This window comes from Cervus canadensis, chromosome 15 (assembly GCF_019320065.1).
Source record: "Cervus canadensis isolate Bull #8, Minnesota chromosome 15, ASM1932006v1, whole genome shotgun sequence".
Classification (NCBI taxonomy): domain Eukaryota; kingdom Metazoa; phylum Chordata; class Mammalia; order Artiodactyla; family Cervidae; genus Cervus; species Cervus canadensis.
Window position 1 is genome coordinate 52,033,069 of NC_057400.1, and position 484,453 is coordinate 52,517,521.

Here is a 484,453-nt window from a genome sequence, read left to right on the forward strand (position 1 = left end):
TGGGATTCTCCAGGCAGGACACTGGAGTGGGTTGCCATTTCCTTCTCCAATGCATGAAAGTGAAAAGTGTAAGTGAAGTTGCTCAGCCGTGTCTGACTCTTAGCGACCCCATGGACTGCAGCCTACCAGGCCTCTCTGTCCATGGGATTTTCCAGGCAAGAGTACTGGAGTGGGGTGCCATTGCCTTCTCTGACTTTCTCTACTTATCTCATAGTCTTATGTTCATACTGCTTCCTCTAAGAAATTTTTACCAAAATGGTAACAACAACCAGGTTAACAGGTATCTGAAAGAATTCTTAGAGGCACCACTTTTGGAAAATATGTTTACGTGCTGCTTCTACCTGAACCCTCAACTACCTACACCTGTAAAGGTGGTCAGTGTTTTCCGTCAAGCCAAACCTGTGGGACTAATGAAACTGAGGGCAGTCATCAATTTGATCCCTTAAACTATAATTTTTGCTTAATCAGCAGTATCAGTAACTTCACAGATCAAACTTGCCTTAACTGTCCCTGCATACTGCACGCCCTTCGTCAGGCAGCTTAGACAATCATATGACTCCTTTAGCTGCCCTCTAGAGGCAGTATCGCTGATGGATGGGTCACTATAGTAATGGTTTCAAAAGTTGTTTTTCAGGAACATGGAGCTAGTCTTGCCCAGTTCAGATCAGTTGAGACCACCAACCATTCAGCTGGGCCTGCTAGAGTGCTGGATGGAGAACCTCTTGACATCAGAAGGCCAAACACTCCACCCTCAGATGATACCACCCTGCCATTTTCTTCCCCTTTTTCTTCTCCAATCACCTTTCCCCAGGCCTCAGGTCACCCAACTTCTTTGTCCCATAAATATCCCAAGCTCTTACCCTTAGGGAAGGTGAATTTAAGATTTGGTCTCCCTTCTCCTCTCTTGGCTGCCTCATGACTAATAAACCTTTCCCCTGCAAATCTTGGCATCTCAGAGTGTGGCGTGCTGCACACTGGGCAAATGAATGTAGTTTAGTAACACTAATACACCCTAAAAAGACATTCATCTCATTCTTTACACATGTATTTTTATACAACCCAAGATCGGACCATATGGAGAATAGAATTGTTATTCTAGACCAATAACTGCTGTAAATATTAATGTATATACACACACATATATATAAAATCTTAAAATTGTATAATATATAAAATATATATTTTAAATTAAACTACATACCCAAGGAAAAGTAATTTTGTTGGCATCTAAGACATAACAAACCACTGGGATTAGATATATGGAGAAGGAGCAGTGACAAGAAGGGACGGTAGTGATTTTCACGGTAGACAGCCTTTGTAGCTCTGAGGGATTAAATCGAAATTAAAAATTCTCTAGTCTTATATCCACTATTTGGGAACTGCAAAGGTTGGAGCAATCAACTGTGACGCTAAGACAGTTAAAGAGAAGGGCAGTTGGAGTTGTGGGAGCCTTTATATACACTGCTGCCCAGGCCGAGAATGCCAGTAGATAAAGCTTCAAGTTGAGGCTCCAATTCTCTTCTCTTGGGACGGGAGTCGTTGCACTATTATTTAGGGCCACATTCTATAGTGATCACCATGTGTACTTACGTACCACTGTTTGGCAATGGTCTGCTCTGAAAATTTTGGGGGTCTCATTTTGCTCCTCTGTTATAAAATATGGGCTTGTTTTTTGGAGCGTTTCTGGAACATGCTCTAAGCAAGACACTGTGGTGCCTGGAAGCGGATGTCGATCCTGTGCTAGAGCTTTTTGGCGGAGGACAGGAAACCTGAGGAAGCAGGAAAGTGGCATTTGTTTCCAAAGGGCTTGTGACCGGGCGCTCCACACCACGAGAGGGTCGTAGCTGCCCGGCCTCCACGCGAAAGCCTGCCCACCTGCTCGGGCCCCGCCCCGCGGCGCGGGGGGCGGGACTTTGACTCGGGGGCGGTCCGCACGCGATCCCCGCCTCTCTCTCCGCCTCCTTCCCCTCCCCGGGCCCCGCCCAGCGGGCTCCGGCAAGGGGGGCGGTGGCCGCGGCGGTGACAGCCGCTCCCCGCCCCCGAGGCCGCCACGTCCCTCACGTACCACCCGGCCGAACGGCGGAGCGGCGACCTGGCGCCCGGGGCTCCGGCTGCTCCGGCGCGGCTCGGCATGAGGCTAGCGCGGCTGCTTCGCGGAGCCACCTCGGCCGGCCCGGGCCCCGGGCTGCGCGCCGCCGGCCCTAGCGTCAGCCGCAGCCTCACCTCGGACTCGGGCTCCGGCCCGGCGCCCGAACGCGGCGTTCCCGGCCAAGTGGACTTCTACGCGCGCTTCTCGCCATCCCCGCTCTCCATGAAGCAGTTCCTGGACTTCGGTGAGTGGGGCCCGGGCTTCGGGCCTTCCTATGTAACCCTAGCCTGGAGCTGCGGCCGCTAACCCGGCCCGGGCCCGGCCCGCGCGGGTGCCCTCCCGTCTCCGGCGCGCCCCCTTCCTCAACGTCTCTCCCCCGGCGCTTCGGACGCCACCTCGGTCCCTCGCGGACGGATCCCTCTGCTCGGGTGCAGGCGTCCGCGCCCCCGAGAGATAACTGGGAGAGTGTGCCTTTTTCCCGTGTATTGTTGAAAAACAAGCCTGGGGCCCGAGCCGCTTTTCAGCGCACGTGTGCACCTCCGCGCTCGCAGCCAGGCCCTTTCGGAAGAGCCCAGCCCGAGTGAGAGGCGAGTGTGCTGACACCTCCGGGAGTCGCGTTCAGATTCTGCAGAGTGCTGATAAATGCTCAGTTTTGCATATGATGATTACATAAAAGTGGCGTGCTGATAGGGGAAGCAGGTTCTGACTGGCCCGGTGTTTCATAGAATGTTTTCCTTGCCACTGGCTTAAGCGTTTCCACCAACCGTACAGTTCATTCCGTCAACAACAGTCCTCAGCACGTGTAAAGTGCATGAGTACAGTATGCTGTGGGGTTTGTTTACCAAAGTGATTCTCCACTTTCCTCTTTCTCGGATGAGTGCTTCCTGGTTTTCTCTAGAAAAGATGCAGAGGAATTGCGAAGTCAGGCATTTGACTTATAGCGGGGCGCTAAGGTGAAATGGGAAAACTAATCAAGTCAAAATTTCGAAGAGACAAGAGTTATCTTCTGCATTGTGAGTGTGGTTTGGTCACCAACGGATCACGAGTGGCTTGAAAGATAGCAGCGTAGTTAGCCACTTAATCTTAAACTTGTGGTTTACAGTGCCGATTTTGTTTGGCTCAAAGCTCTTGGTTTTTGTTTTTACCTTAAAATGACTAGTGTTATTAAGAGGGTGAATTTGACCTCTTTCCCAAGTATGCCATTAAACTTCCACAAGAAAATGTTTTTTTTTAATACGATTATTCCTATTGACAATCTAGTTTTTGCTATGGTTGTCTCTTGCTAAAAGAGCAAATCAGTGAGTTTAAAATTCATCACTGAAGTAACATGACTTTTTAGTTTACCTTTAAGTGGAACTGCTTGCCAAACGCGATTCTACAGCTGTTCTGCTTAGCATCTTGAGTAGGAATGGAGGAAGGAGCAGATTGCTTTCCAGGAATCAGACAATTGAATAGAACCTACGGGGAAGAAGCTTGAAGATGATCACAGAGCAGGCATTGGCAGCTTTTGCTTTCTGTTGCCGGAAAGACTCCTCTTCATTTACTGTTTGCTTATGGCAATTAGTATAGTGGTTCTACCTGGACTCAATGAATCTTCTCATGAACATGTCAAAATTTCCACTGTTTCTTAGGTTTTTCTCATAAACCTAGAGTTAGGAAACAAGTTTTTAAAATGATAGCAGCAACAAGTTATAGAGGATAGGCTTTTTACAGGTCCTACGTTAATCAAACTGTGCCTTGCTCAGACTTGCCTAGGTTGTCTTAGTTCTAAGATGGGAGTTGTGAATAACGGAGACAGAAAAATAACCTCACTGATGCTCTACAGTGTGGATGGAAGGTGGTTCAGGATGTCGCACAGCCCTAGAGACTGGACTGTCTTGTCCCATGCTCCTCTTGCCTTGTCATTATGGTGATGATATCACTTGCCAAATAACTCTGTCTGCATTTCTCTGCCTTATGACTTCCACTTACTGCTGTTCACACTGTATTTGGTTTCAGGATCTGTGAATGCTTGTGAAAAGACCTCATTTATGTTTCTGCGGCAAGAGCTGCCTGTGAGATTGGCAAATATAATGAAAGAAATAAGTCTTCTTCCAGATAATCTTCTCAGGACACCATCAGTTCAGTTGGTACAGAGCTGGTAAGATTCACTGTTCTTGTGTTTGCAGTTTAAGTGGAGTTGTAGACTTTACCCAAAGTTACAGCAAATACTTCTTTACTCTTCAATGGTGTCTCAAGGTAGTAGCAGCATTCCTCCTCCTCTGTTTGGGTGTGTCTGGCCTGGTCACCTGAATCCTGGACTGTACTACTTTTTGGTTTTAAAAAAACGATCAGAAATGCACAGAAATACAGACACTATATTTGAGATTTGTGTTATTAAATCTCCAAGGATGTTATTTCATAATGTAATAAAAATATCTACCATAAGTTGATAGCTAGAGATTTATATACTTTACCTTTAATCACTTCAATAACCCTGCCCAGTAGGCATTCATTTTACAGATGAAGAAATGGAGGTACCTACAGATTAAGTCCTTTGCCTAAGGCAAAAACATTCATAGTAGAGCTGGGATTCAAACTTAGATTTGCTTGTTTCTACTGCTGTATGCTGAAGTCAGATTAATAAAATGTCTTAAAGGGTGTAAGTATTTTTTATAAACTGAATTTATCTTATTGAAGTATATCTTAATAAATCACAAAAGTTAGAATATTTATTCTACCATTTAAAGACAATTAGAAGTTACTAGAATTGTGTAGAAACTATGATCTCCCTTCTAAAAAATGACAGTAGAGTTATTAAGGGTGTGCATCCATATGTGGCCACCTGTATACAGCCTTTCTTGTTAATGTTATTAAAAGTGTTACTCTGTTAATCACTATACATTTCAAACAAAAGAGTTTGCCAGAGTTCAGTCTTCAATGGAAAAATTTAGTTGCAAGGCATTTCCCAATTATGATTTATGGAGATCCTAGCTTTCCTGTTGTAAGCATTATAATTATGGGAGAAGCTGATATAATGTCAACTTTTTAAAATAAGTGAAAGAAATATGACTGCTCCATAATTGATAATCAGAGACTCTCCACTCCAAAAATGGAATAGTTAGAAATGTGATTTAAGTAAGAGACATTTGTTTAGGAACTCTGATGCAAGGAGGACAGATAATTTTCTATGGTGGTTTATTCCTTCTTTTTTAAAAAAAATCATTAAAAGTAGACTATGTTACATTTTTAAAATATCTGTGCCTAACACATTGTAGATGTTGACAATTTAATGTCAAAAACTCTGCCTCTGTTCACTGGTGCTGAATTGAATCTTGAAGCCAGAGTTTCAGGTGAAGTAGAAAATAATAGCTTTATTGCTTTGCCAGGCAAAGGAGGATACAGCAGGATCTTGCCATGAAAAACTGTGTGTCCCAAGCCGGGGATGTTTGGTGAGGAGTTTTATAGCAGTGGTTCAAGCGAGAGGTTGCTGATAATGATCAGGGTACATGCAGGGCCTACAGGCCTTTAATCTGGCCTCAGGTGGTCTCCTGATATGCTTCTTGAGATTATCAAACCTTCTCTGGAATGAAAAATGCTAATATCTTTCTTTTGTTTGGGCGTTTTAGTGCTATCAAAGAATTCAAAGATGTGTATCTCTTGAGGTGAAACCGGACCGACTCCCAAGTCTGCACTATTGTTTCTTGGCTGCTTCTCCCTTGTCTCTGCATCCTTTCTCTTCCCTGATGAGCACCTGTTTGAACCTGCCCTTTGGACCTTAAGGAAGATCATAGAGACTGGAGTCTGTTGCCTACAAATATGAAATGGGAGCCAGGGAAAGGCTTCTGTGCCCAGGAGCCCCAAAGGGTCCTGCTTGGTTTCAGTATCTTCTGAATAAAAGCATAATTGTTCTTGCCAGTGAAGAGTAAGGGTTAAGTCACAAGAGTAGACTCAGAATCACTAGACTTTGGAATGCCTTGGCATGCAGTAGGGCATATTGTTTGTCAGAAACAACTTTCCAAACCAACATGGAGATTTGCAGATTTTTAAAACACTTTCATTGCCCCTGGACACCTACTACAATATGGCAGCTGAAGGTCCAGCCAAAGCAGACCTTACACTAGAGGTCATTGACTGATAGGTGTTTTGGCTCTGGCCCTTCGCTGCCATTGTGCTCTGCAGCAAGACCTTCAGAGAGTCATTTGACTTTCCTCATTTTGCTCCTTTCCCGGGTCATTTGCTCCACTGTATTTTTAGGTAAATTAAAAATGTGCATTTTCATGACTTTTGTGTTTTTGTTCAGTTGTTTAGAAGAACCATGTGTTAGATTGTAGACTTTCAATAAGCATTTGCCAACTGGATGTAACATCTACAATTATGGTTTTAAAACAAAGACGTTTAAGTTAGATTCTTAGACCAAGGTAAGCTGGCCTCCACATTTTACTGAGACTAAGGCAAGTTAAGTCATTTGCCCAAGATCACATAATTGTTGGTGACAGACTCAGTTCCCATGACCATCAGTATATTTATACTGTAATGTACAGTGGTAATTTTAAGAAACTTAAAAACTACTTAGAGAACTGAAAAAAGAAATAGGAGATTCTTAAGTCAAATTTAACCTAAGCTTTTAGGAGAAAATGTACCTTCTAATTACTGTCAGGCACTTTGCTTGAATGTGAATGGGTATACAAATCTCACTTCAATCATAATTTGCTAAAAATTAACAGTAAAGAAATGTTTAAAATGCCACTTGATCATTTTCATAATATCGGACTTTCAAAATATAAAAGAACAACCTTACAAGGGGTTGATTTACATTTTAGGTATATCCAGAGTCTTCAAGAGCTTCTTGAGTTTAAGGACAAAAGTGCTGAAGATGCTAAAACTATTTATGAGTAAGTACAGTTGTTTTGCCTTATTTGGACATCACATAAAACATCATCATATACTCTTTGAACATCATATAAAAATGTAAATGTATTGCTATTGGATCATTTTAGGGAAATTGATTAACTTTTGGCTTTTTGCTACTTTAGAACATATGATGGTATATGTGTCTGTCGCAGTTCATACAGGCCAGCCAGGTAACATAAATTCAGAAATTGGACTGGGCATAAGAAAAGCTTCATGTTTCTCTTCACTCGAGTGTAAAGAAAGATGCAGTTCAAATGTGGTGATCAGGGGAAATCTTGATGTGGTCTCAGGGCCACTTGGATGGTAGGAGACTGGTGAAGACTTGGAGACGAGTGCGTGCTTCTGAAGGACAGCCTCAGCTCTACTGACCATTGCCGAGCAAAAACACTGCCCAGATCACGTGATGTGTGTGTGTGTCTTGCGGGGGGTGGGTATAAGAAAAGCTGCAAATCTAGTTATTTTTGTTTTTTTAAGTTAGATTTCCTAATTTTGAAAGATTGGAAACTAAACTTTCAACAAACACTGAAGGCCTGCAGGACAAAAACTTGTCTCTAGTTTATGACCTGTGGTCTGCAAGACAATGTAAGTAATGTGACCTATTCATAATCAACATACCAGGACTAATAAGCCCCATAGTCCCCTAAGGCAAGTTACCTGCTTATTCCAGTGAATGTTGCTCAGAACTTAAAGACTGTCTCTGTTGTTGTCCTCCAAGTCCATTACACATTTTTTTTTACTGTCTTTAAAGGTGATAGCAACATTTCACTTTTTAAACATGATTTTGGTCTGAAAATAACACCAAGAATTTGTGTAGGTATGCAGCAAAATTTACACAGATGATGTCATTTACTCTTTAAAATGACTCTACTGAAATAATGCTATCTGTACAAAAAGAGATACTATCTGTGCACAAAAAGTCTTAAAATAGCATTAGGCTCACATGGACAGCAAATGGATTTAGACCCATCCAGTCTTACTTAAAGGTAAATGTTATGCTGAAAAACCTTGTGAAAATAGTCATTCAGAGCTGAATTTTAAAAAAATAATGTGGGCAGCCAGGTGGAATAATGTTATTTTGGTTTTGACAAAAGAGAGAGATGTGAAATAAATGATTAAGAAGTGACTAGAAATGATGAATTGTTTTTGAGAAGTTTTGTTTGTATTTTGGATTAACAGTTTGGTTTTGAAACTAATTACAAACTAGGAATTCCAAAAATATTTTGAGCAATGAGACCATCATTGGAATAGGTTAATAGTAGTCAAGATGATGACTTCGAAGATTTTGAATGAGGAAGCAGTCATTTGGAAGTATGAGTTCTGATGGATATATTATTAGGTGGATTTTGTTACTTCACAACTAAGACTTGTTTCCTCTTTCATTTAGTTCTTTAAATTAGCCATGCAGTTCAGTTCACTTCAGTCGCTGGGCTGTGTCCAACTCTTTGTGACCCCATGGACTGCAGCACACCAGGCTTCCCTGTCCATCACCAACTCCCAGAGCTTGCTCAAACTCATGACCATTGAGTCAGTGATGCCATCCAACCATCTTATCCTCTGTCGTCCCCTTGTCCTGCTGCCTTCAATCTTTACCAGCATCAGGGTCTTTTCCAGTGAGTTATTTCTTTGCATCAGGTGGCCAAAGTATTGGAGCTTCAGCTTTAGCATCAGTCCTTCCAAAGAATAGTCGGGACTGATTTCCTTTAGGATTGACTGGTTGGAACTCCTTGCAGTCCAAAGGACTCTCAAGAGTCTTCTCCAACACGACAGTTCAAAAGCATCAATTCTTCAGCACTCAGCCTTCTTTATGGTCCAGCTCTCACATCCATACATGACTACTGGAAAAACCATAGTTTTGGCTAGACGGACGTCTGTTGGCAAAGCCATGCAGTAGTGTCTTCAAGCATCAGTGTCTTCAAATAACAGAAATAGAAATGCTGGATGATTTGAAGATTTTTCTTTGAACACACAGTCACTTTTTCTTCTCCCATTTTTTTTAAACTCATAGAATGAATGGAATTAGAATCCCTTTCTACTTTTCTAAGTGGCCCTTTCTCTTTTTAACCTGGGGAATGGTTCCAAAACAGACAGCCTTTATTGGCTCATTCATTGTCATTCCTTACAGAGCACGTGTTCCCTGGAAGCAAGTGCTCTGTCCTCTCTTACGCTGACTGTGCCTGGATCCCATCCTCTTAGCAGGTGTTGAAATAATCTTAGTTGATGATGGTTAAAGAAAACCCTTCACATTTGGTAGGATTGTGTTTTGCGGCAGCCTTACTTTTAGGAGTTCCAAGAAAATAATTACATTTCACAAGTTTTATTTATTTTGGAGTTTCTTAACATCTCCATAGAGATGGTATGTTTTATGACCTGAAATTTACTTAAATAAGTGTAAGAAAACATGCCTTGATGCTGCTTTTACTGAATTAGGCATTTCTTGTCTAGTATAATTGGCTAAATTTAGATTTTAGTATCACATTCACTTGCCAAAATATTTGGCTGTTTTGACAGACAGGTTTGTTTAGCTTTACAGACACTGTGATACGGATCAGGAACCGACACAATGACGTGATACCCACAATGGCTGAAGGTGTGGTTGAATACAAGGAGAGCTTCGGGGTGGATCCTGTCACCAGCCAGAATGTTCAGTATTTTTTGGATCGTTTCTACATGAGTCGAATTTCAATTAGAATGTTACTTAATCAGCACTGTAAGTGTCTGGAAGTCAAGAGAAGAAGCTAAATAATCTGTGTTGATATATTTTACATTTATTTAGAAAACTTCCTTTTAGGGAGAACATTTACTTTTACTTTTTTTTTTTATTAAGGAAAGCAAATAGACTACCATTGAAAGGTTTTTAAATTTATGTTTAACGTTATGTGAAATGTTTATGTTTTAAGGAAAATACTTGTTCTACTGTTTGGTACCAATTAGAGAAACAGTATTCAACTCCAGACAGCGACATTATGTATTTTAGCTTATTTTATTTGTTTTTTAATTTTTTATAGCTTTATTATTTGGTGGAAAAGGCAAAGGAAGCCTATCTCATCGCAAACACGTTGGAAGTATAAATCCAAACTGCAATGTGGTTGAAGTTATTAAAGGTAAATACATTTCTCCTTTCAGAAAGAATGCCAAAATCAAAATTGTTGAGTGTTTTTTCTTGCTATTAAAACAGTTATTTGAATCATGAGATAAAATGATATAACCCATGCATGGGTTTAAAAATGACTTTATAATGCTAATTGTGCACTGTGTATAGGATGAATGTTTTGTTGATACCATGCTTTATTAGGCAAAAGATGGTGATATTATGAGGGTATCTATTTGACTTCAAAATATTTCCTTATTCCCTCCTAATTCCCTATATTGAAGCCATAATTCATAATAGTTTGGCTTGTATCTTGCCACAGCTTTTTCTGTTTGTACCATGTATGCTTGTGCACACACATAATTGTTGGTCTTACATTGCTGTTTTTGGAACATAAGATACTTTGTGTATGTTTTTCTGTAAATTTACAAACATTGTGCCATGTGTAGTACATGTGGATATACACCAGGTTTTTGAATGACTGTTAGGGATGTATCAGAATGTATTAATCCATACTCCTATTGATGCATATTTCTGTTGTTTCTATCACCAACAGTATTGCAGTAGACATCCTTATATATGTGCTGACTTTTGCTAGTATTTTAGAAGGCAGGATTTCTAGAATTAAAAATATTTAAAATGCATTTAAAATTTTTTAACTCCAAAAATGTATCAAACAATGAATGAGAGTGAGTATTCCCTAAACCCTTACCAACTCTAAATTTTTGTTATGTGTATTGTAAATATTTTCTTCAATCTGCTGGTTTTCTTTTTACTTTGTTATGGTGTCTTTTCCCATACAGATATTTGAAAATTTTTTTGTAATCATATCTGTCACTTTTTGCTTTATATGGCCTTAGGTTTTGTCATGTCATATTTTAAAAAGACCTTCCCCAAACTAAGATTATTAAAGTATTTTTTTTTTCTGTAGAAAGCTTTAAAATTTCATTTGTCTATATATTATTGCCATCTTCATGAAGCAGAAGTAAATTTATTTAATGACTTTTTTGTTTTGATTCGCACTAGATGGCTATGAAAATGCTAGGCGTCTGTGTGATTTGTATTATATTAACTCTCCCGAACTAGAACTTGAAGAACTAAATGGTAAGCCTGATGCCTTTTCCTTAATGATTAGTGTTATGATTACCTGAGAAGGAATGATAAGAAGTTAGATTTGTTTTAATATAAAACAACTTCTTCATTGGATATGAAAGCTGAGGGAGAGAAATCATGTTAAAAATATATGTATTTATGTGTTTGTATGTATATATGTATATTTTTTAATTTAGTTGGATTTTTTTCTGAAAGACATTTTGCCTTTTTCTTTCCCATTTTCATTATTTTAATTGATAATATTGATTCTTTGCTTATTTTTTATTTCCTGGTTAGTCACAGAAAAAAGTGATCCTTCTCTGGTGGCTCAGACGGTAAAGAATCTGCCTGCAATGCAGGAGACCCGGGTTTGATCCCTGGGTCAGGAAGACCCCTTGGAGAAGGGAATGGCTACCCACTCCAGTAGTCTTGCCTGGAGAATTCCATGGACAGAGGAGCCTGAGCCTGGTGGGCTACAGTCCATGGGGTCGCAAAGAGTCAGACACGACTGAGCGACTAATGCTTTCAAGAAAATTACATCTGACTTTTATATGTACTTCACTAATGTAAGGTTTACCCTTTAAGATTTCTACTTCCTGAGTTGTAAACCAACTTTTTATTGTCAAGGAAGTAAAAAGACTGGAGATGTAAAAGAAGAAAGAAAGATGTCCATCTGTTTGAGACTCTGATTATCTCTGATGGTCTTCTTTTGGACACAAAAGGTTTAGATGCCTTAGAAGGAGACTGATGAGTTGTCTCTGTTTTCCCTGGAGGTAGGGTAGTTTGATAGAGGGAGACAGTACCTCAGTTAAAATGACCCTGTAAGAAGAATAAAATTAAATAGGCTTCTGCTGAGTTGTATTCTGGACCTTAGAGTGGGAAGGCAGTGGAAGAAGTTGCCCCCTTGAAAATAGAGTTGCCTGGTTTTTCTAAAGCCATAATAGTACTTTGAGTGAATAAGAACCTCAAGGCACAAGTGATAGTTTGGGAACCTGAACTGCTGTGGGCAGTTTCCAGATGTACTATCTGTGTTTCTGAGAGCCAATTTATTCATTGGAGAGTCCAGCTTATTGGCTGAATGAGAATTCTGAGGTATGGCGACTCTTATGCCTTCACTGAAAGTTCTGGTTTGCTTATTATCTGTTGTCTCCCCCCAACTGGGCTCCTGTTAAACATGTTTGAATGTAGAATTAGTGGCCCTTGATAAGTCAATGCTAACTCAAAAGTTTTTATTTGAATCTATATGCACAGAAATGCCCAAAATAAAACAAAACATCCCACCTGGGTGAAACAATTAAAAAATGGCTTTTTAAAGAAAGAATGTATTTATGTGAGTTGGACCATGGAATTTAAAGACTTTAACACTTCTTTTTGGAAGGAAAAAATTCTGACCGTAAGACTGAGTGTCTTAAACAGACTCAACCATCATAAACAAGAATGGGAAGATGGGTTGGTAGATGGTTATGCAGGCTTGCAAGAGTGACTGCAGGACTCATGTTGTCACAGGCAGGTATAAATTGTGTGAGCCTGGCATTCAGACACAGATACAGTAAAGTAAAGGGGGTAGCCCTTCTCCCCCCAGTAGTACTGTCCTCCATAGTAAATGTTTTCTTTTCAGCACTACACAATATATTCTTTAAAATGCTTTAAGCACATCTCTCTGTACTTTCATATTTTTCTCTTCTGCTCTGTAGCAAAATCACCAGGACAGCCAATACAAGTGGTTTATGTACCATCCCATCTCTATCACATGGTGTTTGAACTTTTCAAGGTTTGTAACATAGTATTACATCACCTTTATCAGTCCTTTCCTAAGGTTAGGAATCTGCTTTGAAAGTTTAAATAGTCTACCAGGTTTTCCTCAGTTTCATTAAAAGATGCCATTGGTGTTCAGCGTCATGGCACATCAAGGGAGATAAGCTGTTGATCAACACTGATGCCCTCAGTGTAGTGGTAAGCTCAGGCCTGGGACTCAGAAAGACCTGGATTTGAATTCCAGTTCAGCCACCTAAAATGTGTGTGACCTTGTGGAAGTCCCTCAACCCCAAGCCTCAGTTTCCTCCTCTGTCAAGCGAGGATAATACTATTATCCAGGTTGTTAGGAAGATTGAGAATAACGTCCTAAATATCTTATACAATGGCAGCACATTATGGGTGTTTGATACAATTTTATTTGTATTTTTACAAAGCAAAATGTTTAGAATGATTCTCCACCCCTAAAGGACCACAGTCCTACTATCATATGCATTGTTGTATGCATTTTTTTGGAGAAAGTCACTTACATTGACTTATGTGACTTCTGCTGTTATATTTGCTCTTTATGACAAATTTTGAAAACTAAATACAATTGTGCTAATAATGTTGAGAGTACATTTTTTCTCATCAGCATAACAAAGACAGTTGCTGGTAGACAGGAAAGTGGGTGATGAGGAGTATGGGTCCATGTGGCTGAAAATATTACCCCACATCAAGCCTGTAGTCTCTCAGTGTGATTACCATGTCTTCAGCCAGGAGCAGGTGGAAGAGAGAAGAGGTGGCTTTCAGCCTGATCATGAAAAAAGAAAAATACACTGAAACATAGAAAAACTGGCTGACTGTCTTAGAATAGCAAAGATTGAAAAATGTTCTTGGTTCTAGACAGCAAGAATGTATCTAATATCTTACAAAAACCTTTCTACCAAAGTGGTTAAATGAATAAACGGTTTGCACTGAAAGGATTAAAAGTAATTTTTTCCTTGAAATTTCAGTCACCTAAAGATTTTGTTCCCTATGATGCTTAGTAAAAGAAATATTACCATATTATGTAATAGATTTTATATTATGTCGGTAATAATGGCTTCCATCTGCAACCTGATCTTAAATGGCCTTCGGTAGAGAGGACAGAATCTCTTCCTCGGGGGACTCTGTCCTATTGGTGTTCCAGGGCTACACACTCCACGTGCAGTCCAGTCTTTTGCCTTTTAAACTGTATCTAAGCTTAGCAGTTCCTGCTTCAATGCTACATGTCATGTGATTGCTTAGTGCTTATGCTCTGTTGACGTTGTGTACCCTGTATCCTTTAGGAATTGGTCAAAACTGTCTTACTGTGTAAATAAATATTCTAGTTTCCAATTAGTAGTAAATTAGATTCATTTCTACATCATAGTAAGACCTGCTATTAGTACTAAATGAAAAAATTGCTTTTTCTTAAAGCAATTTATGACAATTAAAATGGTTCTTTAAAATAGAGATGAGACTGTTTTCAAAAATAAGGTTTGCCCATTATCTACCAAATTATAAAAATATTTGGGTAGAATTTTCTGCTTTCATATGAAGCTAGCTAAAAATGTTGAGGTTCTGATTTTAGAAAATATGCAGAATTTAGTTGGGATTTTTACCTACCAAGTCCTCTAAAACTGACTTATTTTTTAGAAGTAGTTCTTTAAATTTAGTTATGAATTATGACTCTTAGGCATGTTTTCATTAAATTCTTTAAAAATACAAGGAGTGCATATTTACTTGAAAATTGTACTTAGTTTCTCTCTTTCTTTAAAGTTGTATTTTTAACGTAACCCTTATGTATTTCAGAATGCAATGAGAGCAACGATGGAGCATCATGCTGACAAAGGTGTTTATCCGCCTATTCAGGTCCACGTCACACTGGGTAAAGAGGATTTGACTGTGAAGGTAAGTGCTGTTTTTTTTTAATTTTTAAAAATTAATGTACAGACATGTACATGTTTTCCAGAAGACGTAATTTATTTCCAGAAGAAGAAATCCTGTTCCTAATAGATAATAAGCACATCGTTTCATTTATTTGGCAGGTTATGAAATTTCCCTTTGAGTCTGTTTCTGTTCTGACACTTCATCCAGGTGATTCAGGTTAAAGTAAACCCTGGAGATAGACAGTTTTGCATATTGATGTCTGTCCAGTTTGATATCTACTTTGATAAGTGAAATCTAAAATATTTGGGTATTTATAGTATTATGTAGATAGTACATAATTTCTCCTTTTTAAACAATGCTTTTAAATCTGCTTTTAAGTGTTTCATTTGATTTTCCTAACAGCTCTTCAGTAAGGGGCAAAGGTAATTTTATTCTCAATTTTACAGAAACTAGACACAGTGATTAGCTCATTATTAGATCGTGAATAAATGACACAGGACAGGATGTCAGTCCTGTGACCCCTGATAAGTTTCTGAGTCTTGTCCAACTCTTTGTGATGTCATGGACTCCTGCGTGCCAGGCACCTTTGTCCTCCATTATCTCCCTGAGTTTGCTCAAATTCATGTTCATTGACCCTAGTCCCAGGCCTTTTCTACTACATTTTTCTTAGATAGCTCAGTTTCTTAGAGTATGATGATGTTTCTCTTTTATAAATAATCATTTTAAATTTTGTGTTGAATTAATAAATGCAGAGAGATGAAAATGAAATATGTCAGTTCCTTGCCACTTGTAGGTCACCACTCAGAGACAGTCTTTTTGTTATTTCTCTTAGTATTGCTGTAGTTGAAAGACATTTTCTAATATTGCTGTTTATGAAATTAAAATTTTTTAAACAGCAAATATTGGCTTTTGGTTATGGTAGCTGAGGAGTTAGCTCTCTTAGAGCATCTCCCCTCTCAGTTACCTAGCCTCAGTTGCCATTTTCCCAGTATTTAAGTTCATACATGGAATTCCAGACTAGAAATAATCATCTTTCAGGGATTTTGAAGATATCTAGTGTTCTTTTTTTTTAAAATACACAATTCGGTGGGTTTTGGTGTGTTCACAAAGTTGTGTAACCATACCACTGTTTAATTTCAGAACATTTTCCTCACTCCCAAGAAAAAACCAGGGCTCATTAACAGTCACTTCTCATTTCTCCCTCTCCCCACCCTTTGGCAACCACTAATCCATTTCTGTGTACGGACTTCCCTGTTTTGGACACTTCATAAAAATTCAGTCATACAATATGTAGTCTTTTGTGACTGACTTCTTTCACTCAATATAATGTTATAGCATGTATTCATTCATTTTTTTGTTATTAGAAATAATGCTGCCATTTGTGTACAAGTGAACATTGGTTTTCGGGTCTCTTATGTAGATACCTAAAAGCTGAATTGTTTATAGGTAACTCTGTTTAACTTCTGAGGAATACCAAACTCATTTTAAAAGTGACTGTACCAATTTACATTTCCATCAGTAATGAATGAAGGTAGCAATTTTTCCACATCCTTACCAACATTTGTTATTGTCAGTCTTTTTGATTGTAGCCATCCTATTAGATTATAGCCATTCTGATTCTAATATCTCATGGTATTTTTTTTTAAAGAAGTGTCAATTAAGATCCTTTGCTCAGTTTTTAAGTAGGTTGCCTTTTTATTGTTGAATTGTAAGAGTTTTCTCTATTTGTTTATCTTCTATTGTTGATACTAGTCCCTGATGAGATATATGATTTGCCAGTGTTCTCCCATTCCGTGGCTTACCTTTTCACTTTCTTGAGTGTTCTTTGAAACACAAAGGTTTTAATCTTGAAGAATTTTAATTATTCTGTTTTTTTCGTTTATTGCTTGTGCTTTTAGTGTCACATGTAGGAGGCCATTGCCTAATTCAAAAGTCACAATAATATATGCCTTTCCTTGTTTCTAAGAGTTTTAAAGTTTTAGTTCTTACATTTAGGTCTTTGATCCATTTTGAGTTAATTTTGTAAATGATTTGAAGTAAAGACTCCAGTTTCATTCTTTTGCCTGTAGATAATCTGGTTGTCCCAGTACCATTTGTAAAAAGACTACTTTTTCTTATTCGAATTTTCTTGTCATCATTGTCAAAATTCAATTGCTTATAAATATATAGGTTTATTTCTTGATTTTCAATTCTATCCCGTTGGTCTGCATATCTCTCCTTAGGAACATTTTGATTATTATTTCTTGGTTGTAAATTTTGAAGTTGGCAAATGTGATTCCTCAAACTTTGTTGTTCTCTTTCAACGTTTTTTGACTATTGTGGGTTCCACGCATTTTCATAAGAATTTTAGTATCAGTGTTTTAGATTTTGCAAAAAAACGTTAGCTTGAGTTTTTATGGGAATCAAGTTCAATGTTTAAATAAAGTAAGTCTTCCAGTTTGTGAACAACAGGATGTCTTTCCACTTATTTAAATCTCTTTTTTTCAACAATGTTTTCTGATTTTCAGTGCACAAGTCTTATACTTTATCTATTAAGTTTATTCTCAGATATTTCATTATTTTGGGGGCTTTTTAAGTGGAATTGTTTTCTTAATTTTTGGATTATATATTGCCAGTATATAGGCATATAATTGATTTTTGTGTATTGATCTTGTATCTTGCAACCTTGCCAAAGTCATTCATAAGTTCTTATAATATTTTTTGTGAATGCCTTAGGATTTTCTCTACATAAGACCATGTCATCTGCAAATGGAGATAATTTTACTTCTTCCTTTCCAATCTGATCTTTTTTTTCCTTGCCTAATTGGTGTGGCTAGAACCTCCAGTGTGATGCTGAATAGAACTGGTATCCCTTTCTTTTGCTGATCTTAGGAGAACTTTTAGTCTTTTTTTTTTTCTTCCATGTTTATTTTTGTTGTTCAGTCACTAAATCATGTCCAACTCTTTTATTTAATGAGCTATTTTTTTATTATGCCATTAAGAACAAACATTTATTTACTTATTCAACTGAATGCATTAAGTATTTGATCTGGACTTAATAACGCTCTCAACTACTTATTTATTTCCTGGCTTTTGGCACATTTTAGACACCACCCTTATAGCAGAAAATGAAGAATAACTAAAGAACCTCTTGATAAAAGTGAAAGAGGAGAGTGAAAAAGTTGGCTTAAAACTCAACGTTCAGAAAACCAGGATCATGGGCATCTGGTCCCATCACTTCAAGGCAAATAGATGGGGAAACAATGGAAACAGTGAGAGACTATTTTTTTTGGCTCCAAAATCACTGCAGATGGTGACTGCAACCATGAAATTAAGACACTTGCTCCTTGAAAGAAAAGCTATGACTAACCTAGACAGCATATTGAAAAGCAGAGACATTACTTTGCCACAAAGGTCCATCTAGTCAAAGCTATGGTTTTTCCAGTAGTCATGTATGGATGTGAGAGTTGGACCATAAAGAAAGCTGAGCACTGAATAATTGATGCTTTTGAACGGTTGGAGAAGACTCTTGAGAGTCCCTTGGACAGGAAGGAGATCCAACCAGTCCATCCTAAAGGAAATTAGTCCTGAATATTCATTGGAAGGACTGATGCTGAAGCTGAAGCTCCAACACTTTGGCCACCTGATGCAAAGAACTGACTCATTGGAAAAGACCCTGATGCTAGAAAAGATTGAAGGCGGGAGGAGAGGAGAATGACAGAGGATGAGATGGTTGGATGGCATCACCGACTCAATGGACATGAGTTTGAGTAAACTCCGGGAGTTGGTGATGGATGGGAAAGCTTGGTGTGCTGCAGTCCATGGGGTCACAAAGACGCGGACACAACTGAACGACTGAACTGAACTGATGCATACAACTAGGGCTTCCCAGGTGGTGCTAGTACAAAGAACTTGCCTGCCAGTGCAGGAGACTAAGAGACTCCCATTTGATCCCTGGGTAGGGAGGATCCCTTGGAGGAGGAAATGGCAACCTGCTCCAGTATTCTTGCCTGGAAAATTCCATGGACAGAGGAGCCTGGATGGCTACAGTCCATGAGGTCGCCAAGAGTTGGACACAACTGAACGGCTAAACACATAGCACACATATACAAGTTACGTTTTCTTCTTTAAAAGTGAAAGCTTTCAGTCTTTCATCATTAAGTGTGATATCAGCTGTGGGTTTTTCATCAGGTTGAGAAAGCTTACTTTCATTCCTAGTTTGTTAAGTATATATCATGACACTGGCTTCCCTGACTCAGTGGTGAAGAATCTGCCTGCCAATGCAGGAGACGTGAGTTTGATCCATGGGCTAGGAAGATCTCCTGGATAAGGAAATGGCAACCCACTCCAGTATTCTCACTGGGAAATACCATGGACAGAGGAACCTGGTGGGCTACCATCCATGGGGTCACAAAAGAGTCAGGCAGGACTTAGTGACTAAACAACAACTACAGCAGTATCATGAGAGGATGTTGGATTTTATCAGATGCCTTCTCTGGGTAGATTGAGATGATTATGTGGTGTTTGTTCTGAAGTCTACCAGTTGGTGTATTAGAATGATTGATTTTTATGTGTTGAACCAACCATGCCTTTTGGGGCTAGGCCTCACTTTTTACATTTTTTTGAGGATTTTTGCACTGATATTCATAAGGGATATTTATCAGTATGTAGTTTCTTGTGATATCTTTGCCTGCTTTTGATAACAGGTAAAACTGGCCTTCTTGAATAAGTTGAGAAGTGCTCCCTCCTTGTCTGTATTTTAGAAGGTTTTGAAGGATTTGTATTGATTCTTTAAATGTTTGGTAGAATCCACCAGTGAAGCCATTTGGGCCTTTTCTTTTCTTTGTGAGAAGAGTTTTGATTATCAATTCAGTCTCTTCATTAGATATACATCTATTCAGCTATTCTGTTTCTTTCTGAGTTACTTTCTGTAGTTTGTCTAAGAATTTGTCCATTTCACCTGGGTTTTCTTATTTATTGGTATATAGTTGTTGATGGTTTTCCATCATAATCCCTTTTATTTTCTGTAATTTTGGTAGTTGTTGTTGTTCAGTCACCAAGTCATGTTCAACTCTTCATTTCCCCATGGACTGCAGCACACCAGGCTTCCCTGTCCCTCATCGTCTCCTGGAGTATGCCCAAGTTCATGCCCACTGAGTCAGTGATGCCATCCAACCATTTCATCCTCTGTTACCCTCTTCTCCTCCTGCCTTCAATCTTTTCCAGCATCAGGATCTTTTCCGAGTCAGCTGTTCACATCAGGTGGCCAAAGAATTGGAGCTTCAGCTTCAGCATCAGCCCTTCCAATGAATATTCAGAGTTGATTTCTTTTAAGATTGACTGGTTTGATCTCCATGCTTTCCAAGGGACTCTCAAGAGTCTTCTCCAGCACCACAATTCAAAAGCATCAATTAATCAGCACTTTACCTTCTTTATTTTCCAGCTCTCACATCCATACCTGACTGCTGGAAAGAACATAGCCTTGACTCTACGGACCTTTGTCAGCAAAGAGATATCTTTGCTTTTTAACACACTGTCTAGGTTTCTCATAGCTTTCCTGTTTGGAAGGAATCATCTTCTAATTTCATGGCTACAGTCACCATCCACAGTGAATTTAGAGCCCAAGAAAGAGGAAATCAGTCTCTGCTTCCACCTTTTCCCCTTCTATTTGCCATGAAGTGATGGGACCAGATGCCATGATCTTCAGTTCAGTTCAGTCGCTCAGTCGTGTCTGACTCTTTGTGACCCCACAGACTGCAGCACGTGATGCCTCTCTGTCCATCACCAACTCCTGGAGTTTACTCAAACTCATGCCCATTGAGTCGGTGATGCTACCTACCCAACCATCTCATCCTCTGTTGTCCCCTTCTTCTCCCACCTTCAATCTTTCCCAGCATCAGGATCTTTTCAAATGAGTCAGCTCTTCTCATCAGGTGACCAAAGTATTGGAGTTTCAGCTTCAACATCAGTCCTTCCAGTGAATATTCAGGACTGATTTCCTTTAGGGTGGACTGGTTGGATCTCCTTGCAGTCCAAGGGACTCTCAAGAGTCTTCTCCAACACCAAAGTCACATGCATGGGATCTTTTGAGGGAGGCCATGATCTTAGATTTTTTTTAGTATTGAGTTTTAAGCTGGATTTTTCACTCTCCTCCTTCACCCTCATCTAGAGACTCTTTAGTTCCTCTTCGCTTTCTGCCATTAAGTGGTATCATCTGCATATCTGAGGTTGTTGATATTTCTCTTGGCAATCTTGATTCCAGCTTGTAACTCATCCAGCCCAGCATTTCACATAATATGCTCTGTGTATAAGTTAAGCAAACAGGGTGACAAGACCTTTGTGATACTCCTTTCTCAATCCTGAATCAGTCAGTTGTCCCATGTCTGGTTCTAACTTAGACTTCTTGACCTGTATACAGGTTTCTCAAGAGACAGGTAAAGTGGTCTGGTATTCTCATCTCTTTAAAAGTTTTCCACAGTTCGTTATGATCCACACAGTCAAAGGCTTTAGCACAGTCGATGAAACATAGGCAGATGTTTTTCTGGAATTCCCTTGCTTGTTCTATAATCCAGTGAATGTTTGATCTCTGGTTCCTCTGCCTTTTCTAAACCCAGCTTGAACATCTGGAAGTGCTCGTTTCATGTAACGCCGCAGCCTAGCTTGGTGGATTTTGAGCATAATGGTACTAGCAGGGGGGGCTTCTTTGGTGGCTCAGATGGTAAAGAATCTGCCTGCAATGCAGGAGACCCAGGTTTGCTCCCTAGGTCAGGAAGATCCCCTGGAGAAGGGCATGGCAACCCACTCCAGTATTCTTGCCTGGAGAATTCCATGGACAGAGGAACCTGGTGGACCTATAGTCCATGAGGTCACACAGATTCATATACACACATACACACCCTTACTTTTGATTAGCTGAACTAAAATTTTGTCAATTTTGTTAATGTTTTCAAAAAGCCCCCTTTGGTTTCATTGAATTTTTCTCTGTTGTTTTTCTCTTCTTAATATCATTAATTTTACCTTTATTATTTTTTTGCCTGCTTTGTAGTTTGTTCTTTTTTAGTATCTTAAGTTGGAAATTTAAGTTGATGATTTGAGTCATTTTACAGCTATAAATTCCCTTTAGCACTGTGTTTTCTCTATCCCATAAATTTTTTATGTTGTGCTTTTGTTTTTATTCATCTCAAAGTATTTTATGATTTCCTTGTGATTTCTTCTTGATGAACTCATTGATTGTTTAGGAGTGTGTGTTTAATTTCCACATGATGTGCCAGTGCTCCACATTTTGTTTTGTTATTGATTTCCAGTTTCATTTCATTGTGCAGAAATATAGTTTGTATGAATTCAGTCCTTTTACATTTATTAAGACTTATTTTGTGACTTAACATATGGTTTATCCTGGAGAATGTTCCATGTGTACTTGAGAAAAATGTGTATTTTGTTTTTGTTGGATGGAGTGTTCTGTACATAGCTATTAGGCCTAGTTTGTTTACTGTTATTCAGATCTTCTGTTTCCTTGTTTATCTTCTATTTGGCACACCCATAATTTAAAGTGGGGTATTGACATTTCCAACTATTAGTGTTGAATTGTCTACTTCTCCCTGTAATTCTGTCAATTTTTGCTTTGCATATTTTGGAGCTCAGTTGTTAAGTGTATGCATGTTTATAATTTTATGTTTTCTTGATGTATTGATCTCTTATCCTTGTAAAATGTCTTTCCTTATTTTTATCAACAATTTTTCTCTTCAGGTATCTTCTGTCTGATAACCATCTCAACTCTCATTTGATTTCTGGTTTCATGGTGTCTATTTTTCCATATTTTTCCTTTGAACCTTTTTTGTGTCATTGAATCTAAAGTGTGTCTCTTATAAACATCATATGGTTTCATCACCTTTTAATCCATCTTGCCAGTGTCCTCCTTTTAAATGTTCAAGTAACATACATTTAACATAATTATTAATCTAGAATTTACATTTTGCCATTTTGTCCTTTTTTGTTGATATATCTCATGTCTTTTTTGGTCCTTTATTTCACCATTACTGCTACTCTTTTTGGTTAGAATAATATTTCCTAGTATATCATTTTAATTTCCTCTTGGTTTTTAATTATATTTGAGTTATTTTCTTAGTAGTTGTCCTGAGATTATAATTAACATGTTAATTTATAAGTTTAGTTCAGATTATATACTAACTTAATTTCAATAGTATACACAAACTTTGATCCTAGATAGGTCTGTTTCCTCACCCTCCCCATCATTGGGTTGTTATCGTCATATAACATATGTCATTATACATTGTATGCTCATCTTCACAGGTTTATAATTATTGCCCTATAGAATTTACCTTTTAATTAATACTGGAGAAAAAAGTTAAGAACAAAAAAATACACTTAAACTATTCTTTATATTTATCTATGTGGTTACCTTTCCTGGTGCTCTTTATTTATTCATGTGGATTGATTTACTGTGTAGTATTCTTTCATTTTAGGCTGAAGGACTCCCTTTAGCATTTCTTGATGGGAGAGTTCTACCAGTGATGAACTTCAGTTTTTGCTTATCTGAGAATGTCTCAATTTATCCTTCATTTTTGAAGGATAATTTTACTGGCTATGGAATTTTTGTTTGATAGGCTTTAGCTTTCTATATTCATTTCTTTGAATATGTTAATCCTTCTACTCCACCATCTTGAAGGAGGCATCACTACGAACAAAGTTAGTGGAGGTGATGGAATTCCAGCTGAGCTATTTCAAATCCTGAAAGGTGGTGCTGTTAAAGTGCCGCACTCAATATGCCAGCAAATTTGGGAAACTCAGCAGTGGCCACAGGACTGGAAAAGGTCCGTTTTCATTCCAATCCCAAAGAAAGGCAATGCCAAAGAATGCTCAAACTACCGCACAATTGCACTCATCTCACACGCTAGTAAAGTAATGCTCAAAATCACTGCAGACAGTGAGTGCAGCCATGAAATTAAAAGACACTTGCTCCTTGGAAGAAGGACTATGACAAATCTAAACCGCATATTAAAAAGCAGAGACATCACTTGGCCAACAAAGTTCTATATAGTCAAAGCTATGGTTTTTTGAGTAGTCATTACGGATGTGAGAGTTAGATCATAAAGAAGGCTGAGTGCTGAAGGATTGATGCTTTTGAATTGTGGTGCCAGAGAGTCCCTTGAAAAGTAGGGAGATCAAACCAGTTAATCCTAAAGAAAATCAACCCTGAATATTCACTGGAAGGACTGATGCTGAATCTGAAGCTCCCATACTTTGGCCACCTGATGCAGAGAAATGACTCATTGTAAAAGACCCTCATGCTGGGAAAGATTGAGGACAGGAGGAGAAGGGGGCAACAGAGGATGAGATGATTGGATGATATCACTGACTCAATGGACATGAGTTTGAGCAAATTCTGGGAGATGGTGGAGGACAAGGAAGCCTCACATGCTGCAGTCCATAGGGTCACAAAGAGTTGGACGTGACTTAGTGACTGACAACAGCAACAGTGTTAATCCTGCTGCCTTTTAGTCTTCCTGGTTTCTGTCAGAAACCAGCTGTTACTCTTATTTGGATCTTTTGTATGTGAGAGTCACTTTTCTTGTGCTTTTAAGATTCTTTCTTCTTGGCTTTTGACAGTTTGATTGTAATCTGTCCAGGTGTTGATCTGTCTCATTGAGTTTGTTATACTTGGAGTTTGAAGAGCTTCATCTTTTTCATCAGAATTAGGAAGTTTCACTTATCATTTCTTCAAATATTATTTTTGTTCTTTTCTCTTTTTGCTCCTGGAATTCTCAATATGTGCATGTCTGTACATTTGATGGAGTCCCACAGGTCTTTTATACTTTGTTCATTTTCTTTCTTTTTTTTCTTTGTTTTTCAGACTGGATTTCACTTGAGCTGTTTCACTATTTATGAGTCTACCTTCCATGTGTTTAAATCTGCTGTTGAGCCCTCCTAGTGATTTTTTTTCAGTTGTTATAATGGCATTTCTCAACTCCAGAATTTCTATTACATTCTCTCATATAATTTCTATATTTTTATGCTATTATTTATTTGGTGAAGCATCATCCTCATAATTCTTTAATTTAATTTCTTTTAAATCTGTGAACATATTTAAAATAGCTGATTCAAAGTTTTTGTTTAGAAAATTTGAGTTTCCTCAAGTTTAGTCTCTATTGATTCCTTTTTCATCGCTGTGATATGTATATAATTTTTGTTGAAAACAGACATTTAAGAGAATATTATGTAACAAGTCTAAAAATCACTTGCTTCCCTGCTCCCTAAAGTTGATTGTTGTTTGTTTCAGTTCAGTTAGTTTAGTCGCTCAGTTGTGTCCGACTCTTTGTGACCCGAAGGACTGCAGCACACCAGGCCTCCCTGTCCATCACCAACTCCTGGAGTTTACTCAAACTCATGCCCATTGAGTCGGTGATGCCATCCAACCATCTCATCCTCTGTCGTCCCCTTCTCCTGCCTTCAATTTTTCCCAGCATCAAGGTCTTTTCAAGTGAGTCAGCTCTTTGCAGCAGGTGGCCAAAGTATTGGAGTTTCAGCTTCAGCATCCGTCCTTCCAATCAATATTCGGGACAAATCTCCTTTAGGATGGACTGGTTGGATCTCCTTGCAGTCCAAGGGACACTCAAGAGTGTCGGAGAAGCCAACACCACAGTTCACAAGCATCAATTCTTCAGCGCTCAGCTTGCTTCATAGTCCAACTCTCACATCCATACGTGACTACTGGAAAAACCATAGCTTTGACTAGAAGGACCTTTGTTGGCGAAATAATGTCTCTGCTTTTTAATATACTGTCTAGGTTGGTTATAACTTTTCTTCCAAGGAGCAAGTGTCTTTTAATTTCATGGCTGCAATCACCATCTGCAGTGATTTTGGAGGCCAGAAAAATAAAGTCAGCCACTGTTTCCACTGTTTCCCCATCTATTTGCCATGAAGTGATGGGGCCAGATGCCAGGATCTTAGTTTTCTTAATGTTTAGTTTTAAGCCAGCTTTTTCACTCCTTTCATGTTCATCAAGAGGTTCTTTAGTTCTTCTTCGCTTTCTGTCTTAAATGTGGTGTCATCTGCAATATCTGAGGTTATTGATATTTCTTCCTGCAATCTTGATTCCAGCTTGTACTTCATCCAGCCCAGCGTTTCTCATGATGTACTCTGCATATGAGTTAAATAAACAGGGTGACAATATACAGCCTTGACATACTCCTTTCCCTGTTTGGAACCAGTCTGTTGTTCCATGTCCAGTTCTAACTGTTGCTTCGTGACCTGCATACAGATTTCTCAAGAGGCAGGTCAGGTGGTCTGGTATTCCCATCTCTTTAAGAATTTTCCATAGTTTGTTGTGATCCACACAGTCAAAGGCTTTGGCATAGTCAATAAAGCAAATGTCGACGTTTTTCTGGAACTCTCTTGCTTTTTCGATGATCCAGCGGGTGTTGGGAATTTGATCTCTGGTTCCTCTGCCTTTTCTAAATCCAGCTTGAACATCTGGAAGTTCACAGTTCATGTACTGTTGAGGCCTGGCTTGGAGAATTTTAAGCATTACTTTACTAGGGTGTGAGATGAGTGCAATTGTGCGATAGTTTGAGCATTCTTTGACATTGCCTTTCTTTGGGATTGGAGTGAAAACCGACCTTTTCCAGTCCTGTGGCCACTGCTGAGTTCTCCAAATTTTCTGGCATATTGAGTACGCACTTTCACAGCATCATCTTTTAGGATTTGAAATAGCCCAACTAGAATTCCATCACCTCCACTAGCTTTGTTTGTAGTGATGCTTCTGAAGGCCCACTTGACTTCACATTCCAGGATGTCTGGCTCTAGGTTGGTGATCACACCATCGTGATTATCTGGGTCGTGAAGATCTTTTTGTATAGTTCTTCTGTGTATTCTTGCCACCTCTTCTTAATATCTTCTGCTTCTGTTAGGTCCATACCATTTCTGTCCTTTATTGTGCCCATCTTTGCATGAAAAGTTCCCTTGGTATCTCTAATTATCTTGAAGAGATCTCTAGTCTTTCCCATTCTGTTGTTTTCCTCTATTTCTTTGCACTGATAGCTGAGGAAGGCTTTCTTATCTCTCCTTGCTATTCTTTGGAACTCTTGCATTCAAATGGGAATATCTTTCCTTTTCTCCTTTCACTTCCTTTGCCTTTCACTTCTCTTCTTTTCTCAGCTATTTATAAGACCTCCTCAGACAACCAATTTGCCTTTTTGCATTGCTTTTCCTTGGGGATGGTCTTGATCCCTGCCTCCTGTACAATGTCTCCAACCTCTGTTCATAGTTCTTCAGGCACTCTATCAGATCTAATCCCTTGAATCTATTTGTCACTTCCACTGTATAATCATAAGGGATTTGATTTAGGTCATACCTCAATGGTCTAGTGGTTTTCCCCACTTTCTTCAATTTAAGTCTGAATGTGGCAATAAGGAATTCATGATCTGAGCCACAGTCAGCTCCCGGTCTTGTTTTTGCTGACTCTATAGAACTTCTCCATCTTTGGCTGCAAAGAATATAATCAATATGATTTTGGTATTGACCATCTGGTGATGTCCATGTGTAGAGTCTTCTCTTGTGTTGTTGGAAGAGGGTGTTTGCTATGACCAGTGTGTTCTCTTGGCAAAACTCTATTAGCCTTTGCCCTGCTTCATTCTGTACTGCAAGGCCAAATTTGCCTGTTACTCCAGGTATTTCTTGACTTCCTACCCTTACATTCCAGTCCCCTATAATGAAAAGAACATCTTTTTTTGGGTGTTAGTTCTAGAAAGTCTTGTAGGTCTTTACAGAACCATTCAGCTTCTTCAGCATTACTGGTTGGGGCATAGACTTGGATTACTGTGATATTGAATGGTTTGCCTTGGAAACGAACAGAAATCATTCTGTCGTTTTTGAGATTGCATCCAATTACTACATTTAGGACTCTCTTGTTGACTATGATGGCTACTCCATTTCTTCTAAGGGTTTCTTGCCCACAGTAGTAGATATAATGGTCATCTGAGTTAAATTCACCCATTCCAGTCCATTTTAGTTTGCTGATTCCTGAAATGTTAATGTTCACTGTTGCCATCGCCTGTTTGACCACTTCCAATTTGCCTTGATTCATGGACCTAACATTCCAGGTTCCTATGCATTATTGCTTTTTACAGCATCGGACTTTACTTCCATCACCAGTCACATCCACATCTTTGGCTCCATCTCTTTATTTTTTCTAGAGTTATTTTTCCACTGATCTCCAGTAGCATATTGGATACCGACCGATCTGGGGAGTTTATCTTTCAGTGTTCTATCTTTTTGCCTTTCCATACTGTTCATGGGGTTCTCAAGGCAAGAATACTGAAGTGGTTTGCCATTCCCTTCTCCAGTCGACCATGTTTTGTCAGAACTCTCCACCATGACCTGTCCGTCTTGGGTGGCTCTACAAGGCATGACTCATTTCATTGAGTTAGACAAGGCTCTGGTTCTTGTGATCAGCTTGGTTAGTTTCCTGTGATTGTGGTTTTCAGTCTGTCTGCCCTCTGATGGAGAAGGGTAAGAGGTTTATGGAAGCTTCCTGATGGGAGAGACTGACTGAGGGGGAGATTGGGTCTTGTTCTGATGTGTAGGGCCATGTTCAGTAAATCTTTAATCCAATTTTCTATTGATGGGTGGGGCTGTGTTCCCTCCCTGTTATTTACCTGGGCCAAACTATGGTGAAGGTAGTGAAGACAGACCTCCTTTAAAAGGTCCCATGCATGCACTGCTACACTCAGTGCCCCCAGCCCTGCATCAGGCCACTGCTGACGCACGCCTCTGCCAGAGACTTCTGGACACTTAACTAGCAAATCTGGGTCAGTCTCTTGTGGAGTGGGATCACTGCTCCTTTCTTCTGGGTCCTAGTATGCACAAAGTTCTGTTTATGTCTGCCCAGAGTTTGTTTCCCAGTCCTGTGTAAGTTCTGGCAGCTCTGTGGTGGGGTTAATGGCAACCTCCTCCAAGAGGGCTTATGCTGTACCGAAGTCTGCTGCACCCAGAGCCCCTGCCCCTGCGGTAGTCCACTGCTGACCCGTACCCCCACAGGAGCCACTCAGACACAGTTCTGTCTCAGTCTCTGTGGGGTCTCTGGGTCCTGGTGCACGCAAGGTTTGTTTGAGCCCTCTGAGCGTTTCTGGTGGGTATGGAGTTTGATTCTAGATGCAATTTCGCCCCTCCTACCGTCTTGCTGGAGTTTCTCCTTTGTTCTCGGACACTGTTTGTTTAGTGACTTTTTGAAACTAATTCTGTGAAGTCTATATTCTTTCTTGTGTGTGCTTTCTGCTTAGTGGTCAACTAATGATGGAACTGAAGTTTCCTTAAATGCCTTCTCCCAGTCTTTGTCAAGGGATTCTGTGTGCACTTTGGGACACACCTTCAATGTTGAATCAGGCTGTTAAAAGCTCTTGACCTAACCTTTACATTCCGCTTGTACAGAGCTTCAAGGTCAGGTGGAGGTGAATGCTTAGGACTCTTCAGGTCCTTACTGAACATAACCCTGAGCATGAGCATGACCTTCTAGATCCCCAGGATATCCTTGAGTTTTTCTAAGCACCTATGGACATCTCATTCCTTAGCTTTTCCTACTAAGTTTTTTGGGTAGCTGAAGGAAATGGCAAACCGCTCCAGTACTCTTGCCTGGAAAATTCCATGGATGGATAAGCCTGGTAGGCTCTGTTGTAAAATTTCATAATGATGTGACGTGAAGTGGCCTTTTTGTACTCATTGAGCTGGGCCTTTTAGAATTTCCACTGTTTCCTTGGTACTTTCTTCTTTTCTGCTTATCTTTCTGATAGTTATAGCTTCGAAAACTCTGGGCTTCATGAAATGGCCCTCTAATTTATTCTTATCTTTTCTTCTTGTCTTTTATATCTTTAACTTTTCATTCTACTCAGATTTCTTGACTTTGAATTCCCAACTCTTATTGAATTTTTATTTCTATTATCATAAATTTCCCAGGAACTATTATTTTTATTATTTTTTCATAGCATTCTGTCCTGGTTTCCTCTTTTATCACTCTGAGGATAGTAATATTAGTTGCTTTTTAAAAAATTAATATGCCTCAGCTCTCTGTACTGTTTCCTCTGAACTTTTTTCTATTTATCCCTCTTGGCTATTCATATAAAAGGATGAATCACAAGAAAAAAAAAAAAGAAAAAAAGGATGAATCACAAATAAACATATGGCAATATCACCTGTTAGCTAAAAAACTAATATGAATATGTCACTTTTTTCCAGTCCAGATGTTAATATGTGTCTTTTGGTTAGTTACATGTCAGCTACTTGCTCATTCAGGTTTATTTGATTCAAAATAAGCCGCCTGTCTTCTGCTTTGGGCCGACATCTGTGCTACAGCAGGGTCTTTCTCATACCTTTTCCTGCTCCTGTTTTATGTGCTTGAGCATGCTGGTCTGCAGCTGCATTCCTTTACTTGTGGTCATCCATCACTGCATGGATCAGTATTCACTGAGCTCTTAGGCACTCAGAGACTTGTTCTGTGCTGGTTGACAGGCTTTGCTAAGGGAGTCTGCCTGTTTGGTGTAAAGAAATGTTCATGATAACCCAGCAGTTACACTCCTAGATATATACCCACAAAGCTTGAAAACAGGTATTTAAGCAATGAGTGTTCATAGTAACATTAGTCACAACAGCCAAGAGCTAAAAACAACCCAGATGTTCATCAGCTGAATAATAAATCAACAAAAATGTGGTATATAGTGGAATATTATTTGCCCATAAAAAGAGTGAGGTATTGCTGCATGCTACAACATGATTGCTACAACATTAAAAATATGTCAAGTAAAAAAAAACTAAACACAAAAGGCCACACATTATATATGATTTCATTTAAATGAAATGTCCAGAACAGACAAATATATTAAGGACAAGAAATACATTAGTGGTTACTTAGGAGTGTAATCAATTAGGAGTCCAGGGTTTCTTTTTGAGGTAATGAAAATATTCTGAAATTGACTGGGGAAATGGTTGCACGTACCTATGAATGTAGGCATACCTTGCCTTGTTTTACTTAATTGCACTTTGCAGATACTGCATTTTTTTACAAATGGAAGTTTTGTGGCAATCCTGCATTGACCAAGTCTGTCAGCATCATTTTAACCAACAGCATTTGCTCACTTCATTTCTCTGTGTCACATTTCAGCGATTCTTGTAATATTTCAAACTTTCTCATTATCATGTTTGTTATAGTGATCAATGATCTTTGATATTATTCTAATTGGTTGTTTTTTATTTTTAAATTAATGGATATGTACATTTTTTAGACCTAATGCTTTTGCACACTTTATAGACTACAGTATAAATGTAAACATAACTTTTATAGGCACTGGGAAACCAAAAAATTCAAGTGAATCGGTTTATTGCAATATTTGCTTTTTTGTGGTGTCTGGAACTTAAACTTGCAATATCTCAGAGGTATGCCTGTTTGTTAAAAAGCCACAGAGTTGTACACTTTTTTGAAAATTTCATTGTTTATTTTTTTATATTTATTTTTGTTTATTTGGCTGTGCTGGGTCTTAATTGCAGCACATGGCATGCAAACTGTAGCTGCGGCATGTGGGATCTAGTTCCCTGGCCAGGGATTGAACCCAGGCCCCCTGCATTGGGAGTATAGAGTCTTAGCCACTGGCCCACCAGGGAAGCCCCTGAATCGTACACTTTAAATGGGTGGATAGTATAGTATGTGAATTATATTTTCATCAAGCTGTTTTAAAAAAGCAAAACTCATAAGGGTCTTGAACAGACTGTTCCAGAAGTGTTTGTAAAAGGTCTTAGCTGTATTAGGCTCTACCTCTTCAAATCCAGGTCACATGACTGCATCTACCCTTGTTAGCTCTTTACATAGAGCTTTGAACCCCATCCCTTACTCTAGACTTTCAGGATCAAGACCTGGATTTTTTTCCCCCATTCTTTTCGCTGTTCAAATTATTGACATTTCTAACTTATTATCCCTCTGCTAAGTTAGAATTATTTTTTTCTAACTTTCAAGTCTAACTGCTCTTTCAGATTTGGTGTTTGGTCCAATTGCAATAAGTGACATAAGTATTATAGCCACATATCTGATAAATTAAAACTTACACATCTTGATTCATTCACTGTTGGCAATTTTTTTTAATATACCTGACCTTGAAAACACTGTTGTATAAGAAACTTCGGGAGCTATGGGTGAGTTCAAGGTTAGTAAATTTCCTGCCTTCAGAACTGTCATCAAGTTAGTAATGGTTCGTTTCCTTGGACCTGAAAATCCACATATGTTAGCCAGGGAGCCTAGCGTTATGAGAACCAGGACCCTGGGGATGGCAGGTCTCAGTTGCGTGACATTGAGAAGTGGTGGTTTCATGCACCGAGGAGAAAACTTTATAAGTAATTGGCAAACTTCTCTTCCTCCGCCTTCCTGTTGACATGACTCCACACCACCCTCCACTTTCACATTCTCTTTCCTTTCCCTTGACATAGTCTTGTGTTTCTATGATTCTCAAATTTTTCTTCAAATAGTCTTCAAAGATTTTTTAATTTCCTCATCTCTTTCACAATATATTTGTCATCAGAGTGCCGTTCTTGAAGATACACAGACCAAATGTCTGTCTCTTCATTATTCCCTCCTTCCCTTTCCCCTAAAGAACTCAGGTTCTCTGGTATAATATCTGTTAACAAGTTTCGTGGAAACACTTTTTACCACTTTAAAACTGGCCCCAGCTTTGGTTGCAATGTATTATTACATTTTTGGCTACAGAGCAAAAGCAGTTACCTTTATCAGTTTTTAACTATGCTCCTATGGCTTAGATGACCCCTTTACCTCTAATGAGATGGCACTTTTCAAAGGCACCTCTGGCCTTTCTGTTCCACTCTGCTTTTATCCTACTGTCCCATGGCTAGAAATCACTTCTTGTGTCATCTCTGCTGGATTGCTGTACTATTTCTGGCCAGAAGGTTAAGGAAAATCACAAAATATTTGTTGAACTGTACCTTCTTATCTTAGTATCTATTCTAATTTGTTTTTAACTTACTTAATATTTGTAGAACCACGCTTCTGATTCTTGTTACCAGTAAATATGTAGCAGAGCATTAAATTGAAGGATGAATAATTAACAAATTAAAATTCCCAGAGCCCTTTATTCATCTTACTAAAATAAATTTCTTCACAGGGCTTCAAATTCATAGCCAAGAACAATTTCAAGCATAATGCTACATACAAGTTCCTAATAATGTTCTTGTATATTTTTATACTGCAATTATCTAATTATAGACATATCAGAGGCAAGTCTTCAAATGGCATTTCAAAGCAGATTTTTATTTTAAAAATATCTGTGAATTTCTACTGTGAGAGTAATATATGTGTGTGTGTATACATACACACACACACACACACACAGTTTTTTGACTCAGCTGACACGAGTTTGAGCAAGCTCCGGGAGTTGGTGATGGACAGGGAAGCCTGGTGTGCTGCAGTCAATGGGGTCGCAAAGAGTTGGACATGACTGAGTGAGTCACTGAGCTGAACTGAAAGTATTTTGAGACTATAAAAACTAAAAAAAAAAAAAACAACCAAAACTCAACTATATGTTATTGAGCAACTAACACTATAAGCCATTCAAATGGACTTTTTATTACATATAATTCAGTATGGTTTTTATTTATATAGCAATACGTTAAAAGCAGGTTTGTTTGAATATCACAACCATGTTAATATTATAGATAGTAGAATCAATTTAGATTTTGTGACAAGAGAAAATAGCTATAGTAGATTAAAAGACAAAGCTATACAATGTGTTGTTGCTGTTCGATTGCAAAGTTGTGTCCAACACTTGTTGATCCCATGGACTGCAGCACTCCAGGCTCCTCTATCCTCCACTGTCTCCTGGAGTTTGCTCAAGTTCATGTCCATTGAGTTGGTGATGCCAATCCAACTATCTCATCGTCTGCTGCCCCCTTCTCCTGCCCTCAGTCTTTCCGAGCACGCGTATCTTTTTCTGAGTTGACTCTTCGCCTCAGGTGGCCAAAGTATTGGAGCTTTAGCATCAGTCCTTCCAATGAATATTCAGGGCTGATTTCCTTTAGGGGTTATTGGCTCGATCGATTGGCTTGATCTTGCAGTCCAAGAGACTCTCAAGACAAGCTAGGAAAATATGTTCCATGTTAATTGAACATAATTGACATAATGAAGACAATCTGTAAATAAATTACCAAATTCAGTATAGCGTATGATTTGAGTTGGAAAAGGACATAAGAACAACACAAAAAACTGTGTCCTTTATAACTCACCAGAAAGTTGTCTGGGAGACTATGCTGTGAAATTGATGAGACTCTTAAAACACAATGAAATGGTTCTATTTTTTCCTCCCTGAAAATGAAAATTATACTTTTTTACAATAATAGAAGTAATTGTGGGAAAAAATTAAGAAACTAAAGCCCCCAAAGAAGAAAATCACTTATAATTCCATTGAAATAAAATTGTATTTATTCATAGACTTCTGTAATTTTTATGGAATTAGAATGTTATAAATGCTTCTCCATCTTTTTGCTACTTAACAATATTTTATGAACATCCCATGCCAATACATGTAGTTCTACGTAATATTTAATGGCAAGATAGTATTCTATTTTAGAATGTATATTAGTTTACTTAAATAGCCCCCTGTTTAGGTGATAATCCAGTTTTAGCTGTTCTACACAGTGCTGTGATGGATATTCTCATACATACTTTGCATGCTTTTCTCATAATTTTCTTAAGATAAACATTGTTGGGTCAAAGGGTACATGCGTGTTTAATAGGGTTGCCAAACTGCCTGTCAGAGAGGAATTACAAATTTGTTGTTATCCAAGATAAGCTAAACCCGTTCCCTATTGTGTCCTGCATCTTTAGTGTGACTGCAGTAATTACACAAAACCACAGCATTGAAAGCAGGCTTCCCAGGTGTCTCAGTGGTAGAGCATGTGACCCATCTCTTTTGGGAGATGCAGGTTCAATCCCTGGGCTGGGAAGATCCCCTAGAGAAGGAAGTGGCAACCCACTCCAATATTCTTACCTAGAGAAGCCCATGGACAGGGGAGCCTGGCAAGCTACAGTCTATGGGGTTGCAAAAGAGCCAAACATGATTTAGCCACTAAACAACAGCATTGAAAATTTATATCACAGTGGAGTTCTTTATATCTTAAAATTCTGTGTATCACAGGGATTAAGTCCAGCAGTGGGGGAAATGTTTATGTTTGTAACTTGGATCGCCTGGTGTTCATTTTGAAAAGCAGGGCTCGTCAGCCACAGTTAAATGGTGACACCGCATGCATGGATGTTTTGCTGTTTCTTGGACTTGGTCACAGGGCATAATCCTTTCTCTTCCTAGATGAGTGACCGAGGAGGTGGTGTTCCTCTGAGGAAGATTGACCGACTCTTTAACTACATGTACTCCACTGCGCCCCGGCCTCGCATGGAGACGTCCCGAGCAGTGCCCCTGGTGTGTGACCACAAAGTCGTGAAGTGGGTTTTTGTGACTTGGTAAAATAGAGGTTACCACATAAATCAGTAAGCCATTGTGTGGGGTTCACAAACAGGATGAAGGGAAGCTATTAGAGAAAAACAGCAACAACACTTTCCCCTAAATTTATAGCTTTTGAAATGCTTTTTTTAAAATGATAAGGGTTTTAGAGTTCTTATTGCCAAGCTTGATAGTGGTGGGTCAGTAGTGTCCATGTGGTAAACCACATTTTGATATACTGTTACTAATGTGAAGTCTAAATTACCAGCTTTACTAGTATTTTGTCAACACTGATTCAATCTTTAGTATTTTTTTTTCCCCTCAAGTACTTGTAATTAGAAAGACTACATATTTGAGGCCCAGAAGTAATACTAGAGTTCTAATCAGTTTAATCGCCTGTGGCTCAAATAACAATTGTGTTGATGGCTTTAAAAAAAAAAAATCAGTCACCTCTTTTCAGATTAGTAAGATTCGCTTTTGAATGGACTCAGTCCTGGTCCTCCAACCCTCAGAAAAGTGCTTTGCCAAATCTCTCACCCAAAACTCTTGTTGTTCCAGGCTTTGAAGGTTCTCTGGCATATACACTGGAATTATTTTGTAATATGATGAAAAAAACAGTCTAAGATGGGTTTATTTTAGACTCTTTCCTAGGAAGTCACTGAAAGGACTTCATTCAAACTGCACGGCACATTCTAGTTAAACAGCACAGATGTCTTACCAAACCTTTTAAATGATTGCTCTAGCTGAGATATGGGTAGGCATCCATGTGCCCAAGGACAGAGAAGGTGAAATAAACATGAGTGTCTTCTTAGATTCTGGTTTTACTCTAAGAAGTGGAGAAAAGGGATATGCTCCTTTTGTAGTAAACAGATTTTGTAGAGTTTTTGTGGAGAGCAGCAGAGCGTCCTCGTCCAGACTCTAAACTTAAAACTGCTCCGTCCTCAGCCCCACCACATCCTAGCCGTTCAGCCGTGGGAATATCATTGACCCTTCAGTACCACAGTTTCCCCAGCCTTAAAGGTTGAATTATTGTGAAGATGAAGTTAATATATGTAAGCACATTATTTAACAGTACCTGGTGCATAGTAGATGCTGTGTAAGTGTTGTTGTTTAGGATGCAAGATTTATATGAATTTCTAAGAAAAACAGGAGGATTGACATGACACAGGCTGCCCACACACCTCTGCAGCCTTCCCGAGAGTAAGCCTGTTGTTGAGCTTTTACAGAGCCTCCTTCCTGCTCTCATGACCCCTTTGTAAGTGGACCAGTAAGCAAGCACTGGGGCAGCCATCAGGTCACACTGATTACTGAGAGCTGTCTTCACGTGGGTGCCTTCAGGTGCGCATCTGCGTGGACAGAGTGTCTTCATGCCGTAAGCCCATTCAAAAAGGACTATCCACATTTCCCTCTTCCTCGTCAGTTATCCAGTTTTGTTCTTTCCAAGTCTCTGACCAGCCAGCCCATTTGCCGCTGCCCGTGGTCCATGTAGGTGTTCCACTCCGAGTTCCACCCACTGGTAGGATCTGCTTTCAGTCCTGTCTTTCGGGCCTGGCCCTGAGAGGTTGCAGTGACAGGGCAGTCCGCTTTTGGCTGGTGTGGGACGCTGTGCAGACCCAGCAGTGGGCCAAGCCCACAGTGTTAGTTAGCGTTAGTTAGACAAAACTTAGTTTCTTCCAACTACTTACAGGGAAGCCTGAGGGGTCCGCAGGTGTGTGGTTGAGGGAGAGGCAGTGATGAAGTAGATCAGGTACTGCGGGATCCTGAGCCACCTGCTCATGCAGAAATGGAACCAGCTAATGTATCAGTCAGAGTCTCACTTGGAAAGAGATAGTTCAAATTATGATAATTCATGGAAGGCTTATCTATAAAGAGACTAATTACAGAAAGAGGGATGGGATAGTACAGGAATCCAGGCTAGCAGCAGCAGAGCTGTCGCCACCTGACTGAGGGAGAAGTCAGCAGAACCCAGAAGGGAGTGTTAGAGAGCAGCTGCTTACTCCCCAGGGCCTAGCCCGCCCAGGAGAAGGGGGTGATGACCCTGAATGGCTCCCTGCGAACCCCTGCTGGGTTCCCCATTGGCTAGACACAGAAGCGGAGGGCACAGAAACCCACCCACATCAATTCAGGTCAGCCTCCCAGGACAAGGGGAAATGTGGAGAATGGCTAGTTTATTTGGAGGGGCAAACAGAAACTCTGGTTTAAGAAGTCAAGTAAAAAATGGTGGAGGTAGATAAGGCCAGAGCCTGGATTTGTTTGGTGCTATTGCACCAATTCTGGAATCACATACACTCTTCACTAAACTATTATATGAAATGTCATTAAACACCTGAGTTGGTGATAAAGAAACCTTTTTTTTTTTTAACACTTATCCAAATGTTCTGCTTCATATTAAAGAATTGATAGGATTTATCCGGGTAAAAGCCATTCCAGATACTGGGAACAGAATGAGCAAAGACACAGCTGTGAAAAATAACATGATGTGCTTGAGGAACTTAGGAGCAGGAGGTTTACTTCAGCTGGACTGGAAAGTGGGAGGCACAGACCTGATCTTGTTAAATCTCGAAAGCTCTCTTTTAGAAGCTTGGATTTTTATCTCAAGGCAGTGGGTTGGAGATGGTGAGGGTCAGTGGGTGTTGGGGTGCTTTGAAGATTTTTAAGTGGGGGAGATGACCTGTCAGTGAGTATTAAGAGAGTAGACCTATTAGGGATCTCTCCAGGTTCAGAACTCAGGCTGGAATTCATAGTATGAAGTCATGAGATGTATCTGTTAGGTTGCCACCAGGTATTCTTCTACTCTTGCTCCTGAAAGAGAGAACATGTTTTAAATTATATCGCTGAAAGCACTATAGGGATACTCTGGAGCAGGCCAGTAAAGAAGAGAGAAGCATCCTTTTTCTAGACCCCCACAAGTTGTTCTACAGGAAAAAGAGGAATTTCAAATGACCAGAGGGAAGCCATCTAATACAGTGCTCAACTAGGCTGCAGCTTGATCACTTTTACTACTTGACTATTAACAGATCTTTTAGATGCAGGCTCTTAATAGCCCTGGGATACTCCAGTAGCATTTATTTTAACTAGAAAAGTATTTCAGTGTGTGGCTCTCTGAATAAAATTTCATTTTTCTCAAACAGGCTGGTTTTGGTTATGGATTGCCCATATCACGCCTTTATGCGCAGTATTTCCAAGGAGACCTAAAGCTCTATTCCCTAGAGGGCTATGGGACAGATGCAGTCATTTACATTAAGGTAAAGACCATAGTCTTCTGGACTTAATGGCACTTCTGGACTTTTTGATTGTAAGATACCAGTATTTAACTGTAATGAGACTTTCTTCTACCTCATGCTATTAAAATGCAAACATATGTGTTTTGTTTCTTTTTTTTTAACAAGGCTCTCATCTGTTTTGACAAATGATCTCTTTGTGGGAAAGAAATACTCTTACCCATAGTGATCAGTACCGTGATTGTTAGTAGAAGAAAAATTGGGTTAAAGTGGGCAGTCAAAAGTTATGTTAAAATTAAACTTGTAATTTAAGATGCTTAAATGGACATTGATTGACCAGTCTTTGATATACTTGCTAAGGCCTTTCATTTGCATATGGGTCTTCAGATTGAAGTTTTAATTGTCTTTCTTACAGAAGCTATACCTACAATACATTGTTTTGCTTTCTTTAATCAAAGAAACAGCCAAGTGCATAATCATTAACTGATTTTTATGCAGTTCCTTACAGTTGTCTTCTCTTTTTTTGAGAGCAGTTTTTATAGAACTTCCCTTCATGAGTCTTTATGAAACGTCATCTCAGTTTTCAGAGAACCTTCCCCCCACGCCACCCCTGCATTTTTGTGTGCTTGGTTAAAAGCAGTACTTCGATTAAGTAACAGTGACAGATTTAAGTATAGTAACAAATTTAGGAACAATTGCAGGTGATCCTTGGTAGGCATACAGCTCACCTGTGGAAGCAGACTCACCTGGGATGTGTTTATCTGACACATCAGCAAATATTACAGGGACAGAAAGCCCTCAGCCCCACCAGTGTGCTGGATTAGCTCAGCAGCGGACTGGTGGTAGGTACCTCCATTTTTAGTGACTCTAGTTAACTCTTATTCTGGCCACTAGATGGCACCTATTTGATAGGAAATGCTGAAGACTTTACATTAGAAAAAGTAAATTTGTCTGAAAATAAGTTCTTTGAAGATAATAGTTTTCTTTCTTAACCATCTCATTTGTGAGGAACTTAAAAATATTGCCTTCATGTTGCCCTTTTTATCATCAAATATAATGTTTTTGTTTGTTTTTGTTATAGATCAAGGAGTTGTGGCAGTTCTGGCATAAAAAAATAAAAGTATAGGTGAAAGATTTTTAGCTCCATTTTGGAAAAAAATAGAATACAGGAGGTCTTACAGAATAATTAAAACTAAGGTCCTTCCTTACCATTATTGGAATGAAACTTCTAGTTTAATATTTTCTACATCTTAGGGAATACTTTTTGCTTAAAGTTAAAATCTTAACAACTTATCCTAATTTGAAGATAATGAGGAACGTAGTTTATCTCAGTGATACACAGGAACCTGAAATAGAACAGTGACTTAATGGCAATAATGTTGGAAATATGAAAATACAGTCTGCCCTCTTTATCCCCAAGTTCTGTATAGATCCAAGCATGAATCAAAAATATTTGAAGAAAAAAATACCAGAACATTGCAAAAAGCAAAACTTGATTTTCTTGCACATCAGCAACTATTTACATAATATTTATTGTATATGTATAGCATTTACATTGTGTTAGCTACTCTAGTTAATCTTGAGATGATTTAAAGGGTCCAGGAGGATGTGTGTAGATGATATGCAGATACTGCAACAATTTTTATATAAGGGACTTGAGCATCGGCAGCTTTTGGTATCCATGTAGGGTGGGGAGTGATACTGAGGGTCAGCTATGCATGATGTGGAAATCACATATGCTCTAACTAAAATTGGTGACTTTAATGGTAGGAAAAGACACAGGCTCAAACCCAGATTTCATTAAATGCTTTTACATTACATATATTAAGGTACCTATGTGAATTTTTATGCTTTTATACTTAACTGACTTTTTCAACTTCTGTTGATCAAATTTTATAAGAATGTCTGTCACACTTGTGTAAAACTCCAAACCAGCAACTTTTAGGCTGGTGAGAGAATTACTGCATGCAATAAACTCAACATGCACACTCAGCAGTTGCCATAAGCTTTTAGTAAGTAGCACGTTTCAAATGTGTGCTCTGTTTTAAACTGTATGTAGATGGTTTTATGATTGATAAAATACAAATCCAATATAGAGTATGGTTTAATTTGTAGTAAAATTTTTGCCATTGTAGATTTTTCTCAAATAATGGATTCCCCAAAAAGTGCCTGACTTAGCTCCTGCTTTTCCTCTCAGGCTCTGTCAACAGAATCAATAGAAAGACTCCCGGTGTATAACAAAGCTGCCTGGAAGCATTACAACACCAACCACGAGGCTGACGACTGGTGTGTCCCCAGCCGAGAACCAAAAGACATGACGACATTCCGCAGTGCCTAGACACACTTGGGACCCCTGAAAAATCCGGATGTGGCTTTTTATTAAATTTGGAAGGGGTGGTATCAGAACCACGTTATACCAAATACTTCGTGCGTCGTGTTCACAGTTAACTATTTGGATAGGTAGAATAGGTGGAAGATTAATTTCATTTACACTTGTTGAATCTCGTAAAGGACGAAGTTGTACCTATTTTACACCTATATTTTCACAGTTAATTGAACATATTTTTAAGCAACAGTAGTTTTGGTCAACTCTCTCTTTACAGTAGACTTCAGAAGCATGAAAATGCATTTCTACAGGAAGCTGTGTGGTTGTTTTTTAAAAAATACTTTTATGTCTACTAGAAGCAGTTCCTTAATATGGAGTAGCCGGTTAGCCATTTTTCTGTTTTAGAGGAGTTCTGCCAGATTTTATTTAGTAACGACAGATGCAATTAGAATGATCCTCAGACTATGATTAAGGCAACAAACAGGCACCCTGTAAGTGTAGAACCAGCCACCTTTCAGCATCTACATGCATTGTCTTCACTCTGAAGTTAATTCATCATTTTTTAATTTTATTGCAAAGGATTGTAATGACTAGTTTCCTATGGAGTTAAGCCAAGATCATGGGCAGTCTACTTTGAATGTACTTACGATTAATGCAGTGGAAAATTTTTGTACTAAAAATGACCGGCTGCTAAAATTCTAAATTGAATTTAAGAAATTGAGGGCAGAACATTGAGTCCTAGAAACTATACTAATGATTGTTGAGATTACCTAGGGGAGCTTTTGAGAAGGTTTTTCTGGGTCCTACTCTAGACATACAGAATCAGACTCTGTAGCCATAGCCCAGAAATCTCAATTTTTAAAACACTTCCTAGATGAGTCTGATGCCTTGCCTAGTTAGAAAATCACACTTTTAAAGTGAGTAATGATGATACCACATTTGCTAAAGCAATAGATCTTTAGGTTTTGGTTTTCTTCTATGGAAAGGTCAGACTTCTGGACTCTAAGAGACACAAAATGTTGCAATTAGAAGCATAATTAGAAGCAGGAGACAGGTTGACAACAGGAGAAGAGTCACGGAACCAAAGGATTAAAACCATAAATGCATAAGTATTGACGAAAAACTTGTTATAAAACTTATCTATCTATACTTTATCAGGATATCTATATTCATCAGGAAAGAAGGCACCTTGGGCTTATCAAAAAAATCATTTGCATTCATATGGTAATTTGTAGTATACAAATTTTTGGTATATCTGGTATATAATGATAACTCTGTCGGGCTTAAGAAATACCAAACAGGTGGTATCATCTTCGTTTTGAGACTCAGAGTATGGCCCAGAGCTGCCCTGATGGAGTCAGGTATCAAGCAATATCTGCCAATCACCGTCAGCTACCTAGCCTAGGAGACCAGGATGCTGCCAGACTTAAGTTGTTAGTCTTCCTTCATCTTTCAAGGTGACAGGGAAATACATTGAGAATAAATTTTAAAGTAAGATTTTAAATGTTAAAAGAACAGCTACAATACTTAAATGGGGAAATTTTTCTGGAAAATGCAAGTTGAAACACCTCATTCTCAAAAGGATTATGTAAGCTTAACAATTCTACACAAATTTGTAAATGGGAAGGGATGTTAAAGGGCTGTTAGCCCGGGATCCTCAGGTAAGAGAGGAGGATCTTGAGGTTCCAGGTGTGTGGGGTTTGTCCAGGGCTGGTAAGCTAATGTGACCGAACATTGGGAAAAGATCTTTGACCTATTACTCCTTAATTATGCATTTTATGAGAAACAATAGGATATGCCAGTGGATGATTTGTGTTAGTTCAATGTGTTACAATTTTTTAGCTTAAAATTACACTTTTCTTGTAGTGATGAAATATTTTAAAATCCTCTGAATCAAAGCTTCCCTTTCTTTCCTAAATGAAATATTTGTACAACTGACATAAACTTGATATTTTTATGAAACAACCCTCCCCCCAACACACACAAAGTGAAAATTTCTCTCTTTAAGAGGTAAGAAGTGGTGTTTTCAAAGGAGAAGTGAAATCTTTTCCTTTTTAGCTTCTTTTTAAGGTATAATGATTTTTTACTTTGTTACTGTGGTTAAGGGACAGAAAATCACATACAAAAGTATTTGGGGAGGGGGATGCTTTCTCCTAGTTGGTTTTAAATTACTGTGCTACCTGAGAAGTTTTTTAGAGTCTTACACTCTGTTTCCCACCAGCATTTATTATGATGCTATGTAGATTTTAAAAATATACTGAAGGGTAAGAAGTGATACTAAATGATTTTTTGTAACCTGGGCATTTAATGAGTGTGCCAACATTTTTTAGAAAGAATCACAAAAAAATATCCTGCCCTATAATTAAAATATCAGCTGGCTTTAGATGTCTTCATACTTATTAGTAATCACTTTCTTGCACTGTGAAGTTTTTACATGAAGATGTTGAAGTGGCAGTCTACCCTATTATTTTTTATAAAATGATTTGTGTATGGCAATAAATTGAAAACATGGATCAACTCTTAACCTGAAAATAAAGTGACCCAATTTAGGTTTTTAAAAATATACTTGTTTTAAAAATAAAGGTCTCTTTCATCATCAAGAGTCAGCATTTTGTAAATATACAAGAAGTCGCAGGTAGCTGGCTCATACTGCCCCTCACTACACTTGGTAGAGGGAGTGTTTTGAACTGAGATTTCCAATGTGTGTATTCTGATGGCAAGAGCAAGTGGTAGAGTTCGTATGGATTGAGTTATGCTAGATTTCCATTATCCACACATCTACAGATGACTAACTTACTACGTAAACAAACATTTTCCACCATGTGATTTTTTAAGAGGTTATATGAGTGTACACTTTTAATAGCTTTTCACAGCATAAGTGTGTAGGAAAAGGCTTAATTTAACCAGCATTGCCCTCTGTACCAGCTGTAAGTCCGAATTAAACTCCTTTAATCCAAGATAGGTCCCTGTCCCATTCCTGATTGATGGGATATGACCATCAATCGTCCCTTCATTGTTGAAACCAACAAGTTCCATAATAGGACTGTGTAAGTAAAGACCAGGGGAAAGACTTACTAGTGTTATGGGCCCTTTGTGGCCTTGTGAGCAGCCAGTCAGAGAGGAAGCCAAAAAACAAGTCAAACAACTTCAACCTGTACCTTCAACTTCTGTGCCATAACTGTGAAGTTTTAACAGATGAGCAATGAGAGTTGTGTTATGCTGGTTTGCCAACAGCTTTTCTTGAAGAAACTTTTTTTCAGCATACTGTATATGATTCATTTCTGGCCCCCCAAATGACTTTTCTTATAGTTAAACCCAGTGCACTTGAAAAAATGTGGTGTGAAGGACTTTATATATATCGAAAAAGAATACACCACTGGTTTGCTTGGTCCTGGCATTCTTACACTCCTGCACCTTTTGTTCTACTGCACATGTGGAGAGAATTAGGCATATCGTACCACACGCTCTGCACATTCCTTCAGCAGTCATTAACCATAGGCTTCTAACGTAAGAGACAAGAATGCCAGTTTTTGAAAATTGTATAACATGAGATTTAGTCTGTATTCATATATGCATGTGCTTATCAAATAGTAAACAATATATTATCATCATTATTATTACTATTAACACTTTTCCTCACTGGTGCCAATATCATAATTAGTCCAACTATATTATGTTCAGAATGGAGGTTCCATTTTCGTGGAGTTTGGAATGTGTGTCTTAAGTCCCTTCATCCTGGGGCAAGATTGCCAGTTTTTGCTGCAAAACTTGTCTTTTCTTGTCTTGGAAAAGCTGTTATTTATACTGAGGAATAGTGGCAGCTATCTTTTACTTTGTTAGGAGATTTTTAAGCAAAACTATACAATGTTCATCCCACTAAGGTCAACCAGAGAGCTTCCATTTGAATGTTGCATTCACTCAGTTATTTTCTGCAAGTGGATGAGTCAAGACAAATCAAGACAATGTGCTACAGTTGTCACATAGAATATTGTCAGTGCTTCAAAACTATAAAATTCCCATACCACAAAAAATTTCAGGCCAATATCACTGATGAACATAGACACAAAAGTAAAATACTAGCCAATAAAGCCAACAATGTATTAAAAGGGTCATACACCGTGATCAAGTGGGCTTTATCCCAAGTGTGCAAGAATTTTTCAATACCCGCAAATGAATCAGTATGATACACCACATCAACAAACTGGAAGAACTAAAATCATATGGTCGTCTCAGTAGATGCAGGAAAATTTCCCCCAATTCAACACCCATCTATGGTAAAAGTCCAGAACATGGACATTGAGGGAGCATACCTCAACATGATAAAGAACATACACGAAAAACCCATGGCTAACATCATTCTCAGTGAGTGGTGCAAAGCTAAAAGCATATCCTCTGAGATCAGGAACAAGACAAGAAGGTCCGCTGTTGCCATTTTTATTCAACCTAGTTTTGGAAGTCCTAGCCACAGCAATCAGGAAAAGAAAGAAAGAGACTCCAAAGTGGAAAAGAAGTAAAACTGTCAATTTTCATAGATGACATGATGGTATACATAGAAAATTCTAAAGATGCTACCAGGAAACTATTAGAGCTCATCAATGAATCTGTTTGATAAAGCCAACCCTCTCTAGCTGTGGAGTGGCAAATTAAATTCTGGAGAAAAAGTTCCCTTTCATCTCAAAAGGGACCCTCAGTGACCAACAAAATAACCAGTAGGAACAATTATTAGTTTGGTGATAGTTCATTTTCTGTGGTGCACAGTTGACCTTGATTATTGTTACTGGGTCCCAATATGTCTTCACAAGGACTTAGTTAGCCAATGGGAAGGTAGAGCTAAGTCCTTGTAAGCAATGCCCGTCAAACTTTAATGGACACGTGAATCACCTGGAAATCTTGGGAAAACAGATTCTCATTCATTAGCTCTGCAATGAAGTCTGAGATTCTACATTTCTAACGAGCTTCTAGGTAATACTGATGCTGCTGATCCGCAGACCACACTTTTAATAGCAACAATTTTAAAGCCTGTGGGATAAACTGCTCAGCATCCAAAAGGACCAACTGGAGAGGTTAAACTGGTTGAAGTATGAGTAGGGAGTCAGATATAGCTAGTAATTTGATTCTTAGAGTGTTAAGAAGGACTAGGAGTGATCTATTCCTGATATCTGGAGTACTTAGTGGGGTATACCCATGAACTTGAAGTCCTATTTCTATTTGTTAACTTATTTTTGGTGAAATCTCAGTTTTAAGGATCTTACCCAGTGGAACATGTAAGTAATGAAAGTCCCAGTTAATGCAAGGAAGTGAGTCTCGTGTGTAATGTTTATCTTCATATCCGTTTCATAGGAGAGTCATGGACCCTATAAGAGATAACAGGAAATAATAGCAACTCCACTAGCATCCCATTGTCTTCTGGTGGTGGTAAGCATGGACCCAATCCTTAAAGCTGTGGCACTTTTCAGCAATGATGGGGCAAAGAGAACTTGGGATGGCCCCTTAAGCAAGGTCCAAGTGATAGTTTCTCTGGTGAACCTAGATGGTGGTTCAGTCTCCAGGATGTGTGTCCTGGAATAACACATCAAGGTCAGCTAATAATACCTCATATCTGTGACTGGAGCACTTCATTAGTGTTTTGCAATAATGCAGCAGATGATTGCAATGAGTTAGCATAGTCAAATACATGACTATCCTGTAAGTCGTTAACTGCTAAGGGTATGGTAAAGGAGATTTTGTTTATAATTTGGTTAGAAAACTGATGCTCTTGTCACTGTTAATGGGAAAAGATATTAAAATCAGTATCTGGAAAATTCATACTGAGATTTTGGTTGTGATGTGTTAAATTTGTAGATCAATATGGGGAAAATTTCCATCTTAACAACATTGATACTGTCAGTCTATGAACATAATACATCTCAATTTATTTAGATTGATTTTGGTTCCTTTCAGTGTTTTGTAGTTTTCAGCATACAGATTCTAACATATTTCATTAGAATTAAACATTTAATTTTTGGAACTATATCCTTTAAAAATATTTTTCTTTCCAGTTGTTCCCTGCTCATACATTTCACCCTTCAAATCTCAAGTATATCCCCTCAAAACAAATCATGCCTTCTGGGGTTTTACTGAGGACTAGACATAGCAGAATAAGATAGTTCCATCTGTGTTAACTTGGTCCTTGATGTGGTTCATAATTGAGTAAACAGCAGCATGTCCAATCTACTGTTGGGCTGCCATGAAGTTGCCCATGCCTTTCTTTCTAGCCCTCTCCTCCTTGACTACCAGTTGTTTACTTCACTTGGGAGGGATCAACAGTATCATTTTGCTGTCTCACCCCAGGGCTGTTTGAATTTTCTTGTCTTGTACCACAAGTTGGTATGATCAGACTACTTTTCTAGTTCTGCTTTAACTGAGAATGGAGGTTTATATTGATTATGTCTTTATCCAAGCATCATCTGGGGCACTCATCTCTGATACCCTCTGCCACTCATCTCCAAAATGACAGACAGGAGATGACATTATTAAGCAAGTATAAGAGGTTCAAGATTTCAGCCCAAAGCCTGTGAGCCAGATTATACTCTGTGTGAGCATAAAATTCTATATTTTTATAGATATAAAGCCACTTAGGGGAGGGAGCATCAAGATGGTGCAGTGGGAGGACCTATAGCTCACCTACCCCCCTAAACACATCAAAAATATAGCTCCATGTAGAACAATTCTCTCATAAAACCAGTTGAAAGCTGGCAAAAGACCACTTACACAACCAAAGCTGAAAAAAGATTTTCGTGTAACTGGATAGGACCAAAAAAATAAAAGGCATCAGGTTGGGATCCGCACCCCTGGAAGGGATCTGTGAGCAGGGAAGGTCCACATGGGCAGGCTCTCGCCCTGGGGAGTCCCCTTGCCTGCTGCGAGGTCTGTGGGTCAAAGAAACTGGAGTGGCCCAGACTCTGCTTGCAAGGCGTGTGTACATGTTGCCTTGCCAGCAATCACAGTGGAGAGAGACCAGCGCTGACAGCTGCCACCTCACCACCCTTCTCAGTCCCAGAGGTGTGTGGAGCAGGGCCGCTAGAATGGAGAGCAGGTAGACGTTAAGTCTTCAGCAGAGAGGCCCTGGGATAGGACTCTGTCTAAGTGTGGAGACAGCCTGCAGGGCCTGGGGTGTGGTTCAGGCTGAACCTCAGGGCCCCGTGTCAGCGCATGCACAGTGGGGACAGTCCAGCATTGGAACCCACTGTCAGGGCACGTGGTGGGGGGTTTTGTCAGCCCACACATAGGGCAGTGCCATGCATATCTCTGGGCAGACAGTCCCTGGAGAGGAATACATATGGCTTGTTTCACACTATGAGTGGGAGCTCTCCAGTGCCACCCAGCCCACACTGTAACTTGAAGCCAGATCTGGGGAGGTCAGGTCTTGGGAGAGGCCTGTGTGCAGGCAGCTTAAGTCCCAAGTGGTAGCACAATCACCTCCATTCCCAGCCACAGCAGCCAGGCCTTAGCACCAGCCCACTCCACACTATAGCTGACAGGCTTTCAGCTTTTCTCTGTTGAGTGTCATGTTGGCTATGTGTCTGAGGCCATATGACACCAAAGGCAACCATCAACGAAAAGACAACCTATATAATGGGAGAGAATACTTGCAAATGATGCAACCAACAAGTGGTTAATATCCAAACAGCTCAAATGATTCAATATCAAAAAACCCAATGTATTCATAAAATGAGCAGAAGACCCAAACAGACATTTCTCCAAAGAAGACATACAGATACCCAACAGGCACATGAAAAGACACTTGACATCACTAATTATTAGAGAAATGGAAGTCGAAACCACAATGATGCATCACATAACACTGACCTGAATGGCTATCAAAAAATCTACAAATAATTAGATGCCAGAGAGGGTATGAGGAAAAGGAACCCTTGTACATTGTTGGTTGGAATGTAAATCGGTGCAGCCATTGTGGAAAACAGCATGGAGATTCCTTAAAAAACTAAAAATAGAGCTACCATATTATCTAGCTATCCCAATCCCAGGCATATATCCAGAGAAAACTCTAATTCTCTAATTTGAAAAGATACATTCACCCCAATGTTCATAGCAGCACTATTTACAATATCCAAGATATGAAAAAAACACAAGTACCCATCAACAGATGAGTGGTTTAAGATGTGGTATACATGCAATGGAATATTACTCAGCCATAAGAAAGAATGAAGTAATGCTATTTGCTGCAACATGAATGGACCTAGAGATTATCATACTAAGGGAAGAAAGTCAGAGAAAAATAAACAACACATGTGGAATCTAAAAAATAATACCTTTTAATATTTAAAATTAATTTATTTTAATTAGAGGCTAATTACTTTACAATATTGTGGTGATTTTTGCCATACATCAACCTGAATCTGATAAATCTATATATAAAACCCAAACAAACTAGAAACTAAACTTAGGATTACTGAAGGGCAAAGGGAAGTATGGATAAATTGTGAGTATGAGATTAACAGATATGATCTACTACACATAAAATAGATAAGCAACAAGGATTTACCCTGTATAGCACAGGGAACTCTATTCAATATCTTGTAATAACCTATAATGGAAAATAATCTGAAAATATATATAACAAATTACTTTGCTGTGTGCCTAATACTAATCTAATATTTTAATCAGCTACATTCCCATTAAAAATAGATAAAAACATTTAATTTTGTGGATAACTTCATGGGTGGCATCTCTGGTGCCCCCTCTAAGATAGGTCAATGGTTAAGCATACTTCCTGTGAAATGCCGGGAAGAAGAACACAGGCCAATTTAACAAGTGATGGAGTATATACTCCAAATAATATTGACTGTAGTATAATGACCTCCCCCCCTCAAGGAAATGGTGTTGTTATGAAACCAAGCTTTTGCCTGGTCTTCTGATAAAAGGTGCTGAGATCTCCTCTCTCTTAGGCTTAAATTCTCAGTCAGTATCCATGACATCTACACAGCAAGGAGGATGTAGTAAGTCATACAGTCATACCATCTCTTGAATGGCCTTCTATAGTTTACTAAATCTCCATATTATGGGTCGTGCTTCCTCAAGTCTACTTTGCTGCTAGAAGACAGACAGTAACCTGTGTGTTAGCGATTAGAAAGCCTGCACTAAGAAATGTGAAGAAACAAGCTCTCCGCGATGTCCCATATGCCGCTGTGAATCATGGCAAGTCTGTCTGCCCTTCAGAGGGCATCGTGGTTGCAAGGATCATGTTTGTGAAATGGCATTGGTGTTCATGTGGCAGGAAAATCAAGTTTCTAGATTTTAGTGCTCACAGGTGGCAGAACATGGTGGCGATTTTTTCCTCTTTCCTTTTGTCGTTGTCCTTTTTACATTCTTTTCCTGAGGTGAAATTCATATAACCTAAAACTAACCATTTTAAAGTAATTCAGTGGCATCCAAACACTGTACAAACACCACTTCTCTCTAGTTCCAAAACATTTTCATCACCCTAAAGGAAGCCCTGCGCTATTAAGCAGTGGTGGTTTCTTTCTCATGTCAGTTTTGTAGTAAGATTTGCGATATTTTTCCTGGGAGCTTATCCTAGAATCATTTTCTGCAGTGGTAAATTACATAAAGTTTGAAAATATACAAGGGTAAATCCTATAGAACAGTTTGTGTCTAGATTTGTTTGTGGATATTTTATCCCCAAGAGGAATGTTTTAAACCAGCCAAAGACTAACACCGATATGCTTACATTTTGGGTCCATTTTAAATTCAAAATCTAACATAGTAAGTGCATTTTAAAAATTTTTTTGTGTTTGGAAATACAATCAAACAATTGTGAAAATGTAATTGGGTAAGTTATGTGTATAGTTCTTTCTCAAATCCCTGCTGTTCATACTTTTCTCCAAGATGTAGTTTGACCCAGTCAAGAATGATGGCTTCGACATGCCCCTGGTTATCTTGGCATTCCTGGGTTTGCCTCAAACAAACATAAGATGCAGTGTTAGCCTGAGGCAAGCCAACTCTCATTGCGTTGGCAGTGTCATCACTGAGGCTATAGTCTGCCCACGGCGCCAGGCTCTATGTTCATTCTGACTACTGGAATGAAGTGCTCTTCCCCAGCAGCATGTGACGGTGAACCTAGGAGTACGGCACTTGGAGTGAGGTTGGCCACACTCCAAGTAGAAGCTGACCCCACGTCTAGCCACAGCAGGGCCAGCGCTAAATGAGCAGGTTAGGCAGCAGTCAACTCTAAGGACCTTGCAGGTAGCAGGTGAAGGATGGGGAGCAGAAAGAAGGGGATCTCCCAGAAAGAGAATAAGAATTGACAACTGACATTTGGAATCTGCAACTTTCAGTTCAGGACAGGATGGTGTACCATTTCCAGTGTATACATCCTCTCCAGTATGTTTCTTGGGCAATTATCTAGAAAAAAATACTTTTGAAGAGGAGCTATGTTCAGTAGTAGACCATAGTTGTCCAAGTCCTATGAGATGGTATGTAGTTTTCATAGTGTAAAGCAAAAATCTCAGTAATTATCTAAGGTTTACTTATCGTAGCCTAGCTAATACTTGACTCACTTGAGGGTAAGATACCTAAGGCAAAAATGTCAATTCAAAAATTCCATAATACTTAATTGCATGTTTATGAGTCACTGTATTTTTAGTCTGTCCATGTGAAACCAAATCCATATGTTTATCAAAGGCTGTTTTACCACCTCCAAACTTGTTTTTTAATTTATTTTGAATTTGTTTTTTTGCTTGTTCCATTTCCTTCTGTTTGATTAAAGTCATTAGTATTCTTTTGTATTATATAATTCATCTGTGTGTGAGGCACCTAGACCTTTTGAGAAAAAATAAGAAGCTATTTGAATATGAAAGTGAAAGTGTTAATTGCTCGGTGGTGTTGGACTCTTTGTGACCCCATGGGTTGTAGCTTGCCAGGCTCCTCTGTCCATGGAATCCTCCAAGCAAGAATACTAGAGTGGGTTACCATTTCCTTCTCCAGGAGATCTTCCGGATCCAGGGATCAAACCTGTGTCTCCCACACATGTAGGCAGATTTTTCAGTCTGAGCCACCAGGGAAACCAGGTGAATATGATTTGCTCTTTAATGAACATGTATTTTTTGAGTGTCTGCTATAGAGCAGGCTTAATGAAAGGCACTAGGCCTAAAAAGACAACAAGAAAAGCACCCTCCTCAGATGGCTTTCCTAGGTCATGGAATTAAATTTCTCTTTCCCAGTATCATTGAATAGCCACTCAGTTGATTGGGTTCTTTTTTTATTAGAACATTTGGAGGCTCATGGATATTGGATATCCAATGGATAATTGGATATTTTCATAAACCACATTAAAATGTATACTTTTAAATTTCTATAATGAAAAAAGAATGTAAGTCCCAAATCATGGATTATTGTGAGTTATTATAAAAGCTGAAAATATTCTTGCCTCAGACCTATGTTTCATCAAGTTAATAATGGGTGCCTTTGAAAGCACCCTAAATGCATTTTTAATTTCCAATCAGCAGATAGCAGCAGTTGAATTCAAAACAAAGTTACAATAGTGTTCTGTTTAATACTATGATAAGTACACTCAAAATTTTTAGAAAATGATTCTTAAGTGAAAACAACACCTTCAAACTGAAGCTTCTATTTGTCTCAGAAGGGGGAAGATTGCAATTCTTTAATCAAGTATCTTTAATTAAACAAAGTAAAAGACTGATTTTACCACTCGTCAATAACTCAAACAACTGACCTTTTCCCTATTAAGTATCATATTAAATAATCCAAGATTTTCTTTTCAATAAAGGAAATAAAATTTACATTTTTCTCTGATTAACTTTTACCAGGAGCATTGTCATGAAGTTAATTTGATTTACTGCAATTTATAGTGTTACTGCTGCCAGCATTACACTAGCCAATGCACCCAATAAATCAAGACCACACAGAAGAAATACTCCCAAACAATTCAGAGATGTAAAAAAGGAAACATTCTTGAATACTGGGTTTATAAAATGAATACATGCATTTTCTTAAATGCTCATCATCATTGGAAGGCATGTTTATCCTGCTATTTGTATTTGTGTATGAGACCAATACAACTGTAAAAATACAAACACGTAGCTAGAGTATTGGGGCTGCCCTGGTGGCTCAGTGGTAAAGAATCCACCTACCGACACAGCAGACATGAGTTTGATCTCTGGGCCCGGAAAGTCCCCTGGAGAAGGAAATGGCAACCCACTTTAGTATTCTTGCCTGCAAAGCCCCATGGACAGAGGATCCTGGTGGGGGCTACAGTCCAAGGGTTTGAAAAGAGTCGGACATGACTTAGTGACTAAACAACAACAATCTGGAGCATTATTTCAATAGCAGAAGATGCTTCTATTTTCTAGAATCCATGTATGAAAGGACCTTGGAGTTTGAGTTGCATAAAAATTGAATCATTTACTTTCAATAATCTGAAAAGAGAACCAACAAAATCAGAAATTTGGGATGAAAGAAAGAAAAACCAATAAACAAGGCCCTCAATGTTGCACTTAGCAATGGTTTAGATTCATGATTAACAACTCCATAATAGTTAAATCCTAAGTAGAAGATACTTCACACTCTGCAAATGTCTCAAATTACTAGTAAAATCTGCATATTACATGTGACTCTCTTGTTTAATGTTTTCCTCTTTCCTTTAAAAACAGCAGAGAAAAACCACAAAATATCAAAACTCAACCAGCATGAATTAATCTACATGATTCTTTAAACATGAAATTTGTAATCTGAAAGCCAAAAAAAAAGAATCTCCAGGCCCAGATTGTTCCACAGGAAAATTCTATCAAATGTTTAAAGAGATTAATGTATGTTTTACATAAACAAATTAATGTTTTATATACTCTTCCAGAAAATAGAAGGAAAGGGGGCACTTTCCAAATCATTTTATAAAGCCAGTATTACTCTGATACCAAAACCAGACAAAAACAGTACAAAAAGCAATCTACACCAGTTTCTCTCAAGAACTTAGATGCGGAACTTCCTTGGTGGTCCAGTGGTTGAAAGTCCAGCTGCCAATACAGGGGACACAGGTTCCACTGGTCCAGGAAGATCTTGTATGCCACAGGCAGGGCAACCAAGCCCATGTGCCACAAATACTGAAGCCCAAGCACCCCAGAGCCTGTGCTTAACAATAAAAGAAGGCACCGTAATGAGAAGCCTGTGTTCTGCAAGTAGAGTGTAGCCCCTGCTTGCCACAGCTGGAAGAAGGCCATGTGCAGCAATGAAGGAACAAAAAAGAAGCTAGATGCAAAATCCTCAATAAAATATTAGCAAAGCAAATACAACAATTTGTAAAAAAAAAAAAAATTCATATACCATTACCAAGTGGGATTTATTCCACACAGGCAAGCATAGTTCAACATTAAAAAAACAAAAATCAACATAATCCACCATATAAACAGGCTAAAGAAGAAAAATCAATGATAGGAAAAGCATTTGACTAAATCCAACCTCATTCCAAATAGTCAGGGGTCCATACCTTGGGAGTTAGTAGTGCTGACCCCACTCTCAGGCAACTTTTCCTGTTCTTGATATACTCCCTATTGGGCTGCATCCCAAAGGCCTGCAAGCCTTGCAGTTGCCCAGCCTCAAGACCAAAGAAAGTGCCCAGAGATGGCAACTGAGCCATCAATGGTTTATTGGATAGGGGATCTTCCACCCACCTCTGAAGCAAAAGGTCCTGGGGCAACATCCCACGTTAGACGGCAGACGGGACATGGTGTCTTCACTAGTGGGTGTAGGGGGTAAGGAAGCTATCATTTACAGGCAGAATTGAGGTCAGGTTGGCTCATCAGTTACCAGGGAAATCACCATCTAGGGCATGTCCCTAAAATCTCCTCAGATTAACAACCCTCACAACCATCCCGAGGGCAGATGTATCCCTTTAATAAACTAGCAGGTGGAGTCATTCTAGAATAATCAGTAGGTGGCAGGATGGGAGGGGAAATCATGATCACCAGGCGCTGGTCAAGCAGGGGATGTACAGAGAGCAAGAGAATAGCCATTCTGAGTGGCCCGACGGTACACTACGTAAGAAAAATGTATTTCATATCCATTGACTCAGATTTCAAAAGAAATACATGAATGGAAATGGTATAAATCAAACAGATTTATCATAATTTTCCAAGTCACGTGTTAGAAATGTGATTCTTTTCACCTAGAGAAAATAGTACTTTCTCTAAATAAAGTAGTTACAAAGTTCATAATTACCCTTATGGTATACACTTACTGGACTAAGCTAATAAACTCTGTAACATTTCTGTTCCCAAGATCCACCATTGTACATTAACATTTGAATGAACACATTCGTTATATAGGCAGGATAGCAATTTCCAGATCTAGTGCTAATGTACTTCCTGGCTAAAGCTGAAACTCTTAAGAACAATTAACTAATTCATGAGTTAATATTGTTTAGACATCAGTCTTTAGAACTAAATGGGATAATGTATGTAAAATGCTTAGCACATTTCCTGCCATAGAGTCAGTACTCAATAAATGATAGCCACTAATATCAGTATTATCAAGTAATGATACCATGAAGTTTTGTACATTGAATATTGCCACTTATAAAAAAAAATTTTTTAATGTAAAGCATTTTCAAGCTATGGATACATTTCTCAAATCCATGGTTTTATATGATGGAAACATTTGCTTGCTTTCAAAAAGCCCCATCACTACTCTATCAATCCAAAGTCAATTAAAATAGTTACTAAGAGTTTTTCCCTGTAGTAGACTTCAGTCATCTACATGTTATATATGCATGTCACTAAAAACAAATGCTACCATCCAGCATTCTACTTAAAGATGTGTCAGTTGGGTACTGGGGGAAGCTGACACCAAAACAGAGTTAGGAGGGCAAAAGGCTGATTGAGGGGTAGCCAGGACAAAATTTAGAGATGAACTGGGGAGGGAGTGCCTCAGACTATGACAGCAGGACAGTCTTGGCTAACATAATGAGGAGCTCAAGAGCAAAGCTTGCCCATGAGGATCCCCACTTAGGGCAGAAATGGCCAGTATCTTCACCATGCCAAGCCATAGACCGAGGTCTACCCTGGATGAGTGGCCTTGGTTTGAAGGCTGAAGCAGAGTCTGAGGCACCAACAGATGGAGCTTGTTGGCTAGTTGCACTTTCTACAGCTGATGAGAGATTCTTACATAATGAGGTATGGGGAAGTCATCCTGAGTTACACATTAACTTGAATTTTATGCTAATATATTCTGTTTGCAGCCTATCAAACATACATTGTACATCTGCTTTAATTATTAAAGAAAAAGGTGACTGACTGGAAGAGAAGAATGTCCATGTTGAAGACAAAGATTAAATGCCTCCTTTCCTGGGATGCCCACGCTGGTTTTCCTTCAGTGATAAAACTCCCTTTCCAGGTGTCAAGGCCTTACTGACTTGCTGTGCTGATTGGTTTTTGTTTTTTGTTTTCTTAACATTTAAGAAACGTACCACTGGCTCCTTTGATGTTCTTTGTTCTGACAAGATATACAACTGTACTGAAAAACATGTTTCTCCAGAGTAGTTCTTCAGAGTTATCTAAGAGGCTGTCTCCTGGGCTATATCCTCAGTGTGGTTCAAATAAAACTCTTTATTTCTGTTATAGATTGCTTGTTGATTATTTCTGTTGATCCAGCTAAATGGTAAGTTTTTTCTGGAGGGAGACCTGAGCAGAACATTCCCATAACATCCTTAGGAGACATGCTGGAGAAGACATGTAGAAGTAAAACTCCTATTTGACCTTTTTTTTTTGGCTGTGCCAGGTCCCAGCTGCCAAATGCAGGATATTTAGCTGTGGCATGTGGAATCTAGCTCCCTGATCAGTTATCAAACCCGGGTTCCCTGCATTGGGAGCAGAGTCCTAGCCACTGGACCACCAAGGAAATCCCAACTTGGTTTGTTTTTTTTTTTTTTTTGCTGTCAAATGCCTTCCTTACTTAATTGATCTCCCTAGAGAAAGGTAGTTTTTTAATCATGCTTCTGTGGAACACCTGTCAGACAGAATTATGTAATAATCGCCTGTTTCTAATTTGGAAATAATTAGGAAAAAAATCATAAAAATAAAGCTAATTGATAGAATTTTCTCAATATTGTTTTCTTCTAATGACATATCTGTTCACAAGAATTAGTACACAACAGTGACAGGAATAGCTGTTTACACTTTTTCTTGAACAGAATAAAATCACATCCACAAAACTATTTACTTAAAGTACTCATTTTCTGTTAGAAAAAATCCTGCTAATTTGTTTGTTGGAATTAGATCCAATATTCATGTTTTTCTGAAAAATGTTTAATTCTGAGAACAGAAGCACAATTTGCATTGTTTAGCTACTAGAACAAAATTTAGAACTCCTCTGTTGCTATTAAAAGTAAATAATAGAACTTCCCCAAAGATAATCTGAAAAAATCATCTTTAAGATAATTATATAAAGACTTTTTAAAATAAAAAATCCATCATGCAAAAGAATAAGCTCAGTTATCAATCAGTTATATAACATTGACTATACAATGAAAGTAAACTACAATGCAAAGGAGTAGGGCCCATGGTTCTTTGTGGTTAAACATCATTCTTAAATTAACAAGTACATCTCTTAAGTCTTATTTTGCTGTATGAGAATTCATCCATTTATTCAATAAAAATTTATGAAATGCCTACAATGTAAGGACATTGTAAGTAGACAAATATGAACAGGAACTTTACAAAAGAAAAACGCAGGTAGCCAAATCACATATGAAAAAGTGATCAATCTCTTTAGTAAATAAAATAGAAATTAAGACCCCATTTGAAATACTGCTAATATGTGGCTCAGATGGTAAAGAATCTGCCTGGAATGCAGGAGACCCTGATTCGATCCCTCAGTCAAGAAGATCCCCTGGAGAAGGAAATGGCAACCCACTCCAGTATTCTTTCCTGGAGAATTCCATGGACAGAGGAGCCTGGCGGGCTACAGTTCATAGGGTTGCACAGAGTCCGGCACTACTGAGCGACTGACATTACTACTAGATTAAACACCTGTCAAAGCCAGGGATGAGAATGTGGAAAAACATGAACTTTCAGTGTATATTATGATGTACAGTACATATAAATTTATGTCACTTTTTAAACTAATTTGGCAATTTCTTATAAATCTGCTTAGGTTCTAAAAGTTCACTCCTATGTATACATCCTAGAGAAATTTGCACATATTTTGGAATGTTCATAGCAGTGCCTTCTGTAGCAGCAGAAACAATTGGAAATATCCCCCAAATCCAATGACAGGAAATAAATTTTGATAGTCTATTTATTCAATGAAGTAATACACAGCAGTGAAAATTAGTGAACTACAGCTACCCACAAGGATGAGCCTTAGAAACATAATTTTGAGTGAAAAGCAATTCCCAGGAGACTCATACTGTATGAGACCACCACTCAAAAACAAACAAGACAAAATGTGTTGCTGAGGCATGTGTAAAACTATATGTTTTCAAAAGTGAGAGGAAGTTAAATGCAAAACTCAGGCATATGGTTACATGGACAGGATAGCAAGGGAGGAGAATGTGGGTTAATGTCAAATTTGAAGATTTTGTGCTGGATACCAAATTCATAGAGAGACATAATATCATGCCACATAATTTACATATGTTACATATATGTTCTTTAATAACGTACAAATATTTTAAAATTAGTTGGATACTTAAAAATATTTCTTTATCAAAGTATAGTTGATTTACAATGCTGTTTTCATTTCAGGTGTACGGTAAAGGAATCAGTTATACATATACATATAAAAATTTGGAAAAAATTTAAAGCAATGAAATAATGCTACCTCTTGGATAGCCTATTTCTATATCTAAATTGGTTTATAGCAGAACTGACAGTAAAACCCAGATTCATCTCCGAGGCTAGTGATCTTGAAAAGCCCACTTTAAAATAAACAGACTAGAGCAGAATAGTTACACTACATGTTCTCACTGAAGTGCTCTTTTTTAAATTTATTAAAATGATGATTTGTTATTATAGAAAGTCAAATATTTAAGAATATTAAATGAGAATAAATTCTTCTGTGCACTTCTCAAATCCCACAATTCCATTCCCCAGATATGATTACTGTTAATACACTAATATACATTATTCCTGATGTTTTCTATGCATATATGAACATATGTGTATTTATATATATATACACCAAACACATATTCTTTTAAAAATAAAAACACAAAACCTGTCTGCCTATAAATACTCTTCAATAACTTATTCTTTTATTTGACAATGACATTTTTCATGTCATGATTTTACCCATAAATCACCCTGAATATTTTTAGGGGTCTTATGGTTTTCCATTGTATTGGATATGTTGGTTGAATTTAAACACTGACTTGATGACAGGTATTTAAGTTATTGCCTATTAGACAGGGCACTAAATGAGACTTTTCTATGTCAGTTTCAGCTGAGGCTTTCAAGCCTGCAAATAAAACAGAAGGTGCCAACTACCCCTACAATATGAAGTGATCTCCTAGAACTCTTAGGTGGGACTTGCAGAAGAGTTCTCTATAAACTGGTTGGGGACCTGAAGTCATCATCCATCTTAAGATATAAAATTACTGAAGTTTATATGATTGAAAAATAAAAGATAAAACCTTAGAAGGAGATGACATTTTGAAAAACACTAAAGACAAAGCAAGGAGTCATTTTACTTTACTGAAGAGAAGATGGCCAAAAGGTACAAACTTCCAGCTATAAAATAAATAAGACATGAGGGTGCAATGCACAGCATGGTGACTCTAGTTAATACTGGACTGCATATGTGAAAACTGTTAAGAGATAGCTCTTAACAGAATAGCTCTTAAAAAGAAAAAATGATGGCCAAGGAGACACTGGTCTAATGTTTGGACAATGATGGTAACAAGCTATACAAAATGTTAAAACACTCCATTCCTATTTTGTTTCACTTTCACAATCATTATCAGACTGAAGAGAGGAGAAGTAAAACAGGTTCAAGAGAACTGAAGCCAAAGATGAGCAGAGTTAAAAAAGTATATGCACCAGGAATCTCTAAAATAAATTATCTCCAAACCTGGAAAAATTACGTTTGATGCAGAATTATGAGTTCTCAAATTACAAGCTCAGTTATGTGGATGTCTTAGATTGGGTTTCCTGGAAACAGAATGAAATGGAGAACTGAGCTAGAAATTTTACTGGGGAGAGTTCTTAGGAGATAAACCTGGAAGGAAGTGAGGGAGGCAGGAATGGGCAGAGCAGGAAACTTTCCTGCAAAGTGGTTGCATTCAGCTGACTGATTCTCAGACAGTCCTGAGAATTCTAGAATTGGGATGGCTCTTCAGAGTTGTCTCAGACTGAGGTGAGATGGTGGGGCCATTTTATTCTTGCATCAGTTAGTACTGGACAGAGGTCACTTCCTGGAGTGGGGGCTTAGGTGTTGAAGATGGTATTCCCAGCAGCTGGAGATTTGATGAACTGAGACTAGGAAGGGAATCTGGGTGAAGTAACACAGTATCTACTTGTACTCACCAATTTCTGTTTTAAGCCTCTATTTTAGCATGACTTTCAACTTCTGTGCTATGCTCAGGCTCAAGGGAAATCATTCTGCCATGTCCCAAGTTGCACTGGAAAAAGCAGGGCTTTGTGAGGCTATCTTTGGTTGCCTGAATACATCATTTAGATACTTCTACCCATTCTGCTCCTTCTGGGTAGGAGAAAACCCTCACATCTGGCATCTTTCTCATGGGTGCCCATGTTTTCTTCTGGTCTTGGATTTCCAAACACACAGAGGGTTTCTCCTTTTTCTTTCTCTAATCTGAACAAATTTATGTAGCTCAACAGACCACAGGTAGATATGAAGAGAAGCAGGGGGTGTGACAGCAAGAAAAGCAGACTCTGACTACAGATAACACAACTTTCCCCATCTAATGTTTATGACCTGAGTTCCCTCTGGGCCAAGGGTTTTTTTTTTTAACATCTAAAAGCACAAGCTTCAGAGATTTAAAAAGCTTTTCTTTGCTTTTCTGCTGTAACAACCTCTCCTGGAGGCAATGAATGCATTGACTAAATGAATAAAGTCAAAAAGTAAAAGAAATTCAGGAAAGAAAATCTTTGGTAACATCTCAGAATATTATCCTACCACAATTACATCCAAGGATCCTATCAGGACCTGTGGATGAGATCAATGAAACCTTGTAATAGTCTTTGATGGTTCAGGGAGAAAGAAAAAATGACCCAATGATCAAAGTCAGAGAAGAGTCTCCCTTAAAGTAGGAAGAAAGAGGATGCTGCAAACCATAGACTGATATTAATGTCCACATAGAGAAAATGCCAGACAAAGCTCATCTTGGTTTTTTTTTTGATTCTTTGTTTTGGTCCAGCAAAGGCCTTGAAATAAGGTATCTGGACTCCAGCAAATAATTGACTTGTCTCCTGAGATATCACTGTGAATAAGATGCATAAATGGGGACCAGAAAACAAAGGGACTGACAAATTTAAATACAATGAACAACTATCCCCAGTGAACATAGGAACACGGCCAAAGTCAAGTAGTCAAGATACAGATGGTTAAGGCAACTATGACACACGCAGAAAGTTGGACAGAACAGAGGACATGATGCTTGAGGAAGTGGAACCCCAGGAAGCCAGGTCATCTGGAAATGAGAAGTGTAGCATCTGCCACGTGGAGGCTAATTGAGACTCTAGGCAAGAATACTGGAGTGGGTTGCTGTACCCTCCTCCAGGGGACCTTCCTGACACAGGGGTCAAAACTGTGTTTCTTACCTCTCTTGCATTGACAGGTGGGTTCTTTATCACTAGCGCTACCTGGGAAGCCCCAAAAGAAAAACAATCAGGGCAAATTTCTGATAGATAGAGCTCTTCTTAAAAGCAAGCAAACAACAACAAAAGAAACCTAGGAGGTTGTGAGGTAATATGTTTACCAGCAGCGTGGTGTCATGGAGATTCATTCATTCTACTAACAGTATCGATTGCCTGCACTCCCCTTGGAAGAAATGGATAGGATCTGATGACTTCTAAGTGCCCCCTCAGCTGTGAGCAGCTCTGAGTCAACTCTCAGAAAATGTGAATGCTAAACCAAAACCATCTGGATTTTCACTCTTTTACAAAGATGTTTTACATCATTTACAGAAAAACTAGTGATTCAGAAAGAGTTTCATAAAAGCCTGTGGATACACTCAGAGTTGATTTTATGGCTCATGACTGGCAATATTAATGGAAGCACTAATAAAAGTTATGATATGCAGTCATAAAACACCTAAGCATGAATTCATAACTCATGTTCCAACAGGGTAAGGCAGGTCATTTTTCCTTTATGATTTAATGCCAAGTAGATTTTAAACTTAGCTTTCCACAGGAGACCCATAAACCTCAGTGTAGGTTAAGATCGAAGTCCAACTATGCTATTTCAAAGATAAAATAGTAATGAACATATGGTTATGAGAAAAATCTGACATTCTAAACTTACAAAGTGGAAACGGTTTAGTCACCACACTTGGTAGCATAAGTGTGCGGCAGGTTGCTCATTGGGTTCTCCTAACTTGAGTTTGATAAGTTGACTTTCTTTCCTTCAACTCTACCAAGAGTCTAGACCAAAATTTGATGAGGAATTAAAACTTATACTAGCTTTGGTTACAGCTGTTAAATTTGAAGCTCAACTCCTTACACCTTTCAGGAGCTACCGATACCAGGAGCTGTTTCACTCAGGAGCTACTCCTCTGACACCTGTTGGGGAGGCCAATCCTAAGATCCTGGATCTTACGAATGAGGGTCTCTGCCAGAGGTTGACTCTGGCTAGCCAGAGTTCCCTTCCACCTTGTGACTGTTAAATTTGTATGCCAACCTGACTGGGCTAAGAGATGCCCAGATCGCTGGTGAAACACTATTTCTAGGTCTGTGAGCATCTTCAGAAGAGATTAGCATTTAAATTGGGAGACTAAGTGAAAACGACCACCCTAACTAGTGCAGGTGGGCACCATCTGATCAGTTAGGAATGGAGTAGATCAAAGAGGCAGAGGAAGGGCAAATTAGCTCACCCTGAGCTGAGACCCATCTTCTCCTGCCCATGGACTTCAGTGCTTCTGGTTTTCAGGCTATTGGACTCAGATTGGGATTTACATTATTACCCCAATCCTCAGATCTTTGGACTCAGAGTTAATTATAACACTAGTTTTCCTGGTTTGTAGATGATAGATCATGGGACTTCTCGGCCTCCATAACACATGAGCCAGTTCCTATATAAATCACCTTTTATGTCTCTATGTATATTACTGTTTCTGTTTATCTGGAGAATCCTAATACATACCAGAACAGTGACTCCCCCCATCTGACCAAACAGGTCCAGAATCCTTTTCCAGGCATTATTAAGGATGCTAAGAGGAGGGTTGGGCTTCCCTGGTGGCTCAGTGGTAAAGAATCCACTTGCCAATGTAGGAGAAGGGAGCTCAGTCCCTGGCTGGGGAAAGTCCCCTGGAGAAGGAAATGGTAACCCACTCCAGTACTCTTACCTGGGAAATGCTATGGACAGAGGAGGCTGGTGGGTTACAGTCCATGGGGTCACAATAGAGTCAGACATGACTTAGTGACTAAACAACAACAACAAAGAGGAGGAGTAGAGGAAGCTTATGTCCTGAGATCATACAAGCACTCATGTCAGTTTGAGTCTGGAGATGCTGGCAACCCATCTGTGTCACAAGGAAAGAACCTCCTTGGTAGTAAAGCAGGGCAGAGGAATCAAGAACTGAGAAATGGAAAGAGACAGGAATGAGAAGATTCTCTGAGTCTCTGACTCCAGCTATGACTGAGTCCATCTGAGCCACTGGACTTTTCAGATTCATTAAATAATGAATCTTGACCTATTTAAAACAGCTTGAATTCAATTCTGTCACTTTGCCACTTAAAGGGCCCAATTAGCCATAGCAGAGTTACTTTTATGTTACTGGCTTATCCCTAGTACAATTTCTGGTAATTATCTTCAAAGAGATAGTAACTTTGAGTAAGAAGAGATCTTTTCATTGACAACTTAGAGAGAACTGAAGACGTAGTCACTCATTTCATTTACCTATTTTAGAAGGGAGACCCATTGAGACACACTAGTTTAAAAAGGATTAATGGTGAGCACCAAAGCTATTCTGAGATTTGTGCTTCTCTTTCAAATTAAAATGAATTGATCATTGTAGCATATTTTCCAAAAATGGCCGCACCAATATATTGGTCCCATCTCACATGTTCTTTGTGAGATGTTGCTGACACCTCTCCCCACAAGAGAGGGCATGTAGGTACTCTCCTTTGAGTCTAGACAGGTCAGTGGGGAATGATGAAGGTGGTGATATGTGGCTTCTGAAGCTGATGCAGCTTTAGGGACTTCTTTCATGGTCTGGTGGTTAAGATTCCACATTTCCATGCAGGGAGGCTGGGGTTCGATCCCTGGTCAGGGAACTAGATCTCTCATGCTGCAACTGAAGATCCTGCATGCTGCAAGTAAGATCCCACACACAGCAAGAAAGATCCTGCATGCCACAACTAAGACCCAGTGCAGCCACATTTAAAAAAAAAAAAAAATACAGCTTCTGCCTGGCCCTCTTAGGACACTTGCCTTGGAACCCAGCTTCTATGCTGTGTGGGAAGTCAAACCAGATGGGGAGGCTCAAGAAAAGAGGACTGGAAGGTCCCAGCTGAAAGCCAGCATCAACTTCCAGATGCATGAATGAGCAAGCTTTTATATGGCTCCACTCCCAAGGCCTGGACTCTTCCAGCTGAAGTCCCAGACATAGTCACCATACTTCCCACTGTGCCCTGTTTGAATTCATGATCAACCCCCAACACCCCCAAACTACAAGAGATAATAATAGGTTATTATTTAAGCCACTACATTTTGGAGCAATTTTTAAACTAATAATAGATAACTAATATGGTCTTCTTGGTTGAGATGCTATTCTGCTGAAAGAGAAAACATAGAAGTACCTAAGCATGGAAGTTAAAAATCTATTTTCTCAGAAAACGAAAATGAAATGGAGCAGGACCCTGTGGTATCTGCCCCTCCCCACCCCCCAAAATCCTCTGCCCGCCTTAGTCTATGGAAAAAACTTAGCCAAAGAATTGGTCAGACCACCAATGACCAACTTCAAGATGACTGTCAGATTTGACTGCTGATTCTGCAGGTAGCCCCACTCTGCCTATAAAAGTTCTAAAACCTCTTGCCCACTGATTGTCAGGAGGGGAGTCAGCCTCTGGACAGGCACCCTAGGCAACCCTACTCCTTACCCCTACCCCCACTGGATGCTGGCATCCAAAATAAACCAAACTTTCCTTTCTATCAACCTGGCCTCTGTAATGGTTTTTGAACAGCAAGCAGCTGGACCTTGCTTTCGGTAACAAAAGTAGGGGAAGAATTATTTGGGAAGTTGAACCAGACATTGCCAGGTAGAACAGAAAACATGGAATCTCCAAGTGATTGTTCAACCTTTGAATGCTCTTCCACCCAGAAAAATGGTGAAAACAAACGCATTAGTATTCAATTGCACCTACCGATCTGGAGCTCAGCTTGGGAAGTTGAATCAATTTTGGCTGACACTAAAGCACAGATGACGCAATGTGCTCCTCAACCCACTTCATTCTACTTCTGGGCACATAGCCAACCCTTATTTCCCAACCTCCCCTGCATTTGGGTGGAGGTAACTCAGTGATTAATTGCTCACCCCTGTGGCTAAAATTCAAGTAAGGCCTGGGGTCAACTGCTCTCCCCCCACAGCTAATCAACCAGCCATCTTGGGGATTTACCTTTCCCATAAATCCTTTTTCTCTATCTTTGTGCTTTTATTTGGATTCCTGACAGATTTAATCGATCTCCATGCTTACCCTGCAGGCAGAATGCTGTTTTTGAAATGTTCATCTAGTCATCCCATGCTTCTGTTTGTAACTTACTCCAACCAGCTTCATCTCCTGCTAGTCCCTGCTTTAGCTCCCTGTGCCTGGAATGCATTCCTTTCACATTTTTTCCACAGGATTGGGTCTGGCTCATTTCCAGGGCTCTGCCTAACTATCCCTTTATTCAGTAAGCCTGGCTTGAGTCGCTAGTCTAGCCTACTCTGGTTGCCTCTGCTATGTGCTCTCACAGCGTTCTTTATTTTAGAGGAGCACTTAATCACATCTTATTTAAATTCCTTAATTGTTTGTTTCCCTTTTCTGGATTACAAGTGCAATAAGGGCTCAAGGGTATTGCATTCCCAGGGCCTAAAACAATGTATGGCATGTAGTAGGAGACATACACATAAATGTCCTATAAAGTGAAAGTTAAGTCACTCAGTCATGTCCAAGTCTTTGCAACCCCATGGACTGTAGCCTACCAGGCTCCTCCAGCCAGGGGACTTTCCAGGCAAGAATACTGGAGTTGGTTGCCATTTCCTTCTCCATATATATATATATATCATATATATGTGCTTAAATGACATGAATAAATCAGCAACAACAACAAAAAAACAAGACAAAGAACAAATACAAAACCCGCAAAGATCTTCCTCCCGACAAGCTGTAGTAATTGACGTCAACTAGTTAGCAAGGCTGAAGCAGGTAAAAATTTTTCCTAAAATCTCTCAAATCTCAGTCATGTACTGAATTTGCTCCAACATTTTTTTTCTTTCCCTGGCTTGGGAGAAGCAAAAGAATTATTTCAGTTAAGAAACTAAGTTGTTTTCTTTTTTTTAATTCTGAATTTGATTAATTGCTCAGGTTCTCTGAAATGGAAACACTTAAGTTTTTCAATAGCCAGATATGTGTAAATTCCAGTTTGGTTTTTATTTGGAAGTAGACTGATGACTGGGGCTTCCCTGGTGACTCAGATAGTAAAGAATCTGCCTCCAATGCAAGAGACCTGGTTCAATTCCTGGGTCAGGAAAATCCCCTGGGGAAGGGAATGGCTACCCGCACCAGTATTCTTACCTGGAAAATTCCATGGACAGAGGAAGCTGATGGGCTACAGTCCATATGGTAGCAAAGAATCGGACACGACTGAGCGACTAACACTTTCACTTTCAGACTGATAACTGGTTATAATGGCAGTGATGAATGAAATAAATTTGTATACCTAAAATTTCTACTGGCACATGATTGCCAGTGTTCAAGGGGCATGCCTACTTTGAAGAAGAGGAAAGTTGTGAAAGAATGTTTAGAAATCCACAAGACATTAATTTCCATTATTTTAAAGATCCAGTTTTAAAATTGAAGTGTCACTCTGATTTTTGAGGTCATTAATTTATCAATATTTACAAAATTAAAAAAAAAAACTAGAAAGGAAGAGATCATGAAAGTGCCTTAGGAAAGGTGCAGTAAAATACGAGTGTCCAATTATTTTCTTTTGCAGCTCTGAATATTCTTTAGTTTATGAAAGATTTACAAGATCAGCTTCCATAAAAAGCAAAAGGAATTTCCACAAACCCATTCCTACAAAGTTCTAGAGGAGGAAGAGGGAAAGAAAGAGGAGAGAATCTTGAAAGCTTCATAATGCTGTAGGAATCAAATCCCAGGCCTGGCCACGTGATTAGGCGAATCCTTTCAGGTGCAGAGGATTAACTGACACATTCGACTGAGAAGCTTGTCTGAAGACAGTATCTACACCTGCACCCAGGGCAGCCTGCTGGAATACCTGTGAAGTGTCACCAGCTCTCTTCTTCTTGGCCCTTTTTTCTCTCTGTTCTTACAGATTTAATTCAATATTCAGATATTTTCTGCAATACAGGTCTCATAAAGCATTACGTTCTTTAGGGAAATATTGGATTGAAACATAAATCTGTTGTGTCAAAATAATAGCAGAAAACAACAGTGCCCAATATAATGAATGATAAGCACACCTCTGTTTAATTTGCATTTCTCTAACTTTGGATCTTTTCATATACTTGCTAGCTGTTTAGGCTTCCTGATCTATTTATATGTTTCTATTGGACTGTCTTGTGTTTTTCTTGCTGATTTTATAGAATTCTTTGAACAATCCAGTTATGCCCTGTCCAATAAGGTAGACACGAGCCATGTGTGACTAAATTAAAATTAATTAAAATTTTAAACTGAGTTCTCAGTTATACTAGCCCCATTTTGAGTGTTCAGTAGCTCGAGGTGGGTGGTGGCTACCATATCAGAGAGTACAGATACAGAATATTTTCGTCATCACAGAAAGTTCTATTTGACAGCACTGTTAAATATTAATCCCCAAGTCTATTCTGAACATAGTATATACGTTCTTCCAAATGCTCATCAGGTGTGAATCTTATCTATTGTGTCCTTCACTGAATTGAACTTCTTAATATTCATGTAGTCATGTCTATTATGACTTAACCTTGTACATGTAGTTCTTTTATCCATTTGAAAGTCATCTTTATATGTGAGAAACAAAGTTTCAACTTTATTTTTCTCTGTCCAATGGACCAAATAGCATCTTTTAAATAATCCATCTCTTTCAGACTGACTTGTGGAGTTACCTCTATCAAATAAGTTCCCACATATACCTGGGTCTATTTTGAGTATTCTGTACATTCTGTTCCATTCCAAATCCTCTCATCCGTATCCATTCCTTGGTCAATTTGTCTGACTTGTGCCAGAAGTACACTGATGATTTGTTTGGTTGTTTGTTTATCACTAGAAGAGTAAGTCCTCCTTAATACAGACTCTCCTAATGATGTATTCAATATCCATTCTCCCTTTCTTTTTTATAAATAGGATTCCAAGTTTGTTTGGGATAGCAATATTCCCAGCAAAAATTATTTGTTTTCTCAGTCTCTCTTGCAGCAAGGATTAGCCATGTGGTATAGTTATGGATAATAAGATGGAGGCAAAATTCCCTAAGGAATTTTACTTTTCCAAGTTAAAAAAACTACTATTTAAAAGAGAAAACCATTAATCTCTTTCCCCCTTTTTCTTGTCTAGAATGTAGATATGAGGCCTGGAGGTACAATACTCTGAGGTGATAAGGGTAGGGAGAAATGTCCACACATTACGAACAGCAGGTCAGGAAAATTTAGAGTGACTTATATTAATAGCATTAATTAATAATTAGTTAATTAGTCATTAATTAATAATTAATTAATTAGTCATTAATAGCATTGTTTAGTTTCAGTATCAACCCTTGCCTGCCTCTGGACTCGATGCATGAGTCGAATCTTCCTCTGTGTAAGCCCCTTTAGAAGGGTGTTCTGATATTTGTAAATATATTCATGAATCTATTTCTTACTGTATCTATTTTTACTGATGGTATTCATTTCTCCTTCTTTTCCAAATTTCACTTAGACTTTTATGTTTTCACATAAACATTAGAATACATTTTTCAAGTTACTTAAAAACTTCCCTTGGATTTTGATTGGAATTGCATTAAACTTATAGATTAATAGAGGGAGAAGTGGAACATTTACAACATTAAGTCATACCAACCACAAAAATGGTGTTGCTCTCCATTTATTTAAGTCTTCTTTCATAAAAAACTTATAACGAGTTTCCCCAGTAAAACTCCTGTGCATTCTTTGCTGGGTTAGCAATTGTGATGAATTTCTAGAACACCTGCTTATTTGAGTGTTGTCAATTTGAAGATGTATTTTGTTTGGTTTTGCTCTATATTTGAATATCTTCGCAATCTGGATTCATTTTCTTGGGCTCCAAGATCACTGCAGATGGTGACTGCAGCCATGTAATTAAAAGACGTTTGCTCCTTGGAAGAAAAGCTATGACCAACCTAGACAGCATATTAAAAAACAGAGACATTACTTTGCCAACAAAGGTCTGTCTAGTCAAAGCTATGGTTTTTCCAGTAGTCATGTATGGATGTGAGAGTTGGACTATTAAGAAAGTTGAGCACCAAAGAATTGATGCCTTTGAACTGTGGTGTTGGAGAAGACTCTTGAGAGTCTCTTGGACTGCAAGGAGATCCAACCAGTCCATCCTAAAGGAAATCAGTCCTGACTATTCTTTGGAAGGACTGATGCTGAAGCTGAAACTCCAATACTTTGGCCACCTGACATGAAGAACTGACTCATTTGAAAAGACCCTGATGCTGGGAAAGATTGAAGGCAGGAGGAGAAGGGGAAGAAACAAGATAAGATGGTTGGATGGCATCACCGACTCAATGGACATGAGTCTGAGCAAGCTCTGGGAGTTGGTGATGGACAGGGAAGCCTGGTGTGCTGCAGTCCATGAGGTCACAAAGAATAGCACATGACTGAGCAACTGAACTGAACAACCAAAGCTGAAAATGTTCCCATCCACCTTGTCCCCTTATTGGTGCATAAAAATTTGCTATATCAGACCATAGATTGTTTATCACTCAAAGAAATATAGTATATATTTTAATTCAATATTTTCTATTTGTTGCTTTCTTTCCCTTTGGTTTCTTTAGTCCATTCCCTTGAAACTTTCATTTGATCAAAATAAAAGTAAAAACGGACTGCTGTTTGGAAATACTCATTAACTTTCCAAATTATTACATGCATTACTTATTCTAACAATTTATAACATGAAGGACATATCTACATTTTTTGCAGATAGAACCAATCTATTTTCTTGTTTTGCTTGTAGTTTTGTTAATGAAAAACATTTCAAAATAACGATAATATAAAAAACTTCCATAAGCCAGCTTCCTCCATGAACATTGACATTTTATAATTGCTTTAATTAAATTTCTTTTCCTTTTGATAATAAAGCTTATTACTTAATTTATTTTCTTTAACAAAAAAATCATTATCACAAAGTTAAAGTTCCCCATTTTTCCCTTATCATGCCCATTTCTCACCTTTCTCTAAGAAAATAACTCTTGAATTGGAGCATAGCCAGGCCACATTTTGTCTGCTTCTGTTACATGCAACTGGATTCACAAGGAATATAAAGCATTGTTTTATAGATTTAAAACTTTTACCTGTATGACATTCATGGTACATAGTCTAATTTTCATCCAGTGTTGTTTTTTAGTTCTTGCTGTGTTCATACATGTAGATTTAATCCATTTATTTTAACCTCTGGATACTGTGTCAGTTTATAAATCCTTTTGTTGAGAGACATTTGGGTTGCCTCCATTAATTCATTATTACAATCAATGCTGCAATGAACTTTATTTTAGTATATGTGCTGCCGAAGTGAGCACTGCAATGAACTTTAAACATATTTTCTTGTTCATGTTCAGGTGCAAAGAATTCCTTAACCACATCTGTTTCCTCAATAAAGGCAATCTGTTCTTTAAAAGAAAAAAAAAAGATAAGTTACTTCATTCTTTTCAAAAAGTAAATATAATTGATAAAATCTTCAACAATATCTTTCCCTCTCTCTGTGTAAAATAACTGCTGTGTGTTAGCATGTTATAATGAAAAGATGGTCATTGTTATTACATTCCATGAAAAAGCTCTTATCAGAATGTCAACTTTCTTTATTCTATTGGAAATAATAGTAATAAAAGAAATTTACCCTAGCCCCAACGAAAGCACAACCTATCATTTTTATATATACTTCCTCTGGCAAATATAGAGTCAGATAACTGTTTCATCAGGAATATTGAAATTCTTTATATACGCTTGCCGCTGCTGCTGTTTAGTCGCTTCAGTTGAGTCCGACTCTGTGACTCTGTGGACAGTAACCCGCCAGGCTCCTCTGTCCACAGAATTATCCAGGCAAGAATACTGGAGTGGGTTGCCATGCCCTTCTCCAGGGGCTCTTTCCAACCCAGGGATAGAACCTGGGTCTCCTGCATCACAGGCAGATTCTTTACCACTGAGCCACCAGGGAAGCCCTTATATGTGCTTAGGTGTACAATATTACTGCATTGTTCAATATATAAACCTATTATGTATCTGAGTATTTCTATTATACCCATTTCTATAGCAACAGGATAGATTTACAAACTGTACATATACTTCATAGTAATGTTAAGTTGTACAAAAATTATTACATTTCTAATCATCTACAGAAGCTGTACTATAATATCTCCCCAACCATATATTTTTTTAATTTTTAAAAAATGCAGCTTCTATCATTTCCTCCTAGTCAATTGTTAAATTCTAGAAATTTTTACAAGTCAGTTATTACCTACTGAGTGGCATGAAATTAGCCATGGTGGGAGGATTTCTCCCACTGAGATCAGCAAACGCTACCAATCAGGCTGTCTTCCCCCTAGAGAGGTATTTATCAGCACAACACTGATTACATGCAATAAACATTTGGAAGATGTAGCACTCTACACAGCACCAAATAAGATGAAAATGAAGTTAAATATTTTTAATTGTTTACTGAGCTCTTAATATGCGTCTATGTCTCTTTTAGGTACTAAATAATGTGCTACTAGAAGAAGACAGATTGGTACCTATGCTAAAAGATAGAAGAGCTTAGACAATGTCCAGAAGACCATGTAGGGAAAGCGTTTGTCACACCAGTGGTTAGTGTGACCATCTGTCTCTATCAGACTCTTATTTATCTTTAAGTACCTAGATTTTGCACAATACATGGCAGAATGGATGTTTATTGGCTATATGATTGACTAGCTGTGTTTAATCATGCAATAATAAAGTAAAATGTATAATTGGTTATATATCACATCAAAAAGTGATTTTTTAAAGGATTCATCTGACTGGTTGATTGAATCAGGCTACTGTGGATAAACTAGGCCAAAATACTCATTATTATCTTTTCTTTTTCTCTAAGCATGTACCTTTAATAATGAAGCAAATAATACCTAATTTTAAAATACTAAATAAAGTAGTATAATCACACAATGAGTATTGCTTCAACTGGATTATTATAATTTATTGTGGGGTTTGCCATGGATAGATAGATAATGTGAACAATTGATAAATTAAAACACAACAGGAAAGAACACTTCTTATATATGTCTATTGGAGAGTGATTCTCATTGTACAAATACAGCTTAAACTGCATGACAACTTAATTCCCACATACAGTATGTTTTTGTTTTTTGGCACTGTTACTACTGTGAGGACACTGGAAATCAAAAGAAAGGGAAGTCGTGCTCTGTGTTGGAATATCTCTATCACTCTTTGAAAATAATAATCCACTTTCCCCCTTTAATTTGACAGCTTTATAGGTGCACAGAGTCACGTGTTTGGAACAATTTGGATGATTCCCAAGAAAAAGACAGTAGTGGATGTGGGAATCTTTAGGTAAACACATCCCAGATAAAAATCTAGTCAACTTGGAGCAGCTGCTTCAGGCAGTATTTAGACCAGAGAGCTGAATTGTGATGGCCTGTCTGTGATTTTTACCAACTATAGTATGATATATTTACTGTGCTTCTCACATTTCAATGCCTAAGAATCCCCTGAAGACCTCATTAAAACGCTGATGCCTAGGTCCCACCCCAGAGGGTCTGCTTCCTTAAGTCTGAGGCCCAAGAATCTGCATTTCTAACATGGTCCCAGGTAATACTGATGCTGCCAGTCTCAGATCTGACTTGGAGAAGCACAGTTAGAGGCCAATAAAACATAATATTCCCATAATCTATGGAATAGAGGAGTGATTTCTGTGCTCTAGGTTGCCATCTAGCAGGACTATCAAGGAGTGAGGACATTGTGATGCTGTGAGAAAGTTCCACTTATTGTGGAGTCTGGTAACCATCCTGGGCAACCAGGGGAAATAGAGAAAACTGGGAGTGCAGGTGAGGGGAGGGGTTCCACGGGTTTGAGAGATGCCAGCACTGTTTAGCTGTTTAATAGATTAACAGGAGTGATTGGTGACTAAAGGGTATCAATGCACCCATCTCAGTAAAATTGCTTTCTCTTGTATTGCCTGTCTCTGAAAGCAGTTGTGACCTTCTTAATCATGGCTCTTTCAAGTAGGCCAATGTATCCCTTGAAATCTTACTTACACTGTTCATTTGTCACTGCCTCAGGGACACTCCTGACTCTGGCTCCAAACCGATGCCCCTGCTTGATGTGGTTGGCCCTGGTGGGAACAGATACTTAGCTTCAGACCCAGGGACACCTTGGCCCTTTTTCCTGATGTCTGCCCAGCCTGCCTTTGCCCAGACACCCTCTCCAGTTGCCTTTTTTTTTTCTTTTTTTTTCAGTTGCTCTTTTTTTCATACCTTGCAATTGTGGGGTCTCTGCCCTGCTTCCCTAAACCCTTCCAAGCCAGGGTTTCAGCCTCACACTCACCCACATGGAATGGGAGATAGAACAGGAATGACTAGACTTTGCTTTCAAGGGCTCTAGAAAACAGTGATGTTAATAGACTTGATAATGGCATATACGTGCTTGCATGCTCAGTTGCTTCAGTCGTATCCGACTCTTTGCGACCCTATGGACTATAGCCCACCAAGCTCCTCTGTCCATGGAATTCTCCAGGTAAGAACACTGGAGTGGGTTGCCATGTCCTTCTCCAAGGGATCTTCCCAACTCAGGGATCGAATCCAGGTCTCCTGTGTCTTCTGTATTGCAGGCAGTTTCTTTGAAGAAAGACAAAAATGCGATTCAAACTGACCTCGGGGAAACAGTTGCAGAGATGATGACTGTGTCCTACAAGATGAGCAGCGACGAGGGCAGGAACGGAAACTGACGTGTCATCAGGAACGTTGCACCATTTTGATCAGCAGCTATGACTGGGCCTATGGCTTTCAGTTTGATGCAGCTGCGCTACTGCAGGTTCAACCCTCTTCCAATAGACCTCCAGGTGGTAGTGTGCTGGGGTCAGTCAACTGTTACATTTCCAAGGATTCTTCAGTTTGGTTGTTCAACACAGCCACTGTTCAAACTTTAATTATATACAATCTTATATAAATTATATAAAATTCTTATATTATATACAAGTTATACTACATTGTAATATATTAGATACAAATATCTAATACATATCTGCAGCTAAATGAATTATATTAAAAACAAAGGTAATAAAGTCAGTCCCTTCCTAATTACCTTACCACATTTTATCATCACTCTTGAAGTTATTAAGTACCTGCATGGAGAAAATACCATAGTATAGTGTGTGCTGCACATCTCTGCCCAGTACCACATGTAGTGACATCACATTGGCAACTTGAAATTGGCCATGGTTGGAGTATCTACACCATGGAAATCAGGAAATTCTATGAATCAGGATTTGACTTTTTTTTTTTTTGATTGTCTAGACTTATGAACATGTCAGAGAAAATGATAATAAAGCAGATTAAACTAAAAGTGCATCCTGTCTATATCCATTACAATGTGAATGGCACAAAAAAATTAAGAAAATATTCTTCCTATTATTTGATTCTGCAAAGAAGTCAATCACATCACTGGTAAACGAGTGAAGTTCCAAAGCATGTTTCCATTATCTGTCTTTTGTCTTACTCATTGTGCTCTGCTGTGTTTAGTCGCTCAGTCATGTCCGACTCTTCGCAACCGCATGAACTGTAGCCCACCAGGCTCCTCTGTCTAATGGGATTCTCTAGACAAGAATATTGGAGTGGGTTGCCATGCCTTGCTCCAGGGGATCTTCCTAAGCCAGGGATCAAACCCAGATCTCCTGCATTGCAGGAGGATTCTTTACCATCTGAGACACCAAGGAAGCCCTTCTTACTCATTAAAGTGAAAGAAAACATCAACTAACATTCATGGTAGAACTATTCTCAGAGTGATCGTATTAAACATTTGCCAACACACCCCCATTAGTAGGCCACAACTCACTCTAAAAGTTCAGTGTTAATCAACCAGTGCCACCTTCTATGGAAGGTGGGAGCTTTTGTTCGTTGTAGAAAATCTTAAAAACGTATAGATAAGCAGCAGATACGCATTGAATGTGTACCCAGGTCAGGCGCTGGGCCAGGGGTTGAGGCTATAAGGATGAACGTGAGACACAGTTCTACCCACATGGAGTTTCCAGTTTATCATGGGAGCTCTTTTAAAAGCTTACTAGTATGCATTCGTTTCCTCCAGAAACTTCTCCTAGGAAGAACAAAAGGCATATTACTGAGATATTAAGAAGTACTTGTAGAGTGATATTTGTGTTTTATTATTTTTCTTTTTTGTTTATTTTTCTTTTTAGTGGGGTTATTGTGTTTTTCATTGCAACAAATTGGGAACAAACCAAATAATTAACCATTGAAGACTGATGAAATAAACTATGATAATTTGTACAATGGCTTTATATGAAATCATTACAATTGAGATTTTAAAAGAATACTTAATGACAGTGGGACGGTGCTCTCCAAGTGCTATTTTCCACACACATCTGTAAAAGATTATGAAACAGTATTCACTTATAACTCTATTCAATATGTATTATATCTGTATATATACATATATATATATCTCAGCATTATTTCTGGGTGGGGAAATTATACAGTTTCTGTAAGTCAGAATAAAATAAATGACATGAATGTGCTTATAATATGCCACAAAGTATCACAGTTTTATAGATTTTGATAAATTCTTTGTTTTATTATTAACATGAATCTTTTTTTTCTTTAAGAGCAAAGTACAATGAACTAAAACAACACCCATGTCATATAGAATTATTCCTCTAAGAGAAAGCCACTTACTATGGTTCTGAGAAAGAAGAATGGACTACATACCATTAATACTTATTTTATTCATGCTTTTGCTTGGTTTTATATTCATAGAAATAAATGTGATAACTTGCTAGTTACACATATGATGCTAGTTATACTTACTTAAATGGTTTGTAACTGTAATAGTGTTTTGCTATTTAAGTCATGGGGAAGAAGCTATCTATATTGAGGTTATAAACCAAGAATTCTCCTGTTATAGAAGTAGCAATTTAAAATAAAATTTTTTTCTTCTGTGGCAACACAAATGACACAAGCCTGACTGGTTGCCAACCAACGAAATTGTCTTTACCAAGGTCGGTTAACATCTAGTTGCAGCCTGTAGAGCAAACATCCAATGAGACCATAATTTCCGACAAGGTGAGAGTAAGATGAGAGGTTTAAATAATTATTAAAGCAACATTTAGAAAACATTAATACCTAAACTTCCCTCTCTAGCTCAGCAGCCAGAGTTGGCCACTTGAGTTCAAAATCAAATCGTGAAGGGTGTATACAGTTTATTTAGTTGGAGGAAATAATAATCACAGAGCTGAATCACAAGGTGCATGACTAACAGATAATTACTGTTTTGTTGTTCTAGGAAGTAGAGAAAAAAAAAAGTGGCACATCTGGGAAGTAATAAAGATATGACCTTGAAGATTTCTTTGGGTCTCTTATGCTTTGTTTTATTGCCAAAAAGTGAAGCGACCATCAGCTCAGAGTGTTGGAATTTTCCTAATTGCCTTAGCAGCAGCTGGCTTGCAGTGATTACTGATGCTTTGGAGACGACCAAATGTTGAGATTTCAGTCAGGCTTGCCATGATTCATCTTTGGAAAGGAAATTCAATAGGACTTTGACAGTCCAGAAAGCAGAAGTGGGGAAAACTCTTCCTGGAACTTTCCTCAAATTCTCCAGAGTCAGTTCTTTTGAACAGGTTCCTGATTTCTGACTAGAAGCGAGATGCTTTACCAGAAGTTTATCATTTAGACTTTCTGCTGCATAGGCCTTGGCAGTGGTCAAAGCATGGTCTTACTGGATAACACAATGCATTGGGAAACATGATGCCTATGGTCAGTTCCCAGTTTCATGATGGGTTAACTGTGCTGTTATTGGTTGCCTTTAATATTTTATTAAAAATCTCTATAGGATTCATTAAACCTTACTTACTGAGGGCTTACAAGCCCAATACCAGGAGCTGTATTAGTATCTGTTGGTCTGTAGATTTTAGCATATGTACTAAGTGAAGAGCACTACAGAATATAGAATTACTTTATGAATTAGCTTATATTTATCAAGAATACTTTATTAGATGTTATTCACGGATGTCCCTGGTGGTCCAATGGTTAAGAATCTGCCTGCCAATGCAGGAAACACAGGTGCAATCCCTAGTCCGGGGAGATTCCACATGCCACAGGGCAACTAAGTCCATTCACCACAACTACTAAACCCACGCCCTAGAGTCTGTGCTCCACGGTAAGAGAATCCGCCACAATAAGAAGCCCATACAACAAAGAGTAGCCCCTGCTCGCTGCAACTAGAGAAAGCCTGAGTGCAGCAAGACCAAGCACAGCCAAAAATAAATAAATAAATAAAATTTAAAAAGATTTTATTCACAGGAAACTAAAGTAAAGGCAAAAATGTATATAATAACATTTTCTACTTTGTGGATTTGCTGCTTTGATGCCTGAGGCCTTGCTGACCCTGGAAGGATTGCTCCTCCCAGGGTTAGCTAACTCCTAGAGATAGCAAATAATTCACCTTTCATATGTAAACCATCCAATCCAGCCTGGACCCCAGCCTTCATTGGGCTCATAATTCCAGGCCACTAGTTCCCTGCCCTAGTCACTCCAGGACCTGGTACCTGACAGCAGGGTACAGCCCCTATGCCCCAGCGCCTGACACTGACTGTGCCAGGAGACTGGTGACTATACCTAGTGCACTAACTACAGAGAATACTCACAGCGCTAACACTGACTGTGCCAGGAGACTGGTGACTACACCTACTGCACTAACTACAGAGAATACTCACAGTGCTAACACTGACTGTGCCAGGAGACTGGTGACTACACCTACTGCACTAACTACAGAGAATACTCACAGTGCTAACACTGACTGTGCCAGGAGACTGGTGACTACACCTACTGCACTAACTACAGAGAATACTCACAGTGCTAACACTGACTGTGCCAGGAGACTGGTAACTATGCCTACTGCACTAACTACGGAGAATACTCACAGTGCTAACACTGACTGTGCCAGGAGACTGGTAACTATACCTACTGCACTAACTACGCCAGGAAGACTACAGTCCTAACACTAACTGTGCTAGGAGACTGGTAACTATACCTACTGCACTAACTACGCCGAGAATAGTACAGTGCTAACACTAACTGTGCTAGGAGACTGGTAACTATACCTACTGCACTAACTACGGAGAATACTCACAGTGCTAACACTGACTGTGCCAGGAGACTGGTAACTATACCTACTGCACTAACTATGCCGAGAATACTCACAGTGCTAACACTGACTGTGCTAAGAGACTGGTAACTATTCCTACTGCACTAACTACACCGAGAATACTCACAGTGCTAACACTGACTGTGCCAGGAGACTGGTGACTATTCCTACTGCACTAACTACACAGAGAATACTCACAGTGCTAACACTGACTGTGCTAGAAGACTGGTAACTATACCTACTGCACTAACTACAGAGAATACTCACAGTGCTAACACTAACTGTGCTACGAGACTGGTAACTATGCCTACTGCACTAACTACGCCGAGAATACTCACAGTGCTAACACTGACTGTGCTAGGAGACTGGTAACTATGCCTACTGCACTAACTAAGCCGAGAATACTACAGTGCTAACACTAACTGTACTATCTGTGCTAGCAAACTGTTAGCCGTACCAACTCTGCTAACTATATCAATGATGCTCTCTATACAAATACTAGCAACACTAATAAAAAAATAATAAGATAAAATGAGAAAAAGAAGGGGGAAAATGGGAAAAAACAAAAAATGAGGAGGAGAAACTAAAACTGAAAGAGTTCTAAAAGAAAACTGAAGCTGGCAGGCTGGCTTGGAAAATTTGCCTCAGGTCAGATTTTGATTCCTGGCTTATAAGCTGAAAACCAAATTCAACAGAGAGGTGTTTGAACCCAAGAAAAGAGCCTCTTGGCAATTAAATACACAAGAGAATAGTGGACCAACTCAAGCAGGAGTTGATTAATTTGTAAAGCAGAGAAGGAGCCTCTCTCCTAGACATCCCGGTGCTGGTCACCCTCTCTCCCATGCCAGTGTCCTTGGGAAGCTGAATAAGGTTCTGGGAGGCTGTGCGTGGGCTTGGACTCACCATTGGCAGGTGGAGGGGTTTCTAGGAGCGCGCCTGGGCTTGGCTTCCCTGTGCCTGGTCTTCAACTGACATCAGCTCTTCAGAGGCTAGAATCCCCTTTTACACAGGCCTCTGTGTTCCCCTACACTGAGCACTCAGATACTGTCCCCAACTTCCATCATGACTCTGCATTTCCTAAGCTCCCACGTGCTGAATGCCCGCACCCCGCCATACCGCCCCTGCCCACAACTCGGTCCTTCTTTGACAGAAGACCACATGGCAGCCACAATCAAATCACCTTCGCTGGCCCAAGACCCATCCTGTGCTCACGTTTACTGCAAACTCCCACGTTTTTCAATCCCCTTGTCCTCTCGCACAGCCAGTGTCTCTAATCTTGGCATTCTGAGTTCTAGAAATTTCTATCAAATTAGACTCTTGGCATCCAAAAACTTACTCTGGTTATGAGTTCACCAGTCCTCCCAATGCACTTTTCTCTCTAAATAGGAAATGCTTGGCTGCGTTTCCTAAAGGCTTTGTAATGTGTGGTTCTCAGGTGATGCCAACCCATGAAGGCATACTCTCATGAAAACCGCTCTTTGTAATTTATAAGTGATGGCAACAATGACGCATGGTAGTGACTCTATAAGAATTATCAGTTTTTTAAAAAATATTTTATGATGTGACTATTTTTAAACTGAATTTGTTACAATATCACTTCTGTTGTATGTTTTGGTTTTTTGGCCCTGAGTCATGTGGGGTCTTAGCTCCCCAACCAGGAGATCAAACCTTCAACCCCTGCACTGGAAAATGAAGTCTTAACCACTGAACCACCAGGGTAGTCCCAAGAATTATCAGTTTTTAAACTTTATCTTTGGGAAATCATTCTTTGGACTTAAGTGTTGAAAAGCAGCGTTCAGTCTGTCACAAGGTCAGGTTGGACCTTATGCCTTTCAAGTATGTGTTTTCAACCACAGGCTTGTTTTATAATTTTACTAGTTGGGTTTTGTAAGTAGTGGATCACAGTACAAAACTGAAAATTGTTTTTACAACAAATATGATAAATGTAAGATATTTGTATTTTTATGAATAACTCTCCAGATTTGCTAGAATGGTGTGTGGTCACATGGGTGGAGCCAGTTTGAGACACTTTTCATGAACAGATTGCCATGTAAATCAATATGTAAGAATATGTTTTAAGGGATTATCAAGTCCTCTCTGTGGTAGAGACCCCGGTGCTCACCGAGGATTCTACTAGTGGTCCTGTTATTTCTCAGTTGCTTCCTGTGTAGCAGCGTCATTGACCAGGACTGGCCAGCACACAGTAGGTCAAATGACTCGTGTGTCTCCTTCGTACTGAACGTAGAAGAGGGTGTGAGTCTTCACGGGTTCTTCCTCTCGCCTACTGACCATCACAGCCTCGTGCTGTGATGACAGACCTAAGGGTGAAGGTTGGAGCAGCCTGAATCTCTGAGTCACTGCATGGCAATCTATGGTCTTGAGGAGTTACCCTGTTCCTCCATGAAATTTGTGTAAATGATAAACACACCTTTGTTGTGTGAAACCTCTGAGATCTGGGGGCTGTTTTACTATAGTAGAACTTGTCTAGTTGGCGAATATATTCTAGAAGAGTGTTCTGAAAGATCTTTGATGATGACTCCAGTAAGAAATGTATTACACGTTGTGAGCCAACACACTCAGACACGTACACACACACATTTCTGAAAAAAAAAAATTGGGAAACAATTGTTATCATTAATATGCATGATTTCTTGTTATGCTATCCTATTCTACTCCAAAATGCTGGTTTTAACTTCCTAAATTTATATGACAACTGCCAATAGGGTATGACCTGAGTCTGAAAAATGCTGCTGTAGATCATAATTTGTGTATGATTTATTTGCTAATTCTAAATCTCTCATGCATATTTATGAAAGCAAGCTTTTTAGCTCTTCCTCTGGCAACTTTTAATTTTCTCTCCCAGAATGGATGGAAGTGTTTTTATGTAATACATATCACATCCCACATAATTTCTGGAAGTTAATGTTTTATTGTTGAATCTCCTAATTTACATCATGTATTTTTAAACTTACTTATAAAATGTTGTCATAGGGAATAACAATGTTAACGTGATTATTATTCACTTATTTTCTTTTTTTAAAAATGAATGTCTATAAATAACTATCTCTTGCATTAGAATCAGGATATCACAAAAACCTCACTAGCTGAACATATTTTAGTGTTAATACTGGTGCAAAAAATGAAATAGAGACCAAATATTTTTAAATAGCACTATATATATTTTATGTACTGTATACTCATATCAAAACTTGCTATTTCTATTAAGAAGCTGATAAGTTACTCTCTAATTTCATAAATTAGACTACAACTGTGAAAATATGGACAACTATTTTGTATCTGTGCTGCTATATAAGATGCTTAAAGTTTATACAGAAAGGTGCAAAATTACAGAGATGAAGTAATGACAACTCATGAACATTTCACCTGAATTTCCACTGGCCTTTTTCTTCAGCCAGAATCATTTTGATATCCTCTGAATATGCTTTTAGAAATGAATGTGGTATCTATTTCTTCAGTAAATACACATACACACATTTTAGGTATATGTGTGTATATACAGTTATACAAGTGTATATAAAGATATATACACATATATACACACGTGTATTAGTCTACGTATGTATATATATTTCTGTGTGCACTTAAACACACATGCACACTTAATGTCTTTTGGTTTATTTTCAGACTGTTAATGAGAAATGAAATTTTGATGATTTCCATTTATTTTTGCTTTAAGTCTAAACTGGTTTAAAAAGGCCTTTGCAACATGTAATAAATTTCTTTTAAAAATCATAAATATATGACATCATAAAGCGTTCTATAGAGAAGATCATATGGAGTTAGAGAAGGTAGAAATCCATGCCAACATGGGAGAAAAGAGAAAGAACATGGGTTTTCCAGGCTTTTCTGCCTTTAAGGAAGGGCCCTCTGGCTCTGTGTTGCCAACTTAGAGGCGAGGAACTCCAGGCTGCTCCCACGGGAAGGGAGAAATGTAGCCAGAAGGGATGGATCAGTTCTTGGGAATCAAATCAAACCAGCACATCAGTTTTGGGGGGTCGGGTGGGCCCTGGTGAGCTATTCCTTGGGTAGGAGAACAAAGTGACAGCCTCTCGGAACACCTTTCTACTTGGTGATGAGATGCTGTCTCTGGGGGTGACCGGGGGAAGGGGGCATGTCACCTTTGGGTTGCAGGTTAAAGCCCCTCCTGGACTGCTTGGCTGCCACACCTGTAGCTGACTGTAGCGCTTTCTGTGTGAAGGGCTTCTGCCTCCTTTGGGTCTCAAGTTACAGGGAGACGAGCTAGCTTTTCCCCCTTCAGTGGGAAGGGCTCCATACAAATGGGGGTTCCGGTGAAGTGGCTGCCCACCTCTCCAAACCTGACCCCTCACCCTCACACACCTCTTCCAGAAGAGGGGCCATTTCCCCAACTCATCAACTGCAGAAGCTGTTTTCCTCCAATCGTGTATGGAAAGCTCTCGAAATGCTCACCTTCTCTCCCCTCCAAGAGATTAAGCAGCCCCAGAGCAGCATTGGAAAGGAACATCCCTGTGCTAAGAACTAAGCTACTCTTTCCTAGATGTGTCTCCATCCTGCCTTCCTTCTTTTTCCTTTGTGTAACTATGGGAGGAGCCCCAGAAAAATGGGGTTGGAGAAAGGCTAGGCACACGGAGAGTGATGGGGGCATCTCCCAGAGTTTATCATAACTCAGAGCAGCAGCTGATGAAAAGGCAGCCAGGCCACTGAGATCTTATGCCTATTACACTGGCGAGCCAGACAAGCTACAACGCTGACCATGGTGGTAAGATTTCTTGCATTCATGCTTTTGGACTCTCTCCTACCCATCTGGTAACTAGGGGACCTTTCCATTAGCGCCACCTTCATTTACATCCCTGGAAAAGCTTCCTAAAAGTCAACACATCTTTCCCCAAAGGATTTACAGCATCTAGGCTTAAAGGGACTCAGAGCTCACCTCTGTCATAAACCTGGCTCCTCCTTCTACATAACGGGTCCTCCCTTGAGATCGTGAATAAAACGTCCTTGGAGTCCCCAGGCCTGACTTATTTAAATGTATTCTCTTAAGAGAATGCATAGTGCTTCTATGGAATTCATAGCTCTTCTATGAAAGAAATGGAGGGGTTGGCATGATATCACCTACCTGAAGGACAGAAATGAAGAGCTCGGAGTCACAAACAGGACAGAGGTGTGGGTGGGAGCACTGTATTTGGGGCACAGAATAGAAAAGTTTGCCTCCATAGGAATGAGAAGAATCACTGACACTGAGCGAAGCTTCAGATCTAGACGTGGGCATGGCTGGTGTGGGGGGAGGGTCACTGCTACGCTCCTGGAGCGGGCGGAGGAGGTGGGGGAGGGGGCCGGGCGCTAGTCCTTGCCAACGATGCTCTTCAGGCTTCTCTGCATGGCCTCGTCCAGCTCTTCCTCCAGCTCCTCCTTCTTGGGCATGGCCAGCTTGGACTGGTGATCCCGCACCACCTGATCAATGTAGGGGGCACTCTGTGTGCCGTATAGCATCAGCGCCCACTCCTTCGGCACCCCCTTCTGGGGCGCGCTCCCCACAAAGCCCAGCTCCAGGGTCCAGGTGCCCTGGGCGTCCTCCCCCCAAGTGTGGGTGGTCATGAAAGGCCACTTGTCAAAGCCTGCCTTGGCGTCATAGTCTCGGGTGCGGTGGCTCAGCAGGATGGACTTGGTGCCCATGGGGGACGTCATGTTGATGTCCAGGTCTCCTCTCCTGGTCACGTTGACCGTGATGACCGCTTGGAGGTGCTCCAGGTAAGGGACAAAGTTTTCCTTCCCCTCACATGCATCGGTCGTGAATGTCAGCACCAGCTTGCCAGTGGTTGGAATTTTCCTGAGGGCATAGTAGCGAGCAGACACAGTGAGGGGTGGGGACACTATCCCAGGGTTTTTTTGTTTTTTGTTTTTAATTTTTGGCTGCATCCAGGGGCATGTGGGACCTTAGTTCCCCCACCAAGGATAGAACTCATGCCCCCTACATTGGAAGTCAGAGTCTTGATCACAAGACTGCTGGGGGATTCCTATCCCAGGGGTTTTGAAGGCCACTCTGGGGAGTGGGGAGAGCATGGACTCTGGGGTTTATTATTATACCAGCTATGTGACCCTGAGCAAGTCACCTGCAGTCTCTGATCTGTTTGGACGGGGGATGCAGCCAATACAGTTGACCCCCTTCCCACTTCTCTTAGGTCTCTGCTGGGTTCTCTTGCACCTGAGGCCCCTGTGGACCCTGATGGCAGAATGTCAGGAATTTGATCCAGAAGGAAAAACCCTAACCAGTGATTGACAGGAGGAGGTGAGTCAATACAGCCTGCGTTCCTCACTGCTGGTGGGGACAACTCAGTGCCCTTGGTGGGGTTGAGCCTAGTTGCCCAGGGCAGCGAGGTGCCAGTCAGCGCATACTCTGTGTCTTCTCTATTGGGTTGCTCTCTCTCCCTGTCTACATTGCCTCCTCCTCACCTGTGTCTCCTGAGATAATCTTTCAGGAAAAAAAACTGTCAGCACCCAAGTCCCACTAGGGCAACTGAGAGTGGGACGGGAGCTCAGATGTCTTTCTTTTACAGCACTCAGTACTTTGATAAAGAGAAATTATTGCTGAAATGATTGTTATGACTATTGTAACAATATGACTGCAGCTCAGAAGTGACTGGTCATGGCCACACCTGACCGGTATGAGGTTGAGCACACTATCCCCTCTCTACTGAGCTTCCGCTATTCAGGTCAAGTGTTAACGTTGATTTCCAAATTCACTTAAAATTCAGAGCTTGCCACAGCCTCAGGGGCTTCCCTGGTGGTTCAGATGATAAAGAATCTGCCTGCAATGCGGGAGACCTGTGTTCGATCCCTGGGTGGGGAAGACCCTTTGGAGCAGAGAATGGCAACCCACTCCAGTAGTCTTGCCTGGAGAATCCCCATGGACAGAGGAACCTGGCGGGCTACAGTCCATGGGGTTGCAAAGAGTCCGACACGACTGAGCAACTAACACTTTGCTCAAGGAGCTGAGTGGGCAGGGGAGGGTGGGGGCTGAGCCGGACAGGGTGCTCTGGGAAACACTGGAGGTGGGGTGGGCCAGGCTGCCTCTGCTCACTGACTTGGATGGTCCAGCGCAGATGCCTCACAGCCAGTTCTATTCTTACCTTTTATTTTAGTCAAGCACCCTTCACGGACTCTCCTGATAAAGTCTCTTCAGAGAATTGCTTTTCGAGCTGCCTGCTTCTCTGGGAAGATGAGCACTGAGGAGACTCATAAACCTGACAGTCACCACTCAGCGGCTCCCAGCCCGTTTCTGTGCAGACCGGCATAGACTTGGCTGCTGCCAGGGGGCCATGGAGCCCTGCAGCCTGCCCTTGAGAAGCTGGATTCCTGGAAGTGAGGGCTGCTTCTGCCAGAGGCCAAGCCGGCCTGGGCGCTGCCCTTGGAGCCTCCCTGCCTAGCCTCTGAGTTCTTCCAGCATGGCATCTGCCCCAGACCTCGCTCATCAGCACCTGAGATCAAGTTCAGGTGGGCGGTGGGCAAGGGGGCAGAGGGAACCCAGGAGACCAGAGCCCTTCCAACAAGGCCTGACCTCCCCCACCCCAAATTTCCCTGACTGGTCTGACCACCCTATCACCTGTCGCCACTGTTTAGATGCCTTCCTTGTGCCCAGGTGAAACTGGCTGAATAGTCATTCATTCATTCATTCCACAAATATTGATTCCATGGCTGCTAAGCTCTAGCCCCGAGGACACACCAGCAGATGGGACAGGCTAGGTTCCTGTCCTCGGGGAGCCCAGCTGAGTTAGTTCTGAAAGTGCTCTCGAGGGAGGGGCTATATACGTATAGTTATGACTGCCTCGGGGCTTCCCTGCTGGCTCAGATGGTAAAGAACCTGCCTGCAATGCAGGAAACATGGGTTTGATCCCTTGGTGAAGGGAATGGCAACCCACTCTAGTGTTCTTGCCTGGAGAATTCCATGGGCAGAGGAGCCTGGCAGGCTACAGTCCATGGGATCTCAAAGAGTCAGACTCGACTGAGTGACTAACACTTTCACTTTTCATGACTGACTTGCCTTGTCGTACGGCAGAAACCTACATGATGTTGTACAGGATATATTCTCCAATTAAATAAATTTTTAAAAAAAGAGTTCTCATCTTTCCTTTCATTAAAATAATGCTTCTGAGACCACCCACAAAATTTAGTCTTCTGGATCTTATCCAAAATCTCATAAATCAGAACCTTTGAGGAGTGGGGCCTTGAGAACACAAACTGACACATTTCTATATACTTTCTTTTTCTATTATTTGGTCACACTGTGTGGCTTGTGGGATCTCAGTTCCCCAGCCAGGGATCAAAACTGGGTTCCCTGCAGTGGAAGCACCAAGTTCTAACCACTGGATCACCAGAGAAATCCCTTTTTTTTTTTCTCAAGAAATGCCTACATATTTTAAAGTTTAACATTGCTGTCATAGTATACGTGTACATGTGTATTGTTCTGAGAATAAAACTGTTGCAACAGAAGATCATTTGGGAAATGTAAATTCTTGATGAATTTGTATAAAACCCTGTAAGAAACATATAAGCCAAAACATCTATATATATAGTGAAATGAATTTAACCTAATCAACTGAAACATAATAAAAGACTTTTCCAGATTAAAAAAAAATAATGCTGCTAACACTGGGTAAGCTCCCAGCTGGTTGTGAGCTACTGCGATGGTCATGTTTCAGGGCCTCAGATTCATTAACTAACATGAGGGCATCAGACGACCTATTTCCAGTGTTGCCTTTGGCTCCAAATTCCAGCAAGTATCTGGATTAGCACAGAGTGCTCAGTGCACTTGGAACTGGGAGGGAAATGGTCATTCATCCCAGCATATGTTCTCCATCTCCCTCCCCACTCCCTCCACAAGCACAGAGCATGAGGATCAACAGAAACCCAGTCTTCCTGTCCAGGGCCATTGCAGAGAACAAGGTCTGATGTCAACACAAACCATGACTAAGCAGAGTCCCAGTGCTCCTTCTCCTCAATACTGCAGTTGTACCACCTTTCTGCTAATTGGGAACGTAAGCCAAGATGCAGCTAACTACATCCTGCCCTTGTCACACTGCCCATGGCCCCCACCTGCTGTGGCCCCGAACCTGCAAAGGCACAGCTGTAGGGCTTCCCCTAGCAAAGATCCTCTTTGTAAATCTCTCCCTCTTATCAATAAGGGATGGAAGTTCCAGGCCCCAGGGCTCTGGATACTGGATACTCTGCAACTGCCTAATGCTACAGCTCTGCCTGGAAGCTGGTTATCCCCGAATCAAATCCAGTGCATCTCAGGAGGACACAGAGAGGGTATCTGATACGGTTGCCAGTGCAGTGGCGGCATCTCCAGGGTATTTTCCACGACTAGCGGCAGAGCTTACTGCCCCCACTTACTCTGGGTCCTGCATGGAGCCGCCCACACACTGGAACCTCTCAGGCACCGTCTTCGAGTCTTTGGCCATCTTCACAATGGCACGTGCATCTAGGACCCTGTAGCCAAAGAGGTAATCAAACTCCAGGCCAAACCAGTCCTCCGCCACTGATGGACCTTGTCGTGAAGCTGGTTCTGTTTGGGGGTGAGCACAGTCAGATGCTGCATGTCTCTCCAGGTCAGACCCAGGCTGTGGACCAGAGGCAGGGCATTTGCGGACAAGGGCATGGGACAGGGGTGAAGGGAAGGAAAAAGAGCCACAATGACTAAGATAGCATGTAGACCTCCAGTAAGATTTTGGAACACCTATGAACCCCCGAGTCAAGGGAGGATTATCCATGCATTATTTGTAATATAGGTATAGCTGTACATCAGTTAAAAGTCTTGCCTTTCTTACTTAAATATATTTCAAATGCAAAAACTGACACACACACTGGGATGGCTAAAATGAAAAAGGCTGACAATACCAAATGTTGGCAAAGATGAGGGACAAGTGAGTACTTTGCAGATGGGAGTATAAATTACCACAAACACTTTGGAAAACAGTTTGACTCTTCTAATGTAGCCCAAGTGCTTAAGCTGTAGCCCAGAAGTTCCATTTCTAGGCGTGTAGTGAACAAAAATGTGTGTATATATTCACCAGACATACATGTACTGGAATGTCCATAAGCCCAAACTATGAAGCCCCCAAATGCCCATCCTCAGTAAAGTGAATAAGCCAAATGAGATGTATTTATTGGACGTGGAACACTGCACTGCAGTGAGAATGAAATATAGCTACTCAGAATAACTGGGATGAAGAGAATGCTGACCCAAAGAAGTCAGACACAGAGGGGAACAAACTGATTCCAGTCACTTAAAGTGGAAACACAGGCACAGCCACTGCGTGCTGTCGGAAGCCAGGCTGCTGGTGGGTCTGGGGCAGGCGGTGCTGGAGGGACACGGAGGCTGCCGGGCGCGCGCCGAGCTCTGTTTCCGGGTCTGAGTGTTGGCCGCGTGGAACCTGAACTATGAATAAATAAGTGAATAGCAAACTTGGCTAGCGACTTCTTTTATGGGCATTTAAGCCTTGCTTATTTATAAATTATAGGTGAGATTATTATCAGAAGGAAGTACAAAACGAAGAAAAGTTCAGAGACTATGAAAGAAAGGTATCTATGGGAATATTTATCATCTTCCCTGCATTATTCTCTGATGAAAATCTTGAGTCTCATAATATATAACTGATATACAAGGAATAGCAATATGCAACAGATTAGTAGAGCCCTAGACAAGCTGAGCTATGAAAATGACCATCTCCACAGCACAAAGGAGGAAATGCCTTAGTAAATCAAGGTATTGGTCAACACATGTACCTCTGAACAGAGACTTGATAAATAGGGACTTAATCAAGAAAGACTTACATATCTTACATAAACAGAAAGCTGAGAGTAAGCAATCCAGGGTTGATGCAGGCCCTCAAATACTCCAGCTCCTTCTATTTTTCTCTTCTATCATCCTTAGCTTTTGACTTTTATCCTGTGGTCACAAGATAGCTACTCCCCTTTCAGGCTCATATCTAAATTCCTGGAAGGAAAAAAGGCAAAGAATAAAAGGTACTTCCAGCTGAATCTGACCATTTTTACAAGGTTGAGACTTTCCTGCAAACCCTACCCAGTAAGTGTCTTCTTATAACTCTTTGAATAAACCATGTCACCTGACCACAGGATCCTGAAAATAAAAATTTTTTAAATGTGTGTATTTACTTCCTCCACTGCAAAGTGAGCTTTTGTTAGCAAGGAAGAATGAAAGATGGAAACTAGTAGTCAAAATCTCAGTGTTTGCCAAGGTTAATAAAAATTTAGTGAATGGACCTCCAAGTAGGTTCAGACAATGACAATAGTGTATCTATCTACTTTTTTCCTCAAACAATACAAATAGCAGAAGAAAAAAGTGAATTTATACTCAAATCACATCTTTAGCACAACTAGAAGACAGAGAATGTACTAATTCAAAATAACTGTGGATAAAAAGAGAAAGATAAAAACCCAGAGCACAATTTCTCACCCTCCCACCACAACCTTGCCCTGTCCTGAGGCTCTCGAGCAAGTGAAAGCACAACCAGAAATGCAGGGAAGCAACAGAGAGGCAGCAGTGGGAACCCTAAACTGGATTTTAATCTACAACCAGAAACACCACGTCTACCCTCAGTCTGAACATACTAAAAAAGTGTCCAGGCACAAGCATGGACTTCAGGGAAGGAACTTTTGAAGTATAAGTGATTTCAAGGGACAAGTGGGAATTAAAGGGGCAATTATTGAAACTCAAAGCTATGGAGAAGGAAAAAAGTATTTTAAAAAGAAGGGTAAAAAATACCCTTTGGCAATTGGGTGGGGAGAGGAAAAGAAGAAAGGGGGGGGGGAAGAGAAAAGAGAAACTTTAGGTTCCTGCAAGAGAAAAGAGAAACATAAGAGGACTCAGAGCCCTCCTTACCCCATGAAAACACTCCCTAAACCTAACAAAATATCTTGACTTTTTCTATACTAACATGAGATGATGCCATTAAGCCAAGAATCTTGAAAACGCGCCAATACCATAGAAATGAACACATGGAAAGTGAAACCCACATACTGCAAAAACAAGGAAATGGAATTTCATGCATATCAAACTGAAGAAAATTGTCCTCTGATAAAACAACCCATGATTACAAAGAAAGCTGTAAGGAAAGAAAATATAAAGAAACTGTAAGCTCACACATCAAGCAGAATTAAATATTCTCATATAAGTATTTGAAGATATGAACAACTATCTTAAATCACAAATATTCAGTTGCCAAGTTGTGTCTGACTCTTTAGGACCTCATGGACTGCAGCACACCAGGCCTCCCTGTCCACCACCAACTCCCGGAGTTTACTCAAACTCATGTCCATTGAGTCAGTGATGTCATCCAATCATCGCATCCTCTGTTGTCCCCTTCTCCTCCCACTTTCAATATTTCCCAGCATTAGGGCCTTTTCAAATGAATCAGTTCTTTGCATCCGGTGGCCAAAGGATTGGAGTTTCAGCTTCAGCATCAGTCCTACCAGTGAATATTCAGGACTGATTTCCTTTAGGATTGACTGGTTGAATCACCTTGCTGTCCAAGGGACTCTCAGGACTCTTCTCCAATACCACAGTTCAAAGGCATCAATTCTTCTGTGCTCAGCTTTCTTTATAGTCCAACTCTCACATCCATACATGACTACTGGAAGAACCATAGCTTTGACTAGACGACCTTTGTTGGCAAAGTAATGTCTCTGTTTTTTAATATGCTGTCTAGATTGGTCGTAACTTTTCTTCCAAGGAACAAGCATTTTTTTTTTTTTTTTTTTATGTCTGGAATACTTTATTTTTTTTTATTTTTTATTTTTTTTTATTAGTTGGAGGCTAATTACTTCACAACATTTCAGTGGGTTTTGTCATACATTGATATGAATCAGCCATAGATCTACACTTATTCCCCATCCCGATCCCCCCTCCCACCTCCCTCTCCACCTGATTCCTCTGGGTCTTCCCAGTGTACCAGGCCCGAGCACTTGTCTCATGCATCCCACCTGGGCTGGTGATCTGTTTCACCATAGATAGTATACATGCTGTTCTTTTGAAACATCCCACCCTCACCTTCTCCCACAGAGTTCAAAAGTCTGTTCTGTATTTCTGTGTCTCTTTTTCTGTTTTGCATATAGGGTTATCGTTACCATCTTTCTAAATTCCATATATATGTGTTAGTATGCTGTAATGTTCTTTATCTTTCTGGCTTACTTCACTCTGTATAATGGGCTCCAGTTTCATCCATCTCATTAGGACTGGTTCAAATGAATTCTTTTTGACAGCTGAGTAATATTCCATGGTGTATATGTACCACAGCTTCCTTATCCATTCATCTGCTGATGGGCATCTAGGTTGCTTCCATGTCCTGGCTATTATAAACAGTGCTGCGATGAACATTGGGGTGCACGTGTCTCTTTCAGATCTGGTTTCCTCAGTGTGTATGCCCAGAAGTGGTATTGCTGGGTCATATGGCAGCTCTATTTCCAGTTTTTTAAGGAATCTCCACACTGTTTTCCATAGTGGCTGTACTAGTTTGCATTCCCACCAACAGTGTAAGAGGGTTCCCTTTTCTCCACACCCTCTCAAGCATTTTTAATTTCATGGCTGCAGTCACTATCTGCACTGATTTTGAAGCCCTCCAAAATAAAGCCTGTCACTGTTTCCACTGTTTCCCCATCTATTTGCCATGAAGTGATGGGATCGGATGCCATGATCTTAGTTTTCTGAATGTTGAGTTTTAAGCCAACTTTTTCACTCTCCTCTTTCACTTTCATTAAGAGGCTCTTTAGTTCTTCTTCACTTTCTGCCATAAGGGTGGTGTCATCTACATATCTGAGGTTATTGATATTTCTCCTGGAAATCTTGATTCCAGCTTGTGCTTCATCCAGTCCAGCATTTCTCATGATGTACTCTGCATATAAGTTAAATAAGCAGGGTGACAATATACAACCTTGACATACTCCTTTTCTGATTTGGAAACAGTCTGTTGTTCCATGTCCATTTCTAACTATCGCTTCTTACCTGCATCCTCTGTTGCTCTCTTACAAAAACTAAATTTAATAAGCTAAATTTCTGTATGTAAATATTGATGCTAAACAACATTTTTTTCATTCAACTGAAACCACAAGTCTATTAGATTTTCTTAAATGTTTTAAACATATTTTTTAAAAAGAGAGAAAGAAACAATATTACAGTGATTGCAACACTGATCAGTATACTTTTTAAAAAAGTGCATATGGAAAAAACCACTACAATATTGTAAAGTAATTAGCCTCCAGCTAATAAAAATAAATGGAAAAAACAAAAACAAAAAAACCCCACACAACAAACAAAAAATAAATAAATAAAATAAAATAAAAATGAAAAAAAAAGTGCATATGCAGTATATTTAGATTTTTAAGTTGTCTTTATTTCTGTTTTTATATTTTTCAGATTTACTTCTCTAAGGTTATGGCAGGGATTGATAGCCCTTCATTCAGGGCTTGAAGTGTATGTGCCAAGGTGACTTACCTGAGTCCATCGTCCAGTCGGATACTCTTTGTGTAGCTGAACTTTATTCTTTGCCTTAGGAGTACAAATTGCTGAAATGATTGGCTTTGATCTATCTTATATGTTTTGAATTTTTTTGTGTGACCTAATCTTTCCTTCCAAACATACTTTTCTACCTGTTTTGGGTATCATTTTTTAAAAATATAGCTTTATATTGTCTTCTTTCCAATTGTTGTTTTAAGTATCTTTTTAAAAGAATCATACAATGTAGAAGTCTATTTTGCAACAATCTGAGTCATCCTAATCTTTGTCAATTAAATCTAAAACTTTTTGACAAATTTGTTTTCTTCTTCACTAATCATTTTAATATTGAAGATTTTTTCCAACTTTAGATAGCAATATATAAATAATTTTAAATTATAAATATTTGATATTTGATCACTGACTTTAATAGATAGTAGATAGATAACTGCAATTATTGTTTCTGCTCTTTAGGAATTTTCAAATGAAAATAGCCAAAAAAGATTGGCATACACTCCTAAGACAAGACCTTTTGAGGTTTTTCAAACTCAATATTTTTAGACCTCAGAAGTGAAGTCGCTCAATCGTGTCCGACTCTTTGCGACCCCATGGACTGTAGCCTACCAGGCTCCTCAGTTCATGGGAATTTCCAAGCAAGAGTACTGGAGTGGGTTGCCATTTCCTTCTCCAGGAGATCTTCCCAACCCAGGGATTGAACCCAGGTCTCCCGCATTGTAGGCAGACGCTTTACCATCTGAGTCACCAGGGAAGTCTAAACCTCAGAGGATAATAATATTTCCTCCATCTGTTCTAGGGGGTCATTATAAATATTTATAACTTAAATTAGTGGCTGTAAAAAGGTTTTTTTAGACTAGGGCCCACATTATTATATTTGATATAAAAGCTATCCTAGATATAGTGCATACTGATGATGTAATCAGACCAGTAAATCTGGACATAAATGAATAGCAAGGGGTAATTACATCTCTTGATGTCTGTGTGTCTATGATAAAAACAATAGCAGAAGAGAAAGGGAAGAATCAATGTTTCTGTCTTAGAAGAAAATTCTGAGAGCCGGAGTGGGCAAACTTTTTCTTTAAAAGACCAGAAAAGAAGTGTTTTAGGCTTTAAAAAAGAAAGAGAAAGAAAAGGAAAATTCCACTGTCATCCTCAGGAGATCCCCATAAAGTTAAAAGGAAAGTGAGGACAAATAACACAGTTATTTGTAAAAAGTTAAATATATTTAAGAGGTGGAGATAAATGTAAACTTGAAGAAAGATGGATTCTCAAGAGTTTTTATTCCTTGAATGAACAAATTAATTGGACAGAGTAGCAGAAAGTTAGGAGCATTTTTTTTTCTTTTACTATTTCTGTGGAAAACCTTGGGACTAAGATAAGTACAATGAATTGGTTGAGGTTGGAGTATTGATAAAGAGAGCTTACCTGATTCTGAAAGAGATGGAAATTATTCCGTAGAGAGGAAGACAAATGTGGATCTTTTCTAAAACTATTGATTTTACATTATTTATCTCTGAATCAGCTGAGACTTTCATTTCAGACATCCCCCTGCCTTTTCAAGATGTTTCAAGTTTAAAACTAGCACCGTTACATCAGAACAAAACCTCTTGCTAAGTTACCTTATGTGTTCAAGTTGTATCCTTAATCATAAATCACCAAATAACTCCTCTAGATGACATACCTTCTTTCCTCCACTCCTTACAAGCTAAATTTGTTTTTGGTTTAAATGTTTGTTCTCTTCATAAATATAAATTTCAAGTATACTTCTATAATGCCACAACTATTAAGGCTTTGCAGTTTTAGATCATAACCCAGAAGGCTGCTTAAATCTCCCGATATTTTGCTTTTGTTTCCAAGTAATAAATGGTTTTCATTTTTGGAGACCATATAGCATTTATATTTCCTCAGGAAGGAAGAAAAAATTCAGAGATTTTATTAGTTGGGGTGCCTATATGATATGCTTCTATCTTTCTATGCATTCTTCCTTTGTTTGCTGAAACCCATGACTCAGTGGTAAAGAATCCAGTGAAAGAGATACAGGGGACATGGATTCTATCTCTGGGTCAGGAAGATCCCCTGGAGAAGGAAATGGCAACCCACTCCAGTGGTTTTCCTGGGAAAGCCTACGGACAGAGGAGCCTGGTGGGCTACAGTCCATGGGGTAGCAAAAGAGTCAGACATAACTTATCAACTAAACAACAACAGTTCTGTCTTTACATTTCAATTGCTTGACAGGGTTTTGAATTCTATGGAAAAACTATCTTTTTAGAATTTGAAGAGAAGTCTCAGGGTAACAGCTGTGCAAAATATCCAGAGCAAATGGGTCTGTAATGGAACAGAAGAACAGAGGGCTCTAGGAACAATGCTGCCATGGGGAAAATCATCTGAAGAGTCTGAACATTTGGAAAAACTGTTGCTTATGCATTTCATAGCTCTGTTAAAACACCTGGGGAAAAAACTAAGGTACCCCCAAAATTAATTTTCAAGAGGCAATTATTTCAGAGAAAACAAAAAGTTATATAAGATAGATAACAATGTCACAGTGAAGTACTTGGCTTAGCAATGCATAGTCAAAACAGGGTAAATATTGATTTTGAATTTAACCCCAAATTATATAACTGAGGAGAATGAATTTTTTTTAAGTAGGGACTCAGTTACCATAAGTCTAAAGATCCTGCCTTTAGGCAACAAATCATAATGATTCACTGTAACTATGGCAGTTAGATAATTTATCAATAGAGATGCTTTTGAGAGTGAAGAAAGCCATTGGAATAATTATGCCAGGACAACAGATGTAAACTGTAATCTGTGAGGAAACTGGGGATGTGGTCACCCTTATGGGCATATTATTTTAGATGTAGAGGTAAATGCCAGATGAGACAGCTAATCAAGTTAAAAGTGTCTGTCTCTAGGGGGTAGATTGGTGGTGAGGAGGGAATAGGATAGGAGATTGCTCACTTTTATTACGTTTTTAGTATTATTTAAAACAACGACTATGCCTAATATTGACAAATTTAAATATTAAATTTTAGAGCAGATTAGTCTTGCTCTAAACGATAGGAATTAAAATGTATTTTTATATGAGTTAATATGTTCCTTACTGTCAGCAAGAGGCCATATCCAAGTTCTCCTGTAATACTTATTACCTATACTATTTATTTAATAGTATAGCTTCCCCCACCCACCACTACCCAAGAAAGACATGATTGGATAGTAGATAATAGATTCTACTTGTCTCTAAAATAAGGCCTCAGGCACAGAATAGGTGTTTAGTAAATACTTGTTAGTGAATAAAAGCAAGATTCTGTAATATTTTGAAAGGCAGAAGAACCTTCTAGAAACTAGTTTCCTTAGATGATATTTCCAAGCACAGGTGTATTGACTAATGGGTGTAATTCCAGGCTTATCCTGAGTGTCTGGGATTCATCAGAAGGCAACCTGGAGGAGGGAGACCTTTTAATAAAACAGCTCTATAGCACAGAATATAAAAATTTGACACTCTCACAGAGATCCCCTTAAGACAATAGTATCTAAAATGTTAGTTAACAATAGTATTATTAATTAATAATAATTAACAAATAATTAAACTTTCAGAAATCATAGGCTGTATTGTGTGCCTTTATGGATGAAAGGTTTTTTGGTTTGCTTGTTTTTTACTGAAGAATTGATGCCTGTTAGTTTGTAACTTGCCAAAATTTTCATACTCCAAGAGTCTTTTCTTTCTTGTCATTTATTTTTATTTATTTATTTATTTTTTTCTGGTTTCATTCACCAAGATGAAATCTTGGAGAAAGCGGGGACTAAAAGCATTTTCAAAACCTAATGTATGATATTTACCAGGAGGGCTTGGATCAGTGACGACCACTAGAGGGTGAACAGCCGAGTGTTTGCAGTAAAAATATAACAAACTGGTTGTGAAACTGCAGCTCATTGTTTCTCAACATATGAAATTATTATGGAAAAACTGGGGAGAGGAAAAAATGGGGCAGGAGGCAAAAAGAAACAACAAAGAGGGCAGTAACACAGATACGTGTATTGGAAGCCAAATCTAATCTGATCTTAATTTTTAATTTTTTTAAATTAATTTTTATTGAAGTATAGTTTCTTTACTGTTAGTTTCTAATGTACAGCAAAGTGAATCAGCTATACGCATACATATATCCCCTTTTTTTGGCATTTCCTTCCCATTTAGTTTACCACAGAGCAATGGGTAGAGTTCCCTGAGTTATATAGTAGGTTCTCATTATTTATTTTACACATAGTATCAATAGTGTATATATGTCAATCCCAATCTCTCAATTTGTCCCATTCAGCCCCCAATCTTCTTAATTTTTTAAAAGCAAAATTCTCTGCCAGACAGAAAAGTTACCAAAAAACACTCTCTTTAATCTGAAAACAGTTTTTCCCCCTTGGTGCTTAAGGAAGCATTTACATCAGGTCCATTCTTCCTGGTGGAGTCTTCCTTGATGCCTCATGTCTACCCCAACTTACAAAACTCTGGCCAGGTGCCTCTCACATAGCGCCCTCAGCCACAGTCTTTATCACTCGTATGTAATTGTCTGTTTACTTGTCAGCATCTTTCGTTAAGTTGCAGGCTCTGAGAAAAGGACCGTTGTATTTTGCTCATCATTGAATGCCCTAGGCAGTGCTTGGCACATGCTGGATGCTCAATCAATATTTGCTGAATAAATTTAATTATGCTATTCTTTTTTACTTTATATCTGCAGGAGCCACTGTCTGTGGAAACAACGTGGACTCGCTGAAGTCTTGACTCAGACAATAAATCTGTGAATTTGGCAACAGTCAAAGCTCTCCAGCCAGAGTGAACAAGACAGTCGGTATTATGACAGCCTGCAGGCATTTTTCCTGGCTTAGGAAAGCTTAAGGTAGGTCTCAGGAGCAACTGCGGAGGGCTCAGAGCCACTTAGCCAAAGAAAAAACCTTGGATTAACCTCAGGCGTTGACATTTCTCTTCCTTCAGTGACTGTTAGCTCACTGCCTAAACCATGAGCAACTCAGAGAAATATAAATTACGGCAAGAAACTGCACTAGATTTTTCTCCTGGCAACAGACTTAGTGAGTCTTATTTCTGAGCTTGTATATGGTCCCTGGATATTGTGGGCTCTGTTGTTCCAGACTGTGATAACCATGAGCGTTTTTCCATCTCTTTGGTAAGAGTTCTATGGCAGTTATTTGAATTAGCTACCATACTTAATTTATTGAGGGAGGAGGTGGGGACCACAGGGAAAGGAGTAAAAACAAGGCAAAGTGATTCTCTGAACCAGGAACAATAGCCTTGAGTGTTATGTAACACGCCCCATTCCAGTGAAAATGATACTTCAGCAGCTGTACACCAGCAGGCATTTATTTACATTAGAGGTTTCACTTTATTAGTTTTGATTTTGTGTTGTTGTAGTGGGAATAGAATTGTACCAAGCTATGGAGGTTGCTTTTCCTGATTCCCTTCGTGGGACTTGGCACACATTTAGGGGGTAGCCTAACCATGGGATGGAGTCTGAATCAGCATTTACTAATACTAGGCCTTCCTCTCAGCTTCTGGCATTCATTCAACAAAGGTTGAGCACTTGTGATGGGGCCAGGCATTCTTCTAAGTATCGGGAAAGTAACAGGAAGTAAAAGAGATTGTATTTTAGTTGAGAAAAAGACAGTGAACGTTAACTAAGGAAATTACATAAACTATTTGAAGGTGGTGAGTGGTAGGAAAGAAAATTATCAAGGTAATGGGTGTGGATGTAAGATGGCAGGATGTGGAGTCACAGTTTTAAATGGGGGAGTCAATGTTGGCGTTATTGAAAGATGGCTCTGAGGAAAGTCTTGAAGGTGGTGAAAGAGTGAATTCCCAAGGCATCTGAATGAAGAAACTCCAGTCACATGGAGGCTCTGAGGTGGGCACATGGCTGACATATTTGGGTAACAGCAAGGCCACTGTGGTCCACATGGAGAGAGTGAGGGGGAAAGAAAAAGGAGATGAGATGGAGAATAATGGGACTGAGATGATCCAGAAGCACTGGGAGCCACTGTCAGAACTTTTCCTGTGGGAGGAATGGGGCCCTCCCTGGAGACAAGGAGCAGAGGAATGACTTATTTTTGTTTGAAAGTCTGGCTGCTATGGTGAGAACATGCTCTTGGGACTATCACAGAGAAGACCAGCAGGTGATCCAAACCCATTCTCCTTCTGCCACAGTATAGACTTGTCACTGGATGCAGCTGGTCCCTTGCCCAGGGACCAGATTTGTTACCCCTCTTAACTTGCAGTATATGCCTAGGAGACAGCAGGGCAGCCTGAGGACAGAATGGCTGGCTGGCAAGCACTGCTTTCAACACTTGGACCCAGCACTTGACTGTCACAGAAGAAAGAAAGAAACTTGTTCTTTAAGCCAGCAGTCCCCAACATTTCTGGCACCAGGGACGAGGGCTTGGGGGATAGTTTTGGGATGATTCAAGCACATTATATTTTGTGTATTGCTATTGTTATTACTACAACTCCACCTCAGATCATCAGACATCAGATTCCAGAGGTTGGGGACCTCTGCTTTAAGCCACTGAGTTTGGTGGGGTGGGGGTGGAATATATTTGTTATGGCAAACTAGCTTATTCTAAGACAAAGTGTTAGTTGCTCTGTCGTGTCTGACTCTTTGTGACCCTATGAACTATAACCCCCAGGCTCCTCTGTCCGTGGAAGTCTCCAGGCAAGAATACTGGAGTGGGTTGTCATTCCATTCTCCAGGAGATCTTTGCAACCCCGGGATCAAACCCAGGTCTCCTGCATTGCAGGCAGATTCTTTACTGTCTGAGCCACTAGGGAAGCCCCAGCTAAGACAAAGGTTAAGGATAAAAAACAGGAAGATCTATTAGGCAGCTACCACACTAGTCCAGCTAAGAGACTGTGGTGGCCTGGAACACTGTGGTAGGAGTGAAGGTAACACAAAGTGAAATCCTATTTTTGAAGGCAGAGCCCAGAGAATTTTATGTCAGCTTGGCTGTGCGGTATAAGAGAAAAGGGGGAAGCAAGTCTAACTTCATGGATTTGAGGCTGATTCACTGTAAGGTTCGAAGACAGCTGCTGCTGCTGCTAAGTCGCTGCAGTCGTGTCCGACTCTGTGTGACCCCAAAAAGACGGCAGCCCACCAGGCTCCCCCATCCCTGGGATTCTCCAGGCAAGAACACTGGAGAAGACAGCAGATGGAATCAATTTTAAGGGATAAATTGGAGTGGAGTTACACATGTGTAAATCTGAGATGTTTATCGGCCTCTCAGTGAAGATGTTGAATAGAAATGTGGATATAACAGTTTGAGGCTCCAGGAAGATGTCTGGCCAGGGATATTATTATTATTTTTTTTTTTGGCCAGGGATATTAATTTGGAATCATCAGTGTAGAGATTGTACTTAAATCATGGAATTGGATGAGATCAGTGTGGGTGAGTATAACTGCAGAGGAGGTCAAAGGACTGAGCCCTGCAGTACTTGATCTGTAAGGTGAAGCTTAAGAGGTGGGAAAATGGGAAGAAACCAGCAAATGTGACTGAGTAGAAGCAACCGGGGAGAAGGAACGAGATGGAGAGTACGGTGTGCTGGAAATACTGACCTACCACATGTGGAAGTGCAGAGCTCCATGCTAAAGATCCGGGCCCAGAAAATGGATCCTTGCCTCTCAGGAGCAGGAGAAAGACCAGTTAACCAGTGAGATTATTATGAGAGCAACTCTGGGAGGCCCATCAGAGGGCAGGAAAGTGCTCACAGGGCATAGAGTACGCTGCAGGCAGCCGTGGTAGGTTGGGAAACATTTGGATTCTATTCCTTGAAATGGAGGAGGGAGATAAAAATATTTTTTTGAGCAACAATGATAAGCAATTAATCCTATGTTTTAAGAGAGAACTGATGGCAGGGAGAAGAGTGTATTCTGGGGAGAAGATGAAAATTTTGTAGGTATTTCTGAGACCAGTAAGCTAGGCTGCAGATGAACCCATCACTTCAAGTGGCCTTGGGATTGACACCCCAGTGATAGTAATCAAGCTGGAATTAAGGGGTTCACTGTGAATGCCACCTTCCCATTCAGACCTAGTCCTTCACCTGTGCCCTTGATCTCAGCAAGTGGTATCATTATGTACTCGCTGGCTCATGCCAGATCCTGGTAGTTATTTTTAATACCTCCCGCTCCCTCACCCCAGGTCCAATCACTCACCAATTGCTGAAGATTTTGGCTTCCTAAATATCTCTCAGATTCATCTACTCTCCTCCACTGACGGCCACCTCTTCTTTTACCTGAAATGCTCCAAAAGCCTCCTCTTCAAAACGGTCCTGAGGGTTTCCTCTGTTCGCAGAGCCCATTAGAGGCAGAGGGGGGCTCTGAAAACTGGAAACCTTTTCACATCACTTCCCTGTGTCCCCCCTCCTGGGTTAAAATCCTGAGGCTTGACCTTCAGAACTCTATGTGGTCTAATTTTGGCCAGCTGTGCCCAAAGAAACATTCGCTAAGTGATGAATGCACAATGCCTCGCAGTCAATAAGTTACTTAAATATTCTGTCTCAATTGCCTCGTCTGTAAAATGAGAACAATAATATTTCCCTTACTGCAAAGATGCTAATTTAAACAATAAGATACCACATGAATCACACGTAAGCATTTAGCATTGCAGGATACCTTTGATTATAAATGAGCCAAACCAGCACTTAGTACAGAACCTGATGTGACACCCAACACATATTTGTTTGATAAGTCAGCGCTGTAGGGTTGTAATTATCTTGGGTCATTTTTATTTCTATACAAGTACCTATAAAGCTCCACACCCTTCATTTGATGCTGAAGAGACAGCTGTATGTGGTTACTTGCAGCGTCTTACCATTGCTCAGAAAATCTTCGTTGTCTCCAGTGACTATGAAATCAAGTTCAAATTCCTACCCTAGGTATTCACATTTCCAGTATGTAAATCTATGCTCCTGAGAAATTTGTCTCACACAAGAAAGTATTGGTTTTTTATACTATTTCTAGAGTTATTAAGTGCTACGTGCTGAAATGTAACTATGGAAGCCTTGTGTGATGTAGAATACCCAAATGCTGTTGCATTTAAAGAAGGGTCCAAATGGGCCAAAATATCTTTCAAAAGGGATTTTGTTCTTTACACAAGCCTCTCAAAAGGTGTTGACAGGAATCCTTACTTTGGAAACACATCCCATCACCTATGGCAGCCACATAGGCACACTGCTCAGATCTCCCTTTAACAGAGAGGGCTTCCCTGGTGGCTCAGACGGTAAACAGTCTGCCTGCAGTGCGGGAGACCCGGGTTCAATCTCTGGGTTGGGAAGATCCCCTGGAGAAGGAAATGGCAACCCACTCCAGTACTCTTGCCTGGAAAATTCCATGGACTGAGGAGACTGGTAGGCTATAGCCCATGGGGTCACAAAGAATCGGACATGACTGAGCAACTTCACTTTCACTTTTCCCTTTAACAGAACCTATGTCAGGGAGCAGAGTTGACCTACAGCCTTCAGCTGAAATGGCTTTGGAGTCTACACAGCTCTCGCTGAGGCCACACAGACAATGAATGACCAGGTCAGTGCCCTGAGGGCGAAGACTCTTCCTCCCAATCTTTCCTTTCTCAGGTGTCAGACCCGCATCACCATCATGGTCTGAAGACTCTCTGCCTCTTCTGCTCTCTCCTCCTTTGTCCTTCACAGGCACTTCCCCCAACAAATCTTTGACATATCTAATCCCATCTTAGCATCTGCCTCCTAGAGAACCCAACCTAACACAGGTGGTACCAAGAGTGGTTCAAGAAACAATCTGTAAGATCAGAGGCAGGAATCCAGCCAAGATCATGAACAGCTCTGTCAACCACCACCCAGTGGGTGTGGAAGAGTGAGCTGGAGGATAGGGTGATAATTATAGATGCTTTTGCAACATCATCAGTCTGGGATTTCTGAACCAACTTTGGGTAAGGGGATTCATCTCATCTCTGCAGGGTGATCACAGCAGAGAACTGTGAGGCCGGGAGACAGGGGAAGGCAGGGGATCTAGCTAACTGTTCTTTATCTCTGCTTAGCTCTTTTTACCCTCAACTATAGGAAATGAGTTCTCCAGTCTCCAGAGTCAAAACTGTTCTTGATCCACAGTACTAGTTTAAGAAAAATAGGGACTTACTGGGTGGTCTAGTGGCTAAGACTCCACGCTTCCAGTGCAGGGGACCTGAGTTTAATCTCCAGTCAGGGGACTAGATCTCACATGCCACAGCTAAAGATTCCACATGCCTTAATTAAGACCTAGCACAGCCAAAATAAATAAAAGTTTTTTAAAAAGAAAAGTATTCTCTGAACTACCTTTAGGTAAGTATCCTTCATTATCCCAAAGCAATATTCTCAGAGTAGTAAGACTGAAAGAGACACCTGCCCTTGCCACCCCACCACCCCCCACCAAGTAGTCAAGAATTTAGCATTCTGATTTTGTTTTTTGGACAGGCATTATTAGGATCCTGGAATAATGTAATTATTAGGATCCTGTTTCATCAAGGAACAAAACAAAAAATGCAAAGATAGGAAACAAAAGAAGAACAACTCTATCCCACTGTGGAGGAAGGGGACAGAGAGGAGGACAGAGGTGCTACCTGTTGTGTGTTGAGGGCCATTATTTGTCAGGCTCTGCCTTATATTCATTTAAATGCACAGAACAACCCACCATGGGGCTTAGGGGCTCCATGGGCTCCCGCTTCATAGTTGGGGGAAATGAAATGCTGGCAGATTTTGTAAGTTACCTGTGTTGGACAGTCTCTATAGTATCTCTCCTCCCCCCACCCCCCTGCCTCTGTGATCCTGCTTCTGGTGTTCAAGCTTTTGTGTAACAGGATCTAGGATTTTCTTGAGTGTGGACAGGATCTAGGATTTTCTTCTAACCAACAGAATATGGCAGAAGTGATGGATGCTGCTCCTGCTACTATGTGATGTTATGTGGGACTTCATTTTGTAGTTGTCCTGTTCAAGAGACTCTCTTTGCTGGCTCAAGGAGTAAGCAGCCATATTGGGAATTTGTTAATTAATAAATAACTAATATATTACCCATCACAAATAGGTTTTTAGCATGTTCTAATTTTCATTTTTTAGTGATATAAAATTCAATATAATAGCCTAAACTGTTGATAAAAGGCATTATTATAGAATATCACTGGGACTTTCCTGGTGGTCCAGTGGCTAAGACTCCATGGGGCTCCCCAGTGCAGGGGGCCAGGGGTTGATCCCTGGTCAGGTAACTAGATCCCACATGACACAACTAAAGATTCCACATGCCCTAGGGAAGATGGAAGATCCTGTGTGCTACAACTAAGACCCGGTGAGCCAAAAAAATGAAAAGAATATCATTGACTGTGGTCCATTTTGACTTGGCTGCTCTAATTATCTGCTTGAGAGGTTATTATCGAGGAAAGCATGTGATGATCATAATATGCTTTAATATGATCACATAGGATGATGGACATATAAGGATTTAATACATTACTGATCTATTTCTTCCAATTTACACATTCCAACTATGTATAACATTTGCATTTCTATATAAAGAGTAGATTTAATTTTATTATTTTCTTTTATTTTTTTTATTTTTATTTTTTTCTTGTTTTCTTTCTTTTTTTTTTTTTATTAGTTGGAGGCTAATTACTTCACAACATTTCAGTGGGTTTTGTCATACATTGATATGAATCAGCCATAGATTTACACGTATTCCCCATCCCGATCCCCCCTCCACCTCCCTCTCCACCCGATTCCTCTGGGTCTTCCCAGTGCACCAGGCCCGAGCACTTGTCTCATGCATCCCACCTGGGCTGGTGATCTGTTTCACCATAGATAGTATACATGCTGTTCTTTTGATTATTTTCTTTTATTTTTTTGTATTCTTAAAATTCTTCCAGTCAGTATCTTTCATAAGGAGTCCTATGGAGTTTCTCAATATCTACAAGATGATATATTCATGCCATTTAAATATCCTTGTATGTATGAAACTTTTCTAGAGTATTGCATACCTTCAGATATAAATAATATATAAAGGAGAGAAAAAAAGCAGTGACATTTGTAGCAATCAATAAAAAATTCATGTTATATAATATAGCCTAATTTATTCCAATATCTCTACCCCAGTTAGCATTTTTCTGAGTTTCTCTACTAAAAGTACTTATTTAGAATTAAATATGTAGGAATAAATTTACCTAAAGAGAAAAAAGAACTGTACACAGAAAATTATAAGACACTAATGAAAGAACTCAAAGATGACATAAACAGAGAGATGTTCCATGTTCCTGGGTAGGAAGAATCAATATTGTAAAAATGACTATGCTACCAAATGCAATCTACAAATTCAATGCAATCTCTATCAAATTACCAATGACATTTTTCACAGAACTAGAACAAAAAATTTCACAATTCATATGGAAACACAAAAGACCCTGAATAGCCAAAGCAGTCTTAAGAAAGAAGAATGGAGCTGAAGAAGTCAACCTTCCTGACTTCAGGTTATACTACAGAGCTACAGTCATCAAGACAGTATGGTACTGGCACAAAAACAGAAACATAGACCAATGGAACAAGATAGAAAACCCAGAAATAAACCCATGCAACTATGGGCACCTTATGTTTGACAAAGGAGGCAAGAATATACAATGGGGCAAAGACAATCTCTTTAACAAGTGGTGCTGGGAAAACTGCACAGCTACATGTAAAAGAATGAAATTAGAATACTTCCTAACACCATACACAAAGAGAAACTCAAAATAGATTAAAGACCTAAATGTAAGACGAGAAACTATAAAACTCTTAGAGGAAAACATAGGCAGAACATTCGATGACACAAATCAAAGCAAGATCCTCTATGACCCACCTCCTAGGGTAATGGAAATAAAAACAAAAGTAAACAAGTGGGACCTGATTAAACTTAAAAGCTCTTGCACAGCAAAGGAAACTATAAGCAAAGTGAAAAGACAACCCTCAGAATGAGAGAAAATAATAGAAAATGAAACAACTGACAAAGGATTAAATTTCAAAGTATACAAGCAGCTCATACAACTCAATACCAGAAAAACAAAGTACCCAATCAAAAAGTGGGAAAAAGACCTAAACAGACATTTCTCCAAAGAAGACACACATATGGCTAACAAACACATGGAAAGATGCTCATCATCGCTCATTATTAGAGAAATGCAAATCAAAACTACAATGAGTTATCACCTCACACTGGTCAGAATGGCCACCATCAAAAAGTCTACAAACAATAAATGCTGGAGACTGTGTGGAGGAAAGAGAATGCCCTTGCACTGTTGGTGGGAATGTAAATTGATACAGCCACTATGGAAGATGGTATGGAGATTCCTTTAAAAACTAGGGATAAAACCACCATGCTGTTGCTGCTAAGTCACTTCAGTCATGTCCGACTCTGTGCGACCCCATAGATAGCAGCTCACCAGGTTGCCCCGTCCCTGGGATTCTCCAGGCAAGAACACTGGAGTGGGTTGCCATTTCCTTCTCCAATGCATGAAAATGAAAAGTAAAAGTGAAGTCGCTCAGTCGTGTCCAACTCCTAGCGACCCCATGGACTGCAGCCTACCAGGCTCTTCCACCCATGGGATTTTCCAGGCAAGAGTACAAAACCACCAATCAACCCCACTCCTAGGCATATACCCTGAGGAAACCAGGATTGAAAAAGACACATGTATGCCATTGTTCATTGCAGCACTATTTATAATAGCTAGAACTTGGAAGTAACCTAGATGCCCATCAACAGATGAATGGATAAAGAAGTTGTGGTACATATGCACAATGAAATATTACTCAGCCATAAAAAGGAACACCTTTGAGTCAGTTTTAATGAAGTGAATGAACCTAGAACATATTATACAGAGTGAAGTAAGTCAGAAAGAGAGAGATAAATATTGTATTCTAATACATATATACAGAATCTAGAAAAATGGTATGGAAGAATTTACTTACTGGGCAGCAGTGTAGAAAGAGACATAGAGAATAGACTTGTCGACATGGGCAGAAGGGAGGAGAGGGTGAGATGTATGGAAAGAGTAACATGGAAACTTACATTACCATATGTAAAATAGGCAATGGGAATTTGCTGTTTGTCTCAGAAAACTCAAACAGGGGCTCTGTATCAACGTAGAGGGGTGGGATGGGGAGGGAGATGGGAGGGAGGTTCAGAAGGGAGGGGATATATGTATACCTATGGCTGATTCCTGTTGAGGTTTGATAGAAAACAACAAAATTCTGTAAAGCAATTATCCTTCAATAAAAAAATAAAGTAAAAAAGCACTTATTTATTAAATAAGTAATAATAGTCTATGTAAATTTGATAAACTTGTTACAGAATATGTTTAAGAGCATATTTCCCAATTTATCATGACAATGATATTACCCTGAATAGAGAGGCTTCCTTGTGTTAAATGTTACTCACTCCTGCCTTAAGGAAATCTAGTTCTCTTGCTTGCCAACTCCAGCTGGGAAAACCTACTGGGCTAAAAAGCATTAAAGTGACAAATAATTCTGTGGCCAGTTCCCCAGACCTGTGATTGGCCCTATCTGTACAGTCCCAGAAGGACACAACAGGATTAAATATTGCATTTGGTTTAAAATTTGCCGGGAAACTATCCAGGTAGAGTCCTGCCCTTACTTTCTCTTGCACATATCCAGCTTTAATGAGCCTCTGACATTTCCAGAAGCATATTTCCTCTGTAGATTTTGATTATAATGAGTATAGCGCTCACCATATTAATCATGGTGGATGGATTGAGCAGCTGTCTTCCCTATCTTTAGAATACGCTGAGCACTGATGTTCTAGATTCTAAACTCAACTCCAAATGTCCCCACTAATACAATCTTCTGAGATGGTTAGAGATGTTAATTAACCCCAACAACTAAATTAGGTTCTCTCCAAGATTGGAGATCCACTTAAAAATAATTAGTGTGACCTTAATCTTCCGACAAATATGTGTAATCCTCATCTTGAGACCACATGAAGGAAGAAATCTTTCCATTTCCAAAGTACTGGGTCCACTCAGCAGGAGTCAAACTACCTGCTTTCATTTATATTACATTACCACAGTTATTATTTTAGCAAAAACTGCTTGGTGGGATCTCACCATGTGCTCCTTGATAAAGAGAAGAATTTAAAATACTGTCCAAAAGGGACTTATCATGGTAGCTCTTGGAGCACCTCATTGGAAAGCTGGAAACCCTATAAAATGATCAGAAACGGGGCTGCAGGTCCGTCCCTGCGGAGCCGCTGGTCCGGCGGGCGGGGATGTGACCGCAGTCCCCCCCAAAAAAAAAAAAAGATCAGAAACTCAGCATTTGTTTATTTTGCAAGCACAATCCAGGGATGAGATGAATGACCTTATCTTTGCCTCAAAAGACTTACAGTTCAGTTCAGTCGCTCAGTCATGTCCGACTCTTTGTGACCCCATTGACCGCAGCACGCCAGGCTTCCCTGTCCATCACCAACTCCTAAAGCCTGCTCAAACCCATGTCCATCAAGTCAGTGATGCCATCCAACCTCTGTCGTCCCCTTCTCCTTCTGCCTTTGATCCTTCCCAGCATCAGGGTCTTTTCCAATGAGTCAGTTCTTCACACCAGGTGGCCAAAGTATTGGAGTTTCAGCTTCAGCATCAGTCGTTCCAATGAATATTCCTTTTCTCTCCCCAAGAGTCTCCCTTATCTGATACAAAAAAGTATAACAGGTTCAGGCTAGTTTGCTAGTGTGACTCACTTCACCAAGGTGTGATCAGTACTGGGTCAGCTTATTATTAAAAAAAGCATCTTCATCAGCAAGGCCTGCACTTGCAGCCACACTACAACAGAGCCTCCTTCACCCCAGGAAGAGAGCCCACCTAGATCTATGATCTCTCACTCCTTAACTCCATTCTCCTGGCATTCTGGTTTTTATATTCTTTTGAGTCTAATGGATCAAACTTGACTGTGCCTAAGTCACGTGGAGGGCTTGTTAAAATGCAGATTACTGGGCTCCACCCCAGAATTTGGATTCACTGGGGTGGAATGGGCCTGAGAATTTGCATCTGTAACTATTTCCTAGACGGTGCTGATGCTGCTGGCCCAGGGATCACACTTCGAGAACCACTCATAGTGATAGGCGATAGTGCTCAACCCTAGTTACAAATTAGAACCATCTCTGGACATATTAAACAAATGCACATGACTAGGCTCCTCCCACAACTGAGTAAATCAGAATCTCACTGTGGTGTGTCCAGGGTGCTAGTTTTTTTAGAAGCTCCCAGGTGATGCCAATGCGGGGGCCACAGGAGAAACACTGCAAAAAAGAGGAGCCAATAAATAGATAAAAGTTGAAGTGAGATTTGACTCAAAACGCCTCTAGAGATTTTGTCTTTTCTCTTTATGTGAGAAACATATTTTAATATTTTAGAACTGTTTAAAATATTTAAAAAGCCATTACACATCAGTATATGTCTCCGGTTCTCAGAATTTGTTGGTATTAAATACTAAAGAATTATAGTATGTAGTCATAATAACATAAGCCTTTCCTTTCTGTTTGCTGCAATGGGCAGGCATATATTCAATTAAGCATTATTATGGCAAGATAAATGTTCCATTTTCTATGAGAGAATTAAAACTAACAGGATATGAGCACAGCAAGAACTTAATAAATGGCAAGGAAAACTTACTCATCATGAAGAGAGTAATTATCAGGAGACTCCACTGAGTAACACTAGAACTTCTCAGTGAATCTGAGCTAGAAATAAATCTGGGCTTGGAAACACATCCCTCAGTTCTTGGATATCGTCAACTGAATCTTTCACGTTTTTTCCTGAGACACTTGACTTTGCATACATACCTTGCCCGAATTGTTTCTACATTCTGATTGTAAGAGTTAGAAGCAGTACATTGGATTTCATTCCACGAGGCCACTAAGATGCCATTTGAAGGATTCAGGTCACTGTGGCCTGTTTCCAGGCAGGTTCATTCTGTTCTGACTTGTTTTCCTCATGCCCAGCACAACACTTGGCATATAATAAGTGCTCCACAATTACTGATCTAATTTAATCGGATATTGCTACCTGATTTCAGAGGAAATAAACCTGCCTTTATATTTCCCTTTCGAATTGTTGTTTGTAGCAAAGTAATAGATGTACATAATTAAAAAGTCATGGCTCATAACAACAACAACAAAAAATCTCCTGTTCTATCCCCTTACCCCTGCCCCCAAATTCTGCTCTACAGACACAGGCATTTTCTGGTTGGCCAGCTATTTCTTCTGATATTTCTATCCAAATTTGTGTGTCAAAGTCCCCACAAAAAAAAGTCTTGAGGGGAAACTTTATTTTGATTTAAAAAAAGGAAAAAAGCTGAGTTCAATAGAAACTTGACAGGCAGGTGGCAACTACCTAAATGAGTTCAGTGCAGTGAGTTCCCCAAGGGTTTGAGTCCTTGGGGTGTGAAGGGTCAGTTGCAGAGGAGTTAGTCATGGGTGGCTGGGGTGGGAGTTAGCAGGTGGCATCTGGGCAGGGCTGGGTGGAGACTTGTAAATCCAAACACATTCAAGGTAATTGGTTTGGTACCTGAGGTGAGGCTAGCAGTTGAAACAGTGTATAACCTATCTTTCCAGATTTGCTGTTCAAGGAACTCTTGATGATACTGATACTGAAAGTTCAAAGGATGCCATGCTGCAGGCTGATTCAAATTTAGAGATGAGCCAAAACATAGCAGACGCTTGTTTCTTATTTTAAGTTCTACAACAAGAAGGTAAGCGCTGTGTTTTTCTTGATAATTTTTTTTTACATAGAAATGAAACACTTTAACTCTCGATGTATCTAATGTTTCACATCATAATATACTAAATAAACACTACCTTTACTATTATTTCATTTCCCCACACATTTATAACTGATAGTGAGAAAGTTTAAACGTTCTGACAAAAATTTTAAAGGTCATGGAACAGTCATATTGTGAATATTAACGTATAGGTAGTGAAGATGGCTTTGCAGTTTCAGTTTTCACATCCATTTTTAGGGTCTCACCCTCCTGCTCAAGGCTAGGACACCAGTAAATGAAACCGAGAAAGATCTGTTTCTTCTCTTTTCCCTATACCTGCCTGCCCTCTGCTGGAGGTGCCAAAGATTAATGAACTTCTCCAAAGACTGTCAAGCTATGCCTAGATGGTTAGCAACCTTTTTTTCTGCCCAGTCCTACTCTTCACTGTCACCCTTGAAAAATGGAAAGTGTTTCCCATCAGAAGCAAGAATATTCTAATTCTTGGTTGGATTAGTGGTTTTATCTGCTGCTGCTAAGTTGCTTCAGTTGTGTCCGACTCTGCGACCCCATAGACGGCAGCCTACCAGGCTCCTCCGTCAATGGGATTTTCCAGGCAAGAGTACTGGAGTGGGGTGCCATTGCCTTCTCTAGTGGTTTTATCTACTGGTGGGGAAAGACTCTGACGCCAGTAAACAATCACCAATTACATAACTGAATTCTCTTAATTCTGTGCTCAGAGTGTAGCCTTCCCATGCAAGTCTGTTGTTGGAAGCAATGCCAGAAGTTATTCAGTCCAAGGTTGGCTGATGCCAGCATCAACTAACGTTTTTACTTTTACGGTGTAACTAAGACATTGTGTTGTATTATGTTGTAAATGTGAGCTCAGACACCATCATCATTAAGCAGAGATTGGATTTTTGACTTAGGGCAAATTTCACATGACATTTTTTTCTCCTTGTTCTATTTCTGCAATTATCTTTACTGCCCGGATAATTACTCTCAGAAATGTTTAGTGTTAATAGTTACTTAAAGACATCTCTAGTGACTGATATAAATAGCTATACAGCCTTTCAATTTCTTTCCAGAATGTCCAGATCTGCTTCCAGACTATATAAGTTCCAAGATATTGTATTAATCTCCTCTTTCACCCCCAATCCTGCACAGTTTACATTCCCACACGCAGCAATATTGATGTCCTACCCAGTGATTTAGCACAGGCTAAATCCACGAGAAATCCTGAATAAATTTTTTTGTTAAATGTATGAATAAAATGATATTCCTTTTCTTTAGTGAAGGAACCAAGGTTAGTATCACACAGTAATGAGAACAGAAACTGAAGTATGGGCAAATTGTGTATCTATAAACTTACTGCTGCTGCTGCTGCTAAGTCGCTTCAGTCATGTCCGACTCTATGCTATCCCATAGATGGCAGCCCACCAGGCTCCCCCGTCCCTGGGATTCTCCAGGCAAGAACACTGGAGTGGGTTGCCATTGCCTTCTCCAATGCATGAAAGTGAAAGTGAAGTTGCTTAGTCGTGTCTGACTCTTAGCAACCCCACTGACTGCAGCCTACCAGGCTCCTCTGTCCATGGGATTCTTCAGGCAAGAACACTGGAGTGGGTTGCCATTTCCTTCTCCACTATAAACTTACAGAAGACTATTAAAAACACTCATCAAAAGAGGAGCAAGTTAAGGAGATTTAGGAATATGAACTTTAAAAAATTTTTGTGTCTGCTTGTCTCACATTTTTGCTGTTTTCAAAAGATGTGTTTATGTAAAATATAGTCATGTTAAGACAATAAAGGGAATAGGCTTAAAAGATAAAGTTAGAAATTGTTGTCTTAAAGCTCTGAGATTCTTTTTTGTTAATTAATTTATTTATGTCTTTTATTTTTGGCTGTGCTGGGTCTTTGCTGCTTTGCCTGGGCTTTCTCCAGTTGCAGGGAGTGGGCTGTACTCTTGGGTGTGGTGCCCAGGCTCTTCATTGCGGGGGCTTCTCTAGACTTCAGTAGTTGCGGCACACGGTCTTGGTGGCTGCAACTCACGGGCTCTAGAGCGTGGCTCAGTAGTTGTGGCTCACGGGCTTAGATGCCCTGAGGCCTGTGGAATCCTCCTGGACCAGGGATTGAAACTGTGTCCCCTGCATTGGCAGGTAGCTTCTTATCCACTGCGCCATGAGGGAAGTCCAGCTCTGAGATTCTGAGTTATCTTTCTTGTTAGAACTCTTGGATAGTGGATGGTCATTTATTTTCAGATTCTTCTGCAATAACTTCTAACAAATATGAAAAAAGAACAAGGTAGTAAGTGTCTTTATTTCTAATCTGTCAGTAGTTTGCAAGTAAATTAACAAGCAATGTGACTTTCTACTACACAGGGGATTTTTTTTTTGGCAAGAATTCTGCAGACATCTCTGACCATAAGGAGAGTTATTATTTCCATTTTATATTTAGAGAAATAAAGACAAATGAAGAAATTGGAAAGTGAAAAATGAAAGTGAAGCCGCTCAGTTGTGCCCGACTCTTTGCAACCCCGTGGACTGTAGCCTACCAGGCTTCATGGGATTTTCCAGGCAAGAGTACTGGAGTGGGTTGCCATTTCCTTCTCCAGGGGATCTTCCCGACCCAGGGATCGAACCCAGGTCTCCTGCATTGCAGGCAGACACTTTAACCTCTGAGCCACCAGGAAAGAAATGGAAAGAAATGCTTAATTTTATAGTAGGTCTGGGAACAGAACACTGGGGCCATTGATTTTATTTAATTAGAGTAGAGAACTTTTGGGCTTATATACTCCCTTAAATAGTTTTGAAAAACAATGTGCCTTCTCAAACATTTTATGTTAACATCTGAAAGTTTTCCTCATAAATTAATATAGTAGCAAAGGCTGTAGTCCTATTATAATACTTATGCTTTTAACAAAAACCTATTTATTGCTCCACTCTGTTGGAAAGAGGGAAATTTCCTTGCTACCGTTCTTGGTTTTTTTTTTTTTTTTTTGACTAATCTAGTAACTAAATTGACCTAAGACAGATTAACAGGAGAAAAAAAAAACAAAACAAACAGATTTCACTCATACAAATGGAATCTTATATAAACAGGACCTAAAAAGTAACCAAAGCAGGCAGCTTTGCTACTTTTTAGGCAAAGAAACAGCAAATTTGTAAGGAATGGACAGAACAAAAGAATTTAGGCTTGGATTCTTAATCAGTGAAGAATCTAAACAGTTTGGGTTTGGGGTAATAAATTAGCAAAAAAGCAGCAAGGTTTGTTTGTACAGGCTTCTCAGCTCTGAATTCCCTATCTCTAGCCATGAGGCTGTGTCTCTACCTCCAGAGGCAGGGAGGGCACATGTCACAAGAGAGATTTATTTCCTGCTTCCAGGGAGACAGAGAGAAGGAGGGTCAGAGTGTTCCTGCACCAACTGTTTCTCAAACAACATAATTCAAAAATAATCAATGTGCCACCATGGCGTATTTTGGGATGACCTGCCCTGAGACTCAACAATTCTTTTTAATGTAGACAGTATAATCTGAATACCAAAGCAATTTTATATGCACTGTCACTACTTTTAAAACCAATTGAACATGCCATTTATGACAACATGGATGGACCTGGAGGGCGTTATGCTAAGTGATAAAAGTCAGAGAAGAGGACAAATACTGTAAAATCTCACTTTTATGTGAAATCTCAAAAAACCCGAACTCATACACACAGAGAACAGACTGGTGGTTGCCAGAGGTGGGGAGCCAGGGTAAGACAAAATGGATGAGGTTGATCACAAGGTATAAATTTCCAGTTATGAAATAAGTCATGAGAATATAATGTACAGTATGGTGACTCTATTTAATAATACTGTGCTGCATATTTGGAAGTTGCCAAAAGAGTAGATCTTAAAAGTTCTGAACAAAAGAAAAAATTTCTAACTATGTATGAGGATGTTAGCTAGATTTGTTGTGGTGATCAGTTCACATCATATGCAAATATCAAGTCATTATGTTGTATACTTGAACCTAATATGTTATATGTCAATTATATCTCAATAAAAATATGAAGTCTCATTTTCAACATTAGAAAAATTTACATTTCCTGTCCCCCCTTGAACTTGTATGTCTACTTTACCCACTGAATTTTATTGATATTTTAAAATTTAAAAAGTGAATCATTTTATCATACTTGCCTGCAACAAAAATTATACACATGCTGAAATTTAAAATATTTGCTTCCTGAAATGGTAAAGCCAAGTGTTAACTCTTTCTTCTGGATTAAATTATCATCACCATTATTAGTAAGCAATTAAATATAATGACATAAATGCATTATTAAAATTGATACTGGTTATCATAATAAGTAAAATGTTACTGGAACTATATCTCTTAATGAGATGGATGGAGCCTTTTTCCTTTTAAATTTGTCCATATATTAATAGATATGTATCACTTATTGCTAAAATATGAGAAGATTCTATGGAAATTGACAGCAAAAACAAATGATTGGCTATTTTTACATGTAGAATTTATGAAAATCATATTAATGACTGTTTACAGTAGAATCCACGAATATTCTTGTTAAGCTGATATCTAATGAATACATCATAGGGTAGAATAAACTGGTAGAAAGTGGCTGAGCAAGAAGAACAACCAGGAAATGCATCCAACTAAGAATGAATATATAGTGTCAGATTATGTTTATGCAGTAGCTTATCACAAATTTTCTCTTATGAGTCTGGATGACTGTACAAGAAAATATAAAACACTAACTCACTTCTGATACGTGTTCTAGAGACTTGAAAATGTAATACTGGTCAGCAGATAATCATGGAATGTTTATCTCTTCTTTCTTGAAATCACGCAGCTGGGACACTAACCAGTGCTTTGACCAAGGCAGTGTCCCTGTAGGCACTCACAGACTGAAATCTGGCCCCCTGGCAGGACTCCAGATGGGTGAGAGGTCTGCCTTATTTTAGGAAGTAGGATAGAGGTGACTGGGAGTGACAAGCTTGGAAAGACTAGGCACAATGCCTTGATCAAGCATAAGTGCTCAGGCAGATCAGATTTAAGCAGAAGTAATACAGACTTTGAGCGGCTGGAAATCACTCCCCTTAAAACTGTCTAACATACTCTATTCTTGCAATTCCTGCACAAGCTCTAGTTTGAAGACCACAGTAGAGACCCCTGAAATCCACAGTGTGTTTTAAGTTTAAACTTTTTAGAAAGCCGAGAGACACAAAGTCTGGCTAGGAAGCTCACCAAGCTGCACTGTGAGAGACCTTCACATAACCTTGAGTCATTGTATGACAATGGCCTTCCTCAGGGAACTGTGATCTTTCTGACTAAATACTGAACTAGGATGGTAGGACTTGGGGCAAATAAAGTCTGATGGATGACTATCTAGTGCTTTTAATACCTTTCTGTCTTTGGGTGATTGTTTATTTCCATAAGAAAAAACAAAACAAAACAAACTTGTTACATGTGAACTGGCTGCTCAAGTAGTATAATAAAAACCATAATGTAATGGATAAGTTCAGACAAGGTCATAATCATGTTAAATATACATTTATTTTAAGATCTCTTGAAGGGCTGGAGTTTAAGTGTTAAATGAGCTTTCTTTTAGTGATCTAGAAATAAAACTATGATGCTATTTTTCTATTATTAAATAAATGTGCATATTACAATCTAGAGTATCATAGTTGTGATTAATAATAGGTCATTAGAGAATATTTCATTACATTATAATGATTTTTAGCCTCTATTTTAAAATTGGCATAATTTATAAGGCATTTATAAAATTTTTTGAAAAAATTCAATCTGGTAGCAAAGGAACAAAATGGACAATCTGCCCCTGAGATTTAGGAAATGAAGACAGATGGATGTGTAGATGGTACACTCATTAATAAGAAGGTGGAATTATGTTGGAAACAAGACTTTGGGGAGTTCTCAATATGGTGGCATAGAAAGACCCTGAGGTCACCTCCTCTCATGGGCACACCAGAATTACAAATATTAACAGAAAAACTCCTGATTAAGAAGACTGGAACCTACCAGAAAAGATCTTCTACAACTAAAGGTGTAAAGAAAGAACCACAATGAGATGGGTAGGTGGGAGAGAGTTGTGGCATAGTTGACTCATAGCTCCAGGTGGACCACCCATAATTACAAACACAGAGAATAATTATAATTGCAGAGGTTCTTCCCAAAGAGTTAGGGTCTGAGTCCCACTTTGCCCCCCACCCCCGCCCCCCCAGCAGAGCTTGCTTTTGGGAAACCCAGAGGCTATGGGAAATAGAGACTCCATTCTTCAAAGACAAAGATAAACTTTAACATGTTCTGGGTCCCAGGAGGAGAAACAGTAATTTGAAAGGAGCCTGGGTCAGACCTACTTGTTGATCTTGAAGAGTCTCCTAGAGAGGCAGCAAGCAATGAGAACTCACCTTAGATACACAGACACTGGTGGCAGCCGTTTCTGGGAGCTGTTCTACCACACAGACACTGGGGCAGGCAGCCATCACTTTGGAGCCCTCCCTCTAGCTTACTAGCCTCACTGCTCACCAACCTGGGGACAGCAGCGTTGAGAGACGCCTCAGGCCAAGCAACTAGACGAGGAGACAGCCCCCTCTACCAACAGACAGGCTGAGCCCACAGCCGCACCTGGACATGGCCCTGCCCACCAGAGGGCACAGACGCAGCCCCACACACCAGCAGGCAGGCACTAAACCCAGGACCCCCAGAACCCTGCAGCCAGAGATCCTGGGAACCAGTTCCTCCCTCCAGCTGGCAGATGTCAGCCCCCATGTTCCCTGGGTCCTGGCCCTGCCCACCAGCAAGCCTGCTCGAAACCAGCCTTGACTACCAGCAGTCAGAACCCCCAGCCCCGGGACACCCACAGCCCCACAGCCTGCCAGAAGTCCAGCACCAGCTCTGGGTCTGGCTGGGCCCTGGCCCCACCTACCAGCAGGCCAACACCAGCCTTGAGACACTCTGGGCCCTTTTAGATAGCTGCCTTGGGATATGGCCCCATCCACCAGTAGACCAATGCAAGCTTTGGGGCGCCCCAGACCCTGCAGGCAGCTATGTTAGGAACCAGCCTGTCACCAGCTGTGGGGCCACTGGGCCTTGCAGCCAGACCCCAGGACCCAGCTGTGCCTGCCAGCGGGCCAGCACTGCCCCAAGTCTATAAAATATGAAAAACTATGTAATACATCTGAAACTAATATAATATTGTAAATACTGTTCATCAACTATGCCTCAATAAAAATGTTTTAAAAAAAGAAACAAGGCTTTGTTTTTTTTTTTTAAATGTTTACTTTGCCCATATATTCACCTTCATTTCCCTCAGTTTATACCATTTCCATACACCTGGCTCAAATACACACTTATTACTAAAATAGCTGATTAGGTTGGTCAAAGTTGATTCAATAAACATTTTTTTTTCCTATTTTCTAGAATTAATACAAAGTTGACCACTTAACAATGCAGTGGTTGGGACACTCATGCCCGCACAATCAAAATCTAGAAACAGGGACTTCCCTGGTGGTCCAGTGGGTTAGATTCCTGGTCAGGGAATTAAGATTCCACATGCTGTGTGACAAGGCCAAGAATATGTTTATATACAATATTAAGGTCATCTTTTTTAATGTACAGTTTTTAGTGTTCAGTTCATACAACATAAAGTTGTATGACTACTATCATATTCAAGATATAGAATAGGATTATTACCTCAAACACTTCTTTTGTAGTCAAGGAATCCCCAGTTATACTCAGCTCTTAGCAATCTTAGATCTGTTTTCTGTCTTTCTAGTTTAACCTTTTCCAGAATGTCCAATAAATGGAATCATAGCATAGAATGAAGCTCACACATTCCCATCCCCCCGGCCTGGAACCAATCTGGATAATTTCATGAGCAAGAAATAAACTGCTATTGTGATTCAGCTATTATACAGTCTGAGGCCAATATGTCACAGCAAATAGTCAACCCTAACTAATACACTCTCCTTTCTGCCCCTTGTTATATCACCTTGTCAACATGCTATGATTACAAGTTTGTCAGTTGTCTGTAGGTCACTCATAAGAAACATTGTTCCAGGTTCTTGCCATTCATGTGCAGGTGAAGTTGAGAAGCCAAAAAGTAGATGGGATTTCAAAAAAATTCTTAAGTGTTGTAAAGATTTATCTTATGTGCTGACTTCAAATTATTACTAATTTGCTTGTAGTGCTGTGCTGGGAAGTTTTCTGGGGTAGTGTCCAGGCTAATAAGAAAGAACACTGTGATTAATTATCAGTAGCTGTTATGAGCAAATGAGGTAAGAGTGGTGGCACGGGTTCAGAAAATTTTGTCATCCCTGGGGTTAAGCCAATGCCTTGGATGCATTCAGAAGGCCTTTTCTAGCAGCAGGTCCCAGACTTGTAAGTCTCAAGTAAGGGGAACTTATCATGAACTCAACATCTTTGCCATGGCCCGTGTGTATATGAATTTGTGTGATTTATTGGCAGCTGTAACATGCGAACTTATAAAGAAAATTTAGACTTTCCTCTGCCTAGATTCTGCTTGCTTAGGTCAGAAGTCAGGTATTTTCAGGACTCGAAAGTTCTAAAAACACTGTTGAAGGCACAAGCACTGTTACCACCTGAACAGTGGCTAAGCAAATGATTTTATCCTCTAGGACTGTGCCCTAGTATCTTTAAATCTATGACCAACTGACTCCCTGTTTGGTTTACAGACCAACCTGGCAAATATAAGGAAATAAAGAATAGGAAACATTCCATTTATATAGATTAGCCATGGGTGGTTAAGGGCTTCCCAGGTGGCGGTAGTGGTAAAGAACCTGCCTGCCAATACTGGAGACATAACAGACACAGGTTTGATCCCTGGGTCGGGAAGATCCCTTGGAGGAGGGCATGGCAACCCACTCCAGTACTCTTGCCTGGAGAATCCCATGGACAGAGAAGCCTGGTGGGCTATAGTCCATGGGGTCGCAGAGAGCTGGACACAACTGAAGTGATTTAGCACATGGGTGGTTAAAAAGCAGACAGACCCCTTATTTTTACTGTAGGACTTAAAGAGTTTACTTATAGTGGCTCTCAAGTGCTTGGATTTCTTAAGTTACTTGTTCTTAGTTACTATTTTCTAGAGGACAAAATTATGAAATTCAGATATACATACCTGAGTGCAACTAATACTGTACCCAAACAAAAGCTCAGGTTGATCTCTTTAACAAACACATTAAAGATTCTCCTATTTTCACAGGACATGAGAAAGAGTGAAATCTTTCCATGAAAATGAAGATTGCTGAGTATAGTCAAGGAATTCAAGTCATTTCTCATCACGAGAAAAGACTCAGACACATCTAAATTGAAGGATGTTATGCAAAATAACTGGCTTAGAGTCTTTAAAGTAGCCAATGCCATGAAAGAATTAAAAAAAAAATCACTGCTGAGGGGGTTGTTTTAGATCAAAAGAAATTAAAGATGCATAACAACTAAATGCAATTTGTGACCCTTATTTGAATCTTGTAAAAAACAGAGACAAACAAGCAAAAGACAAAAATGATTTTTTGGTCTACTGGGGAAATTTGAATATAAACTTTATATTGGATAATAGGATGTAACAATGTTACATTTCTCAAATGTGGTATTGTAGAAGGTAGAAGAATGTCATTGCTCTGAGATGATCCTTGTGATAGTATTTAAGACCATGATGTTAAAGTATCTGCCACTTACTCTCAAATGGTTGAAAATATGCGTGCATATTATACAAAGAGAGAGGAAACAAATGGGGCAACAGTTGGTAAATCCAGGTGAAGAATATACAGGCATTTATATTCTTGTCTCCCAACTTTTCTGTAGGTTTGAACATTTTCAAATGAGAAAGCTGAGGAAAATAAATAAATCAAGGAAAAATAAGGTAATTTGTTTTGCTTTTATTTCATCAAATTCAATGTTTAAAATAGGGATGGCAATTGTTATTTTTAAATGTCTGAAATTTTAAAAATAAGCATAAAATTTGGGAAGTGGGGGGAATTACCCTATTATTTCTAACTCATGTACTATACTTTCCCTTTCCAATCTGTTCCTCTGTGCATAAATAAATAACATCACATTGTAATAATTTTCATCATTTTCCACTTAACATTACAATTTCAGCATTTCCTATAACATTACTACTAAAGCGCTTACCATGACTACTTTTAATTTGAGGGAATTCTTTTGAGGGAATAGGTATTTTCTTTAATAGTTCCACAATTAAGACTTCTAATAAACAGTGCTTCAGTGGGCATCTTTGTACATATTTTTTTCTACATTGTGGATTCTAATTTTGATAATAAATTTCCACAGGTGAAATTCCTGGATCAAATGACCATTTACAGAAGACTAGAAACACTTTGCTGTTATTCTTTTAAACTGCTAGTGAGATAGTGGGAGCTTGATAAAAGTGACTCATTTCAAACAGTTACATTTCTTTGAGCCTGAGTATTTTTAGATTACTAACCCTCTTTCCTTGCCCCCCTCCCACAACTAATTGAGGGAGCTTGAGTTTCTCTTTCCCACTATCTCCTCCTTTAGATGTGCTGTTTCAACCTAAGATCCTGGGCACCAAGAGGTCAGTGAGAGTGGTGGGGTGTCTTTAAGCTTTTCAATATTTTACCAGCCTAACAAAAATCATACATAAACTCACAATGAGGCTCAAGTGAGTGAGCTTAGAAGCGCAGTCTCGGGACTTCCCTGGCGGTCCAGTGGTTAAGACATTGTGCACTCAAAGCAGGGGGCCTGGGCTCGATCTCTGTTTGAGGACGTAAGACCCCACATGCCGCACAGCATGGCCTAAAAAAAAGAAGTGTAACATCTGGCCGCAGTCAATCCTGGTGATGACTACAACCCAGCTAACAGTTCACTGGCCATCTGAGGCCCTGAACCAGAGCTCAACTGACCTGCTGTCACGTTCCTCACAGATTATGCGAGATAATAAATGTTTTTTGTTTTAGCTGTTGAGTTTTAGAGTAATTTGTTATGCTGCAATAGATAGCTAATACACACTTTGGAAATGGGATACGGCCTTAACAGAAACATAAAATGTGGACAAAAAGATGTGAACAAGTACTTCAAGAAAGAAGATGTCTAAGTGATCAATGAGCAGATGAAAAGAAGCTTATCCTTAGTTGTCAGGACATATCATACTAAAACCATTATTAAATAACTTTACACACATACCAGAAAGGCTAAAATGAGATTGATAATCTAAGTGTTGGTGAGGATATGGGGTAATGGGGACTATCATGCATCACTGGCAGGAGTGTGAAATGGTGCAGTCACTTTGTAAAATTAAAAAAAGTTCATATAAACCTACCCCTATTAACCCAGAAAGTACACTCTTGGGTTTAGAGCAAGAGAAATGATTGAATACATTTTTTTTAAAAGTACATAAATATCCTTAGCAGCTTCATTTACTACAGACCTAAACTGCAAATAACCCAAATATTTATCAGTAGGAGAATATATAACAAATTGTGATATATCCAGCAAATGAAATATTACCCAGCAATAAAATAGGTGAAATATATATATATATGTATGTATATATATCAATTTGGATGAATCTCAAAAGCATCATTTCAAGCAAAAGTAGTATACACAATATGATTCCATTTATTTAATATTCAAAAGCAGGTAAAACAAGTCTACAGTGATAAAAATGAGAATAGTCATTACCTCAGGATTGGTAAGTTGTATTGACTGGAAGACAGGAGGGAATTCTCTGGGGTGATAGAAATATTCCACATTTTGATATGGATGGTCACACAAAGCTAAACACATGTATCTTAGCCCATCTGGGGCTAACAAGGCACCAGAGACTGGGTAGCTTATATTGGGTTGGCCAAAAGCTTCGTTCGTGTTTTTGGTCCACTGCTACAGACAACCCAAATGAATGTTTTGGCCAACCCAATTATTAATGGGAATTTATTTCTCACAGTTCTGGAGGCTGGATGTCTGCGATCAGAGTAAAACAGGGCAAGTACCCTCTTCTGGATTACAGACTCCTTGGTGCATCCTCACAAGGAAGAAGGTGGCCAGGGAACTGTTCCGGATCTCTTGTGTGTGTGTGTGAGCTCAGTTGCTCAGTGGGGCCCAGCTCTTTGTGACTCCATGGACTGTAGCTCACCAGGCTACCCTGTCCATGGAATTTCCCAGGCAAGAATCCTGGGTTGCCATTTCTTCCACCAGGGGATCTTTTTGACCCAGGGATTGAACCCATGTTTCTTGTGTCTCCCGCACTGGCAGGCAGATTCTGGGACCTCTTTTATAAATTAAATATCTGCCTTCATGACCTAAGCACTTCCCAAAGGCTCCACCTTCTAGTACAATCACCTTGGGAATTATTTTAACATATGTGTTCTGGGGGGTGGGGGGAGATATATTCAGACCATAGCAGTACATAAAAAAATTCATAAAATTATACTCTTATGATTTGTTAATTTTACTACCTAAATGTAAATTACAGTTCAATTATATATTGTTAAAAAAAAAAGCCTAAGTCCTTTCTATGGCCTATAAAGTTCCAGGGATGGTGTCTTTGTCTCCCTGTTTGAGTTTATCCCTTGATACCCTTATTCACTCCCCAAACCCACTGGCTTTCTTCTTGTTCCTCTAACACATCAAGTACATTGCCACCTCTGGGCCTTTGCATCAACTCTTCTATCTATAATCTCTGTCCTCAAATAACCTCTCAATTATCATCCTTCACTTTGTTCAGGTCTCTGATTGTCATAGTCACATTTCTTTGGAAAACAGAGTTGCAGGCAAGGACTGTTAGTGCTTTATTTGGGAGATACAATCCAACATAGCTGGTCACTCCATGTATTAGTTTCCTAGAGCTGCTGTAACAAAGTACCACAAACTGGACCCTGTAAAACAGAAGAAATAGATTGTTTCACAGTTCTGAAGGCTAGTCATCCAAAATCAAGGACGTTGGCAGGGACACCAGCTATCTGAAACCTGTAAGGGAGATCCTTTCTTGCCTCTTCTAGTTTCAGGTGTTGGCTGGCAATCCTCGATGTTCTTGTCTTATAGATGCATTGTTCCAATTTCTGATTTCACCAGCACATGACCATATTCTGTGCATCTCTGTCTTTTCTTCTTCTTACAAAGACATCAGTTGCATTGGAATGGGATCCACCCTAATAACCTCAGCTTGACTTGACTACATCTTCAAAGACCCTATTTCCAAATAAGGTCACATTCATGGGAGACTTCCACATATCTTTTTGGAGAACATGATCCAGTCCATAGCACCCCGTAAGTGGGCTTGATCACACAGATTGACTCTAGATTGGCTGTATGGCAAAACCGTGCAGCCAAACAATCCATCAGAGGGAGCAAGGGAGAGGGCTTATCTGCCTGGTATCCTCCAGTTTCCTGTCTGCCACTGGTCAAAGTTCATTCAGGGGAACTAAAGGCTCTGCGTTTTCTGGATGGCATCATTTGGCCCCAGATGCTCAAGATGGCAGATGCTCAAGAAACAAGGCCCTGCAGTTTGGCTTTTCAGCTGAGTTTGGGGAGAGTAGCCAGATGTTCTAGGCCTGTGGCTGGGAAACCATGGGCTGTGGGGAACCATGGGTCCTGTCACCTGCTGTGGCAGCTGAGGAGAAGCAACTGGCTGAGGATGAGACAGGTGGTGGGTAGATGGGTCCCAGGCTCTGCTCAAATGTTACCTGGTCAGGGAGTTCTTCTCTCCAGGAGAGTCCCATCTCCATCTCAGTATTCCTTTATTTTACTTAATTATTCTTCATAGCATTTCTTTCCACTGGTCAGACGATATATTTATGTGCTTATTTGCTTCACTCTCATGTTACCCATTGTAATTGCGCTCAGCAAACAAATGTCCTGCTCTCCACTCTTCCCCCATGGCCTAGCACAGTTCTTGGCACATGGCAGGGACTCCACATATATTGACTGAATTGAATGACTAGGTGAATTGATGGGTGTAAAAAATGAAAAAGCCTCCATGTATCTCTCCAGTCTGTTGCAGGGTTACGGAGTGGGTGGGCAGGGGGGGCGATCTTGGCATAGACAGGCCCATTGTGAGCAGGTCAGGGCCTAGGTTCATCTGAAGGGAAGGCTCCATTTCCGGTGTTTAAATGGTGCAGCTCCTGGTGGAGGTGAGGAACTGTGGGAACAAGGGCAGGGAGGCCTCTGGGTCATCAGGCAGGAAGGCAGACAGAGCTGAAACCTCCCTGGTGTGAATGTGGAGAGGGGACGGTGTGTGGTGCCCCTGCCCTGCAGGTCATGGTGGGTAAAGAACCATGTCTTCACTTCTTGACCTCTTTCTCAACCTTCTGAGTTATTTTCTGTTTCTGGAAGTGACTGATACTTTTAATCCAGAAATGCTGGTAAAAATCTTCTTTACTTGTATAGCACTACCAATTTTTGGCGTGAATATTGGTGCCACCTAAGCAGAAGAGCTCTACTCATCATCAGGCTATTGCCCAGTTAAGATGTGACGTGTACTGCTTTTAATGATAATGACAATTCTCTGTTTTATTTCTGTCAAGTTCCATGTGCTCTTGGTTTAATGTAACCAATAAGATTTTTAGTCACAGTCTCTCTTTCCTGTTCTTATTTTCTCTGTGGAATCTATTATATAAGTAATCTGGTTTTGAAATCTGAAGGAGCCCATACTGGATTACAGATGAAGAAGAAATTACAACAAAATAGGTGACTGTAATTCATTCAAAATCATTTTTAATGGTAATTTTCTCTATTAATATGATAATGCATATAACAACACAGGTAGAAATATTCCAAGCTGAACAATGTACCACACTCCTCTCACACAATATCAGAGAGCAATAGCAGCTCATTAATTCACCAAAATAGTTACATCCACTAGAAAATAGGCCTAAGATGAATGCAGTGATATGGTGACATTTTCCTCACCCCAAATTATTTATCCAAGTTCCTTAGCGTTACTTCACCACTCACCTTCAGGAAGTGGCATACAGAACACTTTCACATATAAAGGGGCTTTCCATTGGCACACGTGGAATGTTGCACAGGTTGTAAGGTTAGTCCTTATACCTAGTTTGGATCTGAGTGATGTGCGTAACAGTGATTTTTGCTGGTCTTGGTTCCAGAGGAAAAGTCTATTCTGGAAAGGTGGCCAGTTGGAGCATTCACGGTTTTTCACAGCTCTCTCCCACTAGGCAGGAAGTTCTTCTGTTGAATGAAATAACACAACAATGCCAGTCTTCTACATAGAAGTAAGTATGTTTCTCTAGTAGACAATTTTACTTCTGGAGCAAAAGATTTTTCTTCTTTTAGGACTTGCTTCCATAACTAAGTCACAAATTTTAACTGAATAATTTTGGAGACAGATGGTTCTTTTTAACTGTGCCTCTTGACTGTATACTTTATCTTTCTATGAAGTGTGCGTCATGTTAGACGCTTAGTCGTGTCCGACTCTTTGCAACCCCGTGGACTGCAGCCTGTCAGGCTCCTCAGTTCATGGAATTTTCCAGGCTAGAATACTGGAGTGAGTAGCCATTCCCTTCTCCAGGGGGTCTTCCCAACCCAGGGATCAAACCTAGGTTTCCTGCATTACAGGTAGATTTTTTTTTTTTTTTTTACCATCTGAGCAATCAGGGAAGCCTGAAAAGCAGGTCCACTTGTAGCAGAAGTGGGGTTCAAACCCACAAGTATATAAATCCATTGGATCTTAAGGCCACTGCCTTAACCACTCTGCCTGGTACCTGCATCCTTCTGTGAAACAAGGGCCTAGAACCACATATAGACTCTTTACAGGGAGTGTAACCACTGCCAACTTAAACTTTTACATTGATCCTTTATGAATCTGGAAATTGAAGGCAGATAATCCCAAGCTTATTTTTTCTTGATTTCATAATATTTTAAAGTTTGCTTTAATTCCAGTGCCCCCCAAATTCACACAAAGAAATGTAGTAGTACATAGTTTAGTAATGTAAATATTTGGGTCATTTGTGATTTTGCCTTATGGATACCATTTTTTAAAAATAATATTTGTTACTGTAAAAATTTTAGTCACTTTCCTATCCCCACTTATTGCTGTCTTGAGACTTTAATCCAAATATGCTCCCCAGCAAATTCACAAATCTTCAAAGTTTTAAATCAAAACCACAAAGTTCTTTATTATAACCCACAAATTGGGGCTTTCCTGATCAGATATTTTAAGTTACACATTTCTTCTTTAGAAAACTCGGGGGACCAGTGAGCCATACTTCCCTAATGAGTGTGGTATTCCTTACAGCTCCCACATGGACAGCCTTGCCTGGAAAAGGCAATTTGTCTTGGTTGAATAGGCATTAATGTTAGAGGTATGAAAAAAGGAAGTTGACTTGATTCAGTTTTCACTGGCCTATCCAGATGCTAAATTCAAATTTCATCTGAGGCACCAAAATATAATAGATATGAAATTCCAAAGTAAGGTACCAAGATACAGAATTTCAATCAAATAACAAAGACCAGATTCATGAGACTAAACACCTCACCCAAAGGAGTAAATGAAAGTGTCTAGAAGTGGAAACAGAGGGAGGATTCCAGGAGGAGTATTTTCTTGATGAGAGCTGTGCTGTGATTCCCATCAAAGGATCAAGGGTAGGGAAGGAAGGGCTTCAATAGGCCACCCATGAACAGTTCCCTACAGCTGGGGGGCAGTGGGGGTAGGGACAGGGGACTGATGTCTGACTTGACTCTAGCCCTGGAAATCTTAAAGATCAGGAGAGAGGGACTGGTGAGCATCTTTGGCAATGGTGAAGAGTGCTGTCATTAGGATTGGTCTGCATTCAATTTATTGGAGCAAAGTGGGCATGAGTGTTTCTATTGACCAGCTGTGGGCCACACAAGAGAGAACCATCCTATAGCCACTTTAAGTCCTGCTCAGAGGACACCTGGGATGTGAGTGGAGGATAAACTGGGACTCCTAGAGAGAAAGGGAGTTTGGAGGGCTCTCAGGAGAGCCAGGTCTGAATGGGGAGTTAGGTCTGTCACCAAATGAGTGACACCTGCTCACGTTGAAAGAGCCAGCAAGGAGGCTGCCCAAGAATACATGAAAGCATCTGAAAGACACCTTTGTCAGTCCCAGAAAATGTGATGACATCTTACAACTATCCCAGCCAAGTAACTGTTCCTTTCTTCTCCTCCCCTCCTTACTCCTCTGTTCCTAGAAGAGTAAAAGCCAGCAGGTATTAAGTAGGAGCAGAGATGAGCAAGGAAAGAAGAAGCTGACCACATCCTCCTTCCTGAAGGCTGGACACCTGCTTGTGACCAGCTCTAGATGGTGGAGGAGGATAGAATTCTTATCTTTGAATAAAGATTGAGTGATAGTTGCCCAGTCATGCCTGACTCTTTGCAACCCCATGGACTGTAGCCTGCCAAGTTAGTAATACATTGATTTGGATATTCTAATAGAAAGACTAACGCTTTATATTACCCGTAAGGGAGAGAAAAAATTATATCCAGTGATAAGGATAGAATTACCCTCATTGAGCAAGTTTAAACGGACAGTGTTCCATGTCCGGTTCTAACTGTTGCTTCTTGACCTGCATACAGATTTCTCAGGAGGCAGGTAAGGTGATCTGGTATTTCCATCTCTTTAAGAATTTTCCACAGTTTGTTGTGATCCACAAAATCAAAGGTTTTGGCGTAGTTAATAAAGCAGAAGTAGATGTTTTTCTGCAACTCTTGCTTTTTTATGGTCCAGTGGATGTTGGCAATTTCATCTCTGGTTCCTCTGCCTTTTCTAAATCCAGCTGAACAACTGGAAGTTCTTGGTTCAGGTACTGTAGAAGTCTCGCTTGGAGAATTTTAAAGACTACTTTGCTAGCATGTGAGATGAGTGCAATTGTGTGATAGGTTGAACATTCTTTGGCATTGCCTTTCTTTGGGATTGGAATGAAAACTGACCTTTTCAAGTCCTGTGGCCACTGCTAAGTTTTCCAAATTTGCTGACATATTGAGTGCAGCACTTTCACAGCATCATCTTCTAGAATTTGAAATAGCTCAACTGGAATTCCATCACCTCCACTAGCTTTGTTCATAGTGATGCTTCCTAAGGCCTACTTGACTTCACATTCCAGGATGTCTAGGTGAGTGCTCTAGGTGAGTGATCACACCATTGTGATTATCTGGGTCGTTAAGATCTTTTTTGCATAGTTCTTCTGTGTATTCTTGCCACCTCTTCTTAATATCTTCTGCTTCTGTTAGGTCCATGCCATTTCTGTCCTTTATTGAGCCCATCTTTGCATGAAATGTTCCCTTGGTATCTCTAATTTTCTTGAAGAGATCTCTAGTCTTTCCCATTCTATTATTTTCTCTATTTGTTTGCATTGATCGCTGGGGAAGGCTTTCTTATCTCTCCTTGCTATTCTTTGGAACTCTGCATTCAAATGGGTATATTTTTCCTTTTCTCCTTTGTTTTACACTTCTTTTCATAGCTATTTGTAAGGCCTCCTCAGAGAGCAATGTTGCTTTTTGCATTTCTTTTTTTGGGGGATGGTCTTGCTCCTTGTCTCCTATACAATGTCATGAACCTCCGTCCATAGTTCATCAGGCACTCTGTCTATCAGATCTAGTCCCTTAAATCTATTTCTCACTTCCACTGTATAATCATAAGGGATTTGATTTAGGTCATATCTAAATGGTCTAGTGGTTTTCCCCACTTTCTTCAATTTAAGTCTGTATTTGGCAATAAGGAGTTCATGATCTGAGCCACAGTCAGCCCCTGGTCTTGTTTTTGCTGTCTGTATAGAGCTTCTCCATCTTTGGCTGCAAAGAATATAATCAATCTGATTTCAGTGTTGGCCATCTGGTGATGTCCTATGGTTATCTGGGTCATTAAGATCTTTTCAGTATAGTACTTCTTGCCACCTCTTCTTAATTCCTTCTGCTTCTGTTCGGTCCATACCATTTCTGTCATTTATTGTGCCCATCTTTCCATGAAATGTTCCCTTGGTATCTCTGATTTTCTTGAAGAGAAATTTGGTTCCAAATTCAGAAAGGAGTACATCAAGGCTGTATATTGTCACCCTGCTTATTTAACTTATATGCAGAGTACATCATGAGAAATGCTGGGCTGGATGAAGCACAAGCTGGAATCAAGATTGCCAGGAGAAATATCAATAACCTCAGATATGCAGATGACACCATCCTTATGGCAGAAAGTGAAGAAGAACTAAAGAGCCTCTTGATGAAAGTGAAAGAGGAGAGTGAAAAAATTGGCTTAAAGCTCAACATTCAAAAACTAAGATCATGGCATTTATCCCATCACTTCATGGCAAATAGATGGGGAAAGAATGGAAACAGTGAGATACTTTATTTTTCTGGGCTCCAAAATCACTGCAGATGGTGATTGCAGCCATGAAATTAAAAGATGCTTGTTCCTTTGAAGAAAAGCTATGACAAACCTAGATAGCATATTAAAAAGCAGAGGCATTACTTTACCAACAAAGGTCCACCTAGTTAAAGCTATGGTTTTTCCAGTAGTCATGTATGGATGTGAGAGTTGAACAATAAAGGAAGCTGAGTGCCAAAGAATTGATGTTTTTGAACTGTGGTATTGGAAAGACTCTGCAAGGAGATCCAACAGTCCATCCTAAAGGAGATCAGTCCTGGTGTTCATTGCAAGGACTGATGCTGAAGCTGAAACTCCAATACTTTGGCCATTTGATGTGAAGAGCTGACTCATTTGAAAAGACCCTGATGCTGGGAAAGATTGAGGGCAGGAGGAGAAGGGGACGACAGAGGTTGAGATGGTTGGATAACATCACCAACTCAATGGACATGAGTTTGAGTAAACTCCAGGAGTTGGTGATGGACAGGGAAGCCTGATGTGCTGCAGTCCATGGGGTCACAGAGTTGGACATGACTGAGTGACTAAACTGAAATGAACTGAACTGAAATGGACAGTGAGAAAACATTAAAGCTGCTATTATAACTTCATCTGGAACATACAGTTTCTTCCATGAATAGGTTATTTTATCAGCAGGAGTGATGGTTAGATGTTTTTTTAATAACCCACCTTCCATGAGATATCTAAAACATGGTGAATCAGATTCTCCCCTTACATGGATACGAGTGAATGCTCTATCTTCAATAGAATTCCCAGAATGGAAAATGGAAAAATGAAAATTTCCAAGGCCCTAGCCCACGTCTGCTTCCCTGGTGGCTCAGATGATAAAGAATCTGCTCGCAACGCAGGAGACCCGGGTCGAACCCTGGATCAGGAAGATCACCTGGAGAAGGGAATGGAGGCCCACTCCAGTATTCTTGCCTGGAGAATTCCACGGATAGAGGAACCTGTCAGGTTACAGTCCATGGGGTCAGAAAAAGTTGGACACCACTGAGCGACTAACACTTTCACTTTCTTTTTTCAATCACTACACTGTTGATCTATTAATACACATTGCAATAACTACACAGAGGTATGTACCTATAGCTGTCCTATGGAAATGGTAGAGCTAGGCTTAGGCTGAATGCAGAAAAGATTGTGAGTTTAAGTTTAAAGAAGTCCTTGGAAAGCTTCGCTGTTTCTCTGGGAGGCACATTCATCCCTTGTACTCTACACAGTCATCACTTGCAATTTACCAAGGTCAAGGCCCTTTAGTATAAGTGATCTCAATTGATTGTCACCAAGTCCCTGTAAAATGCAGAAGGCAGATTCTATTTATCTTCACTGTACAGAGAATAATAACAATAATAATAGCTAAGAGTTATTGAGTGCATACCACATGGTTAGCACTTATGTTAAATGTTTTACAAGCAACATATTCAAGTATAATACCATTAATTTCTCCACTTTACAGGTGATGAAACAGGGTCTTAGGTGAAGCAATTCATTTTAAGTGTTTACTTAGTAGAAGATGAAGCTGGAATTTGAACTCAGTTGTCGGTCCTCAAATTCCTAACTTTGAGCCTCTGCTCAGATGAACAAAATGGAACTCGAACATTAAGTAACCCATTCAATGTTCTATAACCAGTAACAGTTAGCATTAACACACCTGGGTCTTGCCATTTCTCATGTTCATTTCATTAGAGATCATTGGCGATATTTAGCTCTCTAATAGAAGGCTAAGCTACAGGAAGGAGATTAAGCAGATTTTTGCCAATCAAAATAATAGGGTTCAAAAGAAAGTGTTACTAAGGGAGGAAATTTTAAAAGTTTTCATCAAAAAAACCCCCCAAAACTATAGCTGTATGTGGTGATATATGTTAACTAGACATTGTGGTGATTATTTGCAATGAATACAGATATCAAATCATTATGTTGTATACTTGAAACTAATATAATATGTCAATTATATCTCAGTTTTTAAGAAAGTTTAGTTACATCCATATGTTGGAATATATCATAGCCAGTAAAAATTTTTAATGAAAATTTCATTTAAACACACAAAGCATTTTTTGATTCCAAGTAGAAGTAGCCTATAAAGTAATAATGCTTTCAAATCTGAATAATGCTTTCAAGTATGAATACATATATTGATACACATGTATGGGCTTCCTAAGTGGCAGTAATAGTAAAGAACCCACCTGCTAACGCAGGAGACATAAGAGACACTGGTTCAATTCCTGGGTGGGAAAGATACCCTGGAGAAGGAAATGGCAACCGACTCCACTATTCTTGTCTGGAGAATCCCATGGACAGAGGAGACTGGCAGGATGCAGCCCATAGCGTCACACAAAGTTGGACACAACTGAAGAGACTTATCATGTAGGTATAGACATATATACATACTTTTTTTCATATATACATGCTTGAATGTAAGCAGCAAGTTATATGCATGTGTTTATGGGTGTATGTGTGATTGTATCTTTCAAAAATAGAAAATATAGAATGCAATGTGCTAAAATATTAGCAGTGTTAGCTCTAGATGGTGGACTTCTCAGTAATATTTACTTTTTATCTACACTTTTATTTATTTCCTGCCTAAAGAGCATTACATGTTCTTTTTTCCTTTCTCCTACTAGACAGGTTTATTATTTTTAAAATTATTATAAAAAACAGTTTATAACCCTTTTACTCTTATCCCCTGAGCAGTCACTTTTGACATGTCTTCTACCCTTATGCTATAGACAAAACCAGTTACACCATTGCCCAGTGCCATGGCTGTGGAATCAGACAGACCCAAATCCGATTCAAGGCCTCCTGCTCCAGTAGCTGGAGTCTCACCAGCAAGGTATGAGCCCCTCAAGGCTCAGTGTCCCAGGGAGTATATTGCAGTGGCTGGAACCTATGTCCAGGGATGGATAGGGACACGTGCCTGTTCTGGGAAGTCAGTGATTCTTGGTGCGCCTTTGAAAGGATATTCTTTGAATGATTGTTTAATTTCTATTTAGAGTAAAGGCAGGGTCCCCGCAGGGCAAAACAAAGGCCTTGCAGTTCATCAGACCACAATCCTTAACAAGCATAATAGGGGCCTTGGGCTTTCCCTCCCACTCCAAGTGGCTCATCAACATCTTCTTTCCAAGCCAGTCAACACTCTCCCTGGAAGTACTGATAAACAATTTTCTCCAGTTCATTGCATTTTCAAAGATGTTTGTCTCTCCTTGTGGAGTAACCCTGACATCTGTCCTTCTGACTGCTTCATAGAATGTTTCGAAGATTAAATGAGGTAACACATGTAGAGAACTCTGCACAGCACCTGATACTCAGCGGATGTTCAATAAATGATGACTATTATTAGTATCACAGCTAAAAATTATAGCAACTCCAAGCCTCCAGTAATGACAGGTCATGCGCAGTCCTTTTTGCCTCTAGCTCCTTACCTTTAAATATTCTCTGAGTAAAGGCATTTTGAGAAAGCATTTGGTGACCTTGGAATGTTCTCAAGAGCTCTCTGATGCCTTTATAAGTAAGTCTTAATAAATATAGGAGACTCATCTCCTTCTTCATATCTCTGTTATGAAAAAAAGCAACAATAAAAATACCTTTGGCATAGTATAACATTGTATAGTATAACATTTTAAATGTTATTTACCTTAAACCCAGTAGAAATCAACAGGATGGAGGTTACCTGGGGGACAAGCACTGAACCAGGCAATGTTGCTGAGGGCGCAGAGTTAGGTCTGAAATCAGATCCTGGCAAGGGAGCAGAGGGGAAATGGAGATTCTTTGGAGGAGTTTTATTGGGATAAAATGCACCTGCTTTTATTAGGATGCCAGAATGCACCTGCTGTTTCATTCTCTCCAGTCTCCTTGAACATCCTTTGAGCAGGGGAGTGAGAGGAGTGTAGGAGAGAAAAAAAATAACACAGTGAGGTTAGCAACGCCCTGTCTCCTTCCTCATTGTCTGTTTCCAAATGCACACCATCAGTATCAAAACACTGCTTGGTAGTAGTCTAAAAGGTTTAACTTGCCCCCAAATTCCTAAGCAACCACTGGTGTGGAATTTGATTTTTGACAGAGTGCAACTGAACTTCAAAGCCTATCATTTATTTTGTACACCTACCAGAGACAGGTGTAGTGACCATCCCTTCCACACTCCAGACACAGAACGAAGGACACATGGGGCCAACCACTCAGGTTACCCCAAGGGCGGTGGGAACTTGGTCCCCGAGGCGAACCACAGTTCTGCTGTGGCCCCACTGCTCGCCATTCTTAATTGTGTGCTTGTGTGTGTTCCATTGAGTAGGTGATGAGAGCCCCAGCAAGTGCAAGGTTCAAGGCCGGAAACTTCAGTTTTTCAACCCTTCAGTCATGCCTTGAAGAAAGAAATGACAACCCACTCCAGTATTCTTGCCTGGAAAATCCCATGGCCAGAGAAGCCTAGTGGGCTACAGTCCATGGTGTCCAAAAGAGTCGGCCACAACTTAGTGATTAAACAACAGCAGTCACCACTGGTCACCATTCTGGGCCCTGGCCTGTGGGCTTCCAGCCGTGTCTGCACTGCCTCTCCGTTCCAACCCAGGCCTCCCTCAGCCTCCCAGGGGAAACTGAGACGCTGAGGGTGTTTCCAGGCCAAGTCAGATAGTCCTCCTCTCCATCCCTTTTTGAAGGAGAAACAGCAAAGGTGAGCAGGAAAGCGCCAGCAAGTTTTGACAGCTGCTGAGGGAGACTAATGGGTTTCTAAGGAAACAGAGAGGCAGCAGCCATTTTAGTGGCATTTACTGTATGAAAAATATATAGACATTGACATCCGTCCCCGTCCCCCCCACCCCCACCCGCGGCGCCTTCCTTCCCTCCCCGCCTCGGAGGCCCCGAGGTGAGGGGTGCGGCCCAGGTCTCCCGGAGACGCAGCAGCCACCTGTCGCAGGTGGCCTGCCACCCGGGGTCGCCCCCCGACCCCCTCCCCGCAGCGGGCGGGCCCGCGGGACTCCCCACCCCCGGGCGCCGCAGTGCAGCGCGGTCCCCGCGGCCCGCCCCTCGGGTCCCCTCCCTTGCTGGCCCCCCGCCCGGCGGGCCGCGGGGAGGGCGGGCGCGTCGCCGCGGCGCTGGGCGCGAGGCGGGCGGGGAGGAGCGGGTCCGCGCGGCTGGCGAGGCGCGGGCGAGGCGCAGGCAGAGCGAGCGCGGGAGGTCGCCGCAGCCTGGGGACACCGCGCGCCGCTGCCCATCATGGTCGCTGCGCACGCTGCCCATTCTTCCTCCTCGGCCGAGTGGATCGCCTGCCTGGATAAAAGGTAGCCGGGGAAGCGCCCCTGCCGGCCGGGGCTCTGCGAGCTGTCTCTGCCCGGAGACCGCCGCGGGGACGCCCGCCGGGGCCGCGGGAGGAGGGCCCCCGAGCCGGGAGGGAGCGGAGGATCCGCGCCTGGGACCGGGGGACGCAGACCTCGGTCTCTCATGGGGCACCTGGTGCGCGAGATTTTCACACGTGGTGGAGAAATTGCGGCGCAGTGGGGGGAGCCCCTGCCCCTCCAGGTCCCCCTCGCCCCTCCTTCAAGGTCTCCTTGCCCCCTGCCCGTCTCGACTCCCGGCTCGGCGCTCGGGTCGGGGGTTTATTTTCCTAGGCATCACCGGAGAGACTAGAATCCTACCTTCTTCTGGCTGTTTGGATCCTTAGGGGTAAATAAGTTTCAAGGAGGGTGGGTGGAGAGGCAGGTGCAGAGTAACGTGCTTTTTTTTTTGTTCCTGAAAGCCAAGTGTGAAGGACCCAGTTGAGCTGTCAAATGCTTCTGAAATTCTCTTCTGCCCCCGCAGTCGCTCGCTCAAGGTCTGTGATAGGAAGGTCACGCGGGAGACTGCTTTCGTCTTAATACCCTACCCTCTCGGGGAAGAGACCCTTACTCTAAAAAAATTAAAACCGTGAAGCACTGTAACTCCCGACGACAGCCCTGTGTAAGGAGGGTGCAATGTGTAACAGCGGACTGCAGTTGTTTGCAGGCTCTGACAGCATAATTTTCTGTTTGTCCAGATTGTGGGTTTAGCAGTAAACATTACCCAGTATGTTAGCAATTAGTTTATTACCCTGATTAAAAGGTGATGCATCTGAACTTTTAAGAACTGGGTAAGAAATCTTGCGGAGTGAACTGCCTCTGATTTTTCCAGTTTGATGCAGCAGGGCAGTGATTCATGTCTTGCAGTTCTCTGCATGACATCTCTATTTGCATTTGGGGGAAATATTTTGCACTCTGCCATATTGAAATTTTTACAATTAGCAGATTCATAACCAGATCAAACTTGAAAATCTTAAGTGTGACGTGCTCTGCATACTTTTCTAGATAGGCCTTTGTTAAAAAAATTAAATAATTTGAGAAAAACTAAATGTGGCTCATTTGAATAACTTAATATATATGAGAAATAATTTTACCTTTCAATTACCACACAGTAGCAAGATTTTTTGGCAGGCATTGCCCTATTTACGTTTAAGATGATATGTGCTAATATTAAAAGAGTTGTGTGCAATAAATAGTAAGAGAATTGAAGTGACGTTTAAATCACTGAGAATTATGTAGAGAAACTAAGTGAAGAACCTGCTAATGTGATAAGTAATCTAAATTTAATAGTTTAGGAAAGACAGATTATCAAAGAAGAGAAAATCAAGCTCTTGTCCTTATAAATAATGGTGCTTCCTCATGAGTAAATTGTTTAGATAATAGACTGCATATTTCCATTTGCAGAAATTCATGGCATGCCATTTTTTGAACAGTCAGTAATTCACTGGCAACCCTCTAGTCATTAAGTACTTATGGCAAAAATCATAGAACAGTACTAACACAAGTGGGGCATGTTTGACTCTTTCTTTTCATAATGTGTATTTGCCCAAATGATTTTTGTTTGGAATGGATTTTTAGAACATAGTGTCACAATCTAATCTGGTACTACAGAATGTTCAAGGGTGGAGTTGAGGGTAGAGTCATACATAGATATCAAGCCTAATTTTCCTGGAGTGCAGGAGAGTAGACAGATCAATTTAAGATTTAACCCTTAATCAAATTAAGTGTTTTAGGCCTAGAGCTATCACCAATCACAAGCTCTGATCTTGGACATGTCACTTTTATTTCCTTGAGTGACTGAAAAATGAGGCTAACGCTATCTGTCTTACCAAGGATTAGTGGGCCAAATGGAAAAAAAAATCGTGAAAGTAATGTGAAAACTGTGAGGTGCTATGTGAGCATATTATTTTGTAGTGTTAAGAGAACCTTGCATTTTCCATGGTGTTATTGCTAGAATTTCTTTGAAGAAGAGTTTAAGAGTGGCAGTCTCTTGATAAGAGGGCCTTGAAATACTTGTTTTGAAGTGATTTTTTTTTTTTTTTTAATTTTTAAAAATCTAAGCATTTTTACTTAGATTGTCTGCTGACTTTTTAGGGGAGGAGGGAGATTAAGGATGCTGATGGAAGTTGGCTGGGGAAGCCCCCGAAGTCATTCCTTTTGGGACACTGCCCTTAATATTTCTGAGAAATGCAATCTTGATGCTCTATTCCAGGCACTGTGTTGGGCATGGGGGAGGCAGGGAAAAAAAAGAAAAGATGAAAGTTGTTTATTGACTTAGTAGGGTGGGCAGGTGGGGGTGGGATAGTTACATAAACAAGCAAATGCAATGCAGTCGTAAGTGCTTTAATGGAGAGGTATGAAATGCTTTGGGGATGCAGAGGAGAGCCTCAGCAGATCTGTCACGGATGCTTCCTACAGGTTCCTGTCCTTGGAGGTTGAGGGGAGTTTTCTCAGGCAGAAAATTCTGGGAGCAGTGTGAACAAGGACACTTAGGTGTGGCAGATAAATATGCTCATTTCGCCTCAACCACAAATTCCTCTTGTGACCAAATCAAGAGTATAAGAACATATGCTCTGCTTTTCTTGATTATGGACTTCTTGATTATGGACTTCTGCAAGCACACATATAAGCAAAGAGGAAATGGTACAGTGATCCTTGATGTCCTGTCTGGGGAAATGATGCTGGGACCTTTTCCACAGCTGGGAAATATAGTTTAGATATATGTATCATGCAAGTGTCAACTGTTGTAGACAGCTAAAAAAAGAGCAACAGCAGATTGAAAATAAAAAGGGGAGTTAAAGTAGAAAGTCTGCCGAAGTAAAGGATGTGTAATGAAAGTTGAAACGAACAATCAAAAAGACAGGAAAATAATTTGTTAAGTGTGCCTAGGAAGTTGTCATAGATAGGTAATGCTCTATAAGCTTATGTATGGGGAGGGAGGTTAAAAATATGTAGATATGTGGTTTAGGTTGAAGAAACAAAATCTAAAGCTTTTGATATATCACTCATCCAAGTTCTTGGACTATGGGACCGCTCAGAAGGTGAGAGTGTATGAATACTAATTTTAAAATCAGAAAGCCATTGAACATTTGGATGAATAAAAATACCTTGAAAAAAGTCTCAACAGAAAACATTGTCAAAGCAAAAAAAGCTTAGCACTGCCTCATTTATCTTACAAATTTTTTTTGAGCAGGGATGGTAACTAGAAATGTATTACACAGAACCCCACTATTTGGGATTTAAGATATGTAAAATATCTTTTTATAAAAGGTATTTTATATGCAAAATACCTTTTAAGAATGTGTTGACCATTTTTAAAAATATTAGTGAAAATATTTTTCCCACAGGATTGTAAGTTTTGCCACTTGTGAATTTAAGAACCATTATAGATCATAATTCTCATGGTTGGTAAGGGCGTGTTATGAAGGGACCACACACATTCACAGTACGTATAGTCACAGTATAGTGAATTGTTGCCAGTATTCATCACTGTGGAGCTGGAGTTGGCAAACTATGGCCCATGGGCCAGATCTGGCAGCTGCTTATGTGTCTCCTGAGCTAAGAATGTTTTTTACATTTCTGAGTGGTTGTAAATAAACCACAAGATTAATCTTTTGTGACCCATGAAATTTATATGAAATTCAAATGTCAATGTCCACAAGCAAAGTTTTACTGGAATATAGCCATACTCATTTGGCTACATGTTGTTTATGGCTGCTTTCACAGTACAATAGCAGGGCACTGTGTGGCTCACAGATTTTGAAGTATTTGCTCTGTGGATATTTGAAGAAAAAGTTTGCCATCCCCTGTTACAGGTCAAAGAATCTACCTAAGTGATTAACAGAGAAATCACTGGAGATGAAAGTTGTTCCTTGTCTGGGAAGGAGTTGATGATGTTTGGTTTCTTGTCCTTCAGTTAAAAGTGTAGTGTGGAGGGAGGTCCCTGGTTGATTAAATTATTTGTGGACCACCTAAGCAGAAAAGAAAGTTAATATAGTATAAGTATGTGAAAAAAGGTTGTCATCTTTCAAAATAGCCGAAGAATTTTTAAAATTATTAATTTTTCATTAAAAAAATGCCCCTTACATAGTTCTCTGCATCTGACTTGATTCCTAAATAGATGTTGAGTTAGCTATTTTTGATGGGGTTGAATGAGAGTGAAAGAAATCAAGAAGCAAATTTGTTAAAAAACAAGAATGCTTTTTAGCAGACATGGTGAAAGAGGATGACTCAGCTATCAAAGAAGCATCAGACATGGTCCCAGCCTTAAGGAATCTAGAAGATCAAAGAAGCATGCAGAGCAGAAGGCTGGGGAAGGCTGGTGTCTACCTAGGCAGGTCCCAAGGGTTGGCATTACCCAGGATTCAGGGCTGGTCTTACAATCTTGAAATTCTGACTTGTCAGCACATCAAGAATTAATACTTTTTTTTCAGGGATAGATATATAGGCACCAAACTCTCAGAACCTGTAAAAACCAGAAAGTTTATTAATTTGATAATTCCAGTAGTCATGTATGGATGTGAGAGTTGGACTATAAAGAAAGCTGAGCACCAAAGAATTGATGCTTTTGATCTGTTGTGTTGGAGAAGACTTTTGAAAGTTTCTTGGACTTCAAGGAGATCCAACCAGTCAATCCTAAAGGAAATCAGTCCTGTATATTCATGGGAAGAACTGATGCTGAAACTGAAACTCCAATACTTTGGCCACCTGATGAGAAGAACTGACTCACTTGAAAAGAACCTGATGCTGGGAAAGATTGAAGGCGGGAGGAGAAGGGGATGACAGAGGATGAGATGGTTGGATGGCGTCACTGACTCAATAGACATGAGTTTGAGCAAGCTCCGGGAGTTGGTGATGGACAGGGAGGCCTGGCGTGCTGCCTAGCTTGCCTAGGCCCAGCTTTGCCTCTCACTGTAAATGCACAACATGGCCTTCTAATAGCAAAGCTGCCAGGAGATCAGGACACTTACAACTTCTGGCCAGCTCATCCTCTTCCTAGAGCAACAGAGCTTGGGAATTGAATTATAATCAGAAGATAGTTCTGGGAATTCTTCAGGGCAGTTTGGTCATCACCTCTTCCAGTTAGAGGATCTTCTGAGTGCTCCCATGGGACACTTTGTTACACTTTGTCTAACAAAGTAATAGTACAACTCAGGCTTCATCACAATTGCCTATCTACTCCTTTCTGTGCATCTCTTGGTGTTGTATTGTATTGCTATGTTGTATTGTAGCCATCATTTTATCTTCAGCTTCAGGGCAGCTCCCTAATTGTAGAAAGTACTTTTGGGACCAGGGTGAGATGTCCAGAGGCATCTTCTTCCTCAGGGATGAAGTAACCTCTGCTACCTTTAGGGCAAGTCCTCACACTGGGCCCCTCTGCCGTAGAAAGGGCTTCACTGGGCACCAGCATCTGCCTCTGCTTTTCTCTTACTTTCTTGCTATAATGTGAATCACTTAAAAAAAATGACATGGCATGGCATAGCTCTATTCTAATTTTTATTTTTGAAGTTTATTATGGAAAATTTCAACGTATGTAAAAGAAGAGAGAATAGTATAATAATTCTCTTGTTCTACCCCTTTGCCTCCAACAGTCATCAACTCACATTCAATCTTCTTTTATTTATACCCACTTGTCCCCCAGTCCTGTGGCCACTGATGAGTTTTCCAAATTTGCTGACATATTGAGTGCAGCACTTTCACAGCATCATCTTCTAGAATTTGAAATAGCTCAACTGAAATTCCATCACCTCCACTAGCTTTGTTTGTAGTCATGCTTCCTAAGGCCCACTTGACTTCACATTCCAGGATGTCTGGCTCTAGGTGAGTGATCACACCATCGTGATTATCTGGGATGTGAAGATCTTTTTGGTATAGTTCTTCTGTGTATTCTTGCCACCTCTTCTTAATATCTTCTGCTTCTGTTAGTTCGATACCATTTCTGTCCTTTATCGAACCCATCTTTGCATGAAATGTTCCCTTGGTATCTCTAATTTTCTTGAAGAGCTCTCTAGTCTTTCCAATTCTATTGTTTTCCTCTATTTTTTTGTGATTGATTGCTGAGGAAGGCATTCTTATCTCTCCTTGCTATTTTTTGGAACTCTGCATTCAAATGGGAATATCTTTCCTTTTCTCCTTTGCTTTTCGCTTCTCTTCTTCTCACGGCTATTTGTAAGACCTCCTCAGAGAGCCGTTTTGCTTTTTTGCATTTCTTTTTCTTGGGGATGGTCTTGATCCCTGTCTCCTATACAATGTCACGAACCTTCTTCCATAGTTCATCAGGCACTCTATCAGATCTAGTCCCTTAAATCTATTTCTCACTTCCGCTGTATAATCATAAGGGATTTGATTTAAACCATACCTGAATGGTCTGTGGTTTTCCCCACGTTCTTCAATTTAAGTCTGAATTTGGCAATAAGGAGTTCATGATCTGAGTCACAGTCAGCTCCTGGTCTTGTTTTTGCTGACTGTATAGAGCTTCTCCATCTTTGGCTGCAAAGAATATAATCAATCTGATTTTGGTATTGGCCATCTGGTGATGTCCATGTGTAGAGTCTTCTCTTGTGTTGTTGGAAAAGGGTGTTTGCTATGACCAGTGCATTCTCTTGGCAAAACTCTATTAGCCTTTGCCCTGCTTCATTCCGTACTCCAAGGCCAAATTTGCCTGTTACTTCAGGTGTTTTCTTGACGTCCTACTTTTGCATTCCAGTACCCTGTAATGAAAAGGACATGTTTTTTGGGTATTAGTTCTAAAAGGTCTTGTAGGTCTTCAAGAACCATTCAACATCAGCTTCTTCAGCATTACTGGTCTGGGCATAGACTTGACTTACCATGATATTGAATGGTTTGCCTTGGAAATGAAGAGAGATCATTCTGTCATTTTTGACATTGCATCCAAGTACTGCATTTCGGACTCTTTTGTTGACTATGATGGCTACTCCATTTCTTCTAAGAGATTCCTGCCCACAGTAGTAGATAGGATGGTCATCTGAGTTAAATTCACCCATTCCAGTCCATTTTAGTTTGTTGATTCCTAGAATGTCGACCTTCACTCTTGCCTTCTCCTGTTTGACCACTTCCAATTTGCCTGGGTTCATGGGCCTAATATTCCAGGTTCCTGTGCAATATTGCTCTTTACAGCATTGGACCTTGCTTCTGTCACCAGTCCCATCCACAACTGGGTGTTATTTTTGCTTTGGTTCCATCATTTCATTCTTTCTGGAGTTATTTCTCCACTGATCTCCAGTAGCATATTGGGCACCTACCGACCTAGGGGGTTCCTCTTTCAATGTCCTATCTTTTTGCCTTTTCCTACTGTTCATGGGGATCTCAAGGCAAGAATACTGAAGTGGTTTGCCATTCCCTTCTCCAGTGGACCACATTCTGTCAGACCTCCCAACCATGACCCGTCTGTCTTGGGTGGCCCCACATGGCATGGCTTAGTTTCACTGAGTTAGACAAGGCTGTGGTCCATGTGATCAGACTGGCTAGTCATCTGTGATTGTGGTTTCAGTCTGTCTGCCCTCTGATGCCCTCTCTCAGCGTCTACCATCTTACTTGGGTTCCTCTTACCTTGGACGTGGGGTATCTCCCCTCGGCTGCTCCCTCCTCTGCTGTGCAGCTGCCTCTCTGTGCTCCAGACGTTCAAGCTAGTTTTAGAAAAGGCCAAGGAACCAGAGATCAAATTGCCAACATCCACTGGATTATTGAAAAAGCAAGAGAGTTCCAGAAAAACATCTATTTCTGCTTTATTGACTATGCCAAAGCCTTTGACTGTGTGGATCACAAAAAACTGTGGAAAACTCTGAAAGAGATGGGAGTACCAGACCACCTGACCTGCCTCTTGAGAAACCTATATGCAGGTCAGGAAGCAACAGTTAGAACTGGACATGGAGCGACAGACTGGTTCCAAATAGGGAAAGGAGTACGTCAAGGCTGTATATTGTCACCCTGCTTATTTAACTTATATGCAGAATACATCTGAGAAACGCTGGGCTGGGGGAAGCACAAGCTGGAATCAAGATTGCCGGGAGAAGTATCAATAACCTCAGATATGCAGATAACAGCACCCTTATGGCAGAAAGTGAAGAAGAACTAAAGAGTCTCTTGATGAAAGTGAAAGAGGAGAGTGAAAAAGTTGGCTTAAAGTTCAACATTCAGGAAACTAAGATCATGGCATCTGGTCCCATCACTTCATGGCAAATAGATGGGGAAACAGTGGAAACAGTGGCTGACTTTATTTTTCTGGGCTCCAAAAATCACTGCAGATGGTGACTACAGCCATGAAATTAAAAGACGCTTACTCCTTGAAAGGAAAGTTATGACCAACCTAGACAGCATATTAAAGCAGAGACATTACTTTGCCAACAAAGGTCCGTCTAGTCAAGGCTATGGTTTTTCCAATAGTCACGTTTGGATGTGAGAGTTGGACTATAAAGAAAGTTGAGTGCCGAAGAATTGATGCTTTTGAACTGTGGTGTTGGAGAAGACTCTTGAGAGTCCCTTGGACTGCAAGGAGATCCAACCAGTCCATCCTAAAAGAGATCAGTCCTGAGTGTTCATTGGAAGGACTGATGTTGAAGCTGCCAACTCCAATACTTTGGCCACCTGATGCGAAGAGCTGACTCATTTGAGAAGACCCTGATGCTGGGAAAGATTGAGGGCAGGAGGAGAAGGGGATGACAGAGGATGAGATGGTTGGATGGCATCACTGACTCAATGGACATGAGTTTGGGTAAACTCTGGGAAATGGTGATGGACAGGGAGGCCTGGCGTGCTGCGATTCATGGGGTCGCAGAGATTCATGGAGACACGACTGAGCTACTGAACTGAACTGAACTGTCCCCCACCACTCCTAGGATTATTTTATCACAAGTCCCATATAGTATCATTTTATCTGTAAATATTTACATATATATCTCTAGTACCTAAGGACTCCAAGTATATTGTCACATATTTTAAAATTTGACATTAATATCCTAATATAATCAAATATCCCATCAAAGTACAGACTTTTCCATTTATCTCATGACTTTTTCTTTTTTAGAGTTTGTTTTTATTTGGATCCAAATAAATTGTATTTAGTTGATATGTATCTAGGTCTTTTTTAATCTCTGGATTTTCCCTATAGCTCTCTCTTTTTATTCCTTGTAATACATTTGTTGAAGAAACAGGTAGATTTTTACAGTCTGAATTTTAGTTTTACCTTCATGGCATCTTTTAATATGTCCCTTTGGCCCCTGTATTTCCTATAAATTGGTATTTGGCTCTAGGGCTTGATCAGTTTTATTAACTGATTTGATTTTTTTTGACAACAGTCTTTCACAGAAGGGTTATATACTTGCATTATGAGTTGCATGTCAAGTGATCTCCTTTTGTGATGTTAGCAGATATACTGTTTTTGAAATTTAAATGCTTGGCCACTATCTTATCTACAACTTCTTGAGGGACATCTCATGGTAGCTCCAAAACATGGGAGTGTATGTGTGGAATATTTAGAGGACATCATACCCTCATGTGTAATCAGGATTAAGTTCTGTGGTGCTGATTCTACCTGTGCTTTTAGGATTTAGGTAAGGAAAGGTTCAATCAGAACTGGACTCCCTCAGATCAGAGGCATATGGGGAATGGTGTGCTCACAAAGCAGTAGGCCTGATAAAAAGATACCTGGTCCATCTCACCCTGGTCCTACAGTCTGGTCTCCTGAACATAGACTGGAAGCCTTAAAGAGTCATCAGGGAGAGTCGTGCTCAGCAAAGCAAATTTGTCTTGTCTTAGTTTGGCTTCCCCCAAATGGGCTTCATGCTCCTCCAGTGAGGCTAGGATGGGCAGATGCTCTTTAGTTCGAATTTTCCATGTGCTTATAACATTTCATAGCCCTTCCAGAGTAGCTGCTTCTTATCTTGTTTTGTCTCCCTAAACCCAAGGCAGCTACTTTCTCTTTAGATAGATTCAGATCCATTTTTATGCACTTGAATGGTGTCAGTGAAGAGTGAGATTTTCTTCCAGTATTTTAATTCATGGGCTTCTCAGGTTGCTCGGTGGTAAAGAAACTGCCTGCCAATGCAGGAGACGTGGGCTCGATCCCTGACTTGGGGAGACCCCCTGGAGAAAGAAATGGCAACCCACTCCAATATTCTTGCCTGGGAAATCCCATGGACAGAGGAGCCTGGTGGGCTACAGTCCATGGGGTTGCAAAAGAATCGGACACGACTTAGCTACTAAACAAACCACCTTTAATTCAAAATTGAAGGAAAGAAAAAGGAGAGACTGTCTTGGGAAAACTGAGAGACTGAGGAAAGAGAAAGAGGATAGAACTAAGTGGGTGGGGAGGAGGACAGGGAAAGACCCAATCAAACATAGGAAAGCAAACAATCTGACTGGCTGGAGGCGAGGCACTGGGTACTGTGTTTACTCAGCTGCATCCATGTGCATTACTTGCTTTCCCTTTATGGGCAGAAAAACAAAGCCCCATAACTACCCTGTTTTCTCATCATGCACACTCTTCTTGGAGCACCAATCCATTCCTGTGTTTTAACTGTGCAGATTGCATACATTCTGTACCCTTGGTCTGTCTTCTAGACTAGATGCCCTTTTGTTTCCCTGTTGGATATTCCCATATAAAATATCCCATTAATAATCTGGGGCAGATATTGTTTTCCTTCACCTACTTCTGCTAGAGAGGTTAGAAAAAAACAAAACACTTATCTTTGCAGCCTCCCTAGAGCCTTGATGCCCATGGGATACACTTCTGGCCAATAAGGCATTGTAAAACCCTGATAGAGGCTTCTAGGATAGCTTTTGCCTTCTGATGAAAGATACAGATGTGTGTGACATTCCTTTGTTCTCTTCCTTCTGCCTGAAATTACTACCTTGGGCCCATGGTAACCATACTATAATGCCAGAAGGAAGGGCCAGGATAAGCATAGACTTCAGTTCTGACTTTGTACAGCTGCTGAATTTAAATCGATAGTTGCCTACCTTCAGCTTTTTTGTTTTGTGTAGAAAAACGTACTGTACCTTTGGAAACCACTCTGTTAGGTTTTCTATCATTTGCTGCCAAAACTATCCTTAGCCTAACAGGTTGATTTTCAGCTTGTCTAAAACTGATTTCATCTTTCTTAACTCTCTTCTCCATCAGTTTCTCCTCCTTGCTTTTCTGTTTTACTAATGAAACTATCATTCTCAAAACTTTGCATTACCTGCGTCTTGCATTTCCTTTGCCCCTTGTTATACCTAACCAGTCACCAGTTCTTCTCTTGGACTTTGGATTCTACTGCTTTGTTTTAGGACCTTACCATCTGGATCTGGATCTTCTCATTGTTTCCTTATCCAATCTGGAAAATACGATATTTTTGGTTTAACCTTGTTTTAAGGTCTGCCAGACCTGGATTCAAATTTTGCCACTTCCAACCCTGTAGCCCTGTGATCTTGGTGAAATTAATTTTTCTGAACCTCTGTTTCCAAAGTATCAGATGAGGCTACAAATACATACTGTAGCAGTTGTGTTGAGGTTTGTGGCTAATACAAGTGTAGCTGCATGCTCTTCTCTAAGTAGAAAGTTTAATGTAGGGGTTAAGAGTTTGGGAGACATACTGTTTGTGCTCAAATCCAGTTTTGATTTTATTAATGGTGTAACTTTAGGACAGTTATTCAGTTTTAGTAGTTGTTTTGTAGATTCCTCAGAATTTTTATCTAGACAATCTTATTGTCTGTGAATACTGGTAGTTTTACTTAGTCTTTCTGATCTTTATGTCTTTTATTATGTATTTTTCTTGCTTTGTTGCATTGGCTAGGATTACCAGGACAAAGTTGAATACAAGGGGTAAGAATGGATTTCCTTGAACCAGGAAACATTTCCTTTTTCTCTATTTCCTTTATTTTTAAAAGAGTGGTATAATATTGATGTTGTGCTTCCCAGGTGGCACTAGCTAAAAAAAAAACTGCCTGCCAGTTGAGGAGAAACAAGAGACATGGGTTTGATCCTTGAGTAGCGAAGATCCCTGGAGAAGGAAATGGCAACCCGCTCCAGGATTCTTGCCTGGAGAATCCCATGGACAGAGGAGCCTGGTAGGCTATAGCTCATAGGGTTGCAAAGAGTCAGACACGACTGAAGCAACTTAGCATGCATGCATATTGATATTACTTCCTCTTAAAATGTTTTATAGATGTCTTCTGACTGGGAGTAGTCTTTGTGGGAAGCTTTTTGGTGACAAATCCAATCTCTTTAATAGGTAGAAGACTACTCATGTTTTCTGTTTCTTTTGTGTCCATTTTGATAAGCTGTTTCAAGGAGTATGTCCATTTCATCTAAGTTATCAAACTTATGGGCATAGAGTTGTTCCTAGTATTCTCTTATTATCCTTTTAATGTCCTTAGGATATATAGTGAGGTTTCTTCCTTCATATCTCATATTAGTGTATTTTTGTCTGCTCTCTCTTTTCCATGACTGACTTTGCTAGGAGCTTCTCAATTTGTTAATCTTTTAAAGGAACCAATTTTTAGTGGATTTTCTCTATTATTTGAGAAATTCAATGATTTGTGCTTTTTTCCTCCTTTTATCCTACTTACTTTGGGTTTAACTTGCTCTCTTTTTCTGGCTTTTTAAAAAGGAAACTTAGATAATTAATTTTCAGCTTTTCTTCTTTTCTAATATGGTCATTAAAACTGTGATTTCTCATGGTCAGCCCAAAAAAGGAAGCATAGTTATTTCATTATTCAGTATTTACAAATGAAAATTATTTCTGCCAGAGAAGAACAACTAATAAGTAAGTATATTACAACAATATAATAAGTAAGTATGGCTTCCTCAGTGGCTCAGATGGTAAAGAATCTGCCTGCAATGCAGAGATCTGGGTTCAATCCCTGGGTTGGAAAGATCCCCTGGAGAAGGAAATGGCAACCCACTCCAGTATTCTTGCCTGGAAAATCCCATGGATGGAGGAGCCTGGCAGACTACAGTCTATGGGGTCGCAAAGAGTTGGACATGACTGAGCAACTAACACTTTCACTTTCGTATTACATAGGATGATACTGGAACCTGTTATCTCCTCAATCTCGTGGAGAAGATACTGTGCAGTGTGATGAACAATATCCTCCACAACATCCCGATAGTGAATTCAGTAATGTGTTTCATAGGGCTCTCAATATATCTTGATAGCATAATGCCAAAGGGACATTAAAGGAGAATATTTCTCTGAGGGAGCCAATATACAGCTTTTTGATTGTTTAAAACTTCCCAGGTGACACTAGTGGTAAATAATCCGCCTGCAATACAGGAGACGTAAGAGAAATGGGTTCAGTCCCTGGGTTGGGAAGATCCCCTGGAGAAGGGCATGGCAATCCACTCCAATATTCTTACCTGGAAAATCCCAGGGACAGAGGAGCCTGGCAGGCTACAGTCCATAGGGTTGCAAAGACTTGGACACAACTAAAGCGACTTAGCACACACAGTTTAATACCAGGATAGATTTTAAGCTGTTTTAAAAATAGGTGGAGTACATCTCTTTCAGAAAATTTTCCATAAATATTGTTTTTTCACATCTAATGATAATTAATAACATTGGATACCAATGACTTTGAAGTAATATTTTTCAGTAGATACCTAGAGTACTGCTATTATGTATTATTGGTTAAATGGAGAGTTTTATGACTTTGGACTTAGCCAAACATGGAGGATAATTACATCCTCATTTGATAGCCAAACAAAACTGTATGTCCTAATGGTGGTCCCGCCCTTCTCTGTGAAGTTGTAGCGGCAACGGTGTATTCTCAAGGAGGAATGTTGGTGCCTCTTTAACACACAAATGGTGGTCAAGAGCCTGGCTCTGTAATTGTTACCATGGAAACCAAGGAACATGTGTTAATCATGCTGAAGCATTCTTAAAATGAGTAATACATCAAAAAAAAAAAGTGGGGTTATATGTATATGTGGGCTTCCCTGATAGCTCAGTTCATGAAGCATACAGCAATGCAGGAGACCCCATGGACTATATGGGGTATATGTATGCAAAGAGTCAGACATGACTGAGTGACTTTCACTTTCACATGTATATGTATGACTGATTCACTTTGCTCTACAGCAGAAATTGGCATAGTAATGTAAAGCAACTATATGTCAAAAATAATTTAAAAATGAGTCATATAATTTTATGAAAAGATTTTATGGAATAAAATTGTAAAATGTAAGCATATTAATTATGATCAGTTGCTCAATAGGATTATTACCAATAAATTGGTTGAAAGTTCAAGAGCCTCTCTCCTGTTTAATTAAATGGAGAAGTACTTTTAAAAGCCCTTGTTCTTGTTCAATCCCAAAGTTATGTCTGAGTCTTTGTGACCCCATGGACTACAGCATGCCAGGCTTCCCTGTCCATCACCATTTCCCAGAGTTTGTTCAAACTCATACCCATTGAGTTGGTGATGCCATCCAACCATCTAATTCTCTGTCACCCTCTACTTCTCCTGCTCTCAATCTTTCCCAGCATCAGGGTCTTTTACAATGTGTTGACTCATTGCATCAGGTGGCCAAAGTATTGAAGCTTCAGCTTCAGCATCAGTCCTTCCAATGAATATTCAGGGTTGATTTCTTTTAGGATTAACTGGTTTGATCTGCTTGCTGTCCAAGGGCCTCTCAAGAGTCCTCTCTAGCTCCACAGTTCAAAAACATGAATTCTTCAGTGCTCAGCCTTATTTATGGTCCAACTCTCACATCCATACATGACTACTGGAAAAACCATAGTTTCAATATGGACCTTTGTTGGCAAAGTGAAATCTCTGCTTTTTAATACTCTGTCTAGGTTTGTCATAGCTTTTCTTCCAAGGAGCAAGCATCTTTTAATTCTGTGGCTGTAGTCCCTGTCTGCAGTGATTTTGGAGCCTAAGAAAATAAAATCTGCCACTGTTTCCACTTTTTCCCCATCTATTTGCCATGAAGTGATGGGACTGGATGCCATGATATTAGTTTTTTGAATGTTGACTTTTATGCCATCTTTTTCACTCTCCTCTTTCACCCCCATCAAGCAGCTCTTTAGTTCCCCTTCACTTTCTGCGATTAGAGTTGTATCATCTGTGTTTCTGAGGTTGTTGATATTTTTCCTGGCATCTTGATCCCAGCCTGTGATTCATCCAGTCCAGCATTTCACATGATGTACTCTGCATATAAGTTAAATAAGCAGGGTGACAATATACAACCTTGATGTACTCCTTTCCCAGTTTGGAACCAGTCCATTCCATGTCTGGTTCTAACTGTTGCTTCTTGATCTGCATACAGGTTTCTCAGGAGGCAGGTGGTCTGGTATTCCCATCTCTTAGAATTTTATAGTTTGTTGTGATCCACACAGTCAAAGGCTTTAGTGTAGTCAATGAAGCAGAAGTAGATGTTTTTCTGAAATTCCCTTGCTTTTTCTATGATCCAACAGGTGTTGGCAATTTGACCTCTGGTTCCTCTGCCTTTTCTAAATCCAGCTTATACATCTGGAATTTCTTGGTATACATACTGTTGAAGCCTGGCTTGAAGGACTTTGAGCATTACTTTGCTGACATGTGAAATGAGTGCAAAGGCCCTTAGAAAAGGGTTAATTGTTAGACATGTTAAAAACAAATAAAAAGCCTTTGTTGGGAAGTTGACATTGCTTGGAACTTGATAATTTGATTCTTGATATTGTATGTGGCATTTCAATTCTGTTTAAACCTCAAATGAAGATATTAATGTCTTCCCTGGTGTTCACGCTTTGACAGCCTTTTTCTTCTAGTCATTGATTGATTTACTTATTGAACATGTTATAGAAACAAGTTGAGTTCCTAAACTTTAGATGTTCTCTTTATAAACTCTTTAAACAGCCTTGAGATAGAGGAAAGTTCTATCTCTAGTGTCCCTCGCCACTCCTTTGTCATTCTGCCAGCTTTTTCTTTTTCCCTGTTAATGCTCCTTTCCTCCTTCCTCAGCCCAGATGTGTTCTGTAGGAAAAAGATATGATTTTAGTCCTCTCCTTTTCTACTATTCATTCATTCATTCAGGGATTTTACTCTCCACTTTCCATGTGCCAGACATTCTTATTGGGGATAGGTTAGTAAGAAAATCTGACATGAACTCTGACCTCATGAATTTAAATATTCATTGGGAAGATATTAATTAATTCAACCAGTCCTTCAAAAAGCTATTGATATCTGTTGAGTACTTGCTATGTGCTGGATACTGTTCTAGGCAGTAAGGAATACAGTGGTGAAGAAAACAGGAGAAGTTAGGTGGTAAAAAAGGTTGTTAGGCCAAAGGTAAGCGGATAAGGAGTGCTGGGGTAGGGTGACAGACAATTCTATATTACAGTGTCAGAAAGTGGTTAGACTAACACAGGAAAACAAAGTAGAGAGCAGGGCAAGAAATTGAGGGCGCTGGCATTTTAGGGAGGGTGGGCAGGCTTTTGTAAAAGTCAGATATGATCAAAGGTCTTTAATGAACCAAGAGATCATGTAGTATGGATTTAAATCAGTGTAATCCATTCTTTACTAAACAGGTGGTTGGTGGCTGAGGTATTGTAGAGAACATGGGTCAGGCTAGTGCCTGTGATGAGGGCAGAGGCTGAATATATGTGATAGTGCTCTTTTGTTTGGTTATGAGGCATTATTTTGTGAAAGTAACTGTAAGAGAGATATATATATATATATACACATACATATATATACATACATATACATATATATACTATCATCTCTGGCCCCTGTTCCTGGCACTGAGCTCCTAAAACTCGTCATTTCCTGAGTGATAAAAACATTAAGAGCATCTATTCTCCTATTATTTGTCTTTGACCCTGTGTCTGACATAGGGCTCCTGAAACCCTTGTAAATTCCTAAGTGATCAAAGTACTAACAGCATCTTCTGTCCTAAAGAAGCAACTCTGGATGGGCTCCTAGATGGGATCTGGTCACCAGAAAGACCAAGCCATGATTAGAAGCTTAGAATTTTCAGCCCCACCCCCTCCATCCTCCAGGGAGGGGAGAGGCTCTGGAAATGGATTTAATAATTGACCATGGCTAATGTTAGGAAGCTTCATAAAATTCCAGTAGTGGGGGATTCAAACATATCCACATGGGAGCATGACACACCTCACCTCCATGGGGACCTTCCAGACTGTGCCCTATGTACCTCTTTATCTGGCAGTTCATCTATATCCTGCGTCATATTCTTTAATAAGCTGTTAAGTGTTTCCCTGAGTTCAGTGAGTTCCTCTAATTAATTGAACCCAAGGAGAAGGTAGTTGGCACCTCTGACCTATACCTTGATTGGTCAAAAGCAAAAGTGATAACCTGAGTTTGCCACTGGCATCTGGAGGAGTGGTGGGGGAGCCCAGTCTTGAGGGACTGAACCCTGACCTGTGAAATCTGACCCTGTCTCCAGGTAGATAGTGTCAGAATTGAGCTAAATTGTAGGATATCCACCTATTATTGGAGACTTGCTTGCTGTTTTGGTGAAACCCACCCCACCACGCAGGGTGACCAGAATTGTCAGAAGTGAAGCATTCCACGTGAGTGTTAAACAAAAACCACAGGAGAGAGAAACATGGCAGCGAAGAAGGACAAAAGCTGAGTTTTTCATTTATAGAACCTATAGCATATTATTGCTTTTGTTGATGTAATAGACAAAGGTTATTTCAGAGAATGGTGGAAGGAATGAATCCTGAAATTTTGGTTTGTCCTTCAAATATTACTACTTAAAGATGTTTAAAATGCTCTTCACTTTCATTCTTCATTATAATAATTGTTGAGAGAAAAAAAAAGAAAGCTGTCCCTAGAGAACTGATGAGCTGCATACAAATCAGGAAAAGTACTCTCATTTAAATGAGTTTCTAAAGAAGCTGTGGGTGTACTTTTGACCATGGATGTTGATGGCTGACTCACGGTGGTATCAACATCGCATCCTACTCATGAACTTTTGAGTTTCATATTTAGCCAGTTTAGTTTCATCAGTGGTGAATTCGCTTGGTACCTCTGTGGGGTCTGTGTTCTCTGACAGCAGGCCTTTCCGAAAAATGCACCTCTCAGAGCAAGATAATGTCCTGAGTACCTATAAACTCCAGGGATTTTTCATGTTGAGGATTTGTTCACTATCCTAAGGAACTTTTCATTTGCCTTTTGATAATATTTTTGTATTGATTCTTACATTTTCCTCATCAACTCATTAGATGATATAGCAAATGTAAATATAGATATAAATGTAAATATAGATGATATATTTTGTCATGTCAGATATTAAAGACAACTTGAGAGTAGTTAAGTGTCTGCTGATGTTAAGGTACCGTGCGTGCAGTAGACTCATTGTAAAATCTTCCTTGGTGGTATTTGAAGACCTGATTTGTGATCGTTAGAGCCATCTAATCAGTAACAAAGTTTTACATTTTATTTGTAGAAAATACTTAGACCAGGAGTCCCTGTTTAATTATCTAGGTTATCAGAGCATAATTGGGGAGCCCCCTATTGATACAAAAATGTGCAATTACAGAGAATACCAATGGGATCATATAAAAAGGCAGCTTTACTCTGAGGCAGATCTCCGAAGCATGGCCAAACTTAGAGACCAACTGGTTGACTGGGAAGAGAATACAATTTTATTGTGCTCTTTAATCTTCTGTACGTTATCAGCTTGTGAATGCACCTTATCTTTTCCTCAATTGAGTTTTACATTATCTCTATTGCTTTGCTTCTACCTTTTCAGCACTTCTTAGGATATTTATCTTAACAAACTTAGAGGTTCATTTTAGAGTTCAACATTCAACAGAGTATGGATATTAAAGTAAATCTCATTTTAAAAACACCTTTTGTATTTAGATGGTTAATTTTTTCTTCTTTGGTCTCTATCATTAGAAGTCCTAATCCAGAATATCCACAGGAGAAACAGGCAATGACACTGCCCCTCACAGAAGCTTACAGAAATCAAAAGTGGATGTTACTTAAGCTTGATATTGTTTGGGTTTACCTGAAAGAGAACTGTAAAGCAGTCAAATTGCAAAATTGAAATAATTAAAGAATTTGTATGCTTTATTCATCACTTTTAGGGAAGGAGTATAGGTATTAGGGAGAGTGAACGGTAATGAAGTAAAACAAGAGGATGGAATAATTTTTTCAATGCTGGAAAATTAGCTAAAAGGGAGCTTCTCTTCTTTCCATTTTAGTTTGGCTAACCTTGATTTTCTTTTATTTATTTGCCTACTATTGATTTTTACCTGCCTGTAAAGAATTTTGCAGTCAAATTCGGCCACAGAAGAATGCCTCTACAAATAGAATAGCTTTGAATTTCTTTCATTTGAATGAGGACAAGCAACACAGGCATAAAATTGTTTTGTGTGCTGAATTTTACTTATAAATATACAGCAGAAACTTAAACAATAGGAGTTTTATCTTACAGAATTTATATTGAATGAATTAAAAGGGATTTTAAAAAATGAAAAGTGAGTAATAAAGGAAATTATAGGAGAAAAGAAAGCAAACATCCAAAAGCCCCACTGATGCTTAGATGCTGAAGCAGGTATTTGAGACAGTAGCACGACTCCTCCGTGTGACACGTGAGCAGTGGCTCCCACTACATCCTTTTCTCTCTTGGTTTGCGAGAGCTGTTGCTGGCTTGCAGCTGAGCTCTGACAATAGGCGCACACACCCTGCTTCTTTGTGAGAGTGTTACAAGTTGACGTATATTGACACGTCTTTCTCCTTCTCAGAGGGAATGACAGGAGCTTATGAAAGGTAATGAACTGTGATTTGAAGTACATTTTAATTGGGGCCAAATCAAAGCATTTCTGGCTTATAATTATTAATTTATTTCTACAAATCCTATCACCAGGAATACATGATCATAAAATTTTAGTGTGTTTTCCTACAGGATTTTTGGCATGGATATTTTTTAAGCTGTTTGAGTTCATACTTTTAAGATTTCATGCCTCTTAAAATTAACCTTATAGGATGATCATTTTCCCAGATTATTAAAATTTCTTTTAAATATAATTTTTATTGGCGGAAATCAAGTGGATCCTGTGACATTGTTTTTTTCTTGTTGTTGGACAGTTAAGATGTTTAAGATGATTATTGCTGTTATCAAGTGATGCCATCATCATTTATATGCAGTTGTTCCTTTGTTTGAGATTACTTCCTTAGGAATGAGATACCCATAGAACTAAGGTATATGTGTGAAGAGGTTTAAGAGCTTTGATACATATCTTCAAATTACTTTTCATACAGACAGTAATATAGCTGGTATTATTTGCATTTTACAGATAAGGAAACTGTGGTTTAGAAAAGTTAAATTATTCATCCAGGGCCACAAGGCTGGTATGTGCCATGGACCAAGATGGGATGAAATCCCATTTCCTCTTCACTATACTGGTGTTTCAAGTATGTTCCTTCTAATATTAGTAGCAAGCTCAAGGGAAAAAAGGCTTATGATAGAAAATGTGGGAAATGTTATTTGTGTCTTCTAACTTAGCCTACCTACCTAACCTAACCTTCTAATCCTAGCATACCTCCCCAGGACTTATCATTCCCCAGATATTTTGGCCAATTAAGGATTTTCTGTCCATGTTTTGTAAATTGTGATAACCTCAAATTACCCAGAGTTCTACAAACCTGCTGAAATCTTTAAGTTGATCAGACTACTCTGCTTTAGAACCCAAGATTTATTTCTGGATACCCAGCAATAAACAAATGGCCAAAAGCCAAATGGGTGAGTTATTAACAGTGAGTCTTCAGTTATTCAGCATCACAGAGACGTTAATTTCAAATTTAATTGGGATGAATATCAAGTTTATCCCAATTAATCTTCCAAAGTTGGCATAATTTAGTAATTCTGATAGAAATGGCATTTAATGGTATTTATAAGTGCTATTTAATAAGACTGCTTTCCTAAAGTGTGCTGGGTATCGTTTTCCTTTTATTTAATGCTTGAGGCTCAGTGTATTGAACATGTTAGTATCCTGTATTATAATATGGTGATTTTGAAGTATGTGTATTATCTGTTTCAGCATCAAATGCCTCAGTTTTGCTTTTGTATTTTTTTAAGTTCTGCCTGTTTTTGTTTTATTTGCCTGAGTCTTCCTGACCGCCCAGAAGCTCTGTCACTTCTTGCTTGAGGCTCTCTAGGTGTCTGTCCCGTCTCCATACCACCCCTACTTCTGACCCTTTGGATTTAGAATCCAAGTTAACCAAGTTGATTGGAGCTGTATGTATGATATGGGCTTCCCTGGTGGCTCGCTGGTAAAGAACCCACCTGCCAACGCAGTAGACGCGGGTTCCACCCCTGGGTCGGGAAGATCCCCTGGAGAAGGAAATTGCAACCCACTCCAGTTTTCTTGCCCGGGGAAACGCACTGACAGAGGAGCCTGGTGGGCTGCCGTCCATGGGGTCACAAAGAGTAAGACACAACTTGGCGACTCAGCAACAGTATGTATAATGTGAACGAATGCATATTGCCCCTGAGGATTTCCCTTTTCTGAGTAAAGTGTATGAATTTCAGGGACTTCCCTGGCGGTCCAGTCATTAAGAGCCCATTTTTCCAATGCAGAGAGTGCTGGTTTGATCCCTGGTCAGGGAACTAATAAGATCCCAGGTGCCGGTTTGTGGGGCCAAAATTAAAAATTTAAGTAAAAAAAAATTTAATTAAAAAAGTAGTCTACTCTTCATATAAATCAAATCCTATTAATTTTGAAAATTGGCTTCTCTTCCCTACCCCCACCAAAAATGTGTCTGAATCTCAGAGTTTTAGTATTTTTTAGGCCTCAATTTTGGTTATACAAAGCCTTTTAAATTTAGGTGATCTCACTTCTGTGATTGTTTTTTCTCCCCTTCTGGGCACTGTCCCTGGAGCAAGTCATGCCTGGCCAGCCAGACACTTTGCATCAGAGACGAGATCCCCTCAGAACTCACCCTCCTCTCCTCACTGGCTCAGTGAAGTATGCTTTTTTTTACTAACTGAAATTCCCAGATAAATATCTTCTGAATAGTTGAAGAATCATGGCAATGAGATTAATTCCTTTATTCAACACATATTTAGGAGTCCTTCAGTTCGGTTCAGTTCAGTTGCTCAGTCGTGTCCGACTCTTTGCGACCCATGGACTGCAGCACGCCAGGCCTCTCTGTCCATCACCAACTTCCAGAGTTTACTCAAATTCACGTCCACTGAGTCAGTGATGCCATCCAACCATCTCATCCTCTGTTGTTCTCTTCTCCTCCTGCCCTCAATCTTTCCCAGCATCAGGGTCTTTTCAAATGAGTCAGCTCTTCACATCAGGTGGCCAAAGTATTGGAGTTTCAACTTCAACATTAGTCCTTCCAATGAACATTCAGGACTCACTTCCTTTAGGATGGGCTGGTTGCATCTCCTTGCAGTCCAAGGGACCCTCAAGAGTCTTCTCCAACACCACAGTTCAAAAGCATCAATTCTTCAGCACTCAGCTTTCTTTATAGTCCAACTCTCACATCCATACGTGACTACTGGAAAAGCTATAGCTTTGACTAGATGACCTTTGTTGGCAAAGTAATGTCTCTGCTTTTTAATATGCTAAGTTGGTCATAACTTTTCTTCCTTCCTAGGAGTCCTTAGGAAACACATTCTAGGTGCCTAAGTTTTTTCAGTGAGCAAAGCAAAAAATCCTACTCTCATAAAGCTTATATTCTAACAGAAGAAGTAGGTTTAAAAAAAAAAAACCTGTAAACATGAAATAAATTATATGCTATGTTTGGAGATAATATGTTATGGAAAAAAAAAACCAGCAAAAATCAAGCAAAGCCCAATAACAGATCAAGTGAGCTAGTGGAGATATATAGGTTATAGTATTAAATAGGTTGGTTAGAATGTGATTTACTGGGAAAGTGTGTTTTAGCAAAGAGGCAAGAGAGTTAACCAAGCATATGTTTAGAGTAAGAACATTCTAGCAGTGGGAGAAGCCAGTGCAAAGGCCCTGGTGTGGGTGCACGCATGGCTTGCTCCAAGAACAGCAAGGAGACTATTGTGGGTAAAGTGAAGTGAGTGAGGGAAAGGATAGAGGAGGAAGTCAGAGAATCAGGGTAGATCATGCAGGGACTTGACAGCAGTTGTAAAGGGCTTGGCTTTTATTGTGAGTCAAATAGGGAGCCACCAAAGGGCTTAGAGAAGAGGAATAACATAACCTGTTTTGCATTTTCACAAGATCACTGAGATAGCAATGGTAAAAAGATGCTGTGGGGGATGGGGCAGTGATAGAAGAAGGGAGATGTTAACCAGCAAGCTCAGATGTTAACCAGATGTTAACCAGAACGTGAAAGATGATAGTGGTTTGGATCAGAGTGACAGCACTAGAAATTATAACAAAAGAGAACCAATAGGACTTGCTCATAAATTGAATGTGGGAATATGTGAGAAAGGAGTCCATGATAAATCCAAGGTTTGGGCAATTGGAAGGATCATGGGGCCATCTGTTGTGATGGGGAAGGCTGTAGGTTGGGCAAGTTTGAAGGCAAAGAGGAGTACAATTTTGGACATTTTGAGTTTGGGAAGCCCATAAGATGTTCAGTTGAAGATGTTGAGTAGGGAATTGGATGTGTGACTTTGGAGTTTGGAAGAAAGGTCTGAGCTGGAGATGTGTAAATTTTGGAATCATTAATACATAGATGGTACTTAAAGCTGAGAAATTGAAGAACATCAAGGAAGTGACTGTTAAAGAGAAGAGGACCAATTGTTAAGTCCTACTATCTTCCTACAAGGGTTTGGGGAAAAGGTGTAACCAGCAAAAGAAACTGTGTGAGAATGACTAACCAGGTGGAAAAAAACAAGAGACTATGGACTGTGTCTCAAAAGGCAAGTGGAGATGTTTCCAAACGTTCATCATGTAGATCATATCAATTTGACAGAACATTGGGAAAAAGAAAGACCACAGTCTGGGTTTGCATTTGATGTTTTATATTTTACAAATGACACGGCTAATAGACCTACTTTTCCAGCCTGGTTAACAGTTGGGTGAGTTGCACTCTGTGCTGGTTCTTGGAATGTTGTGGAAGACAGCAGGACTGAAAACAAAAATAAAATATCTCACACACAAGGTGCAGGGCAAATGCTTAGCCTGTGGCTTAAACTAGAGTGAAATCATCCACCTAAAATGTAGGCAACGGCAACGTCCCAGTAAGGAAAGATGAAAAATCAAGGCCTAGAGGTGCAGAGGACAAGTGGGAGGATAACATGAGTACAATTAGGAAAACCTAGGGCGTTATTTCTCTATAACAGATGGAGAGAAGAGCAGGGAGTCAGTATCACCACGATAAATACTAAACAGCAAGGAAGCAAAGTATCACAGCTGAGGCATGCGGGCTGCTGTGAAACCCAGAAGTGATATTATCAATAAAGCCAGAGTTGGCAAGTGATTAACAAATAAACAACATATGGCTCATTGGTTGCCATGTCCCTGGAAACATCTTGTCTCTGGAGATAGTGTGCCTCTGTAAATGAGTTCCTGGTTGGTGCACATTTGCTTTTGATACAAAAGACAGTTGTGAAATTGTAACTACCCAGTTACAAATGCTGCTAAGAAGACAGCTATAAAGTCCTGGTTTGGAGCAAATGGACTCAATTCTCCTTATTTCTCCCACTAAGTACAACTCTAGACCCTGGACATTATATGTAAAACAAACAGAAAAAAAGACTGTGTGGTGGAGAGAAGGCAGACTGACGTGGGACCTTTTTGTCTGAAGACTGAGCTGAAGTGGTGAGTTCCTTGAGTTTTCTTTTTGCCTCATGTATCCCAGACTGGGTGCTGGAGGAGACAGTATTCCAGAAATGCCACTTAACACGGACAAAAATAATTCCTCGAGAAAAGCCTGCTGTCTCCAGGACAAGGAAAGGGGGAGCCCAGTAAGGCAGAAAACTTTTAGATAATAACTTCTCACTTTAAACAAACACCACAGAAAAACCTGCAGGCTTAGTCCCATGCCTCTCAAGATCAAGTGTGGCGCCTACACTTTCACTCTTGCTTGACTGCGATGAAGCAGTCCTTCCCACCTAGATTTTAAAGTAGTGATCATAAAAATGCTTCAGTAAGCAATTATGAACATACAGGGGAAAAGAGAATGTCTAAGCAAAGAAACAGAAAGCCTTAGCAAAGAAATAAAAGAAATAGAGGAGACCCAAGTGGAAATTTGAGAACTGAAATTAAAAACTCAATGGATGGCTCAATAAGAGTGACATGGCAACCAATGAGCTCAGAGACAGAGGGAAGAATTAGTGAACTTGGAGACAGAACAATAGAAATTACCCAATTTGAACAACAGAGGGAAAATAGACTGAAAAAAAGGAACTCAGAGGTCTGTGGCAGTATAACAGAAGGTCTGACATTCATGACTCTTAGCCTGGAAGGAGAGAAAGAAAGATGGTGCTGAAAAATTGCTAGAAGAAATAATGGCAGAATGTTTACCAAATTTGTCAAAAGAAATAACCATACTAATTTCAGAAGCTGAGTGAACCTCAACCAGGGTAAACCCAAAGAAATCCATGCCAAGTTAATCAAAATTCTGAAAACTAAAGACAAAGAAAAAAAAAAAAAGCATCAATACAGAAAGGATACCTTATAGGGCAAAAACAATTAGAATGACAATAGATTTCTCATGGAGCCCAGAATAAAGTGGGACATTTTTCTGGTGCTGAAAGGAAAGAACTGTCAACCCAGATTGCTATACCCCATGAAAATAACCTTCAGGAATGAAGGGGAAATCAAGACATTCTCAGATAAAGGAGAAGTAGGATGATTGTTATTATAGACCTATTCTGAAAAAGCGGCTAAAGGAAGCTGAGAAAGAAAGGAATCTTGGAATATCAGGAAGGAAGAAGGAAAAAATGGAAAGAGTACAAATATGAGGTCCAGGAAAAAAGTGTTTGAGTTAAAGTTGCATAACCCGAAAACAGAAATGCATGAGATTTGTGGGTACTAGGAAGATAACTCTCAATGCAAGTACCCTCCTGTTTCCACTGTGTGTGTGTGTGTTTTTTTTTTTTTTAAAGAACATGTAGAAAATAGGAATCTCATCTTTTAAAGAAGCCATCCAAAGATGCTCTTGCACTACCACTTAGGGTATATGAGTGATATTAAATGATGAATGTGTACAGCCTTTTCTCTTCCTTATCTTATATCTAGCAATCTTCCCTCTTTAGCAGTCCAGCCTCCCCACATGCAAGCTCACATGCTGAGACCACCCTTACCTTGGCTTCCCTTGTTTCTTCTTCCAGACTGTCAGGATGGCTACACCTTCATTAGCAACCACACACTTTCGGAGTCCCAAAAATGGTTTAAAAAATGTCCTTTGGTCAAGGGGCCTCCCTTCCATTCAACCTTCATTCTCACTCAGCCACTTCAGGTGATAATTATTAATTACCTGGGATTTTTGGAATCCCAGAGTCTGAATTTTTCTGTAGAAAGAGGCCTTCTCTCTGGGACTGGGGTTCCACTTGTCCCGCGTTAGAGACAGTGGACAGAAGAAGACAAAGTGGCTGATAGTGGATACTCCCAGCTGGTGAGTGACAACTCCATCTACCCTCTGGCTTCAGGCTTCCATTGTCCCCACTGTGTATTTGCACCACATCACTGTCTAACACAAGATTGTAGATGGGAATCTCATGATGTAAATTGGGCAGTGGACATCTTTGCCTGTGTACTGTAGATCCACTGTCTTAGTTGATGTGCAGACAGAGAAAGAGCAAGTGGACCAGTGACAAAACCTTGGCTCTGCACCTGGGAAGCCTCTGCTCTGAGTGACCATGGGCTATACAGGGAGGTAACAGCAGGCCTGTGGAGCCATGGGGGCCACTGTACTGAGTGTTGGAGTTGCTTTCTAGTTAGTAAAGAAAGAATCTTCAGCTTGTTTTTTTTTTTTTTTGAAATTGCGATCTCCCAGAGGAGAGCCTGGTATGAGTGTGTCGATGACAAGGTAAACTGGATTCTAACTGATTGACCCCATCTATAGGAGAAATCCTAGGAGAAGAAGGAGGCCTCGTATCCCAGAACTGCTGTTTGCCCCATGTCTTCCTCAGTGGTGCATGTCCTCTGCCATACCATCCATTTACTGTAAAAACCACTTAATCCTTATCTTGACTCACGACAAGAAGGAAATAAATTTTGAAAGAATCCTTTGTAAAAACCTTTGTGCTATGCATATGAATCCATTAATCTTAGGAGCAATGCACTATGTGTGACCCTAATTCTTGGGGCTCATTCATGCAAAGGGAACAGAAAACATTAGGACCCAGACACCAAATGCATACAGAGGAGTATTTAACATATTTTCATACATGGTGTGAAGTACTCCATCAGGCTCTGAGAACGTGAACACACGTCCTGAGTCTGAAAGATCAGACCAGATTTCCCCAGAGTAGGTGGTGTGAAAACAGTAGACAGAAGCAGGAATAGATGAGAAGACAAAAGAGGGTCACATATATTCAACATATTTGAGTATCATCTCATCCAGGTGATACATTCCCTGCTCCTGAGACCAGGAATACATAAATTGTGAATTGATTGACTCAGTGAGATATGGATTAAGAGAAAGTGACCCATTAATTTTTAGGGCTGAATGATACAGGCAGATTGACTTGCAGGATCTTGGTTCCCTAACCAGGGGCTGAACCTACACCCTTGGCAGTGACAGGACAGAGTCCTACTCATTGGACCACCAGGGAATTCCCCAAGCAGATATTTTGAAGGAATTTGTTTATAAATAATTAATGTCTACTTCCCCAGTTTTAATGAATGAAACTCTAGTGGTAAAGGTATTATGTAGTTTGTCCTTTTCAAAAAACCTTTGTTTGATGATATATGTTACAAAATTTTAAGTGTATACATTCACATTTCCTTTTGGGGGATGTGTTTTGATCATGCTAAGAAGGAAACTCTGTACATAATGTAAATACTACTCAACAATAGTAACTACCATTACATGATTCAAGTCTTTCTTATTCTCCATTAAGGGCACTTCCTTTCCTTACATACTTACTCCACAAAGTAGGTGCCAAGTAAAACTTTATTTGGTGGTTGAATAAACATGGAACCTGCAGAAATACCACCCTCCAAGTCCTACAGGCCTACATAGGTTGTTGAATTCCCTACTTTTATTTTGTTTGATTTTCATTGGGAACTCAAAGAGCAGACGTGATCTCATTTGTCTAATAAAAGGACAAGAGTGAGTTCAGATCCTGTGAAATGCAGCAGGAAGTCTTCATTTTGGCTGCCTATGGAGAGGACCTTACTTTATGAGCATTGTTGAACTTGGGCTTCCCCAGCGGCTCAACGGTAAAGAATCTGCTGCAATGCAGGAGACGTAGGAGGCGCGGGTTTAATCCCTCAGTGGGGAAGATCCCCTGGAGGAGGGCATGGCAACCCACTCCAGTATTCTTGCCTGCAGAATCCCATGGACAGAGAAGCCTGGCGGGCTACAGTTCATGAGACTGCAGAGAGTCGGACATGACTGAAGTGACTGAATTTAGGAATACATTGACCTGCCCTTTTTGTGGGGACTCTTTTGGAGAATTATGCTCTGTGATGCGTGGACACAGCATCTGTCTAAAGTACTTCCTCCTTGGTCATGAAGGCTGACAAAAGGCTTATTACCTGTCTAGAGTGTTTTTAGTTTCACGGAAGAAACAAATTGGCACCAGGCAGCGTTGGCGCCCGCACTGAATGATGGCCTGTGAATTGCCTTTGTGCTGGAATGGGGAATTCCTGTGACCACGTGTTAATTTCCTCTGGCTGCTGTAGCAAATTACCACACACTGGGTGGCTTAAAACAGTAGACATTTATCTTCTCACAATTCTGAAGGTTAGTCGTCCAGAATCAGGTGTCAGCATGGCCATGCCCCTTCTAAAGCAGCAGTCCCAAACCTTTTAGGCACCAGAGACTGATTTTGTAGAAGACAGTTTTTCCACAAATGGGGTTGGCAAGGATGGTTTCAGGACGATTCAAGTGCATTTATTGTGCACTTTATTTCTAATCTAGTGCTGCTGCTGATCTTATGGGAGGGAAGGTACCAGTCCGTAGACCGGAGGTGGGGGACCCCTGTAAAATTTCTGGGGGAGGTTTGTTCCTTGCTTCTTTCTGACAGTTGCCAGCAGTCTTCCGCTTCCATCAGAAAATGGCCTTCTTTCCTCTGTGTCTGTCTCTATGTGCCTTCTCCTCTTATAAGGACAGCAATCGTATTGGGTTTAGGGCCCACCCTAGTTCAGTACCACCTCACCCTGACTGATTATATCTCCAAAGATACTGTTTCCCAAAAAAGGCACATTCTGAGTTCTGGTGGACATGAATTTTTGAGAGACACTATTCAACCTGGTATAGATAGTCATAGAAAAATTCAGAAAAGAATTTACCTGTTTTTGAAGACCTCTGTTTAATATTCTGCAAACCTAACTTCTATTTCACTCATCTAAGGAGAGGGAGAACTGGGATGATCTTTTTGTGCCCAGTGTCTTGCCATCTCTCAGAAACAGAGGGTCCAGATCAATGGATCAACATGGCCCTGGGGAGGCTGGAGGTGAGATGAAAATGTTCAGCCCATGTTGAGTATTCAGTGCTGGATGCTGAAGTTCTGTGTGTGTATGAGTCTGGGCCTAGTCACAGGCAATGACTTCCTCGTATCTTCTCCTGATTTGAGGAGCATCAGATGTGGGCATGTCCAGCAGAGTTGACCAGAGAATCCGGAGATATTCCGTATTCCATGAACAGATATCCCTACTGTTCATGGACCGGGTTCCCGTCTCTTTGTTCTGGCTGCCACTATTAGGAGGTAGAAGTGGAAGAGACAGCTGAACAAGCTGTGGGTGTTTGTAGGGAATCTGCACATTGTTAAGGAACTTTCCCTGTTTCTTCAGACCTTGGGTTCAGGTTGTGAGCCTAAGGGGAGGACATGAAGTAGCTGTCAGTTCCGAACCCTGGTATAGCCAGCCTTGTGGAAGGTATTTTCCTGGACTGGGATCTGAAGGCTGTTTTATTTTTCAGTGCTCCATGTGAATTAGAGTTCTTATCCCTTTGCAGTGGGCTTATCATTTTAACGAAACAAGTTATTTTAAAAATGTATTATATCCTAGAATATTTTTTAGTTCAGTTGAAGGACTGAATTCTCACTTTTGTTTTATTACATGTTTATCAAAAGCAGATTTGTTGAGGTAGAAGTTCATAAAACAAAGTACACATATCTAAATTATACAACTTGTACATTGTGGCTTATGTATACACTCGTGAAACCATCACCACCTTCAAGATAAACCCATCATCCTAAATGCTCCCGGGCCCCTTTATATTCTCTGCCTCCAGCCCCTCCCCAGACCCCTCATGCCCAAGCAACAGCTGATTTGCTTTTGTCACTAGATCAGTTTGCGTTTTCTAGAGATCTATAGAAGTGGGATTATTCAATGAGTAGTCTTTTGTGGATGGTTCTTTTCACTCAGCATAATTGATCTGAAATTTACCAGGGTTGCTCTAGGTATCAATAACTCATTTCTTTTCATTTTTGAGTAGTACTCCATTGCATGGATATACAGAATTGGTTTCTCCAAACATCTGTTGATGGACATTTGGATTTTTTCCAGTTTGGGGGCTGATACAAGTTAAACTACTCTGAACGTTCATGTAGAAAATACAACAGAGAGGTGTAAAAATAAAATATGTACATCAAAGAACCCATACTATTCTCATTTTCCCAGAGAAGCTGCTCTGGCAAAGGTTCCCTATGAGCTTGTTACTGCTAAAACCAGGTAACATTTTTAGGTCCTTATGTTAGTATTACTTCTGTAGCATAAAACTGCTTGACTGTTCCTTCCTGACGACTCCTCCACCCGCAGCTTCCATCACTCTCTTTCTTCTAACTCTTCCCTAGCCAATGTTAATTCATTCTGTCTTCATTATAGTTCTTACATGTGCATGTTTCTCTTTTTTTTAAAATTTCCTTCTTTAGTGTTTCAAACTTCTTTTCACTGATTATTGTTATTATTATTTTCTCTTTTGCTCAGTTTGTGTTTGAAATTCATTGATAGCTGACTTTGAGACAAAATTTTAAAAATTCACGTCTATAGACACTTATTTCTAAGGTGTTGATAAAAAAATTTTTAGAGACATTTAGTTTTGGTTGCACTGGGTCTTCCTTGCTGGGTGTGGGCCTTCTGTAGGTAGAATCAGTGGGGGCTTTTCTCTAGTTGTGGTGCACTGGCTTCTCATTGCAGTGGCTTCTCTTGTGGAGGACTGGTAATAGGTGCAGGGGCTTCAGTAGTTGCAGCGGAGGGGCTCAGTAGTTGCAACTCATGGGCCCTAGGGCGCTGGCTCAGTAGTTGTGTTGCACCAGCTTAGCTGTCCATGGCATGTGGGTTCTTCCTGGACTAGGGATAAAACCCATGTCCCCTGCTCTTTACCACTGAGCCTCCAGGGAAGCCTCTAAGGTGTTAAAATTTTTCTTAAAAAACAAGTTGGCAACCTGATCTTTGTTTTCTAAGAAAGCAAAAAAAAGAAAAAAAAAAAGTGTTCCATGGAGTTCCATTTTCAGCTTGTTTATCTCATTAGACAGTTTTCTCTCTCTGAACAATCTTATCTTCCTCACGGATTTGGCTGACATGTGCCTGCTGGTGACTCCAAAGTCTGAATCTCCAGCCCAGCTCTGCTGATTTTCAGACTTCCTGGTAGTTCTGTTGTCTCTCGTTAAGATGTATGTTGTTGAAAATTCATAGCCAACTTTTATTTGTTTGTTCATGTGGTTGTTTTTAACCCTCAGTCAGTGTCCATGTGACTATATGTTTAGTTTATATACAGATTTAGTTTCTTTAAGGATTTGGGGAAAATCACTTATGTTCCTGTTTTTATCCAGCTGCTTTATCATGGTAACCTCTGTCTTTCAGCCAGGGTTTTTTGAGCACAATTTGTTGTTTGATGCAATTGCTTGATAGGAACATCTTTTCACCTTGTCTGCCTCTTTTTTGGCCAAAAAGAGGTTTGGGCGTCGCTGTTGTGCAGTGTTTTTACCACATTTTCTTCTATCCTGTGAATTTTACCTTTCAAGATAATTCTGAAACCATCCACAAAGAAAGCTACAAGCAATTTCTGCATTCTCTTGTTTGGTTTTGTTTTTGATTGTCCTGCTTTTAGCCAAATCTGCTGTCATGAGCTGCAACAATTCTGGCAACTTTCCTTCAAAATGTGCCTAATTGGCTTTTGGATTTTATTATGAGAGTTGTAGTTTTGTATAGTTGTAACCCACAACTATAGCTCAGGATTTTTCCCACCTAAGATATAAAAAGGTTTGAGCTCATTTGTATCTCCACAAAGATAAACCCTCTCTCTGAAACAAACATATAAATATATCCTGTGCTTTTTGGGTCTACTTTTGTGTGTAGCACAAAATAACTGTGGTTCGGCTCTGCAGGCATCTTCACTATTGAGCTCATTATGGAAAGTTTATGGGGTGACGTGAGGTGCCACGGTCTTCAGTGATTCCTATTTTTTTGATGCATGTGTTTTTTTAATGGACTAGGGCAAAATGTTTACACTCTGTGTACATAGATAGGTCCAGTTCTCTGCTGGGTAAAACTTTGGGAGCTAGTCAAGTCAGGGAGCTCAAGGTCATTGAACGAATGAAATGCACCAGCAGGTAGTCGTTCCTATCAAAATATGTATTGGCATTTTAAAATGTAAAGAAAAAATATCATTTTAAAAACTCTTCATTGGAGTTATCTTATTGGGACACTCATTAAACAGAAAATGGAGCTATTGTAGTCTTGTGCTTATAAATAAAATATTTGACTTACTACATTTTTGAGCAATTCTGGTAGGAAGCTACATTGATTTGAGAGAGCCAGTAGGGTGTTTTTTTTTTTTTTTGCAACCAAAAGGAAAAAAAAAAAAATGCTTCTATGGATTCATCAAGAAATCACACTTCCTGGCGTGAACACTCAGGCGGAAGAATGCCAGCTGCCCGAGCTGGTGACGTTAGCATAATCAGGTCTCGCCGGAGATGCTGCTCACTGTGTCTGCACCGCGGTGCTGATGCTGGGGATTCCCGCCTAACTCTAAAGTACCAAATGTGCAGTATTTTTGCCACACATAGAAATATTTATGGCCTACTGGTTTTCAAGAAAAAAAACTGACATTGGCCAAGACAAAAAGCCAGAAGTCTACTACATATTCATGTGATAAGTCCTTTAAAAAATTTCAAAAATGCCAAACTTTTCTTCTCAGAAATCTTTCAGTAACACTGATGCTCAGGGTAGAAGCATCCTCTTTGGCCTGCAGCTCTCTGTGCATCCTCACATCCTCACATAGCATTGAAGGCCCCCTGGGATGATGAGCGCTGTCCAGAGAAGCACCAACACAGCCCTGAGGGACACAGGCTTGGGGTCACTCTTTCCATTTCCTGGGTGCAATGTAGATGAATCTTTTTGTAAAATGTTATTGACGTATAGTTGATTTACAAGTTGTGTTAATTTCTGCTGTACAGTGAAGTGGTTCAGTTATACATATATACTCTTTTTCATATTCTTTTCCATTATGGTTTATTACAAGATAATGAATATACTTCCCTGTGCTATACAGCCGGACCTTGTTTATTTGTGCTATATATAGTAGTTTGTGTCTGCTAATCGCAACGTCTCAATTCATCCCAACCCCACCCCCACCCCCTTGGCAACCACAAATCACAACGTTTTCCTGATAAAATACAAGATACCCAGTTAAATTTGAATTTCACATAACGGACAACACATTTTAAAATGTTTTGATCATTGCAATAAGACATACTAAAAATGTATTCATTGTTTATTTGAAATTCAAATGTAAGTGGGTGTCCTGTATTTTTATTTGCAGAATCTGGTAACTCTAGGCTTACCAAACTCCACACAAAGAATGCTGTTCAAGGGTGGGAAATTCACTTTAACAAGGTGCTCATGACTGACCATAGACAGTTTTACTTCTAAAGAAAGTGGCACTAATTAAATGTAAGCTTAGTTTTTGTTGGTGGTGTTTTTGGTGGGGTATGTGTGCCCAGCTTCTTTTGTTTGTTGAGCAGGTATGCAAATCTGGGCCATTGCTGAATTGCTTGAGGGAACAGAGGTGAAGCTGAAGGCTACTGCTGGCTTGTCTTCCTCCTCTGCCCTCCTGGAAGCTATGCTAAGCCTCTCTGCTAAGTACACAGTTGAATCAATAGTCAGAGAAAGCATGTAGTGTTATCAGTTATTGAGCAGCCTGGAGCAGTCACACATCTTTGCATGGCCCTGATTGAAAATATGGTGAAGAGTACAGTCAGTGGACCAGGTTCCAGTTCTCGGCTTCCCCCAAAAGGCTGAGATTTGGGGGGTTACTGAATACTTCCAAGCTCAGTCTCCCCATCTGCAGGATAATAATACCTACCTTATAAGGCTAATGGGAGGATTACGTGAGTTAATATATATAAAGCAAGTATATTATTGAATATACTTATACATACCCTTCGTGGATCAGAGCCTTGTTGTGGCAAAGGGGCTTGCATAATTCAGTGAAGCTATGAGCCATGCCATGCAGGGCCACCCAAGATGGATGGGTCATAGTGAAGAGTTCTGACAAAATGTGATCCACTGGAGAAGGAAATGGCAACCCATTCCAATATTCTTGCCTGGAAAACCCCATGAACATTATGAAAAGGCAAAAAAGATTGGACATTGGAAGATGGGTCCCCCAGGTCAAAAGGTGTCCAATACGGTACTAGGAAAGAGTGGAGGGCAATTACTAACAGCTCCAGAAAGAATGAAGTGACTAGGCTAAAGCAGAAATGATGCTCAGCTGTGGATATGTCTGGTGGTGAAAGTAAAATCTGATGCTGTAAAGAATAATATTGCAAAGGAACCTGGAATGTTAGGTCCATGCATCAAGGAAAATTGTAGCTGGTCAAGTAGGAGATGGCAGATTAAACACTGACATTGTAGGAATCAGTGAACCAAAATGGATGGGAATGGGTGAATTTAATTCAGATTACCATTATATCTACTGTTGTGGGCAAGAAAGGGAGAAGAAATGGAGTAGCCCTCATAGTCAACAAAAGAGTCTGAAATGCAGTACTTGTGTACAATCTCGAAAACAACAGAATGATCTCGGTTCATTTCCAAGGTAAACCATTCAACATCATAGTAATCTAAGTCTGGGCCCCAACCACTGATGCTGAAGAAGTTGAAGCTGATTAGTTCTATGAAGACCTACAACACTTTCTAGAACTAAAACCAAAAAAGATGTCCTTTGCATCATACGGGATTGGAATGCAAAAGTAGGAAGTCAAGAGATATCCACAATAACAGGCAAGTTTGACCTTGGAGTACAAAATGAAGCAGGGCAAAGGCCAGCAGAGCTTTGTCAAGAGAACACACATAGCAAACACTCTCTTCCAACAATACAAGAGACAGCTCTACACATAGACATCACCAGATGGTCAATACTGAAATCAAATTATTATATTCTTTGCAGCCAGAGATGGAGCAGCTCTGTGTGGGTGCTGCATGCGCAGTCGTGTTCAGCTCTTTGTGACGCCATGGACTGTAGCCTGGCAGTCTCCTCTGTCCAAGATATTCTCCCAGCAAGAATATTGTAGTAGGGTGCCTTTTCTTCCTCCAGGGGTATCTTCCCAATGTGGGGATCAAACCTGTGTCTTTTTAGTCTACTGCTTTGGCAGGCGGATTCTATACCACTAGCATGACCTGGGAAGCCCACAGTCAGTAAAGACAAGACCTGGAGCTAATGGCTCAGACCATCAGCTCCTCATTGCAAAATTCAGGCTTAAATTAAAGAAAGTAGGGAAAACCACTAGGCCATTCAGGTATGACCTAAATCAAATCCTTTATGGTTATACAGTGGAAATGACAAATAGATACAAGGGATTAGATCTGGTAGACAGAGTGCCTGAAGAACTATGGAGATTTGTAACGTTGTATAGGAGGCAGTGACCAAAACCATTCAAAGAAAAAGAAATGCAAGAAGGCAAAGTGATTGTCTGAAGAGTCTTTACAAATAACTGAGAAAAGAAGAGACGTGAAAGGCAAGGGAGAAAGGGAAAGCTATACCCAGCTGAGTGCAGAGTTCCAGAGAATAGCAGAGAGAGCTAAGAAGGTCTTCTTAAATGAACAGTGCAAAGAAATAGAGGAAAACAATAGAATGGGAAAGACTAGAGAACTCTTCAAGAAAATTGGAGCTATCAAGGGAACATTCCATGCAAAGATGGGCACGGTAAAGGACAGAAATGGTAAGAACGTAACAGAAGCAAAAGAGATTAAGAAGTGATAGGAATACACAGAACTATACAAAAAAGGTCTTAGTCAGATAACCACGGTGGTGTGGTCACTCACCTAGAATGAGACATCCTGGAGTGGGAGGTCAAGTGGGCCTTAGAAAGAATGACTATGAACAAAGCTAGTGGAGATGACAAAATTCCAGCTGAGCTATTTAAAATCCTAAAAGATGATGCTGTTAAAGTGCTGCACTCAATATGTCAGCAAATTTGGAAAACTCAGCAGTGGGCACAGGACTGAAAAAGGTCAGTTTTCATTTCAGTCTCAAAGACGGGCAACGCCAAAGAATGTTCAAACCGTACAATGTGCTCATTTCACATGCCTGTAAGGTTATGCTCAAAATCCTTCAAGCTAGGTTTCAGCAGTATGTGAACCACAATCCAGAGGTACAAGCTGGGTTTTGGAGAGGTGGAGGAACCAGAGATCAAATTGCTAACATTTGTTGAATCATGGGGAAAACAAGGGAGTTCCAGAAAAACATCTATTAATACTTCTGCTTCATTGACTACACTAAAGCCTTTGACTGTGTGGATCACAACAAACTGTGGTAAATCCTTAACGAGATGGGAGTACCAGACCACCTTACCTGTCTCCTGAAAAACCTGTATGCAGGCCAAGAAGCATACTAGAAGCAGGCCAGAAGTCTCCTACATATTCATGTGGTAAGTCCTTTAAAAAGTTTCAAAAATGCAAAACTTTTCTTCTCAGAAATCTTTCAGCTGAAGCTGAAACTCCAATACTTTGGCCACCTGATGCGAAGAGCCAACTCATTAGAAGAGACCCTGATGCTGGGAAAGATTGAAGGTCAAAGGAGAAGCAGGCAGCAGAGATGAGATGATTAGATATCATCTCCAACTCAATGGAAATGATTTTGAGCAAACTTGCAGAGATAGTGGAGAACAGAAGATTCTGGTGTGCTACAGTCCATGAGGTCACAAAGAGTTGGACACTACCTAGTGACTGAGCAACAGCAGCAGTATTGATTGGACCATAATAAGAACACTAAATGCCAATTGCTGTTTTACTGTTATTTCCCAAAACGCAGAAAGTAATGTGAAACTTGGACAGTAATACAAAGAGATTTTTTGAGTTCAGAGAATGAAAATAAACATTTAAAATAGAGTAAGAGTTTATTTTAAAATTCATTACAAAATGAATTTAATGAATCAATAATTCATTAACTACTTAGCATGTTTGTTGAATGAATAAGTGGATAATCAAGTACCTATGATGTGTTAGGCACTGTGCTAGTCATTTGTGGTCCCTCTGCTAAAGTGGCCCAGGGTGTGGGGGAAGAGTCGTTTATTTTCTTATCATTTTGTGTTCTTTGTTCACTTGTACTGGTTGAGTTCTAAACCCAGGATTGCTAGTAGTGAATTGCAAGGAACTGCTTTCTGAATCTGCTCAGCAACCAGGTTTCCTAGGAAATGTCAGCAACCAACTCCTTCATCTCTTTCTTGGTTTAAACTCATTAGATTGGCTTCCACTGGAATGGCTGGATTGTTCTTCCTTTCATTTAGTAATCTTGGCCCTCCCAGAAATGAGATGCCACTTTTTGCACATTTATACTGGTTTTTTTTTTTTCAAATGCAGAACTGAATTTATTACTGATATGATAATGTTACCCAGCCAAACCTGGATCCCCTCACACAGTTGAAAGTGAAAGTGAAGTTGCTTAGTTGTGTCCGACTCTTTGCGACCCCGTGGACCATAGCCTACCAGGCTCCTCCATCCATTGGATTCTCCAGGCAAGATACTGGAGTGGGTTGCCATTTCCTTCTTCAGGCAATCTTCCCGACCCAGGGATCGAACCCGGGTTTCACGCATTGCGGGCAGATGCTTTAACCTCTGAGCCGCAAAGCCATGCTGCTGACACTGGGTTGTGGTGAAGGAAAGTTCAGCGTTTATTGCAGGGTATCAAGCAAGGAGAACAGACAGCTCATGCTCAAAAGACCTGAACTCCGTGATGGCTTTCAGGGGAGGGGTTTTAAAGGCAGTGTGAGGGAGGGGACCGCAGAGTGTGTGATCAGCTTATGCACAATTCTTGGATTGGTTGGCATGAAGGTGAAATTTAAAGCATCATCAACCTTTTGCTTTCAGCCAGTCTAGGATCTCTGCTCTTATGGTCAGCAGTTTTTATCTGGTGGGGGTCTGCTTCCTGTAGAAACAACTCAGAAATGTGTGTCAGGCGTTTATCCATATCTTTCAGGGAACTGGGAGTTTTGTGTTTCTGCTGTGTGGTAGATCTTTAGTCTAAACTGTTACCAGTTTCCCTGCCTAACAGCTGTTCTTTATTTCTGCATTTTCATGTTTCCTAGTCATTAACTCTGAGTCAACCTTTTACTTCAAAGGACCAGGACACGGGTTTGTACATGGTTTCAATAATTAGCCATCTCTCTTATACAGGTAGCAGTTATTCTTTTAATATATAATACAGTATATATAGTTTTTAAAAGGTGTAAGTTCATCTAAGTATTGTCACAACTTTTAAGAAAAACAAATATTTCTTTTGAAGAAATGGAAGAATTAAAATGACAAGGATAAACCAAATTACTAATGTATTCTAGGAAAGAGGCTACATTTGCATCCTGAACTGCTTGCAGATCTGCATAAGAGGGACAACCATGTAAAACTCTGATAAAGACTAGTCCTAAAGGACCAAGCAGAGCACCAAATTATGAAAAGAACCAAAGATTTCTTGATGAGGAGTCTGCCAATTGAAAAATTCATTTAATTCTCACTTATGAATAACAGTGTTATCTTACCTGTAAATACCTCTTTTATTCCTGCTTAGAAATGACCATAGCATTTTTAAGGGGAGGGAACCATATTGTTAGATTTATTTTAAGCTCTATTAAATTAAATTTATTAAGCTATATTAAATAAATTTATTAAATTTACTTAAGGTCCATGAGGATGTAGGATCTTGGAAACACAAAAAAAACCTGGACAAGTTAATGACTCTATTAGAAAGCCTGCATCTTAATGGAGGCAGAACTGAAAGGTGATAATAAACAGAACCGTCCCAGCCACTAGGATTTCTCTGCTTTATGAGTCCATCATGCCTTGTCAGAGCGCATGGCTCGGTGAAAGCAAGACCACAGGAAGCACAGAAGTGTGGTTTCTCTCCAGTAAGAACCTGCTGATCGGCTTGCAGGGGTTCCAGCCCAGGGAAGGTCTCTTCACATTCAGCACAGGAGAAGGGGCGCCCACCATAGGGTCATCATAGGGTGTTTGTCGGTGTCTTTGTCAGTCGGACAAAGGCCATACCCCATTCTTGGCACTTGGATGGCGTGTCCTATGGATAGATCACCTTATATTTGGATAGAAGGTTTGGTATGCAGAAGCCCTTACAACAAACAGGGAAGATGTATGGTTAGGAGCCTTCGTTTTCTGGGCTTCTGTCATCTCAGCTGTGATGATTCAGACATACAGAGGACTGGGGAGAGTACTCTGAGATGGCTTTTGAACTTTTCCATAAAAGTTCACAGGTATCTGAAAAATCCAGATCTTTTACTGCATACAATGGCATATTAGTATTAGAAGGAATTAATATTGTAAGCAAGTGATCATGCCACATGAATAACAAACCATAATTACATTATAAACACATACTGTAGAGAACTTACTATTTTAATTAAATAAAACTACAATAAAAATGATCTGACACCTTTCATGATTTACATATGCTGTTCCTGGACAGCATTGTAATTATGGACAAATGGTTCATATGATGTTAGAATAAATGACTATAATTAGGATGACTTTCATGCAGTCGAGCTACATTTTTAGTTTTCCTTATTCAGTGTACCCTTTCATCATCTTTGCACACCCACTGACGCTTGCAGATGAGAAAGGACATTCCGGAACCTTACTCATCAACAGCTGGAAGGGCCCTTGTTCTCCATGTCTCCCTGCCCCAGCCTTGAGAATCCCCATGTCGTCTTCCTGCACCTCCTCTGCCAGCCTCCACTCTCCAACACCAGCATCTTTTCAGTCAGAGCTACCTCCTGCTCTGGCCCCTGCTGTCCAAGAGCAGGGGCACAAGACTGCAGAAGCTCTAAATCCGGAAGAATGGGAGTTCAGTGTCAGAACAGTCTTAAAGCCAACTGTGTGTGTTTTGTCACTAAGTCATGTCCAAATCTTTAGACACTCGATGGACTATGGCCTGTTAGACTCTTCTGTCCATGGGAGGGAGACAGACATCACATAACTGCTGATCAGTAAGTGTAGGAATTGGCTTTGCATCCCTGATATCTAGGAGAGCACCTGCTGAGAGGTGGAATGAGGAAGGCAATCCAAGAAAGGGGCGTGTATAATAAATTGTCCAAACTAGGATACTTGTGAGAGTGAATGGGGACACTGTTAATAGTTTCACTGGGCCTGTAGGTATAACTGTGACTGTCCCAGGACAACCTGGACTTACTGTCACCTTACTTCAAAGTGGGCATTACAGAGAGAAGGAGAAGAGAGTTATGGCTGTTGTTACACCTGAATGAATGTGACAAATGGAGCCCTAAAACTCTGTTTAATTAGTCCCCTTAACTTTTATCCCTTTCTCCTCCAGTTCATTCCTTGCTCGCAGACTGATTTTTCAAAATGATAGCTCTGATTTCTTCAGTCTCCTTAAAATCTCTGCTGGTCTCCCCTGGTCAGCAGAATAAAGTCTACACTCACTGGCTGGCATTCCAGCCCTGCCCTTAGTAGGGATCCAGTCCTATTTCTTAGTTTTCCTCTTTGAGAAGCCATTGGAACTGCAGACCATTGAATCTACTGGATACTCTTGGCCTATAATTTCTTACCTCCATGCCTTTGCTCATGCTTTATCATCTTGTTAGAATCTGTTAGATAAAGAATCTGCCTGCAATGCGGGAGAATCTGCCTAATGGGAAGACCCAAGTTTAATCCCTGGGTTGGGAAGATCCCCTGGAGAAGGGAATGGCAACCCACTCCAGTATTCTTGCCTGAAGAATTCCAGAGACAGAGGAGCCTGGAGGGCTACAGTCCATGGGGTGGCAAAGAGTCGGACATGACTGAATGACTAACACTTTCACTTTATCATCTTGTTGCTTGGAAACCTACCCTGTGTTTGTACTTATACAATTTCTGTCCACTCTCCATGACCCAGCTCAAATTTCGGCCTAAATGCTGTGGGAAGCAGAAATTGGAAGGAAAAAGTTCTCTGTGAAGCCTTATCCACTCATTCTTGTCTCACCAACTCTGAACTCCTAGGAGTCGCTGTATAGACCTCTGTGGACCTTTATTTATATGGACCCATATGACTGCTTTCATCCTTGCATTTTCATCATTTAGATAGAGATTTTGGATCCTCTTGGAGATCAGAAGTGGTTTTAGGGCAGAATCAAAGTCTTATTCTTCCTGTAATTCTCAGGAAACTTTTCATTGTACTTTGCACTTGGTTAACATGCAATAGATTTGCTGGATGAGAGATTAGAGTCTGAAATTCAGAATTCTCATGCCTTTTATCTCTGCTTGGGTGAAAAAAAGCTATAGAATAAAGGTACTTTGTGTTTTGCTTGCGTGGAGACTCGGGGCTGGGACAGTGTTAGCATCTGATTCTTGTTGGCTCTAAGGACTGGTTCCCTACCCTCTGAGGAGGACTAGACGAGGTAGACCAGCTTCTGGCATTTAGGAAATCTGTTATGATCTCTCCAGCTAGATCTGTCTTTGGCATAGATGGGGAGTCACAATATCCTATTACTAAATGGACCACACACAACTGTGACAAGACCCCTTTCTGATACTGGCCTTGTCCAGCTACTGGTTCTTTGGGAATTCAGTCTCCAGGCATCTTATTGCCTGAGTAGTCATAACTGCTGGATGCAATAATTCAAATCTTGCCTGAAATTATATGCAAGGCTGGCTTTCTTTTTATTAAATCAGTGTTCTAGATACCAGCCTACCTGGCCTGGACTATTAATTCTGATCACTTTGAAAACTGAAATGACTAACAACAAAAAGAAAACCTGTCAAACTGAATCTTCATCCCTAACTAATCATAATACCTGCCATATGTCCTTGGCACGAATCATGTTGCTGCCTGGGGCATTTCATTCTCTTCAGTGAGGCGTCCTGGAAATGTGTGTTCGTGTGGAGTACTCTGGCCATTTTACACTCTGAAGGGGTATAAAAAGCTATTTCCCAAAAGAATGAAATTCAAGGCATCTGTTTTCCCTGGCATTTGTTGTGTTGAAACTATGGAAATATGCTGTCTTAGACTTAGTGAGTATGACAAAAGGCTTTAGTTTAACAAAAATTTATTGTGAAATTTTATTCAGTATTTTCTCTACTATCCAACTCTAGATTTATTAAACAGTCTACTCACTATTAAAGCCTGAGTACTGTGAAAGGAGTGTTTGACTCTGTCTGTAAGAACTACAGCCTACCATGCCTTAGGGAATCTTTGGTATACTAATAACTTTAGCTGATGGTACCCTCTACCTTTTTGTAGACCATGGCCAACTAAACCGTACTGAGAGCATTATTCCAACCAAACTCCTGAGTGCATTAGCCATAGATCTGGAAGGCCCCGTCTCATTTTTGTTAAGATATTTAGAGTCTGAGCCACAAAGTAATTATAGGGCAACACTTTCCATTTTACCCAGATTTATTTTTACGTATTTATTATTTGGGCTTTTCTGGTGGCTCAGTGGTAAAGAATCTGCCTGCAATGCAGGAGGCTTGGGTTCGATCCCTGGGTCAGGAAGATCCCCTGGAGGAGGAAATGGTAACCCACTCCAGTATTTTTGCCTAGGAAATCCCATGGACAGAAGAGCCTGGCGGGCTACAGTTTGTGGGGTTGCAAAAGTCAGACACGACTTAGTGACTAAATGACCACAAATTTATTTATTTATTGTCTCAATATGTTACTCCTCTTAGAACATAGGCCTTTCTAAAGATAGAATTTCCGAGATAATTTAGGCCTACAGCTCCCTTTTGGTTATGAAGAAATCAAGGCCCAGAGAGGTTAAGCAATTTGTTCAAGGTAGTACAACTTGACAATATAAGTGACAGAATCATTTCTACCACTTTCTATTGGTCACAGGGTTAGCCTGGATTCATTAGGAGGGGAAATAAGGCCCACTTCTTCTTTTAAAAAATACTTTCATTTATTTATTTGACTGTGCTGGGTCTTCATTGCTGCGTGGGCTTTTCTCTCGTTGTGGTGAGTGGGGGCTATTCTCCAGCTACAGTGCAAAGGCTTCTCACTGTGGCAGCTTCTCCCGTTGCATTTGGGCTTCAGTACTTCCGGTACATAGGCTTAGTTGTCCCATGGTGCATGGGATCTTTCCAGACCAGGAACCCATGTGTCCTGCATTGACAGGCAGATTCTTTACCACTGAGCCACCAGGGAAGCCTGGTCCCACTTCTTGATGGAGATCATGACAGAGCTTTTGTGGCCATCTTTACTACACTATACTCATAAAGCAGAAGTTTTGTTTCGTAACAGTTTAGGCTCTCTGGAGGTATACACTGCCACTTTAATTGGAAAAATTTCAGCCATTCTTTCTCCAAAAACATATTTTTCTTTCCTATCTTCTCTCTCCTTTTCTTCTGATACTTCGGTTGTTGTTCAGTCACCCTGTTGTGTCTGACTCTTTGCGACCCCATGGGCTGCAGTAAGCCAGGCCTCCCTGTCCCTCACCATCTCCCATAGTTTGCCCAAGTTCATGTCCATAGCATCAGTAATGCCATCCAGCCATCTCATCCTCTGACACCCTCTTCTCCTTCTGCCCTCAATCTTTCCCAGCATCAGGGACTTTTCTAATGAGTCAGCTGTTCACATCAGGTGACCAAAATGCTGGAGCTTCAGCTTTAACATCAGTCCTTCCAAAGAGTATTCAGACATATATATTAAACTTCTGTTATTATCCCCTATGTCATCAGTCTCTGTCCAATTTTTATCCTTTTTTCTTGCCATGTTTCAGTTTTGGTTACTTTCTACTCTTTGCCTTAATGTTCACTGATTTGTTTTCCCACAGGGCCCAATCTCCTCTTAAGCCCATCCAATGAGTGTTTCTCCTTTTCATATTTTGTATTTTTCAGTTTTAGAATTGTCATATGCTTCTTTTTAGATAGTGTCTGTTTCTCTACTGATATTCTTCATCTCTTCACACATTATGCTAATCTTTTCTTGTAAGTCCTTAAACATACTTATAATAGCTGTTTTAAAGTCCTTGTTTGGAATATTTGCCATCCCTATCATCTCTGGTCTGTTTCTGTTGACTTTTTTTCCCTGTTATGAGTCGCATTTCCCTGTTTCCTCATATATGTGGTAATTTCTGATTGTATGTTAGACAGTGTGATCCTCTCATATTAAAGAGTCTTGAGTTTGTTACTTTCTTTAAGTCATGTTACCTTCTGTTTCCACAGGCAGGTAACTTATTTACTGATTAGTAAGTTTCTATTGAGGCTTGTTTCTACTGAGGCTTATTTTTCAGCCTTGTTAGGGCAATTCTAGGTTTGGGGCTAGAATGGTCTTTTTGAGTCTCAGTTGAATGTCCAGGGTGATCGGTGAGGTCTGACTACTCTGGCTGGTCAGGGCTGCTATATCTCTCAGTACTGTGTGACCTCCAGAATCTCTGTTCAGCTTTTACTCCCCAGAAGCTGTTGCCTGCTGGGCTTCTGCATGAGTATTGGACGGCACATTGGCAGCTAATGAGTCAAGAAGACCCCTCTGCCAAATTTTGGAGCCCTTTTTATGAACAACTTCCCTCTTTTGGGGTCACTTCACTGCAGATTTCAGCTACTTCAGCATCCCTGAATGCCAATGACTGCCCCACTAGCCCCATGATACTACTGTGCTCTACTTGGGTTCTCCCTCCATGTCTGTGTTCCAGAAAGTATTTCCAGGCAAAGCGTCAAGGTTATTGTGTGGATCACCTCTTGTATTTCCATTCTTCCTAGGATCATCGTCCTGCATTACCTGTTATCTAATGTCTAAGAACAGTTGCTTCCTGTATTTTGTCCAACTTTTAAATTGTTTACTGTGGCACCAGTTACTCCATCATAGCAGGAGTAGATGTTCTCTTCTCTTTATATTGAAACGATAGATTTTTTAAATAAATAGAAAATTCCATATATTTTTTAAAAATTGCCATTCTACATGTTGCTCAACTGATCAATCTGTGGCATGAGATATAGAGATGGTTTTGTTAGTGAACTAAAACCACCAATAAGTCTTTCTTTGACTGTTGTCTAATGTGTGTTCTTCAGTAACAGGTTGATAAATTGATGAAATAAATTCTGGTCGAAAATTTTTGGTTCTAGGTCAAAACGTTGCCCACCTTGACATACTAAGTCCTTTTTCTGTCCTCTTTTGAGCGCTTCACAGGAATTCTTATTATTTAGTCCTCCTGCCTGAGTTCTAGTTCTTTATAAGAACTGAGCACTCAAGCTTCCATAATCCCATCACTAATCTGGAGATGTGTCTTCACTCAGTGTGCCTATAAACTTAATTTTCTACTCCTATCTGTTGTTTATCAATTAAAGTAAAATTCAGGCCTGCCCCCTCCAATTTAAATATCCTTATATCCATTATCCAGTATTGTGGGGCAGGACTAATAGATTAGTTACCACACGAGCAGCCTAATTACCTCTGCACAAGAATGATAAACTCTCTTGTGGTTGTTGGTGCTGTTTTATATACTCCACTTTAGAACTATTTTCTACATGTACCTACTTGAATGGATTTCAGTTTATATCTTAAAAAACGGTACCAATCTCTGTTTCAGGGCTACAGCTTTAGAACTACATTATTTCCATTCTCCATATGGTTTTTACATTCAGGAAAGGCTGAGTAATATCACATTTTTTAATATTTAGATGTACTAAATTAATCATGGAAATTAGCATGGGTTCACATGAAAAAACTATAAATGGATGACACAAGAAATCTTAGTCAATAATTAAGCTGCTATTAATATAAAAAATGAAATGATTCTTTCTGTATTCTTTCACTGAGAACATTGGAAGTGTGAGGATTTATTATTACTCTGATTTGCTAAGTGTGATCAAGAAGAACAAATATTTTACTGATAGTTTCTTAACTAAAGTGAAAGTGAAAGTGTTACCCACTCGGTCCATGTCTGACTCTTTGTGACCCCATGGACTATAACCCACCAGGCTATGGAATTCTCCAGGCAAGAATACTGGAATGGGTAACTATTTCCTACTCCAGGGGATCTTCTCCACCCAGGGATTGAACCCTGGTCTCCCGCATTGCAGACAGATTCTTTACCTACTAAGCCACCAGGGAAGATGCTTCTTAACCAAAAAGTAATATAATTTTTCTTTGAAATGTTCTTCATTTTCAATAATAAATAATAATACATTTACAAGTACAAATACAAAAGGCACAAACGTGTATTTGTTCTTTCAACAGTGTTCCCGACACTGTTCAGGGTGCTGGAGATATGTTAGTAGCTCAACATGTCTGACTCTTTGCGACGCCATGGACTGTACCAGGCTCCTCTGTCCATGGGATTCTCCAGGCGAGAATACTGGAATGGGTTGCCACTTCCTCCTCCAGGGAATCTTCTCGACCCAGGGATCCTACCCACATTTCTTATGTCCCCTGCATTGGCAGGTGGGTTCTTTACCCCTAGAGCCACCTGGGAAGCCCGTCCCTGGCAGGAGAAATAGTTGTTGCAAGGCTCTCAGGTGGGGCAGAGGCCTTTAAGGGGCAACAGAGACACCTGTATGTCTGGAGGAGCCTAGAAGAGGAAGTGTTGCAGAAATCAGTACTCAAGAAACCAAGGACCACCCTCGGAGGGTTGGAGAACTCAGGTTTATTATGCCGGCGGGCCCAGAGAAGTTAACCCTCCAAGCTCTGAGCCCTGAACAAAGGGGTTACAGAGTTTTTACAGACAGACGACAGTGGGCAACACTGGCTGCTAATAGTGTTTAAACTATTATTAAACAGTGTTAACTGATTAAACACTGGCTGGTTGAAACTAAGGGGTTTTGGGTACATGGGAACCGCAGTCAAGATCGGGAGGGGGATGCTTGACCATTACAGACAGGCATGATTAAGCAGGTTTGCAGGGGCTGGGCAGTTGTAAAGAGCAGGACAAGGGTACATGAGATAAGCTCCAGTTCCTAGCATTGTAAGTCCCCACTTTCTGAGACTACGTGACCTACGTGATCCAGACTTTGCAAGGAGCAAGCTGAGTTACAGAGGCAGAAGGAGCAGGAGGTTATGTAAAAATTTAACTTTTCCTCTTAAGAAGTGCCAAAGGAAATAGGTACCTGGAGTGGGGCATGGGGACCAGATTACCCACCATCATGGTAGCATACCCGATACCCTTTCTAAAGTCAGAGATTTTCAACCAGCTGATCCACAGAGGGGAAGGCATTTTCAAACTGTCTGCTCAAAACGCATTTCCCCCTGCTGCTGCTCATAGGTTGGAATGCATAAAAGCTTAAAAATAATGTCCTCCCCCACTCCCCCATCCTCAGCCTTCCTTTTTTTCACTTTGTTTCTCCTTCAAGAGTCTCCTTGTTGCCCAGGAATAAAGAGCACTAAGAAAAGACTTATCAGAAAGATCTCAAGAGATTCCCATTTCCTTTTTTCTAATCCCCACAACCTAAGGGTCTTAGGGTCTCTTCAAGTGGTTAGTCGTTGCAGTGGCAATTTTTTGAACAGCGTCATCTCAAAGTTGAATGTAGCACTAAGTACTGTGGAATGATTTTTGAGAGCATCTGCATGCTATGGTGCAAATTGCATGAGAAAACAAAAAAAAAGCTGTCATTTCAGACTTATCTACAAAGCATTTTTAAGGAGGCATCAGTTATGAGTCATCCCAGAAGCCATTCTAAAAGTTTAAGGAGCCAAAAGAAATTATTTTTAACTTAATGCTAATGGAGCGAGTGTATCATCTGAGGAAAATTAGGAAAGCATTCTACTTGATGTGATGCTTGGAGTCCAGTAAGCATCCGGTTTGGCTGGGATCTGGGGTCCCCTGACTGCAGTGTGGAGTGGAGAGGTGTGTGCCCAGCCTGATTATTCCGTCCTGAGGTCAGACACTCATGCAGTCAGGGAAGGTTTTTGAAAAGGGTCTGTTAAAATTGGGCCAGGCTGTACTTTGATTTTGTATCTGTAATGAGAGGATCTGTAGCGCACTGAGCCTGGTCAAAAGGTTTCCCTTTCTCTTTTCACTAATAAATACAGGGTTAGCCTTGTTTAGATATTAGCAAGACTGATCCTGCCCTCAGCCTGATGACAGGCTATTTCAACTGTCCTAGCAGCGCTGGGTCCCGGAGCTGGCATCTCTCCCTCGTGAGACTGATGACACGCTGGTTGCCAGTAAAGGAAGGTGGAGGTATTCTGCCCCTCTGTTATTTGCTCAGGGCCACAATGGTGCCCTGGTGACCTCCAGTCCCAGCTCTCTTATTTGGGACCCTTGGGGGCCCATTTGTTCTTCACTCTTTTATGGAGACATAGACGCCAGGGGCATGATTTCTAAATAGAGAGGCATTAGACAAGGAATTTGCAGACTGAACACGTTCTGCTCCCTGGCGGCCGGTGTGCAGGCCATATTTTGGGAGGGTCACAGAGGCCATGGTGGGCCTTGTGATAGTCAGTCTCAGCTGTGGAGATAAAACGCTGCAGCTGCACCTGGGGTCTTTGGAGCCATCAAGGGGTTTTTTTCTCAGAGTCACCCTGAACACAGGCAGACTCAAGAGACAAGAATTTTGGCAATTGGTTGAGTTGAGGGATGTGCTCAAGTGTGTGTGTTGTTAATGAAAAAGGTGTTCACCGACACTTGTTAAAGGCAATAAGCAGAGTTTATTTAGGACTGTTGAGGCAGGTATGAGGACCACTGCCATAGGATTTTACAGTGGGGGAGAGGGATTGGGCTCGACTCTGAACACAGCCTGGACAAGTGGGAACTTATAGTCAAGGAGCAAGGTGTGTGTGTGTATTAGGGAGGTGGTCAGTGGGTGGAAAATTACTAAGAGAAAACATCAAGGGTAGGGGAGATTCTGGATAAATTGACCTGACTGGATTTTTACTGAAGACAAGGGTGATTAGGTGTCATCTGGGGGATGGTGGAGGATGTGAAACCCAATTAGATATGGAGAGTGGTCAGATATCAAGAACGGAGGGCTCTGGTTAAACTGACTTTTTAAGCAAGGTTCTTGCTAAAACTACATTTTACAAAGAAGTACACAGATGGGTCTAGGAAAAGATTCAGGAGTCCAATTCCAGTTTGGTCAACAAAGAATCTTTCTCATTGTGTATGTGTGTGCTTGTGTGTATGTGTTTGTACATATGTGTATCTGTGTGTGTACATCTCTGTATATGTGTATATATCTGTGTGTGTGTGTGTGTGTGTGTGTGTGTGTGTAGGGGACTGGTGGATAAGAAATTAACAGGGAGTAGAGTCAGTAGAGCAGGTCTCTAGGGAGAGGAGCACTAGTGATGCACCACATTTTTGGGAATAAATGATGAGATAGTGGTGGTACAATAGAAATTAAAAGAGAAACAGGAAAGAACTGATTCTAGGAAGAATTTTCAGTTGTGCCTTCAGGAAGTCTTTGTAGAATTTGTATTCACCAGTGATATCTGTTCTTCTGAATTCATATATCCTTCTTTGCTATATTAATTGCACTTCTTACCACATATCACCTCAATAATTGCTATACGTCTACAACTCCCGCTAACTCAGTTTGAACTTCCTTGGTTGCAGGAGCCATGCTCTTTGTGTCACTGAGGAGTCTCTTGTACAGACACTCAGTAAATGTTTGCAGATCAAATGAATGCATTTCAACACCTTCTTTCTGAATTTTGTTGATGTTGTTGGGAAAACTTGTAATTAGTAGAGTCAACATTTCAGTATTCTAAGTGGTTAATAATCATATAATTAAAATGCTAACATGATAAGTGGTAAACATCTTGAGTTTCAAAGACTTTTGATATATCCATGTCATCACTGGCTTTATAAACACATGATTTTAGTACACGAATACTAACCTAGCCTCTGTTATAATGTTTTTGCTGGAAAAATAGATTTTAGAATACTTGCTTCATCTAACAAGGCTGTGATGATGAATATTTCAAAGCCCTTTAAGAAGTCAGTCGTGAAAGGCTGATGTTACCAAGTACATTTGTTTGAGATTTTACTGTTGTTATAATAGAGAAAAATATCCATGCACACCTATCTATAAACCCTTCCAAAAATACAAGAGAATTTCAGTATATGTTTTTAAGCATTTTATTCTTTCTTTTAAAAGGTCTTTGTGGCAATGATGACAATGAAACTGAAGGTACTCATAATAAAAATAGCTTCTGTAGCCCTTTATAATTTATAAAGCTCCATGTATTATCTCAGACTCAACAGTTCAGTAGGAGTGGGGACAAGCTCTTTATAACCTTAAGTTACTGTTAAAGAACAAAGAATCAAAACAAACTGCAAAGTCATTTTAATGCAAATGTATTTATTTAGCTTTATACCCAGTGTTCTGAAATACATTTATCTGATCTTCAGACGGCATCTGGAAATTTAGAAAAAATACAAATGAAGTAGTTATTAAGCATTCCATATGTTTCCACAAGATGACGGTCCTATTACAGCCTATTATTGTCCGTTGCTTGGATGAGCCTTCTGTTCACGGCTGTGGGAAGGCAACTGGGCAGAGAGCAGTCTTGCCTTCCCCTCCCTCCTTTCCTTTCCCTCTTCATCTACTTCCTGCACCCCTCCCCCAGGTCTGACTGCTGGGTGTTGGTACCCCCTGTCCTGGAAGATCCCCCTGAGCCTCTGTGGGATGTAGCCCAGGGTGGGGGTGTGCTTACTTAGCAGATTGGTGAAGAGGGGCGCCCTGCTCGAGGCAGAGGATTCGCAAATGTCTATTATCATATAGTCTATCATATCGTATATCATGTGTCATATCATATCATATCATATATCATATCATATATACATCATATCATATAGGAAACAACAGAAGTCATCTAAGAGGAGATGTTTTGCTGATTTTAAGGTTATTGTACCTTTTCCCGTGAAGATGCCTATGTGTTATTATCTTATGCTCTGACTAATCCAGAAACTGGTTCATTGGTCCCTAGATGATCCCAAGTTGACTGCATTAAGATTTAAGATCATATTAAATTTTCACATTGCATAATGAGTGTGAGCAGCAGGTGGAATCCAGAACCTTTGCTATCCCTCATACACCTGACTTTAGTAGTTTCCATGTCTGCATTCTTTGTAGTAAAAGAAGGTCCAGCCCAGAACATTGTGGGCACCCATGTTCCCATGCTTACCATACAGTGTTCTAATTCTGGTTTTGGAGCTCCTTCCCCCACTGGATTATGAGCTCCTGGTGAGTAGGGTTGGCTTCTTGTTCATTTCTGTTATTCCAGGGGAAGATATCTTATATAAGTAGGAAAGCAATACAGTTTACTGAATGGATGATTAAAATGAACGTGCACCCATGAAAGGATGTGTTTGGCAGAGAGTCATTTAAAATTTCATGCGCTAAGTTGCTTCAGTCATGTCTGACTCTGTGCAGCTCTATGGACCGTAGCCCGCCAGGCTCCTCTGTCCATGAGGATTCTCTAGGCAAGAATACTGGAATAGGTTGCCATGCCCTCCTCCAGGGGATCTTCCTGACCCAGGGATTGAACCCAGGTCTCTTATGTCTCCAGATTTTGATAATTCATATTGCAAAGTTAAGTCTTGTTTATTTGCATGCCATTAATTTGAAAGGTAGATATGACAAAAAGTTATAAATAAGTATTAAAACCACTCCTTTCAAAATCACAAACATATTCTAATAAAATGTTATTTTGTGGTACTGCCAATAGGCATCATTTACCGTTATAATTTATGGAGTACTCAAAAGAATTTTATTTTATTGAAAATGTTTTTGGTTTGTGTCTTTTTAACTTTAGAGGAGTTAACCTCTGTCTGACCTTGCTGTCTGATTTAGAAAGTTTTTAATAATGGATAGTAAAATTCATCTGTAGAGCTGAAGAACCACGAGAAGAAGAAAAAGCAGGAAAACAGTGACTCGGTAGTTGACAAAGGGCTTCCCTGGTGGCTCAGCTGGTAAAGAATCCACCCGCAATGCGGGAAACCTGAGTTCCATCCCTGGGTTGGGAAGATCCCCTGGAGAAGGGAAAGGCTACCCAATCCAGCATTCTTGCCTGGAGAATTCCATGGACTATATAGTCCATGGGGTCGCAAAGAGTCGGACACGACTGAGCGACTTTCACCCACACTCACCTGTAGACAGTCCCACCTCTGCAGGTCGCAGTTTGTCTTTGCTCTTCCAGTTGTGCTTCTGACTGGCCAGCCGTAAACTGGAGATTCCCACGAGCCCCTCTTATAGTGGATGAACTTGATAGAGCTGTTCACAGAACTCAGGAGAACAAGTCCTTACTAGATTTCTTATAAAAAGGTATAGTTCAGGAATAGCCAGGTAGAAGAGATGCACCGGCAAAGTATGGGAAAGGGGCACAGAGAGGTCATGCCCTCTCCTGGTGCCACTCCCCACATTTCCAAGTGTTCACCAACCTCAGCCCCACTGTTGAGGGGTTTTTATGGAGGGTTCATTACTTAGGCGTGCTTCATGAAACTGATCGGTCACTGGTGACTGAACTCAATCTCCTGCCGCACCACCCCCTCCCCCCAACATCAGAGGGTGCTGCTGAAATTACCAAGCCTCTAGTCTCATGACTGGTTCTCCAGGCAACCAGTCCCCATCCTTAGGTTACCTAGGAGTTTTCCAAAAGTCACTTTGTTAATATAAACTCAGTTGTGATGGAAAGGAGCTTGACACCCATTTCACCTTTATGACACTTAAGCATTTCAGGATCTGAGGGCAAAAGGCCAAATATAACCAAAGATACCCCTGTGACTCTTAGATAAGAAATAGCAAGAGTTTTAGCTCTGTGCAAGGAACAGTGAACAATTTCTTATAATTTTGTATTTTTATTGTAAATCACAATATCATACCGTCTGCAGTCATTGTGACTTTTCACCTGCAGTCGTTTAGGGTGGGTAGTAGACAAAGGTCTGGAAATACTTTCTTTTTTTTTTTCTTTATTGGGGTATTACACTGTTGTGTTAGTTTCTCCTATACTACAAAGTGGATCAGCTATGTGTATACATATGTGCCCTCCCTCTTGGACCTCAATCAACCCTGCCACCCATCTCATCTGGCTAGGTGGGAGCACCAAGCTGAGCTTCCTGTGCTATATAGCAGGTTCCCACTAGCTATCTGTTTTACACATGGCTTGCACATATGTCAATCCACTTCCCAGTTCATCCTCCCCTTCCAGGTCCACAAGTTAGCTCACTACATCTGTGTCTCTATTCCTGTCTTCCAAATAGGTTCATCTGTACTATTTTTCTAGATCCCACATATATATGTTAATATATATTTGTTTTTCTCTTTGTGACTTATTTCACTCTATATGACAGACTCTAGGCCTGGAAATACTTATAATGGTTGTAGGGGAATAAATATTTGCAATAAAATACTTGCAATTCATATATTTCCATTAATTTGTTTGTGTTTAGAATAATAACGCATGTGGACTCAAGTAAGTTCTTTCTGATACAGTTTTGTGCCTTTTCTCTCTTTTATAGACCATTGGAACGATCCAGTGAAGATGTGGATATAATCTTCACACGGCTGAAAGAAGTTAAAGCTTTTGAGAAATTTCACCCAAATCTCCTTCATCAGATTTGTTTATGTGGTTATTATGAGAATCTGGAAAAAGGAATAACATGTAAGAAATGCAACTCCAGTGGTGTGTTTTCATGTATAAGTTTGTGCTCATTTGTGGTTATTCTGTGGGGATGGATAGCAAATGGGTTATCTTTGTGCCAAATAGTTGAGCTCAATCAAAGGTATGAGGTTGACATTTCTCTCTCCTTGTTTATTCAGTTCTAAATCAGCATTTCCTTAACTCCTTTGTCCATAGCATGCAAATGGTTCTTCCAGGCAGTCTCCTTTTCAGATGGAGCTGGAAGGATTTATATATTCAGCAAGATCCTTAGAAGTTCTAATATACAATTATTTTCTGTAACCCAAGAAATATGGGAGCCAATAGGATATTAAATGGGCTTCCCTTGTGGCTCAGTGGTAAAGAATCCACCTGCCAATGCAGGAGACACAGGAGTCTCAGGTTCAGTCCCTGGGTTGGGAAGATCCCCTGGAGAAGGAAATGGCAACCCCCTCCAGTATTCTTGCCTGGAGAATCCCATGGACAGAGGAGCCTGGCGTGCTATAGTCCATGGGGTCATAAAGAGTCAGAAAAGACTTAATGACTAAACAGCAACAGCAAAAGGATGTTAAATAAGATAAAAGGTCTAAACTAATGATAATAGTCATTTTAAAAATTAAAGCACAGCTGGTTTACAATAGTAATGTTTGAATTAACCTCACTGGTAACATCTATTCCAGATGTGACTAAGGGGTGGGGGAGTAAAATGATAGAGTGACAGCTGCATTTAAAAAACTATACAAGTATATTCTCATTAAAAAAGTAATGCTATTAGCATCTGTTGTCATGCTTCATACTGCAGTAACAGAAAACTCCCATCCAACTGGCTTAACCATGACTCCTATAAGGAGGGAAGATCAGTTATCCACGAATAAGCAGTCCTGAGGTAGGATGGCTTCAGGGCTGGTTGATTAAGTGGCTCAATGACGTTATTAAGGTCTCAGGTTTCTCTCATATTTTTGTTGGTTTATTTTTTTTTTTGCTGTTCATCTTGTGGCTTTGGCTTTTGTTCCTGCTGAAGGACTATTTCTTATCTCTTTTTCAGAAGTCCCCCAGCAGACTTCCTGTATTGTTTCAATGGCCAGAATTGCATCATGTGCCGCTGATTAAACCAATCACTGGCACAGATTATGGGACCACATGATTGATTTAGACCAATCACGGTTACCCCAGTGGAGCTAGGGAAGAAACTCATATGCTCAGTGTTTGGCCTTGTGGAGGAGGGTGGGAACTTGTATATAATCCATGTTCAGGGCATGATTTCAAATGGGGAACTAACAGGGTTTGTCACAACATCATTGTAGAAAATTTAGAAGACAAAACGAATATCACCTACAATCCCCAAATCCAGAGATGGCTGTTTACATTTTGTGTGTGTCCTTCAAGATATTTGCCTATGTGCACAACAAAGCAGAGTCGCACTTCTGTTTAAAAAATCATCCACACATATTGTTTTCAAACCAATATTTTTTATTCTTACTCAGTGGGAACATAATTTTTTAAGAGATAAGACTCTGTCTTCTATTTCTTACAGCCGTTTTCAAAATGAGTCTTCTATGATGTGTAATGTGAATTTGATTGGCAAGTAATAATATCTTTGGGGGCCAAGAAGTTCATGAAAGGCAAAGCCCTAATTCTAAAATAAGTCACTTACAAAGGCAAGGAATAGCAGAGTTACTGGCAAGGCCAGCTATAAACTCATCAATCCCCCATCTTAAGCTTGTCATTGCACCTGGTGGGATACCATTGTTGTTCTTGCCTTTCCACAGCATGCTTTAGTCAGAGAGTTTAGAACAGCTTGTCATCATTAATTATGGCTCCCAGAAGCTTCCTCTTATGCAGTGAGCCTTAGCCTTGCCAGAACTCAACTATCCCACTGAGTTGTCATGTGATTTTTCATTGAGCCACTTGACTTCTGAGGTAGGATTCTGTGAAAAGAATTTTAAAATATCAGATCATTCCATCTAGTTATTTAGCTAGAATATTTTAAAAGGATAGTTGGGTTTGCATGAGATTTTTGAACCACTGTTTCAGGATGACTTTCCAAACTATTGGTCTTAACTAGGACGTGGGAACTAAGATTCTTACTAAATAGCTAAATGTTTTGTCTCTGAGATACAAAAGTAAAGCAAAACTGAGTTCAGAAATTTCTGATGAGAATCATTTCCAAAGAGTGGTTACCTCCTGATACCTTAAAGCAGTGAATTTATTCAACAATCTAGCAAATGGACAGTGACAATATGGTAGTTAAAATTTTTTTTAACAGATTTTATTTTTCTTAATCAGTCATTGGTTAGCTTAAAATGAGACATTCTATTCTAGAAAACATGTTGTTTTTTAATATAAATAGATTTGTGAAATTAGGGTGGTGATCTGGTTTTGTTGACTCACATAGTCTTTTTAACACATACCCCATCTAAAGTAATGATCTTCCAAGTATCACAATACAATGAAGTGTATTTATGACAAATTACAGAGAATACCAGACAATTCTTCTTACATTCAAAGGATCTTATAGCCTTTAGGGTTATCATCCCTTATTGCTACTGTGTAAATATAAAAGAGTTCTGTTTAATAGAGTTCTGCTTCATGGAATGTTGAATAAATAGGATATTTCTTTGTTGATAGAAGATGGAAAGAAAATTATGGTATGTTCTGGTGGGAATAGATAGAGGAATCTCATCTAGGTCCAAGTTAGGCTCAGAACAGTCAGTTAAAAATTATCAGATTACGTGGTAAAACCAACTTATATTTGGCCTACTTACCTGCCTGTTTCTTTTCCAGTATTTCGCCAAGGTGATATTGGAACCAACTGGTATGCTGTCCTGGCAGGATCTTTGGATGTTAAAGTTTCTGAGACCAGCAGTCACCAGGTAAGATATGATATTCTTTTTATTTTCTTAAAGTAAGATTTATTACTGCTATTTTTAATGATACATTATCCCTCTGTCTTGAATGCTATCAAAATTACATTTTCAAATCCATTTCATCTTTCCCGTGTAGTACAGAGTTCCATAAGTATATGTTGAATTCCTTTATTAAGTTACTCAAGAAATATACATAGTGAATGTTTTCCACGATTTAAAGATGCCAAGTGTGGGAACACGAAATGCTGAAGCACACGGGCTGCCCTCCAGGAGCCCTGCTGTCTATTAGAAAAATGCAAAGAAGTCCACAGCAGAGGGAAACTGCTATTGTGTGAGGTGAAATGTGAGCAAAGGAGAAAGAGAAGCAAGTCTTCCAAGGTTCCTCCTTAGATCCTGCTGAATCTGGTTTCCTGACTTTTCTCTGTCTTAGAAGTGACCCCCTTGTCAGCTTTAAAAATTTTTTTAATTTATTTTTGGCTGTGCTGGGTCTTCATTGCAGCGTGGGCTTTTCTCTAGTTGTGGTGATCGGGGGCTGCTCTTTGCTGTGGTGTGCAGGCTTCTCATTGCAGCGGTTTCTCTTGTTGCAGGGCACAGGATCAATATCTGTGACGCGTGGGCTTCATTGCTCTGTGGCGTGAGGGATCTTTCCGGATCAGGGATTAAACTATGTCTACTTCATTGGCAGGCAGATTCTTTACCACTGAGCCACCAGGGAAGCCCCTCTTATCAGCCTTTTATGAGCTCCAGCAATGCAGGGAAATGTGGTCAAGGCAGTCTCCCGAATACCTCTCACTATTTCTCCACCTCATCTCGTTCAGTGTGGAGGGTCAGGAAACATGGGCTTACTTTATCTTCATTAGTCACCTCTGAGGAGCATGGCGTCCTAGTAGATAACACTCATATTCTTACTGCCTCCTCCATCATATTTGTGAGTTTGGAATGGGTCCTAGATTCTCCTTTCTCATCTGCAGTGACCCTTTCTCCATCATTATTCCACATGGCCTGCATGGACAGAACCTTCCTGTGTAGAGCCAAGAACCTCTTGTCTCAAAAAGACTCCCTTCTAGAGGCTGCCATCCAGCTTCAGTATGAAAATGTTCTGAGTCTTATATTCACATATATCAGGATTCAGATAAAAACTGAAGGAAGAGAATTGGCTAACTACAAAATTGGAAAGAAATATCAAGAAAGGTCAAGGAATTAAAGGGACAAATAATCTCCAGCCAAATACCATGTTTAAGATGGTGCTTCTAAGCCTTTTCCACATGTGGCACATTTCCACTGTGAGAAACACCTATGACATACTCCATTTGAGGTTTAACTTTGTAGGAATTTGTGTGTATATTGGAGTTGTGGGCAGTTACCATCTAACGAGTGGATTGTTGGTTAGTGGACATTTGGAGTTTGGCGTATAGTAGCCTGTGTTCTACCCATTGTTATGGGGGGTTAGGGTCTCAGGCCAGTACCCAAGTCCTCCTTACCTGATAGTATACCTTTTCAGTGCATCAGTGCATCAAAAGTTCCATGAGGAACTGCCTGGAATCGGTGCCTGCCGGCCTCGATGGTACTGTCCTCCTGCCCTCTCTTGCAGGGCCGGTTCCCTCTTGAATTTCAGAGCAGCCCAAAGGGAGAGGTGAGTTTTGATTCTTACAAGTTGCTTCCGTTTTCCAGTGGGACTGGGAACAGCTAGCAGTTCTTGGATATTTGTTATGTGCTGGGCAGTGTTCTAAGCACTTAACTGTATTTACTTGCTCCGTTAACCCTGTGAGGTGGGTCACATTACTATTTCATTTTACAGTAGAGGAAACCAAGTCCTTGAGTGGTGAACTAACTCGTTTCAACTAACATATCTAGAAATTAGGGGGACCAAGATGAATAAGCAGTTAGGCACTTGAACACATGCTCTTAGCCAGCACTCTGTACTGTTTGACTCAGAAGAAATATGATGAAGCAATTCCCTGTCTCTTGGCTGTTTCTCATCCTTTCAGATCTTCTCATGCCCTGTATCTCTGCATACCTTCTGCCTGCCGGCTGCTGTCCAGGTGGGTCCCCTCCAGACCTTTTTGCTCAGAGTTGCTTCTGATGCTAGCCTTCACCTGCTCTTACTTGCATGGATGTGCGGAGGGGACAGGGCCTAGAAAAGGATGATCTTCCTTCCGCCTCTGTATGGTTCTTAATGAGTAATGATGGTGATGCAGAAAAGCTGAATAAAGAAAGGTGAGGAAAGAGGAAAAGGAAGGAACATGAAAATTAGGAAGGAGAAAGGTGAAAAGGGAAGAAGAGCAGGGAAGAGAGATGAGGAAAGAAGAATTGGAAAAGGCAGAGGAGATGTTCCTAAGGGATGATAAATACCATCAGCAGTGATGTGCTGACACCTCAGATATTAAAAGCTGGCATGAGATTTTGATGGTATTAAAATAGTATTTGGCCAGGGGCTGCTGGAGTATTGCCCTTGACCAGTTATCTCTCAGCATGGGGTGCTTGCCAAGAATAGCTGAGCAACAGCTGTGGATTTAAAAAAATTTTTAGTAAACTTTAACTTTAGATTCTAGCTATGGCTTTGACTTCAACCCCAATGAAGAGAACTTTCCTAAGTTGGGCTTTGTTGTTGTTCAGTCACTAAGTTTTGTCCGACTCTTTGTGAACCCATGGACTGCAGCACACCAGGCTTCCTTGTTCTTCATTATCTCCCAGAGTTCGCTCGAACTCACATCCATTGAGTTGGTGATGCTATCTAATTATTTCATCCTCTGTCGCCCCCTTCTCTTTTTGCCTTCAATTTTTCCCAGCATCAGGGTCTTTTCCAGTGAGTTGGCTCTTTGCATCAGGTGGGCAAAGTATTGGAGCTTCAGCTTCAGCATCAGTACTTCCAATGAATATTCAGGGTTGATTTCCTATAGGACTGACTTGTTTGATCTGTTTGATCTGTAGTCCAAGGGACTCTTAAGAATCTTCTCCAGCACCACAATTCTGTAGCATCGGTTCTTTGGCATTCAGCCTTCTTTATGGTCTAGCTCTCACATCTGTACATGACTACTGAAAAAAACCATAGCTTTGACTACACAAACCTTTGTCAGCAAAGTGATGTCTTTTCTTTTTAATATGCTGTCTAAGGTTTGTCATAGATTTTCTTCTAAGGAGCAATAGTCTTTTAATTTTGTGGCTTCTATCACTGTCTGCAGTGATTTTGGAGCCCAAGAAAATAAAATCTGTCACTGGTTCCACCTTTTCTCTTCTATTTGGCATGAATCTGGGCTTAGTCTTCTCATATTCGCTTTATACCAAAGCTCGCTTATTGCTTCTTCTTCTGTGTACTTCACAGAATCCAACCACAGTACCAGCCAGAGTTTTCTGAATTGATTTGTAGAGTCCCTAAGAAATAAGGAAGAGAAGACACATTGACCTCTACAGCCTCCAACCCTCCAGAGAAATAGACAGAGGACCCAGCCTTCCAGCCAACTCTGATGGACAAGATAGAATTCCAACCACACAAGAGGAAGGAGCTAAGGAGAATGAGTGAGATGGCTGAAACTTCTCTCATGGCAAGTTACTCAAAAGAGAGAAACAAAAAGGTCACTGCTATCTGCTCTGGCCTTGTAATGGACTCTGGGTCTCTTCCCAGTAGTGATGTAGCCAAATCAAGGCAGTGGGTTAGCCCATCAGAGTGGTACCCTGTATAAGTCAGGGTTCTCCAGATAACCAGTATCAACAGGTGATAGAGAGATATATAGATAGTAGACATTTCCTTTAGGAAATTGGCTTACGTGACTGTGTGCACTGCCAAGTTTGAAATCCTCAGGGCAAGCTGGCAGGCTGAAATTCAGGTGAAAGCAGATGATTCAGACTTTACAGACTTTATAATCTTAAAGTTGGGTATTCAGATAGAATTTCTGTGCTTCATTCTGGAAGCAGAATTCCATCTTTGGGAAACCTCAAGTGAGACATTGGCTTTTAAGACCTTCAAGTGATTGGGTGAGGCCCACCCATGTTATGGAGGGTAATCTGTTTTAAAGTGCTGCTTGTACATGTTAATCACACCTAAAAAATACTTTTACCTCAGAATCTAGGCTATTTGACTAAACAACTGGTCACTGTAGTCTAGCTAAGTTGACACATAAAATTAATTATCATATGCCCCTATTGTGGGGGGCAAAATGGTTTGGGGCAATGGGCCATGGGAGGAGAAGCCAGAAAAGACCTGGAATCCCTGGAGACCAGTAGCAGCACTGCCCATTGCCTTCATGTGTCACACTGTGCTGGGGTCCCCTGGGTATTCATTGACTTCATCTTTTATGTCCCGTTTTACAGCGGCTTGAAAACAAGGCTCAGTGACCTTAGGTATAACATTCCCAAGGCCACACAAATGTACATGGCTAAATTCAGATTTGAATTTCTGTCAGACACACTCCCAATTTCATGTTCTTCTTGCTCACAAATAAAAGGTGGGTGGGGGCCGAAAAAGAAAAAGAAGAAAAGTTTAAAGAGACTAAGAATTAAGGAAAGAGCAGTGAGGTAACAGCAAAGACTCAAATCTTTAAAAGTGGGTAGAGTGGCGTTTCTTGCTAGCCTGCCCTCCAGTTACTTTCCTCAAGTCTCGCTCTGCCCTATCTTCTCATCTGAGAGTCAGGAGTCAGAGGAGATGGTGGAGATAAACTTCCAAACTTACCTCTTGAGTTTTGGCTCCTCAGTGGGGTTTTAGCTGAGCCCGAATGGTGAGATGAGGGCCCGAATGGCTAATGGTAGCAGAGCGCCCACTAGGGGCGGCTTTATGCAAAGCACTTTACAAGCTTTATTTCCCTGGCTACTCCCTACGTCGCCCTCCCCCATTCAGTGCTATGATTAGTCTCATTTCACACATGCTCAATAACTTGCCCCAGGGCACACAGTCATTCATTTTAGTTCAGTCGCTCAATTGTGTCTGACTCTGCGACCCCATGGACTGTAGCACGCCAGGCTTCCCTATTCATCACCAACTCCCAGAGCTTGCTCAAACTCATGTCCATCTAGTCGGTGATGCCATCCAACCATCTCATCCTCTGTCGTTCCCTTCTCCTCCTGCCATCAATTTTCCCCACCATCAGAGTCTTTTCCAATGAGTCCGTTCTTTGCATCAGCTGGCCAAAGTATTGGAATTTTAGCTTCAGCATCAGTCCTTTCAATAAATATTCAGGACTGATTTCCTTTAGGATTGACTGGTTGGATCTCCTTGAAGTCTAAGGGACTCTCAAGAGTCTTCTACAAACCACAGTTCAAAAGCATCAGTTCTTCAGCGCTCAGTTTTCTTTATAATCCAACTCTCATGACTACTGGAAAAACCATAGCTTTGACTATATTGACCTTTGTCGGCAAAGTAATGTTTCTCCTTTTAAATATGCTGTTTAGGTTTGTCATAGCTTTTCTCCCATTAGATTGTTGTGATTCTAGGATTCAAGTTCTTGACCACAGTGCTTGTGCAGGTGCCATCCAGAGGATGTGAGAGGGAAGGGATGGAGTGAGGGCTGAGCCATTTAGGAATGATGTGGGAGGAGCAGCTTTTCCCCTGAAGATCATGCAGCCACTCTCCTGCATTTCAGATTCCAGCTCAGAGCTCCATGCCTCACCTCCAAGCCCCTCCTTTCGAGTGTTTGCACTCCCGCCCCCCCCCCCCCCCCCCGCCACCAAGGCCTACTGTTGGGGAACACCTGCTTTAGACCTGAAGACAAACAGTGAAATGAGCATCATTTCAGTTCAGTTCAGTTGCTCAGTCATGTCCGACTCTTTGCGACCCCATGAATCGCAGCACGCCAGGCCTCCCTGTCCATCACCAACTCCCGGAGTTTACCTAAACTCATGCCCATCCAGTCGATGATGCCATCCACCCATCTCATCCTCTGTCATCCCCTTCTCCTCCTGCCCCCAATCCCTCCCAGCATCAGGGTCTTTTCCAATGAGTCAACTCTTCACATGAGGTGACCAAAGTTTTGGAGTTTCAGCTTCAGCATCAGTCCCTCCAATGAACACCCAGGACTGATCTCCTTTAGGATGGACTGGTTGGATCTCCTTGCAGTCCAAGGAACTCTCGAGAGTCTTCTCCAACACCACAGTTCAAAAGCATCAATTCTTTGGCACTCAGCTTTCTTTACAGCCCATCCCTTTAAAGGGTTTCTAAGTTGCAAGGTGGGATTGAGAAGTAGGGGTGACCAGGGAGGGAGATTTAGGTGTGGTATATACAAAGTAGAAGTAAAATGGATATAATTGGTGTTGATGGGATGGGGGGGTGGGATTGAGAGAAAGGGAGGAGCCTGACTTGGATGAAGAGGTGGGTGGTGATGCCACTGATTGAAATAAGAAACACAGAAGGAAGAAAACCCTTCACAGATTCTGGTACAGTATTTTTATATTATACATTTATTAGGTATTACTGATTGAATTTTTCTGAAAAAAATCACTCTTTTTTCTTCTACGTGATACGAAGATTTAACTTTCAAGAACACACAGAGCAGAAATATATTATCTTTGGCTCATAAATTCATATTACCGTCCTGCCTGTCTCAATATATTACTTTTTCTCCCTTCCCATCACCCTTTATATTAAACTTTTCTGCTCCCTAGGGTAAGAAAATATACTTCTCTCTCTTCATATGATTGGTTTGACAGATCCTCCTTGAATTTTTTGGACCCCACATGGAGGGTCACACTTATTTCTCATTGGCGATGCCCTCCGAGCAGAGTAGTATTAAATCTCATCCTTTGCAAAGCGTTTCATTTGCCCTCTTTCATTTGAGCTACCCTGTTAGGTTGGCCCAGCTGTGCTGCATCTTGCTAAGACACAGGTGAGTGAGTTGCCCACTCAGGTTGACACAGTAGTAACCCATAGCGCTGGAAATCACCTGACTTCCTTGCCCAATCCAGTGCTCTGCTGGTCCCTCACTTAACATTAATCACACGTGCGGTGCGTCCAGCTACCTGGGTGTAGGGGAGGGGCTGCATTACAAAGGGCGCATGCTCCTGGATGCTGCCAGGATGCGAGGTGGTCACAGGCTGGTGGATCTTTCTCCACCCCCTTGGATCACACTGATGGCCAGCATTATAACAAAGAAAGCCACTGATTCCTCATTTGGGAGAACGATGAAAACACAAACGTTCGGTGAGTAGTAAGGTAAACTTCAGGCCCGTTCCTTGCAGGGGAGGGTGGAGGGAAAAAGCTACTGAGCTCGCCTCCCAGTTTTGCTTGGGGTCAGCCCAGCAAAACCCTTGCCAGTCAGTTTAGAAACACTCTCTGCCAGCTGGGGAGGCAGGACCTTGTCTACCGACCGCAGCCTCACCCTGTGGGTCTGCTCCTAGCTGGGAACCGGCAGATGAGAGTACAGAATCCTGCCGAGAATTGGTTGGAACCAGCTTCTCTGCTCTCATGCGGTAAAGCCAGTGCTCTGTTCTGCTTCCTTGCCTTCTCCCAGTCCAAGACCTCAAGCATGGACTGGAGGGGAGAAACCAAAGCCCTGGATACGGAGAGGGATGCGGCCCTACCTCCCTGAGACCCTCTCTGAGGTGTCATGGTGCTTTCATTTCTTGTGTTACAGCCGTGAAGCTGTGTGCGGGTAAGAACTTTGGGAAATACATGGATTGTCCTCTTCCTATAACTATGGTGAAATTTTTAGAGTCTACCAACCTTGGAAATGCCTTCCTATCAACTCTGTCAATTGATATCAATTATACTGACTCCACTGCTCCATAAAACAAAACCGACCTCAGAAGTACTTCTGCCCTGTGTCCCTGAGTGGTTGTCAGAGGCATCTCTCCCAGTTTCACACATATTATCCTGCCTGCTCACTCTGTCTTACCCCATGAAACTGAGAATGTCCAGCAAGGGGCCCTGCCCGCAGACCACTTCCCCATCCCAGACCAGAGTGTCCCAACTTGGCTCATGTGCTCATGTAGATTTCTACTCGGCATCACAGATTCTGTCGAGGATGAGTCCTTCAGTTCCCAGCAAGACCTGCCCCTGCTCCTGGTCTCTACCTAAGTCTAAGCAGGACCTGCGCGCCTTCGGATATCCACAGCTGAACTCATGTGCTCAACCGCCTGCCTGTCCTATTTAACTTAACGCGCTGAAAGCCAGAGATTTACATTCCTATTAGAACGAATAATACTGTGGGTGGACTTTTCCTCATTAATATTTAGGTAGATTTCAGGTTAGAAGTGAGCATTAGAACAGGTTATAAACAAATATTAGGCTTAAAACAGTAATTTTATAAAGCTCATTATCTCAGACAATATCCACTTCATGTGAGTGGAGACAGGAGAGACAAGGTCCTGCTTTTTTCTGCAGATTTTGTAAGTGGTATGGTAACTATTTTAATCTTGCTTTGGTAACTATTTAAACTCTAAACATAAAGTAGGTTAAACTAATCTTTACACCAAAAAAGTACAACGTTTCCCCAGTCATGTGAAACAATTTCTGATGGCTGCGGAGCAAATAGAAGTATATACTGCAAAACAGGGGGTGGGATGGTTTAGTAGTTCATTAAAACTCCTATCTGTATTTCTGTAACAGATGTTTATTTAAAATGTTAATATTTACCTAATGCAATGCACAATCATGTAAATCAGTCTTCTTTTGAAATTCTCAGAGCCACTTAATTACTATGTGACCACAAGCAAGTTAGAGTATGTATAAATTGGAGATACTAGTTCCTACCTTAAATAAGTTAATGTGTATAAAGCACTTAGTATGAAGCTTGACCGAGAGCAGGGGTTCCATGATTTTTTTCTTACTAGTTTTAAGGAACAGGTGATTGCTAAAGTGCAATGCGGTAGGCTGCAATGTTGCCATTTTACCACACGAGGGCAGTGCTAGAATAGAAAAAGCAGGAAATGCACATTGTATTTGAAATAGCAAGGAGTTTAGCAGTTGTTGTTCAGCCATTTCATGGGATCAGAGAATGGGGCTGTGTTTTGCCTTGGTCATCACTTTATTCGTCCTCTCCTCCATCTATAAAGTTCTGTGGCAAGTTTTGGAAAATGATCTCTTACTGATTTCCCCCCCCCCCAAAAGTAAAATGTGGGATTTTTTTTGGTTTTGTGATGTTTTTTAAACCCTCTTTGTCTTAAAGATGCTTTTTAGTGTTGCATGTTAGTAAAATTTGGAGGACAGGCATGTTTCTGTCATGTTGTTTCTTTCCCCTTCTTTCTGTTTTTGTGTGATTCCTTGATACATTCTCATTTTGATCCATTATTTTCAGACGTCACTATTATTAGGAAACATTCTCTGAACCCATGTCTCAAGCCAGTAAAACCTGAAAGATGCCTTGTCCACAGTGGTTGCTTGTAATCTTAATATTTGTCTATGCTCAGGTCACTCTCTTTGTTGGGACCTGATTAGAGTTTGTTTAGCATCTGGCCTGGGACCTCTGCGTACTGGGTTGAGTTTTGTTGCCATCTAATTCTTGGTGTAGGCAGAGGCAAGAGAGAGCCATGGTGCAAGACAGACTGGCTGCCCCCGGAGACGAGGCTGGGCTCCCTGATTCAGTTATCAGATGCTATTACTGGTCCGGTCTCATTGAACTTTCCTGCAGCCAGCTTGCCTGATCTCGTTAAGCTGTGTCTAATGCCGATTCCAGGGAAGAACTTGTCTTTGCTGTTTGTCAGGAAGAAAAGCATGTTTGTCTTAGAAGTATTTTGCCTTCCTGCTTGGTAGTAAATCCTTTAGACAGCACACACACCCTAACGTCTTGACAAATCCAGAGATTAGGTTCCATTAAATTTTTATTTTCTAAAAGGACTTGGAGCACTCCTTAAATTCAAGACTAAATTCAAGCTCATGAAACAAACCCAGCCCAACAAAACTTAATGACAAGTATTGCCTATAGGTCTAAAATATGTAAAAGTATTTGCTTTGTAAAAATTTATTTCAGGGTCTACAAACTTTAAGGACCAGTTTGTTCCTTGGCATGAACCCAGAAAGTATCCAAAGCAATAAATATGTGGTAAGACAATTAACTCTTCTTGAGCCATTAATAAGAAATTGGGTTAAATACATAAAATAAAATGGGCTTCCTAGGTGGCTCAGTGGTAAAGAATTTACCTGCCAATGTAGGAGGCTTGGTTCAAGCCCTGATTGGTAAGATCCCCTGAAGGAGGGAATGGCAACCTGCACCAGTATTCTTGCCTGGAAAATTTCATGGACAGAGGAGCTTGGTGAGCTACAATCCATGGGGTTGCAGAGAGTCAGACAACTGAGTAATTGAGCATGTATGCAATGCATACATAATAAAAGAACTGATACTCCCTAAAACTACAGAATAGTCAAAAATCGATGTACCTACCACAGAGAATTCTTCTATTTTAAATATCATCAGAATGTCTAACTTGTGTAAATTGAATTTCTGTGGCTGCTTATAAATATCATTTGCAAGGTCCATGTGTATTAGCTTGAATTCCAGTGACATAACCATGGTGTTTCTTAACACCATTCCTGTGTTCATACTGTAGCTGTTTATAATGAATCAAACAAAATGCCTCATATGAGAATGCCTACTTTAAGAAAACCCAATATACCATCGTCCAGACATACAAAGCAGATAAATACAGGGGTGATTAGTTGCAATACAAAAGGATTCTTTGATTTACAGCAGGATTTGTCAGAAGGGTTCCTTTGAATACATGCTCCCCCAGAGAGCTGAAGTGTTTTGCAGATCATTCAAACCACTTGACATCCAGACTGGGGGACAGAGAAACTTGGAATTTAAGCGCTGAAAAAGCCATCATTAATTGGAGATTAACACAAAATGAATAAGAGATTCTCTGTTACTTCAGTAGTAGAAAAACATAACTTGCTTTTTAGAAATGTAGATAGCCATACATATATACATGTATAGGTTAAGTCAGAAATAATATTTTCCGTTTTTTTTTTTTTGTGTGTGTGTGTGTGTAGAGCACCTGTGTGCCATGAACCATGTAGAACTATCTATTATGTATATTGAATTCTACTACTAATCTTATGAAAAATATTGCACCATTTCGCAAATGAGAATACTGAGGCTCCTGGGAGCATTCTGCTCAAAGCCGGGGACTAGTAACTGGCCAAAGTGAGTTTTGAATCTAGATCTGCAAGGTGCACCATCTTCTCCTTCTGCTGCCTCCAAGGGATTCCTCCCCTCACCCCACCCAACCCTTCCTGTGCCTGATGCTTGCTCCCTGCCTTCCACCCGGGCCAGATTGTTGACATCTTTGGTAACTCACCTAACACCATCTTTTACGAGTGAAGATAATCAGACCCCACCTATTCTGCTAAAACACATGCTGCTGCTAAGTCGCTTCAGTCGTGTCCAACTCCGTGTGACCCCATAGACGGCAGCCCACCAGTCTCCCCCGTCCCTGGGATTCTCCAGGCAAGAACACTGGAGTGGGTTGCCATTTCCTTCTCCAATGCATGCTTGCATTCTAAGTCGCTTCAGTCGTGTCTGACTCTGTGCGACCCTATGGACAGCAGCCCACCAGGCTCCTCTGTCCACGGGATTCTCTAGGCAAGAATACTGGAGTGGATTGCGATTTCCTTCTCCCGCTGAAGCACATACCAGTCCAAGACACTGTTCAAGACTTCAGTTGGTGTCTTGCTGGGCAGGAGTGGGTAGAGCCTCCTCTTCTAGATGACGGTGGGCGCCGTCTAGAGGCGTGTGCAGGCAGTGCTGGTCAGGAGGTAGGAAGCCCGCGATTGAAGCAGCACAGCCCCCAGGTCAGCATGGTGAAGGATTGAGGCAGGCCTAACGTGATGGATCGGAGAAGGCAATGGCAACCCACTCCAGTACTCTTGCCTGGAAAATCCCATGGACGGAGGAGCCTGGTAGGCTGCAGTCCATGGGGTCGCTAAGAGTCAGACACGACCAAGCAACTTCCCTTTCACTTTTCACTTTCATGCATTGGAGAAGGAAATGGCAACCCACTCCAGTGTTCTTGCCTGGAGAATCCCAGGGACGGGGGAGCCTGGTGGGCTGCCGTCTATGGGGTTGCACAGAGTCAGACACTACTGAAGCGACTTAGCAGAAGCAGCAACGTGATGGATAGGGCTGGGTGCTGGACAAGGAGGCAGGAAACAGGTTCTGGGATGGAGGTGGGTGGCCAGGCAGGCTAATGAACAGGCCGGGTGTCAGAAGGATGCCAGGAAGGGCTGTCAGAACAAGGCAGTCTGCCACTTTGAGAAGATTTAGGATACCAAGTAGGCTGTCAGGACAGATGCAGAAAGACAGAAACCCAATTTCTCCAGCTGAAATAGAAACTCCGTTAGAATGGGCACGTGATCAGAGTGGGAAAAGCAGTAGTGTAGACACACTTCTCAATTTCTGGCTTTGATTGCCTCCGTTTCCCCTGATGAGGAAGAGAAGAGCTGAATGGATTGCATCCTCTAGGAGACAGTCAAGTGAGCCCCAGCACTGGGATCAGAAGGTGAGAGGGGGAGCAATGCCAAATGTTTTGTATTTTCCTGGTGATTTGGAATGATTAGGTAGTCAATAAATCTATCAGTTGGCTGGTTGAAAAAAGAACCTGTATGGCTTAAATTAATACTTAATCAAAATTAGTCAATTTTCCTACTGAGCCTTGGAAAGGGATTCTTTTTTTTATTTTTAATTGATTGATTGCTTTACAGTATTGTGAAGTATTTAATACTATCATCAGTAAGAATAGCTTTATTAAGCATTTCTTTTGAATCAGGCATGGTGCAGAGCACTTAAATTATCTCCTTTAACTGTTGTGAAGAATTAATGAGACATCCTAGTCAAGACGCTTGGCACAGTGCATGGTGCATAGTGTTCCACCCACACACGTGGAGATCCACATGCACACAGGATGCACAGGAGATTAGGGTGAGTGGGTCATTAAGTGTTTAGAAGGTAGGAGAAGGTCTGATCAAGTGGACTGATAGATGAGACAGAGCCAGGTCAGATCGGAGGAAGAAATCAAGTATCATCTCAGTATCATGCCATAGTTAATTCTTTTTCTGAGAGCCCATCACCACTAGTTACATAGTAGGATTGGGCTCAGAGACCCTGTATCCTCTACGGGAAACACAATGAGGTCTTCCCAGGTGATGCCCAAGGGATATTGCTCTTTGGGTATGTCTGATGCAAAGTAGTCAGTGATAAGCTGGCCTCTGCTGCTCTTACAGAATCTCTTTGGGGATGCAGGTTTGGCCCAGTACCTCTCCAGAGGTCTCAGTGTAACTTGGGACTCACAGCTCAAGATTGGTTTAGCTAATCCAATCTCATGTTTATCCAGAAGCCAATCTGGAGACAAGGATTTGGCTGCAGTGGTTTTTATGGAGGACACCCCAGGAAGTGTTGTAAGGAAGTAGGGGAATTGAGACAAGGAATGAGGAATGCCAATAAAAATGTGTAGATGAGGAGTTCAGCTGTGGGCAGCTGGGCTCACTCCTTCCAGGAACACTCTAACAATTGTGTCGGGTAGAAGCAAGGGTATTTATCTTCCTACTGTCATGCCTCTTTGGAAGATGCACTTGACAAGCTTTAACTGTCCAGCACTCTGCCCTTAAGCAGAGCAATGCAGATGAAAAGGGAAACTGCAAGTATGTGAAGGGAACTGTCCAGAAGCCTATGATTCCTTCCAAGGGTGGGGCTAGGGTGGGAGGAATGGGTGGGGAGGGTCTGGCAGGACTCCAGCAGCCTCTGCTAAACCCACCTTCATCCTTGAAAACACTCCAGTTTTTAAATCTTCATTTCACGTTGGAAAATCCTCAAAATAAATTGCCATCTCAATATAAAACGAGACATTTCTTCACTGATGGTTCACAGTTTGTGCCGATTGCTTTCTTCAGTCTCTGTCACTGTAAATATTTCCTTTCGGTAACCTTTCTGAACATTAATATGCAAATAAGCAGAAAATAAAAGTCTGAACAGTCCCTATTTAATAAGTAGAGAGACATGAACAGATCTCCAGAGGATGTGTGAGTTTAAAGGAACGGTAGCATTACATTCAGAAGTGGACACTTGCAGCCGCAGGCAAAGGCATGCATTTAGCTTCTCTACAGAGTTTCAGGCTTGGAACTCTGACCTCCAGGGATCTGGTGAGCTGGCAGTGTGGACCAAAGTAAGAGTCACTTGCCTCGCTGACTCACATTCACATGGCTCTCATCTATCCTGCCTTTGAAGGTACATACTGAGCAAAGCATGTCGGTTCTGCTGCATTGAGAACATCGGAATAAGAGAACATTGGAATGTACGTGTCTTTATTTGATAATTATTTTCTAAGCACATGCAGGTCCCTGCCTGGAATTCAGATGTAAACAAGGCCTGACCCTCAGGGACTGCAGAGACAGTGATGCATCTTTAGGGTGAAAATGTTCCTCTGAGGACTTCTTGCCTGTGCCCGGGTATCCCAATGCTCAATCCACACTTCCCCAGTCCATTCACATTTCTAAGTAAATTTGTCCTGCACATACTTAGTCTGCTGAGAGTCAAGTTTGAATTTGCAAGTCGCACTTGTTTCAGGTGAGGTTTTACAGTCCTACTTTCAAGACCGTATCTTGTATTTGTGACTCCCTGTCCTTACATTTGAGAGGACGGAGTATGAAGGAGGAGATGAAGGCAGGTGGGCTCCCACACTCAGCCCTGGTGGGAGAGTCTGGGATACTGGGAATGAGCAAAGGTGCTGGATGTAATGACAGGGGCCAGTGCCCCTCTGTACAGAGGTCCTGACGCACAAGGCCTTGCTGAGGAGGGCACTTGGCAACACTAACGTGACTAAACGTTGTTACATTTAGGAGGAGGCAGGGGTCATGTTAAACTCTCTGGGGAAGTCCAAGAATACTCTCAGTCTTTTGTCTTTCTTACAAGAGCTGCTGGCTAGCAAAAAGATGGACTCACATGACTGATTTTCACAGTTGGACTTTCAAAGCCTGTGTCTTTGCATATGTTTTGGTGACACATGATGACGTGTCAGGGATAGGAGGTGAGACATGGAGGAAACAACTTAGTCTGTAAAAATCTATAGCTAGCCCACAAATAACAGATCTTCATAGTTCTTTTGCATTATACTTTGTAGATAATCGTAAATAATTAAGCTACATGGATAGTGACAGGAGTAATAAGTACGGTTCATCCCTAACAGGTTTGAAAATAGATATTTACACTGAAGAGTACAAACTAGGCTAAAAGAGTCCTTTCTGAAAGATTCAGATGATTTTTTAAAAATGAAGTAGGCTAGTGGCATCTTTGAGCAAAGCTGGTAATCTAGAGAATTTGTGAAAGTCTGTGATTTATCATAATCCATCTTGAGTTTTTGCTAGAATTTGAAAATTTCTCAGAAGTATTTGACTTGCTGGGTATTAATGTTTCAGTCTTGGGGATATTTTTCTGACTGAGTTTGTTTGTAGCTGCCTTTCTGGAAAATTTATTAGCAGGCCATTTTTATGTTTCCCCTTGATCTCTCATTCTCTTTGAGGTATTATTGATTATATTTTCCTGAACACAATTTTATATGGTAATATCTGTGCAGAAGCAATTTGCTATGGTTCAAGGAACTGGATTCATAGAGGCATTTGTCCTACTAATGTGATTATAAAGTCACTAACTTGATCTTAATAACATTTGCCTGTTATCATGTATCAGATGCATGAAAGGAAAACTGCTTTCTAGCTCAGGATTGCCTATATATATGTACCTTAGTTGATAATTCCTTGCAAAATGAATAGCCAGGTGATTTCAAGGGTTTGCATTGCTTGAGACTAGTCAGGATTAAACCCAAGTATTATCACATATGGTGCATGCAGAGAGGAAATTACTTGTTTAACACACCTTAAACTTTTAAATCATTGATTCGGAACATTTTATGTTTCCCGCACTGTACCTCATTGGATGCTGTTTTTACTCTGTTGTGACTGCGGGAGGCAGCATAATACAAAAAGCTTGGAATCTGTAGTCGGAGAGCCACAACTAGAATCTGGCTGTGCATTATTTGCTGTCTGGGTACTAGGGCCTCATGAACCAACCATGGTCACCTTCATTTTCCTCATCTTTTTAAGACAGACTGATATAACAGTATCCCTATCCTGGTTTTTTATTTAAATATCATAATTGAACTCTCTCACTTGGGGAAAAAAGCAAGTTCATCTTCAAAAAATTTCCCACATTTTCATAGATATAGTAGTGCTCAGTCACTCTGTCATGTCTGACTCTTTGCAAAACCATGGACTATAGCCCGCCAGGTTCCTCTGCCCATAAAATTTTCCAGGCAAGAATACTGGAGTGGGGAGCCATTTCCTACTCCAGGGGATCTTCCCAACCCAAGGATCGAACCTACGTCTCTTGTGCCTCCAGTATTAGCAGGCAGATTCTTTACTACCAGTGCCATCTGGGACACCCAGAGATAGTAGTCATATAGAAAGATAACCACGCACACAAAAACGACATGTACAAGATTGGCAGCAGCTTTATTCATAATATGCCCAAACCAGAAATAACCCAAATGTCCACCAGGAGGAGAATATCCATGCACTGGTCCACAGGGCAAGGAAAAAACAGCTGATCCACACACAACAACATGAAAGAATCTTATAGACATTATGTTGAGCAAAAGAAGCCAGATGCTAAAGAGGGCATGTTTTCTGATTCCTTTTACATAAAATCTAAAACTGGCAGAATTCCTTTATGGTGATAGAAATCAGAGGATCAGTTGCCTCTGAAAGGATGGTCTTGACTAGACAGGGCATGAAGGAAGTTACAGTGGTGATAGAAATGTTCCGTCTTGATTTGGGTGATGATTACAGGGTGTATATATTTGTCAAACCTTGTTGAACTGTGCAGTTGAACCGAGTGTTTTACTATATAGAAATTAGTTGACCTTTAAACAGGACGAGTTTGTACTGTGCGGGTCCACTCATAGCAGAGTTTTTTCAGTAGTAAATACTACAGTATAAGAGTCTGTGGCTGGTTGAATCTGTTGATGTGTAGGAACCATGATATACTCTGATTTTCTACTATGTGAGGGAGTTGGCACCCCTAACCCCCACGTTGTTCAAGGGTCAACTGTCTACTTCTGAGAAAAAACAACTCGTCCACTGATAAGATGTCGACTTTTCTAACAACCGGTTTTTGGGGTTCTCAGGACGCAGTGACCATCTGCACTCTGGGAATTGGGACGGCCTTTGGAGAGTCCATTCTGGACAACACTCCACGCCATGCGACCATCGTTACCAGGGAGAGCAGCGAGCTGCTCCGCATCGAGCAGAAGGACTTCAAGGCACTATGGGAGGTGAGCCTCAAGGCAGCTTTGTCAATTAACGTGGTTGCAGAAAAGAAAGGGAGTGCCACGTGGATAATGGCATTTAGTCAAGCCTTACTGTGTTCTGTTCTCAGCCAGCGGATGGAATTTAATTTTCAAAACTTGTTTTTGAAATGTGTGAGTGAAAAAGGCATTTTGACACAAGACATCCTTCTTTTTTTTAATTTTTTAATTTAGCACTTGCTCAATTTTCTGTGGTTTGACATACATGATAATTATTTCTTGAATGACCATAGAGTGTTTTATGCATTTCCTCCCTCCTGTTCAACAAATGTATTCTTAACCGTGGAACAAAATACTTTGACATTTTCTTTGTCATTTTAAAAATCATCATTGACATGATCCCTGGAAAAGTGGGATGAATGGGGTTAACATCTGCTTCATTTAAATGCTTTTAAAAATGAAGTGCCCTGTAATAAGGTATGGGAAACGAGGGACATAAAGATGGCTGGTTACCTGCCAGTTTAAAACGCACGGGTGTCACAGCGGTGGCTGGAGCAGCCAGTCCTGGTGGCTGGTGCATTTCCTGCTGCTGACCAGCATCCCTTAGGGTACCACGCTCATTTACAAGAAGGACAGGGAATAAATCATCTTATATGCAGTCATGGCAAATGGAGCACTTAGGCGCTCTCATCTTTTATGCTTATTCCTTTTCAGTTCTTCAAGCTTCTGATTTTTACCTGTGGTTGTTCCCTATCTTTGTCCTGGACTCAGTATGTCCAAGTGTTAACCCATCGAGCTGGCAGGCTTTACCACTTGTCCCAGTGTGGCTAAGATTTTAAACTTGATCTAAAAAGAATTTTGTGTAATCAAATTGCTTCCTCCAGAGCCAAACAAATGCCAGATGCATTAAGGGAGCAAACCTGCAGGTGGATGAGTGATGCTTTGCCTTGAAAGTCCTGCAAGCCTTGGAAGGCCCCGGTGGTGAAACCTGTTACTTTTATTCTTGGCAGTAGTGAATAAATTGCAGGGTTACTTGTTTGAAATGTTCCTCTTAGAAAATATTAAAGAGCTCCAACTGCTCTGTAAAGTTCAGAGACAAAAGCGAGTTTTAGGAAGGCAAAGCCAAAGTAGGTTTGCATGAGGTTTGTGCAGAGAGGTTTTCTGTCAATTAAAAGGGCCCAGGCTTGAGGCAAATAGCTGCTTTTTGGATCTTTAAAAGGTAAACCAAAAAGTCCTTTCCAAAAGAAAATTTGGAAGACTGGGTTAAGCACAAAAAATGACTCCTACTTGTGGTGTGTGTCATTATAACTGCTTGCGTCTGTGATGACTTATTCAAGTTGTGGGTTGAGGACGGTTTGCGGGCAATAATTAAAAATTTATTTTAATTAGGAGGCCCAAGTGCTGTGAAAAGTTCCTGAGAAGTTGCTACCTGTGAACATTCTACAACATTTATTTAAAACATTTTCAAGCATACAGGAAAATCAAAAAGGATAGTACAATGAAAGACTGCAGTCCACTTAGTTCAGCAGTTGTTAACATGTAGCCATATTTGCTTCATCTTTTTTTGCTGAACCACTTTAATGTAAATGTCAGGCATCATGACATTTCATCCTAAACATCAGCATATATCTCCAGACAATCAGAATATCCTGCTGCATACCCATAATACCGTTATTTCACCTACAAAACTAAAGATTAATATCCTAATCTGATACCCCGTGCACAGCTGAAATTTCCCCATAAATATCCATAAATTTATTCCGTGGGTATTTTTATATGTTTTATTTCAAACTAGACTCAAATAAAGAACCATGCATTACATTTGATTGTTATATCTAAGTCAGTCTCCCTCCTCCTCACTGCTCCCCTCTGTCTGTCTCTATGGCATTGACTTGTTAAAAAGGCCAGATTCAGTTCAGTTCAGTTCAGTCGCTCAGTCGTGTCCGACTCTTTGCGACCCCATGAATCGCAGCACACCAGGCCTCCCTGTCCATCACAAACCTCCGGAGTTTACTCAAACTCATGCCCATTGAGTCGGTGATGCCATCCAGCCATCCCATCCTCTGTCGTCCCCTTCTCCTCCTGCCCCCAATCCCTCCCAGCATCAGGGTCTTTTCCAATGAGTCAGATTAGTTTCCTCCAAATTCAAGGTTTGTCTGATTGTTTTCTCATGGTATTTTTTTTGTACCTCTACCCCAGGGTTTCCTGAAAATGAAAGTTAGTGCTGAGGGTTTGATTAGGTCAAGTCAAATAGTTTTGGCTAGGAGAAGCCGAAGGTGATGCTGGGTACATTAGGGTGCTCCTAATGTCTGGATGCCTCACTGTTAGTGATGTGTTGATTTGACTCATTTGATCCCTCGGTTGGATTGTATTTGAGTATATTTTAGGGTGCGCTGTTTTTCACAGAGATTTCCCTTAGAGGAAGATTGTTAAATGGGGGTATTGATGTAGAAGGTGGTCCTTAGGATCCCAAACCTTGCCATGTGATTTTGTAAAGCAGTGAGTCCAGCCCCTCACCTGTAATCTCAGAGCATGATTCTGGTCTCCCCTGTCGGTGAGCTGCAAAAGATGGAAGGAGTATTTAGTCTGACCTCTTATTTTACAGGTCAGGATTTGGAACCTCATAGTGAGCAAGAAGTTAATAAGATACTTTATTTACCTGTTCATGCAACCAAGTGCAAAGTACAAATTAGGTGCTTCTCCAGCGTTTTAACTGACTGAAGTGAGAGTCAGGGAACTCCATTATCTAGCTGCCTGTGTGAATCAGAACTTTATTAATGGGCACACTTGTGCATTTACAGTGCATGATCATCCTAAGAAATTGTGAAATTCTAAATTACCTTCTGAGTAATAAAGATCAACTTCTGTTTATTCTACTGTTCACTTATTAAGCAAATGCTTAATGAGGATATCCTATGTGTCACGTCTGGCAAGAGCAGTGAACAAGATTGACAGAACTGCTGCTTGCTGGGCCAGGGCTTCTGTTCTACTTGGAGGAGACAGAAAATAAATTACCAAGCCAATAATATTATTTTAGAGTATAATATATCATTATCATTAAGTAAAATCTATTTCTATTATTTGAATTTGGGTGACCTATTGATGGCATATGTAACATTAATCTGCTAGCAAAATATTGGATAACCAGAACACCTTTTCCTTGATTATATCAGATAACAGAGTTGGTAATTCAGCCATTCATTACACTGGCACATAATATCTGTAAGCAACATTAAAACCAAAGCTCATAGTGTCAGCTGAAATCTGAGTTAGATCTGATAGCCAAATATCAAAAGTGAAGGAGGACATAGCTTCAGGATTCAGGGAGAAGCCTCACTGAACCATGAAATGCCAGAAAGAAGGCAGTAGGATGGTCAGCTGGATACTGCTTCTCCTGTCAGCATGGCAAGAAGCTCACTGTTAGTCTCTAGTTCCCACACAGTGAAAATTAGGTTGTCTGAATCATGGGTCTGAATTCACGTGTTCATCTCATCTGCCTTCTCACTTTTGAGGAATGGCATAGTGGGTCCGTTGTGTGGTGAGCACTCTCAGAGACTTCCCTCCTTATCTATGACTTTGATGTCGCTTAAAGCAGTGATGGTTGGATGGTTTCATTGACTCAATGGACATGAGTTTGAGCAAACTCCGGGAGATGGTGAGGGAAAGGGAAACATGGTGTGTTGCAGTCCATGGGGTCACAAAGAGACACAACTGAGAGACTGAACAACAAAGTAATTGACAAGGACCAGGAGCCTGAGGTACTTCTAGCTAGGAAATTATGGTGTCTAATCGCTAACAGGTAGCCCAGCCTAAAGAAGCTCTTTAATAGGCTGAGTGAATTATCTGTTTTAAATCTTACACTTGGGACTTTAATGGCAACAGAGAGCTTGGTAATCCTGCTTCCTTTCCTAATCAGAGGCAAGTGTTCTCAGTTCTCAGCAAATGCACACTCAGAGACCTACGTGTGAGATACTGAAATTCTATTTAATTTCATCAAATACTCTTGCTTTATATTGTCATTAATGTTGTAGGTCAAATTGGTAGCACCCAGAGTATATTTAAAAATTATTGTCATACTTTTGGAACAAACTTATGGTTGCCAGGCAGTGGGGAGAATGTTGTGGGGGAGCAATAGTTAGGGAGTTTGGGATGGATGTGTACACACTGCTGTTTTTAAAATGGATAATCAAAAAAATAAAAAAATAAAAAAAAAATAAATTAAAAAAAAAATAAAATGGATAATCAACAGGGTCCTACTGTATAGCACATGGAACTCTGCTCAATATTATATGGCAGCCTGGATGGGAGGGGAGTTTGGGGGAGAATGGATACATACATATGTATGGCTGAGTCCCTTCATGGTTCACCTGCAATTATCACAACATTGTTAACCGTCTATACCCCAACACAAAATAAAAAGTTTTAAAAAATTAAAAAATTTTTTAAATCAGAAAATTCACATCAAAAAATTGTCTTAAATGTGACCAGAGCATTATTTCAGTCATCTATCAGTTCAGTTCAGTCACAGAGTCGTGTCCGACTCTTTGCGACCCCTCGGTCTGCAGGAAGCCAGGCTTCCCTGTCCATCATCATCTCCCTGTCAATCATCTATACAAATATATAAAATAAAAAAAATATTCCCCAAGATATAACTGAGGTAGCAGCTTGATGCTTTTTTGTACCCTTTATCTTTCCTAATAGCTACTTTCCTAGTGAAATCTTTAAATCTTTCAGTCTTCCCTGATGAAAGCTACTTTCTTTCCTCTTTCCTTTCCATGTTTCAGTTGCCAATTTATGGTCATATATGAGGACGCTAGGTTGCTCCATCTCAAAGTCAGGTCATATTTTCTTAGCTTAGGTGAATTACAGTAGCCTTATTCAGAGTTGGTCAATAATACATCCCTCTTTTTTCATGCTGCTTTGATATTAGAACTTAATACAAATATTAACTAGGTTATAAAACATCTCATTTTTTTAATAGCATCGGGGGGGGCAGGAAAAAAGAAAGAGTGAAAGGAGAAAGTTATGTTTTTGAATTTCAGAAGAAAACTTAAAAGTTGAAGTACCATTTTTTAGTTCTTGAGAATTGTAGTTTAAACTCAGACTCTAGAGGCATTGTATATCCTCAGTAAGGAAGTTAAATGGCAAAGCATTTTAAGTGTTGGTTTGGGAGTTCTAAGTCATTATTAATACATGATCCAAGATTATGAGTATTTATGACTGCTGGTGGCTCTTGAAATAAATAAATACCAATTTACTGTCCAATTCCATGAATTTCTTCTGAGCACATACAGTCTAAGGTTGTCAGTGGTTAGACCAATAACAAAGGGTGTTTTTGGTTTTCTTCCTGACTTTCTGTCTGATGTTTTGAATGAAGATGCTTTCAGGTTTAAAGCGCATTTTGACATCTTTACATGGAGTGTTCCAAATACATGGACTTGAAAGGATATGAGTCCAGTATGTTCAGAGAAATAGATTGGGGAGTCACTCTCTATCAGACTCATAAAAGATGCCACTGAGAGGTACTTGCACTGGTGATCTACCACCTGTGTTCCAATTGCATGAACATCATTCTGGCCAAAAACTCTGCTTCGTTGTAAGCCATGTTTGAACATGTTCAGAGTAATACATACTAGTGACTAAATTATTTGAAATTTAAAGACAGCAATGAAACTAGAGTCTTTAAAAATAAAGCGGTATTTTAAATTTGTAGTCTGAGCCATGCCACAGTAAAAGTGGCTTTTTGGCTGTAATAGTTACCCAGAAGCTCTTGTGATTTTATTCTAACCAAGACCTACAATATCACAGAGAACTGTTGCTCAGATGCAGTGATTGATCCAGTTGAGTTTATTCCACATACATGTCTGTGGTCTCAGTAAATATTGTTGGCTGATTATTTTTTATGCTTTCTGAGATATAAAATGGAATGGTAAAAATGAGAGATATATGCATGTTTCTTTCTTAGGAAAAGAATACAGTTTGTAAACAAGAATATTTCTAAGAGTAATGAATATTGCCAAAGAAATATTTCTACATCTATCTCTAGTCCCTAATTTTCAGTGTTTTATTTCTCAATTCTACCAGATATATTGGCAGTTGGACTGAAAAGCTTTTTAGCCATTTCTGTTTACTGCCTCTTTTGGACTATGCAGAGAGAAAAAGCCCTTTTCCATTAGTAATCTTTCAAGCCACTGTGAGAATAGGAATTATGGAAATAACAGCAGCTTAGTCTTTGCTGATGCACTTTAAAAACCATATTGGAATAATATACCTCTCAGAGGCATCTGCTCCAGCTTGAATAGATTTGATGTTCCTATCTGTCTTGGGCTGTCAGAAAAATTAAAGCCCAATACTTAAAACATAGTATCTTAGAACATAAAAATCTCAGAAGCCCTTTGTGTGGGTTTTAATACTTTATTTAGCATGCAAAAAAATTCAGGTTGTCTTACTTTGGCATTAATGGTAGCCTTTCAAGGTAGACTGATATTTCAAATAAATGCATAGATGTTGAACTCTAGGAATAGCTGTTGAATTCTGTGACCCACCCTCAGGTAGGCTGCCCCTGGCCTGCCTGTTACTATGCAGGGTCTCCCCCACCCCCAGCTGAGGATTAACCAGAGCCTAAAAGCCAAGTGACCTGCTTTCTCCCAAGTCAGAGGCCTGTACTGACTTTTTGGCAACTTTGGAGTTTGTACTGTAGGGTTACTTCCCAGGCCAGAAATTTGCATCAAAGGACTAAGAAAAATACATCCAAAAATAAACATGAAAGCCAAGACTTCGTGCCAGGAACTCCAGCCACACACATCCTGTTGGCTGGTTCTCCCGCCTCTGCTCACAGCTCTGCTGCTTTTAAACTGAGCGGAAGCCTGCTCAGCCGACGAGGACTTCAGGTCTGCCCCAGGCTCTCACTCCTCTGTCCGCCAGCCTTTCCACGGGGTGGCAGAATGATTCAGATCCAGAGAGGAAGGGAGTGAAGTTACTAGGAGGTAACTAAAGTTAAAAAGATCTATATACACATAGGCAGTCAGAGGCAATCAGAAAAGACTTCCTGAGCTTTCCTAGAGAGGCACCAGCCCCAGTTCTCTCTCGGGACCAAGATCCTCTTAACAGTAACAGATCCTAACAGGAAATTATCGGCGATGAAGGTGCATTTTGCTGTCCAGATGAAGGACAGCTCTTCACTGGATGTCTGAGAACACTGAGAAAAAGGAAAAGAAGGACGCATGCCCTGCAAGGTCAGGATGGATTCTTATCTATTCTTTCGTGGGGAAATAATTACATGTTGCAGCTTGCAGTTTGGTTTTATACTCTAAAACATCTCTGGCTTTTCTAATGAAGTTCCACCAGACCTAAATATGTACCATGGCACTGACATAATTTGATTTCATCTTTATTTGTGGGGAGAGAGTGGTAGGGGGGAGTAGTGACTCGTTTTTCTGATGGTGAAGGATTTGTTTCTTTAGTCGGATGATCTTAAATGTTTCTAGAAGATAAAGATATTTGTTCTTAATTAGGCAGAGTTGCATGTATCACATTAATATTAAATACGTGTATTTAGTGAATGGCATCTATTAAAAATGAATTTGGGGCAAGGAAGCAGATTGAGAGTGATGGTATTTCACCCTCTGAATGCCTGGAGCTCTCAGACTATATGAAGTCCTTAGTGTTTATGGGAAACTCTGTTACATTATTGATGACTTGCAGTCCCACCAGCTCTGAAAGCTGTGATCTCACTGTTTCTCAGATGATGATCAGGGGGTCTGAACAGATCAAGGCTTGGCTGGCGGGTGCCAGAAATGCCCAGATGTTGCTGGTAGGGCTGCTGGCAGGGTGCCGTAAGTGGTGTCATTCCTTCTTGGCTGGTGTTCCTTTGGGTGTTCATTTCTGGAGTGTGCAGTGGACACTCATGTCTTCTAGGAGCTGCTGTCGGTAGAGGCTTTGAAATCCTTCCTCTGGTTGTGCGTGTGCCAGCATGCCATTAACAACTCCCCCACCCTCTCCCTTCACTTTAACCTAGCAGTACCCCTCTTCTGTCTCTCAGCTCACCTGTCAGGCTGCATACTTGCTAAAGAGCTGCTCAGCTCAATGTTAATTGATGCCTCTTGGGAAATTTCATCTCCAGAAGCTTCTGTCATACTTAGCAAGCAGACTTGGCTCCCACCATGGGGAGATACAAAATGCTCTGTATCTGTCTTTCTGATTTAGGATCTAGCAGAGAAGACAGACAAACATAAACACAAATCACCCTGATACCAAACTGAAAGGTACTGCAGGAAAGATACAGGATTCTGAAGGGCATATGGGGGTGGGTGGGGAGAGATTAATTTCCATGCAGGCTATCATTTCATCCAAAGACAAAGAGATCTGGTGAATTCTTGTGTGGCTAACAAGGCCACTTTTCGGCTTCCCTGAAGGACTGGGGTCAGTTAACCAAATTATAGTGTTTGAGGCAGCCTTGTCCCAAGGGACTGACCACACAGAAGAGGTTGGGCTTCCTCACTTGTGTAGTGCTGGCCTGCCTTCTCCTGTCCTGAGCTGCTTGCGCCAGCTTCTTCAGGGGTCTGCCTGCCCTCTTGAGGGTGTCATGCGTTATATTTCCAAATGCCTGGCTTTGTGTTTTGTTTGTTGTTCAGTTATCACTGGAGAAATCTGTTCTGAAGTTTAATGGGTCCCCCAGGCAAAGGCAGTGTGAGTTGGGAGAACTTTTAAGAGCTTGAGACTTTCAGAAGGAACTCGTGGTGTGGGCTGGGGATATTGTTAAGCTCTTTATGTGTCAGGAGCCCTGTGGTCATGGGACTTTCCTACTCTCATCAGGCCGAATTCCACTCCTGTGTAGTCTGCAGGCCCCCGTGGAGAGGTTAGGGCCCAGTCACCAGGGCAGGGTGTCTGACGCCGAGGAAGGAGCAGCAGGAAATCCTGCCCCGAAGTCGGCAGCTCCGAATTCCTGCCGTCTTGCTTTGGTTGATCTCACTGACCTCGGTGTTTTGAGCTGTCTAGCTCAAACCAATAAATGCAAGACAGACCTTCTGAAGGCTCTTGATGTGGTTGAGTGTTCTGGCCTGAAATTCTGAACTATTCCTGATTTCACCCAAGTTTGCTGAATGCCTTTTTGGAAAGCTTCCTGGGCCACCACCTATTTGTAAGATAAATGTACGTTTACTGAAATCCTGCCTTGCTGACAGCAGTGGTCCAAGTTAATGGTGAATGTTAGGTGCCTTATAAGTTGAACAATTTAGTGTCTTCCACTTATCTTTTGGTTTGCAAATTCAAGGTGGCACAGCCACAGATTATGTGAATGGAAAGGATAACGTATAGGCAGCAGTTGATATAGTATCAGAATATGTGACTTGAAAGGCAAGAACTTTTTGGTTGTTTTCATCATTTATAATTGTAATTCGTAAAACTAGTTCCATGTGAGAATTTCCTGGGAGTTGTTAGAAAAGTCTCATGATGGGCCGTCTCTAGACCAATGAAACTAGGACCCCTAGATGGTAGGGGCTAGGCATCAGAGCTCCTTAAAACTCCCCAGCTGAATCTACCAAGAAGCCCTGTCTTCCAGCACCGGGCTCAGGCATCCTCTCTGCGGCTCTGCAGTCACAGCTGCTGTGTGACCCTGGCCGGCATCTCTGCCCTGTGCTAAGGCTCTACGACGAATGATATGCTGGTTCCTTACTACTCTGTGTTAACTTTTCCAAGTGCTGTTATTCCTTCCCTTAGGCAGACATTCTGCTTCCATATTGGGGTTTCTGCCAGATTTAAGTGATAATGGCCATCGGTACTATACAGACCGAGTGGCATTTCTTTGAGGCTTTGTAATTAGACATTACCTATGTGGTCTGGTTATTAAAAGTGCAAGAATAAGGTGCAAAATCACCGCCAAATTCCAGTCCTACAAGCACATGTTCTCTTAGTTGTCAGAATAATGCTATCTTCATATACCACGTAGCTCCTGGAAATTTTCACTGTGATCTTGTAAGAGATAAGGTGAAAAAGGCAAGTTGTATCTTAGTGTTTTTATGAAAAGAGTTTTGAACTCATGAACCCGTAGATCTCTGATCTGTACCTGGACTATACGTTGAGAATCACTTAAGATAAATTCCCAGAAAAAGAAATACTAGTTGAAGGGTATGAAAACTTTTATGGCTCTTGATAAATATGATCACATTTATTTCCAGTGGTTTTTATTCTGCCACCAAGAGTATTTGAGCATTCCTATTACATCCAGCCTTGTTCAGGATGACCATTTTATATATGTTTGTTTATATATATATGTGTATATACTTATACACACACACACACACTCTTAGTTCAGCTGGTAAAGAATCTGCCTGCAATGTAGGAGACCCCAGTTTGATTCCTAGGTCGGGAAGAGCCCCTGAAGAAGGGATGGGCTACCCACTCCAGTATTCTTGGGTTTCCCTGGTGGCTCAGATGGTAAAGAATCTACCTACAATGCAGGAGACCTGAGTTCGATCCCTGGGTTGGGAAGATCCCTTGGAGGAGGAGGGCATGGAAACCCACTCTCATATTCTTGCCTGGAGAATCCCCATGGACAGAGAAGTGTGGTGGGCTATAGTCTTTGGCATCTCAGAGTCAGACACAACTGAGCGACTAAGCACAGCACATGTGTATTTTTATTTCCATCATATTGTGTTTGGTTAATGCTGAGATGGTGGAGATTTTCTTCAGTATTTCTTTACTGATTATACATACACCCTCTTTCAGGACATGTTACTCATACATAGATTGGCATTTATCCATTTATGTGAATGCTGTATTTGATCAAGACATTAACCCTTTCTGGCAATTCCTGCAAATATTTTTTTCTTGGTATGTTTTCATTTTTCATAATATTTAATGTACATAACTTCTAAATCCATTAAGTCTACCACAATTTTCCATAAATTCCAAAGGTTTTGTCATAGCAGATGGAATATTAAGCAAGAGGACCATTAATAATTGAAAATTAATAAAGTAAAATCCTTACATGAATTCCTAACAATAATTGCACTACCTGGTGAGTCCTGGTATTGTTAATAATTTTTTGGAGATGTTTTAGCACACTTGGGAATTAATGTCCTTCAGATTCTCTTTCTTGCTTTCTGCTTTTGCTTTACATTTTGTTATTCCTCATCCTGGCCTCTTTTACACGCTTCTTTTAGGTCTGAAATATCAAACTTGTCTCTTTCCTCTTTCCAACTATTTATTCAAACTTTCAAACATTCAGAAAAATTGAGAGTTGACTGGGTCATGATGAAAGGCCTGGCCTTGCTTCCAACCAATTCTGTGTCTTCAGGAATATCACAATCTTCTTAAACCTCCTTCATTTAAAAAAAGAAAAAGAGGGTGAGGAAGATAATAATCCTATCACAAGTGGTTGGGAGGAAGAAATGATGTGATGTAATCTATCTCAGCCCCAAAGAAGCATCGGGTCAATGGCCTGGGAAGCAGTGAAGGATGAGCACACAGCAGTAGTTCAGACACGCGGGCTGCTCAGTCACATGGTGCTGCCCTCACTGCTGCCTGGGGAGGGGTCCAAACTGTCCACCTTGGCATCCAAAGTTCTCTAAATTTGGGAGGGGGGATCAGGATGGGGAACACATGTAAATCCATGGCTGATTCATGTCAATGTATGGCAAAAACCACTACAATATTATGAAGTAATTAGCCTCCAACTAATAAAAATAAATGGGGGGAAAAAAAAAACAAAGTTCTCTAAATTTGAAGGATGAGAATTCATCCTTTCCCAGCCTATTGCCTCTACTAATTTATATACATATTCGTATCAGCCTAAATCATGCCAGCAAGCATCAGTTGTGCATCCGCTAAATGCAGGGGATGGGGCTGAGCACTGGGACAAAGATCTGAACAGGCTGTGGCCCACAAGGAGCTTGCAGTCTAATGAAGAGAAATGTATGAAAACAAGTCTTACAATGTGAATAGACACAAGCTCCAGCAGAGGCTCATGTGGGGCTGGAGGTGGGAGGAGAACAGAGCATCTGCCAGGCACAGGTGGAGAGTTGCCAGAGTAAAACCTCCTCTGTGGGGTGTCATCATGAGGCTGACACCAGTGTGATTGACAGGAAGATGCTGCCGGACACAGGCAAAGGACCCAGGTGCCACAGGTGAAACACACCTGTGTTCTGATGGGACACACGTGGGTCGTAGCAGGCCTCTCAGTGAGAGGGCACGCTTCTCTCATCCTCAGGTTCTTCATGGAGACAAGAGCCCATCAGAACCTCCTGGCCTTTCCTGAGAGCAGAACAGGGTTGTTTTCTTTCTTTCTTTTTTTTTTTTCATTTAAGTATAGTTGATTTACAATGCTTCATTGATTTCTGCTGTACATCAAAGTGATTTAGTTATATATACATTGTTTTTCATATTTCTGCATTATGGTTCATTATAGGATATTGAATATGGTTCTCTGTGCTATCCAGTAGGACTGCCTTGTTTATCCATTTCTATATATAATAGTTTGCATGTACTAATCTCAAACTCCCAATTCATCTCTCCCCAACTCTTCCTCCTGTTGACAGCCACAAGTCTGTTCTATACCTGTGAGTCTGTTTCCTAGATAAATTCATTTGTGCCATATTTTAGACTCCACATATATGGTATTTGTCTTTCTCTTTCTGACTTACTTCATGTAGTATGATAATCTCTGGGTCCATCCTTGTTGCTGCAAATGGCATTATTTCATTCTTTTTTATGGCTGATTAGTTTTCCATTGAATATATGTACCACATCTGCCTTGTCTGTCCACCTGTTGATGTACATTTAGGTTGTTTCTGTGTCTTGGCTATTGTGAATGGTGCTGCTATGAACGTAAGGGTGCATATCAGAACATGGTTTTTTATTTCTTTCTTCACCTTCCTGAAGTCCTTCTCCAGCTTTTCCAGAGACTAGCTGTGTAACTGTTTGCTCCCTGGAGCAAAAACACATAACACACCCAGAGACTGAAGGTCACATCTTCAGTGAAAGACCTTCCTAACAGACCTGAACTTCATGTTGGCTAACTACCTTTCCAATCCTGCCTTCCCAGTCTCTTTCCTGAATGTTCCCTTTGCTTCCAACCACCTGTTTCTCCCCTGTCCTGTGATCCAGCCCAGACAATGTCTCCTCTGACATTTCCCAGGCCCCACCTCCAGATCAAGTGAACAGCCTCAAGAAGGAATGACAGAAGCCTCTTCACATGGGTGTTTCTTCTTGGCAGTTCATTTTCTAAATCAGATCTGTCTGTGCCTGGATGGCTGGGAGGAGGCTGAGTGTCCTTCTGAGGAGCTGGGGATACAGTTGATCAAGAAGACAAGGATGCTGAGAAGGACAGGTTGAGATCAGATCAGGGGCTGGGTATCAGGACGGCCAGCATCTGGGCTTGCTAAAGTTCATGGGAAATGAAGGCCCAGAGCACTGCCATTCTACAAGCAGACCAAGAAACCTGAGAGCCGAGAGGTGCTGGGACCAAGAGACCCCTGAGCACGAGGCCAAATGTGGCTTCAAGACTGACCCAGAGTGAATTAAGGGCTCTTATAGACACGCTTAGGGGGTTCACTTGGCTTCTCCCAGGTTTGGAGGCCTGCAGGGCTTCATCAGTTAGGGCTTTCAGTGGGGCCTCTGCAGAACCTGGTGCGGGGTTCCTAGTGGCTATCAAGCCTGGGTCCTTGGGTCACAGAAGGTGGCAGTGAAGATAATAAACAATCAGGAATAAGAATAGAACAGTTTTATTTGAACCAAACTGAGGAGCAGCCCAGAAGACAGCTCCCAGGTTACTCTGAGATGCTGCTCTGGAGATGCAGGGTTTTCAGCACAGTTTTATGTCTTGTTAGAACAAAGAACATTAAACAAGTCAGGGATATATTTCTTTTTCAAGGTTTCAAAATAAGCAAACCAGACTAGCACATGTACAGCCAGTCAGTGTGGCCTTGGCCCCTGGGAAGGGAGTCTTATCACTGAAGGAGAACCAGCATTAGTGTCCCAGGAAGGGATGCATTTAATCTTTGTCTATAACATGGACATTCTCTTCTGGTTAATGCACCTTTTTCTTTAATAATTAGAGCAGATATACGATGTTTGTTTGATAGTCCACAAACAGGCAATTATAATTAGCATAAAGTTCAAGTTAACTCGTGTGTAAGCCAGAATGACTCCCCTATATCGCAACATGTGAAAACATCTTTTATCAGAGGCATAGAATGCTCCACATCACTCCATGTTTTCTCTCCAGGACTTGGGGAGTCTTCTCCCATCTCATGTAGGAGGAAGGTGAGCCCCCTAGAGCATCCTATTTGAAGGGCCCATGGCATCTGTCAAAAGGGCAGATCTGAATGAAAAATATCGTGGTTATTAGTATTTTGCATGTGCATGGTGGGCCTTTCTATGTGAATAGTAACTAATGATAAAAGGTGAATTTTATTGACCATCAACTGAGTGCCGGTAGTCATTCTCATCTTTTTTACATATTAATTATTTAGCATTAAATTAGTGCCAGCCTAGTCTCAAGAATATAGTTTAGGTATCCTGAATTCAGTTGTGGGGAATTCTGGCCTAAAAAGAGGTTTCCGTTAGCTCAGGAAAAATTTAGGGTTAGACCCAAATATTTGTGTTTTGTCCTCAAGTAATAGATTAACTTTACTTAGTCCATTAGCACATAGGTCTATGGGTAGAGTCAGGAAAGAGGAATCATCCAGAGCAGGTGCTTCTTCTCTGAAATTTGTGAGCCCTGGGAGTTTATGGAGCAGTTACTGAGAAATCTGCAAATCTAATATTTTTTTGTGTGTACATTTTTCTGAGAAGAAGGCCATCCTAACCTGAAAGAGTTCTATTACTTCCAAGGAAATTAAGGACCATTTTCCACAAAATCAAAATGATCCAGACCAGATTAGATAGCATGTTTATGTAGGAGAATGCAATGAACCTTTACTCTTAATTTAATGCATCTTTATAGACTTAATGATGGTGCAATTGGAGATAGAAAAATAATTTTCATTGTGGCTTTAAGGTTTTGCCATTGTTATCTAGTGAAAAAGAAATAATTAGAAAAGCCAAGTTCTATGGTCAAAACAAAAATGCTAATTTCTGGATCCATTGTCCCTCTAAATAGAGCATATTTGAATATTTTGTATTCAGTTCCAAAATGATTGAACTTTAATAATTTTTCATGTACGTGTGGTTTTGAATTCTCAGTTCCATAGTCCCCCCATCCACATTTAATGATGCCCATAAAACTAACTGGACAATTTTAGACAACGGTACTTTTATTTTTTTCTTTCCCTCATTCTTTTTTTAAAAAAATTTTATTGGGGTATAGTTGATTTATAATGTGTAAGTTTCAGGTATACAACAAATTAGTTATATATACATCAATATATACATCCGCTATTTTTTTCCCTTAAGATTCTGTCCCATATAGGCCATATAGGTTATTCCCTGGTAATCACAAGCTTGTTTTCTATATCTGTACTTCTACTTCAATTTTGTAAATAAGTTAATTTGTGTCCCGTTTTCTTAGATACAACATATAAGCGATATCATATGATATTTAACTTTCTGTGTCTGACTTACTTCACTTAGTATGACAATCTCCAGGTCCATCCATGTTGCTGCAAACAGCATTTCATTCTTTTTTTGTGGCTGAGTAAAGCTTAACATTCAGAAAACTAAGATCATGGCATCTGGTCCCATCACCTCATGGGAAATAGATGGGGAGACAGTGGAAACAGTGTCAGACTTTATTTTGGGGGGCTCCAAAATCACTGCAGATGGTGACTGCAGCCATGAAATAAAAAGACACTTACTCTTGGAAGGAAAGTTATGACCACCTAGACAGCATATTAAAAAGCAGAGACATTACTTTGCCAACAAAGGTCCGTCTGGTCAAGGTTACAGTTTCCCAGTGGTCATGTATGGATGTGAGAGTTGGACTGTGAAGAAAGCTGAGCACCAAAAAATTGATGCTTTTGAACTGTGGTGTTGGAGAAGACTCTTGAGAGTCCCTTGGACTGCAAGGAGATCCAACCAGGCCATCCTAAAGGAGATCAGTCCTGGGTGTTCATTGGAAGGACTGATGCTGAAGCTGAAACTCCAGTACTTTGGCCACCTCATGTGAAGAGTTGACTCATTGGAAAAGACCCTGATGCTGGGAGGGATTGGGGGCAGGAAGAGAAGGGGACGGCAGAGGATGGGATGGCTGGATGGCATCACCGACTCGATGGGCATGGGTTTGCGTAAACTCCGGGATTTGGTGATGGACAGGGAGGCCTGGAGTGCTGCGATTCATGGGGTTGCAAAGAGTCGGACACAACTGAGCGACTGAACTGAACTGAACTGAATATTCTTTATCCTTTCCTCTGTTGATGGACATTTGGATTGCTTCCATGTCCTGACTATTTTAAATAGTGCTGCAGTGAACATTGGGGTACATGTATCTTTTCCAGTTATCGTTTTCTCCAGGTACATGCCAAGGAATCGGATTGCTAGGTCATTTGGTAGTTCTATTTTTAGTTTTTTAGGAACCTCCATGCTGTTCTCCATAATGACTGTATACCAATTTACATTCCCATCAACAGTGTCAGAGTCTTCCCTTTTCTTCTCTCCAACATTTATTGTTTGTAGATCTTTTGATGGCCATTCTGATGGATGTGAGGTAGTACCTCATAGAGTTTTGATTTTCATTTCTCTAATTAGTGATGTTGAGCATCATTTCATGTGTTTTTTGGCCTTGTATATGTCTTCTTTGGAGAAACGTCTATGTTTCTATGTTTCTCCTGCCCATGTTTTTATTGGGTGGGTTTTTTTTTTTCCTTTGATATTAAGCTGCATAAGCTGTTTGTATATTTTGGAGAGTAATGGCTTGTCAGTTGCTTCATTTGCAAATATTTTCTCCCATTCTGATGGTCAGGCAATGATACTTTTAAAAATTAGCTAAAGCATGGCCCATTGTGCAAAGTAAAAAGACTATCTTATTTTTTTATTTTAGAGAAATTTAATTTATTGAGACTAGGGAATGCATGCATTTGGTAAAAAAAAAAATGATAATAAATAATTCTAAAATTAGGGTAGGTATCTATAAAGTATAGTTTTCCCTCACCCCTGTCCCCAATCACAGCTGTCTTTTGCAGTAGCAACCCCCTGTTTTGGAGCATCTTCTGTAGAATGTTTTATGCAGAATATTCTTTGATTGATTACTGAGCAAGACTTCCAAAGCTGATAATTGACTTTTTTCTCAACCCCTTAAAGAAAGAAAAAAATTTTTTTAATTCTAAAATTTTCAAGATATTTTGTATCAAATTCTTTACACAAATTGACCCTAGCATACCTGCCAGAGTTTTAGTTTATTTTCTCTGTTTGCTTTACTATTTTATTAAATTCCAACAACTTGAATCTCCTATCAGCATCATCTGATCTTTTAAATTTGAGAACTTAATTGCAAAGTGTAACTATGGTTCAACTCGAAAAATTCTAGCCAAGCATGTAATAGTCTTTGTAGTAGAATATTAGTTTTTCATTATTGAGAACTGAAAGTTTGAAAATTCAAACTAATATACATGTTTAGCAATATTAAAAATATAAAAAGTGTAAAAATAATACTTCCTTCAATTTGAATAGAGAAGTTTAATTATTATGAGTCTGGGATATCAACATTGATATCTTGCTAGTAAATAAAACATGGGAAATTTCTTTTGGTATTAATTTTATAAGAAGTTATTTCTGTAAATAACCTCTATTTTTGCATTTCCTGAGTTGATATATGTGTACCAGTGAAGGCAAGCGTCCCATGTGGTGTATATGACCTTGCATCCATGGCCCTTGAGAGAATAAATATTTATGTTGATAGTGCAGCTGTCATGAATTGAGTTCATAAAATTGGGTTTGGGTTTTTTAATCTGACATATTATTCTTGCTTAATTCCATTGTGCTGATTATGATTCAAGTGCTATAAATCAGTGAGTGTTTTGCCCACAAAAGAAAAAGAGAGTAGGAATAATATGAAATATGGCCTTTGTTTTTATTAAAAGTGTTTCTTCATTTGGGTTCCTGTTTTTTTTCCAGCTGCTAACCCCCAGATCTTATCATGTTTTTTTAAAACAGGTCTGTGATGATGATTTGAAGTAAAGGGTAGCATAAAGCTCATAAAACTAAAATGTGAAAGAAGAGAGCAGTATGGTTTAAAAAAAACTATTATTTTAAAATGCGGAAGTAGGACATATGTATACAAAGTCAAAGAGTATAAACAAGGCTGACTACATAATTTGTGGGGCCCAGTGCAAAATAAAAATGTAAGGTCTCTTTCCCCAGAGGAATAAAAAGGGTACTAAAATAGAAAGCTTTTTCCTTTCTTCTTTCTTCTTAATCTGAACTCATCATATTTCTTGTTTGCTATATAATGTTCTAAGACAAATTTTAAATTTAAATTATTAGCACGGATTTACTCTTTATCTTCCCGTAGTACAGTGCTAGAAAAGCGACACTGAGAATATTTAACTTGTATGTGGAATTAGTGAAATTACACAGTTAGTGTTTCCTAGCTCATACATGCATAGGTGTTTCACTTTTTAACCAGAAGAGTGGAAACCATGCACAAAGCTGATTCAGCTGTTTTTATTTCTTTAGTTGATGCACACACCTTCTGCCCACATTCTCCCTCTTTAGCTACGGATAAGTAAGGGAAGACTGAAAGGAAAGAAAAGGACTGTGAGTTGTCCTAGCTTTCCTTTCTCCTCCTCATTATTTTCACTGGACATGGCTGGCTAATCTAGGGAAGTAACATGAATAAGGAAGGCTAAGATCGCATTCCTTTGTCAGTGCTTTTGCATTCTTACTGTGTTCAGAGCAAGTTCTGGTTATCCCAGAAAGCTGGGACTCTGGCTGTAACACCAGGATTTGCTCATTGGAAAATGTAACATGCTTATGTTGTACTTTGACTTAAGTTGAACTCCCAGGCACCAAGAGTCCACCTGAATTCTGTCCTCAGGAGGCGTGTGAATGCTATATGTAAACAGGGCATCACGGGACAGTAGGCACGCACACTGCACTGACTCCTTCGTTCACACACGTGCCCCGCTGTCCCACTGGACTTCACTTACAAAGCACATATTCAGAGATAAAATTATTAAGAACTTCAAGATGGTGACAGCAGAGCATTAAACTTTCCAGAGCCTGAGTGTGGGGCCCTATGCCAGCTACCTCACAGTTCTCATGCTCATGGAGCCAGCCCTGAATATAGAAAGGCATGAAATAGAAAATAAGTTTCTTCCTTTTCCTTCCCCACTCACTTCCCAGCCCTTCTTACCAGAGGAAATCATCTTGTTTCTTTCTTTTTCTTTTTTTTTTTTTAAGTTTGTAAAATTACTATCACTGTCACCCTTTAAGCACGGCATTAAAAAATTCGAGCTTTTCTATAGTCATGACATAATGCCCACTATGATATTCAGTGAGAATCAAATAAAGATGCTAACTCCTTGAAACCTACAGGAATGTGCCACATTCACCTCTGCCTCACTGACTTTTTAAAAAAAAATTTTATTAAAGGATAATTGCCTTACGAATTTTGTTGTTTTCTGTCAAACCTCAACATGAATCAGCCATGGGTATACATATGAAGTGAAGTGAAGTTGCTCAGTCGTGTCCGACTCTTTGCAACCCCATGGACTGTGGCCTACCAGGCTCCTCAGTCCATGGAATTTTCCAGGCAAGAATACTGGAGTGGGTTGCCATAACCCCTCCCTTTTCAACCTCCCTCCCATCTCCCTCCCCATCCCACCCCTCTAGATTGATACAGAGCCCCTGTTTGAGTTTTCTGAGCCACACAGCAAATTCCTGTTGGCTATCTATTTTACATACGGTAATGTAAGTTTCCATGTTTCTCTTTCTGTACATCTCACCCTCTCCTCCCCTCTCCCCATGTCCATAAGTCTATTCTGTCTGTTTCTTCATTGCTGCCCTGTAAATAAATTCTTCAGTACCATTTTTCTAGATTCCATATATATGCATTAGAATACTATATTTATCTTTCTCTTTCTGACTCACTTCACTCTGTCTAATAGGTTCCAGGTTCATCCACTTCATTAGAACTGACTCAAATGCATTCCTTTTTATGGCTGAGTAATACTCTATTGTGTATATGTACCACAGCTTCTTTATCTATTCATCTGTCGATGGACATCTAGGTTGCTTCCATGTTCTAGCTATTGTACATGGTGCTGCAATGAATAATGGGATACGTGTGTCTTTTTCAGTTTTGGTTTCCTCAGGGTATATGCCTAGGATTGGGAATGCTGGGTCATATGGTGGTTTTATTCCTAGTTTTTTAAGAAATCTCCATACCATCTTCCATAGTGGCTGTATCAATTTACACTCCCACTAATAGTGCAGTACTCGTGTCTGGAAAATCTCATGGACGGAGGAGCCTGGTAGGCTGCAGTCCATGGGGTCACTAGGAGTCAGACACAACTGAGCAACTTCACTTTCACTTTTCACTTTCTTGCATTGGAGAAGGAAATGGCAACCCACTCCAGTGTTCTTTCCTAGAGAATCCCAGGGATGGAGGAGCCTGGTGAGCTGCTGTCTATGGGGTCACACAGAGTTGGACACGACTGAAGCGACTTAGCAGCAGCAGCAGCAACAGTGCAAAAGCGTTCCCTTTTCTCCACACCGTCTCCAGCATTTATTGTTTGTAGACTTTTTGATGATGGCCATTCTGACTAGTGTGAGGTGATATCTCATTGTAGTTTTGAGGAAATCATCTGGTTTCTTCATGAACATTTCAGATACTTAAAGCTGGACATAGCTATAGATAGGTAGATGCACACATGTGAAGTGGTAGATTAATTATGACCACAGATTCTTTGCAGATTTTCCAATCTAGAGATGGAGTTTGCTTTTCTCTTGAATCCAGACTGGGACTGAGATGTGCTTTGACCAGTAGAATGCTAGGGGAGTGATTTGACTTTGCATGTTGGCCTGTATAGGCCCTATAGGTTCATGCTTGTGCTCTGGGAGTGTTTCCTCCATTGTGCAGAGATGCCCAAAATGAAGAACCATGTGGTTCAGTCTAGTCATTTCAGCCATACCAGCTGAAGCCCTGGAGAAATGAGTCCATTTTACCTCATCTTTTCACCCCCCACCCCAGCTGACTCCAACTACCTGAGTAAGCTCCAGAAGAACCACCCAGAGAGCCCAACACAATTATAAGAAGTAAGTCATTGTTTTAAGCCATTAAATTTTGCAGTGGTTTGTTATGAGCAATAATGATATAATGATATGTACATTAAAAACATTTAAATTTGCACACTTCCATAAATAGGATTACATCATTCACAGTGTCTATAACTTGCTTTTTTCCACTGAGAGACCCTCTGTCTCAGTCCATGCAGATTAACCACGTTATGCTACAGAGTTTCCTACTGGCTGGGTTACTGCAGTTATTTCACCGGTTACCCTGCTGTCAGATGGTGATGTTGATTTGTGTTCTCATAAACAGTGCTGCAGCGTCCATGTGTATGGACATTCTTACACATATATCTGGATGTACTTTTGTGGAGTAAATACTTACCTGTGGAATTATATGGGTATTATGTGAAATTTAATATCTGGTGAGTATTTTCTAATTACACTGCAGAAAATCTATACTAGTTTATACTCTCCTCAGTGTATGAGCCTACTGTTTTACCATTTCTTCAACACTAATTTCGAAGTTTGAAAAATTTGCCAGGGAAAAAGATGGAGTCTTAATATTATTTTCTTTCCTTAATCATGAGTGAGGGAAAGCATCTTCTTTTTTAATATTAGTTTATTTATTTTTAATTGAAGGATAATTGCTTTACATTATTGTGTTGGTTTCTGCCATACATCAGCATAAATCAGCCAGAGGTATAGTATGTCCCCTCCCTCTTGAGCTTCCCTCCCACCCCACCCTTCTAGGTTGTCACAGAGCCCAGGTTTGAGCTCCTTGAGTCATTCAGCAAATTCCCACTGGCTATCTATTTTATGTATGGTACTGTGTATATTTCCATGTTACTCCCTCCATTTGTCAAATCCTCTCCTTCCCCGCCTTATATTCACAAGTCTCTTCTCTATGCCTGGGTCTCCATTGCTGCCCTGATAATACCTTCATCAGTACCATCTTTCTAGATTCCATAATTGTTTTTCTCTTGCTAACTTACTTCACTTTGTATAATAGGCTGTAGGTTCATCCACCTCATTAGAACTAATTCAAATGTGTTCCTTTTTATGGCTGAGTAATATTCCATTGTATGTGTGTACCATGGCTTCTTTATCCATTCATCTGTTGATGGACATCTAGGTGAGAAAGTATCTTTTAAAATATCCCTTGGTATGTTGTATTTTTTTTTAATCTCCAAATGATTGGTTTATATCCTTTGTCTGGTAATCTATTGTCATATGAGTTGAAATAGCTTTTCCAAGTTTTTGTTTGAGATATATATTGTGACCAGGCATTTATGACTGGGAAAACACTTGCTGACTTGCTTTATGATTTTCTTCCTCAAGACATTTATTTCACTGATTTTTTCCTCTAATCTCCCTCTTGAACCATGCCCCAGTTACACATCCCTAAAGACATATTACTATAAAGCAAAACTTTCAGGCATTTTGTTGTCTACCACTTCTTCTGGCAGTTGTTTTAATTTACACAGTTAATGTTTTTATCCTTTTGCTTCTGGGGAGACACTTCTTTAGGAAGCTAATCTCAAGTTAGTTGATTGCTGGATCTGTTGGCTGCAAAGTACAATTCCCAGCAATAATTCATCCTTATCTATTTGGGGGAAACTACAGGGAAGAATGCATTTTAAAATTATATCACCTGCTGTTTTTCTTGGCCTGATCAACAATCAGCATTTGGTACAAGGTCTCTCGTTCTCTTTAAAGATCTGATGCTTTTTGTGGAATTGTAGAGTTGGAGTTAAAAATCTTGGATAAAGGGTTGAAGTAATTCCACTTTTGTTCCAGGATCTGATCATTCACAGGTGCTCAGTGCATTGCCCATTAGTCATTCTAGAAAAACAGGATCAAACCAAGTGTGGAAGACAGCAGAGGCAGCTTCAGAAACCTCAGAGGAAGGAGCACCTAAGACAGGGTGTATGGGGCCTTCCCTGGTGCTCCAGCAGTTAAGACTCCATGCTTCCACCACAGGAGGTGCAGGTTAGATCCCTGGTTGAGGAACAGAGATCCTGCATGCTGCACAGCGCAGCCAAAAAAAGAGTGATTTATAGAATATCATTTCTACATTGTTCCTCAAGCTGCAATCACATTCTATCCTAATATGCAAGTTCATAAATGAATAGAGGGGACAGTTTTTCAGGTGGAAAGCACATGGCCTGGGTGTCAGACAGACTTGGGTCAAATGAGGTTTTATCACTCCCTGGCTGTGTGATATTGAGCCAGAAGTTTGCACCCCAGTTTTCTCACCTATTAATAAGATAAAACATAGCTTGTATTGTTAAGAGAGTCTGAGTGTCTAGTGCATAGGTAAACACTGAATGAAAGAATTTCATTAACTTTAGATATATAATTTGATTTAACTATGTTTTATGAGCATAAATCATTAGAGTACATTCTCAGTGTTCATGAGAAATTAAACATTGATAAATTGCTTTTTAAAAAGCCACACAATTCTGTAATAATATCTCTTAGCCATTATCCATTTCTTCTTCTGAAGTCAAAGTATCAGTGGCAGTGGAAGATTGGGGTCATGAAAGAGCTAAGGCTAGTGAGGTTTTCATTGTTCTAAGGTTTCCATTTTCAGATGGGAGTGTGGGTTGGGTCTACAGCTGGAAAGAGAATGAGATTGAGCATCCTTCTTCCAGCTTTCTCTGACCTTGAATGAGGGTGATCTTTCTGGCCATTCCAGACCTTCTGAACACAAGTGAAATGTGGGGTAACTCCTGACTTATATTATGGAAATATACTCTCTGTGCAATTAAAGATGTCACAACTGGGTGTAGACTTGACTTATTTGAAAAATGCAAATTGATAAATAGCAAACAATCTTGGCAACAAAACTTTTCCTAGTAGCTTTCTTCAGGTGCCCAAAACTGCTCATGTTTGGACATGTATGTCTGCATAAATAGGTGCAAGATATACCCACTTCTGCCTATCTACACTGAGTTCTGCACCGGCAGTAACTGTCACTTCCAAGAGATATGCCAAAATAAGCTGAAAGGGGATGAGTCTCTGTGCTTTGAGGTTGGAGGTTTGGTGTTTTGAAACCACCAGACATCACCTGGACAAGGGGTCAGTGGAATGGGCCCTTGGTTGCATTAATAGCTCTTTGTCACAGCAGTGGCCAAAGGACTGGAAAAGGTCAATTTTCATTCCAGTCCCTAAGAAAGGCAATCCCAAAGAATGCTCAAACTACCGCACAATTGCACTCATCTCACACGCTAGTAAAGTAATGCTCAAAATTCTCCAAGCCAGGCTTCAGCAATACGTGAACCGAGAACGTCCAGATGTTCAAGCTGGTTTTAGAAAAGGCAGAGGAACCAGAGATCAAATTGTCAAATCCGCTGGATCATCGAAAAAGCAAGAGAGTTCCAGAAAAACATCTATTTCTGCTTTATTGACTACGCCAAAGCCTTCAACTGTGTGGATCACAATAAACTGTGGAAAATTCTGAAAGAGATGGGAATACCTGACCACCTGACCTGCCTCTTGAGAAACCTGTATGCAGTTCAGGAAGCAACAGTTAGAACTGGACATGGACCAACAGACTGGTTTCAAATAGGAAAAGGAGTACGTCAAGGCTGTCTATTGTCACCCTGCTTATTTAACTTATATGCAGAGTACATCATGAGAAATGCTGGGCTGGAGGAAGCACAAGCTGGAATCAAGATTGCCAGGAGAAATATCAATAACCTCAGATATACAGATGATACCACCCTTATGGCAGAGAGTGAAGAAGAACTAAAAAGCCTCTTGATGTAAGTGAAAGAGGAGAGTGGAAAAATTGGCTTAAAGCTTAACATTCAGAAAACTAAGATCATGGCATCTGGTCCCATCACTTCATGGCAAATAGATGGGGAGACAGTTGAAACAGTGTCAGACTTTATTTTGGGGGGCTCCAAAATCACTGCGGATGGTGACTGCAGCCATGAAATTAAAAGACGTTTACTCCTTGGAAGGAAAGTTATGACCAACCTAGAGAGCATATTAAAAAGCAGAGACATTACTTTGCCAACAAAGGTCCGTCTGGTCAAGGTTATGGTTTTTCCAGTGGTCATGTATGGATGTGAGAGTTGGACTGTGAGGAAAGCTGAGTGCCAAAAAATTGATGCTTTTGAAGTGTGGTGTTGGAGAAGACTCTTGAGAGTCGCTTGGACTGCAAGGAGATCCAACCAGTCCATCCTAAAGGAGATCAGTCCTGGGTGTTCATTGGAAGGACTGATGTTGAAGCTGAAACTCCAATACTTTGGCCACCTCATGTGAAGAGTTGACTCATTGGAAAAGACCCTGATGCTGGGAGGGATTGGGGGCTGGAGGAGAAGGGGACGACAGAGGATGAAATGGCTGGATGGCATCACCGACTCGATGGGCATGAGTTTGAGTAGACTCCGGGAGTTGGTGATGGACAGAGAGGCCTGGCGTGCTGCGATTCATGGGGTCACAAAGAGTCGGACACGACTGAGCAACTGAACTGAGCTGAACTGAACTGAACTGTCACATGATGTCTCAAATGTGAGACCAGAGTAAACTCGCAGCCCCGGTCTTCCTTTCTGATGGGGTGATTAAACATGCTCTGTTTGGGTGTTGCCGGGTAGTTGAGAATAACAACACTGCTTTGGTAGGAAGGGTATTGTCCTGAGGTGTGGCATCCTCTGACTTCCTCCCCCCGCCCAACCCCCAGGGGAGGGCTTCCTGCTTCCCATCTGAATGATGAGTCATGCAAAGAGCTTGAGGACGTGACAGGAGGTCACTCAGGCCATAATTAGTTGAGTGGCATGTATGACAAATTGCTTTTGTGTGCACATGTCTCATCCAGGTAGAACCAGGAAATGCACGGAGGGCTGAAAATAGCTCATGGCTACATGGGAGTGTCTTTGATGGTAGTGCCTTCAACATCCACAAGTGTCACATCAAAGCAGTCACGTTTCCTAGCGTTCTCATTGCAGACCCAAAGATGCTGATGCTTTTTTCTATTTTTTGTGATTTCTGACAACTGGAAAGCATTTTTAGAGTTAACGCTGAGTGAGAGACTCACCAGGTGTATAGACCTATGCATGAGCTCCCATGGCACAAAAAACCACGTGGCCAGGAGAACTGTCATGTGAGAGAACTCCATGGGTTATGTAAGGAAGATGGCTCATGTGTAGTAAACTGTGTCCTTCTAGAACTTGAGCATTAGCATTAATTATATGTCAAGAACCATTGTAAGTGCCTCGATGTATTATTTTGTCTAATCCTAACTCTGACTTAATGAGGTAATAATAAACCTAAGATTAGCTATATGCCTAATGTTTACTATGAGTTTGTCATTATGCTAAGTAGGTATTATATATATTATTGTCTCATTTAATCCTCCTAATAACCCTGGCCAGTAGGGATTATTAATCCATTTTGTAAGTAAGAAATCTGAGACTTGGAGAGATTAAGGAACTTGCCCAAGCTTGAATGGCTGGTAAAGTGAAGAAGGTAGGATTTAAGCTAGCCTTATCTGACTTCATACCTCATGATTTGGGTTGTACTATTTCTCTCTTACTGTCCTGTGATCAAATAATGTCAGCAACAAACCAACCAGACAGACAGACAAACCAATAAACAAATAAACCAACCCAACACCCACCCCCCAATTTCAACCCTGTTGAATGCAATATATGTAAGAAAAATACTTATATTTACTCAGCAGTGGCCTAAATATGGTGTAGTGTTTCATTCTCATTGATATTTATGAAGAAACTGGAATCTATAACATCAAGTTAAATTCAACAAATAATCAAGTAGCTACTGTGCTGGTCATGCTGCTTATAAGACCCTGAGGTGAAAAATCAAGAGATACTTTGTATAAGATATGTTTTTATTTTAGCCCTTCCTGTTATTTCCTACATACATATCATTGGAAGGTCTTCCTTCTGTTTTCCTGAGAGATGAGATATGTTTATGTCTGTACAAATCATGATGTGAAGGACCATCCACCTCAGAAATGTCTTCCTTATTTCAACCTCAGCCCACTTTGTAGGGATCTCAAAGTCCTGGTTGGTCCATCATACCAAGATGATCAAATAATCCAACCTCTGGGAAATTAGAATGTTTTCCACCTTTGTTTTGCCTGCAATGTGTTTTCATTCTAAAATTATTGACTTAGAGAAAATGAAGTAATATACCATTATATATCAGCTTTTGGTTATTTAATTTATGACCAAAAGGAAGAATCCTGAGGCAGCTTTGTCTAAGGAATCTAATGCATAGTATAAAGTGAGTATCTTAAACTTAAGGTTTTTCTGAACATGCTGGTGATGACTACCATATTTAGTTTTTACTGCATAGATATACCTTTTTTAATTTTATCATAGGGTCACCTTCATTCTGGAGGTGATTCCAGAAGACTTTATATATACATTTAAAAATATAATTTGTAGATATGGGACACCCCAAATACTTTCTCTGCCCCAGGCGCTTTGTTCACACTTGTACAAATTTATCTCAAGTCTAGAAAGGTATGGCATATTTATGAAACACCCAGTTATGGGGGAGAATCAGGGGAAAGAATTGCATGAAACATGCACATATTGGAGAAAACCAAACCCAATTTACTTGTATCTTATGTTGTTCTTTACTGCACTTATTTTTTCTTAAGCACAAATTAACCGCAGCTTTCAAATGTGGGCAATAAACAAGACTGTCTCCTAACCCCTACCCTGATCCCCATATACCAAGCAGAGAAAATTCCCTTCCTCGTGTAGAACTCCACACCCTACCCTCAACCTAGCAGCAACAAACTGAGAATCTCCACTTATACTTTTACTTTTAATGAAAGAAATATACTGTGGATATTATTTGTGATAAGTTAGAAAAATGGTTCAGCTTCCTTATAAAGTCACATCCTTGGTTTACTGACATTTTGGGCTTTAGTAGGAAACTTTATTTACTCATTCATAGAATATTATTGAATAATTAGTAGAGTCACATCATCGTTCAAATGACATCCAGAAAATATGACATATTAAGTCATATATATATACACACATGTATATATTTAAAAGTTTAAAAATACTAACATTAAGGGAGACAGTGGATGGACCAAGAAATGATGAAATAGTCAATGTCATATTTTCATCCTCTTAAGTGTTGAAAACTTACCTTTTTTGGGTTTTGTTTTATCTGTAACTCAAAGCTTTTGTAAAATCATACTTCCCCTATTGAAATCATTGAGCATGAGAAGAATTATGTTCAGATTATCCTTGGGTTCAAATTACTCATTATATGTCTTCCGTTCCATTAAGCATCTGTATTTGCTTGCTTTTTATTTCTGATTCTCTATTCCTATGAGAGCTGGTTCAGAGGTTCTGGGAAGGATAGTATCTACTTCTGTATCTTTAAAGAGTTTCCTCTAGGGAGGAAAGCTGTTCTCTTAACTGAGCATGCAATTCTGGAATGCAGAGGAGCAAGTGGACCCTCACCTTGTAGTACAGATTAGCCTAATCAGCCTGGTTCGTACGTAGTACCCTGTGTCTACTTGATCTTTTGCACGATCCCTGTTCTACCCATTTAATGATGAATCCTTTGCTTTTTGGGTCTTCTGTGCTGTTAGTTTTTGCTATTTTTATTGTCCACTTTATCTTCTAGAATTCTGTGCAGTGTTGGAGTGGTCTATTCAGTAATTTCCAAGTCTCAAAGACTGAGTGGGAAATTCATAACCAGCGATTGTCACATCATAGGCACTTAAAGTTTATTAAATAAACAGTTGTAAACGCAGATACATATTTTAATCAAAATATTATTGTTCTTTTATAGGAAAGAAAATACAATGGAAAAACACCAAGTGAGGTAGCCCTCTCCTTCCACTTCAGGGCCTTTCTCAAAGAAACTGCCTTGAGATGTCTTGATGGCTTTAGTGCATCCCCCTGTCTTTATAGTAGAGTAGATCCAGAAGCAGGTCCTAGGAGCTTATAAGGGTTCCCCAAAGCCACCATGCTAGGCAGTGGCAGAGCCAAACCTGCTTTGGTATTCCCCCATTGCTTGCCTTAGAATACAAATATACACAAAATTTTGTATGTAATTTTAGTCATGAATTTCATGAAGCCCATCCAGTGACAACCATGGAGGGTACATGATCTCCAATTTAAGAAGTCCTGATACAGATCATATTTGACAGGAAGCATTCTGCCTATCTCTAAACCCTCCCGTGTTCTAATTACGCTTGAGTAATTACATGACCATAGAACACGGATATTACTGCCACTTCTCAAACTCCCATATACAGTTTAATTGTTAACAAAGGAACAGTTCCCAAAGAGACATATGAATCTACATACAAATCTACACCAGCTTGGCTGAAAACACATGCACATACCCACTCCTGAACTTAAACTGTTAATTTAAAAAGCATCTACTTTAATCAGTAGAAAAGCAGTTTAAAGTCTTGAAAAGTTTGAATTTCCTGCTGCTACCTGATCCTCCATTTAAAGATAATTTTTATTGTCTTTTTTCCTATTTTTTAATATTAAACGTGTCATGATATCATGTAAGTACCTACTATGTGCATTTTACTCTGGAGACCAGAAAATTAATTATCCATTTATACATATATATATATGTGTGTGTGTATATATATATATATATATATATATATATGTGTGTGTGTGTGTGTGTATATATGTGTGTTAAATATATGTGTATAAATATATATGTGTATATATATGTGTGTGTATATATATATGTGTGTATATATATATATATATATAGAGAGAGAGAGAGACCTCCTATTATGTGTAAGGTATTCTCACAAGTGATAGGAAAGTGTTCTCAATAAACATAGGCATGGCCTTCTCTTTCAAGGAGATTATGGTCCATTATGGTAAGTCTTTATTGACTACTGTTCAAGCTTCAAGCAAGAGAGAGACAGAGATCATTTGGGGTGAGCTTAAGATCTTGAACAAGGTAAGATCTGTACTGGGCTTTTGAAAGCCAGGTAGGATTTGAGAAAGCCAAAAAGAAGGGGAGGGCATTTTAGTCTATTCTGGTTACCTATTGCTACATAACAAACCACCCCAACATAGTCACTTAAAACAATTATACTCTTTTCTTTTGCTCATGAATCTGCAACTTGGATCAAGCATAGTGGGTAGCTGGACAGGGGGATGGGAGAGAACAGTTGTTTCTGCTCCATGTAGGATCATCCGGGGCAGTTCAGAGGATGGTTGGGGGCTGGAATCAACTGAAGGCTGCATGTCTATGAGCTGATGCTGGTTTGTCAGCTGGGATGAGCTGGCGCTTATGACCAGAGCACCTACACATGGCCTTTCCACGTGTCTGCTTGGCTCCCTCTTAGCATGAAGGCTGGGTAACAAAAGCTGGTGTCCCAAGAGAGCCAGGCAGAAGTGCTTTCAGTTTGATGACCTACCTTGTTAAGTCATCTGTTGCCGCTTTGGTCATAGTTCCAAGTGCAGCCAGATTCAAGGGGAGGGAATGTAGACTCAGCCTTTGACATGTTAGAGTCACAGTATGGGAAGAGTAAATGGGATGGAGATACTGTGGTGACTGTTTTGTAGAATAGTCTGCACCCAGGTCACGGCAATATAGGGCTAAAGTTGCAGAGGTGGTTAGGTTAAAGGCATCGGGGTTATTTTGGGTGGAGCAGAGAATTTGTGGGTAGGAACGTGGGCAAGAATCTAAGCCAGAGTCTGGAATCTGGACTTGATTCCTTGGACACTGATGAGTCTTTAGAGTTTTGATGTCAACACAGTGATTATGAGTGAGAAGGATCTGACTGAAAAGTGCAGGATAGGTTGAGGGGGGAGGCTGGAGGTGGTCTGTGAATTGGGAATTTATGACAGTGGTCTCACATGCCAGGATAAGGCCTGACTAGGGTGACTGTAGACTAGAAAAAGGTGACAGGTATGAGAGGCATGACCGTGGAATATAGGATGTAAAATATAATTAGATAAGAGGAGTAAGGGAAAAGAATAAGACAGGAGTCATGTCACTCTTTTGAACTAAGTAAAAATGTAGACTCAACTCTCAAGGACAGGAGGTCATATTTTGTCTCTATTTAGCCCACTTAGCATGATTCCATTGCAGGCATTTCATGTGTTTGAGATTGTGGCCCCGAATACCCATTTTATAGATGAGAATACTGATGCTCAGAAAGTTACCCAAGGCTCCCACAGGAGGATCTCTTTTCTGGCCAAAACATTGAGACCTTCTCTGTGACCACCAGCTTGATCTCAAAATAGGTACACATGAAATGTTTGCAGAAATAGACCTTGCTCTGGCACCAACTGGTTGGTTAGCTTATCTCGGATGGCTGCTGGTATTTTTGCCATTAGCTTGTAAATCCTTTTCAGTCAGGGTCAGTGTGGTGTCTTTAAGATATAATGCAGTTGGTATAAATGTAAGGCAAAAACATTCATGCACACTCCTCAAGTTAGGCTGTATCTTATGGTTGGTCATTGTGCACTGCCGGGAAAGTCGGGCGCCCTGTGTATGCCCAGGGCCCCTGGGAGCCTCGGAGCAGGCAGTCTCCCGAGGCCTGAGTGGAGGTGGCCTCTCTCTGTCCTCTCCTGGAAACCTCATCTTAATGACCTGACCTGGAGCAGAGGCCGGGTTAAATCTCTTACACCTGTAGATGGTTTTCTGGCGCCACCTGGGAGTGTGTGTCCTAGCTGGGAAGGGCACTCAGGCAGTGAGGACAGGCTTCCATCGCCGGTTTGTGTACTGTGTGGGCAGGCTCTGCTCAACTTGGGAGGGAAAATTACTCCTGGGTTTCTGACCTCCTCTCATGAGCTTCTTTCGTCTCCTCCTCCTCACCGTGAATCAGCTGTGTGCTTCTCAAGCATGAGATTCAATTACTTTTATTGTCGGGTTTGGCTGTGATTATCTTTAATGGTCAGAAAATTATCCAGTGTCTAAAAAACACGATTTAAACATTCAGCCACAGTGTGTTCCTGTGATTTTTGGCTGGCAGTAAGGATTTCTTCTGAGGAGGTCTTTTAGACATTTGGCATTTAGTACTTGCTCTCCAAATACTGTTTCACAACTGGAAACCTGAAAGGTTTTTTTTTTTTTTTTCCCTAGTTCATTCAATACCAGGCATATTTTAAGCAATTCTAAAATGAGAGTATCAGTTTAATGTCATCTTTGAGGTAGAAAATATTTTACAGCTGAACATTCTTACTTCCTAAGTACAGCAATCAAATACATAAATCCTGAGCATGTTCAGACCCGGGTTCTAGCTCTAAATCAGTGGGCATCCTTGGGCAACTGACTAAATTCTTTAGCAACCATTGTCCCGTAGGGGAAAAAGGAAAGAATGTTTTAACACACCCTTCAGATTGTCTGATAGAAATACTGAGGCCAATGATATTGGTGAAAGAAGTAATCCAGGAATTATCATTAATCCCAGTGACCTAGGACATTTGCCATAGGAACCACATAGAAGTGATTCCAGGAGAGGCTGGCTTTTGGGTTCTGTGGAAACAGGCAGCCCTAGATCCTTGCGGACCTGCAGAATTTTTGACTGAGCAGCAGGTATTTCATAATACATCATGGTTAAATTCATGCCAGGAGGAGTCACTGCCTCCTACACTTTCAGGGAGTCAGGAAGCTTTGGTAGCAACACTTAATGAGATGGTCTGACAGCTCTGGGAACGTCCCTTTGTATGTTGTTTTGAATGATGCCAGCCAGTTTCAAGTGGGCAGGATTAAAATACAAACCAAGCCCAGGTTTGTTTTTTTTTTTAATTAATGTCTGATGTTTGCCAACCAGGGGGAAAAAATGAGGAAAGCATGCAGCAAACAAATTGCTGAGAGCTATATTGTCACCTGGACTAAGACATCCTGACATGAGGCAGCTGGGGACAGCAGCTGGCCCCTCTGTGGCTGCTGGGGAGTGTGTTTGGCAGATGAGAGGGAAATGTGAAAATGTTCCTCAAACATGGCCTTTAAAAAAAAAAGTAGATTTTAAAAGATTGTGGTAAAATACACATAACATGAAATTTACCACTTTAACCATTTGAAGGGTGTGATTCAGTGGCATTAAGTACATTTATAATATTTTGCAACCATCACCACTATCTAGTTCCAGAACTGATTCAACACCTCATAAGGAAACCGTCCCCATTAAGCAGTCACTTCCCATCCCCACTCCCTCCAGTCCTGGAACCACTAATCTGCTTTGTGTCTACAAGCAGACTTTTTAGGAAGGGGGATGGAAGGCCTTGAGGGTGGGAATGAGCAGATGGGGTGGGGGTTCTTTCAAATCTGGGCTTTTTTGTTTTTGCAAACATGTAGCAGCCCCCTTCATGCCAGCGTGAGTATAAATGTACAACTTATGATTCCTCTTAGAAAACTTTTAAACAACTTGAGGTATATTTTATATATCATAATATCCACCCATTTCAAGTACACAATTCAGTTAGTCTGTGTCCAGGGTGGTACAACTGTCACCATAGTCCAGTTTTAGAACAGTTTTATCCTTCTGGTAAGAACCTGCATACCTAGTTATAGTTAATCTCATTCTACCCCCAGCCCCAGGTGCCACTGGTCTACTTTCAGTCTCTCTGAAATTGCCTTTGCTGTATATTTCTTATCAGTGGTACCATATACCATGTGACCTCTGTATCTGGTCACTTTCCCTGAGAGTTAAGCTTTTAAAATTCATCCAGGGTGTAGTATGTGTCAATAGTTCTTTTTTATTGCCAAATAATATTTCATTGACTGAATCTACCACATCATATCTATCCATTCCACCTGTAAACATTGTATGGGCCCAGAATACTTCCTCTGTGCAGATATTTTAAAATAAGTCTTTTATCTATAAATTCTAGAGGGGTGGATTATCAGATGCCCTCTGAGAGCCTCACTAGCCAAGATTCTGTCCCCAAATGTCCCAGGGGCGGGTCCAGATTCTTAGATCATTCATTTATTCAGCAAACATTTCTTGAGCCCTGAAAACACACCAAGCCCTCAGCACTCTTGGAATTTCTGCTCTAACTCGAGAGACAAAGCTCTTTCATGCCATGCACTGCTCCCCTTCTGGTGGGTTGGAGGGTGGACACGTTCCAATGGGACTGACCCTCAGTCACAGGCGGTTCCCTCTGTTCCCTCCCCTGACTGTCTTGCTCCTCAGATGCAAGCATCCCATCCTCTTTCCAGCACACTATTTTGTAATTCTTATTTGTGTGTCTTGCCTGTCTGTGGAATGTGGGCAGTTTGAGAACAGCAACGATGTCTTGCTCTATGCTCTGAGTACAGTGTAGGGCCCGACACGTTGACAGTGAAAGAAAGAAAGTGAAGTCGCTCAGTCATGTCCCACTCTTTGCGACCCCATGGACTGTAGCCTACCAGGCTCCTCTGTCCATGGAATTTTCCAGGCAAGCATACTGGAGTGGGTTGCCATATCCTTCTCCAGGGGATCTTCCTGACCCAGGGATCGAACCCGGGTCTCCCGCATTGCAGGCAGACGCTTTACCATCTGAGCCACCAGGGAAGCCATGTTGACAGTGCCTGGTGGTTATTGGATGAATGAATCCCATTTTGGCCAGGGGTGGGATCAGATAGGAGGAGAGGCCTCAGGTCAGTCCATGGCTGCCTCTCCAGAGAGAAGGCACAAGTCCAGAAGAGAAAATGAAGTAGTCTGGAGTTCTCTCTGCTCCTTGGAACACAGGCTTGACACCAACTGCTTCCCATGGTCATGAGTATTATAATAGCATACCCAGGGTCCCCCTGAGGGCAGACTATTTAGGGAGACCGTGTGAAAATGGTCTTGTGTGGCAGGTGACTGGATCCAGGTGCCAGAGGTAGTGACTTAGAATGACTTCTCCAGGCTCCTCCCTGCTGTGTCCTGCCACCACCTGCTCCTACTCGTAGCTTCTTCCTTGACGATTGCCCTGGGTCACCCGGCCTGACCAGAAAGCCAGGAGCGCAGAGGACGGGACTCAGCTTGTGTGTTCCTGAGGAACACTGGGCTGGAAGAGTGAAGACCCGGGAGGCTAAACCAGGAGAGGTGCTTCATGTGGAGAAGGAAACAGGTGGTTCTGTGAGGGCTTTTCTGCTTGCCAGTGCTGGTGGCTGGGGTCTAATCAGAGTCCCATTACAGGTCCTGGGACAAAGCATTAGAGAAGTGACGTACTTATGTCTAGTCTCAGAGAAGACTTGAAGCTTTCATAAGTCTGTAATTATTATATTGTTCTGTAGGAGCAAATCCACAAGTATAGTCTACTTTAATAGGATCATGTTTTAGTCTTGTCCATCTCAGGATAGTTCTGGAGATTTTCCTCCCTCTCTGGGCAGCTTTCTTTTCATGTTTATTGATTGGGGCCCATTGGATTGCTCCATCATACACATGTATGTTTGGTTGGTGGCTAGCAGGGCTGTGGAGGCTCTGCTTTGGGTCGCCATGTTCCCCGAACCCCTAGGGAGGACTCTTAATCCCTGTGGGCTACAGTCTGCTGGTTTCCCTTTCTTAATGGTAGAAAAAATTTGAGATGCTAGTTGGAGAGAAATTACCTTAGGTTTGGGTTGGTTCTAATTTTGCTTAGCATCCTTACCATTTAAAATACATTAGTGCTTGAGGCACCCCAAATGCATTATATCAATACTAAATTCATGCACAGAAATACTTCTCTGTGAGCTCGTTCCAATGAGAATACATCGTCCTAATCTGGTGAATCAAAAAGCAGAGTGTACATTAGTTTTTTTTCCCTTCTTGGCACTTTGCCTTTTAATTCACACAGGATGCCTTCTGTTGGGTTAGTAGTTTCATTTTAGTATAGAAATCAAGTTTAATTAAAGCTTACTTGCCATTTAAAATAATAATTTGTTTGACTTAGCATTCTTAATTACCCCAAGTAAATTGCCTATAGAGGCTCACCTAATTCATTTGTTTGTTCAAATTATTACTGTCATTTGCATATTTTGAACGACACCACTTTAATGAAACACCAGGGTGGAGTCAGGGCAGATGACACTTTCTGTGGCAAATGCTAAGGAGATGATCTTTCTGCCCTGGTCTGTCTGTTCAGCTAGAAGGTTTTTATTATCCTACTGAATTTTCACAAAAGATCAAAGTTTTTAAAAGCTTTTGTGTTGGAAAATCATTAGTGATGAAGTGTCTGGGAGGGGGGCAGGTGGCAATATAATAAATGTGGGTAGCATTCATGTCTAGCCAGGGGCTGCTACTTATGTATCCTCATTTAGCTTCTTACAATGCACATAGGTGTTCATCTCCTTAATCCCAAGATGTATTCCTGCAGATATGAGGGTATACATAAAGGAATCATATTTCTAATGTATTTGAGGAACTTACAATAATTTGTTGGAAAGCTTGTCTGCTCTTAGTGGAAAAATGTGATGTTTAATCCAGGCAACAGTTTTATTATTCTGTGATTATTATAGCCAGAAATCAATGTTAATAAATAACCACCTCTAGGAGAGGTTTTAGAGAACTTGTCTTGATAAATAGTAAAAAAGATTTCTTATAGCCTATCCATTATTTTAGATTGTACATACGGATTTCTATGTATGTAAAAGCCATGAGTGCTCTCATGACTGTTCTTTGGGAGTTTTCCTTTTATGGTTCTGGACAGGTTTGCAAGGCAATGTGATTAAATCAGTCTCAGATTTATTGATTCTAAGTAATTCCAGAACCTAATCATTGGTTTACCTCTTAAACTTTAGAAACTGATTTATAGCTCCCACTATAGAGAAAAAAAAAAAAAAACCAATATGATAGATCGTAGTAGTACACATTGCTTTAATTTAAATTTTTCCAGGTTTCCTATTGCCTGACCAAAATGTGGAAAACATTCTAACAAGAGACCTTCATTAGTGTTAGTTATATACTAAAAGCATCTCTGAATGATGTGGCCAGAAAGCACATCTCAAATAGGAAACCTTCCCTTTTCTGTACTAATGGATTATTTGTAGAGAAAGTGTATATGCATCTTATGGAACACTAGTAATGAGAGTAAATGAATAACAGAGTCACTTTTGGGGGTTTGCAGTCCAGTTTGAAGGTCTGTGATAAAGGCAGGAAGATGACTCTCTTCCGCTCCTGGTCAAACCTACATCCTAGTATATACTCTGTTTATGAAGGCACAGCCCCTGGTCCAGCACCAATAGGACCTTTTAGACCCTTTCTCCATCATCATAAAAAAGATGCTACCCTGGGGCTCAAGAGACCTGCTGTATTCACTTAGTAACCCTGAGATCTTGGGCAAGTTATATCTGTAGACTTCTGTTTCCTTATCTGGAGAGTGGTTGGTTGTCTGTGGATGAATTAAACATTTTCTAAGGTCATTCTACTTAAAATTCTGTGCCTCTTGAGGTGATGGGTTGTCTCTGATCTGGATTTGTCTCCGTTATCTCCACGCATTCAGGGATAGGAGTAGGGGAAAGCAGTTCCTGGACTGGTTCAGAAGTCAGAAAGTGTGAATCAGGGTGAAGTGGGCTTTTAGGGGCACCAGGATCTTCATGCTCTCTGTTCTAATGAACCTACACGTGAAGACAGACTGAAACTTTGACCTGACCGGGGTTTTTAATTCATCCCCACCAAGTGGGATGCTGGGAGGGATTTTAGGGGCAAAAACCTCTAGAATATGCTCTGGATGTCTAAAATAAAACTAGCTTTGTTTAAAGAACACAAAGGAAGGGTCCTTTTCATCTTACTTGACTTAGGAAACAAATACTCTAAGCATTGTGACTTTTAAGTGTTGATGTATTTTTTGACTCTGTAAGGGATTTATTTTGTTAATTACAAAGTAAAAATATCAATATTTTAAAAAATTCAAACTATGCCAAAGATATTAAGTAAAAAATTAAAGTCCTCCCACTGTCTAGGGCTCTCTACTACTAATTAACACTTTTATTTGGGTATTTCCAGAAATTTTTCTATGTACATTGCAATGCAGTTATCATATTTGCATATCTTTTTTGCATTGAAAATTAAGTTATAGTGTAAATATACTATTATACAAGCTGCCTTTTTTTCACTTCATGTCTTTCATAGATATTCTGCCAGGAGAGTACTTACATAGGTCACAGCAAGTTATTTGCTCCTTAGACACAACTGGATTAGTTTATATAATTTTATACACATAATAAATCACATATAAAATTGTAACTCTGTGAACAGTAACAAACTGTGACTCTCTGTAACAAACTGTAACAAACAGTTTGACCTCCATAACAAACTTCATCTTCCTATTTTAGGAATGCCAGAACTGACCATTCTCTAGGCCTCCCAAGTGTTATTTGCCCTGAACCCTTTCATAACCTTGGAGAAGGAAATGGCAACTCACTCCAGTATTCTCGCCTGGAGAATTCTATGGACGAGGAGCCTGGTGGGCCACAGTCCATGAGGTCGCAAAAAGTCGGACAGGACTGAGTGACTAACGTTTTCATAACCTGGGCCACTGACCAAAGATAATCTTATTCCTTAAAGTAGCCTCTCTTTTAGCTGTTCTGACAAATAAATCTGTACTTGTTGTCAATAAGCTAATATATAACACCCCCAGATTTTATATTTAGATGTATTTTTTTAATTTTTAATGCATATATAGTGCTTACTAGGTGTCAGGCATAGTTCTGAGTTTAAAATTTAAATTCATTTGATTTTTATAACAACTATATGAGATAGGTACTATTGACCAATTTTAGATTTCTTACAGTTTTTCTATGAGGGCTTCCCTGGTGGCTCAGCAGGTGAAGAATCTGCCTGCACTGCAGGAGATGCAGGAGACGGGTTCGATCCCTGGGTCAGGAAGAACCCTGGTTCTGGAAGATCCCCTGAGGAGGAAATGGCAACCCACTCCAGTATTCTTGCCTGGGAAATCCCATGGACAGAGGAGCCTGATGGGCTACAAAGGGTCACAAACAATCAGACACGGCTAGAAACAATTGTGTTATCTGAAAACAATGGAAGCCTTCATTGTCTAAGAATTTTTTGCCCAATATAGAACTCTAGCTTGACAGTTGTTTTTTTCCTGTTGGTGCTTTAAAGGTTTCACTACATTATCTGCTAGCCTCCATTACTTGTGATGAAAAATTAGTATTGTTTTCTCCTGTTCATGCCATTTTCCCCAGGTTGCTTTCAAGATTTCTCTTTATCTTTGGATTTTAGCAGTTTGAATATGATGTCCCTTGGCATGATTTTTTACTGTGTTTTGTTTTTAATTTATTCTATTTGCAGATTACAAGAATTTTTGAATTTGCAAACTTACGTTGTTTTTTAAACCGAATCTTGGCAAAATTGGATTATTTCTTCAACATTTTTTTTCTTGCCCATTCTTTCCTTGCCAATTTCTCTGGAATTTCAGTTAGAATGTGAGGTTTTGTTCATTTTTAAAGTTTTTTTTCTCTTCAGATTGGATAATCTATATTTTTCTGTCTTTAGGTTCAGTGATACTTATTACTTTCCTCTGTTTGTTAGGTCTATCCAGTGAAACTTTTTTCAGATATTGTATCCTTTAGTTATCAAGTTTCCAAATTGGTTCTTTTTTTTGTACTCTTCTCTGCTGTGAATTTAAAAATATTCTTTAGCACAGTTATAATAACAGATTTAAACTCTGTTTGCTGATTCCAATATCTTCATCATCTCAGAGTTGGTCTGTATGAATTACCATTTCTTTTGAGGATGGGTTACATTTTTCTGATTCTTTGCATAACTAGTAATTTTGGAATGTATTGTGGACATTGTGAGTGGAATGTTATAGAGCTTCTGAATTTGGCTATATGCCCATCAAGAGTATTAACTTTTTTATTTTAACAAGTAATTAACTTAATGGAGCTTGAATTCCAAATTTCAAGTATGTCTTCCCCATGACAGACAGCAGCAGAATCTGATTAGTTGTTTTCACCTTAGTTGGGCTGCTTGAAATCTGTTCCACATATGTATAGTTTTGGCATCAGCTGTAAATGTTATCAGATTTTATATATTGAATTTGGAGCTTCCTTTTCTTTCTGTATTTCCTCCTTCATTTTGTCAGCTTCTGTCTTCTCTCTGAACTCTATCCTCTGATTCCCCAACCAGTAAGATGGCAAGTTCCTACCTGAGATATAGCCACCCTGCAGAACTGACCAGTTGGGCCTGCCCTTAGTTGTAAAGCAGTTTTTAAAAAATGGGTAGTTTATGGAGAACCATTCTTCCAAGTGTCAACTTCCCATGAGTTTCTGCCTGCTCGTGGTCACTCTCCAGTGCCTTCAGGTAGTTGTTGTTTTTAATATTTTATTTGGAGTTTATAATTGTTATAAACTGAGAAGGTGTTACACTCATGACCAGAAGCAGAACTCTCATTATCCCACTTTGCAGATGAATTTAGCACACCCATGCTACAATAAGTTTAAGTATCTTACCTAAGATCATACAGCTGGTAAATGGCAAGAGCTGTGAGTTGAACACAGTAGTTTGGTTTCAGAGTCTTAGAATTTCTTCCAAGGGGAGGTTTTAATAGTATAATTTATTTGAACAGTGGCGAGAAGCATAGACATATTGTGTGATTCATGGGGCCTTGTGGTGTCAATTCCTAACACATTGGACTATGTCAAGGTTTTGTTAGTGGATGCTTCATATGTCTTTGGGACTTTACATTATTTTATGTATGAACTTACATACAAGTTGCATGAAAGGATCATGTTGCTCTTGGTTAACTGCAAAGTAGATCTTCAGGTTATGAAAAAGCCCATATTTTCAAGGTTCTGTGTTGGGCTCCTTGGCCATCTTACTTAGAAAGTGAAGTTTATAAGATAGTTGTTTTTGTGACTAAAATAAAGAGAACTTTTGAAGGAGAGTAATATCAACAGTTGGAGAAGGCAATGGCACCCCACTCCAGTACTCTTGCCTCGAAAATCCCATGGACAGAGGAGCCTGGTAGGCTGTAGTCCATGGGGTCGCTAAGAGTTGGACACAACTGGCCGATTTCACTTTCATGCATTGGAGAAGGAAATGGCAACCCACTTCAATATTCTTGCCTGGAGAATCCCAGGGACGGGGGAGCCTGGTGGGCTGCCGTCTATGGGGTTGCACAGAGTCAGACACGACTGAAGTGACTTAGCAGCAGCAGCAGCAATATCAACAGTAATGGAATGAAAATCTAGGAATAACTAGGAAGAATCTCATAAGCACGGTCATGGAGTAGTTGATTTTAAAAAATGTAAGTCTAATTTAGCTCATGTGAGCCACAGACCTTGGAAGCGTAAGAATACCAAGCTTGAGCAATACTTATTTGGGAGTTTCTTCTTAATTGTTTCCCCTTTTCTCCTCTAGCCTAAGTCAGTTTCAGTTAACATTCATCTAACGTTTAATTTCATCTAATTCTTTTTACTCTTGATTTTATCTTCACTTTGCATTTTTGAGTCTGACTTGCTTCATATTGATTTTGTCATAGTTTATAAGCTGACATGTGAACTAATGAGATCTTATTCATGTATGTTACTTTCAAACTAAAAGAAAAGGCCTATATGTTTGCTTTTGGAATTCTCTCAGCATCCCATACTGGTGCTCGGATACCATGTTCAGAGCTGACTGGCCAGTAAAGAGCAGGGGTTCAATACTTGATTGATTGATGGTTCTGAATCCCAGCCAGTCAGTTCTGGGAAGGTGGGCTTATCTTCCGACTGAAATAAAACTGAGTCCTTGAAGGCCGTGATAAAGATTTTGGCTTTCATCCTAAGAATAACGGGAAGCTGTGCAGAGTTTTAAACAACTGAGTGACAAGCCCAAATCTAAAATTTTAAATAATTACCCTGGATGTTTGTGGAGCAGTTCAGTATAAACAAGTTCTAGAGGGTAGAAATTGATATAAATGTGAAAATTTTAACCCAGAGATACAATCTAGAACTGATACTCTGGATAGTCTTCAAGGAACCCTACTGAGTGTGCTGTCTTGACTGCAATTCTGAGAAGAGCTGGGAAGCAGAAAGTTTGAGATTAAATTTTTTTTTGATGGGGTTGGAGGGGACACAAGGGCCCGAAATGTGAGTATTTTGCATTTCTGATAGGAGACATAGTTTTAATAATGAAAAATCGAAGCAATGCAAATATCAAGGAGCTAGAGAATTTAATATTCTAAATCTATGAAAAGTGGCAAGTCTATATTATATGTCTGTGTCATAGTTTATTAATTTTCAAAAGCAAAATTAAAAATGCAGTATACATGTTTAAAATTATTAAAACAATGTTTTAACAAAATACACAAAAATAAAGATGAAACTTACTATAGTTACCCACAAATGCTGCTGCATAACAGCTGTTAAAGAAGTTTTGTTGTTTCAAATGTGAAAACAAAGCTAGTAGTATTCCAGTAATTCTTGGAAACCTGAGTTAAAAGCATTGAGGTGCTGCTGAGATGGCAACATTTTCAAGAGATCAAAAACTTTCTTTTTTATTTTTTTCAAGAGATCAAAAAGTTTCTTATGAAAATTTATTGATATGTTTCCTCTTCCCAAACATTTGTGGAACTGGAGAAAATTTTAAATGTATCTAACAGGAACTGACAACTCCTGAATTAAATAGAGCATTTTGCTCCTGCTTCAGCTAGTTTGTGGATAGAAAGTTATAACAAGGTTAATAATTTGTTTGATTTTTTTCCCTTCCATTTTTTAATAGGACTTTATGCTTCTTGTGTTCAACTTGCTAAATCATAGCACTCATATTCCACAGTAAGTTGAACATGGAAGCATGTATAAAATAAACATCAGTGGGGAAAGGAAGAGATTTCTCAGGGGAAAAAAAAGTCACTGAAAGGTGTGCTGCACCCCGGGCAGTAAGTGGAGGATCAAGTTACTCTGTTGTAAATAGTGTCAATTCTGTATTCTAGATTGGAAAACCGGCAAATGACAGCTTTCTCTAGTAATTCCTGAGGCCATCTGCTCTGTTTTAGAGAATAAGTCATAAGTAAACCTCTGAACTAAGACAGTCTCGCTGGTCCTCTCCTTTTGCAATTGTCTTCCAGTCTCAATGGGATACTGAAGAGGAGGCTCCATAGAATAAACAGTGGAATCCTTGTCCGGGAATGACTGCCTGGCATTTGTTTCATGGAAAACAGGGAGGGGTGGGGGACAACAACCCTTTTCTGTTCACTGGCTCTTTAATTTAGATTACCAATGATAAAGCCCGGGCTACGGCTAAAGAGAGGTAGGATGCAGACGCAGGAACATTAGTGCTAATATGCTGCAGAAAGACGAGATAAGTCAGCCCAGCTCTCATACATCACTGAGGGAGAAGCTGATTGCAACTTGACCATGTGCCTGAGTAGTCCCCTCAGTGAGAAGAGCAGAACATGGATTAAAAAAATCTAGAATGTACCTTTAGGGGCTCCTGCCGAGCTGGACCTGGGAGGAGAGTCTGGTGTAAGTTTCAGCTTGTTTTATCCACGTATTTGCCAGTGTGTTCCCACGCAGGGAGCTTGTTTCTCTTTCTCTGTTTTCATGGAAGCCTCAAGCATGTTTATTTACAGTCCTAGACTTCATTTTGTATAAATGGAATACCAACCTAATAAAGTTCTTAACAGAGAACAGTTTAGCCCAGGGTTTATCCAGAAGAGAAATGTGAAAAAGTGATGTGATCTTTACTGTCTATAGGAAGCCTATGGGTGAGTTTTGGGGGTTTTGGTTTTGGTTTTGTGGGGAGGTGAGGGCTAGAGGGATAGATTTTAAACTGAAACTCAGTTCTTTTGCCATTCATTTGAAAAAACAGATTGGTAACCCAGCTTTTCACTCCTCCTGTGGTCTTTTGTTTTGAAAAACTGTTTGAATATGTAAACCAGACTGCTCGAAACGCATTATATTTTTATGACTGGGATGTTTGTATTGTTTCATATCTGTTATTAGACAAAATAATCATAAAGGGTGTTTTCTATGGACCTTTTTATATTCCAAAATTAAGTACAGATGGTAATTTCCAGCAGTTTTAAAAATTTGTCAATTATTTAATTTAGCATCACTTAAGCATCTGCACAGGGAGAAAGCTGAGATAGTACAGAAACTGAATAAGCATTGATTGCTCGTCTGAATTGCATCTTTAAAGTTTTTGCCTCAAATCTCTGATTTCACAGTTTATTTTTACCAAATTAGATTATCATATTTCATTATCAAGACTGTGAATGGGTGGAACTCTCTCAGATAGCCTACATTTCCCGTTAGAACAGCGCGGAAGGCGCTCACTGATTGTTACTCAGAGGGAAATTCTCATGCCGGCTTCACCGAGAAGATTGCTTAAATAATGCATGGGCAAGAGTGAGGCAAGATGGAATTTATGGCCCAGACACTGAGTTCGGGCTTTTGTTCAGAGGAGAGACCACATAAGTGTGAGCTTATAGCATCCACCAAAGCTCCAAGGAAAGGGTGTAACTGAGTGAACTTAGCGGCCACATGGTGCTGTCCACGTTATTTTCAAAACAAGCCTAGAAACAGTCCATTCAAGCCTCCGGTGTGGTTTGAAAGAGGGAGGAAGGGGAAACTGGACATGTCAGTTGCAAACAGAATCCCCTGCCTGAAAATTCTGTGGGACAGACACAGTGCATGTCTTGCAGGGAGTGAGGTGGCCATAGGAGTGAGGGGCTGTTTGGGTGACGAGAGACAGCATGGCAGTCTTGTTAGGAAAGGATAAACCTTGACCAAACTGCAGCATTCCGTATGCTGTATCTTCCATCTTGTCCTAATTAGAGGAATATGTCTGCTGAATCCTAATCTCTTTAATTGTTGATAGAGCAGGCACGCGATTTGCTATAAATACACACGAGCATTCATTTCTGAAATAATGGCTGTTGCCAAATATATTAGACCAACAGGAGAGCTGGACTAGGGAAGGCTGTGCTGAATAGTTGAGTTTGGAGGTAATGGACCAGTTGAGAATCACTGCACAGCTGGGCCAGCAGCTGCACCCAGTGCTCTGTCGAGTTCGGCCTCCAATTTCCTTGAACTTGTCCTTGTTTGCCAAAATGTTGAACGTAGCAAGAACTTGTTTCAAAGGAGCCCACCGCAAGTGAAAAAAACCCTTTCCAAGGGGTCTTTGTCGAGGTGTGTAGTCCACAGCCGCAGTGGTCAAATGAGGGATTGGTGAGGCAATGGGAAGTTTGAATAATCATAAAAATAAAAACCAAAGATAAAATTGTACAGTGAGGTAAGCTGGCAGAAGACCAGAGCACTTTAAAAGGCTGCAATGGGTAGTCACTGTCCTAACTAAATGACATATGGAAAAATCCCATAATAATATCCAGCAATAGTTATCTTGTTGTTAGGGAAAAATAAATAGGTCTGTGGCTGGAAGGCAGCCCAGTAATCTCCACGTCTTTTTTTTTTTTTCCCAACAGTGTATTGTTCTGATATTCTTTGGGACTGGGTTAGGAGGAAGTGTCAGAGCCCTTTATATTAAGAAGCATCCTATGACAAGCCAGAAAGAGACTAACAAATTCCTTCCATTCCTTGGTCCTGGCTTGAGCAAGTATTTATTTAGCATGTGCTGTATATCTAGCATGTACTAGATGCATACTCTGACCAATTAGATTATAAATTCTTTGAGAGCAGGCTCTCTGATTTCTACTTGTCTGGTGTAAACCCCATCTCTTGACAGTCATTGCCCTTGATGTGGTAATAATTGTACGTATGTCTAACTCCTTGACTTTAAAGAGAGTAAATATCAAATCTCCATTCTGTTAATGCTTTATTTTTCTGTTACAACACAGACAACTCTTCCCTCTTCAAATTTAAGGGCCAGTGACTGGAACACTTACAAGTTGGGTGATTTGGGACAAGCTGCTTAACCTTTGGGCAAGTCAGCTTCCTCATTTATGACATGAGGAAAGTCACATTTATCATGCAGGACTGCGAGAATTAAGAGGTGTGCCTAAATGCATAGGAGGTGCTTTCCTGCCCTCACAGGATATTTTAAGCAGGATAATGAACCATATGGACTGAGTGTGTGGTGGGGCATGGGGATGGGTGTGGAGAGGGGAGGAGGGTGCAGGAAAGCTGGCTGGGAGAGTGTAAAAGAACCTTCGATGACCTGTGACAGGATAGTGCCAGTGGGAAGTCAGAGAAAAAGATGAACCTGAAATATACTTTAAAGGGAAAATTGACAGAATGTGGCAGCTGATTATATTAAAGTAGGGTAAAGAGAAAGAAGGAAGATTATAAAGAAGAAATAGTCATGGTGCTGAAGGGGAAAAGATTATGGGTTTGTGATAATGGCAAGGTATCGTGTGTGTGTTCTCCAAAACTCAAAAAGCTAAAACAATATAGTCATTCAAGGACTTAAAAACTAAGAAAACATAAGAGAGAAGAGAAAATTGGAGTGCCTAGTTAACTTATGTAAATGGAAGGAAAAAAATCAATAATAAACCAATAATACCGAACTATTGCTGACAATAGAGTGAGAATTCAAAGGAATTGCTTAAAATGGCAAATCTATGTTTGGAGTTTTTCCCAGACAAGACCCACAATCATCAAATAATAAGGCTCTTCTGCAATCTTGGAACTTATTTAAGTTTTCCTGAGTCAAAAAAAAAAAAAAATGCCACTGAGGGGATACAAATAGTGTCAGGGTTGGGAAGAAAAAGAGCATGAGGAATGGAAATTCTCAAAATAGCTTGGTTTTAAAGAGGAGATGGGAGCCAAAAGATGGCTGGTTGACCTTTCAGAATTTAACCATTCATTGTGACTTGTCAGAAAGTTTGGCAACTGTTTTTCCTGAAATAACTTATTGTGATTTTTCAGGAAATTCAAGCAGGAATCAAGACTATGCCAAACCCCAGCAAATAGGTTGTAGTCCAAAAGTTCCTTTTCAAATCCTTCATCAGAACACTACTGTAAACATCTTTGGGCTACTTTTCAAAAGTCTACCCAACTCATCCTACTGTAGAAATCGTGTACATTTGCAGTAAAATATTAATAGAAGAAAGGCTTATGTTAATAATTAAAATATAACCAATATTCTAAGAATGGAAAATGTTTTGAATGCAAGTACTTGGGAAAATGCAGTTTGATTATAAGAAGGTATGGGCTGTGACTATTTTTACATGTATCCATTTTCACTGACTGTAAGAGACTTCTTTAGTTTTGAAATGTAAGGATTTCCTTGTCTTCATTGCAGACATATCATGAATTTCATCTTTAATGATATCTGCTATGGCCTGGATTATTTTCACCAATTGAAAATGGAAAGTGAATGAGGATGAGAGATAAAGGAGAAAGAAAGAAACCTATGGTAGCTAGGGCAGAAGTTCATAAACAAAGAGGAACAGCAGGTTTAAAGAATGAATGAGAAAGATATTACATGCAGGGGAATTTTTTTCTTTTTAAATTAGTTTTTATTGGCACATAGTTGCTTTATAGTGTTGTGTTAGTTTCTACTGTATTAAGAGAGTTTTGAACATTGAAAAGAGGACTATGCACAGCCCTCCAATACGGGTTCCTTATCCGCAGATTTGGAAGGCTAGTTCTACTTCATCGTTTTATATAAGGTATTTAAAGCATCTGCGCATTTTGGAATCTGCAGAAGGTTGGGAGTGTCCTGGAACCAATTCCCCATGGATACTGAGGGATGATAGAATATAAAGATGTGCTTGTTGCTCTTGGTAAGAACTAAAGGCCAATACTGAGCCTAATAGCTTCTTGGATCAGCTGCTAGGGAGTGCTTTAAGACTCAAAGTTTCTTGAGTGGTGATACTGCTTACGTGACTGGTTGCTGCTACAAAGTCGCTTCAGTCGTGTCCGACTCTGTGCGACCCCATAGACGGCAGCCCACCAGGCTCGGCCATCCCTGGGATTCTCCAGGCAGGAACACTGGAGTGGGTTGCCATTTCCTTCTCCAATGCGTGAAAGTGAAGTCGTTCGGTTGTGTCAGACTCTTTGTGACCCCATGGACTGCAGCCTACCAGGCTCCTCCGTCCATGGGATTTTCCAGGCAAGAGTACTGCAGTGGAGTGCCCTTGCCTTACCATGTGACTGGTAGACCTGAGAAATCTCCTAGGAACCTTTGGTCCCCTTGACTTTTCCCCTTTTAGCCCCCTCTTATCTCCACTTCCTTCCCTATTAATGTGGACACCATGACCTGTTATTTCAATACCTTCTTACCAGTGTTTTCATTTTTCCTGTTCATCCAGTCAATAAAGATCTATTGAGCAATTCCTATTTGTTAGGCATTATAGTATTGGATACTTAGACGTGAACCTTTCTAGTACTGGGAAGTTAAAATCTTAACAACTCACAGCTGGATACCAATGCTTAATCCAGTTGAGTGCTTTCTCCTGCCAACCATACTGCTAAGCACTGCCAGAGAAAATCACACCACTGTCCAGATGGTTGCTATGGTAAAGTTTTTACCTCCAATCTCAACTGGACCCCTCAGTATAGCTCAGGGATTCTTAGGGTTCCCTAATATGCTCCTGCCATTCTCCCCAATGCTGATGTGAAAACTCTACTTTCTCCCAAATTTTGACCAAACCACTTCCCTACCTCACATTCAGCAGAAAGTGTCACCTCTTACTATGCAAGATCTTAATTTCCTACCACCAAATCTTATTACCTATATAACCTGGAGTAAAGCCAATTGCTTTGAGGACAGTTCAGCATGGTGAAAGTGCAACATGACCCAGAAAGCCTTGGAAGACAATGAAGGTCTTTACTGAAAGGCTCTTAAGGAGTTAACCAAGAGAAGAGGAGAACTGATCTCAGAACACATAGCTAGATTTTCTAACAATTGTTTTTACTACTCTTTCCCCCGGAAGTCTGGCCCCTCATGGCAGCTGTCAGTTATTCTCTTCCTCTGTTCTCCCCAGCTTCACCTGAATTCACCTCATCTTCTTACTCCTTTCTGTCTTCTCTCATCCTTTCATAGGAGGGGGCAACTAGTCTCTGTGGTGTTGGTCGTTCTCCTCCCATCTCTCACCTCAGTCAGCACAAATCATAGAGAGTTCAGCAGACAAATTATCCTTTTATCCTTGTGTATTCTAATATATATTAATTAAAATTGCCCATTTGTATTCATACATCCTACCTTTCCTCAGGTTAGAAGAGAAGAGGTTTTCCTCTTCTCTTTCCTCCACATGTGTACAATTTCCTCTATTTCTTATATCTTCAAGATTTTCAGGTCTAAGGGATCTTTCTTGACAGAGTGTAGAGGGACTTTGGCCAGTCCCATCTTAAAAAAAAAAAAAAGGACAAAACCTTTATCTTTGCCACATACTCTTTTATCTGTCCTCATCCTTTTCTCCCCCTTTATAGCCAAACTTCTTAAAAAGATTGTCTACATTTATTGGGTCCATTTCTTCCCTTCCTTAACGCTCCTGAACCCACTGTGATTTAAATTCTACTCCAGCCACTTCATGGAAATCCCTCTAGGTAAAGCCATCCAGAGCCTACTTGTTCTGAATGTGAAGGAGATTCTCATTTCTTAATCTTTGTACTGCACTTGGCTTTGAAGAGCATCATCTTCTTTTTGAAAGAGAGCTTTCCGTTGGCTTCTTTGTGCTCTCCTATTTCTTGGTCTCTGTGGGCTTATCTTTCTTTATGTGCTATTAAATATAGGTGGTGTTTGGGATCGCTGTTCCTTTCTGACTTTGGAAGGAATAGGGAGGGGTTTCTATCCATTCATGAGCCTTCTGTTAGTGTTTGCATGCTCTTGACTTCCATGCTTGGGTTACACTAACCCTCAACTCAGGAAGCAAGATGGAGATTTGTGCTTAGAGATGCCCCCTCACTCAACTGGGATTTGACCCCATAATGGAGTGGTCAGGGGGTGGGCCTCCTCCTTTCCCTGACCCATACCAATAATTTGCTGAATTGTTCTCTCCCCAAACACCTCCCGCAAACATGCCTTGCCACCACCATCAATTCTGTTGTATTGATCTCCTTTGGGGATGAAACACTAACTCTGAAATCATACATTCTTCCCTACTCTACTGTTTATAGTGTAAACCTCATAGAATTTGTCCTTCAAATTAAGCCAAAGTTTTGGAACTCAAAAACCTTTTCTGTCCCCAAAATGGTTAGTAAAACAAAAACTGCTTTGACTTTCTGTGCTTTGGATTTAAAATTTTTTTAATTTAGACACTCAGTTGTCTTTTTTGTTTCCCTCAGGTCTTCCTGTGTCCTTGGGGAAACACTGACTGATTCTGAGGCAGTTCAGCAAGGGAAGGGGGCAGACTGTCACAGCCGCAAAAAGATACATACTCTAATATTTTACAACTGTAAAGGAAAAGTTAAACAAGTTGATTTTACTTATAGCCTGAGGAATCATCCAAGAGAAAAGACTAGAACCTCAACACAGAGGTCCAAGAACATACCCCTTTGCTTTATCTCAACAGATTTCTCACCATCCACATGTACATATATTACTTTAAAACCAGAAATGATTCGAAAATTCTAACTTTTCGGCACTTTGTGAGTAAAATGGAATTATGACTGAGGATATAGCTATGTGTTGGGTCTTTATAATGAATTGTGGTGAGAGAGGGAACTAAATCCATTGGCCTTTTTCAGTTTTGTCTTGATTAAACTGGCACAGACTAGGAGCCTGGTGGGCTGCCGTCTACGGGGCCGCACAGTGTCGGACACGACTGAAGCGACTTAGCAGCAGCAGCAGCAATGTCCATCCCAGACAATCTATAAAGGTAAAGGGGATAACATTTAAGAAATCGTATGGAACCTTTAAGCTCTGACTACATTTGGGAAAGGTTTATGTGACATGGAATAACTTGGGTCAGAAAATTTTTTGCATTTTTATTAAATATCTTTAAAGCCATTTTTGGTTGAAGAATCTAAAATATATTTGAACTTCATGAGAAGGAAGAAAGTGGAATATGTTTCATAAATTCATATCATGTCATACCTAAGTTAATCCAAATTTTAAGTGGCAATCAGTGACAGAGAAACCGGAGGGAGTGTGCCATGCATCAGTGGTTGGGCTCTTGTCCTCCAGCTTGCAATTGCATTGTGAACAAATGAACAGATTATTGGGCCACCTAACAAAACAAGCATCCCAGGAATCAATCCCTGAAATAATAAAAGCATGAATTAAATATTCTTTGATCAATATCATTCACAAAACTCATATCCTTAATGATAATACTTAACTGAAAGAAAGACCTGTGCTTCAAGGTTCATTTGCAATCTACAGAAAACTCTAAATTTCTTTTGACATCCCAGTGCTTCTGGAAAATATAAGTCTTGTATTTCACTTTGCAGAATTAGAGCAGACTGCCTAATAATACACGCCTACAGAGGGGAAGGAACCTTTGGGGTGGGGTTAGGAGTCGTGTGTATAATTCTCCCCCATTAATTGTGCTCCTGCTTTCTTTAAAGGTGTGCCACTTACACACAGATCCAAACCATGGAGGCAGCTATTAGTTTGAAGCTGACCCTTCCTGTTAATTCTGAGGACTAAGTTTATAGTTCCAGTTTCATCTTGACTAAGTGGGGTTCTAGTTTTCCTGTTCCAGAAGGGGAACACAGGAAGAGCTTTGAACTCTTAAAAACAAAAGCAAAAAATATAAATTTAAAAAATCAATGGTGGTAAAAACTGTGAGTGTCTATTGAGCCACATTTGGAGCCCTGCAGAAGGAAAGATTTTCCCAGAATGTTAGTGTCAGGACGAATCTATCAGCAACCTCAGCTCTCTCTGCAGCCAAGTGGTGTGTTGCGCTACAAAGACAGGCAACTCCTCTCCAGTACTTGCTGTTTCCAGCTAAATTTAGCAGGGTTGCAAAATGAGTCCTGTGGTCTTCAGACCACCCTATGAATGGGATTTCTTCCAAAGACTTGAGCAATACTGTAATCATTCACACGGCTTCCCTGGTGGCTCAGTGATAAAGAACCTGCCTACTGATGCAGGAGATAGGAGATATAAGAGACATGAGTTTGAGCCCTGGGTTGGGAAGATCCTCTGGAGGAGGAAATGGCAACCCACTCCAGTATTCTTGCCTGGGAAATCCCATGGACAGAGGAGCCTGGCAGGCAAGAGTCCATGGGGTCACAAAGACATGACTTAGTGACTAAACAACAACAATAATTGTTCACATGTGTCCTTCTGCCTTTAGACCCATGTTCCTCCACAGGAGTTTTTGATATTTGTTTAGAAATTGGACAGTAGCTGATTGGAGAAGCATTTCTCCAAATCCATACAACAGTTGAGAGCTGGTCCTAAGTTTGAATAAGAGAGCGGTCACATTATCAACCAGGTTCATAGCATAAAGCAAAGATCTTTAATTATGTCATTTTCGAGCATAACAAGCATAGCATTCCTCAGCTAATTAGTATTAGCCAACTAACTTCTTTCAGCTGTGAGGAGAGGCTGTGGCATCTTTGTTCTTTGAGATATTCCTCAGTCTTGGAGGGACTGGCCTTGGTTACCCCGTGTCTCTGTAAGCTGTTCCTTTGCTTGTTTCCATTCATCCATTAGCTCCTACTGTTTGGCAGGCCTTATTCTAGGCTTATCTTTAGAGCAGTGGGTGAGACAGATTTGTGATGATGGTGAAGTGTTGACCTGGAAAAGCCTCTTCAAAAGGCACTTTTATTAACAAAGAACTCTATATCACCACTTTATATTATCCTTAGCTTTTGTGGATGAGGAAATGTTTCTTCATCTGAGTCACATAGCATAGAGGGAACCTGGAGGTTGGGATCCTTTGTTTAAAAAAATTCCAGAAATGTTTCTTCAACTTGAGGCTACACAAGGACACTTAAGTGACATGACCCAAGTCTCATTCTTGTTTCTCCTTCTTTAATATGAACAACAATTGAAGGAGCCTACATGGAGAAGAGCTTCTCTCCAGAGAATGTTTTCTAAAAGCTCAACTATATTCTTTTGACGCAACTGAATATCGTGACTCCTGAGTCTTTGCACGCTTAAAGAAAGGCTTGACTTCCTGGTCAAGTGTTTGCCAGAAGATGAACAGTACCACAAGGAAAACCCCCTAATCAAGGGCCTGGCATCTTGTATGTGCTTAATTAGGTGCTTGCACGTCAGAATCTGAAGCCAATCAGAGTCTCTATCAGAAGCCAAAGGTTAGGTTGAAAAACAGAACTGGGTTTCCTCCACTCCAAGCAAGCCTCTAGAATAATTCATTTCCTTTTCAGTAAAGTATGAATGCTAATCCTCACCTCATGATGTTTTTAGAAACCTAAATAAGATAACGCAGGAAACTTCTTCAGAAACAGTCACATTCTCTTCACATAGAAAGTTTATCATGAAAAAGAAGATGAGCTGGAGGCCTCGATAAATTCTTCTATATTGTGTTCTTGTTGAAAAGTGATGAGTTTAAAAATAAACACTAGTAGGTACTATTTTGAACCCCTCAAAATCAACATATTGAAAACCTTTTTGTTAAAATTTATTTCCCTGTGGCTAATTTTATACTTGCTTATGTTGACGAAAATAGTAGAAAGCAAAGGAAGTCCAAACTCGAACAAACTTAATGTTGGATTTTGTGTTGAAAATCATGAAAAATTGATTTCTAATGTTTAGATATCTTCACCCGTCTTTACTAGGTGGCACAAGTGGTAGAGAACCAGCTGCCGATGCAGGAGACTTAAGAGATTCAGGTTTGATCCCTGGGTCAGTAAGAGCCCCTGGAGAAGGGCATGGCAACCCACTCCAGTACTCTTGCCTGGAGAATCCCATGGACAGAGGCGCATGGCAGGCTACATACAGTCTATGGGGTTGCAAAGAGTCAGACACGACTGAAGCAACTTAGCACCCATGTTGTTGTGGGTGGAATATGGCGTTAGGGAATGTGTTGGAAACAATTTGCCTCAATCTTCAGGTTCTCAGCCCAGTCTCTAGGCTATTTGGCCCCTCACTGAATTTTGGTGATTTATATTAAGTTGAACCATACAAAATGGCTGATGTTCAACTACTTCTGATTTCCAAACATGGTAATTTCACATGTCCAGCCTAATATAATTTTATTGCTGTTATTGAATGGGCGCTCACTTGTTTATCCACTCAGTCTGACGTAGACATCTGGGGGGCAGAGGTTGTATCTGATATCTAAAGGGAAGTCTCAGCTCAGATAGTGTATGATATGAAGTGTACAAGTGAGTGTCTTTCCATGTGAGCTGCAGATGCCATCACTGATACCCTTTATGGAGATAATGCAGAGGAAATCATAGATGCTTAATAGTTGGGGATTCTCAAGGGTGAACTCTTCATTCCCAGGAGGGTGTTCAGCTCAAATTAAGAGGAGTCCCAGGAACTGCAGTGCCCTGGGTATGCTGCATCACCTCAGGTCACCTCATTCCTCTCTCCACTTCCTTCCCGATGGCCTCACTTCCCTCTGCTGTTTTCACCACTGTGCAGTCACTGATGTTTTTGCCTGCAGCTTACTTAATTCAGCTGTATATTGTCACCCTGCTTATTTAACTTATATGCAGAGTACATCATGAGAAATGCTGGGCTGGATGAAGCACAAGCTAGAATCAAGATTGACGGGAGAAATATCAGTAACCTCAGATATGCAGACGACACCACCCTTGTGTCAGAAAGCGAAGAGAAACTAAAGAGCCTCTTGATGAAAGTGAAAGAGGATAGTGGAAAAAGCTGGCTTAAAACATTCAAAAAACAAAGATCATGGCATCCTGTCCCATCACTTTATGGCATATAGATGGGAAACAATGGAAACAGTGACAGTCTTTATTTTCTTGGACTCCAAAATCACTGCAGATGGTGACTGGAGCCATGAAATTAAAAGATACTTGCTCCTTGGAAGGAAAGCTATGACAAACCTAGATGGCATGTTAAAAAGCAGAGACATTACTTTGCCAGCAAAAGTCCATCTAGTCAAAGCTTTGATTTTCCAGTTGTCATGTATGGATGTGAGAGTTGGACTGTGAAGAAAGCTGAGCACCAAAAAATTGATGCTTTTGAACTGTGGTGTTGGCAAAGACTCTTGAGAGTCCCTTGGACTGCAAGGAGATCCAACCAGTCCATCCTAAAGGAGATCAGTCCTGGGTGTTCATTGTAAGGACTGATGCTGAAGCTCCAATATTTTGGCCATCTGATGCAAAGAACTGACTCATTGGAAAAGACCCTGATGCTGGGAAAGATTGAAGGCAGGAAGAGAAGGGGATGACAGAGGATGAGATGGTTGGATGGTATTACCAACTTGATGGAGATGAGTTTGAGCAAGCTCCAGGAGTTGGTGATGGACAGGGACCTGGTGATGGACAGCAAGCCTGGCGTGCTGCAGTCCATGGGGTTGCAAAGAGTCAGACACAACTGAGCCACTGAACTGAGCTACTTAATTAGAGGAATTTAGGGTATCTGCCTGCACTGCTTTTCCAGACTTTTAAAAATCATATTCCATGGCATGATAACCCATAATAGGAATATAGTTCATATCATGACACTGTATGCTGTAATCTTATTATATATTCTGTATCTATCTATATAGATATATCTGTATCATATACATATACTGCCAAACCAGTTTCCAGCTTTGAGAAGCTGTCCATCATGTCCTTTTTGAAATGAGGGTCCAGTTAAACTTGTGAAGACTTTTGTGCCTCATGGGAGAGAAGAAAAAAATGCCAGCTCAATCTTTAAGCTTTTTATCCGTCTTAGGCAGCTGTGTGGTCTGTATTGGTTTATGTCAGGATTTGTTTTCTTATTCCTGTTCTGGAGTGGCTACAGCCTAGCAAATGAGCCCCAAGATGGGGCTATGGCTTCAGTAACGAAATTCTGAAACCATATAATTAATTCTAGGTGGTAATGGCTCATTTCAGTTGCTATGGAATGTTTTAGAATAACCACAGATATCGCCAGCAATCTGCTGCTGCATGCATGGATATAGCTGGGTGAGGTTATTTCTCTTTATCCCTGTTTCTTATTCCTAAAATGACTTTACAGGTTTTATCTTCTCTATAAGCTGAGATTTAAGTTTATCAAAAATCCTATGGAAAGTCATCTAATTGAATGTAGCCTAGGGATTGTGCTAGCAGAATCAGCAGCTGGGAAATATTTAGGTTTTGATCAAAACTTTTGAAATGTTTTGAAAAGAGCTATAGCACCATTAACTCAATTTTAAAATTTGGTATAAAACTTGTATATCATTCAAATTAAGAAAAATTCTATTAGAATTAAGGAAAATATATATTACTTGCTGACTTAAGATTCAGGTAACCTACTTATATGTGACTTTACTAGTGGCTCACTGCTTTTAATTCACAGAGAATCACATATTTCCTAGGAGAAAAAAAGAGACAGTTACTGCTCTCTGTAGGGCTCCATCATGTTCAAACCAGCCTGAATGCTATCTGAAGCTCTGCTAATCAGAAAGGAATGAGAGGCATGAATAAGACTTTCTTACTTCGATGACTTCTGAATGGATTCAGAATGTTGCTCAAAAGAGAGACCTGTGAATTCACCTGCCTTCCATTTCCCCTGATTTTTGAGGTGTCAAGGCTGTCAGCAGAGTGTTTTGAGGGGTATTGGCATCCTGTCTGCTGGTGAGAGAGCTGACTCAAGGGAGATAAGGCAGTCATAGGAAATTTCTTTTCAGAACTTGGAGAAATGCCTCACAGAGTCCAGAGTTAGGTGGGGTGTAGTGGAGGGAAGGGCAAAATATCTAGGTGATTTATCTCAGCTTCTGACCTGTTTCATACCGTTCACCCAATCATTTAATCCCTCTGCGCCTCTGGTTTCAGTTGTAAAATGGCAATGATTTTCCCATTTCAAAGACCACAAAAATGGATATTATACATTTTGACAAAAGGAAGAAACTAACTGCTTTTGTCACTGAAAGCAATTGTAACAGAGTTGCAACAAAATTTTGAAATAACCATATTACGGAAATAAGAAAATGAGCATCCAAGGCAAGTAAGTATTAAAACTAGGATAAATCCTTCAGATCCAAAAAGCTTTCGTTGAGAAACTTCTGTATTCCAGACACTTTCCAGTTTACTCTTACGTGGTTGGTTAATCCTCCCAATAGTGCTGGATGGCAATTGATTATTGTCTTGTTCATGATTTTTATGAATAGAGGAGCTGAGGCTCAGAGATGTTAATCAATTTGTTCTGACTCACACAACTGGAACGTAGCAAAACTCAGGTTCAAGTTTTCCAGTGTTGGGTCCAGCATCCTTCTCCTGTACATACCCTGTGTTTGATGTAGTATTAAAAGATAACAGAATTTCTCTATCTAAAATAAATCCCATTTCTGAGAAAAAAATAACTGAAGTACCTGTATTTAGTTTCTAAATTGCATCTGCTTCCAAATTTGCTTCATTCTCTGCTGAAGGCAGCTATTCTTCAATGTGTAGATTATCATATTGTTTCAACCTTGTTTCTATCAAATGCATTTGTTAATTGTTAAGAGTTTTTACTTTTTGTTACTTTTAAGCATCTGTTAACAAAACTCTTCAGGGACTTATGTGGACAATATTTTTATTCTTTTCTAAAATTTGTGACTGCCTAACTTCTAGAGAGTAATCTTTGTTATGCTTATTTTAATAATTTACAACTTTTAGGTTAAGGAGTATTTCAAGCCAGCTGGATGGCCTTCTAGTTTTCAAGCCCTGGTTACCTATACTTACGATATATTATTTAATACTTAATGGGGGTTTTCCTGCAGTTATATTGTCCCTCACAAATTATTATATTACCAAACATGCCCTCCTGTTGCTGTGAGTTAGATGTCACGTTTTTGAAATCTTGTCTGAGGGCATGAAGTACTAAGGCTGTTCTTGCTTTTCCTTCCAGCTTCACAAGCAGCAGTGATGTAAACCTTCTTACCCAGGCTCTCTTTGTCTAACAACAGTTCAGACTGACTGGAGCACATTTATTGAATGGCCATTACTTGGGTGCATTAGTCAAATGCAATTGATTGTTCTAATACACCACCAGTGCAGGCGAGGTAATTGGGCTCTTTAATTGAAGATGCTACTTTAGAGGACAGAGTGTAAATCATTGAATACAAAGTCCAATAATTTTTTCACAGTAAATACAATGTGTCTATGATTGAATCCTCAGTGCAGCCAGACAACAGAGAGATAGAGGACTGATAGTCATGAGAAGGGTTTGGGAGATTCCTCAGAACTCTAAGAATGATCCTGTTTTTCATCTTGTCTTGAAATAGTCTCACGTTTTCTGCTAGAACTTTGAATTCAGAGGGAAATTGCTATGTGTGTGCATAAAGTATATTTAAGATTACATTTAAGATTACAAGTAAAATATGAGAGAATTTATTAGAGGATACTTAGGAAGCCAAGACATTTCCACTGTCATCCATTTGTAACAACCTTGGAAGAATTTTGAGACTGTACTTTGTAGAAACTATCAGAGTACCTACAAGTCTTTCCCTTTGGCCCCTGAGCTGCTACCTTCTCTTTCCTAATCCACCCATAACATGCAGTCATTCAGCACAGAGTAAAGATATGTACAGATGTAATGGTTTAAAGTCTTCCTTATTGTCACCATTGAGTTTAAAGAAAAGAATTCAAGACCTGGACTATGAGCTGCTCTTTACTCCAGCTAAGCCTTGCTCTACCAAGCTTCATTGTTCACCTTGATGGGCGATAGCAAATCCAGACACAACCTGCTCACCCACCTGGGACCAACCTCTCAGCTCAAAGACTTCTGCCTCTTTCCTGGCTCGCTGCACCCTGGGAAACACCCCACCAAATGCTGGTCTGCAGCCTTGTCTTCATCGCTACTTTTCAGCCCCGGAGAGCATTAGCTCTGAGGGACCTTCCACCTTGATTTGAGAGCAGTGAATTTTTGAACCGTCGCAAAGGTGGTGCTGTGTGATTCCAAACATACTAGAAGTCTGAGATATGAATAGATCCTTGTTATTTATTGTTCTCTCACTCTAAGATGATTACTAAGAATAGAGGCAGATAGACTTGAAGAAACTTTGTCTGTGACCCCTCCGTGACTCAGCCAGCATTACTAATTTGCTGTGAGAGTTAGGTTTTGAATCTGTTAGAACAAATTACTGAAGTTGGTACTCCTTGCATTAGAATCTGCACTTCCAGTGAATTAATTATGCACCACCTCATGTGAAAAACAAAGTGTAATGTTAGAGAGGTGGTCACACAACTAGAGGCAGAAAAGTAACTGTGGTGACTTCACCTCCAGCATATTTGTCTGGGTCCTTTTTGCCCAACCTCTTAGAGCTGCAGTGGTAAGGAATCTGTCCGCCAGTGCGTGAGACACAGGAGATGCACATTCCATCCCTGGGTCGGGAAGCTCCCCTGGAGGAGGAAATGGCAACCCACTTCAGTTTTCTTGCCTGGAGAATTCCATGGACAGAGGAGCCTGGCAGGCTTTAGTTCATGGGGGAGCAAAGACTTGGACAGGACTGAGCACAAGCACAAAGTTTATCGATGTTTTCTCCCCCAATCATTTTCCCTGGTCCCATTCACTCACAAAGTAATGCTGAATGGATGCTGAGTGGCGCTGACAGACCCGTTCACATTCTCACCTCTTCCCTTACTTCAGGGCATTCTAATGTCCACGTGAGGTTGTATCCAGAAGGATTCTGTGTGTGCTGCCTGCAGGGAATCTATTTTTAGTCTGTTCATTTCTAGGAAGGACTAAAATTACAGCTGGTGTATATGGTAACTTTCCAGATTACACTTTGATCATTTCTGTGGTTGACATTCAGGTTTGCATCACCTAGATGAGAAGGCTTACACATTACATTCCCCTCTAAAATAAAGAAATCAAGTATCTTATCAGTCAACAAGGAAAGGCCACTAGCTAGAAAAATAGGTAACCAAAATGTACAGGCAGTTCAAAAAAAAGAAGAAATGTAAATGGCCAATAAATACGTAAAGGGTTTCCCAGATGGCCCAGTGGTAAAAGAATCTACCTGCCATTGCAGGAGCCACAGGAGATGTGTCTTCGATCCCTGGGTCAGGAAGATCCCCTGGAGGAGGAAATAGCAACTGACTCTAGTGTTCTTGGAAGGCAATGGCAACCCACTCCAGTACTCTTGCCTGGAAAATCCCATGGACGGAGGAGCCTGGTAGGCTGCAGTCCATGGGGTTGCTAGGAGTCAAACACGACTGAGCGACTTTCTCTTTTCACTTTAATGCATTGGAGAAGGAAATGGCAGCCCACTCCAGTACTCTTGCCTGGAGAATCCCAGGGATGGTGGAGCCTGGTGGGCTGCCGTCTATGGGGTTGTACAGCGTCGGACATGACTGGAGCGACTTAGCAGCAGCAGCTAGTGTTCTTGCTTGGAAAATCTCATGGACAGGGCAGCCTGATAGGCTACAATTCATAAGGCTGCAAAGAGTTGCACATGACTCAGCACACATGCATGCCAATATGACTGAGCACGCATACATGCAGATATGTAAATACCACTAGTAGTCACGTGGCGCTAGAGGTTAAAGAACCCGCCTGCTGATGCAGGGGATATATGTCACAGGGGTTTGATCCCTGGGTTGGAAAGATCACCTGGAGAAGGGAATGGCAACCCACTCCAGTATTCTTGCCTGGAGAATCCCCACAGAGAGAGAGGCCTGGCCGGCTACAATCCGTGGGGTTGCAAAGAGTCAGACATGACTGACGCGACTTAGCACAGCACAATTAGAAAAACATAAAACAGCAATTAAATATGCTTTCTTTACCCAACAGATTTGTTTAAAAAAAAAAAGGAAATAATTGATAAATATCGAGGGTTGAGGAGGTTGTGGGGAAGCAGGTATTCTCATACTATTGTCAGGGTTACAAGTATGAATCAAAATTTGTGGCTGAGTTGGCAGTATCTATAAAATTTCAAATAAAACCATTTGGGAGGACTGTTTCCAGGTCTAGATATTTTCCTCCAAAAATACTTTCACATGATGGATACTCAGCCATAAAAAAGAATGAAATTTTGCCATTTACAACAACAGGGATGGACTTGGAGGGTATTATAACTAGTGAAGTAAGTCAGACAGAGAAAGACAAATACTGTATGTTTTCACTTACATGTGGAATCTAATAAGATGAATTAATATAACAAAACAGAAACAGACCCACAGATACAGAGAACAAACCAGTGGTTACAAGTGAAGAGGTGTGAGACAAAGGTAGGGGATTAAGGAGTTCAAGCTACTAGGTATAAAATAAGATACAAGGATATAATGTACAGTACAGGGCATATAGCCAATATTTTACAGTAACTTTCTATCAAGTGTATAGAAATAAAAATAAAATATTGAATCACTGTGTTCTAAACATGAAGCTAAAATAGTATTGTAGGTTAAATATAATTCAGTAAAAGAAAAACAAAACAAAACTTTACTTACACATATTCACAAAGATATTTATATGAGTCTTTTTTTCAGTATTGTTTGTAATAGTGCATCACTGGGAAAGCCCTAAGTGTCCACCATTAGAGAATTGGTTAACTAGATTAAAATTATCCATAACTTGAAATACTGTGGAACAGTTTCAGAAGCTAAAGATCTGTATGTAGTGATATAGAAGGGTCTTCAGGCCATATTGTTAATTTAAAAGCAGGGAGCTGCAGGACAGTACATACTGATGTGATTCCACGTACTTTCAAAATGAACCTAAAGTCATGAATTGGTATGGATACTTAGATACGTAAGCAAATGCACAAAGTTCTGGAATAATATATACTAGACTATTAATAGTGGGGCTGGCCAGAGGGGTTGGGGTGAGGAGGTAAAGTGATACTATTACTTTTTACTCTGCATACTTCTGATCATTTGATTTTTTAAATAATAAGAATGTGTTATTTGTATAACTCATCAAGCATACATAAAAATAGGGAGGTTGCAACTGAGTTTTCTGGGAAAAGTACACTGAATTGCTTCCCAGAGAGGCTGTTCAGGAAACCAAAGGTGGGTGTAAAGGAAGTTTTTCCCTTTTTATTTTGGTAGTGGTTGGTTTATTTATATAATGAAGTGAGAGAGGTTTTTTTTTTCCCCCCCCATATACTTTTTTGGAAAACATACCTGCATAGCCTGCAGATGGGGGAGGGGCATTATACACAGCTGGTCAAGGCAGCTACATACCAGTATATTGAAGAGAGTGTGCGAATCTCATATTCCCTTGCTGACCAGAACCAGAGACTCCCATCATTAAAGATGGAAAACCTAAGGGTTACTCACGCTGTACTGTCTACCTCCCTGCCTGCCGCCCCTAGAGCTTTGCAGGACTTAGGGCTCAGGGAAGCTTAGGGAGGCTCAGACAGGGGTCAGGGCTATTCTTAGTTTCAATAGAGCTCACACTCTTTAAAAAGTATGGTTCTAGGCTGCTAACTACCAGGCATAACATTGCATCTTCCCTGACACCGGAGTTTCCTTCCGTAAGTGCACATTGTCAGTAATTCACTGTTTATAAGTCTGTCTTCCTCCTCCCCCGTTAGCTTCTTCAGTGCAGGGGTTGTGTTTGTTCATCTTTGTGTCCACAGCACCCTGTACAATGTCTTGACACACAGTTGATGCTCAAGAATGGTGGAATGAATGATGAAAAGCCTGAATTCCAAATGACTAATTGATAAGTAAACTTTGGAAAAGTGAGGTTTCCTCTGGTTGGCTACACGAGGCCAAGTTAGAAACCGGCATTGTGGACTCTTAGCCAAATGGCCCCTTGGCTCCACATGTTGACTTTGGACTGAACAGCCTATGTTCAAATCCTGAAACCACCCCTAACAAGCTGGTGACTTGGGCAAGTTTATTAAACTCCCCGTGTCTCAGTTTTCTCATCGGTGAAATCAAGAGACCAAAATAATCTGCCTTGTGCTCTGGTTGTTAGGATTCAGTGAGACAATTAATGCAGAACTTCAACAGCAAGGCCTGGGCACAGAGACAGATTCATGCATTGTTCATCTATAGCAATTGTTATTGTCCAGAACCTTTGAGACATGAGTCATTCTAGTTGGTCACATTTTCCTAATACCCCCTCTAAACACTCGGGTGTTTCTTATATTACTAATTTTTAAATATATATTTCTATTTCCCGAAACACAGTGATGAACATCTTGATGTTTACCTGGAGAGCGGGATCCTCGGCAGGCATTATTGTCCTGTGTGGAGCACAGAAGTACTGGGAGCTTGTGGATGGCTGTGTGGGTGTCATGGCTCCCAGCTGCTCTGCTCTTTGAGTTCTTCTGTCTGACCTTCCTAAATGGTCAGCTGTCAATTCTTACTACTCACAATGGCCTGCTTTTGGCCTTTTCTCTCGCCTGTATAATTTTCTTCTCTAATATGATGTGTTCTTGGGAATCAGACAATCAAGCATGTTTTAATTGTCTTAAGAGTGACTCGATGAGGCTTATTGAGCTCTTTAATGACTAAATTGAGTGACTTTTGTAACTTCTTTTATCTAGTTATCTCCTATTTGACATCAATAATCAATAGATTTAAGACAGATGACGTCCTTACCATCCACGAAAATGTTTTATTCTCTATCCTATTCTACAGTTTTAGCTGGAATGCAACACAACGCCCTTGAACTGGGCTAGAGCTTTTAGCACTTCTCCAAACAGAAGGAAGCAGCCTGTGCTACTGGGTTCATGTCCTGAATCAGCTACGCAGTTTCTCCTTTTCTAACAAGGAGCATAAGATGGGCTCTCAGTTATCAGTAGGGTTTACATGAGATACTATGTGTGAATATAAGAGAAAGGGCTTTGTTATTATAAAGTGCTGAAATTTTATAGTTAGCATTGTTATTACTCCAACACATTTGCAGTTGTTTTTTTTTTTAATGGTACTTCTGTGGATCTGGATTAAGAGAGAACACTGTGCATGCCTTATCAGAGAAATTCACCAGTGGCCTCTCAATGAAGTACCTTCATTTAAAATATTCTATGAAACTTTGTGAAGCTGCTGTCTAATGGATCATGGAGAACAGTGGGCAAAAGGGTAATGAAAATTGCCACCCTGTGGTGTTCAGTGAACTGAGATAAGAGGGAGAAATTCCTGATTCCAGTAGATTTTGCTGATAAGCTCTTTCGTATATACAGATGGGAAAGTGTTAAAAATACGTTTGTGGTGCGTTTATGGGTTTTAATAAGGGGCTGTTGATAATTAAGTAGATCTAGTATTTTTCTTCTAAATGTATATTAAATTTCTCAAATTAGGTTTATTAGATTGATTTCTGCCATGGTGTGCACAGTGTGAAATGCTTGGAGAATATTTAGCTAATGTTCTTTTTTCCTCTATTTCAGACTTGTTTTAGCTGACAATTTTCTCCTCTCTCTCATATTTACTTCTTAATCTCTTTCAACCTTTGTGAGTATCCACCTGAAATGAGTTCCTCTTTGCATTCCTGTGTCCTCTGCATGAGTGCTAAGTCGCTTCAGTCATGTCCAACTCTTTTCAACCTTATGAACTGTAGCCTTTCAGGCTCCTCTGTCCATGGGATTCTCCAGGCAAGAATACTGAAGTGGGTTGCCATGCCCTACTCCGGGGGATCTTCCCGACTCAGGGATTGAACCTGCATCTCTTGTGTCTCCTGAGTTGGCAGCGTGTTCTTTACCACTAGTGCCACCTGGGAAGCCCCCTGTGTCCTCTGGGGCTAGCTAAACCCGTGGATGCCTTGAGTATGGACCCAGTTTTGCCTTCTTTATATAGTTAATGAGCCTGGCTCAGGGCCTCTTCAACTGCTGTTTAATGGCATGCAGGACTTTGGAGTGATTCTAAGGCTAAAATTCATGTATCTGAAAGATGAGGTTTATTTTCAACCACAAGGAAACTAATAAGTGCACTATGAGAAGTTGCCAGAGGAGGAGGAAGTAGAAGGTCACATGATATGAGGGAAGAATCTAGAATCTCAAGATCTGTGCTTATATCTCCATCCTTCATCCTATAACCGTGTGAGTCACTTAGCAATGTGCAGATCCCTTCCTCTCTGAGATGCATTTTTCATTGGCAAAAATAAGGATATCTGTTCTGTTAATAACTGTATTGTAAGGTTGAGTAAAGTTTAAATGAGGTAACATGTGAAAGTGCTTTACAGATTGTAAGGTTCTAGCAAAGATTAACCTCGTTATCATCACCACTGTCACCATCTCCATCATCGTAATGGTAACTGTTGTTAGGAGCCACAAACTAGATCCAAGAGTTCTGAAGTGCTGCCTACTTGGAGCACCAGACTGTTTTCCTGCCTTTAGTTGCTCTGTGTCAAAGTGTTGTATTTACTCATGTTATATCATTAAATCTTTAATTTATTAGCTGCTAATTATTTGATGACTTGGAAGGATGGAGTTGGGGCAGGGTAGCAGATGACCAAGCATGTGGAGGAGGCCAGTTTTAAAGCAGTATGTTTAATATGTGTAAATAATCTGTTCAATATGTATATAAAGAAGTTAACCCAATCTTAAAGATATATTTCCTCTGCCAAGAGGCCCAAAACATTCATATCAGAGATGGATGAAAACTCTTGAAAGACCAGCTCATTGGTCAAACATATAATAGAAGGGAAATAGGACTAGACATTAAGAAAAAGTCTGCTTTTCTTACAGCAGAAAAGTCTGCTTTTCTTTCTGCTTTTTCTTACAGCAAAATTCTGTAAAGCAATTATCCTTCAATTAAAAAATAAATACATTAAAAAAAAAAAGAAAAAGTCTACCAGGTAAATACCTGGTGAAACTTTTAACCAAAAGATATTTGAATCCTCCTTAAGAAAAGATGGGGTTGATTGGAAGCCTGCTCCCATTAGCAATGTCTGAATCAGCTCACGCTTGGGTCTCAGGACCATGGAAAACTCAACCCACCTCTTGCTTCAGGTAGTGTGAAATGAGATGCAAAATATGGTGTGGAAGAAGGCAGGAGCATCAAGTGCTTCCTTAACGTGTATTTAGGTTAGTAAAAAAGAACAAGCCATGTATGAGAGTCATTTCTGAGTCTGGAAGGGGAATGATATATATATAGTCTGTGAAATAATTGGACTCATGGAGTCGGACAGCAGCTGTGGTACCAGACCAATTTTTGTCTTCATCGATTAGGCTTCTTCTAGTAACTAAACTGCCGCCACAGCAATTTTGCTTCAACAGTGACCTGTGATCACAGTGTTTAAATTCTCCTCTACCCGTGTAACTCTACCCCAGGACCAGGGAGCCAGCAGTGAGCTGTTAAAATGTATGAGGCTGTCCCTTGCTGGGATGACACTCCGACAGCAGTGACTCCGAGTTGGAAGCCGTGAAAACGGTTTGAAATATTTTACCTTCAGATACAAGACCTTAATCTCAGGTTGACCTTGGACTGTAATTTGGATAACCAGTACTTTTATTCCCCATTTACAGTGGGGAGGTAGATTGGTTAGAAAACCTGTGTTTGCAGTCAGTAGATCGTGTTCAGATGCAGAACCCACATACCTGTCGGGGGGCACATTTGCAATGTCAGTGCTCATCAGATATGCTTTTTCTTCAAGGAATTCACCCAAGATCACCTCTGACTTCCTTATGCCACCCTGTCAGGCAGCATTTTCTTATTCATACATTTCTTATCCATTATCTAACTGGAGACCCAGAAGCTTTCCCCCTTACATGGAAATTCTGTGCTTGCCTTTGAGCCATGCCCACTCTGTTCCTACCAACAGAAGCATCTTTAGAAAATGTGGCAGGACTGATATCTAGCTAGTCCACACCTGTGAGTGTTTTTAAGGTCAAGGTCCATTCTAAATGGTCAGAGCCTTTGCTTTTCACTTGTTAAATATTCTGAACATGGCCCCTGTGGCATGGCATTCATTTTGTCAGGTAAAATACATATGAAACACACTTCAGTTTAGCATCCTTCAGTCTTTGATAGAAAGGGAGAGATTTATTTAAGAAATGTTGACAGAATTTGAAAATCATTTGTATTTTTCTTACCTACTCTGATGAAATGGAAAACTTACTTGTAGCAAAGGTAATTGACAGCTCACTCCATATACTCTTGGCCCATTTCTGAATTCATTTGCAGCTGCAGTGGCCTGTCTCCCCCGCTCCCTACCCCTGCCCCCCACCCTCAACCCCCACCCAGACTGCTGAGGAATCTTCACAGCTGATGAGCCAGCTCAAAAATGTCAGGGATCTGATGCTCTCAGGGGCAAGTACTGGTGACAAATACCCCAGCTTCTACAATCCTCCATGGGACAGTGTTGACGTGTTTTCAGCTCACTTCCTCAATAGGCCCCCAGCAGTAATTCACTCACCAATATACCCACTATTGGCTTTTCTGCCCCACCCCCCTCCCTGGCTCACTTTCCCCACTCTCTGACAGGCGCTTCCTGAGATCACCTCCCAGATACATTCCTGGAAGGCAAGAACTTTCTCAGGGTCTGTTTTTGGTGGAAGCCAAACTAAGCCTGACCTAGTGATTTAGGCTCCCAGCTGGTCTCCAGGCATGCCCTCTGCTGCCATCACCTCTGAATCTGTTAGAAATGCAGACTGATCAAGTTCTGCCTGAGTTCCAAACCTTTGGTGGTTTCCTCTTGCCTTAGAATAGAATCCAAGAGCCCTGACAGCCTGACTGCTTTTGCACTTCAGCTGCATCTGAGATGTACCTTGTAAAGCGTTTTCCAGATGTTCCCCACCCCTGGCCCGGGGCTTCTCTGCGTTGGTCACTCCCCACTCATCTCTGCTTCCCTGCACTGCTATTCCTCCGTCTGGGTTGTTCTTCCCTACTCTTGTTTGGGCTTTCCAGGTGGCGCTATGGGTAAAGAACCTGCCTGCCAATGCAGGAGACATAACAGACACAAGTTCAATCCCTGGGTGGGGAGAAAAGATCTCCTGGAGGAGGAAATGGCAACCCACTCCCATTCTTGCCTGGAGAATCCCATGGACAGAGACACCTGGTGGGCTACAGTCCATGGGGTCACAGAGTCGGATACCACTGAAGTGACTTAGCATGCATTCTCTTGTTTACCCACTCCTTCTCACAGGAGCCTTCTTGGACCTGTCCATCTAACCTGCCTTTCTAGAGAACCCTGTGCCTTTCCTTTGTAGGGCTTTGCATGTTTGCAACAATGTAACATATTTTCAATGATGCCTCTCTTTTTCTAAACTAGGGATATGTAAACAATTACTGCTTTATTGGAACAGCCACACCCATTTGTTTACATGTTATCTATGGCTTCTTTTGTGCTACAACCATAGAGTTAAGTGTTTGCCACAGAGACCACACGCCTCACAGTCTAATATATGTACTATCTAGACCTTTACAAAACGTTTGCTGACCTCTCTTCTAGACTGTGAACTCTCTGACAGCGAAGTCTCTCTTTCACTTTTGTGACCTGGCGCCCAGCAGTCTCTGACAGAAAAAAGCCACAATAATAGATGTGTATTTTTTTTTTAACTGTATGACTTGAAACAAAGTTTCTGCAAATGTTGCCTTTCTTACTTCCTTATTTGCCCTTGTGAATTTGGGGGGGAGGGGCAGTGCTTTGCATACTAAATAAAACATTTCCTATGTATGTATATAGTACCACTTTCCTATAGCTCTTTATCAGGCAGAAGTCAGATTCCTCTCCACTGTAATGTTTACTAGTTTTATAGGCAATGCTTTTACTAAAGAGGTAAAGCTGTTACTATTTTTTTGGCCAGGTGTTTCACACCAAATGGGACATGATGTGCTATGTAAGTGTTTTCCAGGTGCTTACTTGGTTGAAAAGAATCCCATTTCTATATATTCTTGGGAAAGCATGTCCCAGCTAGATTTAGGGCTTCCCTCGTAGTGCGGTCAGTTGAGTCTGCCTGCAATGCAGGGGACCTGAGTTCAATTCCTGGGTTGGGAAGATCCCCTGGAGAAGGAAATGGCAACCCACTGCAGTACTCTTGCGTGGAGAATCCCATGCACAGAGGAGCCTGGCAGAGCTACAGTCTATGGAGTGGCAAGAGTCAGACACAACTGAGCAACTAAGCATGTAAAGAAAGCTCATAGGTTTTATTTTAATAATACAAGATATCAAAATGTCCATACACCACGATGCTATTATTGTTTTTAGCATACAAATGTTGTCATCTCATTCTTTTACTAAAAATAAAAGTAAAAATGATATTTCTCAAGCATCTCTGTAATGCCCATTGGAACGTCTCCAGTCTGGTTTCCAACTTGCCTTTGTATTCACATCTCCTGTTATGCTCTATGATAGGGGTTGTAAAACTACGGCCTCTGGGCCAAAGCCATGCTGCTGCCAGTTTTCATAAAGTTTTATTGGAACATAGCCACATTCACTTATTCACATATTGTTTATGGCCAATTTTGTGTTATAGTGGTAGAGGAGTAATTGCAAAGGACACCGTATGGGCTGCAGAGCCTAAGATATTTTTTCTCTGTCTCTTCATGGCAAAAAAAATTTTTCTGCTGATCTTTGTTCTTGAAAACTCTTATATTAACCATGACCATCTGCTCTCATCATTTCTTCTGCTTACCAGATTTTGTCACGCCTCTGAACCTTTGCACATGCCTTTCCCTCTGCCTGGGAGACCACTCTCCTCTTTCTGCTTAGAAAACTCATAAAAGCTATCAAGCCCCACCTGGTTTATATCTCCTTTATAAAGCTTCTAAATTTTCCCCCATTTTTTGCTTTTCTGAGCTCCCAGGGCACTTTGTAGAAATATGCCTTAAAGTGCTTATTATTGCTACATGTATCATAATTCCTAGCTTTATGTTAATCTCCTACTGGAGTATGAGCTGTAGAGGATGGGATTCTGTATCTTTGTTCAGTGCATCACCCAGGTACCTGACCCTAAGTAGATGTCAAGAAGTGACTGGCTAATATTGAAGTGTTGTGTGTTAAAACCCATGCACAGGAAAGGTGTGAGGTTAATCAGAAACATGATCAGCAGTTGGAGGAATTATAGACTTTTATCTGTAAAGTTGTTTGGTCGCTCAGTTGTGTCTGACTCTTTACGACTGCATGGACTGCAGCACGCCAGGTTTCCCTGTCCTTCACTATCTTCTGGAATTTGCTCACACTTACATCTAGTGAGTCAGTGATGCCATCCAACCATCTCATCTTCTGTCGCCCCATTCTCCTCCTGCCCTCAATCTTTCCTAGCATCAAGGTTTTTTCCAATGAGTCAGTTCTTTGCATCAGGTGGCCAAAGTATTGGAGCTTCAGTATCAGTCCGTCCAGTGAATATTCAGGGTTGATTTCCTTTAGGATTGAGTGGTTTGATCTCCTTGCAGTCCAAGGGACTCTCAAGAGTCTTCTCCAGCACCACAATTCAAAAGCATCAATTCTTTAGCGGTAAGCCTTACTTATGGTCCAACTCTCACATCTGTACAACTGGCAATTACTTTGTCCCACTTTTCCCTAGTCATGCCCTTACAAACGGGCAAAAGAGCTGAGGCTCAAAGAGGGGATGTTTCCAAGTTAACTAAGTTCTCCCACTGGTTCTTCAACTGTGCAGCGCCACCTTATAGAGACCCTCCAGGGTAGACTGACTACACACCATGTGTAATTTGGAGAGTTAAATGCTTAGTAAAAATCATTAATATTTATTTCCATGGTGAAACAAGGAGTGTATTTGGTGAACTGGCATCCAGCAGGAGGGAGCAGATTAGAGAATTTTAATATTAGCTCTACCTTTCATTTGCACACAAATAAGTTGATTCTCTCTTCAGTTTTTCCTTTTGGAAAATAAGGATAATTCTCAGTCCTTGATGTTGCCTCTATCTTATCTATAAAATGTGAATGTTGTTAGAGCTGTTTTGAATCCATAATGACCTTTGCAATATCAATTTAATGATCTGACTTGTTATGATCGGCTTGATATTTTCCCCCTTTTCTACGAAAGAGCAAATTAAAAATGGAAAACAGCCTTTTTCAAGAGTTTCCTATATTTATCTGAGTGATAGTGATTTGATGTTGCTAGAGCAGCTAACTGCTGCTTCATATTCTCCAGCTGCCTGATGGGGGAAATTTGATCTGGCAAAGAGCCTAGCTGTCCATCTTCCTGGGGCTGGTAACCACTTATGGGGTAATAAGGATGAGCATTCATCCACTTCCTAGATGCCTCCTCACTGAGGGGAAGGAGAGAAGAGGAAAAGAAAGCGTGAGTGCTGACGAGCAGTTTCTGAGATTGACAGGCAATTTGGACCTAGTTTTAAATACCACGAAAATCATATGTATCATATCAAAGGTCTATTTGAATGAGAACTCACAAACTAGAATTTCTCCTTTAATATTTATAAACTTACATTTTAAGGGTTGTGGCATTCATTTTTTTCGGCTTACTGCTTAGCTGGAAGAGATCATATAACACTGTCTACTTTCAAGTTAATGGGCTTTTAACATCTTTTGAGCATGTTTTATAACGAAAGAAGTCCATTTGTACTGGACTTCCATTGTTCAGGCTTTGGCAATAACACTTATGCATAGTAATAATGTCAGTAAAGAGGTCTTGTTTGCTTACAAACAGATTTCAATTGTTGAGAGACCAAATTATGTCCTGTTGCTAGAAACATGGGCAGTATTTGGTCTCTGTTCATCCAGCTACTTTGTAATTAGGATCGCGTCCAAATAACAAGTGCCTCTTCTCCCATGGAGGTCATTTCCACTTGCAATTTCCACTGACAGAATAAGGTTTCACAAGAGGACACATCTATACACAAGGATGAACTTTAATCAAATGGACATGAATATACATATATTCAGGCTAACCATTGTATCTCTGTTTGTATCTGCCTTACTTTTTAATGTTAATCAGCAAGGAAAAATTTAAAAGTATGGATAGACATTTTCTAAGATTCAGAACTAAGGCACTTATTTAAACTTGTAGATAATGTGTCTTCTCTTAGCAGATTTTGAGAAGGTAAACTTCCTACAGTGTGCAAAACCATTTCAGTTGAACTGTGCATCTGTGTGGTTTGGGGGGAATGCTCCCAAGGGGCACTGGGTATTTTTCTTTAGCCGTAGGAGAAAAAAAGGAATTATGTCTCAGTGTTTTACAGCTGTCAAGCTAAAAAGCCACTAGGGTGAACTCCTGAGGACTGAAAGCAAGACTTGAAGATGCATCCTGATGGTAAATAGTGACTTGAGAAACACGGGAGGAAGGAAGGTCCAGCGTGAACCAACAGTCATTTAGCGTTTTTATTTTGGCAGCTGGAGTTCTGACGCCAGACTCCTGGATTTATCCGAGGAAAGCTGGTGGTGACATTTATGGTGGCTCTATTTAAGGAGAGGAAGTTTGATGACTGATAAGAGTCAAGGCTCAGAGTCAGGAATTGGAAGCCTGGCGACAGCCATTTCCACAGTGGTCCCTGGGGACCAGTGGGAGATTTGTTGCCTCTTTTGCTCTTTTTTTTTTTTTTTTTTTAAGGAAAGCAGATTTTTAATCAGGCACTACTACAGATGACTTTTAAGGCATTTTCCTCAAGGTGAAGTTAGGCTGTAGATGAGTAAATCTCATTTTGAAGGGTAATCATCCGTTATTTGGGGGAGTATTATTTTCCCACTTCTGCAAATAAGGAAGTCAGGGAAGGGGGTTTAGAATCTCACCCATTTAGAATCTCATTCATTTAGAACTCTGTCCATCAAGACCCTGCTCTCAGCACGAATCAACCGGAGTACCAATTCGCTCCTGCATCTCTGCACCAATCCCCTGGATGCATGTGACAAGGAACATGGAGGTCTGAAATTCCTCCTGTCTTTAAACCAGTACATGTTAATGTGGTTCCATAAGAAGGGAGGGAGTGCTTTGAGAATGTTCCTGCAAATATTTTCGTGCTGGGCTTTAGCCTACGAAGGAAAAATTTTGAAATCTCACAATTCCTATTATTTTACTCAGGACTAGATACATAATTTGTGGGGATCCAGTGCAAAGAGAAAACGTGGGCCTTTGTTTAAAAATTAAGAATTCCAGGATGGAAACAGCAGAGCATTAAACCAAGGGCAGAGCCTTTCTCAACACTGGGCCCTGCGCAACAACACTGTTAGGACTTGCAAGAAATCAGCCCTGATTTTCTGTCCTTTGTTGCCTTCTTTACCTAACATCTTCCATGACCTCAACAAACACTGCCCTGTGACATCTGACAGATATTAAATTTCAGGCATGTGTCCCTGGTCTTTCTGATTTCTCTCAATCTTGGTTTATATTTTTGTCCTTTCCCCCCCTCCCCATTTCCTCCCTTCCTCTTTTTTTCTATTTATTTATTTTTGTAAAATAGATTTTTTTTTTAGAACAGTTTTAGTAGCTCTACAGCAAAATTGGACAGAAGGTGCAGAGATTTCCTGTATACCCCCTGCCCTCCCCACATGCATGAAAGTTAAAGTTAGTCGCACGGTCGTGTCCGACTCTTTGCAATTCCACGGACTGCAGCCTGTCCAGCCTTTCTGTCCATGGAATTCTCCAGGCAAGAGGACTGGAGTGGGTTGCCATTTCCTTCTCCAGGGGATCTTCCTGACCCAGGGATCGAACCCGGGTCTCCTGCATTGCAGGCAGATTCTTTACCAACTGAGCCACTAGGAAAGCCCCCGCATGCATGGCTTCCCCATTATCAACATCTGCACCAGAGTGTTGCATTTGTTTCAGTTGATGAACCTTCAGGGACATATCATAATCACTCAGAGTCCATGGCTCAGCATGTTATGGTTCACTCTTGGTGTTGTCCATTCCATAAACTTGGACAAATGTATCAACACGTATACATTATAATAGAGACAGTATTTTTCACTGCCCCAAGCCTCTCTGTGCTGCTGCTGCTTAGAAGACATTTTCTTTAGAAGCCAGCTTCAATTTCTGGTTTTATATCCCTTTTCCTCATCTCACTGCCATGACATCTGTTTATCTCAAAATTCTGGGCCAGTATTAAGCTAAGAGGCTCATGTTGGAAAAGTGAGGCTGATTGCAAGAAACAAAGGGCCAAATTCATTGACAGTTGTCGCGCGTGGGGGGAGCAGGAGCAGGTGGGCTGCGTCAGTGGTGGTGCACGTGCTCGGGGGAGGGGTGGGTGGGTGCCTGACGTCACCTTCACCAAATAAAGGAACAGTGTGCTCAGAGGTTCAGGTACAAAATAACAAAGGCACTGCGGTTGGCCTGTCCTTTTTCTAACTGGCATAGAAAATTCTGATGACAGTGACTACAAGGAGCTTTATCAGACATACTTGCAGAAAGCTAAGCAGTATACATACATTTACTGTCATTTGCACATATAAGGTAGCATATAAGGTAGACGGGAATTCTTTCTAATCAATTATCAGAGCCCAAGAGAGGAAATGGGAAGCAATCTTTAAATGGTTGAACTTAGTCCGATCAGCAAAGCCCCTCCCCCTCTCTCCTTTGCTGCTCCCCTCACTTATTTTTATAAAATAGGCATGGAGACCAGTTTACAAGGTGAAAAGAAGTCACAATGAGTGAGAGGTGTGTAGGGCAATTCTCAGCCCTTGGCCCCGTGAATGACAGGGGCTGAAAGGAAAAGTGGAGGGTCAGAGTCAGGGCTGGTTGGGGTGGGGGGAGATTAGAAATCTTGGATATTACTAAGCATCAGCTGGAAGACTATCTGTTTTCCTGGGAACTCTGTCCCCAAGGCCCAGCTGGGACATCTTCATAGCCCCATTAAGCATTTTCTTTTTATCAGTTAAATTTGCTCAGTTGTGTCCGACTCTTTGCAGCCCCATGGAATGTAGCCCACCAGGCTCCTCTGTCCATGGAATTCTCCAGGCCAGAATGCTGGAGTGGGTAGCCATCCCTTCTCCAGGTGATCTTCCCAATCCAGGGATCAAACCCAGGTCTCTCGCATTGCTGGAGGATTCTTTACCAACTGAGCCACCAGGGAGTTAATGAATTGTATTTTGGAATCAGTTTTTAATTCAGCTTCATCATCCAGAAATACATGACATAAGACCCTAACTATTTACGTAGGCTGCCCTTCCCCTAGCCGTGGTTAACTGTGTGCTGTGGCCCACCCTCTGTGTCAGCTGCAGCTGAATGGACAGTTCCTGTGCACATCTGTCCCCCAGCTCAACTTTTCCTGCTTTGCTACTTCTTTCTAAACCACAAGAACTTGTACAACCTAACCTCTGGATAGTTTGGAAGTTTGGGGGCACAGAGTGCCTCTGGAAGTAGCCCTCAATTAATGGGGATGGGAATCTGCAGGTAAATTCCCCAGACCTGTCTTTTGGAGGCAGAATTCTGAGATGCATTCTACATGGGTCCCCAGGGGGATAACCAACCCAGTTACACAGCCTGTATTGTCTATTCCTCCTTCCTGGTCTGTTTTCCTGCTCTTTCCTCCTGCTTCCTGGGATCACTTCCCAAATGAGCTGTGTCCAAGTCCTCATTTCAGACTCTGCTTTCAAAGGAATACAAATTAAAGAGGTGCATAGAATAAATGAGTAGGATGTGGTGTTGGCCAGGTTAGCATGCATGTATGCCAACTTTCCATATGGCTTGGTTCAGCTGTGGCATTCTTTGGAGTACAACTGTGAACTGATAACTAAAAGAGAAAATTGGGAAATTAAAAATATTCTCATGATGAACATTTTCCCATGTATTGATGGCAATTCATTATAGATTCATCTATGCAGTTGGTGACTCAGACGGTAAAAATCTGCCTGCAATGCAAGAGACTGGGGTTCGATCCCTGGTTCAGGAAGATTCCCTGGAGAAGAGAATGGCAACCCACTCCAGTACTCTTGTCTGAAAAACCCCATGGACAAAGGAGCCTGGTTGGCTACAGTCCATGGGGTCACAAACAGTCGGACACGACTGAGTTGACTAACACTTTATGTATCAGCTTTACTGAGGTCCCAGCTTTTGTCAGGTACCATGCTGCAGGATGGTGTCAGAAAGAGAAATAAGGCACTTTACTGCTCAATGGGAATGTATGACCTCTCAGAGATGATGCTAGAAATCTGCCCAGAGTATAATAGGACCCAATGGTGATGGTTGATCATACTTCTGTGATTAGAAGCTGTGATGGATGAATGGGTGAGACCAAGCAAGGGCATGGCCAGGCAGGAGGAAGCCAGCACAGGCACCAACAGCTCAGCCCTGAGGGAGAACTGAAAGGATTTGGGGTGCAGTATCAGAAGATGAGAGCACTTCCCTGACACCCCCTTTTAAAGACAGTGGAAACTGGTGGGGGACTAAGAAAACATTCCTGAAACCTTGTAACAAGAGCACCTGCATTCCTGCTGCCCTCTGCATCTTACAAAGCAGACCCACAGATTGCTGCCCCAAACCGTGGGAGGTGAGCACAAGACTTTTGACTCACGATCCTGGACTCTTTTTCTTTTTAATGTTAAGACAACTTTATTTCTATTTTTTAAAAATGTCTTTTTATTTAGCTAGGGTTGCAGGGGCATATTATAGCCACTGTCATATTCAATATAATGCATTTCTTTGGGGGCAAATCCTAACATCCTTGTCTTCTTCAGAAGAAAGTGTTCCAAGAATGCCTCAAAGACTTGAAGAAATACGCCTCTAAAGTACCTTTATTGAAACTTGATTCCTTTCGTCATGGCTAGATTCCCTGCAACTACTGGTACGGTTTTCACTTCCAAGTGCACCTCCAGCCTTCACCTTCCTCATTGGAATATCGCGTTCACAATGCTGCAGTCTGATGCTTGAGGTCCAAGGCAGAGAAAATTCTGCTCAAATGCTTGGTAACAATTCTGCTTATCTGTGCATCCATAGGACACATCATGGGCAAGACTCATCACAACTGTCAGTTGTACATCGTTTCTAGGCTGATCCAGAGCCTTGTCCCCATAAACTACTGTGCTACCTTCATGCTGCTTCTTCCACTGTTCAGGGAACATGCTTACTGCCTGTTTGGTGTAGAGTGATCTACAGAGAACATTAGAGTCTGATGAATTCTATATATGGGTCAGGGGAGAGACCTTTTAAGTTCATTCATAACTTCCTCATGGATGAAAAATAGACACTTGACACTAGTATACCTCTGATGAGAGATTTTAGGCATTTTGCACTATGTAATATTGCTTTCCTATTAAATTGACTTCCAGATTCTTTATTTAATTGCAATATAATTGACATGCAACCATATGTATACAAGTGTGCACACACACACCACATTTTCATTATCCATTCACTCATTGAGGGACACATTGTTTCCACGACTTGGCTAATGTAAATAATGCTGCAATGAACATGGGCATGCAGATAACTTTTTGAGTTAGAATTTTTATCTCTTTTGGATAAATACAAAAAGTAGAATTGCTGGATCATATCATAATTCTACATTTAATTTTTTTGAGGAAACTCTGTGCTGTTTTCCATAGTGACTGCCTCAACTTACATTCCCACCAAGAGTGGGAGTGCACAAGGGTTCCCTTTCCCCCACATCCTCGGTGATGTTGAGCACCTTTTCATGTACCTGTTGGCATCCAGATGTCTTCTTTGGAAAAATGTCCAAACCCTCTGCCCATGATTTAATTGAGTGGTTTGGTTGTTTTGGTATTGAGTTGCATGGAGTTCTTTATAAATTTTGGGTGTTAACTCCTTATCAGATGTAGTATTTGTGGATATCTTCTCCCAGTCTGTAGGCTGCCTTTTCATTTTGTTGGTGATTTCCTTTCCCGTGCAGAAGCTTTTCCGTTTGCTGTAGTACCACATGTTGATTTTTACTTTGCCTTTGCTTTGACTTTTGCCTTTGCTTTTGATATTAATCCCAAAAATTATCACCATGACCAGTGTCAAGGAGCTTACTGCCTATATTTTCTTTTAAGAGCTCTATGGTTTCATGTCTTACATTCAAGTCTTTAATCCATTTTGAGTTAATTTTTGTGTATGGTATAAGATAGTGATATAGTTTCATTCTTTTGCATGAGGCTGTCCAATTTTTCCAACACCATTTTTCTGAGAAGACTATCCTTTCTCCATTGTGTATTCTTGGTTCCTGTGTCATAAATTAATTGACCATATACATGTGGGTTCATTTCTGGGTTCTCTGTTTTGTTCCATTGATCTTTGTGTCTGTTTTTATGCCAATACCATACTGTTTAAATTACCATAGCTTTTTAATATAGTTTGAGGGAGTATGATACCTACAGCTTTGTTCTTTCTCAAGATTGCTTTGGCTATTCAGAGTCTCTATGGTTTCAGATATATTTTAGGTTTGTTCTATTTCTATGACAAATGCAATTGGAATTTTGTTAGGGATTGCATTGAATCTGTATATTACTTAGAGTAGTATGAACATTTTAACAATATTAATTCTCCCAATCCATGAGCTTGGACTGTCTTTCCATCTATTTGTGTCTTCTTCAATTTCTTTCATTATTGTCTAGTAGTTTTCAATATACAGATCTTTCAACTCTTTGGTTAAATTTATTCCAAGGTATTTTAGCTGCAATGTAAATGTGATTGTTTTCTTAGTTTTTCTTTCTAATAGTTCATTATTAGTGTATAGAAATGCCACAAATTTCTGTATATTGATTTTGTATCCTGCAACTTTACTGAATGTGTTTATTCTAACAGTTTTTTGGTGGCATCTTTAAGGTTATATATGTATATAAATGTAGTATGTCATATGTAAATAATAACAGTTTTACTTCTCTTTTAGGGTATGAATGAGTCTTTTAATTTTTTCCTTGAATAATTGCTTTGACTAGGACTTCCAATCCCATGTTTAATAGAAGTGGCGGGAATGGGCATTCTGATCATAGAGGAAAAGATTTTAGCTTTTTATGTTGAATATGATATTAGCTGTGGGCTTGTTGTGTATGGCCTTCATATTGAGGTGTGTTCCCTCTATACCCACTTTGTTGAGAGTTTTTTATTTTGAAAGGATGATGAGTTTTGTCAAATCCTCTTTCTACATTTGTTGAGATGAGAATATGATTTTTACCCTTCATTTTGTTAATATGGTGTATTACATCAGTTAACTTGCTGGTATTGAATCCAAATTTGAAACTACCTTTTACTGTAAGGCTTACAGTAGAAAATCAGGGCTAAGCTTTATACTGGTTGTAATTCTGGTTCTTATGTTTTTCTTCCTTGCCTCCCTTTCCTTCCGCACCCCACTCCCACTTCCCTTCCTTCTAGGGAAAAGGATTCAGTGAGAGAGAGTAGAAGAGTCACTTTGTAAAAAGCCAAAGATTTATTTTGGAAATGCATATAAGTGACTCTGGAGAAGTAAGGAAAAAAATGATATATTCATTTCAGTCTGAATAGAAATTTAGTCTGCCATGAGCTTTGAGACTGACTGCAAGAATAAAAATTTAATGAGAAGAGAAAGCTCATCTGTGACATTGTGAGAGGTGGGTGCTGAAATCTTTGCTCTGAGGGGTCATTTCAGAGAAGCCCAAAATAATGGCATAGATGTCTTGCCATCTGTTTTCTTATACCAATGTGTGCCAACCTTTTGAAAAAAGCTCCTACTTAGGCATTTGCACACACTATTTTGGCCTCTGAAGTGGGCAATGAACACTATATAATAATTATGACAAAATTGGACTTGAACTGTCTTAAAACTTTCTGTGTGTTCATTGACTGATTGATGCTTTGTCCTCTGAACATCTTCAAAGTATACCAAGCAGAAGAAGTGTTTTTTGAATTTTCTTTCGAGCTCTCCCTATGGCTTCTGGAATGTGAGGGAAGGTGGCAGAGAGGGGAGCGATTTGTTGTTACTTTCTGGGTCTGTTTTAAATGCTCCCTTGGCAGCATCCCTGCGACCATTTTGCTTTAATGTTTTCATTTCTTCTTTGTTTTTAATCTTTTTGAGACAACAGCTGGATTCTGCTTTTAGTACTTACTCTCGATTCCCTGTCCTGGTGTGAGCCATTCTGATTTTTTTTTTAAGGGATGTGGCATCCCACTTTTCCATAGTATTTAATTAAAACTTCGGCTCTTTGGAACTTGTCACAGGCAACTGCTAGAAAACAGAGCCAGGGAATATTTTTTAAGGCATCTGAGACCCTTTTTCCACCTTTGCAGCCTGCCCTACCCAAGAGTTGAGTGTTCACTTACTCTGCTTTTGGTGAAACTTTACAATGCCTGCTCTACCTGAGATTAAACTGTATATATTGATTTGTGACTTATATGAACTTGCCAAAAAGGTGTATTTCCTGAGTTCCTGTTCAAAATTTTCTGTGATTTTAATTATCACTAAAATGGTTTAATTTTCTGAATAGCAAACCTACTTCTGACTCTGTTCTCTGAGACTGCCAATTCTGAATTTTATGCTGATGTAATTCATCCCCAAGATATATATGCTTAGGTTACCAAGGGCATTCAGAGATGAATATCTTGTTTTGTATAGGGAAGGAGGGAGTTAGAAAGGCGAAGGATAAAAATAGCACATTCTCCAAAAAAACCAAACAGAATTTGCCCCAAAGCCATTTAGAATGATTGACTTGTCCAGATTTTGAATGTATAGAATGAGCTGTACATTTATGACAATTAAAAAAAAATTAAGCCACTGTTGATCAGATTTCTCATGCTCCCCAAGGTCGTGGTATTCCCTTCTATCATAGCTCTGTTTAGAAAAAATTATAGTGAAATGGAGCCCTTTCTGGGAAATATCCCAGTAGTGAGAAATAGATACCATTAAGACATTTTTTGAATAGCCAAGTTCTAAACTTTTTTTTAAACCCTCCATTTTATGCCAGATTATATGAACTGCTGAACTTCACACAGAATTTAATATACAATAAGACAACAGCCTATTGAAGCTGTCAAGATTTATTAACCTTCCGTCTGAGGTCTTTGATTTGAAATGTCCTTATTGAGGTAGGACAGAATGAAATTGCCAAGGGAATGAAGTGTTTTAGGATTTGTGAGAAAAGTTATCTTAATCAGTTTTTTAATCTTTCTTTTTGAGATAACATAATTTTCAGGATAAATCATTATGGCACACTGAATTATAATCTACAAATTAGAATATAATTGTGCAATTTGGGTATCATTCTCTTGCTCACATTTTATATTAGGCTTATTTCTTTGCAGACTTACAGTATTGTGAGTTTTTCATAAACAGCTATTTAAAGCCATTCACATAATCAAAATAATATTTATAGATATTCAGAAAATGATTAATCTTAAAACTGTAGCGAAGCAGAAAACCTCACTGTGTGGGTTTGCCACCTCCCCCAACAAAAATGCAAGTTTTGGTTAAGTTCCCTGAATGAGTGTAGTGAAAATTAGTTTCTTTTGGAACGATCATACAATTGAAAGACTAATTTAAATTAGGAGGGCACACTGGGCTTGGCAGAGGGCATTGTGTGAAAGCAAAGCATAATTTTCCTCTAAACAAAGACAAGCTTGTTGGAGAGCATGCTTTATTGCCTGGAAATTCTATATATATGCAAAGTTGCTCATCAATTCACTGTTGGGTTTTATGTGCTTGGTTTCTCCTTTTGTTTGGAAAAATCAAATGCTGAAAAAAGTAGGCGTAGCTCTGCATGCTATAGGCGTCAAGAAACCTACACATGTCAATTCTCTTGGTATGCGGTGTCCCCGTGTGGGGAGCTGCCTGCAGGAGGGATGGTCAGACTGGGGCTTCATGCAGGTAAAATCAGGGTATATGCTTCAGCAGAGCCCACCCAGGATTCCTGGAAAATGACATCTTTGTCTGATCCCAGGTGGATATAGTGGGTAAGTTAGGGTCACATCCTGTAGACCATTTAGGGTTTTCTTTCTTTTAAGCAGCATTATTGTGATGCAATACACAGACCATACCATTTGTCCACTTACAGTGTATGATTCAATAGCTTTTAGGATGTTGTAGTACCATTACCACAGTCAATTTTAGAACATTTTTGTCACCCCCAAAAAGACAAACTACACCACAGTTAGTATTCTCTGCAGACTCAGCTTTGGGTAAACTAGTGAAATGAAGGTGGACATTTTCTAGGATGCTTTTAAATAGAAATTCTCATCTTTGGAGTTGCCTTCTCCAGTTTGTATCTTAGCTTCATGGCATAACAACTGTATTTAACACTCAGAAATAGCATCTGCACGACACTTTACAGTGTGCAGAGAACTCTCTCGTCAACTGCAGCTGAGAAGCATAAATGGCAGGGTGACAAGTTTGGGGCTGAGATGTTTGGAGGAACCATGTTATTTGGCAGCATCAGAGGGGTGAGCCTGTAGGCTGGCAGCCAGGCATTGGAGCAACCTGAGTCCAACTGTGTGGAGTCTGGTTTGGGATGGGGACAGCAGGAGAACCAGTGGCCGGAAGTGGATCCAAGCTGAGAATAGGGATGTGGGTACCAAGAGGATTTCCATATAGGAGATTGGGGGTTTAGAGGTCAAACATCAGGATGGAAGATTGTCAAAACAAGGTCATGACAAAGATCTGAAAGGGAGGTGGAGATCACCATAGATAAGCAGATGGGAAGGAGGGCCACACTTGAGAAGGGAGGAGATGGGGTCAGCGTAGGAAAACCAGGAAGCCCAGCATGGTTGCCGAGTCCTGTACCCTCTGAGTGCACCCCACCAGCCACCCAGCATCCCCCCTCACACTCCACATCACTTGGCTCTGAGTGACTTTATTGGTGCTTTCTTCTCTCCACCCTGCCCGACAACTCCATACCTTTCTCTAGGCCTCCATTGCTCTGTGGGCCCATTTGGGCAGGCCCCTTCTAGTCAGTATTTTCTTTTAGATTAATTGCCTTTTCTTTGACCAGGTCCCTACACCCATGTGTGCAATGAAGAGGCACTCGGGCAGGAGTCCCAGCTCTTTGGGATGTAGACAGGCTAGACTGACCCATCTCTGTTTGGAGGAAAGAGCAGAGATGAACCAGAATGTCATCATTTGGTCGGGGGTTGAGGGTGGGCAGAGAAGGTTCACATAAGACTCTTTACAGGTCCTGGGGTCCAGATTCAGGGTCCCTCACTTGGCTACCCTCTTCGTGGACTGTCCCCACACCTTTCCTTAAAGGTGCCATTTTCAGCTTGACATTTTCACTACAGGAAGAAGAATCCTTTTTTGTCCATATCAGCTGTGTGCTGTGTGGAAAAGTAGTTGGCAATATCTCCTCTCCCAGTGAGGCTTATAAGGAATATTTAATAAGGTGCCCCTCTACCCCCTGAAGTTTTCTTTCCAAATCATTCTAAATCTCTGATGCAATGTGCTTTAATTTTTTTCCTCCCAGCCTAAATATACCTCAGTGTATTCAATGAAGGTAGTGTGAAAGTATTAGTTACTCAGTCATGTCCGACTCTTTGTGGCCCCATGGACTGTAGCCCACCAGGCTCCTCTGTCCATGGAATTCTCCAGGCAAGAATACTGGAGTGGATTGCCATGCTCCCCTCCAGGGGATCTTTCTGACCCAGGGATTGAACCCAGGTCTCCCGCATTGCAGGCGGATTCTTTACTTATCTGAGCCACCAGGGAAACCCCATATAGATTGGGGCAAAATATGATATTTTTAAATCATCAAGAATTTTATTTAAACCTGTAATAAAATCAAGAATACTCACATATAATGTGTTGGGAAACACAAACTCATGTTTTATACTTTGGGTTTTCATAAGCATGCTTGTGTCATTGTTTAGATTTTGTGTTGATTGGTGGAAAGGTGGTTTCTTTCCTTGTAGTGCTCCAGAGAGAATTTATAGGAAAGCCCAATGTAGCTGTTTTCTGAGAGTTGACATTTGAGGTTGAGTTTCTAGATTGCAGCAGCAATCAGCCTGTGTCTGCTCAGAGGTTGCTCTGTGTAGGATGGTTGGACTCAGCTCTGCCTGCACTGGAGATGGAACATCTGGCGTCCTCAGGCCTCAGGACAGCCCAGTGTGGAGAATACAAGGGAAACAGAAGGCACTTCCTGGAAAACCTGGGTACAGAAGCTGTAAGGCTGACCCCTGAGGGCTGTGGCCAGCAATCAAAATGACTACTCGAAGAGCCCAGAAAAGTCCCCCTTGATCCAGGATGGCATTGTGACAAAGAGGGTCCTCTGGTCTGGTGGCTGGGGCCTGGAGAAAAGGTTTGTCAGCAGAGGAAGAACAAACAAAAACTGGACCAGGTGATTGCACTGCAGTTTGGGGTCTTCTGTCCAGGTTGGGCAGTATTCAAGCCTAGAATTAGAGATACAGGGGACAAGAAATACATTCCAGGGAAGGGACAGACAAGGACAAGTGGGCTGTGGACTTCACTGAGTCAGACTTGAGTCCCAGCAAAGGAATGGATACATACGAAGTCAGGGTCAAAGCCCAGCAATGGGACCACGCACGCCGGCTGGAATTTGGGGAAGGCTGTGACTCTGTCGCCCTTTCCACCCCCGCACCCCACATGCTAGATACCTAGACACCCAGGGACCGCTCTGGATCTTCCTGGCTGGTAGGGAAAGAGCTTCTACTTCGGTAACCATCACGGGAGAGGCAGAGGCTGCTGGACCTACAAATTGGGGGCGGAACCTGTAATTGAGCTGAGTTGGGGAAGGCTGAATAAATGCCCCAAGTGTGTCTGCTCAGTCGTGTCCGACTCTGTGGCCCCAGGAACTGTAGCCCGCCAGATTCCTCTGTCCATGGCATTCTCCAGACAAGAACAGTGGAGTGGGTAGCCATTCCCTGCTCCAGGGGATCTTCTAGACCCGGGGATCCAACCCAAGTCTCCTGCATTGCAGGCAAATTCTTTACCATCTGAGTCACCAGGGAAGCCCCCAAATGTCCTGAGAGTAGTCATTTATAGTTTCAACTCTGATTTCTTGTCATTTCTTGGAAACTTTTAATTTTATTATTGTTTTAAATATACTCAGAATAATATGAAGTATTCCTCTAAGCCTTTTGTTTCAATTCTGCCAATTATCTACATTTTGCCCCATTTACTTTATCATTCTTTGTCTCTTTTTAATTTTTTTTTCTGAATCATTTGTAAGTTGAGACATTGTGCTCCTTTATTCTTAAATATTAAATATTTCACGGTATGTTCCAATAGAACTAGGACATTTTCTTATATAACCCATAACACTGTTATCAAAATCAGTAAATCTGGTTCCTTTTAACACTAATAATATTCAGCCACCATCCATAATGTTTTATAATTTCTATTCTTTTATTTTAAACTGTCAGAGATTGAAATTTAATTAAATTTCTTTTTTTCTTCTGACAGTCTTGGGGGAGAGAGCACAGGCAATGTTTTTCTTCAAATGTATGACATGGGAAGCCTTTGCCAAGTTTACAAAAAAATGCAGTTGGCAGTCGATGGAGTTACAACATAATGACACCAATTAGATAAAGCCATCAGAAAGATCAAAGACATTTTCTGAGTGATATGCTTGCATATTTGTTGGCCTTGGAATTAAATTTTTACAGTTCTATCTCATTTTCAAGAATACAACTGAAATCACCACTTGCTAAGATCTGTGTATATGATCTTTATCTTTTTGCCTTAAACTCAGAGAAGATCTGTTGCCAATGCGGACTCAATATATTTTCCAGATTTCCCCCAATTGGCCTAAATGGGAGTGTAGCCCAAAAACTGAGGTGTCTAAAAAGAAAGCAATAGTAAAATATGTTCTGATAGCAAGAGCTATCCAAAATATATTATTGGAGAGGCAAAAAAAGGACAAACGGTAATGTACCATATGATCCACAGAAGAAATGAGTGTCGGCAGTGGTTAACTCAGCAGTAGTGGGATAGGTCAGTAGGTGGAGGGGAGTGAAAGGGGAGAATCGTTTTTTTCATTTTACAAACCATGTAGTTTAAATTTTTTAGCACGTGCTTTTATAAATGTTATAGTAATAACAATTTTTATACTAGAGAGGAAGAGTGGGAGATAGAGATGGTAGTTGGAACAAAATCAAAAGGCAAACTTATTTTAAAATGTGGCTTAGAAAGCAACAGCAATAGGCAGAATTATGAAAAAATAAGTTGGATATATAAAATGAATCATTTTCTACCATCATCTATTTATATATGGCTGCCAGTTTTTTCCAGCTAGATTCATACATGGGTCTCTTAAAACTAAATTTTCACTAACGAGTGCATTTTGGTGCTAATTCTGGTAGAGCAGACCGGCTGCTCTATCCCACTGTACGTTCTTTTAAATAACAAAATTGATTAGTATTTAGGGATTTTTGATGAGTTGAGTTTAGGTCTTGTTTTATCAGCATCAACTGATCTTCATGCTTCTCCTGTCCCTTCTTTAAAAGCAAAAAGTTCAGGATGATCGAACGTGGAGAGATGACAGGAACAAGGAACCACTCAAGGGATTCAAGGGGTACAGTATTCCATGATAGACAGAAGCTTCCAGAACCACACAGGGCTGTACTACCATGATTCCCCAGATACAGGCAGTCAGTGGGTGTTGGATTGACAAGGATGTCTCAAGGTTGTTTACCACAGCTTGGAGCAGAATAGAAGTGCTGCCCATGAAGGGAGACGGAGAAAATAAGGCACCATGTGTGTAAGCAGGAGTGAGGAGTAAGCTCAAGTACAAAGGCTCCAAAGGTCTAGCATATTTGAAGCTGAGAAGTGGCCGACTCCAGGCTGTGGAGCTCCGTCAACATCCGAAAGAGGAAAAAGGCACTGCTGTTGTCCATTCATGAATGCGGCAAAAGCTGGAATCTTGTATGCCCCCTGGGCTTTCAGGGTAGGATTGGGATTAAGGAGATAGGACAGCTGGGAAGCTGGTGGATGCTTCTAGAGGAAATAAGCACAGAAATGCATAGTACCTGTGACCCAGTGGTTTCAAGTTTAGAGGGACAAAGTCAAAAACTAAAGAAGTGCCTCTCAATTGGGAAGTTCAGGTATCTGTTTGGGCCAGGAAAAGTCCTCCTACCCCACTGTCTTTGTCTGTTCAGACTGCTATAGCAAAATAGCATAGATGGGGTGGCTTTTAAACAACAGAAAATTATTCTTCCCAGTTGTGGAGGCTGGCAGTCTGAGGGCAGGGTGCCAGCCCTCTGCTGAGGGCCCTCTCTCAGGATGCATACTCCTTGTGTCCTCCTCTGGCAGGAGGGGCTAGGGAGCTCTTGGAAGAGCACCGATCCTTCATCTCACACTTAAACCCTCCCACAGGTCCTACCTCCTAACAACAATTACATTGGGTGTTAGAATTTCAACATATGAATTTGAGGGGACGCATCCAGACCCCATAGCACCTCCCGAATCACTCCCCACCATCCGCTCCTGCTCTGCCTGCTGCGCTTTATAAAGTACATTGTAGAGCAAGAAAGCAAAACCAAAATGTTGGTAGCTTCTTCTGTGTTCTTATGACAGTCTCAGGCTATGACTTTCTGTGAAATGATCCTTTATTTTAGGTTTTTAAATGACTGGTGCATCCTAATTCTGTGTCAACATTTAAACACTTACCTGAAGTTTGCTTGTTCCCATGATATATTTTACAATATTCTTGTTAGTTTCATATGCACTGGGCTTGATCATTTTAATTGAGAATGACTATATATCCATCACTTTGAAGACAAGTATGGTTAAATGAAATGTCAATCAGTTGGTTTTTCTATAAACAAGGACGCAGAAGCTATGTAGGGACAGTGCTCATAATCTCATTTATACATTAGACGGACTGTGGTAAGTTCAGGTTTAGCAAAAAGAGAGGTGAGGAGGATTTCCTGTGCAGTAACAGCTACAGAGCCATTAATTTTATGACGAAATTAAGTAGCATTGACGTACTGTGTGTGTCTTCCTCTCAATTTGAATGTTTCTAAGAGAAGCTCATGGCTAACTCAGACAAAGTTGAGTGGCTGACTGAATCGCATGGCTAACTGAATCATACTCAAAGATGCAGGGTGTGCACCAACTTAAAATTATTAATATTATCATTTCAGTGAGCCCCCTGAAATCCCCCAACCTTTTAGTCATATTAAAAGTGCACATGGGTTGAGTGTGCTTCAGCAAGAAATCTGAGTCTTTATTATAGTAAGTCTAAGTGGTTGGAGATTGTGTGGCCTTGAGGAACAAAGGGTCTTTACCACCCTCTGCCCACGTTCCTTTCTCTTCCTTCTCCCCCAGACTCAGGCCCCTTTGAGGAGCCACATCCAGGCCTGTCCTCCCCTTAAGGGCTTAATGCCTTTCTTGTTTTCCTATCAAAACCGTTCTCCACACAGCAGCCAGAATGATCTTTTAAAAACACTTATCTGTCCTTATCACTTCTCCACTTAAACCACTTCCAGTTGTACTGAGATAATGTTCCAAACCTCCATCATGGCCCCCAAGCCTCGCTGTTTGGCCTGAGCACTGCTCTGTCCATAGTGACTTCCCCTCTCTTGCTAGACACACTTCTTTGTCTCCACACCACCCCTGTTCCCTCTACCAGGAAGCCCCCCTGGGTCTTACCTCCAAGCCTCCTCAGTCTCATATTCCATGTCCTTGCCCTGAGCCCCATATCTGAACTTGCCCCACGCTCCACCACCCAGCCACATTTTCAGTGTACATTTTTCCTTCTAGCTCCTGCACTGAGCTGCCTGTATGATCAGATGAGAATGGCTGTCCCCTCACTAGATGCAAAGCCCATGAGGACCGCTCTATGAGAACCCCACTGTGCCTCTCATCCCCTTGATTGACTAAGCGAATGCATTTTTCCCTTCCTTTCCTTCAGGGCTAATCTGATTTCATCTCTGTGATTGAGCGAGGGCTGCCTAACTATATTCTTTGCAACCCTGATTTCACCTGAGAGTATTCGAGGGTCCCTCCACCTTTTGGTTGGGATCTCTGCACCTTCACAGGCCAGTATACAGAGAGAGAATTTCAAACAGATTTTGGAGGGAGACTGTATTTGCTCACTTGCAGTATCATCTTACTCAGGCTTTACTCTAGGATTCCTAAGTGATTCAGGTTTGGAAAACATCCTCCATTAGAGCTATTGTTGTCATTATCACCCTCCAAACTATAGCTCTTGCAGGTTGCTCATGAATTTAAAATGGCCATGAGTTGGCAAGCAGAATTTTGCCTCCATTTAGAAATAGCTGTAGTAGAGCCAAAGGATGAATTAAACATCACTGAAGAAGAGGCGATGAAAGTTCTTTGTGCCCTGTGAGGTCAATGCTATAGAAGTCAAGAAACAAGGAAACAAAAGAAGTTGGCATAAGAGGTGAACTGGTCCAGCCAGTGACCTGCTGTGAGAGAAGCAGTCCATACGGCTCTAAAAGGGTAAACAGGAAAATTCTCCTGGGAGATTTCCCTTTACAACCGCTTTGTGTTTCTCCCCTCTCATCTATGCTTCACACATTTAAAAATTCTCCAGATCTCTGGGATTTTAGAGCAATGTGCTATGTCCATTTCCCCACCATACCTTACATAGCATATGGAAGGTGTAAAGAAATAACTATTGCCAAGAAATAGACAAAAAGTGGGGAGCCTAAATTTTATATCCCTGTCCTAAGTTATTCTACCGCATACTCAGGATATTTTCAGAGAAAGTCCAGGTGACTTGTCATTACATTTCATGAACTCGGCTTTAATACTTTGGGGGAACCTAGTACAGATGTGATGAACGGTACATGACGGCAGGACATAGCCCCACACCACCGATGCAGGCCCCTGTATTCTTCCCCAACCTGGACACTGCCCACTATGGGCTGTCATGAGTGTGTCCCTGTTCTGGGCACATGTGCATCCCTCCCACCCGCAGGTGTTTACAGCAAGGCCTGTCCATAGTCCTCATGACTTTCTGTTTGTCATGTTTTTCTAGTGCTGATATCCCAACCTAAGGATGGTATTTATGCTTTTCCTACAACTTGATGATCTCCTAGGTAGACGGAGTTGGCGGCGAAAGGGGACAGTTGCTGGGAAGGCCTGTTTCGGAAGCCGAGGTCCCTGCCTGGCTGCTGGGAACGTGGTGAAAGTGGCACGCTGGCAGCCTAGATGCCTTGGCAGTGGGCAGTAGCCTGGAGAACATCTAGGAAAGGCCTCAGTGTGTTAGGAAGGTCTTGATTTCCAGGGTGGGGAGTTCTGCCCTACAGGGACCCCTTCTTCTCTTGTCACAGAGAATTCAGCCACGGTTCAAGCTGCCCACCTTCCTTTATTCTTTGTGAGTCCTGTTTGGCAAATTTTTTTTTTTTTATGTGAACCAGTTTTAAAGGCTTCATAGAATTTGTGACAATATTGCTTTTGTTTTATGTTTTTGTTTTTGTTTTTTTTTGGCCACGAGGCCTGTAGGATCTTAACTCCCTGACCTGGGTTGCAACCTGCACCTCCTGCATTGGAAGGTGAAGTCTTAACCACTGATCTCCAGGGAGGTCCCCTGCTTGGCAAATTGAGACTGGCCTTTAGAATGTGACATATCTCTACTATGCCTCCTCCTCCAGAACATGCCGCCCAACTTCCGTATCTGGCTGCTGGGCTACAGCTGGGCCATGTGGAGCCACTGTGTAGAGACGTGTTCCCTGCTCTGGGAGGGAGCGGCCAGGCTGGGGCTCCAGACTCTGGAGCAGAGTTGGGTTACCCCCAGCCTCCCTTGGCCTGGCGGCTGCTCTGACAGCCTTCCAGCCAGCGTTGCTCAGTGGCCTTGACGGGGCAGTGAGGGAGCTGAGAGATGGACCAGGTTTTAACTTTCCTAAGACTGTCATACTTTGTCTTTTCTCAGTTTTCTCAGAAAACGTTGAGATAGCCAGTGGCACGTCTCTCCCCTCCATCTAGGACAGGCTTCTGGCCTCTCTAGCCTGAGGACTTCTTCCATGTACTGACTTTGCCTTATAAACTGGCCAATTGTAATTTAGAGAATTTTTTTTTAAGATTTTGTAAACCAAAACCAGTTCTGATGGCTACAAAGTTTTACTGATTTTTGTTCAGTTATTTCTGGGTTTACTCTCTTATGCTCTTCCTTTCTCCTTGGACTATTTTACCATATGGGTATGAAAATAGGCAGTACATTATAAAATGACTTAAGAACATCTACTCTTTAAGATGTTATTTTTACAACTCCTTTTAGTAGACAGGTCAGTGGATGTATTGTGGGTCTTTATGTTGTGTGTGTATCAGCAGTCTCAGTAATAAGAAGTCACCTAGACAGTATTTTTCCCTAAAGCTGGAGACTCTGCCTGGGATATATCATCAAATATGTTGGGATTTGTTTGATCAATTCTTGATTGTTGATTGTTTCTTCTCCTCCTCCTCATTATTATTATTTTTATTATCATCAGCAATCATTTATTCAGTCCCTAATAAATGCTGGGCACTTATTTGGAGTTTATTTCTCATCCTTCCAGTGGCCCTGAAAGATAGGTGATGTTATCCCAAGTTCCTTACCCAGGAAACTGAGGTAACTTACTTAAGTTCACGTAGGTAGCATGTGGCAGAATCAGTATTGACTCCGTTCTTATGTGATTCCAGCATCTGCACGCTTTCCATTACATTAGAGGCGCTTGGGTTTTTCCACTGAAGTTCTCTGAATGCAGAGGAAATCAATACATAATGCCCGGGGTCTAGGCCCTTTGTAGCTAGAAGCAGCCAGCAGCAAGCTCAGATTTCTTTGAAGTTGCATGCTTTAATCTTTAAAATGTATGCAAATTTAGCTTTCTGCTCCATAATATAAAAGTATAAAAGTAGTCCTTTCAACTACTTGACATAGAATAAAATTTAAGCTCTAGGAAGAGCTTCTGTTAACCCCTGTCACATCCCCTCTTGTGCTGCTGGGTGCTACACTGGGGGTCTGTACACCTCACTTGGAGAAGGTCAGCATTGCACTATGATGCATCTTAGTTAAATTCTTAGTTCTTCCGGTTCTGTTGGTAACTTGTCATTTGGCCAGTCTACAACCATAGATGTCTAACAGAGAACAGAATCCTTTTTTTTTTTTTTTTTCCTTTTTTTAAAATTTGGAGAATAGTTGATTTACAATGTTGTATTAGTTTATGCTATGCAGAAAAGTGAATCCATTATATGTATACATATATCCACTCTTTTTTAGATTCTTATCCCATATAGGCCATTACAGAGTATTGAGTAGCATTTCCTATCCTCTACAGTAAGTCCTTATTAGTGATCTATTTTATATATAGTGGTACGTATGTGTCAGTCCCAAATCTCCCAATTTATTCCTCTCCCCCCAACACTTCATAGGCAAATCCTAATTTGGTCTTTGTTGATTTCTTCATAGAAGAAGAAATTCCTTCTCTGAACAGCATCTTTCTGGCTAGGAGTTTAAAGATTATTTAATCTTATGGTTTGCAGACTTTACAGAAGCAAAAGTCATCTTTCAAATGAAATAACTCTTGGAACTCTAAATTCTGTATCAGCTAAAAGTGAAGACACTCAAGTTGCCATAGGAGCTGAAGGCCCTGCTTATATGCTTCCTTGCCTGAGGGTCCTCCAGGAGCTCAGGGTTCTGCAGAAGTAGGTTTTAAACCCCATTTCACCTATGCTTCACCCTCCACCTCTGGCAGTCACCAGTCTAGTCTCCGTACCTATGAGTTTGCATTTTTTATATTCATATATTTTGGATATTAACCCCTTATCAGATACATCATTTGTAAACATTTTCTGCCATTTAATAGCTTGCCTTTTCATTTTTTGGTTATTTCCTTTGCCGTGCAAATACTTTTCAGTTTGATGTAGTCCCACTTACTGACTTTTGCTTTGGTTGCCTTTGCATTTGGTGTTAAATCCAAAAAAACGCTGCCAAGACCAATGTCAAGGAGCCTACAGCCTATGATTTCTTCCAGGAGTTTTATGGTTTCAGGTCTTGTGTTTGAGACTTCCATCCACTTTGAATTAACTTTTGTGGAAGATTGTGGTCCAGCTTCATTCTTTTGCAAGTGGCTGTCCAGTTTGCCCGACACCATTTATTGAGGAGTCTGTCCTTTCCCCACTGTATATTCTTGGCTCCTTTGTTGTAAATTAAGTGGCCATGTATGTATGCCAGGGTTTATTTTTGGGCACTCTTTTCTGTTCCATTCATCTATGTATCTAATAAGTTATTTATAAGTTCAATTCAGCAATGACATATATAAAGCAATTAGACATTTGAACCTGACTGGATATTATGGAGATGTTACATTTCTTAGTTGAAATAGTGGTGTTATGGTTTTGTTTTGGGGGAAAAAAGAATCCTTATCTTTTAGAGATTCCTATTGAAATATATGTGGATTAAATGATATGATATCTGGAATTGCTTCAAAATAACTCTGGAAGGGGCAAGTGGATAGGATTGTTGATGAAATAACATTAGTCATGAGTTAACAGTTATTGAGGCTGTATGTTAAATATGTGGTGTGAGATTCTATTTTTATATATGTATGAAAATTTCCATTCACATTCCGAAAATCAACAGATATATATTAATTTTCTATTATGTGTAAGACAGAGTACCCTGTGCTGTTGTAGGAGATTGAGGCTTTATAAGTGCAAAGGGCCTTGTCTGCCCATTCTCTGCAGTGAGCCCAGTGTCTAGGGCACAGTGAGGACACAGTAGGTGCTCAGCGCGTCTACACGCTGAAACTCAGCCCGCACTCGAGGCTCCCTGGACAGCTGCTCTGCTTTCCCTCCCCAGGAGTGACAGCTCTGGTAACACGCTCCATGAGCAAACCCTAGACCCCATGCTATGGAGCTGAAGGAAGGCAGAGTCCTGTTCATTTGGCAGTCAGGAAGGTGCTTCTGTGGAGTTCATGGAAATTGATTTCAAGGTACCCGAGACAAATGCATTTGCTGCATCCAAAACAACATTTCTAAGCAAAGCAAAATTGCTCCTTTAATTTAACATGAATTATTTCTTTCAGGAGCCTGTTAATGGAGTTGCTAACAGTGAGAGGAATACCTCAAAAGATTGTGGCGGGTCATAGAACCTTCTTAGAATATAACCTAGCCCCCATCTGCTCTCTCTGAGCCTGTTTTTTTCAGAGTCCAGCATAACATTGTGCCCAGAAATGTGCTTTGCTCCGTGCTTTCTCATGAGGAAGAAGAGTAGATGGTCTCATAAGAAAAAGGAAAAGCAGAACGAGGAAATTATCAAAAGGAAATGTCAGGAATTCAGGGTGATGGATTGGTCCCATGGGTATGTTTGAGTGATTAGTTAACTCAGAGGCAGAGAAAAATCATGATTTTGAATGTCTGCATGCAGGTGTTAGTATAGTTGCCTCAGAAGGAGAAGAAAAAAGGATTAAAAAAAAAAAGCTAGTCACATCTTGACTAGAAGAAGGCTCTTTTGAGAACTCATCAATGTTACATTACAAACACCATTCAAATCTACCAAATGGGCCAGATGGCTGCTCAAACACTGCGTGCTGCCAGCTGCCCATTGCTACAGATGAAGTCTTTTCTGCTGACGTTTGTGTAACCCACAAGCACATTATGAAGTGTTGATTCTTTTGATGCTGTTTAACATTTATGTGCCATCATAATTATAAACCATAAATATACATGACACCATGCAACAAATAAAATTGCCCAGCTTTCATTCTGCAAGGGGAGGAGGCTGTATTTATTACCTGAGAAGAGAGGATGTCTCACACTCATATTCCATTCTTCGTAAATGTCACTTCTCTCTCACTGGGTGCTTGATCTGCTTGCTGTATGCTCACCAAGCCTTATTCCTTCAAAACAGCCCAGACTCCCGGTGCTAATATATATATCGCTGAGCCTCAGGTTTTAAAGCACGTCTGGACCAAAAGTCAGAGGGAGAAAATTCAGAAGGACGCAAATAGTTCTAAATGAAGCCAAACTATTCTATTTGACAACATACCACAGGTTCTTCGGAGGTCACATAACGGGCAGGTGTACGGTGTAAAAGGAAGCTGGCAAATGGTAGTGAATCAGCTTCTTTCACATCAGACACTTTCTAGAGATGCATTTCTTTTTGCTTTGAAAGACAGCCAATTGAGTACCATTCACCTGTTAGGAAGGTGGCGCTTTTACTTGTATCTGCATCTATAAAAACCAAATGTCTTTTTCCTCCACAAAAACCTGAGCCCATGTTTGGGAGAGTGAGAAGTCAGGCAGGAGGTGGAGGGGAGGGTAAAAGCCCACGCTGTCTGGTTAATCAATCACAAACACGTGAAGGAGTGGGCTACAATAGAACCCCCTCCCTAGGCCGGGGCACTATCAGTCTCATCCGGGAAGACCTCTTTAGAACACAGCATTTTTATTTTAGGCCACAGAGCCCAGACAGCACGCTTCATGGCTCTATAAATACAAGACTCAGATGCTTACTGACATCCAGCTTTTCTTCTTTTTAACATGTAAACACATGAATGCTCAAAGTGAGTAAATATCTGTGCACTGAGTTTACAATCTTGTCTTTCAGAAATATCGACAGTACATGGCAGGACTTCTGGCTCCTCCTTATGGTGTTATGGAAACGGGCTCTAACAATGACAGTAAGTGAAAAATATGAACACTTGTATCTAAAAATTTGTCATGCGGTATGTGTTTTCATGTGACCAAAAAAATATGTCCAACACCAGCTTGACAGAATAAGTCTCCAGACTCATTTGTGGATAAACAGACCCGCCAGCCCACTCTTGGGTTATTTTAAAAAATTGTTCCTACAGTATAATTATGTGGCCTTAGCTGATAGAGGGAGGTTTGCTCTGGTGCTAGTTGGAACTTCAGCATGCTTTCTCAAAGGACCTTCATCTTAAAGCATGGTTTGGGGTCCCTTTTAAAAATGGGATTCATGAATGGTGTTTTCTCAGTCACATGTAGACACCTGAGTGCCCCACCTCTTGCTTATTTTGATGCTGTTAAAGCAGCATGAATCATTCTTTATTCTTCTTAAACCATGCTCTCTTCAAATTCCGAGCCTTTTGTAGGAGACTGGTCTCTGGCTGCTCATAAAGGAAGTTTTTCTCTGTGATACTCTTTCCTAATGGGTGCCCACTAGACTCAAAGTAATTCTGTGTCCTGAGTCTATCTGTTCACACATGTTGGAAACATCTTTTTAGCACTCAGTACTATCCCTGGGAGTTGCTTGTTGAGGCTCTGGGTCCCTTGACTTGGCTCTTATCCATGTATGTGTGACAAGGCAGCAAGCCCTGGGGTTTCTGATGCTGTAGCACTTCAACGCTGACACTGATGGATCAAGCAGTGCTTCCACTGCAAGCATCTCAGAGCCAGAGTCACCCTTCATGTCTTCCTGAATACCTCCTTGAATTCCCACTCTCTCGCTCAAACTGATCACTGTCTACAGGTGACTCTTCTCACTTGATCAGGATCTGAAGTGAGCTCCCTTTCCCTCTGTTTCATGTTCCTGGGCAGCCTGTGCCTCCTCCTTCTCAGTTTCTCTTCTGTCCTTGGAGAGGTGGATGTCGGAGGACAGGTCTTTCTTTCCTTTTATTTCTTCTTCTGTTCTTGATTTTTCTCTTCTGGCTGATCTAGGGATGATCAGTAACCAAGTTGGAAATCCCAGTTGTGCTGTTTCCTAGGTGTGTGGCTTCTGGCAAGGCACTTAATGTCTCTGTGCCTCAGTTTCCTTATAGGATTGTTTTGAAGACTGAAAGAAGCGCACGCATCGAATGTTTAGAAGGATGCATGCATGTATGCATGCTCAATCACTTCCAAGTCTTTGCAACCCCATGATTTGTAGCCTACCAGGCTCCTCTATCCGTGGGATTTTCCCAGCAAGAATACAGGAATGGGTTGCTATTTCCTCCTCCAGGGCATCTTCCCGACCCAGGGATCAAACCCACATCTCCTGTTTCAGTGGGCAGATTTTTAACACCGCCCCACCTGGGAATCTCCATTTAGAAGGGCACTGGGCGTATAATAAGAACCCAAATGATGTGAGCTACTATTTTCTCAACACCAGTGACTCTTTAACCCCTCAAAGTCTGACTTCCAACTCAAACCATCTAAATTGTCCAGTGCCCAAGCAATAACCAGACTGTCACTACTATTCCCCATTCTCTGTGACTGAGTAAGCGTTTCCACGTTCAGTCTCCATTCTCCCTCGGGTCCCATGCATGCTCCACTGAGTTACCTTGGTTTTCTCATGTCTCTCTGGCCACTTGTATTCTTGTCTCTTTCATAGGTACTTCTCCCCTTCATCTGGAAATTCAGTTACTACTCGAGTCCAGCCTTGGCTGTTTTTCTTTTTTTTTCTCTATACTCTCTCCTCTATTGTTGCATCCCTTCTTGCAACTGATACAAATCCTTCCTGAAACCAGTACCTCCATTTGAGTCTTACAAAAGGCAGCCTAACTTTCCAAATGACTGCTGGTTTTCTTTCCACCAGGTCATCCTGCTGGTCTCATGCACTCACAGTGTCGATAATGGAGCACATGGTGATTCCCACAAACCATCCTTCTGCTGAAAGCCTATTTCCATTCATAACCACTGTCCTCCCATACCAGGTGCTAGGCCTCCGCTGTTTGGAGCCCCCCCCTTCTCTCAGCCCCACCTACTTAGGTTAATCACTCGTCCATCCCTTGCTCCTTCCTCTAAGTGCTCATACTCTTTCCTTTCTCTCCCTGCTGCAGCCCCCTGGCTGAGGGCCTCATCACCCTTGACCTGAGAGCAAAGATGGCTCAGTGGCTATGAATCTTCATTATTTCACCCTTGGTTTACCCTATACCTGACTTACACAGAACTTTTTCAATTTACTTTTTATTATGACAAATTTCAAACATACAGGATGATACAGTTAACACCTGCATTTTCATCACTTTGATTTAATTAATATTAAACTTTAATACTTGAATGTGATTATTATTAACTTGATAGGTATTTTCATACAATCATTTTGCCATATTTTCTTCTTCTAGTCATATATATACATTTCAGCAGACATTTTTGAAAATGTAGACTTTTCCATGCAAAAACAACACCATTATCACACCCAGTTGCTAGTGTGATTTTCCTTAATAACAGCCCCCACTGAGTCCAAGTCCAAATTTCCCCAACAGAATGTCTTTGGACTTCAATCAAGGACCCATGTCATTGTCTCCAGTTTCTATATCTTAAATGTCTTTTAATTTTGAAAAGTCCCTTCCTTTCTTTTTCTTGTTCATATCACTCTGTTGCTCCGAACCTTTAATGATGGTCCACTGCCAGTCATAGAAAGTGAAATTCTAAGACTGCTAATGCCTTAGCCCAACTTTCAGGTTCCTACATGGCCTGAGATCACCTTTTCAATATTATTTCTCTATAGATACCCTAATTTCTATCCACTCCAATATGATGATTTGTACAACTGCATTTGTCTTATTAAACCTCCTAGAAAGTAAGCTTCTGTTACAACCCTGTATCTCCTCATTCTGTCAAATCTAGTCTTTTCAAGTGGTTGTTGGATGGGTGGAGGGATAAATGGCTAGATGGATTCAAGATGAATTTCTGAGTGCTGACATTGGGATACCCTTATGCTTTCTGAGAGATCGGGGAAGTGATGGCAAACATGTTCACTAATACTCTCTGCTTGAGAGAACAACCCTCTTCATCCCCTTGTTTTCTGTCAGAACTTTAATGTCCTGATACTATCCCAGTTTGGGGGTCAAAGTTTAATTAGGGTATGTTTCCCAGTAATCTATTCCTTTCTTCCCTCTCCTACTGCTGCCTATTAGGATGGGCGCTTGGTGCTTTTAATGCCAATATTTTAAGTCCTGTGTGGCTCCTTATTAAAAACATTGAGTGAATGAGTGTTAGTTGCTCAGTTCTGTCTGACTCTTTGTGACCCCATGGACTGTAGCCCACCAGTCTCCTCTGTCCATGGAATTCTCCAGGCCAGAATCTGGAGTGGGTAGCTGCTCCCTTCTGCAGGGGAATCTTCCCAACCCAGGGATCGAACCCAGGTCTCCCACCTTGCAGGCAGATTCTTTACCATCTGAGCCAATGTTTATAAATGAGTGAGTGGATGAATGATTAACTTATTTGCTAAGAAGATTGAGACATCCCTGGAAACAGCCATTGCTCTGCTCACATCTGACTTGAAAGTAGCAAGAGTTGACTGTGCCCAAAATAAAAATTGTGTGCTGGCGGTTTTTATGTGCAACTTAACCCCAAGCTCAGATCCCTGGAATGGTGTGAGGTGGTTTGCCTTGTAAAAATATAACAATTGCAACTTAAGAGTTTGACGTGTTTTTCTAAAATTCTGAGTGTTCTGGTGCTCAAGACAGAGAATTAGTTGCTCGCATGGTGTAAAATAAGCAGGGATGAATTTTTACCTCTAGGAGAGTAAAGCATATGGTAGAAGAGCAAAATAAGCATGAGATTTTGTTGTCTGGCACATAGCCCTGCTCTGATTCATTGATTTGTTTATGTTACAGATTTTGGTAGGTGCTGCTATTTTTCCAAGCAGCGTTATGTACATTTTTATGGAAAGACAAATTGAAAACATCAAATTTTTACTTAGTTTGATTCAGCAAGGGATTTAATTTCCATTTTACAAGCTGATCTTCTAACTCATGTTCTTTCTCTCTTTCCTCTTCTAGGGATTCCTGACAAGGAGAACGTGAGTAACTACTCTCTCTCTCTGCCTAATTTCTAAAAACTGTCATAAGGTAAAAAAAATAATTGTGGTAACCCTATCAACAAAGAGAGCTCTTTATCCATATTCAAAAAAATCATAAATATTTTCTAATCTTATTCTGGCATCTTTGGGTGAGTCACTGTGAAATATGAAGTGGAGAAGGTCAATGGCTTTGACATAGTCAACACATGTCCTTGATATTAACTAGTACGAAGAAAGGTTATCCTAGGGGCAAACATTGCTAAGTGTTTTGTTTCTCCCATGATGCATACATGACAGTAGAACAAATCACTAGTTTAATGGCACATAGAAAATAAACTGTTTTTCCTTAATAGGAATATAAAATATGAAATTTGAGGCCAGTTGATTGTATAAATGCACCCAAATACATTAGAGTTAATGTTTCTCTTTGGAAGTCGAAAATGATGAATTATCTAATTAGTTAGGGCAAACAGGTAAGAGACTGGGTGGTTTAGGATAAACCTTTTACCAAGAAACAGTGCCAAGTACTCCTTCTAAGGCTGGTAGTGGTATAGTTGCATTGTCTTTGCATGCAAATAATAATATTAATGATATTAACTGGAATCTAAATTGAGACAACAATGTGGAAGGGTTAATATGGAGGTGTATAATGATTAATCTGAAGTGGTGCTTGATGGTTCTGGGATGTATCAACTTACTGAGTACCTGGGTTGCTGTACCCGGGGGCAGTGTTACAGAACTATCACCCTTTTCTATTTTTTCCCCTGCTTTTTGTCCTGTGTCTGTGGTAACTTCAGACTATTTCTGTACTCCTTTTCAGAGGTCTGACTCTAGCTTTCTTTAGGTCTTCCTGTTTTCATAATGTTGGTTTTAAAGGGCTGGTGGGGAATTCTGACCCACTGCTGTACCACCACAAACTTGGGTTCAAGACCTAGCAATGTCGCTTCAAATGTCACATCAAATCCTCATTGGTTGGGTTCAGCAGAGGACTTCAGTTCCTAGTTGTGGGGCTTTGTGCAAGCCTCTTGACTTCTCTAAATATCCTTGCCTCGTCTTTAAAATATGGATATTGGTTGTGATTATCTTAAGAGGCCATGATGAATATTAAATATGATAATCTGTGGCAAGTTTAGAGATTCATACAGTAGAGCTCAGTAAATGTGAAGACTGTTATAATAATTATTTTATCAAGTCTTATATCATTTACTACCTATTTTTTCTCCTCTGAAAAATATCCTACCCTTTACATCTTATGGCTCTCCTTAACCTTGAAAGACATTTGGTCCTGTTGAAAGCATCCATGGAGACATTTGGTCCATGCCAAAAAGACCTTGTTATTTGTCCTTTCCAAAATCACTTGTCATGGACCAAATATGCTTATGTGCTTTTTTGGATATAACCAAATTTCAAGGACCTTTTGATGTGGACCAAGTGTCCACAGGACATCTTTGACATAAACAAATGTTTCCTCAGTTCAGTTCAGTTGCTCAGTTGTGTCTGACTCTTTGCGACCCCATGATCGCAGCACGCCAGGCCTCCCTGTCCATCACCAACCCCCGGAGTTTACTCAAACTCATCTCCATCGAGTCTGTGATGCCATCCAGCCATCTCATCCTCTGTCATCCTCTTCTCCTCCTGCCCCCAATCCCTCCCAGCATCAGCGTCTTTTCCAATGAGTCAACTCTTCGCATGAGGTGGCCAAAGTATTGGAGTTTCAGCTTCAGCATCAGTCCTTACAATGAACACCCAGGACTGATCTCCTTTAGGATGGACTGGTTGGATCTCCTTGCAGTCCAAGGGACTCTCAAGAGTCTTCGCCAACACCACAGTTCAAAAGCATCAATTTTTTGGTGCTCAGCTTTCTTCACAGTCCAACTCTCACATCCATACATGACCACTGGAAAAACCATAGCCTTGACTAGATGGACCTTTGTTGGCAAAGTAATGTCTCTGCTTTTTAATATGCTCTCTAGGTTGGTCATAACTTTCCTTCCAAGGAGTAAGTGTCTTTTAATTTCATGGCTGCAATCACCATCTGCAGTGATTTTGGAGCCCCCCAAAATAAAGTCTGACACTGTTTCCACTGTTTCCCCATCTATTGCCCAAGAAGTGATGGGACCAGATGCCATGATCTTAGTTTTCTGAATGTTGAGCTTTAAGCCAACTTTTTCACTCTCCTCTTTCACTTTCATCAAGAGGCTTTCTAGTTCTTCTGCACTTTCTGCCATAAGGGTGGTGTCATCTGCATATCTGAGGTTATTGACATTTCTCCCGGCCATCTTGATTCCAGCTTGTGCTTCTTCCAGCACAGCGTTTCTCATGATGTACTCTGCATATAAGTTAAATAAGCAGGTGACAATATACAGCCTTGACATACTCCTTTTCCTATTTGGAACCAGTCTGTTGTTCCATGTCCAGTTTTAACTGTTGCCTCCTGACCTGCAAATAGGTTTCTCAAGAGGTGGGTCAGGTGGCCTGGTATTCCCATCTCTTTCAGAATTTTCCGCAGTTTATTGTGATCCACACAGTCAAAGGCTTTGGCATAGTCAATAAAGCAGAAATAGTTGTTTTTCTGGAACTCTCTTTCTTTTTTGATGATCCAGCAGATGTTGGCAATTTGATCTCTGGTTCCTCTGCCTTTTCTAAAACCAGCTTGAACATCTACCCCTTCTTAAAATACCTTTGTTCAGTGAACCTTTGTACTGGTATTTTGCTATTAAAAATATATCTTTGCATATTGAGTAAAGCTTTAGGTTCATGGAGAGTCTAAAAAATAACCTTTAGACTCTAAAGTAATTGAACTTGGCATCATTTTGGACATGGATATTCCAAAGCACATTGTAACAAATAATATGTGGATAATGAGCTAAATAACGATGCTAAAAGGGCCTGGTGCTTCCCCATCAAGGAACGTTCGGTGGTGTGGAGAGCACACCCAGAATGGCCAGGCCCTAGGAGGTCTCAAATATTCTAATCTTCAAAAGGAAGCTCAGTCTCTCTTAGACACCCAGTGACCTTTAGGTTGGACCTCCCTGCAGTGGGACAACAGACAGCGTTCTAAGTAGAGAGCCTACCAGCTGTCACATAGCTCTCTTCATGACAAAAGAAGAATTTGAAGTTCACAGAAAGTCAGATACAAGGACTTTAACAGCATCTTGCCCTCAAAGATTTAAGGGGCTGGCCAGGCTCTCTGCCCAGTAACTAGTCATCATACATGCTTATTTGTATTTGTTTGGGTCATTCTATGTCAAATTCTCTAGTAAAAGGAAGCATACTTTTTCTCTATCAGTAAGTAGAGTGGATAGAATGTCACTGCTTGTTATTCAGAAAGCTCGCCAATGCCATCAGTCAAAATAAAGCAAATAAGATGAAAGACATTCATGAGTAGGGTTGAAGTTCTAGAAAGATAAAAGGAAGCCTAAGAGCCTTAAAGTAGTGTTAATTGAATTACTTCCTTTATAAGAGACAAGTTGTGTTCCGATGATTTCTTTTATCCTTTACCTTCTTTACATGCAGAGCAATATTATAGACCCTTTATGTTTCTCTAATAGCAATAATATGCCTGTGGACTGAAACAAAAGCACTTAGGCTATTGTCTCAGTGTCCAAACAGATTCTTTGTGTACAGAATGTATTCTTTTTTCTAGCTCCTGCTCTTGATTTTTTTAATCACCATGTTTAACTTCTAATCCAATATCAGACATCAGTAAGTGGTGTTTTGAGCTGCCTTACCAACTGTATTTTATTTTTGGACCCAGGCTTACCTTTCATAAAAAGAACTTTCTTTTCATAAGTTGCACTTTTCATAGAAATAAATAGGCTGACAGCTAACCTGCTGGATTATTTTGCTTACTACTTACTGTAATTGATAGGAACATCATTCAACTTTAGGTCACACCAGATACTGGAACCTGTAAAATAATTGATAACAGTATTAGAAAAATGACCATTGAACTAATAAAGCAAGGAAACCATTTTGGCGTGGTTGCAGTTGTTTGAGGCCTTTGGTTTTATAGATTCTTCTCTTTGATCTGTTTAAGTTTTCTTTTTTTCTGTCTCCTGTAAGTGCCATACCTGACTGACCATGTTTAACACAGAAGGTAAAAATAATCACAATGAAAAGAAAGCTTTCTAGTTGAATGTTAGGGTTGCCCTTTGAAGAAATGAGCTTATCTATAATATTTTCTGCTTAGATAGACTTTGTTGCTTATTGTGCTCCATTCTTTTGAGAGGCAACTGCTAAGGAGTTTTGTAGTTTTAGAAAGTTATACATTTCTTCCTCAGTATGGAAGGAGCCAGAAAATAGACTCAGGGGGATATTAAGAAAAAATGCCATTTCTGATTTACAAACATCTTGTTTCTAAAAGGATCGTTTGAGATCTTCGTATTTTAGGCAGTGTGATTAGCAAGCTTCTTGTGAAGTATGCAAGGATACTTTCCCAACACAAAGCACTATCAGCTCAGAGCCCAAGAATTTCCCAAGGCCTGGAAGAAGTGATGCCAGCAGTTAATAACAAGCAAGCCTGGGGGTCTTGCAAAACTATTTGGTAGGTCTTTTTTTAAGAAGATTAGTTAAGCTTCCCAAACTTAAAAAAAAGATCATGGGTTATTTATATGAAGAATAATTTTGGAAATTATTATAAAGACGTAAGCTTTTAAATGGCAAATGGTAAGGACATAGTTTACGTGCTTTGTGAAAATTCTCATTAAGGAGAGGGCAGTAGAAGAATAAATAGCAAGTAACTATTAGGGTCAATAGGTTAGCAAGTTTAGGAATTTTTAGGGACTATAATAACATCTCTATTGTTGCTCTTCTACAAGGTTAGAGAAAGCAAATCAGAGTGTTTTCCACCAATTAAATCTTATTTTAGCATGATAGATTGGCTGTGATTCTCAGCCAGATGAAGAAAAAGGAAATTGTGTTATTTTTATACAAACTTAAAACATATTTTAAAAAAAATTTTAAAACTCCATAGAGAATTCCCTGGTGGTCCAGTGGTTAAGACTTCATGTTCCAATGCAGGGGTATAGGTTAGGTCCCTGTTCAGGGAACTGAGATCCCGCATGCCTTACAGCCAAAAATCAAAACATAAAATGAACAATATTGTAACAAATTCAATAAAGACTTTAAAAATGGTCCACATTAAAAAAAAAAATCTTTAAAAAATAAAGAAGATCCCATGTTGTTGCTGTTATTCAGTCACTAAGTCATGTCTGACTCTCTATGAACCCATGGACTGCAGCACGCCAGGCTTCCCTGTCCTTCACCATCTCCCGGAGCTTGCTCAAACTCATGTCCATTGAGTCAGTGATGCCATCCAACCATCTCTTCCTCTGTCATCCCCTTCTCCTCCTGCCTTCAGTCTTTCCCAGCATCAGGGTCTTTTCCAATGAGTCAGTTCTTCACATCAGGGGACCAAAGTATTGGAGCTTCAGCTTCAGCACCAGTCTTTCCAATGAATATTCAGGGTTGAATTTTTTTTAGGATTGACTGGTTTGATCTCCTTGTTGTCCAAGACCTTTCATCTCCAGCTTTCAAACTGAATTCAAACCAATGATATATGGTGGAATACAGTTTTAAAATTCTACTTTAAAACATACTAGTAGGCATGCAGAGCTTATCGGGACACCTTGGCCAGAGTTCACAGCTTTGCCCTAGGAGCCATGTCCCTCTCTTCTAGGGTGAGAATGGTTTAACCAGCGCCATCACACGCTGAAACAATACACATGTGACTAGCTGAGGGTGCGATGCTCTACACAGGAGAGCTAACCAACCAAATGCTGAAAGCAGGAAATCCCAAGCTGCTCATTTTCATTTTGAAGGACAAGTTGCTTATCACCAAAGTGAAGATTAGATTTAGCAGTGTTGCTGGCCCCAAACTATGCATTGTGCAGTGTCTACACACTCATTCCTTAGCTAGCCTATTAGGAAGCAGAGCTCAGTGAGCAAAGAATGGCTTTGCACCACCTCCTGGAAAAAACATCCTCTTAATGTCCAAGGTGGCAAGGACAACTTCAGCTCTTGGTCTCTGAAGAAATGTTTGTCCTTGTGTTTGTGAGTTATGTATTTTATGGGGCAGGAGGCCATTGCTCAATTTCTTTCTGCTGTTTATACCATCTCTTCCTCTCCTCATATAAAAGCTGGTCCATGTTTTTCTCTTTCTCTCTCTCTGTCTAGCTTCTGCAGTGGTATCCTGATTGAATTTTTTTTTCTCTTTTTTAATTTTATTGGAATAGAGTTGGTTTACCATGTTGTTAGTTTCAGGTGTACATCAAAGTGATTCAGTTATACATATATTCGTTCTTCTCCGATTCTTTTCTCTTAGACGTTATCACAGAATACAGAGTTCCTTATATACAGGGAACTATAGAGTGTCTATAGAGTAGGTCCTTGTTGGTTATCTATGTTATATGCAGTAGTTATGTGTGTGTTCATCCCTAGCTCCTGGTTTATCCCTCCCCCACCATGTTTCCCTATTGGTAAACGTGAGTGTGTTTTTGATATCTATAAGTCTATTTCTGATTGAATTTTTAAGATGATGTATAGTTGTCCTTCCTCTGCATAGTAAATAGTTAATGCAGGGAACTCTCTGATGATCTGATCTTCTGCTATCAGTTAAGCCATGTGTTTGTAATGTTCTCGCCGGTGTTCACAGGACTGGCTTGCTGTGAGTTTGCTTGATAAAAGGGTATCTTTTAGGGTGTATTGAGGTGACGGTTCCTTAATATATTTTAGACTTACTTTTATAATATTGTGAATGATATTTGGTGACTGATCCAGTGCTCTCACGTTAGTGTGTCTACATTTTCATGGAGCAGAACTTTTGAAGGCTGCAGTCACGCTACTGGTCTCCTAGGACTGCCACTGAGTTACACCGTGTAACGCTGCTTTGAATATGTTCTCGGTCTTTCTGTAATCAGAATTTGACTTGAGCAGATATCACAGAGAACCTGAGAAGTGTTTAATGGTTGAAAGTAATAATCATTAAAGAATAAGTAAATATCATAAAAGAAATGATATTCGCCAACCTCTCCAGCGGCGGGCCCCTGCCTGCTCTCCCTTTAATAAATGGCACAGCCTTGGGGGAGGCCGCTTGGTATTGGCTGTGCTGCTGAGAATTAGTTCCTCTCTCTGCTGGGTAAGGAGCATGATATCATGTTGATAGTAAGACACTACACTGCTGACTCCAGAGTTGTGGGTGAGTACATTGCTGTCTTCAGAAATATTTTATCCTGTGCTGTAGGCAATTATATTCATCACCAGTGAAGTGAAGTGAAATTGCTCAGTTGTGTTCAACTCTTTGCGACCCCTTGGACTGTAACCTACCAGGATCCTCCATCCATGGGATTTTCCAGGCAAGAGCACTGGAGCGGGGTGCCATTTCCTTCTCCAGGGGATCTTCCCCACCCAGGGATCAAACCCAGGTCTCCCGCATTGTAGGCAGATGCTTTACCCTAGTAACTGGGTGCTAATAGTGTGTTATCTCAGTTGACTGTGAGACTAAGATATATATATAGTATCGTTTGTTTGGTGTACTTGAATTTTTATTGTCCTTGTTTTGACAAACTGAAATCAAATTATTTGCAAAATATGTCTTAGGTTTAGGAGAGAAATTGTAGTGTTATCAGATTGGAAAAAGTAATCTAATGATTACAGATCATTTAGGAATTTGGATTCTTTTCTAATAATAATTTGGTATCAAACATGTTCCCCTGAGTTGATAATATTAAAATACTCTATAGTTCTCTTTCAGTTAGTTCAGTTCAGTCACTCAGTCATGCCTGACTCTTTGCAACCCCATGGACTGCGGCACGCCAGGCTTCCCTGTCCATCACCAACTCCTGGAGCTTACTCAAACTGATGTCCATTGAGTCGGTGATGCCATCCAACCATCTCATCCTCTGTTGTCCCCTTCTCCTCCTGCCCTCAATCTTTCCCAGCATCAGGGTCTTTTCCAATGAGTCAGCTCTTTGCATCAGGTAGCCAAAGTATTGGAGTTTCAGCTTCAACATCAGTCCTTCCAATGAACACCCAGGACTGATCTCCTTTAGCATGAACTGATTGGATCTCCTTGCTGTCCAAGGGACTCTCAAGAGTCTTTGCCAACACCACAGGTGAAAAGCATCAATTCTTAGGTGCTCAGCTTTCTTTATAGTCCAACTCTCACATCCATACATGACCACTGGAAAAACCATAGCCTTGACTAGACGGACCTTTGTTGGCTAAGTAGTGTCTCTGCTTTTTAATATGCTGTCTAGGTTGGTCATAACTTTTCTTCCAAGGAGCAAGCGTCTTTTAATTTCATGGCTGTAGTCACCATCTGCAGTGATTTTGGAGCCTAAGAAAATAAAGTCTATTACTGTTTCCATTTTTTCTCCATCTATTTGCCATGGAGTGATGGGGCTGGATGCCATGATCTTAGTTTTTTGAATGTTTTTTAAGCCAACTTTTTCACTCTCTTTCACTTTCATCAAGAGGCTCTTTAGTTCTTCCTCACTTTCTGCCATAAGGGTGGTGTCATCTGCATATCTGAGGTTATTGATATTTCTCCCAGCAATCTTAATTCCAGCTTGTGCTTCTTCCAGCCCAGCATTTCTCATGATGTACTCTGCATATAAGTTAAATAAACAGGATGACAGTATACAGGCTTGACGTACTCCTATCCCAATTTGGAACCAATCCGTTGTTTCATGTCTGGTTCTAACTGTTGCTTCTTGACCTGCGTACAGGTTTCTCATGAGGCAGGTAAGATGGTGTGGTATTCCTATCTCTTGAAGAATTTTCCACCATTTGTTGTGATCCACATAGTCAAAGGCTTTGGTGTAATCCATAAAGCAGAAGTAGATGTTTTTCTGGAACTCTGTTGCTTTTTTGATGATCCAATGGATGTTGGCAATCTGATCTCTGGTTCCTCTGCCTTTTCCAAATCCAGCTTGAACATCTGGAAGTTCATAGTTCACATACTGTTGAAGCCTGGCTTGGAGAATTTTGAGCATTACTTTGCTGGCATGTGAGATGAGTGCAATTGTGTGGTAGTTTCAGCATTCTTTGGGATTGCCTTTCTTTGGGATTGGAATGAAAACTGAACTTTTCCAGTCCTGTGGCCACTGCTGAGTTTTCCAGGTTTGCTGGCATATTGAGTGCAACACTTTCACAGCATCATCTTATAGGATTTGAAATAGCTCAACTGGAATTCCATCACCTCCACTAGCTTTGTTCATGGAGATGCTTCCTAAGGCCCACTTGACTTTGCATTCCAGGATGTCTGGCTCTGGATGAGTGATCACACCATCATGGTTATCTAGGTCATGAAGATCTTTTTTGTATAGTTCTTCTGTGTATTCTTGTCACCTCTTTTTAATATCTTCTGCTTCTGTTAGGTTCATACCATTTCTATCCTTTATTGAGCCCATCTTTGCATGAAATGTTCCCTTGGTGTCTCTAATTTTTTTCAAGAGATCTCTAGTCTTTCCCATTCTGTTGGTTTCCTCTATTTCTTTGATCTCCCAACAATCCTTTTGCTCTGGGTGTCTGGGAATCACCATTTTATCTATGAGGAAACTGAGGGTCATGTTCTGAGGGTCATAGTTCTCCTTACCTTTAGATAAAATTACATTATAGATAGATGTACATATACACACATGTGTACATTTACAGACACGTACAGAGGTATTATAAACTTATATTTAACAATTTGCATTCTTTAGAATTCCTTGAAAAGAAAATTGTAACGCCACTTTTAGTAATATGATCTGGCTTTGTTCAGAATTCTTATTTCCAGTTTCTATAAATATGTAGATTCTCTTCAACTTTGTTTTATTTTCTATTTTCCTTCAGTCAAAAAATGATTCAGAAATTCCCACAGAATGCCATCTAATTGTTTGAAAACCTTTCATTGAATGCATATGGATTGATCCATCCCAAGCCCCATGAGGGGCCATGAAAATAAAGCGTGACACCTCAGTGAGCTGCAGATGGATGGAGGCGGCATGTGAAGCACAATGCAGTGCTGTGGGCGCGCGTGGTTGGGCAGGTGTGGCGTGGGAGCGTGGCCTCAGAGGCTTGAGTCAAGTCCAGCTCTGCTGCTTACTAATCAAGTGAAGGTGGCTAAGTTAGTTCACAAGCTTTTACTCCTTTGTTTCCCCATTTACGAGTAGGAGTTATAGTAATATAGGAGTAGCAGCATAGAGGTGGAAGGCAAGGGGGCTTCCTGGAAGACTAGTGCAATGACACAAGCGAAGCACTCCGCCAGTAAGTTCTCTCAGGGGACACGAGGGGTCAGTGGGGTTCCCAGAAGGGGAGGGCTCTGGGCAGGCCTCCTGGAGGAGGAGGAAAAGCCTTCATGCCCTCCTGATGGAAAGTAGATGTTACCCAGGTGGAAGGGAAAGGAGAAAGTTGCATGAACAAAAGAAGAGAGTACCAGAACTTTTCAGAATCTTTTAAAATAAAAAACTTTTCATTATTTCGGACTCTCATTTGCTAGGAGACCTTGCAAAGTTCTTAGTATCTGGCTCCTAAGCTTCAGGCATTTTGGGGTTCCAACAAAGCACCATATTTTTTCCCGTAAAGGTTGATCTCTTTTAAATGTAGTTGGGGAATCAGCTTGAATTCCCCCCTATTTGTCCCTCCCAATATCATGCCTTCCTTTTAAAAATGACAGATCTAGAGCTGATGCCTTTGAAGCCTATTGTTCACTCTGATCTCCAGCTCCGTTTTTGCTATAATTGCCCAGTCAGTGCTCTCTGATTTCTGTGGTTCTCCTTTGTTTCTTTTTCCCCCCTCTTCTCTTGAATGAATCACTCTACAAAGCTTTCTATTGAATTTTGACCTCTTTTTCCTTTTCCGGTTGTCAAGGTCACTTTAAATTTCATTCCAGTTCTCCTAAGTGCCAGCCACCCCCACCCAATTGGGTATCACTGTCAAGTTTAATAAGAATGCTTTTGACTCCATATTCAAGGCATTAATCAACATGTTAAATCTAGCAGCATTCAGCAGAGGACCTAACCTTGTGGAATTTAATTTGGTTTCTGCTAATTTATTTGCATACATTATAAAATTACCCCATCCGGACATGAAAAAGAAACTTAGGAAAGCATATCATGAAAATAACTAGTAAAACACATGTGAAACCATTAAATTTGCTTGCATCTTGCTTTCTACTTACTTGTAGTTTGACAGAAAAGGAAGGGGAGAATTTTATTTGTGTCTCAGAAGACACTAGTATGACTGGATTCAATACTTGTTCATTGTTATAATCTGTGCCCTCAGAGGTATACTGACTTCTGTCCCTGACACTTAATAACCAGCAACACTGAACAAGTCTTAGGTCCATGACCCTCAGTTTCCTCATCGATAAAATGGTGATTCCCTGACACCCACAGCAAAAGGATTGTTGGGAGATCAAATAAGATAACTCAGGGGGAGGATTCCCAAACTTGACCACTGCCTGCAAATATAAAACTTTACATTACGCTTTCCTGGAGCTTCATTCTAAACGAGATGATACCCTTGTTTGTAACCTCAGCTCCGGGACATTATCCTAGCATGGGGATCACTGAGGTTGTCCAGTGGGTTCTAGTTTGGGAGGAGACTGGGTCTGGGAAGCATTATAAAGGTGCTCTTGCATCCTGGTAGGACTTGGTCCAGTGCTTAATTCTGGGAAGACAGCAGGATGCCAAATGAAAAGTTGTTCATCTTAATGTCCGTGTAACTTGGCTCAGCCAAGAGAAGGAACAATTCCCAAGTCACACCAAGCACTGATTTAGTGCTGTAATTTGATAGCCCAATCCCAAACAAAGTGAGGAAACCACACCCAAAGTTGACTGCAAAGATGAATAGGGTAGAGAGTGAGCACTATAAGAGAGTAGAGAGTAAGACCGGTAAGCTGAAGAAGGCGCCTGGATTGTTTTGGGACCCAGAGAGAATTATGGATGTCATCATGGCAGTCTACCCAGCACCTTCTAGTTTTAGGGTATGTGAACTTTTTTAATATTATGTTTAGCCAATTCTTCTGTTTAAATTGTCAAAACATAACAATGTACAACCACCTAGAAAAGGAATTTGTAACATGTTGCAAAAATGGCACTGTCATTCAACAAGATATTCTTTTTACTGAAACAGATAATGATCCCTTCCCCCATAAGCACCTGTCCCGGGCTCCCCCAGTTTTATATTTTGTGTATTTTCTGTCTTTTTCTCTCTGCTTTCTGGTACATGAAGAAAAACACTTGGGCTCCCTCTGGTGGCCATTCCAATGTTTCTACATGTTTAACTTTGCAGCTGGAGTTTTAGTTAACATGGCACAAAATGTTTGGATGAAAGTGAAAATATTAATAGTAAAGGTTATTTTCTTTTGTAAGATGACTTGGAACTTGGGAACCTCCAATTAGCCAAAATATCCAACTCATTCATTCATTCATTCATTCATTCACTCATGTCTTCCATATGTCTTCCAGTCTAATATGTTGTTGATAGTTTAGTTTTCTAAATGAAAGGGTATCTGGCCTGCAAGTCCATAGAAAGATATTGAGTTCCAATTCTGTAAGTCAAACAGTTTCCCAAGAAGTGATTATTATTGACTAGCACGTTTTTATAGAATGATTTCTGTCTTTTAACTCAGAGTTGAGTATTGTGAGAAAGATTTTGTTGCTTACTTTAAAAATAGATGAATAAACTCTCCTTTAGCAGTTGTAACTGTCTTACTATTTCTTTTTCTCCTTTCAATCATATACCCATTCTATTTACCCCATAGAATTTTATCCTATTGTAATGAATCTTTGTCCAGGCCTGTTTACTTTTTAATTATGCCAATATATTAGTCAATAAACAGATTTAGCTACACTTGTTTAACAAAGACCCAAACATAACAGTGTCTAAAATAAAAGGTAATTTTCCTTCTTGTTAAGTGTCAAAATGTGAGCTGTCCAGGATTCATGTTGCACGTCCATATTGTAATGTACTTTTGTGGTTGAAAGTGTCTATTGATCGTCCTCTGTACTTTGATGTATCAAAAATAAGTATATAAGTTTAAATCTTAGTGTTTTAAAAGTTCTAATGACCATAAGTCTCCTTTAAAATTGTTCTTTTCAATTTAGTAATAATAGTAGTATACAATTGCTAAAATAAATATTTTACATATTTTTAGAAATCATTATTAAGTATTAAATTATAACTGGAAATGCATCATTAAATGACGGGCACTCCTTAAAAATGAATTTGTTATCTATATGCAGCAAAGGGTTAACATCAATTCTACTCCACTTCTTGGTTTTTAGATATGTAAACAGTGGAAAAGCTTGTTCACATAAATAAGCAGATGGGAATGGAAATAGTTTTAAATAGCAATGTCACTAAATTCTTTGACTCCTAGGCAGCTAGTGTGGTACCTCATGGAGAAAGAGAGATATTGTGGTTACACTGGAGGCTGTGGCAAGTGTAGCATTCTGGGTAGATTTTGAAAATGAAGTCAGACTTTCCACTGAGTTAAATGTGAGGTGAGAGAGGAGGGGAGAAGTCAGGGATGACTTCAGGGTTCTTGGCCCCACCTTGCAGAAGGATGCAGCTCAAACAACTAAGAAAGGGAAGACTGAAGATGAAGTGAATTTGGAGACCTAGTTTGAAGGTTGTTACATTAGACAGTATGCAGGAATGAGGTTTGATCAGGCTTTTGTACTATACCCCTATCCAGTCAATAGTTAATGATAATAAATATTAGAGAGTGATAATCAGATTTGATTTGGGGTATTTATACTGAGCAGCATATGCCTGGGACATGAATAAAGTTAGTATCTGAAGAACGAAAAATAAGACAAAAATAAGCAAGAATTGTGTTAGGTTTGGCGCTCCCCACCCCTGTTATATTTTGTAGATTTTTAAGAGAATTTGTGTTTGTGAACAAATTTTGTGTATAACTGCAAGTATCACCTTTCAAACAGAAGGTTAATAACAGATTGATTTATGGAATATTTTCAAGGAGAAATAGTAAATGAATCAAACTAACAAAGTGTGACTTAATTGACATCCTCAGGGACCTACTTTAATGAATAGGTAGAGGGATATTATTTGTAACTTAGCCCACAAATTATTTCTATATGATTTAAATGGCTGTGACCTGCTTGAAACAATTTGTTAATTAGTTTAATCATTCTCTTTATAGTTTCTTATATTACTAAAAGGGTTAACAGCCCCCTTTTTCTTAACTAAATTAATTTTTCCAGGCTAGCCACAAATTTCCAATTAAGTTTGAAGGAGTGAATTCTATAATAGGGGCAAAATGATCATATTTAATTCTTTTAAAATCAACTAACATTTATTAAGTGCCTACTATGTGCCATGCAGATACATACTTTGATTTTGGAGATAAAAATCCAATAAAACCAATTCTTGACTTCAAAGAGCAAACAACCTAACAGTTTAAACTGCCTAGGACACAGATGAGTATTTAAGGAATAATTATATCAGAATGTAGTACTGAGAGGGATTGGAGTTAAGTACCAAAATAATGCACAGGTTGTAAGAGCCGTGTCACTTGAACCCAAAGGATTTCTGAGAAAGTTTCATTATTTACCACTGTGAATGTTTTCCTTCCTAATAGAATACAGTTACTAAGTTACTGTATAACGTGAGACTATGGAGGATACAGGTGATAGAAACCCATTTTAAGCCACTTTAAAAGTAAAATCCACAGGAAAAGCAGGTGTGGCGCTGACCTCAGGATAACAGAAGCCAGAGACTGCTTCCACTTCTCCTTGAGCCTGGAAACATGGCCACCAACAATTCCTGGGTTTTCCCCAGCAGTTGCTGTTAGAAAACCTTGGGGAAGGCCACGGACTGATCAAGTGTGGGTCATGTGATCCCTCTACCCCAATGTTGAGTCAGCGTGGGTGAGGTACCCCTGTGGACTCAGCTCTGACCATGGGGATGTCTGTGCCTGGAAGAACGGGGGACAGGAAATAGTAGCTGTTCACTATTCCGCCCAAGTGAGCACATTCAGCTGACTGCTAGGAAAAAATCAGCCCCCTTCCTTTGGTGCACTCAGATAACATCATAATGCAATCAATATCTCATTTGAGGGTTAGTCTTCATCCCTTGTTTATGAAGAAATAGGACAGAAGCAGTTATGAGAATAATGTTGACATTACATTTTGCAATAGCTTTGATTGCAAGAAGCATTGTGCTTTAGAAATTCCATGCATTCCATTCAGTCAGAATCGTAATTTCTTTTTCACTGTCTTCTTAACATGTATGATGTGGAAATTAACAGGATTTGATCTTGTTAAGTCTTTTGAGATACTTGGGTGTGGGTTCTGAGCCAGTAGATGATAGCGGCAATCCTATTTGTCCTAGGATATTACAGGAATTATTCTTTTTTATCTATTTCATTCTAAGTCTTTAGAGTCTGTGAGCCAAATTTACATTCAGATGAGTCATTGAAGCTTATATTGTGTGCCTAAAAGGAAATGTTTATGCCAAGAGTCTAAGATGAAGTCTAGCAAGACAGTGAATTTTTAAAATCATGGTTATCTTTCCCTGATCATGAATGTAGTAGTGCTTATTTTGAATATTTGGAAACATAAAACTGTTTTTTAAAATCCCCTATAAATGCCACCACCCAGAGCTCTGAGTGTTTCTATATTTAATACATAGTAACAAAATTTTGTTTACACAGTATATATAATTTCATGTCTTACTTTTTTCAATGAAATTTTTTAAAGGATTTTAATATTGTCTCAACAATATTAGAGAATGAATTTCCTCTGCAATATTGTTTTTTTAAACAGCTATCTATATCTTGTAAAAGTTAGTATTCACGTCATTCCCATTTTTTGGAATTATTTTTGGTTACATAGCTGTTCTTCATTTCTGATGTTCTAAGTTTCTGACTGGTGTCATTTCCTTTCTGACTGAAGAATTTCCTCTAGAAATTCTTGTAAAACAGGTCTGCTGGCTACAAATTTGCTAACATTTTTCTTCATTTGAGAATGTCTTTCCACTACCTTCATTCCTAAAGGATATTTTAAACGATAGAGAATTATGACTTGACAGCTTCTATCTTTTAGCATTTTTTATGAACCAATATTGATTCATTATCGTTAATGAAAGTCCATTGTTTATTCAAACTCCCTTTGTTTTTACGTAGTATCCCTTTCTGTTTCTATATCCATCGCTTCTAGGATATCACTTCATCTTTAGTGGTCCTGCTTCTTTAGGCTCCTTGACCGTTCCAGTTTCTCAGAAGAGTCGTTGAAGTCCTGACAGGTTTAAAGCATACTGGTCAATTATTTAGAAGGATATTCCTCAGTTGTGATTTGTCTGATTATTTTTTTCAAAATCAAGCTCAGATCATAGGTTTTCAGGGAAAAGACCAGAGATAGATAATTTTTATCATACCATATCAAGAATACACACTATTAAGGCAATTTATCATTGTTAATGTTGACTTTGATTATCTGGTTAAGGTAGTATTTTCCACATTTCTCTACTATAAAGTCATCCCTTTTCCATACTGGACTCTTTGGGAGAAAGTCACTATGCACAGACCACACTTGAGAAGGGACTTATTCTCTACCTCCATGATAGCAGGTATCAGCATACATCATTTGGAATTCTTCCATGTGAAGTATTCTCTCTTCTACCACATTTATTTATTTATTCAGTTATTTTTCATATCAGCATGAACTCATGGGTATTTATATTTTGGGTTATAACCCAGTATCACTATATTTATTTTATTGGTCAAATTGTTCCAGTATTGACCACTAATAGCTCTTTAAGTTGGCTCCTGTGTTTCTTTGACATATTCCATCATTGTATTCTGTTTTATGTTTTTGGACACTTTCTGACACAACTAGATGCTTTTATATTCCCTGTCCCCATCTTAGCAAGAGCTGTTTTGCCAAGGATCCTTGGTTCCTTTTATTGAAGACTAGTATTAGAAATCAAGATTTGGGTGGTAGATGTCCTTGTTACTACTGGGATTATTGGGATGTTACTGCTTCTAAGGCGGGCTTCCCAAGTGACACAGTGGTAAAGAATCCACCTGCCAGTGCATGAGACTCAAGAGACTGAGGTTTGATCCTTGGATCAGGAAGATCCCCTGGAGGAGGAAATGGCAACCCACTCCAGTATTCTTGCCTGGAAGATTCCATGGACAGAGGAACCTGGCAGGCTACAGTCCATGAGGTCACAAAGAGTTGGACACAGCTGAGCTCCTGAGCACACACACATTGCTTCTAAGCCTTTTCAGCTGAAAGAACAAGGAAATATATGTGAGTGTACCAGCCCATGCATAATCCATATCTATAAATACACACACACACACACCCCTATCTGTGTATACTTAGCTAAGTATGAATTCATACTGATTTATCTAATTGTTAATCCATTACTAAATGGATCATTCTAGCCTTTTCTCCTTGCTTGTCTGAAAGATCCCATCTAATAGTGATAAATTTGACTTGTACCATCTGAAAGTGAAAGTCACTCAGTTATGTCCAACTATATGTGACTCCATGGACTGTAGTCCATGGAATTGTCCAGGCCATAATACTGGAATGAGTAGAAATTCCCTTCTCCAGGGGATCTTCCCAACCCAGGGATTGAACCCAGGTTTCCCACATTGCAGGTGGATTCTTTACCAGCTGAGACACAAGGGAAGCCCAAGAATACTGGAGTGGGTAGCCTATCCCTTTTCCAATGGGTCTTCCTGACCCAGGAATCAAACCAGTGTCTACTGCATTGCAGGCAGATTCTTTACTAACTGAGCTGTCAGGAAAGCCCTGTACCATTTGCCATCTATTTAATTTTCTAATTCCAGCATACATGTGTAGTGGTTTTGATTACCTGTACCCATATGAGAAGCAAACTTTATCACCTGGAATAGAGTGCTTTTGTATAGTGTTTTTGCTTTTAGTCTTACAGTCTCTATTCATTTCTTAAATTATCTAAATAGCACCTTCCCTACCTCCCTCACTCTACTCCATTTATTTTATACTTTTGTAATAAAGTCAGATTCTTGGATGCATGAGACAAATGCTCAGGGCTGGTGCACTGGGAAAACCCAGAGGGATGGGATGGAGAGGGAGGTGGGCGGGGGGTTCAGGATGGGGAACACATGTAAATCCATGGCTGATTCATGTCAATGTATGGCAAAAACCACTACAATGTTGTAAAGTAATTAGCCTCCAACTAATAAAAACAAATGGAAAAAAAGAAAAAGAAAAAAAAAATAAAGTCAGATTCTTTTGTCAAGGTCTGCATTCCATCCTGGAATCCCTAACCTCCTAAATCATAGTTTTGTTGTTTAGTTGCTAAATTGTTTCTGACTCTTTTGCAACCCCATGGACTGTAGCCCTTCAGGCTTTTCTGTCCACGTGATTTCCCAGGCAAGAATACTGGTGTGGATGGCCATTTCCTTTTTTTAGCCTTTGCTATTTCAACAGTTCAATTTAAGTACACTATGCCAGCTGCTGTGGTCAGCACGGGAGCACCAGGGGGAATAAAACAGATACAGCCCACCCTCTTAGACCTCATGGTCTGGTAAAAATGTCAAATAGTAAACAAATAATTACAACTGTGCCACGTGTTGTTACTAAAGAAAGTGCTGGATGCCCTAAAGCAGCACTGTCCCATAGACATATGAGTCACGTATGTAATCCTCAAATTCTCTGCATTTTAAAAAGGAAAAAGTAAGATTATTTTTAATAATGTATTTTATATAGCCCAGTATATGTAAAATATTCTCATTTCAACATGTCACCATTATTTGTCATTGTTGTTTAGTCACTAAGTCGTGTCCAACTCTTGTGACCCCATGGACTGTAGCCTGCCAGTCTCCTCTGTCCATGGAATTCTCCAGGCAAGAATATTGGAGCGGGTTGCCATTTCCTTCTCTAGGGAATTGTTCCAACCCGGGGACTGAAACTGCATCTCCTGCAATGGCAGGCAGATTCTTTATCAATGAGCTACCAGGGAAACCGTTACTAATATAGTTTACTTTTTGTCCTTGTACTTCGTTTTCAAACTCCAGTATGTATTTCCTACATCTCATCTCAGATTAGCCACATTTCAAGTGTTCCATGATCACATCTGGCTAGTGGCTACCATATTGGACATCATACCTCTAGCAGCAGATGATGGAGGGCCTGGTACATTTTGCTGGGACTTGAAGGATGAGGAAATCAGGAAAAGGGAGAGGAGTACATGTTATAAGAAGAAGGAATAGATGCAGCAAGACCTGTAAAACAAAAGATTTTGACATTTTTGAGGGGAGAACATTCTGAGCAATTGGAGCAAGAAGGAGAATGGAAAATGAGGCTGGAGAGGTAGGCAGGGGTGAAATTATGAAGAGCCTTTAGAATAATGTTAAGAAGTTTGGCTTCATTCCAGGAAGAATGGGAAACTGTTGAAGGGTTTTACCTAGGAAAGCAGCATGATCAGATTGACTTTGTAAAAAAAAAAAAAAATCCAGTCTTACTTCAGAGGGAAGGACAAGGACATTACCCATAGAAGGCAGGATAGGATGATGGTTAACTAGAGGATTCCTGTACCAAAGCTGCCGCCTGCCAGCCCTGTGACCCAAGATAAGAGGCTTAACCTCCTGTAAGCCTCAATTTCTTCACCTGTGAAATGGAAATAATCAGTTCAGTTCAGTTCAGTCGTGTCTGACTCTGCGACCCCATGTACTGCAGCACGCCAGGCCTCCCTGTCCATCACCAACTCCCGGAGTTTACTCAAACTCAAGTCGGTGATGCCATCCAACCATTTCATCCTCTGTTGTCCCCTTCTCCTCCCGCCTTCAATCTTTCCCAGCATCAGGGTCTTTTCCAATGAGTCAGCTCTTCACATCAGGTGGCCAAACTATTGGAGTTTCAGCTTCAACATCAGTCCTTCCAATGACTATTCAGGACTGATTTCCTTTAGGATGGACTGGTTGGATCTCCTTGCAGTCCAAGGGATTCTCAAGAGTCTTCTCCAACACCACAGTTAAAAAGCATCAATTCTTTGACACTCAGCTTTCTTTATGGTCCAACTGTCACATCCATACATGACTGCTGGAAAAACCATAGCTTTGACTAGATGACCTTTGTTGGCAATGTAATGTCTCTGCTTTTTAATATGCTGTCTAGGTTGGTCATAACTTTCCTTCCAAGGAGCAAGTGTCTTTTAATTTCATGGCTGCAGTCACCATCTGCAGTGATTTTGGTGCCTAAAAAAATAAAGTCTGCCACTGTTTCCATGGTTTCCCCATCTATTTGCCATGAAGTGATGGGACTGGATGCCATGATCTTAGTTTTTTGAATGTTGAGTTTTAAGCCAACTTTTTCACTCTCCTCTTTCACTTTCATCAAGAGGCTCTTTAGTTCTTCTTCGCTTTCTGCCATAAGGGTGGTGTCATCTGCATATCTGAGGTTATTGATATTTCTCCCAGCAGTCTTGATTCCAGCTTGTGCTTCCTCCAGCCCAGCGTTTCTCATGATGTACTCTGCATAGAAGTTAAATAAGCAGAGTGACAATATAATAATAATGCAAGTGCCTCATCAAAGCAATAACATCCTATCCTCACCAAATACAATAAATACTTATTGTACTTGGTAAGATAATCCATGTGAGTGAGTGAGTGTTTGCTCAGTCATGTCCGACTCTTCGCAACCCCATGGACTGTAACCCACCAGGCTCCTCTGTCCATGGGATTCTCCAGGCAAAAATACTGGAGTTGGTTGCCATTTCCACCACTTAGCATATGTGTTAGTTGCTCAGTCATGTCCAACTCTTTGCAACCCCATGGACGGTAGCCCACCCAGGTCCTCTGTCCATGGAACTTTTCAGGCAAGAATACTGAAGGGAGTTGTCATTTCCTTCCCCAAGGGATCTTTCCAACCCAGGGATTGAACCTTGGTCTCCTGCATTGCAGGCAGATTCTTTACCCTCTGAGCCACCAGGGAAGTCATATTGCACTTAATAAATATTTGTTCTTATCTTCTCCTGAGCCCAGAATAGTCCATTATAGGGTGAATCTGCAAAGCTTCCTTCCTCCTCTTCTTTTCTGGAATCCTATTCTGAATCACCTTTAACCTATGAGATGAGGAAAGAAGAGAACGACTTCTCCCATCCAGCAACCCAAGACAGGAAAACCACCTTCAACACCTTGTCCTTCACTCTAGTATGTGTGTGCCTGTATATCCTGAGAACAGTTTTTATATGAACTCTGTAGTCTCAAGGTTTCCTGTGCTCTCTATCTTCATAAAGATTCCCATGTGCTCCTTCTTTAAAAACATGCTAAGGTTTCTGAGGCTTAAACTCCTAATGATAAAATAGTTCTCAAAGTGGCTACTTAAATCAGAAAAGGCAATGATGTTACCAGTTGGTAACAGACCATTTATTTATGGTGTTTTCAGGCATAGTGAATCATTCAGAGCATTTTACTTGCAAAGTTTTGAAATAAGATAATTTAATACGAAGAATAAATCACATGGAGTAGTATTTTCCCTCACTTTTGGCCGAAACATATGAACATCTGAAGCTGTCCCCTTCCTCTTCTTCTCTGTTGCTGCTACTACACCCACATCTGGGGCTTCACAGGTGGTGCTGGTGAGAAAGAATCCGCTTGCCAATGCAGGAGACATAAGAGATGTGGGTTTGATTCCTGGGTTAGAAAGATCTCCTGGAGGAGGAAATGGCAACCCATTCCAGTATTCTTGCCTGAAGAATCCCATGGACAGAGGAGCCTGGTGGGCTACTGTGCATGGGGTCACAAAGAGTCTGAAACCCTCATCTGCATCCTGCAGGGAACCCCATTGTGTAAAAAGAATAAAACACTTGGTTCTTAAAATCTCTTTCGGATTTTAAAGTGTAAGACACTAACACATTAAAGTTTGCTCTATTTGGAAAAGCAATTTACTTTAAAATGCAGCGTATCATTTCTTTAGTTTTTAAGCTGCACAAGACATAGGTTTGTAGCATTTCCAATGCCAGATAGAGGCAGAGACAAGAAAAGAGGGAAGTAGTGGAGTTTGTCTTGGGGGGTGGTGCCCAAAGCAGGCTGTGTCACCACTATATCAGGTCATGACTACCTGCCCACACTTAGGCTGTTTCATGACTGCAAATCCAACCCTTCTAGAATCTGGAACCTCATGTAATTGAAGCAGATGGGAACAAGATACTTGGTGCTTTCTCTGAAAACAGCCAGTTAATCACTAAATCTTATAATGATTAACCCCAGTCCAGCTGAAAGCTTTAATCAAGGGACTGTTGGAGCTTTGTGATATGCAGCCAAACATTTCTGCTTTCTTGAAGAGATATTGTGAAAATCTGTCCTGAGGGTGAGCAGTAATCCTCATCTTATTCCTCCTCCCCAAAAAATTATGTCCACAGTCTACGTTTCTAGTCAATAAAAGAACACAATAACATTTGATTCCTTCTTGTATTTGCAGATGTTTCAAGTATTTCTAAAGCCTTTCAAATTACTTTGAATAAAAAACCATAACCCTGAGGTAGAAATGCCAGGTTTCTAAAGTATGCTTGAGTCTCCATCGGCTTATTATACCGCCAGTAATAGTAAGGTTTTAAAATTTGAGGGTTTTTTTTCTTCTTATGCGCACTCTAGAAAATTCGAAAAATACAGAGAGGGGAAGAAAGAAAAATGTAAGTGCAATCAAATTTTTAAAAGTTTAATATATCATGCTACTTATTTCTTTGACCTTTTAAGATACACAGTTTGCATATCTAGTTAAAAACATCATCTGCATTAGAGCAACTTGATTTTAAAAAAAAAGGCTGTGTTTGGCGAACCTGGTTTATGAGCCAGATGTGAAGTGAGCTAGGTATCTTATATAGTATTGTCAGGCGAGTATATGCTCCTAGGTTCTTTGTCTCCTCACAACAAAGATTTGGAGTGACGGACATTAAAGCCCCCTCGGCGGGTCACAGCTCTCGGGTCTTGGACAGACCGTGTTATAGCTCTTAGAGAAACCAGTGTTACACCTCAGTGTTACAGGTCTATTTTATTTAGAAGATAGCAGGAAAATCCATCTTCAAGACATGAGGGCACGTTGATCCAAAGACGCGAAGAGAAGATCACCCATTCGTTGGGGGGAGGGGAGCACGTACACACGCATGGGAGAGAGAGAGAGAGAGAGCCCTTTGGCTCCTCTTTTTATGTTTTTTCTTCCCCTGGGCCTGCGCTACGCAAATTGGGCTTAGGCAGGAGCGCTGTTCTACCTGAAGTCCTCACTCCGGTCCTCAGACCTTCTTTTGACCTTCTTCTGTTCTATTTTCGCGGGCTTTTACCTTCCTTGTCTTTTAGCCACCACCATTTTTGGACTCCTTTTCTCTATTCCAACTACCTAACAGTATGTTACTTTTCTGCCTTGTTTTCATATTTTGTATGATATGCCTTTTAGGCCTTTGATTATTTTTGTTTTGATGAACTTTGTAAAGGCTTAACAGACTTGTTGAAAACATTAATAGGTGTTTGCTGTTATAGGAGTTTTGCATAACAAAGACTAACTATATTGCCCTCTCAGGTTGCTAGTCCCTAAAGGGTATGCCCTTGCCCTGTACTGGTACTAAGATTGTGTATTTTGTAGCTTTAGCATACTAGGTTTGAGGTTAAAAAAAAAAACAAACTTTAAAAATTTCCCATCAATATAGATAAATACACCTAACACAGAAGACTGTATAAAAGTCAATTGAGTGCACAATTTCCATTTCAAGGAGTGGGACAAAGAACTCTTTTTCTCGTGGTAATTATCTTACCTTTCCCAACTGGGAGTTGCTATGTTATTAAAATAATGGCTTAAGGCATTTTGCAAAGCATGTATTTTGAACCTGGGAAAACGTATTTGTGTTTTCCTGTTGGAAATTCTTTGTCTTAACTGATTAATTTGTTCTACATTAATATTTATTAGTCTTAAGACAGAAGCCAGCGGCTACATTCAAGAGGTTAAAGGTAGATCATTTTTCTAAGGGTTTATCCAGAAGAAATGTCCTATCCAAAGTTACCTTCAATGCAAGCTTCACAATTTATCAGTTTGTGGCAGGAACCAGAATCTGTGACCTAGGTATTCTACTTCTGGGAGTTGATTCTGAGAAAATAAATATGAGTGAGGGGAACTTTTTACCTGAATTCATAGCATATAGAATCTTACTAAAAACAATATAAAGATGAAATGACAGGAGAACCATTAAATTATGCTATGCACATTTAATGGAATGTTTCCATAATAGTTACAAAGAGTTTGAAGTAAGACGTGAAGTTGTTTATGGTTTAATATTATATTAGAAGACATAGAATTTTATCTAGAGTATGATCACACTTGAGTTAAAAATAAAAGCAAACCCACACTTAAACAAAAGGGGTTAATATGAATATTCTAAAATGCTACTCATAGTTTTCTTTGAGTAGTGGTTTGTATGATTAACATTTTTATACAGTCCAGTGAACTTGTGTTATTTTGTAATTTAAAAAAACATGAAAAAGGTAAAAACCATTAACTCAGTGTATGATTTTACTGCAGTTGATAATCTGACGTTTCGATGTCTTTACCTAAATCTATAGTATCTTCACATGTAGCTTCTTGCTGCACTTTCTTCCAACTTCTCCAACTCCAGTTTTCTGCTGCAGCCTGGTTAGAGCACTCAAACATTCAAGAATACCTTGAATTCTGCTCTGTGATTTTTGACTTCAGCCTACAGTGCCATTCTGCTCCCTCTCCACCCATCAAGTCCTCCTAGAAACTTTGTTCAAATCCTGCTGCCTTTGGAGAGGCTTCCCTGTGCCACCCAGGGCAACTGTGGCCCTCTGTCTCTATAAAATACCTGTGCAAATGGGGTTCAGCTAAATCTGACTTTCATCCATTTGTGCCCCTTGAGGATTGCACCAGGCATCCCTCTGACTTTGTGAATCCCACCTGCTGATTTCTTAGTGCTGACACTGGCCGGGAACACATGGGTAAGGATGAACTGGAAAACTATATGCATTTCCTGACTGTTAACTTAAGGAAAATCCATTGTACAAATGGGACCCAGTTAAACTTAAAAACTTTTGCACAGCAAAGTTTTCCTTGACAAAATGAAAAGACTGAATGGGAGAAAATATGATATGACCAATAATGGGTTAATATTCCAGTGTGTATAGCTAACTCATATAAATCAATACCAAAAAGCAAACAACCCAATTAAAAAATGAGTAGAAGACCTGAATAAATGTTTTTTGCAAAGAAGACATGCAGATGGTCAAGTTCAGTTCAGTTCAGTTAGTTCAGTTCAGTCGCTCAGTTGTGTCTGACTCTTTGTGACCCCATGGACTGCAACACACTGGCTTCCCTGTCCATCACCAACTCCTGGAGCTTACTCAAAGTCATGTCCATCAAGTCGGTGATGCCATCCAACCATCTCATCCTCTGTCGTCCCCTTCTCCTCCCGCCTTCAATCTTTCCCAGCATCAGGGTCTTTTCCAATGAGTCTGTTCTTTGCATCAGGTGGCCAAAGTTTTGGAGTTTCAGCTTCAACATCAGTCCTTCCAATGAACACCCAGGACTGATCTCCTTTAGGATGGACTGGTTGGATCTCCTTGCTGTCCAAGGGATTCTCAAGAGTCTTCGCCAACACCACACTTCAAAAGCATCAATTCTTCGACGCTCAGCTTTCTTTATGGCCCAACTCTCACATCCATACATGACTGCTGGAAAAACCATAGCTTTGACTAGATGACCTTTGTTGGCAACGTAATGTCTCTGCTTTTTAATATGTTGTCTAGGTTGGTCATAACTTTCCTTCCAAGGAGCAAGCATCTTTTAATTTTATGGCTGCAGTCACTATCTACAGTGATTTTGGTGCCCCCAAAAATAAAGTCAGTCACTGTTTCCATTGTTTCCCATCAATTTGCCGTGAAGTGATGGGACCAGATGCCATGATCTTAGTTTTTTGAATGTTGAGCTTTAAGCCAACTTTTTCACTCTCCTCTTTCACTTTCATCAAGAGGCTCTTTAGTTCTTCTTCGCTTTCTGCCATAAGGGTGGTGTCATCTGCATATCTGAGGTTATTGATATTTCTCCCAGCAGTCTTGATTCCAGCTTGTGCTTCCTCCAGCCCAGCGTTTCTCATGATGTACTCTGCATATAAGTTAAATAAGCAGGGTGACAGTATACAGGCTTGACGTACTCCTTTTCCTATTTGGAACCAGTCTGTTGTTCCATGTCCGGTTCTAACTGTTGCTTCTTGACCTGCATACAGGTTTCTCAGATACAGATGGCCAAGAGGCACATGAAAAGATACTCAACATCACTAACCATCCGAAAAATGCAAATCAAAACCTTTGTGAAGTTTAACCTCACACCTGTCAAAATGGCTATCATCAAAAAGAACACAAATAACATATTGGTAAGGGTGTAGAGAAAAAGGGAACCCTTGTGTACACTGCTGGTAGGAATGTAAATTAGTGCAACAACTGTGGAAAACACTATGGAGGTATCTCAAAAAACTAAAATTAGAACTATCATATGACCCAGCAATTCCATTCCTGCGTTTATATCCAAAAAAGCACTAATTCCAAAAGATACATGTACACTTATGTTCCTAGCATCATTATTTACAATTGCCAAGATATGGAAGCCAACCTAAATGTCCATCAACAGATGAATGGATAAAAGAAGGTGTGGTATATGTATACAGTGGAATACTACTCAACCATAAAAAGAATGCAGTTTTGCCATTTGCAACAATGGGATGGACTTGGAAGGCATTATGCTAAGTGACATGGTCAGAGAGAAAGACAAACTCTGTATGATATCAGTTATATGTGGAATCTAAAGAATACAGCTAACTAGTGACTATAATAACAACAAAAACAGACTCACTGATATAGAGACCACACTGGTGGTTACCAATGGAGAAAGGGAAAGTGGGAGGGACAATATAGGGGAGGGGATTTGGGGGTACAAACTACTATGTATAAAATAAGCTACAAGGATGTATTGTATGACACAGGGAATATACCCAATATTTTTGAGTATAAATGGAATATAACCTTTAAAAATTGTGAATCACTATATTGTACATTTGTAACTTATATAATATTGTATATCACCTATACTTCAATTAAAAAAAATCTAGAAAAAATACATCATAGTTTCTACAACATGTAACATTAAATGTGTGTCACTTTAAATTTAATACATTACCTCGAAAAATTTGTGAGAATTTTTCTGAGACTTTTGACAGAATCAACTGATACTTTCAGAAACCTATAGTTGGTTATCAATAACCACTTGTCATTCTCTCAAGAGTCTGCTTGTTGGACATCTTAAGTGTCATAACTGAGCAGAATGAGATCATTTTGTGTTTATTATTGAATATATGAATAAATAAAACACTAACATTTTATTACTACTTAGAGTCATCTCCCAGAAGAAGGTATGCTTTGCCTGATATAGCTAGTATTTAAATAAAATAGCTGTGAAAACATTAATTTTATGCTGACTTACTATAATACTCTCTTTGTTTTGATTTTTCATGTATTTACATACCTTTGAGGCAATAATGGTGTCTTAAGTAGTAGAGACTTGACATTTGCAGTCAGTATTCCAGACTGTTCCAGAATCACTAAATGAATGAATATGTCTAAAGGTACTAGGTGGTCTAGGCTCACTGTTTAGCCAAGTGTCTTGAAGGCCACCCTCGCTAGAGGTTGCTGGTGCTAACATTTTTGCCAGGTGCTTTCCATGCGTACAAACATATTATGCATTCTCTTTTTTCCTTTGAGTCAGCCTTACAGGAGATTTAAGGGTTACAGATTGCTCTGTGTCAGGATCATAAAGGACTAGATGCCACTGAAATGCTGTTTTGAAATTCCAAGGTCTCCTTTCCTTTTTTTCTACGTATAATGGAAGGTTGGTAAACATTTCCCTGATTGTTTGTATACTTTTGTTTTTATTGAGCTTTTGGCTGTGCTGGGTTTTTGTCGCTGTGCGGCTTTTCTCCAGTTGTGACGAGCAGGGGCTCTTCTCTGGTTGCGGTGTGCGGGCTTCTCATGTGGTGGCTCCTCCTGCGGCGGAGTGTGGGCTCTGGAGTGAGTGGGATTCAGTAGTTGCGGCTTTGGACGCTGGAGCACAGGTCGATAGTTGTGGCACACCAGCTCAGTTGCCCCGCAGCATGTGGGATCTTCCCGGACCGTGGATCGAACCTGTGTCTTCTGTATTGGCAGGTGGATTCCTTACCAGTAAGCCACCAGGAAGCCCCTATTTTTTTTTTTTTTAATGAAAGTAAGTTATTTTCTTACTCTAAAACAGCTGTTTTCTTCTTTTTTTTTTTTTGAAAGTTAGCATATACATTTTCTTTTAAATGCATGTCATTTAATTCAATACATTTTCACAAACACACCCAGGTAAGCAGTACTCAAGTCAAGAAACAGAACATCATCACCACCCCAGAAGGAAGCTCCTGTTTCCTTCTAGCCACTCCTCTAACCAAAGATAATCCATCTTTATACTTTAAGTAGATGAAATCACCTTCCCTATCCAGCTTCTTTCATTTAATATTGTGTTTGTGAGGTTTGTCCACCTGCAGTGCGGGAGACCCGGGTTCAGTCCCTGAGTTGGGAAGATCCCCTGGAGGAGGAAGTGACAACCCACTCCAGTATTCTTGCCTGGAAAATCCCATGGATGGAGGAGCCTGGCAGGCTACAGTCCATGGGATCGCAGAGTCAGACACAACTGAGCAACTCCACTTTCTTTTCTTTGTGAGGTTTATCCACATTATTGTGTGCACTTGTAAATTGTTTCTTCTCATTCCATTATGGGAATGGACCACAATCTATTGTCTCTTCTGTGGTTCATAAGCTATTGTGAATGGCTGTGCTCTGAACATTTAGTGTATGCCTCTTGGTGAATGTATGTACATATTTCTTTCGGGCTTTTGTCTCGCAGCAGATTTCTGTAGTATTAGGAATACACATTTTTATATTTAGGATATGTGAGTGGACTTCTGAAAGTCTGTTAACTATATGTAGAATTTTGGATGTATGTATGTGGATCTTGGAGGTTCCATCACTTGTATGAAATTTTCATAAGTGCCTAAAAACATTCAAAAATACTTAACAATACAGGGAAAACTCAAAACTGATCTTGCATCTATCAAGAGAAAAATAAGAGGAAGCCAAGATGACAAAGAAGGATGGTTTCATGTGTCTAGGACAGTTTGCTTTCAAGAACTTCCTTGACCTAAAGGAAATACAAAGATGTCAACTTTAAATTAATGTCTCTCCCTTCCGATCTTAAAATACAGTTTTACAGATATGAACTGAAAAGAATTGTTATTCTTGGGGAGGAAGAAGGAAAAATAAAGTAGTCCACAAATTATCAGCTAACATCCAGTAAACTTAGCCTTTCTGTATCTAACCATGAAGAGTAAAACTGAAATTTCAGAAATGAAAAGGGGAAAATTCTTCCCATTCTTTTCATATCACAGCCAAGTAAAAGCACCTCAGAGATTTCTCCACATAATAAATAAATATGTAATGCATAATCTCTGTGAACAAAGCACTATGGGGATTCTGAGATAACAAGAACACAATTTTTTATTTTAAGGAGCTTGTCTTGTACTTGGGGAAAAATAATGTAAATAACTGTGGTACAAGCAGTGAAAAATTTGCAGTAATGGGAATTTAGGAGATGCAGAGGGGCCCAAAGGTCAACTCAGAACATAATTGATGTCTGTAGGGAATGTGATCCATAGATCTCTCAAATCAAGAAATTCAGAAATACCCTTACCTGATCCCTGATCTTCCCAAGTGGTTCTTTTTTACTTATTTATTTTTGGCTGCACTGGGTCTTCGTTGCTGCTCACAGTCTCATTGTGGGGAATGGGGAAGGGGGGCTTCTCTTGTCGTGGACCATGGGCTCAGTAGTTGTAGCACACAAGCTTAGTTACTCCACGGCATGTGGAATCTTCCCAGATCAGGGAACTCATGTCCCCTGCATTGGAAGGCAGATTCTTATCCACTGTACAACCAGGGAAGTGCCCTAATGGTTCTTTAAATCATTTAATTTAATGTTCTGATTATGAATCTTTAAAGCACCAGGATGAGAAAAATCACCTGTAGTGGACTGATTCAACTAGTCTTTATAACTTCCCAGATTGTATCAGAGGGTGTCACTCTAACTGGGTCAATCTCATTTTTAAACATTTTGTAGCCCAAACCTAACACTCTTATCCACACTTAGCATCATTTACCAGATTAATCCCCTTTGAATTCTAATGAATCAGCTTAGCATAGCGCAGAGGACATTCTCAAATGTCCGTGGAATAAGTTGATATTTACACATGTTTTTATTCAAACTAGAATTACATAACATGATAGTTCATTATATTGTAGGTTACTGTGTATATGTATGTTATTATAAGTGTATAATTATGTTATATAATTTTGAGGATTAATCTCTATCAAACGGGTTTGCAAAGAGTTATTTTTTAAAATACTTCCAAATTTTAAGAGATGGGAACTTTGCCTTTCTTTCAGAATATATAAGATAGCTGTAATCTTGATTATATGTTATATAAGTGTGCATGTTTATATTTACAGATCTGTTCCCTGCACTTAGATTTTAACAACCCCAGTTCATAGCCATTTCTCCCTTTTTTTGGGTAGGGTGGGAATGTGAACTTCAGGGTTTTTCAAAGTCTGGTTTTTAGAAGTCCAGTCCTACAATTAAAACCCAAGTATGTGACCCAAACTGCCTCTCTGTGCAGAATCCATTTCTTTTGGTGAGGGTAGCAGGGGAGAGGTTGGGTTTGGGGGTGAGCAGTGGCAGTTTCTGGGATCCATCCTGTGTACTTTGTGAGCAACAGTGATGCACCGTGGCAGAGGCCATGAGGCTGGGCTTGAGGGAACGTGCAGTGTGGTTTGAGCCTTGTCCCCAGCTGAGTCATCCCTTCCCCTGACTCTATGGCTCTTCCAGAGTTTTTTCTTTATTAAGAAATCCCTATTCTGCCTCCACTAGCTAGAATAAGAATGCAGATTGAGATACCCAGCAAATTCTGAAAATACTTTATGCTACTGATATTCAGATTTTCATTTTAAACACTCCTTCATTTTCAAATACTAATTTCATAAATATTGAATGTGACTTTTTCACCTTATTCCCTGAGGAAAGTAATAAAAGGATTATGTTGTGTTATACCTATGCTTGAGAGGCTTTATTAAATATTTATATAATAAATTTGGTTGAGATAAGTTATTTGTAATTTAGAAATTGTGAAGTATGTTATTTGTGAATATTAAGTATAGCATTCAAATAACTCTTACAGGCCAAATTAATTTTCTTTAATAAATCATAAATATTTCATTTTCCTGTGAAGTACTTGAGTATTCAGAAAATAAAAGTGGTTGGAAAATGATTCATTTAACCAAAAAACATACTGGTTTATTTGGGTAATATTAATCTTGTTAGGTGATGACCTTATCACTGTATCAACTAGACTCAATTTTTAGGAAACACTGACATTTTTCTTTCATTTTTCTTTCTTCCATTAGTAAGGAAGGAGTTATGAAATTACAGATCCAAAGGATGCTACTCATAGTTATCTAATTCCTTGATGCTCAAAGTGTGGTTCACAGACCAGTAGCATCAACATTACTAGACATGAATGGAGAATCTCAGGTCACGCTCTAGACCAATGGAGTAAAAATCTGCATTTTAATGAGATCCCCATGTCATTCATACAGATATTAAAATTTGAGAAGCACTCATTATATTCCTCATTTTATCAAACACAAACACCAGTCCTTTTTTAAAAAAAAAAAAAAAAAAGGCAGGAAGCGAGGCATTATTTAATGGTCCTCTGTCTTAAAAAGCTTATACTCAGTTGCAAGCCCTTGAAATCATTTCTTCATGGCAGCGGAAACCAGCGGTCATTTCCTTCTCAATATCCCTTCATATAAATTACCCCTCACCAGCTCTCATAGAGTTTTCTCTTCACTCAAACACTGATGGCCTACCAGAGCAAATGAACCCATGAAGAAATTCCTTCATTCATTCAGGAAACACTTGAGTAGCAGCTGCATGTCATGAGAGGGGGTAGAACAGTGAGCAAAACCAAGTTCTTGCCTTCATAGAGCTAACATTTCAGTGGAGAAAACAAATAAGAAACAAATACATAAAATGTCAAGTATGATAAGCACTAGAGGAAGAGGGATAGAGAACGCCAGATTTGGGGCAATGATACCTTATACTCTAGGACGGGCAGAACAGGCCTCCCTAAGAAGGTATAGAGACCTGGAGGTGGTGAGGGTGTGAGCCACGGGGTACAGGAAAGAATGGACCCAAGCAGGAAGTAGAGTGGGGAGTGGAGTGAGATCAGAGAGGTGACAGAGAGCCAAACTGACTGTATATTGCATGGAATTTGGCTTTCACTCCGAGTGGGAGGAGAAGCCGTTGCAGGGGTTTAGGCAGAGTGACATCTGACCCATATTAGCTGTAGGGTCATTCTGGACATGACATTGAGAATGGTAGGGATGGTAGCTTATAGACCTCTTAGGACACTCTCATGGTCCTAGACAGGAGCTGACCTTGGCTGAGACAAGGCATGTATGCTGTTGAGTACTTGAAACATTGCTAATGAGACTGAGAAATAAATATTTTTTATTTTAATTAATTGAAATGGAAGTGACTGCATGTGACTAGTGACTAACATATTGAACAGCACAGGCAGAGAAATAATAGATAACACCGTTGTGTCTTTTATTTCCTCAGCAAAATTAGTGCCATGTTGGACAGATAGGCAGTGCTTAATAGGTGAATTAATGATGAGATCATTTTTCTGCCCGTTTTGCCTTAAAATATCTGTGATTCTGTGTTCCCAAGGTAGCTCTGAGTCATTTTTGACATAATGCTTCTAATTTTTGATAGCTTTCATGACAAGATAGTCCAGGCTCATCTTATACATTTCTTGTCCCTGGAATCAGCCATTTCTGTTAAGAAGACTTGATTTCAAAATTCAAGATATTCATTGCTACTGGTTGGTCATTATTTCAAAGCTTTACATATATGTCTTTTTTCCTTCCACAATGAGAATCCTGGGTTTTCAAGAACACAGAGATGATAGAAATAGGGTATCCCATAATTTCTCATCTGGGCTTCCCAGGTGACGCTAGTGGTAAATAACCCACCTGCCAATGCAGGTAGATGTAAGAGACATGGGCTCCATCCTTAGGTCAGGAAGATCCCCTGGAGGAGGAAATGGCAACCTATTCCAGTATTTTTGCCTGGTGAATCCCATGGACAGAGATGCTGGGCGGGCTACAGTCCATGAGGTCACAAAGAGTTGGACATGACTGAAGTGACTTAGCATGCACACACATATAGTAGACTCAGATTAACAATACTACATATTTATCAATAAATGATTGTGAAGCAAATTATAGCATAACCGTATAATAGCATACCATGCAGTTACCCAAAAGTGCATGTAGCAACAAAAAAAAGGATGAAGTAGTTTTTTATGTTCTAATATGAAAAGCTCTCTAAGAGATATTAAGTAATAGAAGCATGGTCAAGCCAATGTATGTACATACCATTTGAGAAGGGGAGAGGAGTAAGGGACAGAATATGCATTGATATTGGCTTGTATATGCCAATTAGCATGTTCAGTACAAAAGCTTTTTCTGAAGCACATTATGTAAACCATTTATCTGCCTTTGGAGTGGACCCAGCAGAAGCCCTGTTCCCTGGCTTCCCGGAAAGTAGAGCTTCAACCATAGCTTTTCTATATTCATCCTATTTTTAAGTATTAAATAAATGTTATCTTCCAGAATCCACCATGCCCAAATTGAAATTGGAGATTCTAAAAGGAAATGTGGTGGTTTTTATTAGATTTGTATATTAATAAGCACCAATTCACTAAAGTTTCAAGATCTGAACCATGTCTCTGAATCTTATATTCACTGTTTTGGAATGGGAAAAGAGGCAGTGCTGAATTCTGAACTTTGCTTTTTTATTCAAGGATGGCTGATTTACAAGGGTGTGCCAATCTCGGCTGTGCAGCAGACTGACTCAGTTTTACACATATATCCTTTTTTGGTATTCTTTTCCAGTACGGTTTATCTCAGGAGACTGTATATTGTTCCCTGTGCCATACAGTAGGACCTCGCAGTTTATCCATTCTAAATGTAATAATTTGCATCTACCAACCCCAAATTCCCAGTCCATCCCTCACCCTACCCCCTGGCCACCGCCAATCTGATCTCTGTTTCTGTTCAGATAGGTTCATTTGTGCCATATTTTAAATTCCACATCTAAGTTACATGATACTTGTCTTTCTCTTTCTGACTTACTTCACTTAGTATGATAATCTCTAGTTTGATCATGTTGCTGCGGATGGCATTATTTTGTTCTTTTTTGTGGCTGAGAAGTATTCCATTGTATGTATGTGTGTATGCACATATACAGAACACCTTCTTTATCCATGCATCTATCCAAGGGCATGTAGGCTGTTCCTGTGTTTTGGCTATTATGAACAGTGCTGCTATGGACATACAGGTGCATGTATCTTTTTAAATTATGGTTTCATCAGGTATATTCCCAGGAGTAGGATTGCCGGATCATATGGTAATTCTATTTTTAGTTTTTTGAGGAACCACCATACTGTTTTCCATAGTGACTGCATCAACTTACATTCTCACCAGCAGTGTAGGAGGGCTCCGTTTTTCTCTATACCCTCTCCAATATTCATTATTTGTAGACTTTTTAATGATGGTCATTCTGACTGGTATGAGGTGATACCTCAGTGTAGTTTTAATTTTCATTTCTCTAGTAATTAGTGATGTTGAGCATCTTTTCATGTGCTTACCAGCCATCTGTATATTTTCTTTGAAGAATGTCTATATAGATCTTCTGCCCATTTTTCGATTGGGTTGGTTCTTTTTTATTTTTATTTTTTTGGTGTTGAGTTATATGAGCTGTTGGTCCAACTCTGGACTTTGTGGACAGAATTTCTTGTAATGGAAGAAGGGATGAATGATGAGGCCAAGGCTTAGATTTGTAAGCAGAAGAGGGAAAGGGGGTTTACTAATCTATCACAGAGTTTATGTTTCCATGAAAATTATGGTTGGTGAGAGTAGATATACCACAGTGGACAGTGGTCTCTGTGGAATAATATGGTTGGCTTATTTTGCATCTCTTAGCTCCTATAACTGAAATGAAAATTTAATAGTAATATGTTGGTATGACCATGAAGAGAAAATCTGTGCCTAATCAGGCCAGTTTATAAGGAAAAAATGAACCACTTTGTGTAAGAACTTAAAGAGAATACTCCAACTGTTAAGAATGGGTGACTCTCCAAAAAAATTAACGTTTTAGTTTTTGCCACCAAATATCTAACTTAGGCATGTCTAGTAGATACGTAGACATGCCTCCTAGGAAGTGAACGCTCAGAAGATCCCATATATTAGAACAAAGATTAGTATCTAACAGAGGATTTTACCCACCACCAGATGAAATCAGAAGAAATCTTTACTGTAGAATAAGGCTTGCTCATCCTACAAACATACCATCTTCTAGCATCGCATTAGGAAATGCTGGGGAGGAACTTGAACCATTTGCTAGCACCTGCTAGAGAATAGTACTCCCAGACCACTCAGCAGAAGCATCTGGGCGGCACTTTTCTTGTTGTGACCTCTTTGTTCCAGTTTTATGGACTCACCAAGCAGCCTTTAGTACACTTAAGTTTCTTCTGCTCTGTAAGCCTGGCCGAATAGTCAGACTCAGCATGAGACTAAACTATAGACTTCAGTTCCCACAATTAAAAAAAAATATGAACATGTATATTTATTTGGTTGGATTGAGGAGGCTCAACTCAGTGACATATACACGTGAAAATTATGGTTGAAATAATCCCGTCTCCCAAGTAATCACTCTTAACTGTGTTGAGTTGAATATGTTCTTTCCCACTGGTACTTAGCAACCATAACAACATTCAGTCTTAACCCATAAATTTTTTGTCACTTTAGGCCCTAAAAAATATTACTTCATTTATTAAGGATTAGTCATGTCCATTTTTAAATTAAGACTTTTTTTTTTAGAGCAGCTTGAGATTCACAGCAAAACTGAGGGGAAGGCACAGAGATGTCCCTTATACCCTCTGCCCCTGCACATGCATATCATCCCCTATTAGCATTTCCCACCAGAGAACACTTTTGTTACAACTGATGAACCTACACTGACACGTCTTTATCACCCAGAGTCCATAGTTTACATTAATGTTCACCCTGGCTTTGGACGAATGTATAATGACATACATTCATCATTGTGATATCATATGGAGCATTTTCACTGCTCTAAAAATCCTCTGCGCTCTGCCTGTTCATCCGTGCCCCCAACCCCTAACAGCTACTCATCTTTTCATTGTTTCCTTAGTTTTGCCTTTTCAAAAATGTCATATGGATGGACTCATATAGTTTGTAGCCTTTTCAGATTGACCTCTTTCACTTAGAAATATGCATTCCTCTTGTCTTTTCATGGCTGGATAACCTATTTCCTTTTGTGTTGAATAGAGATGTACTACAGTTTATTGATACAGTCACCTATTGAAGGGCATCTTGATTGCTTCTAAGTTTTGGCAGTTATGAATAAAACTGCTGTACATACTACATGCAGGGTTTTGTGTGGACATACGCTTTCAACTTATTTGGGTGAGTACCAGGGAGTTTGATAGCTAAATCGTATGTGACAAGAGCATATTTAGTTTTGTAAGGAACTGCCAAACTGTCTTCAAAGTGGCTACAGCATTTTGCATTCCCATCAATAATGACTGAGAGTCCCTGTTGCTCTACAGACTTTTGTACAAGCATTTGGGTTTGTCAGTGTTTGGATTTTGGCCATTCTAATAGGTGTGTAGTGGTATCTTTTTGTTTTAATTTACATTTCCCTGGTAACATGTGATGGGGAGCATCTTTTCATTTGCTCATTTGCCATCTGTATACCTTCTTTGGTGAGGTGTGTGTTAAGGTCTGTGGTCCACTTTTTTAAATAGGTTGTTTTCTTTTTCAGTGTTGAGAGTTCTTTATATAATTTGGGTGACAGTCTTTTATTGTAGGTGTTTTTTGCAAATATTTTCTCCCAGTCTGTGGCTTGTTTTCTCATTCTCTTGCATTGTCTTTCACAGAGCAGAAGATTTTTGTTTTAATGAAAGTTCAGTTTATCAATTATTTCTTTCATGGCTTATGTGCCTTTGGTATTATATCTAAAAAGTCATTGCCAGACTTCCAGGTTATGGAACACATAGAGATTCCAGGACAGTGGTGCACCCGAAGAGGGTATGGAAACTCTTCACCACTTCCCTCATACCTTGCTCTATGTATCTTTTTTGCCTGGCTGTTCCTGAGTTATCTCCTTTCATAATAAACTGGTAACCTAGAGATCCCAGGGCATGGTGGGAAGACAGGCGCTCTGAGACCAGACAGTCTTGGGCTTCCTCCTGTCCCCCTCTTCACAGCACTGAGGCTGTGGGCACCCACTTACTCTAACTCTCACTTTCCTACATTGTAGGATCCTTGGGTGATCTGCCAAGTATATAGAAAATAATCAATAGATGATAGACACTCTAGATTGGCTGACCCAATCTCAAAAAAAAGGGTCATTGCCATATCCAAGGCCATGTAGGTATTCTCCTATGTTACCTTCTAGGAGTTTTATTTTAGCTTTGTATTTTATGTTAATTTATGTTTATTTTGAGTTAATTTTTGTGAAAAATATAGTATCTGTGTCTAGATTCATTTTTTTTTAACATGTGGACATCGGCTGTCCTGGCACCATCATTGAAAAGACTATCTTTGCTCCATTGTTTTGTCTTTGCTCCTTTGTCAAAGATCAGTTGACTGTATTTATGTAGGTGCATTTCTAGGCTTTCTGTTCTTTTGATCTATAGGGTTGGCAAAAAAGTTTGGGTTTTTCCAAAAAAATAACATTGTACAGAAAAACCTGAACAAAGTTTTTAGCCAACTCAATATTTCTCTTCTGCTAATACCACACTGTTTGGTTCCAGTAGCTTTATCGTAAGTCTTAAAGTGGAGTAGCATCAGTTCAACTTTGTTCTTCTTCTTCAAAAATGTGTTGGCTATTCTGGGTGTTTTGCTTGTCTATATAAACTTTAGAATAAGTTTGTTAATATCCATGGTAACTTGCTATGTCCATTTTTTAGAACTTTTAGCTTTTGGTGGGGTTGAATCTCTGAAGAGACTGGGCTGGTGGTTCCAGCACTGTTAGAGGGGTATGGTCTGCCTTCTCCAATTTCCATCCGCTTTCTGCTCTTCCTTATCTGAGATTGGTCTATGGAGGAAGGAGAAGGGAGGAAGATCTTTCTTTAAGTTTTTCTTTCTCTGCTTATGTCACACAATGTATTTTTGCATATTGCCTACTTTTTATTAGTATTATAAATGGAAGACTACTCCATAGTTAACATAGTAATCACAGTTCATTTGAATTTCCCATCTGACAATTCCAAAATTTGTGTCATGTCTGAGTCTGGCTCTGATGCTTACTTTGTGTCTTCACACTCTGTTTTTCCTTGCCTTCTAGCATGCCTTGTAATTTTTGGTTGAAAGCCAGGCATGATGTATTGGGTAATAGAAACTGAGATAAATAAGCCTTCAGAGTGAGGTTTTATGTTAATCTGGCTAGGAGTTGGGCTGTGTTTAATATTTGCTATAGCTATATAGATTCTGGAGTCTTCTGGTTCCTCTAATGCCCTTGTTTTTGTCTTCTCTGCTGTGTTCAGGCTTCCCTAAGATCTCCTCCTTAGATAGAGTCTGAATAGGAATCTCTTTCAGCTGTAATCCACTATGTTTATGTTGGCATGGTGAGGGGCATTTGTGGGAAGGGCAGTCCTATAATCTTATGGTTAAAGCTCAGTCATTTGGCAGGCCTGTGTCCCTGCAATGGGACTTTCACAACTGTTTCTTAGCTGCTTTTTCTTCCCTTAGGTGAGACAGGAAGGCTGGAGGAGGCTAGAGACAAAGAAATGCCCTTCCCCCAGGTAGGATAAAACTCTCAAAGTCCTTGGAGAGTAGGCGTGGCTACATTATATTTATCTGGATAATATCATAACGCTCACTCTCCTCCTCCCCCTGCCAGGGCCAAGAGAATTGTCACCATAAGACTCGTGTGGCGTTCCTGGGGGTAAAACCCGCAAACTCGTGGGGCCCACCTGAGATCACCCCCCAGAAGTTTCTCAGTCTCAAGCTAGTCCACATTCAACCTCCAGCAAGTTTCATTAAAATTACCATAATTAGCAGATAAACTGAGGCATAATGTTAAGAGTTTATTTGCGCAAAAAATGATTCAAATCTGGCAGCACCAAACTGGAAGTGGTTAGGAGCACTCCACCAGTGGGAGCTTGAGGAGTAATTTTATAGAGAAAAGGAAGGCAAAATTAGGAAATTACTGATTGGCCATAGTGTAAAGCCTACTTGGCTATGTAAAGTGTAAAGTGTAAAGCTACTTGGTTGGTTGTCCTTGAGTTTCAACCTTAGAACCCTGAGGCAGTTACAGGCTGAGATTTGCTTACACAGGCCTCCAGGCATTAGAACCACCTCAATCTAGTGGCCTCCTGGTTTAATTAATTTAACACTGTTTAAGTATTCCTACCTATATATGGCTCCCAATCCAGGCAGACAAGTGTCAGCCATGACTGGATTCTCCTATTTTGCCAGATTTCAGGGTGACATTTTTCTTGACATGGTCAGTTCTCTGATGAACCTGAGAGAAGTTGTTATTTTTACTTATTCAGCTTTTTCTTGTAACAGCAGAAGTGACAGTTTTTACAGGTTGAAGCTGAAACTGGAAATCTACAAGTCAATTTTGAATTAGGAAAAACTTAACAACAACAAAAACAATCAAAAAACAACAAAACCTGTCGATAGACGCCAAAGAGGTCTATAGATGAATTTTCCGTTGTTTAACAAATGGGAATTTGTTATTTCAGAGTGATGACATTGGTATGAGTCTGATTTACTTCAGTTTCGTCTGGTCAGCCAAAAAATGGTACTCATCATAATATTGTGAGACATACATTTCTTTTTTATTTATTTTTAATTGGTCAAAAATTGCTTTACAATTTTGTGTTGGTTTCTGCCATATGACAATTATAGTTAGTCATAATTATATATATCCCTTCCTTCCTGAGCCTCCCTCTCCTCCCTACATCCCACAACTCTAGGCTCTAGGTCATCAGAGAGCACCAGGCTGGGCTGCTGGGTTATTTAGCAACTTCCCACCAACTATTTTACACACATGAAAGTGTTCATCGCCCAGTTGTCCCAACTCTCTGTGACCCCATAGACTGTAGCCTGCTATGCTCCTCTGTCCATGGGATTCTCCAGGCAAGAATACTGGAGTGGGTAGCTCTTGCCTTCTGCAGGGGATCTTCCCGACTCAGGGATCAAACTCAGATCTCCTGCATTGCAGGCAGATTCTTTACCGTCTGAGCTACTAGGGAAGCCTGATTTTACACATGATAGTGTGTATATGTCGATGCAACTTTCTCAGTTTGTCCCATCCTCCCCTTCCCCTACTCTGTCCACAAGTCTGTTCTCTACTAGGCTCATGAGTACTTTTCTAGATTCCATATGTATGCATTAATCTGTGATATTTGTTTTTCTCTTTCTGACTTACTTTACTCTATACGAGAGGCTGTAGGTTCATCTGCCTCACTACAACTGACTCAAATTTGCTCCTTTTTATGGCTGAGTAATAGTCCATTGTATAAATGTGCCACAGCTTTTCTATCCATTCATCTGTCAATGGATATCTAGGTTGCTTCCATGTCTTGGCTACTGTAAATATTACTGCAATGAATATTATGGTACATGTCCCTTTTAGAGTTGTGATTTTCTCAGGGTATATGCCCAGTAATGGGATTGCTGGCTCATGTATTTATTCCTAGTTTTGTAAGGAATCTTCATACTGTTTTCCATAATGGCTATTACCATTTACATTCCCATCAACAGAGCAGAAGGGTTCCTTTTTCTCTATGTCCCCTCCAGCTTTTATTATTGTGTGTAGATTTTTTGATGATGGTTGGTCTGACTGGTGTGAGGTGATACCTCATTGTAGTTTTGATTTGTATTTCTCTAATGGTGCAGATGGTGATTGCATTCATGAAATTAAAAGATGCTTACTCCTTGAAAGGAAAGTTATGACCAACCTAGATAGCATATTAAAAAGCAGAGACATTACTTTGCCAACAAAGGTCCATCTGGTCAAGGCTGTGGTTTTTCCAGTGGTCATGTATGGATGTTAGAGTTGGGCTGTGAAGAAAGCTGAGTGCCAAAAAATTGATGCTTTTGAACTGTGGTGTTGGAGAAGACTCTTGAGAGTCCCTTGAACTGCAAGGAGATCCAACCAGTCCATCCTAGAGGAGATCAGTCCTGGGTATTCTTTGGAAGGACTGATGCTGAAGCTGAAACTCCAATACTTTGGCCACCTGATGCGAAGAGTTGACTCATTGGAAAAGACCCTGATGCTGGGAGGGATTGGGGGCAGGAGGAGAAGGGGATGACAGAGGATGAGATGGCTGGATGGCATCTCCGACTCGATGGACATGAGTTTGGGTAAACTCTGGGAGTTGGTGATGGACAGGCAGACCTGGCGTGCTGTGATTCATGGGGTCGCAAAGAGTCAGACACAACTGAGCGACTGAACTGAATTGAATAGTGAACGTGTTGAGCATCTTTTCATATGTTTATTGGCCATCTGTATGTTTTCTTTGGAGAAAAGTCTGTTTAGGTCTTCTGCCTATTTTCTTATTAGATTGTTTTTCTGATATTGAGCTATATGAGCATCTTATATATTTTGGAGATTGACCCTTTGTCAGGTGCTTCATTTGCAATTATTTTCTCCCATTCTGAGGGTTGTCTTTTCATCTTGTTTATAATTTCCTTTGCTGTGCAAAAGCTTTTAAATTTTATTAGGTCCCACTTGTTTATTTTTGTTTTTATTTCCATTAATCTAGGAGGTGGGTCATAGAGTATCTTGCTGCGATTTAGAGACATAGATTTCCAATACTTCAGTTGTATTTTTCCACAATGCCAAAATAAAGGAATGTAACTCCTAAAAAGCATATCATTTTCACTAAAAAGTTAAATGTGTTTCTTCCTACTTCCTAAAGATTTTCTCACCTGAACTGAGAAAAGATGAATTTAAAATCCATTTATTCATTGACTCAGATTCTCAATAATTATTTTTCTCATAAGAAGTTCTACTTTCCCCCAAAGATGTAGGGCACATTTAGACCAGGTGCTTTATCAGAGTCTGTCCTTTAGCCGAGCACATTGCTCTGCACACAATATGCCTTCATTAAATACAGGAATTGGATGTGGGCTTATATGACTTTTTATTACGCTGGGTTGCCAGAGTTCTGCCATGAGCTTTGTGTCCCAATCTACCTTGTTATTCTTATCTCTTGGCTTAAAATGCTGTGCCTTGCAAAAGGCTTCTATGAGCAAATACTGGAGTAAAAAGAATTACACCGTTTGAAAAGGGCCTGAATATGGTTTTTCATGAGGCCTATTACAGTGCCTTATACCTCATTATGATCTACTGGGGAGTTATTGTGCATCTTGTAATAGAGGCTAAATTCGTATTTTCATCACCTGATTAGTATTTCTGAATTGGCTCTGGTGCCAAAAGGAATATTTTCCCTTACTGCCTCTCCTTTTCAGTAGTAATATAAACATAATAAAAAGCAGTAGAATGCATCTCCTCTCCAGAAACAAACAAAAACCAATTACGGTCACTCCTGAGGGAAGTCTTCAGGGGAGAAAGCCAAGAAAAGCAGAGAGAAAGCTGAATACCTCTGCCTTTATCTGTCCTCTCTGCCTAGCTTTTGAGGATCATGTTTTCACAGCCCAATTCAGATTCTTTCATACTCAGGTAGGGAGGAAGAATTTTTGTCCTCAGAACATGATTGATGTATTAAAACGTATGACATTTAATGGGAGATGGGGTCCGTTTCTTCTCGGGTTCATTTGTGATATACATTTTCTGACTTTAAATCAAACTATCGGGCAGTCCTGGGAACCAGCTCAGGAAGCATCAATGAAGGTCCACTCTGTGCTACCCACTGTCCACCTCCCTTGCCTGAGCCCAGCAGGAAGTGTTGCTGGGAAGATATGGAATAAGAGAGGGTGAGGGAGCTGGAATGGAACAGGGGGCAGCCCTACACCCACTCTGTGGTCACAGCAAACACCCTCTGGGGGGATCCTGGGCTGTTTGTCCTCCAAGCAATGCTTTGCCTTCTCCGTGCTCCATTGTGCATCACAAGGAGGCTGACCTCCGCAGGTCCTTGGTTTTGCCTTTAGGGTTGGTTTTCTAGCTTTTATCATCTCAACAAGCTCCTTCTTTCTCCTGTTTAATCATTTATAAAATGAAATTCTTTTCCTTATTTCTCTGGTTTATGGTTGGAGGGAGATTGAATGCGGGACAGTCTTGCACTCATGTGCCTGGTCCTCTAGGAACAGATGACCCTTGGAGATCCAGCTCCCACCAGACATCTGACTCTGGCTCTAGTAATGCTTCCTCCTCCTTCTGTCCCCACTCCTGAGGGCTACCTACTTGACTAGCATCCAAGTGACTTCCTCATTGTCTCTTTAGCTTCTTAGCTCTTCCACCACTTGTGAAGCTAGTTCCTAGGGTTAAATTCCCTCCATGGGAATAGACTGCTCTCCGTTTACCTGCTTGGACTTTGACTGCTACCTGTGTTCCTTATATATTTGTCTCAGCCCTAGAAGGGCAGTTCCTAGATGCCAAATGTTTCATTTTCACAAAATTGCTTTTTAAGAAGTCAGTTCAGACCAAGCATGGTACATGATACTAACATGTCATCTCAGTAGGACATTGTGAACACTTATTTCTGGAAATACATAAGATTGAGTCTGGTTCCTGACAACCGAGAAGGGCGTAGAAGCATTTTTCTCAGTGAACTTTAATTCAACAGAATATTATCTCTCCCACAGTGTGAGCCATGATGTCTGTAGGAGGAAAGAGCAGGTGGGATGGGTTCCTGCAGCACAGACACTGGGATAAAACTGACATGGATTCATCTCCCAGCTCTTCTAGGTGTTGGCTGTGTGTGCTCAGGCCCATTATGCTGCTGGCCTTCGTTCTGTCAGTAAAATATGGGTGTAAGAAGAAGATAACCTGTGTAAAAGGCTGACACAGGAAATCCTTGATCTTGCCTCGGGGGCTGCTTTTCTTGTTTGGATTCTCACTAATCTCCACATTCCTGCTTCTTTCCCTCTCCTGTTGACCTTCATCATTTATAAACTGAAATTCCTGTCCTCATTTTGCTAAACCTAAGCTAAAGTGAGGGTTTCCCAGTGGTATATAATCCACCTGCCAATTCAGGTAGATGTAAGAGACATGGATTCCATCCCTAGGTCGGGAATATCCCCTGGAGGAAGGCATGGCAGCCCACTCCAGTATTCATCCCTGGAGAATCCCATGGACAGAGGAACCTGGCAGGCTACAGTCCAAAGTAGCCTGCCAGGGGTCACAAAGTCGGAAATGACTGAAGAGACTTAGCATGCACACAAAAGTGAAATTCTCAAAAATAAAAACTTTACTTGAAAGTGAAGGAAAACCAACAAGGAAACAAGTAAGCACATACAAAAGCAATAAAGTCACAGTCACTGAGGAAAGGACCCCTGAACAGGCATTGGCAGTGACTTTGTGCCCCAGGGACCCAGCCTACCTGTCACAAATGCCCCCTACCTCACAGCACACAGCTGCTAGGCACCAACATAGTTCTTAGGACCTAGAGGCTTACCTAACTGAATACAGAGTCCCTTTCAAAAATGAGTTTTTATCTCCCCCTACCACCCAAATAAAATCTGCTTTCATGCTGCATTTGTTCCTTGGAGGTTTCATTCAAATAAAGAGACTATTCCCCTCTCAAAGCATCTATTCATTATGTTGCCTCCAAACCTGAAATCTCTGAACCAGGGAAGGTTCTGAGAATGCTGCCTTTCAACAGATTAAACAGCCTCTTGGTCCTGGAACTGGCACTAGGATTAGCTTGCTAAAAGAGAATCTTGTGTATGTTTTGCCCCGTTAGAAGTTGTAAATCAAAGGAACAATATTGGTTGAAGCCCGATGTTTCCCCAGCTTTGGTAGTAGTTTCTTTTCAGAGTTCCAGGAAAGCAAAAAGGAAACTGTCCAACCAAATAGACTACCTAGGGACTACTTGCTAGCATTTTGTTTAAATGTAGTCATTTCTATAGAAACAAAAAGATGCAGTCTTCAAATAATGTTTCACAGTGCCTACCAAAGAATAAATACTCCTCATTAACTCTCGAGCATGGGCATCTTCCTGACCTCTGGCTCGGCCAGCCTCTCAAAGACCACTGCAAAGGAAAATAGATTTTTTTTTTTCCCCATAGAAAAGAAGCTTAGCCTATACCTGTCTACTCTAGACCACATATACCTGCACTTCTCTTTCAGGACAGGAAGAAGAAATGGGTTTCTGCTATTATTTTCAAGAAGAACCAGAGGCTTCTACAGTTTGGGTTTATAACCAGGCACATATAACGTAGTCATATAAGCCAACCTATGTAACGTAAAGTGACAAGATACATGAATACTGGAAACTCACGGCTCAGAAATAGTCAAGAGTTTTGATTGCACACATTTCCAGGGCCCTCATACATGCTGGCCTCCCACTTTTGAACATATTTCCAGGTGATTTGGCATCACAGAATTCTCTCCTGTCTTTTTTGAGGAGATGGTACAAACACGGGACTCTGAGCTCATGGTCCCTTTCCTACGAAAGGTCTTCCATAAAAGACCGTGGGCTATGTCAGAACAAAATCGAGCTCTGTTCAAAGCTGCTGTTGAATTGGACCAGATTGACATTCCTTGGTCTATGCTGGTTGCAAACAGAATGCTGCTAAAATACTATAATATTGTTTGACATTTGTGCTCTAGTGATTTCAAGAGGGGAAAAATGTCTACTAGATGCCAGCAAGGTGATGTTTAAATTTAAAATGTTTAAATTCAGTGCATTTTCATTCTAAACAAATCTTTTTCATCTATGATTTTCTTAAAACATAGGATTCTTTCCCCTTTTTTTCTTAATTCTAGTATTAAAAGCAGCAACTCATCTGAAATTTACTGTTGATAAAAAAAGGTGTATGTTTATACATGCATGACATAAATACGTTTACATACATATTTAAAATTAACATTGATTTTTATTTTCCCCATTGATTATGTTTTTTAATTGGGACAAAGGAAAAACCTACTAATTTATTTTCAATGTAATGGCTTCTATTTGCAAAAAGTAAGGGTCATTAGTGTAAAGTATAATAATCTGTTATTTTTCTTTGGTTGCTGTAACAAATTGCCACAAACTTAAAAAAACAGAAATGAATAACCTTATGGTGCTATAGTTTAGAAGTCTGAAATTAGTCTCTGGGCTAAAATCAGGCCCATTCCTTCTGAAGCCTCTAGAGGAGGCTCATGATCATATGTTGTTTTGCCTTTTCCATGTTCCAGAGGCTGCCCTCGTTCCTTGGCCCTTGACCACCTCTACCATCAGAGCCAGCAAAATCAGACTGAGTCTGCTCCCACTGTTATCTCTCGGGTTCTAACTCTTCTGCCTCCCTTGTCCATCTTTTAAGGACCTTACGGTTACATTGGACCTACCTAGAAACATCAGGATGTGAACTGTAAAGAACTGTGAAGTTGCTCAGTCATGTCCGGCTCTTTACAATCCCATGGACTACCTGTCAGGCTCCTCCGTCCATGAAATTTTCCAGGCAAGAGTACTGGAGTGGGTTGCCATTTCCTTCTCCAGGGGATCTTCCCAACCCAGGAATTGAACCCAGGTGTCCCGTGTTGCAGGCAGACGCTTTACCGTCTGAGCTACCTTATTTTGATCCTTAACTTAATCACATCCACAGAGTCCCCTTTGCCATGTAATCTAATATATTCATAGGTTCTGAGGATAAGGACATGAACATCTTTGAGGGCTATTATTCTGCCCACAACAATCTCGTACATAAATCTGCTGTGTTCTCTTACCTTTTGGAAGTAGCATAAACAGCATTGTATTGATAGTTCTACCAGTCTTTGACGGAATGTGTCTTTCTCCTCTGTTTGGAAATGCCATTACCAGATATTTCAGAAAAACAGAGCAAAGAAGATGAAGTAGGACTAGGGGAATCAGCTGTGTAGCTGTATAGCAAGTCATTTCCCTGGAATTTCAATTCAGCACCTTCATCTGAAGAATGCGGATAATTATAAATGCTTTCTCTAAATCCTAGAGCTGTTCTGATAGTCACAGAATCCTAAAAACTTTGTATACCATTTTGCAAATGGAAGAGATGGTAGCCTAGCTGCTCCAGTGGGTTCAAGGAATGTGAGTGTGTTAAACCATCAAGAAGCATCATTTAAAAATTAAAACCTTCTAAAAATACAGATTGCAGGAAAAGAATCTTAACTACATGAGAGAGGATGAAATCACTCATTTCCATTCTTAAACAATCCTTTCTCCCTATCCTCTGAGATAGATCATTTTAATCTCTTTTCATGTTTATCTTGTTTTGCTTTTTCTTCTGCCCTGATGTTTGTTATGCTTTGAGTAGATATTGATTCCCTTCTCATTAAGCCTACAAACATCTAATCATTCCTGTTTGGTTTTTTCATTTTTAATAATTTATATTTAAATTTTGGCAAATAGAGTGGTCTAACCTTGCCCTTTGAATGCCTGTGCATTCAAGTTCTTTAGGCAGATTTTATCTCTTGTTTTTTTAATTCTATTTTGAGTTTTACAAAAATAGATGTTTCTTATTATCCCTAACCCATAATTTTCTTTAGTGAACTTTTGTTTAATTTTCTTTTGCTTTAACATTTTATTTTTCAGACACCTCTCATTGAACCTCACGTTCCTCTTCGTCCTGCTAACACCATTACCAAGGTAATGGGATGTAGGTGGGTTGATGAGCCATCAGAGCTAGTTTCTTAAGTAACTATGAGAAGTGGTCCATATGTCAGAGCAGCACATCAGGAAACTGCAAATACACTTTCTAGAAACAATACATATCAGTGTGTCTCGGTTCTCAGAATAAAACAGTGACATATCACACAAGTGAGCAATGCATATGTATGAATGAATTGTATTTTTCAAGCACAGAATCAGATTGAAAAGTGATTTAAAGATTTATCTGGTTTGTTTTCCATCTATAATCACTCCTTCTTTTTTTCCCCCTCCTCGCACTTGATGAAAATTCAGGTTCCTTCAGAGAAGATCCTCAGGGCTGGAAAAATTTTACGAAACGCCATTCTCTCTCGAGCACCTCACATGATAAGAGATAGAAAATACCACCTAAAGACATACAGGTATGTGTGATATAAATAGTGAGATTACAACAAACATGTTTCCCTGTTTTCCATCTACAGGTAGCATGTTTTATAATCCTCCGGGTTCTAGAATTTCTGAGCTTGCCTTGGATCCTCACTTAACTCTAATTAGCCTTAGTATTCCCAGGAATTATTCCTAAACTAATTTGCCTAGACATTGGTTTAAGTGTGATGAACAAAAAAAAGAAAACCTTTATTTCTGTTTGCCAGTATATTTTAGGAAAACTACTAGATTTAAATGAGATTCAACTAACATTTACTGTGTTCATTTATACTCAAAGCCCTGAACAAGAAAGACCACTCTCCATACATTATCTCGTTTCATCCTCATCACAACCTATATGGCCATTTTTCAGATGATAAATCTGAGACTCAGAGAGATTGAATAGTTTTCCTTGACCAAGTCACAAATCTAGTGAGTGGCAGAGCCAGGCTTTAAACCAAGGTTGATTGACTTCTAAGTTTCTTTCATACATTCTGCACATTTGTTAAGTACCTACTGGGCATCAAGCATTATTGTGTTTCAAACCCTAAGGATACAAGAAGGAAAAAAATATAAAATGCCCTTTACATAATTTACTTTCTAATGTAGGATTCCATTGTAGTGTACATACAGTAAGATATTCAACTCTTTCACACCTCTAATCATACAGAATAAAGACTCATTGTGGCTGCCACTGGAGTTAAGAAATGATAAAGACTGGGGCCATGTGATTTAGGTGACCTTCTGAGATGATTGAACCATAGTGGGTCAATGAAGGATTCATGTCTCATCTTTAACTTTTGATTTTATCAATTCAAAAAGGCTTCAGGAACTAGAATGCCCTGTTTATGGTACATAAGCCTTCACTCTGTCTCCCTGCACCTGTGATTCAGACTCATGGTCTTCTTTCAGCAATCGTCTGGCCCTCTTTCTCATTTAGCCTAGACATGATCTCAGAACCCATTAGACTTAGCATGAGTCAAAACCTATTTGATTCACATGAACCAAATTCATAAGACAGTGAAAAGCTAGAATACAAATTGTAAAGTTACCACAAAGGATATATATCTTTCTAGCAATTGTCAACCATGATAGAACCTATAAAATTACTTGACTCACCCTACAGTGAATGTTAAAGTATATTGCCTCAAAATCCAGTCTCTTCCCAAGGAAAGCTGGAAATGCATGGCAAATTCTTCCTCTTAGGATCACTTTTTCTGCTTTCCATGCAAACTAACACTCTTCTACTTGCATTTGTCATGAATATGTTTATAAGATCAAAACGATTTGTTACATTTATTTTTTTTTTAATTTGTTGCCAGTGCTGCAGGGCATGTAGCATCTTAGTTCCCCAACCAGGGATTGAACCCACCCCCACTGCATTAGAAGCACAGAGTCTTCCACACTGGACCACTATGGAAAGCCCTATTTGCTACATTTAGAATGGCCTTTTCTTAATAGAATTCTGGAACTCTATTTGATGGGATTTGAGAAACACTTTAATCAGTCACATGTTGCTCTTAGGACATGTTCCGTCTCTAAGGACAGATTGCTCCTCTTCCCCTTATAATATGGATATTTACCAGCTACCGTTTTGGGTGATTACATTTGAAAGCGTTTTCCTTCAACTCTGGAAGTTCATCCTTTTTTTTTTTTTTTAAAGTCTATAGTTCCTACACACTGCTATAATTTTGAGGGAAGTAAAGGTTAAAACACCTGTCTGTGGCCTCAGGGAGAGAGTTCAACCTCTTTAACTAATCAAGTGACTCTCAAAGTCTCATACAGCTGAAAGACCTTTTACTTTTTAATTTTTTTTCCTTAATTTAAAATGTGATTATGCTTTCCCAAGTGTTGACTTGCGCTAGGGAAATTCCATTAAAGATGTCATCTTTGGTGACAGATACTGGAAACTAGAAGTCAGAAACCATAATCTCTTTCTTGCTCCATAGTAGTAAGATTTTAAACCCCTGAAACATAGGTGTTAAGTCTACTCCACACCCTATGACACAAATTAATGATCTGTTGATAATGACCCATGAGGCATGATTTCTTTTTCCTGCAGGACATTTTGAGTGCCTGGTCCCAAATCTTGGTTCCAGTTTCATCCCCTCCCCGACTCCTGCTTCTCCCCGCTTCTATCGTTACAGCAGCATTAGGGGTCGAAGTCTCCCCAGATGCTGTGTCATCCCCAGTGATGATCACACCAGAGGTCAGCTGTGAATCTTAAAATAACTAAATATCATTAATAGAGAGGAAACCCATGATTCCATCAGCTACAAGTGGCACAACTGTATGTCTTTGTTCTGTGTTCTGACTACAAGATCCTTATACCCTGTCCCAGGGCTCCCTTGGATCATCTCAGTTCCATGTGCTCTCTTTTAGTAAAAGTAATCATTGACTTAGAGGCCACATTAAATTGATTTTTTATACTTTTACATGACTTTTCCCGTTAATAAATTCTCAAATTAGAAGAGGAACACGACAGATCATATATTTGGTTCAGGATAAAGAGTAACTAGGTGCCTCTTTGCCCATTGAGGCTCTAATGTGTAATAGTCTGTAATCAGAGCAGTCCTGGAAACCTAATAGCCTTCTCAGGACATCTTCCTTGTGTGGTGGGTCAGATCCAAATCAGAACATCCCAGGATCTCTGATAGATTTCAGAGTTCCTAGAATCTTAGAAACGGACATGGCCTTTAAGGCCATCTTTTCCTCCTCTTTTCTTTTATAGATGAAAAAAATTAAGAACCAGAAATTTGAAACGATATAGTCAGAGTCATGCAGCTAATACATAGCAGACCTGGTGCTGGATCTCATGACTCCTCCCAGGCTACGCTCTTCCTAGAATGGACCAGCACCAGGAATCCCCTCGGGTTCGACTAGAGAGGAACTCCCTGGGCTGGAACCAGCCTCAGTGCCTCAAAGATAGTGGCATCCTCAGCCCAGGAGGTGAGGCCACCAGTGACCTCGACCCAGCTGTAGGCAGCCAGCTGCTTGTAACTCCCTGCTTGTTTCTCTGTCCCTTAGGGTTCCTCCCTCAGACTACATCATCCCATTTCCTCCACTGAATAGTCATGCCACAAACACTTCTCTCCCCACAGAAGCTTTCCTAACATGTGTGTATGTGTGTGGTTCTGTGTTTCCTAACTAATGCACATGTTAATAGTTTGCCCATCCTGACCACCTTACCCCCGAGGGGCATCACAGTGATGAGTATGTGCCTGTACAGAAAGCATTTGGAGCTCTTCAGATGACAGGCTCTGTCGAAGTGCTAATGTTCATTACATCGAACTTTTTTTCAAAGAGATTTGCATCACTAATTGCTTGTTTCTCCCAACGCCCCTCTGAGGAAGCTCAGTAGTATTACTTGAAAATAGAAAGTGGTATATAATTTTGCACTTATCCAGAACCTGTCACAGAGTACCTCCTAGGGCTTCACAAACCTTAACTCATTCCTCACAAAGCTCAGGGGAAAGAAGTCAGAATTATGCTTTGCCTTCATTTGACTTCCCTGGTAGTTCAGATGGTAAAGAATTTGCCTGCAATGCAGGAGACCCATGTTCGATCCCTGGGTCGGGACTATCCCCTGGAGGAGGGCATGACTACCCACTCCAGTATTCTTCCCTGGAGAACTCCATCGTCAGAGGAGCCTGGCAAGGTACAGCTCATAGGGTCAGAAAGAGTTAGACACGGCAGAGAAACTAACACTTCATTTGACCGTGAAATGGTCAAATTTCTGGGACCAGCTTAAGAGTTTCTGGCCCTGGGATTCACTTGCCAGATCACGCTTCTTGCCTCACAGCCCTTCTGCCTCCCTGGGGCTGCAACTTATGATGGTCTTCCGATGTTTAGTCAGCCTTGCCTAGAAGGTCGCCTGTGAGTTGAGTGGTCTTATTGGTTTGTACAATAGTTTGAGAACCTGTGGCCATATCATGTGGTGCTTCATTTGCCAAAGGGTAGAAGGGCACCAGGCCCTTCAGGAGGAGCTCCTCTCAGAAGCCATCTCCCATCCTTCATCTGCAAGTGGGTGACCTCACCTCCTTTGTGTCCCGCCACTCTTCAGACAATGCTGTGTGGGGACCGAGCTGGTGGACTGGATGCTGCAGCAGACTCCATGTGTTCACTCCCGAACGCAGGCTGTAGGCATGTGGCAAGTCCTGGTAGAAGACAGCGTTCTCAACCACGGTAAGATGACATGCGGTCCCTGGAAAACCCTCAAGAAAAGCGTGTTTCCCTGGGTTGGTTGTGGCTGAACTCCCACATGGGCCAGAAAGAATTATGATCTCTTTAGGGACCCGCAGAGCTGGCGTCTTCATTTAGCAATACAAATGCAGCGCGTGGATGCCGTTGATTGCAGTGTTCCACCATTGTACCTTCCTAACTTGGGAGAATGTATGAAGGGAAAATGAAATTGCAACCCGAGTGCATCAGTTCCAATTATGTTTATTAGTTTGCATTCACGGTTCATTGATAGCGTGATTATACTCTGAGCATCGCACAGCAATCCTGATGCAGCGGCCAAATGAGAGCAATGAAGTGTGTGGCCAGGCTGATGACATGAAAGAGAGTAATGAATTCAGAACCTGCGTTTTCTGGGAGAGCCAATTTGTGTACCCACACAATGACCATATGTAAAATCATGCGTGCTCTCTCGTTGTAGCCCCTGATATCTAAGGAGAGTAACTATTCAGGACAGGAGTAGGACTATGATTTAACTCCTCATGCCATTTGTTTAAAGATCACTTTTCCAAACAGACAAACTACTAAAATCTTTCCTTTAATACCTGGGAATGTAATGATGGTCTTGCCAGTGTTTCACAGACTTTACGGTGTATACAGATCACCTGGAACTCTTGTTAAAATGCAGACTCTGATTCAGAGAGTCTGCATTTCCAACAAGCTCCCAGATGATGCTGATTCATATTTTTGAACAGCAAGGATCTACCACTCCTTATCTTTGGACAGTGTTGATGCTCCTCTCTGAAAAGGGGCTTAAAACTTTAAGACACATAGATGACAGATTACAAACCAAGTTCATGACTTTGTCTTTCAGAGATCTAAATCGTCTGGTTTAAAGGGAATATGATTTAATAAAAAAAAAAAACTCTTTAAAACTTAAACTAGAAGGAAATTATTGTTAGATACTAGGGGTATATGACCTAGATGGTTGGTCTTGTCAGCTTTGCTCAGACAATTTTACTTTAATTTTTAAAGTGCAGACAAGACATGGTTATAAACAGCACATATAAAAAGGAAAAAAATCAATTCTGTTGCTGATAAAGTCAGGTTTTTTTAAGTCTGTGCTTTGACAAAACCACTATAGAGCACGATCTGGCAGTTGGCCATTTTCCTCTTTGGGATGTATAACCCACACGCTAGAAAATGTCATCAAGGCAATTTCACTGGTCAGAGGGCTCATCTCAGGGAAGCTGGCAGGTTCTCATAGGAGAGTCCCAGGGCAGCTCAGGAGATGGGCGGGTCAGAGAGAGCTGTGAGGTGCATGACTGCCGCCGGGAGGTCCCGTCTTCCAGCTGCGCCACCCTGGGCGAGGCCACGGGAAAAGGGTGAGGAGTCCCAACGCCTTGCTGCCACTTGGCTGTCTTGCCATTCATTCATTGGACACCATCCATTCGTTTCTGGTAAACGGGCTGTGAGGCAGAGGTGCCCACAGCTGACGCTTGCCCCCATGTTTCCCGTAGTGGATCAGGAGCATCACTTCCAAGACAAATATTTATTTTATCGATTTCTGGATGATGAGCACGAAGACGCCCCTTTGCCTACAGAGGAGGAGAAGAAGGAGTGTGATGAAGAGCTGCAGGACACCTTGCTGCTGCTGTCGCAGATGGGCCCGGACGCCCACATGAGGATGGTCCTTCGCAAACCGTGAGTGAGAGCCCTTAGCCTCTCTTTGGGGCCACCCTGTGAGAGACTTGCACCTGCGCGCAGGGAAACGAGGCTGACTTCTAAAGTCCTGGCCTGACTTCACCCAGTGCCAAAGGAGAGATTACAAAGGGGCGATGCAGCAGGGTTTGCCTCCTGTCATTTTCTTCTATGTTTGAGCCAGATAGTTCCATTTCCCTCATTGCATGAGTTAAAACTCTAGAGACTTTTAGCAATTGGCTCAGGATGTCAAGACGGAGTCCACGTATTAAACAACCTTTGGTCCATGACAAACAGAAACTGCTCTGCCTCTGTGCCAGACTGTGGCAGCCCCCTCCTCTCTAATGCAGTAGGACAGAGGAGTCAGGACTGTAGGCTTCGTGCCGGTTCTCCTACGCCACATGCATTCATTCAGCACAACGCTTTTGCCCCATGCAGAGCCTTCTCTCCTTAGCTTGAAGACACATTCTTTTTTAAAAAGTGAAGTACAAAAAAATAAAAAAATAAAAAGTGAAGTACACTTGCTTTATAATATTGTGTTAGTTTCCGGCATACAACAAAGTGATTCAGTTCTATATATTTTTTCAGATTATTTTCATTATAGGTTATTGCAAGATATTGGCTATAGTTCCCTGTGCTATATAGTTAATTCTTGTTGTTTATCTATTTTATGTATAGCAGTTTCCATCTATTAATCCCAAACTCCTCATTTATCCTCTCCCCTCCCTTTCCCCTTTGGTAATCATAAGTTTGCTTTCTATGTCTGTGAGTCTTTCTGTTTTATATATAGATTCATTTGTATTACTTTTTAGATTCAACATATAAGTGACGCCATATAACATTTGTCTTTGCCCGCCTTACTTTGCTTAGTATGAAAACCTCTAGGTCCATCTATATTGCTGCAAATGGCATTATTTCATTCTTTTTATGGCTGAGTAATAGTCCATTGTATCAATATATATGTACCACCTCTTTATCCATTTATCTGTTGATGGGCATTTAGGTTGCCTCCATGTCTTGGCTATTGTAAATAGTGCTGCAATGAACATAGGGGTGTATGAATCTTTTAGAATCAGGGTTTTCATCTTAAAGACACAAGAGGACACCACTGCTTTGTTAACTCTTCAGGGCCTCCATTCGTCCAGTGAGGTGCTCCCTCCCATCCAGCTCAGTCTAAACCTACCTGACCATCAGTAGCAACCTGCTCGCTGATGTTGAGGACCCTCAAGTGTTTAATCAGATCAATCCAGAAAGACTCTGTTGAGCCCTTCCTCTTTTTCAGTCAGTCAGTTCAGTTGCTCAGTCATGTCTGACTCTTTGTGACCCTATGAGCTGTAGCACACCAGGCTTCCCTGTCCGTCACCAACTCCTGGAGCTTGCTCAAACTCGGGTCCATCGAGTCAGTGATGCCATCCAACCATCTCATCCTCTGTCGTCCCCTTTTCCTCCTGCCTTCAATCTTTCCCAGCATCAGGGTCTTTTCCAATGAGTCAGTTCTACGCATCATGTGGCCAAAGTATTAGGGCTTCAGCATCAGTCCTTCCAATGAATATTCAGGGTTGACTTCCTTTAGAATGGACTGGTTGGATCACCTTGCAGTCCAAGGGACTCTCAAGAGTCTTTTCCAACACCGCAGTTCAAAAGCATCAGTTCTTTGGGGCTCAGCTGTTTGGGGCGCTCCACTATCCCTGTGGGGCATACGAAGAAGCATGTGCCTCAGCTCTAGCCTCAGGGAAACCTTCTCACTAAAGGGTGACTTGGCATATGGTCCTGCAACCACTGCACACAGGGCTTATGTTTTTCTGCTGGAAATGAAATCCCACTCCACCCGGCAACTGGTGCCAGCCAGCTGTGGGTGTCGACTCTGAGTCACTGACTTGGCCAACCTCCATTTATCAGCGGGTCTCAACAGAAGCATTGCACTTTAGCACATCTCCCATGTCCCTCAGACCAGCTTCCTGGTGTGGGCCCCACCTCCCAGCAGCCTCTCACTGCACCCTTCTTCCCTTTCCCCAGGACTCTTCCCTTTCCCTTGCCCTTACTCTGAGCTGCAAGGAGGCTCTTCAGCATAGCTCATTTTTTTGCCACAACTTTCTCTTAATTCCATACCATGTGTTTCAGAGGCCTTCTCTCTATTCAGTTAGCATCATCATCCTTAACTCCAGAACCATGGTTCTCAGTTCCTTTAGCTTCAAAACCCTTTCTTCAAACAAAAATTTTGCTGGAAAATCCAAAATTACCAAACAGAAAAGCCAGAGCTTCACTGATCTCATCATGAGTTGTACTCAAGAAACCTGCCGAGCAATTTATGTTCTCTGAGCCCTGGAGGACCATGACGGGGGGCAGTGGGGATGGGGGTGGAGAGACGGGAGAGTCCCCTGGATTTGGGGAACTCAGATAACGGCCCTCACTCTAAACTGTGTTCTTGCCTCTTAGACCACTTCTCTGCCCTCTTTCCTATGCTCCCGTGTCTCACTGTCCCTTGTTTACCTCCTCTTCATGTCCTGGCTCTGTCCCTTCTTGCTGCCACCTTCATTCAAGCCCATATCACACCGTGGTTCTCAAACAGATGCAGGCCAGCCCCAAGGGGCAGGCATCAGAAATTGTGGGAGGGGGTTTTGACGGCCACACTGCTGGCATTTGCTGGGCAGTGGCAGGACCTAGGGATGTTGAACACACTCCACTACCTAGAACGCTACAAAATAAGCTGCCCTGCACAAAAAGCCTCTGTTGAGAAACATAATTGTAAACTGAGTTTCTTAAAGGTGAAGGCATAACTCATTTTACTTCATTCATTTAGTCATTTAACCAATATTTGTTGAACATCTCTTTTGTCCTAGATACTATGTTAGTTGCAAAGGCTGCAGCGTTAAACTATTAGAGGGTTGCACCCCCAGCCTGAAGCTTTCTGTCTAGGGCAGGAGCCAGACCATGAACAACTAGTTATGCAAATAATCATTTAATAACAGCTGCATTGCATGCTACAAAGGCAAATGTAGTGTATATCGATAGAACATAATCTGAAGAGGGAAATTGAACTTGATGTGGAAGTTAGAAAAGGGCACATCCCAAGCTCTGTGCCTTACACCAAGCAGACTATCAGCAAACCTTTGCTGAGTGATTGAATGAACAAATGAACGTAAAGCCCCGGCTCTGATGTTCCCTCAGCTCTCAGTTGCTTCAGGGGAGACAGAAATGCCATTCAATTCACATACATTTTTGAGCATCTGCCAAAGAGGTTTTTTGAAAGTAGTGAAATGGCTCCTGCCTTTGGAGAGTTTGTAATCCAGTGGAATGTGCATGTTAAGTCGCTTCAGCTGTGTCTGACTCTGCGACCGCATGGACTGTAGCCCCCCAGGCTCCTCTATCCATGGGATTCTCCAGACAAGAATACTGGAGTAGGTTGCCTTACACTTTGCCAATGGATCTTCCTGACCCAGGGATCAAACCCATGTTTCTTCTGTCTCCAGTATTGGCAGGCAGGGGTCTTTACCATTAGCGCCACCTGGTGGGGGTTAGGCACTCCCAAATTAGATTTGGATGCCACATTGAGCGCCGGCTGTGTGGAAGGAATACAGCATGCTAAGGATATTCATGCTAATTGCTTGATTCACCCTTGCAAGAGCCTGAGAGCTGATGTCATGAGTCTCCCTTAGAAAGAGTAGCCTGTATTTCTTTTCCTTCCATACAGCACTAACCCAGAGATCCTTCAGAGAAAGTTACATTACGAAGTTTGGACTTTTCCAGCCCATCTCTGGCTGTAGATTACAGATTTCACCAGTATCCCAAGATACATCATTTTGGGTGCCCTTAGGGTTGTCCCGTCTTTTCAGGCTTTATGAAACTTCGAACATTGGAATTAAACTGCTAGTTCTTCTTGTGATTCACTACTCTTAGCTTTTATTTCTATGTGAATGACTGTCCCTAAGAGATGGAAGAGTGAAAAGGAAGGAATCTAATTTTATGAGACAGACTTCTGACTCTACACACACACACACACACACACACACTATTTTTAATCAGATAATAACCTTTGGAACTTCTACTGTACTTTAAGTGGAAAGAAGAGAAGCTGAGTTCATCAAGAATTACTGGTGTCTCTGCTGTCCTTGCAGAGAGCCGCTGAGCCCTTTGCTCCTGGGAACTTGACAGTATATTCACTGGTCCTGGAAATGTTGACTTTTGACTGCCCCAACTGCCAAGTCACTAGGAAATGTGGAGGCATGAGCTGCATTGGCTCCCTATTGACCAGGGCGGGAGCCCCCAATATTGTAACTCAGCACAGCTGCATTTTACAATAGTCACCACTGCCAGGGAGGTTGCAGAACTCTGATAATTACTGGGAAAGAAATAACACAATATTCTTTGATGAGAAGATTACTTTGAGAATTTGATTGTATAATGAAGATGTTGCTTTGAAAGGTACTTCCTATTGTTCTGAATCTGAGACTCACTAGCAAAAAAAAAAAAAAGTGTCACTTGTTTTGACAGGCTACTTAGAAAAATTCTCTGTTTATTACATTAACTGCAGCATTTTAACTGTCAAACTGTGAAAGAATGTTCTGTAGTTTAAAAAACAGAATAGAGCTTCAGGGGAAATTTTTTGGCACACTCTTGTTGCTATTGGTATTGAAAAAAAAAAACATATATTCTGAATGCGAAATTAGCTTTTTATGTGGTGGCAGGCAGAGTGACTCACAATGCCCACCAGGCCTCACAGGTGCAGACCTGGGTGGCTTTTGGGGGCAAGTGTTGAACAACAGTGACAGTTTGATGGCGCTGTTGTTGCAGCTTCCAGACAGAGCCAACAAACCTAAAATGAGCTTCTGGAGCTTGTTGTTGTGATTTTGCTTTGTTTTTAAGTCTAAAAACAAGAGGTTACCCTACAGCAAATAGATACAGTAGAGACCCTTACCAGCAGAAACATACATTCTGGCTACCTTTGTGCAAGTACTTTGGAGAGGGACTGTGGGCAAGAAGATGTGGGGTGAGCAGATAAACAGAATGTTATAAGCTTGAGGCCAGCTGGACAAAAAGAGGTTTCAAGGAGACAAAGAAGGTGCTTGTGATACAAGGCTCCCAACATCCTCTTCGGAGTAAAGTGAGACCTAGTTCTCCACTGTTTAGAAACTATCAGAAAACAGCCTAAGGGCAGGAGGGAAATGAAGTAGATGCCATTTCCCGAATCTAATTCTAGGTCTGTCTGAAATTTTGAAATTCCCTAGAAGCCTAGAAGCTTGTCAGTTGGGCCTGAGCAGAAGGGCGGAAAATGAAATTATATATATGTATATATATATTTGAATTCTATATGTATTTTATAAATTATATATAAATTTATGTGTAGTCAGTCACTTCAGTCATGTCCAACTCTTTGCCATCCCTAGGGACTGTGGCCTGCCAGGCTCCTCTGTCCATGGGATTCTCCAGGCAAGAATACTAGAGTGGGTTGCCATGCCCTCCTCCAAGGAATCTTCCCAACCCAGGGATCAAACCTGTGTCTCTTAAGTCTCCTGCATTGCAGGCAGATTCTTTACCGCTGAGCCACTGGGGAAGCCCACATAAATTTCTATTTGTTGTTGTTCAGTCGCTCAGTTGTGTCTGACTCTTTGCAACCCCATTGACTGCAGCACACCAGGCTTCCCTGTCCTTCACCATCTCCTGGAGCTTGCCCAAACCCATGTTCATTGAGTCAGTGATGCCATACTGTCTTGTCCTCTGTCGTCTCCTTCTCCTCCTACCTTCAATCTTTCCCAGCATTGGGGTCTTTTCTAATGGGTTGGCTCTTCATATCAGGTGACCAAAGTATTGGCGCTTCAGCTTCAACATCAGTCCTTCCAGTGAATATTCAGGATTTATTTCCTTTATGATTTACTGGTTTTTTTCTCCTTGCAGTCCAAGGAACTCTCAAGAGTCTTCTCCAACACCACAGTTCAAAAACATCAATTCTTCAGCATTCAGCCTTCTTTATGATCCAACTCTCACATCCATACATGACTACTGGAAAAACTGTAGCTTTGTCTATATGGACCTTTGTTGGCAGAGTAATGTCTCTGCTTTATAATATGCTGTCTAGGTTTGTCATAGCTTTTCTTCCAAGGAGCAAGCATCTTTTAATTTCATGGCTGCAATCACCAGGAAATATATACAAATATATATATTTATATATATTATCTTGTATATCTGAATTGCTGGCAGGTTCTGGAGTCTACCAAATGGTCAGAAACTCATAATCTTAAGTTCATTCATTTCATGTGCTTGAGTAATATTTTCTAACATATACTGTGGGGCATAATATTGAAAGGAAACAATTTAAGATAATCAAGTGATATGAGAAAATACCAGAAGGAAGAAAGAGTTGTTTAGACAGCCACCACCTGCTGTTCCACACACGTGCTCTAGAGGGCACGCGAGAGGTTGTGTGTTTTCTCTTCATTAGCAGAGCCTGTTTTAATAGTCTTTACCTGTCCAGGCTATTTTTGGAGGGTGTGATACAGTTATTGGAAAATTTGTTTCTTCAGTGGAACCCAGATTAGCAAGCCTAAAACCATTAGTGCTTAGGTTTGTGATTTCTTGGGATATGCCAAGAGAATGTTCAGAGTAAAAAAAAAGTCCATCCTTAGATGCAAATCAAATGAAAACAGAAGCATGACTAAAAGAACTGATCTTTAGGAAATAAAAAAATTCACTGTGGAGTCTTTTCCTTCACCGCATGATGAACTTTGCCTTTGTTTTTCCTGAAATGATGGCTGTGCCCTAAGTGTAAGCTTGTGGAATTTACGAGAAGAAATGAGTGCATTAAGTGGGCCGTTTCTAGAGTTTAAATTTGCCTTTCCCCTATGAAAGCAGTTTACTCCTTGTTCCTCATGTTTACATGCCCAAGAGCCAGCCTTTGGGTTGATGCTATTAGGATCCAGATTTGGAAGAGAAAAAGATGGATATAGCTGCAGTTTACAGTTTAGGCATCATTATTAGATTGCCTCAAGATTTTTATGACTTTTTACTGTTCAAGTTGATCTGTTCATTGCATAGAAAATTTGGAAAAGTACTAAAAAGAGTCAAAGAAGAATAAATAACACCTGCCAACCACATCTTCCAGAGATTATTATCATTAACATTTTGGTACCTATCCCTTGATTATTTTTCAGTTCCTCACTTTTTACACTTAATAATATAGGATGGCATTCTCCCTTAACCATAAATACTTTTTAAAGGTGGGATTTTTATTTGGTGCATAGTAGTCTATCCTTTGGATACTCCTTAGTGCAATCAGTTTGTCGTTGTTGGGTGTTTAGTTTGATTCTCAAAACCTTTCTTTTTAACCACAGCAGAAAATAAGAAGTGCCCTTCTTCCTAGAACAAAGAAAGAATTCCTAGCCTCACAGGGGTGCAGGGGTAGGTGGGGCCAGAAAAATGTCAAGAAAGTTCCAGTAAGGAACCGAAGGGGTGCCCCCAGCGCAGGCATGTGGGTGAATGTGGCTGGAGAGTTGGGCCGAGGTCAGGTTGAAGGGGGTCGGCTTCTCTATGTGTCTTGTATATTATTTTATAGCCATTTGGAGCACCATTGACTAGTTTAGAGGGAGATGTGGCCTTGCCAGTTTTGCAATAGGTAGGTTTCTCTGCTATCTGTAGAGAATGGATTCGAGGGCCCGAGACTAAAGATAGAATGCCGGATACTGAGTTTTTTGAAAGGAGAATTAATGGTATTTTGAGAATTTAATGACAGCTTTTGAGATACATGCATTTGACCTAAGTGTCTGCTAAATAAAGTGAAAGCCCATACTAAGCACAAGAGCCCTGGATTCTGGTCTTACCAAGTTACCAGTAAGTCCCCCAACATCTTCAGATTACAAGTCTCTTAAACTATAACATTAGTTTAATACCTACTTACTCTCATCCCCTGGAGAAGGAAATGGCAGCCCACTCCAGTATTCTTGCCTGGAGAATCCCATGGACAGAGGAGCCTGGGGAGGCTACGGTTTGTGGGATCGTAAGAGTCGGACATGACTTAGCGCTATCTTTCTTACTCTGTCCCAATTTCACAAGGGATTGTAAATGGGAAAACAAATACAATAGTATTTAATTACAGCCAACATTTATTGAACACATGTGTGCTAGGCACTGTGCTCAACAATTGTCTGATTCTGTTCTTTCAACAGATCTTTGAGGTAGTTATTAATATTATCCTCATTTTATGAATAAGGAAAATGAGGCTTATGTTACATGACTTGTTGTTTATCCTGAAAGAGGGGGACTTGGGATTTGGTCCAGGTCTTTCTGACTCGAGCCTGTGTTCTGTTCTGCGGTCTACCACATGTCCCAGGCCAAAAAGGCTTCAAAACGGTCTCTTGGCTTTGTTCTTTGAGCATTGTTGAGCAAACATGTCATGGAAATCTGATTTTAAAATAGTTACTACAGACTAGTCTCAGTTCATTAAATGAAGGTTTTATATGCTGTGCTGCGCTTAGTCGCTCAGCCGTGTCCAACTCTTTGTGACCCCATGGACTGTAGCCCACCAGGCTCCTCTGTCCATGGGTTTCTCCAGGCAAGAATACTGGAGTGGGTTGCCATGCCCTCCTCCAGGGAATCTTCCCAACCCAGAGATCGAACCCAGGTCTCTTGCACTGCAGGTGGATTCTTTATCATCTAAGCCACCAGGGAAGACGATATAGACCTGAATGAAGTTCAAATATATCGTCTACTGTAGAAAAAATTCATATCAACACCCAAGTCAGGATCATAGACAAAACATAATAATTAAATATGATTTGCATTATACCTTTTTTATAGTGACCTCATTTACATCCCCTCTTTGAATCTCAGACTAACTGTGTGAACAGAATAGTGCTAATGTTATTACCCACAATTTACAGATGGAGAAACTGAGCTTAGTACATTCTGAGTATCTTCTTCATCACGCAGTAGTATATGTAGCTGAACCAGGGACAGAGCCCCAGTCTGCTTACTCCAAATCCAATTTCACTTTTTTTTTCATGAATAATAATATTTCATCTCTAACAGATAGCCTCAAGTTCTTCTCTGGTGGATTTACTGCACAAGCAGTGGCATGCAAGGAAATATCTTTCTGTCCCTGATTCATGAAGAATTAATTTGTATAAAGGAAAAATAATGCACCCACATAGCATCTCCTCAAAAAATGTTTGCATTTTCTATCTGATATATATGTCTCATACACAAAGGCAGGTAGCTATAACTATCTGCTTCCATCTGAATTTGTTTTTCTCAACTTGCTGCTTAGGTATTTTAAAGGAAAATATTTGTGGCTGTACCTTTGAAAAGGTTTAATGGTACAAAGATAGTAAACACTTTTGCTGGGAGAATTTCTGGCATATTCAGCTTCTGAACTTGAAAAACCTCAAATCACAATGTCCCCAAACACTTAGGCCTCAGAGGCACTGAATTATGGAACATTTACCCCATGTCCTGATGGGGATGACTTCATTTCTCCCAAATATTCTCGAGACTTTTACCCTTAACAGCAGTTCTAAACTGCATTCGTTTCTGACTTCACAAAGAGGGGAAGAATCCCCAGGTACACAGGGTTTGCTGTCAGAACTGGAGAATGTCTAATTGTATCTGATAAGCTTAAAAGGGAAAAACAAGATGGCAGAGGAGTAGGTGGATGTGGAGTACATCTCTTTCCACGGATATAGCAGAAATACACCTTCAGATACAGAAATGCTTGCATAATACCAGCTGAGAGGAGACCAGAGTACCTAACCACTAGAAAAGAATATATAAACCACACAAAACTCGAGATCAAGCCCTGAGCCTTTGGAGTGGGAGCACTGACTCCAAGACCCTAGACTACCAGAGAAGTAACCCTAGGGTGTATCAGATAGTAAGAACTTCCACAAAGGAAACCACTTGAACACAAGACCGGGCATCACCCAACCACCAGTAGCACCCTGTGCAGGACGCGTCATCCAACCAACAAACAAGACAAAAATACAAACTCAGTCATCAGCAGACAGGATTGTCACCTCACTCAGCCCTGCCCATCAGAGGGAAAAGAAAAAAAAACCTCAGCACAAATCTCACCCTATATGAAACTTCACAAACCACTGGACCAAACCTTAGGAGGGCAGAAACCAAAAGGAAGAAAAAATTCAGCCTTGAAACCTGGGAAGAAGAGACCACAAACACAATAAGTTTAAAACAAAATAATGAAAAGGCAGAGAAATACTGCGCAAAAGAAGGAAAAGACTAGAAACAGAAGTCCAAATAAATGAAGAGGAAATGGGCAAACTGCCTGAAAAAGAATTCAGCATAATGACAGTAAAGATGATCAAAACCTTGAAAACAGAATGGAGAAAATGTATCTGATAAGGTTAAAATGTCCTTTTCTGGGTTGAGGGTAAGGGGAGAGGGTTGTGGTGTGGCAGGGAAATGAGCCGACAGAGCAGAGCAGGATACCTTAAATGGCCCATCACCAGGCTCCGGAAATGTCTCAAATACTTAAGAGCTAACTCTTAAGAAGCAAGTGTCCTGGGAGGTGAAGCAAAGAAACAAACACATTGTGCTGGTTTGTTAGACAAGGGGGTGGGAAACCACTCCAAACTTTCCTTTAAGGGAAGTGGAAGAGTTGAATCTCAAGTCTTTTAAGAGCATTGGAAACTGACCCATGCTTGAGAAATAACTTGAAAGCAGGAGAATCAGGTGGACTGAGGTGGAGTGTTACCACCAAAATAAAGCATTCCAGCCCCAAGAAAAAAATAGTAAAGCATTTCCTTTATTTTGATGCTTGACCAGGTCTTACATATTTATAACACTGACTTTTCTGGGTATTTTTCCCATGCACCAGGGGATAGGTCTACTGGGTGACAAGTCTAGAAGAACTGGGTTATTTGTCTTTCACCTGCCCAGGTTACCACTGGCCATGCCAGTGTGCCTGCTTGGGGCCTGGGCGAATCCCTCATTTTATCCACGTTCCAATAACCGAAGAGCTCTGTCTCTGACCTTGATAAATTCCTTGATAAAACTGTATTTACCAGCAGCTTCTGATATCACCTGAGCCCTTCCATCCTTTAATGTAGAAAATGCCTCTCCCTCCACCCCCGTTTATTATCTTGTCTGTAACTAGACATTGCCACCAGAATGCGTCCCCTGCAGAAACTAGGCCTTTCCCCAGCAGGATCCTACAAATCCCCATCAATGTGGCACCACGCAGGTTTGTAAAGAAGCAGGGATGCCTAATGCCTCTGCCTGTGACATCTGGAGAAGGACAAGTAAAGACCAGGTACATTCACGTGCTGCCACTCAGAGCAGCCGGAGAGCCGATTCACTTCCCTGGCCTCACAGGTCCTCTGTGAAGGTAACGTGCGAGGTCCCTCCTCCTGCTCGATCGGGGCACAGTGTTCCCTTGGCTCTTGAAAGCCAGATTGCCTTCAGCCCTGGGGACCCTTTCATGACTCTTTGAACAGGCTGGGAGCTGATTTGTGGGAACCCTTCTCCATTTTTCTTTCCTGTCTGCCCCCACAAAGACCAAAGCAGGAGAGGTACTCAATGCCATTGTCTGCCATAAGAAACCTGCTTGTAAAATGTGACTTTGTTCAGTGATGTTGGTGGGGAAGTAGGTGGGGCGTATGGAGGGGAGAAGCTTTGTTTGAGGCCAGAGCAGAGAGGTCTTTTCTGAGACACCAGATGGCACAGCAGCTCTGAGCCGGCGTCCCGGCGAAGGCTCGGCCTGTTCCGTTGCTGCAGCCACAAGCTCTAGGGCCGCTGGGCTGAGAGAGGGGCTTCCATCTGCCTCCCACTCATGGACACAGGATGGTACACCGACTTCAGCTCCATCTGGCCTCCTCCCTGGGACCTCCCTCAACCTTCAACCCTAACAACATGTTGATGGAAACCCCTCACGGCACACCTCTCATGAATGCTTTTGTTGCTTTCTCGGTGGTAAGGGTACTCGTTTTCTGAAGCCAGTCTCTGCTCACCTTGCCGTCCTGACTTCTCTCACCTCGTCAAAACATGTGCTGTGAACAGGACCGAAAAGACGGTTGCTGTCTGGGTGGATCACCCAGTGACAGTGGCCTGCCTGTGATGACACTGACCGCTGTAGACCACAGGCTTGTTGTTGTTGTTTTTTCCCCCCTTTCATTCAGAATGTTATTTAGGACTCAGAGACTAAACTGTTCTAGGCTTTGTTCCATTTGGTTTCACACGGCTGTCATGGGTTTCTCCGGGCCATGCAGCAAGCCCCATGGAAGTCTTTATTTCTTGGTTTTGGTTACTGATGAATGGAGGACCAGGGGTAGAATGAGTTCCACTTGGGCCTCTGCAGATTGGCCAACAGCACCCCCACCCCTGAAGGCAGTGGGGGCTGTGCTTCGGGACAGGCCTTGCTTTCTATGAGAGGCACATGGGGAGCAGGCAGGCTGAACCCCTTCCTTCCATCCTCCTATCAGTTGCCAAACTCAGGAGGCTCTCCCAGGAAGGGAGCCCTTCCCAGGAAGTCCCTCCTGGGAGAGCTCCCACTTCTCCCCCTCCTCTGTGTCTGGCAGGAGGGCCCAGGCCTCCGCTTCCTTCTCAGGCCGCTCCTGGACATTTGTCTTGGCAGGTCTCAAGTTGGAGCCTGGGCAGCCTGGGCTGCGTGGGGCAGTGTTTCGATGAACCCCTGGGACCTTCTCCTGCCCTTGTCTTATCAGCAGTGCTGTCTTCCTTCTGTGAGTGCAGAGCTGTGTCTGCCTCCAGGCCTCTCTCAGCCATTCCATCCCCATCTGCTTCCCATCACTCAAGAATTCCCAAAACACTCCGATCTTGCTGATAGTACTATTTTATGGTTTGTCACGGTGGCGTGACTTATTTTCAGTGCTGTTTTGGATTTTAAAACATCTTTCCTATTATATATTTAGCATGGCAGTCAAAATTCTGACCAAAACAAGGATCCAGTCCAACAGGTGCTGCTTGGTTTTTGACAGTCTTCTCTGTTTAGGCCCCCACTGTACTTGACTTAGATGGGGTAGCTTTAGCTGATAATTTCTTAAAACTGGATGAGTAAATTTATAATCCTACCAAAATAAAATCTGTTTTTTCTATCTTTGAATGGGATTTGGAGAAAGAGGTCAGGGCCAACATTTTCATCCTGTCTCCTCCCTCCATTAATAATTAACTGCTTAGCACATCACGTATGTGTACTATAGTTAAAGAGAATTGTGTCATGGGCATCTTGTCTTACTGGACCTTCAGTGGGGAGGATAACAGAGCATAAGGCCTTCAGGTCACAGGACAAGAACTGGTCCTTGGTACTGCTGCCACCTCCCCCGGGCAAACCCTGAGTTCAGCAGGAATCACGAGAACTGGTGCATTCATCCAATGAGACGTATTGAACACCTCCCACTTTATCATGTCATCCTGCATGGGCACCATATTTCCAGCATATCAATGCTTTGTGTATATTAGCTCATTCGATCTTTACAGCAATCCTATTTATTATCCCTATTTTTACAGATGTAGGAACCAAGCATTAGACCAATTGGGTACCTAGGAAGTTCCTATTTTAGATCTCAAATCCTGTTTCTATTATTAACACAGTACCCTTTGCACACCAGATGCTGCTTCTCTTGAGAAGAGCAGTGTAGAGTCATGGATTTCTAAGCAAATAACATTCTTCAGAGTATGTTTCAATTGCAACAGCAGTTGGACCATGTGCCTTGGAAGAATAAATTTTGGAGAACCAGTTTTGCCTCAGAGAGGGGACATCTGAGCTGGGCCTGTGGCAGAAAACAAATATCCCAGGCAAAGAGAAGAACATGTGAAGAGTCTTAGAGGTGTGAAAGAGCATTGCGTGTTTTAGAACTGGGGGCATGTCCGGTTATGCCTGGAGCACAGAGCACATTAGCCGGGAGGAAAGGTGTGAAGAGAGGAGAGATGAGTCTAGAAAAGCCACTGAGACCAACTTAAAAAGTTTTGTGTGATGATGAGGGAGCACTTCTGGACAGACTGAGCTTGTGGGTTGTCTGGGAATTGATGGTCAGGAAGCTACTGGAGCTCAGGAAAGAAATCTGTTTGGAGATTAAAATTTAGGTCTCGGCATCACATAGATGAAAGTTGGGGGCTTTTCCCAGGGAGACAAGGTAGAAGGAAGTGAGAATAGAGCTGAGGACAGCCTAGGGCACAGCACAATTCACGAGGTGAACAGAGAAACAACAGACGATAAAAGACCCTGAGGAGAGATGCCTGGCAGACCCGAAGAGAGCCAGCAGGGCAGCAGCCTTGGCGAGGAGAGCTCAGACAGTGCGCTCAGACAGTATGGGGCAGTGGGGAGTTCGGGAGCGGTTGGAAATAGCTTGAATGTTACCATCTCTACCTCTCTCCTCCTGCACTTTGATGCAAGTCCTAAGACTAAACAGCTCCAAGAGCAGCCTTGACCCACTCTGTCAAGTTCCCTGTGTGCTGCATTGAGGGTCTGACATTGTTCATCATATTTTAACTCTTGGATGAAATTCAGTGATTTTTAACATAATGGGATTTGTAGATCTTAAAGGCAGCACTTAATTTTTTAATCTGTAAGACTCGATCAGTGTGGATTTCATGTTGATCCAATGTGAACCCTCTTCCTAAACTTGTAGATATCTGCTCCCCAAATTTCAACTCTGAATCTAAATTCAGATGTAGATTTTAGAGCTAAATTCTGTCCTTTCTTTTCCCAGATAGGTTTTTCTTATCCCTCCGTAATACCCACCGCCTCTACCGTGGAGGTGAGAATGAGACTTGGTGACTGTTTTCTCCTTTAGCCAAGCTTCTAGGAGGGTCTGTGCTATTTGCAGCTGATGTCAAGAAGCAGGAACAGCAGGGCTGCTCCTCGTGCTGAAGAGCCATAATCCTATTACACCCACCTTGAGGCTTTCACGTTAGCTGCCTCTGCAGCAGTAGATGGACTGAGGTGACGCAATTGACTTTTAAATCTCCAAGGGTCCTAGTTTCAAAATCCCCATGTCTAAGTCAAGTAGTAGATTAGGCCCCTCACTAAGAAGGCCTGGCTCCTTCAGAATCCCTGTGGCCGTAGCTTTTCCTTTGGTGTTTGTGGGTCCCATACTTTCTGTGTTCCACAATGTGTCCTTAAGTGGTAATCCTTGGCAGGAGGTGAACTTGGCTGGCATCTCCCTGGTTCATGGATTTAGTACCTGTCTTTGTACAGGCAGGATTAGGAAATATAGAAACAGTCATCTGTTGTTTCTGTAAGAGAAGGCTATCATATCCTTTGGTTCATGTTAAAGCTGTCCTTGAGAAGGTAATGCCCAAGGTATACAAACAGTTTTCTTCCAATTAGCCCCCTTTTGATCCACGATATGGTTACAAATTATCTAATGCAACTATTTTAGAATATTTATAATTCAGTTTTAATAGCTCAAAGTACTTATCTAATAATTGACTAAGTTCTAGATATAATTTGCTGAACCAAAGGTCATACTTAATTTTTAAGTTCATTTTTCTTATGCAAGGGCTTGAGTTTGGGATATCATGCTGCTGCTTTTTTTTTTCACTTACACAGATGAATATGCAGATGCCTTCCTATTTGCTGCTTCCTTTAGCTCTCACATCACTCTCAGGAAGATACTATCCCCAGTTTACAGAAGGAACTGAGTCTCTGATGTCACGTGGCTGGTGAGGGGTTGCATGAAGGTTAAAACCTGATCTTCAGACTCTAAATTCAGTGCTCTGCTCAGTACAGCAGCAAGGCTTCCTGAATTTACTTGATCAAGGAAAGATTTACTCTTTTTTTTTTTTTTAATTGCCATGCCACACAGCTTGTGGATCTTAGTTACCTGACCTGGGATTAAGCCCAGGCCACGTCAATGAAAGGAAAGCATGGAGTCCCAACCACTGGACTACCAGGGAATTCCCAAAGAACATTCTTTATAGTACAGTGTAATGATGGAACACCATTGGTAGCTCATCGAGGTTTAAAGGTTTTGTATATTGTAACATTGAATAATACCGTAAGTTACTGAAATTTCAGGACAGTGCATAACATGGGTGATGGTTATGTAATAAGTAACACTCGTGACTGCAATAGTTAGCTGAGAGTAAATGCCACCTTGGAAAAGACCCTGATGCTGGGAAAGATTGAGGGCAGGAGGAGAAGGGGACAACAGAGGATGAGATGGTTGGATGGCATCATCAACCCAACGGACACAGGTTTGGGTGGACCCTGGGAGTTGGTGATGGACAGGGAGGCCTGACGTGCTGTGGTTCATGGAGTCGCAAAGAGTCAGACACGAATGAACAATTGAACTGAAATGCCACCTGACCACCAATGTGGAGAGTGACTTCCTAGAGCTCTCAGAATTAATAACACATTTGTTTGTTTTTTTTAGTTTCAACAACATTAGGGTTCCTTGTATTGCAGAGAGCAATAGAAGATCCAAATTACTGACCAATCATCCCTTTTCCCATTGATGTAAAATTAAACACGATTAGTGATTTCTGACATGAAAGATGATCAGAAATCCTCTCAGTTCTCCCTTGCCAAGATGTCCATAATTTGTCCAAACCTCATTCTTAAAGGCAAGGTATATGATAGTAGTTTCAGAATAAATTATAGGAAAAAAAAACTGCATAGTATACAGATGAACATCTCATGGAAGAGTGGTAGACCATGGTACAGAGTTTGGGGAATGTGATGTTTCTTCCCTACTTTCCCTTTCTTAATAATTCTACACACTCCTATTTGCCTTCTGCTCATCTCATGTCCTCACCTCCACAGGGAGGTGAGAAAACATTGTTTATATAAGTCCTTTAAGTCCTGTGGTAGAAGTATATTACCCAACCCAGAACAACAGGGATAGCAGCATTATTCTTCTAGGCTAAGATGTCACATAGAATTCCAAGAAATTTGTGTCAGTCAAGTTGATTGAACCAGCAGTTCCTGGTGATGTTAAAAGATAAGTTTGTTGATCTTGATTAAGGTAGTAATAAAAGATAATTTTGTAGAATCATCATCTACAAAGTAAGAGATCTGAGTTAGCCAACTATGATGTGAGCAGAGATGTTCCTCCCTCTGAGGTTGGAAGGGAAGGGGATTAGGTGCAGTTTTGATTTCTTCCATGTCCTTCCATCAAGGAACAGGTTCATGTCAAAATTCCCTGTAGGGATTATCATAGCATCATCTCTCCCTCTGCCAGGGTCTTTTTATCAGGATTTCTCCTGAGAATTCCCTGAACATGTTTTACTGACCCCTGAAGCCCCTTTTGTATTTCAAACTCTAATAATGACTTTCATCTCATTATTTCCTTGTTACTGTTTTCTTTGTAGACCTGGACAGAGGACCGTGGATGACCTAGAAATTATCTATGAAGAACTCCTTCACATTAAAGCCTTATCCCATCTTTCTACCACAGTAAGTTGTCCCTCAGCTGAGCATGGTTGGGGGCACTTTGAATTAAATGCACTGTTTGGACTGGGGGAGAGGACTATAGTCTGAGGGAGGAACAGGGATGTCTAGATGCTACCTCATAAAGCACCCCTTCTCGCTCTCCTGAGATGCTAAGGAAGTTGTACCTACATACAATCAGCAAAGAAGGGTCAAGTATTATCCGGTTTTCAGTAGTTGCCCTAAACATTAGAGCCGCCTGATGAGAGTGGAACTGGAGCATATACTTCAAACTTCCCGAGCCTTGGAACCTGCCATAATTCAACCCAGAGCCAGGCCTTAAGATAGGTTTTCAGTCCCTTCCATGAAATAAAGAGCCATATGGGGCAGCAGCGAGAGAAATCAAGATGACCTGGCCTGGCCCAGGGGGCCGGCTCCACCCAGGTTTGCTGCCCAATTGAGAAAAGAAGCGTAAGGTGCCAAAGAGCATTGGTTCAGGTATTTTAGGGCATACGAGCAGCACTTGCTGGTGGGAAATGGCCCAATGCCTGTATCTGACTCTGAATGTTTACATGATTATGATATTATAGAAAAGCAGTGGACAGAAATGCCTCCTGCCACAGGAGGAACACAGAAACATGAGTTCCAGGCAACGTAAGTCTCCTGTATGCTAATAATTAATAATAACGAGGATGATGATAATAAAAAGAAGTTGTTTCAACATCTACAGATTACATGCCATGTTCACAAATGGCATGCCAGGCTCCTCAGCAGTGTCTGCCTGGCTCATTGGTCTTTCATTCCCAGCTCCCTGGGTGATACCAAGGTGTCAGTGTCCCACGGCGGCAGCATCTGCAGGCCCCGCTCCGGGCTGTAAAGCCCAGGTCTCTGCTGAGAGCAGTGCGGCATTCACCACAACCCCAAGTGGAGTGCTGCAGACCTTTCCCCTTTAACCCAGACAGGGCTGCCTTCACCTGCTCCCACTGCCTGCATTCCTCGAGTCGGGAAGCTCGCTCACCTACACGGAGCATCCAGGGGTCTGGTCCAGCCCACCCTCACACCCTCCCACCAACCACCCTGTCACCTTCACTGTCTCCATGGTGGGACATGTCCAGTGCCCAGGGGCCTCACCCAGGGAGCTCCTGCATCTGTAGGGGATGCAGCCGAGGCCCCACAAGCTCATCCTGGGGAGGGGAGTGAGGGAAGACCCCTGTGCCCTATCTGCTGTCTGGGTCTCCACCCTGCGTGTGTTCTGACTTCCGCAGCCTTGGAAGAATCATGGGTAGTAGAGAGGAAGGGAAGGCTTCTACCTCAAACCCCAGGTCCCCAGGCAATGTGGAAGTTCTCAGGTTATTTGGTTCTTAGAGAGACAGAGCCATAATTTGGGACCAGAATTTGGAATTTAAAAAGAAACAGCTATCAAAATCTCTGCACGAGGACTTCCCTCTTGGTCCAGTATCTAAGACTCCTTGCTCCCAACGCAGAGGGCATGGGTTCGACTCCTGATCAGGCAACTAAATCTCATGTGCCACAGCTGAAGATGCCATGTGCCACAACTAAGACCCAGCAGAGCCAAATAAATAAATATTAAAAAAAAAAATCTCCTCCCACATTTAAGCTTAATTATTCAACTTCAAGACACTGAGTTTTCCAACATGTTTGCACTTATGCATGATGTGTGATGCAAGGAAGAACCTCCAGGAGCCAGAGTTATATAATACTGTGGATACTCTCACCCTCTCACCAAGACAAAAGATAGGCAGAGAAGTTGCCTAGCTCAGGCACGTGCAACCATGTTGTAAACAGTCTCTGGGAAGCTGATCTTGTATGAATGAGCGTATAAAATAGCTTTCGTAAAAGTTCCAAGAATCTAGTGGCACAAGACTTGGAAGCAGCCTAACTGTTCATCGACAAATGTACGACTAAAGAAGGTGTGGTATACGTATGCAATGGAATACTACTCAGCCATAAAAAAGAACAAAATCTTGCCATTTGCAGAAACGTGGATGAGCCTAGAGATTATCATGCTAAGTGAAGTAAGTCAGACAGAGAAAGACAAATGTATCACATATTACTTATATGTAAAACCTAAAACAAGTGATACAGAGGAACTTACTTATAAAACAGACACACAGATGTAGAAAATAAACTTATGATTACAAATGGAGAAGGGAAGGAGGCATATATTTGGAATTTGAGATTAACAGATATAACTACTACATATAAAATAGATAAATAACAAGGCCCTACTGTATAGCATGGGGAATTATATTCAATATTTTATAATAAAATGAAATGGAAAATCAGAAAAAGAATAGATATGGGTATAACTGAATCACCTTGCTGAGATATTGTAAATCAACTATACTTCAGTTTAAACAACAAATCTAGTGGCACATGTTGTGGAAGTGGTTCTAGGTGGGAGGAGCAGCCAGGCAGAGTGGGAGGCGGCTGTTTGGAAGTTGGTGCTGTTCAGAAAGAGAGCAAGTCCCTTCCCCACACCCCAAAATCTGGCTTTTCCCTGCATTCTTTCTCTTTTTCTTCTAGGTGAAACGGGAATTAGCAGGTGTGCTCATTTTTGAGTCTCATGCCAAAGGAGGGACTGTGTGTAAGTGAAGGCTGTAATGGTGCATGGTGCCTGGCCTGCCCCCTCCCGAACATGTGCCACTGGACCCTGACTGTAAACGCTCCCCTTTCTTAGGCCTGGGACAGACTTGCCAGGATGTTACGTGGCACACTTGTTTTTCTGGACCCGTGATTATTCCCAGCATGTCTGTGGCTCTGCAGCCTGGTGGGTGTCAGGTACCAGCATGGGAGCGCTTACCAGCCAGCATCTCCACTTGCTGCCTCCCCTGCTGGCTCAAGGTCGTGTTTAAAGAGGGTGGGATGAAGTCACACTGTCTTCAGGGGAGAGTGCAAGCAAAACCTTTGCACAGTGACCTCACTTCAATTTTGTGGCTTGAGAAGACCTAATCCATCCCTTGAGAGGCTAGTTAGAAGAGCATACTATCCTGCTTGCTTCTCACGCTTCCAATATCAGCTGCAAGCCTGAGAGAATTTCTTTGCCCAGATATTTATGCAGCACTAATATGTAGTATCTCTCCATTAAGTACCTCATAGTTTAGTTCTATGATCATATTTGGGAGCAAGAAATTGAAAGTGAAAGTGTTAAGTCATTCAGTTATGTCTGACTCCTTGCGACATGGACTGTAGCCTACCAGGCTCCTCTGTCCATGGGATTCTCCAGGCAAGAATACTGGAGTGGATTGCCATTTCCTTCTCCAGCGGATCCTCCTGACCCAGGGATCGAACCCAGGTCTCCCGCATTGCAGGTGGATTCTTTACTGTGTGAGCCCACTGGGGAAGCCAGAAGGCCTCTTAAGAAATTGAAATTTCATATTAATAAATGTGAGCAGAATTATTTCGACTGGCATTTCCCACTCATCCTACAAAACCATTCTTGGAAAACATGGTGAGTGGTGTATTCAGGACACGAATGCCTCCTCTAATCTCTCTTGGAGAATTGTAAGACACGCCAGCATGCTCTGTTCCTCAGGAGTCTACAGTAAGGAAAAAGTTCACGCCACTTAAACTGATACTGCCTTAACCTAAGGAAACATAAAAAAACATTTTTAATGGACACCTGTTAACTTTTCAGGAGACCTTCTTTGGAAAATCTTGCTCTTTCTTCAGATTGAGCTGTGTGAGTCGAATAAACAGAGACCATGAATTGTAAAAGCAAAAAGAGTTAACATTGATGTTTCAAATATTTTACTTTTAGTCCTCAAAAGTTGTGTAAATCCATGGCTGATTCATGTCAATGTATGACAAAAACCACTACAATATTGTAAAGTAGTTAGCCTCCAACTAATAAAAATAAATGGAAAAAAAATGAATATAAAAGAGATCAAACAAGAAAAAAAGTGTATATCTAACATCGATAGTTCCTTTAATAAGAATGTTTTTTCTTTGCTTTTTAAAGGTTCACACTAACATTTAAAAAATGTTCATGATTACTGGTGACTTACGACTTCTTTTATGCTTTTCCTTCAATCTCACGGACAGTTTTCATTTCATCATGAAATATTTAAGTATTTCAGACAAATCACTAGAGATTGTTACAAACCCCTTTTTAAAAAGCACTTTTGTCAAGTACTAACCTGACACTGTGTTTTTTCATATTTTCATTTTTTATATTTTCTAAAAAATGAAATTCTACATTTGAAGGGTTTGTTTCCTTTTTTATCTCATTCTTCTCTTTTCCTCCCCAAGGTAACTCCTACCCTATATCATATGGTTATCATTCCAACCCATTTTTTAAAAAATGTATGTAGATATGTATCCATCAACAATATGTAGTGCTGATTTGCATGTTTTCAGACTTCACATTGGACTTCCTGGTGGCTCAGTGGTAAAGAATCTGCCTGCTGATGCAGGAGATGTGGGTTTGACACCTGGGTCAGAAAGATCCCCTGGAGAAGGGAATGGCAACCCACTCCAGTATTCTTGCCTGGAAAATCCCATGGACAGAGGAGCCTGGCAGGCTACAGTCCATGGGGTCAGAAAAGAATCAAACACGACTGAGCAACTAAACAACAACAAACTTCATGTTATTGGTCAGATTACTTTTAGAAACTCTGTTCTATAGCTTAGTAAGTTTTGATGAGTTGTGGGGGGAAGTGTATTGCTTTAAGGAATGGATTGCTGGAGAATTAATGGTAAATATATATCTGTAGGACACACAAGGAGTACAGTGTTTCTGTTTCTTTCATGTTCTAAAGAAAAGGAAGTAATATTCCACCTGAATAAGTTAGTGTTTGCTAGTATTTTTTTTCCTTCTGGAATTAAATGCATAATTCTGAGGCCTTTAAAATGATGATTTGATAAGCTGTAATTTATATTGATGTGTTTCTATTATTGTCATGTCTTTTTTCTTTTTGTATCTAGTATTTAACCAAGGGGAAGAAGGCACCTCATGGTACATTATTCTAAAAGGATCAGTGAATGTAGTCATTTATGGCAAGGTATATATATTTTTTCTTTTGAAACTTTATTATGCTGCATTTACTACTGGCTCTAAGTATTAACAAAGTAATGCTACAGTTAAACTTGCTACAACATCGTTACTCGATGTAGAAAAGACATTATAGCCTCTCTAGTCATATATTATCTAAATTTTTATACTCAAGAGTAGCACTGAACTTTCTAGGACTCATGGATGACAATGTATATATGTAAGTCAGGTCCTAGCACATATTACTCAATGAAAGAAAAATGAGACATTATAATATAATTATGTGATCCTTTCCCCTGTGGCATCTCTGGGTACAACCTGTTGATATATATTCAGTGTTTTGGGGGCAGGGAGGCTTGTGGTGTGAGGCAGGTGGGTATGTGCCCTGTTCCAGGGATCACCTTCATCTGCATGATTTGTTCTCTCCAGGGGGTGGTCTGTACCCTGCATGAGGGCGATGACTTTGGCAAGTTAGCCCTAGTGAATGATGCCCCGAGAGCTGCCTCCATCGTCTTGAGAGAAGATAACTGCCATTTCTTAAGAGTGGACAAGGAGGATTTCAACCGGATCCTGAGGGTGAGTCTGAGGTGCAGGGTGGCCGAGGGGCTCCCTGTTGCCACTTCTGCCTGATGAGTGAAGGATTCGAGCAGCACAGTGACTAATGAATGCTCTAGGGCCAAAGAGCCTTGCTTACAGACCTGCTATGTTCAGTGTGCTGGTGTGGGTTCTGGGGTCCAGAGGTGATATTCTAGTAAAGCTGTAAATATGTCACACTGTTCCGGACCAAATAACCCTGCACACACCTGAACCAGTTCATGAGCATTAAAACACAGAGATGCCTTGGCAAAATATCACAGTCTAAGACATTTCTCTTTGCTCTCCTAGGCTTCCCCTTTTGTGTCTGTCCTCACCTCCTTCTCCATATGTTTCTCTATCCTAAACCTCCTATCTCTTCCCAGATCTGAACCTTATATTCTCTCCCACCCTCTGAATTTATTTAGTGACTACATTTTAGCGGCAATTAATGTCCACCATGGTTATTCCAACAAGCGTTTTCATTTCAAGTACTTTACATCAAATTGATTCACCCTCAAGGAATTTCAGACTTCGACAAGTAGGTGAAGAATAGTTGGAGTGGTAGATGGAAGCTTGTGACAGTATTAGTGAGAGTGGGTGACATTTAGAATAGATGGTCCCTGGGTTCTTGCTATCATCCAGCTCCTGGTCCCTTGGGAGGGCCAATCCAACTTAAGTGGTGGAGGCCTGTCTATGGATTGCTGGGCATTTGACAGCGTGCCAGCGGTCCTGGCCTTTCAGGTAGCCTGTGGTCTCTCCCCCTCACCCAGAGAGACTGTTCCCTCCAGGATCACTTTGCTCTTATCCCATCCCTGCCAGCTCACAGAGCAGACTTCCTCCTCTGCCCCTCCCAGCCTGAGTATCCTTCTGTATCCTGCACTAAAATCCTAAATGCACCTTCTATGCTTTCTGGTACCTTTGGTGTTATTTAATGATGATTTACAATCTCATTCCCATTCCTTATGTGTGGACACCTATCCGTATCCTTTCATGGCAAGATTCCTGACAACAAAATTTGTGTTAGGAATATATTCTCTTAATGCAAACAAAATTAAGTTAAAAGTTAAATAATGTAGGGGAAAAAACCCACCATATGGAATTTGACTTGGTTGTTATCCTGTCTCTTCAAATAGGAGCCAAAGGATGAGAAAAAGCACACTAAATTTTTTAAATAAATTACTTTAAATGACTTTGAAATTTGAACTTTACACTTTGAAAGTTTACACACATGGATTTTACACTCAGCCACAAAATTCTTTGAAAGAATCAGATTATGACCATTATCATGGATGTACTTTATAAAATTATTCCAAGTACCTGAAAAATATTTTTAACAAGCTTCAAACTGATATTTTTAAAAGTCTTTTGATTAGAGGGAAAACATGCCACTCCTAAGAAAACTATATGCCCTCAGAAGATAATCAGAATGAAAGAACTCTGTGGAAGTGGAGTGCTATTTGCCACATAGCTTTCTGGAGACTAAGCGGCTTGGCTCCTCTCTCTTCGCTGTACCGCCCTCTCCCAGAGGTTCCTCTGAGCACCACCACCCCTCTCTCCTCAGCTGATTTTCTGAATCGTGGGTAAAAGTAGCGTTTTAAATGCACGTGCCTCCAACCTCATCTGGTCCTCTCTGACCGTTCCAGCCCCTGACTTTGAAAATGACTTAATTTGTAGACGCAACAATTAGCATCACAAGCAGAAAATGAGTTTCTGAAGCATTTGAAATTTTTGTCATTGTCTGAGAAAACGGCAGCATCTGTATGTGGTGTAATTTGTATTTGCAGGACGTTGAGGCGAACACAGTCAGACTTAAAGAACATGACCAAGATGTCTTGGTGCTGGAGAAGGTCCCAGCAGGGAACAGGGCTTCTAATCAAGGAAACTCACAGCCTCAGCAAAAGTAGGTTTGCCTCCAACACTGCAATTGCCAGACTATGATTAACCTTTTCACATGGTATCATCATCTCTACAATAGCACGTTCTCCTTTTTTTGTGGAAGACGGCAGCCTGTGTGACTTTTTTTTTCTATTGACTAATCACACATCTTGTGTAGGATAATGTATCCGTTTCTGGCACTGCGTCCAGCTTGGTGCTGCCTGGAGTAATTCCGGAGAGAATACTCCCCTACTCTAAGAATGCTTCCTCTATACTATGTTCAACTGTAATAGCTTTGGAGCAGAAGGCATCGGTGAGAACAATAGGAACAGGAATGCCAGGCAGCTTGAGGGATACACAGGCCCCTGGGTGTGGAGAACTTTTGGCATTTGAATTTCATATGTAGGATTTCTCAAGAAGTGTTTTCATCTTGTTATCTGCATAAGCATCTTTGATGGAAACCCAGACTTCAGATATAAAACGGTCTATTGACTATGGCCTGGAACCATCCATAAGACCTCATCCGTAGTTATTCCTGCAAATTTCAGAAGGGTATTTGCTTCCCATTTAACATCAGGTCACCCATTTAACTGATTCTTTTTCAGTATGTGTCTTCAGTTCCATCTTTTGCTGAGGGTTCTTTTATTTTTTTTGCTACAGCTTCTTATGTGAGATTTAATCAAATGTATCAACATTTGAATAGTAAGACAGAGGAATTAAGAAATGTGGCTCTAAGAAACGGAAGAAAATTACAGAATCTCATTTTTAAAATAAAGATTAATTTTTAATCTTAGAGTAATAAAAACACCAATTCTGTAGCTAAAGACATGTGGCCAAAGACTGTTGGAAAAGAATGCATCCCAAGTATTTTTCTTTGTTTGCCAAGTAAATGGGCTGTTCCCATTAATCAGCCCACTCACCATAAATGATGAGATTTTTTTGTTTAGACTGAAAGCCTAAGGCTCAGACATTTCATCTGGATGAGTCAACATATCTGCAAAGAAGAGAGGAAGAAACAGAATGTTATTGAAGAGCCATAGTGTCTCTTGCCTATTTTATCTAATCCTTATTACAACCCCTTTTAATGAATGGTGGAAAATTTTAGGTTCAGAGAAGTAAGTTACTTGCCCAGGATTACAACACTGGTAATGGTAGAGCTTGCATTCAAGTCCAGCTTGACCAACTTCTGAGTCTGTTTTCCTTTAGCCTCACAAATTACTCTAACAAAATATACTATTAATATATAAATATATCTTTGACACTATCTAGTAAATGTTGCAAAGCAGTATATTTCAAAAGGGCTGACATAAAATAGACTGTATTACAAACTTTTCACTTACAAACCTATAAAATTACCGTCCAGAATTCTTTATTTTTCTACTTTTCACCAACTATGCATTCTTGAAAAATGTTCTTGCACAAATGTTTTTCAAGAGTTGTCCTTCCAGCTGACAAAGGAGGATAAGAATGAAAACATTTTTTTTTTTTTTATGTGAAGGCTGGGGCTACCCCCAGTGATTTTCTTTATTGCCTTTAAGTATAACTAGACAGTTTTATGTGATCATCTACATTCTTTGATAATGCCTCAGATGGCTCAAGAAAATTTTGTTACCTGAAAAAGTAAGCCTTGAAAATTCCCTGTAACCTCAAAGATGTCCTCGGAAGGTCCCCTTCCCTCACCTCTTCATGGTGTGGTGGGGGCAGTGATCAAAAGGGTTTGCAAGTTACAGCAGCACTGTGTTCAGAATGCTCTCCAAATATAGATTTTTTTATTAACTCAAACTAAAAGGAAAAAGAGAGCCCACATGTATTAAATTTATTTTAGGCCTGGATTTGATTTCTATTATAATTGGATTGGCCCAAAATTTCATTCGGATTTTAAACCCAAATGAACTTTTTGGTCAATCGAACACCCCCTTATTTGTGTCCAGTAGACCAATTTGAATACATTTCTTATATAATTCAAAGACACGTGCATATTCACAGTACACTGTTTTGGAAATATCAGGCATACAAAACAGTGCACCATGCCAAATCCAGAAGAGTAAAAAGCCTCTCTTTCAAGGGGTCATTTTCCAGGTTGAATTTTCCCAAGCCAAACCAGAGTTGAAAAGTAGGGGCCATGTAAGTGAATTTTGACTGATGTTCTGGACAACTTGGAAAACATGGGAGCAACCATGTCTATAGGTGGACTTAAAGTTTAGGATCCGTTAGGACCTCTGTATCCTCAGAAATCAACCTTTTTCAGCTCAAAGAGGGTCACCATATTGGTGCTGATAACATTATTTTTCTGATTCACTTTTACCCTGAGAAATCCAGAGCAGTTTATGCATACAGTTGACCCTCTGTATCTTTGGTTTCCACATCCACAGACTCAGCCAACCACAGATGGAAAATATCGGGGGAAAAAATTTCCTAAAAGTTCCCAAAAGCAAGACTTGAATTTGTCATATGCTGGCAACTGTTTAAATAGCACTTATATTGTATCTACTACTATTTACATAGCATTTACATTGTATTAGGTCTAAAAGCAATATAGAGATGATTTAAAGTATACGAGAATATGTATAGATTATATGCAAATACTACACCATTTTATATAGGGAACTTGAGCATCCATGGATTTTGGTATCTGTGGAGGCCCTGGAACCCACTCCTTGCGTTTTAAACTTTGAAAGCTGCCTGATTCCCCTCAAACCACTCAACTCTGAGTGTGATATTAAAATGTCAATAGCGAGACAGTACTTCTCATGATGGATAAACTATATGAAGCCCTCAAACATTACCATTTAGGATACCTTCCACTCTGTGGTTATGTGGTTGTAATAAGAGGGAATTTGAAATGACTACTCCTGTTTCAGTTAATGTGTTACATTTTCCTTAGACTATCAACCACCCAGTCATTCAGCTCCATCCTCTTTGCAGAAAGATGGTCTCTTTCAGGCACCCTCCTCCACCTCTGTTTTTTGTTTTAGGTGCAGTTCTGTAGAAGTGTCCTCATTTCCAGACTTGGTGTCAGAAGATTTTCTGTCACAGGTTTAAAACCTCACAGCCTGGATAGCCTCACCAGCCAGGTTCTCTTTAACTTGTACTAGGGTACCTTCTTCATGCAGTAAGCTGAGAAGAGCTGTACCATCTGGTCTTCAAGTCCCCCATTTAAACAAAGGTCAAGCAATAGGCACCTGGCAGCATCCATCCTGAAACAAAGCAGTAACGTGTTTCAGCCAAGCCCGGACCTGCCAGATCACAAGCCAGAGGCTCCCTGCCCCCTTCCCAACTTCAGAGTCCCCTGCCCTGAGAGAACGTCAGCCCCTTCTGTGGAGCTGCGAAGAGGGAAGATAAGGTCAGGCAGCTGTACCACTAGAGAGAGCCTCTGGCAGAAACAGACGGATGCCCTAATGTCTCTGATTAGAGAGACCATTTTCTCTCACTAGTGGGATGATAGCATAAAGGATTGCCACCCAGGTAAACTTTTATTCTTTTTGACCAGACAACATACCCTAGCTAAGGGAAGTCCTAACCAAGAATACCAGGATGGGAAGCCAACATTCTATCAGAGTTAAACTTTTGACAAGGGAACCAATTTCAAACTGATCTGTGAGTCACATGGCCAGCTAGAGCTGGAAGCTTAGTAGCAACAGCTGCCCAAAGCCATGTGGAAGAGAAAGTAACTGGTTTATGTAATGTATCCCTTGACGTATTGAAAGTCATTTATAGATATGCCCTCTCCTTCCCTCAAATGAAAGTGAAGGTGTTAGTTGCTTAGTCATGTCCCACTCTTTGCAACCCCATGGACTACAGCCCACCAGGCTCCTCTGTCCATGGACTTCTCTAGGCAAGAATACTGGAGTGGATAGCCATTCCCTTCTCCAGGGGATCTTCCTGACCCAGGGATTGAACCCGGGTCTCCTGCATTGCATGCAGATTCTTTACAGTCTGAGCCACCAGGGAAGCCCTCAAATAGTCATTGCCTATAAGAGGAAAACACGTTTGTCTTCTACCCTGTTTACGTTGAGAAAAGGGTCCTCCGTTCGAGATTGAAGCAGACTTTTTTATTCCCGGCTCCTCCCATAGGCTGCAAAGCCAGATTCTTTTCAAAGATTGAACTCTTCAGCTTCCTTTTGGTCCTGAGGGCAGGCACACATACATGTGGGCACACACAACACATGTGCATGCACATACTCAATTAGTGACAGTTACCTCCCAGACAGACTGAGTTTGCTACCTCATTCAAAACCAGGGTTTCACTCACCGCATGCTCATATGCACAGGGTCGTATGTTGGATTGCCTCTTCTTCCCTTCCTCAGGCAAGCAATGAAGACCCTGAGATTTCATACATTACAGGTATTCTTGGGATCTCAACACCCTTCCTCCAGGGTCTCAAACAGGCAGAGAAGGGATATTGGTGAGCAGAAGAAAATGGAGTTCCCCTGGACCTGAATCCTACCACTGCTTTAAACACGAGAGAATTTTATTTTCACTGTTGTCCTTTCTTGTCATTTTGCTGTTAAGTGTAAATGCCGAGCAGAGAAGCAAAATCTGAACTTTGGAACAGGACCACCCAGATCTCTTCAAAGTATTTTGCCTAGAGTTTTCCCTCTGTTTTCTACCATCTTGAATATTACTTTGAAATAACCCACACTCAGTTTAGAAAAATACATCCTCCCTTGTTGATTAAAGGGCTTCATGGCTGGATCTCCTGATATAATGCCTAATATCCCCCACCCTGCCAAATAATTTATCCTTGACATGGAAATTATATGGACATTCTATTGCTGATTTATTTCGTGTTCAGATGTTATGGGAGGTTGTTTGCTTGTCGGTATTTTAGGGGTTTGTTTTCTCTTATTTTTAGCTGCATTTCCAAAGTACATTCCAGTGTACAGTTGGGAGATATGCCGCATTCCAGAAATAGGCAGGGGAATCCAGTACCGGCCTGAAATTGTGCAACGAGTAACCCATATATGGATAACCTAGTTTATTGTCACTTCCCCTTGCCCTGAGCTGCCCTGGGATTTACATGTTCCCTTTCATTCCCCGTGGAGCAAGGCTGAAGTTCCCAGCCTGCCGGAGCCACTCTCCAAAAAGTTTAGTCTCATGTATGGAAAAAAGAAGGTTTTAGTAACTACTTCAATTTGTGATTTTTCTGTTGCCTTCCTGTGTGATTTTGATGAGGTACATGAACTTTTTTTTTTACCATATGGGTCATGAGTTGAGTCAGTATGGTTCTCTGGGATCTCAAAAAATCTTTAGATATGTAAAAAATTATATATCAATTATTTGCCCACTTTTGAAAAATTAATGATGGTTTTATTTCTCGTCCAGGTATACTGTGATGTCAGGAACACCTGAAAAAATTTTAGAGCATTTTCTAGAAACGATACGCCTTGAGCCAGCTTTAAATGAAGCAACAGGTAAACACCTAGAAGAACTGTGTCCATTAAATCTGGGCAGAGCACCGTAAAAAAAAACAAAAACAACTTCTGAATTCATTCTCAGTATGTGTATCAACAGCAGTTTTAGAAATGGGTCATGTGTGAGATCTTTAGAAGAGCATCCTGCAAACCCTACTTTGCCTGCTCATCATGGCTATGCTTTGTAGATGTCCCAGTCTCATTCATACATGTTAGGAGTAGCCTTCCAAAGGCATTTCTTAAGTTATCATTTAAATCCCATCTTCCAAAGGTAACTATTTGGTTATAATTTAAATCCTGTCTATTCCCGTAAGGGATTAGAAGCTGCCTCCATAAAAGGCACAACCTTGCTCCAACTGGGAGTAAAGTGGTTTTTTCTGAGATTCTTGGACTGCTACAGAGCGGAACTGTACACATATTAGTTTCCTAGGACCGCTGTGACAAAGTGACACTATCTGGGGTGGCTTGAATGCCTCTCAGTCCAAGAGGCTAGAAGTCTAAGATCCAGGTGCCAGCAGCATTGGCTCCTTCCAAGGGCTGTGGGGAAGAGTCTGAGATCTCTCGCCTGACTTCTGGCTGAGGGGTGGGTTGATGGCATTCTTTGGCATCCCTGGGCTTGTAGAGGCATCACTCATCTTCATCTTCACACACTATTTTCCCTGTGTCAGTTCACATCATCTTCTCTCCATGCATTTGTCTCTCTGTCCAAATTCCCTCTTTTTATAAGGACACCAATCATATTGGATTAGGTTCCATATTCATTATCTTAACCAATTACAAATAAGGTCACATTCTGAGGTCCTGGGGATTTGGACTTCAGCATGTCTTATGGTGAGGAAAAAAATCAACTAATAATACCACTGTTCAATAGATAACTAGCCATGTTATCTATTACACAGAGATTTGATGGTGAATGAGATGAATCTCACCAGTGAACTGTTACTATTAGAGCTTGATATCCTTCTCTACTTTGGTTACCATCTTATGTGTGACTTTGGAACAGCCCACATTCAGCTCTTTTTAAAAAAAAATAATTTGCTACTGTCCTGTCTATCAGAATAATAGGCTAATATTTTAAGTGCATTGAGCTCCATAGAAGATTTCTCACTAAAAGAAGTTCAAATATTTGTCCAAAAATCTTGGTGGTGGTTCAAAATCTGTTTCTGTCATCTTTGCACTATATTCAAGGTAAAGTTAGCATTATTGTTGTTGTTGTTATTATTCCTTCTAAAAGTATTTTACTGTACTAACTTCTTATTTTATCTTCTCATTCTAGTTTCTTATTTTGTGTAAATAGACTATCTGATAAAAAAAAAAAAAGAATACTACTGCTTTCAATGTATGACAAAAACCACTACAATATTGTAAAGTAATTAGCCTCCAACTAATAAAAATAAATGAAAAATTAAATAAATAAATAAATAGACTATCTGAGGTTTTTAATGTAGTGAATTAATTGGGGAGTAATAGATAGAAAAGCCAGGATCTCTGTTTCCAGAGCACTTATTTTCAGTATTTGTTGAGGAACTTCTTGGGCTGGCGCTAAGCTGGACGCTATGGACAAAGCAGTGTGAATAAGAAACCATGCTCCTGTCCTCAGAAAGCTTATAACCTCCTGGAGGACAAAAAGGAATATGCAAACTACTTGATCAAAAGTCTGAGAGGACCAGGCAGAGAGTCACAGAGGAAATAGCTTTGAAATGTCCCTGAAGGAAGGCTGGTAATCAGTGACTACAGACTGGAGATGGAAGCCTTCCATCCTGAGGGGCAACATGAGTGCTGACCGAGAAAGAGACAAGAAGGACCAGATGGTCTGGCTTTGCTAGACTATCATATACACCAAACTGTCAGAAAGAAGATAGGGTCTAGGAATTAGGGTCCAGATCTTCAAGTATGTTAGATGTGAAGCTAAGCATGAGGAAGTGGTTGAAGATGTCTGAGCAAGGAGAATGTGATAAGATCTTTTCTTGAAAAAGGAAATCCTTGAGGGATCAGTTACAAGGGGATAACTTGCTTCCAAGAAGCAAACATAACCTCAAATAAATCATATTTCTAGGACCCGAGGTCAGGAAAAATACAGCAGATTTTTCCCCTCTGATTAACTGTTGCCCAGAATGTGTGATTGCATAATAGAAAAAACCAGCATCTTCTCTAAAGTGATTTTGACCAAAAAGGAACATTCTAGTGCATTAGAGATGATGGTATCTAAGAAAAGATCTGTAAGACTTTTACTACCCGTGAGGAACAAACATACTCTTCCTTTTAAAGTCACTTCTGAAAGAGGAGGGGACTAGATGATTGCTTCTTAAGAACCGGAAGCCCAGAGGTCAGTGCACGGCATGGCTGTTGCATACGCTGTGACTCCTGACTGTTCCATTTTTGATATTAGAACTAAGTTCTCATTATATTTTAATACTGAACTTTATTTCCTGTAGTTTTTTCCTCATTTTGTTATTTTTGCAAGTAATACTCATGGATTAGATGGAAGGAATAAATCAGTATCTTCCTCACAATCAAAATATGAATTGTTACATGGTCATCCTGGACACTAAAAATTATCTTAGTAGAGACCCATGAAACTCATGGATGCAGTGGGGTGGGAGACCCTTGGCATTTATAGATTTCCAATACAGTGAGAGATGTCAGAGTTGATAGTGTAACTAGTTTACATCATAAAAATAACATTGTTGGGTTTGATAGGACATTCTCTTAATATACCCCAAAACATGTATTTTCTGCCTAAGAACCATTGGTTTCCTAGACTTACACTTCTATGACCAGCATTAGTCCTTAAGTGACTTGGGAAGTCGTTTTCTGGTATGAGGATCTTTTGAATCAGCTCTCAAGTATGAGAAAGAACGAGTAGAGAACAAAGTCACACTGAGATGTGGAGGCTGGGTGATTACCACGCTGACTGACCGGCTCTCCAGCCTTGAAGCACCCTACTCAAATTTCTGCTTTAACAGCATTTAAATTGCTTTCTAGCACAGGCCTCTAGGAACCTTATAAGCAAACATTTTCTCTTCTCAGAGAAATCCTTTATATCTAAAACATATACTGGTGACCCTAGATGTTAAACTCAGACATGCCAGTGAACATCCTTTCATACTTAAGAAAAAAAGCTCCATACAGCTTCTATCTGACACCTTAGCATGTTCTCTGGCTCAGTATAATGAGACTGAAATGACTCATAACACCTAGTAATGACAACTTTGGGTTACAGTCATCACCTATATTTAAATAAGTATAATGGTATTGTGTGGCATGACAGAGATATTAACTAAAGCTAAGGTGGTAATCAGATTGCAATATATACATGTATCAAATCAATACATTGGGTACTTTAAACTTACATAATGTTGTATGACAATTATCAGTTTTTTTTAGTGAGTGTAATGATTAAACCTTTAGTCACTGATTCCAACTTTGATAATATTTGTTAATTTAAAACACAGACATTGGAAATTCAGTATATATAGTTAAAAATTTTGCATTTCTCACCATTTTCTATTTGAAAAATTATGTGAGTTTCACAGATCTCAGCCATGGTGGTTCATTTTCTAATTGAAAACCCCCATAGCATCTTGGATTCCAAAGCTTTAACACGTATATTCTTAAGGCTTTTAGATCTGTCTTTATGTGCTTTCCCCTTAAGGCTGCTTGGATAATATTGTCTTCGCAATGAAGAACCAGCATCAGATTCAAAATGAAGCATACTTGGGGGGACTTGCCTTATTTCTTTTGCCATCTCCCTGCTTACCTATCTACAAAACAGCTTCAAATATAAGACATATACCACTTTAATCTACCAGAGAGCTTTTGTTTTGCTTCAGTTATTGCTCACAGTTTTTCTTTTCTTTTCCTTTTCTTTTTGTCTGCTTTTGTTTCCCTCACCAGTTCTCTGCTCTTACCATGTCCTTTTTCCATAATTCTATCACCCTTTCATCTTTTATTGCTCCTTCTAGAAATTGAAGGTAGAAAATAAATAAGGAAAATAGACATTGACAAAAGACAGATGGTGTAAAATAGACAAAGAAATGGCAATATCTTAATTCTGCATACATGGTACTGCCCATGTGTGGTTTTTTAATTATATATATATATTTTTTTTTCATTTATTGTAGCTAAGGTGACCAGCGCCATTATTACAAGTCTGTCTCTTTTTAAACTTACTGTACTTTTTGTCCACTGTCCTAAGGAAATTGAGTTTTGATCTCAAGCTCTGTTAATCTTTTTATTTTCATATGCAATGCTTCTTTATATAGTAAAAGCACAATACCCCAAGCCAACATATAAGAACCATTGGCCAAGAACAAATGAATACATACTCTTGCTTTCCTCAACATTTCTACAAGAATGTAATTTCTTTTTCTGCTTTGTTTTTCTCCCCTGCAGATTCTGTTTTAAATGACTTTGTTATGATGCACTGTGTTTTTATGCCAAATACCCAGCTTTGCCCAGCTCTGGTGGCCCAATATCCTTTTGTTGTGAAAAGTCTGTTCCCTTGATGACACCTCCCATGTATATAAGGCCACTATCTCATCCCATACTCTCAAGGTAAGTTATGACCGAGGCAGAATTAGGCTTTCTGCCCTTGTCAAACTCTGACAAGGTAGTTTCTGAAACATCAGTAGTTTCCCCACCTAGCCCCCCACAGATTTCTGATCTCTCCTTGGCATGTGCCATGTTTAAGGATTTTCTCCTTATTACCTGTGTAGAGAAACATGAGCCAATTTATCTAAGGAAGGTGACGCTGATGAGAAATATACATATCCTGGAGGTAGACTAGAGAAGGTGATGGTGAAGAATATTACTAGGGAGTATTATTAGGGATCACTTCCTAAGCTTGGAGACTGTGTACCTCTGTCAGGACACCTGGCAGGATGGACCATGATCTGTTTGTGTCCCTCTAAGCTGTAGTATCAGTCAGACCACTAACCTGCTGAAATATAGACAAGTTGTCATTGTGGGGCCACTTTTCTTTCACATTCATCCTAGTCAACCCTATCCTCTAGACATTGATATTTATCCCTTTGTGGCTGTTTTTATTATTATCCTATTGACTTTTGTCAAGGATATAAAACTTGAAATCCTAATAAGTGGAACCCTCAACTTTGGGGGAATGTGAAAGTATATTTTCCAATTCTGCTTTATTTTTAAAGCAGCAAAAATGTAGGCCCCCAAACACTTTGGCCTTTTTGAGCAGCTAAATATATGGAAGGAGAATAACTTTCTTTTTTTCTAAGCAATCCAATCAATGTTGGCATGTTTCCCTTTTTCAGAATTATAATTGCCCTACCTGATTCTCATTTCCTTGTTCATAATTCTCTTTGAAGTCAACAGAATGTGTGAGAATAGGAGATTGGAGTTGAATATGCTATTCAGAGGATGCTGCAAGAGTGAGATTTGGGTGTTTATTTGCCTGGAAACTATCTTTCCAAGTAATGACAGTTTAATGAGACTTAAATATATTATATATTCTTTCTGGCTCATATTCAGTTTTTCTCAAGTAAAATTAACACATTCAGGATCTCTCTGTGCTCTTTTAGCTCCATACATGGTAATCATTATTAGACCTTTGAGATTTTTGGAAGGAAAAATGAAAACCACCATTGAGTGTAGACTTTTTTTCCCCCAACAGTTAACATGTTGATAAGCTTAAGGCAAACAAAACCAAAAGAAGGATGAGAGAAGGTAATGGACCAAGTTATATCATCTTGACAGCTCAGAGCCCCAAATACTGAGCTTATAGTATTTTTGCAGATTTGTATTTCTTCACTTGCTAGTTCGTTCTCCTTCAGAATTGATTGAAGCATTCAATCATTCACAGCATTGACCTCTGTGTTAAAAGTAGAAGATCCTAGAGGGAAAGTCTGCACCATGCCTAGGTGTGGAGGTGGGGGGTAATGATGTTGAGGGGTGGTGAAGGCAGGAAAAGTGGACAGTAGAGTCAAGGGAGGCCTGTGATGTCCAATCCTAACTTTTCTCAGAGATGGAGGGAGTCAGGATGGTTGGGTACCATCCATACTACCTAGTGTCCTCAGACCACCTCCTTCACACCCTGCCCTGTGAGAACTTAGATTCTCTTAACTGTCCTATTTTGAAACAACTCTTTATGTGCCAGGCACCAGTGACCCATATTATACCTCTTTATCCTTATAGGAGTTTATTGGGTTAGTGTCAATTTTATTTAAAAGTGAGAATTCTGAGCCTCAAAAACAAACATGTCCAAGGCAAGTGGCAGAACTAGGATTTATGCAGGTGTTAGGATTCCAAGCCTGGGGTGTGGCATTTTTTTCCTTCACAACTTAACGCTTTTAAAAGCTTATCCTTTAGAGTTTAAAAACAACATTTCTTGGAAATTTATTGCATGATACATATTTATTTGTGCTTCAGTTGGCTAAAATCAAAGTGGGCCTAATTTGTTGAAACCAAATAAAGTATCTGATAGAACTTTTTCTTTTTATAGTGATGATATGTTCTGTATCTGTGCAGCCCAGTAGCCACTAGCCTTGAAATTGGGGTCTATGACTGAGGAACTGAATTGTTAATTTTATTTAATTTTTATTAATTTAAATGTAAATGGCCACATGTAACTCAGTTCAGTTCAGTCGCTCAGTCATGTCCGACTCTTTGTGACCCCATGAATCGCAGCACGCCAGGCCTCCCTGTCCATCACCAACTCCCAGAGCTTACTCAAACTCATGTCCATCGAGTTGGTGATGCCATCCAACCATCTCATCCTCTGTCGTCCCCTTTTCCTCCTGCCCCCAATCCCTCCCAGCATCAGCGTCTTTTCCAATGAGTCAACTCTTCACATGAGGTGGCCAAAGTACTGGAGTTTCAGCTTCAGCATCAGTCCTTCCAGTGAACACCCAGGACTGATCTCCTTTAGGATGGACTGGTTGGATCTCCTTGCAGTCCAAGGGACTCTCAAGAGTCTTCTCCCAACACCACAGTTCAAAAGCATCAATTTTTCAGTGCTCAGCTTTCTTCACAGTCCAACTCTCACATCCATACATGATCACTGGAAAAACCATAGCCTTGACTAGACGGACCTTTATTGGCAAAGTAATGTCTCTGTTTTTTAATATGCTCTCTAGGTTGGTCATAACTTTCCTTCTAAGGAGTAAGTGTCTTTTAATTTCATGGCTGCAATCACCCTCTGCAGTGATTTTGGAGCCCCCAAAAATAAAGTCTGACACTGCTTACACTGTTTCCCCATCTATTTCCCATGAAGTGATGGAACCAGATGCCATGATTTTCGTTTTTTGAATATTGAGCTTTAAGCCAACTTTTTGACTCTCCTCTTTCACTTTCATCAAGAGGCTTTTTAGTTCCTCTTCACTTTCTGCCATAAGGGTGTTGTCATCTGCATATCTGAGGTTATTGATATTTCTTCTGGCAATCTTGATTCCAGCTTGTGCTTCTTCCAGCCCAGCGTTTCTCATGATGTACTCTGCATATAAGTTAAATAAGCAGGGTGACAATATACAGCCTTGACGTACTCCTTTTCCTATTTGGAACCAGTCTGTTTTTCCATGTCTAGTTCTAACTGTTGCTTCCCGACCTGAATATAGGTTTCTCAAGAGGTGGGTCAGGTATTCCCATCTCTTTCAGAATTTTCCACAGTTTATTGTGATCCACACAGTCAAAGGCTTTGGCATAGTCAATAAAACAGAAATATATGTTTTTCTGGAACTCTCTTTCTTTTTTGATGATCCAGTGGATGTTGGCGATTTGATCTCTGGTTCCTCTGCCTTTTCTAAAACCAGCTTGAACATCTGGAAGTTCTCGGTTCACGTATTGCTGAAGCCTGGCTTGGAGAATTTTGAGCATTACTTTACTAGCGTGTGAGATGAATGCAATTGTGCAGTAGTTTGAGCATTCTTTGGGATTGGAATGAAAACTGAGCTTTTCCAGTCCTATGGCCACTGCTGAGTTTTCCAAATTTGCTGGCATATTGAGTGCAGCACTTGCACAGCATCATCTTTCAGGATTTGAAATAGCTCAACTGGAATTCCATCACCTCCACTAGCTTTGTTCATAGTGATGCTTTCTAAGGCCCACCTGACTTCACATTCCAGGATGTCTGGCTCTAGGTGAGTGATCACACCATCATGATTATCTGGGTCAGGAAGATCTTTTTTGTACAGTTCTTCTTCTGTGTTTTCTTGCCACCTCTTCTTAATATCTTCTGCTTCTGTTAGGTCCATACCATTTCTAGTGGCTGCCATATAGGACAGCTCAAGTCCCATCCTTAGATACTGGGAATAAAACAAGAATTACTGTCCTGTAATGCCTGGGAGGCCAGGAAGGCATCCTGCTGCTGGCAGGCAAATGGAAAGGGCTGTATCCTTGAAGGTCATGTGTGTGTAAGTGTGCTTATACCATGCTAAGGACTCAATTTCTAGTCCGTTTGGCTCCAGAGAGATGTTCTATAGCTTCCTTACATAAGCTTCTTTTTCAATCATAAGTAACATAAACAAACTGTAACTGACTTAAACAATAAGGGAATTCATCAAAAGGATGGGGTAACTCAGAGAATGGAAGGAATCCTTAGAGCCCAGGCCTTAGAAAGGAACCTTGGGGGCAGTGACAAAGGAACAGCTGCTAGCGTAAAGTGGAAGTGAAGGTTGCTCAGTCATGTCCAGCTCTTTGCGACCCCACAGACAAAGGAATCTGGTGGGCTAAAGTCCATGGAATTCTCCAGGCAAGAATACTGAAGTGGGTATCTGTTCTCTCCTCTGGGGGATCTTCCCAACACAGGGAATGAACCCAGGTCTCACACATTGCAGGCAGATGCTTTACCAGCTGAGCTACCAGGGGAGCCCAGGAATATTGGAGTGGGTAGCCTATCCCTTCTCTAGGGGATCTTCCCGACCCAGGAATCAAACGGGGGTCTCCTGCACCGCAGGTGGATTCTTGACCAGCTGAGCTTCCTGGGCCCTTGCCTCATTCCCACATCCCTGGGAGTAACTTGGGTGACTGGTGATGTCTTGGTCAAAGGAAGGCAAAGCACTTCACTGACTAGTTTTTCAGAGACTGCCTATAAAGAAAAATAGAGAAAGTGGAGAAATAGAAGATGAACAGTCAGGGAAAAAAAACAACACTTATAAACTATTTAGCACCATGTCCTCATGTGACAGGGAGCTAGAATGTAAAACTGAACAAGTGGGCTAATACCCATGTTGTTATGGGATTTAGGGATAGTAAAATACCTAACTGCGTTCCATTAGAGCACTTAAATTAAGTGCATTGATTTGGCTGTGTGTTTTTAAAGTACTTATTAATATGTGTGACTTTTCATAGTAGCCCTGTGAAGAAGTCAGTATTTTCACTGCTCTTTTTCCAAATCAATAAACTAGGATAATGAAAAATTATGATTTGCTCAGAGAAAGGTAATTACTAGTACAGAAAAGACTTGAGCCCTGAGCCACTGGCGTCTGTTTCTGTCCTTAATCCACATTGTGCGTCTCCTCCAATTTTGCCTTTAGCATAGGAGACGATGGTAGAACTCTGTTTAACATTAATATTTCAGGCCTTTTATGTGCTAATGAGAGAGACTCTATTCATTAGATATGCTTGGGACATGATTTGGCCTGATGAATACAAGTGCTTTATAATGAGTTTCTTAAATTATATTTGTTCAATTTCTGTACTTTTCATCTCTAGTTTCTTTAAAATCTGCACTTAAAATACAGTTCAATTTTCTGTTAGTCTTTAAAAAGAAAATTAACCCCCCCATAACCTTACCAGGTATTACTGTGGTTAACATTTTGATATGTAGCCTTTCAGTCTTTTTCCTATACATTTAGATATATGCTTTGAAATATAAGGACGGGTCATACTCTAAATAATTATGTATTTTTGTTACTAAACAAACAGAGCCATTTTTCTGCCATTAATTTTTTCATATCATTTCTCTAAATATAGATGACTTGGTCATCATTAAAAATAGAACATTCTCACTGTGAAAAATTCAATTTACAGAAAAAGAGAACAAAGTTCACCTGGTATCTCACCATTGAATTATGAAAAAATATTTAAGAAATTATATACATGTATAATTTTATGTATGTGAGATCATGTTATACATGCTTTTTAAAAATATGTTTTCTTTCACCTACCAGTATATGTATAGATCTTTTGAAATCAATATATGCAAATAAAACTCCATCATTTTGTTCAGATAATTCCACAAATACTTACTGAACACTAACTCTTAGCTAAAACTGCCTTATACAGGGTAAATATAATAGGTTTCTTTATTGAAAAGGCAGGGTATCCATCTCTTATTTCTTTGTGAATATGATCTGGGGATGTTCTCTTTATAAGCCTACTTGGATTCTCTAAGAGGAACACTAACCAAAATTCGTAAATCAAGATTTACAAAAGGGCATCAGATTCTTAAAGCCATGTTTTTAGGAATATTCTTTGCATTTCTAAGGAAGATTGTCAGCTTAAATTCTGTTGAAGCCAATAGTCCCTTACTTGGTTTCTGAAAAAAGTTTTGATCTATGTGTCACTATGAGAGCAATTTACTCCTGCAGATGGGCAATTTGAGAGTTTATTTCAAATAAGAAGCCTTAGTTTGATGATGCTATGAACATACTATCCTCTTTCAAAGAAAATGACTATATTATCAGATGTTCTACAAAATATTTTATATGTATCTTTCTCAGCCTCATATTAACACTGGGAGATGTGTACTCCTTTTGCATTAAGGAAGTGAGACTGAGCAGATAAATAATGTGCTCCAAGTTACCTACTAGTAAGTGTTGTAGATCATGACAAACTGCAAAACTCTCAGAGAGATGGGAACACCAGACCATCTTACCTGTCTCCTGAGAAACCTGTGTGTGGGTCAAGAAGCAACAGTTAGAACCCTGTACGGAACAACTGATTGGTTCATGGTCAGGAAAGAAGTACACAGGGCTTTCTGCTGTCACCCTGTTGCTTTAATGTGTATGCTGAGCACATCATGAGAAACGCTGGGCTGGACGAGGTATAAGCCAGAATCAAGGTAGGCAGGAGAAACATCAACAACCTCAGATATGTGGATGACACCACTCTCATGACAGAAAGTGAGGAGGAACTAAAGAACCTCTTGATGAGGGTGAAGGAAGAGAGTGAAAGAGCTGACTTAAGACTAAATATTAAAAAAAAAAAAAAAAAACTAAGATCATAGCATCCAGCCCTATTACTGCATGGCAGATAGAAGGGGTAAGGTGGAAGCAGTGATAGATATCCTCTTCTCAGGCTCCAAAATCACTGCGAATGGTGACTGCAACCATGAAATCGGAAGACAGTTGCTTCTTGGCAGAGAAGCAATGACAAATCTAGACAGTGTGTTGAAAGGCAGAGACATTACTCTGCCGACAAAGGTCCATATAGTCAAGGCTATGGTCTTCCCAGTGGTCATATATGATTATGAGAGCGGGACCTTAAAGAAGGCAGAACACTAAAGAATTTATGCCTTTGGACTGTGGTGCTAGAGAAGACTCCTGAAAGTCCCTTAAGACAGCAAGGAGATCAAACCAGTCAATCTTAAGGGAAATCAACCCTGAATACTCACTGTAAGGACTGATGCTGAAGTTGAAACTCCAGTATTTTGGTCATCTGCTGTGAACAAATGACTCAGTGGAAAAGTCCCTGATGCTGGGAAAGATCGAGGGCAGAAGGAGAAGAGGGTGTCAGAGGATGAGAGGGCTGGATGGCATCACCGATGCAATGAACATGAACAAACTCCAGGAGATGGTGAGGGACAGGGAGGCCTGGCATGCTGCAGTCCATGGGGTTGCAAAGAGTAGGATACGACTGGGTGACTGAACAACAACAAAAACAAGGGTTGGGACAATATTTGAACCTAAGCAATGTGCTGCGTTAGACCAAGTCCTAACTGCTCTGCTATGAGTACAAGCCCCTGACTAAAACTAAAAATAGCCAAGAGCTAAAGACTTCTAAAAACAGAGAATTCTGAAAATCAGTGAGAAAAAAAATTCTGAGTAAGAAAATAAGTAAGAAGAGCTTCTGTGAGCTCCAAGTTAATAGGTACACACAAACAGAGGAGCAGCTGTGTTCATCACAGAGATCAACCCAGGAATGCCAGGTCTTGTGAAGAATTCCAAAACCATCCATTTAAAGATTCTGAATTATTTCCAGACGTAGGGCAGTAATAATATTGATGATCGCTAACCTTTAACTGAGCACCTAGTATGTCTGAGATATGTTCTACATGGTTCACCAGTATTGCCTCATCTCCTCCTCAACAGCTATCCTAGGAAATTTACTGATGGAGACTGGTCTCACGGAAAAGTGGGGAAGCCGCAAGATGAACCCAGGTAGTCAAATTCCAGAACTTGAGTTCCCAAGCACATGTTGCATCAAGGAAGGAATAGACTTAGTGCCCAGGATGGGGGAGAGGAGGTGCTTCAAAAGACAAGCTGGGTAGTAAAGAGGCCCATAATACAGTGGGAAGAACAAGAGCTCTGAAGTCAGGAGACCCGTGTTTAAAACTTACATCCTATAAGCTCGCAATTATCTTTAACCTCTCTGAACCCTGCCTGTATAATAGGGGTAATTATACCTGCCCTACCCTCCTCACCAGGTTGTTGTGAAGATCAAATAAGGCTGTGTGTGTGAAAGTACATTATAAACCTTAACGTCCCTTATAAATATTGCCCCTCTATAAACAAATGATTGTACACCATGAGACGAATATAGCATAAGGTAAAGAATATAGAAAAGCTTTGTTGAGTCAGTGGGCAGATGACCCCCAAAGTTTGTTTTCAGCTTCAAGCAGAGATCTTGCATGCAAAGCAGGGTTTTAAAAAACAACAACATTGAAGAGTATCAGTTTGAATGTTGATAAGTGTTTTATAAATAGCTGCATAATTAGCATGTACTTACTGCAAAAAGTATACATAATATTTTATTCCCTGTTGTAGGCTGTAATGAATCTGCTGCCTCTACATCCTAGGAGGTTTTCACTTACTTTCCCCATGATAATTTTAATACGTGGAACCATTATTAGCTGAATTAAGAATAAGTAAATGAGCAGTAAAAAAAAAAAATACAGAAAAATTACAGGTGCCTGTGGTGAGTAAGATAATAACTAGGTAAAAATATATGAAATAATTATAGTGTTTGAACAGCAGAGCCGGCATGAGGAAAATGACTCAATGGAATATTAAACCTGCTGTTGGCGGGGTAGAAAGGCTCTGTGGCCTTAACCTCTTCTGAGTCCCAGTCCAAATACCTCGTTGAAAACAGATCCAGATTGTCCTCATTCATTTGATTTTGTGATGTCAAAGGAGTTGGTCTGATTCAATGAAGATTCAGTCATTCTAAAAGCCTGTGGTCCTATGGACTAAGTACCCAATAACTGAAATATTCTATTTAAAAAATATACCAGAAGTTGGTATTTGTTGTAGACTTAACCTGGTGACATTGAATATGAAGTTATTTAGAATATATCTATGATTTATATTTAATATCTCAACAAAATGGAATTAAAGGTAATTTAGATAGTTTTAAAGAGCTTCCCTTGTGGCTCAGCTGGTAAAGAATCTGCCTCCTGTGCAGGATACCTGGGTTCAATTCCTGGGTTGGGAAGATCCCCTGGAGGAGCAAAAGGCTACCCACTCCAGTATTCTGGCCTGGAGAATTCCATGAACTGTATAGTCCATGGGGCCGCAAAGAGTCAGACACGACTGAGTGATTTTCACTTGGGCTTCCCTCATTGCTCAGTTGGTAAAGAATCTTCCTCCAATGCAAGAGACCTTGGTTCAATTCCTGGGTCTGGAAGATCCGCTGGAGAAGGGTATAGACTACCTAGCCCTTGTAGCTCAACTGGTAAAGAATCCACCTGCAATGTGGGAGACCTGGGTTCAGTCCCTGGGTTGGGAAGATCCCCCAGAGAAGGCAAAGGCTACCCACTCCAGTATTCTGGCCTGGAGAATTCCATGGACTGTATAGTCCATGGAGTCACAAAGAATCAGACACAACTGAGCAACTTTCACTTTAAAGAGCTGTGGATTGGGGTGGGGAGGGGGGAGAAATATAAAGAAAATACTATTATATGTAGCACTCCAAACAGTGTCATTGAATAGTTTAAGGTAAACATTCCACGCTTTTTGTGTTTCATGTGCCCAGTCCTTTATTAGGAAATGCAGATTCACAATGAGTTTAAGACATGGTTCCTGCCCTTAAGGATTCCGTTTTTTGTATTTGTTTTCATTTTTTTCTTTTTGAAGTATAGTTAATTTAAATATTGTTTTAGTTTCAAGTGTAGAGCAAAGTGATTCCTATATATATATATAGGCTTCCCTGGTAGTTCAGCTGGTAATGAATCTGCCTGCAGTGCAAGAGACTGCTGCTCAATTCCTGGGTCAGGAAGATCCCCTGGAGAAGGGATAGGCTACCCACTCAATTATTCTTGGGCTTCCCTGGTGGCTCAGACGGTAAAGAATACGGCTTCAATGTGGCATGGCAGAACTCCATGGGCAGAGGAGCCTGATGGGCTACAGTCCATAGGATTCCAAAGAGTCAGACACAACTGAAGTGACTAAGCACAGCATGTTTATATATATATATATATTCTTTCTCAGATACTTTTCCATTATAGGTTATTAATAGATGTTGAATATACTTCCCTGTGCTAAAAAAGCAGGACTTATTTTATATATATATATATATACATATATATATATATATATATATATATATATGTTGGGCTTCCCTGGTGGCTCAGATGGTAAAGAATCTGTCTGCATTGTGGGAGACCCAGGTTTGATCCCTGGGTCAGGAAGGTCCCCTGGAGAAGGAATGGCAACCCACTCCAGTATTCTTGCCTGGAGAATTCCATGGACAGAGGAGCCTGGTGAACTACAGTCCATGGGGTCACAAAGAGTTGGACACGACTTAGCAACCAAAACACACACTATACACACACACACACACACATATTAATCCCAAACTCCTAATTTAGCTCTTCCCATTCCTCTATCCCCTTTGGTAACCATAAGATTGTTTGCTATGTCTGTGAGTCTATTTCAATTTTATATGTAAATCATTTGTATATTTTTTTTTTTAGATTCCATATGTAAGTGATACATTTGTCTTTCTCTGTCTGACTTACTTCACTTAATATAATAATCTGTAGGTCCATCCATGTTGCTGAAGGATTCTGATTTAATGCTCTTGGATGTGAAAGGTCTCATTACCATAATGAGAAACCTCAAGTTAGGATCTGAATCATCAGTAATTTTAACACTGCTTTCTAAAGCAACAGGCATTGGACAAGAGAAGTGGTTAAAACTATGGCAGAGGGGGTCTAGTTCAGACCCTACGGATCCTGCCTTCCTGGCTCTCAGATCGGGAAGGCTTGCAACCATTAAATCTTGACCTTCTATATGTGCTTTGTCTTCTTTGAGGGCTTTGGGGGATAGGTTCTGTATCTCAGATGGATTTTTCCATTGTCTAACAAAATGCTAAGTCACCTAATTCTGCTGCATAATGTATGTTTGGATAAAGAAATAATAATATTATACACACAATAACAGAGAGAAGTCAACAGCATACTGGGAAGGGAGGTAAGAGAACTGAGTTCTAGTTCTAAGAATTCCATTGATAAGTTTCAGAAAAATCACTTCACCTCACTCTACATGTTTCTTTGCCTCTAAAATGGTGGAGTTGAAGGAGACAACAATCAAAGGACTTTTACAACTCAGATTCTATGATTCTGTGAATCATCTGAAATCACCTTAGTATATGAGTGATGCATTTGGCCACTTTGACTATTCTGGCCTTTTCTTAATTGTGTTGAAAGTAACAATTCAGGGAATAATTCCAGAATCTCTTACAGACTTTAATCTAGCACTTTATGAGGTACAAGAATCAGATACCAGAACCATATTATCTTTCTGTGACTCTTTTCCCCATGAATTCGAGTAGCCATATTGCTTCTTACCAGAACCCAGCTGTCATGATATTATGAGTCATGACCTTATTCTTATTCTATACATGTATTTCTTGATAATAAATCATTAGATTATCATGTATTTTATATTCTTTACTAATCTACTCTTGAAATAGACATTAGCTAAGTATGTATTTTCAATAGTGTCCTTCATATGTTAAAAATGTGTGTGGTATGCATTAATAATCCTTTTAAACTGTTATTTGTGCTGGAGAAGACTCAGATTTTTATTCCACATTGGACTTTCTCCATCAAATGGTTAACACATTATTACTCCAGCTTTAGCCACAAAAAGTAATGGTTTGTGCAGCCTTTCTGATGTATGTGAATTTATGAACATTCTATATTTGAAATGTTACTCTTGTTAGGGTGCATTTTTGACATCATATTGAGACAAGGGGCCTGGTGAGATGTTCTTTATTCTTTGATTACTATCTGAAGAGAATATAGTTTTTCTCTCTCCACTTGTTTTTTGTAGGAGTTAAATAAAATCTAAAAATCACATAAATGTTCTAGACACCTGGATAGATTGTTATGGGGATAAACAGAAGCCCCAGTGCCTCACCTGTATCCATCTGATCCATTACATGTCAAGTCCTGTCTGTGTGCCCTGAGAATCTGGTTCAGCAGACTGTTGAAGAATAGAATGATATTTTGTCTGTGGAGGGGCCAAATCCTTGAGCACATACCTGGATTCAGGTATAAAAGTGCTATTAACTCCCATTCCATCTTAGTAAATAAATACCTGAAAGAGGAAAGGTAAGACTTTGTGAAACAAATAAGTGCTTCCTTTTGTTTATTTCCAGAGGCAAACATATGTAACTTTCACAAGAAAAAAGGGAAGCCTCTTCCTGATCCCACTGGATTCAGTCAATTCTAGCTCCAGGAGGCTATGGAGTATACGTGAAGAGTGGCAGGCAGTCAGCCCTTGGTTTCAGGATTGGACCGGCTGAGTCATCTCTAGAATGCTAGGAACTTCAAAAAATTAAGGAAGGAAGAGAGAAGGAAAAGAGAGAGAGAAGGAGAAATCTCTCCTATTAGGATTTTTGCTTCCCAGATGCAATTACTCATAATAATTTCATGAACCCGAGCACCAGTGTGTAGTCACTATAGCCACTGTTTGGGCCATGGGGGTGGCGATAATGGAAAGAGCCCTGTCTGGATTTGTAAGCCCTGCCGTTTACTCACTGAACAATCTTGAGCAGAAGTCCTCTCTGACCCTCAGTCTCCTCATCTGTAAATACTTAGCTTTCAGGTTAGTGGAAAGCATTACATGATCATGTAAGCACATTAAACATATTTCTTATAAAGTATAATGCTCTACACACATTTGAAGTATTAAACATGTTAATCCTTCTAGCTGTGTCTTCTATCTTTTACTGTAGACAAAAGACAGATTTCCGCAGCAGGAGAGAAGACAAGAAGAATCTTTACCTGACTCACAGAGACAATGACAATTTAGTCATTCTACACTAAATCCCTCTAGGTTAGCCAGAGGTGTGCAGCTGATGTTTCTGGATCCAATAAACAAGTGTTTGTGTTGCTTCCTTGAGTCCAAGTCAAGGTAACCTGGAAAGTTAGAATTACATCATCTTGCTGTCATATTGATATTTCAAACATTTCAGCCTCATACAGGTAGAAAAGAGTCTCTCTCTCTCTTACTGACTTGTAGATGAACGAATACATGGTTTTCAATCAGCCAAGAATTACCCATTTGGTACCCACCACGTGCCTGGTTATACTGCAGGTACTCTATAAAGTCTTAAAATGTAATGGCCAGCATTACAATTCTTCGGAAAGAAAAACTGAGTTATGTGTGCCTACAAGCAAGAGATCAAAGGGTTAATCAGAAAAGAAATAATTTTCACATAAAGTGATCTTTCTTCCCTGTTTTATTGTAAGTTCAAAGAGAATTGTAGCAATACAGGTTGAGCAATTTTCTTTTTTTATGAATCCCGTGCTCAATTTATGAAAGCCATTTTGCAACCCATTTACATGCAGTAAACCTTTGCTTTAAGATTCTGTCATTTACCTTGATCATTATTTATAGTCCCTTTAGAAAAGGCCCTTGACTGGTTTAGCTCCCAAGTATAGCACTGCCATGGGACAATTTTCTACGGTGTCTTTTAAGTCATGGTCGTAAGCTAGGACATGCTCGGTCTTGTAGCCAGGTATGAGGCATGAGGATATTGTGTAATGGGGACTAAACTAGTTGGAATTAGGAGTCTTGGATTTAAAACTCACAATGTAATCTTGGTCATTTACACTCCTTTACTGTCCGTTTGCTAACTTGTAGAAAAAGAACAATGTCTTTCATCACAAGACTATAAAGTAGGGCTTAACTGAGGTACTGTGTGCGCAAGTGTCAGTTATAAAGAGGAAATTGTTTTATGAATGAGTTGTCTATAATATGAACTACTATAAATCACTGAAAAGGGAATAGTATGTCTAATCTAAAATCTTTCCTGATCACATATTCTGTTCTCCCTACTGTAATCCACAGAAGAATGTAAACTGAGAGCAGGGACCTTCACCAGACACATGGAGTAGACACTCTATCAAGTATCTGTTGTATTAATGGATAAAATTCCTATGTTGTATTAATGGATAAAAAATCAGTGTGCTAGGCATGGTTCAGAATATAAGAAGAATAATGTATTAGCCTAGCCTCAAAGAGTTTATAGTTAGGATGACTAGCCATTAATGCACAAAAAGCCAATGTGAATTAAATTATAGTTCTGAACAAGAGAAGAAAGGATGCATGAAAAGTGTGTCTGAGTCCCTCACCGGAAGACGGAGACAGCAGGAAGGTTTCCTCATCTCTACCCTCAGTGAGTTTATCCATCTTCAGCTTCACTTCCTTCCCATGTACGTTTTATATCAGTCACAGTTCCAGAAGAACCAGACACCCACTTGTAAGGGCTTAACTGAAGTGCATATAATGAGGGATTATAGAGATGTGTCCAGAATCGTGGGAGCCAAAGAGAGTTGGTTAGGCCCGACAGCAGGAAGCATTACCACCCATAGAGGTGAAAGCAGTGCAAAGGGCAGGCACGGAATATGATGAGAGCCAAAGCCAGGCGCAACAAGAATCCTTATCAACACACAAGTCCAGGTAGAGCCATGCAAGTCTAATTCTTTGGGCTACTATCAAGGCAAAGTCTGCTGGGTTTGTATGCATTTGGTCCAGAACTTTTATGCAGGTGGGGGTTTTCTTGAGGGCCTAAGGAAGAAATTCTATCAGTCCAAAAGGCCTTCCTGGAGCTGGGATCTGTCATTCTACCTTTGCTCATAGCACAGTGAAATGGCTAAATATTCTTCCTTGACTCCTTGGCACTTACCATGCGCAGCCTTCACAAGGTACAGAACAAGAGAAAATGGATTATGCCCTCAACAATAAGAGGCGAGTCATCCGCCTGGTTTTGCAGTGGGCTGCCATGTATGGAGACGTCCTACAAGAGGATGACGTGGCGATGGCTTTCCTGGAGGTATGTGGAGATCATCCCTTCCAAGAGTGTGTCTTTGTCCTACAATAAAGGGACCACCCACAAGCATGGCAGCTTTTCTGGAGGGAGTGTAAGTGCAAATTCTAGACTTTGTTAACATGTTCATTCATCAGAAAGGTACTACCAGAAAAGTAAAGAAAAGCATCATCCATTATCCTGCCAATCTAATTCAATAACTGGTAATAGCATTCTGGTGCATTTTCATTTAGTTGCTTTCTTTGTTATATTTTCTGTAGTTATAATCAACATAGTGAGTGAAGTCGCTCAGTCATGTCCGACTCTTTGCGACCGCATGGACTGAAACCTACCAGGCTCTTCTGTCTATGGGATTTTCCAGGCAAGGATACTGGAGTGGGTTGCCATTTCCTTCTCCAGGAGATATTCCCAACCCAGGGACTGAACCCAGGTCTCCCTCATTGTAGGCAGATGCTTTACCATCTGAGCCACCAGGGAAGTCCATAATCAACATAGTACCCATCATTTCACAGGATGCCTTTTCCACTTTATGTAAGGATTTTTCTATGCCAGTAGAGTCTTTCTAATAAAATTTTCTAATGACCTTTGAGTAGCTATGCCACAGATATATTTATTTCTTCCCACATTGTTGAAGATATCATTTCCATTTTTACCTTCCTCAAAGAGCAGCGTAATGAACACTTTTGTACAAATAGGTCTATTTTTGGTTCTATTCCTAGAAGTGGGATTCCTAGATCAAGTGGTGATGTTTTTGAATACAGTGGAACAGATAACTTTATTAAAGAATTCTTAGGCCCATGAAGTGGTTCTGAAGGGCCATGATTTACTTTGTAAACACTGATTGAAGCTGAACTTCCTTTTCCTTCCCATGGCTCCAGCCCCACATTACAACAGTGACCTGAGCATTTAATCCTTAATGACTCACTCTGTCCTCCGAAACTGAGATGAGGACCTTATTTCTGTGCAGGCGAAAGGCAACATGACTTCTGTTTCAAACTTTATCAGTCTGTTTGTTTAAGAATGAGTTATCCAAAAGAAACATCCCCACTCACTCCTTTTTAGTCATATCATTTGGCAGGCAGAGAAGTGAGGCTGGGAGGAAAGGTGGATGATGAGAGTCCCTCAAGACTATGGAATGAAAGATTTGAAAGATGTAGAGGAATAATAGTCACTTGGGTCACTGGGTTGTGGCTTCTACCCATTGCTTCGAGTAAAGGACCATTTTGCAGATGAGTCAGAATGATGGTGATGCTGCTGCTGCCATGGCTTTCGGCTTCTGCTGGGGAGCCCACTGCCCGTGTACAAAGCCGGGCACGGCTAGTGCTGCTCTGTGGGTGGAACCATCCCAGGACATCAGTGAAGAGTCCTGAGTTAGTGACATAAACTCCGCAAAACTTCAGTGCAGTGCTGAATACCATGGCTGTACTTTTACCACCAACAGTTACAAGACTAGTAGTAAATATCAAACAAACAACAAATACTAAAATAATATTCAAAATAAATATTAAAATTCCCCTGAAAAAAATATGGAGGTGAAAGCAGCGCTCTTAAAGGAAAGACTGTAAAATACCCCATTCCAGAACACTGCGTTGCTTTCCCTTCTGTATAAATATCATATAAACACTTCATTTGCGATTTAAATTTTTTAAATTTGTTTATTGTGGTAGAACATAGCAATCATAAAACTTGCTATTTTAATCATTCTTTAAGTGTACAATTCAGTAGCATTAATTATACTCACAATGGAACACAAGCATCACTACCATCAGTTTCCAAAATTTTTTTCTCACTTGCCATGTTGAATTTAGACATGCTGTAACATTTTCTTATTTGTCCCTAGTCCATGAAACCATGGTCTGGAGATGCTAGTGAGGCAGATGACATGGGGACATGTCTTTGTTGCTCTTTGCAGAATTACGTATCTTTTGCAGTTCTTGTTAAAAGCCTGTGACCTTTGCCAATTACAGGAGTTTTATGTATCTGTATCAGATGATGCCCGGATGCTTGCCGCCCTCAAGGAGCAACTGCCTGAGCTGGAGAAGATTGTCAAGCAAATGTAAGGAAGGGCTTGGCTTTGGGGTGAGCTTTCACCAAGTAAGTGCCTGCTGCCTCTCAATCACATCATCATCCAAAAAGTCCTTTGTCCTCACAAAGGGCGAAAGCTGATTTGAGTGGTGTGGGCCTCAGGTGAGGGGGTGCAGTCAGGCCAGATGAACAAAAGGGCGGAGAGTCTGCTCAGCTGCCTTCTGCACTGGGCAGCTGCTCAGAGAAAGTCTGGGGAGCCAGAGATCCTACTTGGACTTCTGACTCAGTAAACCTGGGTCCCTTTGGTTCAAGGCAAGGAACCCAACACCACAGTGGTTAGTGGCATTTAAGGAAAGTTTGAAGAGAATTATTTATGTGGGAAATTCACTTTCTGCTGCCAAAGCTGTTAATGGTGAATACTTGTGTCCTCTAAGTGGAAACACGGGTTTGCACATGCTGTCCTTTGAGCCACTGATTAAATACTGGCTACTAGATAGACTTTGAGAGTGAGCAATCCTGGCTTTTAGCCTCAGTTAGACCAGGGATCTGCCTGGGACAAGAGCTGATCTCTTAGCTGTTCCCTCTGTGCATTGGCCTCTTGGTATTAAAATAAGAAGGCTCATATTGCCTCCTGAAGGGATGCTGCGATTTCATTTCTAACACAAGATTAAAGTTATATACAAGTGAAGCAATTTAATAGTACCAACAGTGTTAAATAATGTGCTTTCTCTGTTTCTCGTAGTTCAGAAGATGCAAAGGCTCCACAAAAGAAGGTCAGTGGCAATAGATCAGGATTCTCTAATTGTGCCCTCTAGACTGACAGTTCTCCAGAAATATAACATCGCAATATGTGACAGTGATGTCTTGTAAATACAAAATATGTTTTATTTCCTGACTCTGCTTCTCAGGCATGTGTCCTCTGAGCTGCAGATATTCATCTGTCATCCTCCCCTTATGGCAGCTACTATTGTTATTATTTTTACAGCACAAAGTTCTTTTGCAACAGTTCAACACAGGCGATGAGAGAGCCCAGAAGCGCCAGCCTATCCGTGGCTCTGATGAAGGTGAGATTTCTTTTCAATCGTGTGTAGAATATTTAAAGTCGGAATGAAATCTTCCCTCTGGGCATCACCCCTTGGGCCCACAGAATAGCTTTTCTTGGCTCTCTGTGCACTCCAGATGGTTTGCGTGGAGGTGCCCTTTGGCATTCCAGTTATTTTTGTCCTTGAACGTGGGACCTGGAGCCAAGGTGCTTGTTCACATTTCTCTGATTCTGCCTCTACCCCACTGCCACCTTTCCTTGAAGGAGAGAAAGATTATCTCAGGGGCCAGTTGTCAAGGTGGCTGGAAGGTGGTTGGTGTTTTGCAGATGCCTCTCAGAGGTGGAGCACCAGGGTCACCTGCTCAACTGCCGAGCAGGGCTCCCGCCCAGGAAGAGTGCCCCAGGCCCTGAGCACTACCTCATTAGCACCCATCGGGGAGGCCCAGATGCGGCTGTTATTGTTTTCTTGGTTTTTCTTTGAAGAGTCACAGCCAAAATAAAATGATCATGATGAAATCTCCATCTTCAGCCACAGACGAATGTTGTAATTTAGGGGTGCCCCAAACTCAAGAATTACAGGAGGTAGAATTACTTCCAGGACTTGTGTGTTCAGAGCTGAATGTGTGGATACCACATGCAGATCTACTGAACTGAACACCACCCAAGCCATGTGGCCAGGCCTCAGAGTACACACACCAGTGGACAAGTGAGCAGGAATCTTAGCAAATGTTCATGACCCCAGGCAGAAGCACTCCTGTTTGCAAGAGTGTTAATGCCGACTCCCCACCACTGAACCAGGCAGTGGGAATCTAGTGATCTGCCTACCACACAACACTCCTGTGTTGTGAAAAAGAAACATAGACAAGGGCAGACCCTGAAAACTTACCTAAACATACCTCTCATTCTTTTCCCATGACCTGTGTGTGGGTTTTTCACAACTATCTGTTGTGATTTTTGTAACTGGGATTGGCAATCATGGACTGTTCTTAGACCAATGCTAAGGTAAGTTTTAGAAGAGGACAAGTGCAGGCAGCCATGAGCACAAATAAATACAAGTCATAAGAATGGCAAAGCAATGCAAATTTTGGAGGATGCATCCAAACATTTTGCACAGCTTATGGTTTTGTTTAAGAACTCTGAGACCAATTTATCTTATTGTTGCTGACTTCCCAACAGTTCTATTTAAAGTCTATTGCATGGACCACACCTACACAACCATCCGGGTACCAGTGGCCGCCTCGGTGAAGGAAGTCCTCAGTGCAGTTGCCGACAAACTGGGCTCCGGGGAAGGCCTGATCATCGTCAAGATGAGTTCCGGAGGAGGTAGGAGTCTTCTGTAGAGGGGAATATGCCATCAAACAGAACCCTGGCAGGAAGTTAGTGGGGCTCTTTCAAGCTGATCCAAAGGGACAAGTGGGTGCTGTGTGTGCACCCACAAATAACAGAAATGAAGGTGGTTAGAAGTGGGCTGGGCTAGTGTCTTAATATCCCCTATCCAGTAGGTGCCCACTCTGAAGCAGAAAGAGATGAAGAGGCAGCTGGAATGAGGTCTCTGGTGTGGATGTCAGCCTGGAGTTTTCCTGTAAACCCTAAACAGAAAAGCTTAATGCTATAATAACCTATAATAGGAAAGAATTGAAAAAATATACGTGTGTGTATGTATAAATACATACATATGTATAACTGAATTACTTTGCTATATACCTGAAATAACACAATGTGCTTAGTTGTTCATTTGTATCTGACTCTTTGAAACCTCATGGGCTGTAGCCCACCAGGCTCCTCTGTCCATGGGATTTCCCAGGTAAAAGTACTGGAGTGAGTTGCCATTCCCTTCTCCAGGGGATCTTCCCGACCCAGGGATCGAACCCTGGTCTCCTGCATTGCAGGCAGATTCTTTACTATCTGAGCTACCAAGGAAGCCCCAAAATAACACAACACTGTAAATCAAATATACTTCAATTAAGACCAAAAAAAAAAAGAAGTTTAAAGCCTTGGAGCTCTGAGACATGTGGGCCCTAAGAGGACACCTGGCTTTTCTGGCTAAAGGCTATAGGTTTTCATGAGTCTGAAGTTAGAGGTGGTCACAGGCTGGTTCTTTTTGACTGATGATGTCTCCCTCCTTTCCCAGTAGAAAGGGCAGGAACTCAGCTCATTGACAAAGTGAGGAGTATTTTCCCCCACAGGATTACTTGACTACTGCCTACTTTCATCCTTCATGTATTTATTGGCCACTCAGTGTGGCTGTGACAGGAGGGGAGGTGTATGCAGAGCCTGTGCCTCCAAGTGGCTCAGAGGCTGGCGAGGAGGGAGACAATAAATAGTCACCGTACAGGTGACCAGAGCTTTGGGAGGGTCTGCACGGGTTGCAGCGAGAGGCTGCGGGAGGGAGCCATGAGGCTCGCTTATCCAGCAATGATTTGATACTCACTGGAGGATCCTTCAGGATCCGAGGGAGGCCATTTCTGCCGCATTTAAAGACAAATTATTCCACTGAGGCAGAATTTTTAAATATATCTTGGCTTCCCAAAATATCCCCCTCCATTTCTGTTCCTGGTGCACATGACCCAGGACGTCTGTCTGTCCACCATGAGCCCTCTGGCACACTCTCGCCATAGTTCTCCCAGGTGCCTCCTTCACTGCCTTCAGGCTTTCCTGTCCTTGTCACATGGAGGCCCCCCTCCTTCCTTTCTGATTCCCCCTTATCCATCCTTCCCAGCCTCCCTCCCTGCTCTATTGTCGTCTCCTCCTCACTGCTTACTCTCTGATGCATCGTCAGTGTCTGCATCCCTCGCTATGATGTAAGCTCTTTGGGGACTATTTTTTTTTTTTTTGTATCATTCCCTTCTGTATCCTCAATGTCCAGAGCAGTGTCCAGCATATAGTAAATGCTAAACAAATATCTTTTGTATGAACTATTTTAAATATAAGAGACTTCATCTAATAATGCAGTTGCCCTCCAAATTAGGGAATGAGTGAAAAAATAGTGATAAATTTTACATCAAAAGTCATGTGGGACTCAGAAAACCCCTAAGTTTTCTAAAAGTGATACTGTCATCTCCAAAAGGCTGGGCATTAATTACCATCTAGAAGCATAACTTGTTTTTTAAATGGCAGGTGCGGTTTTTGTGTGCAGAACTGGGTAAATTGACCCTCAGGTATTTCCATCCCTGTTTTGGGGTCATTTCTGATGGCATCCTGAGTGTTGTGTGCCTGCGTGATTGCTGTGTCTTTTTTATTCAGTGGATCCCTTCAGTACAGTATTTTGTGCAGTCACTCTGCATGTTCCAGTAATTCACCAAGCTGGCAATTTGTTGGTGTGATTAGGGCAGTACAGCAAATCTCAGATGCATTTAATAGGCAATCTCATGCTTTTTATGTTCACAGAAAAGGTGGTGCTCAAACCTAATGATGTTTCAGTATTTACAACGCTCACCATTAATGGACGTCTGTTTGCTTGCCCGCGAGAGCAATTCGATTCACTGGTAGGTGTGGATGGCCGCCTTGGAGCAGCGTCTGCAATCAGAAAAACTTGTCTGGAGCTTAATTTTGCAGTCACATTGAACTCAGTTGCTAAAAAAATCTTGAATGCTACTTGTCTTTTTCTTTTCTCCGGTCTATTAGGTAAGCCTCAGGTGTTCATTTGAGACGCTCTGAGCTTTAGATTTTCCTTTGTGGAAATTCACCAAGTTGCACTATGATTGGGGCATAATTCAGCTTTCAGAACTCTTTATAGTAATTCACCTCCTTGAAATGTCCCCGATTTAAATACTGATATTAAAAAACATGAACACTTTGAGACCAGGATAGAAATAATTTTTTTAAGGCCAGACATTGCGATTTATCCTGCTCCTTAGGGGGATGTAGAAATGCATTATGACAGAGCCACTCTATGGTCCAGGGAAAATGCTGTTCCCTGAAAGGGCTCTCTCCATCTTCTGCGGGAAATATCAGAGGCCAGCTGTCTTCCCTAAGTCTCCAAAACACTGTTCACAGCCCCACACAGCTCTCTGAGTAAAGGCATAATCAACCGTGTTAACAAGTGACTGGCCCTCTCTCCTTTATGCTCTGGTGGGGTTCATTTCTGTTTCTCCTTCAATAGTTAGGCATGGAAATGAATTGCTATTAGAGTATCTTCGAGAGCCTGTGGGGCCAGTTCAGAGGACTAGTTTTTTCCCATCTGTTAGACACACAGGGCTTCTTTACTAAGAAAAGTGCAACACAAGCACTACAGTGTGTTGAATTTTGTTGTTGTTGTTTAGTTGCCAAGTCATGTCTGACTCTCTTTTGACCCTATGGACCTGCCGACCCTCTGTCCATGGGATTTCCCAGGCAAGGATATTGGAGTGGGTTGCCATTTCCTTCTCTGGGATTGGTCTTCCCAACCCAGGGATTGAACCTGCAACTCCTGCACCGGCAGATGGATTCTGAGCCACCAAGGAAGCTGGATTGCATTTTAGTGGGGAGAATTTAACTACATGAGTGAAGCAGGAATACGTTCAGTTTAATCAGATCAGATGTTGTAGGTAAATCAAGATTCCCCTTCTTGGACTTTCTAGAGCTTGCTTAGCCTCATTGTGATTCTGACCTTCTGACCCGGGGAGAGCTAGTTTGTGCAGCCGCACAGGTTAAGCAGATTTTGTGATTTCTTGAATTCACCTGGAGAGGAACTTTGCAAAAGGGGCATGAGTTCTCTTGACCTCCCTCACCCACCAGCACTGTATGATATGAATCTGTTCACTGTCCTTTTCATGGCTTTTTCCTTATCTACATCCACTGCTTTCTGAAAATAAATACTTCCCAGTTTTGAGAGATTGGGGAGAGAAATGGCATGAATGAGTCAGACTACCCTCTCCTGGCAGCAAAACCCAGCAAAAGCCAGTTTAGTTGCAGACCTGCTGAAGCTGCTCTGTGATGCATTTGCCACTCGGGGCTTGGGCCTCTCTTGCCAGCTGGTTCTTGGCCTCAGTGTCTGATGACATGGTGTATAGATGCAGAATGTGGACCATCTCCAGCTCTCTGTGGGGAAGATACTAACTTTTTAAGCCTCTGTTTATTTGCACACAATCCTCCTGCCTTACAAGTTCTCAGTCCTTCCTAGTCTTCCATTTTAAGCCATGCGTAATTGCAAGGAGCTTACTTTGTGGCAAGTATCTGGACATGAACATGCTTAACTTCTTCCCTGGTGCTCTGCCATTCACTGGCCTGCCAGTTATGCCATCATTTCTAAGGGGTGGTCACAAAACTGTAGGCATGAAGCTCTTTTTCCGACTTTCTAAAGATTTGAGGACAGTCCATCCAGGAAGAGTCCAACACAGAATGACTCTGCAGTACAGAATGTTGGCCAGACCTTTGATCCATCAACACATACTTATATGAAGTGCCGGCATCTGCGTGACACTGGAACAGTGTCCCAGAGCCTCTGTCCTTACAATAATCATGGTCAAATTGGGAGATGAAACTAACACAAACAGCCTGGAACAGAACAAATCGTGGTGCTGAAGTGCTGTCTAGAATTAGTAGTGTCAGCAGTTTGTCCTAGTCACTTAAGGGCTCAGATTCTAGAGCTTTACTTTCTTGACATTTTAAGCATAAATGTTAGTACAGAGCAACTTGCAATAAAACCCCATTGTACTGTAATTTGCTTCTACTTTTATCCATTCACTAGCTTCTTAGGTTTTTCTTTGGGGCCTAACCTATATCATTCCAGGTGTTGTGGATGATTCTGGCTCTAGCATGGTCTTGAAAATCGATCCATCATGGTCCTTGCACCTCAGGGAGCTCATAGTATAGTGTGGGACACCAGTGTGATGGCATCCAGTGTGACAAATGCCATTGCAGAGCTGGGTACAGAGTGTGTAAGCCCGAGGAAAGAGGACACTGGGGTGACAGCTTGCTTTAGCCATCTCTTTGTCACTGACAATCAGCACATCCTTTTAATGTCTTCGTTTCCTCGTCAGGACAATGGGAGCATGAGAGTGCTATTCTCCTAATCACCCCATCCAAGCTTAACAGATAAATCAGCTCTCAAAAAGAGCCAAGTCAAGTCTACAGGAGTTCTTTGCCTTGGTGTGAGCACTTCTCAGATCTGTCTATGTAATGCAGACCCTACATAGGTTCTTCTGTGCTTCATCTGTAGGAAATTTCCACAGGGATATCTAGGAGAAAATGGTCCGGGAATCTGCTTCCTAAGGGACCAGCATGTAATTCCCCCTTCAGATGGAGGAGCCTTCTGTACCACTCAGATTGCCTCCCTGGTCGTTCATGGAGGGAAGCAGTCGGCCTGCCCTTTGCTTGGTGAGCCCTGTTCACTCATAAAAAGTAGAGATTCAACAGGGGTTTCTGTTTCTGTCAAAAGGGATTCAGGATGATATACTAGTATCCATGTCGAAAAGTATTCTATGGCATCTTCCCTGTTGTTGTTCAGTCACTCAGTTGTGTCCGAATCTTTGCAACCCCATGGACTGCAGTACTCCAGGCTTCCCTATCCTTCACCATCTCCCAGAGTTTGCTCAAATTCATGTCCATTGAGTTGGTGATGCCATCCAACCATCTCATTCTCTGTTGCCCCCTTCTCCTCCTGCCTTCAATCTTTCCCAGCATTAGGGTCTTTTCCAATAAGTCAGTTCTTCGCATCAGGTGGCCAAAGTATTGGAGCTTCAGCATCAGTCCTTCCAATGAATATTCGGGGTTGATTTCCTTTAGGATGGACTGGTTTGATCTCCTTGCAGTCCAAGGGACTCTCAGGAGTCTTCTCCAGTACCACAGTTTGAAGGCATCAATTCTTTGGCACTCAGCCATCTTTCCTGTCGTTGGGCTAATTTATCCCCTCTGTGAAAGCCATAAGACCTCAAGGGAAAGAGATGAGGACTCAGACTGAGGAAAGAACAAACCCAAGGAATGGAGGGCAGGTCCACAGCAGAGCAAACAGGCAAGAGGGAAGGTAGGATGTGGCCAGTCAGCCGGAGCCTTAGACAGAGTCCACCTGCTGAGCATTTAAGAGCTTCCTGACATTCCTACCTGAGAGCTACCATGCTTGAAACCATACTGCTTGTTTCCATAAACTACTTGCCCGTTAGCTTCAAGTCAGTTCCCCAAGTTTTAAAACTTTGGAATAATGATTTTTCTTCCATGGTCTCTGTGCCCTGCTCTTCCTGGCCTAGAGTGAATCGGCAACAACAGTGTTTGGCCCGTCCATACAGGTGCTGTACTCCTCACTCTTCCTGGACCTCTGCATCGGTGCAGCACAGCTGGGAAGGTGGGGGCCCCCTCTGTGCGGGGCACTTGCTCACACTTAAATTATTCCCATCCTGTTCTCTTAACAAGCCTAGGTACCAGGTGGTTGTTGCTGTTAAGTCACTAGGTCATGTCTGACTCTTAACGACCCCATGGACCTCAGCACGCCAGGCCTCCCTATCCTTCACTATCATCTGGAGTTTACTCAAACTCATGTCCATTTAGTCGGTGATACATTCAACCATCTCATCTTCCATGGTCCCCTTTCTCCTCCTGCCCTCAATCTTTCCCAGATCAGGGTCTTTTCCAGTGAGTTAGCTCTTAGCATTAGGTGGCCAAAGTATTGACGCTTTAGCTTCAGCATTAATCCTTACAATGGATATTCAGGGTTGATTTCCTTGCTACCCAGGGGGCTCTCAGGAGTCTTCTCCAGCACCACAGTTTAAAGGCTCCAGCACCAACTCTTTGGCGCTCAGCCTTCTTTCTGGTCCAGCTGTCACATCCATACATGACTACTGGAAAGCCATAGCCTTAATTAAATGGACCTTTGTTAGAAAAGTGATGTCTCTGCTTTTGTCTAGGTTTGTCATAGCTTTTCTTCCAAATCGTAAGCGTCTTTTAGTTTTATGACTGCAGTCACTGACCATCCACAGTGATTTTGGAGCCCAAGAAAATAAAATCTGTCACTGTTTCTACTCTTTCCCCATCTGTTTGCCATGCAGTGATGGGACCGGATGCCATGATCTAGTTTTTTGAATGTTGAGTTTTAAGCCAGCTTTTTCACTCTCCTCTTTGATCCTCATCAAGAGGCTCTTTAGTTCCTCTTCACTTTCTGCCATTAGAGTGGTATCTAGGTACTAGGTAGTGGGTCCCCAACTCATAAGAGCTAAAGATAGTCAACAGATTAGGGGATCATCCAAGTCTATGTAATTAGAGTGCGGTTTACATTCAGGGTCTGCTGCTTTCTGAAACAGGCACTAACCTGGTCTATTACAAAACCCTAATTCCCATTGGGCACTCCAAGACTTTCTAACATGGTCCACTCTGTTCCCCTGAACTCTCTGTTCCTGTCAAGCAAGTCTGATAACACATCTGCACCTTCATGCCTTGGCTGCCATCCTCCAACCTATGACCCACCGTTCTGGATACTCAGAGGAAACTTTGCCCTTCCAAACCTGCCCAGTTTCATCTGTTTCATCTTTTAAAGCCCAGCTTTTTTTTCCAAGAACCTCTTAAGGCTACATATTCATTCCAAATGCCCACTACCTCTCAAAAGCCCATTCATGTTTCCTCACCTGTTTTTCACATATCTGGGAGTCTGGTGTTTATTGATGCTTCTGTCTGTCCCTTTATACATACATGCAAATAAATGCCAACAGCTGATTCTTTATTGACATGCAGTGCTATATTCACAAGTCAGAGCTGATTCCTCTGTTAAACTGCAAACTTTCAAATGCCCAGAAAGCAGCAGGCATTAGAGAATATCAAGGTTATGGGTGATGATGACAATGATGAATGATGATGAGTGTGAACAATATTAGTACTTCCAACCTAAATATTGGATATCCAAATATGTTTTATATCATGCTGGGGAAACTATCTTTTAATTCATGTGACTTTTATAACTTTAAACTATTATTGCAGATCAATGGGTATGAATATAAGTAAAGTTTCTAGTATATACAAATCATTCATCTTATTAAGGAAAAGCACCCTAATTCATTTCTCATAAAGTGAAAATGAAGTACGTAAATTGGATGGAAAATTTTGACCAAGGGTCTTCCAGAAAGTAGCAGAATTTAGTTTTCTGATGCCTAGCTCCAAACACCATGACTATGTGACTATCATTCCTAGCTCTACATCTCTCAGAAAGTGGAGGAAATGAACATCACCGATAACCCCATGTAATCACAGACCCTTCTTTCACCTAGCAGTCCCAGGCAGTCTATTATGAGAGATGTAGATGCAGCAACTTTACCAGTGTCACCAGCCCCTGCCGTAATAAGTAGCTAAATACCCAAACCATGATGCCAGTACCTGCTCTGGAACAGCCTCAATGGGAAACAGAACTTCTTACATGTTTGCCAGGGAAAAGGAATTGGTTCCAGGGAGCTCCCAAACCCTTGCAGAAGAGAACCTCCATAGGTCAGTTGTCACTGAATCGTATTTGCCATGGTCCATGTTTTTCAGTCAGTGGAATTGATTAGAGTGATAATGGTTACTATAAAAATACATGGAGGCAAGTGAGCATTAAGAGCAAAGGCTTTTTTCTCCTCTGGGTAAAATCAAAGCTTCAAGGTATTCCTTAAAGCATCTTCAAAATCCTCTCCCCTCCAAGTCCTAACAGCATTCAGCTTGTCTGTTTTGAGATACTGATATATGTTCATATTATTATTCATAGACTCCCTTGCCAGAACAGGAGGGCCCAACTGTTGGAACAATGGGAACTTTTGAACTGATGAGCTCCAAAGATTTGGCCTACCAGATGACAATTTATGATTGGGAGCTCTTCAACTGTGTGCATGAGGTAAGGTGCTCCATTGAGAGCATGCATTCATAAGTTTCATGGCAGTTCTGGATGTTGCCTGCAAATGTGAATATACATGCTGCAATGTTAAAGTCACGTGAGACGTTTTTTGTTGGTTTTTTTTTTTTGCCAAATATTGAGTATATTAATAAAGCCTGTTATGAAGCCTTTGAGAGTAAAGAAAAATCTTTATGATTTGCAATAAGCTCTGTCTTCCTGAGAATGTTAAGCCAGTAGCACCTAGTTTATAATTACAGTATTCAACAAGCCTCATTGAGCCCTGAGGTCTTCAAGCTGAAGTTCAAGTTGAATTCCAGTCAGTGATTATATTCATGCTTGCTGACCAGTGTCAATTTGGCATGTCAAATGGAGGAGCAAGCTGGTGTTTTGATTTAAAAACAAAGATGTGATACTGTTTTCCTTTCTTCTAGCTGGAGCTAATCTATCACACATTTGGAAGGCATCATTTTAAAAAGACCACAGCAAACTTGGATTTGTTCCTGAGGAGGTTTAATGAAATTCAGTTTTGGGTTGTCACTGAGATTTGCCTTTGTTCCCAGCCTAGCAAGCGTGTTCAGCTCTTAAAAAAATTTATTAAGATCGCAGCCCAGTAAGTATTCACTCGGGGAGAGAAAAACATTTGAGCTGTGGTTTCATTTTGTCCCCTTAGATTACACCTTAAAAAGCAAAATGAGATATTAAATCTGTTTATGCACCAGGTGACTCAGATGGTAAAGAATATGTCTGCAATGCAGGAGAGCCAGGTTCAATCCCTGGGTCAGGAAGATCCCCTGGAGAAGGAAATGACAACCCACTCTAGTATTCTCGCCTAGAGAATTCCATGAACAGAGGAGTCTGGTGGGCTACAGTCCATGGGGTCACAAAGAGTCTGGGGACGACTGAGCAACTAACATACCAACCACAGGGGCTTAAGAGTACCTGAACTCTTGTGAAAGTTGTGCTTTGTCTAGCTTTTGTAATATTGACACTAATATATAAATTAACATCCTACAGCACTGAGGCTCAAGTTAAAATCATGACCTCTTTTTGCTCTGAACTACTGAGACTGTACCTCCTTCAGTTTAAGGGCTCTGTCAGCAAAGTTCTGTTGCAAAAGTTCTGTTTTAAAAGCTAGGCGAGTCGAGGTCTAACTGGACACGTTCTTGCCAGTAGAGGGCAGTGGAAACATACGTGTAAAACTGTGCTTCCAACTCAGCTGGGATAAAATCCATAAAATGCATAAAAACGAGCTAACCTGGCCCATGAAAATCATCTCCATAAACATCAGAAAAAGCAAGCGTCTTATAAATATTCTATTTAACAGCACTTCGTGGGAAACAATTTATTTACTGCAGGGGCCAGTTAGATTTCTCCCTGACATGAATTTAATCTTCTCCTGCTATTTAGATATGCCTGACAACCTCCTGTTTACTTCCATGTTTCTGGTATCACCACAGTGCTAAAAATAAAACACTAAATGCAGCTTGTGGCTGCGAGACGTCTTTCCTTTCTAAAAGCAGGGAGCTCTAGCCTAGGAAGGTGGGGAGCCCAAGTGACCCCAGCTGGGCAGTTTGCTTGAGCCAAAAAGTTTAGATCCCGTACAGAGTCTAATTTCCAGAGCTAAACAAAGAAGCAACCGCTGCTTGACATTTCACACATGCCAGCTTGCCAAATGCCTTGAATTATTTTGCCAAAAATTTGGGAGTTCAGCGGGATATCCAAAGCCCTTGGATTCAAATGCTGGTATCTCTTAATTTGGGGGGAAAAACATGCCTTTTGAAAGAAAGATTTGGTAAAATGTTGCTTATGAATTTCTGGTTCGGAGTGCAACCACTTTCCCAGAAGCCATGAATCGGCTGATTGCGGGGTCCAGATGTCTCTATTTGGAAGGAGATGACTAGGAAGATGTGACAGTATGTGCTTCCCTGTTCCCTAAGGCACCTCCTCTCCTCCCCTTAGCCTGGCAGGGCCGCGTGCACCGAGGGAGGGCAGAGGAAGTCTGCACACAGCCATGGAGATGGAAAACCTGTAGGGGCCTGCCGCTGCTATTTTACAGAGCAGCAGAGGAGAGCCTTGCAGGAACTCGGGATTTTTTTTTTTTTTTAATGTTTTTGTCTTTCTTATCTCTCTCTTCCTTCTGATTATGGGTGAATTTAGCCTTCAGGATAAATTGGCTTATGTTATTTAAACATTATTTAAGCTGCACTGTCCCACACAGTTGGAGAAGGAAATGTCAGCCCACTCCAGTATTCTTGCCTGGAAAATCCCATGGACGGAGGAGCCTGGTGGGCTACAGTCCATGGGGTCGCAAAGAGTCGGACACAACTGAGCAACTTCACATACATCCCACACAGTAGAACTCTTCACCCAATCCAGCTGGAGAAGACTGTAGACTCAGAAACCAGGATCCTCATGCATGAGATGTAAACCTAGTGGCAGGAAGTACGTTTTGCGTGGTATTTTTTGAGAACTTCCATATATTCTATTGAAGCTCTTCGACCTGCCCAGAACTTTGTGAAGTTGGGGGTCCAAATGTTATCCTTGCCTTTTCCAGGTGGGAGAGACTGAGGCAGAGAGAAATTTCGTGACTTACCTAGGGTGATCAAGTGACCAGAGCCGTGAGCAGAGAAGCAGGCCTGCACGTCCTTTCATGAGCACACAGCTAGGACAAAGGCAAGGGGCGTTTCCATGACCCTCCTCGCCACCTTCAGCCTGCGGTGTCTGAAGTTGCTCTCAGCCCCTGACCACCCCTGCACAGATAAAGCCCTACCGCTTCCCCAGCACTGCGAGAGACATGCCATAGCTTCTCTCAATCTGTTTTCCCATTTCCACACAGACCATTTACGAAGCACTCTGCAAGGAGAACACAGGGAGCAAACGCAGCAATTTAATTAGCCTCTTGCAAAAATGCTAATCCAAACAAGATTTAATTATGATGTAGTCAACTTAGATAACCATATTGACTTGTGGTAAAGGATTTGTGCTCATTGCAAAGTGAATTCTTTTCCCTTTGCAAGGAGTGGGTATGAAGAAGTTGAAGATTCCTTTTTTTTTTTCCTTCTTCTTAAGTTAAACCAAGTACCTAGACTAAATGTTGTATTTTGATAAGAACCTTTGGTCTTGTTCCAAAATATTCTTATTCCCAGATATATATTCATAAAAGCTAATAATGGCATAAGTATAGGTTCAAAATGATCAGCTTCATCGACATTGAAAAATTACAGAAAAAATAAGTTATTTTTTGGTCAGTTGTTTAGGTTATTAGCTGTGTGTGCATGTGTTCAGTCATGTGCAACTCTTTGCAATCCCAGGCTTTCAGGCTCCTCTGTTCATGGAATTTTCCAGGCAAGAATACTGGAGTGGGTTGCCATTTCCTTCTCCAGGGTATTGTCCTGACCCAGGGATTGAACCCAGGTCTCCTGCACTGGAGGGATCATGATTTGTAAATTGATATTTTTCAACAAGTTAGAAGCATTACATGGCAGCTGGAAGCCCTGGCGGCTGCAGCGGCAGCATTTCCTTATTTCCCTCTCTCGCTACCAGAGCGTAAGGTGTCCAGCATTGACCTGGAATTCTCCAAGGACATTTTGCTGTGTCTTTTCCTAGCCCATGATATGTTCTCCTCCAGGTCCACAGGGCTTTTAGCAAGCTTCGGGATTATAATAGCAATGCTTAGTGTAGGTGTCTTGAAATTCCTTCTCAAAACCTGAACCTAGATGGCTAAAACCATCACCTTTCTAATATTACAATAAGAAATCAAACAGCAGAACACGGTCACCCAAGTGGAACTTAAAGCATTAAATCTATCAATGCCTGTTCTCGTGAAGGAGTCCTGATGACTATTAATGACCATCAGAAAATAGAACTCTAATTTGTTTATCTCACTCAAAAGTGGCATTTTACTACAACATGTGCCTCTTGTGTTTCAGCTGTAAGGAGTACAAAAATCTGAATTCCTTTTTTGCCATCGTCATGGGACTAAGTAACGTAGCTGTGAGCCGCCTGGCACTAACATGGGAGGTAAGCAGAGACCCAGCTGTGACTTTTGCCTTAAGAACAAAAACACAAACTCATCAGTGAGCCCTTTTTAATAGAAGTATTTCTCACACTTATATAACAGTGGAAAAGGTGGGACACTTTGAGGAAGGTGACCTGTCTCCTTTTGCCTCAGAGAGTGAATTTTAAAAGGCATTGTCCAATGCAGTGGGGGAGGGAAAGAAATGAGTATGAGCTTCTTGCTCTATACAATATAAATAATAAGTCTAGTTCCTAGGTATAACCAGAATCAACAGCATTGCTTGCTTAACTTCAGAGGTCTTGCTCATAGATCCTGTTCTGCTCTGGTGTCTGCCTCTTGCTTTTGAAATAGGCTGTATCTGTAATTAAGAGAGGACAGAAGATCCATTTTTATCCAAGTAGTCATCTTGCTCCTGGGAGAATTAGCCAGAAGGCCAACTGTTTGGCCCAGCTGAGGACCAAGTATCTCCTAACTACCTGGCAGACCTCTGTGGGTAGGAAGGAACAACAGTTGGCCAGAATTCAGTTTGGTGCAAAAGTTAAGCAGGTGTGTGGTGAATTTCTACGGCAAATACAATGAATGTTTTGTTGACAGTTGGTTATTTATGCTAGAGAACAGCTTCGTTTTTCATTAGCTAAGTACTCAAAATATGCCTGACCCCTTACATGTGGTATATAGTCAAAGAAATACTAATCTCTCATAGAACATAGACACAAAAATAGGCTCTTACTAAAAATAGAAAAAGTATGTGTAAGTGGAACACAAAAAGAGGGCAAGGAGTAGATGAGAGAGACTTAATTCGCAAGGATGCTTTAAAAAGGTACCGAAGTCAGCTGTTTGCATCTCTAAATGTTTTCTTTGAAACATTTTCCTGCCCACTTCCCTCTTGAAATTGTTTTTTCCCCCTCTGTCCCTCCTCTGTGTTTCCACTGTTTATAGAACAGGTCCTTACAGGTCCTTCTGTCTTGGGTTTCTCTGAAAATTCCAGGCAGATGCAGCACACAGCAGCTCATCCCCCGAATATAGGAATGAGGGAATTGGTGAGGCCCGTGTGCCACACATCTCGGGCATCTTCCGGGTAGTGAAAGTTAGCGCTGCCAAGAAATCTGAGCCGTGAAGCCAGGGTGCAAGCCTCTCCTTCTTGTAGCCCACGGCTCTCGGAATCTTTGGAAATCTAGGGTAACCTCTCAGAGAGTCTGCTTTCCCTTACCTGTTTCCAGCATTTAATCCTCTTGCAGAGTCCAAATGATTTGGTTGGGAAAATCATGTATGGTTTGGGAAAATCAAACCAAACATTTTGTTGAGAAAATCATCAGGTATGAAGGCTCATGGGGGTCAGGGAAGGCCAGGTCTAGGTACACATAATAGGAGCTAGACCTTAAGGCTGTAGCATGGAGGAACACTCTCAGAGTTCCCTTTCCTGTGGTCTAAAGAGAAAAACAGGAGGCCGCTTGGGGTGGGGGGCAGTGCGCAGAGACTGGGTGTAGGCAGCCAAGAAAGGGAGTTTCATCATCTAGTCCTTCATTCCACAGGGAGAGGCAGAAACACATCAGTCTGTGAGCTTGTGTTTCCATCCTTGCATGCTACTGCAAAGAGGAGAGCCCCCCTCTCATCGTGTATAAACACTTATCTGTTAAGGTGAAATGGAATTGGGTCATTCTGTAGGGAGAGCTTCATTCTCAAGCATCTCTGACTTGGGTTCATCTTCCTGGATTTGGCAACCCCCTCCCACATGCTTCCCACACCACAGCAGTGAGCAGCAGGAGCAGCCTGAGGGACAGAGGCTGCCCTCCAGGAACTAGGGGGCAGGTGTGAGGCAGTCAGTGAAACAAAGCGGAGAATAGAGTGAAACCACGTGGCCCAGGGGATGCTTCCACATGGAGGGGAAAAGACTCATCTGAGATAAAGCCAGTGGGAGTGAGGACCCAGAGCCGCGTTTCTCGGCCCCAGTGGTGATGACTTGGGGCAGGATCGTTCTTTGTTGCATGCGTGAGGGTGGAGGGGCCTGTCCTGTGCCATGGAGGAGGCTACGCAGCACGCACGGCCTCAACTTACTATATAACCAGTAGCACCTCTCACTCCACCCACCCCAGTGTTGACATCAGGAAAGGTCTGCAGACATTACCAAATATCCCCAGGTGTAGAGAGTGAGTAAAAGTTGGCTCCACTTGAGAACCCCTGCTCTGGAAGCGTGGGGGTGTGGATTTTGTTGTCGTTGCTGTTGTTCAGTCACGAAGTCGTGTCCAACTCTGCGATCCTGTGGACTGTAGCCCACCAGGCTTCTCTGTCCATGGAATCCTCCAGGCAAGAATACGGAGTGGGTAGCCATTTCCTTCTCCAGGGATCTTCCCAACCTAGGGATTGAACCTATGTCTCCTGCATTGGCAGGCAGACTCTTTACCACTGAGTCACCAGGGAAGTAAGTCCATAGGGTGTGCATAGATAATAGTATAGAGACACAAGTTTTATTCCCATATGCACTCCTGCCTTTGACCCAAAAGCCAGCTAAGTAAAGAAAGAACTAGAGTGACAGGCGTAACCAAAAATTCCATCAACTCCTCATTTTATAAGTTGTCTGTGTTCACGGAAAGTTATCACTGAGCATGGTGATTTGAATGCTCCATGGGGCATGAGACTCTTGTATCCCTTGATGTCCGTGCCAGCCTTCATCCCTTTGAACTTCCCCACTAAACAACAATATCAGGTTTCCCTGAAACCCAGCTTGAAAAGAGGCACTAGCACAATGAGTTTAGAGATTATGAGGATACTAGTTCCTAGAAACAAAATAAGATGTTCTACAGTGTTTAAGGACTTCCCCAGTGGCTCATCAGCAAAGAATCTGCCTGCCCAGCAGGAGAAGTGGGTTTGGCCCCTGGATCAGGAAGATCCCCTGGAGAAGGAAATGGCAACCCACTCTAGTATTCTTGCTTGGGAAATCCCATGGACAGAGGAGCCTGGCGGGCTACAGTCCATGGGGTTGCAGAGAGTCAGACATGACTCAGCAGCTAAACAAGAACAGTGTTTAAATGGAAATAGGTCAAACCCATTCACAGAAGAGAGAAAAAAGAGAGAGGAGCTTTGAGGGGATTGCAGAGGCCTGACAGGTGAGTCAGTTGTTGCCCATGGATGTCACGGTGTGAAGCAGAACTGAGTGGGCATTCAAGGCTCCAGACTTGGTCAGCACTTTCACGGTCTCGGAATGGGGAACATCACACTGCTCTTTGTGTGGCCCTGTCAGAAAAGTTCAGCTTTCCTATGGGCTCAGGACCTAGCAAAGTGAGAACCAACAGATTGAAAAATGATTCATCACTGACCTACTGGCATAAATGTACGGGTACAGTCAGTGGTTTCAAATCATCTGCCAAGATACAACCATGAGAAATTACTAAATTGATAGAACTATCAATTTTTGTATTAGAGCAGGGCAGAGAAATCCTGTGGGAGAAATGCTTGTGTAGGAAAGCGTCTCGCATAGAAGAGAAACAAGAAAAAAGGAGGCAGGAGACATGACTTACAGAGGCTCTGACCATCACCAGCTGTGTGACTTTGGCATGTCATTTAAACTGATGGTTAATTTCTTCTGTCTATAAAGAAAAGGTTTAATCTAGCCAAATAAATATGTATTGAGCATTTACTATGTACCTGACATCATGCTGCTACTCTTTTAGGCCCTGAGAATACAGCCGTAAAAAAAAAAAAAAAAACTGATAAAAATCCCTGTTCTCTTTCTTGTAGGTTACAAGGTAAAGGAAGAGGAGGGTTGAACTAGGTAGTTTCTAAAACTTTTAATCATAATAATCGCTGGTCTAAATTCTTCATTGTGGGAATTTGAGAGTTTAAAACAGTGTGTGGTGGGGGTTAATGCCAAACCACTTGTAGTCTGGGAATACAGCCCTCTTTATGAATAATCCATTTCAGAAAACATTATAGAAGGCAATAAGACCAAAAGCATCCATAGTTAATTTAGGTTCAACTAGGTTAAGACTTTTAAAAGATGAGATCTCTAAGATTATCCTCAAATGACAAGACAGATTACAGTCTAGCCTGTCTTAGAGATGTTTGATTAAGAGCCAAAAGAAGTACATTTCCCCTAGAAATGGTAACACATGATACATATCTAGATATTGAATCTGACATATGAGTGTGGCATTTTCATTTCATTAACAGAAACTGCCAAGCAAGTTCAAGAAGTTCTATGCAGAGTTTGAAAGTTTAATGGTAAGTGACAGTGGCTCCTTTATTCCACTCACTGTCTGCATTAATCCAATTTCTGATTAGCTGAAGTTCTCATTTCAGAAATTTTATCTGTCCTTGTATGACTTTAAGAAGTTTATGATCCCATTTTAGTGCTGCTAAAACAAGCATGTCTGACTAATGAATGGCACTCTCAGGTACTAACTTAAAGAGGACTTATGTCCCACATAAGGTCAATTTGTGTAACTAAGAAAAGCAGTGTAATGGGATCCTTTCCATCCAGCACAGGTTGGCTAGGGTCTGCAAGCTGCGTTTTCCTTGGCTTGCCAAATTATTTTTCCCCATTGGCAGGGAGGTGTTCACAGACAGAAAAGGAGTGACTGGGACTTGGCAGGAGTCATAGGAGAGTTTCAGAGAAGGCAAGTCGAGACTGGCAGTGCAAGGCAGCCAGGAGGGTGAGCTGGGCTCCCCGGAAGGAGGCCGTCCTCCCAGGAGAAGGGGACTCTTGTGGTTGGGGGTTGTTTAACATTTTGTGTTGGCTCTCAAAGGGGATCTCTTCCCTTGATCCCTGGAGGCGTATCTTCCTTTCAATGAAGAAAGGAAACAAAAAATCTATTTATTTTCCTGTCATATGGGAAGTTGTTTTAAAACAAAAATCCATCTGTTTAACTAAATTTACCTTTCTTTTGTAGCTACACTTGATTCAGAACTACCTGATTGGGAGATGACAGGGCTGGGTTGGGTTAGGAGGTAGAAGAGGGTGGTGTACATTTCACTAGTCCTTAACCAACATCTCTGTTTCTCTAAAGGATCCTTCAAGAAACCACAGGGCCTACAGGCTGACAGTAGCCAAATTGGACCCTCCTCTCATCCCCTTCATGCCTTTGCTCATTAAAGGTAATTCCAAGGAAATGCACAGGACGAGCCAGTGACGAGTGTATGGGGAAGAAAGGAACAGGTGCCTAATCAGATTGACCTCCTTGGGAAGAATGATCCGAGCTTTCCACCTTCCTCGGCATCCCCCCTCTGCCCTGACTTTTCTGAAAGGGCTGGCAAGATTATTGCAGGAGCAGAGAATCTGTGTGTGGTTTGGAAGCCTTGAGAGTGAAACAGGGTTAGTTTGGAAATTTTAACTAAGCTCAGGTAAAATGCTTTTAGAAAGTTAAACACCTAACATAAAAGGAACTATTATCGGCTTTTTTCAGCTGCAGTGTTATGCAAATCTTCAGCATAATCTAATGGTGCTATTGTGGTTTCTTTGTATGACATATTTCTGTTAGTGATTAGAATGTGACTTTTATTTCTTTGCAGATATGACATTTACTCATGAGGGGAACAAGACGTTCATTGACAATCTAGTAAACTTTGAAAAAATGGTACGTGTACAGTATTGTTAACCTTAACCACGATGTTTTTTTAAAATAAAAATTTGCATTGGTACTAATAAAGGAAATAATTTCCATATATGCTGCCACCTTGAAAAGCTAGTTACACATAAAGGAGTTTTGAAACACTCAGTTCAAATTGGCTACCCTGTTTAATCTGTCAGTTCTCCTTTGTGAAACTGAATAGCGTTTGTGCTGCGGCCCCAGTGGCAGCTAGCTTTTTCACTATGTGCCTCATCCTTGGCTGCCTGTTGCTAAAATGCACGAATGTTCCAGAGTGACTTCCATGTTGTTTGTGGAGCTAGACCGCCCCAGGATGCCTTTGAAATGTTGATACGCTGAGGCTGACTTGAGTGCATGTAGGTAAAAGGCAACTCCACAGAAGATCTTTGTTATAGAGTAGTCACCTGACTGTGTTTTGCTTAGTCCAGTAAAGTTTACCCAAGTTCAGGGCGGGAACTTGAAAATCCTCCTTAACCGAAAGCAAAAATTTTTTTAGAAGGAACAGTTGTGTGGAAGTGGTGCATATTCAGTTTTCCAGCCCCTCCCACCCCACCCCTCCCAAAAAAACCATTTGTTACTTTGCAGTTAATTTTCTCATCTTCTGTGAAGCAATAAGGCGGGTCTTGCCAAAGCCTTTCTTTAGTGACACAGTGCATGTTCATGGAATGCCCCATTGTCTTCTAAATCCTTTGGCTGCAGCCGGCAGGGATGGGGACGTGCGATATTATATCTGTGTGGATGAGCATGTGCCCGGGGTACGCTTTGCAGCGGTGAACGTGGCACCACAGGAAAAGCCTAGGGCTGAGAGTTCAGGAGACATGAGGGTCAGCTTCCTCACTTTGTAGCTGTCCCTTAAGTTCTCCATGGGTCAGTTTTCCCAACAGAAAATGGGGATGGTGGCCCCCCCACCCCCGACTATCCCTGGGGAATCATTGGTGGGGCCAGGGTATTTAACTATTCCTGTAAGTCATAGAGTATTATAAGCATTCTTACCAGAAAAATTGTTCTAATTGTTTCCTGAAATCCAGCTAATATGTGTGACTCTGGGAGAATTCAAAACATCCCACAGTCATCCTGTAAAGATCATACTACTCAGCTTTGAGAATGAGCTTATTGCAAAGTTCAGCCCGGTAGAGAACAGCAGCAAGTGCTGGGCACTAGGTCCTGCGTCTTAAGCTTCTTAGGAATTGGCACCTGAGTCCGCACTCCTCAAAGACACTCTGTGGGGTGGTTTAGTCACTAAGTCATGTCTGAGTCTTGTGACCCCATGGACTGTAGCCCACCAGCTCCTTTGTTCATGGGATTCTCCAGGCAAGAATACTGGAGTGGGTTGCCATTTCCTTCTCCAGGGGAATCTTTCTGACCCAGGGATTGAACTCAGGTCTCCTGCATTGCAGACAGATTCTTACCAACTGAATTTGCCCTCTGGTGCAGATTCTTTAAACTCTGTGCTAGAGGGCAAATATTTCTTAGCAGTCCCCCCGCCTCCACCCATACCAAGGGTAGGGTATGAATATCTCTCTTGTTGTGTCAGTTTAGTAATTCTATGATCAAAGTAAAAACATTATTTGTTCACTTATTAGTATGGAGAATTAAACATAGTTCCCTAATTTCTCAAGAGAAAACTTGTTTTCCAGAAATGAAAGATATGGCAAATAGGCAAAGAACCTTCCAGATCACTTAGGCAGAAATACAGACCAAAGGGTAGTTAAGCTAACCATTTGACTGTAAAGTATACGTGTGCACAGAGGCGTAGAAGTCCGTCTCCTAAAGAGTTGATTGAGCGTTAGAACTTTTGATCATTAACATTAACTGAACAGAACAAACAAGAAAAGCAAAAATACCTGTCAAGGAGGATGAAATTTGTTTCATCTGGATTTTTAGATCTTGGTGTCGCATCTGGGAAGGAAAAGTCAAGACCGTATTTAATGGACATTAAGGGAGTTCCCCTTCCCCATCTCTGTGCTTCATGCCCACAGCAGTATGTTCTTACGTGCCTGGCAGTGAGGAGAGAGGTCCTTCACAGCCTGCTCTGACAGAGTCCACTTTTGCTTGAAAGCAGCTGAAGAGCTAAGATAGCGGTTCAGCTGCAATAATAGAAGCCTGAATTAATGATGGGTTACGCAAGATAAGTCTATTCCTTTCTCACTTAAATGTCTAAGTCTGGAAGCTCTGCTCCAGGAAGCAGTCAAAATTCCAGCCTTCTTCTCTTGTGCCATTTCACCAGCCATGTGGTCCAAGACGGTGGACCACCACCACCCCCATGCCAGCTAGAGGGAAGGGGAAAGGAAAAAGGTGAAGACCTGCTGCTTCCCTGTAGGGATGTGACCCAGAATTGCACTTACCACTTGGCTCACCTTTTATCAGACAGAAGAAACATAGTCACATGAAAAGAAAGAATGTGTAGCCCTTATTTTGGGTATCCAATGCCCCACTCAAAATTAAGGGGTTGTAATTACTATGAAAGAAAAGGGGAGAAAGAATACTGCAAGAGTACCATTATAACAGTTCTCTGCTCCAGCGGTGATAAATTTTATTTCATTTGATAAATCACACTGAGAGAAAGCTGAATTTTATAATTGCCCTTCCATGAGTTAGGTGTTACTGAAAAATGAACTGGAATTTTTAAAAAAGGATTTATGTTTTTGAAACCTGGCTTTGACCAGCCTGGCGTTGGTGCCAACTTTTCTAACCTTTTCTCCCCATAAACTAGCCCACCCTGCTCCCATTCCACCACCACTACCAGTTAACAACTCGCTAGTGATTGCTGTTACTAGTGTGTTCCTGGGAAAGGACTTGTCTGTTTCCCTTTCCAGGTTGATATCTGCGCAGCTTCCCCCTCATTCATCAGCAAAGCCATGGTGGTGAGCAAAGCTGGCAGCCTTCATGGGGCTGGGAGGCTGTCTCCCTTGAGGGAGTCCCTGCCAGGGGCAGAAGTCACCTGGGTAGTTGGGAACACAGATGCTTTTTTTGGTGGCAGCATTGCACAGTCACAGTGAGCTGCCATGCCAATCCTAAGTATTTTTATTTTGAACCTCTTCACCCTTGGGGTATGAAATGAGGATTAGAGAATTTGTTGCATATTGGTTTTCAGGATTTATGAGTATGAACAAAAGAGAATTCACACTCTGATCCTATGCAAAAAGAAAAAAAAAAAAACAGACATTCTTTCATTTGGGGGAAACATAAAGGAGTATTCAAAAAAATGTTTGAATAAAGCCCTTTGTAGCTTTCTATGGCATACATGAATATTTATAACATTTAGGAGGTAGACTAGCAATGGATCAGAGGATAATATGCTGGCCGGCTGCCACTACCCCAGGCTGTGTGAAGCATGCTGATAGCCACAGTTGCTGCTGTATTAGGAGGTTGGTTCTATTTCAGACATACCCATATTTAGGTGAATTTATTAATATTATTTTAAGATAGTCATTTTATTTGGAATGAGAAGCCTGAGGCAAACCTCTGTTCTTCTGGAAACATTAACAGAAGCTAATTCATAAAGGAAGAAAAATGTTTTGAATCATTATATTTGGGTATCACTAATCATGCCATTACATTATTAGCAACAATTTGTTTTCTATCATCAATAACATTATTACAAGACTCATGGTGAGAGCACTGGACTTACCTCAATCTATGGAAAAAAGAATCTCCAAGTAAAACTCTAAATGTTCAAATCTACCCATTTCCCAGTCCTTTTCAACACAATAGAAATCTTTCAAAGGACTTTGAAAGTTTACTTCTTTATATAGAATACATGATCTGGGCTAAATGTAGATTTTCCGAAGGGTATGTTTCAAAGCAGTTAAATATGTGTAGAGTGTCTAAGCAAAAAATTTTGCTAGGAAATATAAAGAAATCCAAAAAGTAGTCCTTGGCTTTTAAGATTATATGCAGTTGAAAATAAAACATAACACATAAAAATCAATAAAAGATGTAAAACTAGTTCAAAACAGTAATAAAAGAGAAGTCAGAATGGAGAAAAGACAGTCTCTTCAGCAAGTTGTATTGGAAAGTCTGGGCATCCACATATAAGTCAATGAACTTAGAACACTCCCTCATACTATATACAAAAATTCAGAATGGCTTAAAGACTTAAATATAAGATATGACACCATAAAATTCCTAGAAGAGAACATAGGGAAAGCATTCTCTGACATAAATTGTAGCAATGTTTTCTTAGGTCAGCCTCCCAAGGCAATAGAAAAAGCTAAAATAAACAAATAGGACATAATCAAACTTATAAGCTTTTGCATAGCAAAAGAAACTATAAACAAAATGAAACCTAAGGAATAGAAGATACTTGCAAATGATGTGACTAACAAGGGCTTAATTTCCAAAATATACAAACTGCTCAAACAACTCGAAAACAACCAACCAACCTGATCAAAAAATGGGCAGAAGACCTAAATAGACATTTCTCCAAAGAAGACATACAGATGGTCAACAGACACATGAAAAAATGTTTAGCATTGCTAATTATTTGAGAAATGCAAACCAAAGCTACAATGAGGTACCACCTCCTACCAATCAGAATGGTCATCATCCAAAAGTCTGCAAATAACAAATGCTAGAGAGGGTATGGGAGAAAGGGAACCCTCACACACTGTTGATGGGAATGTAAATTGGTACAGTCACTATGGAAAACAGTATAGAGGTTCCTTCAAAAACTAAAAATAGAACTACCATATGGTCTAGCAATCCCACTTCTGGGCATATATCCAGAAAAGATGAAAGCTCTAATTAGAAAAGATAACACACACCCCAGTGTTCATAGCAGCACTATTTACAATAGCCAAGACATGGAAACAATCTAAATGTCCATTGACAGATGAATGGATAAAGCAGATATGATATATATGTATGTGTGTGTTAAGAACAGAATATTACTCAGGCATAAAAAAGAATACCATTTGCAGCAACATAGATGGACCTAGAGATCATACTACATGAAGTAAGTCAGATAAAGACAAATATCATATGATATCACTTACATGTGGAATCTAAAAAAGTGATACAAATGAACTTATTTGCAAAACAGAAACAGACTCAAAGACATAGAAAATAAACATGGTTACCAATGGGGAACCAGGGTTGAGGGGATAAACTGGGAGTTTGGGATTAACAGATGCACACTAATATATATAAAATAGATAACAATGATTTACTGTATAGCACAGGGAACTATATTCAGTATCTTGGTAACAGACTATAATGGAAAAGAAAAAAATATAGGTTTATACATGTATATGCATAACTGAATCATCTCATGATACACCTGAAACTAATATTATAAATCAACTATACTTCTATTTTATTTATTTATTTATTTATTTTTACTTCTATTTTAAAAATGGTGTGAACAAGCAAAATGCAGAGAGGTAACTTCTTATATCAGAGAAAAATAAAACCTTGTTAAATACAGTATAATCAAATCCAGACTTGTTACTCTGAGCACCCATTCAGCCTCATCTCACACTTCATCTTCTCTGTACTCAGTCCAAGTTAGTGAGACCAACCTGCTTTCCTTTCTTTCTGCCTCAGGGCTTCTGCACTAGCTGTTACCTTTGCCTGAGATCGTCTTCCTCCAGCCTTCACCAGTCTGACTCTTTCACATCATTCAGGTCTCAGTTCACGTGTCCCTCCCTCCAAGTAGTCCTCCCTTCTACTCCCTTGAAGAGTAGACCACTCTTCAAATGTTCTTCTACCCTCCACACCTTGCCAGACAGCTGATTCTCAACAGATAACCTTGCTTCAACAATTGATTTCACGTTTTAAGATGATCTTTTTTTTATTGTCTCTTCATTGCTTATCTTCTCCACTAGAATGTAAATGTCCTAGACCAGGTATCTGATCTATTCAGTTCACTGGTATCACATTTTAAGATGATCTTTTTTTTATTGTCTCTTCATTGCTTATCTTCTCCACTAGAAAGTACATGTCCTAGACCAGGTATCTGATCTATTCAGTTCACTGGTATTTCTCTAGTACCAAGAAAGGTGTCTGGCATGTCATAAATATGAAAGAAATATTTGTTGCATAAAAGAATAACCCTATTCTGGTGTTAGACTTAGTGAGATAGGACAATACACTAAAGCATTTATAAAGGAATTTATGTAACGATTTAATCCAAACGCATTTTCTGTTTTATTAGAAAACCTGGTCAAGCAGAATGTCCCAAGCATTTTATATCACCAATATATTATGCAAGATGAACTCCTTAGCTTTCCGCTCCTGGGTGGACCCTGTTCTGTCCACCTCCTCCCTGTGGTGCTATGTCAGTCCTGTAGGGCCCTGCCCTGCATACAGAGATGCACAATTCTCTGCAAATGCCCACAGAGACCCCTGAGCTGCCATGTCCATGGCCATCGCATGTACAGTATACCATGAGCATCATGCTTATTACCTGCTTGTATCTGTATGCCACTCACCTCTTAGATATTAAAGATCTGTAGGATGAGACAGGAGCCAGGATTCTTCCTCAGGGATATATACGGTGAAGACTGGGTCAGCTCCTGGGCCATTTTATCTTTTCTCTCTGGTCCTCCCCATGCATTTATTCCACTTGGTTGCTGTCACGGGCACAATCTTGGCAGGTGAGAGACAGATATACTTCTACATATACATGTGGAAAAAAAATTATTGTCCCAATATATGAGGATCTGAGTGAAATAATCAGAATGGTGTGAGTGTGGTTTTACACATGGTAAGCTAGGAGTAACTGACTGAGGTCCTGTATGTGACAGGACAGGGGCAGAGTCAAATCAGAAGGGGCAGAAAGAAGAAAGGAGAGAGCAGTCTGGCAAACCTTTTAGAACAAGGAGGGCAGAGGTCTCAAGGGGCAATAAAAGCAAAGACAAAAACTGCTGAGGGCAGGAGCGCCTAATCAAGGGAGCAGGGAGGGAGCTTGGCTGAGCATTCTGGCAACAGCTATGAAGGGGAGGAGGTCGGGAGAGGAACAGTGCCAGCTGCTACTGCCTGCAGGGCGTGCTGGCCGGAGCCTGAAAAACAGACACAGGAGTCTGCTCCCCTCCAGGGACAGGAGCGTGAAGGGAGAGCTCAGACCCGGCACAGGAGTCAGTACAGAGCTGGCCAGAAGAGCCGGAGATGGCTGGGGAGACCTGGTGGGCTGCTGGCCATCTGGAGAGGCATGAAGGTGTAAGGTGGCCGCCAGCCCATCCCTGAGGGGAGGGTCCCACAGAAGGTAAACGGGGAAGCCCAGACCCCAAGGACCCATCTGAGAAGAGCCCTCTCTGACCTCTCCTTGGGTTCAACGGGAAGGAATGACTTGCCTCCTAGCTTGAGGGAGATTTGCACAGCCTCGGGGCCTCTCACATGGGCCAGGCTTGATTGCCCACAACTGGTCACTCCCTTGCTAGATGGCATCGTTGTGCTGGTCACGCTGCAACTCAGACCCTAGGGAGGACATGTGCTTCTGGGTCACTCTGTTTACAGCTTGATACAGAAATAATACTAATGTTATTATATTTCATACATATTATATAATTTATATAAGTGATATATTCAATATAATCAATAAATACCTGATGCAGGGTCACTGGCTATGCACTGTCTACGCCTTTATCCAGACCAGACTCCCACTGACCTGCTCAATAGGACAGGCCCAAAGCCTGGGAGGTGCCCTTAAAAGGGTTGGTCTTATTAAGACACATTCATCAGGTTATATGTGAGTTCTTTGGACTACTCTTGCAAATTTTCTTAAAATTTGAAATTACTTCAAAATAAACACTGAGAAGAAGAAGAAAAAAAAGAAAAAAACCTGAGGGTAGTTACAGAAACCTTGGCTTGCTACCTCATTTTTCCTTCCTGAGCTTCCCCATGTGAGTTCACATCCTGAGGGAGATTCATCAGCTTTCGGTTGGGTCCTTCTCTCATCCTGTAGGTGAGGAATTGTGTGAACACAATTCTTGCAGATAAGCTCTGAAGACCCATACTGAGAATTAGTCGCAAGGAAAATGGTGGTCCTGGGAAATTTGGAATGTGGATTCCCAAGGGGAAGCCGGGCATTCTTGGTTTGCATCCACCAGGGTAGGCTGATGAGGGAACCTTAAGGTGGGACCTTCCCAGCAGGGGGTGGGGCTGTATCAGAGTCAGGGCAGGTGTAGAGAAGGGCTTGCTCTGCCCACCCGCTCTGATACAGGTCCCTTCTAAAGGAGCACGTTCTCCTCATTTTGTCCCTGAATTACAAATCACTGTTTTAACAATCCAGTTGCTAATAGGAATGTATCATAACCCCGGGTTTGCTGGGATGGGAAAAACAAAAAAAGATGAGAAGCTCTGCTTTGGAGTGATCAGGTATTTTCCCACTGGCTGGCATTGGAGGAAAGTTGCCTGGCCTGCTCCAGGCAGGCCAACCTGCTCCAGCAGGGCCCCAAAGCCTAGGGTATAATTTTTGGCTTCATCCCTGCTGTGGCAGTTGGATAATAAAGCCTATATCTTTTAACCTTAGTTTTTGCCAACTTTCACTGAGAGTAGCAATGAATAAACAGTCACCTGCTGTCAAAAATCACACACAGGACGTAAGTCTGCAGAAAGATAGAAAAACTAACTGGATGGCTTTTAGTGGTGATAAATGCAAAATTCTCCACGTTGGTCCATGAAACCACCTGCACATCTACAGAGAAGGAAGTTCAGTGAAGAGGGCTGAGAGGTTTAATTCACTAGAAGTTCAAATATCAGCAATGTAGCTTTTTTAAAATTGTGGACTTCAATCTAGAGGACTGTCTAGAAGAGACCTGAAACTTATGAGGAATTGTTGAAGCAAATGGGGATATTTAGGCTGAACCAGAATAGATGTGGGGGTGAAGAGATGTCCATGATAGCTATCTTCAAGTATTTGAAGAACTGTCCTAATGGAACTAAACATGTTTGTTGTGGCTTAAGAGCTCAGAGATAGGATGCTAGGATAAATGGGGTGAAAAACAAAGGTGCAAACACTTGGACTCAAAATGATAAAGAAATGTCTAGTAGTCATAAATGTTGAAAAATGCAAGGGGTTGTCCTTGGAGGTAATTGAGTGCCTTGATGCTGGATGCATTCAAACAGTGAGGAGCCAGTATCTGCAGGCAAGCTTTGATGGCATTATGCCCCTGGAGACAGTTAAACAAGGGAACTTCTGAACTCTCCTGCAAACCCAGGAAAGCACCTGTAGCATATTAAATATTGCATTGCATGGGTCAGTGGGTGCAAAGGAGGGTCGGGTTAAAAATATCCAGTTAACTCTTCTTTGGCCTTGAGAAAGCATCCTGTAACTGCGCTGACCAGCAGTGGTAGTGGAGTCCCCGCACTGCTAATGTTACATTTTCTAACATTATTGTGCAGCCATCTCAAAGAGAAAGAATGGGCCCCGTTGCAAAGCCAGATTTGGACTGCAAAGTTAAGCTGAAGTTATCTTTGAGTACAATTAAAAGGGATACGTCAAAATTAAAACCATTGTTAAAATTAATCAAAGATTTAGAAAGGTTAGAATGAACTCCAGAGCTGGAAATTACTGATTTAAACAATTGTTCTCACATTTTAAACTACATAATGAGCTAAAAATTATGAAGCCTCAGAGTATAGCTGTAAAGAGGAGTCTTAAAACCAAAGTCAGAATGAAATGTTTTAGCTTTCAAAACTAAAAAGCAGAACAATTACTCCCTACAAAATGGTATAGGAAGAGGTTTCTGACCCCTGCTAATTGTTTTATTATTCTTCAGAGGGGCATACTGGCAGCATTTCCCAGGGTTCTCAGTAATTACATTCCATTCAATATCTGAAGAATTACAATAATTCTACATGGAGTATACTTGTGCCCTTCGGATGCAAAGCCTTTGGAGAAGTGAAAAAACAACTTAAAGTAAATTAGCAGGAAAATTATCATAGTTAACTGTTTATTTCAGGGCTCCATATATCAGAGGCTAATTATACACTGTATGTTACATTTTCTTGGAGGTATTTGTAATATATTTCTCATGCTGATCAATGGATGTGCTGGTTTTCAGGATCCTTTATGAAAGTGAAGTTCAAACTTTTCCGATTGCTTCTTTGTGTATGAGAAATTACCCACTGCAGACACATGTCCCTTCATGCTTGCCAGAGTCCTCAAAGCAGTAATATTCAGCGAGGCATTATGAATGTTCACCTGTGTGTACTTGTAAAGCTTCAACTCTTCTATGAGAAAAATTCCCTCCCAAATAAGTTTATTTTTTTAACACTGTGTCAGCTTTCCCAGAGTCATCTCCTAATTTTGGCAAGCCGACGGTCAGTGAGAGAAGCAAGCAAGGACTGGAGTTAAATAGCCACTCAGAGATTAGGAAGTCTCTTTGCCTGGCCAGAACCTTATCAATTTTCTGCTCGTGTTAGAGTTAACCACCATCTCTGAGGGACAACCTTGAGAACAAGTATCCTGAGATGTTTCACAGAGACTGGGGGTCCCAGTTACCCTCAAAATGGCAGGGGCAAGAAATAGTGGCTCAGAAACAGTGCTTCCGCCTCATGTTTTTCCTCATGTTTCTGTCCATTTCTTTCCTCCTTTGTCTTTTAACTCATTTAAGTGCAGTTCAAAAGGTTTCCTTATAAGTTTTTATGGTAGCCAAAATTTAGGAATGAAGATTACTTAATGACAAAATTAACAAAGGTTAAATAAATTATGATCCATCCACATGACTGAATACCTGGTTATTTTAAAAAAAGATTTTAAAGTGCAGATGGCATGGAAAAGTCATAATGCCATGTGAAATAATTCAAATCAAAACAAAAATATATATGACTTCCATTTTTTGAAAAAAAATGCTTATATATATTTATTTTTAAAATATTAGAAGGGAATGTACCAAAATGTAGCTGGAGTTACTCTTTGAAGCAATGTTCTGTGTGATTTTTTACTTAGTTCTCAACATTTTCTAGATTTTGTGATTTTTCTAAAATGTGCATGTGTTCCTGTTATAATCAGAAAGGATGAAGGAGGGGAAAAGGAGGGAATCACATAATTAAGGTTAATGTTAAAACACACACTTTTGCTGGAAGATGAAAAAGGCTAATAATGCTTAGTGTATGGAAAACTGTGGCAATAGAATATCTATGACCATTCTGTCATCATCCAATATCTCATTACTGTTTACAGTGAGGAACTTGACAAGCTAAACCCTCTCCAAACCTAGAATAGCTACAAATTCTCTTGCAAATTCACAGTGACCTCAAGAGAGGATGGTAAGAACTGGTCCTGAAGAATAAGGTTCAGACCCAGGAACAACAGCCTGCTTTTTACATTCTAAGGAATAAGCAATTAGACTAGAGTTACGCCAGTAGTATTCCTCACCTGACAAATACCTTGTATGTGTATGTGGGTGGTAGGGGGTGCCTCTGTCAAGTAATTAAACAGCTTATATATCAACCAGTTGCCTCCAGATAATCAACAGATTAGAACCTGCTATTTTTCACGGTCCCAGGTATCACTAAAGTAAGTAACGGTGTGGTTTGTTTTTGTTTTTTGGATTCTACACTAAGCTCACCTGAATTTCAGTTTTTCTTTTTCTTTTTTTTTTTTAGCGAATGATTGCAAATACTGCCAGAACAGTGAGATACTGCAGGAGCCAACCCTTCAGTAAGTTAAATGCTGCCGCAAAATGGATCTTAGTGATTAAGTCCTTTTTAATGGGGCTACAGAGACATTCTTGAAGCCGGGACAATATTTGATTGTGTCAGAGACGCTTTGAATCGTGAATCCCATCGGACAAGGGCCTTGTGTTTAAAGATTTTCTAGCTGTAAAACTAGAAAATAACCATAAGAATATTATTTTATGAATGAACTCAGAAAGTTCATTTGCTCTTTTCAGAATGGATAGAGACAACTAAGGCATGAATGCCAACAAATCCTGCCTCTAACCAACTCTCTTTATGACTCACTGCTTCATGTTAAGAAACTCACATCAAATCATGATGACTCATTCCGTCATTTATAAACTGGGAAGGATAATATTTATTGTCTCTTGGGGTATTGAGAGACTGCCTGAATGTGTATAAGCACACTTGTAAAAGGTCCCTTAGCAGGAATTCATATTATATTTCTAGTATTTCTAGGTGAATTAAGGTGCTTTTCTTAAATCTGCACATTTAGCACAATAGCTGGTATAATAAATGCTTTAATATGAAACTGTCACTAATAATAAATAGCAAGTTTAAACTGTTGGGAGTTAAGTGGCATCATCGCACCAGATCATCGTGCTGGGCCAGTGCTACTGTTTCCTCAGGGCTGGGACCTTGGGTGGGGCTTGGAACTTTGGCTCCCTCCAGCTGGTCTGGGAGTGAGAAGGTGGCCCCTGTAAAGTTTTGTGCTAACTTCATTGTATGAGTCACTTGAAGCCATTGGGGTCATTAATTTAACACGGTAATCTGACATGGACATGACTGCGAGGCTACCAGTACCATCCCCTCCAATAAATCTAGTGCACAGAGACTAAAGTTTCTCATTTTATTCATCAGAGCTATCTTTGCTCTTCTTAGCACAGGACTGGCCCAAAACAAGGGTTTGCTAACACAGGATACCAGAATTGCTAAACATTTATTTTTTAATACCTGGGGGTGGGGGGTGGGGGGTCTAGGAAAAATAGTCTTGTCTTAGGGTGCAAGATCCTTAAAAAAAATTTTATTCAAATGATTATGTCTCCACTTTCTTCCAAAATGAGAACAGCTTGCACATCATCACTTGTTCTTATGTGGATTCTGCCAAAATTAAAGTGTCTCATATTTCTTCATCTAGAAATGTACTATATGTATAAATACATGGTCATAAAGCAGTTATACAAGCAAGTATGAAAATATATAGGTGATGACTACAACAAGGGTTCATAACCTAGAATCCACTGCCCTTCAGAGGGGTCTAGGAAATTCCTGAAATTAAACACAAAATGCCTAAGAGGGTTCAAAGCCTTGAGAAGGTTCTCCATGAGGTCCAAGAACCAAGACAGAATATATTTTGTTCTATAAGCTTCTTTGCAAGTATAATCCTACATTCTCCTACATCTCCTAGAGACATGGGGTGGGGGAAATATATATATATATATCCACTGCATTTGTTGAAGTTATCAGTAACTGCTAGTAAACAACAGCTGCTCAGCTCTGAAGTCAACAATCTATAGATAAAGCTATAGGAATAGATTCATAAACATTGTGGGAATATGTACAATGTAATTATAGTATATTGTACATGTAGAGTACACTGCCAGTGACAAGCAAGGAAATTAAGCACTGTGGTATTATTTATATGTGATAATTATACTGATGAGTTTCTTCTTAGAGCAAGTGGGGCCTTTGTATCTTCTCTCTGCTTTTCTCTGTTCAGACCTGCAACACTCCCCTTCGCCCCCCATGCAGATGGCATTCTAATTGTCTTTGGGAGTGGTGTGTGGATCTAAGGAGAACAGATGGATTGCAGAAGGCAATGTGCTATGGCAGAAAGAATGCTGGTCCAGAGTCCAGGCTGGCTCAGCCACTCCTACTGTCCCACATTGGCATCCATGGGGCAGAGGCCACCCATGGACCATGGCTGAGGTGTTGGATCTAAATGGAGCTTTTTTCCCCCTTTTATTCTGAAATAATGTAATCATTCAAAAATGGAAGAATTCCCAGGGAAGAAATCCAGATTTCTCATTTCTCTAGAAAAATAGGAAGATCCGCCAACTCAGGATGCAGGAGCTGGATAGTCACTTCTAAAGGGAACTATCTTTCCCATTTCACCAGAGGTCAAACAACCTTCCTCATTCACATCTATTCCCCGTATAGGCATCTGATTGGGTATTTGATTCTTCTTTCAGCCTGGTTTTAGGGAAATCAGTTGACTTCAGATTGCTCTGGTGCTCAAATGCTTTGGGGAGTGGATGAAACTAGAATGGTAACTGGGATTTCAGAACAAATAGCATCAGAGAATTGAAGGTCTAGTAGAAGTCATGACTTTAGCCTGAGTTGATTTTTTTTCTGAGTATGGACAGTCATACAATCTATGCAGTAATGCTGTATGTTGTCTGCAAGTATTAAGGGCAGTCAGACTTAGAGTCTCACTAGCTTGCTTCAGTTCAGCTCAGGTGTTAAGTGCTTTTGTTAGAAGCTAATGAAAACTATGTCTTTTTGCCATTAGTCCTCGTCTGGGTCAAAGGGAGCAGAGATCACAGTGGTACACTCTGAGGGATGGCAAGGGGAAACAATTTTAATATATAACCAGGATTGTCAGGTGATGCTTTCATTTTTATTTGGTGTTTTTTTTTAAACAATATCTGATGCAAAGGAAAATGATCGAAATACATGATTCCAGGGAAGAAAAGGGTGGGAGGGAATATAGTGTGTTGAAAGGTCTTGATGGAAACCAGGAATCCATGATAAATGTAATAAATTAGAGAAAATAAAGCTGTATCTTATATGCATATATTATGCAATGCCAATCCTACTCTTTTCTCTTTCGATAGATCCTGATGCAGCTCAAGCTAATAAGAACCATCAGGATGTCCGGAGTTATGTACGGCAATTAAATGTGATTGACAACCAGAGAACTTTATCACAGATGTCACACAGACTAGAGCCTCGTCGACCATAGACATTTCAAGTGCCCAGAACAACGTTTGCCTCCATCCACAATCTTTCAGAAATGCCATTTATGCTACTACTGACCGTATTGTCACTAGAGAATTCTATAAAACAAGCAAAAACCCCTCCTGAGACATCTCAGGGCTGCATTCAGCTTACCAGCATCATGACAAGAGAAGAAATTCTTTGACTTGCATCAGCTTGCACACTCTAACTTAGAAATCCCCTGTTCATAGTCACTTGATTTTATTTCCAGTTGTGCCATCTTCTTTGCTGAAACATAAAATAAGAGCAACGTGAAGAGTATGGTAGAAATATCACTGTCAAGAGAAGTATCAAGCTCCTGATATTTTTTCTAGGAGTATTTGCAGGATGAGATGTGCTACAAATGGTATTTATTTGGCTACATCAGTGGTGGTATAGTTTCATAATTTCTAACTCAACATCTTGACTTGAGCATGGGGTTTTTGGGAGGTGTTGAGGAATCCATGTAAATCCAAACTAGAGGCTGTATTCTTCCATCTTCATAGTCTTACCTCTGAAGGAATTGTACCTGACCACATTACTATAAAACATTCTGGCTATTTATGTAATTTTAGGGAAGACTGGTCTGTAATTTCTGAATGACTTATAGAATAATATTTATGTTTACAATATGACTTTTTAAAATTTACAAATCAGGATTGCATATATAAGAATTCCACTGAGAAACTCCAAGGTTCTTAAAATTGCCAGCGTTAAGATTAAAAAAAAAAAAAAGACATTTCAGAATAGCACAATATGCACAAAAAATTTTTCAAAATTATTTTCCTGGGCATTAAGAAACCTTTACTATTGGCTAATTATTGTTACTGATTTAAAAAACCCACATATTTTCTGGACTTAAATGTTATTACAGATACCTTAATTTTCAGCAATTGTTTTGCACTTTCAGATAGATTGTAAATAGTTCATTCAATCAATGGTATAGAGTTATTTATTTGCTACATACAGATATTGTGCCAAATAATTACTTTTTATTTATTTTATTTAGTATGTAATTTTGGAGTACATTTTTTCCTGTTTCCACAATTAGGCTACATTTAATGTGCAGGAATTGTATGTATGTATATCTTCTGTAAATAACAACTAGTACCTTCATTAAATATAATTGTGACAAGAAAAGATGTGTTGTTCTCAGTTCCTATAATATAGGAGAGATAACCACTTGGTATGGTGGGGTCCTGTATTTTTTTTTTTAATTGAAATAAAATTCACATACTCTAAAAGTCACCTTTTAATAGTATACAATTCATTGGTTTTTAGTATATTCATAAGGTTGTTCAACATCATCACTATATAATTCAAGAACATTCTCCTTATCCCTTAAATAAACCCCATACCCACTAGCAGCTGCTTCTCACTTTCCTCTCTCACCAGTCCCTGGAAACCACTACAGTCAGCCCTCTATATACAAATGAGTTCTGGTCTGAGAGTGCATTTATAAGTCTAATTTTTTGTAAGCCCAACAAAATTAGCCTAGGTACCCAACTAACAATCAACTACATACTACTGTCCTGTAATAGGTTTATAATGTTTTTCACACAAATAATATACAAGACAAGCACAAAAAATAAAGACAACATTTTTAATCTTACAGTACAGCACCTTGAAAAGTACAGGAGTAGGACAGTAGAACTGGCATTCAGGGGCTGGCATCAGATGAACAGGCAAGAAGAGTTACTGACCAGAGGCGGGAAGGAGGGTGGGCCATGGTCCAGATGAACGACGGTCAGCAAGAGGAGACTGAGGGCAAGCTACAGTTTCACTCACGCCTGCTGCTGATGAAACACATGTTCACATCTTTGAAAGTTCTCAACTTAGAGATTCATATACAGGGGACTTACTGAATCTGCTTTGTCTATGAATTTACCTATTCTAGACATTTTGTATAAATAGAATCATATAATACAGAGTCTTTTGTGTCTGGTTTCTTTCACTTAGTATAATGTTTCAGGATTCATCCACATTGTAGCCGGTATCAGTACTCCATTCCTTTTTATGGCTGTATAGTATTCCATGATATGGATATGTCACATGTTGTTTGCTTACTTATCAATTAATGGACATTCGGTTGTTGCCACTTTTTAGCTATTAGGAATACTGCTGCTTTGAAGAGGCACCGATTTTAGAGCTGTTATGGGTCCTACACCACTTTTTAGTGATTTAAGCAATTGGTATACTACTTGATGAAAAAATTTCCAAAACAATTTAATTCCCCAACCCATGTCTGTTTTTTAATGTCAGCATTTTCCAGAGTGTATTTCAGGCTATAATCTCACAAGTTCACAAACTGTTCCTTCCAAAACACACACAATTGCAGAATGAGACACAAAACCAAGATGACATCTTCAAAAAATTGGGGAACCATAATACACACCCTTCTTAGAAATGATTCCCAGGGTTCATTAACATATTCAAGGCTCTGAGAAGTCCTGCTGTAATCCCTTTTAACATTCACAGTCAAAGGCCTCTTTGGGAGATGCCACAGCAGCCAAATGCCTTTCTGTGTTCATTTATGTAATAGTTCAAGGTCCCCAGGTACAGGGGTAATGTTTTATGCAACATTATGCCTTCTATCCAGAGTCGAGCTGAAAACCTAGAATTTACCAGAGAATTTAAAAAGTCACCAAATAAATTTTATTGAAGTTATTATTCTTCAGCATTTTACCATCTCATAGACCTTAGTATCAGCTACAAAGTTTCCCTTATATAGTGTAATGCTTTTCCACCATTATATAGTTTTCCTTTCCAAGATAATTTTAAAAGCTGACAAAACGAAGCTGATAGCCTATCCCTTGGGCATCTTTGCTCTTGTTTACTCTTCCTTACTCCTGTCTTACTTAAAAGCTGGTATCCTACATGACATCCTTCCTTTCTCCCAATTCCATGGTGACTGACCTCTTTTGGCCTTATTTTAATTTGGATTCCACATTATTCAAAATTAATACATACTCTCCCATTATATTCCCCTTGGTCTTCCAAATGAGAATAACTATTGCTATACTTAATAAAGATAAGGGATTTTTAATTATGTCTGGCTCCTTTGAAAATGTATTAAATGCCATTATTCAAGGTAGCGATGGTGAAGTAAAAGAATTCACCCAGCAAAAACAGAGTAGTAGCCAAGCAACCCTTCCTGAAGCAGGAGATGCAGTTAATACTTTAAAACTTGCAAACAAGCCAAGGGAAAATGAGATGCCTACAGGGTCACAAGAAGGATAATGAGGTTTGCTAGAAGATGTGAGAAAGAAGAAAGAACGTTTTTACCAAAAGCGCCTGTAGAAAATTATACATTTAAGTGTTTAACAGACCTGCTTAGCACAGTGTATGGCAACTAAGCTTTTCCAGCAATTTTCGAATGCCACACAGGTTAGATTTCTCCTGAATTCAGTGGCATTTCCTCTGAAATATGAATGCAAATCAATGACTATCAGTGTGGGGAAATTAAAAGAAGTGTCATTCTGGTTTCATATTGGGCTTATAATTTTTTTTGAAAAATCAGCACAGAAAATGCAGTGTTGTAAAAATGAACCCCCACCTCAAATAGTTTTCCTTTACCTGTTAATCTAAAATGTACTGCCTCTCTTACTGTGGAATAATCTTCATTTCCTCCACTTGTCTTACATAGAGAAGACTGTGTGTATTAGATGATCAGAGTACAGCATCAATGACTTAAAAACTGGAGAAGAATCTTCAACTTATTAATAGTTCAATATTGTCAGTTATCTTTCTATTCATTCATTCATTAACCAGTAATGATTAAAGGGCTTATAAGTGAGTGCCAGGCCCTCAATGAACTCAGGATTCAACGTAAGGAAAAACTAGAGGGTCTCTGTTCTCCTAGAGCTTATCATCTGATGAAGACTGAAGAGTAATCAAATAAACAGAAAATATAAAGATACTTCCAAGGAAGCATGGAGGGTTTCTGGAACATGTAGTAAGAGGACTTAACCTGATCTGAGGTGAGGAAATGTTTGCTGCGGAGGAACAGCTGATCTGAACTCTGAAGGATGAAAATGCTAACTCAACAGAGAGAGAGGAGAGAATGTGTTCTAAGGAAGAAACAACCTCAGCAGCATACAGAAGGTGAAAACCTCACTGGAAGAGCAGGGACAGCAAGGGTGAGCAGGTGCAAGGTGTGCTGGAAGCCTAAGACAGGCTCTGAGTGGGCAAAGCCCTGCACGGCCTTTCTAAGGAGCTTTGTCTTTTATCCCGGAGCGGTAGGAAGCCTGAAGTGCTCAAGGCAGGGGATTGCATTTCTAATCGCAGCTCTTATAGGCCAGGGCCATTGCTTTATGATATCTCCCTGTGGATGACACATGTCATACCTAATTCCTTAATTACTTATTATACAGGCTTAAACGTAAGGCAGAGAGAATTGTGCATAATGGTAAATGTTAGAGTAGTGGTGGGCCCAGATACCCATACAGAGTCATATACCCTTCTTCCTCCTGACTTGGTCCATACTGGGCTACTTTTTAATTTTTTGTTGTGGTAAAATATAGATATTATAAAATTTACAATTCTAACCATTTTTGAGTATACAGTTCAGTGGCATGAAGTACATTCACATTGTGCAACCATCACCACTATCCATCTCCAAAACTTTTCATCAATCTAAACTGAAAACCCCTATTATATAATAACTCCCCACTTCCCCCTACCCGCAGTACCCAGAAGTTACAATAGTAAGTCCCATACATGTGAATAAGTTTCGGTCCGACAGTGCGTTCATAACTCTAATTTGTTCGTGTAAGTACAACAAAGTTATCCTAGGCACCCAACTAACACAATATAGTACTGCACTGCAATAGGTTTATAGTACTTTTCACACAAATTACACACACAAAAAAGACAAAAAATAAAGAGAATATTTTTATTCTAATAGTACAGTATGTTGAAAAGCACAGTAGTACAGTACAACAGCATATTAAAAAAGAGAGACCTTACTTCCTACAAAGGTCCATATAGCCAAAGCTATGGTTTTTCTAGTAGTCAGGTACAGATGTGAGAGCTGGACAATAAAAAAGGCTGAGCACCAAAGAAATGATGCCTTTGAACTGCAGTGCTGGAGACTCTTGAGAGTCCCTTGGACAGCAAGGAGATCAAACCAGTCAATCCTATAGGAAATCAACCCTGAATATTCACTGGAAGGACGGATGCTGAAGCTAAAGCTCCAATACTTTGGCTCCTGATGCAAAGAGCTGACTCATTGGAAAAGACCCTGATGCTGGGAAAGATTGAAGGCAGGAGAAAAAGGACAGAGCGTGAGATGGTTGGATGGCATCACCAACTCACTGGACATGAGTTTGCGCAAACTCCAGGAGATAGTGAAGGACAGGGAAGCCTGGCGTGCTGCAGTCCATGGGGTCGCAAATAGTCAGACACAACTGAGCGACTAAACAATAACAACAGTACAACAACTAGCATACAGGACATGTTCATACCTTTGCAAGTATCAACGCGAAGGTTCGTATGTAGAGGACTTACTGTACTCCACTTCTATGGATTTGGAAGTTACCTTATCTGAGTGGAACCATACAATAGCTGTCCTTTTGCAGACCTGAGGAGAGGACTGGGGTTGGCTGCACAGAGATAGGCCAAAAGGACTGGAGTGTGGTCCAGGCCACAACCAGAGATGTGCACAAAGCCCCATTATTAACCTGCATATCAAGGGAGGGGTGGGGCCCACCATATCAGCCCCTCAGCACACTCACAGCGGGCCTGGCTCTGCCTCTGTGAGCGTGCAAGCAGCCATGAAACTAAAAGGAGCTCCATAGGAGCACTCCAGTAATATCTACCTCACACTGCAGCTCAGAAATGCATCTGAGGGCTTCTATTCCAACAACTTGGAATTCCTACAGACAGGGTCAGACCCTGACCCTAACAGACACCCCAAAGCAAAGAGGAAGCCCTGCTCGGTGTCCAGACAACACACCACCCACTGCACCCCCTAACAAGGGGATCATGGCCAGCACACACAGAGAAAAGATGTGACAGGCATCCATACCAAAAACAGCCCTCACAGTAAAATTCTTACACTCACACAGGCTACACTGGGATGCTCCCACATAAAAATTGCCCTTTAAGATCAAAGTAGATAACTGTTTCTCCTAAATTCAGAGAAACATGGAAAGTTAAGTAAAATGAAAAAGCAGAGGAATTACTCCCACTTAAAAGAACAAGAGAATTTCCTTGAAAGAACAAATAATGAAACAGACCTCTCCTTTCCACTAACCACCAAGTTTAAAATGGACGTAATATAAATACTGAAGGAAAAAAAGTGCTATCAATAGAAATAGGGAGTTCCCTGGTGGTCTAGTGGTTGTGACTTTACTTCTGTGGCCCAGGTTCAAACCCTGGTCAGAGAACTGATATCCCACACACCTCATGGCATAGCAAGGGAAAAAAGAATAAGAAAAAAAGAAAAGAAAAAAAGAAATACAGATCACTGTAACAAGGAAGTAGAAACTATAAAGAGAAGCCAACGAAAATTTAAAATCTCATTTGCCAAGACAAAAACTGAGCTAAAGGCAATAAGTAGCAAACTAAATAATACAGAAGAATGAACAATGGAAATTATCCAATCAGAACAGCAGACAGAAAGACCAGTGGGGAAAAAAAAAGAAAGCAATAAGCAAGACCTCTGGGATAATTAGAGCGAGCCAACCTATGCATAATTGGAATCCAGAATAAGAAGAAAAAGGGGAATATAAAATATATTTGAAGCAATTATGACTGAAAATTTCCCAAACCTAAAGAAGGAAAAAGATATCCAGGTACAGGAAGCACAGAGAGTCCCAAACAAGATGAACCCAAACAGACCCACACCAAGAACAGCATAATTAAAATGACTATTAGTTAAAGTTAAAGGTAGAAAGAGTCCAAAGGCAGCAAGAGAAAAATAAGAGTTAGTCACAAGGGAACCCCCATAAGGGTATCAGTTGATTTCTCTACAGAAACATCACAGGCCAGGAGGCAATGGCAAGATATATTCAAAATCCTAAAAGGGAAAAACTACCAAATGAGGATACACTATTAGCAAGATTATCAAATAGAATTGAGGAAGAGGGAACTTCTTAGACAAGCAAAAAAATTAAAGAATATAGTAAGACTAAGCCTATCCTTAAAAAAACTACTGAAAGGTATTCTCTAAATAGAAAAGAAGCAATAATAAATAGGAAAGAGAAAAATCACAATAGGAAAGTGAATCATTTAAATAAGCCAGTAATTTCTAAAGTTTTTTAATTGTGAAAGCAATTAAAAGTACAATGAACAGCAAAAGGATAAACCCGAAGATGTAAAAGAGGACATCAAAAGGTGGAAACAAGATGGCAGAGTAGAAGGATATGACCTCACTGCTTCAGATGAAAACACCAAAATCACAGCTAACTGCTAAACAACCATCAACCAAAAAACACCGGAACCTATCAGAAATGGTACCCTACATCCAAAGACAAAGAAGACTCCACAACCAGGCATAGAAGGAACACAGTCACAGGAAAATTAAATCCCAAATCCTACAGACGGGCAATCCACAAACTAGAAGTTCTCCCCCCGGAGTGAAAGTTCTGAGCCCCATGTTAGACTCCTCATCCCGGGGGTCCGGCAATGGGAAGAGGAGGCCCACAGAAAATCTGGCTTTGAGGGTCAGTGGGGTTTGATGGCAGGAATTCCATAGGACTGGGGGAAACAGAAACTCCACTCTTGGGGGTGAACACAAGTTCTCTTGCACACCAGGACCCAGGGGAAAAAAGCAGTGACTTCATAGGATTCAGGGCCAGGTTACCTGCTGGTATTGGAGGGTCTCCTGTGGAAGTGGAGTGAGAGGAGGTAGCAGCAGCTCACTGCAGGAACAAACACAGGAGCAGTGGTAGTTTGGGAGAGTATTCATCAGCGTGAGCTCTCCTGGAGGCTGCCAAGATCTGGCCCCACTCAATAGCCTGTAGGGGCCAACGCTGAAACACCACAGTCAAACAACCAACAGGGCAAGAATACAGCTCCACCCATCAGTAAACAGGCTGCTTAAAGTCTTTCTGAGGACACAGCTGCCCACTAAACATACCCTTTGACATGGCCCTGCCCAGAGGAACAAGACCCAGCTCTACCCACCACTGGGTAGGAAGCAGTACCTCCCACCAGGGAGCCTATAAAATATAAAAGCCTCTTAGACAATTTCATCCACCAGGAAGCAGACTGTAGAAGCAAGAATTACAACCAACCCTGCAGCTTGCAGAAGAGAAACCTCACTCATAGCAAGTTAGACAAAATGAGACAGCAGAGACACATGACCCAGAAGAAGGAAGAAGATAAAATAGAACCCCAGAATAACAACTAAATGAACTGGAGATTGGGCAATCTACCCAAAAAAGAATTCAGAGTAATGATAGTAAAGATGATCCAGGAACTTGGAAAAAGAAGTGAGGCACAGATTGAGATACAAGAAATGTGTAACAAAGACTGAGAAGGACTAAAGAATAAATAGAGATGAACAGTACAATAACTGAAATGAAAAATACACTGAAGTAATCAATAGCAGAATAACTGAGGCAGAAGAATTGGATAAGTGAACTGGAAGACAGAATGGTGGAAATCACTTTCATGGAATAAAGAAAAAAGAATGAAAAGAAATGAAGACAGTGTAAGAGAACTCTAGGACAACACTAAATGCATCAATATTTGCATTATAGGTGTTCCAGAAGGAGAGAAGAGAGAAGGAAAGGACCTGGGGAAATATTTGAAGAGATAGTAGCTGAAAACTTCCATAACATGAGAAATGAAACAGTCACCCGAGTTCAGGAAGTGCAGAGAATCCCAGGCAAGATAAACCCAAAGAGATACACATCAAGACACAAAGTAATCAACTGACAAAAATTAAAAACAAAGAATAAATATTAAAAGCAACAAAGAGAAAGCAACAAATAACATACTAGGGAATCCCTACAAGGTTAGGAATTCCTACAGCTTTTGATTTCTAGGCAGAAACTGCAGGCTAGAAGGGAGTGACACCATGTATTTAAAGTGATGGAAGAGAATAACCTATGACAAGAATACTCTATCCAGCAAGGCTCTCATTCAAGTTTGATGAAGAAATCAAAAGCTTTACAGACAAAAGGTAGACTAACACCACCAGACCAGCTTTGCAACAAATGTTAAAGCAACTTCTCTAGGCAAAAAAGAAAAGACCACAACTAGAAACAAGAAAATTATGAATGGAAAAGCTCATTGGTAAAGGCAAACATACATTAAAGGTAGGAAATCATCTGGACACAAATATGATATCAAAACTAGCAATTGTGAGGAGAGGAGAGCAAAAATGCAGGATATTGGAAATGCATTTGAAATTAAAAGACCAGAAACTTAGAACAATCTTGTTTTTATAGGCTACTATATAAAAATTTCATAGTAACCACACGCCAGAAAAATACAACAGAAACACACAAAAAAGAAAAAGGAATCAAACGTAACACTAAATCAGCAAGTCATGAACAAAGAGGAAAGGAAGAAAAAACACCTACAAAAACAAATTCAAAACAATTAACAAAAGGACAACAACTGGAACATTGCTGTTGTTGTTTAGTCACTAAGTCATGTCTGACTCTTTTGCCACCCCCATGGACTGTAGACCAGCAGACTCCTCTATCCATGGGATTTCCCAGGCAAGAACACTGGAGTGGATTGCCATTTCCTTCTCTACGGGATCTTCCCAACCCAGGGATTGAACCTGTGTGTCCTGCATCGGTAGGCTGATTCTTTAACACTAAGCCCCCAGGGAAATCAATAATTACCATAAACATGAACAAATTAAATGCTCCAACTGAAAGACAGAGACTGGCTGAATGGATACAACAAGAGCTGTATAAATGTTGTCTACAAGAGACCCATTTCAGATCTAGGGACACATAGAGACTGAAAGTGAGGAAATGGAAAAAGGATTTCTGTGCAACTGAAAATCAAAAGAAAGCTGGAGCATCAATACTCCTATCAGACAAAATAGACTTTAAAATAAAGACTGTTCTAAGAAACAAAGAAGGACACTATATAACGATCAGGGGATCAATCCAAGAAGAAGATATAACATTGTAAATATGTGTGCACCCAACATAGAAGCCCCTAAATTATAAGGCAAAACTAACAACCATAAATGGAGAAATCAACAGTAACACAGTAATAGTAGGAGGCTTTAATACCCCACTTTCATCAATGGACGGATCATCCAGATGGAAAGTGAATAAGGAAACATAGGCCTTAAGTGACACATTAGACCAGACAGACTTAATTGATATTCATAGAGCACTCCATCAAAAAATCAGCAGAACACACATTATTCAAGTGCATGTGAAACATTCTCAGAATTGATCACATGCTGTGTGACAAAACAAACCTCAGTAAATTTAAGAAAGCTGAATCAATCATCTTTTTTGACCACAATGCTATAAGATTAGAAATCAACTACAAGGTAAAAACTGTAAGAAAAAACAAACAAATGCAGAACGTGGAGTCTAAACAATAATTCTACTAAACAACCAGTGGGTCACTAAAGAAACCAAAGAGGAAATCAAAAATTACTGACAAATGAAAATGAAAGCATAGCAATCCAAAACCTATAGGAACTAGTGAAAGAAGTTCTAAGTGGGAAGTTATAGCAATAAAATCTTACCTCAGGCAACAAGAAAAAGCTCAAATAAGCAACCTAAGCTTACACCTAAAGCAACTAGAAAAAGAACAAACAAAACACAGTTAATAGAAGAAATCATAAAAACAGAGAAGAACCAAATTAAATAGAGACTTAACAGAAAAAAATCAATGAAACTAAAAGTGGTTTTTCTGAAAAGACAAAAAATTTGACAAACCTTTTGTCAGACTCATCAAGAAAAAAAAAAGAGGGGGTTGAAATTAATAAAATCAGAAATAAGAAAGGAGAAGTCACACTGGACACAAAAGAAATACAAAGGATCATAAGAGACTACTACAAGCATCTATATGCCAATAAAATGGACATCCTAGAAGAAACGGAAAAATTCTTAGAAAGGTACAATCTCCCAAGGCTGAACCAGGAAGAAATAGAAATATAAACATAAACAGACCAATCACAAGTACTGATATTGAAACTGAGGTTTAAAAACTCCCAACAAACAAAAGTCCAGGACCAGAAGTCTTCACAGGCAAATTCCATCAAACAGCTAGAGAAAAGTTAAAACCTATCCTTCTGAAACTATTTCAAAAAAATTATAGAGGAAGGAACACTCCCAAACCACCATCAACCTAATACCAAAAACAGACAAAGATACCAAAAAAAAAAAAAAAAAAAAAAAGGAAGAAAATTACATGCCAACATCATTGATGAATATACATGCAAAAATCTTCAACAAAATGCCAGAAAACTGAATCCAACAATATGTTAAAAGGATCATACACCATGATCAATTTATGGTGTGGAATTTATCCTAGGGATGCAAGGATTTTTCAGTATCCACAAATCAATCAGTGTGATACATCACATCAAGCCACATGATCCATTGCAATAGATACAAAAAATAAATAAATAAAAATCTTTTGACACAATTCCACACCAATTTATGATAAAAACTCTCCAGAAAGGAAGACATCTCAACATAATAAAGGCCATATGTGACAAACCTAGAGCAGACAACATACTCAATGATGAAAACCTGAAAACATTTCCTCAGGTGCAAGAAAAGGATATCCACTCTCACCACTTTTATTCAACATAGCTTTGGAAGTCCTAGGCATGGCAATCAGAGAAGAAAATCAAAAGGAATCCAAATTGAAAAAGAAATAAAATTGTTACCGTTTGCAAATGACATCGTATCACATGTAAAAAATCCTAAAGATGCTACCAGAAACCTAAATACTAGAGTTCATTAATGATTTCAGTAAAACCACAGGATACAAAATATATAGAAATCTTAGCATTTCTATACGCTGACAATGAAAAATCATAAAGAGATATTAAATAAACAATCCCATTTAGCATTGCATCAAAAAGAATATATAGAAATAAATCTACCTAAGGAGGAAAAAGACCTGTACTCTGAAAACTATAAGATTCTAATAAAAGAAATTTAAGATGATACAGACACATGCTAGCAAGGTAACGCTCAAAATCCTTCAAACTATACTTCAGCAGTATGTGGACCGAGAACTTCCACATATACAAGCTGGATCTTAAAAAGGCAGAGGAACCAAATTGCCAATACCTGTTGGATCACAAAGAAAGTGAGGGAATTCCAGAAAAACATCTACTTCTGCTTTGCTGACTACACTAAGGTCTTTGACTGTGTGGATCACAACAAACTGGAAAATTCTTAAAGAGATTTTACCTATTTTAGGAAAAACCTGTATGCAGGTCAAGAAGGAACAGTCAGAATCGGCCATGGAACAACAGACTGGTTCAAAACTGGTAAAGGAGTACATCAAGGCTGTATATTGTCACTCTGCTTATTTAACATATATACAGAGTACATCATGTGAAATGTCAGGCTGGATGGCTCACAAGCTGGAATCAAGATTGCCTGTAGAAATATCAACAACCCCAGATAAGCAGATGATGCCACTCTAAAGGCATAAAGCAAAGAGGAATTAAAGGGCCTCTTGAAAAGGGTAAAAGAGGAGAGTGAAAAAGCTGGCTTAGATTAAAAAAAAAAAAAGATCATGTCATCCAGTCCCATCACTTTATGGCAAACAGATGTGGAAAAAGTGAAAACAGTAACAGATGTTATTTTCCTGGGCTCCAAAATCATTGTGGACAATGACTAAAGCTATGAAATTAAAAGATGCTTGCTCCTTGGAAGGGAAGCTATGACAAAACTTTTTTTTTAAGTCATTCAGTCATATCTGACTCTTTGTGACCCCATGGACTATATAAAGTCCGTGGAATTCTCCAGGTCAGGATATTGAAGTGGGTAGCCTTTCCCTTCTCCAGGGGATGTTCCCAAACCAGGGATTGAACCCAGGTCTCCTGTGTTGCAGGCAGATTCTTTACCAGTTGAGCCACAAGGGAAGCCCAAGAATACTGGAGTGGGTAGCCTATCTCTTCTCCAGTTGATCTTCCCGACCCAGGAATCAAACCAGGGTCTCCTGCATTGCAAGTGGATTCTTTACAACTGAGCTATTAGGGAAGTCCAATGACAAACCTAGACAGCATACTAAAAAGTGGAGACATCACTTTGCCAACAAAGATCTGTCTAGTCAAAGGTATGGTTTTTCCAGTAGTCACATATGAATATGAGAGTTGGACCATAAAGAAGGTTGATCAGCAAAGATTTGATGCTTTCAAACTGTGGTGCTGGAGAAGTCTCTTGGGAGTTCCCTGGACAGCAAGGAGATCAAATCAGTCAATCTGAAAGGAAATCAACTTTGAATATTCATTGGAAGGACTGATGCTGAAGCTCCAATACTTTGGAGCTTGGCTACCTGATGCAAAGAGCTAATTCACTGGAAAAGACCCTGAAGCTGGGAAAGATTGAGGGCAGGAGAAGAAGGGGGCAACAGAGGATGAGATAATTGGATGGCATTTTCGGCTCAATGGACATGAGGTTGAGCAAACCTGGGGAGATAGTGAAGGACAGGGAAGCCTGGCATGCTGCAGTCCATGGCATCACAGAGAGTCAGACATGACTTAGTGACTGAAAAACAACAGTAATAAACAAATGGAAAGATATACCACATTCTTGGATTGGAAGGATCAATATTGTTAAAATGACCATTCTATCCAGATTCTATGCAATCCCTATCAAATTACAATGGCATTTTTCACAAAACTAGAACAAAGTATGGAAACACAAAAAACCCTGAATACTCGAAACAATCTTGAGAAAGAAGAACAGAGGTGAGGAATTATGCTCCCTGACTTCAGTCTATACTATACACAAAACTACAGTAATCAAAACCACAGTACCGACACAGACACAAACACAGTGATTAATGGAATCAGGATAGAGAACCCAGAAATAATTCCGTACACTTAAAAGTCAATTAATCTACAAAAAAGGAAGCAAGACTACTCAATGGAGAAAAGACAGGCCTTTCAATAAGTGGTGCTGGGAAACCTGAACAGCTACACATAAAAGAATGAAATTATTAACAGCACGTTCTTTAACACTGCATACAAAACTCAAAATGGATCAAATACCTAAATATAAGACTGAAAACTCTAAAACTTCTAGAGGAAAACATAGGCAGAACACTGTTTGATGTAAATCACAGTAATATTTTTTTGGATCCGTAATGGAAACAAAATCAGTAGTAAACAAATGGGACCTAATTAAACTTAAATGCTTTTGCACACTAAAAGGAAACCATAAATAAAACAAAAAGACACCCTATAGACTGGCAGAAAATATTTGTAAACAATGTGACTGGTAAGGGCTTAATTTTCAAAATATACAAACAGTTCATACAGCTATATACACATGTGTATATATATATACATATACATATATGTAATGTATATGTAATGTATATGTATATATGTATATATATACACACACACACAAACCCAATCAAAAAATGGGCAGAAGACTTGTTACATGTTTTTGCTCCAGGGAGCAAACAGGTGCAAAGCTCGTCTCTGGAAGAGCGTGGGAAGGGATTTGGAGAGGGGAGGAAGGAGATCAAAACCCTATTATTTCTGACATGTACCCCAGTGTTCACAGCAGCACTGTGTACATTAGTCAGGATATGGAAGCAACCTAAATGTCCATTGACAGATGAATGGATAAAGAAGATATGGTATTTAAATGTATACAATGCAATATTATTCAGCCATAAAAAATGAATGAAATAATATCATTTGCAGCAACATGGGTGGGCCTAGAGATTATCATACTAAGTGAAGTAACTCAGAGAAAGACAAATATCATATGCTATCACTTATATGCAGCATTTAAAAAGATGACACAAGTGAAGTTATTTACAAAACAGAAACAGACTCCGACAGAAAACAAACTTATGGATACCAAAGGGATAAAGTAACAGTTTGGGATTAGCAGTCACCAACTGCTATATACGAAATAAACAAGGTCCTACTGTATTACACAGGCAACTACATTCAGTATCTTGTAATAAACTATAATGCGAGAAATATATATATATATATATGTAGCACAACAAGGTAAATCAACTATACTTCAATAATTGTCCTTTTGTGTGCTCGCTTCAGCAGCACATATACTAAAATTGGAATGATACAGAGAAGATTAGCATGGCCACTGCACAAGGATGACACGCAAATTCGTGAAGCGTTCCACATTTTTAACAAAGGAGAAACTATAAGCAAGGTGAAAAGACAGCCCTCAGATTGGGAGAAAATAATAGCAAACGAAGAAACAGACAAAGTATTAATCTCAAAAATATATAAGCAACTCCTGAAGATGGCGGAGGAGTAGGAAGGGGAGACCTCTTTCTCTCCTACAAATTCATCAAAAGAATATCTGAACACAGAGCAAACTTCACAAAACAACTTCTGATCGCTAGCTGAGGTCATCAGGCGCCCAGAAAAGCAGCCCATTGTCTTCGAAAGGAGGTAGGAAAAAATATAAAAGATAAAAAGTGAGACAAAAGAGCTAAGGACGGAGATCCGTCCCGGGAAGAAAGTCTTTAGAGGACGTTTCCAGACACCGGGAAACCCTCGCACTGGCGGGCCTGGGGGAAGCGTTTGAATCTAGGAGGGCAACCTGACTGGGAGGGAAACAATAAATAAAACCCACAGATTACCTGCCTAAAAGCAACTCTCAGCAGAAAAGTGCCCCAGACACCCGCATCCGCCACCAGCAAGTGGGGGCGGCACGGAGAGGAGCAGGCGGCATTGTTTGGGGTAGGGTCCGGGCCTGAGTGCCCTGAGGACAATCGGAGGGAGCTTTTGTGAGTTGCCAACTTGAACTGTGGGAGAGCAGGGAAGAGAGAGAAAATTGACCGGCCCGAACTCGCTGCCGGCCGTTCGCGGAACGGGGGGACCGAGAGAGTCCGGAGAGGGGCTCGCAGACTGCGGGCCGGCCCGGACCCGCCGGAGCCGGGAGCAGGTCGCGGCGAGACACAGCGCGCAGGCACCCGACCGACGCGGGCGGGGACGGGCTGGGGGCAGAGGGCAGAAGGCGCACACACCCGACTGGCGCCGGCAGAAACTGAGATTGGGACCGTGGGAGAGGGTGCGCCGCACCCGGAGAGAGTGCGCCGGTCAAGCTCCTGGCTGCCTGGAACGCTCTGACGGGGAAGGCACAAGAGCGGACTCAGCCTTTTGTTCCGCGCTTTTGTGGATCACCCGAGGGCTGGAGCTGCGCGCGGCGCGCTCCATGAGGAGCGGCCGGGACTCTGAGCAGCGCAGACCGAGAAACCAGCGCCAGCCTCTCCCGGCAGCGCCAGCCCGTCCCTGCAGCGTCAGCCCCTCCCAGCAGCGCGACAGAACTAGCTACTTGAATAAGAGTCCACCTCCGCCCGCCTGTGTCAGGGCGGAAATGAGGCTCTGAAGAAATCGGCAAACAGAAGCCAAATAAACAAAGGGAACCGCTTCAGGAGAGAGCGGTGCAACAGATTAAAATCCCTGTAGAAAACACCGATTATACCGGAAGAGGCCTGTAGATATCGAGATCTGTAAGCTGGAACGAGGAGATATCTGAAACTGAGCCAAACCGACACTGACCGCAACAGCTCCAGAGAAATTCCTAGATATATTTTTACTTTTTTTTTTTAATAAGAAAAAAAAAAAAATTTTTTTTTAATTTTTTCTTTTTTATTTTTTCTCTTTTATTTTCCTTTAAAATTCCCTATTACTCCCCCATCATTCCTTAACTTTCATTTTCATAGATTTTTACGATTTTTTTAATTAGGGAAAATTCTTTTTTTTTCTTTCTTTCTTTTTTTCTCCTTTTTCTCTTCTATTTTCTATTTTTCTTTTTCTCTTATTTCTTTTAAAGTCCTCTAGTACTCCTCTACTACTCCTTAATTTTCATTTTCAATACACTATAACCTTACCAAAAAAAAAAAGAGAGAAGCCCTATTTTTTAAACTGAACTTCATATATATTTAAAAAAATTTTTTGTGTGTGTGTTTTGGTTTTTGTTTTTAATATAGTATTTTTAAGAGTCTAATCTCTACTCTAGATTTTTAATTTTTGTTTTTCAATATATGATATAAATTGTGAACATTTAAGAATCCAAATATTCAGTTCCCATTTTTATTCAGGAGTGTGTTGATTTTTCTCTCCCAATCTTGACTCTCTGTTTTCTACCTCAGAACACCTCTATTTCCTCCTTTCTCCTTTTCTTCCCAATCCAATTCTGTGAATCCTGGTGGGTGTCTGGGCTACGGAGAACATTCTGGGAACAGACAACTGCGTAGATCTGTCTCTCTCCTCTTGAGTCCCCCTTTTTCTCCTCCTGCTCAACACTATCTCCCTCCTCCCTCTCCTCTTCTTCATGTAACTCTGTGAACCTCTCTGGGTGTCCCTAACGGGGGAGAATCTTTTTGCCATTAACCTAGAAGTTTTATTATCAGTGCTGTGTAGTTGGAGAAGTCCTGAGACTACAGGAAGAATAAAACTGAAATCCAGAGGCGGGAGACTTAAGCCCAAAACCTGAGAACACCAGAAAACTCCTGACTACATGGAACTTTAAGTAATAAGTGACCGTCCAAAAGCCTCCATACCTACACTGAAACCAACCACCACCCAAGAGCCAATAAGTTTTAGAGCAAGACATACCACGCAAATTCTCCAGCAACGCAGGAACATAGCCCTGAAACGTCAACATACAGGCTGCCCAAGGTGACACCTAACACATAGACCCATCTCAAAACTCATTACTGAGCACTCCATTGCTCTCCAGAGAGAAGAAATCAAGTTCCACGCACCAGAACACCGACGCAAACTTTCCTAACCAGGAAACCTTGACAAGCCAATCGTCTAACCCCACCCACTGGGTAAATCCTCCACAATAAAAAGGAACCACAGACCTCCAGAATACAGAAAGCCCACTCCAGACACAGCAATCTAAACAAGATGAAAAGGCAAAGAAATACCCAACAGGTAAAGGAACATGAAAAATGCCCACCAAGTCAAGCAAAAGAGGAGGAGATAGGGAATCTACCTGAAAAAGAATTTAGAATAATGATAATAAAAATGATCCAAAATCTTGAAAACAAAATGGAGTTACAGATAAATAGCCTGGAGACAAAGATTGAAAAGATGCAAGAAATGTTTAATAAAGACCTAGAAGAAATAAAAAAGAGTCAATTAAAAATGAATAATGCAATGAATGAGATCAAAAATACTCTGGAGGGAACCAAGAGTAGAATAACGGAGACAGAAGATAGGATAAGTGAGGTAGAAGATAAAATGGTGGAAATAAATGAAGCAGAGAGGAAAAAAGAAAAAAGGATCAAAAGAAATGAGGACAACCTCAGGGACCTCTGGGACAATGTGAAACGCCCGAACATTCGAATCATAGGAGTTCCAGAAGAAGAAGACAAAAAGAAAGGCCATGAGAAAATACTCGAGGAGATAATAGCTGAAAACTTCCCTAAAATGGGGAAGGAAATAGCCACCCAAGTCCAAGAAACCCAGAGAGTCCCAAACAGGATAAACCCAAGGCGAAACACCCCAAGACACATATTAATCAAATTAACAAAGATCAAACACAAAGAACAAATATTAAAAGCAGCAAGGGAGAAACAACAAATAACACACAAAGGGATCCCCATAAGGATAACAGCTGATCTATCAATAGAAACCCTCCAGGCCAGAAGGGAATGGCAAGACATACTGAAAGTAATGAAAGAGAATAACCTACAACCTAGATTACTGTACCCAGCAAGGATCTCATTCAGATATGAAGGAGAATTCAAAAGCTTTACAGACAAGCAAAAGCTGAGAGAATTCAGCACCACCAAACCAGCTCTTCAACAAATGCTAAAGGATCTTCTCTAGACAGGAAATGCAGAAAGGTTGTATAAACGTGAACCCAAAACAACAAAGTAAATGGCAACGGGACCACACCTATCAATAATTACCCTAAATGTAAATGGGTTGAATGCCCCAACCAAAAGACAAAGATTGGCTGAATGGATACAAAAACAAGACCCCTATATATGCTGTCTACAAGAGACCCACCTCAAAACAAGAGACACATACAGACTAAAAGTGAAGGGCTGGAAAAAAATATTTCACGCAAACGGAGACCAAAAGAAAGCAGGAGTCGCAATACTCATATCAGATAAAATAGACTTTCAAATAAAGGATGTGAAAAGAGACAAAGAAGGACACTACATAATGATCAAAGGATTAATGCAAGAAGAAGATATAACAATTATAAATATATATGCACCCAACATAGGAGCACCACAATATGTGCGGCAAACGCTAACAAGTATGAAAGAGGAAATTAATACTAACACAATAATAGTGGGAGACTTTAATACCCCACTCACAACTATGGATAGATCAACTAAACAGAAAATTAACAAGGAAACACAAACCTTGAATGACACAATGGACCAGCTAGACCTGATTGATATCTATAGGACATTTCACCCCAAAACAATCAACTTCACCTTTTTCTCAAGTGCACACGGAACCTTCTCCAGAATAGACCACATCCTGGGCCATAAATCTGGTCTTGGAAAATTCAAAAAAATTGAAATCATTCCAGTCATCTTTTCTGACCACAGTGCAGTAAGATTACATCTCAATTACAGGAAAAAAATTGTTAAAAATGCAAACATATGGAGGCTAAATAACACGCTTCTGAATAACCAACAAATCATAGAAGAAATCAAAAAAGAAATCAAATATGCATAGAAATGAATGAAAATGAAAACACAACAACCCAAAACCTATGGGATACTGTAAAAGCAGTGCTAAGGGGAAGGTTCATAGCATTACAGGCTCACATCAAGAAACAAGAAAAAAGCCAAATAAATAACCTAACTCTACACCTAAAGCAATTAGAGAAGGAAGAAATGAAGAACCCCAGGGTTAGCAGAAGGAAAGAAATCTTAAAAATTAGGGCAGAAATAAATGCAAAAGAAACTAAAGAGACCATAGCAAAAATCAACAAAGCTAAAAGCTGGTTTTTTGAAAAAATAAACAAAATTGACAAACCATTAGCAAGACTCATTAAGAAGCAAAGAGAGAAGAACCAAATTAACAAAATTAGAAATGAAAATGGAGAGATCACAACAGACAACACTGAAATACAAAGGATCATAAGAGACTACTACCAGCAGCTCTATGCCAATAAAATGGACAACTTGGATGAAATGGACAAATTCTTAGAAAAGTATAACCTTCCAAAACTGAACCAGGAAGAAATAGAAGATCTTAACAGACCCATCACAAGCAAGGAAATCGAAACTGTAATCAAAAATCTTCCAGCAAACAAAAGCCCAGGACCAGATGGCTTCACAGCTGAATTCTACCAAAAATTTAGAGAAGAGCTAACACCTATCTTACTCAAACTCTTCCAGAAAATTGCAGAAGAAGGTAAACTTCCAAACTCATTCTATGAGGCCACCATCACCCTAATTCCAAAACCAGACAAAGATGCCACAAAAAAAGAAAACTACAGGCCAATATCACTGATGAACATAGATGCAAAAATCCTTAACAAAATTCTAGCAAACAGAATCCAACAACATATTAAAAAAATCATACACCACGACCAAGTGGGCTTTATCCCAGGAATGCAAGGATTCTTTAATATCCGCAAATCAATCAATGTAATACACCACATTAACAAATTGAAAGATAAAAACCATATGATTATCTCAATAGATGCAGAGAAAGCCTTTGACAAAATTCAACACCCATTCATGATTAAAACTCTCCAGAAAGCAGGAATAGAAGGAACATACCTCAACATAATAAAAGCTATATATGACAAACCCACAGCAAGTATCACCCTCAATGGTGAAAAATTGAAAGCATTTCCCCTGAAATCAGGAACAAGACAAGGGTGCCCACTCTCACCACTACTATTCAACATAGTGTTGGAAGTTTTGGCCACAGCAATCAGAGCAGAAAAAGAAGTAAAAGGAATCCACATAGGAAAAGAAGAAGTGAAACTCTCACTGTTTGCAGACGACATGATCCTCTACATAGAAAACCCTAAAGACTCTTCCAGAAAATTACTAGAGCTAATCAATGAATATAGTAAAGTTGCAGGATATAAAATTAACACACAAAAATCCCTTGCATTCCTATATACTAACAATGAAAAAACAGAAAGAGAAATTAAGGAAACAATACCATTCACCATTGCAACAAAAAGAATAAAATACTTAGGAATATATCTACCTAAAGAAACAAAAGACCTATACATAGAAAACTATAAAACACTGATGAAAGAAATCAAAGAGGACACAAACAGATGGAGAAACATACCATGCTCATAGATTGGAAGAATCAATATTGTCAAAATGGCTATTCTACCCAAAGCAATCTATAGATTCAATGCAATCCCTATCAAGCTACCAACGGTATTTTTCACAGAACTAGAACAAATAATTTCACAATTTGTATGGAAATACAAAAAACCTCGAATAGCCAAAGTAATCTTGAGAAAGAAGAATGGAACAGGAGGAATCAACCTGCCTGACTTCAGACTCTACTACAAAGCCACAGTCATCAAGACAGTATGGTACTGGCACAAAGACAGAAATATAGATCAATGGAACAGAATAGAAAGCCCAGAGATAAATCCACGAACCTATGGACACCTTATCTTTGACAAAGGAGGCAAGGATATACAATGGAAAAAAGACAACCTCTTTAACAAGTGGTGCTGGGAAAACTGGTCAACCACTTGTAAAAGAATGAAACTAGAACACTTTCTAACACCATACACAAAAATAAACTCAAAATGGATTAAAGATCTAAATGTCAGACCAGAAACTATAAAACTCCTAGAGGAGAACATAGGCAAAACACTCTCCGACATAAATCACAGCAAGATCCTCTATGACCCACCTCCCAGAATATTGGAAATAAAAGCAAAACTAAACAAATGGGACCTAATGAAACTTAAAAGCTTTTGCACACAAAGGAAACTATAAGTAAGGTGAAAAGACAGCCCTCAGATTGGGAGAAAATAATAGCAAATGAAGAAACAGACAAAGGATTAATCTCAAAAATATACAAGCAACTCCTGCAGCTCAATTCCAGAAAAATAAATGACCCAATCAAAAAATGGGCCAAAGAACTAAACAGACATTTCTCCAAAGAAGACATACAGATGGCTAACAAACACATGAAAAGATGCTCAACATCACTCATTATCAGAGAAATGCAAATCAAAACCACAATGAGGTACCATTACACGCCAGTCAGGATGGCTGCTATCCAAAAGTCTACAAGCAATAAATGCTGGAGAGGGTGTGGAGAAAAGGGAACCCTCTTACACTGTTTGGTGGGAATGCAAACTAGTACAGCCGCTATGGAAACAGTGTGGAGATTTCTTAAAAAACTGAAAATAGAACTGCCATATGACCCAGCAATCCCACTTCTGGGCATACACACTGAGGAAACCAGATCTGAAAGAGACACGTGCACCCCAATGTTCATCGCAGCACTGTTTATAATAGCCAGGACATGGAAGCAACCTAGATGCCCATCAGCAAATGAATGGATAAGGAAGCTGTGGTACATATACACCATGGAATATTACTCAGCCGTTAAAAAGAATTCATTTGAATCAGTCCTAATGAGATGAATGAAACTGGAGCCCCTTATACAGAGTGAAGTAAGCCAGAAAGATAAAGAACATTACAGCATACTAACACATATATATGGAATTTAGAAAGATGGTAACGACAACCCTATATGCAAAACAGAAAAAGAGACACAGAAGTACAGAACAGACTTTTGAACTCTGTGGGAGAAGGTGAGGGTGGGATGTTGCGAAAGAACAGCATGTATATTATCTATGGTGAAACAGGTCACCAGCCCAGGTGGGATGCATGAGACAAGTGCTCGAGCCTGGTGCACTGGGAAGACCCAGAGGAATCGGGTGGAGAGGGAGGGCGGAGGGGGGATTGGGATGGGGAATACGTGTAAATCTATTGCTGATTCATGTCAATGTATGACAAAACCCACTGAAAAAAATAAATAAATAAATTTTAAAAAAATATATATATAAGCAACTCCTGCGGCTCAATTCCAGAAAAGTAAATGACCCAATCAAAAAATGGGCCAAAGAACTAAACAGACATTTCTCCAAAGAAGACATACAGATGGCTAACAAACACATGAAAAGATGCTCAACATCACTCATTATCAGAGAAATGCAAATCAAAACCACAATGAGGTACCATTACATGCCAGTCAGGATGGCTGCTATCCAAAAGTCTACAAGCAATAAATGCTGGAGAGGGTGTGGAGAAAAGGGAACCCTCTTACACTGTTGGTGGGAATGCAAACTAGTACAGCCGCTATGGAGAACAGAGTGGAGATTTCTAAAAAACTGGAAATAGAACTGCCATATGACCCAGCAATCCACTTCTGGGCATACACACTGAGGAAACCAGATCTCAAAGAGACACATGCACCCCAATGTTCATCGCAGCACTGTTTATAATAGCCAGGACATGGAAGCAACCTAGATGCCCATCAGCAGATGAATGGATAAGGAAGCTGTGGTACATATACACCATGGAATATTATTCAGCCATTAAAAATAATTCATTTGAATCAGTTCTAATGAGATGGATGAAACTGGAGCCCATTATACAGAGTGAAGTAAGCCAGAAAGATAAAAGAACATTACAGCATACTAACACATATATATGGAATTTAGAAAGATGGTAATGATAACCCTATATGCAAAACAGAAAAAGAGACACAGATGTACAGAACAGACTTTTGGACTCTGTGGGAGAAGGCGGGGGTGGGATGTTTCGAGAGAACAGCATCGAAACATGTATATTATCTAGGGTGAAACAGATCACCAGCCCAGGTTGGGTGCATGAGACAAGTGCTCGGGCCTGGTGCACTGGGAAGACCCAGAGGGATCGGGTAGAGAGGGAGGTGGGAGGGGGAATCGGGATAGGGAATACATGTAAATCCATGGCTGATTCATGTCAATGTATGACAAAAACCACTACAATATTGTAAAGTAATTAGCCTCCAACTAATAAAAATAAATGAAAAAAAAAAATTGTCCTTTTGTGTCTGGCTTGTTTCACTTAATGTTTTCAAGGTTTATCCATGTATCAGAATTTCCTTCCTTTTTAAGACTAAAAAATATTGTACTTCATGAATATACCATATTTTGTTTACCCATTCATCCATCAATGGACATTTGTTTCCATCTTTCGGCACTGTGACTAATGCTGCTGTGTACATGGGTGTACAAATATCAGCTCTCAGCATTTGATTCTTTTGATACATACTTAGAAATGGAACTGCTGAACTTGTAATTCTATGTTTAATTTTTTGAGGAACTGTCATACTGTCTTCCACAGTGGCTTCACCATTTTATGGGCTATACCTGGCATAGCCCATGGTTTTCCATGTTGTCTTAGAGATGGAGCCTGACAACGCATGGCATGGCTGCTAAGAAAAGCAATGACTCGAGGACCCAGGGCTCGGTATGCAGGTGTCCAAGCACGAAGGAGGAAGCCCCCACTTGTCACTGTCCCCTCCTTTAAGCCATGATAGCCCAAAGGCAGTCAGAGCTCCAGAACCTTGGTCTGTCCTTGCTGCTCTGTTGGCTAATTTATCAGACGACCATCGCCTTTTGCTTGACACTAAAGGATGGGAGAACTGGAGGAAATGTTACTAACCCCAGAGAATAGGAGCGTGGGAATGGGAAAAGTGCCTGCCTTACTTTAGCTCCTTTTGCACGTGCTTTCCCAGCAGCTAGGGAAGGTCAAGGCTACAGGAAGCTAGGATCTTTGTTCTTGAGGCAATTCAAATTTGGAAAAGTTGGGTCCAAAGACCTGCTCTAAAGGGAAGTGAGCACAAGGCACAGTGAATTTGTGGGCACTGATTGATATGGGAGAACCTCCAGACTTAAAAGAGAGAGAGAGGTTGGCGTCAGGGCATGTAAGTACAGCTGGTTTCTGCAATGGTATCCTCCATTGGCACCTGTGGGGAGGGTTCAGACTCTTCCTCGGCAGGGAGAGTTGAGAAGAGTGGACTTCTACAATAGGAGGACAAACATAAGAAAATAACTGAGGCAAAAGTTTGCATAAAATTTTTCAGAATAGGTTGTAGTCCTCTTCTATTGTCAGGTACTGCAACAAGACCCTCATGAGGTCTCCATCCCCTCCTTTAGCCATAGGCAGGGGGCAATAGTCTCCAGTGTGTTAACAACAGGGACCTGGAAGGAATGGAAATGCATGGATGGTTTAGTCTTCTTGGCAGGATAAAGGGCTGAACGTAAGAAGACTCAGCAACTCTGGGGGAAGACAGGTTCTGGACCAGCCAAGATGCAGCTGTTCCAGAAGGATGAAGAAAGAAGTGGTTCAGTGGAAAGATAAACTACATCAGCAAGTGTATCAGTTATTGTGTGTATTCAACAAGTTTCTTTCAAGAAGTAGGACCAATAAAATGTATATATACATAGGAGATCTATTATGAGGAATTGGCTCGCACAATATGGAAGTTGCAGTGGGGCCAGCATGTTGCAGACACAGGGGAGTTGATAGAGCAGATAAAGTCCAAATCAGTGTGCTGGGGAACTCCCTCCTCCTTGGGGAGGTCAGCCTTTTTGTTCTATTCAAATCTTCAACTTACGGGATGAGGCCCACCCAATTACAAAGGACAATCTGCTTAACGACTTACAAATTACCCATGACATTTTTCACAGAACTAGAACAAATAATTCTAAAATTCATATGGAACCATAAGAGACCCAGAATTGGGTCTGAAGAAAAAGAATAAAGCAGGAGGCATAACCTTCCCAGGCTTCAGAAAATACTACAGAGCTCCAATAATCAAAACACCATGGTGTTGGCACAAAAACAAACAGGTCAATGGAACCAAACAGAGAATCCAGAAATAAACCCACACACCTACAGTCAATTAATCTTCAACAAAGGAGGCAAGAATATACAATGGGAAAAATACAGTCTCTTCAGCAAGTAGTGTTGGACAAGTTGGACAGCTGCATGTAAATTAATGAAGTTGGAACACGCCCTCTTACCACACACAAAAATAAACTCAAAATGGCTTGAAAACTTAAGCATAAGACGTGACACCATAAAATTCCTATAAGAGAACATAGGCAAAGCATTCTCTGACATAAACCATACCTATATTTTCTTAGGTCAGTCTCCCAAGGCAATAGAAATAAAAGCAAAAATAAACAAATGGGACCTAATTGAACTTACAAACTTTTGCACAGCAGAGGAAACAGAAACAAAATGAAAACACAACCTACAGAATGGGAGAAAACATTTGTTAATAATGCAACCAACAAGGAATACATTTCCAAAACACATAAAGAGCTCATGCAACTCAACAACAAAAAAATAACCCAATCAAAAAATGGTCAGAAGACCTAAATAGACATTTCTCCAAACAAGACAGACAGAAGGCCAAAAGGCACATGAAAAGATGCTCAACATTGCTAATTATTAGAGAAATGCAAATCAAAACCACAGTGAGGTAGTACCTCACACCAATCAGAACAACTGTTATTAAAAAGTCTACAAATAACAAAGGCTGGAGAGGATGTGGAGAAAAGGGAATCCTCCTATATTGTTGGAGGGAGTTTATATTGTATACTATATCGTAAGCTGGTGCAGCCACTATGGAAAACAGTATAGAGGTTCCTCAGAAAACTAAAACTAGAATTACCCTATGATACAGCAATCTCACTGCTGGGCATATATCCTGAAAAATTTATAATTCAAAAAGATACATGCATCCATCCTTATGTTCATAGCTGCACTGTTCACAATATTCAAGACTGGAAATCAGGTAAATGTCCATTGACAGATGAATGGCAGTCCAGTGGTTAGGATTCAACCCTTTCACTGCTGGGGCCCAGGTTCAATCCCTGGTCAGGGACCTAAGATCTTGAAAGCCACATGGTATTGCCAAAACAAAAACAATAAAAACAGATGAATGGATAAAGAAGATGTGGTACATATGTACAGTGGAATACAACTCAGCCATAAAAGCAAACAATATAATGCCATTTGCAGCAACATGGGTGCAACTAAAGATTATCATACTAAATAAAATAAATCAGAAAGAAAGACAGACACCATATAATATGACTTATACATGACATCTAAAATATGGCATGAATGAACCTATCTATGAAACAGAAACAGAATCATGGACATAGAGAGCAGACTGGTGGTTGCCAAGGGGGAAGGGTTTGGGGGAGGGATGGAGTAGAAGGTTGTGGTTAGCAAATGTAAGCTCTTGTATATAGAATGCATAAACAACAAGCACAGAGGACTAGATTCAATATTCTATAATAAACCATAATGGAAATAAAAAAGTATATATGTATATAATTGAATCACTTTTCTGTACAGCAGTAATTAACACAACATTGTAAATAGACTAGTCTTCAGTTTAAAAAACAGTTCACCAATTGGAAGGTTAATCTCAGCTGAAAACATCCTCCAATGAGACATGTAGTTAAGTAACACTGTGTATCAACCACTCCAAAATTAGTGGTTTAAAACAATGAGTCCATGGGTCGCCAAGCCAGTTCTGCCACCTGAGCCAGACGTAGTAGACTGGGATCCGTCAAGCACCTGCAGTCGGCTGGTACAGGATGACCTCAGATGCAGTGCTTCATCTCTGCTCCATGCCGTCTCTCATCCTCCAGGAGGCTAGCCTGGGTTTATTCACTTGCTGACTAGGAAGAGTTCCCAAGAAACAAGTAGATGAACAGGAGCTGTTGAGGCCTGGGCTCAGAATGGATGCGCCATCACTTCCATAGCACTCCACGGGCCAATGTGGGTGAAGAGGCCAGACAAGATTCAAATAGTGGAGAAGTAACTCTGTCTCTTCACGTGCAGAGCTGCAAAGTCACAGCGCCAAGGCTGTGGATATAGGAAAAGGAAAATCGCTACCATTTTTGCTGACTGTCTACTAAAGTGAAGGGAGCACACTTTGTGGGTGTCTGAAAGTGTTGCCGCTCTTGTTGAGTGAGAGTTTTCAGGGCCTGGTGCTGTCAGATGTTTAAAGTGCTTCTCTTGGGTGAAGTTAGTAACTTTGGGGGAAGGAACACACAATAGCAGAAATACACTGGGCTTTAAAATCAGGGTTTGGCTCAATCAGGGCCCTCTCTAGTCCATACAACGCCTTCACTTGTGTTAGGACAAAAGGCACTGCCCTACTAGAGAAGCCCTACTGTATGCAGCAGCCCTCACATCTGAACACTAGTACATGCTCCCGTGTATCTCCTTGGAGCTTCGATTTCCACATCTGCTGATGAGAATTATAACACCGCCCTCACAAAGGCCGTGGTGAGGACTAAATGAGTTTAGGAATATAAAGTGTCCAGCATACTGAGTACTTGGTGCTCAGAAACTATTAATGCCTTTCTGCTTCTCTGCTACAAGAAGCCACAGTGAAGAGTACTTTAGAACATTCAAGGATGCCTGTGAGTCTTCAGTCAAAGCAATCACGAAAGGGGGGGAAAGGAGAGAAACTTATACAAGGGCATTGAGTTCTTGAACTTGACCTGGGTGGGGGAGCAGTTCAAGAGGCCTGTGTGTTACTCATCCTTTGCACCCCAAACTTGGGTTCCTTGAGTTTTACTAAGGGATTACTGCAATAATTGAAACAGAGGATAACTATCTTGTCTATACCGAACCTAAAAGTTATTTTCAGAGGAATAGAAAACATTTCAAACTACTGAATGAAAGAGTGGGGAGGTGAAAACAGAAGAAAAGCCTCATGCTTCTTACCAGCAGATAGAATGTTCATACATGTAAGAATATATGGGGGCTTCCCTGGTGGCTCAGTTGGTAAAGAATCTGCCTGCAATGCAGGAGACCCAAATTCAATCCCTGGCTCGGGAAGATTCCCTGAAGAAGGAAATGGCAACCCACTCCAGTATTCTTGCCTGGAAAATTCCATGGATGGAGGGGCCTGGCGGGCTACAGTCCATAGGGTCGCAAGAGTCTATGACTTAGCAACTTAGTGACTAAACCACCACCATTCAAGAATAGATGAGGAACCAAACAGAAGTGTTAACACAAGTCATACATACATAATTCACATAAGAAGTTCTATTTTAGCCTGACCTGGGTGTTCAATTACATGTTCAGTCCATGGGACCTAGAAACAATCATGCAATGTTAATCCTCCCAAGAAAGTGGCTCTTCATTAGTAATTCTAATCTGTCACCTGATGCTCACAGGCCATTATGAAATCCATTTATATTCCTAGATTCAAAAACTAAATTGGAGGTATGAGCCAAAGGGTACATTAAACTAGGGATTATTGCTTGCGGCACTCTATGTGAGCCAGGTGATGCTGGGCCATTTTAATTAAGAGTTTGTTTTCAGTAACAACACAAGCAAACGAATAACATTAAGTCAACACTGAGACAGTTGTGGGGGGAGGGGTTATGGGGATAATTGAAATATGCAGTTGTGTTATAGGTCTATTGTGCAGAGTTCTCATAGTCATTAGAAAAAACTGCTTTGGAGCAACCGAATCAAATCCGTACACGGGGCATGGAAATTGAGCACCAAGAAAAGATGATGGCTAGAGAAAAAAGGGGCTTCCCTGGTTGCTTAGCAGTAAAGAATCCACCTGCAATACAGGAGTATTAAGGTAGAGGTGGGGTTTCAAACCAGGTGTATCTGATTCCAAAGCATACTGTTAAAACAGAAACAGACTAACAGACTTAGAGAATGAGCTTATGGTTATGCGGGGGGAGGCGCAGAGGGGAAGGGACAGTTAGGGAGTCTGGGACTGGTATGTACACACTGCTGTATTTAGAACAGATAACCAACAAGGACCTACTGTATAGCACATGGAACTCTGCTCAATAATAAGTAACAAACCTAAATGGGAAAAGAATTTGAAAAAAGATACATGTATATGAATAACAGCATCAGTTTGCTGTACATCTGAAACTATCAACTATACTCCAATATAAAATAAAAAATAAACCAAAAAAATTACAAAGCCTATGTTATTAACTATGAGACTTCACTATCTGCCTGTCTTATTGTCCCCAAGGAGGAAAAAGCTAAAAATAACCAAAAAAAGTTTGGGAACCAAAGCATGAGATTAATTTTGCCAAAATATTGTGAGGTTTAGGGAAGAGATTTGGGAGTATTTTTCTCTGAAGTTTTCTCTTTAGAACAAAAATGTATGTGTGCATCCCTTCATCAATATACCATATATATGTTACTGGAAGCCTTTATGCCTTCACCATAAATTATCCACTCATATTCAGGGAGGGTCTTCCATTGTATTTGATATGCTTTTATCTCCAAAGCTGAGTGTCTGGTTAGCCCATGTGTGTTTTCACATTGTTCGCTATGTTTTATTTCATTAAAAACTAAATCCACTGAAATCAGAGCATTATTCAACAATGTAGATTTACTCTTTTTTTTGGCAGATAAGATGGGAGAAGTGGGTTTCATTCCAGAATTGCACAGTATTTCATTTTTAAAAACCTTTCTTGAAAAAAAAATCCTCATTGAACATAATTTATCTTCCAAATCTTTCTTCTTTGCTGCATATCATAGGCTCTGCTCTTTCTAGTCCCAGTTCTCCCCACCCCCTCCAGTTTGCAGATAATCTTTAGGAACCCTAAATCACATTTTCTTCTTTATGCAGATCAACTTAATTTTATCCTACTTCTTAGCTCCAAACTTAAAAATCTCCATTCTGACTGGGAATGAAGATATTGTGTGTACTGAGCAAACAGAAGACCCTCCTATCACTAGGGTCATTCTCTTTGAAAGAAAACAATAAATGACAAAAAAAAACCACAAAAAAACTGTTATACTAGATAACAGCAAATGGTCTTAATTAAAACCAAAACTTCTGCCTCATAAGGGCAGGTGTCATAATTTATACCAGGGAAAGTAAACCTCTCTTCTCTAACTCTTCACTTCAGAGACTAGTGGGGAGAGAAATAAAGAAAGACTGAAACTTCAAGCCTTCCCCAGTTCTGTGCTAAGGCATCGTTCAGCATGGGATTCATTCTCAGACATAGGAGCCTAACCAAGCCATTACCTTTCCACATAAAGATAAATCCCCAGAATACACAGTGACATCATTCTTCCTTTCTCTTAAAATCCCCTAGGTTATAATAAGCTTAGGGGACAGTTTTTTCCCTGCTATTTTTGACAACTCCTCAGAGGCTGCAGTGATACTTTAGATGCCCTTCCTAATATCAAAGGATTTCTATCAATTTTTAATTTTTCCTGATTTTGGCCTTCTTGATAACTGGCCTTAAAAGCTATAGCAATACTTACACCCCCTGAGTATCTTTTTGGTCACCTCCTGCACACTTTTTCATTAGCTATCTTAAGTTATAACTTCACAAAATGAGAAAGAAAAAAATCCAAGGCAAGATTTCTACTTCTGCTGTTCTGGCTGAGTCCACCATGAAAATATGTGTACAAGTTAACTGCATCTAAAGCAAGACTGCTTGTCAACTGGTCCCTCCTCGTACTTGAGGTTACCTTAGAGTCTTCCTATTCAGGGAAGTATCCTATAGGAAAAAAATCTATTTCTCAACAATAAAGAAAATCCATGACAGCTAACTAAAAGAGTCAAATCTAATTTTTCATTCTTACATAAAAACAATAACTAATGATCAGGCTTCCCTCGTGGTTCAGTGGTAAAGAATCTGCCTGCCAATGCAGGACACACACGGGTTCGATCCCTGATCCAGGAAGATCCCACATGCCACTGAGCAACTAAGCCCATGAGCTGCAACTACCGAAGCTCTCGAGCCCTAGAGCCGGTGAGGTGCAACAAGAGAAGCCAACACAATGAGAAGCCTGCACTCCCCAACTGCAGGGTAGCCCTCGCTCACCACAACGAGAGAAAAAGTCCACAGAGCAATGAAGACCCAGCACAGTCTAAAATAAGCAAATAAATTATTTTTTAACACGACTAATTTGATCAGAGATGTCTAGGAAAACTAGTACCATAAAAGAGAAAAACTAATTCCAGAGAAAACAATTCATATAACTGAATAATGATAATAAAATATATTTAGCATGTGAAACATGACCAATAATAACAGCAACACTAACTCAAAGCCCTGTTTTAAACACTGTACATATGTTGACTTATTCAATTCAAACAAAAATCCTGTTTGTATAGATGAAGAAAATGAGGCTTAGAAAGGCTGAGTAAAACGCTTAAGGTCACATAGCTCATAAGCAGCAGACCTCAGTCCAGGTCTATCCAACTCCAAAGCCCATGTTCTTAGTCCCGAGGCTGTATTGCAGTCAGAGCCTTAATCTTTGAGTCTGACACTTCAAAGTCCTCACTAACATTTGTCCCAAAGGATCCACCAATCTCCCAACTTTTCATGGAATAAGACCACTCAATGTCCACTGTGACTTGTCTAAGAAAGAGTCTGGGGAAAGGTAAGAACTTGAATTTGGCCTCCACTTACATACATTTTGGGAAATAAAACTACTAAAACCAGCCTATGACTTCAAGAATATCCATGAGCTTTATTTCATAACAGGATGTCAACACTAAAACTTGTGCATCTAGATCTTTCAGAACCAGAAATAACCTGAACCATCTAGAGGTGTGTCTAAAGCATATTCCTCCAGAGGCTAGGGATGTTAGTCATAGATCTTTAAGCTATGTAACTGAAACACTGAAACTTGTTAGAGAGGTCTGTGAAATAATCCAGATAAACCAGTTGTCCACACTGACCAAGGTTGGCTTGTTCTTAGTCGCTCAGTTGTGTCCAACTCTGCAACCCCATGGACTGTAGCCCACCAGACACCTCTGTCCATGGAGATTCTCCAGACAAGAATACTGGAGTGGGCTGCCATTTCCTTCTCCAAAGGTTGGCTTAGTGAGGTTGAATTTTAATTACTCAACTGAAATAATTCAGTAGGATTTTGCATATCTGACTTACAATTATTTTGAAATGTCTACCACAAAAGTTTGGAAAGGTTTGCTTTACATTAATGAAGTAAAAAACTACTATCCAGGGAACTTCCCTGGTGGTCTGATGGCTAAGTCTCTGTGCTCCCAATGCAGGAAGGGGCCTGAGTTTGATCCCCGGTCAGGGAACCAGATCCCACATGCTGCAAATAAAGATCCTGCATACTCCAACGAAAAGATCTTTTAAAGAAATTATACAGAGATTTATCATTCAACCTGATTTGTAATGAAAAGACTGGAACGTGTCACGAGGATGAATTTGTGAGAGATGCGAATAGTGAAGAATCAACTCTCAGGGCTCACTTTGGCAGCACATATACTAAAATTGGATGCATACAGAGTTAGATCAGCATGGCCCCTGTGCAAGGATGACACGAAAATTTGTGAAGCATTCCATATTTTTAGGGAACTCAAACTGGGGCTCTGTAACAACCTGGAGGGGTGGGAGGCAGACTAGAGGTACAAGAGGGAGGGAACATGTGTATGCCGATGGCTGACTCATGTTGATGTGTGGCAGAAACCAACATGATATTGTAAGGCAATTATCCTTCAATTAAAGATAAATAAATTTTTCAAAAAGAATACATTTATACACAAATGTATCCCAAAGCTCCTGCATTGGGAGCACATAAAAGAATACATTTATACATAAAAAGAAAAGAATCAACTCTCAGCAGTGTGTTTGGTCCTCCCTTGGATCTTTCTCCTCCTTAACAGTGTTTGGATGAAACAGACCTGGGGACACCCCTTCCTCCAGCCTCTGATAAAAGAAATTTTCACATATCGAGATACAGGGAAGTCATTCTGGTTTATACATGAGTTAATTTGAATTTTATGCTAAATGCAATAGCCTACTTACGGCCTATCAAACATACATTGTACGACTACTTTAATTATTAAAGAAAAGGGCCTATTGACCAGAAGTAAATAATGTCCATGTTAAAAAAAAAAGGTTAAACGCCACTCGTCCTTGGACACTGACACTGGTTCTCCTTTGATGATAAGACCCTCTTCCCAGTGGGTACCTACTGCTCTCTTCTGTTTTTGCTTTCTTGTCTTTTTTCTGTTTGTTTTTTTTTGTTTGTTTTTTTTTCTGTTTGTTTTTTTAACCACACCACATGGCTTGCGGGATCTTAGTTCCCTGACTAGGGATTGAATCTGAGCCCTTGGAAT

General features: G+C 40.6%; 2 protein-coding genes, 1 long non-coding RNA gene and 2 other non-coding genes across 13 annotated transcripts; 4 read left to right on the top strand and 1 right to left on the bottom strand.

Annotated features, from left to right (window-relative positions):
* Window positions 1-1,990: 1,990 nt before the first annotated feature.
* On the top strand, window positions 1,991-43,431 carry PDK1 (pyruvate dehydrogenase kinase 1). Its single transcript, XM_043487729.1, has 11 exons — window positions 1,991-2,333; window positions 4,088-4,229; window positions 6,892-6,963; window positions 9,505-9,689; window positions 9,988-10,083; window positions 11,097-11,174; window positions 12,857-12,933; window positions 14,730-14,828; window positions 35,153-35,263; window positions 38,416-38,529; window positions 40,703-43,431. Exons 1-11 carry the CDS (start codon window positions 2,132-2,134, stop codon window positions 40,841-40,843), a joined length of 1,317 nt encoding a protein of 438 aa, XP_043343664.1. The 5' UTR covers window positions 1,991-2,131; the 3' UTR covers window positions 40,844-43,431.
* Window positions 33,479-65,799, bottom strand: LOC122453648. Of its 3 annotated transcripts, XR_006273129.1 has the most exons (5): window positions 65,713-65,799; window positions 37,828-38,086; window positions 36,970-37,100; window positions 34,074-34,152; window positions 33,479-33,927 (listed from the first exon to the last, which is right to left on the bottom strand). It is a non-coding gene; the product is annotated as an uncharacterized LOC122453648 (long non-coding RNA). The 3 variants fall into 3 exon arrangements; XR_006273128.1 differs by lacking the exons at window positions 33,479-33,927; window positions 34,074-34,152 and having other exon boundaries at window positions 36,816-37,100; window positions 37,983-38,086; XR_006273127.1 differs by lacking the exons at window positions 33,479-33,927; window positions 34,074-34,152 and having other exon boundaries at window positions 36,816-37,100.
* Window positions 65,800-135,539: 69,740 nt separating this feature from the next.
* Window positions 135,540-451,416, top strand: RAPGEF4 (Rap guanine nucleotide exchange factor 4). Of its 7 annotated transcripts, XM_043487630.1 has the most exons (31): window positions 135,540-135,743; window positions 189,670-189,812; window positions 192,594-192,682; window positions 209,771-209,917; window positions 305,049-305,121; window positions 309,169-309,188; window positions 357,099-357,152; window positions 357,468-357,574; window positions 361,642-361,763; window positions 363,278-363,461; window positions 380,733-380,817; window positions 383,338-383,398; window positions 385,738-385,814; window positions 386,234-386,380; window positions 388,165-388,280; window positions 393,582-393,670; window positions 398,066-398,144; window positions 412,990-413,140; window positions 415,102-415,190; window positions 415,902-415,932; window positions 416,145-416,223; window positions 417,378-417,524; window positions 419,589-419,686; window positions 425,839-425,964; window positions 426,396-426,574; window positions 429,894-429,984; window positions 434,150-434,200; window positions 434,986-435,073; window positions 435,488-435,552; window positions 447,118-447,172; window positions 450,027-451,416. In XM_043487630.1, the coding sequence occupies exons 1-31, from the start codon at window positions 135,679-135,681 to the stop codon at window positions 450,152-450,154; spliced, it is 3,036 nt and encodes a 1,011-aa protein (XP_043343565.1). In that variant the 5' UTR covers window positions 135,540-135,678; the 3' UTR covers window positions 450,155-451,416. The 7 variants fall into 7 exon arrangements, with proteins under 7 accessions (XP_043343565.1, XP_043343566.1, XP_043343572.1 ...); XM_043487631.1 differs by lacking the exon at window positions 357,099-357,152; XM_043487633.1 differs by lacking the exons at window positions 135,540-135,743; window positions 189,670-189,812; window positions 192,594-192,682; window positions 209,771-209,917 and adding an exon at window positions 216,757-217,125.
* Window positions 451,417-465,357: 13,941 nt separating this feature from the next.
* LOC122454041 lies at window positions 465,358-465,464 on the top strand. Its single transcript, XR_006273262.1, has one exon. It is a non-coding gene; the product is annotated as a U6 spliceosomal RNA (small nuclear RNA).
* Window positions 465,465-483,575: 18,111 nt separating this feature from the next.
* On the top strand, window positions 483,576-483,683 carry LOC122454059. Its single transcript, XR_006273280.1, has one exon. It is a non-coding gene; the product is annotated as a U6 spliceosomal RNA (small nuclear RNA).
* Window positions 483,684-484,453: the final 770 nt, after the last annotated feature.

What these genes read in the sequence shown, in the direction of transcription:
- PDK1 (XM_043487729.1), top strand. Translation starts at nt 2,132, where the DNA reads ATGAGGCTAGCGCGGCTGCTTCGCGGAGCCACCTCGGCCGGCCCGGGC. An exon ending in GATGCTAAAACTATTTATGA is followed by an intron (nt 6,964 to 9,504) that starts GTAAGTACAGTT and finishes AGGTTTGTTTAG; the next exon opens with CTTTACAGACACTGTGATAC. An exon ending in AAGAGGATTTGACTGTGAAG is followed by an intron (nt 14,829 to 35,152) that starts GTAAGTGCTGTT and finishes TTCTCTTCCTAG; the next exon opens with ATGAGTGACCGAGGAGGTGG.
- RAPGEF4 (XM_043487630.1), top strand. Translation starts at nt 135,679, where the DNA reads ATGGTCGCTGCGCACGCTGCCCATTCTTCCTCCTCGGCCGAGTGGATC. An exon ending in CTGCTAACACCATTACCAAG is followed by an intron (nt 357,153 to 357,467) that starts GTAATGGGATGT and finishes ATGAAAATTCAG; the next exon opens with GTTCCTTCAGAGAAGATCCT. An exon ending in TATCCGTGGCTCTGATGAAG is followed by an intron (nt 416,224 to 417,377) that starts GTGAGATTTCTT and finishes ACTTCCCAACAG; the next exon opens with TTCTATTTAAAGTCTATTGC.